Source organism: Triturus cristatus, chromosome 7, assembly GCF_964204655.1.
Source record: "Triturus cristatus chromosome 7, aTriCri1.1, whole genome shotgun sequence".
NCBI classification, from domain to species: Eukaryota; Metazoa; Chordata; class Amphibia; order Caudata; family Salamandridae; genus Triturus; species Triturus cristatus.
The window spans coordinates 179,853,969-180,385,543 of record NC_140590.1 but is presented as its reverse complement, the minus strand read 5'-3'; the positions used below and the strand labels follow the sequence as shown (position 1 = coordinate 180,385,543).

General features: G+C 45.2%; 1 protein-coding gene and 1 pseudogene across 1 annotated transcript; one reads left to right on the top strand and one right to left on the bottom strand.

Annotated features, from left to right (window-relative positions):
• The first annotated feature begins 112,174 nt into the window (after nt 1-112,174).
• Nucleotides 112,175-361,448, top strand: LOC146809166 (IgGFc-binding protein-like). Its single transcript, XM_085615958.1, has 28 exons — nt 112,175-112,228; nt 146,925-148,139; nt 152,357-152,697; nt 208,542-209,112; nt 210,716-211,317; nt 214,824-215,391; nt 218,914-219,512; nt 221,508-222,087; nt 225,190-225,389; nt 234,213-234,354; nt 241,533-241,861; nt 247,411-247,978; nt 250,653-251,251; nt 255,834-256,401; nt 257,544-258,142; nt 260,684-261,263; nt 295,335-295,534; nt 311,986-312,127; nt 317,866-318,194; nt 322,905-323,478; nt 325,039-325,637; nt 326,894-327,461; nt 334,335-334,930; nt 338,203-338,773; nt 343,403-343,602; nt 343,739-344,116; nt 359,197-359,483; nt 361,093-361,448. Exons 1-28 carry the CDS (start codon nt 112,177-112,179, stop codon nt 361,100-361,102), a joined length of 12,567 nt encoding a protein of 4,188 aa, XP_085472084.1. The 5' UTR covers nt 112,175-112,176; the 3' UTR covers nt 361,103-361,448.
• LOC146809167 (U6atac minor spliceosomal RNA) lies at nt 171,154-171,292 on the bottom strand (annotated as a pseudogene).
• Nucleotides 361,449-531,575: the final 170,127 nt, after the last annotated feature.

The following is a 531,575-nucleotide window of genomic DNA, read 5'->3' as shown; positions in this document are numbered from 1 at the left end:
TGCTGGCCCATTGTCGGAGCTCAGAAGGGCTGGTATTCCAAAGCGTGGGATAAGTTCCTGTAGGAGGCATTTGGCAACCGTATGTGCATCACAGTTCTCTGTTGGGTATGCTTCGGTCCACTTACTGAACATGCACACAATTACCATCACATGTTCGTACTTGTGGGTGAGGGACATGTCTATGAAGTCCATCTGGAGGCTTTCAAATGGTCTTGGGGAGGTGGGAAATGACCATGTGCAGTTGGTGTGCCCTTTCCAGTATCTTATTGTGCGCAAACAGTGCATTGCCTGCAAAGTCTTTCTGCTATTTGGCGGAACTTGGAGTTGTACCAGCATTGGGAAAACAGTCTGATTCATGACATCTCGGCCAACATGTGAGAGATCGTGAAAAAAAGGCATGTGATAGAAGGAAGCATTGCTGAGGGCAGGCATATCTTCCCATTGGGCCCTGTCCATAACCCCTCCTTTGTTTGCACACATCCTCCTTTGGCCCATTTCTCTTTTTCATCCTCCCCTACCTTCCTCTTAATATAAATTGGGTCAGAGTGTACTGAGTCACTGTTATATTTAGTATTCTTCTCGCTGCTTGTTATTTGTACCATTGCTAACTGGCAGCCTGTCAGTGCTATTGTCTTTTCTTCCCCATCAATAAATGCGTTGCCCTTTGATACATATTCCATTGATGATGTGTGCGCTGCACATTTTATTATAGCCACTGTCGTTGGTCTTAGTAATGCTTGGAGGAAGCCACTGATCAACTGTGCATGTTATATTTGTTGGCCTGTGGGTGTGAGGAATCCCCTCATGGAGAGAGAGGGAAAGAGACAACATTTCGATAAACACAGAAGGTCACTGTTAATGCCAGACCTAAGTAGGGGCTGAGTTATGAAATAAAGTGCACCCACGTACTCTGATTAAGTGCAGATATATATTGCTGCCATAATTTGTCGCCGCATTGCGTGGCATAAAAGGGACAAGTGGTTTTTGTCACAGGACACCTATTCACTAACACCCCTAAAGACTGCACCTGTACATTAAAAGACATAATAAATTTGTACACATTGTATCCTTAAAACATCATAATACGAAGCACAGTCATTCAATGCGCACTATCCTTCTGCATTGGCATATACTCATTACTAAAGAACAATAAATAAACATAATATCACTACTCTTCGTCCAATCCTTTGTAGTCCCTGGCGAATGCACTGCTTTCAAAAGCATTTTAGCGCGTTCCCCTTACAATATAAAATGTTATATATCTTGCAAGACTGAAGAACCTAGAAATGAAAAACATTAATATACATACACAATATTTCTTTTAGATGCATACATAAAATAGTACTTCTCCTTGATCCATTCAATTAGGCAAAACCCTTTAAGAGCGCAATATACCTAGTGCTATTCTATATGTGCTTGTGAGGATGGTGACGTTATATGTTAGGCTGCCGTCTGTGGAGTGAGAAATGGGGAAAACAAGCCAGCTACCTAACATGACCTAATTGTGTTATCCTGGGCATTTCATTTTCATCTTAGCAACTTACATCGTTCTTAATAATGGGAACCCAGGCCACCCAGATCATTCATCTTTTAGCTCAATAGCTAATATGTTCAAATGCACACTTCGAAAAACCAGCACTTGAAACAGGGACAATACTTATAAATGCACGGAAATAACCTGATAACTGGCAGGAGGGTCCTCTGTTCCCCCTGCTTTTTAATTCAGTAGCCTTTGCGCAATGTAATGGAATCTTTTGTCCTTTAAAATAGCAAATGTCTCCTGTTGTAAATCACTCTGGGAGATGGGGTGGGGGACCTGTGGATAGCATCACTCTGGCCCTCACAATGTCAATTGACAAGGCACCAAACAGGCACGTACGACACACATCTTTTCTCTGACGTTCTTGCATCCGAAAATGTTGAACCAAAACTTATTAAAGCGCATATACACAAAATAACATTTCCCTTCATCAATCTTTAAATGAACCTTAAACAATAATAATTTCTAACAGTTATTCAATCCTATTTTATTAATATACCCTTAAGAATTGGCATTTCCTTCCATTCTCCGCTGCGAAGAATACATATTTTTTTTATAACCAGTTCTGTTTATACCCACAGAAAACTGTTGTAGTGTGTGGTGTAGTCTTGGCGCAATGCCCAGAATCTGTGGCCAGCCCACGATCGTTATTTCAAAGCCAGTCCAAAAGAGTTTTCTTTAACCCCTTAATGTATCATATAATCAAAGGCCGTGCTGGCCATTTCTCAGTAACTATTGCTTCATTTTTTTATTTTTTTTTCACTCTATCTACTCTATAAAAGTATCAGGCGTTCCCTTCCACCTATATGTCTCCCTTCCTGTCTCCTTAGTTCTATGTACCCTCTTCTTTGTTCTACACGTAATTTCAGAAAGTCGTTGGTAAAGGACATGAGATGCCACTTTATTCTCCTTTTCCCCAGGTGGAGGGGGCACATTTCACAGGGGCATTATCAATGTGGTGCGTTGTGGGCACTTGGAAAGAAATCAGGGAACGTAAATTTGACAACATCGCAACTATATTATGGAGAGAGGGGGGCTGTTCCCTTATTCTGTGTTAGTCTTAGGGCCAAAGCTTTCTGCTTAGAAGCACAGTGGGCCTCAGGACCTTAGCCCATTAAGACACGGTATTGTATTTTATTTTTCTGTGCATAATCTTAACAGCTTATTTTTCTTTGCATAGGCTGCGTCCTGTCCCATAGTTACAAGAGAAGCAGTATTTTGAAACATCCTGTCAAAAGTTCTATTTGGTTAACTTCCCTATTTATGAGTTTGTGCACGAGAAATTTGCAAAAGGTCTGCTCATCATGGGACAGCTCGGTGGGTTGTGCCCCTGTGGTAGAGAATACCAGTGCATAAATATGTGTTTAGCACGCACAATGTATCCTCTCTAAAAACACATTTACTTTGCACTGGTAAGGGTAAACACACTTCAGCGCGCCTCCCACTTCCTCACAGAGGAGAAGCGTGCTCCCTCATGTACATTAATCTAACTGAAGGGATGTCTATCAACCCCTTACTGATGATGGAGTGGGCCTGCCCAAAATTTGTTGTGCAAGCTCAGGGTCCAAGAGCTCTGTTGCTAGAGTATTACAAAACAAACCCTATAATTAAATAAAAGCACTTCAAATAAATGCACACAATACAATAACAGATCTTCAAATTAATGCATATAATGCAATACCAACACCAACACCCTCCTTGTTGTGAGTAGGTGGGCACCTATTCACATCTGGAGACCACCCTTGGTATCCATCAGGAGGCAGTGCACCAGAACCGGCTGATCTCCGGCAACTATTTCCCCTAAACTAGTCCCACACCGTAATCTTCCATTCCCTTTAGTTTCAACATCTGTCTCAAATATAACAATTTTTTATGTCTTACGTTCCCTGACACGGGAACTGTAAGTCCGGTCTTCTAGCTGTCATGTCATGCCATTTGTATACAAACAATATGGAGTGAAGTCCTTGGCTTAGGGCCACATTGTACACCGTGGAGTCTTTCGGGGGGGGGCTGGCTGACTGCTATCTAATTTATATTTACCAAGTGAATTTCCCATTGTGAAAGGTCAGTGTGCAGTGTGTTGCGTGCAAGCGCTAAACAGGGACAGGGCAGACACACCGGACAGATGGGTGGGGGCCTCGCGCCGGACAATGGACAGACACCACCACAGTGGGTTAACGTACGTGATCATACTCTTCTCAGCCACTCTCCAGCTGATGTGATAGCAGAGGGAGCCATTCGTCAGGCAAACAGACAGATCAGTTACTTCAAGTTCACCCAAGCGGTTTTAAGTGAGAATGAGAAATAGTTCTGGGTGCTAAATACTGGCGTCCCATGAACGGAAGAAAAGGTGACAGAATAGTGTCGGAAGGAAGGTTAGTAATTCCGCCTCCTTGCAGTCTTCCGTTATCCCATAAGCTAGGATAACGGCTAGGCGGAATTGGAGTCTGTCAGGCAATCCACTAGATAGTGCAGGGTGGTGAACTCTACATTCAGTGCAGGCAAACATATGAAACAAAACACATCCCTGCGCGCAGCGCTGTCAAAGAGGCTGTGTACTAAGAGTATGTGTATTGCCCTTACGCTAATCCCAAAATAGTAACGGGGGGACTTTTATTACGTCAAGAGGTCTCGGGGACAGGACGCAGAGGGTCACTTGCCCTGTATATTATTATTGAACGATGGCGTACAGGACAATTGATATGGGGCAGTCAGACAGATTAGCAGCATCAAATGTTAGTGGTGTTAGCGTCACAATACCCAAAGAAGAGATAACATCATACAGAGACTAGTAAAGCTCTGGAACCCTAACCAAACCTTGCCACTATATATAAGAGGCCTATGTAGTACACAAAAAAATGCAAGGAATTCCCATAGCAACAAACAAATCAGCAACCACGAATAAATCAACAACAACAAACAGATCAACTACAACAAATAGGTCAACTGATACTCCCCCCCCCTGTGCCTAGGAAATTCCCTAGGCACAGCTGGAGACCGCCTCAGGCGTCCAGTAGGAGGCAGCGCCCCACTGGGTACCCGGGTCCAGCGGCGCTGAGGTGAGGCAACTTGGCCCAGACCTGAGTACAGGGACCTGGAGAACTGGCGCCCTAAGAAACCGTTGCAACCAAAAGAGCGGCAGTCCAGGGACCGCCACTCCCACGATATCGTACCTGTACCAAACAGGATGCGCGCTGTCAGGGGTGCAAAACCGCCACCACCTGAACCTGGGGAGCCAAACCGCCACAACTCTAAAACGAGGGGCTAACTGCTACCACCCAAAAGCTGGGGAGCATAACTGCTACAACTCTAAAACGAGGAGCTACCTGCTACCACCCAAACTGGAGTACATAACTCCCAAAGGAAACTTACCGGCGTCTGTTGAGTCTGGCAAAGCGTACCGACCTCTGTTCAAGTCCACGGGAAAAATCCGTGAATGTCCTGCCCCCCCCCAACGGCCGGGGACTCTCTGCTAGCAAGACAGGGGGGTGCAGTAGGTCGCCCTCCTCGGCACGCCATCAGCCAGGTGCTGCCTGGCACCAGGGAGTCACTGCGTGCTGGGAACCTGCAGAAGGGCGCTGTCACCGGCCAGGTGGGGAGGGAATCCGGACCAGGAACTGAACGGTAGAGCAAAAATGCACATGTAAAAAATTCAGGCAGAGAGCGGCAGCAATGTCAGAGATCAAGAGCTACGCACGGAACCAGAGGAGAAAGCCTGTCTGCATCCTCTAACGAGGGGCAGACACAAAACAGGAACTCAGTCCACATCCGAATGACGACAGACCGCAAAGTAAATCACAAGAGCCACAAAAAGAACACAGAAGAAAGTGATAAGTACAGGCGTAATGATAGCCATGGAGGTGTCCCACAAGTCGGGGAAGCAGACCTTATATATATCGCCCGGGCACAAGCATATTACCCTTGACATAGGAGAGAGAGAGAGAGAGAGAGAGAGAGAAAGGAAAAGGGAGCAGGAGCCAGAGGCAAAGCGAAGTCAACAGACGGGCAGACAGTCCCCCAGCGCTCCAAGGGAGGCGGAGGAGAGAGGAAGGCAAATGGAAATCGTCCTTCATCCACACGTCTCCGAACCCTGATGGAAACTGGAGTCCAGGCCGCCAGTCCGTGAAATCGCCAGTGGTCTGGAAGCTGCATTCTCCACCAAATGTGGAATCTGAAATATAAGCAAGAAATGAATCCACACAAACGGTCCTCAGTCAAGGGTAAGATAACAGCGTTTATTAGAAACCAACAACAGATTAGCGTGCAGCACGGGGGCACCCAGCAAAGTCACTGAGTGCCCAAAGATGTGACATTGGTGATAGCTTTTATAAGCCAAAACCACAAAGGATACGGCATCATCACATACGTAGCACAAATTAAGCATAGTTCATTTGACCAATTTGCAAGGGCCTAGATAGTTATATACCATTTAAGGTCCGAAAAGTACTGTTGCAGACTGCGTGACCTAGGTCTGCTTCTGGGACTTTCCACTGTAATGTAAGATATAGGTCTGGTGCTTTTTCAGTTAATAGTTGCAACATAATAGAATGTCCCAGACATATTACAAAATGTGCTATGCTGAAATGTCTGTGTCTACATGAGCATCTTCTGTATTATTCTTGATCGAACTGTGTGTTACAAAAGCTGTGTCTCTGAAGCGAATGGTAAAGTACAGGCATTTTGTGCACTGCTCTCCATGTCAACTTAGCAGGGCCTAGAAGCTTACAGCATTTGGTATCATACAAAAAAGATGGCTTCTACACCGGTACGTACAGGTACGTACTTTCTGTTTGGCTGCTGCTCGCAAGTGTTTGTTGAACCAAATGTGTTGAATACTATCTAGCATAGCTTTCTCTCCTAGGTGTGCTGGGCTATGTATTGTGTTAATGATAACTTGAACCATGGAGTCGGGGAGAAACCATATAGATTTTCCCTTCGTCATCCATCCCTGATCTGTTTGGATCCCTCCTAATTCAGTCCATTTCTTAATTTCTTCTGGTGTAGCATGTGTCTGTATGTCAATTACATCAAGGGCGGGATCCTTAACTGTCATGCAGTGTGTGGATGTCTGTACTATTGTCTTTGTCATGTCAGTTGTGTGAGTCCGATTCTGAGCGGTCTGTTTAGCTGTTCGATCAGCTAGGTCGTTACCCTGAGAAATAATGTCAGTTACTTTCGTATGGGCCTTGCACTTCATAATCGATATTGCAGTAGGTAGATGAATTGCATCTAATAAAGCTTGAATGAGGGGACCGTGTTGAATGTTGGCACCATGAGAAGTTAAATAACCTCTCTCTCGCCAAAGCACTCCGAAGTCATGGACAACTCCGAATGCATAACGTGAATCTGTGTATATGTTAACTTTCTTATTTTTGGCTTGAATACAGGCTTGTGTCAGAGCGATAAGCTCTGCTGCTTGAGCTGACAGAGTATCAATACAATTTGTTTCAATTACTTCAGTGTCTGTTGTGACTGCATAAGCGGCCACTAACTCTCCTGTACTTGTTCTCATGCATGAACCATCTACATACAATGTCAGGTCTGGATCTGATAATGGAATATCTGTCAAGTCTTGTCTGGGTTTCGTCGTAATAGTAATGACTTCAATGCAATCATGTGCCAATGGGTCTGTTCCACTTAATGGCAAAAGTGTGGCAGGATTTAATGTACTACAACGTCTTATTTCTATGTGTGGCTGGAACAATGTTAGTTCGTAACCCGTCAATCTTGCTATAGTCAAGTGTTGTGTTTGTGTCCGGTTCAAGAGAACCTCTACTGCGTGTGGTACTTGTACTGTCAATTGATGTCCTAACACTATGGCGTCGCTTTGTCTGATCTCTAAAGCTGTTGCTGCCACTGATTTCAGGCACGCAGGAAGAGCCTGAGCTACTGGATCTAACGTGCTAGAAAAGTAAGCACATGGTTTGTGTGATCCTGCTTGTTCCTGAGTGAGTACTGACAAGCCAGTACCTTCTCGTTCTGTAACAAAAAGTGTAAAAGGTTTACTGTAACATGGTGTTGCTAAAACAGGTGCTTGGCATAAGGCTTTCTTTAAGTTTTCAAAAGCTTGTGTATGTTCTTGAGTCCAAGGAGGGACAGTCGATGTCGCTGCCTCCTGGGTTGTCAACTGAATGAGTGGTTTTGCTAGAAATGCATATTGGGGAATCCACTGCCTACAGTACGAAGTGAGGCCTATGAAGGCCCGTACCTCCTTTTGTGTCTTGGGTGGTGGCATGTTAACAATTAACTGGATGCGGTCAGGTGTAAGCTGTCTTCCCCCCTTGGACAGCAAGTGCCCAAGGTACACAACTTGCGGGACACAGAATTGCAGCTTTGAAGGGGACACCTTGTGCCCCTTGTCGGCTAGGAAATGTAAAACCGTCAGTGATGCTTTTTCACATTCAGGTTCGCTTCGGGCGGTGATCAGCAGATCATCGACATACTGAAGCAGGGCAGTGTTAACTGGCATGTGGATACTGTCAAGTTGTCTTTTCAGTGCTTGGCTATAGATGCTGGGGCTTTCTGTGAATCCTTGAGGTGCGCGTGCGAATTTAAAACTTCGTCCATTTAAACAGAATCCGAACAAATATTGACTTTCCGGATCGATTGGGACGCTAAAGAAGGCGTTCTTGAGGTCAATTACAGTGAAGAACGTTGCTTCGGAATCAATGGCTGTTAGTAATGAAGAGATATCTGGGACCACGGGGTATTGTGGTACAATGCATTTATTCAATTCGCGCAGATCAATAACTAATCGATATACTGGTGGTGCTTTTGGATCAGTTCGTTTAAGAATCGGAATTATCGGAGAATTACATACATTGGAGTCGGTTTCCACAACCACTGCTTGTGCAATGAGCTCGTCAATGATTTGCAGCAAAGCCACTACAGCATCTGGAGGTAACTTGTATTGTCGCATTCGTGGTAATACCACTCCTGCTTTGAGTGTGACTCGATATGGTGTAATGTGCATGCAACCAACATCAGTGGGGCCTTGTGCCCATAAATGTGTAGGTAGATTCTGTAACCGGTGATCCATGTCTCTCGACATGTAGTGACCTTTAAAGTCACGCAAAAATAGTCGTACTCCTTCCGGAGAACAACATATTACAGCTCCTAGAGCTTTCAGCGTCTTTATACCTAACAAGTTTTCTGGACATGATTTTGTAAGCAATAAATCTGTAGTTCGTGTCAATGGACCAACCGTAAGTGGAAGTGGTTGCGATACTTCATTAATAATAGGCTTTCCTGAAAAACCAAGGGAAATATTCTGTGAGCCTGAGAGGGGTGCCCCTGGAACTTCATTGTGACTTATAGTTGTTCTGCTTGCCCCTGTATCAAGTAAAAACTTTCTGTCTTTCCCTAATATTTCACTATGTACATAAGGACCTTCCTGATCTACAGGAACCTCGATAAGGGGTAAGCCAACTTCCTTCTCTAGGCTATTTCATGTGTATCGCTGATAATCTGGATAGTCAGCTTGTGCATACTGGTACATCTGTTGTGTAGTATTTTGTGTTGCAGCAATCGGCTGTTGCTGTGGTACTGCTACGGTCTGTTGTGGAACTGGCATAGGCTGTACATGCTGAGGTACTTGTTGTTGGATCTGATCCTGTCTAGGTGCACGTGGTCTCTCCTTAGTTTTACCCGTAGAGATATTATGATTCAGAACCGTACATTCGTTTATATAATGACCTGGCTGTTTACAATAGTTGCATGTCCCTTTTACAGGGACCGCTGAATTACTGGACTGTGTCGCACCCTTTTTATGACTGTCATCCTGAACGGTCTGAGCAACAAGCATTTTCATTTTCGTGTCTTTCATACGTCTGTGTTCATGTTCTTGTTCTTCTCTGATTCTATTCTGGTGATACTGTAACATTTGTAACATCTGTGAAGGTGTGTTACCTTGCCAAGTGCTCTCGACTTTCAATACTCTGTTCTTAACTTGGGGCAGGGAATTTTCGACTAGTTTTGTTACAAACAGATGTGGATACGACTCGCTATTTGCTTTTATGCCACTATTAATACCAAAACATTTTTCAAATCGGGAATAAAAATCACTAGTGTCTTCATCGGGTTTTTGTTTACAGGCTGAAATTGCACCCCAGTCTTCCTTTTTCGTAGTTAATAAACGTGGCAATACTTGCACTAATAATCCTGGTAATGCTGTAGTTTTGTCCCCAAGCCCTTTGCCTGCAGTTCGGGCCTTTTCTTCGTTTTCTAATGCTGTCCAGTCAATCTTTTGGTCTCCCACCTCCCATTCCTTTTCTTTGAGTTTCTCGTAAATACCGGCAGGCAATAATACTTTTAATATTTTCATAATGTCAGGATAGGTGTAGTCACCCATGAGTAACATGTCCTTTATTTCACGGTGGAAACCTGCTGGATCTTTGTCATGGCTTGGTACTAATTTTTTCATTTCCAATAATTCTATTTTAGTTATGGGCGTGTACACAAACACGCGTGAAAAGGAATCGTCTGTATTTTTAATTGGGTGCACTTCACGTAAGGGATTCTGTCTGTCTATGTAATACGTTTTTCTTTCCATGTTGGGAACTGAAACATGTTCTGGGCATACGAAGACAATGTACTGGTGCCGATATTCTAGAATTTCTTTAATTAGATCAGTACCCGAACCTCTCCATTTATTCGTGAGTAATTCTATCAGTATATCAGGTAGGGGACCAGGATCGGAGTGTTGGCTTTTATACAATATAAGGAGGTGTTGTATCATGTATATACCAGCTAAACGCTGTTCGTCTGGTGTGAGATTCAGAAACGTGTGTGCTAGCGCATCATCACTGTATTTTTCAGAACTGTCAGCCCATTGTACTGCCGACCTGGCTAATTCTTGTTCATCCAGTGAATTGAGCACATGGTACCCCCTTCGTTCTCGGAGTAATTTATCAGCAGCCTGGAATAAGTGTTCAGGGGACCTTGTATTTAACATAGTTGCTTGAAAGTTTCTGTTACATTCTGGACGTATCGGACGTATTGGATCATTAAAGTATCTGGTATTGTTAAAAGATCTTCCTTTACCTACATAAGCTATCGTTTCTATAGTTGGTGATTCTAATTGTCCTGTGGTCATATCTGATTCTTCCTCCTCCTCTCCCTCTGATTCATTTTTGTCTGTCTCTAATCTGGTTTCATGTATTCGTTCTACTTCTTGTCGGATCTTTCGGCACATAACTACTATACTCTTCTGTTTATCATGTTTATTGTCTGCTATATTCTGACCCCATTTGATAAGTACTTGCATTTCATCCGGATCTACCTCAGGCCTATCTCTGTTTCTGATCAAGCAGTTTATGAAGAAGCGTAACAAGAATCTCTGTATATCCACTTTCTGGTATTCCATGGCCTCGTCAATACTTTCAGGGCCTTGCCCTGTTTGGACAAAACGATATATATTGTCTAGATGAGCAACCATTCCTGGTAGCATCATTAAATAGTTCGAAGCTCGTCGTATACGTAGTTGTCACGATCCGCGCTCGGGTGGCGCTGAGTGACGCATCTCCTCTACCCCTGGACTACGGCCGAGCAACTCGGCGACTGCAAGAACTACATCCCCCAGAACTCCCGGTAGTTCCCGTCCCACGTGACAGTTCACGCTGCCGGAAACACTGAAAAGCGGCCAATCCCGGGGAAGCAGTGCCGATGATTCTCTGAAGCCTTCGGTATCGGAAGACCCGAGTGGATGATTCTTCTCAGCGGCTTGACTTCCAGACCCCGTCTCGACTACTACTTGTTCCTCGCTCGGCAGCCGGTGAGTATTGAGACAGCCACTACCCGACTTTAGCCCTTCGACTTAGACGCGACCTCGAACCGTCGAGGGAGAGCGCTAAGAGACAGACAACGCCCACGGATTTCCGGGCATCTCCACCTGGGGGTTTCGCTCCTCTGCTCCCGGCTCTTCCCGGAGCATTGAGTAGCAGCGAAACGCCACAGGCAGCGCCCACGGATTTCCGGGCATCTCCACCTGGGGGTTTCGCTCCTCTGCTCCCGGCTCCTCCTGGAGCATTGAGTCGCAGCGCAACGCCACAGGCAGCGCCCACGGATTTTCGGGCATCTCCACCTGGGGGTTTCGCTCCTCTGCTCCCGGCTCTTCCCGGAGCATTGAGTAGCAGCGAAACGCCACAGGCAGCGCCCAAGGATTTCCGGGCCCCAGCTTTTCCACAGTAACGCGCTCCTCGGCTCGAGACCTTGCTGAGCCTAGAGTAGCAGCGCAGACTCTTGACACAACCAATCTCCGTGACTCGGATCGCCACAGCGAGGTTCTTTCAGTTCCGTGAAGTAACGGTGCTGGAGAACGTCGTGCGCTCAGAAAAGAGGAGAAGACAACCCTTCTCGTTTCCCCACAGTTAGACGAAAAGAGACGACGGGTAAGAGAGCTACACACAAGGGGGAGCCTGGGGAAAGGGTAAGGGAGCCATCACTCATTGTGTGTTTGTCTATTCACAGGTCTCCCGCCCAGCCGTCCCTTTCCGTCCTTCCCTCGCTCACCTACCCCTTTCGTCCGAGTGTATTACACATCCGCCGGACTAGGGGCAGATGGGAGGTGGACCCCTTTAAGCTTCAGCGTCATCCTGAGGAGCGAAACCAGTGGGATCACGACAGAATCATCGGCCCACGAATTATCTCCTCCCGATCACGCTGTCATAGACCATGACCACCTTAGAGGACGTGGTAGCCGCCCTTGCCCTAGTGCAAGCAGAATTAGTTGCTTCTCGTTCAGACACCGCCGCTCTACATACACGGATAGATCGGCTCCAAAGGAACCCCTTCGATGCAGGGACCCCGTTCCCGTCAGCAACCCAACCAGTAGTGGTAGAAATGCCCACACACGTCCCGTTGGCCCCTCCTGAACGATTTCATGGAGACATACAGAAGGTGCAAGTCTTCATGACCCAAGTCCTGTTGCATTTTCATTGTAAGCCAAAACTCTTCCATACCAACCAAGCCCGGGTAGCCTTTCTCATTTCCTACTTGGCAGGGGATGCGGCTCAATGGGCGGTTCCCATCGTCCGTCGTGACGAAGCCCTGTTGTACGATTGGGATGCCTTCCGCATCGCCTTTGAAAGAACATTTGACCGCAGAGCTGATACCTTCTCGGCTGACCGAGACCTGCTGAAACTACGGCAACACCCCAATGACTTCCTAGGCTACCTCAACAACTTTCGTCGGTTGGTGGCAGAAACCGACTGGCCAGAAACCAAACAGTCTGCCATCTTCTACGGAGGGCTAACGGACGAACTCAAGGACGTCATCGCCCAAATTGATCCCCAACCCCAGACCTGTTCGGCGATGGTAGAATTGGCCGCTCGTTTGGAGCATCGGCTCAGAGAACGAAAAGGGGACCAGAAGCGGAAAGATAAAACACCGTTCCCCTACGACCATGCCCGAGCTTCGGATCAGACGGCCTCCAAGTCTGAGGCCATGGAAATCGGAACGGTGAGAGCCTCGCTAACCCTGAGCGAACGTGATCACCGCCGTAAACAAGGCCTGTGTTTGTACTGTGGGAAGAAGGGGCACTTCCTTCGGGAATGTCCGGTGAGACCCAAGACGAGCAGAACACGCCCCGGACAAGCAGCTATGGTCACAGAAGAAGGAGTCGCGGGAAACTCCAGAGCTTGAAGGTACCGGAAGGGAAGCCTCCAAGCCACCACTCCATCCCTTCCATGGAATCCGACACCTCTCGAGAACCAGATCACTTCTTCATCTCCCTGGAAGCAGTGATCAACCAGCAACCACAAACCATAAGAGCCATGATCGACTCCGGGGCTACCGGATGTTTCCTGGACAAACAGGAAGCAGAAAGGCTGGGGATTCCATTATCGCCCAAGGAACAGCCCGAACTCGTTTTTGCGGTCGACGGGAAGGAACTGGAGTCGGGACCCATCCGATTCGTCACCCCGTTTCTCTGGATTACCATAGGAGGGGACCATGGCGAGTGGTTGCAGTTGAACATAATACAAGCTCCCCGATGCAATCTGATCCTCGGTTTGCCGTGGTTACGGAAACACGAACCTACTATCGAATGGTCCACCAACACCATCTCGTTCCACTCCGCCTCATGCCAACAACGGTGCATCAGCCCTTCTCCACACCCGAACACGATCCGAACCTCTGCTCAACATGTGGCGACTGCCGCGGAAAAGGACGTGACGCTCCCTACTTGGTATCTACCCTATAAAGAGGTGTTCAATGTGCAGATGGCGGAAGAGCTACCCCCGCACCGAGAGTATGACTGCCGCATCGATCTAGTGCCAGGCACGGTTGTTCCGTGTGGTAGGATATACGCCCTCACCGGGCCAGAAACTCTCCATTTGAAGGAGTATCTAGACACCTACCTCCGGTTGGGGTTCATCCGTCCCTCCCGGTCGCCCGCAGCGTCCCCGCTCTTCTTCATCCCGAAGACCAGTGGTGAGCTGAGATGTTGCATCGACTACCGCGCCCTCAATGCGCTGACGATTAAGAACAGATACCCCTTGCAACTGATTCCGGTTCTCTTGGAGCAAGTCCGCGAAGCACACATCTACACCAAGCTGGACCTCCGAGGGGCGTATCATCTGGTGAGAATGAGAGAAGGCGATGAGTGGAAAACCGCCTTCAAAACACGGTTTGGACTCTTCGAGTACTTAGTGATGCCCTTTGGACTGTGTAACGCCCCGGCGGCCTTCCAGTTTTTCCTCAATGAGGTCCTAAGAGAATTTCTGGATAGGTTCGTCGTGGTGTACATTGACGACATCCTGATATTTTCCACCACCCCGGAGGAGCACATCGTTCATGTCAGGCTCGTGCTACAAGCATTGAAAAACAACCGCCTCTTTTGTAAACTCACCAAATGCGAGTTCCATGTGACGACAGTGGAGTTTCTTGGGGTTCACCTAACCCCCACAGGTCAGGTCATGTCCGTCCGCAAGGTGCAGGCGGTGGAACAATGGCCCCAGCCCCAGTCAGTCAAGGAAGTCCAAAGCTTCCTTGGCTTTGCGAATTTTTACCGCCGGTTCATTCACCACTTTTCTCACCTGGTATCACCTCTCACCAGACTAACGCGAAAGAACGTGTCGTTCCACTGGTCTCCCGACGCCCAGCACTCGTTCGAACAGCTCAAGACGGCCTTTACATCCGCACCCATCCTGAGACACGCCCGGCCCGAGCTTCCCTTCATAGTGGAGGCAGATGCGTCCGACGTCGCCGTAGGAGCTGTCCTATCCCAACGCCATCCAGACACCGGCCACCTCCACCCAGTGGCCTACATGTCCCGGAAATTGAACCCCGCCGAACGCAATTACTCTGTGTCCGAAAAAGAACTGCTTGCGATCCGGGAGGCGTTTGTGGAATGGCGACACTGGCTCATGGGAGCTCAGCACCAAATCACTGTTTTCACGGACCACAGAAACCTCCAGTTCCTGCGATCTGCTCGACATCTCTCTCCCCGGCAACGTAGATGGATGTTGTTCTTCGCAGAATACCACTTTATAGTCACCTACCAGCCTGGCTCACAAAACCAAAAAGCCGATGCCCTTTCCCGGCAAGGTACGACCAACATGCCGACAGCGGAACCAAAAAGGGCTATCCTGTCCCCAAGTCAAGTGGTAGGAGGGGTGACAACAGACACCTTTCTGAGGGCAGTGAAGCGCGGACTCGCCACATTCGCTTGGAGAGCTTGGTTAAAAGGACACAAGGAATGGACCCTACGACATGGCGTCCCCATGTGTGGCTCCAGAATGCTAATCCCCACGCTTCCTCTGCAGAAGCTCGTTTTCCATTGGTGCCATGAACTACCCTGTGCAGGGCATACGGGAGGAACGAAAACCATGGAGAAGGTATTAAGACAATTCTGGTGGCCGTCAGTGAGACCAGATGTGTTACTATGGGTAAAACGCTGTGACATCTGTTCCCAAATGAAAGCAGACCATCGTAAACCACAAGGCCTCCTGCGTCCCCTTCCTACACCCCAGACACCATGGGACAGAATCTCCGTGGACTTCATCGTTGGATTGCCCAAAGACCAAAACTGTACCGCTATCGTGGTGGTGATCGACTACCTTACCAAAATGGGACACTTTCTACCGTGTAAGCAGGTACCCACGGCAGGGGCATTGGCAAAGCTCCTGTTGGTGAACGTGGTGCGACTCCATGGCCTCCCCAGCAGCATTGTTTCAGACAGAGGATCCCAGTTTACGGCGCGGTTTTGGAAGGTCTGGTGTGCCGAACTGGGCATTCAGTCATCCTTGTCCACCAGTTTCCATCCCCAGACCGACGGGCAGACCGAGAGACTTAACCAAACCCTGAAACAGTTCCTCCGGTGTTATGTGGACAAGGCATCAAACGCTTGGGTGGACTGGTTGTGGGTTGCCGAGGTCGCCTACAACGACTCTGTCCATACATCCACACAACACACCCCTTTCTTTCTTTCCTCAGGGTACCATCCTCGATTCACCCCATTCAAACTCCCTCACACGAATCTCAGCGTTCCAGAGGTACAGGAAAGGCTTTCGGCGATTCGCCTAACCCTCACCAAGGCCCGTGAGAACCTGCGACTGGCCAAGGCCCGATACAAACTTCATGCAGACAAACGTCGCAGACCCGATCCTGTGTACCATAAAGGGGATAGGGTATGGCTATCCACAAAAAACATCAAATTCAAACGTCCTAGCGTCTTTAATCCGAAGTTCATAGGTCCCTATCCCGTGGTGAAACACGTCAACCCGGTATCGGTGCAACTGAAACTCCCGAACCATTTGCGCATTCACCCAGTCTTCCATGTCTCCTTGCTTAAGCCCTCGTTCAGTCCAGTGCGTAAGCTACCCGCTCCCGTATGGGTTCACCATGAACGCGAGTACGCGGTGCAACGCGTGCTGGACTCCAAGACTGTTCGGGGTAGACTTTGGTATCTTCTGGCTTGGAAGGGGTATGGCCCGGAGGAGAACTCCTGGGAGCCCGCTTCCTCCGTCCATGCTGCTCGCCTGGTGGCGGCTTTCCATCGCCGGTGTCCTGGCAAACCGGGTCCTGTCCTCAGCGCCCCGTGAAGGGTGAGGGGGGATGTGCTGTCACGATCCGCGCTCGGGTGGCGCTGAGTGACGCATCTCCTCTACCCCTGGACTACGGCCGAGCAACTCGGCGACCGCAAGAACTACATCCCCCAGAACTCCCGGTAGTTCCCGTCCCACGTGACAGTTCACGCTGCCGGAAACACTGAAAAGCGGCCAATCCCGGGGAAGCAGTGCCGATGATTCTCTGAAGCCTTCGGTATCGGAAGACCCGAGTGGATGATTCTTCTCAGCGGCTTGACTTCCAGACCCCGTCTCGACTACTACTTGTTCCTCGCTCGGCAGCCGGTGAGTATTGAGACAGCCACTACCCGACTTTAGCCCTTCGACTTAGACGCGACCTCGAACCGTCGAGGGAGAGCGCTAAGAGACAGACAACGCCCACGGATTTCCGGGCATCTCCACCTGGGGGTTTCGCTCCTCTGCTCCCAGCTCTTCCCGGAGCATTGAGTAGCAGCGAAACGCCACAGGCAGCGCCCACGGATTTCCGGGCATCTCCACCTGGGGGTTTCGCTCCTCTGCTCCCGGCTCCTCCTGGAGCATTGAGTCGCAGCGCAACGCCACAGGCAGCGCCCACGGATTTCCGGGCATCTCCACCTGGGGGTTTCGCTCCTCTGCTCCCGGCTCTTCCCGGAGCATTGAGTAGCAGCGAAACGCCACAGGCAGCGCCCAAGGATTTCCGGGCCCCAGCTTTTCCACAGTAACGCGCTCCTCGGCTCGAGACCTTGCTGAGCCTAGAGTAGCAGCGCAGACTCTTGACACAACCAATCTCCGTGACTCGGATCGCCACAGCGAGGTTCTTTCAGTTCCGTGAAGTAACGGTGCTGGAGAACGTCGTGCGCTCAGAAAAGAGGAGAAGACAACCCTTCTCGTTTCCCCACAGTTAGACGAAAAGAGACGACGGGTAAGAGAGCTACACACAAGGGGGAGCCTGGGGAAAGGGTAAGGGAGCCATCACTCATTGTGTGTTTGTCTATTCACAGGTCTCCCGCCCAGCCGTCCCTTTCCGTCCTTCCCTCGCTCACCTACCCCTTTCGTCCGAGTGTATTACACATCCGCCGGACTAGGGGCAGATGGGAGGTGGATCCCTTTAAGCTTCAGCGTCATCCTGAGGAGCGAAACCAGTGGGATCACGACAGTAGTGATGATAGCAACATTCTGTCCTTTTTACCGGGCACTGGATCATATCTACAATCTGCAAGAGGTTCCTTAAATATATCGGAATTTGCTGTTTGGGGTGTACGTTGGTATGCTAAATCTCTAAAAGTCAATTTATTTCCTGGCGGTGGCGTGGAAAAACCTCCTGTCGCACCTCCTATCGCACCTCCTGAGGTGCTAGGCGCAAAAGGATTTGTTGAATGTAAGGTAGAGGCGGTAGATGCCGGAAGGACTGTAGAAACCGGCGGAACTATTGGAATGTGAGGGAGTGTTTGTTGCTGCGATGGTGGGGGCAGATGATCTGGGTGTTGAGCACCATCGACCGGTGGTGTGTGTGGCGGCGGAGCATTAACATATTCAGGAGCTACATCGTCTAAATAGGAAGAAAGGAAAATATCTTTTGCGGTCTTGGGATGTACTTTAATCGGGAGTAATGGAGGTGGCAGATCTTTCGGTACCTCCGGGGTGGCCTTAGGTAAACCCTCGGCCAGAAGAGGATACATACCATTCATAAGGGTGTTTCGTTGTCTGTCTACTTGTTCTGTTTTTACTCGGATACCTTCCTCAATTAATATATTTTCTCGGGCTTTATTTGAATTCTCTCTACTTTTCTCTTCCTTTCTGAACGCTTTCTCTGCGCGTCTATGCGATTCTTTACGCCATAATTCAATGGCATCTTTCTGTGACTGTCTGGCTTTCTTTTTCCATAATTCTTCTTCTACTCTCATGATGCAATCTGCATCCCATGTCCCAGCTGCGGGCCATCTCTGACTTTCTGCTAAATCCTTGGTGTAGTCCACCCATAAATCAAGATATAATACGGCATCTATGCCATGCTTATGGTACATAAAGTACCCTGGAGCGTCCCTAGGTGGAATGGGAACAGCTTCTTCGAGTACCCCTTTTCTAGTTTTTATCTGTCTTAATTTTGAAAAGAACGGCATCTTTAAACCTTACTACTACTCGAACTTAGACACTTGGACTTAAATACAATTAGTACGATAAAACACAATAATGAGAAATTGAACAATCATTCATACCACGACATTTTTAAAACATATTATAACATTTAACATTTAAAACGAACAATGATAATTAGAATAAAACTAGTTACGGACATAATACTAGATATACTGGATATACTGCTAAACAGTACAGATACACTGCTAAAACAGTGCAGACCGGATCTGTGTACCCAAACCCGTCTTGACCGGCACAAACTAATGTGCACGTCTAAATGCGTCCCCAGCAACGGTACTCACCGGGAAGCACGGAACGGAAGGCCTCGGAACTGAACTGGACTGGATCGGACTGGACTGGACTCGACACGGAACTTCGGAACCTGGTGGGCCTCTGTATACCTCGGATCTTGCTCTCTCAGCTAGGCTCTGGTCGGGATTCTTCGCACTTCTCACCGCCTCGTCTGGGTGTTGATCGCAGCCTCAGTCACCCCCGCTTGGTCGGAGGGAGATACAGGAAATCCTGCGGGTACGCGTAGTTGTCCGTCCGGCTGGGGCAGGAGACCGGGCCTGCAACGCACCTCCGGCGCGTGAGATGGGGAAGGTGTCCCTGTTCGGGCGCCAATTTATGTGGTAAATATTTAAATTACCGGTACTATTTTTATGCGGTAAAATTCAAGAAGAATAACTCAGTAAAAATAAGAGGCAGAATCCGTGGTATTAGAGGTTCTAAAAGGCTTTATTCCTTACAAAGGAATTATGGTTCGAACCAGGCAATCGAATTCCATCACCACGAAGGTTCAGGAAGGGATAGGCAATACATTATTGACAAGTAATCGTATATATATGAAATGCATTACAGTAAGACAGATGCAGGAGGCGTAACAGCCGATAAGAAAGATAAGAATACACATACGTAATGAAAAAGGCGTTACAATAGGCGTGCATAAAGGCGTATACTAGAAACGTCATTTAAAATGATGTCACAGGTGGGTGGATCCATAAGAGAATCCTGCAATGTCAGCAGAAATACATGGCAGAGATGCGCGCGCAGCCGCATGACGTGTGATTGACGTGTAACTAGAGGGTGAAGGGAACGTGACATTTAGCCCTACGTGAGGAGACAGAAGTCTGGGGGGTCAGGTCAACCTAATCCCAAATCGTATCTAATATCTTGTGTTTAAGGAACTGTATTATCTAAAAGGAAAGGTCTCTCGGGCAGAATCTATTCTATACTGACTGTTAGTGCGTGTACAAGCGTCTATGTGTCTACATGAGATGCGAGGGGGCATGGGCCTACCATGGAAACGGAGGCTATGAATTACTTGCATGGAGACAGTAAGGCCGGGCCCTTTGCTCTGTAGCTGGAAGGATGTTTACCTAAAACTACTAGACAGGAATGCATTGGATGAGGAGCGGAGCAGATAACTTGAAGGTGAAATACAGTGTTTTTGGCAGGCAACAGGCCGAGTCGGGCACCGTTAGCCGCGCAGGGAGTAGGACAAAGTTCATGGATACAGATGCAGACTCAGGCTGGAGCTTTCAGAAGCAGAAGGCAGGAAAAGACTTGATGACAGGATTCAGGGCCTACTCGCCTGAACTGTAAAACGTGAATAGTGTACCATATAAAGTCGGTGGCCAATCATACTTAGGAACGGAATATCCGACCCATTCATGGCGGATCTGAAAGAGGACATGTTGACGTTGGACGCACATGTATTTGCGTCTTCATAGCTGGAACTGGAGGGAACATACATGTACTTGTAGCATGTACATGGAGCCGTTGGGGTCTAAGATAGGGGACATAATTGATCATAAAATTCATATTTCCTCACTCTACTACTCACTCTCTACTACTCACTCTCTACTACTCTCTCTCTACTACTCACTCTCTACTACTCTCTACTACTAACTCTCTACTACTCACTCTCTACTACTCTCCACTACTCTCTCTCTACTACTCACTCTCTACTCACTCTCTACTACTCACTCTCTACTACTTACTCTCAATTACTCTCTATACTACTCTCTACTACTCACTACTACTCACTCTCTACTACTCTCTACTATTCACTCTCTACTATTCTACTCTCTACTACTCACTCTCTACTACTCACTCTCTACTACTCTCTACTTCTCTACTACTCTCTCTCTCTACTCACTCTCTACTACTCTACTACTCACTCTCTACTACTCTCTACTACTCACTCTTTACTACTCACTCTCTACTAATCACTCTCTACTACTCACTCTCTACGACTCTCTCTACTACTTTCTACTACACACTCTCTACTACTCTCTACTACTCACTCTCAACTTATCTCTACTCACTCATTACTACTCTCTACTACTCACTCTCTACTTCTCTCTACTCACTCTCTACTACTCTCTACTCCTCACTCTCTACTACTCTCTACTCTCTACTACTCACTCTCTACTACTCCATCTCTTTTACTCACTCTCTACTCTCCACTACTCTCTCTCTACTACTCACTCTCTACTACTCACTCTCTACTACTCTCTATTACTCACTCTCTACTACTCACTCTCTACTACTCACTCTCTGCTACTCTCTACTACTCACTCTCTACTACACACTCTCTACTACTCTCTCTCTACTACTCAGTCTCTACTACTCATTACTACTCTCTACCACTCACTCTACTACTCACTCTCTACTACTCTACTACTCACTCACTACTACTCACTCTCTACTACTCCCTGTCTACTACTCACTCTCTACTACTCTCAACTACTTTCTTCTCTCTACTACTCTCTACTACTCACTCTCTACTACTCACTCTACTACTCGCTACTACTCACTCTACTACTCACTCTCTACTACTCACTCTCTACTACTCTACTACTCACTCTCTACTACTCTCTCTCTACTACTCTCTACTACTCACTCTCTACTACTCTCTCTCTACTACTCCCTCTCTACTCTCTACTACTCTCTCTCTCTACTACTCTCTACTACTCGCTACTACTCACTCTCTACTACTCTCTACTACTCACACTCTACTACTCTACTCTCTACTACTCACTCTCTACTACTCACTCTCTACTAATCTCTCCTACTCTCTCTCTACTACTCTACTACTCACTCTACTATGTCAATGTCCATGTCAATGTCAAAGATTTTTGTATATCGCACAAATCACCAAAGGTCTCATGGCGCTAGCAACCAAGACAAAGAAACCGGGAGTGACTGAAAGTGCTCATACCACAACATTTATTGGGAAAAAAGCCAAGTTTTCAGCTTTCTACGGAAGAGTAAATGGTCAGATATAGAAAGCAGATCCAGAGGAAGTTTGTTCCAGAGCAAAGGGGCCAGGTATGAAAAGGACCGACCTCCATTGCGGACTGTCCGAATGCGAGGGTGGACAAGGAAAAGTCTGGAACTGGACCGCAGGGGGCGTCGAGGAACATACCATTGGAGTTTTTTTGCCAAGTAAAGTGGACCAGTGCCATACATTATCTTATGCGTGAGACTTAGAAGTTTGAAATGCCCTCTTTGGCGGATCGAAAGCCAGTGCAAAGTTTTTAATGTGGGGGCAGAGGGGGTGCGAGAAGGAAAATTCAGAACAAGTCTTGCGGCCGTGTTCTGAAGGATTTGAAGTTTGGAAATTAAATCCTGGTTGAGTGCGGTGAAAAGGGCGTTGCCATAGTCCAAGCGGCTAACGATGAGACCCTGGACCAAGGGTTTTCTTGCTTCAATGGGTAGTCATTTAAAGATCTTGCGTAACATACGCATAATCCCAAAGCAGGTCCCAAGCACTTGATTTATATGGGTCTTCAAAGATAAAGAATTGTCAATCGTGATGCCTAGGTTGCGGACTGCGGACTTGGGGGAGGGACAGGTGCCCAATTCTAATGGCCACCAAGCGCTGGTCCAAAGCTGTTCAGCTTTCCCGAATAAGATAACTTCAGTCTTACCGCCGTTCAGTTGGAGCTTGTTTAGACTCATCCATTCATTTACACGGATCAAACAGCTCTTAAAACGGGTTTGAACATCAGACTGGTCGGGGTCACAGGTCACTAGCAGCTGGGTATCATCGGCATAGGATAGTGTGTCAAAACCATAAGACCTGATGATATCAGCTAAAGGTGTTAAATATACATTAAACAGCATAGGGCTGAGAATAGAGCCCTGCGGGACCCCCACTGTTACAGGATAAGAGCTGGAAACGATCCCATCCGCGGAAACCGCAGTGGATCGGTCTGCAAGATAACAATCGAACCAGTCAAGGGCCCTCCCTCTGACACCAATCTCCCACAGACGATGTTTGAGAATAGTGTGGGAGATGGTGTTGAATGCTGCAGATAAATCCAGGAGGACCAGGATTGCAGATTCTCGACGGTCCAAAGCCAGTCTGATGTTGTCCACTACTTCAATAACGGCGGTCTCCGTGCTATGAGCCGTACGAAAGCCAGATTGAGAAGAATCAAGGAGCTTATGAGTTTCAAGATAGGCGGTGAGACGTTTGTTGACTAAAAACTCCAGTACCTTCCCAAAATAAGGAAGTAAAGAAATAGGACGATAGTTTGCGGGTACACTGGGGTCGGCAAGGGGTTTTTTAAGGATAGGCTTAACCTGTGCTAATTTCCACCTATGCGGAAATGTGGCTTGATTCAGAGACAAATTAAAAACAATAGTTAGGATATCCACAAATAAGGGTAAAATTTTAGCACAGGAACGGGGGGGAAGGGATCGGCTGGGGAACCGGACTTGATCCGTCCCAAGCATTCGCTGACTTCAGTTTTTGTTATGGAATCAAACCCAGTTAATAAGGGGGCTTTGTTTAATTCTAGCGGAGGGCTAAGTTCACTCATGTTAGTATTATGACAACCGAAGTCTTCTGCCTGAGAGGGAAATGATTTTACAACAAACAAATGATGGACGGAATGCTGACAATGCATACATTCTCCCCCAGTCAAGAGATCTGGGTTAAATCCATCGTTCTTTTGCCCACTACACCACCCCAGTTTAGACATGGCCATATGCAAATCAGTCTTGACCCTGTGCCTCATGGGAACAGTCCAGCCCGAACTGCCAAGCCATGTCTTCCCTGGAACGGAATCAAGCATCCTAGGACCGGTTTCTGGCTATCAGCCGTCATCAGCCAGGATAGCTTGACTCCAGTGGCGTAGTGAGCACGGGTCCCACGTCTGGGAATACCCATCCCACTTAGGGCGAAAAGCGTTACAACAAACAAATGATGGACGGAATGCTGACAATGCATACATTCTCCCCCAGTCAAGAGATCTGGGTTAAATCCATCGTTCTTTTGCCCACTACACCACCCCAGTTTAGACATGGCCATATGCAAATCAGTCTTGACCCTGTGCCTCATGGGAACAGTCCAGCCCGAACTGCCAAGCCATGTCTTCCCTGGAACGGAATCAAGCATCCTAGGACCGGTTTCTGGCTATCAGCCGTCATCAGCCAGGATAGCTTGACTCCAGTGGCGTAGTGAGCACGGGTCCCACGTCTGGGAATACCCATCCCACTTAGGGCGAAAAGCGTTACAACAAACAAATGATGGACGGAATGCTGACAATGCATACATTCTCCCCCAGTCAAGAGATCTGGGTTAAATCCATCGTTCTTTTGCCCACTACACCACCCCAGTTTAGACATGGCCATATGCAAATCAGTCTTGACCCTGTGCCTCATGGGAACAGTCCAGCCCGAACTGCCAAGCCATGTCTTCCCTGGAACGGAATCAAGCATCCTAGGACCGGTTTCTGGCTATCAGCCGTCATCAGCCAGGATAGCTTGACTCCAGTGGCGTAGTGAGCACGGGTCCCACGTCTGGGAATACCCATCCCACTTAGGGCGAAAAGCGTTACAACAAACAAATGATGGACGGAATGCTGACAATGCATACATTCTCCCCCGGTCAAGAGATCTGGGTTAAATCCATCGTTCTTTTGCCCACTACACCACCCCAGTTTAGACATGGCCATATGCAAATCAGTCTTGACCCTGTGCCTCATGGGAACAGTCCAGCCCGAACTGCCAAGCCATGTCTTCCCTGGAACGGAATCAAGCATCCTAGGACCGGTTTCTGGCTATCAGCCGTCATCAGCCAGGATAGCTTGACTCCAGTGGCGTAGTGAGCACGGGTCCCACGTCTGGGAATACCCATCCCACTTAGGGCGAAAAGCGTTACAACAAACAAATGATGGACGGAATGCTGACAATGCATACATTCTCCCCCAGTCAAGAGATCTGGGTTAAATCCATCGTTCTTTTGCCCACTACACCACCCCAGTTTAGACATGACCATATGCAAATCAGTCTTGACCCTGTGCCTCATGGGAACAGTCCAGCCCGAACTGCCAAGCCATGTCTTCCCTGGAACGGAATCAAGCATCCTAGGACCGGTTTCTGGCTATCAGCCGTCATCAGCCAGGATAGCTTGACTCCAGTGGCGTAGTGAGCACGGGTCCCACGTCTGGGAATACCCATCCCACTTAGGGCGAAAAGCGTTACAACAAACAAATGATGGACGGAATGCTGACAATGCATACATTCTCCCCCAGTCAAGAGATCTGGGTTAAATCCATCGTTCTTTTGCCCACTACACCACCCCAGTTTAGACATGGCCATATGCAAATCAGTCTTGACCCTGTGCCTCATGGGAACAGTCCAGCCCGAACTGCCAAGCCATGTCTTCCCTGGAACGGAATCAAGCATCCTAGGACCGGTTTCTGGCTATCTTGTTTGTTGTAACGCTTTTCGCCCTAAGTGGGATGGGTATTCCCAGACGTGGGACCCGTGCTCACTACGCCACTGGAGTCAAGCTATCCTGGCTGATGACGGCTGATAGCCAGAAACCGGTCCTAGGATGCTTGATTCCGGTCCAGGGAAGACATGGCTTGGCAGTTCGGGCTGGACTGTTCCCACGAGGCACAGGGTCAAGACTGATTTGCATATGGCCATGTCTAAACTGGGGTGGTGTAGTGGGCAAAAGAACGATGGATTTAACCCAGATCTCTTGACTGGGGGAGAATGTCTGCATTGTCAGCATTCCGTCCATCATTTGTTTGTTGTAACGCTTTTCGCCCTAAGTGGGATGGGTATTCCCAGACGTGGGACCCGTGCTCACTACGCCACTGGAGTCAAGCTATCCTGGCTGATGACGGCTGATAGCCAGAAACCGGTCCTAGGATGCTTGATTCCGGTCCAGGGAAGACATGGCTTGGCAGTTCGGGCTGGACTGTTCCCACGAGGCACAGGGTCAAGACTGATTTGCATATGGCCATGTCTAAACTGGGGTGGTGTAGTGGGCAAAAGAACGATGGATTTAACCCAGATCTCTTGACTGGGGGAGAATGTCTGCATTGTCAGCATTCCGTCCATCATTTGTTTGTTGTAACGCTTTTCGCCCTAAGTGGGATGGGTATTCCCAGACGTGGGACCCGTGCTCACTACGCCACTGGAGTCAAGCTATCCTGGCTGATGACGGCTGATAGCCAGAAACCGGTCCTAGGATGCTTGATTCCGGTCCAGGGAAGACATGGCTTGGCAGTTCGGGCTGGACTGTTCCCACGAGGCACAGGGTCAAGACTGATTTGCATATGGCCATGTCTAAACTGGGGTAGTGTAGTGGGCAAAAGAACGATGGATTTAACCCAGATCTCTTGACTGGGGGAGAATGTCTGCATTGTCAGCATTCCGTCCATCATTTGTTTGTTGTAACGCTTTTCGCCCTAAGTGGGATGGGTATTCCCAGACGTGGGACCCGTGCTCACTACGCCACTGGAGTCAAGCTATCCTGGCTGATGACGGCTGATAGCCAGAAACCGGTCCTAGGATGCTTGATTCCGGTCCAGGGAAGACATGGCTTGGCAGTTCGGGCTGGACTGTTCCCACGAGGCACAGGGTCAAGACTGATTTGCATATGGCCATGTCTAAACTGGGGTGGTGTAGTGGGCAAAAGAACGATGGATTTAACCCAGATCTCTTGACTGGGGGAGAATGTCTGCATTGTCAGCATTCCGTCCATCATTTGTTTGTTGTAACGCTTTTCGCCCTAAGTGGGATGGGTATTCCCAGACGTGGGACCCGTGCTCACTACGCCACTGGAGTCAAGCTATCCTGGCTGATGACGGCTGATAGCCAGAAACCGGTCCTAGGATGCTTGATTCCGGTCCAGGGAAGACATGGCTTGGCAGTTCGGGCTGGACTGTTCCCACGAGGCACAGGGTCAAGACTGATTTGCATATGGCCATGTCTAAACTGGGGTGGTGTAGTGGGCAAAAGAACGATGGATTTAACCCAGATCTCTTGACTGGGGGAGAATGTCTGCATTGTCAGCATTCCGTCCATCATTTGTTTGTTCTAACGCTTTTCGCCCTTAGTGGGATGGGTATTCCCAGACGTGGGACCCGTGCTCACTACGCCACTGGAGTCAAGCTATCCTGGCTGATGACGGCTGATAGCCAGAAACCGGTCCTAGGATGCTTGATTCCGGTCCAGGGAAGTCATGGCTTGGCAGTTCGGGCTGGACTGTTCCCACGAGGCACAGGGTCAAGACTTATTTGCATATGGCCATGTCTAAACTGGGGTGGTGTAGTGGGCAAAAGAACGATGGATTTAACCCAGATCTCTTGACTGGGGGAGAATGTCTGCATTGTCAGCATTCCGTCCATCATTTGTTTGTTGTAACGCTTTTCGCCCTAAGTGGGATGGGTATTCCCAGACGTGGGACCCGTGCTCACTACGCCACTGGAGTCAAGCTATCCTGGCTGATGACGGCTGATAGCCAGAAACCGGTCCTAGGATGCTTGATTCCGGTCCAGGGAAGACATGGCTTGGCAGTTCGGGCTGGACTGTTCCCACGAGGCACAGGGTCAAGACTGATTTGCATATGGCCATGTCTAAACTGGGGTGGTGTAGTGGGCAAAAGAACGATGGATTTAACCCAGATCTCTTGACTGGGGGAGAATGTCTGCATTGTCAGCATTCCGTCCATCATTTGTTTGTTGTAACGCTTTTCGCCCTAAGTGGGATGGGTATTCCCAGACGTGGGACCCGTGCTCACTACGCCACTGGAGTCAAGTTATCCTGGCTGATGACGGCTGATAGCCAGAAACCGGTCCTAGGATGTTTGATTCCGGTCCAGGGAAGACATGGCTTGGCAGTTCGGGCTGGACTGTTCCCACGAGGCACAGGGTCAAGACTGATTTGCATATGGCCATGTCTAAACTGGGATGGTGTAGTGGGCAAAAGAACGATGGATTTAACCCAGATCTCTTGACTGGGGGAGAATGTCTGCATTGTCAGCATTCCGTCCATCATTTGTTTGTTGTAACGCTTTTCGCCCTAAGTGGGATGGGTATTCCCAGACGTGGGACCCGTGCTCACTACGCCACTGGAGTCAAGCTATCCTGGCTGATGACGGCTGATAGCCAGAAACCGGTCCTAGGATGCTTGATTCCGGTCCAGGGAAGACATTTTTGGAGTATTTTTGGAGTATTTGGAGGAGTATTTATAGAGCGCGGCGTTCGCTCCGGAAGGAGCATCATGGCGCTGAAAATCCTTGAAAACAGGTCACAGAGAGAAAGGGGGAAGACTAGATGGATGCTTTGGTCCAGTCGTCGGAGAGATTAAAAATCCAAGTTTTGAGAAATTTCCTAAAGGGTTTCTCAAGTGTCTGAAGTCTGAGGTGTCTCGGCATGCTGTTCCAGGCTCTAATAGCCAGGGTGCTAAGGGTTTTTCCGCCTTTGGATTTCAGGTTGAACTTGGTGGAGATCATGAAGTTTTCATGAGAAGATCGGAGGGAACGGCTCGGATTGTAATGTGGAAAATGCTTGGTAAGATAAGAGGGCTGGACTGTTCCCACGAGGCACAGGGTCAAGACTGATTTGCATATGGCCATGTCTAAACTGGGGTGGTGTAGTGGGCAAAAGAACGATGGATTTAACCCAGATCTCTTGACTGGGGGAGAATGTCTGCATTGTCAGCATTCCGTCCATCATTTGTTTGTTGTAACGCTTTTCGCCCTAAGTGGGATGGGTATTCCCAGACGTGGGACCCGTGCTCACTACGCCACTGGAGTCAAGCTATCCTGGCTGATGACGGCTGATAGCCAGAAACCGGTCCTAGGATGCTTGATTCCGGTCCAGGGAAGACATGGCTTGGCAGTTCGGGCTGGACTGTTCCCACGAGGCACAGGGTCAAGACTGATTTGCATATGGCCATGTCTAAACTGGGGTGGTGTAGTGGGCAAAAGAACGATGGATTTAACCCAGATCTCTTGACTGGGGGAGAATGTCTGCATTGTCAGCATTCCGTCCATCATTTGTTTGCTGTAACGCTTTTCGCCCTAAGTGGGATGGGTATTCCCAGACGTGGGACCCGTGCTCACTACGCCACTGGAGTCAAGCTATCTTGGCTGATGACGGCTGATAGCCAGAAACCGGTCCTAGGATGCTTGATTCCGGTCCAGGGAAGACATGGCTTGGCAGTTCGGGCTGGACTGTTCCCACGAGGCACAGGGTCAAGACTGATTTGCATATGGCCATGTCTAAACTGGGGTGGTGTAGTGGGCAAAAGAACGATGGATTTAATCCAGATCTCTTGACTGGGGGAGAATGTCTGCATTGTCAGCATTCCGTCCATCATTTGTTTGTTGTAACGCTTTTCGCCCTAAGTGGGATGGGTATTCCCAGACGTGGGACCCGTGCTCACTACGCCACTGGAGTCAAGCTATCCTGGCTGATGACGGCTGATAGCCAGAAACCGGTCCTAGGATGCTTGATTCCGGTCCAGGGAAGACATGGCTTGGCAGTTCGGGCTGGACTGTTCCCACGAGGCACAGGGTCAAGACTGATTTGCATATGGCCATGTCTAAACTGGGATGGTGTAGTGGGCAAAAGAACGATGGATTTAACCCAGATCTCTTGACTGGGGGAGAATGTCTGCATTGTCAGCATTCCGTCCATCATTTGTTTGTTGAGAGGGAAATGAGGCATATATGATTTTAATTTTATTGTCAAAGAATAGAGCAATAGAGTCAACCCATTCTTGGGTAGGCGTAAAAGAAGGTTGCTCGACCTGGGGAGCAGTAAATTCCTTCAATATTTTATATAACTCTTTACTCGAGTGAGCTGCATTAATGATACGCTGGGTGAGGTAAACCTTTTTTGCTGATTTAATATTGTTCATATATATCGAATGGAGGATAGTATATTCCCTACGGTGTTTGTCGGTTTTAGATTTTCTCCATTGACGTTCAGCGGCGCGACATTGTTGCTTATCCGCTTTTACTACTATCTACTATTCACTCTCTACTTCTCACTCTCTACTACTCTCCTACTCACTCTCTCCTACTCACTCTCTACTACCCACTCTCTACTACTCACTCTCTACTCTCTACCCTCTACTCTTCTACCTCTCTACCTCTCTCTACCTCTCTCTCTACCTCTCTCTCTACTACTCTCTACCTCTCTACTACTCTCTACCTTTCTACCTCTACCTCTCTACGTCTACCTCTCTCTACTTCTCTATGTGCACACACACACATATATGTATATATATATATATATATATGCATTTATATATATGTATGTGTACTACCTACTGGCGGTCGCGAGTAGGTAGTTATAGTTAGGACCTATTATCCATAGGAAATCTGCAACATTCTATTTGGAATAACCTAGGCGCCGGTTGTCGAATCTTCGCGAAAGTTTCAAAACTGGTGGGGCGCTATGGTCTGCTCCTATCCTGACAGTCTCGGGTTGATTCGTCAAGCGGGGGCCGAGAAAAAAGGGGGGTCCCTAAACGTATTTTCCCCATGCAATTTTTCATAGGAACCGTTAATCGCAGCTGCAGCCTGAACTGCTGAACGGAATTACACGAAATTTGGCAAAGAGGTAGCCCTTGGCTCACACTCGTGCCTTTTGGTTAAATGGTGTAAGTCCGTTCACTAGTTGCTGAGAAAATCAAAAGTAAAATCATAGATATATCTGGGCGGAGCCTTACCACACATCTCATCGTGAGATCTGATTGGCTGTCAGCACTTCATCCAAGAAGTGTTGGCAGCCATCTTGGGACCAATATACATGATAGCACCTCATTAAAAAGCATTGCAGTTAATAGAAGGTTTTAAGACTTTAGTTACTTTATAAATCATTTGTTGATGGTACCATACTCATTTTATGAATTGTGATGTGTTCTAAGGTGATTATACTATGTGAAAAAGCCTTCTGCTGAGAAAAACTATTTTCTCATGCTTTTCCCACAGAGGTTTGGAAGCTGATATATAAGCTGAGAACATATTTTCTGTAAGTTCACATTATCTTTCTCAGTCATGTGAGAGTGAAGTCTGAAATTCTCAGTGAAACATGTACATCCAACAAGGGCAGACACTATCAGTTGATTCCTTTGTGTTCTACTGCAGCTTCCCAGAGTGTTCTAAAGAACAACTAGAGCGCTAACAGTCCTACTTATGACAAACGTATGGCACACCTGACGCCATCTTGATTGGAACAAAGTGGTAACTCTTAAAACATTTAACATACATATAGAAACATATATATACATCTGCATATCTATATAAATACAAATATAAATGCATACATATACATATATGCATACATATGCATGTTGTGTACATGAAAGTTTGAAAAACATTAATAAAAGCAAAGCTAAAAAGCCACCTAATTACAAACAGATTTGCTTTAACCTAAACAAGGGCGAGACCTATTGCATTTTCCATGCTTGTTATTTTTGCCCCTCCAGTAGGGCCGAAGACAAATGGCTGATTTAAAGGCCCTCAGCTCTCTTTTTGTGGAAGTACAATCCTGTTTGGGAGCTATCTGCAGCCTCACGCTGAGGTGCCAGAGCAATGTAGATTATATAAAGCCACACAGCTTGTTATCATATCACAAGCATTTAAGAGAAAATACGATTTGGAAGCAAGCTTTTGACTTTGTTCAGTCCCTATATAAAAGAGCATGCCCTGTAAGATTCTCAGCTGTATGGATTGTGTGAGTATTTACAAGCATAGCCAGCCTTCTAAATACCCTTTTTAGGTCTTGCCTACGCAGCGCGCATGCACTGCATAGGAGACCTTTAGCCGTCATGCACTTTTTCCAAGCACATACTCGTGCTTGTGGCGGCATACGCCTTGCGGGAGTGCGCAGCAGCGCGCCACAAGCATGAGTTTGTGCTTTGAAAAACAGCAGACTGCTCTCCCCAGCGCACGCGCGCACGCACTACTCCCGGGCTTGTCACTTCTTTGCTGTTTAAACACTAAGAAAAGAAAAGAAAAATCGCAAAGAACTCAGTTGAAGCCACCGTGGGACTCTTCTGGATTCACTAGAGAAATAAATGGTTTCAATGACAAAGTGTTGTAATTTTCACTAAATATGCCAATCGTTGATTATGTCTACTGACTTAATCTGTATTTTCTAGCCATTGGAACACCCCACGCTTTTTTTCTGATTCTCACATATAGACCAGCGTCCTGAAATACTGTGCATCACTTGGATCCAGCGGAAATTATTTGCAATTGGCCTCTGATATTTGTACTCCTCGGGACTTATGAGGCACGCGAAAAGCCGCCCTTTTAAGCACAGAAAAACAGACCACTCGGCGTATAATATGGAGGAAATTTGGTCTTCTCTGTTTCTGTGGTGATGGACAACTCCAAGTGCTAAGTGGTAACAAAGTGTGGCTGCACCTCCCTGTGAAGCAGAGGGAGGCCCCGGACCCACTCTGTTTGATATCTCTTTCTGGCTGCCCCCCCCACCACCTTTTGAGGGGGTTTGTGTCACACTGTTGCGGACTGAGGTCTGATGTCTGCTTCCCGGAGGGCTGCTTCCGCTGTGACATCATCGCTGACTCTGACTTGTTGTGTTTGGCTGCACCCCGACTACCACACACATCGGTGTTTCAGTCATGACTCCGATCGGTGCTGTACAGGTTACCTCTCTTTTTGTTCTCCGGAGTGAGGTAGAGCGGTGACTCAAGAGTGCGCATTCGTTGCCTACCTCACTCGCAATAACCAGCACGCGGTAGTCCCCGGGAGAGGACATCATTTGGGGATACATAGTGTGAAAATTAAATATCGTGGAGAAGAGTGGCATAATTAGGGTTTAAGTGGGCCGGGTCCTGCCGGTGCTCAGCACCGGTAGTTTCTAAAAAGCAGGTGCTGAGACAGGTCCCTGTCAGGCTCTCCATTTTTGCCCTCACCCTCAGGGTAAAAAAAAATCCTAACTCCGCAGCAGTACGGCCCTTTATTGCCTTTGATGTAACCTCAAAGACACTGGTTATAGTTCTTTCACTGTCTCCTCATTTCCAAATGGAAACATTTTCAATATTATAAAGAACGAAGCCGTAGTTGTTGCTTATTTATCTTATGCAACTAACAGCCATTGGCAAAGCCAATAGTCCAGACTTGCTGTAGGTGGAATGTTACTTTTATTATATATATGGATGCAATTATAGAAGCAGCGAAATACCAGATGGGCGGCAAACAAAATGCTAAGCACAAACTTTTAGCTTATGTGTTTTTAAGCCACGCCTTTAATTACATCGGCCTCGCCCCTTGGAGAGACCCCCCAATTTTTTCATCCCACTTAAAACCCTGGGCATAATAAGTGGTGACCTATGGTACTCGCTATGCTGTTGTGTTATTAAGTGTGAAAGGCTGTAAACCAAGCAATCTCATTCAGGGGCATAGCTTTCATTGGTGCAGTAGGTGCAGCGGCACCGGGTCCCACAGCCCTGAGGGGCCTACCGAGCTCTGACAGTGCTGCATCTTACTACCCCAACAGCAGTCAAGGGGCCATTTTCTTTTCTGGCATCACGACCCATGGCTTCCTTGCTACGCTGCTGACTGCTGATCACACTGATATTTCGGGGCTCATTTATGAGCCCCTGCGTCACTTTTGCGCCACAGGTGCGTCACTTTTTGTGACGCACCAGTGGTGTAAAACATGCGCCATGTTGCGCCATATTTATGAAGTGACGCATCTAGGTAGATGCGTCACTTCGTAAACCCCTGCGCTACATTATACCTGCGCCAGGTATAATGTATGCAGGGTGGGCGTACCCCCGCAAGAAAGGGTCGTAGGAGTGGCGCAGCGAAATCTATGAGATTTCGCTGCGCCACTTCTAGGACGCCAATGCGTCAAAACCTTACGCCGGTGATGCAGGACCTTTCACAGGGGGCTTGCCCCATGTGAAAGGAACATTGCTGGAGTTGCGTCAGGCTTCCGACACAACTCCAGCAAAGCGCCACTTTTTGCGCCGACAGATACGTCAGTTATACTGACGTATCTGTCCTTCCTTGCGACATGATCCGTCATATTATAAATATGACGCATCATTGGTGTCGCAAGGAGGGCGCACTGAGAAGTGACGCATCAATGCGTTCACGCAGCGATGCGTCACTTCTCATAAATGAGGCCCTTCGTGTTTAGTGAAGAGGGCGCAGCAGCAGCTGGACACGACGACAAGAAACTACGCGAACAGCTATCTCTAAGCACAGATGGCAGCGGGACTCAAGCACCTGCAGCGATGCTGTGCACGGCACGGCACGACTGCCTCTCTCTCCAGCCAGCCTGCGTTTACACATTCAATGTTCTGGCTATTGCGGAATGAGCACGATTGACCAAGGTTGAGGTTCACTAACAAGCAACGCGGTTAAGCGTGGGTAGCAATACTGCAGCCTTCATTGGCGCTTCATTGGTGCTAGTAAGTGCAGGAGCAGCAGTTGTGCTCGGTTCCTTCACAGGGACAGAAGAGAGTTTAAACACGCGCACGCACGCACACAACCATGTGCATGATTTGCGTTATTGAGCCTTCTTCACGTGTGTGGACTCTAACAACACAGACAGGACAGCGCATCCTTACACGCACGCACCTTCACAGAAACTGACACACACAGTGTATGTGTATGCGCCACTGTTGTATAACCATCTCTAAAACAGACAGACCACTCACCGCGCTGGCAGCGGCACTGCAATCTGTCCTCTCAGGTTGTGTGCAAGTGATTGTGCTTCTGTTGGTGTTTGTAGAATGTAACCGTATGCGAGGGTGTATGTTTGGTGTTGGTATGTTGAACGGTGTGATGGTGTGCGATAAGGTGACAGTGTCTTTGTTTCGTGACATGATATTCAGGCAATAATAATGACCCAAGCCAATAAGTGGGGTAAAAGGCCGCTTTATTGGACAGGTGGCAAATAAATCACAATATCACAAAATACATATTCCGACCTATCACCCCCCACCCCTACAAAATTTCCCCAACAACCAACTTCCCCTAACGTTGTTCGGCCTAAACCTCCTCCCCAAACCCCTATCTACCTCTCGAGCCTACCCCTTGCCTCCAACCTCGCTCCCTTGCTTCCCTCTGTCCGAAACTATTCCTGATGCCCCCAACCCTTCCTGCCTGTCTTGCTCTCCTCCAACTCTGCCACCTGGCCAAGCGACAACCACCCAAAAGGGTTTTTTTTTTTTTTTTATATATATCTATCAACATATTCAGAACAATATAACAACTCATATGTACACAGGGAGTGTGGGTGGGTCAAAACGCGACCGCCACCTCCGTAACCCCTCAGGAGCTGTGTGTGACGGTTATGACGTCACCACAGCGCTCGCGCCGCCCCGGCTCCCTACCTAACGCGCGCGCCACCTGTCAGGGCATACCATTGCCCGAAGCAACCCGGGGGTGGACAATCTGCGATTGCCACCCCCAGGAGCCCCCATCGGGCAATAATAATGACCCAAGCCAATAAGTGGGGTAAAAGGCCGCTTTATTGGACAGGTGGCAAATAAATCACAATATCACAAAATACATATTCCGACCTATCACCCCCCACCCCTACAAAATTTCCCCAACAACCAACTTCCCCTAACGTTGTTCGGCCTAAACCTCCTCCCCAAACCCCTATCTACCTCTCGTGCCTACCCCTTGCCTCCAACCTCGCTCCCTTGCTTCCCTCTGTCCGAAACTATTCCTGATGCCCCCAACCCTTCCTGCCTGTCTTGCTCTCCTCCAACTCTGCCACCGGGAAAAACCCTAACACAGGAGTTTCCCCCCCCCCCCCCTTCATCAAACTCGACTCACCATTGACTGGACGCTTGTCATCAGTTAAGAGAACACATGCCACCGCTGTCGCCAAACAGGTGAAACTTTATTTATATAACAATCGTTTGACTCTTAGACTCTGTCAACCTTTGTCATTACCCAACATCCCCTCCGTATGTGACAAAGTTTGCTTTCCCCCAAGCCGCACATTGTAACACCTACCACCCCTTAATGCACTAAAAAAAGGGGTTCAAGTGAAATGTAAAACTTTTGTGAAAAAGCGGGGGGGGGAAAAGGGGGAGGGGGGAGAGAGAAGAAAACACACTTGGATGGGTAAAAACTGTTTGAACTTCAGCCTCAAAATAACTCATATTATCCATGAAACGAATGTCGCTAAAACATCGTGAACTAACACCATGTTTCAATTTGGAAATTCATTGAAACTTTTTCCCTTATATTTAACAGATAAATTTCATTACCTATAAAAGATAAATGGACCCCATCGTGCCTAAAAAACTGATAGTCATCTTTTGTAATGGAGTCATGAGACAACCAACCTATCCCAGCATTGTGACAAAAACGATGAAGGTCTCTATTCGCTTTTCGCCTTGCTCTTTCAACTGCAGAAAACTTTTCTGCTCCTTTCCAGACTCTTCGAGGCATTAGTGCCGTTAAAACCAACTGTGTTTCCGGCCATGTCTTTAACAAGATGTTAAGATCTGTCTTCATGTCGATAAGTAAACCCAGACCTGACAATTGAATTATATCATTTTCTCCCAGGTGAATCAGTAACAATGCTGGTTTACCTCTACAAGACAGTTCGCTGATCAGAGGCAAAAGCTGACCCCACCTCATGCCGCTCTTACCAAACCATGACAACAGGATCTCTTCCGAACGAAACCCCAAATTCCTCCCAAAATGCCTTTTCTCCGCTTGTTTAGCGGCCCATTTAATGAAAGAATGTCCAATGATCTACACCCGGTGCTGAGACAATGTTTCGTTGGCACAAACACCTGAAAAGAAAAGGCAAATTAGTATCGTAACTTAGGGAAATCGCTCTCCAAGTTTCGAATGTAGCGCAAGCAACAATCAGAAGTCCAGCGACCCAACTTTTTAACATCACTGAGCGAAAAACCCCACCTGGTGGCTTCTGAAGCCGCTCCTATTCGGAAAGAATGTGTCCCGAATTGAAAGGGGTCTGCTCCCACCCTTTCCAAAGCTCTGCGCAAAATCATTAACGTCTGGTAGGCCGTTAGTCGGGAACCATCCTGGTGTATGAAAACAAAATTTGATGTTGCCCCCCCCCACTGACATGAAATCTAGCCATGCCTGCTTTGGGCATAATGGACCCGTAATTGCTTGCAAAACCACCTTTGACCCTTTACCCACTTGGTCTGTTTTGGACTGTGCTAAGAAAATAGAAATAGAAGAAAGGGAGAGAGAAACATTATGCACTTTCAGACCCTCAACATGCGCAGTGCCCAACAATTCTGAAACTCGGAATGCCCCAAAGAAAAGCCAAATCATGCATAATTTCAACAACATATATTCAAATTGAGAAAAACATATCCCCTCAAGAACGCCTGTAATGCTGTATAATAATCTGAGCGATATAGGCTCTCTGTGGTACTGGCCTCTCTTTTTCGTTTTCGCCCAACCTTGCAATAGTCTCCGACCCATTTCCCCAGCTGACGGCTCATAGCCCCAAAAGAATTTTCCATAGAATGATACCCCGGCCAATTTCCCGGCTATGGTAGTGGAAGATATGTTCCTATGGATATTACCCATTATGAACCTGATTGTGTCATCCCTACGCTGTCTGAAACCTGCCCCATGAGGGGATCCATACTTAGCTCCTGATTCTAAAAACTCCAACCAAGCACGTCTGTAGGCCAGCTTGGTACTGGTAGCTAAGGAGCTCTCGATGAGACGATGCGTGGTCAATTCGCCAGATCCCAGACCTCCCGGGGAACCGGTGTCTTCTGCCAGTCTGCTCCGGGCGCCAAACCACGGAATCTCGCCCACTGGAAACAAGAGAGGGCATCTGCAATGTTATTTGCCACTCCCGCAATATGTTTGGCCCTGAAAATCATATTTAACTGCAGGCATCTTAACATAAAATTTTGCAAGAGCTTCAGCAACTTTGTGTCTCTGACCTTCTGCCCATTAACCAGATCTACAACGGTCCTGTTATCCACGTTGAAAACCACTGCCCTGTTAGCCAACCGTGGACCCCAAATGGCCAAGGCCACTATAAGCGGGAAAAACTCCAAATAAGCTATACTCCTTTTCTCAGTAATCCATGCTTGAGGCCACTGCTCCGAACACCATTTCCCCTCCCAGAATATGCCGAAACCATTTGCACCGGAAGCGTCAGAGTATAACTGTATTTCCCAATGAAAATCCGCCTCCAACGACCAGATTGTGACGCCGTTGAAATCTTCCAGAAAATGCAGCCATACCACCAAATCAGCCCTTATAAGAGACGTAACTCTGATCCTGTGATGAGGCAGCAGGATGCCAGACATGGCAAACCCCAATCTTCTGCAAAATGACCTGCCCGCCCTGACCACCCTGCAAGCAAAGTTCAAATGACCAAGCAAACACTGTACCTCACACAACTTCAACTTGTCGGCTCTTATGGCATATTCTAGAAGCCTGGTGATCTCGGTCACTTTTTTCTTCGGTAACCTAGCCTCCATTTTATGGGTGTCCACTTCAATACCTAGGTAAGTTAGGCAACAGCTAGGCCCTTCAGTTTTTTCTGGTGCTAAAGGAACACCCATCTCCTGCGTGAATGTTTGAAAATCTTTCAACGCCTTTCCACATTGCTGGGAACCTGCTGAACCCATGAAAAGAAAATCATCTAAATAGTGTGTTACTCCCGTGTGACCTGTCACCCATGAAAAACACCACTGTAAAAATGAGCTAAACGCCTCAAACAGCCTGCAAGATGTTGCACAACCCATGGGGAGGGCCTTATCCACAAAAAATTGTCCCTCAAAATGAATGCCTAGTAAACAAAAATCAGAGGGGTGAACAGGTAATAGCCGGAAAGCCGACTTGATGTCGCATTTCGCCAGTTCTGAATCTTGCCCTGCCAGCCTTATCATACCCAGCGCTGTATCCACTGATGCAAACTTAACCATGGAGTCTTCCCTGGCAATGAAGTCGTTTATAGATGCCCCATGTGGCCACGAAAGATGTTGGATCATGCGGAATTCGCCTTCCGCTTTCTTGGGGACTACACCCAGAGGTGACACCATAAGATCTTCCAACGGCCATGTAACAAAAGGGCCTGCCATCCTACCCTCAGCCACTTCTGTGAACAATTTCTTCCTCACCACATGTGGAAACTCTTCAGCAGACTTAAGATTTTTTGCAAAACGGCGAATTCTGGGTCCCTGATACCCTAGCTTGAACCCTTCTTTAAACCCCCACTCGAGCAGAGCTGCCTCCTGCGTGTCAGGGTAATGCGCCAAGTATACCGCCATTCTGACCATGTTAATTGGTGTAAAAGCCTTTGATTCCAGGTTGTGAGCCTCCTCCCCTCCCCCTACCTGGCAAACTGCTCCCCTCCCAATGCTGCTGTTCCCCAAAACATTGAGTAACTGCGTGTCTACCTCCACATCGAGAGCATTCATGTTTGTATTTACAGGGGTATTTATTACAAAATCCCTTGTTAAAGTTCCAACAAGCGCCGGACATGGAATTTTGTTGCTTGTTCCAACTGCCCACCCCCCCAAGGGTGGGCTTATTTTGAAAGGGCCGATTGTGAACTGCTAAACCACTTGCTGTATGCATGGCTGCCGGGGGCCTTTGTGGATACATCAATTGCACCCAAAGCTCGTTGTCCACCTCACCCCATGGTTTTTCGGGTATCAGCACTAATCGTGCCCTGAATTCTTCGTCATACCGAAGCCAGGCATACCCCCCAAATTCAATGGCCGCTTTCCTGATTGTATCCATATATTTAAAAATTGCCACTGACCTATCGGGGAAACGTTCGCAATATACACTTGCGAAAATGAGGAATGCCGAGGTCCATGAATCTATGTTGGTGGGCACCCTAGGCCTCTTGGCTAACTCCCATGCCTCTTCTTTGGAGCCCTCTTTCGCCTGGACCTCTCTGTGGAGTAACTTAAGTACATCCACGAACTCCCCCTTCCAAATTTTCTCTTTCGTAACCTTCGACAAGTGAGAACCCAATGGCATAGAGAGACCCATGTAAGGCAAGCGCTTCAAAACTGATGACTGTCGTGTGCTAACCTCCGTTTTTGCCCCCGTATTGTTACTCACAGGCCCCTGATTTTTTGCGTCAGAACCCGCTGTATCTGTAACCACCTGACTAACCGCACCTAACGTTGACTTGGCCTCATCAGCCGTGCCCACACTTTTATCAACACCCAAAATCTTACAACGAGACTTCACAAATGCCTCACCTGTAGGTATAACCTGTCTGTCATCCGGCAACATTCTCCTCTTTCTCCCAGCGAAATCCGTACTTGACTTGGTCCCTTTTATCGCGTCAGCCTGTGTATTTCCCTGTGAAAAATAAGTTCTGGAAAGCTCTTTAGTAGACCCCCCCCCAAGAAACAAGGAAAAGTCCTGCGCCTGGGTATCTTCTTCCCCAATTTCCCCCTCTTCTAAAGACACATTGTCAAATTCAACGGACTTGTCCTTCAAACCCCCATCCTTTCCTACTCTACCACCCCTTGAGCTACAACCAGGAAGCTCCCCATCCCCAACACCCCCATCATAAACACTCCATTTGATCCCTTGTGCAAAACGAGACGCTTTCTTAGGATTCAACGGCGTGGGGAATTTCGCCAAAAAATCCCCTTCTCGTCCATTTCGGTCGTTGCAGGACGCCAAAAGCCTGGTCGGTCTACTCCCACTGCCCTTTTTTGTGCATGGCAGCGTTTCGCCCACGGAGGGCTGCAAGGTGCTTGACCCCGCAGCCGCTGTCGCTCCAACTCCTTTAAAACGGGAAAGACGCTCCGTATCTCTAATTTCTTTAGGCAGCCAAACCCACTGACCCTCTTCTGCCTCTTCGAGGCCGCCTTGCCTCTTGCTTACCCCCATGTCGCCGGTGTAAACATGTGAGGAAACCCCCCCCCAGATGCCAACCCCGACCTCCCCGCTAAAAACGACTCCCCTTCATTGCCATGTTGCGTCACAGCATCACCTGTACCACCCGTACGTTCTCCTTGCCCTGAGCATGACAATAACTCTCCCCCTGCACTGGAAAACATAGGTGATAAACTCCGTTCCCCAAGAGGTTTGGTAGCGAAAACTGAACCACCTAACTTCTCTTTATTAAATATAAAAATGTCATGTTTATGTGGCGCCAATGCCTGATTATTTCCTTGTGCCACATGTAATTCTTGACAATGCCCACCAGATGGCGTATTTTCTTTCCCCTTCGAGCCCTCGACTGAATTCAGGGAAACCAAGCCTTTACTTGTTGTGACCTGTTGCTGAAGTAACAGGACCTTATTAGCGCGTGTGCGCGGCCTGCCCCTCCCTCTCCTCAACTGCGCTGTTGCAGGCACAACACCCTGAGCCTGAGGAAGCGAAGCGCCACCCATCTGTGGTAAGGACAAATCTTTCGCATTCTCCCCACAAAGCGAAGGAGCCGGGGAACTTTCACTAGACAGGCATGCTAACACGGCCGCAGACACACCTCCCGCCGCCCCCCGTGTCTTCCTATCGAGCCCCACCCAAGCCTGTGATAACACTCCGGGCCTGACTAAATCTTCCCGGCCCGCCTCACATAGCACACGCAGCGCTTCGCGAACTGAAGCGGCTGCATCCATACTTCAAGTTGACAAAAACCCCCCCAAAGGAAATACTTTCTTCACGCTACCTCCTCAAGAAACGCGACCGCCCTCAAAACGCGACCGCCACCTCCGTAACCCCTCAGGAGCTGTGTGTGACGGTTATGACGTCACCACAGCGCTCGCGCCGCCCCGGCTTCCTACCTAACGTGCGCGCCACCTGTCAGGGCATACCATTGCCCGAAGCAACCCGGGGGTGGACAATCTGCGATTGCCACCCCCAGGATCCCCCATTTCCGGATAGAGCGCCCGAGACTGACACTTTGATGTGTGTGGTGTGTATTAATGTTTTGATTGTTACTTGCTTGTACTTTTATGGAAGGTACATGCACAGAATGTCTTAGCCACAGAATCCAGGGTCTTGCGCGCATCCCCAAGCTCCACCTCATAAGTCGACTTGATGTCCGTCACCTCACGGTTCACTGTCTCTTTGCATTCAGCGATGCGCAGTCGCAGTCCAACGTTCTCCGGCTCGAGCGCGCGCACCTTGTCGATGTAGATCGCAAGTCTGTCATTGAGGTCCTGCAGTTCCTCCTTCTCCTGTAGCCGGGTGATGCGGTTGGGAGACAGCAGCAGGGTACCTCCTTTCCGGGTGCCGCGCTTCTGGCCCGGGGTCTCCATAGCAGCAGACGTCGGCCGGGTGGAGGTTCCGTCAGTGTCCAGACAGAATCCGCTGTGGGGGAGGCAACGGAGCAACCGACAGCTGGACAGTCCTCGTCGCTGCTGCGGCAGTCAGTGCACCCTCCTCTCTGGCCCCAGCTCACATAGCCAGGCCAAGCCAAGGGAGGGGTCGTTACATCCCAGCTCCACGCCTTCCGTGTCATTCCTGTATTTTTATTACATGGAGTCTTGGACAGGGAGGAGAACCCACTGGCACTAGACCAGAAATAAGCCACCAATATATTTTACATGGCTTGTCTTCCCAGATGAGACCATTTTGAATGCCTCAAGCTGCAGCAACTGAAAAGAGGCTACATTACTTTGCTTGTTTTAATGAAAGGAAAGAAAGACCATAGACACCCTCCTACTATGGATATTGTTGATTGTTTTCATATAGAAACAAGCATTGGCATAGCCAATAGGTCTCGCCTTTGGGACCTTATAAGTTTTTAGCCATGCAACAGTTGATGTTGTTGCACCAAGGATATTGTGCTGCATAACTAAATACTTATAAGGTCCCAAAAGCGAGACCTCTTGGCTATGCCAATGCTTGTTTCTATTTAATTCTTTTACAGATGGCACTTGCTATGTTTTCACTTCCTGTGATGCCACGTGCAATGTCACACACGATAATGTCACACGCAGTGATGCCACTAGCATACCAAGTTAGTTACTTCTCACACTTCTTTTTTAGGACTTGTGCCCTGAGAAATATCCTATACGAAAAAAATACAGAAACACAACACCCTGGGATCAGTTAACACTCGTACCGAACACACGACAAAGTAAAACATGTGAAAAATAAACAGCAAATACATTTATTAACTTAACATTTCTCACACTAATTGTTCAGAAATCGTTTTCTCCAGTTTAAAACATGAATATAGGACCAATAGGGACCCATTTCAATATCCGTTTCTAATGACTGCCAGTGTGAGAGCCAAACGGACCCGGTCTACCTAAAGCATTCCACTCAGGGCCCGCGCTCTTGGGTTATGGGTGTGGGAACAGGAGACCCAAGAGCGCCATCATTCTCTCCTGGGACATTCAGGTGTAGGAATGCAGTGACGCGACACCTGTCCCCGGAGCGGCCGCTCATTGGTCAGTGCGCGCGAGCTCTGACACCGCACTTTATAAAGCTGAGCACCAGGGCGCCTCTGACAGCCGAGGTCGCGCGCAGGTGAGTCGCTTTCTGCTTTTCTCGAAGTTTTAAATGCCGTGACAGGTGTTTTTACGCGCAGCGGGGGTTTGAGCTATAATGCAGCATATAAACCAGGGGAAGGGCGTGAAAAAGATAAGAAATGTTGCATTATGCTGATATTTATTGCAAACTATATATGATATTCCTTCTCCGGAAATCCACCCGAGATGCACGTGTCTATTATAACCAACACCCGGCTGCTAACGGGCACTAGTTTAAACTATATAAATCGCAGGTTCAGTATCCCCTAGGCCTGCTTAATTAGCATGTCATCCTTTCGAGCGTCGCTAAAACAAGTGTCATGAACGAGGGCTATTTATTAATGCCAGCTTCCACATTTTAGCAAAATCGTGTGATATTCGTCTAATCTGTACATCTGTGTTTCACTTCCCATTCTTTCTAAAATTCAGAGCAGTTTAAAATAACCTGAGTGCGATAAAAAGCTTGTGGACTATTTGGCTGAGCGCAGTGGCATGTACAGGCGATTCATTTCTCAGTGTTTATCAAGTAATTCCAATCACTCAGAGCCACGCGCTTGCAGTTTCGAAGCCATGTGCACATTAGGCGCTAGGCTGCGCTGGCCAGATTGTAGAAACTGCTCAGATGGTGCTGATTTGCAACGAGGTGCTTTTTACACCACACTTTGTAAAAATGTGTGATAGTGGGTATTAATAACACCTGAAATCCCATGGTAAAAAGGCAATTCATGATGTGGTTTGCCATATTATACAGCAAAGCCCGAATCCATCTGAAAGTGTCTTGCATTTTAACCCACTGCTGGCTGTGAAAGTGTCGTGCAAGGAAATGCCTCTCAAAATATGCGCTAGGAGCAAACTGCAGTCTGCATATTGTTTTTTTAATTTTCACAGCACATACCTCAGTCGTGTTATGCATACCTTGAGATTATAAGCTCTCCTTTGTAAAAAGCAGTAAGAGGCCATGGGGTGAGAAGAGGGTTGGATGAAAGGTGGTGGTAGAACAACGCATTACAAAGAATGAAATCCTCCAGACTTACGTCATTGAGGCCCAGTCGATTTCTGTGACCATAGAAGATAACACAATTTACCGCCTTTTTTCTGACCCGCCTCGTTGCCCTCTATTGTCGCTGAGCTCCTCAAAGACTTGCAACATCCCTATAAGGTATGGTAGGTTGTACTTTATCCTGTATATTCTACGGGGCATTATGATTATTATTTCACTCCGTATTGGTTAGCCACGTTTTTTAAATCTTGATAATTCCCTCCTCTCCCGATGATATAAATCTTGTTCTTTGTAGGTCCTCGGCTACTTGACTGGGCTGTGGTATACCACATAGGCAAAGTAGTCACCGGCCTATGGGCCCCACTCCTTTTAGGGGCCCCGCGACAATGGATCAAAATAATATTGATTTGATCTTGAAAGAAAATTACAATCAAGCTTTCTTAAATTGTTTCCAAAAATTAGAAAAAATGAATCAACTCAAAGAAAAAAAACCTTACATTAAAGACTCTATAGAGAAAATACTGCATTAACAGTGGCGTAACACAGGCCCCCCGCAGCCCCCGCGGTGCAGAGGGGGGGGGGCCTAAGCTCCAGGGGCCCACCTCAGCACAGTGCTCTGGCCAGAGAGCACACGATTTAGTCTGGAAGGGGCCCCTCCACGTACCTTTTAGGGGGGCCCCCCTCAAGTTTTGTTATGCCAGTGTGCATTAATGTAATGTACCCATTGAATATTTAAAGTTTTGCTGGTTTATTAAATGAACAAAAATAATACTTTTTTGTTTAATATAATTAATAATTGTTGATGTTTATTTTCGTGTAATAAATTTGGTTTATCAAAATGTTGGTTGGTAAAATTAAATGCGTGTTAAGAGATCATTTCTGAGGGGGGCCCTGAAATTTCGACTGCCCAGGGGCCTCCACAGGGTTTATTCCGGGACTGCCGGTTAAACCAATAATGGATTTGACGTCACAAGAGAGTGACATACAGGGAAGTCTTTTGACTTCCGAGCTTCCCCTTTGAATAGCCTTCTCCCACTGTGTGAAACGGTATTCCGTGAGTTTTAATGTGCACGCAATTTATAAAGTGAGCCACTCCTCGGCACCTGGGTGAAGTGAGGATGTGAACTAAATGCCCTGGGAACAGGGCAAAGTAAAGTGCTTTGAGTTCTGATGTACACTGGAGTATGTGAGCTCAGAATCGCATGGTCAGTTATGTACCACTGGAGTATGTGAGCTCAGGATCCCATGGTCAGAGATGCATCACTGGAGTATGTGAGCTTAGAAGCCCATGGTTAGAGATGTACCACTGAAGTATGTGAGCTCACCATGGTCAGAGCTGTACCACTGGAGTATGTGAGCTTAGAAGCCCATGGTTAGAGATGTACCACTGGAGTATGTGAGCTCAGGATCCCATGGTCAGAGATGTACCACTGGAGTATGTGAGCTTAGAAGCCCATGGTTAGAGATGTACCACTGGAGTATGTGAGCTCAGGATCCCATGGTCAGAGATGTACCACTGGAGTATGTGAGCTCAGGATCCCATGGTCAGAGATGTACCACTGGAGTATGTAAGCTTAGAAGCCCATGGTTAGAGATGTACCACTGGAGTATGTAAGCTTAGAAGCCCATGGTTAGAGATGTACCACTCGAGTATGTGAGCTCAGGATCCCATGGTCAGAGATGTACCACTGGAGTATGTGAGCTTAGAAGCCCATGGTTAGAGATGTACCACTGGAGTATGTAAGCTTAGAAGCCATGGTTAGAGATGTACCACTGGAGTATGTGAGCTCAGGATCCCATGGTCAGAGATGTACCACTGGAGTATGTGAGCTCAGGATCCCATGGTTAGAGATGTACCACTGGAGTATGTGAGCTCAGGATCCCATGGTCAGAGATGTACCACTGGAGTATGTGAGCTCAGGATCCCATGGTCAGAGATGTACCACTGGAGTATGTGAGCTCAGGATCCCATGGTCAGAGATGTACCACTGGAGTATGTGAGCTCAGGATCCCATGGTCAGAGATGTACCACTGGAGTATGTGAGCTCAGGATCCCATGGTCAGAGATGTACCACTGGAGTATGTGAGCTCAGGATCCCATGGTCAGAGATGTACCACTGGAGTATGTGAGCTCAGGATCCCATGGTCAGAGATGTACCACTGGAGTATGTGAGCTCAGGATCCCATGGTTAGAGATGTACCACTGATGCTAAGGACTGCAGGGCCCATGAGTAGAAGGAGAGAGAATCCTCACACTTCTCGCCCGTGCACACCAGACTTGTCCTATGGCTTTGTGCTCCCTAGCCCACAGTTTCTAAGGTGCCAATGGCAGTGGGCTCTATAACACACTGTCTGCCCCTCCAAGCATGGTTTTAGGACACTTTGCCCCTTTTCTCAAGGACAAACCTGCCGTCTAAGGGTTTGAGGACTCATGATCAATGCGTAATCCCAAGGACTCATTTTTTTCCCTCCAAATGGAAAATACGTCATCTCTACCCACTGAAAAGATTGTCTTTTTGACTGTATCCACACGCTCAGGGCAAAGACTCTTTGGGCCTGATTACAAGTGGGTCGGTTATTTTCGACCCATGCGTAAATCCCTTTTTACGCATGGGCCGGAATTACTAGTCTAAAGGTATCTAATGCATCCTGATAATTATCGGATGCTTTAAATAACTCAACCTTCGTTAAATTTCTGCCATTCAAACGTGCCTAAATTTAATGGGGGAAAAGCACTCAGTATTTACCGTATCATGTGGATTTTGGTGCATTAAACACCAGAATCTGCATGTTATTTCACACAAATTCGTAATAGGTTTTATTTCTCGTACATATTAATAAATAACATGCTCTGTGGTGTTGTTATTTATCAGGTGAATTAAATGCACTTAAACTCGTAATCAGCCCCTTAAAGAAAAGACATAATGTTGATGCCAACTTGGTATTCCTAGCAATTCTATTGGCCACTGCTCCACGTCCCTCCAGTACTGTATACAAAATCTGCTAATTTAGGGGATTACCTGTATATTCGCAGTGGATAAATCCTGCAAGTGCTTACACTGTCGATAAGGGTTTGGGAGGTCCAAGCGCAGTTTTTACTTTATGCAGTTGTACATTTCTCTCACTGCCTAGCAACCATTCAGAGTGCAGTGTGTGTGCCATAGTTGGAGAACCAGAGGGTCACAGGTGATTGCGGAACCTGTTCGACAGCTTCAGCATTTACAGCTCCAATCCCCTGGACAGGTGCATGTATCCTTCCATTATGTGCCCGGGCCCTGCCTTTTTTAACTGCGGACCTTTACCCCAGGATCGTGCCGCTGAGATGTAGAAAAGGTATTTGCAGGGGAGACACTGATAAGCCTAGAGGGAGTTGGAATTCTGAAGGTCCCTAATATCCGAGAACGCCCACCCTGCCTCAAGGAGAGCTTTTTCAAAGGTTAGAAACAGATGTCCAAGAAGAGAAATAGCTGGAAAGAGATTTCTCAGTAGGGTCTTGTCAGACGTCTCTCTTCAGTGTCTACAAAGTCACTCAAAGCGTCAGTTGCATTCATAGTGAGTGGGCGGGGTCGTCTGCCAGAGCTGTTTCTACTTCTAGACCTTTTTGGCACCAACAGCACATGATGTCAATTTGGAGCCCTCACTGCTTCCTGATCAGAGTTCAACAGTCGCTCAGGCTGAGGGAACACAGCCCCCGGGCTCCACAGAGACCCCCGTTTTATACTGCTAGCTTCTCTTGACCCTAAAAACCTGAAGGGATGAGAGACTGCCCTGTTCAGAGACTTCACTTGACAAGCCTCCCTCTGTTTTGATTTCGGGTAGATACGGCTCTGCGCTCCCAATATATTCAGATATATAGGATGACACTGCGCCTAGTGTCCAAGTCGGGACGCGTACACCAGAAGAGAACCAGGCTCCAGGCTTGCACGAGCCCTGTGGCTGGCAAGGGGTCTGATCGCAAAAAACAAGTGCCAGGAAATGTCTTCCAGCCCGTTATTGTGTGTTTGAACTGTGGCTCATCATTGGTGGAGCTGTGCCAGCCCCCCTGCCCGATGTTATGGCTTAAAACCAAATTAAACACCAAAAATTGCTTTTAAAAAAATCTCCCGATTCTGAATAGGGCAAACGCAAATTGTCGGAGTGCAGTCGCTGGAGGTACAAAAGGCAATCAAAGCACAGACTCTCTCCATCAAGGCTTGGAGCAGCCACAGAAATCCCGCGCTTATTTGCTGTGATCAACATCGGTGTTGATTGATATGGGTCCCCCAGATTATTAGCATACTCTAACCACTCTCGTGGCCATGAAGCTATGGTGAGGACGCAAGCACCCTGCAGCTCTTCGTTCTCTGCAGATGGCAAGCAGCACCTGATTGGCGGCTTCCTTTACTATCAGTTTTATATCCAGGCCACGCCAACCGATGTTGACCAGGGCGGTCTTGGAACTTGTCTGTGACAAAGGCAAGCTTGATTGGCCAATAAATTACCGCCTTTGATCAACACTTTCTTGTTCTGCAGAGATGTTCACCAAAATATTAGGCTCAGACCTTACAAATGGGGTTGAAAGCCAGGAAGTTATTCAGACGGTCCAAACTCACGTGAGGTCATCTGTGAGCCCAGTGTAGTGGCCCCAGCTCGTGTAGCCAGGCGAGCCCTCCAAGTCGGGAATGGTCCCCAGTATGCTGCATCTGTGGACTTCTTCACTGACTCAGAACAAGGCAATAACCTGGACAAAATCGCTCTGCTGTGGAGAGAAGCTGTACTGTAAACCATGGGCAGGAACTGCGAACTTACCCAAAAGAAAGATTCTAAAGAGAGGTTAAACTCCTTACAGAGGGCAGACGCTGATGCACGCTGGGAAAGTTAGTCGCATGCAGATTTAGAACAACACTCATTGTACATGGTACTTTGGGTATTAAGCGTTTCAGTCTGCATATTTGAATTACTCTGTCATGGAGTGTCTAGTTACCAAGTGCAAAAAGTTGACAATAACTCCATGCCCCAGATGCAAAGTATTTCCCATTCACGAATGGAAAGTCTGAATACAATGTGGCACTGCCAAATTCAATGAACACCATTTCCTCATTTGGGCGCTCCCCTGGATACAGCCTGTCTCTTTAAATGACACAAGACCTACAAACTGCTCAATACACACAGGGAAAACCCTCTGTGTGCACCTGGATTTGGTACCATCATTCAGCCTCTTGCAGACAGTTCCAAGTTACAAACACATGGAGAAGTTGAGGCGAAGGAGAGAGATTTGGAGACAGTATTATGAGGACAGCACTGTGGAGACAGGACGGTGGGCGAGGATGGGGCCGGAATGGCCGCAGTGGGCATCAGGCGTTTCCCCGGGAGTCTCGAAGGTTGGGGGGTGAGGTTTTGAAGCGGTGAGGGTCGGTTTGGTTACTGGGGGACAGTTTTGCAGCGAGGCTTCAATCTCAGCTCCCAGTTTCCAAAGCAGCAAGCAAGCGCTTCCAGCCTCCCGGTGCCAGGCAGTGCTTCACCAGGGGCTGGTCCGTGAAAATTGCCAGGGCTGTTTTGGGTCCCCAGTCCAGCCGTGGCTGAGGAGACAGCGGGAAGAAGCAGGACATCTCCTTTACCGTAAGCATCATTCTGAAATGATCCCTAGAACTGCAGGGAATGAAACATTGACTGGTGATGGTGTCATAAGGAGAAGCACTGGCGAGTCTACAGTATGATTTCTCATTTAGGAGGACTGCAGCACTGGCTACTCCATGTCTTTAGAGGGTGCTGTGTGCCAGCTGTCGGCAGCAGACGGCAACTGCACTTTGCTCCATTCTAATTGTCACACGTGCTGGGCTCATACATCACTCACACGCTCAATCACTGCTCTGAGAGAAGGGCATGTGCCAGGTGGGAAGCTAGAGCCTTCTTGAGCGCATGAGGTCCGACTAAGGTCGAGGAGGACCGCTGCAGCCTTTAAGAGCACTGCTTAAAGGAACTTTGCACAGTATACCGTGCCCGGTGGAGAGTTTACTAGAAAAGATGGTGCGGCAATGAACAGAGGACTTTTGACAATGGGCAGCATCAGGAGAATAGGGACTTTCCTCTTCGACGTGAGTCAGTCGGTCCTGGAAGAAGAGGGTGTGGTGTTTGGGAGCATAGAACTGCACCTTGCTTGTGAGAGAGACACACCAATGTCTTGGATTCTAACCTGGGCATCTAAGTGGAGGCGCTGGCTATAAAAACGTGGACATAATAAAAGAGGGTATTGGTTGGCACAAGTCTGGAAACATTGAAGAAAGACTACCTACCAAAAGCCTCCTGGTTCAGTTAGAAAGAGAACTACAGCTATCTCCAGGGACATAGGTGATAGAAATAAGACTGTGTTGTTGGAGGGCATATTGTGTCCTGAAGTCATGGGAAGCCAAAACTTTGCCTGTCTGGCTTTTGTCCAATTGGAAAGGTAAACTATGTAATTCAGTTAACTAATCCGTGGGGTTATTTGACATATTATTTATGTTCCATTGTTAAGAAATGTGACTTGTTTCCCAAGAACAGTGAGGTTTATTAGGTTAGGAAACAGTTCTGTTAGTGATTTTACTTATTGACATGTCCCATATACATCTTATTGGTAATGCATGTGCTGGGTCACTACGTTTCTGTGTAAGTTGACTTGAGTTCTTTGGAAATTGCAGTTTATGTTAATGGTTGTAGTGCCGATTGCATAGTACTGATTGACAGATTGGTAAGTTTGAATAGTCTACCTCTAGGTTATTTTGGGAGTAAACTGTATGGTTATTTACTTTCGACTCCACATGGAGTCTAGTTAGCAGTTTGAGGAAGAGAAAATAACTCCCATCTTCTTGTCATTGTGTAGATAAGTACTCTTGTGCATGTACAAGTAACACGGATGTGAGGAAAAGGAGTACCGCGTTGTGAGAAATGCAAGTGCATTGCACTTGTGTATGTGTTAGTGCAAACTGGAGAAAAAGTTACACCCTGTCACTAGAGGTAGTATAGGGGAGTACCCCAAGGTATGTGGAGCAGGGAAACAGTAGAACCCTGTCTCTAGAAGTTGTATTTGGAGTGTACCCCATGGCACGCGATGGTGTATGTGTAGTACCCTGTCACAAGAAGTTGCATGAGGGAATACTCCATGGTGTGCCAAGTTGGGAAAGAGCTGCAACCTTCATGAGAACTTGCATGTGGGAGTAACCTATGGGTGTGATGTGGGGAAAAAGCAGTACCATGATGTAAGAGGTTGCATGGGGAAGTACCCCATGGAGTGAAAATGTAGGGAAATGTAGAACTGTGTTGTGGGTGACAACTAACCCTGGGCATTGTACTACTTCACTCACGGAGCATGCGTAGTTAGCACTACTACGCAGCACGTAGCACAGTGCAAAAACATGTAACATAGCAACAATATCAACAATACCCACAAATGCTTTGATAAAGCAATTGTACATGCTAAAAAGCATATAAGCAATTCACAAAAGTGAACTGAGAACGAAAATATTAGGCAATGAGAGAGGTGATGATTTTGGGGTCCCCCCTAACCTAGGGGGAGGACCAAGCAGATGCCTTGAACACAAAGAGCATATCATGCTGGTGAACGATTCAGTGGTGGTCCCTTCCTCCTAGGACCACCCCAAGCACAGTTATGGGCAAAAATACAATCCCAACCAAAGGCCCTGCAAAGCATTATGGGACGAGATTAGCAGTGGGCAGTGAATATTATAGTGTCCAATATAAAAATAAAGAGCTGCAGTTCAACTAGTCTTACTAGATGTCCCAGCATTGAAACCCTTTCATGAAGCTTTTACATTTGACTTGTGAGGGACATCTAGTAACGACTAATGGAACTGCAGCTTGATGTAATAATAATTATTTCAATGCTTTTGCATTTGACTTGTGAGGGACATCTAGTAACGACTAGTTGAACTGCAGCTCTTTGTAGAATTATTTTGATATTGGATACTATAATATTCACTGCCCACTGCTAATCTCGTCCCATAATACTTTGCAGGGCCTTTGGTTGGGATTGTATTTTTGCCAATAACTGTGCTTGGGGTGGTCCTAAGAGGATGGGACCACCACCAAATCGTTCAAGAAGATGTACTTTTTGTTTTCAAGGCATCTAATTGGTTCTCTCCCTAGGTTAGGGAGGATCCCAAAATCATCACGTCTCTCACTGCTTGCTAATTTATCATTTTCACTTTTGTGAAATTACTATATGCATTTTAGTATATAAAGACAGCGATACTTATTTTATCATAACTTGCACTGTGCAAGATGCTGTTTGTAATTATTGCTCAGAGCAGACAAGCCCACAGTGTGTGCATAGCTGGGCATAGTAGTGATAATCTCAAGGTTTACCCTAGTGTGCTTTAGGACCAGTAGCCACCTTGTACAAATGGGAAGATTCAACAGGTAGGTGTGTGACACAGGAGACTGAGTGCATTTACGATTGTCTTATGTTTGAAAGGTAGTGTTTGATGTACCTTCAGAGTGTTTTAGGTCAGTACTTCTCTATCTGCTGTCATGGTCTGCAGTTCATGGTGTATTGCAGGGCTGCTTTATTATTTGGTTGCTCGGTCAATAATTTTTCAGTATGTGTCTACTGGAGGCTGTCATGATTGTGTTCAGAAGACATATCAACTTTTTCTGGTGCAATTTCAAGAGGTCATGGTACTGGATGCAGATTAAGGGCTGTCTTTGGCTTTGCTTTTGGTCATGTTGGAGTGGCTAACTAGTGTGACTGGGTGTGTGGCATGTTGGAGAGCTGGACTGCAAATATGTGCATGTGGCATAGTGTGTTGTCCTCCTGGAGTTGTGTGCGTTGCTTGTGAAAGATGAAGAAAGTGTGAGAGTTTGTTATGTCAGTGTCACCCACACAGTTTAGTAGTTTGATGTGGAACTCTGGACCTTGTTTTAGAGTGTGAGGTCAGGTTTTCAGTTGTAGTCTGGTCAAGGGAGTTGAGGTGATGTATGGTTAAACTTACTGTTTTTGCTTTATTAGCGTCTTAAATTTGTAGACTTAGTCAAGACTGGGACACCCTTGGTCGAAGGAAGCTGGCGGGTTCAGTGCCCCAGCTGTTGCGTGAGTGGGTGTCCATGACTATCCTGTCTTGTCCTGTGTGAATAAATGATGTATGGTGTCATTGTGAGTGTGCAGACATGTGGTGTTAGGGCCTAATGTCAGAGGAGGTCAGAAGATGTGTACATCTTGAACCATGGTGCAGTGCAGAGGCACAGCTTCAAGGGTGGTGTTAGGGGTGTTACACCCCCTAAATAATGCATTCTTGGCCTGGTTGTAGGGTCCGGGGACCTAAATTGGGTCTGCTATGTCTGTGCCAGTTTTTTGTCATGGGCCAAGAAGAAAAGACAAAACAGTGACCGTTGCTGTAAAACAGGAAAGAGAGAGAGGGACAGAGATATACATCTGAATTTCAAAATGTGAAACCAGATAAACTGGAATGAATTACTGCCTCCCTGCATGTCTATATTGTGTGATCCAAAGAAAACATTTTATTTTAGGCCTTCCTTTTACTATATTATCACATATGAGAGCACTTTTAAATACTTGAGGTCAAGATGTGCGCTATAAAAACACTTCTTATGACTGATTTATTAGATGATAATGTTGCTCCATCTATAAAAAGGCATTTGTAGGGCGCGCTCAGGTAGTCCGCAAGGTGTCAAAGGGTGAGCATCCAGCAGCCACGAGGAGACCAAATCAGATAGCAGCACCCTTTCATTCCCAAGCGCGTCAGCATCTTCAGAGCTCTACCCAGTCGGAACTCTCAAACATACCTGGCTGATCTGGCAGTAGAGCGAGGATACTAGACTTCTGCTCTGCTACTGGTACAATGACCATGGGGCCGATTCACAGAACTAACTTAGGACAAAATCCTAAACTTACTACTTTTGGTATTCACGGAAGTTAGGATTTTGTCTTAAGACAAACTTAAGACAGACTTAAGACAAACTTAAGACAAAATCCTAACTTCTGTGAATACCAAAAGTAGTAAGTTTAGGATTTTGTCTTAAGTTAGTTCTGTGAATCGGGCCCCATGTTTGGAAAGAGGTGTCAAGAAAGTAAAGGCAGAGCGATTTGTCTATGAGCGAAGAGGGAATGTGCCATGGGAGGAGTGAGTCAGGAAGTCCTCCTTTGGGGCTTCTGAATGACCCATCACGCTAGGAGCAATAGTAAGAACACACGGAAATGAATCTGCCAAGGATTCAAAGGGAATATAGATTCTCTTCTGTGTTTTGTGAGGGAACCCAGAAGATATGAACAATATTTTGGACGAAGCATCATAAGTTAAGGAGCTCTTCTGAAGATGAAGGCCTTGCTGGTGGTCAAACCGCCTGGCAAAAAAACTGGAAAAGCTGAAGATGGATCTTAACTGGAAAGACAAGAAAAGATGGTCACTAGAAGCCTACAATGTTTTCAAATCTTAATTAGGGTCAAACTTTCTGGCCCATTTAAAAACTCAGGCTTTCAAAATGACCAAACCATATGCCAACAAGCTCCACTTACATCGATTCTGTACATTTGCCTCGGTCATAATCATTTTTAATATCCTGAAAATCTGACAGGTACTCATCACTCTCAACCCTAATACTTGTGGGTGCATGGAAGCAGCAGCAGGTATCAAAAGAGGTACTGGAGAAGAGTCCTTGTAGAGGGAGGGTAAAGGGAACAACCTGCAAAGGGCAGTGGATCTGGCAAATCACATATTGAACTTAGAGTACACGTTCAATAGGGTGGGCATTGGCGTCTCGTCTTGATGCACATTCTGCTGTTAGGCACATTCCTGTACCCCCTCTGTTAGTAACTCGCTAATTCTATTGGGTTTCTAAGTGATCGCTGCCATTTGTAAACATTAAAAATTATTTATTTGCTCGTTCTACAGCTAAGTCTTTTTCATCTAAATGGACACGCCAGGCACTGCCTGAAGCCCACACTACTTTGAGGGCTGGCCCTATTACTGGAACCTATTCGAGTTTCTCATTTTTTGACTTATACAATCAAGAAGGACTCACTCACTTTTGCAGGATTGAAGATTTGTTACATGTACTGGATGGAATTTGTTCTTGGTTTCTTCTTGAATTCTTCACTCTCATGTGAAAGTCATGCACGTTTGGCACATTGAGATGCTTGTACAATGCTCAAGTTTCCCAGAGTTGATTTCCACTGAAAATATGATTCTGAGAACTCGTTGTCCTCTCAGTCTCATTTTCTGTTTTCCTGCTGATACCGCCCCACACCCGTGCGGCGCACCGGAGGATTGCCCGGTGCCCGCTACGGCCAGTCCGGCCCCGCGGTCAATGTTCCATTTCGTGAATGCTTGCATTTGTTACTTTCGTCAAGTTACATTACACACATACGTATTATTTACCCCAACCCGGCTTGAGACTAACTTTTTTATTGAAACATCATTTTCACAAACATCATTTTTCGGTTGAGTTGCATTAGTTTTGATCTTCAGCATTCTCCCCTAATAGATGCATTCATTTTTACAGAGATCAGTATTACTTGATTTTGACAGTGAATTATCAATCAGAATCCCATTGGAAGCTCTGAACTTCCTGCAGGTGGGAAACCTTTATCCACATGTCTGTATCTGGGATGGGTAGAAGAGAAGTGGAGCAGGAATAAGCAATACTCACGGTTACTCTGCAGGGGCACCAGGACTCCGTCAGATTCCTCTGCAGGGACGCCACGACTCCGTCAGATTGCTCTGCAGGGATGCCAGGATTCCGTCAGATTCCTCTCTGCTGGGAGGGCAGGACTCCGTCAGATTCCTCTGCAGGGACCCCAGTACTCCGTCAGATCCCTCGGCAGGGACGCCAGGACGTTGCGAGATTCCTCTGTAGGGACACCAGGACTCCGTCAGATTCCTCGGCAGGGACGCCAGGACTCCGTCAGATTCCTCTGCAGGGACGCCACGACTCCGTCAGATTCCTCGGCAGGGATGCCAGGATTCCGTCAGATTCCTCTCTGCTGGGTGGGCAGGACTCCGTCAGATTCCTCTGCAGGTAGGGCAGGACTCCGTCAGATTCCTCGGCAGGGATGCCAGAACTTTGTCAGATTCCTCTGCTGGGACGCCAGGACACCGTCAGATTCCTCTGCAGGGACCCCAGTACTCCGTCAGATTCCTCGGCTGGTACGCCAGGACTCCGTCAGATTCCTCTGCAGGGACGCCAGGACTCCGTCAGATTCCTCGGCAGGGAGGGCATGACTCCGTCAGATTCCTCTGCAGGGAGGGCAGGACTCCGTCAGATTCCTCTGCAGGGATGCCAGGACTCCGTCAGATTCCTCTGCAGGGACGCCAGGACTCCGTCAGATTCCTCTGCAGGGATGCCAGGACTCCGTCAGATTCCTCGGCAGGGACGCCAGGACTCCATCAGATACCTCAGCAGGGACGCCAGGACTTTGTCATATTCCTCTGCAGGGACGCCAGGACTCCGTCAGATTCCTCGGCAGGGATGCCAGGACTCCGTCAGATCCCTCGGCAGGGACGCCAGGACTTTGCCAGATTCCTCTGTAGGGACGCCAGGACTCCGTCAGATTCCTCGGCAGGGACGCCAGGACTCCGTCAGATTCCTCGGCAGGGACGCCAGGACTTCGTCAGATTCCTCTGCAGGGACGCCAGGATTTCGTCAGACTCCTCTGCAGGTATGCCAGGATTCCGTCAGATTCCTCTGCAGGGAGGGCAGGACTCCGTCAGATTCCTAGGAAGGGACGCCAGGACTTTGCCAGATTCCTCTGCAGGGACGCCAGGACTTCGTCAGATTCCTCTGCAGGGACGCTAGGACTTCGTCAGACTCCTCTGCAGGGATGCCAGGATTCCATCAGATTCCTCCAGATTCCTCGGCAGGGAAGGCAGGACTCCGTCAGATTCCTCTGCAGGGACGCCAGGACTTCGTCAGATTCCTCTGCAGGGACGCTAGGATTTCGTCAGACTCCTCTGCAGGGATGCCAGGATACCATCAGATTCCTCTGCACGGAGGGCAGGACTCCGTCAGCTTCCTCTGCAGGAAGGGCAGGAATCCGTCAGATTCCTCTGCTGGGATGCCAGGACTCTGTCAGATTCCTCTGCAGGGACGCCAGGACTCCGTCAGATTCCTCGGCAGGGAAGGCAGGACTTTATCAGATTCCTCTGCAGGGACGCCAGGACTCCGTCAGATTCCTCTGCAGGGAAGGCAGGACTCCGTCAGATTCCTCTGCAGGGACACCAGGACTCCATCAGATTCCTCGGCGGGTACGCCAGGACTCCGTCAGATTCCTCGGCAGGGACGCCAGGACTTTGTCAGATTACTCTGCAGGGATGCCAGGACTCCTGCAGGGACGCCAGGACTCTGTCAGATTCCTCTGCAGGGACGCCAGGACTCCGTAAGATTCCTCTGCAGGGATGCCAGGACTCCGTCAGATTCCTCGGCAGGTACGCCAGGACTCCGTCAGATTCCTCTGCAGGGGTGCCAGGACTCATCAGATTCCTCCTGCAGTGAGGGCAGGACTCCAATGCTGCTCTGTGTTGTCCACCTTGTTTTCTCGGCTTTGCACCTTAAAAAAATATCCAAGATCAAAGGGGGAAAGGAGATGGGCAAGAGAAATGTTTTCTAATTAATGCCCTTGACTGGAGGCGGCAGCACCTTCAACTGAACATGGACATGAACTCTTCACCTGAGGTGTGATATGATAAATCTGCTACTTCGGGCCACATCCTGCCTGCCACAAAGTTTTATCCGGCCGCGGTAAAGATATTATTAATATGCTATATACAAGTGGCGCTGCAAACAGATGCGGACAAGCCAGGTGTATCGATATCGATCACGCTGCGTGGAGTGAAGCGTCTGACGTAGATGGCGGCCAGGGACAAGCGTCCTGCTGCCGAATATTAGACACCGCTCTGTGCCTGGACATGCAGTGCAACAGCGGGGTGAGGACATTTGGCCAAAGGGGAAAGAAGTAACAGGCTGTGGTGCAAGAGCTGTCGTGTTTCCTCATTTCTATGTGGGATTAGATTATTTAGTCTAATTGATTTCTTTGTCCATTGCAGCAGCGTTTACCCATCATGAATTTAAAACTACGCATGTCAGCATGCAAAGAAACAAGCATTGGCATAGCCAATAGGTCTCGCCTTTGGGACCTTATAAGTGTTTAGCCATGCAACAGTTGCATAACTAAATACTTATAAGGTCCCAAAAGCGAGACCTTTTGGCTATGCAAAGCGGCCGTGGGGCCGCGAAAGTGAAAGTAATCGGGGTAAAGCTCGGCGCGCGCGCCCACGCACATACACTGTAGCTCTAGGCTGGCCTGGTAGCACTTTTTGGAGCCCTCTCAATAAGTCTCGCCAGACCAGCGCATGCGCTGGGTCAGGCGAGACCTAAAAATGGACTAGGTGAGGGACCTTACTGTGCAGAGGAGATTGCGGATGGGGGCCAAAGGGGCTGGTTCCCGCGCACCGTTCTGGATTTCTGGCCACAAGTCAGTTCGACGACCTTTCTCGGGACTTGCAGGGTGTCTCATATATGCAGGTGTCGAGAAGCGCTTTATGACACTCAAGTTTCAATGTCAGGTTTCCATGCCCCACTCAGCCTTTGGGCACTGTCGGTGTTATTCTTCATGTGCAAGAATCCCCTTCCCATCTGTTCTGTTGTCACCGTGTTTATCAAACCGTATTAAACTAGCCGCCTGTGGTTTCTATGCACTTTTACTACTGCCAGGTCTAAGGGATCGCACTACCTCTTCATGGTTCCACTGAAAGTGCACTTTATACCTTGAAATACCACTTCACTGTAGTGTTCTGCATCTCGACCTAGACTTAAGGGGAACAACCTTTACAACGCAACTTTTACAACGCACTACACTTACAACGCATTTTTTACAACGCAAAATCCATTACAACGCACTACACTTACAACGCATGACACTACAACGCATTTTTAAAAACTACCTTTACAACGCATTCTATTACAACACCTACCATTACAACGCATAATATTACACTACACTATCCAACACTTACCCTACTGTTGCACCCCCTGGAGTTAGAATAGTAATTTTTACCCGTATACTATCCAACACTTACCCTACTGTTGCACCCCCTGGAGTTAGAATAGTAATTTTTACCCCTATACTATCCAACACTTACCCTACTGTTGCACCCCCTGGAGTTAGAATAGTAATTTTTACCCCTATACTATCCAACACTTACCCTACTGTTGCACCCCCTGGAGTTAGAATAGTAATTTTTACCCCTATACTATCCAACACTTACCCTACTGTTGCACCCCCTGGAATTAGAATAGTAATTTTTACCCCTATACTATCCAACACTTACCCTACTGTTGCACCCCCTGGAGTTAGAATAGTAATTTTTACCCCTATACTATCCAACACTTACCCTACTGTTGCACCTCCTGGAGTTAGAATAGTAATTTTTACCCCTATACTTTCCAACACTTACCCTACTGTTGCACCCCCTGGAGTTAGAATAGTAATTTTTACCCCTATACTATCCAACACTTACCCTACTGTTGCACCCCCTGGAGTTAGAATAGTAATTTTTACCCCTATACTATCCAACACTTACCCTACTGTTGCACCCCCTGGAGTTAGAATAGTAATTTTTACCCCTATACTATCCAACACTTACCCTACTGTTGCACCCCCTGGAGTTAGAATAGTAATTTTTACCCCTATACTATCCAACACTTACCCTACTGTTCCACCCCCTGGAGTTAGAATAGTAATTTTTACCCATATACTATCCAACATTTACCCTACTGTTGCACCCCCTGGAGTTAGAAAAGTAATTTTTACCCCTATACTATCTAATACTTACCTTAAATGCAATTTAATATTATGCGTTGTAATGGTATGCGTTGTAAAGGTAGTTTTTAAAAATGCGTTGTAGTGTCATGCGTTGTAAGTGTAGTGCGTTGTAATGGATTATGCGTTGTAAAAAATGCGTTGTAAGTGCATGCGTTGTAAAAGTGTGCGTTGTAACGACATACATCCAGACTTAATGATACCGCTTGGTTTGATGTCATGTGTGCTACTTTTAACCGATTCAGGCTCGCAGCGTGTGGATGGAGAATTGTGAACTGCTTTTGGTTAAATGTGTCTGTCTCACACATAAAAGGAGCACATCAAAGAATCAAAGGACCTCACACGTAATATTCAGCACCCTGCCTTAGGGCTGTCAGCCTGCTGTAGGGGTGACGCACAAATACTACATGTAGTTTCACTTTTGTCTGTACCAAGCTATGCAGCCTGCAGTGGCAGCCTTATGTGTGCTTGGTGAGGGGTCCCATAGGGTTGCCCAATTTGTGCTTAGGGACCATCTTTAGTACCTCAGGCCCTAGGCATCAGGGGTATAATTTACTAGGGACTTACATAGGGTGTTAAGGTTTTGCCAATAGGGGAAAGCAATTGTACAATTTTGGGAAAGAGCTCTGGCAATGGGGACCTGGTTGGCAGGATTCCAGTGCACTTCCATTTGAAATCACATCATGTACCAGGAAAAAAGTGTGGTGACCATGTCAAAAAGGGGCCCTTTCCTACAGTCTTCATGGTGAGAAGATCAATTTGTCATTGCTGTCACAATGCAGAAAAAATGTACTCATTGGCATTTGACAAGCTGTTACGCTATTTCTACAATGCAGACGATTTCACCCACACACAGCTGTAAAAGAAATGATAAAAACATCTGATAGCAAATTGGAAAGGGGTAAAATATGAACAAAACATTTATATGTAAACAGTCTTTTTCACAGTATTTTGATGCTTGGTCAGGTAGATTTAGGGCGTTTCTTAGGCAACCCCTAATGTTTTCTGGCACCATGGCATTGATGGGTTACACATAAACTGGTGGAAACTTTGTATTTCACATCAGTATCATGATCATCTCATGCATCATTTTATGGTCATGAGAAACCAGACTGGTTTATGAACCTTCGAAAGTTTACTTTTCGACCAAGCACACTTGTGTAAATTTCCAAGGCAAAGTTTCGAATGCATGAACTTTGAGCACACATAATCCACCCATTGTGTTGAAAACTGTGAATTCTGTCACTGTTAGGTGTGCCCAAGTATTAGCTGTAAGTGGGTAGCATTCTCCCTGTTGACTTTTGTCAGTACCATATCTGTGTCAAGATGCCTGTAATCTCACCTGTTTGTGGTATTACAGTGGTGATCTTTACATAGAGCAAAGAATCTAGTTGTGACAGCATGCCTTACGTGAAAGGAAATATAAAAACAAATTCACCTTAAGAGAGGGCTGCGTCTTGCGGTGACAGTCGGTCGTTGAGGAATGCAGTCCCACCTTCTTTGAGCATGATAACCAATCTTCCCTTCATTTAGTGGTGTCTAAGTTGTGTTTTTCAAAAAAATCAACAGTGCTGGGGATTGTTCTGCACTTATACTGGAGCAGCAGTGCTACCTGTAGTGGTGCAGTAGCTGTGTGTTCAATGCCAGCTGAATGTCATCCACCATTATCCAGAACTTAGCAAGCAGCATTTTGCAAACAACTTCTTAGTAACTATATGTTGCATCTTTGCTTCACGAAAACAAGATAGCAAAATGTAGTCACTTGGAGTTTATTAATAGAACAAAGAAGCCCCTTATGCAGCGAGCACATCCACAAGCAACTCCGTCACCGTCAACTGTCGTCCCTGAAACCTCAAACCACAACATTCGACTGACATGCCAAGTCAATGATCCACAAGCCTGCCTGAGGTAAGTAATCCAACAGAGAAGAATCATGCATTTACACCTCTAAAAACAGAATAAGGAACAATGATACAACACCTTCCTTTACCATAAAACAAATAATAAATAAATAAATAAATAAGTATTGCCATAAGGAATCCTTGTACTTTGCTAGTAAGATAATTTTTCTTTTAGCTCTCAAATCATCATCAGCTTTAATACCTTCATGGGATATAATTTGTTTTTACATTCCTATTGGTTGAGTCTGAATTTTGATTAAATACACGGTTTTCAGTTTCACTGCAAGGCATACTATTCCTCAGTTCAGATTGCCTATTGTCAACATTTTGATTTACCACATACTTATTTTTTTCACAATAGGAAGTATATTTTTGTGGAATAGGAACAAAATCAAAACCTGTATCTGTCATTTCATAATGAACCTTAGCCCTGTTCCAAATGTTACCTTGAGCCTTTTACAAAGATATTACTTCTTTAAGATTCTTCCATTCTTTCCCTTAAAAAAAAACAGATTTCCTTCCTATATTTTCAAACAGTTGGGGATGTTGAAATTTCGATTGACCTTTGGCAACCTATCACCAATTGAATCTTTTTATCTTTAACATTAAGGGCCTGATTTAGATGCAGTTAGCAAGGCCTCCTAACGGCATTTGCTTTGTCCAAATCGTATTGGAAACGTGTCTTTCGGACCGTCTCGGAAAGGTTTCCAAACGACCAAGTATGATGCGAGATAGGCGTTAGGAATATCCCAATCTGAACCCGACTGCATTTGGAATGACCAAGCCGTACGGAGCAGAATATTATGTCTCTACGGGCTGTGTTTCGGAACGACCAAGTACGATGCTGGATTTGGACAGCCTTTCCGAATCATGATGTCCGACTCGAATCGGCAGCTGGAATCAGACTTTGGGGGTTAGTGGGCCCTCCTGCACCTGGAGCCTTCCCAATTGGGCCCGTGGGGGTACCCATGGGTCCCCCTTACCAGCCATGCACAGTGTGGCAGGCACCAGTGGGTGCCTGCCACAGGGTGCCCGATTTTCCCCAGCCACCCCCTTTCTTCAATGGGAGCGTATGCATTTGGTCGGAACAAAGGCTCTCATTAAAGTCAACGGGAGTCCAACCAAATCGTATCTGGAAGCATCCGGATGCATCGTACTCGGTCGGTTGAACTCTCCCGATCTGATTCGGTCAGAAACCATTCCCAAACCCATTCCATCGGGAAGCTTTACAAACTGCGTCAGAATCGGGCCCTAAACGTTTTGCCATGGTGTTCTTTCAGCTCAGCCTGTTTCATACTCACTATTTTTCTAGTCTTTGCAGTTTTGGTTGCTGCCACATTGATACCATCATTCATACACGGTGGAAAGGTTTTACAAAACCCAGCTCTTTGATGTAACAACACAAATGGTGTGCAGATAATTATTACTATTAAGTCGAAGAAACATGCAGTTTGAACACCGTCTTTAATAATTCTATGTGCTCTTTAATAATTCTATATGCTCTTTTTACCAAGTCGTTAGAACTTGAAGAGTATAAAACTACTGTAAAGGGACTTATGCCAATATCCTGAAGGAATCTTCTAATTTGGTGTGGCACTAATTGTGTCCCATTTTCAGAACCTAAAAGTCTGGTTACACCCTCTGAAGTAAAACATATTTCAAGAATTTAACTGTGGTAATATAAATCCACTTATAGGAATAATCCGTTACAAAACTTGGAGGAATAATTAATGACAACAATAAAATACCGTTGCTCTGCAGATAAGCTATTCAATGTACCCAGAAATCAATGGAAATATTATCCCAGGGATTTTTAGGCATCTCAACAACCACCAGAAGAATGAATAAACATTCACAACTATGTTTGTCAAAATTGTCAACAATTTTAGTGAAACCAAGCCACCAATAATGAGTGTGTCAAATCATTTCTTGTGTGAAAGTTATGCCTAGGTGACCTTCATGAGCAAATTTAATCAGTTTCTTTTTTTAGGATTTTTTAGGGTGATACAAAACAACTACCTCTCAAAATTATACCGAATTCAACACTCAATTCTGACTACATGTGACATAATTCCTAAAAACTCCAGTTACATTCTTTGATAAAGTTGTTGATCCTGTATTTATTATTTCGATAATCTCTTGCATCTTTGCCTTTTGATGATCTCTTGCATCTCAAACATTCATTGCACCATTTCTTCAGGATAAATGGCTGACTTTGTGTTATGTACAGCATCTAAAGCAGAAATAACACACTCATTAAGAAATTACTCATCATCAGCTCCACAATCGCAGTTTTTAAGTGGAAGTGTGGAAAAAAAATCAGCTCAAAAATTCACTTTCAAAGGAACATTGCTAATCTCAAAATTGGATTCTTGTAATGTGCTAATCAGGCTAACTAATCCTGATGAGGTTGTCCCTAAACCTTTATCACCCATGAGATAGACTACAGGTGTGTGATCAGTCAACATTTTCAATTTCTGACCTCATAAATATGTCCTGAGTCAATTTACAGCCCACACACAAGTTAAATCCTCCCTCTCAATAGTACTGTACTTACAGTCTGCTCCTCAAAGGGTACTTCAGATGAAACACTTCTCTTTTTACCATTAATCCTCTGACAAATAACTGCACCCAGGCCAATTGCAGTTGCATCCATAATAAATTCACATGACTGACCTTGAACAAAAGGCTTCCAAGCATTTCTATTAGAAATTTAATATTTTACTTATTTTAAGGCTTTTCTTTGCTCATCCCCTAAACTAAATTTCTTATTTTTTCTCAGGATGTTTTTAAAGGCTCCAATACAACTGCGAAACCATAGACAAACCTAGGCATAATACTCGCTTAACCCTAAAATGATCTCCAAGAATCTTCATCTGTAAGAGTATGTGCTTCTTTTAGAGCCCTTATTAGATCTTCTTTGGGATCAATACATTTGTCACCAGTGCAATGACCAAAGTATTCAATTTCATTGACTCTGAATGTACACTTATCCTTAAGCACAGTCATATCACACTCTTGTAAAATGTTGAAAACTGTATGTAAAATGTCATCATGCTGTGCAACAGTAGAAGCAAGGATTTAAATATTATCCTGATACAATAAGACCCCTAATACACCCTTAAACAGAATATCCACAAGTCTTTGAAATACACTGGAAGCCAATGCCAGTCCAGAAGGCAATCTGAGATACTTGTAAGCACTAAATAGAGTCATAAAAGTGGAGTTGTTGCAATTGTTCTGTTAATTTGATGTGAGGATGGACTGCTTTAAGATCAACACTGCTAAAGTTTTTTGCATCTCCTATCTGTGCCAGCATCTCTTACATTTTAGGAAGAGGATGGCATTCAACAATTTTATTTGTATTTAATATTCAAAGGTCGGCACACAATCTGATCTCCCCATTTTTCTTTTGTGCAATAACTATACTCGATATCCACTTTGAGCATTCAACTGGAGAAATAATGATTTCTTCACTCAACCTGTCAAGAATTTTTTATGATCATTGCATATACTTAGGGAAACATCCCCCACTTAATACACAACTGGTATGGCATACTCTTTTAAAACAATGTCATGTACATAAACTTGAACACAAACAACCTCATCTCCAGAAACTGAAGAGAATTCAGCTGATGCCATTTTAATTTTAGAAACACCTTTGGTCACCCCATGCATTAAAGAACTTAAAGAGTTCTTACCCAACATGCTAACATATAAGGACTCTTTCATCTTATTAGGATCAATTGAACAGGAGTCTCAGATACAGGTTCAAGAATTATTACCAACTGCTCTTTATCCAACCATCTAAACACATCATTGCTATTTATAGCAACGTATAGTTTAGCTCTAATACTCATGCCTTGTATGTTTAAAGTATCACTGAACCAACTAAGCATTTGAATCTTAAATTCTCCAAAAGCCTTAGTTGAAATATCACTTCTGTGCAAAGTTTTCAAATGTGTGTAGGTCTGAGATAGTTATCGGTGAGCCAGAATCAGCCATTACAAAGAATTCAACATTACCTACCAACTTTACTGTTTACAATCATTCTGAATTTCATTAGAGACCTTTCAATAACATTCTTCAGCCTTTCCTGACACTCCTCTATTCTGACTCATTTGTGGTTTGTACAGTGGATATATTGATACCCTTCCTATTACTTAAACTGACAGAAACATTCTGTTTAGATTGGCACACCTTAGAGGAGTGACCAATTTTATTGGATATGGGACACCTATGTTTTAACGCAGTGCACAGCATTACTCCAATGTGTTTGCGGCCCACAAAGGTAACAATTAAAAACTTTTCTTTCCTCCAAATCCACTTTTTACCCTTATTATCATCTATATAGACCACATTCACATTGAAATCCTCTCTGCGTTGCCATTTCTCTAGTTGAACCATAGATCTTTCAACCCCATTTGCTGTACTTATCAACTCTGTTAATGTCAGATCACAATTACTTTAAAAAAAATCGTGTATTTTATCACTAAAACATCCTAGGACTGATTGATCAAGAAGATAAGTGTCAATGTCACAAACAAAATCACAGGAAGAAGTTAATAGTCTGAGATTAGCCAGAAATTCATCAATTGTTTCTTTACTACTTTGCTTCGGTGAAAATATGTTGAACCTTTCCCTAATAAAGTTTGCTACTTCTCTCAAACTGAAGCTCAAGTCTTTAATTAACTGTTTTACGATAGTCATCCCAGGTACCAAAACTATCCTGAGAAAGGTCAATTTCTGGTAAGTGCTTGAAAATTTCCAGAGCAGTGGCTCCTACACAAGTGAGCAAAAGTGCTTTCTTCCTATCAGGTACAAACAGTTTTTGCATTTATTGCCATGAGATAATTTTCAAAGTTTCTGAACTAAGTGCTACACTTTAACGAAGGCATTTCTGAGTTTTGCAGCACAAGGATGAGATTGTGCCACAAATTGTATCAAATCCATTATAAATTGGAGTATATGTTAAAAAATAAATTATATCTGTAATCATATAAGATGATATAAGGGTAATGTTATGGAACTCTTTAAAGATGGCAGCCACGTTTATCCACAAGAATCAGGATGTACACATTTAAGAGTGCAGGTAATCATAAGTATTTAGGGGCCAGATACATCAAAGGGTTTTGCCCATTCTGTATCTATGTGAAAATGTGTTGGTGCATATGGCACTAGATCCTTTAGCTTACATCCAAAGACAATATACAAAACATGGCTCACACACCCGTATGTTCTTTACTGACTTCAACATAGCTCCCACGTTATTCACCGCGATTCGTTACACACCTCATGAGTGCATGCAATAAAGACGTGTGCAATCCACTGCTACTGCAGGATATGCGTTCCAGCACAATCAAGCAGGACAGAGACAAACAACCCTTCTCTTTATCTACTTTACTGACTCCAAAATGACAGCCACTTTCCCGAAGTATTGTCATGCACTCTTGAGTTCATGCAACAAAGACATTTATGGTCAACTGCATATAGAAAGTATGTGTTCCAGTAAAATCCTCCAAGACACAAACTAATGATGAAAATTGCCCTGCACTTGTCCAACACGAAAAAGGCCTCAGCTACAGGAGTGCCTATGGGGCACACAACAGGGATTGTTGAAACTCAAGCTTGTAGGCAAGGGTGTTCAGGCGATGAGGAAGATCCTTACAACGAGGTAACTTCCTTAACTCGTCACCAATTTATGTTGCATCTTTGCTAAACATAAACACGATAGCTAAAGGTAAAGTACACACTTCAAGTTTATCATAGAACGAAACAGACCCTTGCACAGCCAGCTCATCCACATCCAACTGCTGTCACTGTCATAAAAAAACACAATATTCAATGGTGACATGAGCCAGGACACCGAGGCTCGAGCCTGACTGAGGTAAGTAACACAACAGAGAAGAATCATGAATTTACACCTTTGAAGGTTAAAACGAGGAACAAGGATATAACATTATAAAAAACAACCTTGTTTACATTTCTGTTGCTGTAAAGTGAGGCTATTTTGTTTGACTTGATCTTTATTATTAATCCAGTATGAGGACCGAAAGAGAAGAGAATGAAGGTATTGTAATAATGTCCTTGTTGGGTCTTGCAGAGTTGTGTGATGTAACGAATAGCCATGCAGCTTATGATAGTTGGTTATGATGTTGAGAATGTTATTGTTTGAATGTGCGAAGAGCACTTACTGTCTGTGGTGCTGCTTCCCTGCGAATCGCTTATCTTGATGCTTGAAGTAAAGCAGGTTTACTTACTTTACATGGTCTCCATGGCATACTTTCTATCCACACATTCACAAATGTAAAGAGCAGCTCTTAACTTCCTTTGTAAAGTGTAACACATTAGTATTGAGACGGATGGCGCCTCTTAAAGCTACGAACAAATAGATTAACTTGCAAAAAACAGAAGAAGACCTACTTACTCTAGCTTTGTATAGTGTATACACAGCTAAAATCACTCTGATCTATTATTAGGCTTTTTTCAAATAGTTTCTTTTTAGTTAAAATTGGCACAGTAGCAGATCTACAAATCTGTGCATTTGTGACGCCAGCAGGAGAACTGGTGTATTATTGTCATACAGTGTCATTGCTTTCTGCGGTTTTGTGCATAATCCTGTAATAAAAAGAATACTTTTGAGTGTAGGCCATCTTGTGCTATTCCTTAGTATATTTAATTTCACTTAAGTGCTTGTTAGATATCTACACTGGGGTTATGACATGCGGACGCGCGTGCTACATTAGAACACACTAGAAAAAAAGTGTAATTGTACCCTGAACTGACACAAGATCATGAACATAATGTATACTGAATTCAACACAGGTTCAGGAGTTACAAAAATTTACTTTTCAACAAGAAGCTTAGTCACAGGCATGACAAAATATACTATGCTGTTATGTATGGGATAAATACCCCTGCCATAAATTATTAGGATAATGCTGATCACTGAGAAGTTCCACGAGGAGTTCCATAAGAATGAGGTCACAGGTCCTGTTCCTTTAAAGGTCACGTAACCCAATACTGCCATCATCATGTTTGATCATTGCATCCAAGCAATTGATATTCTTATGGCTACGATCAGATTTGTAACAGAATTTGATATCTAGTGATCGTGTATTTATCCAGTCATGAAATTCACCACATCACTTATTACATCCTTTCTCAATCATCAGTACATCATTGATAGAACTTCTCCCTGGGGCAAAAGCAAAACCCATTGCAGTGCCTTTGATCTGAATATAAAATTATTTTTTTGAAATTGAAAACCTTTTTGATTAGACAAGCTATGGCAAGCTGAAAAATAAACTATGGGAGCATGTATCCAATACATTTAAGTACCTCCAGAGCTACCTCCTGTAGGATGTTGGTATAAGGATTCTCAACATCCATTGTTACCAATATGTCCTCCTAGTAATTGTACTCCTGATCTTCAATCTAATTAATGGTGTCTATAGTATCTTGGACATATGAAGAAACGTCTTCTATTGAAGGTTTTTTTTAAATATCCATTTATTTGGCCAAAGGTTTAAGAATTGAGTTAATTTGTAATATTTTTGTCTTCCTGGAGGGTAGAATGTATCTTTGTGGATTTTAGGAAGTGTTTAAAACACTGCATTCCGATTATCTGGCTATGTTAATTCCGCTAAGCAACCTACTGTTGGACTTGGCACTCTCTGCATGGTCACATACAATCTTTTGCCTTCAGCCTGGCTGTTTTCTGCACACTTTACCACTGCTAACCAGTGCTAAAGTGCTTGTGCTCTCTCCTGGCACATTTAATTTACCTGTGGCCCAGGATTCACTGACAAAATATCGAGTAGTAAAACATCCACCTACACAAATCTGGAGACAGAAATTTTGACTACATAAATATCGACTACCTATGATTAAAAAGTAAGTACAAAAATATTTAAAAAATATCATTTATGATAATATAGTTGTATTAAATATAAATTTTTAAATATGTACACATTAAAATATAAAAAATAAAATATATTAAATAGTAACATTAATATAATAAAAATAAAATATATTTAATATGTATTTTTAACAAATATAACACTTAAACTTACTTTCAAAAAGTTAAACACAAATACATATATACATATACATTAACATATATCTGTTTAAAAAAATATAATTGACTAATATTTCTTTATACCTTAGTTAAGAAAAAATAAATATTATAATATTAGAACATATATATATATATATATATATATATATATAAATATATATATATTCATTTCCACAGTTTCACCCCGGCAGCCGAACTCTTGGCGGGTGCTTCCGTGGACGAAGGGTGAGTTTGCCTTTGTTACACAACAACTCAAGAAAATTCTAGCGCACTCATGGGGTTCTTCAAAATGATTTATTGATGTAAACGCGTTTTGACGTGATGCCTTCCTCAGTGCAGAAATCATTAAAAACTCAAGCACAGCACAGAGTCCTTTAAATTGTTCAAATGGTGTTCCCATTGGGGGGGCTGATACCAATGGGTGGATGGCAAAAGTTGCTGTTTGAGTTATCTCAAAGTTCATATATTGAAATTTCGGCTGCATCTCATTGCCGATTTTGCCTTACCTCTCTCCAGGCTGCCACTCCTTGCCGGTCTCTCCAGGCTGAACCGCTGTGCATATCCCCCTTTGCCTGCTGCTGGTTCTTACTTGCGGAATTCCCGCAGGTGTCCGTCATATGGATGGGCACCTCAGACTTGTATAGTCCACGACCTCCGTGGTCAACAGGCTCCGACAGCAGCAGTCTGGCATGCCAAAATAAACTCTCTCTCTCTACATATATATATATACCAAAAACATAAAAATATTAAATAAGCAAACCACTTTAATTAAAATTAAAGAGTAAATCATACATTTTTTTTAATTGAAAAAAAATAATTCACAAACAAAAAACAATTTCAAATTATGAATATTATTCTTCTAAATGAACAAAACATAATTATATAAATTAAAACAAATACAATTATGTATTACAATTTAAATTATTACATATACATTTCCCACTACAATTGAAACAAAAATAAACAAAGTCTTATACTAATATTATATAAAAATTACTACTCCCACCTTACACAACAAAATAGTAATACAAGTGTTACATCACACAAAAGTAAAATGTACTACTGTCACTACAATAAATTCAAAACTAGATAAAATATTATATTGCAGAGTGCTAAAATTGACTATTCCCATTACATTTCATACAACACTAGTAAACATTTTAGATTGCAGAGAAATATAATGTAATATTTCCACTCCGATAACTGCAAAAAGAGGGAAAGTGTTGGATTGCAGAGGGGTAGAAGTCACTATTCCCACTCCAGTTGGTGCACCAGTAGTGAAAGTGTTGGATTGCAGAGGAGTAAAATTTACTATTCCCACCCCAGTGAGTCCAACAGTAGGGAAACTTTTCAATTGCAGATAGGTAAAATATAATATTCCCACCCCAGTCAGTGCAACAGTGGGGAAAGTGTTGGATTGCGGAAGGAAAAAAATATATATTCCCACTGCAGTCAGTACTACATTAGAAACAAACAAATTCTCTACATAACAATAAAATAATTTAAAAAACAAATTAAAATATAAATATAAAAAAACAAATACATTTCATATAAATATACAACAAAATACAAATTATAATTTTGAATAAATATAATAAATAACTAAAAACATTATTAGATATTAAATCCCAAAACAATTGTTCTATATAAAATATTGCTATTTAAACATTAATTTTTTGACAAAAAAATAATTTATAACATACATTTTATTTAAGTTACCCCCCACCATATGCCAACACCTAAAACTTCACTTTAAAAAGCTAATTATTCACATTATTAATAAATATTTATCAACAAACCAATTATCAATAATTAAAAATGTATTTTTATTTAAATGAATTTATTTTACTTTTCACAATATATCGTCGCCAAATATACAACACATTCCTAAAATGTAATAAAAAAAGGTTTCACACAGTTAACATAATTAATTATAAACTAAATAATAATTATGACAAAAATATAAACATCAATTACTTAAATTTACTTCCCACTCTGTACCCCTATAAACCCCACATCCCACACCTAAAACCAAGCACGAAATGTACATTAAAAAAAATTAATTACAAAATTAACATAATTAATTACTAATTAAATAATTAATGTTAATTAAAAATAATTATTAATTTATTATAATTAAAATACTTCCCACCCTGTAACCCTATAAACCCACAACCTGCTACGATACAAAAAACATAACAAAAATTACGTAAATCTAATTTAATAACTATTAAAAATGTTACATATACATTATAAAACATAAACACTAATTATATGAAAAAAATTACATCATATGCATTTTAAACATATACCAAAATACATCATAATTAAAAATAGATATATTAAACAACTATATTATTGTAATCAATATTAATAACCTCGATATTCTAAAAATTTATATTACTTACCTTAAAATCTGTATTTTTGACAACAATATTCTTGCTGACAATATTTCCATTATAGTCTACAGACTAGTTCCGTCGGACAGAGACTAATTCCTTTTGATAAACAGTGATTTACAGATAGAAAACAAATCTTTAACACAAGCACACAACACAGCTTTTTAGATAAGCACATATATTTTTCTTTTATATATTTCTTTTTGTTGAAAACAGACTGCTATACAGTAGATATAAACAAAATGCATGGTTAATTAGTGACTAATGTGACATGGGGTGATAAAAGTGAAAGAACTGTCAACAAAAAACATGGATACATAGATAACAAAAAATGGTAAATAATATATATCAATCTCTGTCCAGTGTCTAGTTTCAGTGGTAACCTGAAACTTCAACTTTTTATGGTTACACTGTCTGAAGACATGAGTGAGTAATATGTCAACGTTTCGACCCAAGTGTCTGTGTTATAGGGACATCACGTAGGGTCTTCTTCAGGACAAAACTAAATACAGTGTGACAGCTCTAATTAAAGAAAGGGGGGACTGTTTGTTTAGATGTGTGTGCTTGGAAAATAAGAATAAAAACAACAACAGGGTCATGCGTAGACTCACTGAGTTGTGGTAAAATGGACTCCTCCAATCCTGGATGGAGTACAAGGTAGTCATCTTGTCAAGACATCTATAAATAAGGGGTGCAACTCAGTAAATTACAGAAGCCAATAAGGATGTTCCTAGAAATGAAAACAAAGAACTTGGGAGTGTCACGCTCACCATAAAGTACATAACATGCCACTGGGATATCTTCATCTCATGTAGGACGCTGCTACTGATCCTTTCCCAATGGGATAATCAATGAAGGTGCGTGTGGGGCCCTCAAGGAGTGAGTTGCTGGGTAAAGATAATGTAACATAATAGATGACCTAAGGGACTTAAGGGATTGTACGATCATACACTGTCTCTGTCAAAGGATTCTAATGGAAATGCAAGAGGGAGGATGCACTTATCAGCAAACATGCACGGGGGTCAGAAAGAACTTCAAAGTTGAACCGATCAAATCGGTTTCAGATTCAGTGTCAATAATTAAATGGTGGATGGAACTGCCGTCCCCAGGGATACAAAAAATGTAGCTTGAGGGAAAAGGACAAGGCGCGTAAGGTAAAGGCTTGAATCACAGGTGAAATTTAATTAGACACAAGTCAGGTCAGTGGAGCGCCAGACGGGAAAGAAGACTCACCCGAGTTTCAGGGTTGCACTTAATGCAGAACAAACCATCAGGGAGTGATGGCTTGACCAGAAGGCGCCGTTATAAAGAAACTCAAGGGGCACGTACGTCCACACGCAAGTCAAGATGGCGTACAGATAGCGGAACCGGGGAACCTGCGCATCGCGTCAGGTTATGTCTGATGTGGTCATCGCTAAAGGGGAGGTCCCTACTACAGACAGGAGTGTTTTTAAAGCAAAGGGGGGGTTAAAAATGAAAAGATGCTGAACACCTCCCACACTCAATTTAAGAGTCACAAATACATTCCTAAATAGCGGGGCACTCCAGCAGTGTTGTAAAGCTACATCCCAGTACTGGGGTCTGGTATCTATGAGGCATGTGTGATAGATGAAGGGACATGTAAATGTACGGCCCCTTGAGTGTGCACAATAGTGTGCTATAAAGAAGTAAAATATGTTATATATCAATCAGCCAGTCAAGAATTCCGGATCTGTTTACATATTTACATCAAGCCCATATTCCGTTTTAGGATTGGATCTTGGTACATTTGGCTTGCTTTGAAGTCATGGGGATGGATCCCGTAAGTCAATGTTAAGTGACAGTATGCAGCATATATATTCTTCCTAAGTTAATATTGCCACAAAATTTCAATTCAAAGTGTCACAAACCTATTTTCTTCAAACCTATTATTGTAAAAGGTACTTACCTAATTTTGCTGATCTTCGTGCCTAAAGTTATATAAAGATAAGTGTTATTTTTATTAATTGGTGAGAATCTCCTTATTGAGTTGTCTGCATAATTTATTGACTATTGTGTATATTTACAGATGTCTAACACTCGTCTCTGATAAGTGTAAGGCTGCTGACCACATTACTCCCTAGAAGAGCACCTTCGGATTGCTAGAGCAAGCCCCGGTCCACTAGTAAGGGAATACCTGGACTCTTTACACGGTATACCTCTTTTTGGTATACTATGTAAAGAGCAAGCTTCCTACACCACCTTACAGGGGTAAGGGTGTACTTACCACTCTCCTATTGAATACATTTACAAAGCTTTCTTCTTTCTAAAACACTTGGATGTTTCACAATCCCTTGGATTTCAGGGATATAACATTGATTGAAGCACCCCCCCCCCCACTCTGAAAATTGTTCCCGCCCCACTGGGCCATTCAGACAGAATCCAAAGTCCCAGAGGCTGCACCCAAAAAACTCCACCCAAACTCGTTCAATATGGTTTATATCTGGCTTGTTCGGGCCTCTGCCCCCTGCCCCCCTGCCCCCCTAACCCCCACACACAAAGCTAGCCACCCTCGGCTCCTGACACCGACCATACCCCCGCTCCAGGGCCCTCCTTTACCGATGCTCAAGATGTTCTATTCGGGAAATTATTTTTTGTGCCACCCCACTACCAGAGTAACAAACATTGGGCACTGTTTATGGCTTAAATACGTCTAATTTTTTGCAAGCTACACATGTGTAGCTAAAATTACGTGCATCACTAATGTTATAACTTATATAGTATGAGACACAGGGTACGAGTTGGGAGTACATGCGGCTGGACGGCGTCCGCCCACTATTTTCATAGGGTGGACGCTGTCCACCCTGCCCAGTTGGGCCCCACTGAAAAATATGTTGAATTCGGCCCGGTGTAATTTGCAAACACAGGCACACATTCAGCAGCGCCTGCATGTTGTTGTCTGCTTTGGATAAACAACAACGTGCAGGCGGGGACGGGGCATTTTTATGTCATACTCCTGCTGGGCCCATAACAAAGGACCAATTTGAGGGGTCATCAGGCCTCCTTTTGTTCGAGCCTCCTGGCTGGGAGCAATCAGGGCCCTCACACCTAGACACAAATGCAGCAGAGGGGAAACAAAGGCTCACACTTGGTAGCACTTCACACATACTTTAAAGAAGCAGCTTTTCACTTTGTTCAGGCTCTGTTTACGAGATATGAGTGCACTGTCAGAACATCAGATGTGTGGTCTCTCCCAATATTTGCACAGAATAAATTTAATTTATATAATGCTTACTACCCCTGATGAGGCGTTGAAATGATTTAAGTACCACTATTTCTTTTTGTAAAGCACTATGGGTAGAGGAAGTTTACGCTGACAAAAGGCAACACTGTTTTATGTGTAACTTACAAAAGTGTGAATTTGATGCCTAAATCAGGAGGGTTTCCTAGATACTCGAAATATGCTCCAATGTACTCATGATAGACATGTTAAACATATATGTGAGGGCTTAAGATCTGATGTCACTTCTTATGATGCCACTTCCTGTGATGTCACGTGCTGGGATGTCATGCGCCATTATGTCACGCGCCGTGAAGTTAGGCCATGTCACGTGTCGCAATGTCACACGCTTCAATGTCAGAAGGTGTGATGTCACGAGCCAGGATGCCATTTGCATTCTGATTAACTAGGTTAGTCCCCCCACTTCTTTTTTAGGTCTTGCCTAGGCAGCGAGAATGCGCTGTCTCTCCGAGACATCTAGTAATCTATATGCGTGGTGAAACTCCGCCTATTGCTGGGTAATTTCTCGCCGCTTGCCATTAGGTAACTTTGGCATTTTTTTTGTTAGTGGGCTTATTATTGGCTCTTCATCCCATACGTAACTTCTGTTTTTTCGGGAAGCAGCACCGCCTAACTTCAATCTCCTTACGCTTACACAGTGTTTTTTTTTTAAACATAGTACTCATTAACATGCGCGCGCTACCTAACATTATACACATGCGCCAAAAGTATCCCAGCTGCCGAACGCATGTTTTTATTGCCATGCAGCTCGCCTCGGGGGCTGCCACGCTCAGACGTTTTATGTAAACGGGCGCCGTGCTTTGTTTTACCACGGCACATGTTTTCATGTTTATGGCCTCCATAGCCTTTCCCTGGCTGCAGCCTCTAGATCCTTGAACTCTAAGCACAACCGCTGCTGCGCATTATGCACGGGTGCTGCGCAACATGTTTTAGCACGGCACCCTCTTTTGTGATTCGCTTTTTTTTATTAGCATCTATCCTGCTCTTCCTTGGCCGCCGCCAGCCTGTCATCTAGCAGCACAAGCGGCGACGGCTCCATGTTGGACGGGCTCTGCCTGCGGCACACATGTTTTCATATTTATGGCCTCCATAGCCTTTCCCTGGCTGCAGCCTCCAGAGTCCTTGAACTCTAAGCGCAACTGCTGCTGTGCATTATGCACGGGTGCCACGCTACATGTTTTAGCACGGCACCCTCTTTTTTTATTCACTTTTTTTTTATTAGCATCCATCCTGCTCTTCCTTGGCCGCCGCCAGCCTGTCATCCAGCAGCACAAGCGGCGACAGCTCCACGTTAAACGGGCTCTGCCTGCGGCACTCCAGCGCCCCCGGGTCCGACTCCTACAGTCATGCCTTTGATAGTGCAAGCTTGGATTCTGCAGCACCAAATTTGGGGGGTATGGACTGCTTTTTGCTTAGGACATATAACATTGCTATGCACGGGTGCCACGCTATATGTTTTAGCACAGCACCCTTTTATGTGATTTATTTTGTACATATGTATTTATTTGCAGTGCATACATTTACTGTGATGCATCAGGCATTTGCTTCTTATGTAAGGGCAAGTTTCTTTTGCTAGGTCATGCATGTGTAATACTTTAAAGACTCCATATGTAGAGTGTGAATTTCAGTTGCTAGTGAAAACATGAGGACCCTTGTTTGTAGTGCAACTTTCCTTTGATAGAGGAGGCAACTGCGTCTTATGCATATTTATTTGACTTGTTTCTTTTGCTAGGTAATGCATGGTTTCCATGTGTGCTTTGCAAGTTTACTGTGCTATTTCATGCACACACTTTCACTGTTAGTTGATGCGTACACTTCCTGCATGTAGTGCGCAATTTCCTGTATTATCTCATGAAGATGCTAGCTGGTGACGTGCTATCCAGGAACTAGTGCTTTTGGAGCGTGGGGAGATTCTTACCCGCTCCTACATTTCTTAGCTTCTCACTTTACTTGTTCTTAAAATTGTTTTTAAAAGTATTATTATCATTGTGTTTATTTACTTATCTGTAGATTTTTGGAAAATTCAATAACAAGGACTTAAAAAAAAAAAGTGTAATACTGTGATCTTAATGTACTGCTCACCTGCACTTTAACTGCTGCTGCTTCACGCTGACTGCGGTGCCCACCTGTAAGAGCTGACCCACCTTTAAGGTCAGCGTTCTAGTTGCTGCTCCTAAATTCCCAACTCCGCTTCCTATACAACACCGGATGCTGCGACCGCGCAGCTGGTAACGTGCTATCCAGGAACTAGCGCTGTTGGAGTGCGGGGAAATTCTTACCCGCTCCTACATTTCTTAGCTTTGCACACTTTACTTGTTCTTAAAATTGTTTTTAAAAGTGTAATACTGTGATTTTAATGTACTGCTCACCTGCACTTTAACTGCTGCTGCTTCACGCTAACTGCGGTGCCCGCCTGTAAGAGCGGACCTGCCTTTAAGGTCAGCATTCTAGTTGCTGCTCCTTAATTCCCAACTCCACTTCCGATAAATCACTGGATGCTGTGACCGCACAGCGGGCGCGCACAGCTGGCGCGCCAAAGGCGCACCAAAGGCAAGCCCGTCTACACCCGTCTACGCCCGTCTGCGCCCGGAGCGCGACCAGCGCCAGAACCCCTGCCCATTTTTTTAGGCAAACTTATACGCGAAGGGAACTCCTTGACCTCAATCATGGTGAGTGCCTTCAACCAACGTTAGTACTGGATCAACTAAACTACAGCCCTCGGCGATGTAATTCTTGCAGCCTGATGGCCTTGCATTTATCTACAAAATCCTGACATAACACCAGGGGTACGGAGAGTGGCACGCTTCTTACCAACTTGGAGAATAAAGCTTCCCAAAATATCAGGGGCTCTCAGTCTCATGAATGAACTCAAGAAACTTCTCACAAGGGCCCCAATGTAATAAGCTGCATCCTACTGAACACAAGGTCGATGATCAAACATAAGTACGACCTAGAATGTTTAATTCAAGTTGCAAACCCAGATTTGGTGTTCCTCACAGAAACTTGGGCGAATTGCACCGCTGTGCCGGACTGGAACGCAGCTGTTCTGGCAGGCTACCTGGTAGCTCATGTAGACAGGGTAGGGGCAAAAGGGGGATGTGTGGCGTTGATTCATCAGTCAGTTTTATCAATGTTGGACGAACCCAACGATGTGTGGTACGATCACTGTCAGACAGTGTTTGGGAACCCACTAGGTAAGTTAAAAGACCCCTCACACACCAACCTAGTTGGTGTCATGCTTCATCATTGGGGTCCCAACCGGGTGGCCGAATGCCCCCCGGTTGTGCTACGACGCCTGACTAAAGCTGAGCTGGTGTGGTGCAAGAGTGTAATGTTGTGAAGAATAAAAATATCTCTGAGAGTCCTTGCCGTTGGGAGTTTATTGCTGGCGGCTCAGGATATATTAAAAACAAAGTATGTGATACAACTACGAAAGAAATTATTATCTAATAGTTGTTAGTGTTGTAGGTCTACATGTTTCAGCCCTCATGGAGATGTATGGAGCTTTCGTCAGGACCAGTGAGAGGAGTGAGTGGCAAAGTGAAGGGTGCCACGTGATAAGTGAAAAAATTAAAAGGTTGATTGCCTACACACTCGCTAAGGTGTGTGGACCCGGTGTCTGCGAACTTGCGGACACCGCAGCGAAAAAAGACACTATGGCTGAGTTCGCTGCTCAGGATACGGTAGGAGTGCGCTCCTCACGCAAATTTGATCGTGGAGCTGCACCCGCCTGGCACCTATTGGGGTCTCCCGTGGTCCCGGATGGTGATTCATCAGTCCCACTACACGGTGAGGATCGTGCCAGAACCTACACTGGAAGCTGAGGCGATGACATTCAGTGTGAAACATAAACATAACAATCTCAAACTCTTCCCGGGGCTACTCATTTGTAGGCCTCCAGGGATGAGAACTTCTTTCATTAGATCACTGCAGACCTTTCTGGAATCTTTCTTAGACACTGCCACCTTTACGGTTTTGAGTGACTTCAACTTTCATTTAATAGCAAACAATGACTCCGACACCTCCTGCCTGATAGATAACCTGGCAGGCTATGGGTTGAGTCATATCATATCTGAGCCAACGCATCAAGCTGGCCACATGCTGGATGGTATTTTTACCAACAATCAACACATTGAAGAGGAGAGCGTGCGACCAGTACCTTGGTCCGATCACTCCGCAGTCTATTTCAATGAGGAGATCTCAACAATTAGAAGTTGTCGCAGGAATAGATCTTCTTTGGTCAAATCACGTCCTTGGAAACTAATACAAAAATTTATTTGATCACAGCTTTGGTGAGGAACCCCCCAGCTTTAGCGGACTACAACGCTGCAGTCATAAACTTTGAAAACTGGCTAAGTCATGCGGTAAATAGGCTGGCACCGGAAGTGACTTATCACTCAAGTAGAAGGCAAGATAGGTCACTCTGGTATTCGGCTGAGCTCAGACAAATCAAAGTCAAATGCAGAGGTAAGGAACATATTTGGAGATCCGACTATAGCATGGAACATAGAAAGGATTATAACACAGACTTAGAGGAATATAAGATTGCTATAAAAACAGGCTAAAACTGTATATTTTACCAACAAAGTTCAGGAGGCCACTAACTCCTCTAAGGAATTATTTAAAACTGTGACTGCATTGTCAAAGTGCCCGCGAGACACTTTATTTGCACCTGATCAAAACTTTGTGGACAAAAGGGCTACTTTTTTCAAAACAAAGTTCAGAGAGTCTACAACGAACTCCTGAACACAGCAGATGCCACTGGGGAGAACTGTGAAGAGGAGCCGGAGGACATTGCAACTCAATCTAGTTTATCACGGTTCTCTGTGCTAGAGGAAGAACAAGTTGCAGACCTGTTGTTACAAACTAAGTCCGGCTCCAACCTAGACCCTTGCCTCTCTTACATTTTACATCTGGCTCCTGAGGAGCTCAGTGTGTCCCTGACCCCCCTACTAAATGAGATCACGAGTTCAGGGTTTTTTCCACTGGATGGAAAAAGGCCTGTATCAGACCTATTCTGAAAAAAGTCACGCTTGATCCCTTGGAGGAAAAACATTATCGCCCAATATCCTGTCTCCCGCTACCCTCTAAGATCCTGGAGAAAGCCATGAATTTGGAACTGACGGAGTATTTGGATCATAACAGCATCCTTGACTCCACCCAGCATGGCTTCAGATCTCGGCACTCTACTGAGTCAGCATTGATTATGGCGACAGATGAGATCCGCAAGGTGATGGATGGAGGGGGTAGGGCCGCTCTTATCCTGCTCGTCCTTACTGCAGCATTCAACACAGTAAACCATGCGGTACTGTTGCGGCGTATGAAAGCAACTGACATTAAGGATAAGGCTCTAACCCTACTCTCATCCTTCCTAGCATCTTAGGGAACAACTCATTCACTGGGATGGACTTCAGTCAGGCAAGTTCTACCTCCCATGTGGAGTTCCTCAGGGATCGGCCTTGTTCCCAACAATGTTTAATCTGTACGTCGCACCACTAGCTAGACTAATAAAAGATCATGGTCTAATGCTTGTGTTGTACGCGGATGACAAGCAGTTAGTGGTGTCAGTTACACAAAGTGTGGACATAATGGCTGAACGGTTTTCGCAATTGCCTCACGGCACTGATGGCATGGATGAACGCTAACGTTTTGAAGCATAACACAGAAGAAACCGAGGTTGTTGAGTTTGGTCAGAAACCCTCTGTATGGAGCCAACTATGGTAGCTACCAAAGCCGGTACATGCCCTGTCCCTGTGTCCAAGGCCAGGAATCTAGGCTTTCTGATTGATAAAGACCTAACGCTCGCTCCACAAATAAACCAAGTCTCCTCGGCCTGCTTTTTTTTCACTGAAAGTCCTGCGTAAAATTCTTCCTTTCATCCCTTTTTCACTAAGGAAAATGGTAGTCGGAGCCTTAGTTCTGTCAAGAGTAGATTATTGTGACGCTATATACTTGGTTGGGAGCCGGGACAAGGCAGTTTTCCAAACTTCAGTCACTCCAGAATGCTGCTGCTTGGGTATTGCTTGATCTACCCAAACATCATCCTATGTCCGCTAGTATAACGCAGCTCTACTGGCTTCCAGTTCGACGGCGAGTGGACTTTAATGGCTTCTGCCAAGTGCATAAAGATCTGTATGGAGGAGGAGCGGCGGACATATAACTCCTATTTCCCCGGTATGTGCCCCTACGCTGTCTTAGGTCCACTAATGCTGGGCTGGGATGTCTCCCCAAGATAAGAAAAGTCAGATGGGGAGGAAAGGGTTTCTCATACCAAGCGGCTAAACTATGGAACTCCCGCCCCGTACATATACGACAACAGCCCAGCAGAACTCTCTTTTGAAAAATGATAAAAACATGGCTTTTTGCCACGCTTTAGATCTGTCAGCGTTGCCTGATTTGCACACACCTCAGTGCCAAGACGCCTCGGCAATAGTGCGCTAATAAATATTCAGTCAATCAGTTTCAGGTGACAGGTCATGCAGTGGCTATCTGTACAGTGCACGTTTATCTAGCGATAGGGTATGCGCTTCACGCTCTATAGGGTGCACACGTTTACTGAGATCAGCAACGCGGAAGTTCCCTGTATACAGGGCCCATGTTTGATAACCCAAATCCTTCTCCCTCTAGACAGTGCCCAGGTTTACATGATAACCCAAACGCTGTCCCCCTTTTATAAAGTGTCTATGTTTCCGGTAATAGGCCATGCACTGACACACTGTGGAAGGTGCACACCTTTCTGGTGAGATACTTCTTCTGTACAGTTCCTATATTTACAGTGAAGAATAAAAAAGCTGTTGGTGGAAGGCTTGAATTAATCTCAGACATATTTCCTCTGAGCACCCATGCGCTGGCTTCCTGTGTAGAGTGCCTATGTTTTCTGTGAGCACGCATACACTCTCTGCGTAGAGTGCTTATGGTTCCTAGAAATAATGCCTTACGTGAGCAGGTGCTGCTGTCAGGTACACAGTGCCTGCACTTTTTCCACTTGGAATGGGAAGTACCAGCACTTCTGGGTAGGGGTGCAATCCTCATTTTTGGGGAGTACAGACACTTCTCAGAGGAAACAGGTACTATTGGACACCTGCACTTTTTGCAGTTTGCTGTGCTAGGTTATTCATTGGCTCCTTTTGTAAAGTGCATGTTTCCCATGAGACCCTTGCACTGGCTTCCTGTCTAAAGTGCCAATCTATCCTGTGAGCGCCCATCTGCTTTGAATTTAGATTTATAGCACGCACTACCTCCCAAACATCCCTTGAACACTTACTAACTCGAGCAGACAAACAAACTAGCATTTGCAATGCAATAGGTCTCGCATTTACGCGAGCTTGAGCTATTGGCATTGTAAATGACAGTGCCTTTTATATATGTGGTGCTTTTAAAACCCAATCAAAAGGCATTGTCATTTGTAATACCAATAGCTTAAACTCTCGCAAATGCGAGACCTATTGCATTGCAAATGCTTGTTTAGGACTTGTGCCCAGTGGCCTAATACTTCGGCTCACAAGACTTGAGGCGCACAAAAAAATTATCAAAACCAGGGGAATATGGTCTGATTTTATTACCAGGAAAGGCCTGTTTTGCAGGGCCTGGCCAAGCATCTTTGGGGGCTCTAACGGCTCCTCCAGGCAACGTTTGAACGCACTGCTTCTCTTCCACTTTGTATTGTGTTTTATGAATGTAAAGTATAGATGCTGGCAGCAGTTGCATTTCGAGAGGGACTATGACTCACAAAGCTGATCATCAAGGGGGTCACGATGGCCCTCAGTCGGTGGTAATAAATGGCATATTCCATGCTGTGCGTCTGCGCACAGGGGTTTATGCTCTGCAATTATTTCATGCGCACGAGTCTGGAGAAAAGTACTTCACCCAAGCCAGGAGACAAGCGGTTACGTTTGTGACAAAATTATATTGAACATGCATCTGGCCACTAAGAGTTGTTTCCATGTGTGATGTAATTTTATCATGCCATGTGTAAGGCAGCAAACCGTGTTTTTCACTGGTAATTTCTCTGTATGTGGCAGTGTTTGCGCTAATTTGGGAGGATGACTCATTGTTTACCGCTGTTTGGTTCTCATTGCAAGTTCCAGTACCGTTCATTTTTGTACTCCTTTGGCTCCCTCAAGTGGCCAAACGGTGAAACAAATATGTAAAAAATCAGTGACACTCGGTTTAAACCAGGTCAGCTGATTTTCAATCGGTAGTGTTCTGTCGTGTACGCTCGGTTTTAACCGAATTCCGGACAGCCTAATCATATCTATAGAAATAACATACATGACAGAAATACAATCACGTGACGTATTTCAACATGACGTTCTGCACCATAACAGGCTGCACCACCCTGCCACAATGGATAATACACTGATATGTTTGAAGCTGTGCTATAAAAGAGCGTTACTAAGGTGGGAAGTCTTTCAGTCGTATGAAGGGGGCAGTGCCTAGGGCTGGACAACTGCCTCGACTGCGGTTTCTCGTGAACATTTCATATTTTTAAAGCATGCATTGATTTTTGTTCACGAATGGCATTCACACTTTAATGAAAGATGCTTAGCGTCACGAAGTCCGAAGGGCACGGTGACTGTTTAAACCCGGTCTGATTTGGAATTGTGACGGTACAGGTCGCGCGCTAATTGCCACCCATGCCGGGGGTGGGCGCGGGTGGTGGCGTTGTCAATCAGCATTTTTCCGTAATTGCTCACGTCTCAGTTATTTTTGGAAGCTGTTAATGGAAACGCTCCGTGCGCAGCGCAATGCTGGCGGACCGCATGCCTGGAGAGTTTGCAGGACTGGCTCTTCCGGTTCGCTCGGGCGCCAGTGCCAAGGGCAGTGACAGTGAGGGAGGACTTTGCCCCGGGCCAGCTCTGAGCGACACCCTGGGTTTCCAGTTTGGTACGAGGAATGAATTATGATGTCAAGGGAGGAGTAGAGCTCGAAATGGGCAAATCAAATAACTGAGATGCACCAAGCAGGGCTGACTTTACAGCAGTGCGACCGGTGCAGCCGCACCTGGCGCTGACATGGTGGGTGGGGGCGCTGTTCAGAAAAAAAAACCGTATGACTTAAAACCGCACATCCTTCAAGGATCCTTGTGTATACAGCAGTTTCCAGGTAACAAACACAAATTCAATATTACTGCTGATTAATGTTCCTGCTGGGGACAGATCTGAAGATTTTGTCTAGTGGAAGTTTTGATTCATTCTACCCTAGGCTCGCGCAGAAGGTTAGCGTGCGGGCTGTAAAGAACTTGCATCGTATAGAGAGCATAGAACTGAGTGTGAGTAAACAATCCAGGACAATAAAAAAAAAATGCATGTCAGAGAGGAGGCTATGGAGAGGTGAGGGGCACTTTTGGAAGGTGGGAGTAAGGGAATCCTGCAGAAGGAGGTCAAGGGTGTAATAAATCCATATATAAAACCACATCTCTCGGGTTCTTTCCTTTTAAAACAAAAGGAAAAGGCACATACAAATGTTAGCAGGCTTGCAGCGGGCACCTTCAGCACTACAGCCGACCCTGGCGCTAAGGCAGATAGATGGTACAGGGAATCAGGGTGGTGTGGATGAAAAGACGGCGGGGCTGGCACAGAGTCAATAGCACGGCCTTCCTGTATAACTGACAGAAGCAGGATTTCAACCTCCCTCTGCTCACACAGAAATCTAAACATATTAGTAATAAACTATTGACAGCTTGCACTCGATTCTCAGTGGGATTGTCCACATGTGACGAGTGGAAAGAAAATGGGGGCATATTTACAAGCTGGCGATAAAAAATTATCGCCGCTTTTGTGGCCGTTTGCGGCCGAAAAGCAGCGATAATTTTATCGCCTAATTAGCAAGGCCACGCTAACGCGTGAAACCTTGCTTTAGCGTGGGTATTCCTAACGCCCAGCTTTGCATCTCTAATGAGATGCAAAGTGGGCGTTCCTGACCTAACATGACAGGAGAAATGTTGCTAAGCGACATTTCTCCTATCATCAAGCCCCACGCTATCAAGCATAGAGGCGGGAAAAGTAGCGATAACCCCTGTTATCGCTACTTTCCTTATGCCTGCATCAGGACTGACTTAGCCATGATATCCTGTGGAAGGTGGATATCATGGCTAAGTTTGTGAGTCTATCAGCAAGCTAACGCCACACTACGTGAAATTATCGCTGCGTTTCCAGCGATAATCTCACGTTAGGTAGTTAGCCTGAGGATTTTTATCGCTGAGGAGATAAGCGTTGCTAATAGCACGCTATCTCAGCGATAAAAATCCACGTTACCCGGCGATAATTATCCTCACGCTATGAGCGCTGAGCGATAATTAGCGCCGGGTGTTGCTGATATGCCCCATGTTTTCTTCACAAATCGAGATACCAAGTCCAGTGGTAAAAAAAAATCTCCTAAGTATGCCTAGAATGCCGTGCTTATCGCATATTTCCTGGGGTAATTTAGCAATAGGTAATGTCATGTGACATCTTGCACGGACTCCTGTTCTCCCCGTGCATAAATCCACATAGTGTAAAGGAGACTAGAGCCCAAGACTATCGTGAAAATGCACTTTTATTCCCCGGTGCGAAAACATTATTTTCCCTTCACTCCTGCCAGTCCCGGGGGTGGTCTGTTCCTCTTCCCACCCTGCATTCCTGACCAGTTTCAGGGCTGGAAGGGATCAGACTGGTGTTTGGGAATTGCTACAAATATATTCGTTTCTGTGCATTCACAAACTTACAAGGCAACCCATGCATCCTAACAGATTTCAGAAGGTGTGGCTGGAATGTCTGCAAGTTAACATAAACTGAGACCTTCGCCTTCATGTTTGAATGATTTACCTTTTAATGTAGCACGGTCCTCGCCCACGCTCAAGGAGATAAAATGCACTTTACACCCTTCACAGTAAGCTCAATAAATTCAGGACAAAGAAAGAGTTAGAGTAAAAGAAAAGCACAGAGCAACATAAGGGGTATTAGATGCTCAAGAAGCTAGAAGAGGAAAGGAGAAGCCACAATCGAATGGGAGAGAAAATGTGTCATTCGAAACTGCCTTCGGTTGTTTGTAGCGCTTTACAAAAACCCAAATAAATAAATTCAGGATGCTCAAAGACACAGTAAGAGAAGGGGAGAGACGAGAATGACTTTAAGTGATGTTGGGCGGTGCTCCCAGGATCCTTGTCAGACGATTGGGGATTAGTCAAGGATATTGGTAAGCAGGTGGGGAAGGTATGTGGAGCATAGTTTGTGAAGGGGACGTCTAAGAGGAAATTGTGGGAGTATTTACTAAAATATCGGTGAGGCGCTTTTTGAGTTGGGTAAAGTGTAGACACCGTTTAATGTGAGTTGGAGGGAGTCCAAATGTCATGGAAGGCCGGCTCTAGGGCTGTGCGACCGGTGTCAGTGTTTGCAAGTTTATTTTATATAAAGAAATCCCATTTTATGGTAGTGGGGAAACAGTGCAAAAAACCTAAATCTAGGTCCTTTTTCTGTAATGGGGAAGAGATCTCAAGAGTAAAGGCCTTTTGCTATCTGGGGGTCCTCTTTGATGAGAGAGGCACCTGGGGCCCGAAAATTAAGCTTAAAAGTAACTCGGCAGCTAGGTCCACTTCAGCGCTGATGAGCTTTGCCAAAAGACTAGGGGCATGGCCGATGGAGGCCCTGCTGAAAGTTTAAACCTCAAAATGCCTGGCTATTGCCACATATGGCGCCGCATTGTGGGGCTATGTCGCCCAGGACAAGATCCAAGTGGTAGAAAACAGATTTCTGAGACATTTGCTCTCAGTTCCTCAATCTACCCCTACTTTTTCTATTCACTCGGAGGTTGGCCTGGGATATGTTACTGACAAACTGAAGATGGCCCCTTTACTCTGCTGGGTGAAAACCTGGTTAAATCAGGAAATCACTCTCAATCATATGATCCTTAATGACATCCTAGCTATGGACAATGTTAAAAGAATACCCTGGCTGGAGTACGTTAGAGCGGCGTTCTCCCGTCTTGGGCGTCCTGAGCTTTTCTCATCCCCATTACATATTGTAAAGGCAGACGTAGTGTGGATTAAGGAGTCCTTTACAGACAGGGCAAAATTGGATCGGGAAGAGAGGGAACTCACAAAACCGAGTGTTAGAGCGCATTACATGCTTCTCTTATCTCCCTCACTGGAACCCTATTTAATCCACACCATAGATTTCTACTGCTAAGATTTAGATTTAACCTGATCCATTACTCATTAGGCTTTTATCCGTCCTGGGGTAAACCTGAATGCAGCAGGCCGTGCCAATTTGATGATTTTTCATATCAAGATACATTGCACTTCATCATGTTTTGCGAGTTTTATTCTGCTTGCCGAAAAAAAACATTTATTCCCAATTCTGAAGGAAGCCGTTTTTTACAAGTTAGACCTGCTTTGTTATTTCTTCAGCAGCTGAGCAGTACCCGCATTGTGTTCAGCGTGGCAAATTTCTTGGTGGCAGCCGTGCGCTGAAAACCAAAAATTCTACACCAGTTTGTGTAATCCTGACTGACTTTTTAACGATTGTCCTTCGGCATGGTATTTTTAACTTTGAAGATATGTTTTTAATATGGATGGTATACATTATGATTTTTTGATTGTATTATCTATTGTATGAAATTTGTCCTTTTTATGATTTTAATTAATCGAATAAAGTGTTTTTGATGATGATGATGAGTTTATTTTGGTTTTAAAAGCACCTGTTGCTGCATTACTTGCATCCAGCAATTTCCAGGTAACAATAAAAATGTCAAGATAACTCTGGTGATTAATGTTCTTCCTGGAGAGAGATGAAAGTTTTGTCTAGTTGTGGTTTTGACTGATCATAAAATAGCACAGAGGATTAATATGCCTGCTGCAAAGAATGTGCACAATGCTAATCACAAGGTGCATATAACGAAATAAATATGTCAGTGGGTTACTGCTTTTCTAAGCGATATCCATTTGTTACTTGCAGTTTATAAGTTAAAATCTTAATATGGGACAGTGAATTGTTAGCTGTCATCAAAGAACTTCATGCACACTGCAACGTATAGATTAGAGCATATATGAATATTGCAAAAAGGGTTAATTTGGGTAAATATCGATTCTTCTATTAAAGAGAAACCCCAACTATGGTGTTCTGTTTTCAATTCTGAGTTTGTGCTTCTCCAGATCAAGCACTCTTAAATTGTACTGCCTACCAGTATAAATGACAAGTCACTCCTATATGTTGTAGTCCTCTGGTTTATGTAACAGTTTCCTATAAACTTGCGTGGGAAGGCCTAGTGTCCGTAATAGGAAATCGTCAATAACGCAACATGAATACATCACATTTTTCCACTCGCAACTGACCCTTTTTTTGCAAAGCCGGAAGCTGTAGATTTTGGGCCATAGCTCAGCTGGCACTTAGAGAAACCACAGAAACGTGCACATTTCTTAGAACTAGACACCGGGGGACAACCAGGGTGGGGTGAATTGCATGGCTCTGACTGGGAATCCCTTGCAAACCTCATACTTTGTCAAAAAAACACATTTTCTTCACATTTCTGTGATGTAAAGTTCTGGAATGTGTAGAGAGCCACACATTTCCTGCCACCCTGAGTTCCCACTTGCCCCAATAAGAAAGACACCCCATTTGTGTGGGTGGGCCACAAGACCACGACACAAAATACCCTGAAGTGCTACATTGAGAGATAAGCAACCAGGGTAGCTGCAGTATTTGGGGCAGTGCTAGGCCTCCACCAAAGCAAACCTCCAAACCAAAAATATTTTTGAAAACTAGACAACTAGGGGATTTCAGGTTGGTGTGCCTTGCGTGGATCCCATGAGGTTTCCTTACCCACAATGGCCTGCAAACCTCCAACTGTGCTTGAAATCATGCTTTTTCCTTTCATTTCTGTTATGGAAACTTCTGGAATCCACAGGAATCCACAAAATTCCTACCACCCAGCGTTACTCCACTTGTGCATATAAAAATGCTGTCTAGTTTTCAAAAATGTCTGTGGTTGGTAGGTTTCCATGAATGGCGGCTGAACACGGCCCAAAATCCTACAGTTTCCCCTATCACTGATCTCTCCTTGTAGCGTTTTATGGCTTTTTCTGACAAGGTCCCTTGGCCAACCCACACAAGTGAGTTACCATTTGTTATTGAGAGAGTTTGGGGAATGCAGGCTAGTAGCAAATTCATGGCTCCCCACAAATTCCAGAACTTTTTAGCAAAGATATATGAGGAAAGTGTGTGCTTTTAGTTAATATTTGCTGTTTGCAGGGCTTTGTGAATAAGAAAATGTTGTGGGTCCCACATGAGGCACACCACCCTGGACTCCCCCAGGTGTCTTGTTTCCAGAACTGTCTGGGTTTGGTAGGTTTTCCCCGGTGGCAGATTACCCAAGCACAACAAGTCCAGCCATTCACCATTGCCCATATGTAAAACCAACACGCAAAGAAACTAAGGGGCGTATTAGCAAGAACCTCGTTAAAATTATCGCCGTTTTAGCGGCAGTTTCCTACCGCTAAAACGGCGATAATTCTAACAAGGTTCTTGCTAATATGGCCCTAAATTTCCTCTCATTTTCCATTGGGGTGGGATTTCTTAGTGCACAGGGAGCAGAAAGACTTTTAAGGATTTATAGGTAAGGGTTTGGCAGAACAACCTTATTATTTTATGAAAAAAATATATTACCGCCATTCATTGGGCTTTCATACCGTCTCCCCTTTTTGGGGAGGGGGTATGGCTGGATTCCAGGGTAGGCCATACCATCCTTTTGTTGGGTTTGGCTCCTTTTTGAAACACCTGGTGTTTATTGAGCAATCTGTCCCCCTGGGGGGCAGGTTGGGGGTGAATGCCCTTATCCACCCCCTGGGGGGCAGAAAGTCTATGGGACCGCGAGGTGTGGGAGAGAATGGAACTGAGACCAGGGCATCCGCCTCCCCTCACCCACAAAAAATCTGCATACATTTAGTCTCTGGCGTCTATTGGGCTTTTTGACCAGGGAGGAAATGGGGGCGGAAAGACTGTCTGTGCCCTTTAGGGGTGGGGTCTTGGCCATGTCCATGGTGGGCAGCCACCACCCCTATGCTTTTTTCCCTAGTGTGTAGAGGGCTTTCCTCCCTTCTGTCCCCAGGTTCGTGGGGGTATGATGATGCCCATAGCAGGTAGCCCCAAACCCATATTTATTTTTGTATTGGACCCTGGTGTCTAGTGGTTTTTCTACCCCCCCTAAATTGGCAGTTCAGGGATAATTACCATATCTGCGCCCAAGGGGGGGGGGCATAAGGACTGTTTGTATTCTTGTTGGGTTGGGGGTATGGCCAAGCCCATAGTGGGCACCCCCACTCCTATACTTACATTAAAAAACATACATTACCTGGTCTTTAGAAGACTTTCTGCACCCTGGGAAGGCAGATTGAGGGCAATCAACCCATCTGCCCTGCAGGGGAGGCAGAAAGTCTATCACCATATATCTCAAGGGATAGGGCATGGACACACCCATAGTAGGCAGCCCCCACCCTATCTGCCCCCTGACTATTTGCCCACCTGTTAAGTTGGGGGCATGGCCATGCCCATGGTGGGCACCCCACCCCTATATTTTTGGGGTGTCTAGCAGGCTTTCTGCCTCTCCCAAGTGGGTGCAGATTAGGGCAAATTACCCCCATCTGTCCTCCATGGGAGACCAGACAAATTACACAATGTTTTATTAGGGTGGGGCATGGCTATGTCCATAGTGGGCAGGCACCACCCCTAAATATTTTTTCATATTTACCCTGGTGTCAAGCTGGCTTTCTCTTTCCCCCATAGTAGGGAAGATCGGGGTAGCTACCCCCATCCACTCCCGGGAAGGGCAGAAGGACAGTTTGTCGTCTTCTTAGGGTGGAGGCATGGCCATGCCCATGGTGGATAGCCCCCACTCCTATACTTTCTTAATAAAATAAATTCCCTGGTGCCTGGCAGACTCGTCCCCCCGGTGGGGGGGGGGCAGATTGGGGGCAATCACCCCAACTGCCCTGCAGGGGAGGCAGAAAGTCTGTCACTATATTTCTTTAGGGGTGGGTCATGTCCATGTCGATAGGGGGCAGCCCCAATACTATCTGCCTCCCAGGGGGGGGCAGAGAGACAGTCTGTCCATCTGTTGGAGTAGGGGCATGGCCATGCCCATGCCCATGTTGTGCAGGCCCATCCCAATTGTTTTGGGGTGTCTGGTGATCTTTCTGCCACCCCTGGAGGCAAACTGGGGGCAATCAACCACATCTGTCCTCCAGGAGAGACAGCAAGAATTTCACCATATTTTATTAGGGGTGGGGTCATGGCCATGCCCAAAGTGGGCAGGCCCCACCTCTATATATTTTTTTCATTTTTAGCCTGGTCTCAAATTGGCTTTTTACACCCCTGAAGGGGTAGATCATGGGTAACTACCTCCATCGACCCCCGGGGGGAAAGACTGGAATATTGAATTGCTTGGAGGCATCACAAGCCCTTGCCTAAGGGACCGCACCTGCTATTCCTGGTGCATAATGTGTGGATCCCTGCTTCGTGATCGCTCTCCTGTGGTTATCCCCAAGCAGGAATCCACTGGGCAGAGGTACCATTGGAAAGGGGAGATTCTCTACTTTCCAGCAGTATTCCCCCTCAAGAGAATTAGTGCTCGGGAGGCTGAGATATGCTCTCAAGCTTTAATGCAGTGAAAGTAAAACAGGCCTATTGGACGTGCTCCAATCATCCTTACAGCAAAAAAACCCACTCAGGCTGCTCGGTAAGCTTTTACTGGAAACCCATGCTAACAATAACATAAAGGACTCCTTCTGTTGCAGAGCACCATAGAGGCCTTTATATGCCTCTCTAGTATCAAACAATGACCCACAGACGCTCTGGGAGGTAGTGGGGATGGTGGCCATTAGCCGCCACCCGCACTTACGGGGTTAAAACCCTTCTTAAAGGTAAAGTTAGAATTTAAGTTGCAATTCTGAAAATTTCACTTTTAAACAGTTAGCATTTCCTTGTTTCAACCATTTAGTTCCTGCAGCCTGTAACCTGGGTCACATGACTAGGTGTAGCTGGCGGTGGGTCTTTTTGTATTGCTCCCAGACAGTGAGATGAAGGGGGATTGGGTGATGGCAAGATGGGCCATCTCTGACCTGATGAGGGGGACGAGTTGTCACTTACCACACTTGTACATCACAAAGGTCTGCCAGAGCACACTCACAAGGGGTTTGACACTAGTGTTTTGTGACCCCAGACAATCTGGGGCCAGGGCAGGGAGTCAGGAAATTCCAAGCACCTTTGGGGGTGAAAATCTCCAGAACCTTCTCTCCTTTCAAAGTGGGCACCAGGTATAAATAATAGACCCTCAGATCCAACACTTCAGTACACCACAGGACCTGTGGAAGACTCAAAAGGACTGCTGTGCTGCTCTGATAGCAGGACTGTAATCTGTCGCCCTGCTGCCTGAGAGAAATGGAGTGGACCTGCATGTTGAAACTAGACCTACCAAAGTGACTCCAAGGGCTAGTTGATTGGCCTCCTGATCAGAGGCTAAGTTATAGGAAAGGCTCCAACTCCCTTGCTCCCAGCACCTATACTATGGCTTCTGTGAGTCCTACCCCCCCCCCAAGTGCTGCCATCACCCCTAGTCCTGCCCTGGAAGAGAGCCTGTAGGTGCTCTGTCAACCCAGCTGTGGTCCTGTGAACAGAACTGATGCTGCTCAATGCATCTCCTCACTGCTGCATAGGAACCGCAGCTGCACAATGTATCCCCAATGCAGGAACTTGCATCACAGCCCGCCACTTCCTCGGAACTGCCACTGCACGATGAATACTCGACGCAGGCCTTCTCATCAGAAGCCCCTCGTCGATGACATCCTCGGAGACAATGCAGGACTTTGCATCGCTGCCTGGTAACTTCCTCAGAACCGCAGTTGCGTCATGTCTCCTCAACATCTAATCTCGCAATGCTCCACAGCCATTTAAGTTACATTGTTCAGCGACCCTAACTTGGTCCCTTTATCTGGTCCATGTTCTATTGCGGTTGACCCAAATGTGGGATTTTGGCCCTGTCTGGCATGAGCTGATAACCATAGTTGGAGCTTTGTCCTTTTTAGGTACTATTTTCACATTATTTTCTTCTGATGTGTATTACTTTATTACTGTTTGAAGTACTGGATAAATACTTTACACATTGCCTCTAAGTTAAGCCTGACTGATTTTGTGCCAAACTGCCAGAGTGTTAATTTGGGGTTTGCTGTGACCTCAACCTAACAGAAATTGTGGCTGCTGCTTGAGTAGGGATTCACCCCCTCAATCAGAAACCCAATTTCCTTCATATGGTATATACGCTATTGTAAGATATGGTATGTTGTAGTATATTGTGATATGTTATGAAACGGTGTGTCATGCTATAATATGATATATTATGAAATGCATTGGTATGGGATATCATATGTTGTTTTATGTCACAGTATACTGTGGTGTGTTGGTATCCCCTACTATGGCATATAATGATGCTATGGCATGGTACATTATTTTATGCTGTAGAATCATACAGAATACTGTGGTATGTTATGATTTGGTATGCCCAGCAGTATTATGGTATACTGTATGGCTAATGTATTATACGCTGTTGTATGTTTTAGTACAATGGGTATGTTAGCATACGAAAGATTGCGCTATACTATGGTATGTTATAATAGGGTCTAAACTGCCTTGCTATGCTATGCTGTGCTATGCAATGGTGCATTACTGTGTGGCATGGTATGATATCTTATTCTATGGAATTGTATGACATATATAAATATATGCATGCTATATTATATACTACAAGTCCTGTTTTGCATCTTGTGTTATTTTATTTTATGAGAATTTGTAAGACTTTAACCAGCCAAAAAGAGCCTTCCTATTTCATTGTTTAGCTGTGAACATGCATAACGCGGGCCACCTCCAGTCTCTCCCAGCCCTTTGGATTAGCACACAGACACTGAAAGGTGACATTGATGCCTACACCCTATTGCCCCTGATGAAGCTCCTGTTCCACCTATGCAGCTGCGCTCACTGTGGTGGTCGACATGTCAGTCACTGGATATTATGAGCACAAAGCTTAGGTTAAGAGCCCCAATAAACAAAGTTTTGATCAGTCTGAAGAGAGTTTACTGCTGTTATATAGCAGATGCTACAGTGGGAGAAAGAAGGTGGATGGAGGCAAGCTAACATGGACAGGAGAGGAACATGGGAAGGGGAGAAGTAGCAGAGTGCTTAAACATGAAGCACGGTAATTATAATAACTATGACACCAGGGAACAGAGCCAAGAGGTGCCCAGAGATGGGAGCAGAGCATAGGCAGTGTCATGAAGGGGGTGAGCCTATAATAAACTGCCAGTTTTTCCTGTAGTGACCCTGATAATATCAACACTACCCACCATTGCTTTGCAATTTTACATGCTAAAAAGCATGTAACCAATTCACAAAAGTCAACTGTGAATGAAAATATTAGGCAATGAGAGAGGTGATGATTTTGGTGTCCCCCCTAACCTAGGGGGAGGACCAAGCAGATGCCTTGAACACAAAGAGAATATCATGCTGGTGAACAATTCAGTGGTGGTCCCTTCCTCCTAGAACCACTCCAAGCACAGTTATGGGCAAAAATACAATCCTAACCAAAGGCCCTGCAAAGCATTATGGGACGAGATTAGCAGTGGGCAGTGAATATTATAGTGTCCAATATCAAAATAATTCTGCAAAGAGCTGCAGTTCAACTAGTCGTTACTAGATGTCCCTCATGAGTCAAATGCAAAAACATTGAAACCCTTCCATGAAGCTTTTGCATTTGACTTGTGAGGGACATTTAGTAAGGACTAGTGGAACTGCAGCTTTATGTAATAATAAAAATTTAATATTTTTGCCAATAACTGTGCTTGGGGTGGTCCTAAGTGGATGGGACCACCACCGAATCGTTCAAGAAGATGTGCTTTTTGTTTTCAAGGCATCTGCTTGGTTCTCTCCCTAGGTTAGGGAGGATCCCAAAATCATCACCTCTCTCACTGCTTGCAAATCTACCATTTTCACTTTAGTGAAATGACTATGTGCATTTAGCATATAAAGACAGAGATACTTTTCATAACTTGCACTGTGTAAGATGCTGTTTGCAATTATTGCTCAGAGCAGACAAGCACACAGTGTGTGCGTAGCTGAGCTTAGTTCATATTCAAAGTGTACTTCGCGTACGCAAACGCCCAGGGTTATAAAAAAACCTGCTGTGGAGGAACAAAACTCAAACACTTCTAACTGTGCAGCAGAGATGCTTCCTCCACCCCATAGGTGATAGGGCGGTCCAACTTCTGAAAGCTGCATGAATCCCTTAATACTTGCGCATTTAACGGTGTTTGTACAGATTCACACAGCAAGTTTTACATGAAATGGAACCGGATGTACACAATTGCGATAATGATTTCAGGGCAAATCCCTTTAAGCCTTGATATGACAACATTGTGGCTTTCTTTGTCCAATACACACACACACACACATATATATATATGTGTATTGGACATGTATATATATATTCACTGAAAAAACCATAGGTTTCAGGCACGTTATAGTTAGGAGTTAGCATTTAAAAAACCTTAGAAATTCACTGAAAAAACCATAGGTTTCAGGGGCCTTATAGTTAGCTGGACTTTTCACTCGTACAAAACCATTGAAATTCCCCCGTTATAGTTAGTTCAGCTAACTATAACTCGCGAGCTCGCAGTGCACTGCTGATGACGTCACATATTACATCACTCATGACCTGGTCAGTGACATCACTCATGACATTACTGATGACATCTCAAATGACATCACTGATGACATCATCCAGTGAATGTGTGTTTTTCTGAAAATTACATATGTTTTATATATGTATATCTCAAGGTCGATGGAAGAATAAATGGATATATAAGTGTCTAAATGGATAATTTGTTTTTGAAAAATTGATTGTATAACTGACTGATTAAGTGTATCTTAGTGAATACATGGCTTACTGAGTAATGTTTAAATGTGTAAATATCTGTATCAGTCTCTCACTTTGTGTATAAGTGGCTGCATGGGTTGGTGAGTAGCTACATGAGTTTCTATATAGGTTATTAGTTGGTTTTTTGAGTATCAGTATGAGTGTCTGAGTGTCTGTATGGTTGGTGGGGGGTATTACGTAGTGCATAGGTGCATGAATGAGTGACTCACTGTTTGTATGTGTTGAAGACAGCATGTGTGCAGGACTGTATGGGTGGATAAGTGTGTGCATGGGTGTGTTAGTGAGTGATAGACTGTCTCAATAGTGTCTTTATGAGTAACTACATATGTTTTAAACTAGTATATGTGACTATTGGTGTATATAAGTGAGTATATGTGAGAGTGAGAGATTGAAAGAGTTCCCGTATGAATAAGTATGTGTCTCTATAAGTGATTGTTTAAAAGACTTAAGTATGTGTAAGTTTCTATAGAAGTAAGTGTGTTGGTGTGTGTATAACTGTATATGCAAGTAAATGGATGTTTAATTCTTTATTAGCATGAGTGACTATGTGTGTGAGTAACTCTATGGATGACTGGCATTTTGTAACAGGATGTATAGGTGTGTGAGTACATATGACGAGTGAGTACATGTATGAGTGACTGTATAGGACTGTTGGTGAATGAGTGGATGTGTATGTGGATCTTAGAATTACTGAATAGGTTGTTGTAACTGGTATTGGTATGTCCATTGTTTTGAACATTGTAGTTTCTATTTTTGAATGTGTGTATCAAAGGTTATATTAGGGGAAGAGGAGGTCTGCCACTCTATCACAAGGATGATGTCATCAGTGATGTCATTAGTGATGCCATTTGATATGTCATCAGTGATGTCATGAGTGGTGTCACTGACCATGTCATGAGTGATGTAATATGTGACGTCATGAGCAGTGCATTGCGGGCGCGTGAGTTATAGTTAGCTGAACTAACTATAACGGGGGAATTTCAATGGTTTTGTACGAGTGAAAAGTCCAGCTAACTATAACGCCCCTGAAACCTATAGTTTTTTCAGTGAATTTCTAAGGTTTTTTAAATGCTAATTCCTAACTATAACGTGCCTGAAACCTATGGTTTTTTCAGTGAATTTCAAAGGTTTTTTAAATGCTATTTTCTAACTATGCCTACAGAGATAGGACATGTGAAGAAAGAAGAAAAAACGCACAGAAAGAAAAAAAAGAAATGCAGAAAGAAGCAACAGAAGTCCTCAAAGACGAAAAAAAGTGCAGGAAGAAGGATAACGTGCAGAAAGAACAAACAGAAGAGCAGAAAGAAGCCTTGTTGCAAAATCATCCTGTACCCTCAACTTTTTCAGACGGTTACTGGTGGTAACTGAGTCTGACTAACCAGTCCTAGAGCCAGTGCTATGTTAAAAGACACTCAGAATACAGTGAAAACACCTACATACACTAGGGAACACTATGCGTTGGGGTCCCCCTGTGATCAGCATGACCTCCTCTGTAAGCCCCTAGTATATAATAGGGCAGGGAATTAAAACTACCTCTTAAAACGCACCACAGGGCGTGTTTGCACACGTCACATCAGGCCCCGTCCCCTCACTTCCCCACTGTGTAAACACGCCCTGTGGACGTTTTAAGTTGGGAGATTAAGTCCCCTTGAATCTTGAGGGTCCCTAGGGTCCAACTAGACCACTAGGTACCTCCAGTAAGCGCCACAGAGCTGCGTTGCAGAGAGATGTAAAAAGGGGCACGGCCGAGACCACCTCTCTGCAACGCAGCGGAGTGGTGCTTACTGGAAGCACCTGGTGGGCTAGTTGGCCCCCAGGGTCCCTCAGGATTGAAGGGGAATTATTTCCCCAACTTAAAATGCGCCACAGGGCTTGTTTGCACACGTTAACTCAGGCCCCGTCCCCTCCCTTCACCACTGTGTAAACACGCCCTGTGGCCGTTTTCAGTTGGGAGATTAAGTTAATTTGAATCCTGAGGGTCCCTAGGGTCCAACTAGCCCACTAGGTACCTCCAGTATGCGCCACAGAGCTGCGTTGCAGAGAGGTGTAAAAAGTGGACGGCCTGGACCACCTCTCTGCAACGCAGCTCAGTGACGCTTACTGGAAGCACCTGGTGGGCTAGTTAGCCCCCAGGGGCCCTCAGGATTGAAGGGGAATGATTTCCCCAACTTAAAAGGCGCCATAGGGCGTGTTTGCACACGTCACCTCAGGCCTCGTCCCCTTCCTTCCCCACTGTGTAAACATGCCCTGTGGCCGGTTTTTAAGTTGGGAGATTAGGTCCCCTTGAATCCTGAGGATCCCTATAGGCAAAATAGCTCACTAGGTACGTCTAGTAAGCGCCATTGCAGAGAGGTGTGAAAAAGGGGCACGGCCTGCACCACCTCTCTGCAACGCAGAGCAGTGGCACTTACTGGAAGCACCTGGTGGGCTAGTTGGCCCCCAGGGTCCCTCAGGATTGAAAGGGAATTATTTCCCCAACTTAAAATGCGCCACAGGGCGTGTTTGCACACGTCACCTCAGGCCGGGTCCCCTCCCTTTACCACTGTGTAAACGCGCCCTGTGGCCGTTCTAAGTTGAGAGATTAAGTCCCCTTGAATCCTAAGGGTCCCTAGGGTCAAACTAGCCCACTAAGTACCTCCAGTAAGCAACACAGAGCTGCGTTGCATAGAGGTGTAAGAAGGGGCGTGGCCTCAGAACACCTGTCTGCAACGCAGCTCCCTGGCGCACACTGGAGATACCTGTTTGGCTAGTTGGCCCTCAGGGACCCTCAGTATTGAAGGGGAATTAATTCCCCAACTTACAACTGGCCAGGGGGCGCATTTGCAGAGTGCTGCAAGGAGGGGGTGTGGCCTCCAGCGCGATGCCTGTCTTTTATTTATTTTTTAAGAAGGAGGGCTGTGTGACCCCCCTTCTTTTTCTAATTTACTGGCCCAGGGGACCCCATCCTCCAGGGCCTGCACCCTAATTTTTTTTGTTGAAAAAAATAAATTTGGCCCTCCCAAGGCCTTAATCGGCCCCGGGGACCCCAACCCCCGAGTCATGGCCTTTTTTTAATTTAAATTCTTTAGGAGGGGGCTGCGTTGCCCCCCTCCTCAGGCCACTAATGGCTCCGGGGACCCCATCCCCCGGGGCCGGCCCTTGTTTTTTATTATTTAAAAAATATATATATTTATAGAAACACCTAGGACATGCTGGACAAACCGTATGTACCTATCACCATGATATTGCGTGATATTCATTAAAAGGCGACTATGCATAGAATGAATCCACATGGAATGTATTTACACCGCTAGTGAAGCTCTGACGTGTCTGACGCCCTACCGTGCCTTATCCCGGCGCTCCCGCCGGTGGGTACTCTCCAAGTAGACACCCTTGTCGTTTATTTATACAAACATGGGTAGCTATTGACGGGCACATTTAATATACATGCACACCAAGCCATTCAAAGGGGATTCGACAAAAATTCGACCAAACTATGCAAGAAACCCCCTCACGGTTAATAAAAAACACATCCACCGCCGGATGTGTAATACTTTTTATTTTACTCTCTGGAAAGGAGACAAACCTCACTTGAGAGTCACAGCGTGCTCCTGGCTGAGCCCAATGCTCTGTTACACCCACCAGTGCTCGCCGATTGCCTCACACCTCTGTGTTGTATTCCACCAGCTAATGCGTATGCTATGACACTCTCTAGCCCATGTGCACTGTAACACCACCCCGTGAATATGTCATGCCACACTTGCCTTCGCACGGGTTATATTGCCCCATCTAACGTGCCTTCCTCGATGTGTATGTTATAAAGCACAGTGCTATGCCATACATATTACAATCTGGGATCCATATCTTTGTCACAGTGCATATGCAACGTTACACTCCTCAGCACATATTTTATATTACAACTTTAGAGACTAGTTATGTTACACAACACTGCCCTGTGCATATTACACTCCAAGGCGCATATCGCATAGCACGCGCTAGTGCCTGTGCTATCTCGCGCTCTCCAATGAATCTGTCATTGCACACAATGTATTGTAAATTATATTTCACGCCCCGGTTCATCTTATATCACACTTTTTGGTGCATAGTTTATACCATATACTACATCTAGTTTTCATTTTCACTCGTGCTCTCAGGACTATGTTCTATATAACACTGCGTCCACCTACCCTTTTCACGGGCATTACATTTTGCGATGGGGGTGGAGGGTCAGGGGGTGTTTCTGCCAAGTGAGCCCGGAGTCACAGTCACAAACGTCCTCTTCTTCCTGAATAAAAGTGAGATTATGCTGCATACTTGTTCATATTTTAAGTAGTTCACACAGACACACATTTTAAAAACAATAAAGTTCCTAATACCCACCTTCTCTGAACAGTTAGCTTTCTGCCCCATCCACCTCCTCCCTATCCTCTGTTGTCTGAATCCATGGACTAGCCTCCTCCCTCCTGCCATGCATGGTCTGATGTGCTGCCACTGCCCTCCATTTAGCATGATGTACCAGTCCACTCCTCCTGCCCTCCATTGCCCAATTCTATCGCCCATCATTGACCTCCTGCTTAGCCTCTGTGCTTAGCTTGCTGCCCCTATTCTCCTTCCCCCTGCCCTCCGTTGTCTTTGTGCATGCCCCTGCTCCATCCTTTTTGCCCACTATGTTCCATGGACCTGCCACTCCTATCTACTCTGAGTGTTCTGTTGAGCTGCCACTCCCCTTCCACCTGCCTAGCATTGTCAGATGACTGTAACCTGTCCCGGCCACCTCCACCCTGCCTGTCCACATGCCATGCCCCTATCCACTTCCTCCTGTCCTCCATGGTCCATTTTACTGCCACACCCTTCTGCCCTCCCTGATCTGTTGTGCTGCAACTACTCCTCCTGCCTGCCCCGCGCGGTCTGTTGTGAAGCCCCTTCCCCTGAACTCTCTTGTCTGTGCCCAGGTCCTGACCCTCCCTTCTATCCTCCATGGTCCTTTGTGCATGCCCCTGCACCCTCCTTCTTGCCCATCATAGCCATTGTGCTGCCACTAACCCTCCCGCTTGCCATGCATGGTCTTCTGTGCTGCCATGGCCCCTCCCACCTTCCCTGTGTGGTCAGCTAGCTGCCCCTGACCCCCTCCCACCTTCCCTCCATGGTCTGTGTGTATGCCACCATAGTCTCATTGTTGCTCTCCATGGTGTGTCTTGTTGCTAGTGCCCATCCTGCCTGACCTCCATGGTCATCTTGCTGCTCCTGCCCTGCCACCTTGCCCCCAGCCCTCTGTTTCCATGTGCAGACCCCCTATTCCCTCCCTCCTGGCTTGTCTGTTCCATTGTAATGCCCCTGATCCGTCCCTCCTGCCCTTTATGGTCTGTTATGCTGCTGCTTTTTTTTTCTGTCTGTCCATTATGGTCAGCTAGCTACCATTGCCTCTTTCCCATCTGTTCTCTGTTGTCCATGTGCATGGTCCTGTCCCCTCCCTATTGCTTTCTATGGATTGTTGTGCTGCACTCCCGTCCCGCATGCGCTGTGTGGTGTATTGTGCTGCTGCAAACCCTGATGCCTGCCCTGTAGGGTCAGTTTGGTGCACCTCTCCATGTCCCTCCTGTCTTCTGTTATCCGAGTCCATGTCCCTACCCCAATTCCTCCTGCCTACCATGATTCAATGTACCATACTTGCGAACATTTTGAACTTGGTAAGAGGGAGATATTGAAAAAATACTGGGGTTTTGATTTTCCGCTTTGAGTTACATTGAAAAAGAGGGGATTGTAGACAGGAGACAGATCAAATAAAGCCCATTTGAGCTTAAAAACATTGGACGTTTCCTGGCTGAAACGGGTCTATTGGCATGTATGGTTGTACTACCACTGCCTCTTCCTTCTGCCCACAATGGTCTATTATATTGCCACAGCTTCTCTTGCCAGTCCTGTATTGTTGGTTTGTTGCCCCTGCCCCCCTTTCCACTGCCCTCCATAGTCTGTTGTGCTGCCACTGCCCTTCCTGCCTGCCCAGTGTGGTCAAATTGTTGCCTCTGCACTCTGCTACCTGCCTTTGATTTTCAGAGTCCGTGCCCCTGGCCTCTGCCTCTCAACAGTATCCCAATGAACAACTAGATTGCTAACATTCTATATTTATTACAAAAGTGTGGAATGCCTGACGTCATCTTGATGTAATCAAAACTGTAATACCTAGGGTATTCCCTTTAGAAATTACATTATGAGAGGGTCTTATTTGCATCAAAATTATGGTTAGTGCTCTAAAAAACTAAAATGAGGACATATTTTCTGAGTTTTCAAATAGCGACAAAGAACTGTTAAATTATTTGTAATCTTTATGTTTTTTTATCCAGTTGACCACTTGATTAAATGTTGCACATTGGCGAGAGGATGTGGTGTTACTTCCAGAGCTGCAGACTTTGCAACTGGGGAACCAGGTTGGAGTTTCTGCTTCAGCTCAACGTTCTGTGTTTGTGGTCAAATCACTTCGGAGAAGTGTAGCTCACTGGTTAGAGGAGGCATACCCTGAAGCAGAGGTCAGACCCAGGACCAGGGTTCGATTCCCGACGCGGCAGGGTCTGGAGCCCAATTGTCCACGGACTCGATAATTCTCGCTTCGGTGCCTACTTTAAGCACGAGTTCACACTATGCAGCTCTGGGCAACAAGCTTGCTTAATCTCCACAACGGCCCCCGCGGCGGGATGCCTGGCTTTCACCTTGGGGATGCCCAGTACGGGTTATCTCACAGGGAAAAACCAGGACGGGTTCCCAATGCAAGAGCCGAGATGCCCAAGGGTAATTTGAGCGCTATATAAGACCGCACATACATACATACATACTTAATCTCCCCATGTCTACAACCAAAATGAATTTGTTCTTGTGTGATGTAACCAATGCTCATGTAAAGCATTCCAATACCTGACAAGTCTGCACTATATAAAACTGCAAATACACAAAAAATAAGTGTTTTGCACACTTCTGTCATTGGGCTACATGTGGGCTACATCTGGGTGATATTTGTGCTGCATTTAGGCTCTTTTGTGTCTGGTGGCCATCTTGCGAGATTTATTTGTTATGAAGTTTCCTAATTTCCTCATTTACTGCAGTCTCCTCAGTAGGAAATGCTTTCAGTTTTTTACTTTGATTCCATCAAGAAGGTTTTCAGATATGTCACACATTTGCCATAAATTCTGAATGTTAGCACTCTAGTTGCTCATTAGATCACTGTAGTAAAGCTACTGCTCACCACGGAAGTCTGCTGCTGGTATTAAAAGTGCATGTTTCAGTCTGCATTTCAGAATTTTTTAATGAAATAGAAGAGGATTTGAGAAGTCACTCAAAATGTGCCCTCATTTTTCTTTCTTCAGCACTAATCATAATTTCTATGGCAAAATTAACCCCCTCATTTTGTTCCTTTGTAAATTAAATGTTTTAAGTATTACCACTTTATTCCAATCAAGATGGCTTCAGGTGTGCCATACTTTTGTCATAAGTAAGACTGTTAGCGCTCTAGTTGTTCGTTAGAACACTCTGGGACATTCTGTCATTGGGCTATATTTGGGCTACATCTGGGTGATATTTGGGCTACATTTGGGCTCTTTTGTCTCTGGTGGCCATCTTGGGAGATTTATTTGTTATGAAGTTTCCTAATTTCCTCATTTACTGCAGTCTCCTCAGCAGGAAATACTTTCATTTTTTTACTTGGTTCCATCAAGAAGGCATTCAGATGTGTCACACATTTGCTATAAATTCTGAATGTTAGCACTCTAGTTGCTCATTAGATCACTGTAGTAAAGCTACTGCTTACCAGGGAAGTCTGCTGCTGGTATTCAAAGGGCATGTTTCAGTCTGCATGTCAGAATCTTTTTATGACATAGAAGAGGATTTGAAAAGTCAAAATGTGCCCTAATTTTTCTTTCTGCAGCACTAATCATAATTTCTATGGCAAAATGAATCCCCTCAATGTGTTCCTTTGTAAATTAAATGTTTTAAGTGTTACCACTTTATTCCATTCAAGATGGCTTCAGGTGTGCCATACTTTTGTCATAAGTAAGACTGTTAGCGCTCTAGTTGTTCGTTAGAACACTCTGGGACATTCTGTCATTGGGCTATACTTGGGCTACATCTGGGTGATATTTGGGCTACATTTGGGCTCTTTTGTCTCTGGTGGCCATTTTGGGAGACTTATTTGTTATGATGTTTCCTAATTTCCTCATTTACTACAGTCTCCTCAGTAGGAAATACTTTCAGTTTTTTACTTTGATTCCATCAAGAAGGCATTCAGATGTGTCACAAATTTGGCGTACAATCAGAATGTTAGCACTCTAGTTGCTTATTAGATCACTGTAGTAAAGGTACTGCTCACCAAGGAAGTCTGCTGCTGGTATTGAAAGTGCATGTTTCAGTCTGCATGTCAGAATTTTTTAATGAAATAGAAGAGAATTTGAGAAGTCACTCAAAATGTGCCCTAATTTTTCTTTCTGCAGCACTAATCATACTTTCTATGGCAAAATGAACCCCCTCATTTTGTTCCTTTTTAAATTAAATTTTTTAAGAATTACCACTTTATTCCAACCAAGATGGCTTCAGGTGTGCCATACGTTTGTCATAAGTAGGACTGTTAGCGCTCTAGTTGTTCTTTAGAACACTCTGGGAAGCTGCAGTAGAACACAAAGGAATCAACTGACAGTCTCTGCCCTTGTTGGATGTACATGTTTTACTGAGAATGTCAGACTTCATTCTCACATTACTGAGAAAGATAATGTGAATTTACAGAAAATATGCTCTCAGTTAGCTTATAGATCACCTTCCAAACCTCTGTGGGAAAAGCATGAGAAAATAGTTTTCTCTCAAACAAGATTCATGATATCACAGCAGAAGGCTTTTTCACATGGTAAAATCACCTTAGAACACACCACAATTCCTAAAATGAGTATGGTACCATCAACAAATGATTTATAATGTAACTAAAGTCTTAAAACCTTCTATTAACTGCAATGCTTTTTAATGAGGTGCTATCATGTATATTGGTCCCAAGATGGCTGCCAACACTTCTTGGATGAAGTGCTGACAGCCAATCAGATCTCACGATGAGATGTGTGGTTAGGCTCCACCCAGATATATATGTGATTTTACTTTTGATTTTCTCAGGAACTACTGAACGGATTTACACCATTTAAGCAAAAGGCACATGCATGACCTGAGGACTACCTCTTTGCCAACTTTCAAGTAATTCTGTTCAGCCGTTCGGGCTGTACCTTCGACTAAAGGTCCTACGGGAAAATGCATGGGGAAAACGCGTTTTGAGACCCCCCTTTTTTCTCAACCCCCGCTTGACGAATCACCCCGAGACTTTCAGGGTAGGAGCTGAGCGGAGAGCCCCATTAGTTTTGAAAATTTCACGAAGATAAGTCAACTGGCGCCAAAGTTATTCAAAATAGAATTTTCAGATTTCCTATGGGAACTCGGTCCTAACTATAACTAGCGACTGCCAGTAGATAATATATATATATATATATATATATATATATATATATATATATATATGTGTGTTACCTACCTATCGCCAGTAGGTAGTGATAGTTAGGACCTAGTTTCTATTCAAAAGTGTTTTTTCCTTTGCCAATATCTTCGTGAAATTTTCAAAACTAATGACCCACTCACTTTAGCTGCTGTATTGAAAATTTTGGGGTGAGCCGCCAAGCGGGGGTAAAAAAAAAGAGAGGGTCCCAAAATGCGTTTTTCTCCATTAAGTAGTTCATGAGAAATGTAAATATTTCTCAGATATACAAGTAAGGCCGCAGAGGATCCGTGAACCCTCCTGATCTCGAGCCTGAGATCTGTTTGGCTGTCAATACTTCAGACTAGGAAGTATTGGCAGCCATCTTGTGACTCGTTTGAACAGAGTCTCAAGGGAAAAGGTAAAAAAACATTAAAAAAACAAGAAAAGGGGGCACAGTACAAACACCATGACCCCTTAGGCCTGTTCAGGGGGTCCCAAAAAAACATTTTAAGAAACAAAATCGGAACTGTGGTGGATCCACAAATCCTGAAGAAACCCAGAGTGGTGGAGAAAGGGGGCGTGGCCTGCGACCACCTCTCAGCAATTCCAATGTGTGGGGCTTACTGGAGGTAAGAGGTAGGTTAGTTGGCCCCTAAGGATCTCCAGTAGCGAAGGAGACTTCATCCCCCAACCAATCACACACCAGGAGGTGCTTTTGCAGACTGGTGGAGTAAGGGGGTGTGGCCTGGTATCAAAACTCAGCAATCCTGCTGTGTGGAGGTAACAGGAGGGGTAGATGGCCCACATAATGTCCTTGGGGCCAACTACCTCTCTTGTTACCTCCAGTAAGTCCCACATAGTTAACACGCCTCCTTGTGCACTACTGGTTGGGGGATGAAGTCCACTTTACTCCAGAGGGACCTTGGGTGCTAAGAGGCCTTCCTGTTACCTCCTGTAAGTCCAACACAGCAGAATTCTTGAGAGCTGGTTTGAGGCCCAGCCCCCTTTCTCCACCACTCTGCAAACACAACTGCTACTTAAAAAAACTTTAGAAATTCACTCAAAAAAACAAAGGTTTCAGGGACATTATAGTTAGGAATTAGAATTTAAAAAACCTTAGAAATTAATGGAAAAAAAACACAGGTTACAGACGTTATAGTTAGGCTGACATTTCACTTGTTCAAAACGTGTGAAATTAAGCCGTTATAGTTAGCTGAGCTAACTATAACCCGCACATCCGCAAGGCACTACTGATGACATCATATATCATATCACCCTTGACATGGCCAATGTCATCACTGATGACATCACTGATGACATCTCAAATGACATCACTGATGTTATCATCCAGTGAGAGTGAGTGTTTCTAAAAAGTTGAAGAATGTTTTATTTCTATACGCCAAGGTGTATTGAAGAATGAATGGGTGTATGAGTGTCTGTAAGGATGATACAGTGGGTGTGTGGCTGACTGTAAGTGAGGGATTATATGTGTCTAAGTGAATGTATGGGTGAGTGACTAATATGCATGAATGTCTGTATTAGTCTGTCAGTTGGTATGTAAGTGGCTGCATGGGTTGGTGAGTAGCGACATGAGTGTCTATAATGGTGTATTGATTGGTTGTCTGAGTACCTGTATGAGTACCTGAGTGTCTGTATGGGTGGGTGAGGGTGTGTGTGACTCCCTGCATGGATGTGTGGGTGGGTAAATTACTAGATGTATGGGTTCATGAGTGCGTGTGCAAGGGGCTATATGGGTGAGTGATTGTGCACATGTCTGTGTCAGTGAGTGAATAGATGTCTCAGTGGTATATGGATGAGTAACTGCATATGTGAGAAGCAGTATATGTGAGTGTTGGAGTACATAAGTGACTATGTGTGAGTGAGTGGTTGTGAGAGTGGCTGTATGGGTGAGTGTGTGCTTGTGTCAGTGACTGTATAGGAGAGTAAGTATGTGTTAGTATCTGTATGAATAAGTGAGGTGGTGTGTGTATAACGGTATAGTGAGTAAGTGGTAGTGTGCTTGACTCTTTGGGTGAGTGACTAGGCATGTGAGTAGATCTATGGGTGACTGACGGTGTGCGAGTGTCCCGATGGGTGTATGAGGGGATATATCCATGGCTGTATTGGTGAGTGACTGGGTGTATGAGTGCTTGTATGGGTGGGTGAGTGGATGTCTGTAGACCTATGAATCAGTGAGTGGGTATGTACGTACTGGTATTGGTATGTCAAAGTTTTCGAGAATGGTAGTCTGAAATTTGGAGTGGGTGTATGAAAGGTTATATTAGTGTGTGAGTAGGTGCATCAGAGATTAAGTGGATGATAATCAGTGATATCGTCAGTGATGTCACTGACCATGTCATGAGTGATGTAATGTGTGATGTCATCAGCAGTGCATTGTGGGGGTACGAGCTTAACTATAACAGCTGAATTTCACAGGTTTTGTACAATTGAAATGTCAGCCTAACTATAAAGTTCCTGTAACCTGTGGTTTTTTCCATGAAAATATATATATAAATATATATATAGATCTATATATATATGTATATATATATATATATATATATATATATATATATATATATATATATATATATACATATTATCTACTGTCGGTCGCCAGTAGATAGTTATAGTTAGGACCACGTTTCCATAGGAAATCCGCAACATTCTATTTTGAATAACTTTGGCGCCGGTTGATGAATCCTCGCGAATTGTTCAAAATAGGTGGGGCGCTATGCTCCGCTCCTACCCTGAAAGTCTCGGGGGGCTTCGTCAAGCGGGGGCTGAGATAAAAGGGGGGTCCCAAAACGCGTTTTTCCCATGCATTTTTCCATAGGACCTTTAGACACAGCTACAGCCCGAACGGCTGAACAGAATTACTTGAAATTTGGCAGAGAGGTAGTCCTCAGGTCAAGGAAGTGCCTTTTGTAGGTTTGGTGTAAATCTGTTCAGTAGATTCTGAGAAAATAGCCTTTAAATCAATATATATATATCTGTGGCAGCTTACGGTGCGCTTACCGTGCGCTTACCGTGCGCTTACCGTACGCGTACGGTGACGTGCGCGAGCGCGATTCTGATTGGCCCTTAGATCTTAGTAAACATTCGAATCGGTCGAAACCAGGAAGCGGCGGCCGCCATTTTCTCTCTCGCACTCTGACAGGGGGCTGCAAAACAAAGTCCAAAAACATGTAAAGGGGCTGTTTAGATAGCTCCCAAGCACCTAGCCATGTCGAGGGAGTCCCCAACGACCACCCAAGTGAAAAAAGGCAATTTTAATTTTTTTGACATTTTAGCCGACTTCGCTTACCGTACGCGTACGGTTAGAAATAAACAAAAAAAATATATATATATCCACATTCTCCCCACCCCGTGTGCAAAAGGTGCCTGAAGGGCACCTTTTGTGGATGGCTTATGAATGTTAAACCTAACATATATTTTACCTATCACAGCGATGCTCATCATATGTCCTCCATGTGCGCACAGTGCGCGAAGCGCATCGTGCGTTCATGGCCCATGTAGCGTAACGTGGGCACGCGGTGCGCGAAGCGCACCGTGCGCGCACGGAACGAACTGCGTTAAGTGGGCGCGCACACCACAAATGGCGTAAAGTAACTTAGCATTTAAAAGACCGTACAAAATCACTGAAAAAACCATAGGTTTCACACGCGTTATAGTTAGGAATTAGCATTTAAAAAACCTTGCAAATTCACTGAAAAAACCATAGGTTTCACACATGTTATAGTTAGCTGGACATTTTACTGATAAAAAACCAATGAAATTCCTCCGTTATAGTTAGTGAAAAAAAATATTTGTAATATATGTATAGCTAAAATTTAATGGAAGAAGACATGGGCAAATAAGTGTCTAAATACAGTATTAGCATCAGCAGAGGATTACGGTCACGTGAGTTATAGTTGCCTACAGTAACTATAACGGGGGAATTTCATTGGTTTTTTATCAGTAAAATGTCCAGCTAACTATAACATGTGTGAAACCTATGGTTTTTTCAGTGAATATATATATATATATATTCACTGAAAAAACCATAGGTTTCACACACGTTATAGTTAGGAATTAGCATTTAAAAAACCTTGCAAATTCACTGAAAAAACCATAGGTTTCACACATGTTATAGTTAGCGGAAATTTTACTGATAAAAAACCAATGAAATTCCCCCGTTATAGTTAGTGCAGGCAACTATAACTCACGCGACCGCAATCCTCTGCTGATGCTAATACTGTATTTAGACACTTATTTGCCCATGTCTTCTTCCATACATTTTTAGCTATACATATATTACAAATATTTTTTTTTCATAAAGACACATATGTCATCAGCAGAAGATTGCGGTCGCGTGAGTTATAGTTGCCTGCACTAACTATAACAGGGGAATTTCATTGTTTTTTTATCAGTAAAATTTCCGCTAACTATAACATGTGTGAAACCTATGGTTTTTTCAGTGAATTTGCAAGGTTTTTTAAATGCTAATTCCTAACTATAACATGTGTGAAACCTATGGTTTTTTCAGTGAATTTGTACGGTTTTTTAAATGCTAAGTTACTTTACGCCATTCGTGGCGTGCGCGCCCACTTAACGCAGTTCGTTCCGTGCGCGCACGGTGCGCTTCGCGCACTGTGCCCGCACAGTGAGCACACGGTGCGCTTCGCGCACCGCGCGCCCACTTTACGCAGTTAGTGCCGTGCACGCACAGTGGCCACGCGGTGCGCTACGCGCACCGCGTGCCCACATTACGCTAGATGGGCCATGTACGCACGATGCGCTTCGCGCACCGTGCGCACATGGAGGACATATTATGCGCTTCCTTGTGATAGGTAATCTGTTGAAATTTTTTTGGGAAATGCTGTGATCAAATAAGCCATGCACAAATGGTGGCCTTCGGCCACCATTTGCACACGGGGTGGAGAGAGTGTGGTTTTTTTTAAAATAATTTTTTACCGTACGCGTACGGTAAGCGTACGGTAAGCGTAATCGGCGAAATTTTCGAAAAATTAAAAATTACCGTTTTTTGCCTTGGGGGATCTTTGAAGACTCAACTAACATGGTTATGTTCATGGGCGCTGTCTAAACAGCCCCTTTATATGTTTTTGGCATTTGTTTATCAGCTCCCCCCTCAGAGTGCGAGAGAGAAAATGGCGGCCGCCGCTTCCTGGTTTCGACCGATTCGAATGTTTACTAAGATCTAAGGGCCAATCAGAATCGCGCTCGCGCACGCCACCGTACGCGTACGGTAAGCGTACCGTAAGCGCACCGTAAGCTGGCTCAGATATATATATTGATTTAAAGGCTATTTTCTCAGAATCTACTGAACAGATTTACACCAAACCTACAAAAGGCACTTCCTTGACCTGAGGACTACCTCTCTGCCAAATTTCTAGTAATTCTGTTCAGCCGTTCGGGCTGTAGCCCTGTCTAAAGATCCTATGGAAAAATGCATGGGAAAAACGCGTTTTGGGACCCCCCTTTTATCTCAGCCCCCGCTTGACGAATCCCCCCGAGACTTTCAGGGTAAGAGCGGAGCGTAGCGCCCCACCTATTTTGAAAAACTCGCGAGGATTCATCGACCGGCGCCAAAGTTATTCAAAATAGAATGTTGAGGTTTTCCTATGGAAACGTGGTCCTAACTATAACTACCTACTGGCGACCGCCAGTAGGTAATATATATATATATAGAGAGAGAGAGAGAGAGCAAGCATACCTACACATCAGTTTAGCTCTAAAATATGTAAAGTAGTTACAGTAGCAAACAGCACAAGTCATCAACAATTTCATCTACCTGCCATTCCCATTTTCCACTACTAACCATCACCTATCTCCGCTTCATTTTCAGTAATGGCGACCAAAATGCTCCTGTTGCTGTGGGTCTTCCTGGCAGTTCCATGTGGTAAGTATGGAAACTGGTAAGAAAGTTCTGTGATGTGAGCTTTCATTACTGCAATCTCTTTGTGCTGTTCAGATTGTACATAGACTCAGTCTTGCATTCAGATTAATGTGAGTACCAATGTCAACTTAAAAATTCTGTATAAAACCTTTCGAAAGGATGTATATAAGATTATAGATTTCACAAATTACTAGACGGTACTGTGATAGGCAATCTGCAGCAAGGACACATGATTTTCTAGGATCAGTGGGTCAGATCTTGGAAAATATATCCAGAGGAAGGTGATGTGGGATCACATGTCATCTTTAGGAATATGGACTCAGATGATGTGGAAAATAGAAACACATGGTAACCTCGGGCAATAGACCAATACAAATACAAGGCAACCTGGGTTATTAGATGACTAGAAAGCTATTGGAACATGAGTTATTCATTTACTAGAAACACATGGTAATATGGGGCATTGAGGAGCCCATTAGGATGGCAGGCGGATCGCCCTGCCGGGCTGGCAGTAGCCACCGCTGGCCCGGCAGGGGCGATCCGCCCGCTATCCATACCTGAATGACCCCCCGCCATATTAGTATGGCTGGGGGGTCCGCAGCGGACAGAAAAACCGTCCGCTGCATTTGTATCGGTCGACTCGCCGGCCAGGCGGAAAAGGGGCATGATATGGTGGTGGTGTCTGCAAGACACCGCCATCCATATCATGATGCAGGCGGAGAGCAGCCTTTCCATGGCGGCGTTGCCGCCATGGAAAGGCATGCGATTTTTGCTGTTGGGGGCCCGTTGCAGGCCCCCAAAGTGTTGGGGGTCACATGGGGGGTACCTATGGTACCCCCCTCATTGCAATTCACTATGTGGCAGGCACCACGTGGTGCCTGCCACGTAGTGCATGGCAATGCTGTGCACAGTACTTTTACATTGTGAGTGGGTCTGCAGCCAGCAGATCCACCCGCAATGTAAAAGGCCCAGGATGCGCCCGCCACTGTGGCGGGTGCATCCTAATGCACATGGCAGGACCTCCGCAACTTTGGCAGTCGGTCCCTGGCTCCCTTGCGATGCCATCATAATGGACCCCTGAGTCACTATAAAGTTATATGAACATGGAGGATTAGGGCACAAGCAAACAAGGACAGAGGAGCACATAAGATGACATTTTGAAATGTGACATCAAGCACATATTGACATACGAAATAGGAAGACATGGTGGCAGGCACACAGGTCCTCCCTATGTCCCATGGGACATAAGAAAGAAGCACAGGGTGACATGCTTCATAAGAAGAACCGATGACACATACCACATTATCAGTTTGCCTCATAGAAACACTTGTGGGCTATTCACAAATGTACCATACCTGTGAGCAATTTGCACCTCTAAGTTTACTTTTACACTTTGAGTAACTTTGCTACTTTTGTCTATTAACCATTTACAAGTGTAAAGTTATTCATAAGTGTAGACGTAATATGTAATCAAATTTGCAAGTGTAAGTTACTACTGCTAAAAAGGAGCAGTAGTAAGTCTAGCACTACACATAGCCAACCACTTATACTACAACACCCTCCATAGAAAATAAGTAAGGCAGTGGCTTAAAAAAGAACCCCACAGGATATAATGTTAAATTACAATATTTAAAATAGTTTCAAATATAAATAAACCTCATTGAATTAAAAATCTCAAAATAAAACTGTTGTTTATATTCATTATTTTATGAACACATTTGAATTACAAACATTAATGCAACATCACCTTTTATTAAAATATAATTTAAATATTTTTAAATAATTTATTTTATACATCTTTCATAAAATGATTATAATTTAATAATGTGTATCTAAATTAATGAATTCTTAATTCAAAATTAATTTAATAGTACTGTAGCAGTTTAATTTTAATTTCTCCATTTAGAATACATATATAAAATTAATTTATATTAATATTTACCAGATTTTTTCCAAGTTTAATAAACTTTTACATTTTCTCTATACTTTACCATATGGAGATCTCCACCACAGTCGTGTACATATCACAATGGTGAAATATAGGGGAAAGTGCTTTTAAACTTGAAAAGAATGATAAAAATATTATTATGTTAAATATTAATGTAAATTATTTTCTATATTTCAAATGTAAAACAAGATAACAATAATTCTACAGGATCAAAAACACAATTTAAATTTAAAATATAATTATTTGAAATATAGCAACTTAAATTACCATTATTCTTATAAGTTTACATTTAAAAAAATCAAACCATAAGTAACAAAACAACATTTTCATCATGTATTATTAAATGTTAAATGTGATTTAGGAAATTAATTAAAAATAATGTAATTCTATTTTAATAAAAAAATATGTTACATTACATTTTAAATTAAATATGTGAAACTAAAATAAAAACATGCTTTATTTTTAGATTTGTTGTATATTAAATTTGTTTTATTATAACTATATTTCCTATGGGTTTTTTAAAGGCTCGACCTCCATTATTTTCAATGGGAGAGTGTTGTAGTTCCAGTGGTTGGCCATATGTGGTGTTGGACTGGAGTACCTTAACTAATGTTTTGGTTTATTATTATTTTTTTTTAATAAATATTTTTATTGATTAATGAAAACCAAACATATGACAGGATATAATAAAGTGACATTGTGCATAAGTACCAAAACCACCAACGATTTGTCAATGTAGTCTAACGTTTCCATCACATTACAGAACTTCAATTTCGACTTTATGACCAATGATGTTGCGGAGTCATACAATCTTGTGTAGAGGGATCAAGAAACGGCTCACATAACAATCCCCTTGCTTTGTTCAAGTCACCCCAGATCTTGGTCCACTTTTGGGGGCAACCCCTCCCTTCATAGACCACCCTCTCTGTCTGCATACACCAGTCCATGTCAGTTTCCCAGTCACAGAGTTTGAGTAGCATGTCTCCCTTTCAAGTTCTGGCTATATTACGTTTTTCAACTACATTCCCAAGGGAAACCCAGATCCTTTCTTTGGCTTTCAGGTCAGTCGCTTCCCATATGCTCAGAAGGCAAAGTCGGGGGGTGACTTCCATACTTTTCCCACAAACTTCCCACATCTTTGAGGTCACTTTCCTCAAATACTGCCGTATACCTGGACATTCCCACCACTGGTGTAAGTATGTGCCCACTTGCCCACAACCCCGGCGACACTGCGGGGAACCCGTAACGCCCATCCTGGTTAATGCAAAGCTTGTATATTAAACTCTGTGGAGGAGCTTAAGCTGAACCAATTTAAATGTGGACGACACTGCGACCTCTTGAGGAGAGGCCAGCGCTTCCTGCCACTCTTCATCATCTAGATTTCCCACATCCTCCACCCACTTAGAACGGATCTTCCCTAAGGCATTCGGGGGGTTATATAAAATCTTCCTATAGGTCAAGGAGATTACTTTGTCCTTTAAATAATCATCAAGAAGTTTATCTTCTAATGACGAGGCTGCTGGGAGGTCCGTGCCCATGGGTACAGATTTATACAATGCGCTACGCACCTGCAGGTATAGAAAGGTTGCCCCCGGATTCAGATCATGATCACATTGTAGATCACTAAAAGGGACCACCCTGCCTCTCGCCCATAAGTCACCTACTGTTGAGAGCCCAATGAGATCCCACTTGCGAAACCCTGGGCTATGAACCAGGAGCCCCAATCAATCAGATTCAAAGAGGGGGTGACAAGGGTAATACTGTTTTTCCAGTCCAAGGCGGAGGTTGCAGCATGCCACAATGCCACCGTAGTTGCGGTCAGTGTGTATACTGGGGCATTCTTCCGGTCTCCATAGGGTGCCCGTTGGTAAGAGCCATTTATCATATTATACCTATCCATCCTATAAGCAGGTTTATCAACCGGCCAATGTACCCAATTTTTGCAATATTTTCACTTCTGGATTCAATGACGATATCGGCCGATACGATCCGCACCGTTCTGCAGGTTTGCCCTGTTTGTGAATCACCACCACATTCGCCAGTCTTTGAGCCTCAGGAAGAATGCCCTCAACCACACTCTCTTCATACATATCTATTAAATAAGGGGCTATGGTAGATGCATTAATTTTAAACAATTCTATTGGAAGACCACACGGTCCCATCGCCTTTCCCGATTGTAAGCACCAATTGTCAGGGTAACCTCGTCTTTGGTCAAATGCAGCTCAAGCCCCTCCACCTCTGCATCATCCAACACAGGGAGTATAAGGGTAGACAACAGCGCTCTTGCCTCGTCTCCTAAATATACACTTGCAGATGTGTATACTGCTTGGAAGAATTCCGTAAAGGCCCCTGCTATACTTTTCCTGTCCTTAAGGCAACCGCCACCCTCTGTGACAATTTCAGAAACCCACCTATAGGCCTGCTCTTGTCGGTCCAGCCGTGCCAGAAGCTTGCTCTCTTTATCCCCTATTTCATAGATCTGACACTGTGTGGCTCGATAGTGAGCCTTAGCCACCTCTTCAGTGATATCTCTATATTCCTTCTGCTTAAGGAGCAATTCATGTTTGAGACTGCAGTCACTAGCTCTTTCTCCAGTTGGGTTATTTTGTCTTCTAGGACAAGTAACTGTTTCTGCTTTTCTTTCTTATACCCAGCGACCATAGATACTCCCTGCCCCCTAACAACTGTTTCATACGCCTCCAACAATGTGGAGTCTGAATCCACTGAGCCCACATTTTCTTTGAAATAATTTTCTGTCATTTCAATGAATCCCTCCCGAATCTTAGGGAGCCTCAAATACTAGGGGTTAAGCCACATTTCACCGCTATGTTCAGAGGGACTATCACCATATGTGGCAATCACCGGGGAATTATCTGAGATGCCCCTAGGGAGGTGGCCCACCTCTCTAAACAGGGAAAGCTGGTCTGCGCTACAAAATAAATAATCTATACGAGACAAACTCCCGTGCACACCCAAATGAAAGGTGTACTGGAGGGAGGACGGATTGTAGGTTCTCCTTGATCCAACAGGCCCATTGCTGTTAAAAATTCTCCCAGCGCTCTCCCAGCCGGCTCTTCCGGCCTCGCTGGCCGCCTATCGCCTTCACCATTTAATGTGGTGTTATAATCACTCCTAAGCAACAACTCTCCCTCCGGCAAAATGAGCAGATATGCACCCAAATCAGTAAGAGTCGGGAGGTGAAGTTGAGGTGAAATGTACAGTGAAGTGATGTTAAGTAGTCTGCCGTCTCAGCTTATACCTCCACCTATTCAAAGCGCAGTACGAGGAACCTTGTATGTGAGTTTCCGGCAGCAGGACCAAATCAGGGCCTGCCTCTTTAAGTATTGTAGGACAATCCCTCACTTTATTCTATCCCCAAGCCCGTTAACATTCCATGAAAGCAATTTAAGTTGAAAAGGCTGTTCCTGTTTTCTGGCCATTTATGAGATGTAATGGGGGCTCCAGCCCCGGACCCAGCATCTATACAATGTCGTTGGATCCCTCATTACTAGTAAAAAGATCAGCAACATGGTCAAATAAATCACATGTTTAGTGTTGGACGATCTACTGTCAAAATAGGTACCTCTCTTGCACTGTCAGAGAACAACATTGCAAATGAAATTAAACATTGAACGACAAAACAACAAACCCTTGGGAAACCACCCAATCCCTCCCCCCTCCTTGCCTCCCTGCAACATGGACCCCAAACTGCCCAACCCCCAAATGTGCAGAACCCCTGTTTGCCCAACCCCATAAAACTTTGTAGAGGGAACGTGGCCCCGTCAACCCCAGCCCAAGATCTAATAGTACCCCAATTCAAACCAGAATGCCCATGTATGAAAGCTTGTGATCCCCCCGGCAAGAAGCAGACTATGTCCCGTGGTGAGTGAAGATAAACTATAGCATAATAGCAGTAAGAATTTCACGGGTCCAACAGTCAATAATGTACCCCCCTTCCCAGAGCAAAGTTACTTGGTGAAGAGTAGCTTCATCGCCGAGTCCCAGGCGGTCCCGAACAGCACCCGATCACGACATCAGGAAACAACAATCGATGAGGAACCCTCCACACAGACAAACAACTGAGAGTGACACTATTCCTATTGGGTGCCTTCCCTTGAGTTAAAGGAATCCCGTCGATCATCCAGCCCCCACTCTCGACGCCTCGAATCATGTTGCGAGGGATCATGCATTTGCCATCATTCAAACCAGTCCCACGTGTCCTCTGGAGACAAGAGGAACCAGACTTGCCCATCCGTCATTACTCTGAGTTTTGCTGGAAAGATCTTGGCATACTTGATATTCTTTCCCCGGAGGACCCTTCTTAGGTCTCGCCTAGCGAAAGCAGCTATTGCGAGTACCTTTTGGAATCGATTCTCCGAAAGCCTTACATGCACGCGCAGGGATGGACAAAGATGGCTGCTCTCGCCATTTGTCCAAACCTAACAGCATGCCCGTGCATGTAAGGACAGTGGACAGTCTGCCGCCATCTTGTTGAACATGCGTGCTTTCACTTTAAACGCAGTTTAAAGTGAAAGCACGCCACCATGCGCGCACGCGTGCACTGCGCGCCAGCCCGACGACCTCCCTAGTTCCTGTCATGCCAGCCGTACACAGACCGTTCCCAAACACTGACTCACACCACGGGAAATTTGACCTTTCTTCTTTACGGGAAGGCCGCCATGGCTTTACTGGAAGGCGTGACAGGGCGGGCAGATTTCCTAACGCCACTGTGTCACCCAGCTCGGCTTGCATCACGGGGCCGAGGGGGCAGCGCTTGGTTCCTATCCAGTCCCGTTGTGAGAAGAATGTGACAGACATTTTCTAATTAAAAGATTAAAAGCATGAGGCATACGCGGCTATTTGGATCCCAGGCAGAATGGAGGAATAACGGAAATCTGATTCCACTCATGATTTAATGCTGTACATCGTACAAAGAGGGCCAGTGAAAACCAATCAGACGCCATTGCTGCCAACTGGCACCCATGTCATGAGGGAGACTTCCAACAAGGCCTGCTGTGAACACCAGGTGCAAAACATTGTCCTTTGTTCATCCTCGAAGCGAACATCTTATATTTGAAGTTAAGCTCACAAAAGCTTTACAAGGGCAGCACACGTTTTTGCGGATTATACACACAGATAGATAACCAGCAAGATTGCTGGGTCTAGCAGGCCTGTACTTATAATGGGAAAGTAAAACTACGGGTCCTTACATGCTTAGTGCTGCATGTTTCTGGTATCTGTATGGCGCAATCATACACGCAGCCAAGAGTTGTACAGGGTCAAAGACAAGCATCTACGTCAATGAGTGATTGGAGAGGTAGCCGGTTAGTGGATTGCTACTGCTCACTCTCTACTACTCACTCTCTACTACTCTCCACTACTGCTCTCTACTCTGTACTACTCACTCTCTACTACTCTCTACTACTCACTCTCTACTACCCTCTACTACTCACTCTCTACTACTCACTCTACTACTCACTCTCTACTACTCTCTACTACTCTCTACTCACTCTCTACTACTCTCTACTACTCACTCTCTACTCTATGATTCTCTACTACTCACTCTCTACTACTCTCTCTCTTACTCACTCTCTACTACTCACCCTCTACTACTCTCTACTCTACCCACTCTCTACTACTCTCTACTACTCACTCTCTACTACTCTCTACTCTACTCTCTTCTCACTCTCTACTACTCTCTACTCACTCTCCACTACTCTCTACTCACTCTCTACTACTCACTCTCTACTACTCTCTACTCAATCAATCAATCAATCATGGCATTTGTAAAGCGCACTACATACCCGTGAGGGTCTCAAGGCGCTAGGGGGGGGAGCTGCTACTGTTCGAAGAGCCAGGTCTTGAGGAGTCTTCTGAAGGTCAGAAGGTCTTCGGTCTGCCGCAGGCGAATGGGGAGGGTGTTCCCTGTCTTGGCGGCGAGGTGGGAGAATGATCTGCCGCTGGCAATCACTCTTCGGATGCGGGGGACCATGGCGAGGGTGCTACCTGCGGAGCGGAGCTGGCGGGTGGGAGTGTAGAGGCTGAGTCGGCTGTTGAGGTACGTTGGTCCGGTGTTGTGGAGTGCCTTGTGTGCGTGGGTGAGAAGTTGAAAGGTTATCCTCTTGTTGACAGGGAGCCAGTGCAGGTTTCTCAGGTAAGGTGTGATGTGGCTGCGGCGAGGGATGTCGAGGATCAGGCATGCGGAGGCGTTCTGGATTAGTTGAAGCTGTTTCAGGAGTTTGGCCGGGGCTCCTGCATAGAGCGCGTTTCTGTAGTCCAGTCTACTGCTGGCGAGGGCCTGGGTGACTGTCCTTGTTTCGGTGGGGATCCACTTGAAGATCCTGCGAAGCATGAGGAGGGTGTTAAAGCAAGAGGAGGAGACGGCGTTGACCTGCTTCGTCATGGAGAGGGTGGATTCGAGGATGATCCCTAGGTTGCGTGCGTGGTCCGTGGGTTTTGGGGGTGTTCCTAGTGCAGTCGTCCACCAGGAGTCATCCCAGGCCGAGGGGGTGGATCCAAAGATAAGGACCTCCATCTTGTCCGAGTTCAGTTTCAGTCGGCTGTTCCTCATCCAGTTGGAGACAGCCTTCATTCCTTCGCGGAGGTTGGTTTTGGCGGTGTGGGGGTCCTTCGTGAGGGAGAGGATCAGGTGGGTGTCGGCGGCATAGGAGATGATGTTGAGGTCGTGCCAGCGTGTGATGTGGGCGAGTGGTGCCATGTAAACGTTGAACAACGTTGGGCTGAGGGATGAGCCTTGGGGTACGCAGTAGATGATCTGGGTGACTTCGGAGCGGAAGGGGGGGAGGCGGACGCTCTGTGTTCTGCCGGAGAGCAAAGAGGAGGTCCAGTCCAGGTCCTTCTCTTGGATTCCGGCATCGTAGAGGCGTGTTCATAGTGTGCAGTGGCAGACCATGTTGAAGGCGGCTGACAGGTCCAGGAGGATGAGGGCCGCGGTTTCTCCGTTGTCTAGCAGGGTCCTGATGTCAATGGTGGCGGCAATGAGGGCAGTTTCGGTGCTGTGGTTGCTGCGGAACCCGGACTGGGATGGGTCCAGGATGCTGTTCTCCTCGAGGAAGCTGGTCAGTTGTTTGTTGACGGCCTTTTCGATGATCTTCGGCGGGAACGGGAGCAGGGAGATGGGTCGGATGTTTTTAAGGTCCTTGGTGTCCACCTTGGGTTTCTTGACTAAGGCGTTGATCTCTGCGTGCTTCCAGCTCTCCGGGAATGTCGCTGTCTGGAAGATGTTTATGGTTTTCCGGAGATGGGGTGCGATGGTGCTTCTGGCTTTGTTGAAGATGTGGTGTGGACAGGGGTCTTCCGGGGATCCGGAGTGGACGGTGTTCATGATCTTGATAGTGTCGTCATTGTTGATGTTGGTCCAGGTGATCAGGCAGTTGGTGCGAGTGGTGGTCGTGGGAGCGGGGGTCTTCGTTGTTGCCGGGGTGGTGACGGCGTTGAAGCTGTCGTGGATGTCTGTGATCTTGCGATGGAAGAAGGTGGCCAGTGAGTCGCACAGGTCTTGTGCAGGTGGGATGTCGTTGGTGTTGGAACTGGGGTTGGAGAGTTCCTTCACGATGTTGAAGAGCTCTTTGCTGTTGTGTGCGTTGTTGTCTAGGCGGTCGTTGAAGGAGGTCTTTTTGGCAGATCTGATGAGGTGGTGGTGTCTGTGGGTGGCGTTCTTGTGGGCTGTGTAGCTTTCCGGTGTTCGTTCACGGATCCAGCTTTTTTCGAGTTTTCGGCAGGTTCGCTTGGAGGCCTGGAGGTCTTCGGTGAACCAGCTGGCTTTCTTGCTAGTGTGAAGGAGGAGGGCTTCTGGAGTGGGGTGAGGGTGTTGGCGCAGTCGTTGATCCACTGTTTGAGGTTGCGAGCGGCAGTGTCGGGGTCGGTCGGATCTGCGGGTGGGCTCTGGGCGAGGGTGGTGGAAAGCTGGTCTTCGGTGACTTTGCTCCAGTAGCGGCGCGGCATTTGTTGGGTGCGGTGGTGCTTGGTGGGTTTCCAGAAGGTGAAGTGGATGCCACAGTGATCGGTCCAGTGGAGCTCGATGGTGTGGTTGAAGGAGACTTGGGAGCTTGCGCAGAAGATGGGGTCAAGCGTGTGGCCGGCAGAGTGGGTGGGTGTAGTGATGAGTTGTCTGAGTCCGAGGTTGGCGAGGTTGGCGATCAGAGAGGAGTTGGTGTCGTTGTTCTCGAGGTGGAAGTTCAGGTCCCCGAGGAGGATGTAGTCCGTGAAGGTGAGGGCATGTGTGCTGACGAGGTCGGTGATGGAGTCGCGGAACTGTGCTTGTGGTCCTGGGGGTCTGTTGATGAGGGTTCCTCTGAGGGCTACTACTATCTACTACTCTCTACTCTATTCACTCTCTACTACTCTCTACTACTCACTCTCTACTACTCACTCTACTACTCTCTACTACTCTCTACTCTACTCACTCTCTACTACTCTCATTCTACTACTCACTCTCTACTACTCTCTACTACACTCTCTACTGCTCTCTACTCTCTACTACTCACTCTCTACTACTCACTCTATACTACTCTCTACTACTCACTCTCTACTACTCTCTACTACTCACTCTCTACTATTCTCTTCTACTCTCTAGTACTCTCTACTACTCTCTACTACTCTCTACTCTACTCACTCTCTAGTCTACTCACTCTACTCACTCTACTATTCACTCTACTACTCTCTACTCACTCTCTACTACTCTTTACCACTCACTCTCTACTACTCACTCTCTACTACTCTCTACTACTTTCTACTCTCTACTCATTCTCTTATACTCTGTACTACTCACTCTCTACTCACTCTCTACTACTCTCTACTACTCACTCTCTACTACTCACTCTCTAATACTCTATACTACTCTGTCTCTACTACTCTCTACTCCTCACTCTCTACTAGTCTCTACTACACTCTACTACTCACTCTCTACTGCTCTCTACTACTCACTCTCTACTACTCTCTACTAATCACTCTCTACTACTTTCTCACTCTCTACTACTCACTCTCTACTAGTCACTCTCTACTACTCTCTACTCTACTCCCTCTACTACTCTCTACTCTCACTCTCTACTACTCTCTACTACTCCCTCTCTACTACTCACTCTCCACTACTCTCTCTACTACTCTCTACTACTCACTCTCTCCTACTCTTTACTCCTCATTCTCTACTACTCTCGACTACACTCTACTACTCACTCTCTACTACTCTCTAGTACTCTCTACTCCACTCTGGATGTATGATGTAACAACGCATACCATTACAACACGGTATGTTACATCGCGGTTTTAACAACGCAAGTCGTTACATCGACTTGCGTTGGAGGGCGCTGGACATAGGAATAGTGTGAATTACTATTCCAACTCCAGTCTACGTACAGTAGGGAAGGTGTTGGAAAGTAATTCACACTATTCCTTAGCCTACAGCGCCCTCCAGTGCAAGTCGGTGTAACGACTTGCGTTGTTAAAACCACGATGTAACCATACCGCGTTGTAATGGTTGCGTGGTAAAGGATGTTTCCCCTCCACTCTACTCACTCTCTACTACTCTCTACTACTCTCTTCTACTCTCTAGTACTCGCTACTACTCACTCTCTACTATTTTATTTATTTTTATTTTTGAAGTTTTATATAGCGCGAACAAGACTCTTGCGAGTAACAGAGCGCTTAACAGGTTATAGGTGCAGTTCTGAAAGTCATAAAGATTAAGCTATACATAGGGACAAACTAAAGAGTATCAAACAAACAGTCACCAAACATAATATACAGAAAACCGCAACAAAGTTCATGTGAATTTAGCCATGAGGATCGCTTTCACTTCTTTTTTGAATGCGGCAGAAGAAGGGTTCATTCTTGTTTCAATGGGTAAGGCATTCCAGATCCTAGGAGACATGCCCGAGAAGGATCGGTTATAGGTTTTTTTTTTTGGCAAATCTTTGTGGTTTCAAAAGAAGAGTCTTGGCACTCCTGGAGGCTCTGTTGCCCGAAGAGCGCACCAATTTCTGAGCTAGGTAGTGGGGGGTATTGTGGTGGAGGGCATTGTGGGTCATACAAGCGATTTTCAGATGGATTCTGGCTTCAAACGGAAGCCAGTTGAGTGCTCTCAAGTCTGGTGAAATGTGGGAGTTTCTCTTTGAGCCCGTGATGAGTCTCGCAGCAGAGTTGATCGTGGCTCTTAGTGGGGCTGTCGATGTCCTCGGAAGGCCGCAAAGGGTAACTGCCCCGTATTCCACACGAGGGATTACTAATGCTTGGACCGCTAGTTTTAGATCTTGGGCCGGTAAAAAGGGTTTTAGTTTACGAAGAGTCTTCAGATGGAAGTTAGCTCCTTTTGTGGCGGCGCTGATATGTTTCTGCATCTTTAGGTTACTGTCAAGCGTGACCCCCAGAGATTTTGCTGAGCCCACGACTAGCGGATGACCATTAAGAGCTGTAAGGTGTTTCATCCATTCGAGTATGATTGGAGATTTGTTGGGGGGAGCGATTAGGAGGAATTCAGTTTTGAGGGAGTTTAGTTTCAAGTGGTTTTCGGCCAGCCAGGTTTGGGTTTTTTGTAGTGTGGAGTTTAGTGATTTGATGTCTTCCAGAGAATGAATCTTGATGTATATTTGGGTATCGTCAGCGTACATGTGAAAGTGAATTTTGGCAAAGCTGAGAAGATCGGTGAGTGGTTCCATAAAGAGGTTGAAAAGGGTGGGAGAGAGAGAAGAGCCTTGTGGAACTCATAGCGTGACTGGCATGGGGTTGGACAGAGATTGGTTGACCTTGAAGCTTTGGGATCTATTTTGCAGGAAGGAGGTGAACCAGTTAAAAACAGAACCCGAAATTCCCATTCTATTTTTCAGGAGAGTGAGCAGGTTGTCGTGTTTGACAGTGTCAAAAGCTGAGGATAGATCGAGAAGAATTAGTAAACAGGCTTCGTTTTGGTCTAGGATTTTTAGCGCGTCGTCAAGAATATGTGTCATGGCCGATTCAGTGCTATGATCAGCTCGGAAGCCTGATTGAAACTGGTTAAGTAGGTTGAATTGAGCAATCTGGTTGTTCAGCTGTGAATTAACACATTTTTCCAGGAGTTTGGCCAGCATTGGGATGTTGGAGATCGGGCGATAGTTGTTTGGATCCGAAGGGTCAGCTGTAGGTTTCTTAAGGATCGGAGAGACCTGCCCTGTTTTCAGGCTGTCCGGGATGGATCCTTGAAGAAGGGACGAGTTGATGATCTTAGTCCATAGGGGTAGGACTAGGGGAATGAAGTCTTTTAGGTAATTGGCCGGTAGTGGGTCTAAGAAGTGATTGGAGGGTTTCAGAGAAGTTAGCGTCTTTAATATGTGCTCTTCACTGTAAGTGTTGAAGTGGGACCATGATGCGTTGTTTTTTAGTTTACATTTTGGGAGGTCATTTTCTTGAGCCTCTGCCAAGGGCAGAGCTGGGTTCTTACTCTGGTCGGCAATGACTAAGAGGTCTTTTCTTAGGTCTGATTTAATGGATTCCGTCTTGGTCGCGAAGAAGGTGGCAAATTCGTCACAATTGGGAAGAGAGGGTGGGATCAGGTTAGGGAGATTGGGAGGGTTATTGGTCTGAGTTTTGATAAGATCAAAAAGCTTTTTGGGGCGGTTCCTGGCCCTGTCTAGTTGTGATCTGAAGAAGACGGTTTTCGCTTTTCTGATCTTCCTAAAGTAAGCGTTTCTGGAGTGTCTGAGAAGCTTGAGGTGATGAGTAGAGGGGTCAGCTCTCCAACGACGTTCCAGTAATCTGAGAGTGCGTCTGTCATCATTTAGTCTCCCATCGTACCAGGGTTTTGACTCTTTAGTAGAGGTACTTTTTAGCTGAAGCGGGCAATATTGTCAAGTAGGTTGTTCATGGAACGGAAGTAGTGACTGGTCAGCTCCTGAACATCCTTGAGGTCTTCAGGGGGGTGGAGATGGTTAGAATTAACTAATGAAAAGAGTTTCGAGCCAGCGAGTTTCAGGTTTATCTTCCAGGTCTTAGATCTCAAGGGTTGAGTTGGGCGTCGTTTAATCGTTTCCAAGATTTGGAAAGAAATGACATGATGGTCAGACCAGTCGCAGGGGAGAATCGAGACAAGTTGTGTGGCGCCCGCTTTGGAAATTATTTGGTCTAGAGTGGCACCTTTGTCGTGTGTCGGGCTGTTACAAATTTGGACAAGATTGAGGTCAGCAAGGAAGGCTTTGAGGCTGTTTACCCCAGGGTCGTTCTCGTCATCCCAGTGTAGGTTGAAGTCATCCAAGAAGATTTGCTTATATTGTTGGTTGTCATTAGATGTTAGAATTTCCATGAGGTGTTCAATGAATGTTAGGTTGTCACCGGGAGGGTGGTAGAAGGTGTGTAGAGAGCAAATTTGTTTGTTGTTATTGGCTATGTTTAAGCAAAGATATTCGCATGAGGGTACCGAAGGGGCATTAGAGATGGAAACTGTAAGGCTGATCTGGTGAATGCAGGCTAACCCCCTTCCTTGTCTGTCAGCTCTGTCTAGTCTGGTGATGTCAGAGTTAGGGGGAAGCAGGATGTCCATGATGGGGGTAGACGTTTCCTTTAGCCAAGTTTCAGTCAGGATCAGAATGTCTGGTTTGTTAGCAATAAGTAGGTCAGCTATATCCGCAGCGTGTCTAGACGCAGATCTGCAGTTCAGCAGGATACAGCTGAGATTTTGCTTGATGGATGCTATGGATGGTTCACTTCTGAGGGGTATTCTAGTGAGGTTATTTGCAACAATACCTCTGGGGTTGTGTCTGATGGGTCGGTGTGAGTTGGTAGGTATAGCAGGTATTCTGGAGTCTGTGTGAGCCGTAGCTGGAGGTCCAGCATTATGTGATGGGTGCGGTGGCTCATAAGAATGAAGGAGCGCTTTTAATTCTGAGTCGGATAGATGCATGGGCGTGAGATGTCATTCGGGAACGGGACAGTGCTCCAGCTTGGAGGTCCCCTAGCCTGGGAGAATGTGCGCAGATGATGAGTGCGTCTTACGGTCTTGGGGGGTGTGGAGGAACTGAGTTTGTGTGAATAACGAAAGGGTCTAGGTTGTTGTACCATAAGGTCGTGCAGTGTACGAATGTCAGATTTGATTTGTAGGAGGGCTGAGAGTAGTTTGTCAAGATTCAGGACAGGTGAGAAAGTTTCCTTATTGGAGGGGAGTGCCGAGTCGGAAAACTGGGTAGTGGCCTCAGCAGTGTCCTGAAAGGGGGGATTGAGGTTGGGGACGAGGTATAAAGCTCTATCTGAGTGGGTGACGGCGGGAAGGAGGAGTGAGAAGGTCTTAAGATGGGGGGCGAGAGGGTTGGTTACGCACTGATCTGTCAGAGAAGAGGTGGGGCTGCCGTGCAAAAGGAGAGTTTTGGAAGTATCAGAGAGGGGAGAGGGAGTGCAAGATGGCGTAGTGGGTGGATTATGCGATATGGCCGTGCCGGAGTCTATGATAGTGTAGGTGGGGCTGACGGACTGAGTGGAGGAACTGGAGTTGATGGTGAGGGGTGGAGATGGGGGAGATGATGCGATGTGCGGGGGGAGAGAGGCGGTAGGGCTAAGAGCAGTCAGAGTAAAGGAGGGGCTGACATGGTGATAACAGGAATTGGGTGTGGGGTGGCATGGTGGGGGAGGTGTAGTGGGGAGCTGAGGGGGGAACAACCTTTACAACGCAACTTTTACACCGCACTACCATTACAACAAAACTTTTACAACGCATGCGATGTTACAACGCATGCTTTTACAACGCAAGTCTTTACATCGACTTGCACTAGATGGCGTGCTAACATTAGAAATAGTGTCGTTTACTATCCAAACACCTTCCCTACTGCAACGTGGACTGGAGTTAGAATAGTAAATTACACATTTCTAATGTCAGCACGCCATCTAGTGTATGTCGATGTAAAGACTTGCGTTGTAAAAGCATGCGTTGTAACATCGCATGCGTTGTAAAACTTTCGTTGTAACAGCATGCGTTGTAAAAGCATGCGTTGTAACGTCATACATCCGACGTGAGGGGTGGTGAGGGGGTAAATGGAGATGAGTTGAGAGGGGGTTAAGGGTAGGATTGCGTCGTTAGATGGTGAGTCGTTGGGATCTGGACCTAAAGTGGGCGCTGATGGGGACGGGTGGGCATTCTGTCTAATCTCGGGATCCAGCTGGGGGCTGACATGATCGGAGCGATTCGAAGGAAAGGAAGGGAACGAAAGAGTGACTCTCTCCTTGATGCGAGGGAAAATGTGATCAAACAGGTTGAGGTTGTGGTCTGAAGCTTGGATAAGAATGATACCGTTATGATAGATGTTGATAGTGGCTACCGCGTTAAAGAATAGGGAGGGAAGGATGGATATAATGAATCCGTGCGCGGTTTTCTTCGTGCGCGATACCCTGAAGAGAGCGAGAACGGCCTTTCTCCATTGAGCTCTTCTTTTGGTGTAAAGAATGATATCGTTCTTAATGAGCCCATTGTTCATTGAGAAGTAAAGGTCAGTTATAAGGGTTTCAGGATGGGCTTTTAAAAAGTTGTGTTTGAAGCTTTTCGCTGCTTTTTTTGATAGGTTAGGGGGGTAAATGATGGCGTAGGTGAAGTTACCGTAGTGTTCCATCGTGTCGGGGCCACACGGGGAAGGGGGAAGAAAAAACGTGGACCTAGAGGGGCGTAGGGTGACCAGTTGAGAGCGTTTCTACCCTATACGGGAAGAGAGAGACAATCAAGTGTGGGGGAAAAGTTAGGCCACGATTGCTAATGTGTGAGCAGATTGAAGGGTGCTAGCAAGGAAGGACTTAGACTGATTCAGCTTAAAGGCCTAGTCTCTACTCACTCTCTACTACTCTCTACTACTCACTCTCTACTACTCACTCTCTACTACTCTCTACTCCTCACTCTCTACTCCTCACTCTCTACTACTCTCTCTCTACTACTCTCTACTCCTCACTCTCTACTATTCTCTACTACACTCTACTACTCACTCTCTACTACTCTCTACTACTCTCTACTCTACTCACTCTCTTCTACTCTCTACTACTCACTCTCTACTACTCTCTCACTCCACTCCCTATACACTCTCTGCTACTCTCTACTTCTCACTCTCTGCTACTCTCTACTACACTCTACTACTCTCTACTACTCACTCTCTACTACTCTCTACTACTCACTCTCTACTACTCACTCTCTACTACTATCTACTACTCTCTCTCTATTACTCCCTACTCCTCACTCTTTACTACTTTCTACTCCTCACTCTCTACTACTATCTACTACACTCTACTACTCACTCTCTACTACTCTCTGCTCTACTCACTCTCTACTACTCTCTACTACTCACTCTCTACTACTCACTCTACTAGTCTCTACTACTCACTCTCTACCCACTCTCTACTACTCTCTACTACTCTCACTCTCTACTCACTCTCTACTACTCTCTACTACTCACTCTTCTACTCTCTACTACTCACTCTCTACTACTCACGCTCTACTACTCTCAACTCACTCTCTACTACTCTCAACTACTCACTCTCTACTACTCTCTACACACTCTCTACTAGTTTCTACTACTCACTTTCTACTACTCTCTCTCTACTACTCTCTACTCCTCACTCTCTACTACTCTCTACTACACTCTACTACACAATCTCTACTACACTACTACTCTCTACTCTACTCACTCTCTACTACTTTCTCACTCTGTACTCACTCTCTACTACTCTCTACTACTCTATACTACTCACTCTCTACTACTCTCTACTACTCACTCTCTACTACTCTCTACTACACTCTACTACTCACTCTCTACTACTCTCTACTACTCTCTACTCTATTCACTCTCTACTACTCTCTACTACTCTCCAATACTCACTCTCTACTACTCTCTACTACTCTCTACTCTACTCACTCTACTACTCTCTACTACTCTCTACTCTACCCACTCTCTATTACTCTCATTCTACTACTCACTCTCTACTACTCTCTACTACACTCTCTACTGCTCTCTACTCTCTACTACTCACTCTCTACTACTCACTCTATACTACTCTCTACTACTCACTCTCTACTACTCTCTACTACTCACTCTCTACTATTCTCTTCTACTCTCTACTACTCTCTACTCTACTCACTCTCTAGTCTACTCACTCTACTATTCACTCTCTACTACTCTCTACTCACTCTCTACTACTCTTTACCACTCACTCTCTACTACTCACTCTCTACTACTCTCTACTACTTTCTACTCTCTACTCATTCTCTTATACTCTGTACTACTCACTCTCTACTCACTCTATACTACTCTCTACTACTCACTCTCTACTACTCTGTCTCTACTACTCTCTACTCCTCACTCTCTACTACTCTCTACTACACTCTACTACTCACTCTCTACTGCTCTCTACTACTCACTCTCTACTACTCTCTACTAATCACTCTCTACTACTTTCTCACTCTCTACTCACTCTCTACTACTCACTCTCTACTACTCTCTACTCTACTCACTCTACTACTCTCTACTACTTCCTCTCTACTACTCACTCTCTACTACTCTCTCTACTACTGTCTACTACTCACTCTCTCCTACTCTCTACTCCTCACTCTCTACTACTCTTGACTACACTCTACTACTCACTCTCTACTACTCTCTAGTACTCTCTACTCCACTCTACTCACTCTCTACTACTCTCTAATACTCTCTTCTACTCTCTAGTACTCGCTACTACTCACTCTCTACTAGTCTCTACTCACTCTGTACTACTCTCTACTACTCACTCTCTACTGCTCTCTACTACTCACTCTCTACTCACTCTCCACTACTCTCTACTGCTCACTCTCTACTGCCCTCACTCTCTTCTCACTCTCTACTTCTCACTCTCTACTACTCTCTACTACTCACTCTCTACTACTCTCTACTCCTCACTCTCTACTCCTCACTCTCTACTCCTCACTCTCTACTACTCTCTCTCTACTACTCTCTACTCCTCACTCTCTACTATTCTCTACTACACTCTACTACTCACTCTCTACTACTCTCTACTACTCTCTACTCTACTCACTCTCTTCTACTCTCTACTACTCTCTCACTCCACTCCCTATACACTCTCTGCTACTCTCTACTTCTCACTCTCTGCTACTCTCTACTACACTCTACTACTCTCTACTGCTCACTCTCTACTACTCTCTACTACTCACTCTCTACTACTCACTCTCTACTACTCTCTACTACTCTCTCTCTATTACTCCCTACTCCTCACTCTTTACTACTCTCTACTCCTCACTCTCTACTACTATCTACTACACTCTACTACTCACTCTCTACTACTCTCTGCTCTACTCACTCTCTACTACTCTCTACTACTCACTCTCTACTCCTCACTCTACTACTCTCTACTACTCACTCTCTACCCACTCTCTACTACTCTCTACTACTCTCACTCTCTACTCACTCTCTACTACTCTCTACTACTCACTCTTCTACTCTCTACTACTCACTCTCTACTACTCACGCTCTACTACTCTCTACTCACTCTCTACTACTCACTCTCTACTACTCTCTACACACTCTCTACTAGTCTCTACTACTCACTCTCTACTACTCTCTCTCTACTACTCTCTACTCCTCACTCTCTACTACTCTCTACTACACTCTACTACACACTCTCTACTACACTACTACTCTCTACTCTACTCACTCTCTACTACTTTCTCACCCTATACTCACTCTCTACTACTCTCTACTACTCTCTACTACTCACTCTCTACTACTCTATACTACTCACTCTCTACTACTTACTCTCTACTACACTCTACTACTCACGCTCTACTACTCTCTATTACTCTCTGCTCTATTCACTCTCTACTACTCTCTACTACTCTCTAATACTCACTCTCTACTACTCTCTACTACTCTCTACTCCACTCACTCTACTACTCTCTACTCTACCCACTCTCATTTTACTACTCTCTCTCTACTACTCTCTACTCCTCACTCTCTACTATTCTCTACTACACTCTACTACTCACTCTCTACTACTCTCTACTCTACTCACTCTCTTCTACTCTCTACTACTCACTCTCTACTACTCTCTCACTCCACTCCCTATACACTCTCTGCTACTCTCTACTTCTCACTCTCTGCTACTCTCTACTACACTCTACTACTCTCTACTACTCACTCTCTACTACTCTCTACTACTCACTCTCTACTACTCACTCTCTACTACTCTCTACTACTCTCTCTCTATTACTCCCTACTCCTCACTCTTTACTACTCTCTACTCCTCACTCTCTACTACTATCTACTACACTCTACTACTCACTCTCTACTACTCTCTGCTCTACTCACTCTCTACTACTCTCTACTACTCACTCTCTACTCCTCACTCTACTACTCTCTACTACTCACTCTCTACCCACTCTCTACTACTCTCTACTACTCTCAATCTCTACTCACTCTCTACTACTCTCTACTACTCACTCTTCTACTCTCTACTACTCACTCTCTACTACTCACGCTCTACTACTCTCTACTCACTCTCTACTACTCTCTACTACTCACTCTCTACTACTCTCTACACACTCTCTACTAGTCTCTACTACTCACTCTCTACTACTCTCTCTCTACTACTCTCTACTCCTCACTCCCTACTACTCTCTACTACACTCTACTACACACTCTCTACTACACTACTACTCTCTACTCTACTCACTCTCTACTACTTTCTCACTCTGTACTCACTCTCTACTACTCTCTACTACTCTCTACTACTCACTCTCTACTACTCTCTACTACTCACTCTCTACTACTTACTCTCTACTACACTCTACTACTCACTCTCTACTACTCTCTATTACTCTCTGCTCTATTCACTCTCTACTACTCTCTACTACTCTCTAATACTCACTCTCTACTACTCTCTACTACTCTCTACTCTACTCACTCTACTACTCTCTACTACTCTCTACTCTACCCACTCTCATTTTACTACTCACTCTCTACTACTCTCTACTACACTCTCTACTGCTCTCTGCTCTCTACTACTCACTCTCTACTACTCACTCTATACTAATCTCTACTACTCACTCTCTACTACTCTCTACTACTCACTCTCTACTATTCTCTTCTACTCTCTACTCTGCTCACTCTCTAGTCTACTCACTCTACTATTCACTCTCTACTACTCTCTACTCACTCTCTACTACTCTTTACCACTCACTCTCTACTACTCACTCTCTACTACTCTCTACTACTTTCTACTCTCTACTCATTCTCTTATACTCTGTACTACTCATAGTAGTGAATCCGTGCGCGGTTTTCTTCGTGCGCGATACCCTGAAGAGAGCGAGAACGGCCTTTCTCCATTGAGCTCTTCTTTTGGTGTAAAGAATGATATCGTTCTTAATGAGCCCATTGTTCATTGAGAAGTAAGGGTCAGTTATAGGGGTTTCAGGATGGGCTTTTAAAAAGTTGTGTTTGAAGCTTTTCGCTTTTCGCATTTGGCGATGCAGTGCACGCAACGAAATTCGTTTTATTAATTTATTTGTTTACTTACCTGTAAACCTCCGTAATACACAGTTTACTACCCCCCACCCTGCCCCTCCCCCTCCCCACGTCACCGCCCTGTGGGAACTCCTACTACCGACCGTGGCTGCTCTCTACTACTCACTCTCTCCTACTCTCTTCTACTAACCTTCCGCCCGTTCCGGCACACCCAAGAATCGGACATTGTTCCTGCGCGCCCTCCCTTTATGATCTTCCAGCCGGGCCTCCATTTCCCCCGTCATGACCTGAAGTTTCTTTACCTTCTGTTCCAATACTTTAGTGAAGGATTGAATATCCGAGACAGAGTTTTCAGCAGTTTTGATCCTCTCCCCCAACGTTCGCAGGTCTACATGCATTAGGGTCACTTCTGCGGTAACAGAGTCTATTTTTTTATCCAAATTGATACGGACCCCCTGTATGGCTTCCATAATATTTTGGAGGGTATGGGCACCCTCATCAGCCTACTTCTTTGCGCCCTGATCAACATTTTGTTCCTCTAGGCTCTCTGCCTTGGAAAGCACAAACTTGTCCAGCTTAGTCTGGTACGTTTGTCGAGACCCCTTCGCCGTTGCCATATCCCAATTGTCTCTATGGGCCCCTCCTGTCTCCTCTTCGGACCGTCCCTCACCAAGCCACAGCGATTGTGGAGGATGCAACTATTACGTACATACGTGGAGGACGCCCGCCACACCCAAGCATGTCGCATCAAGTGTCCATTGGAGCCCTGTTACTCTCCAGAGTATAGCACCACCACAGTGGGCAGACGCCGTAGTCAAGCTCATGTGGACTACGATATTCTTCTCAGGTCCATTGGTAGGAACGTCGCTGTCCTTAGGGAAGAAATCTTGCGCACTGGATAAAGCCCGTTCCCGGCTCTGCTTCAAAGTGTGGGGATCAGGGGGGGAACAGCAAGATGCAGGTAGGAGGGAAAAAGACACCAATGTCAGAGACGTCTGCGTCAAAAGAGGTGGATACCCAGGTGATATTTCCTCCCTACAGCCCGGAGCAGTGCTGGACAAGACCCTTCAGTCGTGGCACGTGAAAGAGTTTTCTGTTGTGGCAGCTCCCCATGTCCCAGGCCGAATCAGTGCAGCCTCTGCCACCAGCTTAAAATGGCCACTTTGCACTATGGTGCGCCGATCCTGGATAAAGAAGATGAAATGGGGACTCTCACCAACATTAGAAGAAACAGTGCCCAGCGCCTTCCCCTCGGTCTCACTAGGTCAATTCTGGAGGGTGGGGTAGAGATGGTAGGCGGAATACCGCAGGAGAAGCCCCCTCGAGCAGCGACTCTTTGAGGGCCGCATTCAGATATCTCTTTCCATGCTCCAGGGGTCCCTCCGTCCTCTTCAGCGCCCGCACCCCAGCCATTCCCACCCCTGAGGCCCCCCGGGCCCTCAGCCTTACTGTCAGTCTCCGCTAGGGAGTGGTTGCACGGAGAATGCCGCAGGTGGTTCTCAGTCGCGCCGGTCCCGACTGCACTGCAAGGGATTGCCGCAGCGCCAATCTACGCAAGTCCCTGGCCTCGTAGGACTTCTGTCGCAGGCTCCGCCCTCACATTGTTCCTCTACCCCAATCGGGCACAAGCTCGCCGCTTCTCACTCAAGGCGGCCCGCGGTCCCGGAAATTACAGGGACGAAGAAATCTGGGTCTCTAGATGGATATTTGTTGGATTATACAGGGTTTTAGGCTGGCGGGATACGGAGCTCTCCTCGAGCGCTGCCATCACAGTTGCCGATCGGCCCCGCCCCCGCCGTTTTGGTTCATTTTTGGCCACAGTAACTTTAGAAGTGCAGTGCGTGAATAGGAATGTGCGTACTCTTTTGCGAGCGGGTGCACATCTCTTCCTAAATCCCTTCCTCCAACTTTAATTCCTCCTTAATCCTCCCTTAAGCATTCTATTTTAGTAGTAAGTATTCCCTATGTTCCAGCCCCTCCCCTCTGTCCTTCCCACATTTACTACTACAGTGTATAGTCATGTGTGTGGAGACTGCGCACAGAAACAGATAGGAGAAGCAAAGGTGAAACTGAGGTACGTTGGTTGGTGAACAGCATTTTGTAGTATGTTAGATTACTACTGCAGTGCTACTAAAAATATTGCTAAATGCAGTTCTTGAATATGACACATGGTAACTTGTGTAATAGAAACAAGGATCGCAAGTGACATTTTCCACTATGAAAAGTAAGGACGTTTAGTAACATAAGCATTGGCAAAGCCAATAGGTCTGGTGTAGCTGCCAGCATTTGGCTTTGCCAATGCTTATTTTATTTTAGCATGGTTGTTGCAAAATGTTATTTTTGGGGAAGCTGCTAACCCCTCATCAGACTAAAAAACAAAAATATTTGCTAAAAGAAAAAAATTGGGGGTCTTTGAAAGCACATATTGCCATAGTTGTCCCTAATGCTGCAGGAAAATACTTTGTGTATGGATGTGCTCCTGGTGAAAGAATTAACCGAGCTATCACAACAAGGCCGACCATCATGTCCTGGGATCCCGCCACCGTGGAACTCATCACCACAACCATGAGGAAAACTCACTCAGGAGCCCCTACGGACCCCTGACCACCTCACATATTTCACGGGGCCGCCTCCATCATCGCAGTCGAACTTGGACGCATCATCAACGCCTCCCTCAGAGCAGGCATCTGCCCAGATGACTGTAAACGGGCATAGGTAAAACCCCTCCTCAAGAAACCAACTGCCGACCCAATGGACCTGAAAAACTACCGGCCCGTCTCTCTCCTCCCGTTTGCAGCCAAAGTCATGGTCACAGAGAGACCAGCTGACCACCTTCATCGAAGAGAACTCCATCCTGGATGCATCCCAGTCTGGATTCCGCAGCAACCACAGCACCGAGACCACCCTTATCGCCGCCATTGATGACATCCGCATGCTACTGGATCAGGGACACACTGTGGCCCTCAGCATCCTGGGCCTCTCCGCAGTCTTTGACACCGTTTCACATCGCACGCTCGCAGCCAGACTTCACGACGCGGGAATACAAGGAGCCGCCCTCGGCTGGATCCAATCCTTCCTCTCCTGCAGAACACAGAGGATTCGACTCCCTCCCTTCCTCTCCAAACCCACGGAAATCAACTGCGGAGTACCCCAGGGATCATCACTGAGCCCCACGCTCTTCAACATCTACATGGCCCCCCTCGCCGCCATCGTCCGACAGCATGGGCTCAGCATCGTATCCTACGCCGACGACACCCAGCTCCTACTCTCACTCACGAAGAACCCCGAAGACACCAAACTCTGCTTCCAGGAAGAAATGAAGAATGTGGCAGCCTGGATGAAGGACAGCTGTCTTCAGCTAAACTCAGAGAAGACCGAGGTCCTTTTCCTCAGACCCTGCAGCTCAGCCTGGAACAATACCTGGTGGCCCTCTGCCCTCAGGAGCCCACCCACCCCCACAGACCATGCTCAGAACCTCGGCATCATCCTAGACTCCTCCCTCTGCATGAACCACCAGATCAACACCTTCACATCCTCCGTAAGACCTTCAAATGGATCCCCCCCGACTGCAGAAGGACCGTCACCCATACACTCATAACCAGCAGACTGCACTACGGCAAAGCCCTCTACACCGGAATCAACAAAACTCTTCTACACAAATTCCAAACCATCCAGAACGTCGCAGCCAGACTCGTCCTCGGGACACCGCACCATGAGCACATGACCCAACACCTTCGAGGCCTTCACTGGCTCCCCGTTGAGAAGAGGGTCACCTTCAAACTCCTCACCCACGCCTACAAATCCCTCGACAACATCGGACCCAAATACCTCAACAAGAGAGTATCCTTCCATATACCCAAGAGGAGCCTCCGCGCCGCCTACCTCGCCCAGGTAGAAGTCCCCCGCATCCACAGAAACAGAACCGGCAGGAGAGCTTTCTCCTACATTGCAGCCAAAACCTGAAACGAGCTCCCTGTGAACCTCAGATGCTCCGCGACCCTGCACACGTTCAGGAAGGACCTGAAGACCTGGCTCTTTGACTGATCCGGAGCCGCCCCTGAACCCCCCACCCCCCAAGCACCTTGAGACCCTCACGGTTGAGTAGCGCGCTTCATAAACCCCTGATTGATTGATTAAACAAGGCAGTCCTGTTTTCAGCTCCTTGGCCTCTTCCGTATTTAGATGGCTTTTCTCCCAGCCATTGACCGGGTTAAACGGGTTCTTTCTCCTTCTATGATTGGAGGATGGCTGTATAGGAGAGTCCCTGGAATGAATAGACGAACCCATCTCTTGCATTTTCAAGTCAAAATAGGTGGTGTTCCTGTCCACCCCCAAGTAACTTAACACCAATTTGCTTTTCCTGGGCTCAGAGGCAATGAATTTTCCTCTAATCCAGAGTCATTAAGTATCCCAGCCAATTATGTATTTTTGAGCTGTAGCGGTGTAACGAGTGGCTTTAAGCCAGTTCTGGTTCAGATAGCATAAAGTACAATTGTATAAAGTTACTTTTCCACTCAAGTTGTCAAAAATATGGCTACACCGTTAAAGTAGATATTGAAAATTAAGTAGGAAATAACTTGAAGCATTTTTTCTAGCATTTTCCCAAGGGGAGATAGGGAATGAAGAATTTAATCCCATCTAAACCCGTTCAGAGAAAAGTCTAGCACGATCTACACTGTGTAATAGCAACATGTACTGTGCCCTATTATTAGGTCCAATGCTAGCCAAGACCTTTTTTATTTTACTGAAATTATATATATATTATCATTTTGGGACTTTCAGACAGACCTCTTCCAACATTGGTCTGTTAATGAGTCATTCACATTTTTCTTCCATCCACTACCGCATACAGCATGGGGCATTGGTTCAGTGCACTTGAGACATTTGGCTAACTTGGCTGTGAGTGACATTAATTTACCCTTTCACAAGACGCACATCCACACACAAAATAGTTTGCTTAAGTGTCAGGGACTACTATAGCAATGTGTGTGGTTTTTTATCGACCAACAGATACTTATGCTTAAAGCAAATGTCTTTTTTAATATATTGATGAAGGTCCAGTAGCTTCCCCAATAAAAGGATTGCGCAACAATCATGAAAAAGAAAAACACTGACAGATCCAAAAGACTGCTGGCCAATGCAAGACCTATTGGCTTTGCTAATGCTTGTTAAATATTAACACCCTTCTTACTGATCTTACCAGGCAGAGGGAATATATCAAAATTGGCTTTTTCTACATGGCAGATGCACATTTGTCTACCATGTATCATAGCAATGATTTTAACTGCAGTCCGGCCAGACCACAGAGGTAGTCTTAGCAGGCATTGTAGGCAGCACTTACAATTGACTTAAAGGAAAGTTAAATTGACCAAACAGAGAGGTCCACTGTACAGCCCGAGAATGGGCTTGCAGCTCATTGTTTCTCTCTTTCAGTGTCTCTACAAAGACACATTCTTCTGCCAATTTGTTTTGCCAAGGAGCGTTCATTTTAGCCCATTTGCAGTGAGATGCTCACATTTTCATTTGAAAGGCTGTCTCTGCCCTGTTCCCCACTACATTGTCTTTTAGACTTTATTGCTTACAAGAAAAAAGGCAGAAAGGAACTACATTTTATTTTGCAGCTCACATGTCTGCCAAATGGCACTATAAAATATACAGCTTCAGTTCTATATAGTCAGCAACATATGCATTATGGGGCTTGTAGTTTCACATGCATTTAACACTGTCATTTTGGGCTCAAAACCCCAGCACTCAGAGTGCTGTTGGCTAAAATACCAGAATTGGCTTAAGATGTTATACATGACATGGAACCACTTGGCAGCTATGCTTTAAAATTTTACAAAGATGTCCATGTTATGTTTTTTAAAAACTGTTTCTTTAATCAAAGCAAGAGTAAACTCTTGGATATTTTTTTAGTTGTGAAAATGAAGGTTTGGCGTCATGTACATGTTGCTGGGGTGTGCGGTGGTTCCTCAGCTTTTAAAATATTGAGAATTAGCTGTGACCTAGTAGGTCATTGTTATTTGGAGAAACCCGGTCACAGCCATAGGGCCTATGGTCTCGTCAAGTGCACAGGTGCCAACACCTTCGAAAAGATTGACCCCCTGTCTCAATGTTGCACGTGTTCAAAATGTTGAGGACCGCTAAGGTGTGAGGACACCGTGCCCTGAAAGTGGCAGTTCTTATCTGCTCATTTGCATTTCATAGCACTACTATGGAAATCAAGATGCTTACACTTTAATTCACTATACTCAAACATCTCACATTTCACATCACTACTGGCAGCACTGATAACATTTTATGCGTAGACATGATCTCTCATGTGCTATAGGACGGTGGTAATATTATGTCAAAGACTTGTGTCTTTGAAAGCTGTCAGGGCTGGGGTAGAGCCAGACATATGGAAATGGCAAACCAATAAGTCTAACCAAGCTGACACTAAAACTCCTCATTTACCCAACTGTCCAGACCAGCTTTTCCAATAGAGAGTATATTAGTGAGTTGGCATGTAATAAAAAAAAGTGCATAAAAAATCCCATGGAGCGAGTCACAGACCTAACATGGAAGCAAGAACACGTGTCTGGTTCCCTAATGCAGTGGGTAATTCCAAGGGGTCCAGAAAGCCTACTCAGGGTATGCACGACTGCTCCGAAAATTAAATAATTCTTACAGTTTTAATAAAATGTATGTAAATTAGTAAAGCGTTCTGTAAACGTGAAGGAGTTTGAAATTGAGGGCTAGAAGTTGTTTGTATTCTGACATTGATTAGTAGGAGCAGCGCAAGGGCAAAAACAGAATACAGTATGGATGATGAGTGACCCAAATTGAATTAGAAAAACGCCAACATGTCCATTAAAATTCAGATTTTTAAAAACGAATTGTAAATTAAATAAGTCATCATATATATTTATTTGACGAATGCTTGTTTCTGTATTGTTTGCGAATTATTTTGTGGTTAAGATCATTTAAAATGCTTCTGCCACGGCCCTCCTCTTCAAGTAGTGACTCAGTGGTGTACTCAGGGCTTTAAATGGGATGAAAAAACAGGGGGGTCTCTCAAAGGGGCGTGGCTAGTGCAATTAAGATCGTGGCTTAAATACACGTAAGCTAAAAATCTGTGCTTAGCACAGTGTGCCGCCCGACTTGTATTTTGCCATTTCTGTCATTGCATCTATATATATGGTACAAGTATCATACCTCTAAGAAGTCACGACTATTGGCTTTGTCAATGGTTGCTAGTTGCATAAGATAAATAAGCAGCAACTATGGCTAGCATATAATATTGAAAAAGCTTCCACTTAAAACCCTGGTGACACCACGACAATGTTGCTGCTTCTGAGTTTCAAAAACAGAAGGGAAATCCAGAGAGAAAATGACTGTCTTTAAAGGATTTACCTTCCCAACAACAGGTGAGACAGTGTGAGCAGGCGCACATCGATGTGCCTGCTGTCACTGCAGTCCGGAAAAAAAACGGACCGCCTGTGACAGGGCACAAAACACAGGGGCAGATTTAAAAGAAAGTGACGCATCTGTCCCTGCGCCATCCTTAGAAACCCTTGCACCACCATAGATGCGCCGTATTTGCAATACGGCGCACTATGGTGCAAGGATTGCCAGATGCATCAGAAATTCTGGCGCATCTGTTGGCGGAAAAGTCACACATTGCTGGAGTTGTCGTGTCGCAAGCACGACGCAACTCCAGCAATGCGTGTTTAGGCCTATTCCCACTACACTGCATCACTACTTACTCCTGCTTGAACGCAGTGGCGTCCTAAAAGTGGCGCAGTGAAATCTTGTAGGTTTCACTGAGTCACTTTTACAAGGCCTTCCTGCGTGGGAACGCCCGCCCTGCATACATTATACCTGACAAAGGTATAATGTAACGCAGGGCTTTACAACGTCACGCATCTCCCTAGATGCGTCACGTTGCGTCACGTTGTAAATAGGCCGCATTGTTTGCGCCGCTGTTGCGTCAAAAAAGTGGCGCAACTTCAGCGCAAAAGTCACGCAAGGGGCTTGTAAATCTGCCCCAGAGTCCGATAGAGACCCGTTTCGAGACCCCCTTTAAAAAACATGCCGTTGCTTAGCATCGGTGAGACCCGACCCACTGAAAGACCTGGGCGTCCTCCAATTTCAATAATGATTCAGTTGAGGTCTCCAGGTTCTAGTAATGATCAAGTGGAGACAGAAGCCAACGGTACTGGTCTAATACTTCAAACGCGTCTGCTCCCGTGACACCTTTGCCAATGCAGCAGTGCCACTTTTTGGCTATTTAGAGTACTACATTGGCTGGATGTGACCGGCTGAACTAGCGCAGAGACACCTTTGCCGATGTAGCAGTGCCACTATGTGGCTGTTTAGAGTACTACATTGGCTGGATGTGACCGGCTGAACTAGCGCCGAGAGAGCATCGTGTAGAATGAAACACGTATTGAGAAAGGCAACATTTTGACTTATGTATTTTGAGAACATTTTTTGGAGGGACAGCATAGGAAAAGAGAGTTATAAAGCTTATAGCCTTTCGTTAAGGCGAGAGAAGATGTGCTCCTGCATACATGTCAACATTTGGGAGCACACATTAAGGAGATTTGTAACCTAGGACTCAATTTCACTTTCAACAAAAATAGCGTTCTCGGTTTGGGAGTGTCGTTCAGTGGAAGCACACCATTCGATGCATGTATTTTCTAAACTACATGATCAGTCCAAAATACTAAAGCAAAAAATGCAGGGATCGCATGTATTTAGAACGATAGCACGCATTTGAATGAGGCCTTTATTCTCATAAATGTGTCTTAAGTATGTTTGAATTTAAATATACTATATTTTATTGTTTAGTTCGTTTACATCCTGCTTTTTGAAATGCATGTTTACAGCCACGGAAACGACATCCATTTATAATTTACATGTTCACTTCCATAAAGTCCGGAAACCTGTGCAAATGGCGGAAATGAACAAACTGGTCTTCAAATGTGAAATTAGTTAATGTAGGAAATTAGGCCATTAAACTATGGGAGAGAGAAACGCCAGTCTTGGTGTGGGCTTGACCTTCCACTAGGTCAAAAAGTAACCTACCCACAACGGTAAACTAGTTTTTACTTTTGAGGGGCATCCCTGGATTGTACTTTGCAGCTTGGCACACGCTGCGATGGCATCCTCACATAAAACTACGCAGCATACGTGCAATAGTGAGACAAAGGGGCATATCAACAAGCAGGCGATAAAAAATTATCGCCGCTTTTGCGGCCGTTTTCGGCCGAAAAGCAGCGATAATTTTATCGCCTAATCAGCAAGGCCACGCTAACGCGTGAAACCTTGCTTTAGCGTCAGGATTCCTAACGCCCAGCGTTGCATCTCTAATGAGATGCAAAGTGGGCGTTCCTGACCTAACATGACAGGAGAAATGTCGCTAAGCGACATTTCTCCTATCAGCAAGCCTAACACTATGAAGCATCGCGTCTGGAAAAGTAGCGATAACCCCTGTTATCGCTACTTTCCTAACACCTGCTTCAGGACTGACTTAGCCATGATATCCTATGGAAGGTGGATATCATGGCTAAGTTTCTGAGTCCCTATCAACTAGCTAACGTGAGATTATCGCTGGGTTTCCAGCGATAATCTCATGTTAGCCAGTTAGCGCTAGGATTTTTATCGCTGATGAGATAAGCGTTGCTAATAGCACGCTATCTCAGCGATAAAAATCAGCGCTAGCCGGCGATAATTATCCGAGCGCTAAGTGCGCTCAGCGATAATTATCGTCGGTTGTTGTTGATATGCTCCAAAGTAACCCCGCAATCAAACAAATTTAAGCATATAAGGTCCAAATACGTCTAGCCACACGAAAGGACATTAAAAAGAAAAATGCCAGAGAAAATGTAAAAAAAAATCAGATTAAGAGATCAACTGTTTTCAATGACGCAAGGACCACCCCTCTAGAAGAAAAGCACTGGAGAAAAATCTGTTTAATGTTACCCAATGGGAAAATAGTACAAATGTCATAAAGAGGTAAAAATGTCTGTAAGGTAGTTGACAGGGGCTTAGATAACCTCTGTGGTAAAATCGCACATAACTATGGTGAGGTAAAAAGCTGCTTGTTCATCCTACTGAAACTTTTTCCCTTCAGACCTATTGCTACCTTCACAAATATCCTCAGGTCTTCAGGACTGGGTCATCAGATTCCAATTCATGGCTGTGACGTAAAGCCAATAAGGCCAGATTCCATTAAGAGCAGACAAAGACTCAATTTTTTGCCTTATCATCAGCATGTCTACATTTCATGTCGATGCCATCAGTCTTTATCTTTCTAAGAACCTGTAAAGGTGTCAAGTCAACTAGACAATGGCATTGATAAGAACATCTAATGAGACTTCAGTCTGGGACATGCATTTTGCTATCTATATTTCGAGGACAGCCAATGATAATGTTAGACCCGTCATCCTTAGGGTGGTTTACTCCCAAACATTTTGCCTGCTTACCTCCTCATTTTGCTGTATCTTTTTGTTGGCCTTATATCTCTGAGCACTTTACCACTGTTGACCAATGAAAAAGTGCATGTGCTTCTCCCATAAACATGGTAACATTAATGTATACATGATTGGCATATTTAGTTTACTTGTAAGTCCCTTGTAAAGTGGTACACCATATACCCAGGGCCTGTACTCTAAATGCTACTAGTGGGCCCGCAGCATTGGTTGTGCCACCCACACAAGTCGCCTTTCAAACCTTTCTCAGGTCTGCCATTGCAAAGCCTGTGTGCAGTTTACTGCCACTCAACGTGATATCTAAAACCACTTGCCAAGCCTTAAACTTATTATACATAAGTTATTCCTAAGGCAGGCCCTGTGGGCTGTGTGCTATGTAAGCAAAAGGTAGGATATGCACTAGTAAGTTTTGCATGACCTAGTAGTGACAAACAGCTAAATTTGTTTTTTCACTATCGTGAGGCATACTCCTCACATAGACTAACATTGTGGATATCTATAAACACTTTTAAGTTGTAATTTCCGATTAAAAAGGAGTAGCTGCATCATGTTTCATATCCTTGGAATGGTAATGATAAATCCCCAGAAACCCCAGGTATAACAGATAATAGCATAACAATGTAGTCTGAACTGATGTATGTTTATCATCTTAGTTTATACTAATGTGTCCAAGCCTAGCATATTGATGCACATAGGCTATGTCAGAAATTCTTCTAAATATTCTCCATTTAAGATAAGGTCCATGATCAGCAGTATAAAAGGCTCATCCAGTGGCCATTAGGTTAAAGAGGTCCTTCGCCCCAAATTATCACACAAGTTCTAAGCATTTTATCACAATCTCAGTTTCGGGCCCTCTGGAATTCTCAACATCATCTCACAGGCCCAAGCAGGAGAAATATCTTCTACAATTTGCCCAGTTCTCTGCTTTGAGAAAGGCAGCATATTCACCCGTTACATACAGGACAGGGGTATAGCTATCAATTGTGCAACCAGTGCAGTGGCACTGATGCCCAGAGCCCTTTCTGCCCTGCACCTGGCCCCTTCCTGGCTGTGGTTATTTTAGAGGCTCGATCAGAGCTTTCCTGGGACCTGGCTCTATGATTACTCTTTGGTAGAGGATTGGGGTGGAGGAGAGTAGATGATGAGGAAGAAATGGTAAGGGAAGGGTAAAGGGATTAAGCAAAAGGAAAGGTGGAAAGATAGGAAGGGAAAAGATGAGAGGAAAATATGACCGAATGTTTAATAGAGAAATAGAAGAGAAATAAGATAAAAACAAGAAAAAGGAACCGGGGAAAAGGAAGAGAAAGGTGACAGAAATATGGATGTCAGGGAGAGAATGAAGGAGTGAGATACGTATGAGTGAGAGGCAGAAGAGATGAAGAGTGAGACAGAGAAACAGGATAGAGAGAGTAGATAGAATGAGAGGTAGAGGGACGATAAACATAGAGAACAGGATGGAGATTGGGAGGCGGGATTGAAAGACAAGTAGAATGACGGTGTGGCAGGTTCAGTGGTTAGCTGGAGACTGCTCTACACCACTTCTACTGCAGACAGAGAAGTCTTCTCTCCTATTCATCTACAGGTAGATTATTTCTTGGACTGGGGAAAGTAGAGTTGCTTAAATGATAAACCTGTTAGCCATTGATGATGGGTTTTAGCTGGTCTTATATAATTCTCGGAATTGCCACACCTAGGGCCTCATTTATAAGGAACCGGCGTAGATCAGCACCACAAGTCTTCTTGCGGCGCTGCCCTACACCAATATGGAAAGGCATGAATGCACTGTATTTATTAAATATGTTGCATTCCTGTAATTTCCCCCTGCTCAGGGGCACAATATGCTGCCTAGCAACAACGTAGGCAAATGTGCACCATGCAAGGGTGCCTCAATTGCAGGCAGGATTGTTTTTGTGCAGGAAGGTGCACCTTCCTGCCCACAAAAAAATACAGAGAAGTGTTTTCCGCATTCTATGTGTGCTTTAGAATGCACACCTGGAAAGAGGAAAAAAACGAGGAGAAATAAAAATATTTCTCCTTGTTATGCCTGCTCTACGGAGGTATAAGGTTTTCGCACTGCTCGGGTTTACATGATTGAGTAAATCTGGGGTCGCATCAAAATCCATGGGTGCTGCATATGAAAACCCACCGCAATGACCATGAAACAACTCTTTGACATAGAGTATGACTTGCGCTGCTTTGTCCTACTCCATATCTATGAGGCCAGGCAAAGCCATGCAGAGTGGCTGTGAATGGCTTCATAGGAATGATTGAGAGGCTTGCATTGCCGGAGCATCAAAAAAAGTGGTGCTCCCATAGCAGAAGCCTCCTATAAGCAAGCTCGCTACTTTTTAGAAGTGAAAAGCTGAGACAATTCCCTGCACCGAAAACCATTCCCTGGCTTTGTAGCTTCTAACAGCCTTGTAATTCACAGCACTGCAGGTGGAGACTGGGTTGCACTAACTAGACTGGCTACATGCTTTGAGGCACACTCTGGCTGGATGGATGCGGGCAGCCAGGACAATGCCGCTTGGGTTTCTTTAATGATGGGACTTTGGTATCCATGGACGCTTGTAAATAGTAATGTTTCCAGTATTAACGTGTCTGTCTTCCTCAGAAGTACATCATGCACTTTGTATATGAACAAGTAGCAATTGTGCAAAGAGAATAGGCTACAAGATAACATTCCAATCCACCTATACGTATCATGGATTAAAGTTACTTCAGAAACACAATGCCATTTAGATGCATTGGTAAAAAACAAGAGTCAGTAAGACTATTTTTCATGAACAGCTTTTCTCTTACCTTCTTTGCAGGTTCCGGTGCAGCAGACCCGTTAGGGCAGGAGTTTATCACTGTCTTCATGCAGAACAACAAGCTAGGGGGCCACACGAGCCTGAAGCTGTTCCTCACCGGCACCGAAGATTCCACGCAGGTCAACATAGCCGTCAACAGTCGCAGCTTCCGGCAAAAAATCGACCTTAATGCACGTGAGACGAAAATGGTTGTGGTTGACGTGGGCAAAGAGATGGCTGGGGGTGACGTCTTTGCCCAGACAACCATTATCACCGCTAATAAGGACATCTCTGTCCTCTCTGTCAACAGCAAGGATCTGAGCACGGACAGTTCCATCGTGTACCCCCTACAGGAGCTCGGGACAGAGTACTACATCCTGACCCCGCCGGATGGCCCGCCCGAAGCCTTGAGCGAGTTTGCCGTTGTAGCTTTTAAAGAGTCCACCACCGTCAGCATCTACCCAACACGTGCAATCACCTTCAAAAGCAAAACATACCCTGCAGGTAAAAAAGCGGACATTTATCTAGATGCCTACCAAGCCTTTGAGATACAGAGCAAGGAGGACTTGTCGGGCACCCGGATTGTGTCAGGCAGTCCAGTCGCGGTGCTAAGCGGCAACACCTGCGCCAAGAAGCACACCAACTGCAACCACGTCTACGAGCAGCTCCTGCCAGTCTCCAGCTGGGAAACAACGTTTGTTGTGCCACCGATGTCTTTCCAGGACAACTACGACATTGTGTATATTGTGACATCTCAAAACACCCAGGTGGATTATTGGAAGGGATCCGCTAACAAGAGCAAGCGCTTGTCTGATGGAGATGTCCTTGGGCTCCACCTGTCAGACACCCCTCTATACATCAACGCATCTGCTGGGATCCAAGTAATGTATATGTCTGGTGGGTTCAAAAAAGATTCTATCCCATATGATCCTCTTCTCATCAATGTCCCGGACATTTACTCCTATTGCACGACCTACAACATACACGGGTCGGACCTGGGTGAGACCTATGCCCTGATCGTGGCCAAGACCTCAGCCACAGCCATCACCTATGACCAGGCGGCCCTGAGTGGCCTCAACTGGAAGGAGATCCCCGGATCCGAGTACTCCTGGAGTGAGCGCAGATTCAGCAAAGAGGCAGGGTACCCACCCCATCTTGTTGAACACCCCAGCACTCCCTTTGGGCTCCTGCTCTTCCATATGTCTAAAAGTGATTTTTACGGGGAGTCAGCCGTGTGTGAGTATGGCCTTTACTTATTTCTGTGGGCGTGGGAATCGAGGGAATTGTATCGCTTTATCCCTGTCAAATGCACGGACCTGTGTATTTTGTTATATTTTTAAAGATCTAACATTCAAATAAATGTTCCTATATTGCAGTCAGATCGACAAGGCGGGGATTGGTAGTTAAAGGTAATCAGAGATTCAAGGAAATGGTCAATAGAAATGGTTTACGGCAAACTTAAATACAGATAAGCTGTGTTGTTTCTGCAACAGGCTAATGACCAGCGCCACTGGAATTAAGCGGCAGAGGAGCACCAAATTATGCGGCATAATGCACCACATTTTTTCATAGTATTACTTCATTATTTTGTACTTTTTACCCATGCTAATTCTGTCTGGGCAAATATTTCACCTCATCAGTTCAATTTAACAACCAAACACAATAAATAAGCAACTGAAAGATGGCCAGTTAACCTTTGCAAAGGGACTTCGAATGCTGATAAACACATATCGCCACATTTTTAGTAACTTTTGATCTAAATGAGTTAGAAACAATTTTTTTGTTGAAATCAGATATGCAGCAGATGATGGATTATGTGGCTAATGCGGTGAATCCTTAGTTATGCAAAAAGTGCTGCAGCCGGGGAATCAAGTAATTCCAGTGGTCCTGTCACTGACCAAAAATTCAGTAGACCTTAAAAACAGGCATTTTTTAAGTTGGCCTGAGTAAGGAATAGCATAAAACGACCTCCCACAACACACCAGAGTCTCCTCCTCTCTGCTTGACTTGCACAAGAAGCTGAAGACATGGCTTTTTGAGTAAGCCCAGGGGGCTGACCCCACACACCTGCTACAGAGTTCCTCGATACCCTCACACATGATTATTATGCTATAAAAACACAAATAACATAGCATTTCAATAGTAGGTGTATATAGGCTAATACAATCACATCATAATACCGGCGAAAAGAGGAACCTCATCATATCTTTTTGCATCAAATGGGAAGTTATTCCCACTTGAAACCAAACTTTAGTCTAGTAGAAGACTTTATGATCTCTGAAAGGTTTTAAGCAACCATGTGACTGTTGTTCTATGGCTCTCAAACATCAAACTTCCCGTAGATATTAAAGTTGATTGAACCTTGCACACAATGGTAGTTGCTACTTATGACTTACAACATAAAGAAACTAAAGACATTTAGTGGGACACACAATCTGGTGGACTGTAGTGGTTTGCATCATGTGTTTGAAGGTGTCATAGTGCATCTTAACTAACATATTAGGTGGTACATTTAAGTTTTGAGTTGTACGCTGTATGACTTTTTAACTACACATAAGCATTAAACATGGCCCATGTAGAAGGACCCCGGTTGTGTTTGATCTATGTTAGTGCTACCTATTGTTCATGGTCACATGTCATAAACTATTTTATCACACATGAATAAAGCACTGAGCACAAATAAAGGCTGCTCCCCATGTAAGTTGCTGAGTATAGTTGAACACAATGTGGGTAGGTTTTCTGTACCTGAGAAGTACACATAGAGCACGTGTTTAGAGGTGTGTGTGTGTGTGTGTGCGCATTTGTGCATGTGATTGTACAAAATTAGATTATTATTAGGGTGAGTGACTACCCACCTCAAGGAATGACCACAACCTTTGTCAGGGTAAACTTGCCTAACTTAGGTTAATGTGTAAAGTGTTATGTAGTACCAAAACTGTAATAGGGTCAAAAAGCAAAGCACAAAAAATCTTAATAAACAGAATGACACCACAATGACAAATATCCAAAAAGGGGAACCAGAGAACTTAATTTTGGGTGTTTCAGATAGAAATAAGGCCTAAAATCACAATGCTCCAGTGATACTCAAGGGTCTCTTGTAGACCAGAACATAGTTGCAATTTGAGATTGCCTGCAATGGAGAGCAAGTCAGACATTTCAAAGAGATTTGCTCTTCACAAAGATCTTATTTTCTGATTTAGCCCTTTAAGACCGAAAACATCACAGAAAAACATTTCTAATGCCCTCCAGGAGCTCAGGTGAGGCACTTAGAGAATTACAGCACATCAACCAGAGGTCAACAGCAGAGTCCAGTCCAGGACCAGATGCCACTGATCAGCTGGACAATTGCAGCAAAGGCCCCTTTTAGCCTGTTGTATTCCGGTAGGTTGAACAGGAGGTCAGCCTTGTGGCCACTGGAGACCACTTATTTGGCCTGTGGAGAGGAAGGAGCAGGTCCAGTCTTTCAGGGCTCCTCTCAGGTCACAGAAAGCAGACTCAGTCCTTTTCCCTTCTTCTTCAGGTCCAGATTGGGAGTCTGGAAATGTCACATTTATGCCTGGCAAGATTTAGTGGTTGGGAATAACTCCAGGCACACCCTAAACAAAGGGGTAAAAGTTCCTGCGGCCAACCCAACCCACTTGGGGCATTTTTATGATGGCGAATGTCTTTGGCCACACTAAGCTTGGGCTCTAAAGGATGGGTGTGTGTCTGGGGAGTGTACTTTGGCAATCCTAGTGTCCTCCCACATCTAACACCAAATTCAGTTGGAAGTAGTCACTGTATCCACAATAACTCAAGAGTCAGAAGCCTGGTAGGAGAAAAGCAGGAGACTTCAGAAACCAAACAGTTGATACACAAGAATAGTCTTGATGTTCTGTTCTATACCTTTCAATTGTGCCCCAAGTGTTCAATGTAAACCCAGAACACCTGCGAAGCAGGATTTGACACTCCAGCAGGATTTGACGCAGTAGTGTCAAAAAGATGCCCGCAGCCTCTACCCTGTATATTCTGTGGGGCTCAGAGAATTCACTCTGTCCATTCAAGTCAGCCTATTCTTTGCTTCTGGGAGGCATTTAACACCAATTCAAATGCTAATCACTTTCTGGGAGAAGCTGGAGAGCAAATGCAAATTAGCCTTCAGGATCGTCTGCTAGGGAGAAAGGTAACGTTCTAAAAGTTACTTTTGCTTAATATGTATTAAAAACCCCATCTCCCCATTGAATTGGATATTTAGTTGCCAATAAAAATAGTAATTTAATTATTTTTATGGCTTGTCCCATTCCCGAGATAAGGTATTAGGATTTGAATCTGTATTCTGGTTTTCTACATAGGACAGCTAGTTCTGTCCCAGTAAATAGAGCTACTCAGTAGAACACCATGTTAACATTACATTTCTACATGTCCTACTTTTAAGTACCATGCACTCTGCCTTGTGGGCTACAAGGCCTTCGTGGGGTGACTGAATAAAATTTAAAGGGATGTTTTTGGTACCTGTCAAAAGGGTTTATTTCGAAAGGTGGAATCACAGTTTTTACACTGCTACAGTCAGTCTACACAGGGAAGGCCTGAAGCTATGTTTGCTGTTCCACAGTAGTGGATGGCACAATAAGTGCTGCAGTCCAGACGTGACATTCAACTACTAGGGCCAGAGTACACTTTGAATCATATACTAGGAAGTTATAGGCAAGTTAAATATACTGAGCATGCTAATTCGACCATGTTTAAAGGGGATGCACAGGCACTTTCCTGTTGGTTAGTAGGGATAAAGAGCACAGAGTTCTAAAGCCAGCAAAAATATAGGGTCCAGCAAAAGATAAAAGGTGATGATGCAGAAAGTGTGTGTGTGTGTCTATGTGTGTGTATGTGCGCGTGTGTGTGTGCGTGTGTGTGTGACCACTGCCTGCCCTTAAAAAATTAAACTGAAAAGTTTTTGTTTTTTAAATGCATCCGGTTTTCCTTAAAGGAAAACGCGCTGCATTTAAAAATAAAAAGCTGCTTTATTGAAAAACCAATCACAGACATGGTGGTCTGATGACCTCAGCAGGCCACAATCCCTATGAGTGCTAGCCATTCCCAATGGGGTCGCAAATTGCACTTGCCTCATGAATATTGATGAGGCATGCGATTTGCGACCCCAGTGGGAATCGCAGTGTCTGAGACATTGCATTTTGCGAGTCACTAATTACGAGTCGCAAAGCGACGCAATTTGCAAATCGCAAAACGCGAGCTTCGTACATCTGGCCTAAAATGTTTTAAAGAAGAAGGAAAAACGTTTGTGGCTGCCTTACCTGCGAATTTTAGGGCAATATTTGCCACTAGGCGAAGTTGCCTAAAGCCTCAGAATTTGTAAAGTAGGGTACTTTGAGCAATTTGGGTGGTTGAATAAAAAAAACTGCTCTTCCTAAACTCAAATCTGTGAACTGTCAAATTCCCTCCTTATTTTTCCACTCCAGGTCCCTCCAAACCTTCTTGCCGCAAAACCAAATGCAGAGCGAAAGAGGTGTGCTCCATGAAGGATCATCAACCAGTCTGTTCCCCAAAATCTGACGCTGTCTGCTGGGCATGGGGTGACCCTCATTACCATTCGTTCGATGGTAAAGACTATGACTTCCAGGGCACCTGCAGGTACACAATGGCCAAGACTTGTGGGGAAGACAACACCCTTCCCTACTTCAACGTTGAGTCCAAGAACGATAACCGCGGTTCCACTGCAGTGTCATACGTCAGCTTGGTCTTCGTTCAGGCCTATGGGTTCAACATTACAGCTGTCAGATCAGAACATGGCTTCGTTAGGGTAAGATTCCAATGTGGACATTATATTTTTTGTTACCAAAGCATTTCCCAATTAAAGCAGTGTTTATGTACGTTATGATTTCCAAAATAAGTTGAGGTCAATATACAAAGACATCCATAATTTACTTTTTACCTTCAATATTAGCCCTGTTCAATAAAGGGCCAGGCCAAGTTCATCTCCAAACATGACAACGCTTTATAGATGTTATGTTAAAAAAAATGTGTAAAGCGCTCATTTACCCCAAGGTGTCTTGCCGCTGGGCCAGTGTAGCACAACCAGAAGACCCAATGACTAGTTAAAAAGCCACGTCTTCAGCTCTTTCCTGAATAAGATAACGGATGATTAAGTCCTATTGTGTGGGGGAAGGTTGTTCCAATCTGAGACAGTCCCTGGTTCAAAGCTCCGACCTCCGCAGTTAACCCACCGAAATAAGGGAACCACCAATATCTAGGCACCAGGGGAGCGCAAAAGTCTACTGGGTATATACCAGTCAAAAGAGTGTCTGAGAAACTCAGGCCTATGCCGTGAAGGGTCTTGTGGGCTGTGCAAAGGACCTTGAATGTAATGCAACTTCTGACTTGTAGCCAGGGGAGCTTATGGATTCCTTGTGACACAGATTGGAATTTCAGAATACCCAAGAGCAATCTAGTAGCTGCGTTCTGCAGAGTTTGGAGTCTTTTTCTGAGTTTTACTGGCAAGATTATGTAGAGTCCATTGCAGTAGTCTAATTTGGACAAAATAAGAGCAGTGATAACAGTTTTTCTTGTATTAGCTGCGACGTAAGAGAGAATTTTCTAGATCGTCCTCAACACTTAGGATGTAACAGCATTCACCTGGCATCTGAAATTCAACTTAGTGTCAATGATGACTCCTAGATTCTTAGCTTTAGTTACCGGAATTGGGGTAGATCTAAGTTCATCAGGCCACCAGCGAGGGAGCCCAACTAGGAGAAAAGTTTCCAAACTCGACCACCTCAGTCTTATCTGAGTTCTGCTTTAAACAGTGATTTTTCATCCATTGACTGATCACCAACATGCAGTCATGGAAACGGGAGAAGATGTTAGAGTCCTGGTTGAAAGCTGAGATTACAATTTAAGTGTCATCAGAGGGAAAAACCATGAGCTTTAATCATCGTAGCCAGCCATGTATCACATATATTAAATAAGGTTGGACTGTGTGAAGATCCCTGGGGATCCCGCACAGAAGGGAAAAGGGAGGTTAGGTAAACTGGTCAAGAGCGACCGTTTGTACTCTGTCAAACAGAAAAGAGATAGCAGGCCAGTGCTCTTTAATGCCTAATTTACTTACTGGCACATGCATCAAGGAAGGCTTTTGCGATTCCTTAATTGCGATTATTAAGGAATCGCAATTAAGGAATCGCAAAAGCCTATGCATGTAGGAATCGCTATAAAAATAGCGATTCCTAAACATTCCTTAATTGCGACTCGCAAATTGCGAGTCACAATTAAGGAATGCCTTCCTATTCATTCCTATGGGCCTACAGGCCCATAGGAATGAATGGGAGATTGCATGTGCAATTTGCGAGTACCAGTAGGTACTCGCAAATTGCTCATGCAATTTCAAGGGTACAAGGGTGTCAAAATGACACCCTGTTGCACCCCTGAAATTGTGATGTGCACCCATGTTGCGCACACACATGCCCCAAGGGCATATGTGTGTGTAACCTAAAACTTAAAAAAATGCATTTTAGTACATTTTTCAAAGTTTTTGCAAATTACAGACAAGTTTGATTTGTCTGTAATTTGCAGTCTCAAATACCGAAATCGCTATTTGAAAGTGCTTCTAGCATTCCATTTAAGGAATCGCAAATTGCGATTCCTTAAATGCAATCGCAATTTAGGAATTCACAAATAATTGCGAATTCTTAAATTGAGCATAGGAAACACTTTCATGCATCTCCAAAGGGTAATTTGCGATCGCAAACGGCCGATTTTTGCGAATCGCACCGTTTGCGATCGCAAAAACCTTTGATGCATGTGCCCCTTAGATGGTTGATCAGAAGTGTGTGGTGAACCGTATCAAAGGCAGCCGACAAGTCGAGAAGAATGAGCGCAGCCGCTTCTCCCCTATCGAGTGCGACTCTGATCTCTTCCGTGGCTTTGGTAAGGACGTTCTCTGTACCGTCCTGGCCTGAGCCCAAATTGCGCTGGGTCCAGGTACTGGTTGCTATGTATGAATCGGGCCAGCTGAAGAGTCATCTCTTTCTCCACCAATTTGGCTGAGAGGAAGGCAGGAAACGGAACAATAGTTATTGGGATCTGTCTTATTTAGATTGGGCTTTTTTATGAGAGGATGAATTGATGCTTTCTTCTTTTGGGAAGGATAAACACCAGAGCTAAACATGGAGTTGAGAATAGCAGTGAGGTTGGGAGCAATTAAATTGGGGACCAGCTTTAGTAGTGAAGGGAGACAAGGTTCTAAAAGAGAGCCTGGCACTGCAGTTGTGATCATTTGAGAAAGAAGCGCTGTTGTGACTGGGGAGAATTCTTTGATGATTTCCTGATCAAGAAGCCCCTCCTTGTTTACTTCCATAGGGGCTGGAGTATTAGAGACCTCGAGGTTGGAGTATATTATCTTGACTTTATTCATAAAATGAGAGGACAATGTGTCACAGAAAGCCTGACTGGAATGTGTTGACTTGTTACATTGACATTTGGTGAGTTTGGAGACTTCTTGGAAAAGTTCCTTTAAGGAATTTTTGAGCTGCTCAATTTGATAGGTTTAATATATGTATTTCTCTTTCTTTGGGAAGAGTTTATAATTAGATAATGCCGCGTTATAACATTCGTTCTCTAGTTCATCATAGTGTGAACACCAGATCCTTTCTTGTCTTCCACATATCTGTTTTTCTTTCCTGAGTGTCTCTGTAAACCAGGGTGCTGATGGTGTGCTTCTGTGTGCAGAGGAGGACTTATATGGGGCTAGCTTAATACATGTAGGGCTAAGCCAATTGCGATAGTCTGACATGGCTTGTTCGATATGAGAGGAAGCGGTGAGCTGAGTGTGCGCAAGTTGCTGAGTAAGTTTGAATTTTGTTCCAGGCTGATAACAGGATGGTTGAGCCGAATCCAGGTTGTGATGTGCTATCTGGGGGGTGCTAATATTAAATAGAATAGCATGGTGACCTGGCCAGACTAGTGGCAAGATCTCCTGTAATGTGACATGTCAGTTATTGGAGAAGATGCCGCCGAAAGGATGTCCTGCCTGATGTGTGGGTGTGTTGATAAGTTGCACCAGACCTAGAGCGCTTGTGATTTCCAGAAGAGTCAGTGTCTTTATCTGAAAAAGCTTCGAGATGGAAATTGAAGTCACCTACAATGGTGAATCCTTAACATAAATACCAGCTTCCAGCAAGGAACCTATGGAATTCAGAAAGCAGTTTCTGGGGCCAGGCTGGCGATAAACTAAGATGCCACTGAAAGGTTGATTTTTAGTGAGTTCCAAGCTACATACGAATGTTTCACAAACCGAAGATGGAACGGTCTCAAATGTGGAAGTGAAAAATTTGCGATTAATCAGAGCAAGCCCGCCGCCCCTTTTCTAGCGGTCTATCCAATCTATGAAACGTGAACCTGATGGAGGAACTACAATGAAGTCCAGGCTGGACGAGGCATCTGCCCATGACTCTGGTATGAAGAGTAAATCAAGGTGATGACTACCTAAGAAGTCAGATAGCTCTAATTTATGTTTGGGAAGCGAGCGTATGTGACTAAGGGTTCACCGCAACTTAGGAGTAAGCTTGTTTGTGCTCGGTCCAGGCAGAGTGTCTAGGAATTCACCCTAATGTGAGGATCTTTAATGACACACATTCTATTCAGCTATGTATCTTTGTAAGTTGTTCTATCATCTTCGCCTTGGGGGTTGTCCTGCCATTGCTTCCTTAAATCAGTCTGCCCTTCTCGGAGTCTGGCTGTACAGGTAATACCAAAATTACAATATTGCAGTTTGACCATATATAGGAGGTTGAGAATGATTCCTTCTGCAAAACCTTACATTTCCCAGTGAGTGAACCTACATCAGTCCAGCTATCGAGCTGCATTCTTCTGTTAGGTGCAGCATCTTTTGGTTGCTTCCATTTGAGCATAAAATATGCTGCACATGCAAAGCGGGTTGTGCCTTGCCGGATGTGCATATTGAAAATGGGAAGCTGATGGACAAGGCAATCATTGGAGTGTAGTTCGGCATAGAAACAGCTGTGGAATTACACTTTAACAAAACTGTGAGCCTTTTGTGTTTCATCCATCAGTAGACACCAATACACAAGACTGTCATTTAGGAGTGAGGGCATTTGGGTCCCGGTGGGGGCCTGCTGGGCACCGTGGTTAAAAATGGGGGGGCAGTGACTCCTGTGTTAGCCCATTGACTTTGACCATGCCAGCAAGATTGCATGTGTGGCCTTGGGGGTGGCCATGGGAATCAGTGGATGCATATTACTCCCATGGTAACCCAACTGATGTATGTGTGGCCCATTCATGCCGTGCTAATACTTGTCTGCAGTAGTCCATGGGTTTCAGCAGAAGGGGGGACGCGCGCTGTGAAGTCAGTGTCCTATTCATTTAAGTCCCCGTTTTAAATGCAATTTTGTACCGTTTTTTAACAAAGATAATGTACTTACTATGTCCCTGATTCTGTGTTTTTAACTCGTTTAGCTTCTGCCTCATTGTCTGTTTGCTTCTTTGCACCTCCGTGTAGGACTGCCTGCTCTTTGCTCTCAGCTGTAGATCCGCCCACTCCCCGTTCCACCACGGGTTTTCCCGTTTGTTGTGGAGGGAGAAAGCAGTAGAATTACTGTTTGGCCTAGTTGCTAGGAGGCGGGGTTCCCTCGCTCCTTCCGGGCACGTGATCCTCTCCAGGCCTCTTTAGGAATGCCTGTTAAACCGCGCAGCGGACGCGCGCAGCGGACGCGCGCAGCGGGCGCGCCGGCGGCGCGCCGAAGGCACGCCAAAGGCAAGCCCGTCTGCGCCCGTCCGCGGCAGTTCGGCGCATGGGGCCAGAACCCCTGTCCTTCGGTCATTGGCAGCTGACTCACGAGTAGTGTATTCCTCGTCTCAACTCCTTGCACTACGACCGAAGGGCTTCACTGATTGTGCTCTTTTTTCTGTCACTGATGCTTGGCCTTTTACTTGCCCTGCGGCCCATTGTTCCTTTTCTTTGACCCACTCTTTGGCGGTCAATAATAACTATACGGGCGTGCTATCTGATAGCGCCGCTCCTAATTTTTTTTTCTTAAGCCTTAATTGCCGCTCCCTTCCTCAGCATAAAAGCTTCATTTTTGATCTCCTTTTGGACGACTCACCTGATGCCCTCTTTTTGACTGAGACCTGGCTCCACAACAGTTCTGGCCCGGATATAGCTGTTGCCCTCCCGTCTAACTATGCCATCGCCAGACTGGACCGCACCACTGGGTTGGGCGGAGGAATTGCTGTTATTTATAAACAGTCTTCCCAATGCAATTTGGAACCTGTCACACTTCCAAATTGTGAAGCCGCATTATTCCAACTCAGACTTACTCCTAATTTTTCTTTTTCGGGGCTTTTGCTTTATCGACCCCCTGGCCCCTCCTCTTTGTGGTCGGCCTCGTTGTCTGGTTTGGTCTCCTCCCTCCTTCTGTCCTCCTCAAATTTCACCATTCTTGGCGATTTGAATCTCCATCTGGAAGACGCTACCAATGCTGCATGCTCTAATCTTATTTCTGATTTTTTAGCTATGAATCTAACTCTTTGTAACTCTGGTCCCACTCATAAAGCTGGCCATCTTTTGGATCCCATTTTTTCCAATGTTACGTCTATAGTTTGTGAACCTGCGTTACCCATCTCTTGGTCAGACCACTTTCTATTGAAATTTCAAATTCAGGCTCCTGTTAGTTCTTTTTCTGTTTTCCCGCAGTCCATGTTTAGGTCTCGCCTAGGCAGCGCTTGCGCTGTCTCGTTGAGACATGCAGTATACACTATAGTGTATAAAAGCTCCACCCACTCTCCACCAATCATTTTCATTGGTTGGTGTCTTAAATGGTGACTTCCAATTGGCTGTAGGCTTGTTAGTCCCTCCTTTGTGTCCTTCCACGGCTATTGGCCCCTTTACTGCTACTTCTTACAAGTCTACTTCTTACAATGCCTTCTCACCCCCTATGATTACATTGCCAATGCTTGTTTTATTTGTTTCTCCCGTCCCCACTCTCATCTGCTTTGCCATTGCTTGTATTTCATTGCCAATGCTTGTTTTATTTGTTTCTCCCCACAATGCTCGTTTTATTTGTCTCTCGCAACTCTCATCTGAGATTTGTTTAATTATTACTGATTAATACAGCCCACTCCACGGAACCTTTTTATTTATAATTAATACAGCCCAAGCCGAGGATCGAACTCTGCTCTTCAGCTCCAACGTCAGCAGCCTTATGTGATACGCCACCTCCCTGGCTTCAAGACAAGCCCCTTAAAGGGGTTTATCTCTGTTTCCATTGCGTGCACTTTACAGTGCCCCTGGGGCACAAGCAGGGACCTACTACAGTGCTTCTCTATCAGAATGCACTTTGCGCGGTCCCCCCGGGGCACAAGCAGGCATCCACTTCAGGTCTAAGCAAGCGTGTGATGAGTGGAAGCGTGTGTGTGTGTGTGAGTGCGCACGCGAGGCTGCAGGAGTAGACGGATGTCGAATTTCAATGTTCGCAAGGGGGAAACACTCATTACAACGACTGTATTCACGCGCTGCCTTTGCAACTCGGCTTTTACATCGCGGGAGGCTTAACACCGCAGGTTTTTAGATCGCGTGCACATTTACTTCGGTAACATTTACAACGCAAGCAATTGTGTCGGATTAAACACCGATGAACATTATAAATCGACGTGTTTTCGCGCTCGCGCATGCCCATCAAACAGCATTCTGCACTTTCTCTACAATACTGTGTCAATTGGCTCAGATTAAACATTCTGTTTACCGATTAACATTATAAACTGGCGTGTTTTCACTCTGGGAAACAGTTGACTTGTATTCGTCTCTGTGGAGCAGGCTTCACATTTTCACAGAGATTTCGCCCGGAAAGCATTTTCAGACGTGAGGAGACACGGATTGTCAGGTATGCAAATCGGCGTGTTTTCACTCCAAGAAAACAGTTGACTTGTATTCGTCTCTGTGGAGCAGGCTTCACATTTTCACAGAGATTTCGCCCGGAAAGCATTTTCAGACGTGAGGAGACACGGATTGTCAGGTATGCAAATCGGCGTGTTTTCACTCCAAGAAAACAGTTGACTTGTATTCGTCTCTGCGAGGCAGGCTGTACATTTTCACAGATATTTTGCCCGGAAAGCATTTTCGGAAGTGAGGAGACACGGAGTGTCAAGTATGCAAATCGGTGTGTTTTCACTCCAGGAAACAGTTAACTGGTATCGTCTCTGCGGGGCAGGTTGCAGATTTGCACAGAGATTTTGCCCAGAAAGCATTTTCGGACGTGAGGAAACATGGAGTGTTAAGTATGCGTTAACATATATGTATTTTTTGGCATTTATTCATACTTCCCTTAATCTTTTACATATACTGGCCTGCCCTCTCTGTGAACCTAATGTTGAGAAACTATTAGTAGGCGCCTGTGTTTTTATAGATTAGCAGAAGGTCATAGTTCTAATTCAGCCTTCAGCTGCTAAAACATGACAAGAAAATAAAGCTCTTGATAGGCAGCGATTTGCGCAGAAGAAGAAGGAGGAATGTGCTTTTTAAAGACAAACGTAAAGATTAGCCCTTTGTGTTGTTGGATGAATGTGATCCATGCGACGGTTTGGTTTTAACTTGTCTCGTAAATGTTGCAGAAGCGTCTTGGTATTGGTACAAATCAAATATCGCCCTCAGAAATGTGCACAATATATAGAACTTGTCAGCGTTTTTTTTAAATTACTGGCATCAAATTTGTTTCCATGAGTTATTAACACAAAATTCCTCGGGCAGTGAAAGTTGCCTAGGATGTTTACAGAAATTTACTGGAGGGGTGTAATATTACAATTAACGTTTGTACTATTTTAGAGACAAACAGATGTCACGTTATGTTTTCCTTTCTTGGCTGTTAATAACATTTTCTTAGCAGTTGTTCACTAATTTATGACGCATTCAAAATCAAATCCAAACTAGAGCTGTAGCCCTGGTCATGTATTCATAGAAATAATGCCAGTCCTTCAAGGAATGATGCTACCAGTTTAATCATTGAGGGGAGTACCTGTGTAACTGGCTGAGATTGTGGCAGGCAGGGGTTATTAGCGCCATTAGAAAGGGAAGAAGTTGTATTAAGCATGTGCCTGTTTGACCACAACAAACAATACCCTGATCGCTTCCCGGGAATCTTCATTTCTAACAGCAGCAGGTGAATACATTTATAGTAATACCACTGACAGTAACAGAACTAAATCAGTGATCTAAGTAAGATCATCTCATTTTGTATTGACAGTCTGACCTAGAATGAAGATGACTTATTACAATTCATATGTATTCACATATATTTCAATTAAAATAAATACAAGAATATTATATATGAAATGAAGTACCTCCTGGGGGCGTGGCCAAGATGGTGGGGCAATACGACACACATTTCCAATCTCTGTCAGGCTGATTTAGCAATTTACGATCATGCTGCTGCCCAAGAATCCAAACAACATCAACAAGGTCCCACTGGAGCAACCCACATCCGGCGACAAATAGTGGGTGCTGCAATGCTGCATTCTGGCACAAATTGGAGGAGAACCTGCCCAGTGCAAGGCGATCAACCCAAATTGGCGGCTTGAGGCAGCGTCCCAAGCAATGGGAAAGTCAGTCTAGGACCCATGTGTTGAAGGCTGTCTTTTCCTCCAAGGGCATCTGACAGTGAGCTGAGGCATACAGTAACCAAACGGAAACAGCTCAAGAATGGAGGAGCCGGACCCAATACACCGGGGCTCTCACTTTACAGACCACAGCCCCTGGTGGGTGGTGACACAGGACTTTGTTGACATAGCAGACAAGTGCTGCCAGAACGGGCTAGGCCACAAGAGACTCATACTGGCTGAGGTATGAGCTGTGGCCTCAGGTATAAGTTGGGACAAGGAGCTGCTGGTGAGGCTCCACATTACACTGGCACAGAAATCAGATACGCCCAAAGAACTCTAAACAGCAGCGCTCCTTGCAGATGCTTGTATGGCTTGTGGGATCCAGACTGAGAGGGCGAGCACTAAATCTAGTGCAGGCACATCTCACCCCAGCCAGGAACCAGTCAATTATACCATAATGCCAATCAGGACCCACCAGTCATGCTAAGGGGAGCACCAACCCATTAACTCAGAGGTGCTGCTGACTCACCTAGATACAGACTGTGGCCCAGGAGCATGGCAGACTGAATGGGCATAAGGTGGGGCTACGTGGTATCTAGTTACATGAATCAGGGGATCATTAAAAACAATTCACTCCGGATGACCCCCAGTAACCCATTAAGCTAGAATGGTGAACCAGTCCACAAATATAGGTAAAGTCAAAGCTCAAAACACCACTGTCTGCTCCTAGCCAACAACTAGCCACAGTGCTTGATACTTGTTAGTGCTTGCTGGTGGAAGCACTACTGGCCCTCAGCTGTAGAAAAAATGCTGGAGGCTAAATACTTATAAGGCCCCAAAGGCGAGACAGCATAGTTTACGATCCAAAAAGATAAAACATTACGCGTTGTAATGGCGTGCGATATTTCTGTATGCGTCCTAATGGATTGTGCTATAGGGTAAACAACATTAGCGTTGAAACGCCATGCGGTGGAAAATTGTGCGAAGTAAAAGTCTTTGCGATGTGGAAACTGCGTGCTAAAAGCATGCGTTGTAATGGTTTGCGATGTACTATCATACATCCTCGCAAGGCAACCCAGGATGTTTTACTTTTCTGCTGTCCGGGGGTCAGACACCAGTGCGGGGAGCCCTGACGTCAGCCAGGAATGAGGGAGATAGGCAGGGAGGGGGCAGTAAGTAGGGAACCCAGTTCGAGTCTCGCATCGGCTCAGCATCTTGAAATCCTGGGCCATTTATTTAATATCACAATGCCTAAAAATACACACAAATGAATTTGTTCTTGTGTGAAGCAAGCAAGTAGTGCTCATATAAATTTCCAAACCTCCAGGTCGAGTTTGCGCTACATAGCCTAGCCCTTCCTTTATTTTTTACCAATTAAATTTCTTTTGCCAGAACGAGGCTTGGAACGCACTTCTCCTCCCTTGTAACGTGTCTGCCAGCTAGCTACAAGAGCATGCCCTGCGGGTCTTTTCGGTTATGCGCAATCGTAGGGCCATTTGGAGCGTTACTATTGGACAACATCTAACATTATCTTCAAAACAAGAAAGTGCCGCTGGTGTACTTTGAACAGACTGTCCGAACATAATGCAAGCAGCTTATTGCAAACCCGGAGACTGTAAGTAATGTTTTTTTCCCACAGCTGCTGTAGGCTACAACAGATGTGGATTCAGTGTGCCTAACGGTGTTATTTTTCATAGTACCCCCAGGGGCACCCCGCTTTCCCCCCTCCCCCACATTAGGTTACCCAAAGAAGACACAAGAAACAGTTGTAAATGGGTAACAAATGCTGCAGGATTTATTACATAATTCCAGGATATGTAATAGGTGGGTTATCTTACGGGCGATCCAAGGGCAGGCGGCCATCTACTTCACCTGCCCCGCCTGATGAGCCGGGCAGCACGGGAACGACCCGCAAGTGCTGCCCCCCCCAAGTGATTCTTTTTTCGATCACGTGCCGTTGAGATTCTACTCACACCCCCCCTCTCGGGGCGGAGCGTCGCATAGCAAGCCCCCGGTTGTTCAGGCCCACAACCGCCCACAGGCCTAGCGGGGCGCCGACCGGCTTCCGGGACCTCTCTGGAGGCTCCTCGTTTTGGCTCAGGCACCACGTGGTGCCGCGCAGAGGTACCCTTTGTACCGGCCTGCTTCCAGATCGCCCTGTAACTCCGCCTGCAACGAAAAGAAAACATTAAAACGTTCACCAAAAAACCCCCACCCCACCACACCACGCCGGGTAAGCGGTAGGGAGGGTAAAAGGCGAGGTGGGCGACAAAGAGGTCGCCAGTGAGGGTGGGGGAAGGCTAAATAGCCTGCTCCTCACACCTGGGCCCGGAAGTGACGCGCCTTTTGCGTCACTTCCGGCCCTCGTCACGTAGGGGGGCAACAATCGGGATCCCCGCCCCCGCCCCCCCCGAAGGAGGGAGTGGGGAGGGGTGACCGGGGCCCCGGGGCCACTAAGGCGCCGACCGCCGAGTGGCCCCCTACGGGGGCCGCGGTCAGCGGCATAGTACCCCCAGGGGCACCCCGCTTTCCCCCCTTCCCCACATTAGGTTACCCAAAGAAGACACAAGAAACAGTCGTAAATGGGTAACAAATGCTGCAGGATTTATAACATAATTCCAGGATATGTAATAGGTGGGTTATCTTACGGGCGATCCAAGGGCAGGCGGCCATCTACTTCACCTGCCCCGCCTGATGAGCCGGGCAGCACGGGAACGACCCGCAAGTGCTGCCCCCCCCCCCAAGTGATTCTTTTTTCGATCACGTGCCGTTGAGATTCTACTCACACCCCCCCTCTCGGGGCGGAGCGTCGCATAGCAAGCCCCCGGTTGTTCAGGCCCACAACCGCCCACAGGCCTAGCGGGGCGCCGACCGGCTTCCGGGACCTCTCTGGAGGCTCCTCGTTTTGGCTCAGGCACCACGTGGTGCCGCGCAGAGGTACCCTTTGTACCGGCCTGCTTCCAGATCGCCCTGTAACTCCGCCACAGCCCTGGAGGCGGCTAACCGTCGCAGCCAGGGCCCCCCACCAACCTAGCTCTTTACCTGCACCCTCTATTCACCAATGCTTCGCTTAAATCCAATAAAAACAGGTCCATGCCTATTTGGGAGAGGTGTACTCCATCCAAGTCGAAGTACCCCTTCACATTCCCCCGAATCATCTCATGGCGAATAAAGCCCAAACCCCTTTGGGCTGTGAACTTACGCATAGCTCCATTAATGCGCCTCCTGGAGTGCTCTACCGCTTCCAAGGATTTAGCTCCCCGCCAAGACCTGCGGGGGATGATCTCCGACCACACGATCTCACACTCGCCCAGACGTTTGCAGATTTCCCCTAAGTCTCTTTTCATGGCTAATAACAGCAATCGTCTCCCTAGGGTAACAAGGTCGTTACCGCCCAGGTGTATCACCAACAGGTGGGGAAAGGAGGACCCGTGTGCTCTTAGTCTCTGCTCGATCTTATTCCGGAGTTCGAACCATCTCATCCCCGGCACCCCCATCCATTCCACTTCGGTCTGAGGGAAGTGTCGCATCCAATTTCGGTGCAATGCCCATTGGGCCGCCCGGGCGACAAATGAATGCCCGATCACCCACACCACTCGTCCTAATAAAGAGGAGACATGGTGTACACACAAGTTATTTAATCAGAAAGGGTGATTTCAACGATACACACCATAAATCACAAACACATTACTAACAGCTGCCTCACGGGCGAACGTATATCTTATAGCAATCAGATTCCCAACGCCCCAGTTTCTTCACCTGAGCGGCCTCTAATCCCGCCAGGTGAGCGGCGGTGGCAGCGCCAATGCGGAAGGAGTGGCTGGAATACCTTCTGTCCGGCCGGGCGAGCCCCGCCCTGGCTAAACTGGCCCTGATTACCTGCTCGAACTGGTATCTAGTTACAGGGGTACCATTTGAATGCAACAGGAGATAACCAGGGCCAGGCGGTCTGTGTTCCAAAAACGCCTTTACCCATTGTACTGGGCAGAACCTGGGGTCACCTAGGGGCTGGAGAACCACCCTGCTCCCCCGCCCCGCCTGATCAGTCTTGGACTTGCGTAAAAGAATGGTCAGTGACCCGGAGATGGACACGTCTGAAATTGCCAGCGCATCCCCTGAACAGTCGACCTTGGACCTAGCCACTAACTCACTGACTCTGAAAGCCCCGAAGAATGCTAAGCAGAATGTGGCTGAAAACAGCGTGGCCTCGTAATGAGAGTAGGTGACTAACTCGAGAGCCCCTAGCATGCCTTTCAGGATTTCGAAATCAATGGGCGCCCGATTATCAGGGGCCCTGGGCTCCTCCCTAGCCCAACCCTTCAAGGCGGCCCGGATGGGATAGGAGTTAGTGGGATCCGCCCCGCCAGACAACCTAGTGTCGTGGCTTACGGCTGCCAAGTGACTGCCCACCCATGAGCGGCTCTTCCCTTGTCCCCTAGCCCACACCAGGAATGCTCGGACCTGGGACACCAACGCAGCCCCTGAAGTACCCAGTGCCACAGAAGTTGCTCTGAATGTTGCCATGTGGGCGCTGTAACGCTTTCTGGTACCTGGGGCCAGAGCTCTTTCTCCCATCGCTTTCAGGCTCAGTCCCACTGCAGGATCCTCCATAGATGGTCCGGGAATGGGGTCATCTGCGCTCTCGCCCGCGGCCAGGCCTCCCTGAATCGGAGCCACTGAAAACGAGAAAGAGCGTCAGCTGCCACATTTTGAATCCCCTCAATGTGCCTGGCTTTAAACTCCACATTGATGCGCAGGCAAGCCCGGACCAACTCCCTTAGTAAGCACAGCACCAGCCGGCACCTGGCGGACTGGTTGTTAATTGCCTGAACGACCGCCATGTTGTCAGACCAGAACACCACCTTTCTGTCTGACAATGCCGCCGGCCATAGGTGTAATGCAACAACAATCGGGAAGAGCTCCAACACAGTAACATTTTTGGTGATCCTACGCCTGCGCCAAACATTGGGCCATCCCTGCGCGCACCATTCTTCGCCCAGGATAGCCCCAAAACCTTCCCTGCCTGAGGCATCTGTGAAAAGACAGAGTTCCTGACTATCAATCCAGGGCTGCTTCCAAATAACCGTCCCGTTAAAGCAGGCGAGGAATTCGCTCCATACCGCCAGATCCTGCTTCAGCCCTGTCCCCAGCTTGACCCAGTGATGTTTCTTCTTTATACCAGCAGTCGCCCTAGCTAGCCTGCGTGCAAAGACCCTCCCCATGGGTATGACCTTTAGCGCAAAATTCAGGGTCCCTAGCAGGCATTGAATTTCACCTAGAGTAGCCTTGTCCCTACCCAGTAGATCGCAGATCTCCTGACGCAAGGCCTGTACCTTATCCGCAGGGAGTCGGGACACGCCCTCTACCGTGTCCAACTCGATGCCCAAGAATACCAAGACCTGCGCCGGACCCTCGGTCTTACCAGGAGCTAAAGGTACGCCCAAGTGTCCTGCCAATTCCTTGAAACATTGCAGCGCCCGCGCACATTCTTGCGAGTCAGCTCCCCCGATGAACAGGAAATCATCCAGGTAGTGGGTCACTCCCTCAATGCCATACCTGTTTGTTAAGGCCCACTGTAGGAAGGAGCTGAACGCCTCAAAGTACGCACAAGACACCGAGCATCCCATGGGCATACACCTATCATAAAAGACCTGGTCCCCCCACTTGAAGCCCAGAAGGTGTTGGCTGTCCGGGTGTACTGGCAGGAGCCTGAAGGCCGATTCGATATCAGACTTGGCCAACCAGGCTCCCTTCCCTGCCCTCCTGATCATGTCAACTGCCAGGTCTAGGGAGCAGTAAGACACTGAGCATTTACCTTCGTCCAACCAGGAATTCACGGAGTCCCCTTCTGGGTGTGATAGGTTGTGGATAAGTCGGAAAGCCCCTGGCTCCTTTTTTGGTACCACCCCCAGGGGAGAAATCACAAAGTGGGGCATAGGGGGTGATGAAAATGGGCCCGCCACCCTGCCCAAAGACACCTCCTTCGCTATTTTATCCCGCACAACCTCCGGGTGTTCCCTAGCTGACTTCTGATTTTCCGCATCCCTGCTCACTAAGGGGCCTTGATAAGGAATGCGGAAACCGTCTAAGAAACCCTCAGAAATGAGGGACCCTTCCTTGCCAGTGTAACCGCGGAGTGCGCTGAGGAGGTTCTTTACGCAGATGGGAGAGGGCCCTTTCACATGGTCGTGTGGGGCTAGGTCATGCGCGCTGGCAGCTGTGTACGCAGGGGGCCAAAGCGCAGGAGGGGGGAAACCCCCCGGGCTACTTGCTCGATGAAGGCTTGTCGGGGGTGTCGTGCTTGGAGCATGCGGTAGCGGCATGGGGTGCCCCGCACACGCTGCAGTTGTGGGAGAAACGGCATGATTTGTCCCAGGAGCAGAACCCTGCATTGAAGAGCCTGCAAGTTCCAGAAGACCGTGCCCGAAAGCCAGGCCTGCGACCCCCCCCACGCCCGCCCCGAAAGGACTTCCTGCTCTCCCATTTCCTCTCCTTTTTATCCTCTTTCTCTTTGCTCTTTACACCGCTCTCTGTACCTGACTTCGTCGTAGACCCCTCAGTATGCTTGCCCATGTGTTTTACCCATAAACGGACCTCCAACTGGTCCCATTCAAGATCTGGGCAGATTGCTCTCTGTCTGCGGAAGTCACAGTCGTAGTGGTACCATCCCATGCCCCCACCCTTAGCAGCCTCTTCAGTAATCACGCTTGCATAGTGGAAGAGACCAGGCCCTTCATCTGGGAATTTCTCCACTATCACTGCCGCAAAAATGGCAAAGGCCTGACCCCAAGTCACAATATTTTTGGTAGGATATACATGATATCGCACCCGCTTGTCCTCTTCCTTGTTGCCCATCCTCCTGGTATCTACCCCCTCCGCCCCATGCATGAGAAGGGTGAAGATATCAATAAATTCCCTGCGCCAAATCCCTTCTTTGGCCACTAGAGGGACCATCCAAGCGAGTGAGCAGCGGCCCGATACTAGCGGGGCCGTGGTAACTAGGGGCTTAGGTGCCACGGCTAGCGTTGGTGCCGGCGTCGGTACCACTGGGGGAACCACTACTGCAGTATCGACCGCAATTGCCGCGCTCTCGGCCACAGCAGCAGCTGGGGGTGTGGGCCGCGGAGGGGGTTCCAACGCAGCCGGCGGCTGACACCACACCTGCGTGAAGCCCCCCGGCGCCGGGAGAACAGTCGGCGGCGGTGGGGCGGCCGGACCAACCCCTAGAGGTGACCTGGCAAGCAGCAGACCGGATCTGACCTCAGCCATGAAGTCTTTTAAAGTGTCTGAGAGCTTACCCAAATCCTCTGCTGAGGCAAATGTCGCCTGGGGCGGGCCAGGCAGTCCGTTGTGCGCCCCCGTCCCCAAGCTAACCGCCGCCTGGGGGGGCGCTGGGGCCCTGTGAGGAGGGGCCGCTCTATTCCGAGCCGGTGGCTGTTCTACCGGAAAGTCTTTGCTCGTGGGGCGGCGGATTCTTTTCGACCGTGACGGGCCCGCAACCTCCCCTACATCCTTATCCGTAGCCGGACCGTCCATCGCTATCCCAGAGTCTGGGGGGGTACTGGCTTTCAATAGTTCCGTCGCCCAAGCTAAACCCTTGGCCCTCGTCAGCTCCAGGAAACCGGCAATCCGTGCTTCCTCCGAAGTGTCCGGCACGGACTCCTCAACCTGTGTCCCTGGTGTGAAAAGGGGGGGGGATAATCCTTGGCTGTCCATCACTTAGCAGTTGTTCTCTCTTATCTGCAATTGGGAAAGAGAGAAAGTTAACCGCCTGTTCACCCCCTTTGAGGTTAGTTCTTCGCTCCTGAGTGCCACATGCTACTCCGAGAGGTACCCCCATCCCCCAACTGCCCGTACTTACTCCCGTCTGAGCCCCGAATACGATGGTGTTTGTCTCGCGTCTCTCTGTCGCCAATTAATAATCCTCCAGTCAGTAAAAGCGGACAATGTACTGCAAAAGAAACCAGCATAAGCGCAAGAAATATGCATACATGAAAAGGCGTGGCTGTACCGCAAGAAAAAAGGGGGGGGGGGGAGAGTGGGGGGGGGGTGGGAGAGAGGACACAGGTGCTCTTACACATCACGTTTAACCATGCACACCCTGTTCGCGTCTGCCCTCATCCCCACCCTGAACCTGGCAAGCAGCATGGTGCTCGCTTGCGCCCCACCCCCAAACTACCTTCCTGGCGCACATTTGCCCCAAAATTCATTAGCCTTTATTGTAGCGTGCCTACCAAATTATTGGCACACTTTACATTACATATTACATACACACGGGGAATAAATGCTTTGTCCAGGACGGCGACGCGACCCGCGGCTCGCAGCCTGCCCTTTTGGGGGGGGGGGGGAGATCTGGAGCACAGAGACGAGAGCCCAACGGGTGGACATACATATCACTTCTTACACTGCCCACCTCGCTCGCCTCGACCCCCACCCCAACCACGGCAACTGGTACGCGCCTGCGCCACACCACTGAAGTTTAGGTTGCCCATTTAGCCATCACCCCACCGGCCAGATGCAGCGGTACCCACCTCTATCATGCTGCCCCCGCCGCAAAGGCACCTCCTATGTAGCGTCGAGATAACCCCAAAGTAATGGGAGTGCTAGACGCAAGCGGTGGTTTAAGCATCGTTGTAATTTAGAAAGATGATTTCGAAATTTTATGACATTTTGACCGCGATCCCGGGACTCGAACCCCTGTCCTGTGAGACCATTTACGACCGTAGGCACCAGACTTAACATTGAGCTATATATCGCGCGCGCTCAATATCTTGGAGCACTTGAAATGGCCGTCTAAGCATTCATTAGGCCTACCGTGTTTAAATATTGCGCGCTCGACCCGAAGTCCTAGGAGCGCTTGAAATGACCCGTCTCCGCATGCATTAGGCCTGTTGAATTTACATAGCGCACGCTCGACCCGAAGTTATGAGCGCACTTGGAATGACCCAGCTAAGCATCCCGCTTATTACATTGATTTACATAGCGCGCGCTCGACCTGAAGGTTATATTTACCTAGCGCGCACTGGACCCGAAGTTATTTGAACGCTTTCAATGGCCCGACTCAGCATCTCTCCTTCTGCATTTAAAATAGCGCGCGCTCGCTCACAGGGCGGCCACGGGCCCAAGCGAGACCGTGAAAAGCCCTCCTCACTGAGGGGCGCGGGGCAATCGCCTTCCTCTTAGATTTCCGTAACTCAAGCCTCTGGAAGCCCCCGGGGCAGGTTGTTCGATTATTTGTGCTTCCATGTACTCGCCCCTAAGGTTATTGGGACACATCGCACCCTGTATTTAAAGTCATACAGGCACGGGAGATTAAGTGATTTGCCCAGGGCCCAAGATGTGGCGCGACCCCAAAAGCTCGGTTAAATATAAACGAAACGGGTAACGGGTATAAACCAGCGACCCGGGATAATTTACATATACACGTATTTAAATGAGCGAGCGCGAACTCGCCGCAAATGCCGCCGGGTCAACACCAACAAAACCCCCCCCCCCCCCATTCTTCGAAGCTCGCGTGGGAGGGGGTGTTATAAATCGGCAGCGAAAAGCTCGTTGCCAAAACCAAATCCTTCCGGAGCCCAGCGCGATACACGGGGCTGCTGGGTGTACTCTTTAACCGGGATCGCCAGCGAGAGAAAGATAAGCGCGACCCCCAAAAGCATGGACGCCACAAGCGGGGGGGGAGCGAAGTAAGTGGCAGTGCCTTAACCATATATGCGTTGTCAAGGCCACCGGGACCTCTTCCATCTTTGTCAAGGGGAGTGCTAACCTCCTCTCCTTTAGTACAACACAATATTCCCAAGCCTTATCCATAACCCCCGTAACGCTCGGCACCAAGCGTGCCCTACACGCTGAAACTTCCGACGGCGCACCCGACAATAATGCTCTCACTCCCCCACGAGCGCCCGCAGGCGCTTAAACGTACTGCTCATTGCCGCACAAATCCCCGCCGCACTACATACAAATTCAGCTCCCGCTTTGATCTTGTGCCCCCTCCGCCCGTGGTCATCCAAGCCACAGGGGACCCGTCGACCTGGTACTGCCCAGGGACGGGGCCGGGGCGGAGCGAAAGCAACAAGACTCACCGTTAAAGGGGGGGCAGCGACGATTACCGATCCGGCGCGGAACCCGGGAATCAGCGACGAGCAGCCAGCGACCGTCTAAAAGGCGAGGTGGGCGACAAAGAGGTCGCCAGTGAGGGTGGGGGAAGGCTAAATAGCCTGCTCCTCACACCTGGGCCCGGAAGTGACGCGCCTTTCGCGTCACTTCCGGCCCTCGTCACGTAGGGGGGCAACAATCGGGATCCCCGCCCCCCCCCCGAAGGAGGGAGTGGGGAGGGGTGACCGGGGCCCCGGGGCCACTAAGGCGCCGACCGCCGAGTGGCCCCCTGCGGGGGCCGCGGTCAGCGGCAGTCACGTTTTAATGTATTCATTAAAAAATATGGGACTGTTGTTTAGAAACAGAGCAGGTCAGGCACTCCCCAGATCTACACTTCAAAAGTTATATTGCTCGTAATTTGCTCTGCCAATCCATGCCTGCGTCTGATGTCGCAGTGTGGCTTTTATCATTTCCATTTTCTGTCTTTTTGTGCGACAACAAGGTGTGCCTTTTTCTGGCGTTTGAGAAGATTCGCACTCATGGGGCCCGTGCCAAGGAGTCGAACGGACCTAAGTACTTCAGAGATGGCATTGCTACAAATGGCCATGCTGGGATACTGAGCTGGACAGCTAGGGGCTATTTTTGGGAGCGTGGGCTTACCGGGGTGGGTGGTGCTGCATGGCAGTGGTATGAGGCACCTACGAAAAGGAAGGGGATTAAACCGAGTTATAACTTCACAGGGGCTCCTGTTCGGTTGTTATCACATGTTATATGTATGCAAAGAATGCGTCGCGTAGGGGAAAAAGGCAGACACTTTCCCAGAGGAATACACACTTGGGCTGGTGTGTGTCATTTGCTGCAGCCCTCTGACACCGGTGTCATTGCTGTTTGTGGTTTTATTATGTCTTGCTATGCACTTAAACATGACGCCGGTGTGAGACCAGATTGGCGAAATTCTGAACCCATTGTAAAAACCTTTGAAGGAAGAATCCGAAAATTACTCGATAGCGTCTCAAAAGGGACTGCGTGAGATTCTGCGCTCCTGAGAATTTCCCTTGGTGCCCTTTTGGGAGTTCCAGTTAAAAGTGCATGTATTTTAAATACACTTAGGTTCGCACAGTGTAATATGCTAATAATTAACTAAAACCAGGATGCAAGCCCTTACATGTGCAGCTTGGTACAATCATAGCGAAGAGAACTCAGTAGTTTCCTTATATAAAGCAATTGTTACATGCAGTTTCTGAGGCAGCAAAGTGTTTTTCTGGCAAATTTCAGTGGTTTGAGCCAGACCATAGCTCTGTTTTAAAAAATAATTTCCAGTGAGAGCGAGAGAGAGGTTGGAAGCCGTTGGTTTAAATCCACTGAGCCATCTCAACCTCTCACCCCACAGTGGCAGATGGAAAGTGTTCCACTCAGTTTGTGGCGCTGTAATTAAATGTTTAGGGGGGCATTCTTTTTGTGGTGTGCAGTAGCAACTGCAGGTTTTATGGTTGCACCTATTTACAGGTTTGTAGAGAGATGATTTGCACAGACCATAGAAACATGTAAAAGAGAAACCTGGGTTGGATACTTTGCCCACCTGTCGGGGCAGAGGTAGGGTGTTATGCAGGGCTTTAAGTAGGATAAAAAAACTGGGGGGGGGTCTCTCAAAGGGGCGTGGTCGATGTAATTAAGGACGTGGCTTAAAAACCGGTATGCTGAAAATCTATATTTAGCTTAGTGTGGCGCCTGACTGGTATTTTTCTGCTTCTGTCATTCTATCCATATATATGATACAACAAGTGACATTACAGCTCCAACAAGCCAGGGCTTTGGCTTTGCCAATGGTTGTTAGTTGCATAAGATAAATAAGCAACAACTATGGCTTCATTGTATAGCATATTGAAAACGCTTCAGTTTTGAAATGGTGAGACTGTGAAAGAACTGTAACGAGTCTCTCTGGGTCTAAGTGTTCTCGTTTATTTGGAAACTTTTTATCTGTGCGAACTAAAATTAGTTTTTGTTGACATTTTCAAGTTAGTAAATGGAGGGTTATGTGTCAATGTGGTAAATCCATTATCCCTAATTATGCGGAAAATGCTGCATTTACAAAATTACATAATTCCAGTGGCGCTGGTTGTAACCTACTTGTTTTTGGCTTTTCTTGCCGCATAATTTAGTCAACCCTGATGCATGCTTTTTTGCTCATAATGAAGGCAAAAGTAGGATGTCACGCCTGGAGCAGCATTCGCCCTATGCAGCTCATTAACACTACATGCCAACCCAGCTACACAGTGGCACACCAACATCCCAACTGAGTTATTTACAGTCGCTTTGCATGGGTGTTCTCATGGCGCAAAGCGACAAAAAGCATTTAGTCGATTTACTGACATTAAAAAGGCCTAAAAATGCAACGTTCGTTGTGTATCAGCGCACAAGTGCTTGCGCAATCCTAGTAAATCTAGGCGCATGACCTAAGAAGCTTGACCGAGCAGAACAAGAAAGGCATGGGAGAGACAGGTGATTACACTGCACCTACTCACCTGTGAACGGACAGCTTTGCAATTAGGAATGCAAACCTGTTTGCTATATGGTAGTAAGACATCACAGCTTTAGTCTTCTAACGTGACTGATGACGGACTGTATTCTTTCATAGCACCATTTTGTTTGTTTAAGGCTTTCAATGGTCTTAAGCACATAGCTACGTGTGAGGTTATGTCAGCACTGTGGATGTCAGTGTAATAACCTAATGTTGAATTTTCAGCAGTGGCATAGCAAGGGGTCAATGGGCCCTCCTGCAAACAGTGAAAATACTCCCTCCAACCACCCGCTCTGCACAGTTTGTAGTAACACAGCCCTAGTTGGGCTTGATAGCCAACATTCCTGGTCTCCGGTGCCACTGCACCTGCTGCACTGTTCATAGATGCACCCCAGATTCTTAGCTCAATCAAGGTAAGAATGGTGGAAGGGAAGCTAAGCCAGACATTTCGAGCACAAAAATTGGATAAAATTAGTGAGTGAGTATTAAAACCCAGCCCTGTCACTATGCTGCATAGTTAAATACAGATAAGATCCTAATGGCGAGACCGATTGGCATTGCCAATGCTTGTTTTTACTAGGGATTGGAAAAAAGTAGATACTAATGCTCTGAACAACTCGCTTAAGGAAAATCCACCCTCCATTTCTACGCTGGTATCTGACTCGGCTAAAAGCATCCAAGATTGGCTGTCTCGTGCGGTTGATGTTTGCCTTCCCCCTGTCAAGAAAAAATCATCCTACCATCACCCTCCTGCACCCTGGTTTACTGACAGCCTTAGAGTTGAAAAATCCAAATGCAAAGCATTAGAAAGAAAATGGCGGCGCTGTTATGCTCCCGATTTAAAAATAATATACAAAAACTCCTTAAAGATATACCACGATCTTTGCAAATCCTCCTGCGCTGCTTATACTTGTAAAACCATTAATACTGCCACTAACCGCCCTAAGACATTGTTTAACTTGGTGAAAAATTTGGCTGGTGCTCAGACTATAGCTAAACCTTTGCCTCTTAATAAACAATCTTGTGATGATCTCGCTAAATTCTTCTCAGATAAAATTGAACTCATCCACTTAGAAATAGCGAACTCACCACTTAATTGTTTTGTGTCTCCTTCCACGCTGACCGACGCTTCTCATGAAGAACACTCCAGCGTCTCTCCTAAATTGTCCTGCTGGCCCACTTTGAAACTGGAAACTTTCATTTCCATTCTTGGCTCAATTAAATCCGGTTCTCCTAATGACCCTCTTCCTGCCTCCATTCTGAAACAACTCGACCCTGTCCACCTCCAGGTTATCATGGAAGCCCTCAACTCCTCTCTCACTTCTTCTATTGTTCCTCCAATTTGGAAGCACTCTATGGTAGTCCCTCTGCTGAAAAAGCCAGCTGCTGACCCTAAAGTCACGTCCAACTTTCGTCCTATATCTCTTATTCCCATCTTCTCCAAGCTTTTAGAAAAACATATTTACACTCACCTTGCTAAATTTGTAGATACCAATAATCTTCTTCACCCTTCCCAGTCTGGTTTTCATGCAGTTTTTTCGACCGAAACCACACTGCTAGGTGTGACTGAAAGACTGCGCCTCCTTTTGGATTCTGGTGAGACAGTCGCGCTCTTATTGTTAGACCTGAGCGCGGCTTTTGACACCATCTCGCACCCTATTCTTATCAACACTCTTCAATCCTTTGGCATCTGTGGTTCAGCTCTGCATTGGCTTTCTTCCTTTCTCACTGACCGCACTTTTCAAGTGTTTTCTGCATCTGATAGTTCTAATATTTCTCCTTCTCCTTTTGGAGTCCCTCAGGGCTCCATCCTGAGTCCTCTACTTTTCAATCTGTATGTAAGGCCTCTTGCCGACATCGCTGTTAATGCAGGACTATCCCTCTTCTCTTATGCCGATGATTCTCAGATCATTTTTTCTCTCTCCAAATCTGATCCCCTATCCTCTGTTTCTGTCCTCCAGTCGGGCCTACGTCAAATTGCAGCTTGGATGACTAACAACTACCTCAAGCTAAATGCAAATAAAACAGAGGTCCTTATTCTGGGTAAACAAAGGGATCTGTGGGGCTCTCGTCATTGGCCGAATGAGTTGGGCTCCCTCCCCCGTCCTGTTGATCATGTCCGAAACCTGGGATTTGTCATTGATGATTCTTTGAAAATGCACCATCAAGCTAACAAAGTTTCAGGCACATGCTTCACCATCTTGAAGTGGCTACGCAAGATCATCTGGATGCTGCCCAAAGACACCCAAAAAACCGTAGTCCATGCTCTCATTACGTCACGTTTGGACTACGGCAACGTTCTGTTTTTGGGTGCAAATAAGGCAGTACCCCGTCGGCTACAACTTGTGCAAAACTCCGCTGCTCGACTTCTATGCGGAGTTCCTCGATGCTCTCCTATCTCCCTCCATCTACGAGATCTTCACTGGCTTCGTATTGACAAACGGGTTGAGTTTAAAGCCCTTTCTTTCATGCACAAAATCAAATGGGGCCTAGCACCTGACTATTTGCAGAACCTTGTCTGTCAATATGTTCCGACCCGTCCCCTTCGCTCCGCCTCACTTGAAAAGTTTCACGTTCCCAGGTTTAAGCTTTCAAGAATGGGAGGTAGATCCTTTTCCGTCCTGGGCCCTTCTCTTTGGAACCTTATCCCTCCTGCCCTACGCAGCGAGCCGTCGTACTCCCATTTTCGTTGTGCCCTCAAGACTTGGCTTTTTAATCAATAGGCTTCTTCTTTTCAGTAGCTTCGTCCTGGCGCCGGGAAACCCTGTTGGGTAGCTGTTGCGCCATATAAGTCAAATAAATAAATAAATAAATAAATAAGCCCTTAATTGTCCACAAGTTTTGCACAAATGTATGTTGCACTTATATTGCTTGAAACTAGACAGTGGAGCACTGTACATTTTCATAGGAAAGGTACAAAGAGTCATTGAAGGTGTAGCTGGGTTTTGTAAACAGGGGTGGACTGTTACTGAATTATGATGTAGCATTCTTTAAAGAGGTGAGACGTCAGCATTTTCCTAAATCGGAGCTGGTTTGGGGCAGTCCTGATGGACACAGAGATGTTGTTCCAGATCCTGGATGCATAGATGGGGAATGCCCATTGCCTTGTTTTTATGTTTTTTGCATTTATTTGCCTCCAGTTTAACAGTGTCTTGGCACTGGAGATCCTGAGCATGTCACCCGGATGTGGAGTGGTGATAGCTGTAAAAGCTTTGTAAATTTTGCTTCCGAATTTGAGGATGATAATGGCAGCAAGCTAAACCAATGGATGGAGTTCCATCAGTATGAGCGTGATGTGGTCATATTTCTTCAGACCTTGAGTGATAAATGATCTGAGCAGGATGCCCTTAAAAGGGATTTATTAGACTTGGGGGTCTCTGGTTGGCGCAAGGATGCCCTTGTGTCAAGCAGGGACCCTCTCCTCTACGTCAGGGCGCAGGATAACCCCTTTGGAATGACCCTTGCTCACCCTCTAGGTGCGTGGCGTGAGCAGCCAAGGCTATTCTCCAGGCGTTAGTCAGTTAAGCAGTTGTAATCATACACACAGTAAATACATCAATCCCCCCAGAAATGGACACCAGGCTTGGATATGGAAAAATACGCTCTTTATGTAAAAATAGGGATATATATCAGCAGACTTATCACAAGACCAATAACGTTTTCTCTATGCCACCAGATTGTAAAGCAGGCAAATGTTCTTTGTTGTAGTTTCAAATGGATACTCTTTAGTCTCTTAGAAATGTTACTTGGGGTTCCAGTTACTTACAGGTGATTTAGGCCAGTCCTAGCCCTTCGGTGCGCTTCGTCGCGCTTCCCTCTCTCCCCTGTCGGAAATCGGCCCGGACCCTACCGCGGCTCACGCATCGGGCGTGAGCACACCTGCGCCGCGTACGGCTCTTCCCAGCGGCTCGGAGGCAGAACGGGAGGCGAGACGGTCTTGCGATGCGGTGGGGGCTACGGGGAGCAGGGCGCCTGTCAGAGGGCTCGAGGTCCCAGGGGTGAAGACGGAGGTATGCGCTCGCTCTCACTCACCCGGGAGGACTCTGGAGAAAGCACAGCCCTCTGGCACGATCGGCTCCTGATGACGGGGTAATAAGGCGTTGAGGGCCCCGAGCCTGATGCTGGAACCTTGAGGAACTTGGCAAGTTCTTTGGGAGTCGGCACGGGTCAGTGCGACTCGGTGATTAGGGGGAGCACCTTTGGATCCTACGTCAGCGGGTGCATGCACTCAGGCAGGCGCGGCCCACGACCCTCAGCACGGCGGTGCGGGGGTCTCCACAACGGGGGCGGCGCGGCCTGATCCTTGTCCGGGATAGCGAAGCGGGGTCACAGGGCACGGTCCATGCAGCTGTTGACCCGGTGGGGATCACGATCGTCGGAGAGGAATTCCGGCAGGAGGGGCGATAGCGCTTCAGCGCGCTCCAGTAACAGACGGTGGCAGAGGAGCAGGTAGCCTAGCCCGGGGGCAGAGAGCGACTCCGGTCGGAGCGAGGCTCTCACGGGAACAAAGGCAGACAAGCTCCCGAGTGTCACGGCCCTAGGAGGGGGCGATGAGGGGCGCAGTCTTTCTCTAGCTGGATGCACACATGGCTCGAGTTTCAGGACGAGCAAAGGCACAAAGAACCCACTGGTCCTGGGGTTCAGTTCAGGGGCAAGCTCAGATCAAGCCCTTGGAGAATGTTTAAAGCACAAAGCAGCAAAGTCTTTTCAGCAAGTCTCTTCCTCTCCTTTCTCAGCAAGGCAAGCAGCAGGCCAGTCCTTCCAGCGTCTTCTTCGCCTTCTAGTCGGGCAGAGGTTCTTTGTGGTAAAACAGGATTCTGATTTCTTAGGAGCCAGGCTCCTACTTTTATACAGTGATTCTTTTGTTCTTTAGCGCCAGGGGGCCTGGGCCTGGCTCAGTCCAGTTCTGGAGCACTTTGTTATGGTGACTCTGCTCTTTCCTTTCAGCAGCAGGGCAGAGACATCAGCCGCTCCACAGGGGGCGGAGCCGTCTTTGTGGTGGCAGAGCCCAGGTCTGTTCATGAGTCAAGGTGTACTCCTCCCACCCATCCTGGTGTAATCTCTCTACCCACCACCTGGCAGCCAGCCTGTCTCTGGGGATTCCCCAACCCTGCTCCTTACTGTTGCTAGGCAGAACACACACACACAGCAGAGGCGGACTGAAATGGCCAGGTCAGTAAATACTAACTTTCTAAAAGTAGTATTTACAAACGCAGGATATTAAAATAAACTTTACTAAAAGAAGTATTTTATTATTCTGAGTTCAGGCATACTAAACTTGACATTCTACCATGCTCTATGAGTCCACTGGGGTCACAGCGTGTAGTGACTCCAGCAGCCCATTCTGGCCTATGGAGAGCAGGTAGCCTTCAATTGTGAAAACGAAAATGGCTGTAATTCACTATTAGGACATGCCACACACTCAGGGCTTGTCCTACCTTACACCTACAATGCACCCTGCCCGTGGGCCTACCATAGGGGTGACTAACATGAGGCAAAGGGAAGGTTTGGAGGCTGGCAAGGGTGTGCACTTGCCCAGCCAGCATGACAGTACCAGAATGCACGCAGGTTCTGCAGTGGCAGACCCTAGACACATTTTACAAGGCCGCTTCTGTGGGTGGCGCAACCAGCGCTGCAGGCCCACTAGCAGCATTGGCATTCACAAGCCCTGGCACTCCTGGTGCACTTTACTGGGGACTGACAGTAAATCCAATAAACCAATCATGGACATCAATCAATGTATACATTTTACCATAGGGAGAGCATATGCACCTTAGCACTGGTCAGCAGTGGTAAGGTGCCCAGAGTCATAAAACAGCCAACACCAGGTCAGAAAAAATACCCGAGGAAGGCAAAAAGTTTAGGGATGACCCTGCAAAAAGGGCCAAGTCCAACAGGATTAATGTGGGGTTTGGGGGCTTCTAGAACCAGGAGTGAACACCATGCAGATACGAAAGGATGGGAGCTTGAGGAAGGATTTCTGAAGTTGCTTTCTTGGAGGAGCTCCCCCATCTCCTGTTTTTTCAATAATAATTTCACTGCAAATGTTGCAGTGATATTATCAATTATATCATAGAAGATGCCATGAGTGATGTAATATGTGGAGCAATGAGCAGTGCATGGCGAGGGCGTGAGTTATAGTTACCTTACGGCATGAGTTACAGTTCCTTGAGGTAACTATAACTATAACCAGTGAATTTCTGTAGCTTTTCGAGTCTTAAACATTACGTTGTTATGTTACTTTAACCTTTGTTTTTTTTCAGTGAATTTCTATGGATTTTGTAAAGTAAAGTAATATTTTATTACCATAAGTAAAGTCAACCCTTACGCATGGTCAAAACACCGCAGGCAGCCAGCCCCATGCTCCAAGATTGGCCTTGTGGCCTACTTCCCTCATAGGCAACCAACTCCATGCTGCACATGGATGTCCGCTGTGTACAGCCGGGAGTGGGCCACAGGGACTGGCCAACAGCTAGCCCCTGTGGTCAACCCACCCACTTCTCACATCCTTTTGCCATGCATGGCAGGAGGTTGGCCAGAGGGCCCTGCAGCCAACCCCCACCCCCTGCCACAGGTAGCCAAGCCCTTGCTGTGCTTTGGCCAGGCCCCGGAGGGGATAGGGTCCCACTGGGCCAAAATCGGCCTGGGAGGGGGCTGCGCCCTTGGAAGGGACTAGACTGAAGCAGACGCTCTGAAACACATGAGGGCGGCCACACCATCTCCCTCCCAAACCTTTGGGGCTCATTTAAACAAAAACGAGCATAGAACAGTGTTTTCTCTTTATCCAGAATGAATTGACCCGGATCATAACAAACCCCAGGGGACAGTGTTCCGTCTGACGCAGGAAACAAAGGGCTCCCTGATACTATTGGTCCTGATGAAAACTGCTGACCCAGTGAGGGCGCAGGTGGGCTGAAACATGCAGATCATTTTTAATATGCAATGTGAGGGGCACTTTGTATATTCCAATTGCACATCCACTCTCTGTTTGTAACCTTACCCCAATCTAGATTTTTAATAAATCCTTTCTCTCTAGATAAAATGAACTCTTAAGTCACTCTTTCTTATGCGGATCCCAACTAATATCTTTAAACAGACAGATTACCTCCTGTTGGAGGAAAGGAGACCCAATGGTGATGCTACCAAATACAAGTACGTCAGTGGCAAAGCATATACAACTGACCAAAAATAACTGTTGAGGGTCCTACAGAATCTCCCTGTTGAGATCCCTCCAGAACACACAGTCCCCTTCCCTTGTGATTCTTTGTCCCTTAGGGGCCAACAAGGCCTCCTGTTACCTCCAGTAGGTCCCACACAGCAGGATTGCTGAGAGGTGGTCAGAAACAACGCCCCCTTTCTCCACGACTCTGAAAAGCCAGTAGTGTGTCAGGAAGTGCGCATGAAGAGTGTTGGAGTAAATAGGCTTGGCCTTGAACAACATCTGAGCATTCAAGCTGTGTGGGACTTACTGGAAGTAACAGGAGGGATAGTTGGCCCCCAAGGACGTGCAGGAGTAAAGTGGACTTCATCCCCCAACCATCAGTGCACCAGGAGGCGTGTTTGCAGAGTGGTGAAGAAAGCAGGCGTGGCCCTGAAGACCTCTAAGCAATCTCACTGTGTGGGACTTACTGGAGGAAACAGGAGGCGTTGTTGGCTCCCAAGGTCGTCCTTGTGGTCAATTACCCCTCCTGTTACCTTCAGTAAGTCCCACACTGCAGGATTCCTGAGAGGTCTTCGTGACCCTCCCCCTTTCTCTACTACTCTGCAAACATACCTCCTGGTGCACTACTAGTTGGGGCATAAAGTTCCCTTGGTTGATGAGGGTCCTTGGAGGCGAACAACACCTCCTGTTACTTCCAGTAAGTTTCACACAGCAGGATTGCTAAGAGGTCTTCGGAGGCCACACACCCTTTCTCCACCACTCTGCAAACGTGTCTCCTGGTGCACTACTGGTTGAAGAATGAAGTCCTCTTGGGTGCCGAGGGACCCTGGGAGCCAAGAAGCCCTCCTGGTACTTTTTGCAAGTCCTACACAGTGGGGTTCCCGAGAGCTGGTCAGAGGCCCACCCACTTACTCCACCACTCTGTAAACGCCATTACCCCTTAAAAAAGCATAAAAATTCACTGAAAAAACAAAGGTTACAAGGACGTTACAGTTAGGAAATGGCAAAAAAAAACCTTAGTGATTCATTGAAAAAACCCAAAGATTACTGTGACGTTATAGTTAGGCTCAGGTTTCACTCATACAAAAGCAGCGAAATTCAGCAGTTATAGTTAGCTGAACTAAATATAACTCGCAATGCACTGCATAGGACCTCACATAATACATCACTCATGGCATGGTCAGTGACATCACTGATGACATCATCCACAAAATCACTAACACACTCACTCACACCCCATAGAACCTTTCATACACCCACTCCCACTCAACCATTCACAAACCCATTCACAGACCCATATCAGTACTTGCACACCCACTTCAGATCTACACACCCATCCACTCACTCACCCATACAGCCACTCATACACCCACTCACTCACTAATACAGCTACTGACATATCCACTCATACATACATACAACCACTCACACACTGAGTCAGTCACCCATAGAGCAACTCACACATCTACTCATTCACCCATACAGTCAATCATACAGCCACTTACTCACCCATACAGTTACATACACACACACACACTTACTCATACAGATACTAACATGTACTCACTCACCTATACAGTCACTGTCACAGGCACACATTCACCCATAGAGCCACTCTAATATTCACTCACTAACCCATACATTCACTCAAATACCCTATCACTCACCTGTACTGCCTTTCATATACCCAGTTACTCACTCACATACCACAGACACATCCACTCACCCACAAAGCCATACACACACTCCCTCATCCAGACAGCCACCCCACACACACACTCACTAACTCATACAACCACTGACTCGCCCACTAACCAATACAGGCAGTCACACAACCCCTCACCCACCCACATAGACACTCAGACACCCATTGAGATACTCAGACAACCAATCAATCACTCATACAGCCACTCACATATCCACTCACACACCAATAGAGCCACTTATATACCAACTGGCAGACTGATACAAACATTTGCATAACCAGTCACTCACCCATACATTCACTGAGACACCTAATCACTCACTTATACAGTCAGTCACACACCCACTGAATGATCCATCCAGGCACTCATACACCCACTGATTCACTAATATACCTTGGTACGTATATTTAACACTCATAAACGTTTTAAAAACACTCAGCCACTGGATGATGTTATCAGTGATGTCATTTGAAATGCCATCAGTGATGTAATCAGTGATATAATATGTGAGATCATAAGCAGTGCATTGCGAGGGCGCGAGTTATAGTTAGCTGAATTTCATTGGTTTTGTGCAAGTGGAACCCGAGCCTAACAATAACGTTTCTGCAACCTTTGAGTGGTCCACTATCCTTGTTACTTCCAGGACGGTGTCCAGACAAAAGTTTTGGAAAAAATATTGTGTGGACAAAATATTGTGTCAAGAATATCGAGAACATCAATATCATGAAGTTAAGTTTCAATAGGTAAATACAGTTTTACGCTATATAACTCCACATATATGTACAGTGACAATATATATCTTCAAAGTATGTAGATGCGGAGTTAAGAATAGTAAATCTATACGTTTAAAAACATTTTTTTATTGATTTTCATTTTGTAATAATAACAATATAGGTCTAGGTGCAACATCTGTTGCGTTTACATGCCTTTGAAGTTAGAATGTAAAGTAGCTCATCCCGTCCCTTCCCACTCGCCTGCCCCGTTAGGTACACTGAGACAAACCCAGCAAGTCACATATCTGTGGCCTACATCTTTCATACTTCTTCGTATCACATTAAAAGAAAGCAATGAACCAAACCTTCCAAGATGGTAGGCCCATCCCATAGCAATATTATCACTAAGTTGGCACCTGAAGGAATGAGTAGTACATACTGGTATATATAGGTAGTGAGGCAAGCCAAGTGATAGTCGTCTCATGATAGCAATTCAGTTCTCAAGTTTCAACTGCCATCTCATCTCCGTTATCCTCAGGATGGGTTAACAGATAATTATGTAATGGGTCCCATATGTCTCTGGGTCGAGAATTAATAGGTAATAGTACAACAGATAAGGACAGCTGATCATTACAATAAATCAGGTCAGGGGGGCATTCCTTGAACTTCTGTACTCTCTCCCACCCCCAGCAACAGGCAGCTCTGCGCTCGCCAAGAGGAGGGACAATGCACACAAGTTCTCCAGCATATCTCTGTAATGTACCCCATCTTCACTCTGCAACCTCCAGAATGTCATTGGAGGCTGGTGGTTTCTGGGTCATGGGTAGCTAGGGAGTGCCCTGGATGTTCGCCTTCTCCGTATTCACCAGCTGTGGCATGTTTACCTTAATAGAGGCATTCCCTCTTGGCAGTTTCCTGAAATTCAGAAAGGGTTGTTCTAATTTTTTCGGCATAAGTTAACGTCATCCGCATCTCCCCGTCTATCCTCAAGGTGTTTAAGATCTCCCTTGAGGTGGCTCAGGTAGTTGCGCAGTGAGCACAGCACTCCACCACTGTTTGCAAAGCAGAGTTTGTGGATTATGATTTTGAATGCCTCCCAAACAGTGCTCATCATAGGTACCGAATCAGTGTTCCTGGAAAATAAGTCAACAATTTACTGCTGTGGTTCTTCACAAAAGGGGGCATCCAGGAGCGCAGTCTGGGAGAGCTGCCATGTCGTGCTAGTTGGAGCCCTGGTAGGAAGGTGCAACACCATTAGTACAGTGGAGTGATCCGAATATGTTCTCACAAGATGATAAACTTTGTGGATTCACGATCCCACCCCTCTGGATAAAGCCAATAGTCTAGGCGTGACCAGCTGTTATGCACTCCTGAGTAAAACGTGCCCTTCGTGTCATAGAGGTGGAAAGTTCTCAAAGCATCTAATAGATCATGATCTTCCATGATTTCCCAATGATGGCAAGCAGCAACATTGTGGGAAGTGGCTGGGCTATGAGAGCGGTTGATGGCTGTGTTAAGTGCAACATTAATATCACCCCCGCCATATGAGAAGCAATGGTCCTATATTTGTGATTTGTCCCCAGAGACAATCAAAGAACATTGGGTTATCTGTGTTAAAGCCATAGCAATTCACTAGCACAATAGCATACAAGTTTAGTCTACCCCACAAGATCGAGTAGTCACCTTAACTATCGTTCAGTGATCCCTGTGGTAGAAAGGGTACCCCGCTACGAATGAGTGAATCAGTACCTCTCGAGTATGAGGAGTATTCGGCGAATTGCCTATCGGAAACCCATTGGATGGCAGGAGTCGCACATGAAGACTCATGTAGATGGTTTTCTTGTAATAGGGCTACATGAATGTCATGTTGGTCCAAATATGATTATATGTGTCTGCGCTTACATGGGTTACGAAGACCTCTGATATTCCATGTGAGGAAATTATGCCTTGTGTGGGAGAAAGTTATCTGTGCAGCATTCTTATAGGTCATGTTAAGGCAGTTTATTAGGGAGTGGATCAGTGCAGCAAGTTAAATAGTAGGAGAGTGCAGGATGAGAGCAATGTAGCAACAACATGATGTCACGCTGAGCACAACACAACATATTAATCAACCCCATTTACCTCCTCTGCCCACACTGGCAGCCCAAACCTGCCAGGGATGCATATCCCTCCCCATCAAACCCATTTAAAGTCACAGGCATGAAAACAACCAAAACTGAGGTATGGTGAGACTACCATCAGTATGCAGCTTAGAACAAAGATAAAATAGAAGAATAAGAGTAAATCTGGAGAAGAAGGAACGAACAATGGATGTCAGCGTGAGAAGGTGATAGTTATGGAGCCTTCAATGGCAAAGAGAGAAGAAGAGAATCAAGAAAATGTACAAAACTCAATAATAACTGTCCATTCTAGGGGTAACTTGCAGAGACAGTCCAGGCGGCAAGGTGGGGTCATCCTCATGTATATGAGGGAGTCCAGTTTCGTCTCATCTGGCTTAGTATGCGTAGTACAAAAAGAGTAGAAGTGAGAACTGGGACATATGTATTCATCAAAGGAGCTGGCAAAGCTATGGCGGATGCAGACCATGATCATGCGCCAAGTAAACTGATAATGCTGTAAAAATGTCTGTCTCAGCCCACATCTGCTGTTGGGAGGAGGGCCTAGGTGAGGTGGCAAGTGGCTTAGTCAGTGAGACGTGGATAGAGTGTCTTCACAGGAAATCAGCAACGCTTGGACCGCGATTGTGAAATTGCATCAAATTGCAAATGGTGCTTTTCTCTCGCTGGGTGCAGAGCAGGTTCTTGGTCTCTATAATTGAGTTGCTGAGAAATAATCAGTTTTGAATGGGCTCCAGGGATTGCACAGGTCAGCAGTGCATAGTGGGCGCGCTCGACTATGAGTTATTTAGAGAAGGAGTCTGTGCCAAATAGAGTGGTAAAGGAATTCTCCTTTTTGCCCATTTTAGTTGATTCCAGCACCTCCATGTTCTCATTTTTTGTGGCGATGAGTTTTAGGAATTTTTCCATGTTGAATAGTTGGTCACCACAGGATGTTACCATGTCTTCTGCTGTGGATAGAAATTGTTCCGCTTCTTTGAGGCACCTGTCATGTTTCTCTAGCTTGTGCGTTATGTAATCCATTCTACTACATAGTTTACATCTTGGTTTTGATGGATGTTAAACTCTGCCTCATTGCCATCAGTGGTGTTTTCATATCTACTGCATCTGGAGGCATCTCTGTTGGAGGGTCATCGGTGACAGGTTGGTCAGCTCCGCCATTAGGTATGCACGTGGAGCAGCAAGGGTCGAACTGCAGCTTGGTCTGACGGACGTCTGGTTTGACTATAGTGTCGGAGAGCGGCGGATTCCATGGTCCTGATCATGGAGAGTAGATCCTGGGAGGAAGTCGTGGGTGCTTTTAGCAGGTCGCAATCTATCAGGGCGTTGCTAAGTTGTCAAAGATGAAGTCAGCACAGACTGTAATCGCCCTCTGCCCTTGCCGGTGCATTAGATTGCCCTTGCAGTGCCCTGTGGATCCTGTGTCAAAGATCAGTGACAGCGATGAGTTTGGCTGCTTCTTCTTAAACCACAGTCTGCACCCGGTAATGGGGGGTTCGCTTGGAGCATCTCAGTGACCAAGTCCCGTCTCACCCCCGCCAATCCACACTAGGGGCATGAGCAGACTTAAGTCACATCAATGTCAGCCAAGTTCACATGGCCACTGCGTCAAGATGGTCAGCAGCTTTACATGCCCGCAGCCTCCAGGATACCGGTCCCCGCAGTGACAGGGTCAGAGAATTGCTCTGAAGACCCAGTCTGCAAGGTGGAAGAGGGTAGAATTTGCAGGCTATGTTATGGGTGGCTCCCTATTGAAGAAAGGGGACAATAGGTAGGCCTGTATGCAGCGTGCTCAGAGGTCACAGAGAGTCTCCTGAGGCTGGCACCCTTGTGAGGGAAGCAAATGTATGTGCATTGTGATGTGCAGCAGTGGAGTGACTTTAAAAATCAGCACTGTAGACCAAGAGTTATCACCAAGGCAGCTTCAAGTAGTTGGTGAAGGATATCTGGCAAGACTTGAACCGCTCATTACCATGCGGTGAGTGAGCCTCGTCGAGACTGGTCCGGATGCAACTTTAGTAGGTGAGGGAGAGCAGGCATGGATCATGTGCCCATCAGTGATTCTTCAGTGTCAATGGCCCGCTCGGGCCCAGTGTAGTTGGGGTGGTGTGAGCAGTATTGTGGTCCCTCTTTGGTGCTCCCCTAGCGGTGCTTCTAGGGAGCCGCACGCAATATCGGGGGTCAACTATCCATGTACAGGGCCTCCACGCAGCCGACATTGCCCTGCAGCAAATCTGGTAGAAGGCTCACAACTTCTGGTAGTGTCCCTGTGCCCTTGTTCCCTCCATCTAGAAAGGAGATTTCCCAATATGACCGCTCCCGCAGTCTTACAGTTAGTGGCATTCAACTTCCAAGCGGGAGTCAGGTTGAACCAACGTGATGTCCGCTCAGTCTTCCGCAGACAGAGCGGCCTCGCCGAAGAACACTATAGGCACCGGGGGTTGCACACCTTTTCCCATGGCACCACAGTGGGGAACACGTACCTCTGAAAGTCATATCGTCCAGGTATTTACTGCAGCAGAAATGTGTCGCAACGCATCACCATATTCCTAGGCGGCCGTCATGTTGGTTTCGCTACCCAGGGCATCCTGTGCAGTGATTGAAAATGTACATTGGCACACATGCCCAAAAAGTTCCCATATATGACACAGCAGGTATCAGGAGCTCAGCTCTCTGTCTGTTTAGTCCCAGTAAGGCCAGATGAGGTAGGATGATTGTGGATTGTGTTCCCGGACTACTGGAGTCTCACGGAAGTGTGACCATCTTGCTCGCCAGGCGCCCCTCCCCCCGTAAGCCTATACTCACCTATTTGCACTTACTTTCTCAATATTTTGGTCCTCGATATTTTTGACCCAATATTCTGTCCACACGATATTTGAGTATCCAATATTCTTTTAGTGATACCCCCAGTAAAAGATTCCGTAATTTAAACCTGAGCTCAACCCCTGGTAACAATGGCACAGAGAAGACAGGCTTATCTTAAGGAAATGTGTAAAGCATTTAGAAGCACCAAAAGCGTTAAAAAGTCAGAAACACAACACAATACAAAATTCCACTCCAATTTAAAAATCTAGCGAATATTTCAATGACCAAAAAGAGGCCGAAACCACAAAAATACAATAAGGAGAACTTTAAAAGTTTGAAATAAATTTTAGCTCCAAAAAGCACCAAGCACTGACCGTGGGCAACTGGTCTTGCGAGACCAGGACAAAGGTAGAGTTTAGAGCCAATTGCAATATAGTGTTGGTCAGATACAGGGCCTAGGCATGTCCTGGTCAAAAAGTCACCGTTGGACTTTCTTTTGAGAAGGCAGAGATCTCAGCAGACCAAGGCTGCAGTACAGATCCGAAGACAAGGACGTTGATGATAAGCTGGCGGAGGACAACGTCTTGGTGAAACTGTTGACGAAGGAGGGAAAACCTCTGGATAGAAAAAGTCTGAAGTTTACACCATGGAAGCTGTTGATGATGATTGGATGCTGCTTAGCGACATGTCTTTTGAAGATTTCTACCTTTGGACTTAGTCTGTTTTCTGGAAGTCTGTTTACTTCAGCAGGGCAAGACTGCAGCCAGAGAGGGTTTGATGCCATAGGATGCCACTTAGAGTTGGACCATTGAACTAAAGTTGCTGCTGCAGAGAAAAATGTAAACACAAGGAGATGATGGGCGGAGTGCTAAAACCTTTCAGATACTCACCCCTTGTCACAGATCTGGGTTAAATCTATCATCCTTCTTTAGCTCACTTCGCCACCTCAGTTGAGACCCAGCTATATGTAAATCAGTCCTGACCCTGTGCCTCATGGGAACAGTCCAGCCTGAACTGCCAAGCCAGGTCTTCCCTGAACCAGAAACAAGCATCCTGGAACCAGTTTCGGGGTAACATCCCTCATCAGCCAGGCTAGCTTGAATATAGAGGCAAAGTGAGCAAGGGACCCACGTCAGGGCATACCCTTCCAACTTAGTGTGAATAAAGTAAACACAAGGAGATGATGGACGGAGTGCTGAAACTTTTCAGACACTCACCCCCACTCACAGATCTTGGTTGAATCAGTCATCGTTCTTTACCTCACTTCGCCACCTCAGTTCTCACCCAGCTATATGCAAATCAGTCTTGACCCTGTGCCTCATGGGAACAGTCCAGCACCAACTGCCAAGCCAGGGCTTCCCTGAATCCAAAACAAGCATCCTGAGATAGGTTTCGGGGTAACACCCCTCATCTGCCAGCCTAGCTTGAATTCAGTGGCAAAGTGAGCAAGAGACCCACTTCTGGGCATACCCTGCCAACTTAGGCCAAACAAAGCAAACACCAGGAGATGATGGACTGAGTGCTGAAACTTTTCATACACTCACCCCCAGTCACAGATCTGGGTTGAATCCATCATCTTTCTTTAGCTCACTTCGCCACCACAGTTCAGACCCAGCTACATGCAAATCAGTCTTGACCCTGAGCCTCATGGGAACAGTACAGCCCGAACTGCCAAGCCAGGTCTTCCCTGAACCGGAAACAAGCATCCTGGGACCGGTTTCGGCATAACACCTCTCATCTGCCAGGCTAGCTTGAATCCATTGGAAAAGTCAGCAAGGGACCCACATCTGGGCATACCCTGCCACCTTAGGGCAGAAAAACCAACATAAGGAGATGATGGATGGAGCACTGAAACTTTTCAGACACTCACCCCCAGTCACAGATCTGGGTTGAATCCATCATCGTTCTTTAGCTCACTTCGCCACCTCAGTTGAGCTCCAGCTATATGCAAATCAGTTTTGACCCTGTGCCCCATGGGAACAGTCCAGCCTGAAATGCCAAGCCAGGTCTTCCCTGAATCAGAAACAAGCATCCTGTGACCGGTTTACGGGTAACACCCCTTATCTACCAGGCTAACTTGAATCCAGTGGCAAAGTGAGCAAGGGACCCAGGTCTGGGCATACCCTGCCAACTTAGGGTGAACAAAGCAAACACAAGGAGATGATGGATGGAGCGCTGAGCCGTTTCAACACACTCACCCCCAGTCACAGATCGGGTTGAATCCATCATCGTTCTTTAGCTCACTTCGCCACCTAGGTTCAGACACAGCTATTTGCAAATCAGTCTTGACCCTGTGCCTCATGGGAACTGTCTAGCCCGAGCTGCCAAGCCAGGTCTTCCCTGAAATGGAAACAAGCATCCTGGGAACGGTTTCGGGGTAACACCCCTCATCAGCCAGGCTAGCTTGATTCGAGTGGCAAAGTGAGCAAGGGATCCACGTCTGGGCATACCCTACCAACTTAGGGCGAACAAAGTAAACACAAGGAGATGATGGAGGGAGCGCTGAAACTTTGAGACACTCACCCCCAGTCACAGATCTGGGTTGAATCCATCATCGTTCTTCAGCTCACTTCGCCAGCTTAGTTCAGACCCAGCTACATTCAAATCATTCTTGAACCTGTGCCTTATGGAAACAGTCTAGCCCGAACTACTGATGAAGCCGGGTTCTGTACTAAAATCTCAACATGAAACACTGGGTTGATGTCTCTTTTTTACCTGCTGAAAAGTGTAAAGGGGAGAAACAATTCATTCTAGACTTTTCTAATATTCGATAATGACTAGGACTCAAGAATGACAGACTCCATCTCCAGATTTTGGGGTTTATTACAAAGCCAAAAATAACTGAATATACAAACACCTCAAGATGAGGTTGTAGAAATATATAGGAACTAATACAAAACCAAATCTACGGATAAATCTGCTCCGGTGGATCATGAAAAGAATAAACAATTCCAAAAATAGTACGCAAGCAAGAACAGCTCCAATATTCAAGTCAGACCTCATTTGCGGGTAAAAAGTAAAACCGTTAGACTGTCCCTACACTATCACTAAGATGACATCCAGACTTAACAATTCCAAGACAAAACCAACCAAAGGTGTCAGCTTGTGAAGTCTTCCTGAGAAGCCCATTCACAGTGTAAGTCAGATAACCACAGCTACAGAGTTCGTTCTAAGATACTCTCCTCCATCAATTCCCTTACTCCTACCTCCTCAAGTCACCCTCTACCTCTCTGAACCTCTTTCTGTCTCCTTCTGCCTCTCCTCCCTCGGGGCACTTTCCCTAATACAAAATCACCAAACATAAACACGCTCACAGATCACCTCTTGCTAACTGACACCTCTCCTAGGTAATTTTCCACCGTCTTCTCTGTGTGGATCTCGTTGACCTTGATTCCCAGGCCTCCTCAGTGGGAAAGAACATTGGCTCCCAGTTATCGACATTCCTCATACAATGTTTCATCTCTCCTCCATGCCTAACTCCTAAAACAAAAGGCGTTAGTTCTAACTAACAAAGGCAGCTTCTTACACCTGCAATTGAAATGTGAGAATCCAACATCCTTGCATGCACATGCATTTCGCTGACTACTTTCAAAATGAGAGCTTTACTGGGAAAATACATTTCAGGCCTACACAATTCAGCTAACATAAGAATAAACGAACAGGCCTTTCATAGCAAAACGTGAATATTCATTTAGGCCTTCACACATCAGGATTTGCACGCATTAATAATGCTTTGCTATAAACGTCTAACATCATTATGTTTTAAGCATAACTCGTTATTTCTTCGTGCAGTCTTCATCATGGTGCACTTTCAAATTGAAAGGCATTACATTACACATAAGCTTTTCGTTAAACAATTGCAATATACTAAAGGTTACAGTTTCGATTATAAATGCCATTACAATTCTCTTCTGCACGACACGAAATACATTCTATCGTCTCACTTGCACATTTCATTATTACAGCACAATTCTAATGATTACACGTTAATACAGCACAAAAATATGTGCGGGTGCGGACTATCCATGATTATGATGCACCCCTACAATTTCAGAGCACCATCACGCTCTATCAGTTCCCCTCTGATGACTTGTGTCATCACAACAAATCATACTCCCTGGCAAGAGAACTGACCTAAACAGAACTTGAAGCCGTTCTTCCCTGTCGGAACCTCTCTAGGCTCTTGATATTTTTTGTAATGACTGTCCTGCAGTCTTTCCATCCTTCTCTCCTGCTCTTTAAGGGAACTCTCAGTTATGTTTGCCCTATGCCACTTATAGGGTCTCACTAATCCCCACAACAGAATCACTCAAACCACCACTATAATGATAGGTTTCAAGATGCATCCAAGAATTTCCTGTTCCTGGGAAGTAAACCAACTCCCTACCTTACCAAGTCCTTTTCCACCTTTATCCCAAATTCCTTCAGTGGCCAAATCATGTACCTCGTGGTGTATCTCAGTAATGTTGCTTATATACCTCTTCACATCTTTACTGTTATCAGGTATATAAGTATAACACTCTAGGACTTTCAACATTTAAAGACTCCACCCTCCTTGGCCAACAAAACATCTAAAGCAAGACAATTTTGTATCACCACAGCCCTTATTGACACCATCTCTCCATCTACAAGTAACAAAGACCGAGCTATATTCGTTGATAACTTGTCCACTATAGTTGACAACTTCCTAATCTTGACATCATTCAATGCCACTCTCAGACTGGGTATCAGTGCTCCAAAACCGTCTCCTACTATTTCTCCTGCACTCATACCTCTCTTACTTCTAGTATGTAATCCACTTCCCAAATGTTTCAAATCCTCCATGTGGTAAATCTTAGGAAAATCCACTGCCACATAACACGTACCATACCAATTCAATGGCAATCCCACATAGGCATTCTTCCCGCATACAAAATACACATTTGGCACCACTTGTATCACATCTTGCAAACATATCTTTGCTGAGGCCTCAATGGTGAAAATATGATCACATACACTTTCTCCTACAAAGACCTTATCATAGTAGGTTTGTACTTGTCTCACACACAACTTCCCTCTTTGCGGAAAATCTAATGCAATTGGACCACTACTCCCTTTAGCCTTGTGAGCTTACTCTTCCTTGGTCCACTCAAATTTAGCTCCCTTGTTATAATTGTTTCCAATTAGTTGTCTATGTCTATCTTTTACTTGATCTATAAACTTCTTTTCGACATCTGTTAGTGAACAGGTTAAGTTATGTCGGTGTGCATAAGTTGTATCTAGGGTTGCAGTAGGTATGAAATACTTCCCTATTCTACCTTCCTGCTTCTAATAATCATACTTATTCAAATGCTTATAAGCTGGAACCTCTGAAAGCACTACATCATAATTAGAAAAATAACACTCATAATGACCCTTGTCATACAACATACTAAGTAACAAACTACAAGTAATACCATATGTCAAAGGAAGATGATGGTATTGAATACCTTCCTCCACAGACGCCAACAACTGCATACACACATAACAATCTCTCATATCTATCGTGTTAACGTACTCATATAGCAGCTTTGCATATGCGTTAAGTGTGTAATCACCTTTAGACAAATCTACATGCAACATACGACTGGTTTGATCTAGCATAGCCTTTTCAGCTCCTACGATGCCCTCCTTTGTGCTAGAAGTGATAGGTGTGAACGTCCCTTGTACCCCACTTCCCCAACCTCTGCATCGTGTGAAAGGATTATAGATACAACAATAACTACTACTATTGCTACTATCATTCCTACAGTACATGTACCTACTACCCACTTAGACCTACGATTTGAATTTCCAGACTCCATCCTTAACTTGTCGATTCAGCTCAACGAGAGGATACACAAGAGTCTCTTTCTTCCTCTTCAGATTGCTTGTTCAAACAGTTCAAACACAGTTCCTTGAAATTCTGAAAGTTCGTTTCACAGTTCAGTTCCTCTAATTTATTTACACTGTTCAAAAGACTTCCCTACCCCTCTTTCTTCTTCTACAGGAAAAAACCCTAAATTTATTCTTCTTCCACTCGAGCCTAGGTTACCTTCTTTGAAACCTTTATTTACAGTTCACAGTTCATTCACAGTCTCTTTTAAGTTCAGAACCAATATCAATCAACACACGCTGCAAAATTTCATGGCGAACAGCTATAATCTCTTGGGCTGGTGGCTGATACCCAAAAGTCGGAAAGGATAATTCCTGAAGGATCAAAATCCGCACCTTGCTCAATACTGGAGATCTTGGGACAGTGATTGTCAGCACCCCTTCTATTTCCAGTCCAGGAACTATCAATCCCACCTCGATTTTCAACTCGTGTGCTCTGCTGATCACTTGCGAAGACCTCAGTCTTCCAATCTCCACCACTCCTGGCATCTGTTACCAGATAGGTCCACTCCGGGGTGGCGTACTTCTGACAAGGCACTCTTAATCTCCTTGACCTTCTGGGACCCTCCTAAGCTTGCTCTCCTTCACTCAACTCAGATTCCGAATTCTCGGGCATAGGGGCAAGATCTCTCTCAGGGGCTAGTCTCAAGTGTAGCCTTCCTTGTCTTCCAGGCCACGACTCCTCTGCAGCATCAGCTTTTATTCTCTTCCCCCGACCACCTTGCACACCAGTCACTTCAGCTGAGTCTGACTCTATACCATTCACAATGTTATCTTCTCCCTCAGAGTCAATACCTGGGTCTTGTGAAGCGTAACCCTCCTCAGCTCGTTCTGGTGAACCAACTTCGTCAGCAACCCCCACAGCTTGTCTTGCCCTCTCTAGTGACTCTGCTGCCACAGCTGGATTTTTGTCTTCAAGCGGGGCGGCTTCTTCCAGGGGTCCTGAAACACTGCGATTGTGGGAGACATGTATCCAAGTTGGCAATCCTCCACACTTCACCGCTGTATTCGTCACCAGAATCACTTGATAAGGACCTCTCCAACGGGCATCAAGGCAACTTTTCCTCACATGCTTGCGGACTAGCACACAGTCACATGGACACAGGTCATGACAAGGATCTCTCGAGGTTGGGGCAGTTGCAGCTTCCACTTGGTGAGACACAGAATGCACCACATCAGCTAGTCCTTTATAATAGTCAAGGATCAAATCATCTGTGATGTTTATCAAGGCTGTGGATGGCACTGCTAGTAACCTCATAGCCCTCCCCATCAGAATCTCATGAGGTGAAAGAGCAGTCCGTCTATCAGGGCTACTACCAACACTCATCAACACCAGTGGCAATGCATCCGACCACTTCAGACACGTAGAAGAACAAACTTTTGCCCTCCTCATTTTCAATTTCCTATTAATTTGCTCCACCATACCAGAAGCCTCTGGCCGATAGCTACAATGCAGTCTCTGATCAATATTTAAAGCAGCACAAAGTGGTTTCATGATTTCACTGTGGAAATGTGTTCCTCTAACCGACTCCAATGAAGTTGGAAAACTGAACCTTGGGATTAATTCCCTAAGTAACAACTTTGCCACTGTAAGGCTATCACACCTTCTTGTCTGGTACGCTTCCACGCACCTTGAGAAATCACACACCACAACTAAAACATATCTCAAACCATTGCACCTGGGCATCTCGTTCAAATCAAGCTGTATCCTATTGAAAGGCCCTCCAGACCTCCCAATATGACTCAATCCAACCTCAGTTTTCTTTCCAGCATTAATTTGCTGACATGTAACACACCAATGACACACTGCTTCAGCAATCGCACAAAATCGTGGGTTATACCTCGCCTGTCTGAACACTCGCACCATAGCATCCCCTCCAAGGGGCACTGCTCCATGAATCTGTCTCGCCATAGGACTTAATAAATCATCTGGTAACACTGCTCGACCATCATTTGAAATCCAAATCCCTTCATCTCCTATCTCACAACCTGCTTTAATCCACACAGCTTATTCCTCTTCTGAAACCTCTCCCTGCAGACGCTTGAGCTCATCCCAAGTATCTGCCATGGCTAACATCATGCTGAGCTCGGTTCTTTCTGGCCTCTCTCCTATATAATCTCCAGTAAAAATGCACCCTTATTCAGTGCAAAAACGTGCGTCTTCGTCTGCATATCTATTTCCAAGAGAAATAAAGTAATTTCCCCTCCCATGGGCAGCACATTTTACCACAGCAATTTCCTATGGACGTTGTAAAGCTTCCAGCAATTGTCTCACATATTCCCGTTTCTAATGGGAGATCCTGATGACGTTAGGAACCCTCTCTGGGACCATAGCTGTCCAAATCATGAACCACACCGAACCCGTACTGACTGCCGGTGTAAATGGTGATTCAAATTTGGTCAACAGTCAAACAGGCGCGAGTCAGAGCAATGATTTCTGCTACTTGTGCAGAGTAGACTCCCTGTAAATAAGCAGCTTCCACAACTCCAGAAATGGTACACACAGCAAATGCTGTTCTCAAATGACCCACATTGTCTCTTAAGCTGAACCATCTACAAAAAAGATTTCATCAGGCTCAGATAGAGGTTCGTCAACAATGTCAGGCCTCGGTTTGGTGCAAAATTCTGTCACATCAAGACAGTCATGGTCCTCACATTCTTCATCAGCAATATTTGACACAGGCATTAAAGTAGCAGGATTCAAAACAGTACATCGTTTCAAAGTCACATTTTCTGAGACAAGTATAATCTGCTCATAGTGGGTGAGTCTATTGTTTGTCATATGATGTGTCTTGGCTATCGTCATCAGGAGCTCTACTGAATGTGGAACATAAACCGTAAGTGGATGACTCATAACAATACTATCACATCTCTCAATGCTGACACCGGTTGCGGCAACAGATTTGAGACATCCGGGCAACGCTGAAGCTACTGGATCTAAAGTAGCTGAGAAGTAAGCAACTGGTCTACGGACTCCTCCATGACTCTGAACCAGGACTGACAAAGCACAGCCTTCTCGCTCATAACAGGACAGTGAAAAGAACTTGTTATAGTCTGGCATCCCCTGCGTTGGAGCACAACATAAGCTGTCTCTCAGCTCCAGAAATGCAACCAAGCAGTCATGATCCCAAGACACAGGGTCACTCACATCCTTGTGCGTCAGCCTCTGCAGGGGGTTCGCCTTCAAGGAGAAATTTGAGATCCATTGGCAACAGTACCCAACCATCCCCAAGAACATTCTGACTTCTTTTTGTGTGGTGGGCACATTCATATTCATGATTGCCTCAATAAGTGTCTGGTGACACTTTCCTTTTGCCCTTCTCTATCCGATGACCCAAATACTGAACCTCAATCAAGCAATACTGTAACTTGCTTGGTGACACCTTGTGTCCATTCTTCGCTAGATGGTTCAGTAACGCTACAGTATCGATCCTGCAAGCATCCTCTGTCTCAGATGCAATTAAGAGATCGTCAATGTACTGCACAAGAACCGAATTCTGTGGCAACACGAGACTCTAAAGATTCTTCTTCAAAATCTGATTAAAAATCGATGGACTCTCTGTATACCCTTGAGGAATAAGACACCACGTTAACACACGGTCTTCCAGCTGGAAGGCAAACAAAAACAGGCTCTCCTCATGCAAGGGTACTGAAAAAAATGCTTGACATAGCTCAATCACTGAGAACCATTCAGCTTCACATGGGATCTGAAACAGTATCACTGATGGATTTGGTACCACAGGACAACATGGAACCACAATCGTATTGACCTTGCACAGGTCCTGTACAATCCTATACTTCCCACTCGGTTTCTGCAATCCCACGATTGGTGAGTTACATGGACTTCCCTTTATCTCCTTCAGAATTCCCTGTTCGATCATGTACTCGATCACAGGCTTGATTCCTGCAATCGTCTCCAGTGACAAATTATATTGGGGTATTCTCGGAAACTCAGCATTGGGTTTAATTTGGATCCTAACTGGCTCAACCCCCTTGATCAGTCCTATCTCTTCTCCTGTGAAATCATATACATCTAAAGAGACAGAGTCCCTCAGGTCGAGGGGAGTTCTTCAACTGTCAACAGACGCTTTTCCTCCACATATAAGTTCTGATTTACTGCCTTGAACGCAGCGTCATCAGCATTGGTCTGCAACTCCGCTCCCTTGGGTGTGCAATAGATGGTGCAATTCAGTTTACACAAAAGATCACGACCCAACAAACAGACTGGACTCGAGTAGCATACCACAAATTGGTGTCTATCCTGTAAGGTTCCTATTCTCACAGGTATCGGTTCAGTCAATGGGTTGTTCATTCTCTTGTTGGCTACTCCTACGACTTAAATCGATTGTCCCAAAAGGGGCAAGTTGGGAACTACTGCAGATCTCACAGTAGAACGGGTAGCACCAGTGTCAACCAAAAAGGTGGTTGGATAACATTCAACAACAGCCTCTACATGCGGTCCTCTCTGGTCCACCTCCAAGACTGCTCCAAGAGTACAGCCTTCCTCCCCCCTCAGGTACTGTTGTTGCCCTAAGTCTGAATCAATTTCATCAGAGGTCTCGATCAAAGGCATCTGCTGGTATGTTCGGTTTCCCTGTGGGATTTTCGGTGACTGGGGAACTTGTACCTGTGAAGTTAATGTCCCCCCATTAACAGATTTGGGTCTCATCACTTAAATGGCGACCTCAGGTGCCTGTACCATTTCCTCCTGCTGAATCTGATAAGCTGGATTCACCTACACTCGCGCTTCAAGTGCCGGATCTTGTGACAATTATGACATGCAGTGGTCTTCTTTACGGTAGCAACGTCTATTCCTGTCTTAGGATCTATAGGTTTCCCCTTCCCTTGTCCTGATGTATTCTGAGTCCCTCCTTGAATATTTCCGTGTCTTCTTCCTAAAGTCCCTCCATCTGACTGTGTCTGTTCTTCCTTTTCTTCATTCTGCATTTGGATCAGCATCAGCTGATCTTTAAGCTTTTTGTGCTTCGAGTCCACTTCATCACTGCAGAATCTGGCATACCGTAGAATTTCATCCAAATACTTGTTCTGCCAGCAAATCAGATGCAGTTGAATCATAAGGCTAACTTCTGGTCTCAATCCTAACATGAATTTGGAGACTAACTGTCCCATATCATTTGGGTCGAGGGTGTCCAACCCACTATACTGCTTGAAAGCCTGTAAGAGCCTCTCATAGTAGGTATGCACAGTCTCCATTGGCTCCTGAACAGTTCTGTCTATATTTACCCAATCAATATCTTGTGGCGAGATCTTAGATTGCAGCCACATGATCACCTGCTCGTACTTCTTCATAACCATAGGTGAAGGACCATGTGTAACAGAATCTCGCTCAAGTTCTGAAGATGGCCAATCAACAGTGATTTTACAAGCTGACCACAAATCGCTTGGCACTACAATATCAAACAACGTATTCAAATCAATCCACGGCACCTTTGAAATTTTTACAAATTGATCAACCTGTTTGTACCACTCAACAGGTTTTTCCCTTAGCCGAGGAAAATCATTGGTAAATGCTGGTAAATCACCTCTATTCCAAGGCACATACCCTCCACTTGGTAGCTCCCGCAACGGAAAGGCCTCTACTCTCACTGTACCTCCCCCCGGAGGTGGTGTTTCCCCTATGCTATTTCTAGTACTCTTCTTCTTTGACCACCTTTCCTCCCACTTATCAAGCATGCTCCCTATGATCAATTCACAAATGTGCGTTTTCAACCCTATGACTCTCTTCTCTTCCAATTCCTGATCACTGTAATTTAGTCTGTGATTTCCCTGTAACATCTTCGTCTTGGTCAAATCCACATCATATCTCTGTGCCAAATCTGTTAATTTCTCGTGGGCTCTCCTCGCCTTGCAAGTCACTTCTTTTGCCACAAACAGCAATTCATTTGGCTCATAGAGTTTGATACTTTTTAAAAGCAAATTCCCACTGATGATCTTCTCCACTTCCGCCTTTAACCTCACCACATCCAACACCTTGACCCTCAAATCTGCTTGTCCCTCGACTTGACCCACTATTTGATACTCCACTCTCACTGCTCTGGTCTTCCAGCTGATTCTCTTCCATTAAGTTCCGTGGAACAGATCGATTCCCCGAAACTCCCTGAATATTAGCGCTTTCCTCATCCCTCCAAGAGGGCCTCTCACTGTGGGTTCCCACATCCTTAGGTCAGAGCGCGAATTAGCCAATGACCCTGTCTTCACTGCTCTCGGTTCCACCTGCCCCCTCGAGGAATCTGTTGCGGCTGGCAATGGCGTGGTCGATTCAACAGGTCTCGAAAGGACCACTTCCACTCGCTATCCCTTCCCCTCCGAAACCAGTGCTTCCTCCCATCATTGACCGTACTAGACTTCCATTTCCGGCCTGATCTGGATTGTATACTGACACTATGAGGCCAATGGTAAACGGCACTGTAATAGCTTCCGGTAGTCTGGTAATTGTGTTAGTCTCACTTGCTTCCATTCCCCTCAATGGTTGCATCCCTATTCTCTCTGTTACCACTGAAATCATCCCTCTCACTCCCACAGTGGAGTTTCCCTGTGGCTCTCTATGCTCCTCTGTAAGTTCTCTCATTCTCTCTTCCGAACTTGGATTATATGGAGGCGGACGCTCTGCCAACAACCTTTTCAATAAGCTGTCATCTGTAGCACTGTCGTCTGCCTCTTCTTTCCTTTGCTGTGCATCTCCCACTTTCACTAATAAAGGAAACAATCTATCTCCCTCGATGGTGTCTACCCTCAATCTTTTCGTCAGTGCATCCCACCGTGCATCTTGGAACGCCCAGAGTGACCTTTTCATTCTTTCCTGACTTCATTCTCTTCTCCTCGCATATGCTGCTCTTATCCATGCATCTAATGCTTCAAACTGCGTTGGTCTAGGTGGAGGTCGCAACACATTCATTACTGTTCTCAATCGATACAATACATCAAGTCTAAATGAACCATAATGTGGGAAAGCCAAATCTCCCTATTTTTCAGTCATTTTTTGCCAATTCTAAAGCCACATTATAGTATGGAGTCCTACGTTTGTAGCCATGTAATGAGCTGGGGTATCCTCAGACGGTGCTTCTTCCCCCACTCGAGTTACCACTCCTCTATCTCCCCAACAAAGATCTTGCAATACCTTAAAACATTTCATGATGAAATCAACTTTCTTTTACACACAGTGTTTTCATTTTACTTGCTGATGTCAATCCACCAATACCAGTGCAGCTTTACATTAACCGACCTATTACAGCGCGGCACACTTCGATGTCACTCTTCCTCCTCACGCAGCAGTTCCCCTCCTTCACAATTCGTCTCGAACAATCTCACAAGTCTGACTCATACAAAGGTAATTGTCTGCCCACCATACGACCGGACAATTACCTGATCGACTGTCTGTCCACTAAACGACCGGACAGCCACTCGTAATTGTCTACCTCAATCTGACAATTGTCTGGCCGCGAAATGACCGGACAACTGCCCTCAACCATCTGCCCACGAATGGCTGGACGGTCACATAAATAAGTGATAGGATCCAATCACTCAATTTTACACACACAGTAACCCACGACCTGCGTTGGTCACTTAGACACTCGCTCTCTCGTTCCCTATCTCGGGTGGGGTTGTCGATGATGTCTCACGACTCCCATAATCAATGATCGACAATTACAGCTCTGGGTGTCTTTTACACCACAATCTATCTATCCCGGGATCTTAGGCTACTCGTCGAGCCTGACATAAAAAATCACATGGAACGCGTGCGCTCACATTCCGAAACCACAATCACTCAACTCTCATTCCAACTCCACCAGATATCACACAATCAAATCATCACCGCAATCTAACAACATCCCTATTGATACTCACTCCTCGCGAACTGCTGCTTTCGCCGCACCGTCACTCTCAGTCGGCCGCCGCCACACACCGTCCTTCTCCTCTTTCGATCTTCGGGGTGACCATCTCTTTGGCTCTATGGGGCTTTCTTTAACCTTTCCCTAACTTCTCCCCTTACTACAGCGGTGACCATCCTCTTGCTACCAACTGATGAAGCCGGGTTCAATACTAAAATCTCAACACGAAACCCTGGGCCGATGTCTCTTTTTTACCTACTGAAAAGTGTGAAGGAGAGACACAATTCATTCTAGACATTTCTAATATTCAATAATGACTAGGACTCGAGGATGACAGACTCCAACTCCAGATTAGGGGGTTTATTACAAAGCCAAAAATAACTGAATATACAAACACTTCAAGACAAGGTTGTAGAAATACATAGGAGCTAATACAAAACCAAATCTATGGATTAATCTGGTCCGGTGGATCATGAAACGAATAAACAATTCCAAAAATAGTACGCAAGCAAGAACAGCTCCAACATTCAAGTCGGACCTCATTTGCGGGTAAAAAGAAAAACCGTTAGACTGTCCCTACACTATCACTAAGATGACATCCATACTTAACATTTCCCAGACAAAACTAACCAAAGGTGTCAGCTTGTGAATTCTTCCTAAGAAGCCCATTCACAGTGTAAGTCGGATAACCACAGCTACAGAGATCATTCTAAGATACTCTTCTCCATCAATTCCCTTACACCTACCTCCTCAAGTCACCCTCTACCTCTCTGAACCTCTCTCTGTCTCCTTCTGCCTTTCCTCCCTCGGGGCACTTTCCCTAATACAAAATCACCAAACATAAACACGCCCACAGATCACCTCATGCTTACGGATACCGCTCCTAGGTAATTTTCCACCGGCTTCTCCATGTGGATCTCGTTGACCTTGATTCCCAGGCTTCCTCAGTGGGAAAGAACATCGGCTCCCAATTATCAACATTCCTCATACAATGTTTCATCTCTCCTCCATGCCTAACTCCTAAAACAAAAGGCGTTAGTTCCAACTAACAAAGTCAGCTTCTTACACCTGTAACTGAAACGTGAGAATCGAACATCCTTGCATGCACATGAATTCCGCTGCCTACTTTCAAAATGAGAGCTTACCAGGGAAAATACATTTCAGGCCTACAAAATTCAGCTAACATAAGAATAAACGAACAGGCCTTTCATAGCAAAACGTGAATATTCATTTAGGCCTTTACATATCAGGATTTACACACATTAATAATGCTTTGCTATAAACGTCTAACATCATTACATTTTAAGCATACCTCGTTGTTTCTTCGAGCAGTCTTCATCATGGTGCACATTCAAATTAAAAGGCATTACATTACACATAAGCTTTTTGTTCAACAATTGTAATATACTAAAGGTTACAGTCTCAATTATAAACGACATTACAATTATGTTTATGTTTATGTTTGTTCTCATTTATATAGCGCTAATCACCAAAGGTCTCTAAGCGCTTCCTCATAGTCGACAGACATAACATGACAGAAATGCTTAAGTTAGCCTAATCCCCATAAGCCTAAGCAAAGGCCTCCAGAAATAACATGGTCTTCAACCTCCTCCAAAATGAGAGTAGTTTTGTGTCCTTGTGCAAATCCTCTGGGAGCTTATTCCACATCTGGGGTACAAAGACCGAGAAGGCTCGACCACCAAGTGTCGTCATGCTAAAACGGGGACAGGTAAGAAAACTGGCCTGCGAGGAACGATGATGACGGACCGGGACATAGGGCTTCAAATGATCTTTAATGTGTTTGGGGGCTTCACCAAACAGGGACTTGTGTGCAATGCACAAGCCCTTGAAGCTTACCCTTTGTTTGATAGGTAGTCAGTGCAAATGACGCAACAAGGGAGTGGCGTGCGTCTTTCGAGGCAGCTTGAATATCAACTTTGCCGCATCATTCATGACCACCTGAAGTTTCCTCAAGAGTGATACAGGGAGACCAATGTAGACTGCATTACCATAGTCTAGACGAGACAATACTAAAGCGGTTACCACCACTTGCATTGTGGTGGATGACAAAAGGACAGATAATTTTCGGAGCTGACGCAGTAATCCGATACAACTTCCCACCACAGCGGAAACCTGGTTCTTCATGGTCAGTCCGGTGTCTAGTTTGATACCTAGGCTTTTCACGGTCGGCACTGGCGTAGGAGTAGTGCCAAGCTCTTGAGGCCAGAACAAGGTGGACCAAGGCGAGGAGTCAGGAAAGAGTACCAAGACTTCGGTCTTATCTGGGTTCACTTTTAAAGAATTCAGGGTCATCCAGTTCATGGTGTACCTAAGAATGTTCTGAACATTCCGTTGTGAGTCACAGGTGTGATCAATGCAAACTATTAGCTGGTTGTCGTCCGCGTAATTAAACACCTGGCAGTCTAACTTAGCTAGGGCCTCAATCAGGGGTTGAAGATAGATGTTAAAAAGCAGGGGGGACAATGCCGAACCCTGCGGAATCCCCAATGGAGAGTGCCCTGTTTGGACATAAGGTTACCCAACTGGACTTTCTGCTGGCAATCTTCCAGAAAAGAGGTGAACCAGTGAAGGGCCATCCCTGTAACTCCCAGCCGCTGCATACGAGAGAGTAGCCGCCCATGATTCACCGTATCAAAGGCGGCTGAGAGATCGAGCAAAATCAAAGCAGAATGGGTCTTTTTATCTGCTGCAAGTCGTAGATCGTCCCAAACTGAAAGCATCACCAACTCAGTACTGTTATGTGCCCGAAACCCCGCTTGCCAATGATGCAGCAAGTGATGTTGTTCAATATATGATGCAAGGGCTCTGAGCACATGCTGTTCAAGGACTTTAGCCAAGAACGGCAGTTGGGAAATGGGGCGGAAGTTCTTCAGATTTCGAACATCCGCCCCTGCTTTCTTCAGCAGTGGGAGTACTATTGCTTCCTTAAACTTCTGAGGAACCTTTCCTGACATCAAAGATGAGTTCAGGACAGACAGGACCTCAGCCTCAACCAGAGGGATGATCATTTTGAACACCTTAGGAGGGCAAAGGTCCTCCGGAGACCCGCATTTCACTTTAGACACTATACGAGCCAGATCCTCTGGTTCAAGCACCGGGAGCTGAGAAAAGGGGGTCTTCAGGGAGCCAGGAGGCTCTTCCTCAGCTGATTGTGGGCAAGGGGCAATAAGCATATTCTTAATGGCCAGAATGATGTCTTCAATTTTAGTTAAAAAGAAATTCTGGATTTTGTCACATTCGGCTTGATTAGTGATCGTTTTTTGAACTTAGGGCGAACAAAGCAAACACAACGAGATGATGGACGGAGCACTGAAACATTTCAGACACTCACTCACAGTCACACATCTGGGTTGAATCCATCATCGTTCCTTAGCTCACTTCGCCACCTCAGTTCAGACTCAGCTATATGCAAATCAGTCTTGACCCTTTGCTTCATGGGAACAGTCCAGCCTGAACTGCCAAGTCAGGTTTTCCCTGAACCGGAAACAAGCATCCTGGGACCGGTTTCAGGGTAACACCCCTCATCAGCCAGGCTAACTTGAATCCAGTGTCAAAGTGAGCAAGGGACCCACGTCTGGGCATACCCTGCCAACTTAGGGTGAACAAAGCAAACACAAGGAGATGATGGACGGAGTGCTGAACCTTTTCAGACACTCAACACCAGTCACAGATCTGAGTTGAATCCATCATCATTCTTTAGCTCACTTTGCCACATCAGTTCAGACTCAGCGATATGCAACTCGGTCTTGACCCTGTGCCTCATGGGAACAGTCCTTTTAAAATTTAATGTGACCATTACGCTAGACTTTGAATTACTATTAAAATTAGTCCTTGAATCACTTTTCTAGCTATACCCAAACTGAATTTAAGTATAAGGTATTATAATGTAAGCAACTGCTTTTATATGGGATAGCCAGCATTTCTACAGTGAAAAATGACTTTGGAGGTTTTTTTACTTCCAATCTACTGGTGCTGCAGTGCTTGTCTGGTAACATTTAACTTACAGGCTCTGGGTGCACTTATTTTGTCATATTCTATGGACCTATAGGGACGTGAAACATGACAATCAGGAGCGTAGCTAATTTCTACATGTTTTAGTGTCAGACGACATACACTGGGGCCTGATTAGCAGTGCCTCAGTGAGCGGAGTCAAAACAACCAGCAGTATCAGTCCCACAACAATGATGGGGACAATTGAAAAATAGGCATTATATATATATAATATACACTTAGTTTGTCTGTGTTGATTTGCCATCCTAAAATATGCCATCCAGTACCATTCTGTTAAACTGTGATGACCTAATTCTTCCATTAAGCAGCATTCTTGTTTTCAATTGCCTTCCAAAACCTGATGGACCGTTGTTAAATCTGTCATTCAGTGTCTGCCACTTAGTGCTGTAAATTCTAAGCCATACAGCTGAGTGGATAACCAGTCAAGTCATTTTTCTGGCACATAGAAGTTCTCACTGTTCTGTTGGTGTTTTCCAAAAGTAGAAAGCAGACTACTGAAATTAACAATAGAAACTCTACACCAAATGGGACGAAATTTTTGCAAAGAATATTTAGGAAATAATATGAGTGAATGAGGCATTTCAGGGCGATGCATTAACAACTGCAGTGCATCCAGAAAACAGTGGTTGACCTAATGTTCCATCTAAAGAAAAAGGACCTTGTCTCTCAAGCTGGAAAATTCTTTCCTCTAAGTAGAGTAATGATCCTTGGCTTTGGTGTTTAGGTGCTCACTTGTGCACAGTCCAACCCTTTTGACTGGCAGACTCTTATGGCACCCCTCCAGTAGTTCACTCCGGTAGACTGACATTTCATTTGTAACTGTTCCTCTAGGATGTATAATTCTCGAGAGGGCAGGCGATTTGCAGTTCTTGGAGCTAAGTTGTTGGATTGACTTAAAGTTCATGTTATTCTTGAACAAACTTTGATGTCATTCTGAAAGCAATGGAGGAGTAGCATTTTGGCTAATCATTTCTCAGATGGTGTCCACAATCTTGACCTAGTGCCTAGATATGATTGGGTCTGGCTGGCGTGCCACCTGAATATCGAAACCACAATACCGATGGGACATAATATCAAGGAAAGAATATCAAAAATAAAAACTCAACAGGTAATTAAGGCTAGATTTGCTATACTTAACTTTACATATATGTACCTATGAAGTACATATATCTTCATGGTACGCAGATGTGGAGTCAGGAGTAGTGAATCCATACTTCCCTAATTGCATTTACCTTTTGATACATTGTGCCTCTATATTCTTGTGCTACAATATTGTTGGTGTCGATATTCAGTAGTACAATCGCTCTGGGTTGTGTGTGATACAAATGAATGAATGAATAAATAAATAAATAACTATGGTCTTGCAGTCTCAGCACGAGTTCCTGTTAATGCTTCAATTTGAAAAAAAACCACGAATCACTGACCACTAGCTTTGGTGATATAGAATTTAAAATATGACTGCTCTTGTGCAACCAATTAAAAGGTTTTCAATGCGCTATCTCCACAACAGGACTGTCTGTCACAGTTTGAGTCCCAGCTAAAAATCACTGGTTCAGATGCTGGTTGTGCTGGTTATGGTACATTAGTATTTCTACATGTTCCTGGCCGGTTGTGGTATTAATGAACATGGATGCTTTGTGTTACTCTTCTGGGGTGTGGTGATCAGCTCATATGATGAGAAATGAGGAAGTTGAATCTGTTTACAGCTGTGCCATGTTGATGGGGCCAGTCTCATTCCAGAGTGGGTATGCCGCCAGCTGGGTTAGTGCTATTGGTGACACTTTCAGCAGTTGAGTTCAAGGAAGTCCCAGATGGTGAAATGGGTGAGTAGTGAAGAAGGGAGTGATTAGGGAATTGATGGCATTTCTGTTATTGAGAAGGGGCTGGTGGTTAAGTTGGGTGAAACAGGAGACTACAACTATTGTCAAGGTTGATAGAGATGACACGGTTTGCATGGAAACATGGTTGAAAGCCATGCTGACCACCATGTACATGCTTCTGTAAAAAAGGTGGTCAATGGTAAAGAAGGTGTCAATGACGCTCAATAGAAGAGCAGCGTATGGTTTTGCCGCAGGGGTGGTGTTAGACTGGTGACTCTAACAGTCAGTTTTGTAAATCCTCAATTTGCTGCCTTCTTCCCCTTGTAGGTGAACAATCAGCGCTTCCCTTTGCCCATCTCTCTGAACGATGGAAAGATCCGGCTTTCTCATGTCGGCCCCTCCGTGATCATCGTAACTGATTTCAACCTGAAGGTTGTCTATGATTGGAACATCTACCTTGAAGTGCGCATCTCAAGCAGCTTTTATAACAATGTGTGTGGACTCTGTGGCAACTACAATGGGGCCTCAAAAGATGACTTTTTGACCCCAGAAGGGAAAACAGCTGGCAATCCAATTGAATTTGGGAAGAGCTGGAAAGTGGATGATGGGGATGCGTCGTGTTGGGACGACTGCAATGGAAAATGCCCTGACTGCACGACTGCATCATTAGTAAAATATAAAGGCAAAGACTACTGTGGCATCATGTCCTCACCGACTGGACCTTTCAAGATGTGCTACCCATTCATTGACCCCAAGATCTACAAGGACAACTGTGCCTATGACATGTGCTACATTGGTGGCTTCCAGCAAACGTTGTGCAATGCTCTCAAGGCCTACGCTGACATGTGCCGGAGTAACAATCGGCACATCGAGGACTGGCGGAGCGTGGCTGGATGCCGTAAGTAATGCAAGAACTTCTGAGTCAAGTTTTTAAAGTAATACGTGTTAGTGTTGGAGCTTCACCGAGAGTCAATTCCACCGTTCAAGCTTTAATCTTCTTTTCCCATCATTCGAACTCTAAAAAGTCTGAATTTCCATTGATATAATTCATTTTTTATGTGTAATTTATAAAATAGCCATATTCAACGTAAAGAAGCAAAGATGCAGGTTCTGTAGCCTTGTGCATGTCTATTACGAAGAGATCCCCGATGCAGACCCCAGTTGGGTCGTCTGCTATAAGTGGCATGCCCTTTTCTTCCTATAATTCCAATATATTTTTGAGATGAAGGGACTCCCTTGCAGCTGTTGAAGGATTAAGATTTCTGTTTTGCTTCTTGATCCTAAATGGCCGGGTGCAAGCAGAGCCAAACATTTGAAACCAGAAGGGCTGAGAGGCAGCATCATGGCTCAGGCATTCTGTGTGCTACTGTCTCTTCCAGGTCCTATCATCGTTTCCGGCTGGCGGGGCAGGCTTTCAATTTCCCAGGAGGTCAGCCTGACTGCTTACGATGGTGCTGTGACTGTGTTTTAGAAGTCTTGATGGTGACTAAATTGGCACAAAATGCAATCTTATAGTGCTCTCCCAGAGTACTTGCATTGCTTCTACTGTAAGAAGTCGACCAGAAGCAAGGCTATAATTAAGGATTATTGACCTCCGCAGAAGATGTTAATGGCTGTTAATTCTATGCCTGCAATAATGGGCCTTATCAGAAGATAAATAAGGAGGGAGAAGTGCATTTCACATCCATCCTTATCTGCCAGCCTATTTAGAACTTGTGGGAAAGTGTAAAAGTTATACATTACTTGGTGTAAGCAGTTACTGCACCTTCACCATGACTTTTATGATTCGCGTTGAACTGATGTAACCATCTTTCAACTGTGATATTGCCACATCCCTTCTCAGAAAATACACGCTGTTTGGTACCTTGTGCTTCACCTTGCTGCTTTTTAACATAATATGCAAGGAAAAAAGCATGTTATTGCCCATTTAAAGATAGATGTGTGGTAATGGCAAGAGTACCACATGCGCAAATGCTTTAACCAGTTCATGGTATCACTACAAATTGCCCAGTCTGCTCTAAATGAGCTATTGCAGCTCTAACTGCCCTTCTCACACAGAGAAGCTCAGATGCTTGTGTCTCTCTTTCATCTTTTTCCTTAATTCAGGAAGGTACAGAAACAAGGCAAAAGCCAGTAGTTAATGTCTGTCGTCTCAGTGAACTGATTTGATGAGCTAATCTCAGCATTTCATGGGAGGGTGCTACTAATTAATATCGACTGCTCAAAAGTATATTAACATAAGATGTGAATCAAGAAACTATTACCTTGTCCTTTGATTTATTAGGCAAATATAAGCAGTTTTCATTTTGGAAGGTGCTGATTGGGTGTCCTTTGGCTTGCATGTTTGCTGTGGACACAATTTTCGTGGCTTCTCCTATTTGGCACTCCAGATAGGAGCTAGTAAAGTTATAGATGTTTTCACTTGACAGGAGGAAAGCTTGCAGTATACAGATGCAGAATGTATGGAAGTTGCATTTAATCACATCTGTTCTTCTCTACAGCCATGCCATGTCCAGAGAACAGCCACTATGAGGCCTGTGGAAGTGCCTGTCCGGCAACTTGCAATGATGCTGCCACCCCCACTGTCTGCGCTAAGAATTGTGTGGAGACTTGCGAGTGCAACAAGAGCTATGTGCTCAGCGAGGGAGTGTGCATGCCAAAAAGCAGCTGTGGCTGTGTCGATCCAGGTGGTCTGCAGTACAAATCCAACACAACCTTCTGGAAGGACGACAAGTGCCACCAGCGATGCTTCTGCAACCCAGACACTAACGGCTTGGAGTGTACAAAGACCAAGTGCAAGAGCACAGAAAAATGTGATGTGGTCAACGGTATTCGGGACTGCTACCCAACTAGCTACGGCACCTGCTCGGCCTCTGGAGATCCACATTACATCACCTTTGATGGCGTGAGATATGACTTTCAGGGCACCTGCCATTACCTGTTTGCCGGGCTTTGTTCAGCGAAAGAGGACCTGCTAGACTTCCAAGTCCTCATTGACAACGCGCACAGAGGCAGCCGAACTGTATCCTACACCAACGCAGTGCAAGTCAAGGTCTACGACACCGATATTGAAATTAGCAGTCAGTATCCTGACAGTGTCACGGTAAGTCACCGGAAGCTTGCTAGAGAGTTGGGGATAAATTAACATCTACTAGGTGCAGTGAACGCAAAGCCCTCATCTGAAGGATACTTCCCTGGTGTGTAATCCGCCAGTGGATTTGCCTCTGCCATACGATTTGAATTTTACTAGGTAGGATTTGGTACTTCCTTCCCAAATCAATAGATTTTTAATTATTACTCAATTCCATATTAGACACATAAAGGCCTATTCATAAAGGGCCTCCGCACTCGTGGGCGAGGTCCAACAGTTGTGGGGGCAGGCCTGCACTTGTGGTGGGAGCCCTGCACTTGCAGCAGGACTTCCGAATTGCAGTCTCACATTGCAGATGTCCCGCCACAACTGCGGGCCCCCGACGCGACTGCAAGGCGTCCACCACGAGTGCGGAGGTCCTTTGTGAATTGGGCCCATACCCTTGGATCAATGAGAATAAATGTTGTTGAACAATAAAAACATCAGATCAACAACAACATGGACGGACCCGTTATCGGAATCCAGATACAAGGATGACTCAATGTCATACACAGGAAGGAAGAGAAAAACCAATAGGTTTTGAAGAAGAACCCTTACCCACCAACCTGGTTGGAGGCATGCTTCTACATTGGGTTCCTAGCTGGGCTGCCGAATGCAACCCAGCTGAGCTACAACGCCTGAGTTACAGCGGAGCGGGAAGGTTTTGGGTGTGAGAGAAGTGATTTTGGTGCGGTTTAAAAATACCTCTAGGATCGTCAATTGCTACTTCATTTCTGAGGTCCTAGGGCACAGTTAAAAGCAATGAGGGGACGTCATGGAGATAAAATTAGTCTTCATTATCCCTATTAAATGGTCGACATGTTTCAGCCTCAACGGAGGTGCTGAGGCTTTCTCGGGATCCCGAGTAGGACCACACTAGGTATCGTCGGTGGACAAGTCTCCTTGATGAATGTGTGACTACAGGAGTCCGCCCCCTCCGGGATCATTATTAGCTATCTAAAATACGTAGCTTCTATCTTACACTTGACGGTGGGAACCGTAAGTATGTCTACACCCTTGGCCTCACAGCACACTTTAGCACATTTGCTGAAAATTTCACGTGGTCACTCATTTTTTTGCACACTTTATTAGTCTTGTGTCCTGAAGAAAGCCTTAGTACCTCCATTGAGGCTGAAACATGTCGACCATTTAATAGGGATAATGAAGACTAATTTTATCTTCATGATATCCCCTCTTTGCTTTTAACTGTGCCCTAGGACCTCAGGAATAAAGTAGCAATTGAGGATCCTAGAGGTATTTTTAAACCGCACCAAAATCACTTCTCTCACACACAAAACCAACCCACTCTGCTGCAACTCAGCCGTTGTAGCACAGCTGGGTTGCATTCAGCAGCCCAGCTGGGAACCCAATGTTGAAGCATGCCACCAACCAGGTTGGAGGGCAAAGGTTCTTCTTCAAAAGCTATTGGTTTTTCTCTTCATTCCTGTGTATGACATTGAGTCATCCTTGTTTCTGGATTCCGGTGCATTCCGGAGTGAGCACAGTAGTTTAAACACACACATTTTCTATCTCTTTTAAAATATATATCACATACATGCCTGGATGTTATCACTGGGCCCGATTCACAGAACTAACTTAAGACAAAATCCTAATCTTACTACCATGTTGGTATTCATAGAAGGCACTTACTCATTTTGGTATTCACAGAAGTTAGGAGCCCTAACTTTAGGACTCCTAAATGCCTTCTGTGAATACCAAAAGTCTTAAAGTTAGGATTTTTCTCAGTTTAGGAGTAGTAAAGTTAGGAGTCCTAACTTTAGGACTCCTAAATGCTTTCTGTGAATACCCAAATGGTAGTAAGTTTAGGATTTTGTCTTAAGTTAGTTCTGTAAATGGGGCCCTCTGTCATTATAATACGTACAGCAGGTTTACAAAGCAGCATAAATCCAAACATATTAGGAGACATTGAGTCGGGAGACTTTAGCCTTTGACTCAGAGACCCTATGAATTGTCAGGTGTGCTGGCTGATCTAACACTACATCTCGCGCCAGGGAACTCGTTCATGAAGTAGTACTGCTGGAGTACTACTCAGTATCTTTGTGAATCAGTCCTAGAATTAAACCTATTAGTGAAAGTGCAAAGAGGTCACAGTCCTTTCTGTTTGTACAAACTGTACACGGATATTCCACACATATTCCCATTTTAATCCAATTTTTCTTGCGGCCAATTGAGTAAAGCATTTAGGAGTACATGAAGTAGTCCTACAGGTGTACCAGTTAACATACTCTTTGAATATCTTTTCAAATTTGCCCCTACATATGTTGAAAACCTATCACTTGTGTCGTTTCATGAAAATTTAGGAGTAGTAGCAGAAGTGACTTCAATTCTCCTTCGACCTGAAGACATCACAGGAAGTGACATTACATGAACTTTAATGCCGTGACATATATTGACCGGATGACAAAACAGATAAATTAAAAATGTTTTCTAATGTACACATATTAAATAACTTGATACTGCTACAGAAGCTTACAAAATGCACATGTAACAGCTTTAAGAGTGCACATAGGTAACAGTGCCATCGGTTACTGTGCAACAGGGTGCCTGGACGATTCCTTGCTTGTTCTTGAGGTGAGTGAGGGTGGTCAACAAAAGTTATTTTGCACTTGCTCCTGGGGCACTAGGGACTCAGAAATGCCTCATTTGAATCTTGAGAGACCACTGAGGATAGGGGTAGAAAGAGTCAAGATAGTGTCATAATTGTAATCCCAGATCACCCCTACCCTCATTGGTACTTGAAACAATGAGAGAGTTGGTGTCTCGCTCACTCATCATTCTTTTAAGCATGTAACGCCCAATTCACAAAGGTAGCGAGCAAATGCTTTGAATTTGCTCATTGGATTGCTATGGTGGGAAGCAAATTCCAACTTCCATGTCGTTCCAATAGAATTCCAGCAAACTACGACAGTTGTACTTTTCCAAGAGTAATAACGAATAAAATGTCCACCCAAAAAAACTCTACCTAAGGAAACTTCTGTATTTAGAAATCTGAGCAAATGAGCAACAACACATATTCTCTTGTGTTTCTCCACTGGGCAAATATGTTCCTAGGTGAGGAACCACTTCCCCAGTCTCATCATGGAGACGAGACACACCTCCTCCACTCCTGCAAGGGGTACATTTGCAGGTGGGTCCAGTTTGTAAAACTCCATACCACGGCTATGTGTATGCCCAGAAATCTATTGTAGAGTAGGTGTTTCTTCTACCTCTACAGGTAGCATCTATCTGGTTGGTCCACACAAAGCTCTAGGTAAGCCGGGTTCCATAATTTCCATATTTCCAAATCCCATTAGTAGGGCTAAATTTCTACCAATTATAATTCAGGTAGTTTGATGTTGGCGTTAAACATCTTTGTCAATCAGGCATGTAGGCATGATAGCTTTCAGGTGCTACAATGATCGATATGTTTCATCACAGCCTTACTAACTTTGCTCTTTTGAATGTTTGACTCTATGCAGGTGAATGGGTTGCGCATCACGCTGCCCTACAGCATTAACAATGGCAAGCTCTCCATCTTCAAGTCTGGATGGAGTGCGGTGGTGCAGACCAACTTTGGACTGAGAGTGACATTCAACTGGGATTCCCGTGTCGCGGTCACCGTGCCGGGGACATATGCAGGTGCTTTGTGTGGGCTTTGCGGAGACTTCAACGGCAGCGGGAAAGACGAGCTGACCATGAGCAATGGCGAGGTGGCTGACAACTCAAATACCTTCGGCCAAAGCTGGAAGGTTGGTAACACCTCAGACTGCACCGAGAACCCACCTAAAGGCTGCGATGACTTGGCAGACAAGAAAAAAGAACACAGAGAGAAGAAGTTGGCATGTGAGATAATCATAGACCCCAGTGGACCCTTCCGAGACTGCATCGGGAAGGTGGATGCGGAAGGATACTTCACAGACTGTGTTTATGACTTCTGTGTCTATGAAGGGAAGGAGGTGATCACGTGCCAGGCCGTGGCCAGCTATGCCGAAGCCTGCCAGGAGGCAGGAGGCAGAATCGATGCCTGGCGGTCGGATAGCTTCTGCAGTGAGTACTATTCACGAATCACAGGGTTTTTGTCTCATGGCTACAAAGGAACCATGGACTTTTACTCATCTGAACTCTTTCTTATGTTTTGTGGAAATTTCTGGTTTTCTTGAAATTCACACAGAATGCCCAGAGTACTCGTGGGAAGCTCAGCCTGCCTAAGGTTCCTAGGAATACTCACATACATAACTATCTTCTCTTCCAGAACTACATTTCTGCATGCAAATGTAATACCGGAGTACGTTTGAACTGTTTTACTTGCTTTGGTTGGTGTCCATTATGATCCCCTTGGAAAGGAAGCCCTTGTCTTAACGATTACCGGGTTTTGTGGGTGCCAGGCCCCTTTTGGCCTCACAGACAGGTTACTAGCTCATATGCCCTTCCCTACCGTGGACCTGTCCCAGCCCATTCCTTAGATCCAAATTGCATTCGTGGCATTTGCACCCTAAAGTGCTATTTAAGAGTGCGCATACTTTTGAGGTTTGGCTTAAACGATTTTCTTTTGCTTTTGCTGTGGTGGCTTTTCAACTTTGACCTGTGAACCTCTTTATTTCATCATCTCATGTATTGGTTGCGTTGTTCACACTTGTTTCTATTTCACCTTTTTGTTTTGATCAAAGTGCTTCTTGTAATTCATTTTTATTATTGCTTCTCCACTGTCATCCAAGACTACTATTCAGAGCCCAGACACACGTTAGTACTCTTGATGTCTCCCGAGCTTAGGCCCAGTCCTGTCACTTTGTAGAAAGCCGTGAGCTGTCCATGCCTTTTCAGTGTGCACACCTCCTGCGAGGCCTTGTTTATGGGACTTAAAGTTGGGTTCTTCTCCAAAATCCAACCCCCAAAGTGAACTGGGAATTTCTACCGGCAAAGTGAAGACGTGTGATAACGTGAAAAGGGCTCCATGACCGCGCTCCCAGTGTTCAGTTACTGGGAACACAGGGATCCACTGGTCTGAAGAAGGGGAAAACCAGACATAGGTCAGGCTGACCAATTTTAAGACTAAATGTTCTGCGAGCAACTTGTGCAGGAAAGGGGTGTGCTCCTGGGGTAGAACTAGCTTTAGGGGCCCTAACGGCTGGGTGTTGCAATTTCTAGCCATAACTGGAGAAATAACTGGCTTAGGGTTAGGATCAACCAAAGGTATTAATCCATTTATCTTAAAAACTGTGTATCAAATGATTGAATCAAATTTAAACATGGTGAGCCCTCTTATTCTTGGAATGGAAAAAGGGCTCCTGCCAATCTAGTTAGCAGAGTGATAGTGCAAGCTCACCAATAGGTGTAGTAATTTAAACTTCTGTTGTTGTCAATAGTTCACGCTGCTTTAGTCCTAGTTCAAGGTCCTGGCCAGGGCTGCTTTCCTGGGTCAACCTTCAGCCAGGTCTCAATCGCTGGGCCATGTGATTTTCTTCCGGGTCAGAGTAGGTGCTCTGCTCTTTGGACACTCTGGGCAGGACAGAGGAGGACAGCTTCTTTAGCAGTGCCCTCCAGTGACCTTTAAAAGTGATGGGGTGTAATCCTAGACTCGAACTCCAGTGAGCAACTTACTCTGCATCACTCAGTCTTACTGACTCATGCATTGTCATTTATTCTCACTCTGACCCACTCGGTCTCACTCATTCCTACTTACTGTCACTCAATCCCACTCATTCTGATTCACTTAATCTGACTCACTCAGTCTCACTTAGTCCTACTCATGTTCACTCATTTCTAACTCACACAGCCTCCCTGTGACTCACTCATTCTCACTTAGTCTCACTCAGTTTCAATTAGCCTCACTCTGACCTACTCATTCGCCCACATTCTTACTCTGTCTCACTCGTTTTCCCTGATTCACTCAGTCCCACTCATTCCAATTCACTCAGTCTCTCTCTGAATCACCCAATCTCATTCATCCTCGCTCATTCTGACTCACTCAATCTCATTCTGACTCACTCAGTCTCGCTCATTCTCGGTCAGTTTCACTCGTTCTGATTCGCTCAAAATCAATCTTACTCACTCAGTTTTACTCATTAACAGCCATTCTTAGTCATTCTGACTCGCCCAATCTCTCTCTGACTCAGACTCAATCAGTCTTACTCATTCTTCATCTCATTCACCCAGTCTCACTCAGTCAGTCTCACACACTCTCACTTGTTCAGTCCAATGGTTCTCACTCTTATTCATTCTTGAACTCATTCTCTGATGATTCACTCAGGTTCTGACTCAGTCTCAGGCTCACACACCTTTACACCTAGTTACACTCACTGTCATAATCCTTTAATCTCATTCATTCCCACTCCTACTCACTCTTCCTATCATCTATTCTCACTCAATCCGACTCACTCCTTCACTGACTGTCTGTCACTATCCCTTACAGACTCTTTCACGCACACATACACACACTTCCTCACCAGAAACACACTCTCGCCCATACCACACAACATTTAAAAGCTGTTTTTGCTTACCTTGCTGCCTGTGCAGGTCCCATCTGGACTCCTGCTGCTTCTTCCTGCTTCGAGGGCTGGTGCATGACAATGAAACCTCGAACCTGCACGAATAACTATTATTTGGGCTTTCCAGAGGGAAAAGACTGCTTGGGAAAATGGATCTGGCTGAGTGGAAGAGTCTACTGGGTTTTATTGAGACTCTGTGTAGACGTCACTGAGATAGCCAGCCAGCGTCTATGGTTGTCAGACTCATTTCAGCCAAGTTAGTGAAAACCTCTGGTTCCAGTTTCCAGGCTGCCACTAGGAACCCAGGCCTCTGCGGGGGTGCGCTCCTGCAAATAAGAGGACTCTGTAGAACACGCCTGCTCATCAGCCCGAACCTACACGTTACAGTAGCTAATGTCATGGTTCAATCCAGCCTTCAGGAAGGGACAATCATTTGTATGAGGACCTTAGGAGCAGATCTGAATCCGCCCCAGTTGATTCAATATGGCTAATGAGACTATATTATATAGTACACAAGGGATCATTGATTGTGCTTATATGTGTAAGAGAATCAAAAGAGTCAATGCTAGAGAATCAATAATCTGGATTTATCTATTTCCACTTCATGTTCATTTAGCCATCCAGGAATTTTTATTGATAATTCAATATTAGTTGTTAATTGATGGGTCCATTGAAAATTCAGCTGACGCTTGTTTTGGGATATTATCACTTTCTTTTTAAATTATGATGAACTCAAATCTAGATTGAATAATCATAAATTACAGAATACCTGATGCCTGCCTTACTAACATGAACTATTCCAATATCCCAGTAAACTACTCCAAACAAGGTTTCTGATTCCTCATTCATTCCTTTTTAGCCAACATGCTGACGATGCTGACAAATGGGACCCATATTTAATTCTTAATATCCTATACCGTTCGGCTATATGTAAACTTATTCTGTACAATCCCTTGCCCTTTATCTAACAATTAAAAGTATCATCATAACTTTAGATAAATTGTTACCATTGTGTATACTGTTTTTATATAAATGTTCATTACTAGTTATGTTTTGTTTGAACTATTCTGCCTTCCTATTGCAGGTCCCACCTGTCCTGAAAACAGCCACTACGAGGTGTGCACCAGTGACTGCGCCACCACTTGTCACGAATTGTCCACTCCTGCTGGTTGCACGCCCACTTGCAAGGAAGGATGCGCCTGTGATGAGGGCTTCCTGCTCAATGGTGATCAATGCATTCGGATCTCTGACTGTGGCTGTTCCTACGCAGGTGTTTACCACAAGTCTGGAGAGACCTTCCTTACCAATGACCAATGCAGTCAGCAATGTACCTGCAATGTTGGTGGAATTGTTGAGTGCAAGGCTTTCGCCTGTGGCCCCCACGAGGAGTGCAAGGTAGTGGACGGTATCCAGAAGTGTGAGCCATTTGGCTCTGCCATGTGTTGTGCCTCTGGTGACCCTCACTATCGGTCATTTGATGGAGTCAACTTTGACTTCCAAGGCACTTGCACATACACCATGGCCAAAACCTGCTCTACAGACAATAGCACTTTGACACCCTTTGCCGTCAGCGTGGAGAATGAAAAGTGGGGTAATGGGAGAGTGGCCACCACGAAGCTGGTGGCAGTGGAAGTTTACGGTTATACCCTCATTCTGGAGAAGGGTAAAACAGGTGTGATCAAGGTAAGCAAGAACCAAAACAGACCCCTTGATTCTTACGTTTTCCTCCTTTCTGGCCCTAGCTTTTATTCTCTGCATTCGCTTTAAGACTCACCTTTATTTATTTATTTCCGTACCAAAAACTTATTAAGCCTCCTATTCCTACAAGTTGGATTTACAAACAATTTGCTCTTTCCTACTGTCTGGTCTGTGAAGTATAACTTCCTTCGGTCTAAAATCGGAGGGAGGTCATTCTCAGTGGCGGCTACAACTATAAAACTATGATGGTGCGCTAAGGCGCAAAACTCATCGTATACAGCTCCCCTGGGTGCTCAACTCTCTTCCTGCTTAGCGTTCGCAAGTAGGAAAGGACTTCTTTCTTGCTCATTGGAAAACAATACAACCAATCCTGGAGCTGCTGTCATGCTGGGAGCCGCTCCAGGATTGGCGAGAGCAAGCTAACCCAGTGCTTAATTTGAGGATGGGGGCCTGTGCCAGCAATTCTCCGGCTGCTTCACAGCCATTGGATTGCTGGGTTTACAGTGCGCATGTCGGGCTGGTCATAGTAATAGAGCTGGCCAACCTGACATGCGCACTGCAGGTGCCGCGGTAGTCCTGCAGTTGCAGGATTCAGCCCCGCCCCTACTCTTGCACTGTGGCATATAAGTATTTGTGTAGGCCTGCTGCGCTTGCAGCAAGCGGGGCACCGGTCCTCCGCTCAAATGGAGGAGTCACGTCTGGTTATTCTACCATCTTCTTCCCAAGCTGTGGAACATACAATCTTAAAATGTATTGATGTAACTGTTTCCAGTATTTTCAGGAAGATTATTAAAACATGCCTGAACTATAATGACATTTAAAGGTAACTCGGTATGTCCGTACCGAATCTGTCTCTCCTCTCCTACCCAACACTTTCTTTTCTTAGCACAGTGATTGGGAAGTAATTAATTTATAAAATCAAACTCAGTTGATAACTTTTTTCCGGGAGTCTCTGTGCTTATTTCCCCCAAACTGTGACATTCTACTTTGCTCACTGAATACACCAGCAGGCTTTTTGTGGTGAGCCAACCTTAGGACCACCAGAATATAGGAGAATTTGTGTCATGCACAATAGATACATTGAGCACCAAAGAACATTTATCTAGCATTCATCCCAAGGAAGATAAAATAAGAAATACCTGGCAGTTTTGTGTAAGTCTACAATTGTTATGTTGTTCCCAAACTATGAGTTTAATTTTACAAATGGTGCTAATGGCGATTTTACAACTGAGGACACTCTGTAGTCGGGGCAGAGAACTCTGGGCATAAAAGCATAGGCCAGGCCTATCTTTTTATGTGCAGAGCCTCCGCCAGGATTGGGGAGTCTTCGCACCCATGAAATTACTGTTAGTAAAATTAAAATCATAGCTTGTGAATACCCAAAAGTAGTAAACGTCCACAAAAGTATAAGTTTACCTTTGTGAATGAGCCCCTATGCTATGTCATTTGTACTTTAAGACTTGTTCACTATCTTCAGCTGTGCTTGCTCCTTCTCAAGCATAGTTTGTAATATTGTGATATTAAACCTCAGGCGTTTTCCCTTCTGATGGAATTAACCAGGGCAGGCTGGCTGGTGTGATCTACTTATATTTAGAGTACTCCATAGGGGACTCTGAAAGCGTTGCCGGATCCTGTAGGGTAAGGTTGTAGAATACTTTACTGGCGCTCATGGCTTGGAAGTTGGCTGGTTGGCTTAAAGACACTATACTGCAGACATGATTAAGGAGTGGTCTAACTCATGGACTTTCTACTTTCCATCATGCTCTCGGTGTTTGATTGCTAGGAAAATGGTGTGATCAAATGATGGTGTGGACATATGCCACCTCTACAAGTCAACCTTCGTTGTAATAATGGTATAAATAACTAAGTGCGGCATGCAGTAAAAACATGAAAAAGGTGTTCTGATTTTTAAAAGATTGTTTTATTTATAATGATATTCTCTGTGAAATTAATGCATGTTGGAAAACATTTCTTCTCCAGGTAAATGGCTTGTACCAGAACCTTCCTCTCAACTTGGAGCATGGGAAGGTCCGAGCCCTTAAGTACGGTGTCAATTTCCTTGTGAAGACAGACTTTGGACTTCAAGTGGGTTATGACCTGATCTACCATGCCACCGTCACTGTGCCAGCAACCTACAAGGGTGAAATGTGTGGCTTGTGTGGGAACTATAATGGAGACAAGACAGATGAATTCCTCCTCCCTGACCTGAAGAAGGTTAATGATGCCACTGCCTTTGGCAGTGGCTGGAAGGTACCTGTGGCTGGAGTCACCTGTGGGGAGGGTTGTGGTGGTTCTGGGTCACCCTGCCCAGAGTGCGACGAGGACAAGATGAAAGACTACCAGAAAGGGGATCAGTGCGGTATCTTCACTGCAGACGATGGACCCTTCAAGGCATGCCACGCCAAGATCAACCCCAAGCCTTACTTTGACAACTGTGTCTATGACCTGTGTGCAGGGAATGGTGACAGTCAGATCCTGTGCAACAGCCTCCAGGCCTATGTGACTGCATGCCAGGCAGAAGGGATCACCATCAGCGCATGGAGGAGCAGCGCTTTCTGTCGTAAGTCGCTTCAAGTTCGAATGATTATCACGCTAGAATTACTCCAAGAGAGGAGTAAACTAATCAGAAATTCTATTGTATACAGTTTGTTCTAATTTAAAAAAAGATTCAGAAGATTCTCTTTAAGCTATAGAGCAAACTCTGCCCATTATTTGGCCTCCAATTCTGTATATAGCAGGAGTCTTTTGGGGGGCAGGGGGACTACAGTTTTGACTGAGCTCTGAGCTATCACATTGCCCAAACACAATCCACAGGCAAACATTGTTTTATGGAGGATCTCGTAGGCCGGAGTAAGAGAGGTTAGAAGTTGTTGTCTTAAACTTCTCCTGATGCTCACAAATGCCAGGACCCCTAATAATAGTTCAAAAGCGTTTCTGCATTTGGGTTTGTACATTAAATAAGTGACTTTCTCCCCTTTCAAGCAGTTTCGAGAAAAATAAAGATCACCAACATTCATACAGATTCAAAGTCCAGAGGAAATCTGCACTAAAGATAATTTACGAGCAAAAGTCAGGTCGTTTTTCAGTGTACCAGCCATCAATTGTGGGCTGCTACTACCAATCTGCAGTACAAACCTGAGCATCGGCTTAAACATAACAGCGTAAGAAACTCCTTTATGAGCTACAAGCAGTCCAATGATAGGGACACTTTGCACACCCCTAATCATGGGCACGGCTTGATCTGACCCCAAGGTAGTTCTCAGCAAAAAAATAAATGTGTGTGATACAGCAATCACACAGCAGTACAGATCAAGAAACAGGAAGTGTTGACTCCACCCAACTGAGTGATACTGAAGTGAACTGGAAGTAATGTTGCAGTCTCTCTCTTAAGTTAGACAATCCGTTGGGTACTACTAGAATCCCATCCAGTTTTTTATGACTCACATTTCCAGAGTTTGCGTGTGAAATCAGTGTGTGCTGGAAGATGAAGATCTGGGCAACTTGCATTTGTCAACCCAAAGTGCTGGCAGCCAGTCAGAGTACAGTACAGTGCTGTAGGCACCTCTCCATGGCTACCTATGGACTCTTGTGAGCTCAAATGAAGGCATTAGCACGCATGTGTATAGCACATCCCCCAGATGCATGGGATGAAGTTGGCTGCCTCAGCTGGATAACCTTAAGGTGGAGTTGTTCCATTTAGGGGAGCTTGGTCCAAGTCTGATGAAGTCCCTTCACCCGCTCATCGGATGCAAAGTTGGCAGGGACAGGAGTGCATGCTGGATATTCATCTTCATCACAAGCAGCCGAAGGCAGCTAAGACGTTTCCACGATCACATTTCATTTCGATGTGGCATTCGTCTAAGGTTTGTTATTGATGGGTACTGAGATCTGTTCATAAATGCCTCGGGTTGCAGCACATGTCAGACTGTGGTGTTGGCTGTGCATTGTCGACCAGCCTCCAGTGTATCTTTTCACCACAAGAACTGAGCAGGGTCTTCTATTGTAATAGCAGGAAGCAGAAAGCAACACAAGTGGTATCTGGTGGCCAAGTGGAAGTACAACATATGTGGGGGGCTCAAAGGATCCCTTCTCGCCGTAGGATCCAGCCTCACATCTTAATGTGAAAGGGTAGGAGGTAGAGATTCAGAGTGACCACATGCCGGCTTTTGACAAGAAAGGCAGTAGCACAGGAAGGAGATGTAAATACATTGATGGCAGATGGAGACCACCCAATCCATCCATTTGTTATGTGTTCAACTACCTCACTTGGGGGCCTATTATCAAGCACGGCGTTAAAATTATCGCCGCTTTAGCGGCAGAAAACTGCTGCTAAAGCGCCGATAATTCTAACGCCGTGTCTTGATATTATGCCCCAGAGTCACTTAGCCTTTCTTAGAGCAAATCTACAGACAAGGTAGCCTCCTCAGGTTCCTGAGGTGCTGAAAACTTAAGATCAACCCAGTGCAACATAGTTAACTTTGAATCCTTCCTTTTAATGTTCCCACCTTTATCCAGAAGATCCTCCTCGAATCTCACAATTAGTAACTCTCCTCGCAGACTCACGTAGTTTGTTGAGTGATGGGAACATACACTAGTAAACACAGGAATGGAACTTAAAAAAGAAGGTTAGTTCTAAGGCAAGAATACATACAACTACCTCATCAGCATCTGAAAGACAGGGATAATCAACCAATTGCAGAGTACTTACTGCCAACTCAACAGCAACATCATGTTTATATCACTTCAGGTTGCCTTGTCACAACATATTATCAAGCGCAAGCACAGTGTGAGTAGCTACCGCAATGTGTTCAACAGACATCACTCATCATTAGGTAATCAGTAGCCTTGCACCATGTAAGGTTTAATGGATATTTTTAAAACATATTTAGTCAAAGCATCAAGTATCACACTTACACCCTATTAATTAACAAAATGAAATTTCTGTGTTAGGGCCAAGGGCTAGTTCCAAAACATGTTTTAACCAGCAACCACCATGGCACAGCAGAAAAAAAGATATTTAAATTCTGTGGTGGATCCATAGCTCGAGTAGAGGGAGGTTATGGCAGATTGAACAACTATGTGTCATCTACGTACATGTAGAATTGTGTTCCATAATGGAAACAGTGTGGATCCCATAAAAAGGCATACTACGTGAAATCACACATCACTACGTATGGTGACAACTAAGGACGTGTCCTTTGAAAACTGGGGACACAGAACCTAAGATCCATGAAGATTTATTTTCCTTATTCAATGGTATGAGAAACTCCTATAACTTAAGTGTGCGGCAAATTTTAATTAATCGAATTTCGTCCAAAGGATGAACACCTGTTGTGTGAATAAAACAGCCTAAGAAATAATTATATGGACTATCCAGCCTCTGTGGCGGTATACCTTCCTTTTGGAAGCCCAGCTTGAACCTGAGGAATAAGACAAAACACAAATAGCCACACCTCATTTTTGCTGCTACATATACTATTTCAAGGTAACAGTAAAGTGGTAGGAGTCAAGAAAGCTCAATTTTGTACTCCTAAAAGTGTAGGGGCGAGTAATGTGTGATAGCAGGTGTACAGGTTAGGAAGAATAATATTCATGCTACATCTTTTCTCTTACTATAGGATTTAAGATTTGAGAAATTGACTATGTCTTTCTTTTCCTTAAGCCTTGGACTGTCCAGCCAACGGTCACTATGAGATTTGCGCGGATGCCTGCACCACAAGTTGCGCACAAATCTCTGACACTTCTACCTGCCCAACCACCTGCGCTGAAGGCTGCGAATGTGACGATGGATTCTTCTTTGATGGCCTCAAATGTGTGACCATGGATGAGTGTGGGTGCTTTGAAGATGGAAAATACTACAAGGTAATTCTTCTAAACTCCCGCGAGACCAAAACCGAAAAAAGGGCATTTGGCTGGTTACACTCATTGTAGGTAAAATACTGATAAAATCTCCGGGTAAAAGTAGTCATCTATTTAATCTTCATTTTACCTTTATCTCAAAATCCTTCTTTTAAGTGGATGTCAATATATGTATATCGTCATTGTCATAGCGTTTTGGCTAGAGTTTGATGTGAATGTGACTCACCACTCTACACATACTTAGAGCTAGTGAAGGTCGGAGCCATAGTATACCAAGTGGGCATTACTCACCAGTTATCTTCTGAAAGAAGAGACATGAATGGTTCCTACCACCTGATCATGGAGGAAACTGTGTAACCTCAGCTCATTAAGTCACTTAATGCCCCCATGAAAAGTCAAAAATACTGTTTGATAATTTCTCAGACTCTGATGCCTGTATTATGATAGTATATCAGAGATGCAACAGTAAATAGGCTACGGGCATCAATCAGAGGAATGCAACATCTGCATAAAAGGTGTACATCTGCTCTCCTCTGTGGTGTTACTGAATTACTGTTGGCGGGTTTTTGATTCCGGTTCTGATCCCCGCTGCATTTAATAGCAGAAGAACGGGATTTGTTACATTTCCTTATATTTTCCTCATTTGCAGACAAGGAACACAGGGGCATATTATCAACACACATCTCGCCACTTTTTCGGCACATAGCGCCGAAAAAGCTGCGATTTTTATATCGCACAATCATCAAGGCAGCACTAACATGCATTAGCGCATGTTAGCTGGCGTTTTCGTAACTCTTCGCATATTAGCGATCTACATCGCTAATTAGATGCAAAGTAGGCGTTCCTTCTTCAAACAACAAGAATAAGGTCGCAAACACGTCATCGCAGTATTAACAACGCTGCCAAGGAACCGCAAAGCGATATTAAAAGCCGCGGTAACCGCGGTTATCGCCGGTTTCTTACATCTGCTTAAAACCTGACTTAGGCATGTTTTGTATGGGAGGTGGATCGTCTGGTTAGGTCCACACTCCCCTATTATCAAGCATTTCATGAGCGCTGTGAAATCCTTGCTGGATTTCACGCGCTTATCCTGTTATTTGGCCTCTATCGCTGGAATTACATCGCCTGTTAGCAAAACGTTGATGATACGTCGCTAACACAACGATGTAATTCAGCAATAATGTAAATCGCGTAAAGCTGATTATCGCATGGCCTTGGTAATATGCCCCACAGCTCTTTCTTTCAGACTCTCTGTAACATAGATGGTCCTCTGCCACTCTGGCTACCAGACCATGAACTCCCATCTTCTGCTCATAGTGATCTAACACAAAATGATGAACCTTCATCAGAATTTGTAGAGCGGCCATGAGGCTCCTAGATCTCAAAGATAAACATAGGCTGTAGGCTTGCCCCCCCGCCCCATCAGGGGTGCTGCATTGGCCTATGTAAAGCCTCTGAATGCTCAAACAATGTAGTGTCATCGCCTAGCCCCAACATTCTCAGTAGCCCACTAGATCAAGTGAACATGTGCCAGCATGACAGCTATCCTTGAATCCTTGATAAGTCACAGAAAAGTCAGAAATCTGCTTCCAAACATCTTAAAAAAGTGATTTACAACTTTAATTGCCAGGGATTTGTGACTCAAGACTAGAAATCTTACCCACGCATCTTCATGCTTCAAAGTATAGTCAAAAGGTTCGCGCAATTGACATTCTACTGATTGGTTTTCCGTCATCTTAACCTTTGCCCATATTTTAGACCCTACAATCATATTCTTAATCTACTTTCTCTAAGTTAAGCTATGTCCAGCTCTACTGTAAGCAAATGGTAACTTCACTTAAATCATTTAAGGACACACAAACAGGCAATTCCACCTGGCGGATTGTATGAAATCTCATTGTGACTATGAGACGAGTTGACAGGGACTCACTTCTTCAGGTGTGAAAGGTCCCTTTACTGAGGAGCAGGATATGCTCACGTTGCACAGACCTTTGGCTATGTTGCACACTCCAACGTGCCCTAATCAGTGAAATAACACTGAGTAACTCACGCCCATAAATATTTCCTACCCTTAAAATATCCACCTCTTCCACTTTAATATTTGCAAACCTGCAGTTTAACTTCTTGTCTTTGAGCCCTTATACCCTTCCATGTCTCTCTAATGCTCCCTAATGCATACCAGGCCTGTCTGCTCCTAGGCCTGGCCACCTTTCCAGTTCACCTTTCGTTCTCTCTCTCTCCTTTGTCCTCCTGCAGTTAGTTTTTCCTGTTAATCAGTTTCTTCCTTAGTGGGCTCTCAGTGCTTGCTCTCAGCAACAGCCTTTACTCTTACAATCCTCCCCGCTTCCTAAGCTACTGTCGCCAGTATCTTCTATGTACCAGGGCAATTTTCACAGCGAGGAACTGAAGCTTGCACATTCAGAGATCTAATGAGGCAAGCATGGTAGCATCACTGCATCTATGTACTTGCCTCTCTCAAGACTCCTTGCATTGAGAGGGCAGTACCTGCACATCTACCCCGGCTTTGTGAGAGAGGAACTGCCATGGATTCACTTCTTAAGCAGTAGAAGGTCACTTTATTTGAGAACCAGACAAGCTTACATTGCACAAACCTACTGTACACTCTAACACACCCCAAACAGTGAGCTAATGTTGAATAAATATCCCTTTCCCTAAACAATTCACACTCCTGAAATGCCCAAACCTTCCTCTTCAATATCCACTAACTCCAGCTTAACCTCTTGGCTTTGAGCCTGCATAGCCTTCAACAAGGCTCTAATTCTTCATGATGCCTGTCTCGTCTGGGCTCTTTCAGACTAGGCCAAAGTCTAATTTCCTTTTTCTTCTCTTCCCATTTGCTTTTTCCTCTTATCAAATTTCTATTTCCTACTGCCTCTTCCCACATTCCTCTACCCTAGGACCTCTATCACCTTCTCCAAATATATCCTGTTTCCTAGCAGGGACAGGTGCACCTCTAAGTGCTGAAAACACCAGACACACATGCACTATGCAGGGGTACTGACAGCATGCTTTGTTGTAGCCTTCATTTGGGTCCATTCTCCCTGCATTGCACACTCCTCATCATAGGACACCCTGAAAACAGCTGCACTGAAATCAATAGATGGGTAAATACATATAAAGTCAGTAATTGTCACGTGGGTGTCATAAACTGCAGTCAGTTTGTTGTTCAGTTTTGTGACTTTGCGGGACTTCCACTCCTATATGACCTAAATTCATCGTCATAGTGTAACCACGCTAACTCGTCAAAGCTAGTGTTATAGGGGTTACATTTAGTCCCCATTTTGATGTTCCCTTTTAACTGAGCAAATTTTTAAGATAGTGGTTTGAACATGTTGTTCACATGAAAATGCCGCGCACGCATTCATTCTTGGTGGACGACGTTCTCAGTGGCGTCCCCGCCGCTATGGTGGAGGAGCGTCGCCCCCCACCAGCAGCATAAAAATAAAATAAAAATAAAAAGATAATAAATCTGGGTTTATCGTCGTTTTATTTTGTTTCCCGCCGAATCTTGGGGGCAGGCTAGGGGGATGATGGGCACCAACGGGGATCTATCAGGCCAGCCAAACCGTCATGCTCAGTGAAGCTGTTTCCATCCCAGCTGCATTGCTCGATCTGAGACAGCAAAGCACAGGCTCCCACTCTCCCGGGGAGCACAGATCGAGGACATTCAGGCCAATCCTGAAGCTGCTCCTATGCATGAGAGCAGCTTCAGGATTGGCCGCAGGGGAGTCTGGGAGCCTGTGCCGGCAGTGGAGCCACAAGAGGAGCAGAAGGCAAGTGATGCGGTAGGCTGCAGGTAAGTTCTTCCCCCCCCCTTTTTTTTGTTGTTGTCTCCTTGAAACCCCCCCGCCCCCACCCGCCTCTCTCCTCTGACATTGACCGCTCCTGGTTGTTCTGTAGTCTGCACTGTTACTTTCAGGGACACATTTCAGAACACAAAGTCTTGGTTTATTTTTTGCTCATAGGAGACGTCTCTTTTGCCCATACTAAGGGACTAATTATGAGTTTGGTGGTGTGGGAGCGGGCTGCCACACCACCGCTCCTCACACACAGCCAAACCTCACTGCTGGCTGGCTGCCAGATGACGAGTTATCTCATGGTCTGGTGGGTGGTTCTTTGCCTTTTTCTTGGAGGTGCCTATTAAAAAGGGACCGCAATGGGAACACCAAAGCCCTTTCCTGCATGGCATGGGCTGTAAAGTCCATGCCGTGCAGGAAAGGGGGTGCATGCAGACAAGGGGGCACACCATGTACCCCCTGCATGCATCACATGGCCCTGAGGGAACAGAGGGCACTGTAGGGCACCCTAAGTTTACCGCCATGAAAAGGGTGGATGTGTGGAAACGAATAATATGCTTTGTGTTGCTGCAGAGGCACCATCAGCATATTGTGGCCCTCAGACCGCCATGCCACCGCGAGAGATCACAGATCCCTAGTGGTTGCAGCGATCCTATTGCTGTCCAACCGCCGTACTCGTAATACGGTGGTCAGACCACTGGTGCGGCAGTCCACGACTGCCATCGCACCTCCACTGTGAGTTTGGCAGTCCTATGGATCGCTAAACTTGTACTCAGGCCCTCAGTAAGGATATTTTTCTGCATCTCTGGCAGAGGAGATAAGGCCAGTGTTAATTATTTAAACAGCGTCCATTTTGAACCCAGTGAGAGGCACTTCACATCGGAGTTATCATGGAAGCTGCTAATGGCTGTGACTGAGATGCAGCTCCGCAGGCCCTAACCTTAATTCTAAGAAGGAAGATAGCTGCTCAAACGGAGATGTGTGCAGGCTTGCACACTGAGATGGAGTTAATTTGTTTATTTGCCTTCCTGAGACATTACACCAATGTATGAGGTTAGATCATTCCACTGGGTCTGGCAGAAGAGTCCTCCCACCATGCTCTCACTAGTGTATGGGTATTCGCGATAGATAGGAGTAACATTAGGAACAATTACCATGGTTGGATTGTTTGTATATTTCACCATCTCAATAATGTTTATAACAATGATGTGTCTCATATGTCTAATTATCGCAGTTCATGTTTTACTTATAAGGATTAGATCTTTTCAATAACATTTGAAAATATATTATTGTCTCTTACCTTTGGGAAACCTTGGGCATGCACAAGGGACAAACGAAAGCGTGAGAACTGTTTCTACAAATTCCTTGAGAATAAGAGTTCATATTCAAGGTTGCCAATATCATTAATAACTCTGGAGGTTTAGGAATTTAGATGTGGTACTGTGAGCTAGACCTGATGATTTAAGAAGACTCAGACCCTCTATTATGTAGTTTTGTTGATCTAATACCTAGTACTACTAAATGTATAGAAACCGTATGACACTAGTACTGGCAATTTGTAGCACTCCAGGTATTTGAATAACACTACACTACTCCTTTCACAAATGATGCTGGTATAAATCATGAACACTGTGGTCCAATTGTTTATATTCAGGAGCTTGCCCAGCTCCTTCACCTCCGCATGTTACCCTTTCTTACACCTTATCTCTCTCTACAGTTTGAAAATATCAATATATTCATTAGCCCAAGTCAATCCCTTTCTGTTAAATAGCAAATACCCTCCCAGTGCATCCACCGCCACAGTGTATGGCAATTTCACTACCTTGTCCTCCTCTTTATTCTTTTGACCAGACACTTCCCATGCTGTCCTTTCCCTGTCTCGTTAGTACCTCTACCCCTTTTTCCCATCTCAGCACCCCCCAACTTGCTCCCCTGGTCCCACCTTTTTAGCTTTTTCTGACTTGTCCTCTGACGACTCTTCTCCAAGTATTTTTACCAAGAGTCTGATAATACCTTCTAAAACTGTGTGAACTCCTTACTTTAATTTCTTCCTCCTCCTCCAATGAGTGGTCCCAGCACACCTCTCCTTGCCTGCTGCAAGAGCCTCACTGTCATCTACTCTCCATGGATCCCACCAAGCTCCTTCATACTTACTGACAGGCTTGTTCGTGTACTATAGTCAGCTCTGGAATCACCTTGGTCTCTTGTCCTTATTCTCCATTATCTGCCTCAGTAAACCCACAGATAGCTTTCATGTGGCAGCATTAACGTCCTCTGACATGGAAAAACACTTGCTGCCCTCCTGTGCCTTGGTTCTTCCATCTCAATGTCTGACTCCCCACTGGCACCGGGTGCTTCTGACAACTTCAGGTTTACCCACCTTGGCTCTGGCTCTGAAATCATGCCACACTCTTGCCTCACTCGTTCTGAGCTCTCCAGTCCCCCTTCTTCCAAAGCCTGTCTTCTTCTTCCACCATCCGCCTGCCTTTTTGTCCTACGTGACACATTTCCTCAGCCTGTCCAAGGGCAACCCCCCTGCTACAGACTACCCTACCTCCTCTGCTCCAGTCCCATGGTCTTACCGTTTCTTTGGTCTGCATTGATGGGCTTCTTGAGGCGAGGGACATTCCACTCATCTCTGACCTCTATGCAGTGAGTAACCTCCAAAACCACTCTGGTTCTCTCCCTTCATGGGACCCTGATGAGTCTTCTACCTTGTCCTCGTCCCAGGATCCCTGCGAGGCCGTGGTGCTCAGGTTGATGTGTTGGATTGCATTCCCAGGGCCTTCTCCGCTGCCATCATGACCTTTAAGGAGGGTTGGCCATTCTCTATGACCATCTGAGTCACAGTTGCCCCATTCACTTTACTGCCCTTCTTTTCTTGCCTCTGGGGTGTCCACAGTCCCAGCTGGCCCACACTGTCCATTGGGCCTCTCTTTCATTATGAACTCTTTAACCATTGTCTTTTAACTTAAGATTTCACCCAGTGAACACTGAGGACTACAGGAGTAGGAGACCCTCCCGCATGTTAAATATTTTGTTAATATAATGATTAGTTCAATAGAGCAAATGTTGTTATGGGGAGCATGAGGGCACACTGTGTGCACCTTCCATTGGCTATTGGATGGTTGTGCTATCATAGTATTGCCAGCGCCTGACTACCTATTAGTTTCTGCTGGTGCTAGGATGGGAGGCTGATGACTCTGTAACTGTGCCTGACCGCCAGGAAGCACAGACTAAGGTCCTCATTTAGTTATCGGCTAACGGAGTTTACTCCATCAGGACGACAGAGTCTCTGCCCTGCAAATATAGGGACTGATTTGCATAAAGTGATAACACACAGCACCATACAGTATTACTGATTATAAACAGTAATAGACATATCAAGTAGCTGACCTAATGTTAAGCAATTGAGGATGGAGATATTAGCTAAAGGAATAACCACTTCCTTGGTCAAATATATTTAATATGCCCAGCAATATAGGCATGGGCATACTAAAATACGTATACTGATATGGGCAAATAGACACAGTGGTCAGTGACGGAGATAAAACAGCAATAAATTAAAATGGATGCAAAGAAATACAGAGAGGAAGAGGATCATATAGAGGAAAACAGTACTTGGGCTACCGAAAACGATTTCTAATGTTGGTGATAAGTATGATATGGAAGCCAATTTTAGTGCAGACCCTCATTAACCTCCCGTGCACATTTGTGGTTGGAGGCCACAAAGAAGGGAATAGTTCCTTGTCCTCTAGGATGCACTGAGTGTGACACAAACTGTGGAGTATAATAGGCCTTAAAAAATGTTGTGCTTATTGAAATTTTGGTGAAGCAAAATTATTCAGGTTGGACGAGTGTACACAGTGACCCTTAGCATGAGAAGCACATTACTGATGATAGGTATTCTTTCATTCAACGTAAGTCAAAGGGTCCCTTTGAGGTAGAATGATTTCCTAAGGATCAAACAGTTTGGGCAAGTGAGAAGGTAAGGATTCAAGCACAGGTTTTCTGGAGTTTAAGCCTGCCACTGGAACCTATCTCCCCCCAACTCATTAGATGTATTACATTCACATAAGGGTGCACATCCCCACATTCCAATCTAACCATGATAAAGAACATGAACTACTCCGCCCACCCCATCATCCCCCAGATCCCAAAAGCTGTTCCCCATGCCCTGAGAAAATCTGTTGGTCATTCACATAGCCTCAATCTCAGTAAAGCGCATCAGACAGTTTCAAAGACACACAAGTCAGCCCTCTACAACCAACTGAAGGGGGGTCATGCATGTACTGCTGAGACACGTGACCATACCCAAATTATATGAAGCCTATCAGCATAACCCCAAACATTTTAGTGTGGCCTGATTCCCCCAAAAGACATATCTCTTACGTACAGAAAGTAAAGGTTGGATACAAAGTAATGGTAACACTGGCTGCAGAACAGCGTAGGTTCTGAAGTAATCAAATATTGAATTTAGCCCCCGGGGCGATGGGTACTAGCAAAATTGGTCTTCAGATGAAAGCACTTAGCTTAAAGGAAAGTGAAACTTGAAAGCCCTTGTGGTGGAGATTGGCATAACAAATCTGCCATCCCACACAAAAGGTCCTGTGACAGGGAGATCCTGATTCAGAGGACACCTCAAAAACTATTTGTAAACTTTGTTGACTAAAACACTTGGTTCATTGGTTGACCGATTTTGCAAGAGTTGAATGTCATTGAAAAGCAACTTGAATAAATATTCGTGTTAGCAGTCAAGACAAGAGTGTAAATACCTTTATTTAACCATTATGTGCAAAACAAATCATTTCACTTCTGATTTAAAATTTGGTAAGAACTTTTCAAACAAATAGACTTTCATGAGCTAGACATTAAAGAAAGATGATATGTAGAAAACATTGTTAACTGTTCCAGCAAAGGAATGTAGTCTCACAATGCTGTTGCCTGTTTAGAGATGAATGTAAATGCTTTTTCAGAGCTCTAACCATTTATTTCAACAACCACCCAGCCCAACCAGAAGATCTTGAATGAAAACTGCACTGAAGTCTGCACCTGCAGCCCAACCGAAGGTGTAACATGTAAGCCCCACAGCTGTGACGGTGAAGAAAAATGTGCAGTAGTTGAGGGAGTGGTGTCTTGTGTTCCTAAAGGTAAACAGAAAAACCCTTATTTCTTATTGTAAACCTATTGAAAATCTTAATGAGAGTGTTGCCTTAGAGGAGGCTGTATTTTATTAATGGCAATGGAGTTCAGAATAGGCAGCAACTTAGAAAAAAGATTTTTGGGTTTCAAATGTGGGAGTGGATTAAGATAGTCATTGTATGATGTTCCTGGCATATATCTGCAATATGATTTACAACATATGTATTTGCATCTGTTTAATTAAAGGTGGCATCGGAAGTGTTGTATTTGGTGTGTTAGTTATGGTTTTCTTATCTGTTATGCAAATTATTCATTCACTATAACTTGGAATTTTAGTTGTTCTTCGTTTTAATTTGTATCCAAAACTCCGTTTGAACTTTTTTTAGGTGCATATATATGCTGTGTATAGTCTGAGATTGTGAGACTTGTGTATGTTATATTTTTCCAACCTCCCTTTTATTTAAAACGTTCTTGGGGCAGGCATATCTGTATCAATCCTCAGGAGGATCAGGCTTGTTTGGCCTACCCTCAAAGTATCATAATGTTTCCTAAGTATCCATTTAGAGCCTATGGCTTTTAGCAACTGTATTTGAAAGCTGTGCTGTGAAATGGTCTATTTGGCCCTATTTTTAAAAAATGATCTTGGCTGTGAACTACCAAGTGAATTCAATTCAATCCAATAACAAAAAATAGATTCATCAATCGAGGCAATAAAGATAATATTAACATTTTTAAACCCAAAAAACACATTTACTAAAAATACTATAAACATTAAAATAAAGTTAAAAATAAAAACAAATAGTATAACATATATTAAAAAACAATTAGTGCTATAAAATCTATTTGACCAATATTATGAAAACTATTAGAGTTTAAGAATATTAAATATACTATTCCCACTCCAGTTTATGCAACAGTAGGGAAAGTGTTGAACTTCGGAGGGGTTAAATTTACTCTTCCCACTCCACTCTAACCAACAGTATGGAAAGCGTTGGACTTCGCGAAGAGGAGGATGAAATAAACTTTGCCAATTCCAGTCTAAACAACAATAGGGAAAGTGTTGCACTTTGGAGGAGTTACATTTACTATTCCCACTCCTGTCTGTGCAACAGTACATATAAGCATTGGATTTCATAGGGGTGAAACTTACTATTCCCACACCAAACAGTAGGGAAACTGTTGAACTGCGAACAGGTTACTTTTACTATTCCTACTGCAGTCTAAGCAAGAGTAGGGAACGTACTTCACCTCAAACACATCCCATATATGAGTAAACCCATGAATGTCGAAATATTATGAAACTCTTCATATAAAAATTATTAATTAACATGAAAAAAATATATAAACCTAAAATCAATTTATCAATTTACATCATTTGTTATTCAATTTCATTTAACTTCCCACCCAATACCCCTAAAATAAACCTAAAAACATAAGTATTGCATTATTTACATATTTAAAATCTAATAAATAATTAATTAATATTTAATTGTTAATTAATACTGAATTAACTTCCCACCCTAGACGCCTACAAACCTAGCAGCATGCAACTAAAATATAAACAAAATGATAATTTAAAAATATTAATATTTGAAAATAATGTAAGTAAATTTACATATTAACATTTTTTAAATTCATTTAAATAATTAATTTACAAATAATATGTAATAGTTATTGTATTATTACTTAACTAACTTCCCCCCTATGCCCCTACAAACAGCCTCCAACCAATATGACAGTAAAATAAATCAGTATTCCATATTTTACATAATTAAAATGAAGCAAATAATTATTTAACAATTAATTAAAAATTAAAAGTCGAATAAATAATTAACAGTTAATAGTTAATTGTCGATTAACTATTACATAATTAACTTCTCACTCTGTGCCCCTACAAAGCTAACAATGAAAATAAATCATCAATATATAATTTACATAATAAATATAAATTAAAAAAATTAATAAAATGTTTTAAATAATTAACAATTAAGTAATACTTAATTAATTTCCCACCCTATCCCACTACAAACCTAACGACCCACTACGACACTATAAACTGCTATTAAAGAGTGAATAAAAAAGATCGAAATCACTTAGAATTACAAGCTATAATTTAAAAAAATTAATAACATTAATATAAATGCTTGCTACACATAAAATGAATATATCAATTTAAACACATTAAAATTATTTTAAAACTATATTTTTACCAACTATTTAACTCAAAGTGATATTAAAAACATTGATATTCTTTAAAGCAATATAACTTAGTTCAAAAAACGATATCTTTGTCAACGATATTAGTACATCACGATATTTGTGTCTATCAATCAATCATGACATTTGTAAAGTGCACTACTCACTGTGAGGGTCTCACGGCGCTGGGGGGAGGGGTGCTGCTACTGCTCGAAGAGCCAGGTCTTGAGTAGCCTCCTGAAGGTAAGTAAGTCCTGGGTCTGTCATAGGAGGATGGGGAGGGTGTTCCAGGTCTTGGCGGCGAGGTGGGAGAACAATCTGCCGCCGGAGGTCGTTCTTTGGATGCGGGGGGCGGTGGCGAGAACGAGTTCGGCAGTTTGGGTATAGAAGGTGAGTCGGCTGTTGAGGTATGCTGGTCCGGTGTCATGGAGTGCCTTGTGCACGTGGGTGAGGAGCTTGAAGGTGATCCTCTTGTTGATGGGGAGCCAGTGCAGGTCTCTCAGGTGGGGGGTGATGTGGCTGTGTCGGGAGATGTCAAGGATCAGGCAGGCAGAGGCGTTCTGTATGCGTTGTAGTCGTTTCAGCAGTTTGGCCGGGGCTCCCATGTACAGGGTGTTTCCGTAGTCCAGCTTGCTGCTGACGAGGGCCTGGGTGACCGTTCTTCTTGTGTTGGTGGGGATCCACCTCTAGATGTTGCGGAGCATGCGGAGGGTGTTGAAGCAGGAAGAGGAGACGGCGTTGACTTGTTTGGTCATGGAGAGCATTGAGTCGAGGATGAACCCCAGGTTGCGTGCGTGGTCGGTGCTGCTCCCAGGGCAGTCGGCCATCAGGAGTCATCCCAGGCTGAGGGGGTGGAGCCAAGGATGAGGACCCTAGTCTTGTCCGAGTTCAGCTTCAGACGGCTGTTCTTCATCCATTCGGCGACAGCTTTCATCCCTTTGTGGAGGTTGGTTTTAGCAGTGAGGGGATCCCTGGTGAGGGAGAGAATCAATCAGCTGTGTGTCATCGGCGTAGGAGATGATGTTGAGGTTGTGCAGTCTGGCGATGTGGGCGAGCGGGACCATGTAGATGTTGAACAATGTCGGGCTGAGGGATGATCCTTGGGGTACGCCGCAGATACTCTCGGAGGCTTCGGAGAGGAAAGGGGGAGGCGGACGCTCTGGGTTTTGCCGGAGAGGAAGGAGGTGGTCCATTCCAGAGCCTTGTCACGGATCCCTGTGTTGTGGAGGCGTGTGCGTACGGTGCAGTGGCAGACAGTGTCGAAGGCGGCTGAGAGGTCCAGGAGGATGAGGCCGCGATTTCTCTGTTGTCCAGCAGGGCTCTGATGTCATCGGTGGTGGCGATTAGGGCAGTTCGGGTGCTGTGGTTTCAGCGGAACCCAGACTGGGACAGGTCCAGGATGTTGTTCTCCTCGAGGTAGCGGGTCGGCTGTTTGTTGACGGTTTTCTCGATGACCTTCACCGGGAACGGGAGCAGTGAGATGGACCGGAAGTTCTTGAGGCACCTTGGATCCGCCTTGGGTTTCTTGAGCAGGGCGTTGGTCTCGACGTGCTTCCAGCTCTCCGGGAAGGTCGCAGTCTCGAAGGAGATGTTGATGGTCTTTCGGAGATGCGGTGCGATGGTGGTACTGGCTTTGTTGAAGATATGGTGAGGGTACCGGTCTGACGGGGAGCCGGAGTGGATGGTGTTCATGATTTTGATGGTGTCCTCGTCATTGATGTTGGTCCAGGCGTGCCGGGGGTCGCTGTGGGTGGTGGCTGTGGGGTCTGAGGTGTCGTTGGCTGTAGGGGTGGTCAGGTTGTCAAAGCTGTCATGAATGTCTGCGATCTTGCGATGGAAGAAGGTGGCGAGGGAGTAGCACAGGTCTTGCGATAATGGGATGTCGCTGGTGTTGGAGCTAGGGTTGGAGAGTTCCTTCACGATGTTGAAGAGCTCTTTGCTGTTGTGTGCATTGCTGTCGAGGCGGTCCTTGAAGGAGGTCCTTTTGGCGGATCTGATGAGGTGGGTGTGTTGGCGAATGGCGTTCTTGTGGGCTGAGTGGTTCTCCGGTGTTTGTTTGCGTTGCCATTTCTTCTCTAGTTTTCGGCAGGTTTGCTTGGAGGTTTGGAGGTCTGCTGTGAATCAGCTAGAATTCTTGTTGGTGCATCTGTTGGAGGGTTTCTTGATCGGGGCGAGGGTGTTGGCACAGTCGTCGATCCAGCATCTGAGGTTGCTGGCGGCGGTGTTGGGGTCGGTGGGGTCGGCAGGTGGGCTTCGGGTGAGGGCGGCATTTAGCTGGTCTTCAGTGATTTTGCTCCAGCTGCGGTGGGGCATCTGGTGGGTGCCGTGGTGCGTGGTGGGTTTCCGAAAGGCGAAGTGGATATAACGATGGTCGGTCCAGTGGAGTTCGGTGGTGTGGCTGAAGGAGACGTGGGAGCTTGCGGAGAAGATGGGGTTGAGCGTGTGGCCGGCGGAGTGGGTGGGCATTGTGACGAGCTGTCTGAGTCCGAGGTTGGCGAGGTTGTCAATCAGAGTGGTGGAGTTGGTGTTGTTGTTGTTCTCGAGGTGGAAGTTCAGGTCTCTGAGGAGGATGTAGTCCGTGGAGGCGAGGGCGTGCGTGCTGACGAAGTCGACGTTGGAGTTGTTGAACTGAGGCCGGGTCCGGGGGGTCTGTAGATCAGAGTTCCTCTGAGGGTGGTGTTGGGGTCGGTGTGGATCTGGAAGTGCAGGTGTTCAGCAGTGCTGAGGGTGCCGTCGGAGTTGGTCGAGACCTTGAGGGTGTTCTTGTGGATGATGGCGATTCCACCTCCTACTCAGTTGGTGCGGTCTCTGTGGGTGATCTTGTAGCCGTCCGGGATGGCTATGGTGATGTCGGGTGCCGAGGAGTCGTTCATCCAGGTCTCTGTCAGGAAGGTGACGTCTGGGGAGGTTGAGTCGAGTAGGCCCCAGAGTTCAACGGCGTGTTTGCGGGCGGAGCGGGTGTTGAGAAGGATGCACCTGAGGTGGTTGCGTTCTTTCACGGTGGGTGGGTTGGCGGATCGGATGCTGGTTTAGCTGCAGTTCCGGCAGCAGAAGGGTCCGTGAGTGCGTTTCGGGACGGTCAGGAAGCAGGTGTGTGATCGTCCGGTGTTGAGTGCATGGAGGGTGCTGGCGTCGTAGTGGAGACGGGCATCGTGGCATCCGCGGGGGCCAGGGGTCCAGGCGCGGACGGGCGCAGACGGGCTTGCCTTTGGCTTGCCTTGGGCGTGTCAGCGGTGCGCCCGCTTGCGCGGCCACGCAGCGGCCACCATTATAGGGGAGGTGGGAGGAAGGAGCAGCTGGGAGGCGGGGGCAGGAGCGGGCCGACGAATGGGACGAGCAGGGGGGTGGGGCCGCAGGGACGCAGCGGCGGGAAAAGAAACGGGCAAGACCAGGGCACAGAGGCAAGGGAAACACAACAGAAAAATAAAGAGAGACAACAAAAAACAAAAATTACGGTGACAATAACAATGGGGGGCACAAAATAAGGAGAGAATAGCAACAAACAAAAATTACGGGGACAATAACAACAGGGGGCACAAAATAAGAAGAGAACAGCAACAAAACAAAAATTACGGTGACAATAACAATAGGGGGCACAAAATAAGGAGAGAACAGCAACAAATCAAAAATTACGGTGACAATAACAATAGGGGGCACAGACTAGACAGCAGCGACAATTTACCAGGAGATACAGCAGCGATAACAAAATACCTGTGGTGGTGGCAGACAGCAGAGGGACACGGGCATACTGGTGGTGCTGTGCGGCGAGGGGGAGCGACCTGCCTGGAACCAGGGTCAAGGGTCGCTCATTATAAGGGAGGTGCAAGGTCTTGACATTTAATTTCCGATATTTATGTCTCTTGATATTTTAAACTCAATATTTTGTCTAAACACCCTTGTAAACTGGGTATCTATTTGCCTCTCCTAGATTAATTTTGGCCATCCCTGTCTATGTAAACCTCGGTCTGTATCAGGGCTTTAAGTGGGCCGGGTCTCACCGGGTCGGAGCACCGGCAGTTTTTTTAAGGGGGCCTCGAAACGGGTCTCTATCGGGCTCTGTTTTGTGCGCTGGCACAGACGGTCCGGTTTTTTTTCCAGACTGTAGTGACAGTCCGGAAAAAGTGCCAGGGCGCAAAACAGAGCCCTTTAGAGACCCGTTTCAAGACAGGAGGCACATCGATGTATCCTGCTCACACTCTCACAAGTGGAAAGTTACGCCATGACATCATATCAGGTGAGCGTTGTAGAGGGAAGGGAAATCCTTTAAAGAGTCATTTTCTCTCTGGATTTCCCTTCTCTTTTTGGAACGCAAGAGCAGCAACATTGTCGTGGTGTCACCAGTGCTTTAAGTGTAAGCTTTTTGAATATTCTATACAAGCCATAGTTGCTGCTTATTCATCTTATGCAACTAATAACCATTGACAAAGCCAATAGTCCTGACTTGTAGGTATGATGTTACTTGTTGTATCATATACCTAGATGCAATGACAGAAACAGCAAAATACAAGTCGGGCGGCACACTATGCTAACCACAGATTTTTAACGTACTGTTTTTAAGCCACGCCCTCAATTACATTGGCCACGCCCCTTTGAGAGATCCCCCAGTTTTTTCATTCCACTTAAAGCCCTGGTCTGTATAATGATGGGCTTTTCTGGTGCAACGAAGAGCACCTGTAAGAAGGAAAATTAATGTATTTTTCCCAATATTCCACTGAGTTAGAGCTTAATTTTTAGAAATAGTCGAAAACAGCCAGTAATGTGTGCCTCTTTCTGTTTCTGAGTTGCTAACTCAGAGAAATATGAGATTCAGTGAATTCCCTTTACACACTGCAGGCGCATAAATAGGTGCTGCACCGGTGCAGCCCATCATGAAACGGCCCTTGGATCAGTCTGACTTTAATTTGAGGGTTGGGAACCTCTGACAATACATGCCAGTGTCGTGAAAGAAAATGTATTTACAAGTGACGTTTTTTAATGATATTTTTTTCAGATCCCTGCAAATCAGTGAAGTGTAGAACAAAAGAGACCTGTGAGATGCGAGATGGCAGCCCGGTGTGTGTCCCAAACACAGAATCTATGTGCTGGGGCTGGGGCGACCCACACTACCACACCTTCGATGGAAAAAACTTCGACTTCCAGGGGACCTGCACTTACACCATGGCCAAAACCTGTGGTGCGGACGACACTCTGCCGGCTTTCAATATCGTGGCTAAGAATGAGAATCGGGGGTCCACAGCCGTCTCCTATGTCAGCTTTGTGACGGTCCAGGTGTACGGGCTCAACATTACGCTGGTTCGATATGAATATGGACATGTCAGGGTAAGAGTTTGTGAAACAGTTCCCTTCTGCTGGGGTTTGGAGACACCATATTCAATCATTGCATTTTTTGGGGGGCCAATGGTACTTGTAATGATGACTGCCCACTCCGCTTAGACTCATTCCAACAATCCCAATAATCCGGATTCATGGAGTTTGCACCCGAATTGGGATTCTGAGATTTGTCGAAAGTACCACACTCACAGGTTTTTGTACAATTTCTGGGCAGTAAAACATGGCCGAATTCATGCAGATACTCAAAAATTATGAGTTCTGGTGGGAAAAAACATAGGGGCAGATTATCAAGCACGGCGTTAAAATTATCGCCACTTTAGCGGCAGAAAACTGCCGCTAAAGCGGCGATAATGGGCTTGATAATATGCCGCATAATTCCAATAGAAGCCCATGTTGACACCAAAACATGGGCTTCTATTGGAATTTACAAGGGCATTTTATCAAGCCCATTATCTCCGCTTTAGCGGCAGTTTTCTGCCGCTAAAGCGGCGATAATTTTAACGCCGTTCCTTGATAATATGCCCCCTAGTATTACAGTTTTAACAGGCTCACTTCCCACTCAGTAGATGCAAGAAACACTGCACACTCAGGGCCACATTTACAAACTTTTGATGCACGGCAGTGCAATAGGTCTTCCTGCTGTACTGCCATGCGTCAAAAGAAAAGGGCAGGAATGCGCTGTATCTACAAGATACAGCGCATTCGGATCCTTCTTCCCTGTGCCGGCACACAAACAGCAGCCATACACCAACGCAGACACCCTGCTCGAGTGCCTAGTGTGATAAAAAGATTTGTTTTTGTTTAAAATAAACCTTACAAACTCATTGAAAGAACCAAAGGTTAAGGTGATGTTATAGTTAGGTGAATATGTCAGTGACAACATTAACGTTTTGAACAAAAAACAAAACACAGAAATTCACCAGTTATAGTTAGCAGAGCTAACTATAACTTGCACACCCGCCATGCACTGCTTATAACATCACATTTTACATCACTCATGACATGTTCCTATGGCATCATTTACGACATCACTGATGGCATCTCAAATGACATCATTGATTACATCACTAATGACCTCATGCAATGAGTGTGTTACTTTGATTTATATTTTACATAGGGGTGCGCAACTACCATGGTACCTATTTAATTTTGTACAGCCTTTGTACGGCTAATGGGTGTACGTGTTTACAAAACGCATGTGCTCCTAATACATCATAGCTGTGAACAGGTATAGGGCATATTACAAATGTTTGCACTGAAGAGCAACCCTGTGCATAGATGACAATTGACAACTTATTTTCCGCTTGTCCTACACAAGCTTTTAGGCTGTATCAAAAAAGTTTGTAACCGGGCAGAAATTTTACATACAGCATTCTAAATATTGTAAGCAGCCTTTAGTCATTAGACAACATCGTCTCAGCATGACTATTTCTACCTCACATAGAAGACAGTGTGCACAAGGTATTATGCAATGTACATGTGCTTTTTTTAGTTCAGAAGATGGTTTATCTGTAAAGGCTGTATGTGATATAATCTTTAGCACCTTCAGAAGTTGTTTATTTTAACTGAATAGTGTATTTTTTGCTAAGTTTTGCATAGTGTGTACACGGTTTTTATTAGATACTTTTTAATACTCTGTGGTGTATTTCTCATGATAGTTTCACTGTCTGAAAACAGTGTGGTACAGAGTAAACTCTCACTTCGGAGTGAATACTGTTAACAGTAACCACTTCTCTACTCATATCAACTTCATTTCTCAATGCAGGTTCGGTGACTGTCAGGGGTATGATACAGATAAAAGCTGTCCATTTTAAGGCATTTGTTTTGGTACAGGTGTTCAATATTTTTAGAACTTGGCTTTCTCTGAACAGTTCTCTACAGATTGAACACCATATGCAATGAGAGTTTCCTATATATCTGTGGTTCATTGTTAATGTGAACTAAGCTACCCATGTAGTGCATGGTATAGGCTCAATTTTGCACATAACCCATGCTTTTTACACCGAAGGGAGTAGTATTTGTGATGGCATAAATTATGCTTCCGATTCTTCTGAGCTATTTTGTGCTTACTTTCAGGCCTCTAATTCCATACTAATTTATGGAGCAATATGTGCATAAACAACTTTTGGATGATGTCATCAGTGTAGTCATCCATGATGTCATTTGAAATGTCATTTGTGATGTCATAAATGGAGTCATAGAATATGTCATGAGTGATTTAATATGTAAATTCATGGGCAGTGAATGTACGGGGCACAAGATATAGTTAGCGCTGCTATATACTTCTGAGAAAGAGTTTACAGGTGGAGCAAAGCAGACATATTACCTAGTTAAAACATGGCATCGAAATTCAGAGACATGGGGCAAACGTTTCTTAAACATATAGCATGCCTCTCTTTTATATCTCAAGTATCTAGCCCTTTTGGTTTACAGAGTACACTTAGAAGTACAGAAAAATAGGCTGTACTACATAGCAGAATGTGGATCACTGATAGAATATCGATGTAAAAAATATGGAAGTAAAAAATATCGATGAAAAAATATAGAATGCAAAAATATCAACTACCTATACCTAAACAGGTAAGTACAAAAATATTGAAAAAAATGATATCAAAGTAAAAAATATGGTTGTACAAAATATCGTTTTTTATATATATATTTTCAATAAAATAATAAATATTAAATATGTTAAATAATAAAATGTATATAAAAATAAAGTAGATTTCATATAAATGTAAAAAATATAACAAATAAACTTAATAAAAAAAATTAAATATACATACACAATAATAACAATTAATAAACTAATAATTGTAATTTATTTTATAATTTTAAGATTCTATAAAAATGTATAAATATATATATACATATATATACCAATAACATAAAATCTAATAAAACAAACATTCTATTATAAATTAAAACATTAAACTATATCAAAATATTCAAACTTAAATTTCCCACTCCAGTGAGTGCAACAGTAGGGAAAGTGTTGGATAGCGGAAGGGTAAAAATTACTATTCCGACTCCAGTGAGTGCAACAGTAGGGAAAGTGTTGAATAGTGAAGGGGTCAAAATGACTACTACCACTCCATTGAGTGCAACAGTAGGGAAAGTGTTGGATAGTGGCAGGATAAAATTTACTATTCCCACTCCAATCAGTGCAACAGTAGGGAAAGCTGATAGTTGAATAGCAGGGGGTAAAAATTACTATTCCCACTCCAATAATTGTAACAGTAGGGACAATGTTGGATAGCGGAGGGGTAAAAATTACTATTCCGACTCCAGTGAGTGCAGCAGTAGGGAAAGTGTTGAATAGTGAAGGGGTCAAAATGACTACTACCACTCCATTGAGTGCAACAGTAGGGAAAGTGTTGAATAGTGGCAGGATAAAATTTACTATTCCCACTCCAATCAGTGCAACAGTAGGGAAAGCTGATAGTTGAATAGCAGGGGGTAAAAAATACTATTCCCACTCTAATAATTGTAACAGTAGGGTAAGTGTTGGATAGCGGAGGGGTACAAATTATTATTCCAACTCCAATGAGTGCAACTGTAGAGAAAGTGTTGGATTGCAGAGGAGTAACAATTATTATGCTCACTCCAGACAGTTCAAAATTAAAAACAAACAAAATATTAACAACAAAAATATTCAAAAAACAAAATAAATTAAAACATATATAAATATGATTACAAATTAAAATACAAATATATTTAATATTACAAATGTTAAAAAATAATGTAATGTTAAATACAAATGACAACTACCTACAAATATTATATTAAATAAAATGAAAAATAATTTCAAAACAAATATATATTTGTAATTAGAAATTATTTAAAATAAAAACATTATTACATAAAGTTACTTTTTTTATTTCCTACCCTATACCACCATGCAATGCACAATCCACATCTAAATAAAAAACGTACATCCTTAATTAACATAATTAATTATCAATTAAAGAAATATTACTAATTAAAAAACAAATTAAAACTCATAAAAAGTAATTTACTTCCCACACTTTAGCCCAATAATCCCCACAACCCACAGCTAAAATCAAACTGTAAGAATATTAATTACACAATTAAACTTATTGTCAAATAAAATACTATTAGTATTTAACAACTAATTATAAAGTAAGTAAAATATATTTACCCCCACACTGTACCCCTATAACAGTAAAACCCCCCACACAAAAATATAAACAAATACCCAAATTAAATATCAATTAATTAATATTAATGATCCACTAATTATTAATTAATTACACATATATTACTTCCCACCCTTCACCCCTATTAACCTCACAACCAACATGTAAACTTAATTACCCAATTCCCATATTGAATTTTAAAATAATTAATTATATTAATTAACAACTAATTATTAAATAATTAAACATAAATTACTTCCCACCCTTTGCCCCTATAAAACCCACAACTCGCACCTAAAACAAATTACACAATTACCATAACTAATTACCAAATAATTAATTAACATTAACAACTAATTAATAAATAATTACAAATACATTACTTACCACCCTTTACCCCATAAACCCCACAACCTGCACCTAAAACAAATTACACAATTACCATAATTAATTACCAATTAATGAATTATTTTAATTAACAACCAATTCATAATTAATTACAAATAAATTACTTCCCACAATTAACACTATACAATCTCAAATAAATATTAATCAATAAAGAAAATCATTAATTTATTATAATTCAATAACTTCCCACCCTGTTCCCCTATAAACCCACAACCCACTCCAAAACTAATAAAAATGCAACATGTACTTAAAATAAAGTGTAACACATATATTATAAAACATAAACAATAATTATACAAAAAACATACTTCACATACATTTAAAAAATAAACTTAAGTGCATAACACTAATTTAAATAAAAAAATTGCAAATGATATTATTGACTTCTATATTTTTGAAAATGATATTTCTTACCTCAAGTTCGATATTCTTGACCACGATATTCTTGCTGTTGATATTTCTGTGTCATGATATTTCCAATTCAATATTCTGTCTGAATACTACAGAATGCTGTTCTCTAACATGTGCTGCATCCATTGTATGATGATTAAGTTAGAGTGGTAACTGTGAAGTTTGAGATGATCATGACATAGGATGCACGCACTTTTTTTATTTGTTAAGTGCACATACACCAATAGGTTTCTTGACACTGGCGTGAATGTGCGTTGAAGGAGATTAGTATAAAAAGCTACTGTGTGTGCCTAACGATTGCCAAATTCGGTGTCGTTTTAGGAGTGGGAGACAGTTTATTCCTTAAATTTGGGGTTCAGTCATTAGAAAGATATTGGACTATTGGTATGTTAGTTGGCATGTTACCTTGAAGCAACTTTTTGCTGAGCAAGTCAGTTAAGTATCATTGATAAAAAATGTACATTTGTATTTCTCTTAACTTTAAATCAGTAAATAATTTAGCTGCACTCTTACCTGTTGATTGTCTCTTTAATCTATTACCTGTTTATACTCCTTTTGCAGGTCAACAACCAGGACTCCCTTTTGCCTATAACACTCAATGGCGGCAAAGTTCAGATTTATCAGAGTGGGGGCTCTGTGCTCGTTCAAACGGATTTCACCCTGAGGGTCGTCTATGACTGGAACTATTACTTACAAGTTTATGTGTCCAGCAGCTACTATGAAAACATCTGTGGTCTGTGCGGAAACTACAATGAGGAACCCAGTGATGACTTCACCACTCCATCTGGGGACCTGGCTCCCAGCCCTATTGACTTTGGCACAAGTTGGATGGTGGATGATGGAGACAAGCTCTGTTGTCACAACTGCAATGAGAAGGTCTGCAGCCCAGCCACAATCCAGAAGTACAAGGATGATGCTGTCTGTGGCCTACTCACTAAGCAGGAGAATGGTCCATTCAGAGAGTGCCACGCAGTGATAAACTCCAAAGTGTACATGGATAACTGTGCCTATGACATGTGCATGAATGATGGCTACAATCAAATCTTGTGCAATGCCCTGAAGGCATACACTGATGTTTGCCAGAGAGAGAATGTGCATATCTACGAATGGAGAAAAATTGCAAAATGTCGTGAGTATATCTTCTAGTACTACAGGGGGAAAAGTGGCTAGAAATTGGGAAATACCACTCTATTTTATCTATATTGACATGGACGTAGCAGTGGCATCAAACACACTGACACCATCTCTAGACAAATTGACCTGAAGCATAGCCAGAATTACAAAGATTAGTGCGGCTGTCTCACACACATACACACACATATGTCTCTTGTATTATCTAGGGCCCATGGCATTGCTATCCGTCCATGCATTTTATTTCTTAATGCTTAGATATGAAATGTCATGAAGATCAAATCACAAACAATGATGCTTTCTCAAATCCCATACTAGAACCTGAATAAAAGGAGGAGCCTTATAGTTTTGTCTTCACCAATCTTGTTATTACGAGATTTAAATTGTTGAAACCAATACATAAAGAATTTTTAATTAGTTCATAAAGGTTCCATATTCTTTGTAATATTTAAATAAACTCATTGCACAATCTGGTGCATAATCTTCAGGCTATATTTGGTAATTCTACTGGTATACTCTATATGTGATCACAGGGGACCACACAATAGATTTTCAGAGGATCGCCAATTGTATGTCTCTGATTAAGAGTAGAATTAAATTAACTGGATAAATCTTAATCTGGTTAACATGTCCCACAAGAATTTCACATGGCACCACATTTTCTGTGTTCAAATTTGATTTAATAGCACTGATCTTGACCTGTTGATTACCCTCTCAAATCATATACACACAGACACATATATATATGTGTGTTTATGATTTGAAAGGGTGTATATACATACGTAATGCTATTGAGATGTGCTTGTGAGATCATAAACCGCAAGATCACTATGTAAAACCATATTACACGTGTTGCAAATTATCTATTTTTGACATAACATGTTTAGTATGAGGTAGTTACATTTGAAAAAGCTGTTTTTTTTTTAATTTACAGCTAAAGTGGACAATGATTGGAATGAAAATGTTTACATTTCCTCTTCATGAAAAAATTAATGATTAATTGATTGATGAATTGATAATGGCGAGGGTCAGCTGATTTATATGATTCTGTGGCTTCAATCTTTAGCACATAAACATGGATTGACAATGTTGCCATACAATTTGCAGATTTCATAAAAATGTAATTTCTAGTTCTAATGGATGAAAATAATACTGCTAGAGAATGCACTGCATAATTTATTCTGCCTCATACTTTAGATTACTTTGCCACATAATTTAGATAACTTTACAACATGACCACAGAGGCCCAAACATTTCTAAACGTCTTCAATGTAGTTATGGGGCAGTGATCAACGAACAAGTTTATTATGAGGCAGCTTTATGAACAAATTAAGGCCATGTTGAAGAGGACGCTGCCTCTGTTTTAGATTCATTGCAAAAACATTTTATTTGGTCACGTGTCTCAATCAAACCTTTTAGTTGACCACGGGGAATATTCAGGACCTGACTGCCAGCTGAGGCTGAATGGTTGAATGATTGGGGGTACACCTATGAATGCCCACACAAATAATGTGACGTCATCCTCAATGAATTCATCTGAGAGCAGGAAATATGACTAAACTTGAGGTTCCAAAATTAAGTTGATCAGTTTCAGGAGGACAGCTTTGACTGGCTGCATACCTACTCAGTAGAATATTTATTTTTGATATTTAAATTCCATTTTTCATTTCAAATATCTTGAATGGCTCATGGAAAATACATTTTGTCCAATGTACGTAATGTACATTAATATAATTACAAAGTAATGGGTCTGCTTTAGAGTTGGGTGGTAACAGAACATTCTGTGGTTTCTGGGGGAAGTATTAAACATAGACAAGAATCCACTTGTGGAACAGGCTGCAGCAAAGGCCTATTCTGAGTGCCCTTGTAACCACAAATCAGTTGCAATTTGGAGTTTGACCTTAAATCGAAGTTTCAAGTATAGCAGAGAGGCTGCAAGATGTAGACCTTTGAAGAATGTGTTAGGGGGAAACACAGCAACAAAGGGAACATTTTATACTGCAGTATGTACGTATGAATGTATGCATGTATGCATGTATGTGGTATTTCTATAGTGCAAGCCTACCCATGAGGCAGGTGCAGAATTGAGACTGGGGAGCTAATACCACACCAAGTAAATATCGCATATGGTGGTTTCAATATTTATCGGGTGCGGTATTACATCCACAGATACACAACTCTCAATGTTAGGCCTTTATTGCGATAAGTTCTCCTCATCTTCCTCCACAAACCGGACGATCTTTCATTCCTACCCAACCAAAACGATGGCCAAAATTATGTATAAAGAAATGATGGTCCTAAAATAGATAAGTAACTCTCTATGCGACACCTCTGGCAATTATACAGGGTATGATAACTTGTTTATTATACCAGACAGATTATGCATTTGATATGCCTCCCAATCTTAAATGTCCCTTCACAGAGTGTATGCCCCTGAATCCAGCAAGCAATTGTTTTTCGCATGAACGAAACCATGCCGGTCTGGCTAAGGGGATCTTTGGTAAGTTAGTAGGCTAGGTACTGATAAGACCACGTTCTTTGTACATCTTCTTTGCACAGCATAGGCAACATGAAACTCTCCAATTCTATGGAATTCACAACATCAAAGTGTGCCTGTTTTTGGTTTGATTTGAGTCTGTAATCCAGGTAATGTGTTTCTCTCATCTTTGCAGCTCCTCAGTGCCCAGAAAACAGCCATTACGAAGTCTGCGGTAAGGCATGTCAGGCCACATGCAATGACGCAGCTATCCTCACCAGCTGCCCCACTTCCTGTGTGGAGACGTGCGAGTGTGATGACGGTTTTGTGCTTAGCGGGGGTAAATGCATTCGCAAGGATGAATGCGGTTGTTTCTTCGAGGGCCGCCAGTACCCACCCAATGAAAAGTTTTGGCACGGAGAAGGGTGCGAGAAGCAATGCATTTGTGACTCAACCACAGGCCACGTCGACTGCAAGCCCACCAAGTGCAAGTCGTCAGAGAAGTGTGATGTGCGAAACGGCATACGCAACTGCTACCCCACAACCTACGGCACCTGCTCTGCCTCTGGTGACCCACACTATATCACCTTCGACGATGTGAGATATGACTTCCAGGGCACCTGCCTCTACTTGTTCTCTGGGCTGTGCACAAAGAGCAAGGGTCTGATAGACTACCAGGTCTATGTCCAGAACGAGCACAGATCCAGCAGTGCTGTGTCCTACACTAAGTCTGTGGAAGTCAATGTCTATGACACAAATATCAGCATCAGTAAACAGTACCCGGACGAGGTCATGGTAAGTGTCTTCTGGTTTAACCATCATCATTACCTCCTGCCTTTTTTGGCCAACAATATTGGTTTCCCTACCTGAGCAACCACTGCCAATTAGCCTCCTGTGGTGGCTTTAGCCCTGCACCAGGCATCCTATGTGTAGGTGAAGGTTACTCTTTAGGTCCTCGGTTAAGTGTTTTAGTCCCATTTCTTGAGATACATAAGGTAGCATCTAGTACATTTGAGACTGGCTGTGAGGTACTTTGAATGCTGACAGCTCACTCTGATTGTAATCTAATACATCATTAATTTGTAGTCGATGCCTTAAATGCTATCGCCTCACACTGATTGTAGGCAAATAAATATTGCATGCAATTTTTGTCATGACATAAAAGATCACATCTCTTTTGATCGTAAATTGACTGGAGCTTGAGTGGCGCCAGCAATGGCTTAATGGAGAGCACTTGATGGTCGTTATTGAGTTATTGGAGATTGATGTGCAGTTGAGTAAATGAGACAGATCAAAGCTACTTGCCCATCATTACATAAAGTGCCTCTGTGGATGAGGGACTTAGGCTCAACATCCTCCATCTCACATCATAAACCTCATTCACAGTTTGGTGGTAACTAATATTTCACCATTGTCTGGAGAAAATAGTCTCATTACTGAGTAGACTCCAGCAGCTGAATTTCATCTACAGTTCTATCCCAATGGTGGAGGGAATTCACCAGGTGGATTTTACTCTGTATTTAAAATGTCCTCCTAAAACTGTTGGTTGTATGACAGAACAATGCAGGGAAATACTTTGTATGCCTTCACCATGCATTTTTTTAGAACGCATATGCTTTTACAACGCATCCTTTTACCACGCATTGTATGTGCAAATATATATATTTTCACATGTATATATATATATATATTCACTGAAAAAACCATAGGTTTCACACATGTTATAGTTAGCTGGACATTTTACTGATAAAAAACCAATGAAATTCCCCCGTTATAGTTACTGTAGGCAACTATAACTCACGCGACCGTAATCCTCTGCTGATGCTAATACTGTATTTAGACACTTATTTGCCCATGTCTTCTTCCATTAAATTTTAGCTATACCTATATTACAAATATATTTTTTTCATAAAGACACATATGTCATCAGCAGAGGATTACGGTCGTGTGAGTTATAGTTGCCTACAGTAACTATAACGGGGGAATTTCATTGGTTTTTTATCAGTAAAATGTCCAGCTAACTATAACATGTGTGAAACCTATGGTTTTTTCAGTGAATTTGCAAGGTTTTTTAAATGCTAATTCCTAACTATAACGTGTGTGAAACCTATGGTTTTTTCAGTGAATTTGTACGGTTTTTTAAATGCTAAGTTACTTTACGCCATTCGTGGCGTGCGCGCCCACTTAACGCAGTTCGTTCCGTGCGCGCACGGTGCGCTTCGCGCACCCTGCGCGCACAGTGAGCACGCGGTGCGCTTCGCGCACCGCGTGCCCACGTTACGCTAGATGGGCAATGAACGCACGATGCGCTTCGCGCACCGTGCGCACATGGAGGACATATGATGAGCATCGTTGTGACAGGTAAAATATATGTTTTTTTTGGCGGCTATATGCCATGCACAAAAGATGCCCTTCGGGCACCATTTGCACACGGGGTGGGGAAAGTGTGGATATATTTTTTTTTTTATTATTATTTATTACCGTACGCGTACGGTAAGCGTAATCGGCGAAATTTTCGAAAAAATTAAAATTGCCTTTTTTCACTTGGGGGATCGTTGGGGACTCCCTCAACATGGCTAGGTGCTTGGGAGCTGTCTAAACAGCCCCTTTACATGTTTTTGCCCTTTGTTTTTCAATCCCCTGTCAGAGTGCGAGAGAGAAAATGGCGGCCGCCGCTTCCTGGTTTCGACCGATTCGAATGTTTACTAAGATCTAACAGCCAATCAGAATCGCGCTCGCGCACGTCACCGTACGCGTACGGTAAGCGCACCGTAAGCTGGCTCAGATATATATATTGATTTAAAGGCTATTTTCTCAGAATCTACTGAACAGATTTACACCAAACCTACAAAAGGCACTTCCTTGACCTGAGGACTACCTCTCTGCCAAATTTCATTTAACTCTGTTCAGCCGTTCGGGCTGTAGCTGTGTCTAAAGGTCCTATGGAAAAATGCATGGGAAAAACGCGTTTTGGGACCCCACTTTTATCTCAGCCCCCGCTTGACGAATCCCCCCGAGACTTTCAGGGTAGGAGCGGAGCGTAGCGCCCCACCTATTTTGAACAATTCGCGAGGATTCGTCGACCGGCGCCAAAGTTATTCAAAATAGAATGTTGCGGATTTCCTATGGAAACGTGGTCCTAACTATAACTACCTACTGGCGACCGCCAGTAGGTAATATATATATATATATATTTATATATATATATATATCTCTTCAAGACAACTTCGGCGTAGTTACCACCAAAGTATCCACAGCACAGAGAGCCCACAGTAATTTCTTAAAGGTATTTTTTATTTATTTACTCTCCACACCAAGTGCAAAAAAAAGGACGGTCGACGCGTTTCAGCAGGTGCGAACTCCTCTTATATTTGGCGTGAATTATTTTTATTCTTGCTCACTTACAAAGTCATTCTGCGTTTCGGCCAATACAACCGGCCTTGCTCAATGTATTTGTTGTAAAACATATGTGCTGAAAAATGCGTGCTAAAGGCACAACGTGGTAAAAACCTCATTATAAAGGCTGTTTCCCAAACTGTACAGTTTTCAATTACCATAATCAGTAAGGCCGTCATTAGGATTGGCCCAGAGAAAGATGTATTAAATAGCTCCTACTGCACGATTTTCCAAAATTAAGGGAAACGGCATACAGACTATGTTTACCGCACCAAAATGTAGATGGGCTGGGAATTATCTGCCATTTTTCCCTGGCAAATTCCAGCAGGTTCCACTTGCTAAATTTTGACTGGATATATGAGCTGTAACGCACAAAAGTAATCACCAGTTTTGACTACTTATAATTTTGATTAAACAGGGATTTATGCAGGGTTGGGAACTATCCAGGCCACTGGTAGTGAGGGCCTAAAACAGGCCCCCAGCTGCCCCTTTTAGAGTTTCGCAGGTTGGCAGACATAAAGCCAGGCGTCTACGGCACTGTTTCCTGCTGCCTAATGTCAGGCTTGCCACTGGCGCACCAGCCATTTTTAATCGAAAGACCTTTTGATGGTAGGATGGAAAAACTTTCATTGAATGTGGAGATTGCTGCCCAGCATGTTATTAAGGCATGGTAAGCTGCCACAAAACCCTTAGGTGACAACCTGGTACTTTTTACCTAGTACGTCAGAGACCCTTTGCTTTTTCCTGCCTGGGGCTGCTCTACCACACTGTCCATGGAAGAAAAAATAACATTTTCCTGGACGTGCTAGGAGCAGCTGTACTACGTTGGACCATGGTAGCAACAAAGGGACATATATATAAGGGCATTGTGCCACAGGAACGTCACTTTTAACGACATTCCCTTGGCGCAATGCCCTGCTCCATATTTACAAAGTGGCGTTTAGCCTCCTTTTGTGGTATAGTATCGTAAATATTGTACCCTTTCACACAGGTATCAGCGTGAAAGTGGCGTGCAATGGGTGTTTGCAATGCGGTCCACCACAACACCTATTTCTTTTTGGCGCTGCCCCAGATTTACAAGGATGTGTAAATCTGTGACAGCACCAAAAACTAACGCCATGCAAGAGCAGGCGTTAGAATGGCACACCAGGGGAAATGCTTTTATTTCTCCTCATTTTTGCTTTTTCTATGCGCGCTGCATTTTGCAGCACACACAGAAAGAGCAAAAAGCCATTAATGATTGTTTATGCGCAGGAAGGTGTCCCTTCCTGCACATAAACAATCATTAAATTATTACGGATTTGCTACTTATATAGGAGCTGCCTTCTGCTGCACGCATAGAAGTAACAAATAGCCCTAATGGATTGTTTATGTGCAGGAAGGGACACCTTCATGCACATAAACAATAATTCCCTGCAATGCAGGCAGCCTTGCACTATGATACAAGGGTGCTAATTTTAGTGCCCGCACCAGGGAAAATACAGGAGTGCGCAGTATAGCAGCAAATATGGCTGGCAGGCAATATGGCTCATCCCTGCCTTTTGAAAAGTTCAGAGTGCGGTGCTGCCAAATTTGGCACGTTTCTGCACCTCATGTTTTGTTGTACATATGCCCCAAAGTGTTGTGTGCATGTCGCTCTAAATAGAACAGGCCAACCAATGCCATGGAGCAGCTGTTGGTCCTGTACAGGTTTGTTGACCGAAGGTGTCTAAAATTACAGAGCCCACTAAGGCTTCTCAGTTTCAAACAAAGCAGCTTCTCTATCTTTTAAAGAGGCAGGTGAAGCAAGAGCAGATTGAAAATGCCCCCTTTCTAAATTAGACCCTAAGTTCCACAGTGCCTAGTCTCTCACTTGCTAGCTGATGCCTACAATATAGTGATGGAAGCCATTCTATGCTAATTTTAATATATCAAGGAGACTGTAGGATTTCTAGATATTATTTTTGTAATCTGTGTCCTAAAGAGGTGTCTTTCTTCACAGGTGAATGGCTTGCGAATTAATCTACCATACAGTGGCAACCAGGGGAAACTCTCCGTTTTCAAGTCCGGCTTCAGCGCGGTGGTGCAGACCAACTTCGGCCTGCGGGTTACATTCAACTGGGATAGCCGCGTCGCGGTCACTGTGCCCAGCTCCTACGCGGGATCAGTGTGTGGCCTCTGTGGTGACTTCAATGGTAACAAGTCAGAAGAACTAACCATGAGAAGTGGAGATGTGGCTCCAAACTCAAGTGCTTTTGGACAGAGCTGGAAGGAGAAGGAGGTTGAAGGCTGCTCTGGCGTTGTACCTACTCCCTGCGATGACCTGTCGGACGAGAAGCAGCAGCAGATAGAGAAAAAGACAGAGTGCGCACTTATCAAAGATCCAACCGGTCCCTTCCGGAACTGCCTTGACAAAATAGATCCAGAGGGTTATTTCACAGACTGTGTGTATGATGCCTGTATATACAAAGGGCGCCTTGAGGCCATATGCCAGGCGCTGTCCAGCTACGCCGAGGCCTGCCAGGAGGCAGGAATCACGATATACACTTGGAGATCAGCTAGATTCTGCGGTGAGTATACTCAACTCCCTTGGATTAATCCAGACACTCCATTATTTTAAATTAAAATAGCTGCATACGTCCTGCTGGATCACCACACTGGTAGCCTGAGCAAGCCAAACTGCTGTGCAGCCGTCAGTGCCTGTAAGTGCAATTTGTACCTACCTACACTGTTCCTGTACTGCTGCACCCACACTTGTCTCTTCCAACTCATTTAAATCTTGCACTAAAGCAACCCCTGTCATTCCTGAGCTGGAGCAGCCAATAGTGCTGTCAATACGCCCCTGCCTGACCAGCATGACCATTTCAGATCTGAGACCTTACACTCAACGAGGCCACGGCTAGTTATTCCTCCCATGTAAAGTTCACTACCATTCCACAAACAGGGCGTCTGCATCCCACCCAGTCCACCTCAGGTCTGATACCCAGTCCTGTTCCGGTATTTGAACTACAGGTAAAGCCCAGTCTATGCCTTCTGGCTCAGGTCTGCACAATCTACCACCATTCAAGATGGGAGGACCACAAACCTCTGTTTCTCAGTCTTGATCCTCTGCAGACCTTCCAATCCAGTTCTGTCTTGTGGACCATATATCTGCTCATCTAATATACCTCAATCTTGAACAACAAGACTCGGGTTATTCCATTTCCTGACCCCAATGGGTAAACCAGAGACTCAAATGTATTCCCAGACTTGAGGTTAGCTAATGGTCTACATCACCCCAGGCTTTTCCAATGCAAACGTGTTGGTGTCAGAGCACCCAACACATCACTGCAGTACTCTACTTCTATGAGAACACACATAGCCTTAATATTGCCCCTTATTGCTGACCTATAACAGCATCAGAATGTTCAGTTCTAGAGCCCAAACACCTATGTGCAGCTCAATACCGACACAACTGCATCTTGGCTTTGTAATACTGACACCACCACACAAGTCAGCAGGGTGGTCTTAATTGTGATTAGCATTAACCCATAACTTTCAAGCACAAGGAATCACGGTCTATGACACCCCCATGAAATACTCACCAATGCTTTTCTACAGACTCAGATGTACCACTAAATATTCCTAGTGTCCTACAGCATGTCTCACCATTCTACTTCTTCTTTTGTTTTTGAGTGATCTAAGCCCTTATCCAACTTTATTTTGATTGCAGGTCCCAACTGCCCTGCAAATAGTCATTTTGAGGTGTGCACGAGTGACTGCGCCACCACCTGCAATGGCTTGTCAAGTCCTGTTGGTTGCACAGCCACTTGCAAAGAAGGATGTGCCTGTGACGAAGGCTTTGTTCTCAATAGTGGTGGATGTGTTCGCATCTCCGAGTGTGGCTGTTCCTACAATGGTGTGTACTACAAATCTGAGGAGGTGTTCTTCCCTGGTGGCCAATGTAGCCAACAGTGTACCTGCAATGCTGGTGGTGCAGTGGATTGCAAGGCCTTTTCCTGTGGCCCCCACGAGAAGTGCAAAGTGGTGGATGGTATCCCGAAATGTGAGCCAGTTGGCTCAGCGATGTGTTCTGCCTCTGGTGACCCTCACTATCGGTCATTTGATGGAGTCACATTTGATTTCCAAGGCACCTGCACATATACATTGGCCAAAACCTGTTCTACAGACAATAGCACTTTGACGCCGTTTGCCGTCAGCGTGGAGAATGAAAAGTGGGGTAATGGGAAAGTCTCCACCACAAAGCTGGTGGCAGTGGAAGTTTACGGTTATACCCTCATTCTGGAGAAGGGTAGAGCAGGACTGGTTAAGGTAAGCTGGAACCATCTTATTTCTCTTACTGTCCCCTATCTTATCTATGAGCCCAGTCAAATCTTGTCTCTCCATCTTAACATCTGTCGTCCCACATAATGATTCAGTGAGAGATAGGGTTTGTTTAATGATGCTGTGAAGTTAACATTATACAACACGACCTTCATTTAGTTAATTCACGAAATGTAAGCAAGAGATCATCAAATACGAATCCCAGCAACATGAACTAAATCTGTAGGGCCCGATTCACAGAACTAACTTAAGACAAAATCCTAAACTTACTACCATTTTGGTATTCACAGAAGGCACTTACTCATTTTGGTATTCACAGAAGGCACTTACTCATTTCGGTATTCACAGAAGTTACGTCTCCTAACTTTAGGATCCCTAAATGCCTTCTGTGAATAACGAAAGTCTTAAAGTTAGGATTTTTCTCCGTTTGGGAGTAGTAAAGTTAGGAATCCTAACTTTAGGACTCCTAAATGCCTTCTGTGAATACCGAAAGTCTTAAAGTTAGAATTTTTCTCAGTTTAGGAGTAGTAAAGTTAGGACTCCTAACTTCACTACACCTAAACTGAGAAAACTCCTAACTTTAAGACTTTCGGTATTCACTGAAGGCATTTAACTTCTGTGAATACCGAAATGAGTAAGTGCCTTCTGTGTATACCAAAATGAGTAAGTGAATACCAAAATGGTAGTAAGTTTAGGATTTTGTCTTAAGTTTGTTCTGTGAATCGGGCCCTTAGTCTGTTTGGGGTTTATATGTTAGGAGGGAATTGGCAGCCTTTCAAAAAGCCCCATCGGCCCTATATTTCTCATGCATCTGAATACAATTAGACCATTTGTCAGCCTTTCATTAACATTTTTCACTTACATTTTAGAAAATGTCTGACCTGTTTATCCTTCTTTTGTTCGTTATTCATGTGTCTTTTTTTTAAGAACTCATACCGATTTCTCAACTTTTATCTTTCTATTTAAATGTGATAAATAGAATTACTTTTACTTTAATAATATTTCTTAAGTACACAATCGCACAGGAGACCTTAGGGCTTCATTGCAAAGACCTTTTAATTCTGAGAGAGCTGGGAACAGCAGTTACCAACCCCATTGGATTTTTGAGCTCTTTGGGAACACCTCTGATCTGTTTTCTTTTACCTGGGGATTTCAGCTGAGGAATTGTCAGGGGAATTAGACATAATATTACTGATTCCCCCAGTTATTCTTCATTTGTAGGGGGGCCACTAGTAATTCCCTGATAATTTTTCCTGGAGTTACTGGTGTCCCTAATATCACTAACTCCCACTGGTACAGTTCATGGAAGGGTTTCTGGAGCGCGCTTTAGGAGACCCTTAGTGCTACAAGGCATCTATCAATCAGTTGACAAACTTCCAAAACGCCTGTCTATGAAACTAGAACAAATACTCTCTTATGGTTTTTAGCAAACAGAAAAGGGTTTTCACCTTTTCAGGAGAGGATTAATTGACGAAATCAGCCTTATACCATTCTGGATGCATCTAAGCCTCAGCGCATTATGCACATGTTCTCAGTTGCATTTTTTTTCGGTGTCTCTCAAATTGTCGTTTATCCTAAAATTGTATATTACATCTTTTAGGATATCTCTGCTGCCATATGCCATGCAATCCAAGAGTGCTGCATGATTCAAAGTTATGCGAGGGGATGCTACATTTATAAATAAGGTTATATTAGGCAATTAGGCCCAGTGGCGCTCTGCAGTTTTCTCCTCAAGTGTTCAGCATGGCCTTGAACGAATGTAGTTCATAATTTCAGTATTAGGTCATTTGTTTATGAACACTGATATTACAAAACCTTTTGGGAGAAAAACAACTTTGAAGCTTCTGTGTTGAGAAAACACTTTTATAGTGAACCTATATTAAGCATTGAAGTGCCATTAACTAAACACATTTTTGGTTACACATCATTGTATAGTGAGACTAAGCCTGGGATCTGTAATTAGCACTTTGCCCAAAATATTCTAGGACTGGGCATTCGAGCAGTTAATTTAGTCCCAGAAGAGTGTTGGTTACATGATTGCTAACATGTTGAAGAAGGGGTTTCCACCATCAACATTTATCCACAAATATGCAATAGAGAAGGGATTATTTTAAAAAAACAAATGTTTTTGGTTTGGCCCCGATTTGATCCTAAAGGTGTACCCCCTGAATATGGACTCCAGAAAGTTGATGGAACAGAATATTGAGGATAAAATATTGAAAACAAATATTGGCAGGGAAGTAAGTCTAGATTTTCTATATCTAACTCCACATATATGTCCCTACATCTTCAAGGTCCATATCTGTGGAGTTAGGATATGCACTTAGCTTTCAATATTGTGTTTCTCAATATTCTTGTACCCTGATATTCTGTAGGTCAATATTGAACAGTACAGGCGATGCTAAATAATACAGGGTGCTTATGAGTCTACATAAGTGTTGACGGGTCTTGCTAAGAATATATAAGAGCACGTGGTACATATGTTATACCAATGTCTTGACATTGAATCTCATTCGCTCTTATCCCTAGGTGAACGGGATACTCAGCAATCTTCCCCTCAACCTGGAGAATGGAAAGGTCAGGGTATTCTACTACGGCGTGAATGTGCTGGTGAAGACAGACTTTGACCTGAAGGTGGGCTATGACTTGATCTACCATGCTACAGTCACTGTGCCCAGCAACTACCAGGGCTCAATGTGTGGCCTCTGCGGAAACTACAACGGGGTCAAGACCGACGACTTCCTCCTTCCAGATTCAAGACAGGCTGCAAATGTTGTCGCCTTTGGGTCTGCATGGAAGGTTCCAGTGGCGGGCGTAAGCTGCGATGATGGCTGTGGAGGCGCAGACGACCCATGCCCAACGTGTGATACCAAAGTCAAGGAAGTCTTTAAACGCAAGAACTACTGCGGAGTCCTCACTGCAGACGACGGGCCCTTCAGCGTCTGTCACAGCACGATTAACCCCGATGCATATTTCAATAACTGTGTCTACGATCTGTGCATGGGCAATGGAGACCAAGCGGTGCTCTGCTTCAGCATCCAGAGCTATGTGACTGCATGTCAGGCTGCTGGGGTGAAAATCCAGGGCTGGAGAAGTGATGCTTTCTGTCGTAAGTATATCCTGCTTTCAATTGGGTTCTCGCAACGTTCAAATTCCAAGCAGGAGAAATAGATGCTTGGTCCAGTGATCCGGTTACCAGAAACTGCTCGGCTTCTTGTTCACTTCCTCTGTTCTCCTAAGCCTTTCTCTCATCCCGCCTCCTTGCCTGGTCCCATATCAAGTCAACAGTTCTGTGTCAGCGCTATGAGATTACGTCATCACTGTTTGCCCTATCATGACATTGATGAAAGCTGTCGGTGGCATTTGAATTTGTCAGCAGTTCTTGATGCCAGCATTATATGCACTAGCTCCACATAATATTTTAACTTTGTTGCCAAAGGTATTATGGAAAATAACTTTTTCAAAAACTTTAAAAACATGCGAACGGTAGTCACCCACGTACTAGTAACATATCGCTGATACATATATGTTTACGTGATACAGCCAATACTGCCAACAAAAATGTTTGCACATTTTAGCTTCTTTCTACCCCTGCCTGCTTCTTCCTAACTGGCTCTCTGTCTCATTTAGTGTAATGCTGTTTCCTTGTCTCCAACTCTTCGTCTGTGTTTCAATCAGATTTTAAGGGCCCCATGTACATTTTTGCACTCCTAAGTCTGCACACCACGAAATGGACAGGCTTTGGGACTGCAAAAGCGTATTTGGCGAGGCACAAAATCCTTTTTTTTTAAGTTGGAAGATACTTTATGACTCAGAACAACCCTTCACAAATCGCAAATAGCGGACAACATGAAAGGGGTAGCCCTCTCCTGATTGGGACTTGCCATAAATAAAATATATCAATGTTTAGAGACTGCAGTTGCAGTTGTATACCCTTACTCACATACCAACACCTCAAAGGACTGGTGTCTAATTCGTAAAGTGGAAGCTTATCTCTTCTTGCTTGAAAAGAGATAAGCTTCCCCTTTGGGAGTCAAGTTGGCATTCTCAGAGGGAATGACAAGTCGCCCAGAAGACTGCCCACTCCCACTGATGTGTTCCCAAATAGGAAGTTGAAAGCAAATGTGTACATGGTGGTCTGATGTCCCTTGCAGGCCACCATCCCCGCATTCAGAGTCATTCACAGTGGATTGTAAAATAATTTTGGCAGCCATTTTTAAATCCCCTCTGAATGGACACTTTGCAGCGCGACTATTAGTGCATTGGTCGCATTGCAAAGTGACAGACAGGCTGGTGCGCAGTTTACACATAGCAGCTGCAACTTGTCTGTGTGTACACCAGGCCCTTAGTTCTCTCTTTCTCGGAGCGAACATAAGAGTGTAAATACAGTTGCCCAGATTTCTGAGAACCGGACTGAATTTTAAAACCAGAAATGTGTTGGGACAAGCATTTGTATCTACCTTCTGTTATTTATCAGTAGTAGAGTAGACAGGGCGGTAGAGAGTTAACAGCTTTAATTTCTATTAAAGATATTGGATTAGTAAAATGAGAGCACGAGGTAGAAAGTAGAGAGTGGGTGATACGAAAAGGGCGTGGCTTCCAATCCAGAAAATGACCCAGATGCGCCTCTTTTCCTACCTGGTGGTTAAGGCTGGATGGAATGGACCTACAGCGGACATCGTGCCACCAATAAAAGACTCTCTTTCTCCTTTGATCGAAACAGGACATTAAAGTGATTGTCAATACGGTCTGCTTATACTACTCAGCATTAACAGTATTGTCCAAGAGTCCCCCATCAGTGTTGGGCAAGTTTCATCGTGCAGTCATCCAGTATTGTAAAACCACCCCATCCCGTGTGTCAGTAATGTACAAGCATCATTCCAATCTGTGATCATTTTTCAGGTTCCGTCTCTTGCTTACCATATAGTTCAGAGGTCGTCCCACTGGCAGCCAGTACTATGCAATTACCACCTCACCATGATCAGTTGCTGAGTCGTCGTCTTGCCATCATTCAGTATTTGTCAACTATCACTTCAGTCGCTCGGTATTATGCAGGTTTCACTGCCACCAGCCAGTATTGCTTCAACGCCCCTCCTATGTACAAGTGTAACTCCATCAGTCGCCAACCTGCCAGTATCCTCCCTGCACAAGGATTAACCTTCGCAGTGTTTTACAAGAGCCCTCCCTGCATCAGTACCTTGGAGGAGCCATTGCAGCATCAGTTAGTATTCCACAGGATATAAGTGAAAGTACTGTGCAGTAACCATCGCTGCTTCCGTACTGTGCCTAAACCATTGCTGCGCCAGCTAGTATTCTACAGTAGCCATCCCTGCATCAGTACTGTGGAGGAACCATCGCTGCTTCAGTACTGCGCTGAAACCATTGCTGCGCCAGCTAGTATTCCACAGGAGCCATCCCTGCATCTGTACTGTGCAGGAACCATCGCTGCTTCAGTACTGCGCTGAAACCTTTTCTGCACCAGCTAGTATTCCACAGGAGCCATCCCTGCATCTGTACTGTGCAGGAACCCTTGCTGCTTCAGTACTGTGCATGAACCATTGCTGCACCAGCTAGTATTGTACAGGGGCTATCTTTGCATCAGTACTATGCAGGAACCATCGCTGCTTACTGTGCTGAAACCATTGCTGTACCAGCTAGTATTGTACAGGGGCTATCTTTGCATCAGTACTATGCAGGAACCATCGCTGCTTACTGTGCTGAAACCATTGCTGTACCAGCTAGTATTGTACAGGGGCTATCTTTGCATCAGTACTATGCAGGAACCATCGCTGCTTACTGTGCTGAAACCATTGCTGTACCAGCTAGTATTCTACAGGAGCCGTCCCTGCATTAGTACTGTGCAGGAGCCCTTGCTGCTTCAGTACTGTGCATGAACCATTGCTGCACCAGCTAGTATTCTACAGTAGCCATCCCTGCATCTGTACTGTGCAGTAACCATCGCTGCTTCCGTACTGTGCCTAAACCATTGCTGCACCAGCTAGTATTCCACAGGAGCCGTCCCTGCATCTGTACTGTGCAGGTTTCATCGCCTGCCACAGTATTATGTAGGAACCATTACTGCATCAGCCAGTTTTCTATACGGACAATATCTCCATCAGTACTATGCAGGAGCCATGGCTGCTTCAGTATTGTGCAGGAGCCATGGTTTCAGCTGCCAATATTTCGCAGGAGCCATCATTACGTCAGCTAGTATTGTGCAGGAGCCATCCTGACGTCAACCAATCCTAATCCTCAATTCCCGTCTTCACAGAAATATTCTTTCTCCACGTTCCTCCATGGATCGAATTCCCCAAGGCATACCCCACCACCAGAGCACAAATCAGTCACACCAACCCTGACTTTCACCCCCACATTCACCCACATAGCTTTTTACTTGGAATGCCATGTAAGATTCACTAGTTGTTACCTGGGCACCGGTATGTCAAGGAGAGCAGATACTCCTCCTTATGCATTCCGGTGTGTCAGTCCTTGCTATGGTTTCCGATTCGAAATGCAGATTTACAAACTCATTGCAAAATGCACAATGACGCAAAGTGATGCATAGCATAACATTGGAACCAAGCACTTTGCACAAAGGAGGCATTACTGGGGTTCTGTCGTGCAAACATCTGCAGTTTATTAATGCAAAACGTGATCTGCTACAATCTCAACACTGGGCTTTGCATACAAAATGCATCCTTGCAGGAGCTAGAAAGGCGAAATGTGTTCATTTCTTCCAAAACCCACACAAATTGTATTGGTGCCGGATTTCACAGCCGCATCCAATGCATGGGATTGCTCCATGCTTGGCTAGACTGTGACATGTGTACTGGAAGGGCTGCTTTGAGTTCAAACCTGATGGGAGAGAGCACACACTCACCTCTGGGAGGTGGTGCATCATGCAGGGCGGCCTCTAAGTGCATCAGGAAGGGAAAGACAGCAGCAGCAGGCCAGTCCTCATAGATGTTTTGCCTCTTTTGCCACACATTACAACACATGTGGTTGCTGTCCTGCATTACATTAAATATGAGTAAATCCGGTCCATGGTCCTTGAATGTCTGCCAGCGAGAGTGTATGTAAGTGCAAGCAAAGTGCGACTCAACAAGTGTACATTCAAATGGGAGTTTCTAGGTACGGCTTAAGTGCTGGAGTGTGCAGTTTTTCTGAAGTGATTGTGGTTTTTACAGTGATTGCTGTGGGTTTTTATCTTTTTTTTGTGAAAGCCTGGGTAAGGTGTTCCATGTTTAAAATGTCGACTTCTCAGTGTCTGCATACACACGTATGTATGTGGTTATGTGTGGATGGTTACATCAGCGTGCTTTTGGGTTTGTAAGTAATTTCAGCAAAACGGTGATGTGTGTAAGTGTGCTGGAGTGTGTGCAAGTGTCTGCATTCTTATGTTTTGCTGTGTCCCTGCATGCATAATATTTAGCTACACGTATATTTCATTCTGTTTCTTTTGAAGTGAAGATATTTCTAAGGTGCATTTCACATCTCCATGTGTGTGTGTGCATGTGTGTGTGTGTGTTGAGTTTGTCAATTTGTGCACATCTTTGAGTATAATTTAACTTTCAGTGCAATTCATAGTATTCTGTCTCCCTCTGATTTACATCTGAAATCACTAAACAGTCACTAAACTGCTAACATTTATTGAACTACCTGACCTACCTGATAGGAACTGTGAAGAATCCCTCGCACCCATCTAACCCAAAAAGCAAAGAAGGACCAATAAGCAAGCCAGCTGGTACACAGTGGACCTTCTGGACTTCTAACGGAACTGCAGGCAGCTAGAACGTAAATGGAGAAACTGGCACGAAACCGCCGACAGAACAACCTACAAACTGGCACGCAGATGCTACCACCAGCAAATGAAAGCTACCAAGAAAAGGACACTAGCTAAACATATCAAAAAGAGCTCCAACAGCAGCAAGAAAATCTTCTAGCTCTTGAGGATTTCACCACTCTCACAGCCTCTGTCAACAGCATCACCACCTCCCAAGTAGTCTGCAGCAACCATCTAACTTCTTCCACAGCAAAATATCGAACATCGACAGCAACTTCAGTAACCAACCAGACCATAGCGAGATCATCACCAAACAAAACATCCACATGTTCAGTTGAAAAACACTAGGAGTGGGCGGAACTTGCAGAGTTTTACTCTGCGGAATACTGTGGAGTTACATGAAAACTGAGAGTTTCCACGAATGAGCTGAAATCGGCATGTCGTGCTGCACACTCTGTTTTTTAGCACTGGGAACTTGTTCTGCGCTGCAAATTTAGCAAGTGCAGCACCATGCAGCATGCCAGAGGGTGCTCTTCTTTGCTGCCACTCGAGTAGATTTTTTAATCGAGCTGCAGCTTTATCACTGCAAACGGTCGTGCCCGCCTGCGTTCAGAAAATGTTGCAGAGAGCCCTCCTGGCACCCAAAAATCAGACTAGGGGACGCCAATCCTTGCTCCCACTCACCAACTTACTGTTGGCAAGCCGCACACAAGAAAAAACTGCATCACGCAGCAGTAGGCAGAGTTTGGCTGGAACTCCATGTTACAAGTATAATGCGGAGTGGCCAAAACTCCACAAACTCTGCTGACAGAGGTAACACTCATTGAGAAGAAACAATGACTTTCATGCACACTATCAATTTAGGGCCCCATCAGACCCATGCCCCCTCCATGTCTATAACTTCATTAAGTATCAGCAGTGCCCTCACCTCCATCACTTCTGCCACCTTTCCGGAAGACTGGGAGCACACAGCGGTTAATGCCCTCCTCGGAAAAGCATCGGCCAACTCAAGCCAACTTCCACCGCATCTCCCTGCTCCCCTATCCAGCCAAAGTGATGGACAAGGCAAAGGACAAGTAACCCACTAGCCAACTTAAGCTACACTACCTACTACAAAATATCTGTGAGAAGGTGGCCTGATATATACTGTCCACTAGTTCTAGTGGGCACCCTGTATCAGTCCAAACAACCCCTTATGGTGAATTGGTTAAAGACAACCTTTATTGAAAGCAATCCTAGTGGTAGCTATGGAGAGCAGCCTTCAGGCTAAGTCTTGAAGGAATGTAAAGCAGCTTGTTTTACCAGTCTATAATCTCTTGAATGATCAAATGAATGATCAAATGAAAGGACAACCACACCAGGTATATATTCAAAATATATGTATTTAGGTTAAAACACACCCCTCTAGTCTCTTTATGAGACTGGAGTTCGAAGTACTTAAGTTACAAGTTAGCAATCAACAGTAATAGCACAAATACACATTTGGGCCCTAGGGGCGTACCAAACCATATACCAAAAAAGTGGTATAAGAACAACAACTGGAATAGACACAAGGCCTAGAGCCTGTAGAATCGCTGGGACACCAAGGAAGTGACACAGGGGACCCACTGGGACTGTATGCAGTGTGTAAACACAACCGTGGGTTCCTGCTAGCTTCTATGGGCAATGTCGCGGTTGGAAATTTAAAGATTGGGGACACTTAGAATCGAATCAGGACCAAACCCTTATGGACTTAAGAAGTTCTAGAGCTAGCACCCACGGGAGCACCGGAGTACTCGAGTTACCTCACCCAGGGAAGCCGGGTGCATAGGTGTCTTTTGGTGTCGGGTCGCGTCGTCGATTGCAATGGAAGCCTGCAATAAACTGCTGCTGCCGTGAAGAGAAGAAGTGTCCGAAGAGCTCCAAGCCTGGATCTGGGATGGAAGGAACCTGAAAGCCGAGGGGACAGAGCCTGGGTCACTAGCCAGTGACGGAGGGCAGGATGGACCACTGCCCACAGATGTCGGGTGCTTCAGGTGAGTTGACAGGTGTCTTGACTCTTCAGCCACGAGGTCCAGGAGATTGACCCAACAAGCCTTGGCAACGGCAAGTCACATGAATTCAGAGAAAGGACTGCGGTGCAGACCAGCAAGGTTTGGGAAACTCACCCAGTGAGGTTAAGTCAGGGCACATCTGGAGCAACCAGGAAAGCCCACTTAGAAGAGAAGTTGCCTTTGTGGGGACCTGCTAGCCAATGGGCTAGCGATCGCAAAGGAGCCTCGAGCAGTCGCACTTGAAACTGGCCCAAGGGTCACTCGTGGAGTGGAGGCCAGCAATCTTTGGTGCAGGAGGTGCTCAAGGCTGGGGCTACTCGGAGCCCAAAGCACAACTTTGAGGAAGACCAGGAAGATAGTGTTGCTGCAAAAGTTCATGGTGTTCAGGGGTGACGGTTCCACATCACCCACGAAAACCACGGGCCTCAGCTTTGCTGTGGACTCAGGGTAGCCTCAGGGAAGTCTGGAAATCCACCTCTGGTGATGCAAAGACTTCGGCGTCTGGCAGAAGCTTCAGCGATGCAGACCGGTCAGTTGCTTCTTTGGTGTCTGCCAAGCAGGGGAGTCACTCCTTGACCCCAAGGGAAATTTCTTCAGTCTTCTAGTCAGAATTGAAAGTCGAAGGTCCAGGATTAATGTTGCAGAGTTTCGTCCAGGGTAATCTGAAGTCGCAAGGACTGGGTTCCCATACTTATACTAAGTTTGGGGGTTGGACATACTCTAGGGACCCACCTATGGGAGGGTTTGGAAAGAGGGGTGTTTACACCCATTTCCTTTGTCCAGTTTCGCACCAGAGCAAGGGCAGGTAGCCCCTGCAACCGGTTTGAACTGGACTATGCACAGGAACACCAAGTGTGCCCCCAGTGCAGGACTTCAAAGCACCAGAGAGTGCTCCCACCCAGCCCCAATACACATCTACCTGTCTGGGGAGGTGGTTACACCTCCCTTCAACAGGAAACCTATTGTCCAGGCCTCCCTTGCTGCAGTTTCGGTCAGCAGCAGGAGGCCAGACCCGTGTCTGTGGCAGAGGCATTCATTTTGTGATGCCAGGGCTCAGGAAAGTCCTACAAGGTTAGACCAGTGTGAACATGTCTCTCCCTCTAGAAGGGTGGAATGGCGGGGGGGGGGTAGTATTCCAAAGCGTTTGACAGTGACACCAAACACGACATGTTATGATGCAGCCATTCCAAAGTTAGCATTTACCGCGAGGTTATAATGCACTTGAGAGTATATGGTATGGCTGCATCACAGAACAGCCATAAGGAAGTATTTCCGAAAGCTGCAGAGGGGCTCAGCTCATGCTTGGGCACCCTCTCACACAAAATCAAGCACTCTGCCTTCAGGATTGTCAAGGCCTGCCATAGGAGTGGCTTATAGGTTTATATGTGTCTGTATATATAGGTGGATATAGGTAGTCTAAACCACTGTTGGCGGTGCAAGCACACCCTTACCCAGGCTCCAGTAGCAGACCTGTGGTGCCATTTTGGAGTGCTTCCCAGGGGTAGCATAATATATGCTGCAGCCCCTGGTAGGTCTCTGAGGTACCTATGCCCTAGGTACATAGTATACCATATACTAGGGGCTTATAAGGCACTCCAGAATCCAATTAGATATGTACCTAATGTACATGGAAACCATTTTAGAGAGGAAGCAGCTAGGCTGTGCTCCTGATTAGCAGGGCCACAGCCAGACTAAGGTCGAAAAACAGTGAAACACCAGCAAAAAGTGGGGGTACCCATGTGAAGCAGATCCTACTCTCCTACACAGCCCCCCCCCCAAAAAAAACGCAGGGACATTAAACTAACCTTGACCAGTTGAGTCTTCATGTTCTAAGTGGAAATACCTAGAGAGTCCATCTGCATTGGCATGGTTACTCCCAGGTCTATGTTCCACTGAAAAGTCCATCCCCTGTAGGGAAATGGACCACCTAAGCAGTTTGGGGTTTTCACCCTTCATTTGTTTTAGCCATAAGAGGGGCTTATGGTCTGTCTGAAAAAGGAAGTGAGTACCAAACAAGTATGGCCTCAACTTCTTCAGAGCCCAAACCACAGCAAAGGCCTCCCTCAGAATGGCTGACCAACGTTTCTCGCTAGGGGTCAGCCTTCTGCTTATGAAAGCTACTGGCTGATCCTGACCTTCATCATTCAATTGTGACAGTACAGCCTCTACCCACAATTCAGATGCATCTGTTTGGACAATGAACTTCTTGGAGTAGTCAGGACTCTGCAGAATGGGAGCAGTGCACATGGCATACTTCAGGTCATCAAATGCCTTTTGACAGCTAACTGTCCACTGAACCTTTTTGGGCATCTTTTTAGAAGTTAAGTCATTCAAGGGTGTCACTATTGATCCATACACTTTGACAAATCTCCTATAGTACCCAGTCAGGCCTTAGAAGGCTCTCACCTTAGTCTGGGTAGTTGGAGCAACCCACTCCATTATGGTCTGGATTATGCTCTTCAATGGTTGAACCTGGCCTCCACCTACAAGGTGGCCCAGGTACACAACCTGACTCTGCCCTATCTGGCACTTAGTAGCCTTGATAGTTAGGCCTGCTTTTTGCAGGGCCTCCAAAACTTCATCAGGTGGACCAGGTGATCCTCCCAGGTGGAGCTAAAGACAGCAATATAATCTAGATATGCTGCACTAAAGTCTTCCAGGCCTGTAAGGACTTGATTCACCAACCTTTGGAAAGTGGCAAGTGCATTCTTCAAACCAACGGGCATTACCACAAATTGATAGTGCCCACTAGGGGTGGGAAATGCGGTCTTTGGCTTTGCATCATCAGCTAGTCTGATCTGTCAGTAGCCAGCTGTCGGGTCAAATGTGCTTAGAAACTTGGCTTAGGCCAAAGTTTCTATTAGCTCATCTACCCTGGGGATGGGATGGGCATCAGTCCTAGTGACTGCATTGAGACCCCTGTAGTCTACACAAAACCTCCTCTCTCTTTTCCCACTGCTGGTGTGAGGTTTAGGTACCAGGACTACTGAGCTAGCCCAAGGGCTAACTCAGGGTTCAATCACACCCAGATCCAACATCTTTTGGACTTCTGTCCTATACAATCACTGACATGGTCAGGTTGCCTGTAGATCTTATTCTTCACAGTTAGACTGTCCCCAGTGACCACTTCATGAGTGCACCAGGTGGTCTGACTTGGAGTCAGGGAAAACATATGTCTAAACTGGCTGAGAAGGTGTCTACAGTCAGTTTGGTGCTGGGCAGTGAGACTGCCTGCCAAGGCTACACCATCAACTGACCCATCATCAGGGTTCTGAGAAAGCAGGCCAGGGAGTGGGTCACTCTCTTTCTCCTGTCCTTCATCAGTAGCCATGAGCAAGCCCATGTGTGCCCTGTCAACATATGGTTTAAGTCTGTTGACATGAAGTACCCTATGGGGACTCCTAGGGGTTCCAAGGTCTACCATGTAGGTAACCTCCCCTTTCTGTTCAACACTTGTATGGGGGGCACTCTATTTGTCCTGGAGGGCTGCTGGGGCCACAGGCTCCAACACCCACACTTTCTGTCCTGGCTGGTAAACAGTCAGTACAGCCTTTTGGTCATGCCAGACTTTTTGCAGTTCTTGGCTAGCCTCAAGGTTTCTGTTTGCCTTTTTCATGTACTCAGCCATACTGGAACGGAGACCAAGTACATAGCCCACTATGTCTTGCTTTTGAGGGCTTGAGAGGAAACTCTCATCCTTCCTTCACCAAACACAATGGACCCCTGACAGGGTGACCAAACAAAAGTTCAAATGGGCTGTAGCCAACCATCTTTTGAGGCACCTCCCTGTATGCAAATAAAAGGCAGGGCAAGAGTAGGTCCCATTTTCGCCTAAGCTTCTCTGGGAGTCCTTTAATCATGCCCTTTAAGGTTTTGTTGAATCTCTCAACTAAACCATTGCATTGTGGGTGATAGGGTGTGGTGAACTTGTAGTTCACTCCACACTCCTTCCAAATAGCAGTCAAGTAACTAGACATGAAGTTTGCATCACTGTAAGATACTACCTCCTTAGGAAAGCCTACTCTTGAGAACACACTCTAGAGAGCTCTTGCCACCACAGGTGCTGTAGTGGTCCTTAGGGGTCTGGGTACCTGGTAGCATGATCCACCACCACCAGTATAAATCTGTGCCCAGATGCTGTTTGGGGATCCATGGGACCAACAATGTCAATCCCTACCCTTTCAAAGGGCACCCCCACCACAGGTAGTGGTATCAGGGGGGCCTTTGTAGTGCCACCTGCCTTGCCACTGGCTTGGCAGGTTACACAGGAGCGACAAAACTCCTTTGTGTCCTCAGACATGTGGGGCTAGTGAAAGTGAGGGACAATTCTGTCCCAAGTCTTGTTCTGGCCTAGGTATCCTGCTAGGGGAATATCATGGGCTAGTGTCAATAGGAAACCCCCAAACTTCAGCGGTATAACCAACCTCCTGGATGCACCAGGCTTGGGGTCTCTACACTCTGAATAAAGGAGTCCATCATCCCAATACACTTTATGGGTGCCATTAGGATTCCCAGCAGCCTCATCAGCAGCTTGCTTTCTGAGGGGTTCAAGAGAGGGGCAGGTTTTCTGCTCCTGGCTCAGATCAGACCTGGAAGGGCCCCCTGTCCCCAAGAACTCAACCTGGTCAGGTTCAAGCTCATCTGTGACAGTTCCTTCTTCAGGCTCAAGATCATCTCCCTGAGGAGACTGATCAGCATTCTGAGCCAGGGGGGAAGGCTCTGCTTTAACCCTACTGCTCCTCCTCTTGTGAGGCAGCTGGTCCATTATTCCAGAATCCAGGGCCTGTCCAGTTTTAGACATTTTAGCCTGTGACCTGGTCACAGCAAAGACATGTGCAGGGATCCCTAACATTTCTGCATGTGTCCTGAGCTCCACTTCAGCCCAAGCTGAAGTCTTTAGATCATTGCCAAGCAAGCACTGTACTGGTAGGTCTGCACTTACCGCAACCTTCTTAAGGCCAGTTACCCCTCCCCAGGAGAAGTTAACAACTGCCAGAGAATGGTCTGTTCTGACATTGCTAGCATTGGTCACTTGGTACATTTCACCAAGTATAATCTGCCCAGGATCCACAAGATCTTTTGTCACCATTGTGACACTTGCTCCTGTGTCCCTGAATGCCCAAGCTTCTACTCCAATTATCAAAGGCTGTTGTCTGTATTTGCCCAGATTACTGGGACTCACACAGGGGGACATATCCATGCCCCCATCACAGACAAGCACAGCCTGAGTTGGAACTCTGACTAGGCCAGAGTCCATCTCAGAACCCAGGGTCAACCCTACTACACCCTTATTCTGAGTATTCCCACCACCAATTGTAACTGCACTAGGGGGAGCAGGTGCCTTAGGGGCATTGGTGGTGGCTGGAGTATTCTCTTTGGCCTTCGTGCAGTCACTGGTCCAGTGAGTTTTCTGCTTACAGATTTTGCACCAAGGTTTCTTTTGGTCTTTACCCTTACTTGACTGTGACTCCCCATTAGAAGAAGATTTTTGGGGCCCTTGAGAAGATTTCTGGTCTTTTCCTTGTCCCCACCCTTGTCAGAGTTCTTGGAATCTTGCTTCTTTGGGTCACCACCTTGGTTCTGTACCTTCTGCCTCACCCTGGTTCTGACCCATTTGTCTGCCTTCTTTCCCAATTCTTGGGGAGAGGTCAGATCAGAGTCTACCAGGTACTGGGGCAACCACTGATTTTGACAGTTATTAAGAATCTGCTCACTCATTATCAGAGTGTACAATCCTATGAAGTCACACACTTTACTGCCCAATAACCAACCTTCCAGAGCCTTAGCAGCACAGTCAACAAAGTCAACCCAGTCTTGATTTTGTGGGTTTTGGTTGTCTCTGAACTTTAACATGTATTGTTCAGTGGTTAGGCCAAACCCATCTATTAGTGCACTTTTCAAGACCTGGTTATCATCAGCATCCTCTTCTCTTACAGTGAAGAGCTTATCTCTACCTTTGTCTGCAAAGGAGAGCCGTAAGATTGCTGCCCACTAACCTTGAGGGACCTTCTGTACTTTACAGGCCCTCTCCAAGCCAGTTATCCATTTGTGGATGTCATCCCACTCTGGTAGGGAGGGACAATCTTACTTAGGTTTCTATGGTCATAAGACCTCTCCCTATCTCTAGGGAAATTGCTGCCACCAAGGGACTCTAGTCCCTCCTTTTTACTAGCTCTGTAGAGCTCTAGGACTTCCCTATCTAAGGCCATCTGCTGCTTTCAGAGGTTGAACTTGTCTTGCTCATACTTCAGCAGTCTCTCTCTCCTCTCCTGGGAGGTTTCCCTCCCTCTGTGAGAAGAGAGAGAGGTCCCTTTAGAGGAGTTAGACTGGACAGATCCCCTTGACAGAGATCTATCCCTTCTATCCCTATGTTCAACTCTACCTGGAGGAATATAGGCAGGAGCATTGTTGTCATCCTCCTCATCCTCATCCCGGAGAGCTGTGTTCACCAGATTCTGATCATTGTCATCAGTCTGGTCAGCATTAGAGGTAGGGTCAGGGGAATTGCTACCCCTAGGCCCACCCTCACCTGCTGCCTCACCCACACTGTCTACCCCATCAGGCCCACTAGGCCCTGTGATATCATCCAGCGTAAGTATCTTTATGAGATGCTGGGTGGTTGAGCTTTTGCCTGTCTTCAGCTTCCTAATAGAACATAAGGCCCTAAGCTGAGCAAAGGAGAGATCCTCATATTTATATCAAAGGAGCTCACTGGTTCCTGGTAGGGACCCACTGGTCCCTGGCTGGTTAGACATTACTAATGTGGCGTGGTGTATTGCACTACCTACACTAGTGTGGCCTACTAAACTCTCTTGAGTTGTAGAAAGGGTGTGCTATCCCTTAACACACAACTCTAAGTTCATTAGAACTTACTGTAGCTAAACTTGATATTATATGTACCTTAGGTACCTTTAGTGGTTTTCAGTTCATCAATTCAATTGAGATTATCTGGTAAAACAATAGCAAGCTGGAATCCCACACGCTGCAAACCAATGTGAGAAGGTGGCCTGATATATGCTGTCCACTAGTTCTAGTGGGCACCCTGTATCAGTCCAAACAACCCCTTATGGTGAATTGGTTAAAGACAACCTTTATTGAAAGCTAACCTAGTGGTAGCTATGGAGAGCAGCCTTCAGGCTAAGTCTTGAAGGAATGTAAAGCAGCTTGTTTTACCAGTCTATAGTCTCTTGAATGATCAAATGAAAGGACAACCACACCAGGTATATATTCAAAATATATGTATTTAGGTTAAAACACACCCCTCTAGCCTCTGTATGAGACTGGAGTTCGAAATACTTAAGTTACAAGTTAGCAATCAACAGTAATAGCACAAATACACGTTTGGGCCCTAGGGGCGTACCAAACCATATACCAAAAAAGTGGTATAAGAACCTTGACTGGAATAGACACAAGGCCTAGAGCCTGTAGAGCCGTTGGGAACCCAAGGAACCACCCAAGGAAGTGACACAGGGGACCCACGGGGACTGTATGCAGTGTGTAAACACAACCGCGGGCTCCTGTTAACTTCTATAAGCAATGTCGTGGTTGGAAATTTTAAGATTGGGGACACTTAGAATCGAGTCAGGACCAAACCCTTTTGGACTTAAGACGTTCTAGGGCTAGCACCCACGGGAGCACCAGAGTACTCTAGTTACCTCACCCAGGGAAGCCGGGTGCATAGGTGTCTTTTGGTGTCGGGTCGCGTCGTCGATTGCAATGGAAGCCTGTAAAGAACTGCTGCTGCCGTGAAAAGGAGAAGTGTCCGAAGAGATCCAAGCCTGGATCTGGGATGGAAGGAACCTGAAAGCAGAGGGGACAGAGTCAGGGTCACTAGCCAGTGACCGAGGGGAGGATGGACCAATACCCACAGATGTCGGGTGCTTCAGGTGAGTTGACGGGTGTCTTGACTCCTCAGCCACGAGGACCAATACCCACAGATGTTGGGTGCTTCAGGTGAGTTGACGGGTATCTTGACTCTTCAGCCACGAGGTCCAGGAGGTGTCGGTGAAGTCCACGAGCCGGATTCGAGCTGTCCCATGAAGTCTGTCGAGTGCTGCGGTGTCGGCGACCAGATTGGACCCAACAAGCCTTGGCAACGGCAAGAGAAAGGACTGCGGTGCAGACCAGCAAGGTTTGGGGTACTCACCCAGCAAGGGTAAGTCAGGGAATGTCTGGAGCAACTAGGAAAGCCCACTTAGAAGAGGAGTTGCCTTCGTGGGGACCTACTAGCCAACGTGCTAGCAATCGCGAAGGAGCCTCAAGCGGTAGCACTTGAAACTGGCCCACGGGTCACTCGTGGAGTGGAGGCCAGCAATCATCGGTGCAGGAGGTGCTCAAGGCTGGGGCTACTCGGAGCCCAAAGCACAACTTCGAGGAAGACCAGGAAGATAGTGTTGCTGGAAAAGTTCATGGTGTCCAGGGGTCACAGTTCCACGTCACCCACGATAGCCACGGGCCTCAGCTTTGCTGTGGACTCAGGGTAGCCTCGGGGAAGTCTGGAAATCTACCTCTGGTGATACAAGGACTTTGGCGTCCGACAAGAGCTTCAGCGATGCAGACCGGTCAGTTGCTTCTTTGGTGCCTGCCAAGCAGGGGAGTCACTCCTTGAACCCAAAGGAGATTTCTTCAGTCTTCTAGTCAGGATAGAAAGTCGAAGGTCCAGGATATATGTTGCAGAGTTTCGTCTAGGGTAATCTGAAGTCGCAAGGACTGGGTTCCCATACTTATACTAAGTTTGGTGGTTGGACTTACTCTAGGGACCCACCTATGGGAGGGTTTGGAAAGAGGGGTGGTTACACCCATTTCCTTTGTCCAGTTTCGCGCCAGAGCAGGGGCAGGTAGCCCCTGCAACCGGTTTGAACTGGACTATGCACAGGGACACCAAATGTGCCCCCAGTGCAGGACTTCAAAGCACCAGAGAGTGCTCCCGCCCAGCCCCAATACACAGCTACATGTTTGGGGAGGTGGTGACACCTCCCTTCGACAGGAAACCTATTGTCCATGCCTCCCCTGCTGGAGTTTCGGTCAGCAGCAGGAGGCCAGACCCGTGTCTGTGGCAGATGCCAGGGCTCAGGAAAGTCCTACCAGGTTAGACCAGTGTGAACATGTCTCTCCCTCTAGAAGGGTGGAATGCTACCCCCGCCTCGGGGGGTAGTATTCCAAAGCGTTTGACACCAAACACAACATGTTTTGATGCAGCAATTCCAAAGTTAGCATTTACCGCGAGGTTATAATGCACTTAATAGTATATGGTATGGCTGTATCACAGAACAGCCATAAGGAAGTATTTCCGAAAACTGCAGAGGGGCTCATCTCATGCTTGGGCACCCTCTCACACAAAACCAAGCACTCTGCCTTCAGGATTGTCAAGGCCTGCCATAGGAGTGGCTTATAGGTTTATATGTATCTGTATATATAGGTGGATATCGGTAGCCTATACCACTGTAAGGGTTGCAAGCACACCCTTACCCAGGCTGCAGTAGCAGAGATCTGTGGTGCCATTCCCAGGGGTGGCATAATACGTGCTTCAGCCCCTGGTAGGTCTCTGAGGTACCTATGCCCTAGGTACATAGTATACCATATACTAGGGGCTTATAAGGCACTCCAGAATCCAATTAGATATGTACCTAATGTACATGGAAACCATTTTAGAGAGGAAGCAGCTAGGCTGTGGTCCTGATTAGCAGGGCCACAGCCAGACTAAGGTCGAAAAACAGTGAAACACCAGCAAAAAGTGGGGGTACCCATGTGAAGCAGATCCTCCTCTCCTACAATATCCAATCAGAATTCAGAAAGAACCACAGCACGGAAATAGAACTCATGGCAGCTACAGACGATATCAGGACCATTCTGGACCAAGAAGAAACTGCGACCCTTCATTCTGCTCGACCTCTGTGTGGAATTCCACATAGTCTCCCACCATGCACTCATCAGAAGACTCCACAAGGCCAGCATCCAAGGACCCACACTCATCTGGATTTGCTCTTTCCCTCCAGCGAAGAATCCAAAAAGCCAGAATGCCACCCTTAACATTGGAAACAAAGAACTTGATCTGTGGAGTCCCCCAGTGAGCGTCCCTGAGCTCAACCCTATTCAACATCTACATGATACCACTCACCAACATAATCCGTTCTCAAGGCATCACCATTGTCTCCTACTCCAATTACACCCAACTCATCCTCTCTCTGACAGACAAAACAACTACCACTAGAACCAACTCACCAACTGCAAGGCCTTAGGAGCAGAATAGATAAGAACCAACTGCTTGAAGCTCCACTCAGACAAGACAGAAATACTGTTTTTTTAAAACAAGATCTCATTATGGGATGATGGCACCTGGAGGCCAACAAAACTAGGACAAGCACCAACACCCACCCACCCACCATGCCAGAAATCTGGGGATGATCCTGGACAACAAGCTCAAAAATTAGGACACAAGTCAACACAGTGAGCTCCACCTTCTTCCACATGCTATGTGTGCTGCTAAAAATCTTCAAATGATTGCCACAAAACACCAGACAAATCGTCATGCAAGCCCTCATCACAAGCAGACTTTAGTAGATAACACATTCTGTACCAGACGCAGATGCAGCCAATGCAAACTTCTCACACACACTTACAAAGCCCTGCACAACACTGGACCAGCATACCTGAATAACTGCATACACTTTCACCAACCTGTCTAACATCTACGCTCAGTCTCACTCCCATTTGCATCCCACCCCACATTCACAAAAGCAAAGCAGGAGGGTACTCGTTCTTCTATATCGCACCAAAAACATGGAACAAGCTCCCACAACAGGTCAGAGCCTCCTCCTCACTTCATGAGCTCCGCAAGAAGCTGAAGACCTGCCTCTTCGAATAACTCTGCAGGGAGCACACACTGACACACCAGATCAAGCGTCTGGATACTGTTACGGGTGATTAGTGTGCTCTACAAATCGACATAATATAATATAACATATCATAACCATGACTTACATAGGCTGATGATTATTTCAACCAGGAGCCTATGGCGATCATGAAGACGAGAGCAGGTTCATTAAAAAAAACGGCTTTTGTCCCTCCCAACATCCTACATTATCTCTTACAGAGTTCTTTGGCACTCATTACCTGCAACCACTCAGTATGCCCCACATTTCAATCATGCATCAAACTTCCAGACACTAACAGTGGCATTGTATTAATTCTATAGAGAGCCTATCTATCTGAGTGTCTTATTGCCAACCATATTTATGCTTAAACAGTAAAATATATCCTTTGGATTTTTTATTTATGGATGTGGATTGACTCCTCATCCCGAGCTCTCTCACACCCCTGCTCCCCATGTTGTCAATGCGCACATACATCAACACATTGCTAGGTGGCCGTGTGGAGATCTTTCACAATGCTTATAGGTGTTCCTGACCATGTATGTGAGAGATTGTATGAGAGAAACTGTTCTGTTTGAAATGAGAAATATGTTATGATATGTGATGCAAGGCAGATTGGTAAGGTCTTTAACAGGTCTTCTATCCTCTGCTAGACATCTTAAATTGATTGCTGACCAATAGTGAAGGGACCCATGCCCGCACTCTCGGTGCAACTCAGTCACAGCGACTGAGAAGACTTAAAACCTTTAAAGCACAAAGGCCCACTGTGTAACTAAAGCTACTGCATTTCCTCTTCTATAAGAAAAAATAACTTTACTGTGAACCTAAAGGAAATTAAACTGGACGTCGAAGTAAATGTTACTGAGCTCATCTCTCCTGAAATACATCTTCATGAGAAATTTGGCTTCTAAAATTAGGCAACAAAAAGCATGTTAAAGGTCCTATTCATATCTCAGCAATTTCAGGAGTAGATTCACCTACTATTATGATGTTCGAGTAACAGCACGTGTCCTTGGAATAAAGTAAAGAAGTTTAAGAGAGTCATCGAGAAAAGGGAAAGTATTCTCAATATGTAACAACTTTTGATGCTGAGAGATTTGTGACAGCCAGAGAGAGTTGAATTGAGAAATAGGAGCAATACATAAAGATCAGCAGAACCTACACTGGCATTGTGTTTTTTTAAAAATAAATGTAGGCTCCTCTTAATCATAGCAGTAGATGTAGTAAGTGATGTAGTTCAAGTGGATTAAATCTAGATGAACTACAAAACATGGGTGGGTGAACATGTTGCACAAGACGCAAGGACTGGTATCAACCGCTGACACCCAGAGCATAAAGTACTTATCTGCAGACTAAAGGAGTAGCTGATTTGTAACAAACATTTGACTTATAAGTATTCTATTCTGAATAAGGGAAAATCTTACTTGTTCAATCATAAATACAGTGCCTAGACCTGGAGGGGAAATATCACACACTTTACATATGCTCATATGATCTTGAATGCACGGATGCTGTACTTGTTTTAAATCCAAGGACAAAGAACGTGAATGGAGCCATCGTTGCCTAAATGTCTTCAGGTTCTGTGTAAAAGAGATGTTGTATTCTGGGAGTTGTAGTGAAGCAATATATGCATGAATTGCGTTATGTAGGACGGTCCTCGCTGTTGTGGGCTGAAATATCCGAGAATGGCAACTAATTATCAGCACCAGCACAACGCATCATCAGTTCGTGCACTTTCAAATGATGACAAATAATATTTATAACTTTTTTATGGTGCTGGGGATTTTGTAATAAAGATATTTTTCACCCAACTTGTACCTGTCTCAGTTAATGTTTTCATCTTTTCCTTTCTCTGCCCATACATCATTTCCCTGGGCTAGTCTTATCTTTTCTGCGGCTTACTTTTTCTCCTCCCTCTGCCTTCCTTTCTTACTTCTGTGCTGCATATTTCTGTCATTCACAGTTTCTACTTGTCCAGTAGGATGGTGGAATACTATCCTAAAGGAACCTTAGGTTCTCAGTCAGCAAGGCTGCTAATGATTCCTCTAATCAAACGAAAGAAATGAGGCGGTTCCGCCTGCTCAGTTTTTGCCGCCAAATACTGGTTCGAGGTCCCTCTCCCTTTCAGAGTCATCTCCGCGAAGAGAGCTTTCTGAAAGCTCTTGAAAACTCCGCTGTTTACGTAAGAGGGAGAAGGACCCCTTTCTGGTATTTTGTCTCATCATCGGGACACTCTAGTAGTAACTGTCATACTTTACAAACCCTTCATTCATTCTTCTTTCGACTTTACACACTGCTCTAGTCACCTTGCGTACCTATTGTTTTCCAAAAGAAAGTAAGAAGTATAACCTTGAGTATATCCCCTTATTAACAAATACAAAACCCTAAACTACTTGAGGGTGATGAAGTCCCTGCTATACTCTTGCAGTTTGTACTTATTAAGTTAAAGGGTCATCAAAAGATTTTTGAGAGGTTATCTCACCCTTAACTTATCAAGGCATGCTTCATCATTTGACGGCCTCTCAAACTGAAATAGGAACAATGCCACTCCAGCAGACTCGACAGAGGGAAGCTATTCTTAACCCTAGGAGTGCTTCGAAATCTGTTGTCAGGACAGTACATTGGGTAATGTTAATTTGGTAACAAAAATACATTAGAAATACCTAGGGGTATACTCAAAAGCCCTACTTTATTACTGAGTACCTCTGGTATGGTTTAAATCATACAAAAACATGTCATAGCGTGAAAAATGATTAATTACTTGACCTTAAAAGCATACTGAAATTACCAACATGTTTCGACCCCTTGGGTAGCCTATACAGGACATGGGTCTTCTTCAGGGTTATAAGAAACTCAACAGTGGTATATAATCAGACCATGCACGAAGGGTAAAAACTAAAACCCTACCAGTTCCATTGACTATTAGCACAACCGGAGTCTTATTATACTACAGGCTTCATGGCAGACTATGGGGGGTGTTTAAACAGAAAGAGACCCCTTGTCAGCAACCAAGGGAGTAGAGTACTATCAGTACAAAAAACAAATTATCCCTTGATTCATTCAGTAAAAAAGAACCCCCTCTCAATAGTGGAATTCTTAATTCATATAAAACACATAGACAAACTCAAAAAAGATCTCACTCAAAATCCCTGAAACACTCAAACAATGATACTACTATAACATTCAGTACAAACAAGTCAATTTATTTCTTTAGTACATATGAATATTATTAAAACACAAATATTATAAAAACACCTATAATAAAACACAATGCATCATTTCAGCATAATTAAAAACAATACAATTCATCAAATCAGGACATAACATAACATCTTATGACACTTTTACCACAGAGAACCCTAAAAAACAGTGAGGACGAACAATGATAGACAGTATGCTTTTTCTTTGAATTCAACAATTCACTGGGAATAATTTTAGCAAGATTAGACTGGATACATATACTCTATTTTGTATCTACAGGTCCAACGTGTCCTCGGGATAATGTAAATAAATACATCGACGCGTTACGATGGGTATCTGGTTATTCCATCTTTATCAAGACAGTCAAGTTCAAGTTCAAGTTCAAAAGCTTTATTCGGTTTGTAATAACAACCATATAAGCTACAACAAAAACAACAAAAAGAGAAAAAAAGGAAGAAAACATTATACATTATAACAGCCTCCGCAACATTCTCAAAATAGGATACACAGTGGAATACCTACAAATTTTACAAAAAGTGACATGTGCTAACATTGTACATTATGTGCAAATTACGCTATAAAGTGTCATATGCCAGCTATATCCTATTTTGGCTACTATAAAGTGACATGTCAGCTGTATTCAATTCTGTGCAAATTATGCAGAGAACGTACAGAAATGCCTTAACCACTATATTCAATGCACCAGTTCATATTATATACAAATTTAAAGAATGATGGATTTCCTAGCAGCAATACTTTTTAAAATGTAAGATGCCACATAAAAGGAAACATCCGGGCTTTCCAGAGTGGAAACTAACCTCATAGCATTTTTAATGGACAGAATATTATATTTTAAAAACAAGGGTTTCAAGTAAAATTTCCTTAATAAAAGATAAAATTTACAAAACATTAAAAAGTAGCGACAACTTTGCTTAGACATATTATCGCAAGGGCACCTAGAGCTGGTGCTTTTTTTCATAATCGGGAAAGCCACAAGGTGATGAAAAATCCCTAGCCTTAAACGTGTCAGGACAAAACGATGGGTGGATTTTGTTACATCAATCAGATATGCCTGACAACCAGCTTTAAGATTTAATTGTTGGTAGTATATCAGAGTGGGTTGTTTCCCAATTAATCTCTCTCGTACCACCCCTTTATAATCTAAGAAGGTTTCTTTATTCTCCCTTTTTGAAATTAAAGCCACATACTCTGGTTCTATGTTGATATTACAATTAAACAAAAGTCTATACCAGTAATGAATAAAACTTAACCAGGGGATACGAGAACAATGGTCCAACTTCAGACAGTCTCTAATAATACGTTTTGTAAATAACGTTTCCTCTTTCAACCAAATAGAGCGCCATAATAGAAGAGGACGTAAAACGGCTAAATCTGAGATATAGGTGAGTCCCACTTCCTGATGTATCAAATCTATAGAGGCCGAAGGGGGAACGCTCAGCAAGCGTTTAAGAAAAGTGTTTTCGTCTTGCTGTAGTGACTTCTCAGAATGGTGCCCCCAAATGCCTGCACCATAGAGGGCAGAAGATACACACCTAGCATTATAAATGGCAACCATATCTTTAATTCTTCTGGCTCCCACTTTGGTTGAAAATCTGAAAATACTATTGGTAGTTCAACTCATTTTATGTCGTATGTTATCATATTCGCATAACCATTTCCCATTTCCTGCGAAGGTTACGCCGAGATAACAAAAAGATTTAACCGAGTGAATTTTTGTACCCTCCAGAAAAAAGCCCTTGCTTGGTTTAGGTGTTTTTTTCCCACATGTCATAACAAATGTCTTAGATTTGTTAATTAAAAGTTTTCTGCCATTAATAAACATTATAAAATTAATAATAAGACGCTGGAGGCCTATTGGAGTACATGACAATAAAACAGCATCGTCTGCATATAATAAAATAGGGACAACCTGGCCATATATCAGAGGGGCATCTGCGGATATCTGTTTTAGGGCTGCATCCACTAGGTTAATAAACAATGAAAACAAAAGTGGGGCCAAAACGCAACCCTGTCGGATGCCCATTTTAACATTAAAAAACGGGGTACATTCGCCTGCGGGACCATAGCGCTCTCTACTGGATAGACGTTCATAAAGTCTTGCCAAAAAATAAACAATTTCTTTTGGGGCACCAGTATCCAGTAGTATACGCCACAGTATGGAATGGTCCACAAGGTCGAAAGCACTACTTAAGTCAGCAAAACATAAGAACAGATTACCCCCTTTCACTAATGTGTACTTGCTGATAAGAAGATCAAGGTTGACACACTGTTTCAATGTACCTAAGCCCTTCCTGAACCCATATTGGGCTTGTCAGAGGATTTTGTTATCTGAGGCCCAAGATTCGAGCCTTTTCAACAGAATCCTGCTCATTACCTTAATGGAAGAGTCTAGTAACGATATTGGCCGGTAATTGCAGGCTTCTGATTTGGAACCTTTTTTAAAAAGGGGGATAATTAGTGAGTGTCCCCAAGACGGCGGAAAGTGGTCTTCTACAGCAACATTAAAAATCCTAGTTAAAATCGGGGCCCATAAATTAATTTCATTCTTGTACAAATCAGTAGGGACCCCATCCTGCCCTGGGGCTTTACCTCCTTTACTATCCGCTAGTCCTTCATATACTTCTTAAATATTTATCAATAGGGGTAAAACGGGCCAGGTAGAATCAAAGGGGGAACTGTTATCAATCCTATCTGGGTTAAAAATGTTGGTAAAATATTCGATCCAGACATTACAATTTACATGCGAGGTTAGTTCTGGTTGGCAATCATCCTTTAAAAAAGGACAATTTACTGTCTCCCAGAATAGTTTGCTATTATTAGTGGCTGCAGCTAAACTGAGTTTGTCCCATGCTTCGCCTTGCAATTCTCTTTTACGGACTTCAATAGTTCGTTTATATTTAAAACGTAATTCTTGTATGTGTATTTTATTACGTGGTTAGTTCCTAACGCTAACTTCAAACTATGTAGAGCCTGAGTACAATTCCTATCGAACCATCCTGCGTGTACTTTTTTTGTTGCACTGTGATTCTTGGTAAAAAGTCCTTCTATAATCTTAGTTATTTTAAGGGAGCTAGGAATCAAGAGCATTGAATTTAACTCTTCGCTAAGACAGTGATCTATTTCCCGTCTACATTTAACAATCACTTCCTTTTGTTTTTTTTTGGGGTCTACACCCGTCCATTTAATCCTCGTGCCATTTGCTCTTGTGGGAGTAATATTAATAATACTCTTAGTGTTATTTGGTTGTCTTTTCCCCCAGCATAATAATGATAACGAAATGCTGTTGTGATCACTAACAACCTGTTCTGTAATCCATAAATTGGCATAGTCACTATTGCACGAAATCAGAACATGATCAATAGTAGTAGCAGCTTTCCTGCCGGTAAAATGTGGGCTTTTAATATTATCCCTGGTCATGGTACAACTCAAAAGTTCAAGATCGAACTTAGCTATTAGTGCTGTACCATATTCACCATGTGGGAAATGCATATGGCCAGTATTATCCTCCACGTTGTGATCTTTCATAAACCCACATATTTTAGTTTGGGCCAGCGGACACACTTGGATGTTAAAATCGCCGACCCAAAGGATAATAGCTTGTGTATTTGGCTCTAACAATGCCCTCTCAATTTCTTTTTCCAGTTTATAAATTACACTCCCCCTATTACTTTTTAAAATATTATTGTAATAATTAACTAACAGCAAATCTTTACCCTTATGGAATTGAAACCTCATAAGCTGGCAGTGGTAGTCTATTGTTATACAACTTTTAATTTTACATTCCACAAGTTTATTAGAGACAAGAATCAGAAGACCACCCTTTGCCCTTCCTGACATAGAATCCATAGCATTAATCCATTTTGAGGTATATCCCTCTGCAAAAATTGGATCTCTATGCCAGGTCTCTTGTAAACAGATTATATCATAATTAGAGGTAATGAAGTCTTTCCAGAACGGCGTGTCCAATTTCCTTTTAAGACCTGCTACGTTCCATGTCACAATTATATATCCTTCATTTGCACCAACTGTAACAGGCCTACTCCTTAAGTGTAAATTATTATTTGGGCTCTCCTTAGGTAAAGGCTCTAATATTACAGCACTTGCTATCATCTCAGTTTCTAACTGCCCCTTCCAAATTATTTCTTGCAATTCACTGCCTATATTTACATCCATATTACAATAAGACTTGTTATAAACTTCTTGTACGATGGGCAAAGAAAATGACAGCCCAACCTCTAATGCTGCTCCTTGAGCTATGGCATCCTCGTTTCCTATTGAGTTGAATTTCTGCACTGTTCCATCAAATAACGTAAGTCAGTCATTATCTTCCAAAGAACTTAGTGCCTGATATCTGTTATGTAAAGGAACATTTATACAAGAAGGTGGTTGCGCTAATGATAGTGCCTGATTAATAGAATTAGGGTTGTGGGTTAAGTTACCCTGATTCCTGCTCAACATTAGGTGCCTATAGAAATATCCTAGTGGCAAGAGAGTCGAGTTATACTCTCGGGGGGACGGTGGTGGAGCATTCGCTAAAGTATTCCTCACCCAACTGGGGGACTTCAAATTAATCATGATACAATCTCCCTAAAACTTTTTCTTGAAAGGGCCGATCCATCCTACCCGTTGTGTTAACAATATCTGGTTGGCCCCCGACAACGGGAAAACACAGTTGTAAGTCAACCAATGTAGTGTTTTGTTTTTGAGTGCATCATAATTTTCTCACTGGTCCTTCCCTAACTTAGGTACATTCACTAAGACTGCCACATATGCCCCACACTGTATTGTATTGTATAAATTCTTGTAACGCGCGAGTCTGCCACCCAACGGGTATCCTGGCGCTCTGAGACACAACAACAAGGGACAATACAGAGACTGCTAGCCAGGAGTCAGGGTTGGTGCCATACTATTCCTGACGAAAGAGCCAGGTCTTTAAAATCCTCCTAAAACCCAGCAATGTTTTAGCCTGGCGCAGTTCTAGAGGCATCTGATTCCACAGACGAGCTGCCGTCGTGCTGAAAGCCCTACCTCCCATCCTGGCACGCTTTACTCTAGTAACTACTGCCAGGCTCTGGCTAGAGGAGCGGAGGGACCTTGTTGGTTGGTACCAAGAAAAGCTATCTCGCAGAGGCAGCGGGCCAAGGTTGTGTAAGGCCTTATAAACCATAACTAGCGACTTAAACTCAATCCTCCTCTTAACCGGGAGCCAATGGAGGTCCTTTAGTGCCAGCGTGACCGATGATTCACGCCGCCTTGTGAGAGCCAGTTTTGCTGCCATCGACTGAACTCTTTGTAATCCCTGTACAATGAAAAGGGGAGCACCCAAGTACAGAGAATTACAATAGTCCAGTCTACTCAGGATCACACTCTGGACCACCAGAGACCTAGTATCATTAGGGAGGAGCGGGAGGATTTGGCGAAGACCTCTCAGCAAAACAATACAGGAGCCAATAGTTTTATTGGCCTGGGATTGCAACTGGAGGTCATTGTCCATCATGACCCCCAGGTTGCGGACTGATTTTACTGCAATTATGGGAGGGTCCTCCGGCCATAGTCGGAACTCGGACAGAGGAAATTTGGAAATTTTAGCTGCGCCGCAGTGTAGGAGCTCCGTTTTCCCGGCATTCAACTGGAGTGAATTGATCTTCAGCCAATCAGAGACCTTCCTCATGCAAACCTGGAACGAGTATAAGGAGACTGCCTGCTCTCCTTCCAGGGGGAACATCAGTTGTATATCGTCCGCATAATTAACTACCTCGATCCCATGAGATTTTATCAGGGGGATCAGAGGTCCCAAGTATGCATTAAAGAGGATTGGGCTGATGGCTGAGCCCTGAGGTACTCCATGGTGAACCGGGAACCAAGGAGAGACGAAAGGTGTCAGGGTCACTGCCTGTTGACGATTAGTCAAATAGGACTTCAGCCATTTCAGAGCCCCGCCCGTAATCCCTAGTCCTTCCAGTCTTGCCAGTAGCACCGAGTGGCTAACCGTGTCGAAAGCGGCCGACATGTCCAGCAGCACCAGAACTGAGGAGCTGCCGCCGTCAGCCCGCATTCGAAGTTTGTCCAGAACGGTCACCAACGCGGTCTCTGTTCCATGCCCTGGTCTAAAGCCAAATTGGTCTCTATCCAGGGGGCAAATCAATAGATAAAGGTGCTTTATTTGTTTTAGAGAGTATAAAATCTATGTTATCTACTCTATTGATGTCTGTTGCCGGGGGATTACTAGCCCCTGCAGTTGGTTTCTCCCTTTGGTCTTTACCACAGTTTAAAAAGGTAGCCTGCTTAGTTCTACTCTGCATTAAATTTTCCTTTAAAACTTGGCTATATGTTTGGTCCCCTACAGATATTCTCTCTGTATGATTAATTACATTAGGTATTGGGGGATTACTACTACAGTCAATGGCCAAGGTTAAATCCTCCCGACAGATATCTGCCCTCAGGTTGCCCTTCTCCATTCTTGCATACATTTTCTCAAAGCTTCCATTTAGTTTATGAACTTCCTTAGCTATATTATCTATTCTGTCATGGAGGGGCCTAAGTAGTACGATTAATTTATCTAAAATAACTTCTACAGATGATACATTCAACACATTTTCAGGGGCTAAATTTTTATTAGTATTTACTGGGCCCCCCCTTGTAGGGTATCTCTTATCTTTCTTAATCTTAGAGTTCCCCTGACCAATTGTTTTCTTTTTCTGCCCGATGGTTTTAGGCAGAGGAGGAGGAGAAACATTGGGGGACGCAATCAGTACATATAGTGTGGATGTGTTAGAGATACGAGAGTGCTCATCTACAATATCATTCAAGCCCTCAGCATAATCAGAGCCATCTCTTGCAATTGGGGGTAACTCAGGGGTACTTGCTCTTTCTTCATTAATCAAGATTAATTCATCACTGATCTTATCACCGAGCGTAATACTAAACCCTGTGGACAAGCGTCTCTCCGTACGATTAATCTCTTCTGATAAAGCACTAACAGCTTTAACTAAATATGTGTCTATGGTGTTGCACGTTTTGTCCATCAAGGGTTGGTTTACCCGTCTCCTTGCCATTTTACAGTAAAGCCAATGATCTATCCTCAGCTCAAGTAAAATATGGTGCAAATAGCAGAGTTTACATACTTCAGCCAAGTCAATACCTTTCAACAGTTTTTAGATTGCCATAACCAATATAGTGCGAGCATTGGAGGGGTCGCCCAGCCCAGCCTTTTCTGGCCTTTGACGGCCTAAGACGGTCCCGCCCTTGTCCCGGCCTTCTCCCTGCGCTGCCCGTGCGCGTCCCACGATGCGGGAGGTCTTCCGAACTTTTAAGCGCCACCGGGCGCTAAGTGGGCGTAGGCGGCGTCCGGCCGCAGGGATTCCTGGGGGTTGTAGTCTCCCCCTTTAGCGGCCGCGCGGTCAGAGCAGGCAGCGGCGGCAGGGGATACCGGCAGCAGATGTCCCCAGACCTCGGCACCTGATCCAGCAAGTGCCGCAGAGGTCAGGGCAGGCGATGTCACCCGGCAGACCCAGCACGATTTGCCCCACGCTATAGCAAAGCACCCGCTCCACAGGAGCTCTTCCGAACTTTTAAGCGCCACCGGGCGCTAAGTGGGAGTAGGCGGCGTCCGGCTGCAGGGATTCCTGGGGGTTTTAGTCTCCCCCTTCAGCGGCCGCGCAGTCAGAGCAGGCAGCGGCGGCAGGGGAAACCGGCAGCAGATGTCCCCAGACCTCATCACCTGATCCAGTAAGTGCCGCAGAGGTCAGGGCAGGCGATGTCACCCGGCAGACCCAGCACGATTTGCCCCACGCTATGGCAAGGCACCCCAAGACAGTCATTATGTTCACTTTTCTTTGTGGTATATTTGATTGTTATACCCTGAATGAAAGGGAGTTGATATTTGCACTTATTCTTGTACTTCTTTTGCAGACACAAAGAATGGTCTATTTACTGGACCGCCTTCTTAAACGGACTTGAATAATCCCCGTTTCCCAACTGCCGTATATTCTTGAACGGTACAATCCGGAACGCCAGATTTCTAATTTTGTGTCCAAGGGGTTCGCAAATGAGGTCCAAGGTAAAGGGGCTTTTAGTACATACACCTCCTCACCTGACTATGGGGGGATGCCATCTTCGTAGTCACATATTTTTCAGAAGTCCGACGCGTCCAAGATACCCACACAGGCCCCCTCGACTGCCGTTATGCGTGTGATTATATACCACTGTTCAGTTTCATATCACTCTCAAGAAGACCCTTGCCAAATTAACAGGACCCAATGAACTGTCCTGACAACAGATTTCTAAGAACTCCCCGGTGTAAGAATAGTTTCCCTCTGTCCAGTCGGCTGTAGTGACATTGTACCTATTCTAGTGTGAGAGGCCATCATATGATGAAGAATGCCTTGATAAGTTAAGAGTGAGAGGACCTCTCAAAAATCTGTTGATGACCCTCTACCTTAATAAGTCCGAACTGCGAGACCTTGTGTACCTACCCACTACCTGTGGCTGTGTCTTACTGACTGCCTGTGTCAACTCCTTGGATGATTCTTTCTCTTATTCACTGTCCTTTTCTCCGTCTCATAAACTCATGAACTCACTGTATATATTTAATTGCTGATTTGTTTTCATTACCTGTACCTAGCTCTCATTCTCTTCCTATCTGTCTCATATTCTCTGCCTCAGTTTGTCTCATGATTTTTCCCGCATCTGTTTCATATCTGTATTCCACATATGTTCCTGATTTACTCCATGTGGCCTGTTTCCAACTCTCTTTGGCTTTCTCTTACGACCTGCTTGTGTTCATCTCCTATTCACTTCCTCTACCTCCTTCCCAGGTCCCTGATCCTAGGTCCCCATGGGTACTTCTTGCATGTTCCTACAGCTGGCCGCGGGGGTGGTTGATGTGGGCCTGGCAGGCATGACCGTAGTGTATCACCCCATAGGGGTGCACTGTGGCACGGACACTCGTCGCCTCCAACTAAAACCTTCAGACAGCTCACGCTTCTAGAACATCTCTCACCTGTCAGACCTCGAGCACTGGACCCTGCCACCTGGGCAATCACAACCCCCTTTCGGTGTGGAAAGCAAATAGTCCTTCCACGTCTTCTAGGCCTTGCCACTGCAATGCCAGCAGAAGGACAGGCAGGATTCAGGTATCCATTCAGTCTCGCTTGTGACATTGCACAGGATGCGGGCACCCTTCCATCCCATGAAGAGTCCCTTACACCTCATCTCTGGGCGTTCTCATCTCCCTTTCTTTTCCCCTTTCCTGTCTTTTTCGCTCCTCTATAGACCTCTCTGTCTGAACCAACTCATCTGCCTGCCCCTGTCTGTGTTAATCAGTGCCCTTGTTCTTTGTCTCTGGACCTTCTTCTGTCTCTCTCTCTCTGTCCTTCATTAACATACCTTCACGGCATCTATGCACGCATTTCTCTGTTTGTCTGCCTTGGTGAATGTACTCTGTATTAAGATTAAACTGCATTTTGTTTTCTTTCGCTGTTATTCTGCCTGGATCTCTGTATTTATTCTTTCACTGCCTGTATTGGTGTTTCATTCCAGAAATCACCCCTGTGGTTATGGTGTAGTTGCTTCCATGCCTGCCTTCATCTGTCTCATTTTAACTCGGTGTTGTTATGTCTGTGATACTTGTGATTTGTTGATTTCCCGTTAAGCTGAACGAAACATACACTCACCCGTGCCTGATACACCTACAACGCTGTGGCTAGCAAACAAGCAAACAAAAGGGTGACCTGCAGGGGACTTCAACCCCGCTTACCTGTTCGATGAGATGTATGCGTGCTGACTACTTTGAGTGCTGGGACCCCATGCAATGGTGAGGAGCAGACCCAGGTGTGAGCCACTGTCTCCTGACACTGCGGCGGTCCTATATATCCCATGGATTGCACCAAGGACGTGTCCCTCGTATGCCACCACCCTCATCTGCGTCAAGATGTAATGCATGGATGGAAGTCTGATGACTCTCTTCAAGGTCATCAAAGAGACTCTTGCTGCAATGGAATGGTCGCTTAGCCTTTAGTTAGCTAGAGGAGACGTTCAAAGGTATATTTCCAACATTACCTTGCACATGCGCTGAGGCTATCTATGGCGTGGCAGTCAATGCCCTCAATGCATGTCCAAGGCCAACTGAATGATGATTATGAGATATTCCTTCTGTATTAGACGGAGAAGGTGGAATCAAGTTGATGAGTGTAGTCAAAGGAAGCTGTCAGAGATGGTGAGCACCTGCCACATGGATGATCCACAAGATGAAGTGATTTCACAGGTGATGGAATTCGTATCATGCAACTGTGTGGGGCTCAGCTTGTACCAGAAGATCATATTCACCCTCTGGAGGTCATCCCAGCGCTCACATGCCAAAGCAATGAACATAGAGAATATCTTCACCGAGGACCCCATCAAGGTGGAAAAGCAGAACACAGTTGTTGGTTTGGTGACACATTTACCATGCAGAAATCCAAAGACGAAGCGTGTTGAAGAGGCCAAACGGTTGTTGATACTATGGCATGAATTCAGCACACAGGAGTCAATGTTTCGCATGTGTCAGGGCACTATGCCATTGTTTATGGAACAGGTGGGAATATACGAATGCAGACTGGTAGCCACTAGCCTGGACTAAAACGAATCAAGTTTGTATGTGATCCACACAGACGGAGCATAACCATCGTCTACAGAGGAGACAGAAAAGGGTTGTATGAAAATACAATACATGCAATTACCACGCATGCCTTTACCACACATCATTTACCATGAAGTGCCTTTACCATGCAATACCTTTATCACGAATGGCTTTATTGGTAAATTAATATTTTTTTTTGGGTGGGGGACCCTTTTTCACATTATTATACATTTACATTTCTTCTTTATTGGGGAAACCCTACCAAACACCCCTTCTTTTTAAAACGATTTTTGCTGTCCTTTTTACCTTACCACTCTAAACCATTACCCACATCTAAACCCTTAAAAAAATTCTCACCACCCTATACTCCTACTCCCCTTACACCTTACAAATTCTCTTACCACCGTTTACCCCTGCCCACCTCTGCACCCTAAAAATACCCTTAACAACTTATACCCCTACACACTCCTAAACCCTAAAATACTCTTACCACCCAATACCATTACCCACCCCAAAGTACCCTTACCAACCCATACCCACCCCTAAATCCTAAAAATCCCCTTACCATCCTATAAAGTTACCACCCCTAAACTATAAAAATCTCCTTACCACGCAGTTTCCTTACCCAGCCCTAAACCCTAAAAATACCCTTACCACTATATACACTTGCCCACCACTAAACCCCAAAAATACCCCTTCGTACCATATAAACCTACCACCCCTAAACCTATATATACACACACACTCTTACCTTAAACATGCTTACTTAGTAGGGGAAATGCATGTGTGGTAAGGTATATTTGTGGTACTTGTGTGGTAGAGGCATTGCATTGGTAAATGATGTGTAGTAAAGGCTGGTCACCAGAGAAAGAAGTCTGAAGAGATCCTCTTGATGTACATGGTGGTGGCTGACAATCGAAGGCACAGGTCAATCAGCAAGCACAAGCTAAACATTGGTGGCTGGGGGTGAAAGCTGGCATCGACATTGGAGCTCCCATCATTTACATTGGCGGAGACGTTTTGCAAGATGGAGTTTATATTATGGCTGCCGCTCACCACACTGCTCATGTTTGCACAGAGGTGCTCCCCAGCAACCCTTGAGGAAGGTATTAGAAGTCCAGGGGCACCTTTGGGATTATTATCAGGTGAATGGCAACACAGGTAGGACTGAAATTGGCACTCTTATTAGCAGCAGCACAGAAGAGGCTTTCACCTCATAAAGGGTTGAATATACGTACAGATTAGTTTAAGAAAATGTTTGAAGACTTATAAAGGGATCTTAAAATGAATAGGCGGTTTCAACACACATTGTAAAACGGCGCAGTGCGTCCTGCAGCGGTGCCCTGATGAGCTGAAAGATCAGGAATCTTTGAAAAGGTTGGTATCCCTATGTATCACCGATTGAAGTAGCCAAAAAGCCAAAATTCGGGGAATGGTTTGAATGCATGTGGACAGAAAAGTATAGGGCCAGGCGCAGCCGGTACAGAATGGTGGAGCGGCTGGGTGGGGCGGGGCGAGGTGGGGGGAATCGACAGACGACGGGATAGAGAAAATAAAATAAATAAAACCACTTACCTTGCGCTCGCCCACTCAGCGATGTGGCGAGCGCAAGGTAAGTGGTTTAGTTCATTTATTTTATTTCCCTATGCCGCCGTATGTCAACTTGCATCTGCCTTATCCCCGCTCCGCCCCACCGCCTCACCACTCTTACCTGTACCGGCCGCGCCTGCATAAGGCCAACCCAAGATGACATTGCAGCGAACGTCACAGAAGCCAGCTGCTTCTCCAAAACTGTACCTCAAAAGGTCTTCCATTCTATTGTGTTTCTATTTGTGTTTCTTGCTCATTTCATGTGTATCAGAGTACCTGTTCATGCTGTGCTTTCTTTCTTTCATGATCTCCATGAAAAATGCCTTTTCTTATCTCCTTCTCTATAACATTTATATTCTCCCTGATTTCTATAAGTCTTCTTTCTCCTGATTTCACCCTGACACATCTTCGCTAAGGATTTCTCCTACATCAAATTTCTGTTCACTTTTTCCATTAACTTCCCAATGCTTTCTTTTACTGTCATTTTTTTTCTCTCTGCTTCTTGGTTTTTATGCAGTTCAATGAGCTATGATATCTATTTGTTCTTTGTTTTTCTTGCTGCTTTCACTGCTGCGTCTTTCATTTCTACTTTGTTCATATTGCCTTTTGCTGTCTACTTTCTATCTCTTTACCTGTATTATACTTTCGTCGGTTAATCCTTTCATGCTGTCGTTCTCTTTCGCTCTCCCTTTTTCAATGTTTCTATTTTTCTTTCTCTCTTTCCAGCTTTGCTGCCTCGGGCAGGCCTATAATCCTTTCTGTCCCATTTACTTTTTTTCTCTCTTCAGATATTCTATTCTCCTAGCTGTTCCCGTTCCCCAGAGGAAGTAAATAATACATTAGCCCTCAATGAGTTCTTGCCAACTTGATCACACTCTTTCTGCTTACATTCTCCTCTATTTGCATGTTATACTACATACTATGATACATTAGCTGTGTCTAGGGTCCTTGCCATTGTACTAAGGCCACTAGCTCCTCCTCTGACATACAACTGCCTTTTTCTTTATTTCTTTCCTTACGTCTCATCAACCCCCACATATCGACTCTTAATTCCACCTTGAAGCACCGACATGCCCTGAAAACAGCTACTACAAGGAGTGCGCCGACATGTGTGCCACGAGCTGCGCGCGCATCTCAGACAGCAGCAGCTGCCCCACCTCCTGCGCCGAAGGCTGCGAGTGCAAAGACGGGTACTTCTTTGATGGTCAAGCGTGTGTGACCATGGACGACTGCGGCTGCTTCGAAAATGGGAAATATTACAAGGTATTGCTTTTTTTCTGTGCTGTCTTCTCTTAAATGCCCTTCCTTTGCAGCGAATCATTTAAAAATACTTATTCGATATTAATTGAACGAATCCTGCAAGCCTGGCGTCTTTTAATGGAAGTAAAGATGGGTTCCATCCATAAATACATTGTAAAGCACTATTTACGCATGAACTGCCGAAAATATATAGATCCATAAAGGTGAGTACTGAATAAGTGTGCGTTAATAAAGTCTTAACTTCTCAAGGTGAAAAACTTCATAAACTTTACATTCAGTTAAAAAACACAGATCGCTCAGTTTCACATGATCAATCATTTTTTTAAATGTATGTAGCATCCTCCATCCCTTCATTTTTCCACCCTGCCCCTTGAGGGGACATTCTTTTTTTTCTTGTTTTTTTAAATAAAAAAATTATTGGTTTTAAGATAGACAATTAATGGCAATTCATACAGGATAAAATTGTAGTGGAAAAAAATAAAAACAGTGTCAATGGTCACAATTAATCATTAGCAGGTTCATATATAAATTCTCCAATATTGCAAAAATAGATTAAATTAGAAAACTGGCTAAGATTAGATTAAATTACATGACATAGCATAGCAGGGATATAAACATGCATAAAGCCATGCATACATCCATTTCTGCTTCCAATTAATCATTATTGACACATATAAAAGATCTTGTCTAAAATGTTTCCAGATGTTATTACATTTTTGGAGTGCAGTGAGACCCCTTGCTCTCGCCAAAGAAAGCTCCAATTCATATATTTGATAGATAAGAGTTCGCCACTCAAGAGTCCTCAGGAGCACTCCCTGAGATCCATGCCCTCGCACAAAGTCGGGCAGAGGCCATCATGATTGTAATACATTTCTGAGAACCCCCAACAAAGTCATACTTGATACTTATCATGTTCTCCTTCACAGATAAATTGAGGGGCACTTCCAAAATTAATGACAAATAATTTATCACCCCTTCTCAGAATTTTTGCAAACTGGGGCAGAGTACAAACATATGTAGGACATCAGCCGCAAAGAGACTGGACTTAGGGCATCCTGTTCTGTCTGTACTACCTGTTGAAGCAGTTACTCCCCATTTAACAATGACATCTGGGGTATAGTATAAAAGACACGGCGTGCGCCACTGTTGTAACTTAAGGTTGACAGAGTGTACCGAGCATATCTAAAGCCCACTGAATTTCTTCAGCCGATACTTCAGACGATAAAAGCCTGCTCCATTTTGATGCGAATAATGGAGTATCTTCCACTGCAAATTGTAGAAATACCTGTTACATCGTGCTTATAGTGGGTTTAATACCAGGCTTAAAATAATATAAAGAGAGATCGGATCCGTTGATATCCTGTGCTTGTTTAACATTCGTCCGCAAGGAATCCCTCAATTGAAGATATTTAAAAAAAGAATGACAGGGTAGCCCAAAAGAATCTTGTAACTCAGCAAAAGCTCTAAAATCATCTAGATCAAATAGTTGGCCCATTGGTATAATACCGCAATCCGCCCAGACTCTGCAAGTTTAGTCCTGGGGAAAAAGGAAAAATGCAGGGCTTTTCCAGATCGGAGTGTCTTCGTTAATGAAACCAACAGAATATTTCTTACATATCCCCTTCCATATGAAAACAATATCTTTAAATATCTTAAAACAGACACTTTTATAGTAGTTGGGATCATTCAGTCGATAAAAAAAAGACTAACATCGGGACCAAGAGCAAGCCGATAGCAGAATGGTACAAAATCAGGCTCACCGTTAGTCAGTGAGCTACGCAATCGTCCTGTAAAAGCAGCCCAGAAATAAAGCTTAAAATCTGGAAGTGAGAGACCTCCTCTATTATAAGTTTTCAAAAGTCGAATAGTGCGCCTTGACTGCCTGTAGCCCCAGATAAAACTACCTACTGCACCTTCAAGGCTTCTAAAGAAAGAGTCCAGAACCCTTAGCGGGATTGCCCTGAAAAAGTAAAGAAATTGAGGAAGAATATTCATTTTAATGATATATATCCGTCCTAATATAGTAAGTGGTAACCTACTCCATGATTTGAATGTAGCAATGGTTGCTGCTAATAAAGGTTCGTAGTTAATTTGACTATGTTGGAGACGACAGGGCAAAGCCTAACACCTAGGTAAACCGCTGAAGTAGTGGTCCCAGAAATAGGAAGAACGGGAAAAAAATTCAGAAGTACCCGGGTTTTAGATAGATTCAGTTTGTAGCCAAAGAAGTGGCCAAATATGCGAGCTTCAAGAGCAATCTGAGTAATTGCTACTGCAGGATTGGAGGAGAAAATTGCCACATCGTTCGCATATGCATTTAGTTTCAATTGTTGGCCCCTGAGAGCCCATTGCTAGGTATCTAAATTCCTAAATAGGGCTCCATGTACAAGGCAAAAAGGAGTGGGGAGAGTGGGCACCCCTGCCTTGTCCCTTGGAAGATCCCAAACAATCCTGAATAGCTCCCGGCGTACGCCACCCGGGCGCGTGATGTCTCATAAAGTGCCCGAATCATTTTAATAAAATCTTCTCCTATACCAAAGGCAGCCAACGGGATTCAGAAGCGAGTCCCATGCAACACGGTCAAATGCCTTCTCGGCATCGAGTAATATCATGCCCATATTCATATTACAGTTCTCAGCAATGTCGAAGGAGCAATTGCTGTATTAATATGAGCAATAATGTCCCTCCCTGAAACAAATCCATGTTGCTGTGGGGATACTAAAGCTGGAATTATTGAATTAAGACGGGAAGCCAAGATGTTACCGAACCATTTGGCATCAGTGTTAATGAGTGAAATGGGCCGATATGAGCCCCAATCCTCAGCAGGTTTCACTTTTCTTTTTTTTTTTAAACACAATGTTAGTTATTTGCCAACTTGTTGGAACTGGCCCTCCTGCTTGAATAAATTGAATGACAAAAGTAAATTCCAAACTTAATATATCCCTTGATAGCTTATAAAACTCAATGGGTAATGAATCCACCCCTGCAGCCTTGCCTGAGGGCAGAGCAATTAATGCAGCCTCGGTTTCCATCCTTGAAATTTCTGACTCCAGGTCCTTTGACTGGTCCTCTGCTGAAGACGGGAGATTGCAGCGTTGAATATATTCTATGCATTTACATTGATCAAACTCTTGTGACTGGCTGTATAGTTTCCCATAAAACAGAGTGAATTGTTCTAAAATTGCAGAAACATTTGAATAAAACTTCTCATCTAGTCCCCTGATGACCTAAATTTTGCCCTTGTTTTGTCTTTCTGTAATTTGGTTTGTTAATACTCTGCAGACCATTTCCACGTATTCATACCGGAGACTCTTATATTTGACAAATCTAGTAGCTATCTGTTCCCTCATTCGCCGTCCAGCACAAGACCGCATCTCTAATTGTTGAGTGAATATTTGGCATGCATGAGTAGCACCTTGTGTAATTTTAAGTGTGTGAAGCAGTTCAAGGTTGCGGACCGTTTGGTATAAAGAATCAGCTTCACCGGAGGTGGCTCTATTTAACCTGACTATATATTAAAGCGTGATACCACAGACATATGTCTTCATATTGCCCCATATTATTGATGGCGAAGCTGATAGTCTATTAGTAGTAAAAAATTCCTTAAGAGACCCTAAAATAAAATTGATGTAGTCCCCATTAGTCAGTAAATGGCAAGGGAAAGTAAACCTGGGAGTAATGGGCCCGTCACACCTTAAATCCATTGAAAATTGGAAGTAAATAGGATCGTGGTCTTAGACTATCCTTGGGCGTACTGACACGCGTACATTCACTGTCGTACTTTATGGTTGAGAATGTACTTGGAAGGCATGGGATGGAAAATGTAAATGTAAGCAAATATTTCAGGTACAAGTAATGTACAACCAAGTTAGCTAAATCCTGCAGCCTCATACAGCAACAGGCAGGTTAATAGTACATCCTCAGGCCCCAGGCACCAGTGGTGATATCACAGAATGATTTATCAATAAATATGACAAACTAAATGCATACAATAACAGTCAAAGCAGTAAGTGTCCTCTAGTATCAAGGAACCAAAATCTGTATTAACCCTCAGTCTGATTTATCCTTCAAGTATGACTCTCATACACATTTTCAAAATCCAGACATTTTCACTAGGACTACATCATGCCCTTTTCTAAACCTACAGACAGCTCATCACGAAACACAAATGGTTCATTTTGAATAAATACGGTTGATTCCCTCAAACAGAAGTGTGTGGGCTCAATGACCAAAACTATCATTTTGTACTAAAAGAAAGACAATTGTTAATTTCTACTAAATACAGGGTAACATCAGCTGGTCAATTCCACCATGAATTACTTTCATATATGGTCAGATTCTGCCTATTATGTTTACTTATCATCAGCAAAAATCAGTAGTGGCCATTAAATGACATACATTTTCAAAACCATAATGCTAGCGACAGGTAGTATTTTATCAAAAGTATCAAAACAAGTAAAAAATAGACAACAATGTATGGGACCACAATTACCAATGGGATTTAAACAATTCCCATGATATGCCAGAAAAAACCCTGAATTATACATCCAGGATGGGCCAATACTGACATAGGCATTGCTAGAATGTTGCCAACAATAGCCACAATATATATAAACCAGGTTGCTAATATGCTATGAATGATAGAATGGCAGTAATGTGCCAGGGGTAGCCAGAATAGCATTGAGAGTGATAAACTATGTGAAGTATGGGCATGGTCAATAATCTACTAACCACTGTGTGGGTGAGCAGTACTGGACTTAACAGAACATATTCCTTTGTTGTGAAATCCTTCTTTTTAGACACACACAACATAGGTCTCGTGTTTGTCGGAGAGACTTGGGCAGACCTGATGTCAGGCCCAGATATAATTACAGCAATACTGCCTGGTTATTCCATTTATAGAGCTGACAGACCCGATAGAAGGGGTGGCATACTAATATGGTGGCTATCTTTCAGCTGGTGTCCCTCTCTTACTGCAAAGCACTCTCCTTCAGTATCAGAACCTCAAACTCTCAATCCTTTAGTGGGTTATTACTCTATCGTCCTCTTGGCCCTGGACACACCATTACTCAGGCTACGAGTACCATACTGGAATCAAGTATACTTCTCAATGGTTTTACTTAACTAGGACACTTTAATCACTATGTAGAAGACAGAACAGATAAAGAAACTAAAGTATTACATGATCTGGCATCCAGCTTAGGTCTTACTCAGGTAATAGTAGCCCCAATTCACTCTGCAGGTCACTGTCTCAATGGGATTTTTACAAATAACCCTGTTTTAAAGGACATAAGTACTCTACCTCTAACTTGGTCTGACCACCACACAGTGATGTTTGACATAAATCTGTTACAGCAATCACAATCAGGGAAGATCTACTGTAATGCACAAACCACAGGTCGCTGGCATAAGACAAAACTAGACCAATTTAGTCAGATCTTGACCCAATCCCAGCCTGTGATGACAGAGGATATAGATTACTCTGTCGCTAATTACTAAGCTTGGCTGTGCTCAGCTGCAAATATGTTGGCCTCCACCAAGGTATCCTACCCCAAGAGACATATGTCCCATGGTTTACTGACAATCTAAGACCTTAAAACTAGTAGTGCAGAAGGCAGGAACCCAAGTGGAGAAAGAATTATATCCTGTCTGAGAAAGAAAAATACAAGTGATATATAGCCAAGTATAAAAATCGTATAATTTCATGCAAAAAACTGAGGCTACAAAAAATTCAGTGAAAGAACTCTTTCAAAACATAAATAAATTAACCTCCATCAAACAATCTAACAGCTAGTAGCCAATCATTTTGTAGGAAATGGCATCCACTAGTCGGAAAACTGATACTTTATTGAAATTCACTGACCTGACAATTGAGCAGGTCACACTGCTTATCAAATCCATTAAGTCAAGCTCCCCACAGGATCCTTGCCCACTATTGATGGTCAAATTAGCACCAGGAACCATATCAGCCAATCTCACAGTCGTTTTTAACCAAATATTCGAGACTGGTTATTTTACAACCCAATGGAAGATAGCGTCAGTGCTTCCACTGATAAAGAAGCCTACTCTCAACCCAATGGACCCAAAAAGGTTACCGCCCAATATCCCATCTGCCGCTACCAGCTAAGATTGTGGAGAAAACTATGAACCTTCTATTGCAACTTTTATACATGTAAACAATCTTCTGGACCCCATCCACTATCGATTCAGATGCGGTCACAATCCCAAGATGGCCTTGATCATGGAAACTGAGGAGATCAGAGTAGCTTTTGACCTGGGTGAGAGAGCTGCCCTTATTTTACTCGATTTATCGATTTATCATCAGCTTTTGATATGGTCAACCATCGGCTGCTGATTGGCTGTCTCCATAACATCGGAATTAGAGGAGCCGCACTAGCACTCCTGAGGTCTTTTCGTCCCCTCTGGGGAAACAGAGGTAATTTTGTTCAGAAACCAGGCTTCCTTTTGGTCCCCTTAGTGGGGTCTTCAGGAGCTTCATAATATTCTGATTCCGGTCAGGAAAGTCTGCAACCTCGGAGTGTTAGTAGACGACAAACTAAGGTTAATGTGGTTGTGTCCTCCTCCCTCTACACCCTCAGGACCATAAAAAATAATCTTCCTTACATTCCTTCAGATTTTCACAAAACATTAGTCATAATCATGTTCCTTTCAAAAATTGACTACTGTAATGGCCTCTATATAAACATGCAACAATAATATGTGAACAAACTGCGAACACTGCAGAATTCAGTGACACAGTTGCTGTTAGGGATCCCAAAATTCAAATCTGCTTCCATGGTATTAAAAAGTTGCACAGGCTGCCAGTAAGATTGAGATGTTGTTTACAAGGCCCTTTTCATCCCCTTCAAAACTCTGCATGGTGTAGGACCTGACTATTTGTAAAATACATTCAAATGGTATCTACCACTATGAATATTACGGTCCTCAATAGCCAAAGATGCTACAATCTCAAAATTCAGACGCCCATCTTTGAGCATCCAAAACGTGGAATACCTTGCCCCTGTAAATTAAATCCATGAATAATCTGCTACTTTTTAGAAAAGCTCTAAAACATGGTTAATTGGGTCCCAATGAGCTTCTTTGCAATAGGTCTCAGTAGAGCCAGCGCCAAGACCCCTTCGGGTGTACATGGGCTTAAGAAATAAATGTAACCATAAAGTCACATAACTTATGCCAAGGAAGTGCATTTATTCACCATGGATAGCAAGAATATTGCATGCAGCATAGCTGCTTTGCACTTTGAGTCCCTCCCAATCCTTCTCTTCTAAATTGCTGACCTTCTGGATGGGTTACCAATGAGAGGGGCAGGCGGAGACAACTTGGGGGAATATTATCAAGCACGGCGTTAAAATTATCGCCGCTTTAGCGGCAGAAAACTGCCGCTAAAGCGGCGATAACGGGCTTGATAATATGCCGCAGAGAATTCCCATAGAAGCCCATGTTGACACCAGAACATGGGCTTCTTTGGGAATTCTCAAGGGCATATTATCAAGCCCATTATCGCTGCTTTAGCGGCAGTTTTCTGCCGCTAAAGCGGCGATAATTTTAACGCAGTTTCTTGATAATATGCCCCAAAGTTCGGCTCAGCTCACATCAGGGCTCAGAGCTAGGTGAATTTCCAGCTAAGCCCATCGAAATCAGAAGATTTTAGCAGTACCTGTCTGCCTATGCCACTACCTCTAGAACACACACTGGGCATGCAATATTTGGGGAAACTGAAGCTGTCCATTCTTGTATGTCAAGTGAATGCCTGTACATTGCTCAATTGCAGGTTTAAGCTTTGCAGTTTCCTTCTCGTCTTGCCTCTGTGATTGGTAGGACTCTGCCCATAAAAAGTGTGGGTGAACCACTGCTGCAACTGGAGAAAAATATGGACTTGATGATGATGATTAGGGTTTCTACTGTCAGTTAAAACCAATTATAACCAATACACCACCACCAAATGAAAGTTTTTGTAAAAAACAGAGAACTCTTGATCTTGCTGCACATTTCCTACTTTGACACTATCTGATGTTTATTGAGTGATGAATGCTCTGGCTGTGACCCCACCTGGGCAATAGTAAGACATTTAATTTGCCTTTGTGGCATCCGCAAGGAAGCATTACACTCTTGTTTTAGGGGGTATGGCTCACCTCTTATGGCTTCAGATCACAGTTCACTGCAGATTGCTGTGTATGGGTTCACAGGTTTACAGCTAAACTCTAAGCAGGGTTTCTGCCCAGGCCAAGAAGCACCATCATGATACCATCCACCTTTAATGAAAATGAGATGGATCTTTAGTAAGTTCAACTATCAGGATTGTGGCAACAAATGGCACTTAGCCTATGGATGCATCATTGTAAACAATTGGATCACTGTTTGAGGGAGGGTGAAACCCTACTCAACAGGAACCACAATCCTTGTCGGGGTGAGGCACAAGCAAAGCCCCAATTAACCTGTGCTGCGAAGCTGTGATGTGAGGTCCTGCATCATCGTCCAAGATGCCGTCAACAAGGGGCTTGTGATGCAAAACCCTGCATTGAGGATGGGTCGGGAAATGGAGCTTCCTGGAAGGCTGCAGGTGGCAACATTGCATCCAGGAGATCAACACAGTAGAGGCAATGCTTCGATTCTACTCGGGATTGTGCTGCGCAGGAGAGATGCATCAGTTCGGCTGAAACCCCAGATGGGCAGGTAGAGCACATTCAGTCCCACTTTCAAGGGTTCAGGACTGAGATGGTACCACTTGGCAGGGTAGGAGTCACAGATGGCAGAGTCCAGATGCTGAGTTCAAGGCTGTTGGTGCCTTCTGTCTCTGCGGCTCTAGTCAAGAGGCCAGCTAACTATCCCTTGGATTCACTCTGAGGTCCTGGGTTCAATAGATGCAGGTCCAATCCTTCTCACCCAGGCAACAGGCAAGCAGGCAACAGGACAGCTCGGCAAGGCAGCAGTCCTTCAGAGCAGCAGTCCAGCAGAGTGGCAGTCCTTTCAGCAGCATGGCAGTCCTTCTTGTAGACAGAGTCCACAGGTCCAGAAGTGTGCTGAAGAGTTTGATCTAAAGGTCCAAAATGTATAACTGATGCCCACTTTGAATTGGAGCAAGCTTCTGAAGGTTTCCACCTCACTGAGGTGCCAGGCATCCCCTTCCTCCCTTCCCTGACCAAAGCTTGTCTCTGGTCACAATAGACCAGTAAGAGTACTTAGGCACAACCTTTGTGATGTGTAATTGTGGTAGGTGACAGCTTCTCCCCCTCGTTAACTTAGAGTGGTCCATCCAGCCAACACGTATCTTTCCTTTGTCTTACTGTCTGATAGCATTACACAAAGGCCAAATACCAGCAACGCCTAGACATGTGATTCAGGATCAGTCTGCAGGCACCAAATGGTTTGGGCAAGAAATTCCAACTTTCTAAAAGTGGCATTTTAATTGATTAAAAATCTGACTTTACCATTAAAGAAGACTTTTAGTTACAACTAATAAGATACCAAACTTGACCTGTCTACCCACTCTCAATTGGAGGTTACAGCTTATCAAATTAATAAGGTAACTCCAATGTTATCCTATGGGAGAGGTACGCTTGGCAGTAGTGAAAAACGATTGTGGCAGTTTTTCACTACCAGAACATGTAAAATTTAAATGTACATATCCTACTTTTTAAATGCACTGCACCCTGCCCTCTGGGCTGTTCAACACCTACCCCAGGGGTGACTTTTATGCATCAAAAAGGAAAGCCTAGGCCTGGCAAAAGGCTTACTTTGCCAGGTTGAAATGGCAGCTTAAAACTACACAGGCAGGCTGCAATGGCAGACCTCAGAATCATTTAAAGTGTTACTTAAGTGGGTGGTACAATCAGTGCTGCAAAGGCCCACTAGTGGCATATAATTTACAGGCCCTGGGGACAGGCATTACCATTTTACTAGGGACTTACAGGTAAATTAAATGTGGCAATTGGGTGTTAGTAAATTTTACCATGTTTTAAAGAGAGCGCACAAGCACTTTAGCATTGGTTAGCAGTGATGGTATGAAAATCATGTCTAGAAGAACTCATCTCCTGTTATAGTGGGTTACGGATCCATTTTTTATGAGTTGTTGACAGTACATGTCAGAAACATGAAGAGGCAGACATTCCTGCAGAGTTCGTAGTATGTGTTACAGACAGGGCAATATGAACAGAAACAAGTGCATGGTAACTTACTGAACCAGCTAACCCATGTAGAATGCATTCAAGATACAGCCCCAGGTTCACCAAGTTCAACTTTCATTCTTCCTCTATAACAAAAAGAATCTCCCAGCTTATGTTATTATAACAAGGCTTGATACTTGCTCACGTACCCTGTACCAAAATCTCTGAATGCATTTAACATCTGCTGTGCTTTTTCTTTCGCACAAGATGGAAAATGCACTAGAAGCGTACACACTTCGCAGAACACAAATTTAAAGTGCTTTGTACAGCTCTCACAGATGCCCAAGAGCATAGTCTCCAACTTCTTTCAGACATAAAAAGATCTACATACTTATTAGAAATCAGTGCTTAGTAATTCTCATGCTGGATTTTAAACAAACACAAAATATTATAGGCATGGCCCAACAATGTAAAATAAACGTCAACATTGTGAACTGCACAAGCAGATGACCCAAGGCATCCAGCAGCTCATGAAATGTCTTTACTACCTTAGCTCCTTCTTCATACAGCAGCACAGTTTGCTGTCACCAAAAGCTGTATAGCTAACAGCATGCATATCAATTCCTTGCAAACATCTCCTCTATAACTAGGTAGAGTAAGAATAAACTATGACCAGATACCGATGATACATTTATTGGTCACTCTGTCAAGTGGTGAGTTTTGCTTCAGATTACAAAGCAGGTCAAACACAGTCCTGCAAAGTCACGCAACAGCTGAAGGTTCTGTTAGGATATCTACGAATTTGTGCTCAGTGGACACAGTGAAGACTAACATGTAATTGCCCATGATTAAGTACCATCAGTCAGTGGTAGCTGGTGACATTTCAAAGTGGTGAGGCGTAAAAGTTATGGATGAGTTTTAAGTAGTGAGTGAGCGCAAGGATGGAGTCCAACTGACAGAAAAGCTCTTTTGGGGGTTGTCTGCAGAGAACATTTAAAAAAATAGGGGTGAAACGCATATTTTAAAGCTAATTTTAATGAAAAGAAATTTGAAAAGCAGGGTTTATAAAGAAATTCTGAACATGCCGTCTTGAAATATTTAAAGCATTAACGATTGCCCCTTATGTTGCTACATTAACTATGTTCAACACCTCCTGGCAGTCTCTACATGTCTATCTGGGTGAGTTCCGTTTTTTTGGGGTGTTTATGATGGGCCAGTATTAAGTGAGGACTTTGGAGCTGGGCACCTATCAGTGGGTCATAAAGCTGTTCACTCAACAGGAACATTCAAGCCTTGGCCTCTCTGCAGAGCACCTTAAAAATGGAAACATGTGCCAAGTGCGGGAAAGCACATGTAGGGGGTCATAAACGTGTCAAAATGTGCACCACAGAAAGGAAATGAAAAAGCAGTGCTCACAGGTAAGTGGAAAAGGCATCTTCTCTGCGCAGGGGAGATAAAAAATGGAGGGAATGAAAGGAAGTATGCGCAAAAGGAGAGATTAAAGACTGTTGGAGAGGAAACCAACCACTTGAGATAGATGCACATGCAAGAATTTAGAAATATGTGGGGAGACAAATGGGCAGATGTTTCCAACAGAGAGAGACTACAGAGGAAAGTGTTGTGAAAGAGATAATGGGAGTGATTGAAACACTCTGAAGAGCATTACCAATTACACAAACCTTAGTAATATTTAATCCAGAGTGCTTCGCTCCGTTTAGAGATCCCTCGCCTTTCATCCCACTTAAAGCACAGTGCACACTGGTTACCTTCTCTCGTTCAGAGCCATTTTAATTTTCACCAGTTTTTTGCTTAACATTAATTGAGTCGGATAGAAATATGGTATTTTTTTTATTAATTAAGGCGCCAAGAAACCACCGTGTGCTTCATGCAACGCTACATCAACATAATAAAACAATTGCATTTAGTAATATTGATAATAAATGTTGGCATAAAATGGGAATAAGCACTCTGTTGCAGCTGAGTAGAAAATCCTTTCAGCAATCTCCTAAAACCGTTAAAGGCCCATAAAGAAAATAACTTGCCTTTGAAGCAAACCAGACAATCAGAACTATTACTGACCCATCCAAATCTGCCAAACAAAGGATTAAGCCTGACTCCAGCAGTCTGCAGGGCTCATGTTTATAAAACAGATACAGTCTTTCCCCTGCCAGTGATCCTAGACAAGAGAAACCAAGAGAGTGACACTCCAGACAAATGTACCACTACAGACAGGAAACAATAGGAAGAATGAGGGAGTCCAGCACATAGACAACATACACCCACGAACACACAAGTACACACCTACACAAGCATGGAGAGGCACAAACACATGCATGCCTGCATACACAAATACGCACATACAGGTGCATGCCTGCATGCACAGTAGACACACGGGCACAAACACGTGCATGCCTGCACACATTAACAGACACAGATGGAGACATGCACAAACTTATTTTAATCATGAATAGCGAGAAATCCTGTTGGCAGACTGATACAACTATTCATATTTAAAGTTTCTGTCCCATTGAGCATCCATGGTTTCCATAGCAGCCTTTCTTCTGGGAGCCTGTGTACAATGTCATTGTTAGAAAGTGGGTCATGTACAATGCCGTTGTTGGAAAGTGGGTTATAAGGCCATCGAAACAGTCTAGGCCTCAGAATAGGTCTCAGTAAATTACTTTCGTGCTCAGCCCTTGATAGCTTGGCTGCGAGCAGGCAGCCTTAACTAACGAGACAGGTATGTAATGCATTTAAAAACACAAATTCAGTGAATATTGAAGGCACAAAACACAATACAAATCCCAAACCAATTTATAAAAATAGAAAATATTTGTATCTTTACAATGACACCAAAAATAAAAATATCCAATATAGGGAACTGGAGATATGGATTTTTAAAGATTTAGCACTATATAGCACTAGGAGACCTACAGTGCCACAATGGGACATCTGGCCGTACTTGACCGGGACAAAGTCAAAGTTTCAGGCTGACCGCGATGGAGCCCTGCTCGGATAACCCTCATGGTAGGCCTCGTTTGTGATTTTACCTTCGGACTTAGAAACTTTTCTAGAGCTTTTTCTCCTGGGGTCCCTCAAGGCTCTTTACCAGTTTGGGTTTGGTGAGAGTTCACCAGCTTGCTTTCCAGGGAGCTCCTGCTCAAACTCTGGAAGTTGGACCTTTGGAGCTTTTCAGCGGGAAGAACCAGCAGGGCAGGCCAGTTCGAGGTTGAAGTTTGCTGGCTTGGCTAACGTTGAGTCGGTCCCCCTCTGGAGCTTTTCTCCAAAGTTGCTCTAAACTTCTCCAAACCTCTGGAACGTCTTCCTGAAGTTTATCTGGGGGTTACAAAGAGTACAAAACACAATCCAAAGGACTGGAATCTCCGTGATGGTCCATGAAGGTTTAGGACTTCAGTTCCCACAATCCACTTGGACAAAACCCTTACAAATCCACTGGACGCACTCCAGGCTGGGGATTCTTGGTGGTGATGGTCCATGTGAGCTCTGTTTACCTGTAGCTTGCAGGGAGTCCACTCTTTATTCCTCTTGAAGCAAGGTATATCCAAAGGGCTGTAGTCCCAGATAATGCAGCGGCACAGTTAGTCCTAGGTCCTGATGGTGCAAATCAAGTTTCCAGCTTGGAAAGCCTTTGTCTTCTCTTAGTTGCAAGCAGAAGATCTGCGATGCTCTGCACCACTCACATATTTATTCAGTGGTCTCTGGGGTCAAGCAGGAAAGCACTCCTGTCCAATGAGGTGCTGGGCACCAGCCCACAAAATTACCACTTCCACCAAACTGGTGGCATAATCTTCTCACAGAAAGCCCTATTTCTCCAAAATTCAATGTGCCTGAACATGAAACAGAGGAGCAAGAACTAGTTAAACCAAACCTCCAGTATGGCTAATTTTCATAGCTTTCCTTCCACTTCCATCTGCAAACTCCTGCCTTAAGCCTGCCCTCTAAAGCAAATAAAAGGAGATGATGGACGGACTGCTGAAACTTTTCAGACACTCACCACCAGTCACGGATCTGGGTTGAATCCATCATCATTCTTTAGCTCACTTCGCCACCTAGGTTGAGACCCAGCTATATGCAAATCAGTCTTGACTCTGTGCCTCATGGGAACAGTCCAGCCTGATCTGCTAAGCCAGGTCTTCCCTGAACCGGAAAGAAGCATCCTGGAACCGGTTTCTGAGTAACACCCTCCATCAGCCAGGCTAGCCTGAATCCAGTGGCAAAGTGAGCAAGGGACCCACGTCTGGGCATACCCTGCCAACTTAGGGTGATCAAACCAAACACAAGGAGATGATGGACAGAGCGCTGAAACTTTTATAGACACTCGCCCCCAGTCACAGATCTGGGTTGAATCCATCATCATTCTTTAGCTCACTTCGCCACCTCAGTTCAGACCCAGCTATATGCAAAACAGTCTTGACCCTATGCCTCTTGGGAACAGTCCAGCCCAAACTGCCAAGCCAGGTCTTCCCTGAACCGGAAACAAGCATCCTCTGACTGGTTTCTGGGTTCCTAGCTAAACTGGGGTGGCATGGTGAGCAAAAGAATTATGGATTTAACCCAGATGTCTTGACTGGGGGTTAATGTTTTGATTTGTTCTGCATTCCGTCCATCAATTGTGTGTCTTTTACTTTCCCTTCCTAAGTGCACCGGGTTTGCCCAGACCTGGGTCTCTGGCTCACTGTGCCACAGGATTCAAGCTATTCTGGATGATGAGGGGTGAAACCCCGAAACCGATCCTAGGAAGCTTAGTTCAGGTCCAGGGAGGACCTGGCTTGGCAGTTCGAGCTGAACTATTCCCATGAGGCACAGGGTCAAGACTGATTTGCATATGACCAGGTCTAAACTGGGGTGGCATGGTGAGCAAAAGAATTATGGATTTAACCCAGATCTCTTAACTGGGGGTGAATGTTTTGATTTGTTCTGCATTCCATCCATCAATTGTATGTCTTTTGCTTTCTCTTTCTAAGTCCACCTGGTATTCCCATACGTGGGTTCCGGGCTCACTGTGACGCTGGATTCAAGCTATCCTGGCTGAAGAGGGGTGAAACCCCGAAACCGGTGCTAGGATGCTTCGTTCCGGTCCATGGAGGACCTGGCTTGGCAGTTTGGGCTGGACTGTTCCCATGAGGCACAGGGTCAAGACTGATTTGCATATGGCCAGGTCTAAACAGGGGTGGCATGATGAGCAAAAGAATGATGGATTTAACCCAGATCTCTTGACTGGGGGTGAATGTTTTGATTTGTACTGCATTCCGTCCATCAATTGTGTGTCTTTTGCTTTCTCTTCCTAAGTGCGCCTGGTATGCCCAGACGTGGGTCCTGGGCTCACTGTGCCTCTGGATTCAAGCTATCCTGGCTGTTGAGGGGTGAAACCCCGAAACCGGTCCTAGGATGCTTGGTTCCGGTCCAGGAAGGACCTGGCTTGGCAGTTTGGGCTGGACTGTTCCCATAAGGCGCAGGGTCAAAACCGATGTGCATATGGCCAGGTCTAAACTGGGGTGGCATGGTGAGCAAAAGACTGATGGATTTAACCCAGATCTCTTAACTGGGGGGAATGTTTTGATTTGTTCTGCATTCCATCCATCAATTGTATGTCTTTTGCTTTCTCTTCTTAAGCCTGCCTTTTGGCTAGGTCAGGGGGCTGGGGGGTAGATGGAACTGGTATTTCCTGCCTGTCCTATCCCCCTTTGAAGCTCCATGGTTTAGGACCCCTTCCCCCTGCCCTGGCATTTCAGTGTAGCAGAACTCTCTCTATGAGATAACCTCTCCAGTAGTGAGCCATTTATCACTTCATTAAAGCAGCCTGCCTAATACTCTTAACTCTGACCAATCAGATGGGACCACAGGGAGGCTGAATTTTGGCTTAGAGACAAGAAAGCCTTATAACTTATTTTCCTTATATTTTAGGATAAATTCAACAATAGCATCTACAATAACATTCTATCACTATCTTGCCCACCATTGCATCTTCATGGAAAGCACATTACTTTTTTACATTAATATGGTCGACCTACACATAATAACTTGCCTAACCAAATGTATTTAAGTATATTTAGCTTGCGATGTAGTTGTATGATGATATAGTGGAGGAGCATTATTGTCATATGGTATAACCCATGCTATATGTTGGGGCTTTATCCTCTGTTTAGCTGGAGTACAATCAGGGAGCAGAAATGTAGGTTTACTATTTACTATTCCTTATTATGATTGGCTTCAGCAAGAATCTGCCAGTGTTTTATCACACGTAATACCGTCTTTATCAAATACCTCAATAATTTAAAATCTATTTCTAAATATCCTTCTCCACCACAGCCTGGGGAGGTGGTCACTGCCGACAGCTGCAAACAGACCTGCACCTGCAAGGCCAGAGGAGTCCTGCTCTGCCAAGAATTCAGCTGCGCCAGCGACGAGAAATGTGTGATCACCGATGGACGTATGAGCTGCATCAATACAGGTACACAATCACAGTGGAAGCTTCTCCCTTTCTGGAACAACGAATATTTACAGACATTGTGGCCCCTCAATTCTGGAACTCTCTTCCCACCGGACTGAGGTCAGTAACCTCTTACGCCCAATTCAGAACACTTCTTAAGACCCTTCTGTTCTTTCTGGCATATGAGTAAAGCTTCTGTCATCGTACCACTGTCGCCCTCCCGCTCTCAGCGCCATGAAACCGCTTGGTGTAAGTGCGCTCTACAAATATTTTTAACATAACATAACATTTCTGAAATTCCACAAGTTAACTGGGTGTTTATTCATATATACGAGCACAGGAGATTAAAAATGGAAAATGAAAACGGGTTAGGTAAAAACAGACATAATGCCCTCTTTGGCAGATGAAGGCAATGTCATTTTGGGCCCAATGTGAGTTATTATGTCTGAACTGCGATTCCCAAAGCCAAGGGTAGCCCTAGGGTTTTTGCTGTCCTAAGCAAAGTGCCAAAGAGTACCCCATCTCAGCCTTACTTCCTGGCTCAGTTACACATACACACACACATACATACTATCAAATCCAAAGCCAATTTCACTCACTGTAAATTTCACACTTAAAGGTATGGTAGACCTCAAAGTAAAAACAAATCTACAACAAATGTATTTACCTCGGCTAGTCCATTTAAAGCGTGCTCTTTTCATTGTCACTGGGAAAATAAAAGAGGTTGCCTCTATATTTTTTCCAAAAACGTCATTTAGGCTTTGGGTGTTACGAGTGATTTTAGAAGCGACATTAACTATTCCACAAGATTGTAAGTGGCACATTTTATGTACTCACTGACAGCACGCTAGAACCAGCGATTGAAATGCACGTTTGTAGGAGCATCTAAGGGGCATATTATCAATGCTTAGCAATAATAATATGGCTACCTCTGTCATTTATCGCCCTGGTAGCGCATTATTAACAACGCGTTTCTCCAGGGCAATAATAATTCCAGAGATAGCGAGGTTATCGCCCTTTTGCAGGGAACATCGCTGGTTTTGCAGCGATGTTCCCTGCAAAACAGCAATAACCTTGCTGATACGACCCACAGGGTCGTATCAGCATAATCCACCCCAATGTTAGGGATGGCTAAATCAGGATTTTAGCAGAGGTTAGATTTTGGTGAAAACTGCAGTTTTCGCCAAAATCTAACCCGTGCTAAAATCATGTGGGCTGCCTTGTAAATATTGCGATGTAAACATCAGCGATATTTGCAAGGTAGTCCATCGTGGTTACGCCCACTTTGCATCTCATTGGCGTTGCAAAGGGAGGCGTTGGGGAAAAGGGTGCTAACATGTGATTATGCATGTTAGCACCCTCTTGTACATAGGGTGCTGGTTTTATCTCCGCTTTTTTTGGCTTTGTAAGCCAAAAAAGCGGAGATAAAGCCCTTGTAAATATGCCCCCAAGAGCGTGGATCAATGTCCCAAGTGTTATTTTAGAAACAGACACCTCGTCAATATATCAATTCAGCTGGATAATAATAGTATTCCTTGGATGAAAAAGAAATTCCACCCCTAACCTCGTGCAGCTCCAGCCACATGTACTCTAATAGGTTACAGCGCCTGTCGGCCTTCCACGAGGCGTTGACTGGAAATCTACCTGCCCGCTGATGGTGGTGTGACCGCGATGCCTTCGCGAGCTGGAGGGGCGAGTTAAATAAACCGCGCAGGGCACATTAGTCCGACATCCTTCCTCTGGTATTTGCGCACATTTTAATCACCGACGAGCAAAGCTGAGGAAGGTTTCATTGGCTTCAGGGGTGTCATGACAGAGCAAAATTTACAGAACAAAAAAATGTGAGAAAATAATCTGGCAAAGTATTTTTTTCGGAAAAGGGGAAAATAGCCCAGTTAATACCTTCAACACGAAAATGTTTTTGCAAAAAAGACTTTTGGTGGAAAATTGCTTCACAGGAACTTTCTTTGTAGGGCTTTCCAGCCACAGTTTCACAAACTTTACAAATATGGTAACTTTTTCCACACATTGAAAAATGCGGCTCTCCGAGAAGCTCTCTCGGGCCTCAGGAGTTTGGTCAGCCTCCTGAGCACTGCAGTTTCCTATGACAAGATCCCTTCCTGCAGGGCTGACCCTACAGCAGGCAGGCTTTTCTCTGGCTCAAGTTCCTGAAGAAGGCAGAGTCCTCTCAGGAAATTGATACAAGCCTCCCTTTGTACAACAAGGCCGGGAAGTGAGCCTGCCTGTTGTAGGGAAGAGGGCTGGATGCTGGCGATCTCGACATCACTCAAAAACACAGTCAGGAACACTTCTGTGCGGTAGGTGGGAGGCTTCCTTTTCTTCTAGCGCTCTACGCATTTTCTCCCCCTGGAGTGCACGGTTAAGATATTTTAAAGCCTAAAGCAGCCACTCAATGGGATATAGACCCTAGCCAATCATGAGAAAATACTTAGGCTTCTCCTAGGTTTGCAGCATGGTAATGTATTTCCTTTCTCGATGGCAATACGAAAACTATCTCAGCTTGTTGAGCACCCAACATAGAGCATCGTTGTTCAGCTGTGTGGCACTCTATCAGGCCCCTTGGCCATCCTAATCCACCCCACACCACGACAAAGCAAATCTCATCTCGGAAGTTGATTTTTGTCCGCGGCCTCTTTTGTCGTGTCTGGTTCTAGTGAGTATGGAGTGACAAATTCAATTACAGATGTCCCCCTTCACAATCTTCCCCTCTGCCGCCCTGTATATTGTTTGCCGGGGCCTCACAGCCGGAATAATGGAGGCCCGTTTGGAGCACATATTGGCTAAGCTCAGACAGAACATACTTGATAGACCCAAATTGATATAATGATTGGAAGTAATCATTTGCCTTCACCACTAGTATATTCAGCTGAGATCAGATCAAATGTTACAGATTTAAGATTTTAGAACACATTTTATAGTAAAGATGTAGCATACAGGACACCTTTACATGTATTCTACAATCTCATGCTACACAGGAGTTCAACTATGTTCTTCACTCCCCCTTGCCATATCTGTATTCTGTGCAAATGCCTATGTTATGCACAGACCACTGTCTAAAACATCAAATTGTATAGAAGAAAGTCATTCTCTTCTTGGCATTCAGAAGAGCTGAGAGCAGCCAAAAGTCACAGACAGTCGCACAGCAGCTAAGGAAATGTATTGTAAGGCTATTAAGAGGCACCAACAAGCTATGCACACTTCTCGCGACACATTTATATCCTCAAAGATTGAGGTCATCAATAATTCTACTATGGAGGTTTTCACTGTTCGCAATAGCTTCCCCTCGTCTTCTGCTTGTTCCAATACTATCAATCATTCACAGGAGTTGCGTAATGATCTGGCATAGTTTCTAAAGAAAAATCTTTAAAAATATGGTCCAGCCCTGATTTGGCTGCCTCTGTCACTGTTACACCTCCTGCTGCTGAGTCTAGTTCCTTCAGCTTAGCGGACTAGTGCGGAATTTGATCCAAGGGGTTGAGCACCCTAATGACTAGCATCAAATGGGGTTCGACATCTGATCCTAGATCCCGGTGGATATTACCTGTGGCTAAGGACCTAGTTCCCAAGCTTATGGAAATGCCCAATAAATCTCTCAGGGATGCAGAGGTTTCTGCCTGCTGGAAGCATGTTTTATAGTTCCACTTCCCAAGAAACCTTTTATAAATATAATTACTTTCTGACCTTAGACGCTTCTCATCATTGCTGTTCCAGACCAAGTTAATAGAAAGTTATGTAACCACCCAATTGCCAAGATATTTGAAAGATAATCAGCTGTTGAATAAGACTCAATCTGTATTTAGATCTTTTCATGTTATTGAGACCTTGCTCTTAGCTGTTTTCAGGATCTTAGGAACATTCTGGACCATCTGAAATGCACAGTTGTTGTTTTCTTGCCCCCCTTTCAATCAAGTAACTTTAATTTCCCTTGTGGTGATCCCCAGGGATCAGCACTTAGTCCCACATTGTTTCAAGTATATACAGCCCCTTTAAGCTGCTCTGATTAGACTTGTTGGTGTCTGTAATATGTCACATGCCGACGGTACCCATCTTATTGTATCCATCTCTGACAATTTGGGGGAAAATAAGAACCTTTTTTTCTGCCTCAATGAGGGTGGATAGCAAAGTTGGATGAACACCAGTTGAACTCTGATAAGACAGAGATTCTGCTTTCAGGACCCAACTGTCCTAAATGGTACTTTGACTGGTGGCTCAAAGAACTGGGACCAGTTCCTATTCCTACCACTTCCACTAGGAATGGGGGTTAGTTATTTGACTCTACTTTTTCTTTCACTCCACAGATTACGATTGCGTCTTCCAAATGTTTTGGTCTATTATTAGCCATTCGCAAAGCCCTCCCTTATATGCCTGTATCTGTATGTGAAACAGTTCTTTAGGCCTTTGTCACCTTGGCCTTCCTGTCTTTCTTTGGAATAGGATACTGTTAGTGCCGAGTGTGGCGGCTAGTGTGAGTCTTAATCTCTCAAGGAGGATGTCTGTTAGAGATCTTCTCCCTTCCTTATCCTAGTTGCTGATCCATCATAGATGTACTTTTAAAGCTCTGTGCCTAGCTTAGAGAGCTTTCAAGGGTGTAGGTCCTACCTATCCTTCAAAGAAAGCTTTCCTGTACAGGCCTGCTCGTGCTCCATGTATGTGAACTATGCTCTTGCAGGCGCGTAGGATTAGGAAAAACTGGATCAGTTGCCGATCCTTTTCTTATAGTCTTGCTAAACCGTGAAATTCTCTCTCTCTCTCTCTCTCTCTCTCTCAGACTCGCTCCCACCTTCCTATCTTTTGGGAAAAATCTGAAGATGTGACTGTTTCAACGTTTTAGTTCAGCTCCTTGCTGGGTTTACACCTCTCTGGGGTAGACGTTTGCGCTGTATAGGTGGTGCTAATTTAAACAGAGTGATGATCCTGGTAATTTCCAAATAAAATCACATGTTTTTTTAAACACAGCACATCTGACTCAGATTTTTTTTTAATCCGAGATAGCAACTGTAGAGGTGAAAAGGAAAAAGATGTTCAGAGCAAACAAACACAGCACAAAGATGGTCATCCTAACAGAACATGTCCATATCATACAAGCCAAGTCGCCACTTCAACACCAAGGGCAGGATTCTGAAGAGTGGAATTGAGCACCTTAGAAGTTCAGCAGTGCCCAATTAGCAGATAGCCTGTAGAAGACATCCTTTGTGGTGGGGTAGTTAGAAGGTGTTACATACAGAGACAGTGAATCTGGTACTAGAGCCCTTCACACTACGCATTGTACTCCATTCATTCGCTCCTGTACTATAACCATGTAGATAAAGTCACACCTTTCAACTTCATTTCCATTATTATTGAATGAAGGTATTCTGGCTTGATTCTGCCCAATTCTGAGAGGAGAGTCTCAGTGCTGAGGGTGAAAAGAGGGTGGATATGGTTAATGGTAAATACAAATTCAATAAAAACACAATCATTTGAAACATTGATGGATTTTCCAAAAATGAGAGTTGATTTCCAATTACAGAGAGGGTTGCTTTTTAATTGAAGGAATTTGCTGAAAGGATGAGTTCTGATTTCAACACAACCTCAGATTGCAAGCCTGGGTCATTCACTGAATCATACCAATCTCTCATCTGAATCTACTGGTGTGTGATCGACTCTTAGCAAAGCACTTGGAGAGGTGCTCACACGCTTAGATACAGAAAACACAATCTTATGTTCCCAAAGACTTCCAATGTGGTGTTATCTTTCAGACCCCTGCAAATCTGTGAAGTGCCGACGAATGGAAACCTGTAAGGTGCAGAATGACGTACCGGTGTGTGTGCCTAATTACTCAAGCTCCTGCTGGGGCTGGGGGGACCCACACTACCGCACCTTTGATGGCTACGCCTACGATTTCCAGGGCACCTGCTCCTACACCATCTCCAAATACTGCGGTGATGACACCAGCCTCGTCCCATTCGTCATCGACGAGAAAAACGACAACCGAGGGAACCAGGCTGTCTCATATGTGCGACTGGTCAACATCTATGTGTATGGCTACAAGATATCCATCTACAAGGGAGAGTATGGAAGAATAAGGGTGCGTGTTCCAATTACTTTCTAATCCTTATGTTATGATAAAGGTTCTTATTGGCTACTTCTTGGTGGCCTTTTTGGATAAGTGATAGATCTGTGGCATCTTTACCCTTACGTAGCCCATATGTGTTTCTACTGATTGCTCAACAGACCGCATGCTTTAAGCTAGGACACTTTTCCAGCAAACTCATGTGTGAAGGTGTCATCATTCTTTCACTTTGTAACTATCATGGAATACTTTTTGTAGTATACTCTGGGACTGCTCTCATATGGCTTGCTTGTGAGAGGAGTACTTTTACCGAAAAAATCTTAAGTTTGGTAGTAATGTTTCAGCGCAATATAGCAGAAAGTTAGGCGCAATGTGACAACTGGTGTCTCCAGGTGGGGTTGGGTTGTGTTATGTAATATTTCTAAGAGTGCAATGTTCATCCAAGGGTTTCTTGGCAATAGTGGTATCATAGGAGGAGCAAGTGGAAAGACGGTCTACATAAAACTGTAGTAGTCGGCACTGGAGACTATCACTAAAAACTTGCCATGGCCTTGAAAATATATTGGTCTTCATAAGCAGCAACCTCAACACTACAGTGCAATGAAATCACTGACAAAATATCAACGACCACAATATCGAGGTACAAAAATATCGATACATAAATATCGATGTCAAGAATATCGACATCCTATCTACAACATGGTAAGTACAAAAATATCGAGAAAAAAATTATTGTAAAAAACTTATAAATAGTTAAAAAACATTAAAAAAATTAGAAATACATATATATACACATACACCAATAATATAAATAAAAATATAAAAAATTTATATAGCAAATGAAAAAATGACAATATTTTTGACCTCTTTAAAATAAATTATACACTATGTTAACTAAAACAGTAGAGAAAATATTGTATAGCGGAAGGTATAAAATTATTATTCCAACTCCAGAGAGTGCAACAGTAGGGAAAGTATTAGATAGCGTGGGGTAAAAATTACTATTCCCACTCCACTGAGTGCACAAGTAGAGAAACTGTTGTATAGCATAGGGGTCAAAATTACTATTCCCGCTCCACAGAGTGCAACAGTAGGGAAAGTGTTGGATAGAGTAGGGGTAAAAATTACTATTCCCACTCCAGAGAGTGAAACAGTAGGGAAAGTGTCGGATAGCGTAGGGGTAAAAATTATTATTCCCACTCCACTGAGTGCAACAGTAGGGAAAGTGTTGGATAGCGTAGGGGTAAAAATTACTATTCCCACTCCAGAGAGTGCAACAGTAGGGAAAGTTTTGGATAGCGTAGGGGTTAAAATTACTATTCCCACTCCAGAGAGGCAACATTAGGGAAAGTGTTGGATAGCCTAGGGCAGGGGTACTCACAAACTTTCTCTCGGGGGCCAAATTTACAGTGTGGTTTGTGGCCGAGGGCCGCACCGGTGGGGGCGGGAGCAGTGGGGGAGGGGGCGGGGCTAGAGCAACAAAAAAAAACTGTGAGCATGAGGTTGAACACAGGCCCCTGCAGCAGACGCCTTCGTCCACTGAGCCACCAGACCCGGCATTCACACATATCTATCTATCTATCTATCTATCTATCTATCTATCTATCTATCTATCTATCTATCTATCTATCTATCTATCTATCTATCTATCTATCTATCTATCTATCTATCTATCTATCTATCTATCTATCTATCTATCTATCTATCTATCTATCTATCTATCTATCTATCTATCTATCTATCTATCTATCTATCTATCTATCTATCTATCTATCTATCTCTGTCTCCCTCCCTCCCTCCCTCTATCACTCTCCCTCTCTCTCACTCACTCTGTCTCCCTCCCTCTCTCAGTCCCTCCCTCCATCCCTCCCTCTCCCTCCCTCTTGTCTCCCTCCCTCTTGTCTCCCTCCCTCCCTCTATCTCCCTCCCTCTGTCTCCCTCTCTGTGTCTCCCTCCCTCTCTCTGTCTCCCTCCCTCTCTCTGTCTCCCTCCCTCTCTCTGTCTCCCTCCCTCCCTCCCTCTCTGTCTCCCTCCCTCTCTGTCTCCCTCCCTCTCTCTCCCTCGCTCCCTCTCCCTCTCCCTCTCTCTCCTTCCCCCTCTCTCTCCCTGTCTCCCTCCCTCTCTCTATCTCTCTCCCTCTCTCTCAATCAGTTTGTCTCCCTTTCTCTCTGTCTCCGTCCCTCTCTGTCTCCCTCCCTCTCTGTCTCCCTCCCTCTCCATCTGTTCTCCCTCTGTCCCCCTCCCTCCCTCTGTCTCCCTCCCTCTCCCAACTTGTCTGTCACTCTCTCGCTGTCTCTCCCTCCCTGTCTCCTGCTCTGTCTTCCCCCTCTCCCTCTCTCCCTGCCTCTGTCGCACTCTGTCTTCCTCCCGCTTTAAACTCACCTGCTGCACTCTCTAGCTGCTGCCAAGGCCCCCCCCCACTCCTGTCCGTCACCTCACCCGGCTCGAAGTCAGCTTCCCTGGAACAAAAACGGCTGCCGCACCCAAGTACTTCACAGGTCTTTTAAAGGCCAAGTCACTTGTTAATGAGGTTTTTTTGTATTTCATCTCTTCTTAGCGCCCCCTGCATCTCCACTCATTCAGAGGGGAGATGCAGGGGCGCTAAGAAGAGGTGAAATACAACAAAGCCTCATTAACAAGTGACTTGGCTTTTAAAAGAATCGCCCGGCCCCCATAGCTCTGCGCTGCTGCAACCGGCGGTGCTTGCACAGGTACGATTTCTGCAAGGTCCGCGGGCCGCCAGGGAAGGCTTGCCGGGCCGCTGGCGGCCCGCGGGCCGTACTATGAGTACCCCTGGCCTAGGGGTACAAATTACTATTCCCACTCCAGAGAATGCAACAGTAGGGAAAGTGTTGGATAGAGTAGGGGAAATAATTCACTCCAGAAAGTGTAACTGTAGGGAAAATGTTGGATAGCAGAGGGTTATAATTAACATGCTTATCAATTAAATTATTTTTCAATTAAATAACCAATTAAAAATTAATTAACAATAAATAACTTATGAATATCAATAACTAAAAATTAATCATTACTTCAATAAAATCAAATTACTTCCCACCCTATTCCTCTATAAACCCACAACCCCCTCCTAAAATACATTAACACAATTATTTTTCATTTCAATTAATCAATTAAGACAAATGAATTACCAATTAATTAATTAAAAAGAAATATTATCAATACCAATAAATACTAATTAATAATTACTTTATTATAATTAAATTACTGCTCACTCTATTCCACTATAAACCCACAACCCACTCCTAAAATAATTTAACATAATTAATATAAATATCAATTAATAAAAATTAATTACCAATTAATAACCAATTAACAATACATTTTTTATCAATACAAATAAATACAATTTTATAATTACTTTATTATAAGTAATTTACTTCCCACTCTATTCCCCTATAAACCCACAACCTGTTCCGAACATTATTTAACACAATTAATATAAGTATCAATTAATAAGAATTAAATACCTATTAATAATTAATTAACAATAAATTATTTATCAATACCAATAAATAAATAAAAAAAATTACTTTATTATTATTAAATCACTTCCCCCCATATACCCCTACAAACACACAACCCGCTATGGAGCGAAAACACAAAATGTAATTAAAAATAATTAAAATACAAAATTTACTTAAAAAAAAAAAAAACTTCTAAAAATGTAATACATATATTTTAATAAAAACACAATACTTAGCAAAAAAAATATAACACATACATATAAAATTCATACTAAAATACATAACACTAATATAAACATCGATATTATTAACAACGATATTTTTGCAAACGATATTACTGACATCGATATCAACAAAAACGAGATTTCTTACCTTTAGGTCGATATACTAGTCACCGATATTCTTGATGTCGATATTCTGTCCCTTCGATATTTAAAACTCGATATTTCTGTAGGTCAAAATGAAAAAAATCGATATTATGTCTATGCACCAGTGCAATCATGAGTTAAACCCCTCCGAACAGGGAATAACAGTGCGGACACAGAATTACTGTGCAGTATTCCATACGATATCCCCTTTCCAGAGGGGTCTGACACACACCTATTTACCACCTACTCTGTGTAAATGCTAAATGTGTTTGGTGGGTTCTGTGTGGGCAGGGTGGAGGGAGGTAGTCAAAGTAGGGGAGGGGTAGGGAAGATTAGTTCTGGTAGGGGAGTGGGCATTGAATGCTCCCCCCAATGCCAGAGAAAGAAGTCAGGTTGGAGTGGGAGACAAGGGTTGGCTGCTGTTGCAGCAAGCCTCATGTGATTTTACCTGCTACCAAAATACGATCCTGTGTTATTCCACCCGGGAAAACCAGGGGTCGGAACACCAGCCCAGTCATGATCAGGCAGAGTGGTTTCCCACCCAATGCTGCAAGAAAAAAAACTAGGTTGACCGAGTAACTCTGGAAATTGGGTGGTGCCCGCAAGTAAGCATTTAACAAGGAAGAGATCAGTGTGGATGCCACTGTCCCAAAGAAGATTTTAGGGAAGGGTTAGCCTTTAGCTACTAATCCACCAGCAGTGGGTATAGTCCTTATGGGCCATAGAACGGATACAAAATTAAGGCGTAAGATTTCTACTGCAGGCAATATTGTGTTTTGAAGTGTAAATGTTTTCACTTGTAAGCATGGTTTCACCTGTTCAACAGTAGGAAGCAGAAATGTTCACATCAGGGTTTACTTCTTCTGTTTCAGGTGAATGACGTAGAAACGTACCTGCCAGTTTCACTTAAAGATAGCAAAATAACGGTGACGCAGAACGGAGGCACAGCCACTCTAATGACAGATTTTGGACTCCAGGTGAGCTACGAGTGGAACTGGTACCTGTTAGTAACAATCCCTAGCAGTTATTACGGAACCACGTGTGGCCTCTGTGGAAACTTCAACCAGGACATTTCGGATGAAATGATGACCCCTGATGGCACCAAAATGTCTTCCATTGTTGACTGGGCTAGCAGCTGGAAGGTCAAAGACCATGATCTCTTCTGCTTCGACATCTGCCAAGGGAACTGTCCGACCTGTGATGAGAGCGCAATAGCCCGGTACGAAAGAGAGGAATTCTGTGGCCTCATCAGCAAGGTCACTGATGGCCCCTTCCGTGAGTGCCATGCCAAAATCAATGCCAGTACCTTCTTCGATAGCTGTGTTTATGACGTCTGCATTAACAATGGAGCGCAGCTGTTCCTGTGCCAGGCTCTGGAATCCTACGCTAAGACCTGCAGGCAGCAAGGGGTCAAGATCTATGACTGGAGGACTCCATCAGGATGCAGTAAGTTGGACCTTCTTACCTTCTGATAGTAGGCAATGTTTGCTTGAGTTTGGATCCCAGTTCTGAAAGTTGGGAGGCCACCCTTTTAAGAGGAATCATGAGCCCTCTAAAGAGAAATAGTTTACTCTGGGAACCCGCCATTTTTTAAAATTACTAGCAGCAAAGGGGACGGTGTGTCAGGGGCAAGTATAGGAGCAAAGTATGTGTTAGGCCAGCTAGTGGTCTGCCATCACAATCACTTGGAATACATACATTACTTTTCAAAGTTTGATCTGCAACATCTCTCATCTTCACACTGTTACTAACTGGAACCAAAAATCCCCAACAACCCTTCAATAGTATCCATAACCTTGAAGGGAAACTATGTTTCAGGCAAAGAATCTTGTTCTAGCTCGTTTCTAGCCAGGGTAATAACAACAGACTCAGGGGCATAGCTTGGTCAGTAAGATTGGTTTCAGCTTCAGATTTCCCAACAACCACGCTGGCACTTAATGTTAAAATATATTTTATATGACAAGAAGGGTGCACAAGAGTGGTCTTAAGAGGCAGCAGAAAGGGAGAGGAATGCGTAATTGGTAGGGGTTCTAAGTGAGAGAAAGCACATTATTTTGTGAACTAACCAACATTTTTGTAGTCTTTCCAAACAGAGAAAGAGAGGGAGTGTGTGTGTGTTTTTATCTGTGTGTGTAAACAAGTCTTAGTGAAATTAGACACCGCACCATACCTGACTGAAAGCACCTGTACCCAACCATTTACCTCAAAATACATTTATTGGGGGGGGGGGGGGGGGTGTAACACCCAAACACCCAAACACCCCACCTGAAGCTACATCCCTGTATACACTAGAGAGATTTTAGGAATCCATTTTCCATTCCAATTGATCAGCTGAAAAACTGCACTACTTTCACCTTTTTAATTTGCTCCAGTGCTATAACTCACCAGCCACACACTGACATGGCTCTGTGGAGCAGCTGGCACAATATTATCTCACATGGGCCTCTCTTTAGAGGAGATTGAAAGTGCTCTATACCTGTCATCGCTAATACAGTCATAAAGCTGTAAAATGTGTTAGTTCCCATTTGATAATTGGTTAGAAGATTGCCCACCATTATTTTGATTTGCTGTATTCATGGTAGACTGGCTAGCTGCACACGTTTCCCTGTGTGTTTTCTGACCGGTCCTTGCAGTTGGCACACCCACCGTGGAGACGCTAGCACAACAGTGAGAATCGATGGGGTACAAAGTTGCTCATGAATTTGCTTTTTGAAGCATGGTTAACTGTCACACTTCTTTCCACCATATGGACTATTTAGATAGCACAGTATTAGAATATCATGACCTAAATATTGTCTGATATTGTGCTCTAAACATCCTTTACAAAAACATTGGCCCACTGAAGTTAATAAAATCTACACGCAATGGGTAGAAATATTTGTAAAGCTAATTCGGGCACAATATTTATGTCAAACAATATTTCTGTCAATGATACTCTAACCTGCAACTACTTATAGCTTCTTTGTGCTGCACATTACCAGTAATTTCTATACATTTTTATTTCAGCTCCTATTTGTGGTGAAAACAGCCATTATGAGTCATGTGGAAATGCCTGCCCAGCCACCTGCTCTGACAGAACTGCTTCCACCACATGCAGCTTCCCTTGTGTGGAGTCCTGCCAGTGCAACACCGGCTTTGTCCTCAGTGTCGACAAATGCGTCCGCGTTAAAGACTGTGGCTGCAACTACAATGGCCGCTATATAAAACCAGATGAAGAGTTCTGGTCCGACGACAACTGCCAAGTACGCTGCAAGTGTGACTCCGAACTAGGCATGGTGGTGTGCAAGAACGACCACTGCAAAGCCAGCGAACGATGCGCGGTGGTAAACGGCGTTCGTGGCTGTTACCCAATCAGCTACTCCAGCTGTACAGCTTCTGGGGATCCTCACTACACCACCTTTGATGGCCAGAGGTATGATTTCCAGGGCACCTGTGTCTATCAGATGGCTGGGCTCTGCTCCGAGGACCCAACCCTGACTCCGTTTGCTGTCAACGTTCAGAATGAGCACAGGGGAAGCAAATCTGTCGCTTACACCAAGGTGGTGACAGTGAAGGTCTACAACATGAGTCTGACCCTGAACAAGGACTATCCTTTCAAAATCCAGGTAAACTATGCCTCTCACTGCATGTATTAACTTTACACGTTACTAGTGGGTTCAGGACCAGAAGACAGAATGTCTTGCCTGGTGCTATACCTCTTCACTAAATGTTTTGTGTTGTTCCAGTCCATGAAGTTCCAGAATGCTTTGAGGGCCAGATGTAAGACAATTACAATTTGCGAGTCGCCAATTGTGATTTACAACAGTGTCTCAGACACTGTTAGTAATTCTTAATGGGGTCGCAAATTGTCTGCCTCATTAATATCCATGATGGAGGTGCTATTTGCGGCCCCATTAGGGATGGCTAGCACTCCCAGGGATGGTGGCCTGCTGGGGTCAGCAGACCACCATGTCTGTGACTGCTTTTTAAATAAAGCAGTTTTTTTATATAAATGTAGCGGGACGCATTTAAAAATGAAAAATGAATTGTTTCTGTTTCATTTTTTAAGAGTAGGCAGTGGTCCGTGGGACCACTGCCTGCTCTATAAAATATTTACGCACACACTCACAAAGGGGAAGGGTTCCCTTGGGGACCCCTTCCTGTTTGTGAGTGGCTTACCTCCTACTTGAAGTAGGTGGTAAACTGCATGTGTTTTGCGACCACAATTTAGATCACAAAACAATCTTACATTGCAGTGCAAGCCACTATTATGGAGGGACGTCCTTGGTACACACCTCTTCCTAATAGCGAGTCGCAAACCCTATTTTGCCAGTTGGTAAAAGGTTACTGACTCGCAAAATAGGGTCTGTACATGGGGCAGACCAATTTTGCGGTTGCAAACAGGCCAAGTTCCCGTTTGCGACCGCAAAATATGGTTGTACATCTGGCCCTGAGCGTACAAAGACAGAAGCATCTCATTAATGTTGCCTCCCACCCAATGTGATGTGTGTTCCTTCTGAATTGAAATATTACATTAAATCATTTTCAACAGTTAAACAAGTATAGTAGTTTTGAAGGGATTTATTTGATTTAATCAGTGTGTACTCCTCTGCGTGATGTAACCTTCAAGCATTGAAGCATCATTGAAATGTGTCCATTTATTTGTGTAGAAGTTCCACAACTGTGTGCTGCTTAGTATGCAACCCTCCCTAAGGAAAGGCTTTCATAGCTTGCAAGCATTTCCAATGTGTGTGAGGTTCTTCTATTAGAGATCGCATAGTGTGCCCTGTGGTATGTTGTGTTTACTGCATGTGCCACATGCATTGTCCTTAGCTTTTGCTTGTTTTTCACTGACAGTCACTGTACTTACTAATCTTTGCAGGTCAATGGAATCCTTACAGCACTGCCTTTCTACTACCAAAGCAACAAAGTTGTGGCCTATATCGGTTCCCCACATGCGTGGGTCAAGACTGATTTTGGGATGACAGTGAACTTCAACTGGGATGGCTATGCCAGAGTCATGCTGCCAAGCACATATGCCGGCGCAGTCTGTGGCCTCTGCGGCAACTACAACCATAAGAGCGATGACGACATGACCATGAAGAACGGGGAGGTCGCTTCCCACTCCGCTCAGTTGGGAGATAGCTGGAAGGTCGCTGACGTCGCAGGATGTGTTGGAGACTGCGGTGCTGATTGTCCAACTTGCAGCGAGGCCGAGAAGGAGAAATACAAGACTGAGAAGTACTGTGACGTCATCGTCAATGAAAATGGGCCGTTCAGTTCATGCCACCAAACTATTGATCCAACACCATTTTTCACCGACTGCGTGTTTGATGCCTGCCAGTATAAAGGTCACTACTCTGCCGTGTGCAGTGCCGTCAGCACCTATGCCTCCCTTTGTCAAGACAAGGGCATCAAGATCCAGGAGTGGAGAACGCCTGCATTTTGCCGTAAGTCCTACTCCAGAAACTATGCATTGCGTATATGTATAGAAGTAACTCTGCAGTGTGTGACTCAGACTCGACCAGCCACACGCATAACTTATTACAGATGAACTCTATATGAAGACTTTCTGTGCCGCAATATTTTCTGTCCAAAGTTTGCCACTCTGCAATTCCTAATTGGACATTGGTAAAGCTGTTCATCCAGAGCATCTATCTAGTAACGATTAGACATTAGTAAAACTGTATATCCTGAGCATTTATCTAGTCATGACTAGATATTAGTAAAACTGTTATATCCTGAGCATTTATCTAGTCATGACTAGACAATGGTAAAACTGTGCATTCAGAACCTCTCACTAGTCATAATTGAACATTGGTAAAACTGTACGTCCAGAACATCTATCTAGTCATAACTAGATATTGGTAAAACAATACATCCAGAACCCCTCTCTAGTCATGACAGGTCATTAGTAAAGCTGTACATCCAGAACCCCTCTCTAGTCATGACAGGACATTAGTAAAGCTGTACATCCAGAACCTCTCTCTAGTCATGACAGGACCTCTCTCTAGTCAATCAATCAATCAATCAATCAAACACATTTATAGAGCACGCTACTCACCCACAAGGGTCTCAAGGTGCTGGAAGAGGGGCGGGGGCTGCTACTGCTCGAAGAGCCAGGTCTTGAGTTGCTTCCTGAAGGAGAGATGGTCCTGGGTCAGTCGGAGGTGGGTGGGGAGGGAGTTCCACGTCTTGGCAGCCAGGTAGGAGAAGGATCTTCCTCCGGTGGTGTTTCTGCGAATCCGTGGGACGGTGGCGAGGGCGAGGCTGGTGGATCGGAGCTGTCGGGTGGGTGTGTAGAACGTGAGGCGGCTGTTGAGGTATATGGGGTCCATGTCGTGGAGAGCCTTGTGAGCGTAGGTGAGGAGCCTGAACGTGATCCTTTTGCTGACGGGGAGCCAGTGCAGGTCTCTCAGGTGGGCAGAGATGTGGCTGTGTCGGGGGATGTCCAGGATGAGTAGTGCAGAAGCGTTCTGTATGCGCTGGAGTCTTTTCTGTAGTTTGGCTGTGGTTCCAGCATAGAGGGCGTTCCCGTAGTCCAGTCGGCTGGTGACGAGGGCCTGGGTGACCGTCTTTCTGGTTTCGGTGGGGATCCACCGGAAGATCTTTCGGAGCATGCGCAGGGTGTTGAAACATGATGACGAGACATTGACTTGCTTGGTCATCGTGAGGGAGGAGTCCAGGATGAAACCCAGGTTGCGTGCGTGGTCCGTGGGCTTGGGGGCGGTGCCCAGAGCAGGGGGCCACCAGGAGTCGTCCCAGGCGGAGGGGGATGGTCCGAGGATGAGGACTTCCGTCTTGTCTGAGTTCAGTTTCAGACGGCTGAGCTTCATCCATTCCGCGACGTCTTTCATTCCGTCCTGGAGGCTGGCTCTGGCGGGATCGTTGGTGAGGGAGAGGATCAGCTGGGTGTCGTCAGCGTAGGAAATGATGTTTAGGTTGTGTTGGCGTGCGATGGCTGCGAGGGGGCTCATGTAGACGTTGAAGAGGGTGGGGCTGAGCGAGGAGCCTTGAGGTACGCCGCAGATGATCTTGGTGGCTGCTGAGCGGAAGGGCGGTAGGCGGACTCTCTGAGTTCTGTCGGAGAGGAAGGAGGTGATCCATTCCAGGGCCATTCCTTGGATCCCGGCGTGGTGGAGGCGGTTTGTTAGGGTGCGGTGGCAGACTGTGTTGAATGCGGCCGATAGGTCGAGGAGGATGAGGGCAGCAGTTTCCCCGTTGTCGAGCAGGGACCTGATGTCGTCGGTGGCTGCGATGAGGGCGGTCTCGGTGCTGTGGTTTGCTCGGAATCCAGACTGTGATGGGTCGAGGGAGCCGTTTGTCTCGAGGAAGGCGGTTAGCTGCTTGTTGACGGTCTTCTCGATGACTTTAGCGGGGAAAGGGAGGAGCGAGAAGGGGCGGAAGTTCTTGAGGTCCGTGGGGTCCGCGGTGGGTTTCTTTAGGAGGGCGCTGATCTCCGCATGCTTCCAGCTCTCCACAAAGGTGGCAGATGCGAAGGAGTTGTTAATGATGCTCCGGAGTTGGGGTGCGATGATGGAGTCGACTTTGTTAAAGATGTGGTGTGGACAACAGGGGTCGGCTAGGGAGCCGGAGTGGATGGTATTCATCACGTGGGTGGTGTCTTCAGTGCTGACGGGCTTCCAGGCACAGAGGGTGGTGGTGGGGGGCGTTGGTTCGGTGGTTGGGTGCGTGGTCTGGGCGCCGAAGCTGTTGTGTATGTCGGCGATCTTGCGGTGGAAGAACGAGGCGAGTGCGTCGCAGAGTTCTTGCGAGGGCGTGATGTCGTTGTTGCTGGCACTGGGGTTGGAGAGCTCTTTAACGATGCTGAAGAGTTCCTTGCTTTTGTGGGTGTTGTTGTCTAGTCGTTCTCTGAATGCTGTCCTTTTGGTGGTGCGGATCAGCTGGTGGTGTTTGCAGATGGCGTTCTTGAGGGCTGTCATGTTTTCTGTTGACTGGTCGTGGCGCCAGGCTTTCTCGAGGGTACGGCAGGATTTATTGGAGTCTTTGAGGTCGTTGGTGAACCACAAGGTTTTCTTGCTGCCAGGTCCGCTGGGAGGATTCTTCAGGGGTGCAAGGGCTTCGGCGCAGTTGGTGAGCCACTGTGTGAGGTTACGGGCTGCTTCGTTGGAGTCCGTAGTGTTGGCGGGAGGATTTTGGCTCAGGGAAGTGGTGAGATGGTCGGTGGTGATCTTGCTCCAGCATCTTCGGGGAGCCTGTTGCGGGTGGTGGTGGGTCGTGGTTTTCCTGAAGTTGAAGTGGACGCAGCTGTGATCTGTCCAGTGTGGTCTGGTGGAGTGGCTGAAGGAGATGTGGTTGCTGGAGGAGAAGACGGGGTCAAGCGTGTGGCCGGCGTAGTGGGTGGGGGTGTTCACTAGTTGCTTGAGTCCGAGGTTGGCGAGATTGTCTAGCAGGGTGGTGGTGTTGTTGTCATTGTTGTTTTCCAGGTGGAAGTTGAGGTCCCCTAGGAGGATGTAGTCTGAGGAGGTGAGGGCAAGCGGGCTGATGAAGTCTGCGATGGCTTCGCTGAATAGTGTGCGTGATCCCGGGGTTCTGTAAATGAGAGTACCTCTGAGGGTGGTTTTGGGGTCGGTGTAGTCATGACAGGACATTACTAAAGCTGTACATCCAGAACCCCTCTCTAGTCATGACAGGACATTAGTAAAGCTGTACATCACGAACCCCTCTCTAGTCATGACAGGACATTAGTAAAGCTGTGCATCAAGTACCCCTCTCTAGTCATGACAGGACATTAGTAAAGCTGTACATCCAGAACCCCTCTCTAGTCATGACAGGACATTAGTAAAGCTGTACATCCAGAACCCCTCTCTAGTCATGACAGCACATTAGTAAAGCTGTACATCCAGAACCCCTCTCTAGTCATGACAGCACATTAGTAAAGCTGTACATCCAGAACCCCTCTCTGGTCCTCTTTTGACACTGGCAAAACTACGTCCGGAACATTTCTGCAGTGCACTTTAAACAGGGGGATAGAGTTCACTCGTGAGACATGTAAAAAGCTTGAAAGAATCACCTTTTTATCTGGCAATCTATAGTTTCAGGGTAGTCTCAGAACCTGACAGTGCTTCACCTTCGCAATAACGGTGGGCTTAGGTGACACTCTACCGTAGCCTCCGTGTGCCCATCGAGGGTCACGCCTCCATGAATCAAGCAATCCATCAAGGATTTATACAGCGTGGCAAATCACCTGTGAGGGTCCCAAGGCGCTGGAGTTCCTAACTGCTTCGTGGTGATCTGTTCATTAAGTCGCAATCAGGGAAAAGCAAGGAGAAGGCACTAAAAAAACGGGAGAAAAAGCAAGGAGATAGCAGTGAAAACGAGGGAAAAGCAAGGAAAAGTCTCAAAAAATGGAGGAAAAAGCAGGAGAAAGAAAAAATAAGGGAAAAGCAAGAAGAAGGCACTAAAAAAACGGGGGCAAAAGCAAGGAGATAGCAGTGAAAACGAGGGAAAAGCAAGGAAAAGTCTCTCTAAAAATGGAGGAGAAAGAAAAAACAAGGGGAAAGCAAGAAGGCTCTCAAAAAACGGGGGCAAAAGCAAGAGAAAGCAAGAAAGGACTAGGGAAAGGCAAAGACAAAGCACAAAAAAACATGGTAAAAAGTAAGGCAGAAGCAGTGAAAACTAGGGAAAAGCAAGCAGGCTCTCAATAAAACGGGGGAAAAGAGAGAAGAAAGCAGTGAAAGTGAGGGGAAATTAAGGAGAAGTCGCTGAAGAAATGGGGTGGAGCAAGGAGAAAGCAGTGAAACAAAGGAAACTACAAGGAGAAAGCACTCAAAAAATGGGGCACGCAAAGAGCAGGGCCTAGGGCTGAATATTTAAGTGCTGAGCAGTATGAAGTGGATCAGAATAAGTACTGCTAAAACAGATTATGGATATAGAGATATAGAGATATGGATATAAGAGAATTCGGAGGAAGGAGCTAATATCAACGTGCAGTGGTTTAATGACGCAATTCGGGCATGATGAGGGTATCAAGGAAACCAGTTCTCCAAAAGACAACTTTTTAAAAGCGCCCAGGTCCCTGAGGCTTGGCAGATTCATGAGTCACTTGGGGCTAGCTAAGCTCATGACTTGAGACCTTCCCCGCACAGAACCTGCAGAGGTCGTGTACGAGCTAGCTGCTTGAAGAGTGATTCTTCAGATGCACGTGGCATGTTTAAAACGTCTGAAAAATGCTTGGTCATCTCGTTTGTAGGCCTTCACGCACTGGTCTTTCTGCGTTGTCATTGGTTTTTGGTACTCACATTGTTTTTGACCCGGTTCAGGACGGTTATTCCATCTCTTTCGTACCTCTGTGACACCACACACAAAGCAGCGGTAATGTGTGCTGCTATGGCCCCACCATCCCATGAACTCAGCTGGGGGCCAGACTACCTCCCTACCAGTGGTGCAGACCAACTTATATTGAGCTCAACGTTGGGTAACCAGTTGTCTCTGCTAAGAACGGAGCAGTTTTAAGACCACCCTGGACCTAAAGATTGCACCATTTTATCGATGCATGGTTAACGGCACAATTTCCAACATGACTAGTTAACTGAAGAGGCAGTCATGCTTCCTTCCGCAACAGAGGTAGCTATTTTGACTACAGTGTGGCTCAATGGTTAGAGCGGCAGACCCTGATGCAGAGGTCTGGCCCGGACCAGGGTTCAATTCCCGCCTCGGCGGGTCTTGGGCTCAATTTCCCCGGACCCGATAATTCTCGCCTCGGTGCCTATTCTAATCATGGGTCCCACTCTGCAACTCTGGGCAATAGCTTGCTTAATCTCCACAATGGCCCCAACAGCGCTAGGATGCCTGGCTTCACCTTGGGGGTGCCCAAGAGTAGGCACTTCACAGGGAAAGGCCAGGAAGGGTTCCACAGCGGTATGTGCACAGCGCCTGAGAGACCCTTTCGGGGGGTGCGGAGCGCTATATAAATGCACTACATTTACATTTACATGTAGGCAGTCACACATTTGATGATAAAACCCATAAAGGTTTTTTTGGGTGGTATGACCTCTTTAGCTGGGTATGCGTGGATGATTTAAGTGGCATGAACTAGCGAAAACTGAAAAGATACTAGTCCATCTTTGTAGACTGCATGACATACAGGAACAAAGCTACATTAATCGAATTCTAGCAACCTGTGTAGGGTGCCATCAGCACCAAGTGCATGGATAGCAACAATGGGGCATATTTACATCCAAATCATGCAGTGCAAAGCAGCAAGTCAACTGGCTGCGCTGCACTGACTAACAAGGAAAGCGCAGGAAAGCACTGTATTTCAGGAAATATGGCGAATTCTTGCCTTTTCCTCTGCGCTGGTGCCCTTTTGACAGCCTAGCACCAACGCAGCCACCCTCGCACCTTGGTGCAAGGGTGACTGCGTTGCATGGAGGATTCTTTTTGTGCAGGAAAGTGGCATCTTCCAGTACAAAAACGATCCTGGGAGGCATATTCCCTTTTTATGTGCTGCAGAATACAGAACACATGGAAAGAGTAAGAAATGAGAAGGAACAGAGATATTCATCCTTGTTATGCCTCCCCTGGGAAGTTTTTGCTGCATCCCCAGGTTTACAAGTTCTTGTAAATCTGGGAATGCATTAAAAATCATGGGAGTGGCGTGGGAACACCCACGCAACGCCCATGGAAATCCTTCCCAGGGCAGAGTAATGCAGCACAGCAATATATGCTGTACTGCGTTTTTCCAGCTTTTTGGAGCCACGCAAAGTGGCTTTGCATGGCTTCAAAATAAATCTGTCTTAAGATTTGTGTTGCTCTAGCACCACATTACATGGTGCAAGTGTGACGCAAACCGGGTCATAAATATGGCGATGGATGTCAAAAACATGGTTCTATTGCTACGGGAGGGGCGCTACAGAAGCAAAACATAATTTTGTAACCAGGCTGTAAAACTCCTTGCTCTGGACATGATCAAAAAACTACAAATTTTATTTTTACCTTTTAGTTCTTTATTCATTTATTTATTTATAAAGCGCCAGAATCGACCCCCGAAGGGGTATCTCTGCGGTTGGCCCTTTATTTAATTGACACCATGTGAGAATATCAAGATTAGCCCATACAAATGAGGAGACCAAATGTTTTTTTCCATAACAGGTTTGTTTTTTTATGTGAGCAAAAGGAGGTGCTTCACCAAAAGGTGATACCTTTCACAAAGCCCACAATGTTACAATGAAACGGTTTTGCTATGCATAACAGATGAATGACACAGTCAAAAGAACATTGTGTTTGATAGTAGAGTGAGGCTGCTTGTCAATGTAACATTTGTTAAGATATATAAACTTGTATCTTCTTACTACTTGCAGCATTTGTGTGCCCCGTGAACAGTCACTACGAGCTTTGTGCACCCGGCTGCCCAACCACCTGTGCTGGGCTCTCCGCTCCGGCAGGCTGTGATGCCCCCTGTGGCGAGGGCTGTGCTTGCAATGAAGGTTTCATCCTCAGTGGAGACAAGTGTGTCCCCATTGCAGACTGCGGCTGCCTGTATCAGGAGCAATACTACCAGCGCGGCCAAGAGTTCTTCTCCAACACTCTGTGTCAAGAGCGATGCCGGTGTGGGGATGACGGGGCCGTGACTTGCCAGGAGAACGCCTGTGGACCAAATGAGGAGTGCCAGGTGGTAAATGGCATCCAGGGCTGCCACCCTTCAGGATCTGGCACTTGCGTAGCAGCTGGCGACCCTCACTATCTGTCATTCGATGGGCATGCCTTTGACTTCCAGGGCACCTGTATGTACACCTTAGCGACCTCCTGCGGCGACACCAAAGGTTTGGCCAACTTCTCTGTGGTGGTAGAGAATGAAAGCTACGGCAGCGGCAATGTGGCAGTGACCAGGATGGTGATGGTGACAGTGCACGGACATACCGTAACTATCGAAAGAGGGATGAGCTGGAAGGTTAAGGTGAGTCCATTTCAGGGTGGTTCAACCTTTTGCTTCGTGGGCCCATATAGTCTGTATGTTTGAAGGTCTAGATCCTAATCCCCATCACACAACAGTGCTATCTGCCAAACCTCTCTTCAAGCACTTCCACTGAACAGAGGAAAATACAAGGATTAGCATTCTGCATATTTTTTACACTGCAAACTGCAATGCAAAGTTTAGATACTGAAATTCACATTCACGCACACAGTGATATAAAAATGACACAATTAAACCACCATGTATTCTTCATAGCAAATACCAGCCAGCTCATGGGCGCACAGTAAAGTAACAGCAAGTGACCCTGGCTGAGAATTACCCTGATGAAGTACAAGGAGAGATGGGTCTCGAATTGGCGTTGTTGGGGAATAGGACTTGCGGTGGCAGCGGACAGGTGGGAGTAGAGTAGTAAGGATGTCAGAGGAGGTACTATTACAGGATTAGGACAATATGAAATGACCTAAATGGAAGGAGTGTAGGAAGAAGGGGAGCAAAACAGCAAGCCGGCTCAGGGTGAATCTCCTGCACTGCGTTTAGTGAAACCCTTCTGCAACAAGAATAACAGTGTAGTGAACTCAGTGGAGCAGGCACAGCAAGAAGGGTGTCATCTCCACATTCTCCTCCCACCTGAAGGGCAATGCCCCAGTGGCGAGAGAAGAAACAGGACCAACCCCTTCCGAACTGCTAGAAGCCTTCAGCTACAACCTGCATGAACGCCTCTTTCTAGGTATGACCTAGCTCCAGCCCTGACAATAGGGTTTTAGTTGATCCATGCAGTGGGCAATTCTTTGGACTAAACACATGATGTGTGGCAGTCTCTGTTTTAAGATGGTTTGCAGTCAGAGCCTAGTGATCAAGGGAAAATGCCAAGTTCTGCTAGCATCAGTGACAGATACTGTGTAGAAAGAAACAGATTTCAGTCTGCAATGAGTTTCCCAGGCTGCGGGAATCTAGCTCAAACGATGTGGCACAATCACATTCAGTTGAAGAAGACAAAACTTGCACTTAGATACACATTGGATCAATTTTCTCTGACCGAGGTTTCAGGATGGAATTTATCAAATTGATTGAGGTGGGACCTCCTAACACAGGAGCAGGTTCAGTCATAACAATAGTTGTATTTTCGAATAAGATGTGGTTTTTGACATCAATAAAAAATGCACAAACTGAGACATCCAACATTTTTGAGTATTTGAAGTTTATGGAAAAACATATATTAATGGTGCATCAATTCCTTTTCAATCCATCCTCGTATGTGAAATAATTAATTTGGTTTCACCAGATGCTCCACCATTTTAAGTGAGGCTTCTGCTCTAAGCATCCACCTAAAGATGATTGCATGTTGACAAGACCAATTGAATAACCCAATGTAAGATTACATGGTAGAGCAGACTAAGGGACTTTATCTAACTAATTTCTTGAAATAACCAAATTAGGGTCTACATATTGACTAGGTTAGTGGATCTAATCTACTTCATTTCATGAAATAACTCATTAGGAGATTAAATGGCTGACTAGTCCAGTAGGTTAGAGTTACCTTGTTTTTGAGATAAATAAATTGGGTGGTGGGGAGGGGGTGTACATTGCTGCCAAGTAGATCATATATATCTTGTTTTTAATATAACCAAGCAGATTACATGTAAACAGAATGAACAAATTAGATCTACCTTGAATCTTGAAAACTGTAACTATGGTGCCTCTTAAGCAATAGTGAGTGAATTCGGTCATAAAGACAGAGTTCCAGAGAGTGGGATGGGAGCAGAACAAATGGGGTAGAGTAAATACTTTTATACCTGTATCAAATAAGACATTATTAAAGACGTAAAAAGGTAGGCAAAGAAATGGCACAACATATAGGAAGCACCATTAAATCAACAGAGAAATGTGTATCCTCTTCACACCTTCTTTCCCCAGCCCACTAGCCCGTATCACACATCTGTAATGTTGTAAGGTTGGTGTGCAGCTCTTTCTGAAGATAGGCCGCCTCAGAACTCAATAAATTGTCCTAGCGCAGTGCAATTCATTAGCACAATGCTGTACTTTTCTTTGTGGGGGTCCTGCTGTAAAATGTATTTAAGAATCTAGGCTCAAGAGTAGTGTATCCTATCATTCATGTCTAAATTCTGAGAGAAACCCACTCACCCATTCAGTGACCAATATCTAAGGCATGAATACCTAAGATCTCTGTGGATAAGTAGTACTCATGTCTACTAATCACATAATAAACCAATACATACAATCTTTTAAAAGGAGTTAAACAAATTTATGAGATCATTCTATCAAGGAAATGCAGAAAAAAGGGTCTGTAGTTGGAATTTGTGCTGGCCCACCAAATTTATATGCAACTTAAATTCTTATTATAAGTGCTTGGTGTCCTGTAGGAATTGACCCATTTCACCAGTATTTATGAACATTGCGCTTGGGAATAGAGCTGGCAGCAGTCTGTCATAATTCCACAAGAGAAAATCTCGTCAGTTTGTGGTTCAGTTAATAAACATTTATTTAAATTCAGTTAGAGAAGATACCCTGACAGCTTCAATTAGTATAGACTTTCTCATGCTGGCTTTCATCTGAGAATTTTTCGACAATATGCGCTTCTCTTTAGCTGTACATGCACAAAGTATTTTTTAAGGCTAAAAAGGAATGTTGGTTAACTTATTAGTTTTTTCTTGAGATTCCAGATGATGATATTGTGTGATCTGATGAACAATTGTGTTGCGGCACGGACACTAATTCTCTGTGTCTCATGCCTGGCATATGGTAGTCAACAAATTGCGTAAATGGAGTTTCTATTTCAGTAGTATGCGTTACAAAATTTATCGTTTATCTGACGTTCCGCGTAACATTTCATATGTTAAGAGAGGCAACGAAATGCTGATACATATGACATAATTTTCTGTTTCCTTCCAGTAGCCATATATAATTTTTAATAATGTCATCATAGAGCAATCTCATTGAATTGTAAAGGGACTTCTTTAAGAGGGCTCTCTTGTGCATTCCCCATTTCCTCCTCAAGCCAGATCATTTTTAGCTGCTATGCTAGTCCAGAGGACGACCTATGTCTTTCTGCCATGGGAGCATTGCTATTTAAGCCAATCATGTCCAACCAAATGCATGATATAGGTTGTTTTGGGAATGTCCCACGTGACATGCAACACTGGTTCTTGACTTGTCTTTGGTCTCATATATCCTATATGTGAATGTATTGAACAACAGCCACCTAGATGATTTAATTGTCATCTTTTCTCATGTAGGTAAACAAAGAGTTGCACAATCTGCCATTGACTCTAAATGAAGGAGAGATCGTCATCAACCAGGAGGGGAATAATGTAGTTCTCCAGACTAGCTTTGGTCTACAGGTCCTTTATGATGCAGTGTACTATGTACGGGTGGAGGTACCCAGCACTTACAAAGGACACATGTGTGGCCTGTGCGGCAACTTCAATGGTAATAAGAGTGATGAGTTCCTCTTGCCCAATGGTGACATTGAACAAAATGCTGAGCAATTCGGCACTTCCTGGAAAGTCAAAGTGGAAGGGTCCAAGTGCTCTGATGGGTGTGGGGACAAGTGTCCGGTGTGTGATACCATGAGAACTGCCATCTACAAGAGAGATGTCATGTGCGGAATGATCACAGCAGAAGATGGCCCCTTCAGGAGCTGCCATGACGTTGTCAAACCACTGGACTACTTCAACCACTGCATCTATGATATGTGTGCTGTGGATGGCACAGACAAGATTCTCTGTAAGAGCTTGCAGGCCTACGCTGCTGCATGCCAAGCTGCGGGAGCAGACATTGGTTCATGGAGAGAAGCCTCCTCGTGTCGTAAGTGAACTCTCACTTCCAGCTTTTTCTCTTCCTACTAATCAAATGCAAAATACCAAGTCCCTCATCCAGAGAAAGTGTGGCCAATTTGTGGTCATACCACAAGTATTGTAATTGTGTACCTGTTTTCTATGTCAACATTTTGTTAAAAGCAGCACCATTCATTTACCACACATTTAACGCAGTTCAACTCCCAGCAATGCAGACTTTGCTTATTCAGCAAAATCAACAGTTGCTGTGTTAGCATTAGCAAAACGTTTCTGAAAATTGTATACACCCATGACACATCCCTTCTCCATCATAAAGTCCTTCTATAAATGGAGGGACAATTGATTTGAAATTCAGCAATGACATAAAGGTATGAGAGAGTCATTGGCTTCTTAAAGCAGAACATTGAATCACACATATACAAAAGAGTGCTGGATGTCAAATCACCCCGTCTCTACTATAAACACGTATCCACCACGAGATTAGTCAGCACAGTTTGAAAACTAGAGGCCACAGAAGAGGCTAACAAAAGAGATAAGCGAAAATAGCATTTCACAAAGCTTATCCCAAGGTGAGTATGATCTTATTGAACACTCAATAGCTGGGGTAAGCTTTCCAAAGTAGACGTACTCACACACAGGTAGGTGCAGCGGATATTTGCTACCCAACCTGTAATCCTTACCGATCACAGCAAGATCTTGCTGATTAAGAAATCATCTCAAAGTGTAGGTACAGAGAAGCATGGCCTATTCTGTGTTTTATTTAGTTAAATATTGGTTCAATTGTTTTTATTAAAAACAAGTTAAAGAAGTTGAAAAACGCAATCAAGAACATACTAGTAAAAGGGTATTGACATGTTGTAGAGAGGATGTTAGCTAAGGAGAAATATACTTGCACTGAGTCAATTGGAGACTAGAACATAAAGGAGGGTTTGGGGATAGGTAAAATAACCACACTCATGGCACGAAAGAAGAAAGAAGCTATGAAAGATTCACAAATCCCATGGCGAAAAGATTACGAAATCTTAGGTCGAGCATTCGAGACCCCTTGTATATACTTTAGTATATACTTATATATTAGTATATACTTATATGTGTATGTACTTTGTGGGCCCAGTAGATCAGCCCTAGGACTTGTCTGCTTCAGCATAGGGACTTCTTTTCTGTTCAACTGCCTCTATTTAACTGTCTTAATAAAAAAGACCAGTAGAGCTCAGTAAAATACCAGAATTGCTTTCTGCTGAGGGACTTTCTTGTTTAACTTTTTCTGGCAACTGCCTCTAGTTAACTTTCTTGATAGAAAACGAAAATCAGAGGTCAGTAAAATACCAGAATCACTTTAGCATTTTCTAGATTCCAGTCCATAGAAATTGTCTTCCACGAGCACCCGTCGACAATAATATTTGTTCAGTGATATGACCACCGAAGGCCCTGATTTTATATTAAAAATAGAGCTCTGGACTACACCATTTCCCGCTGAAAGGCAATATTTCTCTCCATGTGTTCCCATACCTGGCATGTCACGCACTTTGGTCCTTACTTTCCCTCCATGCTAAAGAACAGTCGATGTCTCAGCACCGAGACTAAAATGCTGCACAGCCAAATACATACAAGGTCCCAAAGGCGAGACCGATTGCATTGCAAATGCTTGTCTGTTCATGTACTCTGTACATCTAAAAAACAAAGGAATGAAATAAGCGATGCACATGCACAGCAGATCGCCTTCTCCACACCATTAAATAAAAAAAACCACATTCACAACAACATAAGAGACCAGCTCCTGACAAATTACCACAAACTAAGAAATGGAGGTCCCAAATCATTTTAATTAAAAACAAGCATTGGCATAGCCAATAGATCTCACCTTTGGGACCTTATAAGTGTTTAGCCATGCAACAGTTGCATAACTAAATACTTATAAGGTCCCAAAAGCAAGACCTATTGTCTATGCAAAGCGGCCAAAGCGGCCACAAAAGTGAAAGTAATCGCGGTAAAGCGTGGCACGGGCGCCCGCGCACTTGCACTGTAGCTCTAGGCTGGCCTGGTAGCACTTTTTGTTGCCCTCTCAATAGGTCTCGCCAGACCAGCACATGCGCTGGATCAGGCGAGACCTAATGACCATGGAATCCTAAAAACAAAAGAATGTGAAATAGCATAAATATTTGAGGAGCTTTTTTGATTCTTATACACTAGTGAAAGGAAACCTATGAAAGAGAACACTGACTCCTTGTTCTCTCCTGTCAACAGCAGGTGCCACAGCGATACAGACCCATCGCACATGGAGTCCAACTTCGCTGAGGCAGAGATCATCGTCATCTGCAGTTTAAAAAAAGGAATGTTCTCCAAACTTATTGACTCCAAGGTGTCTAGACCTGTACAGTTGGTTTAGTGAAGCCTCTCACCATCAAGGAACATTCCCCGAGCCAATTATAACCCTCATTCACAAGAAGGGAACATTTTTTAAACTAAGTAATACATACAGACCCATATCGCTCCTGAATGCAGATTGTAACATTCTAGCCAAACTTCTGGCAAACTGCTCTAATCCTATTCTACCAAATAAGATCAACCAAGATCACTCTGAGTTTGTCAAAGGTTGGTCAGCATTTAACACAAGGTACTAGCTGATATGAAATCCCAAGCAGAACTAAAGTAACTGAATTCATGGTGCACTATTGCACTCCAAATCATAAAGGCCTTTGACAGATCAGAATGGCCATTTCTTTTTAGAGCTCTTAAGTGACACGGTTGGCCCCTCAAGATTATCAATTACATCAGCCTACTACATACAAGTCCTCACTAATGGGGTCCTCTCTTGCAGATTCGACCTCCAGAGAGGACTTAGACAGGCTGGCCTCTCTCCCCCACTCCCAATAATCCTAGCACTTGAACCTCTTAAAGAAAATCAGGAAAAACAAAGGCATTACATGACATTCTCGTAAATTCATACTATCAGCATATATAGATGATATTCTTCTTTTTGTTAAGAACCCACAGCAATCTATCCCAAATATGCTTTGCAAGATCGATGTCTGCGCATCTGTTGCAGGCTACAAGCGTAACCAAGACAAAAGGGAAGTCTACGCTGAAGAAGACGGTGTCTGAAACACCACTGGAGTAACTTCACCTTTAAATGGTGCCCAACACAGATAACTTATCTCAGTAGTGTCTTCTCTAAACATATTGATTCCTCCTTCATCCCAACCAAAGAAAGGTGATAGAACAGATCAAAGAGATACGTATATATTGATCTTCTATTAATCTCTCGCAGTGGGGGGGCCTCAACACCACCAGCATGATGCGCAATCCAATCTTCCTTTAGACCTTGTTTCACTCACCTTTCCATTGGCCTTCTTCTGGATAATCCCATATTGCTGTTAAAAAATATTAATCTCAATTAAACGTATGTTTCACCTGATCCTCTGCCTCTTTTTCAAAAAAACAATTCAAAGGCATTTGTCATTAGCTTTTGTTCCTTAACCCAGTTTTCATTTTATTTTTGCACTTCCAGTGAAATTTCTCCCTCTATCTCCTATCACTGTTATAGTATGTAGGCAATAACAACATTTTCTCAATGTATTCTAAAATCAATGACACTTCATGTTATCTGTCTCTTTATAGTAAAAACGACATACATTGCTTGTCAATGGTTTGCTAGTGATCCTGCAGTTGATATATTTTGGCGATCACTCGCAGAGATATTACAATACACAATATTCAAATGTATAGAGCCCTCAGAAGACCTCAACAGGCATGCCCAGTGAGACAATAGACATCCATCTTTACATGAATGTTCAGCCCTTTCAGAGTCCCCTAGAACATAAGCGTACGCAGGGGATGTCCAATGTTGGCCCTTTATAAGCAGAATATCCACCATACAAATGCACATTCAAGAAAATTACATGTAATTATTTACAAAGTGGGCATCCTAAATATCTGCCATGGATTTGGCCTTCGTAGACATATATTGTACATTTCGCATGTCTAATAAATGTTTAGTACATCTGCCAAATAATTTATGACTCAGACAGATGTACACTATCAAGATAAAATCCTATTAACCAGCCAGTGTGACAACGACTGAAGTTGTGTACATGTGGCCGTTTTGTTCCTTAAACCTCAAACACGACTCAGGTGTATAAATCAGTGGCGTAGCCGCAGGCAGCACGAGTTTTGGGGCGCCCCCCGCTTTTACCTGTTGCCATCGCGGGGCGGCAACCACAGGAATGTGGGGAAAAAGTATAAAGCATGTCGCAAACAGGTCAAAGTCATGTCTAACTATAAATCCATCTTCTGTGATGCTATAGAGGAGTACAAAGATGGCACCATGCACAGCTGTCCTTGTTTTACTACAATATTCATTATAAATCTTTTATATATTCTTTCTCTGCGACCAAACATTTCATTGTAGGACATATATTGTGTTTCGCAACATAATGTATTACCAGGAGCTTTATCAATGGATATCTTTAGCAAATAGATAACTAAACCCTTACTCAAATCAAGGCAAGGCCCACCTGACTCACCTTTTCTGGCTTAGTCAATAAAATGGATTTAGTGTTTTGATTTTGATGATCTCCTCATTAGTCGAACACATGATTTGATCAATAATCATAACGTATTCTTTCATCCTCTTTTTCAGCTCTCAGCTGTCCAGCTAATAGCCACTATGAGCTTTGCACACGCACCTGTGACTTCACCTGCGCTGCCATGGTTGCGCGCTCCCAGTGTACAGCGCATTGCTTTGAGGGCTGCCAGTGTGATGATGGCTATGTCTTCGACGGGGACAGCTGTGTGTCTATGGACACTTGTGGGTGTGTGTACAAAGGGATGTATCTGAAGGTAACGCTAGCACTCATTCTTTCCTTTAAGGGTTTATGGGTTTGGTCAAATGTATGTTGGACAATTATTTTTGGGGGTGCTGGTTATGCTTGATAACATATGGCCAATGAAGATTGCTTCTTCTGTCCTCTCCTAGTTCGGGGAAACCATCGTCTCGTCAGACTGCGACCAGAAATGCACCTGTGGTGACAGTGGCCATGTTCTGTGTGAGAAGATGGCCTGCCGAGAAGAGGAGGCCTGCATATTTAAGAACAGCAAGCGAGGATGTCACAAGCGAGAAGGACTGTGCACCATTTCATCTGATGCCCTGCTCACTACCTTTGACGGCCTCGCTGGGCAGGTGGCTCGCAGTAGCTCCCATGAGGTGGCTTCCCTATGCGACCTCCACTCCGAGCACTGGTTCAGGGTTGTGGTCGATGTAAGATCCTGTTCCGGAGAGGAGGCTGCTGGGTCCTCGGTCCATGTCTATTTCCGTGATGTCTCTGTTGCTGTTAACCAGCACCAAGAATGTTGGGTAAGTCCTGCAGCAATTTAATGAGCTTATAATTGTATTTCCATGTATCAAATGCACGATTCCAGAATTGTATCTATGATACATCTACTCCTAAATGTGCTCAGACTATCATTTCGAGACATAGCAGCTAATTTAGAATTCCGGGGGAAGACTTTCTTTCAATTAAATTCTCAAGGAATGTTGAAAAAGCATTCGGACAGGGCGGAGGATGATTTCCTCATCGAAGTGGTGGGAGGAGCCAGTTCATGGCGAAACCCCCAGCTGAAAATTCCATCACTATTTAAAACAAATGGCAGAATTTCACCAAATATGGACATTAGATATTTGACAGCAAAGTGAGGATACCTTGTCTCTGCCCTCATATCTGGTCAACCCAATTTGCTGCAGGTTTCCCCCAGTATATGAGAGCCCACTACCATTTGCTTTGAGGTTTTATTACAGAATTATTCTGTCAGACATGGCGGCAGGCAATTTGCACTTCTGTGAGCGGAAATTCCACCACCATTGTCTGGTGAAGTGAGCACCAGACCTAAGAAAGCTGGACATGTAAGACTCTACATTGGAATCATGATGCAACCCGGAGAGGACTAAAATGGGCCTTTATGCTACTGGAGCAGTAGATTGGGAGTCTGTGTTTATTGGTAAATTATCCATTTTAGACCCTTTAAGTGGTTCAGTCTTGAGGACTTTTGTACTGAATCTTCTACAATTTAGATTTACTTGGCTTTCGCTGGTATGTTCTTCTCCATAGGCTGTTGATGTGATTGAGGACAAAGTATGCAAGAAGTAAATTACCACTTATCATGTAGATGCTAAAGAAAGGGGTTTCCCTCCTCTGTTTCTTCTTGCAAATGGAGAGTTCCCTGGTGATAAACTGTCATTTGTCAGTGGTGCCAGGGCTGTTAGTACAATTTACCAGCTTGTTAGTTGGCCAACAGTCCTATTTAAGTCATGACTCTCAAAGGTGTTGTGGTCAAATTGACAATAATTAATTTAAAGGGTAATAAGTTTGGAACTCAGATACTGTATAACATATTCAATAACACTCAACAAAGGGCACAGGCCAATTAAAGCTATATTATAACTCACAGGAGGACTCTATATACAACAGTAAAAATGCACAACAGTAAGAATGAGGACACAAAAACAGTAGAAAAATGTAAAGCCCTAACACCTTCTGAGAAGGAGATGTGAGCGCATTGAAATGTAAAGCCTCGGTGAAGTAAGGTTCTTTAGATTTCAGTAGCACGGGAGTCTACCTGCATATCATATCGCTGGATTGTGGATTCCCAGCTGCCTTTGGAATTCTTCAGCTCACGGTCCTACTCTAGCGTCAGTGGAATAGCGGTGCAAGATGAATGCTGTAAGATAGCAAGGATGATATCACAGTTCTGCCCACCGCTGAAGCTTCTCAGATGGGTGTAATGGAGGACCGTTAGTAGGTTTGAGAAGAGGCAATCAAAAATCAGGCTCAATATCTCAAAGTGCAAACTCGTTTTTGACGCACAAAATCTGAAACGTGATCTGGAATTCTCACTGACAGAAAAATATGTTTTTGGGGAGTTAAAAAACTGAAAGAAAGCCATGTTCCTGTGTCCCACTAACAGGGCTATCAGGATCTTCTAAAAGGTACAAGTGGACAAACCAGGACGCTTGTAACTGCTGCAACTGGCTTTTCAGGTCACAATTCTAATAGTGAGGCTACTGATGTTGGAAATAGGTAAGTACCCACAGCAGGTGCTAAAGGTTTATGAACTCAGGAGACATACGTCATGAACGACAGGTCATGGTTGAGATTTTCAGGTGGTTATAGCGTTCATGGGACAAGGGACATTTAATGGTTTCCACGTTTACTGGGGAAGTCATATTTAGGGTGAGGGTCATCCCACTTCTTTAAACTGTATTCACTCCAGAAGCATAGGTTGTACAGAGATAGTACAAACAATTCTGAACTATCTTCAGTCAACCCTATTCCAAGAAATTTGGTGAACGGCAAAATCTCCGGTGCTCCTCTTAGGCTGGAAACACAATTTCCCAAAAAGTCCCCAGGAGGGCAGGGGACATGCAGGCTCACCATCTGCAAACCACTGGAAGTCTCCTCCATAACATCAGTCCTCTGAATATTCACAGGTCCTTCTGCTTAGCACATGAGCTGCAAAGTATTCATGGCTGCTGGGTGAATCAGTTGTTGAGACTTATTTCATGACAGTCTTGCCTCAACTGAACCTGTACATTTAGCACTTCTTTGGGGCAAGAGCAGAGTGACTGCAGTGTCTTAGGATTGGTCCCATTCTTGCCATGAATATAGCAACAGAGAGTGCCCTTATCCTTGGCAGACACCTTCTCAGAGCTAGGTTCCAGGGCCCCTGAGGGCCACCGCTTCTCCAGTTCTAAGGGCACTGTTGATTAAGCTAAGGGGAACAAAATGGTATACTAGCTTTAAAAAACAATTCATTACTATCAGTAATACAGTACAATTAACATCTTCTCAAGCATTGATTCTAAGTGAGGGAGGCCCTGGTCCTGAAAGGTTAAGGAGATGTGTATTCTAGACTAGATATTCAGAGTCCTTAAGTGGGAACTTTCTTTCCCCCCAACAGCTTTCACCTCAACATAAACCACATTTGACAGATGACGATGAGAGTTTGTAGAATACATATTGAGCACCGCACAACGCCCACTCCTTATCCTGTTGAGCAGCAGTCGTCATTGTCTACTGTAGGTGGTGGTACCACCAAGCAAAGTTTAGTCATCAGGTATTGGAGCAGAAAATCATTGGGAGCATTCCCTCTGGTCTTGAGATTCAAGGACAAATAAACAAAGGGCAAACCAGACGCACAATATGGAGCAAGGATGGCAACGCTGTATGAGAGACTTTCAGCTCAACAATAACCTTTACTTTAAATATCCTGACCTCAGTATTGAAGAATATTATTGACTATGTACAAAAGAGGTACAAAAGGGATTCTTCTCATCACATCGAAACACAGAAACTCCTTGAAAATTAACAGCATAGACAGTTCTAGCAAAACAGTTAAATAATCATTCATCATGACTCCTCATCTCAATAGGACCAAATCATGGTAGAACAGCTAACCAACCAGCAACAATAATCAAACACCATGGTCACCTCCACAAAGCTCAACTTGTTTTACGACAGCAGAGTTACTGTTTAAAATTCAATTTCTCAAGCTGTAACCCAACAGACTAGTACCTATGATAGTGCCACTGGAACACACATCCCTGAGCCATAGAGTCCAATCTGTAGAAGTCACCACCTATGGTCTAGAGCTGGAGCCGTTCATGGCACACTTCAGCCTCCTCACCTAAAATGACTTCTTATGACAGGGATCCTGACAAACCACTATGTAAAAAGCCACAAAACTGCTCCACTATCATAAAGCATCTATCAGTAAACATAGGAGCATCTCACTGACATCATGTCTAATCCCTTTGAGTCAAGCAGCATGGTACCCCATTTTCTCTCCATCTAAGTCTACATCACGTAGGCTGCAGCATCCCTGATACCTTCTCTCCATTGGCAAACAGAGCTGCTTCTTCTGCTGGATCTGATTACAGCACTCAACACCATCCATCATGGTGTACTGCTGCACGTGCCCTCATTATTCATGGACATTAAGAGATTAGGCCTAAATGGAGCTCTGTTCTTCCCATGGGCATTCATGAGGCACCCAGTCATAATATATAGTAACATGATCTTCAATCTGCGGAGTTGGCAAGTGATGGCCTTTATAGGTCATTGTTGATATCTTCACCTATGGTGCACAGAAAACATAGTGGTATATCTGATTGGACGATCTGGGACATCGGATGTTCGATTTTATGACTAATAGAGGCCGCGATGTGCGGGGATACCACCATTCTATTGGTAGACCCCACTCAGATCAGAGCTAAATACATAGTCAGCTCTATTAACTATTACACTAGGAATTCTGTGTGACTTTTTATGGTGATTAAAGTTACAGTGCAATACGACAAATTAACAAATATTGGCAAAGCCAATAGGTCTTTCCTCTTAAAGGTAAAGTTACTGGCTTTGCAATGGCATTTGTTCACATCCAGACCATCTGTCAATGCGCTTTTTACTGAAGAAAACAGATTCCAAGATCACTGCAGATGCGCAGGCATGTGTTGTGATGCATATCGGCCATATTTAATTTACTGTTGTAACATGTCAGATGCCCGTGTAACCATGGTAATTAAAAATGTGTTAAGAAAGAAGTGAAAAACATGCGCATCAATGCAAAAGATAAAATACGTGGCCCAGTAACACTCTGCAGATGCCTGGCCCTGAGTAATACAGAATAATAGAAAGATATTCTAATTGTGGAGCAGAACAGGGTCAGGCAGTAGGAAAGAGCATGCATGTCAGTGAGAAGATGGCAGAGGAACAAGAGGGGGAGAAAAGAAACACTTGCACGTCCATGGAGTGCCTCCTGCAGAGTAAATAAGCATTGGAAAAAGCCAACATTTCTTGCCTTTTAAAGAGGTGCAATATTAGGCTATGCCAATGCTTGTTTGCATTACACAAAGAAAATTCCAAAATGGTTGCCAGTGTGTCAGTACTTGGCCATGAGCAATAATAGACAGGTGGACATTTTAGGGTTGAGATGCACAGTCGGCTCATCATGGCGCTCAGTAATGGAGTAGGCGGGGAGCTGCTGCAGGATCGCAAATGAGGTACAGTGGTGCATGGGAACCAGCCCTAAACTATCAATAAACTGCAGGAGACCATAGGGTTTCATGTGGGTCAAGTGACGTCAGAGAGGAGGAAAAGTGATTGGTTTTAAATGTTTTATGTTACATGTTGAGTAATACAGGTCAAGGCATGCAGTGAAGTATCCTGCTGTGGTATGAGAAGTCTCCGATCAGGATTTCAATACAGCCTGAAACGACTCACGGCTCCAATGGGCCCTCCCATTCCAGATTTATTCTGTTGAGAATGTGCTGGACAGAAAAGCATTGTTTTATCCTGCGAGACAGGCACAACACGACACAACATGAAGCGTTGTCCACTGACAAGGAGCGTCACATGTGCTGTCTCCCGCAGGTAAGGCCGGCGTGCAAGGCGCAAGAGCTCACCTGTCGAGTGGCTCCTTCGTGCCCCTGCTCTCAGCCACCCCTGTCACTGAGAGACAGCCAGGGACAGCAAAAAATCTACAACAGAGAGCCATCTGCAGGCACAGCGGGATGGGCCTTGCAGGCACAGCACACAGCAAAGAGCCTGTTTTATCTGCCTGCAGTGCATAAAGCGAATTCTTCTAACCTGAAATTTCTCTGTTTTCAGACAGGACAGCTCAGAAACAGAAAGAGACACACTTTACCCAGTGTTTCCTAGCTGTGCAAATGAAGTACGAACTCAGTGAAATGTAGAGTTCATTCCCTTTACGCGCTATCTGCGCATAAAACAGGTGCCCACCATGACAGGGCCCTGGCTGTGCGCCCTCAGCTCATGCTGCACGTGGCGAGCTGAGTCTAAGGCAGCAAGAACCGCATGTGAACCTGAAGGTTTCCATTTATATTTTAGGGTATGAAGTCTCCAATTAAATCCCTGCATGTTTAATTCAACAACATTCATAGCTGCCAAGCTTTTCTGTTTGCATATGTGTGACATTTCCATATTTTCAGGGGGCTTATTGCGACATTTCAATACCTTATGAGTGACACATTGAGAGACACTTGATCAGAAGTAGGAGAAACGTATTTATCTCCTTGCAATTTGAAAGCCTACAGTAATTACCCCTTTCTGCACTATAATTGTTTGTAAACTACCATTATTCTCCTTTTGTGCAATGATGGTTTCATCAAGGTACATAGATGTGGAGTTATATGTACAAAAACTTTACTTACCTATAGAAACTTACCTTCACAATATTTTTGTCCTCGATATTCTTGACACGATAAGTGGTCCCATGATATTTTTGGGTTCAGAAACACCCCCTTTCTACTCCCCCAAACATCTCCGTCTCTCTCCCATAGAAGGAATTACAATTGTAATAACAGTGCTTGTTTTATTGAGCAGAGGGGAAAAGGCAGAGTAGGCCATTCCAGATTTGGAACCTGACGCCTCCAGTCAATGAGCCATTCTCCATAGCAAAGGATCGACCTGTGGTGCTGCCACATTTGAAATAGGTATTGAGGGAGCACATCACTCTCCTAACATACACTCGCCTCAAACCTCTCTCCAGTGGCTAGCATCACACATATCCTTCAAAGAGACTGTGCAGAAGGAGCTCAAACAGGGGTGAACTGCAGTGTAAACTGCATACCAGCCCTGTGTGAACTGAAACCTGCTCTGACTGTTTTTAAAGGAATGTCAGATCCTTCTGTTTTTCTTGATCTGCTGCTCCTATGTCATGTCTAACACCCACGAGTCCTGACTTTTTTTTCGAACTGCCCTTATCATGAGACAGGTAGTTTCTCTTTTTCCATGAATGTTTGCTGTACTCTGTTCCAGCATTCACATTGTTATTGGACTAATAAGAGGCAGCTGTAACAGTGGGTGTCACACTTCCAAACCTGAAAACAAGGTAATGCTCTTACAGTCAAAAACCCGCTGCTCTGAACCAGCACAAAGTTCCAGAGGCTCTATTGAACGTCTCCAACTTCAGACACATTGATATTTTACTAGGTAGCAATGGAAATACACCAATCACGACATGCTGTGAGGACCTCTGTGCTGCTCTTCAGTTCAGTTTAAAGGCTTTATGTCGATAAATCAAATCATAAAAGCATCACGTTAATAAAAAAAGACATTTGTACAAAAACAAATTTAAATTAACCATTAGTTCCAAACATTATTTCCGAAACATTTTTAGAATTTTTTTTTTTCTATAAAAATCTTTAAATATCAAGGAGAATAAAAAAAAAACAGGGTTAAAAATTTAAGATTTGAGGTTAATCCTTCAATTAAAAAGCAGATTAAACATTAGATGCTAGCCTTTTGACTCTAATGGACCATGTCCACGATAAAAATTTTGAAAGACCACAGACATACAGTGGTCGGGTGTCCGATGTTAGAATACGGAGTGCCTCACTTGAGTGCCTAGTGCCCATACACCGACATATAGGTTTAAGCCACGCTTGCCTTGGGCGCATATAGGCTGGACAAACAAACAAGATGTGCGGTACAGTCTCTACACTAGTTTGACAAAAGGGGCAAAAAGGAGTTGTCTGGAACGGGGGCTTCCAATGGGCAGTTAAGGCGCGCACTGGAAGAGACCCTACCCTAAACCTAAAGTATAAGGCCCTATCATAAGATTTCCATACCAAGTCTAGGTAGAGTTCCCGAAATGGAACATCCTTATATCTTAGGAACTCTTCCGTTAGCCTGCCAAGAGTTGGGTCAGTACTAACCCTATTGGTAACCCACTTCCAATGGAGGGTCTTTATAGTCGCTTTCGGAGGAGAGGACCGACTAGCCCAGGCTTCGCTAAGACCTAGCTTACCAAGGAGATGTTTAACATCTTTAAGCCATTTTATTTTTGCCATCCCACCATTGACATTACTTCCGCTAGGCCCTTCGCATACTTAGCAATTTCTGGACTCGCCACAGTCTAGCCCATAGAAGCAACGGCCGGAGTTTTGCCAGATCATTGATGGATTGGCAACCTAGGTCAAGCAACAAGGGTATCCTTGGGGTACTCTGCGGAAGTGACATAATGCCCCTCAATAATTTATTCTCAGACCTTGTCAGTGAATCTATGTTGGATGTGCCCCAAAGCTCTGCACCGTAGAGGGCAGAACTAACACCCTTAGCCTTATAAATGTCAATAACAGGTGCAATAGGTCGAGTCGTAGCAGATCGCTGCTCCTTATACAGTGCCCCTGTAACCCTCTTATCATTTAGCAGAATTTTATGGAGATGTTGGGTCCACTGCATGGTATCAGAGATACGAAAACCTAAATAATCGAATACAGTGACCCTCTCCAGGGATACATTGTTAAGTACGGGGGATCGCCCACGTTTTTTCGGGGGATTTAGCACTAAAAACGTAGTCTTGTCTGTATTAATAACAAGGCCACGTTGGTCGCAAAAGGCCCGAAAATTATCTAGGAGGCCTTGAAGGCCTACCGGGGTCTTTGATATTAGGAGCGTATCATCGGCGAATAAAAGGGTGGGGATTCGCTCCCCTGCCAGGGACGGTGCATCTGATGGTTTTTCGAGTAGATGCTCAACAACCCCATTCACATATAGTGAGAAAAGGGTTGGAGCAAGAACACATCCCTGGCGGACCCCTCTCCCCACCGGTATCCTATTTGTTTTCTGGCCCTCGGTGCCCCACCTCACTTGCGCGAAGTTACCTTCATGTAGCCTCACTAGAATAGACAAGATATTAGGCGGGATCCCCATAACTGCCAACACACTCCATAGTTGTCCTCTGGGCACAAGGTCAAAGGCAGTCTTTAAGTCGATGAATGCAAGATAAAGACTGCCTTTGCCTATGACAACCACTTTCCAGTAGATTAACAATAGCCTGAAAGCCTGCTCTATAGTGCCGGTACCAACCCTAAAACCCGCTTGAAAGTCAGAGAGAATCTCATTATCTTTAGCCCATTGAAGGATTCTCAAGCAGCACCTTCCCCACAACCTTCTGGGTCGAGTCTAATAAACTTATAGGGCGATAATTGGCTGGGTCCTCCCTCTGGCCCTTTTTAAAAATGGGGATGACCTCAGCCCCCTTCCATGATTCGGGGATAGCAGCACCTTTATCAATTGCAGTAAGTAGGATATGAATAAGCTTCCCCCATTGCGGCAGATTAGATCGAAGCAAGTCCCCAGGGATGCCATCAGGGCCAGCTGCCTTTTGGGGCACAATACAGCTAATCGCGTATTCAACCTCCTTGGCTGTAAATGGGAATAAGATGTTTTCTCCAGGTAGTATTAGGGAGCTGCAAGGAGCAGAAGTAATAGCGGTTCCTAGCTGACAAGAATACAGGCTTGAAAAATGGTCAAACCAGGTCTGCCCAGTAATGTTACAAGTGATAAGTTCGCTATCGGGCCTGTTGCTTGCCCATATAGCGCTCCAAAAACGACCTGCATCACGCCCAGCACTGGCCTCTCTAAGTGTATGCCAATATGCATCCTCCCACTCTTTTTTGGCTTTTGCAACCACCCAATTATATTCTTTCCTGGCTTGCTGGATCAGGGGTTGTAACTTCGCCTTGACAGCCTCAATTAGGGCGGATTTCTTCTGTCTACATTTGAGTATGTACCATCCCTGCTTCACATTGGGCCTCTGGCGCCCTGTTACCCTACCCCATATGTATGCGCCACGAATAGATTACCTACCGATTTTAGTGTCTCCTGGAACAGTTACGTAACTCTAGAGAGATCAGAATGTTCTAAAGAGTACATCTCCATCTCACTTAGCGAGGCATCCACAAGTTGTCCTATAGCCTGAACTTTTGCCTCATCTAGGGCAACTTTGCGCCATTTAAGGCGCCTACCACAATTAGATGGAATAATTATAGATGTGGACTTTAGGTTGCACGGTGAAGCTAAGCTATTATGGTTTACCCATAGATGCTTTAGGGTTAAAGACAGGAAGTTGTGATCGCTGTCTACAGTAGGTATTACTACCATATCTAGGACAAATCGCCAAAGAGATAAATCAAGGAGAATATAGTCAATCCTAGACGTGTGATTCGCCCTATTGTACGTGTGGGCGCCCAAAGGATCTGAAGTAGTTCTGCCATTTAGTGCTCGTAAGCCATACTCCAGGGTCATAGCGTTCAACTGAATCGCCCTCTGTGTCCATCTTTTAATTGGTTGGATCGCTAACATGGGTATACCCCTCTTGGAATCATCCTCAGTGACATCTAGAATGTCTTCAGCTGCAAGGGGCTCAAACGTACAGTTAAAGTCCCCCGCAATCAATACTTGTATGCCATCACAGGTATCACTAAGAGCTTTTTCCAACAGTGCTACTGTGGGGGATAAAGAGCTACCTTTGGTGCCCCTATCATGTACATTAAATATGTCAAGAGACCTCCCGCTGCCTGATTCTCTCAGTGAAATCCTAAGGATATCAGGTGAAATACTATGTTTTTGGATGATGCTGCAGCCCAGGGAAATGCTCACCCATATGAGGAGACCCCCCGAAGGCCGACCCCTCCCCGATGGTGGCAAAACTGCAGGTAAAAAATATGTTGAATAGCCGACCTTATAGTTAGGTTCAAGGCTCCATGTTTCCTGAAAAATACATATGGTGTAGGGCTCCACCTGGGTATTCCAGTCTGGAAGAGCTATTTTCCTAGCAATTCCTGCTATCTTCCAGCTCATAATCCTCAGATCGGGCCCAACAACCTCCACCTTATCCTGCAGACAGATAAAGTGATCACTAAGTGGTGCTGGTGATTCACCTCCAGAATCAATTGCCATAAGTAATGGCGGAAGAGCATGCGATGGAGAAACCTTGCTCTTCCGGACAAAAGTGCTGCTCTTCTGTCCTGATCCCCTGGCTCTGCGCTATGGGACTGCAGCTGTGCCCACTGGATAAGGGAAGGAGAGTGAACCACGGCTTTCATGTCGCAGCAGTCAGGACTATGCTGCACACACTGCGGCCTCTCACACACAGCAGCTCGGGTCCTCTCGGGCCAGCTCTGCCCTTGCAGGGATACTTGCAGATGCTGGTTCGTCGCGTATCAGCCAGCCTCTCTGCTGCAGCTCACGCCAGGGTGCAGTCACTGCCTCTTCATACTTCTGAATCCTCCTGTCACAGTCAGTGAGTAGAGTCCAGTGGCAGCCAGCCTCTGTGCTGCAGCTCACGCCAGGGTGCAGTCACTGCCTCTTCATACTTCTGAATCCTCCTGTCACAGTCAGTGAGTAGAGTCCAGTGGCAGCCAGCCTCTGTGCTGCAGCTCACGCCAGGGTGCAGTCACTGCCTCTTCATACTTCTGACTCCTCCTGTCACAGTCAGTGAGTAGAGTCCAGTGGCAGCCAGCCTCTGTGCTGCAGCTCACGCCAGGGTGCAGTCACTGCCTCTTCATACTTCTGACTCCTCCTGTCACAGTCAGTGAGTAGAGTCCAGTGGCAGCCAGCCTCTCTGCTGCAGCTCACGCCAGGGTGCAGTCAATGCCTCTTCATACTTCTGACTCCTCCTGTCACAGTCAGTGAGTAGAGTAGAGTCCAGTGGCAGCCAGCCTCTGTGCTGCAGCTCACGCCAGGGTGCAGTCACTGCCTCTTCATACTTCTGACTCCTCCTGTCACAGTCAGTGAGTAGAGTCCAGTGGCAGCCAGCCTCTCTGCTGCAGCTCACGCCAGGGTGCAGTCAATGCCTCTTCATACTTCTGACTCCACCGGTCACAGTCAGTGAGTAGAGTAGAGTCCAGTGGCAGCCAGCCTCTCTGCTGCAGCTCACGCCAGGGTGCAGTCACCGCCTCTTCATACTTCTGACTCCTCCTGTCACAGTCAGTGAGTAGAGTCCATTGGCAGCCATCCTCTCTGCTGCAGCTCACGCCAGGGTGCAGTCACTGCCTCTTCATACTTCTGACTCCTCCTGTCACAGTCAGTGAGTAGAGACCAGTGGCAGCCAGCCTCTCTGCTGCAGCTCACGCCAGGGTGCAGTCACTGCCTCTTCATACTTCTGACTCCTCCTGTCACAGTCAGTGAGTAGAGTCCAGTGGCAGCCAGCCTCTGTGCTGCAGCTCACGCCAGGGTGCACTCACTGCCTCTTCATACTTCTGACTCCTCCCGTCACAGTCAGTGAGTAGAGTAGAGTCCAGTGGCGGCCAGCCTCTCTGCTGCAGCTCACGCCAGGGTTGCAGTCACTGCCTCTTCATACTTCTGACTCCTCCTGTCAGTCAGTGAGTAGAGTAGAGTCCAGTGGCAGCCAGCCTCTCTGCTGCAGCTCACGCCAGGGTGCAGTCACTGCCTCTTCATACTTCTGACTCCTCCCGTCACAGTCAGTGAGTAGAGTCCATTGGCAGCCAGCCTCTCTGCTGCAGCTCACGCCAGGGTGCAGTCACTGCCTCTTCATACTTCTGACTCCTCCTGTCACAGTCAGTGAGTAGAGTCCATTGGCAGCCATCCTCTCTGCTGCAGCTCACGCCAGGGTGCAGTCACTGCCTCTTCATACTTCTGACTCCTCCTGTCACAGTCAGTGAGTAGAGTCCAGTGGCAGCCAGCCTCTCTGCTGCAGCTCACGCCAGGGTGCAGTCACTGCCTCTTCATATTTCTGACTCCTCCCGTCACAGTCAGTGAGTAGAGTAGAGTCCAGTGGCGGCCAGCCTCTCTGCTGCAGCTCACGCCAGGGTTGCAGTCACTGCCTCTTCATACTTCTGACTCCTCCTGTCAGTCAGTGAGTAGAGTAGAGTCCAGTGGCAGCCAGCCTCTCTGCTGCAGCTCACGCCAGGGTGCAGTCACTGCCTCTTCATACTTCTGACTCCTCCCGTCACAGTCAGTGAGTAGAGTCCATTGGCAGCCATCCTCTCTGCTGCAGCTCACGCCAGGGTGCAGTCACTGCCTCTTCATACTTCTGACTCCTCCTGTCACAATCAGTGAGTAGAGTCCAGTGGCAGCCAGCCTCTGTGCTGCAGCTCACGCCAGGGTGCACTCACTGCCTCTTCATACTTCTGACTCCTCCTGTCACAGTCAGTGAGTAGAGTCCAGTGGCAGCTGACTCACGGCAGCAGGCCGGCGCTTTAAAAGTGGGCTGTCGGCCTCTGCCACTGGACAGGGACAAACACAAGTGACCACAGGGTGATGTAAACGAGGGCTTGTTTAATAACAAATCCGGCCAGGCTTCCAAAATTGTGCCCTGCTGCAGAGATGGGCAAACATGCTGCTCCCCCATCCACGTGTCCACCAGAGCACTGCCAGGGTGGCACGGCGCCTGTCTTGGAGGGTGTGGCAACAGGGAAAAAACAACGACCTGCCGCCACCAGTGGGCCACTCACTGTCTGCATCACAGCATGGTCACTGATGATGGTAACCAACAGGCTTGGAGCAAATTGCAGAAGCCAAACGTGATTGTACTAAAGGTGGGCAAAGAATTCAGCTCCGCCGATGGTGTTCATGGAGTTTTGCCCACTCGGCGTGGAGTTTCGTAAAACACCGCAGAGTGACGCGGAGTGGAGTTTTTTCTCTTGCGCAGCTCGCCAACGTTAAGTTCAAATCGAGATATCTAAACTCAACAACTGAAAGTACCAGGGTTTGTAAGGAGAAAAGGATAACATGAACTGCAGTCTGCAGTTCACAGGTTCGAATTCCAGCAAATTCATCTATTTATTCCTGTGTGCATTTAACCTTGAATGCTTAAAGCAGTCAGCTCTACGTAACTATTTTATCGGTATTTATTGTTGAGACAATGTTGGCCATGCTCCTCTTCACTTCACAGCAAACAACAGATCCCTTGCAACACCACCCCACCCAAGTCTGGTGAGGAGTCCTTTTCTATGCATCTCAAGATGTGGAGAAAGTGAGGACACCTGGGTGAAAATGTTACTGAAAGAATAAGGCGCAGATGCGGGGGATGCTGCTGTTACCCAGCTCTTTTCAACATGAGAGCAAAGCAAGACACATTGGAGCCTGTGGAGTGCATACGAGCTCAGAAAGGGACACAGGCTGTAGGGAAAAGATATTAGGGGTGGAGGAAGCCAGAATAATGGTGACAAAGTGTTGCAGTCAAGAAGACATAGAGGTAGGTCAGCGGCTAAAATGCTGACCTCAACACTGGAGACCACGAATCCCAGTCCCGCAACATAGTGAGAAAAATGTGTAGAGCGAGGTCTGCTGACCGTGGTCGATTGCTTCATTTTCATGACTTCGAAGTGATTTGCTGAGATCCAGAAATCTGGGAAGAGCTGAAAGGATTACTTGTCAGCAATGGAAAGATGCCTCACACCCAATCACAACAAAGTGAGACTGAAATGCTACTGGGTGGGACAAACAAAAGAAGAGGGAGAAAAGTTATCGAATCAAGAGCAGATTATTGAGATAAACAAAGTTATCTATTCATGAGCAAGGTGCTGACACAAAGCCCACTCAGAGTGTATGTTACGTATTGGAAACAGTAGGTAAGTCAACAGAAAGCTGTAGTCGAGATCTAAAAACTAATAGTTTCTGGCATCTGCATCTAAGGCCCCTAAGTTAAATGTTGATATATTGGCATAGTGGCTATAACAAAACTGAAAGCTTGGAGAATACACTAACATTATTTCAGATACTAACTGTGAGAGAGAGCTCTTAACTACAGACAAGTAACAACTCTGATGAGAACTGTTGAACATGATTACAAGTAGAACCAGCTTACTAAACCCTGCTGCGAAAGTTCCCCAGGGTACATTATCTGCAGAGCTCTGGAAAGGTCTATGACAAGGTTTGTAATGCAGTTTGCATAAATCACAAAGGCAGTGTTTTGGTGAAATGTTGGGGTTGCAGGACATTCAATTACTTTGCTATACCAGTTTACCTAAAACCACGAGGCAGAAGGGTGTTTGGATAACGTTTGAGTTTGTGTCAATAATATATTAAGCGTTTTTCGGTAAGGATTTTAGGGAAAATAACACCGAGGGTACAGTTTGTGTAGCCGTTTATGAAGTTGTTTAGGATACAGTGCTTTCTACTTGTAATTTATTTTCTAGATTTTACATAAAAGCTTTAAACAATCAAACAGTTCTATATAGAACCAATGGTATCTATCCATCTATCCATTTATCCATCTATCCATCTATCCATCCATCCATCCATCCATCCATCCATCCATCCATCCATCCATCCATCCATCCATCCATCCATCCATCCATCCATCCATCCATCCATCCATCCATCCATCCATCCATCCATCCATCCATCCATCCATCCATCCATCTATCTATCTATCTATCTATCTATCTATCTATCTATCTATCTATCTATCTATCTATCTATCTATCTATCTGTGATGTTATATGCAAATTAAAAGGGGGTATCATCTAAGAGGAGCAGGTAGGTGCAGGTTAATGGGTTAATCTTCACGTGGCATCCATGAGGGAGCACAGCAGAGTAGGCTTCAGATGGCTCAAGAGGTGTACAAGTTGGGTGCTACTAGGCTGACACTCTTGTTCTTGCTCTGTAGGTGAACGGGCAGCAGGTGGAACTGTCCACGAATGTATCCAAATCCATCAAAGTGTCTGTTGTGGAGGATGGAGTGATAATTGAGCAGGCCTCCAGGGTGCAAGTGCACCTCAGCACGAGTGGTGAGGTGACAGTCAAGGTGAACGAGATACTGTTCAACGCACTGTGTGGAGCTTGTGGAAACTTCAACGGAGAGTCATCGGATGACCTCACACTTGTGGACAGAAAGGTCGCTGCTGATATGTCAGAAGTCATCAAGTACTGGAAAGCCCGAGACTTCTCCAGCTGGTAAGCATTGTTTTGAAGATACTTTTGGCCACAGGTTTATATTCAGTTATTCCTCCTCATGCCACACTGTATATCCCAGTATACAGACAGTGATGGATGGAATCCTTGAAATAATCTCAGCCACTGGTAATTACTCGGGCCGCATCCCAGTCCATCAATATTATGCACACTATGCCTTCTCAGTTTGGACCCAGCTCTATGCAAATCAGTCTCGACTCTGCTCCAATGGAAGTGTTCCAACCCAAACCGCCAAGCTAGGTCCTCCATGAACTGGAAAACAAGCAACCCAGGACTGGTTTTGTCTTTATTATGAGCTCATCAGTCGAATTTAGCTTGGTTCCAGTGACATAGTGTGCATGGGAGCCACACCAGGGCATCCCGTCCCACTTACGATGCTATATTAAAGTATACAAAAAGTGATAGATGGAAGGTTTGAATGTATCTCTGCCACTGATAATTATTCAGAGGCGCATCCCAGTCCAAACCATGTCACCCCAGTTTGGACCCAGCTATCTGCAAATCAGTCTTGATGCTGCTCCAATGGAACAGACTTTTTTGTATATGCAGTATAGCCCAGCCTTTTCCACTATTTAACTATGTGACGTTACATGAGTCATTGCACACAGGCTATGTAAAGCCTCAGGTGAGTTGTGTGTACTACAGAATAGCCCAGGCACAGGTAACATTATAAACTCTAATTAATAAAAGTTGTTTATATAAAGGTATGTGCACAGGGATCTAAACTGTTTCTACGCGGTGATGACATTACCCAGTAACTGATTACCAATGTAGGTATTGCATTTGAAAATTTACACCAAAGTCAACCCTAGGGTCAGATATGGGAGGATTTTTACCTGCTAAAAAGGCTACTTTAACAGATTGCATTACAGGTTTTACACTGCAGAAGTCAATCTACAATGGTAATACTGAATCCATGTTATCCTTTGTCCCCCTTATGGATGGCCAATAACTGCTGCAGTCCACAGGTGACATTTAACCTTTCTTACCAGGGTGTATTTCCTTGTCACATAAATAAGACAATCCGGGATTAGCCAGTATCAACATGGGTTAGAGTTAAGAGTATATGCACTGGGGAGCAGTACCCTGGTGTGCATAGTCTGAAACCCAACAACAAAAATCAGCAAAAATGGGGGTGTCCAAAAAAATGGGGCATTTTCTCACAACTTACAAATAAAATAAGATGACTTGACTACTGTCTTGCATTCACACTTGTTCTATTTATTTTAAGGTACCAAAGTAAATTCATTCAGAAACAATAACAATTTCATACAATGGTGCGTCAAAATAAATTCCTTAATACCCTCAAAATAAAGAGATGCAATCACTATGTAGTTATAATACATTTTCACCAAAAGATCAGAGTGGCAATTTATGATTAAAACGCCGTAACATCACTGACGTAGGGATTAGAAACATCTAATATTTAGGTGACCTGGCATTATTGCGGTGTATGTATGAGCTACGTAAATATTATTAGATAATATATTAGCAAACATAGACCACAATATCCTCAAACGAAGCTTAGATGTGGATATGTTGCTCAATTCTCTTTCCTGTCGTGTTATACCTTCTTTTGTTCTTCTTCCAGCGATGTTTAAAAGCATCCAACAACAATCCTATACCCCTGAAGATCTTTCGTCTTGGTGGCAGAAGTGAGTTCCTGGGACTCTTTTGGTGTTTTATTATTCTCAGAAACCTGGACCTAAAAGGCAATGAAACATATAAACTGCAAACTGCTGAGACTGGAGGCGCTCCACAGAAGAGGTGGGCCACGCAGTGGTAGACAACACAGACACAAGCAACTTGACGGCACAGCAGTCCATCCTGGAGAAATAGTCACTGGAAGACCGCTATGATTACCCTTACTCACTCAGGGTTGTTGTTCTCCAACGATGCTCAAGTTTTTTTTTTAAACAAAACAAAAAATATAATTTCAGTCCTCAATTGCCTTGTTCTATTATTGTGTTCATCCCCTCCAGACTTTTTATGTTCTTAACATATGCCCAATGCCGTATTTTGTCCAGTTCAAACATGCTTACATTCTTCACAGGACTTGTGGCTTTAAGTGCTCATCACTGCATACCTACCTCTATACTTTATACATGCTCTCTTTATGTTTCTCAAGATGTGTCAATCACAATGGGCCTCAAGGCTTAAAATGTGCCAGTGGTTTGTACGGGGTTAATACAACCTACCTTTCTTTGCTGAGGATTTCGAGACCCAATCACATCTTGTAATGGTAGAACAGACGTGACAGTGAGCAAAATGAGATAAGAGAACAAGATCAGCGCAATGATGGTGAACATGTCAATAGGTTGCAGCCATCAGGGTAAGATGGCTAGAGTCGGGTCAGGGTAACGCACAGGCCCGATTCTAGCGGGTGGGCCAGGCTCACCCAAACATGAGCCTGGCCCACCCAAACATGAGCCTTGGCCCTGGCAGTCAGGGCCGGTGATAGGCATAGGCAGCTTGGGCTGCTGCCCAGGGCCCCGCATCTGCTCGCAACTGTGGGGCCTCGCACCTTCAAAGACTTCAGTGTTTCGTGGCTCAGGGGGCCCCCTAAGAGTTTAAAGGTTTTCTTCGTTTTATCAGTTTCCCCTGCTGGTCCCTCTCTCAGAGCCTAATCGCGGCATCTGCATGATGATGGCAGCGATTTGATAGGTACTTAAACTGCCCTTATGTGTGAAGTGGGCCCTGCCCCAGTATGAATGAAAAGCAGGATAACCTGCAGGGCGCAGAACAAAGGATAGAATGACGACGCATCGCAGGAAAACTGCTCACATAGGATGAGGGAAGACTGGGAAAGGAAGCATAGAGGTGAGAAAAAAGGGTAAGACAAACGGATTAAAGTGAGAGGGAAGAGCAGATAGGTGTGAGTATGGCAGTGAGGCATGGTGTGGAGGCAGAGAAGCAGACACAGCATAAACAATTGCCTTAATGTGTCTTAGATCCAGCAGTAAATTAGAATAGACATTGAAACGGGCCCCATATCAGGGGGCTCATTTATGAGTTCTTGCGTCACTCTTGCGCCGCCGGTGCGTCACTGTTTGTGACGCACCAGCGGCGTAAAAATTGGACCTTGTTGCACCATATTTACAAAGTGACGCATCTAGGTAGATGCGTCACTTTGTAAACCCCTGTGCTACATTATACCTGCGTCAGGTATAATGTATGCAAGGTGGGCGTTACAACGTAAGTAAGCATCGTAGAAGTAACACAGTGAAATCTATGAGATTTCACTGCGCCACTTCTAGGGTGTAAATGCATTAATATCTTACGCCTGCCTAACAGCAGGCGTAAGACTGACGCAGGCCCTTTCACATGGGGCTTGCCCCATGTGAAAGGACACATTGCTGGAGTTGCGTCACTTTTGTGACACACTCCAGCAATGCGTCATTTTTGCGCCTACAGATACGTCAGAAATACTGACGTATCTGTATCTCCTTGCAACATGATGCATCATACTGTAAATATGACGCATCCATCATGTTGCAAGGAGGGTGCACTGAGAAGTGACGCATCGCTGCTTTCACGCAGCGATGCGTCACTTCTCATAAATGAGGCCCCTGGTCCTATAATCATGTCCTTACTTGACTTGCACACAAACTGGTCTAGTGTCTGCACAACACGTTTACAAGGTCGGACTGACCTATAGGGCAATCAGGCTATGCCCGACGGTCTAATCTGTCAGGTCAGTATGCAGGCTGTTTTTTTGGCTGTTTATTCACCTGCTTTATGGTCATATGAGCGTGTTTTTACTGTTGATTTTCGTGATACTGAAACAAACATTGCTTTCATCAAACTCAAATCTATGCAGTCTTCCACACCTTACAAAATCGTATACAGCATGTCTTTACAAGTTAAAAACTGCTCTAATTTGCAGATACGGGCCATTTTTCTAGCTGCATAATTCACTAATGGGGGCCACTTTTATTTCGGTGCTGGGGCCTATTTCCGGTCTCTGACAATGCACGTTAGGGTAATACATGGCAACAAATTAGTTCCTGTTTGTAGTTCACATGCTTCACTTAATTTTTCATTCCTTCAGAATGTTAGGTATTTCCAGGATGTGTGTTTCGGTGTATCATTTCACAGCATATTACTCTTGTATTGTGCACACTTTATACTGAGTCTCCTCCAGGTGTTTATAACAGGCTACAATTGAGAGCTTTGAAGTTGAGGATGAAGGCAGTTCAACTTTCACACTGTGCCTACCTGGGGGTCAAAAAGGTGTTCAGAATGCATGATCATCCTCTCTGCAGAGAACACAGAGCAACAGTACAGTATTCAAGTTGCAGTTGTGATTCTGTGCACAAGTGTGTGAAGGTAGTACTCATTGGTCAAAACAGTGACAGGGTGAAAGTAAAATAATTTATTGTTGTTACTCATTTATCCTCAAAAGCTAAAAACCATTGACAAAATCAATACTTCTGGCTGTTTTTAGGTGTATGTCAGTTGTTGTGTTATATTTCTGGACTCAATCATGGAAAGCCCAGAGAGGAAACAAAGTACCAGTCAGATGAACTCTATGTGGAATCACAGGCATTTAGATTACCTGTTTAGGCTACACCTTTAATTACATAGACCACACCCCTTTTAGAGATCCACTAATTTTTTTCAGCCGGCTTAAAGGACTGGCTGGCAGAAGGGGAGACAGGGAAGAGGAGAGATGGATGTAATGGGCAGAATCCATGCAAACAGGCTGGTAGAGAGGTGAAGAAACGAGGTGAAGGGCATTACATTCAAAAGACAATGATGCAAGAGGGGTAGAATCCATGCAAAATGGTAGGAGGCAGGGAAACTGGTGAACTTTAAAATGCAGAGGTTCCTAATGAAATATTCAATCATTTGTTGTGTGTCAGGCATGCCTCACACTTCCTAGTGGTTTTGGGGTTTCACCCTCCTCAAGAATACTTTGAAAAATGGCAGAAGATAGTATTTTTGGCCCATTTTCCATAAAAAGTGGTGCAGAGGTCACATGTGTGACCTATTCTTATGAGTCTGCACCACTTTCTTGTGCCTCAACCTCATGTAAGAACTGCACCCCTGTCTTTTTAGGTCGAGCCTAGAGCAGCGCATGCGCTGCTTGCTCGACTTTTAGTAAGGGAGTTTTCAAAGTGCTACCAGAGGCTTTTTGCTGGCCTCAAGCTTGCGTGCATGTGCGCGTGAACGCGCGCAGCCGCCATCTGTCTTTTCTCCGTCACCGGTAATTAAGTGCATCACGATCGCAATCACTTTAACTTTCGGCACCCGTGCGGCCAATGCTTTTCACGCGCGCTTGTTGTTCTGCTATTTGAATATGAATGAACACATCGCCTCCCTTGCATGACGCCGCTAGCAAGAACTAGAGTTCACTCGAGCCCAACATAATAGATATGCCAGGCGTGATCTTTACAAGTCAGACATAAAACACCAGTGACAACCCAAAAGCAATTAACTCATGCATCAATTTGCATATGAATGAGCACGGCGTCCCTTTCGCTGCATTCCGTCGCGCTGGCAGCGAGTGTAAATGTTTGTCGGCAACATCTTATAAAAAACATTATCTCCTAATCACGCTGTAACACCTTTCCCGTTATATAGGGAAAATATTTTGAAGCAAATTTATGGTTTGTCATCAGCAAATATAACTTTGGAGGAACGCAGTCCTGTGCTCCAAGATCTCAGCGTTTATTTCGGCACGTGGCTTAACTCTATTTTGTTTGAAGTGAGAACGTTTAACAGCTTTCTTATTTCATGTTCACAGCTTGTCCTGCAGTTGAAGATTAAGGAAGCATGTTTCTGAAATTGTAATAGCTTCTCTCACTAGCTGCTTATCTCTGCGAAAATTGTCATCTGGCTGAGAACACGAAACCTATTCACAGGAAACGTGTGTACAACTAAAACTTTGCTTATCGTCAAAATGTACCCATAATTGCTGGCTGATAGGAGAGAAAATGTTGCCAACATACTCTAAACCGCTGAAATAGCTCAGTGAGTTAGGATCTGGCTGCGTAACCAGAAGGATACACTGCGGGTTCTTGACAGGGTTTACTCAGTGCTTCATCCTGATGTGCTTAAAAGGGTGTAGCATTCAGTGGGTATTAGTCAGTGCTTGAAATAATGGAAAAAAAGAAGTGTAGGTACTCTGTAACAGAGTACCTGCTTGTTTTTGAGAAGTGCCGGTACTCTACAATTAAAAGGATTATGTTTTCTTGAGAAGAGCAGGTACTCTCCCGCTCAAAATAAACAAGCATTGGCATAGCCAATAGGTCTTGCCTTTGGGACCTTATAAGTGTTTAGCCATGCAACAGTTGATGTTGTTGCACCAAGGGTATTGTGCTGGATAACTAAACACTTATAAGGTCCCAAAGGCGAGACCTATTGGCTATGCCAATGCTTGTTCTTTCTGTAATCCCCACTTTCCCATATGCACCATTTTACCCTTTCAATCAACACACTTCCCTGTCTGCACATTAGACCCCTTTTATCACCTCTCTTTATTGTGTAATGTTCTCTAGTGTGCAACATTCTGCTCTCTAAGCTCCTTTCTCTTTAGAACACTCTTATAATCCGATGTGTACTGTGCCTACGTTGTCTCCTCTCTTCCTAGTGGGCAAAACAGGAGCAAGCGCCATTTGCATGTGACTCTTATTGTAAACATTCTTGCTAATTCAGGTGAAAATTCTTTTTGCAAATAATTCTGCCATAATTGCAATGGTCAGCAGGTCACAAGTTTACAGAGTGGCAAATGTGTGAAAGTAAACGATTTATAAAAAAAGTTATTATTCCGTTTACTTTTGTTTGCAATCAAAGCATATCCACTCCTTGAAATGTGTTCTTACTCAAGGGTAGACATTGCCAGTCTAAAATAGTTCAATCAAATTAATATATGTCTGCTTTATACCAAGGACTCTCACTGTTTTTCACAAAATATACGTTTATGTTTAAACTCGGAAATGGGAAATACTGCAACACAGGAGGTACATGAGAGACTAGTGCCAACAAACCATATTGATCCATTGTCCTAGCTTTTAAAATAAACTCAATGCACAATTATGGTTACTACTTATAGAATACATATTTATTTACACATGCAATAAGGCTCTGTTATTCAACACTCAAAAAGTCAGCATGCTATGACAGTCTTCTCAGGTAGGTGACACCGTATGATCATAGGTGATTCCCAGCTCAAAGATTTTTCACACAGTGTGATCACAGGCTAAGAAAGCTGACCCAATGTGTGACCACCTGTACAGCATGCTAAGGCTTTAGTGTGGAAACACAACCTGACCAGTGGTGAGCAGAACGGACAGGAGAAACCACGAGCAGTGGAAACAGTCCAACTTACCAACTGGTACCGAGACAGGTTTCTACGTACCAGCTCTTAATCTTCTGGTTCATTCAGTCCTCGAGTCTGTGTCTCTGCCATGAGTTTGCTGACAGGATAGGAACAGGGGCAGACCCTTCTACAGCCCTACTGTATCATGGCTTCTGATAGGGCTTGGGGTGACAATGCTACGAAGGCATCACCGCCCAAGCATGCTCATGTGTTTCAGAGATGTGCATTTCAGGGAGCCTGCTCAGCTTCTCTATGGCTTGTGAATGTGTGAAGAGTGCGAAAGGAGCACAGTATTGACAAAAGCAAACCCGCAAACTGACTGCTAGTTTGGGAGTTTGTACTTTTTGCCTTTCAAAGCTGTTCAAAGCAGTTTCTTTTTGGCCTGCTGATACTAGGCAGCGATGCTCTCGCGGCCTCAGGCAGCAGCTGGCACTGGTAAAAGGATTGGGGATAGAGGAAGGGTAGAGGTGGATGTAAAGAAGAAGAACAAGTAAACCAAAATAAGAGACTGGGGGAAGAGTGGCGAAGATCAGCACATGGAGAGCAGAGGTAAATGTTAAAGGGTCAGAACCAGCACAAGGAGAGTAGAGATGTGGGAGAGCTGAAACATGAGGAGTAGCACATGGAGGGAAGAGGTGGATCTAAAGAGTGCAGAACCAGTGGAAAAAAGTGAGCCTGGAGAGAAAAATAAAAGGTGCAAGATATTGCATGAATGGGAGCAGTAGATCTAAAAGAAAGCAGAAGCATTAGTAAAATGTAAGTAGCAGGAAGAGGGGAAAGTGAGAGGTGGATGTAAGAGGTCAGGATCACCAATAGAAGGTTGGAGGCTGGGTAGGGAGGCAGGGAGGGTGGGGAGAAGTAGCCATTACAGGAGCGGAATCAGTGAGAAAAGATTAGAGGCTGTGGAGAGATGAGAGATAAAGTGTGCAGCAGGGAGGAGATAGGGGGTGAAAGAGAAGCAGAATCAGTGAGGAAAAAAGTCAGATGGCTGTAAGAGATGCAGAAACAGTGAGACATGGTACAAGGCTGGAGTGAGAGATGAGAGGTGAAGGGTAGCACATGGATGGGAGCTGGTCAGAGACACAGAACCCACAGAGAACTAAAGTGGAGGGGGAGAGAGAGGGACTAGAGAGAGGTGGATGTAAGAGGGGCTGAATCAATGGGTACTCTAAGAGTCAGGCAGAGAGATGATGTGAAGTGTAACGCATTGAGGAGAGAGAGAGAATACCTCATTGTCTAAGTTTACATAAAACTATATACAATAATTACTTTACATAAGACTTCACAAAATGCTGATAAAAAGCACCATTAAAACTAAACACATTTTAATTAAAGATTAAAGACAAAGTTAAGTATTTTTCACCCAGAGCTTAACCGTATGTCTCAAGAGCTTTACAAGGTTACCTACCACTTTTACAGAACTGCCTTTAAAGCACAATAATACAGCCTCTGGTATTGTTCTTATGACCTCAGCATTAAACATTGACTTTAAATATATGTTCCGCACGTCTAGTAGGGCTGGACATAGGCACATTTTATGTTCAATGGACTCCTCGGTTAACTTGCACATCCTACAAGACTTGTCAGTGCAGCCCTTTAGTTTCCATGGACCATCAAAAGCCTTAAAAGGGAGGTAAAAAAAAACTGAATCTCAGAAATGCGTTTTTTGTCCTGAGACTGCAAATTAAAATCAAAGTAAGGTTACTTTAAGTTAGAAAAGGTGTCTCAAATATATCTGCTATGCTTATATCAGGAGGCTGCATCTATGTCACTACTCAAGAGTAGGTTTTTCCCTCCCTTTTTTTAATACTAATTTGCGTACTGCTCCTGGCATGGATGCTAGTGCCACTATCGAGGGGAGCTTTTATTCTTACAGTAGCTCTTCCAGTCGCTTTTCTCCATTGAGGAGATCGGTGGATATAAGAGATAAAACCAGTTGGAAATTGGATGAACTTGGGGGCAAGGGACAGATGGATGTAATAGAGACAGAGTACACATGGTAAGGTAAGGTCGGAGTCTGAGAGAAAGATGAGAAAAAGGGTAGAGCATTGAGGGATAGGTGATTTAAGAGGGACAGAATCAACAAGAAAAGTTCAGATGCTCTGAGAGGATGGAAGTGGAGACATGGATGTAAATAAAGCAGAGCAAGGAAAGAAGTTATGAGGCTGGGGGAGAGATGAAAGTTGAAGGGGAGCATGTGGATACGATGTGTGTGTTTATAAGAGACAGAACCTGCAAGGGAACATAAGCAGAGCGGAGAGAAGTAGTGGTGAGAAGGAGGTCAATAGGGGGGGCTATGGAGAGATGAGGGGCACTGGAGGAGGGTGGTAGTGAGGGAGTCCGAGAAGGAGGTCAATGGGGGGGGGGCTACGGAGAGATGAGGTGCACTGGAGGAGGGTGGCAGTGAGGGAATCTGAGGAGGAGGTCAATAGGGGGTGGGGCTACGGAGAGATGAGGGGCACTGGAGGAGGGTGGTAGTGAGGGAGTCCGAGAAGGAGGTCAATGGGGGGGGGGCTACGGAGAGATGAGGTGCACTGGAGGAGGGTGGCAGTGAGGGAATCTGAGGAGGAGGTCAATAGGGGGTGGGGCTACGGAGAGATGAGGGGCACTGGTGGAGGGTGGTAGTGAGGGAGTCCGATGAGGAGGTCATGAGGGAGAGCCCGAGAAGTGTCACTTGCCTGATACTCCCACCTCAGAAACCTCCTCTTCCCATCAGAAGGACAATACATGGATAAAAACACTTTTTGAGAGTGATAACATTTAGAAAGAGATTTGGAAAGAAAAGAATGTGTTTTTCGGGCCCTTGTAAGACTTAAGGAGAGATAAAGGAGGGCACTGAAGCAGGCCTGGCTAGACATTTAAGTGACAAATCGGGCCCGCAGTGGCCCACCCGAATGCATCCTTGGCCCACCCAAATAAAAATTCCTGGAGCCGGGCCTGGGAACGCAGCATGCCACTTATCCTAGACAACACTGAGGTAACGCCAGCCACTTTGAGGCCAGGAGGGTAGAGCGAGATGGAAGGGAGAGGATGTTCTACCACAATACAAAGTGGAACAAAAAGAGTCAAAGACGATTATGGAGTGAGAGAGAAAGTGGTGGTAAGAGCAAAGACAGCCAAATCAGAATAATCACATCATTTTGCGATTAAGAAAAGACTGGAGCTTGGTGACAAAACTCGTGCAGAGTGTTTTGCCCCTAGTTTTGACATCTGAAATAAAAAAACATGTTTCTCAAATAAATGTACTTTTGTCCTGGCCTTTTTGTAAATGTCGATACCTAGTATGACTGTCATCTTATTCCGAGACCGGCTATTATTCAGGCTACAATCACACATGGGTGCATTGAAAAATTTAATGCACACATTCCAATATTACACTTTATTGTCTGCTGTGGAAGGACAGAGACTCCATACATGGGAGATTAAACAACTGGGCAATGAGACTATCTCACTAGAGAACAACTGCAAGCGGGCTCGTCTATTATTCTAAACATGGATGTCAACTGAGTAAAATGTCAGGGACAGCAGAACTTCAGCGAGGCACCATTTGACAGCCAATTGCATCACAGCGCTGACCCACTGTCCCACTCTTAGAGCCAGATTTACAAGCCCCATGCGCCACTTTTGCACCGCCGTTGCGTCACTTTTGTGACGAAGAGGCGGCGCAAAGCTAGCGCCATGCTGCGACAGATTTACAACGTGACGCATCTAGGGAGATGCGTCACGTTGTAAAGCCCTGCACCACATTAAACCCGCGTCAGGTTTAATGTATGCAGGGTGGGCGTTATGTCGGAAAAAGCCTCGGAAAAGTGACGCAGTGAAATCTACAAGATTTCACGCAGTCACTTTTCCGACGCTGGTGCTTCAAATCCTTACACCTGCTTCAAGCAGGCGTAAGGCGTGACGCACACCCTCCACCAGTGCCCCTCATCTCTCCGTAGCCCCACCCCCTATTGACCTCCTCCTCAGATTCCCTCACTGCCACCCTCCTCCAGTGCACCTCATCTCTCCGTAGCCCCCCCCCATTGACCTCCTTCTCGGACTCCCTCACTACCACCCTCCTCCAGTGCCCCTCATCTCTCCGTAGCCCCACCCCCTATTGACCTCCTCCTCAGATTCCCTCACTGCCACCCTCCTCCAGTGCACCTCATCTCTCCGTAGCCCCCCCCCCATTGACCTCCTTCTCGGACTCCCTCACTACCACCCTCCTCCAGTGCCCCTCATCTCTCCATAGCCCCCCCTATTGACCTCCTTCTCACCACTACTTCTCTCCGCTCTGCTTATGTTCCCTTGCAGGTTCTGTCTCTTATAAACACACACATTGTATCCACATGCTCCCCTTCAACTTTCATCTCTCCCCCAGCCTCATAACTTCTTTCCTTGCTCTGCTTTATTTACATCCATGTCTCCACTTCCATCCTCCCCAAGTCGCCCTCCACTCAAATAATGTCAATACAATATAGACTGGGTCTCTATAGGTATCAAAACAATATATCAATATAAACTGAGGTGTAGATACATACTTCTTTAGTACCATATACGCCTCTCCTTTCCAATATGAGGTAGTCACCACCAGCTTTATATCTTCAATTTAAAACAAACTACAAATTTCTTTTACAATTGGGAGTCCCCACTTTTTATCTCCCCTGTCCAAATTACAGGAGGAATCAATCAAGTAAATTATCAAAAAAGTTGTGAAAAAATTGTGAAAAAGCAAGATGACACCTCACGTGCGCACCACCAATCGAGCTTGCTGGTTGGTACTCACCAGCTATGCCCACTTTTGTCATCCATGGCTGTCATCTCGCTTATAAAAAATTATATATAAAGTGTCCAAAAACAAACAAAAATGTGGTGTTAGATAGTGAATTATTCACATCCCACGATGCGACCAAAGTGAAAATAAAATTGAAGAAGGATGCACTTTTCACAATATCAACTTTATTATTCCTTCTTTGTGCACCTTATTCAAATTAAAAAGGTTGCTTATCATGCATATCGTTATACTGTGCCAACATGTTTCATCGAAACAATAATTTTAGGCAATTTCTTCAGGGCAAACAAGGTAGCCTGGCACCAGTAATGGACACTTCAGTAGCTTTTTTCCAGGGACCTTAATGAGCCAACCTTCCTCGTACCAGCTGGTTTTTATAGGTCACACACAGGGCTCCATATATGAGTCCTCACATTGGATTCGCATTCAACTGTAATGCAAATCACCCGGGGCCTCACGGGGCTTATCGTCTCTCTACCCAGCCAAAACCAGTTCTGTGGGGAATTTTGCAAGTGCACAACAACCTCCATTGTCAGTGTGAGCCCTGGCTCCAGACACACCACAGGGGAGTGGAGCCGTCATTGTGGAAGGCAGGCACAGCCTCATTCAGGTGAAGGTGCTACTCCTCCCACCACTCCAAATGCAAACCAGGCCTATTCAGCCCAGACCTGACTCATCAGACTTCTGGAGCCTCTGCCCCTCTCCAGCCCCTGTCATCCAAAAGCCAGGCATGCAATACACAAACCTTGCAGAGTCACACTGGACAGTTAGGCAAGAAAATACTTACTTCCTAAAAGTGGTATTTTCAAACACAGAAAGTAACAAGCAATGAAAATGCAATCGGTCTCGGCTTTGATTAAGTTAAAGCCATGGCTTTAACGTAATAAAAGGCAAGACCTATTGCATTTTTAATGGTTTTTTAGCAGCGCCATCTGCTTTAAGTGTAGGGGGCGCTTTCTCACTACACACCGCATTCACTCCATAACACATGCATAAAAGACATTGCCATTTACAACGGCCTTTACAACGCCAATACCTCTAACATAATCAAGTGGATATGCAGAACTGGCACATGCGAGGACTGTTGTGGTTTGGGGGTCTGGTGGCGGTAAAGATGGTAACAAACACCAGGCTCCTTTATTTATTCAAAACATTGTCACAACAGTCACTGCAAATCTGTTTAATAAGTTAAACAAAATAAAAGACCTTTGGTGAGGCAGGAAAACACAATCAAGAAAGAATGTCCCGGGGAGCAAAGACAGCCGACTGAGTGGACATGCTTGTTTGAAGCTCTGGCAACCGGAAGTTCATGGGACCCTCCCTCGATCTCGCAGGCTATTATCCATACTCAGGGAGACTAAACCAAAGGCCCCCACCCAATGAGTTCACTGGTTGGTGCAGTAAGCTTGTGCTACGGCGATTTGAAGGGGTGATGGAGCAGGGATGGATTAGGCCTGTTGAGCCGAGCGGCCAGAGCAGGGAGGAAGGAGAAACCAGATTGCGGCTGGGAGCATGCTCCGGGTGCCTGCAGAGTGACGCAACCAGTCGGAGAGTGCAGTGGCTGGGAACTGCATCGCTCAGCAGCAGGAACTAGTGACAGTGTATGACTCTGCTGCTGACGACTGGCGCGAGGGGTGCCCGTGGCCTCGTTCAGAGCCGTGGATGGAGTCAGGGAGCAGCCAGAGAGCTTCAACATCGAGGGGGAGAAAAGTGTGTGATGACCCCGCCAACCTGTAAATTATAAATAACATTACTCCCAGCTGTTCACCAGATTCACAAGCCTCTGCAGTGCCCGGGCCCCTAAGACAACCAGAAATACGATGATTACAAGCTGGACATGCGTGTGGTGTTTTGTCGCGCATGCGTACGATGTAAGGCATCTCGCACATGCACGACACATAGTGCAAATGCACCCACCAATGAAATAGCAAACAAGCACTGAAAATGCAATATGACGTGTATTTACAGGAGTCCTATTGCATTTTTAACAGAAGTGCAGACATAAAAGAAGGCACAAACAGGAGGGGGTGGGAAGGTGTTTGTGGTGGAAGAAGTCACAGAGTACGGGAGGGAACGGGGAGAGGCAGGGGAGCAAAACAGTTTAGGAAGTAAAGGGGCTGATAGCCTCGGAAGGGAAAAAATGACGACATGCCCGTCAGGAGGCGGGATTACCAAACCAAGCACCAATCACAATGCAGAAAATATGATGCAAGCCAATCAAAAATAAGCCTGGAAAGTGGGTGGAGCTTCCCCCACTATACTGTATACAGCATCTCTTTACAAGACAGCGCATGCACTGCCTAGCCGAGACCTAAAAATCACCCTAACTAAAAAATGCATTTTAACATTCTGAGTTCAGGCATACTAAACTTTAATTTTCTACCTTGTTCCCAGTGCCAGTTATGTTGATAAGATGTTATAAACAAACTCCCCAGTCTGTCTTATAGGAGCAGGTAGCCTTGCATTAGTGAGAAACGAAATTGGCAGTATTTCACCACCAGGACATGCCACACACATCAGGGCATGTCCTACCTTTCACATACAATGCACCCTGCCCACAGGCGTACCTTGGGCCTACCTTAGGGGTGACTAATATGTAGAAAAGGGAAGGTTTAGGGACTGGCAAGTGTATACACTTGCCAAGTCGACATGGCTGTCTAATACTGCACACAGGATCTGTAATGGCAGGCCAGAGTTACATTTTACAGGCTGCTTGTGGGTGGCACAATCAGTGGTGCAAGCCGACCAGCAGCATTTGATTTACATGCCACGGGCACACATAGTGCACTGTTCTAGGGTCTGAGTAGTAAATCAAATAGCCAATCGTGAAAACACCAATCCATAACAGTAACTTACAGGGAGAGCATATGCACTTTAGCACTAATCAGCAGTGGTAAAGTGTCCAGAGTCATAAATCCACTAACAATATGTCCGAAAAAATACAGGAGGAAGGCAAAACGTTCAGGGATGGCCCTGCAAAATGGGCCAAGTCCAACACAATCCCCTTCCAGCCTAAAGCCAGGGTAGACTAATCAATACCTTGATAGGCTTCCCTGCTTGATGCGATAGAACATAGACCCTGGCCCGCAACTGCAGGGGCTGACTCCAGTTCTACGCCAATCTGAACCCCTTTGGATCCCTCTGTCCATACTCTCAGGGCCCAATAAGCTAACCCATGGGGAACCCTCCTTCTCACCTGTGGTCACCATCTGTGCAGCTCCTATTCTTAGCTTGCTCACAGGTGTATCCCAACAGACAGACAGTACCCACATGGCCAACTCAGTGGTGTGGCCCAGTCCACCCTGGGCTGTGACTCCTATCCCTCCCCCAGGGGGCACTCTGCCAACCAGGACAGAAAGCCACAGTGGCCACTGATAGTTGTCAGTGATGAGACCCAGGCCTTATGCCTCTTAGGGCTCTCAAACCTCTGTGGCATCAGAGAGCGGGGGGCAGTATCCCCAGGTGCCTGGCACCCTTTGTCAACTCTCCCTCCTGTCAGGTCAGGTATGACATCCTTACACTGACCCACCAGCCCTGTGCCTGTACCCGGCATCTGGACAAGAGGCTGAGGTGGCCTTTCCCACACCCAGTCCTCCTCCTTGGGGCTTTGGACCCTCCCACCTGGAGCGGTACCGGCTTCCAGAATTGTCAGGGCACCTGTGGCAGGTGTCTTGCACAATTCGCCCACCAGTTCAGGAGTTCTATCCTGCAACTGGGATCCCAGCCTAGGGTCTGTACCCTTAGACTGGGCAGAGGTCAGGGATGAGGCTGCCCTCACCCGCCTCACTTACGGAGGCCCTGCACCCTCCCACCTGGAGTGGTGCCCCCAGAAGATAACCCGGTGGAGGCACTGTTAGCCGTTGCCCCCTCCTCCAGGTAAGGGGGGACACCCTGAACCTGGCCCTCCAAACCAGGTTCAGTACGCCTAGGCTGGACCTGTGCCTGGCAATACAGGACTTCTGGGGGAGTACACCAAGACACTGCAAGGGAAACACACTCATCTGGAGTTGTGTAAGAGTCTGCCTGACGCAGGTCTCCAGCCTCCTGTCCACCTGACAGAGCATGAAGACGCCCCAGGCCAGAAGTTGCCTCACCAGGGTCAGTCCTAGGGTAGTCTGACCTCAGAGCGGGCAACCCCTGACCCACTGGTCCTTCCACTGTGGACTGCGTCCCCCTGTAACCCCTTTCTCTGGACTCAGAGATAAGATGGAGCAGTGCTCCCAGCACCAGAGCTGGTGGAATGCTGGTTACACCAACAACTGGTCAGAAAAAATACAGGAGGAAGGCAAAAAGTTCCGGGATGACCATGCAAAAAGGGCCAAGTCCAACACTGCCCAATAATGGGAGGTTTTTAAATAACTGATGTTGGGATCCATGATAAGGCTAAAAAACAAAGGAACTCTTAGGATATAATTATCCAAAGAGTCACTAAAGGGTGGTGGACATGTTTCTTGCCCAACGTAGCCCCGAAGGTTCTGCAGCATTCCTCAGAACATATGTTTCGCCCAAATCTAAGCATTAAATGTGTCTGCAATGTATGGTATGTGTGGAAAACAGGTCGTTCTTATGCATCACTATGCACACATGAAAAACGAAGTGAGATTGAAGTCCATATCAGAACCTGCATTGTCCTTGTCACTTTTCATAGGACCGAAGAGCAACAGACAACAATTAAAATTGATAGAGAAGTTGACAACTTACATTTCTACGTGCACTTAAGAAAATCACACTGATATGGGATGTGGGGCACGGCATAGTGCATGCAGTTGTCCTCCCTGTGTTGTACTCTAATCAGGTTGCACACACATGTCGGGTTTTCTTAAATAAAGGCAGGGGTTCACCGTAGCTGTGGTTGATCAGGGACCCGTGGGATGCAGGAACCTGGTACTGCCTTTGAGGAAAATTACAAAAAGTAGTCAAAAGAAAGTTCTGTCACCCCGAAGGTCGATAAAGTGTACCCTGTCGGTCCAGCTGCAAAAGTTACATACTTCCATTCGAAGACACACCGACTGGAAGCCTAAAGCGAAAGTCCACAACTCCCCCAAATCTTAGAGAGGTTGTGGTCAGGCTCTATTTAAAAAGGCAGGTTCCCAGCTTCTCAATAAGCATTATGACATGACTGTGTCCCATCAGCACCTTGTTTTCAGAGGACATTTTAGAGTCGATTGAAATGTCACTCAGTTCAATTATTTTAGATGTGTTGCTGCAGGGAGAATTAAATAAGCCAGCTGATAGTGGTAAGAAGTATTTACTGTATTTATTGGTGGCTTTGCACAGCTAGGTAAATACACAATCAGTGGCAGAGCGCTTCACTAAGCTTCACAAGTTCGTTGAATGAGACAACTGTGACATGCAGGGGCACAACACAAATCACTAAACATGAGATACCAACAAGCGCCGTGTAAATAGTGAAACCTCAAGAACCGTACAATATATACAAACCTTGTTGAGTATGTTCGCTTGAATGAACAAGACGATCCAGGCCATGAGATCTACGTCTTCCAAATGCCTCCTATTAAAATCTTGATACAAGGTCAACAAAATTAGCATGGATAATTAGGGTTATATGTCATGCTGGGAGGTATTGCTGGAAGAATAACCTTTTAATTTCAGTACCTATCACTCCATCCTGTGTGATGCCCATTCCTTAAGAAGCAGTGAAACATTAATCATGTAATTAGTAAACAAAGACATTCTCCAACAAAAGATGAGTCTTTAACGAAAGTCGACCAATTAATCCCCGTAGACAATGAAAGCAAAATAAACAAGTAATAATGCCTCAAATTTACTAACGTTTGCACGGCTGCAAGTACAACACAGCACAATGTAGGACAGTGCAACAAGGGCCTCTGAAATGGGAAATAAAGTGATGATGTACTTTGAGAAGAGACTTTCTTTTTTTATTTTTTGCCCTCATCTCACCAATAAGCTACTGCAGAACTTATGAAGCCTTCATTTTCTAACTGGGCGCCCTTAAGCTTCCTGCACTTGCTTAGGTCGACCTGACCCGCCTCTTTTTGTGGTGGCTTGGTGTAATCATAGGACGAAAGAGTTACAGCCACAGCTGTTACAATAGTCTCAGTGGGAGAAGGTGGCCTGATATATGCTGTCCACTAGTTCTAGTGGGCACCTTGTATCAGTCCAAACAACCCCTTATGGTGAATTTGTTAAAGACAACCTTTATTGAAAGCTATCCTAGTGGTAGCTATGGAGAGTAGCCTTCAGGCTAAGTCTTGAAGGAATGTACAGCAGCTTGTTTTACCAGTCTATAATCTCTTGAATGATCAAATGAATGATCAAATGAAAGGACAACCACACTAGGTATATATTTAAAATATATGTATTTAAGATAACACACACCCCTCTAGTCTCTTTATGAGACTGGAGTTCGAAGTACTTAATTTACAAGTTAGCAATCAACAGAAATAGCACAAATACACGTTTGGGCCCTAGGGGGGTACCAAACCATATACCATAAAAGTGGTATAAGAACCACGACTGAACTAGACACAAGACCTAGAGCCTGTAGAATCGCTGAGACCCCAATGAGCCACCCAAGGTAGTGACACAGGGGACCCACAGGGGCTGTGTGCAGTGTGTAAACACAACCGCGGGTTCCTGTTAGCTTCTATGGGCAATGTTGCGGTTGGAAATTTTAAGATTGGGGACACTTAGAATCGAGTCAGGACCAAACCCGTTTGGACTTAAGAAGTTCTAGGGCTAGCACCCACGGGAGCACCAGAGTACTCTAGTTACCTCACCCAGGGAAGCCGGGTGCATAGGTGTCTTTTGGTGTCGGGTCGCGTCGTCGATTGCAATGGAAGCCTGCAAAGAACTGCTGCTGCCGTGAAGAGGAGAAGTGTCCGAAGAGATCCAAGCCTGGATCTGGGATGGAAGGAACCTGAAAGCAGAGGGGACAGAGTCTGGGTCACTAGCCAGTGACCGAGGGCTGGATGGACCAATGTCCACAGATGTCGGGTGCTTCAGGTGAGTTGATGGGTGTCTTGACTCTTCAGCCACGAGGTCCAGGAGGTGCCGATGACAACCAGGAGCTGGATTCGAGCTCTCCCACGAAGTCTGTCGAGTGCTGCGGTGCTGGCGACCAGATTGGACTCAACAAGCCTTGGCAACGGCAAGTCACTAGAAAACTGAGAAAGGACTGCGGTGCAGACCAGCAAGGTCTGAGGGACTCACCTAGCAAGGATAAGTCAGGGCACGTCTGGAGCAACCAGGAAAGCCCAAATAGAAGAGGAGTTGCCTTCGTGGGGACCTACTAGCCAACGGGCTAGCGATCGCGAAGGATCCTCAAGCGGTCGCACTTGAAACTGGCCCACGGGTCACTTGTGGAGTGGAGGCCAGCAATCCTTGGTGCAGGAGGTGCTCAAGGCTGGGGCTACTCGGAGCCTAAAGCACAATGAAGTCCCAGAAGATAGTGTTGCTGCAAAAGTTCATGGTGTCCAGGGGTCACGGTTCCACGTCACCCACGATAGCCACGGGCCTCAGCTTTGCTGTCGACTCAGGGTAGCCTCGGGGAAGTCTGAAAATCCATCTCTGGTGATGCAAAGACTTCGGCATCCGGCGGGAGCTTCAGCGATGCAGACTGGTCAGTTGCTTCTTTGGTGCCTGCCAAGCAGGGGAGTTACTCCTTGACCCCAAGGGAGATTTCTTCAGTCTTCTAGTACAAAGTAGAACGTCGAAAGTCCAGGATATATGTTGAAGAGTTTCGTCCAGGGTAATCTAAAGTCGCACGGACTGGGTTCCCATACTTATACTAAGTTTGGGGGTTGGACATACTCTAGGGACCCTTCTATGGGAGGGTTTGGAAAGAGGGGTGGTTACACCCATTTCCTTTGTCCAGTTTCGCACCAGAGCAGGGGCAGGTAGCCCCTGCAACCGGTTTGAACTGGACTATGCACAGGGACACCAAGTGTGCCCCCAGTGCAGGACTTCAAAGCACCAGAGAGTGCTCCCGCCCAGCCCCAATACACATCTGCCTGTCTGGGGAGGTGGGTACACCTCCCTGGGACAGGAAACCTATTGTCCAGGCCTCCGCTGCCAGAGTTAAGGTCAGCAGCAGGAGGCCAGACCCGTGTCTGTGGCAGAGGCATCCATTTTGTGATGCCAGGGCTCAAGAAAGTCCTACCGGGTTAGACCAGTGTGAACATGTCTCTCCCTCTAGAAGGGTTGAATGCTATCCCCGCTGCTAGAACTGGCAGGGGGGGGGTAGTATTCCAAGGCGTTTGACACCAAACACAACATGTTTCCGTGCATCCATCCCAAAGTTAGCATTTGCCGCGAGGTTATAATGCACTTAAGAGTATATGGTCAGGCTTCACCACAAACAGCATCAGAGGAGGTACTCCTCTGTAAATGTTACACATCGATTCACCCACCCCCTTCCAGAACATACCTAAAGTCGTAAAAAATGTGGATATCGTTGGCATTAGGTGCCATAGATCGAGGGCATTTTGGCGTAGGAAGCGGGGCGAACTTAGCAATTCTGGCAGGCGTATAATAAAGGCGGTTGGTTACAAAGAAGTGGTTTTTCTTTAAGCTAGCTGGTTTAATTTATAAAGTAGTTTTAGAGAGGGTTCTAAAAGGTCGCCTATGGTAAGTTCAAAGGGGGACTGGTTCCAGATCGATGATTGTGGTGTGATCCCTGAGTCGTCTGCATCCAAAAGCGTCTTGTACCAAATGGAGATTTCTTTCTTAATTGGCTGGACTGATTGGAAAAGAATCTCTATATCCCAGTCTCCTCTTATACCCCCTTTTTCTGCCTCAAACCAGGATTTAAGTTGTATATACTTAAACTTAGAGAGGCTGGAACCTATCTTGGCTCTTAAAAGCTCCCACGGGTGAATTCCATTTACATCCCCCAAGTCAGACCAGATAGAAATGCCTGGTCTCTTAATGGGTCTAGCCAAGCCATCTAGAAGACAGAGTGGTGTCCCAGGGGAGTCCCAAATGGGGGCGAAATCAGAATAATAATCAATGTCCCATCTTACTTTAAACCAAGTTTCCAAGGCAGCCGTAAGAACTTTCAGGCGTACTCGTTTGAAGAACCTTGGGGCCCCAAACTTATAGAGAAACTCTTCTGCGCCTCCGCCGCCCTCGTTCCTTGCGATTTCGCCCAACAACCTCCAACAAGAAGTTTCCGCTGGTTTAAAAAGTAGCATCCGTGTCGCTTTAAATTGGAATGCAACTAAATACCAGCTGATGTCGGGGAGAGCTAACCCACCTTTAGTTAGTTTGCGCCTCAATTTCTTCCATGACAGCCTTACTCCCTTATCACCCCAAATGAAACTCCCTATCTTGCTTTGAATCCTGGAAATACTCTGCTGGGGGAAAGTCAAGGGAACAGCGTTGAACAAATAAGTCAATTTTGGAAGAATAATCATCTTCACAAGGGTGACCTTCCCATAGATTGTCAAGGGAAGGTCCCTCCACCTTGCAAATAGGCGATCGATTTCCTTGATGGTGTTATTAAGATTGATAAGGGGAATTTTCTCAACATCCTTAACAATATTAATGCCCAGATATTTAAACTCTTTACTAATGGGTCCCCCCCACTGATCGATGTTCCAGCACATCACCTCTGTCTTGGAGGAGTTAGCTAAATAACCAGAGATGGCGCCAAATTCCTTTAAGAGGATTTCCACCCTCGGGATTGTTGCTTCTGGTTTGCCGGTGTAGAAAACTATATCGTCAGCATAAAGGGCTAATTTACATTGGTAACGCTGCGATTTAAAAGGGTGAATTAAGTCATCCGTTCTAATGGCCTGTGCCAGAGGCTCTATGTATATATTAAATAACAGAGGCGAGATAGGGCACCCCTGTCTGAATATTAAAACTGGAAGTAAGCAGCCCATTTAGCAAGATTTTTGCTGACACTCCCTGGTAACATTTCCTCAGAGTTTGTACGAATATAGGACCAAATCCCATTGCCTCCAATACCTCCCAAAGGTACACCCAGCAGACCCTGTCAAAGGCCTTGGCAGCGTCCAAGGCTACTATTGCCAAGGGGTCTGTTCTAGTTATGGCCAGATCGATGTTACCTATCAGCAGTTGCGTCTGCTCTTGGATGTATCTCCCAGTTATGAAGCCTTTCTGATCAATGTTAACCAGCTCAGGAACCAGCTTAGCTAATCTCCCAGCCAAAATACCCATAAAGATCTTGTAATCAACATTTAGCAGGGAGATCGGACGATATGAATCTGCCTTCAGTGGGTCCTTACACGGTTTCAATATCAAAACAATGGTTGCTTCCTTCCAGGAGCTGGGAATCTGGCCTATTAGACTATAAGTTGACTCAAACAAGGTTCCCAATTCCGGGGTCAATTCTTCTGTAAAGAGTTTGTAAACTTAATGTGGCAGGGCGTCCATTCCTGATGCTTTATTATTCTTGGAAAACTTAATTTGGGTTTTTATCTCTTCCAATGTAAAAGGGGCATCAGGAGGTCCCGGCTGGCTTTGTCTAACACTGGGAGAGATTTACTCCTCAACCATGTTTGTATTTCTTCTTTTGAAGGGGCTAGATTCTCTTTGCAGAGATCCGAAAATAGTAAGAGGAGGAAGGTCTTCTACGTTGGTAGATTTTTCCCGCTCGCTAATATTATTTTTGGAGCGGTCGACTCTAGCCTTCCAGGCCAGAACACCACCTGCTTTCTCTCCATATTCATAATTTTGCATGTTCTTAGTATGCCATTGTGCCTTACACTTCTCATCTAGTTTGCCCCTGAACTCCTGCCTAGTCCTGTCAAGGTCATCCTGGACTTTAGCCAGCCTGACTGAACTCCCCCCGTTAGTTGGATCCTCTCGGCTGCCAAATTTTTTCCTCAATTGATTGTACCGCCCGGGCATCGTCTCGATTTTTAGAGCATATAAGGCCGTGAAGCCTGCCCCTCAGATTTGCCTTAAATGCATCCCAGACGATTTCTATAGTCGTTGAACCAATATTTAAAGCAAAAAATTCTAAAATGGAAAGTTTGGTAGCCTGAATGATCTCCGGGTCTAATAGCTCAGCCCTATTAAGTGTCCATCTAGTTTGGAGCATGTTGGCTTTTTTGAGATATGAAAATAGTAATGGGGCATGATCTGAGAGATGGCTTGGTAATATTGCGACCTCCAGGATGGTGTCCAGGTGGAATCTATTAGTTAAAATATAATCAATCCTAGATGAATGGTGATTTTTTTACTGTAAAACGTGTATCCCGGGAGGTCTCCCTTCTATCCCCTCCAGACATCGACCAACTCCAGGTCGTGCATCAAATTCTTCATGGCTCGACGTATTCGAGGGGCCCTTATATAGTGTGACTGATTTGACCTGTCTTTTAAGGGGTCAAGGAGAACATTGAAATCTCCAACGATTATCAGGGGAGGGGTTGCCAAAATTATCTTAGACTGCAATTTGCAGATATAAGTTGGATCATCAACGTTTGGTCCATAATAAAAGGCACAAGTTAATTCTGTTCCTCCGAGATCCAGTTGTGCCACTAGCTACCTCCCCGTCTGATCCGTCTGTACCGATATAATAACACAGGTAACTCCCTGCTTGATTAGGATTGCTACTCCCCTGCTGTTACTCCTTTGTTCAGAGGAACAAAAATATTTTATCCAAGGAATTCTGGAAAATAATGTGCGAAACTCCTCTGAGCTCAAGTGTGTTTCTTGTAGGAGACAAACCTGTGCTACAGAGAGCTCTAGATATTTCAGTATCAGCCTTTGCCGTCTTGGACATCTCAGCCCATTTACATTCCAAGATATAAAATATATCTTATTATTCTTCATATACTCTCCTGCCATCGGTCACAAACCCTTGAGGTTGGCTAATCAACCAAATTTGTATAGGCTTCAAGTGAGATGAGGATATATTTTTTTATCTTTCCTCCCATTGCTCCCCACCCTGTGCTCCCCCCCTCACCCCTCCCTTGTAACCCCTTACTCCCATGAGGAACTGTCCCTTCCGATAGGCTATGCCTATTCGGTCACAGCTCCCTCGGGCTAACATCATGTGCTTAATATAATAAGTTCAGACTGGGAGTCTAAAGCCATAGAACCCCTTATGCCTTTATCGCCGTCCTCTCCTAGTTTCAATCTCCATTTTAATCTTTTCAATGAAGGCATCTACCTCCTCAGTTGAGCGAAACTGATGCATCTGGTTGTCCCACATTACCTGCAAATGGGCTGAAAATTTCAGTTGAGCCTTTGCCCCCAAACATTTTAGATCCTCCATTCTCTTCCCCATCTCCCATTGCCTTGTTGCTGTAATATGTGAAATATCGGACCTTATCAAGAAGGAGAAGTTATTGTACCATCCTTGAGGGCCGAGGATAGAATTGACTCTTTAACGGAGTATGAAAGGAAATTGATCAAGATCTTCCTCGATCTTTGTCTACCAGGTTTCCTCCTAAAGGAATCTTGATGAACCCTTTGGATTTCATGTGGCAGATCAATACTAGGTGAGCTTTTTAAAACAGTTTCCTTTAGCAAAGAAATGACAAATCCCTTTATGTCCGATCCCTCAAGAGCTACAGGAATATTCAAAAGTCTCAAGTTTTTTTTCCTGGAATGATTTTCCAGCCGTTCAAGGCAGTCTTTGAGTTCTTTATTCTGGGCTGCTAATTCAACCATGTCCTCTGACGTACTGTGTAAAGCCTCCTTAAGTTTAGGGATCTCTGCCTCTATTGCATCGGTTCTCGTGGTAACTTCCTCCAGCTTCTGGGCTAGCACCTCACAGGATGCCTGGATAGCCGCCTGGCTTGATTCTGACACTGAGAACCTGCTAGCCATCTCAGCCTGGTTCGTCACCGAAATCTTGAACCGGCTCGACATTTCTTCCTTCATGGCAAGTAGGATATCAGACAGCGAACGAGGTGTAGAGCCTTGGGCCCCACCTTCCTCCGTCGCAGTTTCACTTACACTGTCATGACTGTCCTGATTTTCCAGGACAGAATACCTGTTAGACAGACTGACTGCCGGATGGACAGCTGACAAAGTTATTGTTGACCCCCATGATCCCCATGACCATCCGGACTCCTTACTTGCTTCCCCGAAAGGGTCTGAGGCTTAGGTCCCTTCAATTTGCACTGCTGGAACGGGGTGAGGGCTGGTAGTTGACCCTTATCTTTTACTGATGGTTTAAGGGGCCCCCTTGGGGTCCCTCTTGGATTGCCTTTTAATCTGGGTCACTCGTGGGTACTGTTGAGGGGGAGGACATGACTTTATAGTAGGTTTTAAGAGAGGGGGTCATTTTCACCTTTAGGGACGATTTTTTCTTCTCCCTGCCTCTCCCCTTACTTACCTCCCTCCCCATTGAATCTACCTCGTCCGTTGTGGCCCCTCGCAGCTTATGATTCCTAATCAGGGCTTTAACTTCTGAGATAGGAGGAGATTTTCTTGGGGTCAATATAGGCTGTGTAATGTTGTGTGATGAATGAGCCACTCTGGCGCGGAGCGCGTATCTGCTGATTCTTTGGAGGGGAGACTTCCTTTTAACCTCTGCTCCTTCTTCCCACGTCTCCATACGATAAAGGGGGTCCTCTCCTACCACCTCTACCCCTCCTTCCCCTGCTGATAAGATGCCTGTGGTTATGCCTTCACATATAGGGTTCTCTCCGCAAGTTGAGGGGGCTCTGTGAACAGTACAAACATGAGGCCAATCCACAGGACTGTCTAGGAGCACAGCACACTCTCTCCTACCTTCATGCACCCCCCGCAGGAGAGCCAACCACACCGAGTCCTTCCACCACTCCGGCCTCACCCCAGGATCCAGGCGAAGACCGTTTCCAGTGCTGTCTCTGTACCTAGCGACTCGGAGCCGGAAGCAGGCAGCATCCCGGCGCCTCCACAGGCGCGCTGCCTCTTCCCAGTGCCAGCCGCCTACCTCCCGGGGACAGAGACTTGAAACTGCCCGCTCACCAGGAAAAAAAACGCTGAGGGGAGTACCCTGCATGCCCCCCCAAAAGGTACGTGGAAAGAGACGAGTTACCGCTATACAAGAGATCTAGTCTGCGGCGTTGGGTTATGGCTTCAGACCATCTCCATGATGCCCGAGGGAGAGTGTGACCGCAGCCGTTTAGCTGGCGGCCGCCATGTTCCTCTATCCTTTGAGTAGAGTCTTGAGAAGCTGCACACGAAACCCGAGTAAATATAGCCCAAAATTAGAAGGCTATCCATCAAATGAGCATAACCAACTTTCAACCTAAGATTCAAGTTTCTTTTCCAGTCACATCTTCGTTCCACAGAACATGGGAGGGCGGACCATCCAAATCTTGGAACAGACAAGTTCAAAATGGACTTTGCATTATTTACCTTCAACTTATAATGCAGGCTAAACTTCCCATCTGACTCCTTCAGATTCAAGAAAACATTCTCAGAAAAAAATTCAGACACAGACATCAGTAAACAGAGACAAAGAAGCCACCAACAAAAATGTTACATGAGCATATGTGACATATCGTAGTGATGGTTCCAGACTCTCATATAGGGTGAAACAGGAAGTGAGTAAGAGAAAGAAGTAGGTAGTGAATTACAGGAAGTTACACCGCCACGATGGATGTATCTAATACCCAATGAAACAAAGATGGTGCAAGTCATATTGGTTTAGGCAAAAGAAAATATGTCACTTCCCGACTAGAAGGCGAAACAGGAAAACTGGAAATGATGCCATGATGTGCAAGTCAGCTGCCTCATATAATTAATAGGAATTCTGTCATAGCATAACCTAAGTAAGCAAACATTCCCTTTCAAGTGAACATGATCACGGAAGAGAAAACGTGGAAGAAGACAAGACTGTGTGTGCACAAAGGCTTCCCATTCCAGCAAGCAGTGCTGAAAGCGAAACAGGGCCCTCTCGTCGGAGCGGTGGCACAGGTGAAGATGCAAGGCACTGTGCAACCCATAACCTAGATGCGATAGAAGGACCTTGAAGAGAACACAATTGGAGACACCTGGTCCATCTGTGGACTGCTGAATGCACAGCACAACACTTACAAAGAATAGAATAAGGTCATAAGGTCACAATACCACTGGCAAGTAATGGGTTCCTGTTGGACTTGACATCTATGGCGTGGTTTCCCCTGACTTTTTGCCTCTACCTCCTGTATTTATGATGCTGTGCTGGATTTAGTTTTTGCTGGCTTAGATGCATTGGGCACTTTGCCACTGCTGATCAGTGTTAAAGTGCAAGTGCTCCCTGTATAATTTTTGTTACAATTGGTTCTCCATGATTGGCACATTTGATTTACTGGTCAGTCCCTAGTAAAGTGCACTGAAGTGGGCCAGGGCCTGTAAATCAAATGTTACTAGTGGGACTGCAGCACTGACTGTGCTACCCACATAAGTAGCTCTGAAAAGGTAACTCAGACCTGCCACTGCAGTGTCTGTGCGCAGTTGTTAACTGCCATGTCGACTTGGTAAGTGCACCCACATGCCAGGCCGTAACCTTCCCTTTTCTTACATGTAAGGTACTCCTATGGTAGGCCCAAGGTACCCACCGTTGGGCAGGGTGCAGTGTATGTGGAAGGTAGGACATGTACTGGTGTGTGTGACATGTCCTGATAGTGAAATACTGCCAATTTCATTTTTCACTATTGAAAGGCTATCTTGCCCCATAGGATTGAATGCGAAATGCTTTGTAACATCTTACAAGTATAACTTCTCATTGGGACAAGATGGAGGAATACAGTTTAGACTCTCTGAACTCAGAATTTAATAACACATCTTTTAGTAAAGGTGGTTTTTAAATTATGTGTTTGAAAATGTCACTTTTAGAAAATATGAAAAGTGGAGATGATGGAATGCACTCCGATTATACTCGACGTGTACAGGTTCAGAAAAATCTTCATGAATAAATGTTTACGTGCAAACCAGAAGTGTGCTATGTCCTAATAGCACGTAGATATATCAAAAATGTCTGGTGTGTCGTCACGCATCAGCTCCATGTTGCACTGCTATGCGACTCAGATTTCAAAAAGGTCAAGAAACTGAAATCCAGTGTTCATCCCGGTAATCCATGTTTATTCAAAATTTATTAGTCAATTTTGAAACAGAGGCAACAGAATTCTGAGCTTCAGATGCCAGAGAAAGATCCATCCGGGGCCTTTATACCAAAGCACGACAGAATTCGCTTAACATCCTGGGTAACAGCTGGGTTGACTGATAAATATAGAATAAACATAGATTACTGGGATGAACACTGGATTTCATTTTCTTTACCTTTTTGAAATCTGAGATGCATAGCAGTGCAACATGGAGCTGGTGCGAGATGACGCACTAGACACTTTTAGAAAGTAGGCTTTTTCTTGCTTAACCGTTCTGTGTGCCTCTGCCTGTTAGTGTGTTGACTGTCTGGTTTTGGAGTGACAGTGGCTGGGGATGTGCATTCACTGTACACAGCCGCTGGGGGGGTTGAGGTATGCCTGTCCCTTCCTGTATGACTCAGAGCTCGGCTGAATAGACCCTGGCTGAATTTAGAGTAGTGGGAGGAGATTTCCTTCCACCTGCATAGGGCCTGTCTCCCTTGCACAATGCTGTCTCCACCCCCTGTGGTCATATTACACCAGTGAGGACAGAACTGGTTTGGACTGGGCTCAAAGACCCTTGCACAAAGAAAACAAATACATTTTGGGGTATAAGTATTAGACCTAAAACCCCAGAACTTTAGACTACTTTTGGAACCAAGAGGAAGCTTTGCCACAAAGAAGAGCTGGAGAAACTGGAGGAGGAGTGCTGCCCCTTTGCTGTGTGCTGTCTGGGGTTGGCCTGCAATAGCTGTCTCTGCCAAGAAAAGGACAAGGACTTTGCTGTGTGCTGTGTCCCCCTGCTTGAGGAAGATCTCCAAGGGCTTGAGTAGAGCTTGCCTCCTGTTCTGAAGTCTCAGGGACACAAAGACTTCACCCCCAGCTCCCCTGAACTTCCTTGCTGGGAGTTCTAACCTGCCAAGAGGTGCCTGTGGCTGTGTTGGGCCTCTGGAGGTTGTACCTGCTGTTGGGAGCTGGAAAAGCAATGCAACTACAAGAAAATTGATACATCGCTCTCCTTGTGGCTATTTTCCCGATGCAGCACCGCTGTGCGAGAAGAATCTCCACGCATCTCCGCGCCACTGCTAAGACCGATACAGTGCCTGTCGCTGCTGCAAGAACCGATGCATCGAGAGGTTGCGGCAGAAGAAAGTGCTGCTTGATCCCACCGCATCGATCGCCGATGCACCCCGGATTTCCACACATCGTACCTGTGCGGCAAGTTTTTCCAAAGCATCGCCCGCCGACCGGAATCGTCTTGGAATCGACGCATCACTTACCCCTACAGACAGGACATGACACATCACTTCTCCTGCATACAGCAGAACAGTCGCATCGTCTCACCAAGGTCTCAGGAACTGACGCATCTCTTTGTGTTCTTGACGCCGCCCATCTCTGCGGCAGTTAGGCCTTGTGGATTTTATCGCAACTACTGTTACTTTGAGAGAAATCACGCATCCATAGTTTTCTATGTACCACGTTGTTTGAAATATTTTTAAAGTCATATTCTTAATAATTGTATGATGGATTTTTGTCATTTTGGTCTTGTTGAGCTTAGATAAAGATACTCTATTTTTCTAAACTGGTGTGGTGTCAATATGTGGTGTCATCACTGTATTACTGTGTGTTTTGAGTACAAATACTTTACACATTGCCTTTGGGATAAGTCTGTCTGATCGTGCCAAGCTACCCAGGGGGTGAGCAGGGGTTTTCTAAAGTGTGTATCCCCCTTTCCTGACTAAAAGCAAGAGTCCCTATTTGTGCAAAGGTACCTACCGCTGCCAACTAGAGACCCCCATTTCTAACAGTTCCTTATTGAACAAACGGTTTGGTTATGTGCTAGGTGCGATATCAGTTACAAAGTCAAAGTAGTACATAAATCCCCTTCCAAACTAGGTTAGTGTGCCTGAAAACCCCTAAATAAACTGGCTTTTCACATATTTGGGTCTGTAAGGGGTTTTGTTATCTAAGGACATTCATCTTTGTACTGATTTACATAACTATCTTGGTCAATGGGTTGTGGCCAAGGTAGTAAACAATGCCACCATAGACTTTCTGCTAATTTCATTTGAAGGCTGTCTCTGTGAAGAAAGGAATTAACAAGACTTATCATAGATAATGGAGTGCAACTAAAATATTATGCTTAAGGGAGTTTTTTCATGAGATGTCCATAAAATATGTGATTCAATAAACAAAATTAGAACGGATTTCCTACCTGTTTTCATCTTAGTTCCGCAAGCCAACTCCTTCAATCTCTTTGCAGTTTCAGAGACCTGGAACCCACAGGGTGTTTTCAAAGAACCCTCACTCAGCTACTTAGAAGGTGACATGCTTCATTATTAGGTCCCTGTGATTACGGGGCTGCAAACTTCGCAAAAGGTGAAACTGAGGGTGAGGCACCTTGACAAAAGTGTGATGACGGGGCCCACCACTGAGCAATATCCCAGGAAGCAGGACAGCATACTAAATGAAAATACTATACAATAGGTATTGTGATCGACTTTTCCAGGGGTTTTGTAAGTGCTCACTACAGACACCCCCTTCTTGCATACCTTAGTAAGCATGCGAGCACTCTGAACTTGGTCCTGAAGAAAGCCATGTTGACCTAGATGGGCTAATGAAGGTTGCTGAAACATGTAGACACCACCCAGGATGACCACACCCAGGATTAGTGGAACCAACTAACTATCCCACATATATCCACCACTCGCTATTAATATTGACCGAGAGTCATACAAATAAAATCCCTACCAGAAAGAGGGAATCTCGAGCCAATTTTAAACATCACTTTACACAGACAAATGCACAGTTACTAGATCACTCAAAATATCCAACTCCTCTGTAATCAGGTGTCGCAGCACACCCTGGGAGCATTTGGCAACCAGGGTGGGAACCCAATGATGAAGCATGTCACCTACTAGGTAGGTGAGTAAGGGGTCTTTTAAAACACCCTGTGAGTTCCAGGTCTCTGAAACTTTAAAGAGCTTGAAGGAGTAGGCTTGCAGAACTAAGACAAAAATAGGTAGGGAATACGTTCTAATTTTGTTTATTTAAATACTTTGCTGGGAAAGAACAACAGGTTGTTGCTTCTCCCTCTCTCTTTGTTTATTCATAAAATATCTGAACCTTCTATTCATTAAGGACATACAAACTGGTTGAACTTATGAACAGAATAAGCAAATAATGTCAGAAGGTGGCCCGTGTTAATTGTATTCCTGGTTAAGAAGACACTCTGAGAACTGCTGCTGACTTATTGCCATATGTCTAGCATAGTGACAGGTGTAGCTTCACTTGTTTCATCTAGAACTGGATATGCAGGGACTAAGCTTACTAATGGTTGGTCGCTTGGAAGATAAAGGGTGGTTGTAAATAAAGAGCACATTAACGAGAGAACAGAAAAATCAAGAAAAGTACACTGTGCAGTAAAATTGCCTGAAGTGAGTGAAGTGGATACAATTAAGTCTACTGTGTTTTATAAATCAGTACAAGTACTAGAGGGAAAAAAGAATGCTGTAAAACTGGATATTGGCCAGGTGGGGAGCATGAACAGGATGTGCAAGGCTCGGAACTTTTTCTAGAATTCCTGAAGTAAAGTTCTGCCAAGATTGAGACACTCCTTTCAACAAGAGATCAACACATATAGATGTAGATAGGTATTGTTTAATGTTTTTTATTACATGAGGTTAACAAGGCAGCTAAAGTTGTATTTGGCCCACACCTAAAAGAAATCTAGCACCCAGAACTAAGTAGGTTTCTGTGTCTAATCCTGAGCGTACATTGGTATCATGCCATAACCATTAAGGCATTGCCTGAGAGAGCATTGAATGTGACTTAGAAACTTTTACAGAGCTTTTTCTCGCGGGGTCCCTCGATGCTGATCACCAGGTGAGGGTTCGCCGGCCTAGGATTTCGCCTACTCCCGGTCAAACTCTGAAAGTAGGACCTACGGAGCTTTTCAGCAGGATGAGTCTTGGCTGGCCAGGATGAGTTGGTCCCCTTATGAATATTTTTTCGAAAGTTGCTCCAAAGTTTTCCAAACTTCTGGAACTTCTTCCTGAAGTTCCCCAAAGGGTACCAAAGTGTCTCAAACTTACTCCAAGGTTCTGGAAGCTCCAAGATGGTCCTTGAAAGTTGAGGACTTTAGTTCCCACAATCCACTGGGAAAAAAATCTTAAAAAATCACTGCTGTTACTCCAGGTTAAGGATTCTTTGTGGTGATGTTCCAGGTGAGCTCTGTTAACCTGTAGCTTGCAGGGAGTCCACTCTTTAGTCCTTTTACAGCAAGGTAGTGCACAGGGCGGTAGTTCCAGATGGTACAGAAGGTGCAATCTTCAGAGTGCAGGCCTTAGGAAATGCACATCAAACTTCTCAGCGTGGCCCGTCTTGCTTTCTTAGGTTTCAAGCAATAGATCTGAGAGGCTCTGACCCTCTCAGATACTTATTCCAAGTTCTCTGGGTCAAGCAGGAGGGCACTCCTGTCCAACGGGGAGCAAGGTACTCCCCCAAGGTATGAACACATCATTCAGAGCGTGGCACTATTTTGCCCCAGAGTGCACCAATTCTTCCAAATTCATAATGGCTGATTTTCCAGCAGGGAGAGAAGAGCTGGCTAAACACATCCCTAGGATGGCTAATCTCCATAGTCTCTCCCCCTTGCATCTGCTCATTCCTACCTTAAGCCTAGCATCTGGCTGGGTTCAAAAGCGTTGTCTTCCCCTTCCATTGAAGTCCATTGTTTACAACTTCTCCCCCTTTTCTGGCATTCCTGTGTAACAGAACACTGCTCTCCCAGCAGTGCTGGTTAACCCAGGGGCTCTTTATCACCTCTTCAAAGGAGCCTGGCGATTCCACTTAACTCTGACCAGTCAGGACAGACCACTGGAAGGCTGAATCTGGGCTTACGGACAAGAACGTCTTATAACATCTTGTCTGATCCTTTTAGGAGAAATTCATCAATATCATATTGTTGGATTTATAAATCCCATTCTGGGAAGTCTTTGAATGGTATTTGTATCATTCTCCTATCCCTATGTATTAGTTAATAATTTCTTGCTATGTGGCAGGGGATTTGCAATGGGTAAAATGACTTAGGCCATTTTTCCAGCACCAGGGCTTACAAAAACATATTTTATAAGTACTCTGCCTATATCTACAGGACCCCCACCTGGAACACCTAAGGGAGACTTTAGGGGTTCTGAATATGTGAAATATTGCAGATCCTCCCTCCCCAGTGCTCCTAGCACCAAAGAAAATTTTGTGCAGCACTTTATCACAATGTGGTGAGTGAAATGTGCAATTTCACGTAGTCCAGCGCATGTAAAATAAATTTTATAAGGGTCCTCCTTATTAATACCTGACCCCCACCCCTGGGACACCTAGGGGAGATCCTGGGGTACCTAATATGCCCAAACATTGTAGGTTATCCATTTTTAAGTACCCGAACACCAAAGTCGAGTTTGAGCACAATTTACTTTTTAAAAGCAGTCTTTTGTCTTTGGCTTAAGTACCCTCTGGAGGGTCCTCTTGCTTCTTGGAGTTCTGACAGGCATATCTCTATGGGAAGCATCCTCCTGTCCAGGCAGTAGATATTCCCCCTAAGGGTTGATCTCCTTCTGGGTCTGTGGACTTTGGAAAGTGGCTTTGCCAGACTTTCTGCCCTTCATCTTGTGACAAGGGCTTTGCTCCAAGCCCCCTAGACTTTCCCTTAAGACCTTGTGTTCTCTAATGGGGACACATACCCACTCAGGGAGATCCAGCATTGCTGCATGAGTTCTTCTCTCCACCTCTGCCCAGGCAGATGTTTCCAAGTAGGAAAGAAGCACAGGAGAGAAGAATGAGGAATGGAAATAAGAGGGCAGGGGGGAGTGGGTAGCGGAGAAGCAGAAGGGGGAAGAAGAGGGGGTAAGAGGATAAGGAAAGGGCATGTGGAGGCAGGGAGGGGCCCGGAAGGGTAAACATAGAAGAGGCCCATAGATACAGTACCAAATCTCAGGGAACCCTGATAACCCAGCAGGTCCACCTGCTGTGCAGCCAATGTAGGGTACTCAGCTTCCATCTTCTTGGAGAAATGATGCCTAGGAGAAGAGGAAAGTCTCTGTGTTGTCTTGTAGGTCATCAATGACTCGCTCATATGTGGCCGTCTGGTATATAGCCGAGAGGCATTCATCATGCTTTGGGGGGGGGGGATCACCAGTGCTGGAGAATGCAGTTCTTAGCTGTCTCCAGTGCCATATGGAGCAACTGGTGCTTGCAAAGAGACAAGGTTGGGGAATTCGCAAAGTCATGAAGGAGAATCAAGTGCCAAACCAGAGGTGATAAGATCCCCAGAGCCTCGCCAAGCATGGCACCAACAACCTCCCAAAAGGGTTGGATGGTGGAGCAGTCACAGAAGACGTGAGCTAGGCCACAGAAGGTATCATCACAGCACCAGCAATCGGAGTGGGGTAGTAGATGCTTCACAATTAGCTTTGTTGGGATACAGTGCCAGTCATGGAGGGATTTAAAAAGACAGAACCTCAAACGGGCTTTGCTGGCTATATTGGTTAGGGCCTCTAGAGGTTCCACCCAGTCCTCTGGCTCATACTACTGGAAGTGAGCCCGCCATTTGGTGAGCAATCTGTCCAGCAAGGGTACATAGTATAAGTGTTTGGTCTGGAGTTGCCGGAGCCGCCAGAATGTTATCATCACAGGATGTAGTTCCCCCTTCTCTAATAAAGATTAGAATTGATACTGCAGACCAGGATCACAGACAGCAACAAGAATCCATTGCCCATGACACAGCTCTGCAGGGGGAGTAGGATCGGGTAAGGGGGTTATTTAGTTGTTTGTTCTTTAAGTAAATGGGTAAAACAGATCGGAAAGGCTGATCATATGATACATATTCCAAGCATACATGTTAAAAACCAATAAAATTCTGTTTACAACAAAACAAACATTTTGGGTCAGGAGGCTGTAGAAGTCAGACATCACCCCTCTGGAAGCGACCCTATGCCTTCAGGTATGAAACCACCAGTAAGGGTGGAAAAGCCCAGGGTCGGGGATCCAGACATAGGGTGGGACAGTGATGCAACTATAGATGCCGCTAGTATTGACCGGGTGGGAGACCAAACTCCTCCCGCAGAGCCCAGAAAGATTTGATGGTCCCCTGGGGAATACATGGTGGAGAATAAGAATCCTCATTGTACGCCTCACTGCCCAGTCTAATTTCTCTCCGCCAATGCGAAGGCCGGAATGATCCCACATGGATACCCATTCGTGAAGGTGGGTTTCCTCTGAGAGTAGGCGGTGGGCACGTGACCAGGATTGGGACATGGCCTGGAGTATCAGGTTCCTGGAGCCAGGGACAGAGGCATTGTCCCGGTATATAGGATGCAGCCGCCGAGGACAATAGAGATCCATAGCGGGGTGTCTAGGGTCTGTGGGAGTATATAGGCCAGTTGTCCCATGTGCTCAGCAGAGGGTGAACCTAATCCAGCACTCAAACGGTGGACTACAAGCCAGGTAGTGGCCAGCCTGGGCTGAGATGACCCCCCCAGACGAAGTACCTGATGCCCCTATCCACCGAGTGCAGGAGCGAGAGAGACACAAGCAGGGTAAGCATGCCCAAGACATAACATAAGATGTGTATTTGTAAACGCACATTCACCCAAAGGGTATCATGGAGCTGAATAACAGCTGTGTACTGTTACTCAGCTCAATGATACTCATTTTATCAACCTCAGAAGGATAAAAGGCTGGGTGGACCTGCTGGGATTTGAACCTGTGACCATGAGGTCAAACACCGTTCCAACAGTGGACACATTAGTCCACTAAGCCACCAGACCCAGCTAAAAGACATAAGTAAATCATGGCAAGGTCACAATCTTAACCTCCTGCACTCTGCCTCATAGCAACAGACCAAGGTGGGACCACTTATCATAGTAGAGTTCAGTGCATTCCAGAAGTGGGTCATGTTTGTCCGCCACCATCCGGTCCAGGACCTGACTGATGTAGATCCCCAGGTATTTGAGATGTGAGAGCTTTCACTGAAAGGGGTAGGCAGATACATCTGTGCAGGTGGTCACTAGCTAGAAGGGAAGTCGGAGATGATGGGCAAAAGAACAGGAAGCGAGGCGGGGAGATCCAAGAGAGTGTCATTTGCATACAGATATAGGATCAACACCCTTTTTAATAGCTGCCAACTGTGGCGAATGATGGAGGGCCGCTGCCAGGGGCTCCATGGCCAGGAGAAAGAGAAGAGGTTAAAAAGGTAGCCCTGTTACGTCCCCATGCAAACCAGAATTAATCTGAGAGGTAACCACCGCAGTTGAACTGGGCAGGGGGGGAGTCACAGCCATCAGACCTGAGCTATAAAATATTCATTGAGGCAAAACCAAATAAGTATAGTGAAAAGGTAACCACGCTCAATCCTATCAAATGCCTTCTCAGCTTCCATGGGGTGGGCAATGGCCATCTTAGGGAGGTCCCTAGCAGAGCACAGTGCGAGGCCAGTGTGCGGAGTTGGTTGCACTATGAGCCCCGAGGAACAAACCCCACTCGAGAGTGGTTAATAAAGGTCGGAATCACCATCCGGAGACGAGTCACCAGCACCACTGCCAAGAACTTGGTGTCCCCAGCTGAGCAGAGAAATGGGCCGATTGCTGCCACACAGAAGGGAATCTTTCCCAAGCTAGGAGAAGACCGCAATCAGGGCCTTGTTCGAGATGAGGCCGAGGGATTCTGTTCACTTTACCCGTGTCCATTTTTAAAACTTCACTGGGAAGCCATCCTCCCATGGGCTTTGTGGTATGGGGTGTTAGAAATGGCCTGCAAAATTTCAGCCTTGTTGATCTCCCATTAGAGCAAGTCCCTGCCTGAGTCATTGAGGCAAGGGAGACGCACACTGTGAAAAAAGGTGTTCAATCGGACAGAGTCCGCTTCAACCTACGAGGTGTACAAGCCTCAGTAGTAAGTCACAAGCTCATTTGCATTGTCATGTGACCGGATGAGAGTTTTGCCTGCAGCGCAACTGAAAGCCGGAATTGCCAAGCGCACACCTGCTGGCACAGCTGCACTGTCAGCAGCTTCCCTTTCTTCTACCCCTGCTTGTAATGGGGGCCCTTTAGTCACTGCAGTGCATACTCCGCCTTGGAGGTGTACAGCACATCAAGGTTCATGCAGGCCTTCTCCTGGCAGCGCCAGAGGAGAACCAAGTGTGTCACAGTGTAGAGGCGGGTGAAGGAAGAATTTCAGCCTCTAGGACCCCCTGTCACTCTGCATTCTGTCAGTTGGTAACGGTCGTATCCCTCATCAGTTGACCACCCAATGGTCGCCTTGGCAACTGCCCAAATGCTTCCTGGTGAGGTAACAGACCTCTGCTTGAGCTCCAGGTAACTAGCAAAGTGAGATTGGAGCAGAGCTTTGCTCAGGGGAGACTGGTAGTGGGAGATATTGAGGCGTTAAGCCTTGCAGCCCGGGTTAGTCAGCCCCAAGTCCAGGGAGAGTAGGACTGAGGAGTGGTCTGATATTGTGCCCTCAAGGATACAGACATCCAGCAATGGCTTGGAAACCAAGAAGTAATCTAGCTGGGATTGGGTGCCATGCACTAACAGGAAGGTTTAGTCCTGATTCATAGGGTGTGAAAGGCGCCAGACGTCCACGAAACCATGGTCCATGACGATGTACCCCAGGAGGGCCCAGTCCACGTTGATGCCCAGGTTGAGTGGGCCGGTCACCCACGCACTCATCACCAACAGACTTGACTACGGCAACGCACTCTATGCCGTCAACACCCAGAAACAGCTCAGGAAACTACAGAATGTCCAAAATGCCACAGTCAGACTGGTCCTCGACATCCCCCACCGCAGCCATATAATACAACACCTCCAACAACTCCACTGGCTCCCAATCAACAAGAAAATCACCTTCAAGCTCCTCATACATGACCATAAAGCCCTCCATGATGCAGGACCAGCATATCTGAACCACTGCCTCTCCTTCCACTTACCTGACAGACATCTTTGCTCCGCCCAACTTGCCCTGATCAGGCCTGGGCGTAGTTGGCATAGTGGGGCCATGTGGAGCAGCGCGTAGTGTGCCCAAATCTATGCACACTTGCGCACTGCGCGTAGCCCCACTACACGCCGCCCGCCCGTCTTTTAAAATAATGTAAAGTATGATAAAAAAATTAAATATAATGACTTACCTGCAGCGCGGCATCTCCGGGGCTCCCTCTTCCTCGTTGACAACTTCTTTTCACAAATGCTCATGCGCGGACGCCCGCGCATGCGCATTTCCTCGAATGATATGTATTAAGGGAATCCTTAATAAAATCCCTTGAAAATTCTAGGCATCCTGAGAGCCAAATCTTGGTCTATAAATACTAAGGGGCGCAATGAATATGATCTTCTATGAAATCTTGAGCCAGTTCAGTATGGCAATATAAAGTGGGGGCGCTTTTTGGTACCATGAGTAGTTTTGTAATAAATGTATTCTCTACTAGTTAGAGCTGCTGGCTTCTATTGTACCCCCAGACCTCAGCCCCATATGTGGTAATAGAGAGGCATTTAGCTCTGTAAAGAGTTAGCAATTCCTTCACCGGTTTGTGCCCCAATTCACAGGCAAACCGAAACAATCCATCCACAGCCCTACTTGTCTGCTGTGCTCTGATAGTTAAGATTGGTTCCCACTTCATCTGATTATTGAATAAATTACCCAGATATGCGATGTGATTGACTTTTTACTATCTTCTTTTCTGGACGATAAATGTTTTGGTTTTTGTAGTCTTTGGGCCACACACCGTTATGTACGATTTGTTAAAATGAACTTTTAGATGAAGGGATGTCATAAAATTAGTAAAAGCATCAAGGGACTTCTGCAAACTCCTAGCTGTCCTTACCATTAATACTGTATTGTCTGCGTATGAAAGCAGGGTAACTAGTTTATTACCAGTTTTGGGGAAGTCAAGCTCCCTTTTTAATAAAAAAGCCTCCACCCCATTTGTATAGATTAAAAACAGGAACGGGGCTAAAATATATCCTTGGCGAACCCTCTGTGGTGATGATTGGGTAGGCTTTTTTACCCTTTGCTACCATATCTTACGGTGATTGTTGTAGTTGTATGGAGCTTATGCAGAAGGGTTACAAGTGCTTTTTCAACTCCCAAGTCTTCCATCATAGCCCGCAATTTTTCCTGATTAACCGTATCAAAAGCACTTAATATGTCCATGAAGGCCAAGTGAATAGACAACTTCATGGACCTCACATGCTTACTGACAAGTAGGGACAAGTTAAGACATTGTTCAGTTGTACCCAGCCCCCTCCTAAACCCATATTGTTTATTTGACAGGACCCCATTGGTAGATGCCCACTCTTGCAGACGAACTAGGAGGACATTACCCAATATCTTTACTGTTGCATCAATCAGTGAGATATTGCCTCACTCAACTGTGGATACAATGCTGCCCCATCAACTTCCTGTGTCAGCAGCCTATCCCTCCCAACTATTGGAACTATTTCCTACAATAAGTATACCCAATGGTGGTCATCCTTGTCACCCTGAGAGATCTCTCATAAGATGCTAGCCATGTGAATATATCATCCCCCTCTACAAACTTTGGCACAATTCCTTTGCACAACCTAGGGTCAGAGGCCCCCTGCAATTACTTCTGTGTCTCTGTTGCTGTCACCATATCATTGTGACTTCAGTCCTGGCTTGACCCTTTTTTCCACTAGGGCCAGTCTTCTTTCTTCTTTTGCCAGTCTTCTCTCTTAGAGCCCAGGGGACTAAGTAGGGCCTTTAAGTCCTTAGGTTTCCTCACTGAAATGTAGCTTTTCTCACTTCCAGATGTTGTGGAATGCCTTGAACAAACTGTGAAGGACACACTCGTATTGTACCTGTCTCCTTCATCATCAAAGGGGTCTCTGCTATCCTCTTAATTCCCACTGTCAGGGGTAAGCTTCTCTTCAAGTAGGGCTTGTGCTCCACTGGCTTCTTCCCAGGCTCGGAGGACCTTTTCCAGGCACTCCTATTTGACAATGACTCCCAAACAAATTTTTTTGACCCTTCAGAGCATCCTCAGGGCGTTGATGTTGACTGTGGGTGTAGGAAGGTAGGATCTGACTGCATGTGTACCCCCACTTTTGCATGGTGCTAAGCTGTTTTTGGACTAGTTTGACTGGTATCCTGCTAATCAGGACCCCTGTCTATCTGCTTTCTCCCTAAACTGTTATGCTGTGTACTTTGGTAAACTCCAGTCTGGATACTGGGGTACCCTTGTCAGTCCCTAGTATATGGTATACATCTACCCAGGGCATAGGTACCCTGGAGGTCTTCCATGGGCTGCAGCATGTATTATGCCAACCATGAGAGACTATGCAAATTGGAACTACAGGCCTGCCATTGCAGCCTGTATAAGTTGGTGCATGCACCAATTACGAAAGATATAGGTGCACTATATCTAAGGGTCACTGCACTTAAAACCTATAAGTCACCCATATAGCAGGACTTTACAATCCTGAGGGCAGGGTGCTTGGTTCTAAGTGAGAGGGTACCCCTGTATGAGCAGGACACCCCTGCAGCCTACGGAGTCCAGTAATGTAGCCATAGGCTAACGTAGGGTGGCCTTATGTGACTGCGTGATGACCAACTCTAAAACGGCTGAAACAAACCCTATTGTGTTTGGTATCAAACATGTGGGAATCATACCCCCACACCAGTAACCGGTGTGGGAGGTATGATTCCATCCCTCAGAAGTGAGCTTCGGGGGTCCCTGGTGTTCCCGGTACCAGCCTTCTCATTTGAGAAATTCAAAAAGTCATAATAAATAAAAACGTGACTGTAGTGACCAGTGACATGTGGTGATTAGTGATAGAGATAGTCCACTATATACAGAAACAATTAGTGCATGGAAAAATTGGGTAAAAAAGAAAATTCATAGATGTCCTTGTTATTGGCACATGTGCTTAATGATCCAATGACGAATGGGGCTGTGATCATAAGCGTTCTGTAGACATTCGTAATACGCCGACGTTTCGGTGCATAGTCCAGTTCAAATCAGCCGTTGGCTCCCACCCTGGCACGAAACTGGACAAAGGACATGGGAGTAGCCTCCCCACTCTGCCACGAAACTGGACAAAGGACATGGGAGTAGCCTCCCACTGTCCAGACCCTCCCCTAAGAGGGTCCCTTGAATCTGTCCAAACCTCTCCTGTGGGTATTTAAGGGCTTACCTGGCTGTAGGTCTCTAGATTCGACGTGGACAAGATTCTGAACCTGAAACCACTGAACTTCCGTCTGGACACTCTGGACTTTGCTGGACTTCGTTTGGGCCTGACTTTATCTCCGTTGCAGTCTGAAGCATCGCCTGTGCCCATGCACAATACAGGATCCATGCAGGACGTGTGGAGCATCTAAGACAACCGAAGATATCTCCCTTGGAGTCACTCCCCTGCACAATGCCACTTTTAGAAAGTTAACACAAAGAGATGATGGATGGAGTGCTGGCAATTTTCAGGCACTCACCCCAGTCACAGATCAGGGTTTAGAGAGGTGGCATTTTTTTTTGCCCCAAACCAACTGTGCCATCCTGCCAATACCCTGAGATGCATGACAGTGAATGGCTCTGCTGTTGTGGGTAGTGTATTGCTTCCAGACAGTAAGACAAAGCTCAGCATCCTGGAAGCTTCATCGGATCGAGGGCTGGGTGATGCCAAGCACCACAGAGCTGTGCAGCTCCTACTCAAGGGCTTCATTGGATCTAAATCTAAGGAATGTGAAGCACTGCAGAGCCACACAGCACAGCTGAAAGCTTCATCTGATCCATTGTCCAGTGACATGCTGCCTTGCAAAGCAACGCTGTGCTCATATCAAGGACGTAAGGTACAACTTGCAGCGGCCAAACTAGGTCATGTACCATGCCTGCGCTCCATCGTGGTCAGTTTGTACCTGTGACTTTGTTCCGGTTCAGAGCGACCAGATACCCACAGTTGGTACTTTGCACAATTTAGCGATATTTTCACTTAAACCTTCAATAACTCTTATCTTCAGTTCTACTGATTGCTTTTCTGTTGTTTTAATGTCATTTTGGCATCACTTTATTTATTAAAATGTAAATTTGTTTGGGATTTTTCTTATCTTTTAACTTTATTACTGTTTGTGTACTGCATAAATACTTTACACTTCACTTCTATGTTAAGGCTGATTGCTGTGTGCCAAGCTACCAGAGTGTTAAGCACAGGTTAATTTAGTGGCTTCTGTGGTTCACCCAGATCAGGATTGTGTTTAATATTTGAGTTGGGGATTTCACACCTCTCAACTAATACAACACTTCCTTACATGGTGTTTAGTGGTGGGATCCAGTACTTGTGTATGTGCAGTGCCACTCAGTGATCTGTGCAGAGCTGAAAATCCCTATCAATAATCTGACATCAGAAATGATTTCTTTTTAAATAACCCTTGATTGGCCATATTGTTTGCCTTTCTCCAAAGGCAGGTGGCCAGCTGTATAAATTCAACCTATTATTCACTCTGTCCACCATTTTCTTCCTCTTTTGGTTGCTGCTTCCGAGCAGATAAGTATCATGGATAAATAGATTGTTATATAAAGTGTCAACATTTATTTTCGACTAGCAGTAATCGAAATTGATTTAAGAGTTTTTAAAAACCCTATTGGTGGGTGTGGTTTGTCTTTGTTGATAAATATTAGTGTGTGTCAGGGGCGTAACACAGGCACCGCGCATCCCCCCAGCAGTGCGGGGGGTGGGGGGGGGGGGGCAAGCTCCAGGGGGCACCCTCAGCACTGCACTTCGGCCGGGGAGCTCCTGATAGAGTCCGGAGGGGGCCCGTCCACGTACCTTGCAGGGACGCCCCCTCAATTATCGTTACGCCACTGGTGTGTGTAGGAGGATACAAATTAGGAAAGTAGTTTCATTTGAGGATAACAAATGAATCTAAGTGTTATATTCTCCCATAGTGTGCTGTACCAGCTTGTGACACTTTTGGTACCGCGCTCGCTCACGCATGGCATCGTTGTTCTATTAGAACACAGATGAAAACAAGCGGATAACAGTTGGGTCGAACTTATTGTACTTATAGTTTAAAAAAAATAATAATAAGGAGAAAATGCAGGGCATACTAATATGGCACAAATTTGGTTTGAAAGAAGGAAACGTTACATTGTGAGGTGCGTGCAGCGCATTGCGTATGACGTGCATGTCACAGGTGCATTGTTTTCTTTCGAAAATAGGGTGCATTTTGACAATGGGGTGTACGTGTTGGTTCTATGGGAGGCCGAGCACATTTTAACAATGCAGTGTATGTTATGTGTTGTTTTGACAGGATTTCGGGGATTGTAAGGCAACAGTGCAGGTAACGTGTCTAGTTGCCAAGAAACAAGCCCTTAGAGGAGACAGTTGCGGTGTGCGACACAGCCTTTAACGGCAATATTAAAAGTTACATTAGAAGAAAAACAAGGAATATAATATATAATATTTAAATAGAGTAAAATAAAAGAATAATTTCAGGGTAAACCTGAGTAAACAGGCTTCGTGAAATTTGAGTCAGGAGCATTTAATAACACAAATAGTGTGTCAAGAACTGCAGTTGGCAGTTAAAGAGACAGTAAAAGAGGTATTGAAGAAAAAAAGGCCATTCACAAATCAGGAGGTGAGAAAAAAATTACATCTCTGAAGGGGGAGGGGATTTTAATAAGGGTCCATGTGGAAAGTGTTTGAAAAAGAGAAAGCATTTAAAGAATGTAAAAGAAATTAAAGTAGTCCTAAGCAGCTCACACAGATATGACGTCTAGAGCAACATGCTGGATGGGCAGTCGAGCACTGCAAACGATGCGAAGAAATTTGATGATTATAAAGATAATTTTGATGAGGAATTAACGTCAACAATAATAGCGGAGAGAAAGGAAAGAGATCAATAGTTGATCCATATTGTGAGTAATTATTTGATCCAAAGGACATTAGGCACCCAAGGGGTGAAGAATGGTGGCCATTGGAACATGAGGCAGAATATATTAAACACTGGATACGAAAGTCTTTGGAAAAGGGCGAGGGAACTATGAATGAATGAAGGAATGGTAGGGTTTGTAGAGCTCACGGCTACTGGGAAAGTGTCCTGGCGCTAGGTTAACTGCACTGTAAGAAATATGACATCTAGTCCTGTAATAGGTAAATTTTTATTAGTTTGCGGAATCATTTTTTGTCCGCAATACATTTGAGGGGGAGCGGTAGCTTGTTCCAGTGGCAGGCCGCCTATACTGAACAGGCGGAACCACCCCATCTAGCAGATGTACTAATTGTGAGCGAAGGGCTCTTTGAGGGCAGTAATTAACGAGTCTCTTTTGAAGATAGAGGGGGCCGGTTTTGTAGAGGCTGCGTGGGCTATCATTAGCTTGAAAATGATTTGTTTTTAGGTCTCGCCTACGCAGCGCACATGCGCTGCATAGGACAGACCTTTAGTCATCGGCTCAGCTTTGCGGCCAAAAACGTGCACGCGTTGCATTGCCTTCAATGGCAACGCGTGCACGTGTGGTGATTGACTTGCGGGAGCGAGCGGCTGGGGCCATATGTTATCAATTATGGCGGTGCCAGCCGCTCGCTCCCGCAAGTCAATCGCGCCGACCCCCTCCTCTCTCCCCCTTCCCCTGCTGCCACGCGAGGCGCCCATGCGCTTGTGCTTGTTTTGCATGCTGCTAGATAGCGTTCTATCATCAAACAAGCGGTTTCAAAGATAATATAATGAAGTGCTACTTGCCTCCAGGCAATTTCTGTGCACGTCCCACGTTTACTGCAACATCCCAACCGAAAAGTAGGTAGCGCAGTCTTGGTATCATGGTTACAATCATAAGCCGGTAGTCACTAGGTGATGCTGAATATCTCACACGAGGTACTGCAGCTGCAGTGCAGCGAGCTGCTCTCCCAGTCATACAGCCAACAACATTCACATGAGCAAACTTTCGGGGGGGGGAGACCGCGTGACGTAACAACCTGTCCCTGACAAGCTCTCATTAGCATAGAAGAGCTATCATCCTATCAACCCCAGCGAGCGGGCCAGGTTGGCATCATCCTGCAGAGTCTATCGCTTGGGAGGGAAAGTAATGCGTTGCACTGCCTTCTTTAAGTTTAAAAACCGGTGCGAGAGTCTGGAAGCTATCTGAAGGAGGATTATATTTGCTCTGCTTTATGCCTTTCAACATTACTCGACTGCAGCTGAGAGAAGAAAGGCACAGAGAGGTAATGCGATTTACTCGATTTCAAACAGATTGACGAGAACTTGTAAACATCTCCCGCCAAGTGCCATGCCTTACCTGACTAAGAACCCCTACTGACTAATTAGGAGAATCTTTTGCTGTCATTGTTCAGTAAGTATATGCATTAAATGGAAAACAGACGCTGAAGTACCATATATCATCCCAAACCTCAAAGGTTGTGGAAAGCAGGTCTCTTGTGTCCCTCCGGTGATTAATTTGTTAAAAATTAAGTGCCAAGGCCCAAGGTATGTCTCACGGGTCCACTATAGCTGGCATACCCCACACCACTTTAACATTCAGGTTTAAGTGTTGGTTGTATCATTTTTACAGATATGCTGAATAGTTGAATGATCTACTAATCAAGCTGACAACGTTGATTAAAAATACACACTCAGGGGCGCTATGTGGTGATTTCTCCTAAATACATGCCAGTGTGTGCAAATAAGTACCAGTGCCCAACATCGGCAAACACCAGCACAAATTAAGCATTGGACTGTCCTCCCACATCATCTCAGCCGGCTGTAATAACGGACTGCACTTTAAATCATATCACACACAACACAACATGAATTAATTACGCCATTGACACCCCAGTGAATATACAGACAGTGGATGAGCAGGAAATAGCCCCCTCTCCTGCTCTTCCTCCTGAGCCGCACAGTGAACTATTCCCTTCCCATCAATGCTGACGGCAAATGACAGTGGCTGGCTTTCGGCGATTACCCAGGTGATGGGGTTGGTGTGTTGGCCCAGGGATCACTGTTGCCTCGACTTTATGGAGGGCCATTTGCTGTTGTATCTATCTCTTACCCGCCTTCCTCCCCCTGGTGTCATCATTTCCCCTACAATGTTGAGATAGGAGCAGTAGAGGTAATGTGAGAGTATGGAAGTAGTTTCTTTTACATCTTGTACAGCAGCGCGATCTGCTGCGCTACGTGGCTTTAAGTAACAAGCATTTGCAATGCAATAGGTCTCGCATTTACGCGAGTTTAAGCTATTGGCATTGCAAATGACAATGCCTTTTATTTATGTTTTAAAAACGAGAACAAAAATAAAAGGCATTGTTATTTGCAATGTCAATAGCTCAAACTTGGGTAAATGCGAGACCTATTGCATTGCAAATGCTTGTTTCACTGGTAACCAATGCAAGTGTTTGCGATAAGGAGTCAGAGAAGTGTGTTTTGAGAGTTTGAATAGCAATCAAGAGCAGAATGCCTGCGCCATGTAATAGAAGACAATGTGGCACCGAATATTGACCCCAAATTGATTACATATCATTTCTAAATAGGTAGTTGATGGAAATTGTGGATGCTTGAACAATTTTTGGTACAAAGTCTGTGTTATTTTGGAAACAGATGTCAGGATGGAGAGCGATGTGTTTAGGACAGGAGACAGGGGGAGCTTGAAGAATGTTGGAAAGGAGAAACATATAAATTGTTTGGAAATGAAAGCAGGACTGTTTGCCCTACGCAGTTTCAAACAGCAACTGCAAGGGACCTCTGTATTGTTGAAAATGGACAATGTAGCTGCAGTGATTTATATCAACAAATTAGGGGAAAGCCAGGTGAAAGAAGTTAGCAGACTTTGCTATGGAAATAAGGAATTTTTGCTTAAATCTCAAAACTGGATTGAAAGTAGAGTATTTACCAGGGGTACACAATGTAGTGGCAGATTGGAATTCCAGACATTTGACAGATTACAGCAATTTAAAGTTGCAGGAGACGAATTTCAAGAAGATTCAGAATTGTATGGGCCCATTAGGGGTAGATCTGTTGGCTTCGCAGTTACCTTTTCAGCTGAGACATCATGCAGGATTGGACATGGATGAAGGGGGTTTTCTGGGAAACAACGCTGGCCTTTTGGCAAAATGGCGCAAGACTATTTTGATGCGCATCAGTCCATCGTATGGAGATTTAAGTGTAAAGGAATCGAGTGAGTAGGCCAAGGGGCTTCTATTTGGAGAAGGACTGGTGAAATGTAAAGGAACATATGTCCAAACTTCCACAAGTCTTGATAAGGCTCAATTTTCCATGAGAAAGTTTTTTTCAGAAATAGTTTTTATGGGAAGGCTGGGAGGCGAGGCAAACTCTCAACCAATTAAGAAAAAAGCCATTATAGACTAAATCCATGATTCTATCCCCATAGAGAGAGAGGAGGTAGAGGTAGATCTTCTAAAGATCGAAGACAAAGGGCAAATTCAGGACAGGGGGAGTATGAAGAACGATTTTGGCTTTACCCTAGAAAAAGTGGGAGGAAGGTTAAAACAAGCATTGGCAATGCCAATCGGTCTCGCCATTGGGATCTGATATGTATTTAGCTATGCAGCACATTGGCGTGGGTGCTGATGCATGTACTGTTCTTTATCATGGAATGAAAGGAAGCACCAAACTGTGTCACATGCCAGGTATGGGAACAGATGGTCACACCGGACGTGGGCGGCAGGCGCTTAACTCAATGAACCGTAAGTATGCCAGCATCCTGCCTCACTTCCGCTAATGTTAACGCCTAAAAAAAGGCGGCCAGGAAGTTGAAACAATATATTTAGTTGAAACCTAGGTGTTCCTGAACTTTTTGAACTTGGGTACTAAACATTGAAGACCAGAACTCCGGAATAACTCCCTAAGATATTGGGATGCACCAGAGAGAGCTACTGGACCATCTCGTGGGTGACGAACTTGCCATATAAAATTGGGTTTTAGGTAATAAACTTTCCAAACTGGGGTGCCATTAAATAAACCGGTTTATTTTTCATGTGTCTTTAAAAAAATGTTTTCTCTGCTCAACTCCCTCTTAATTTACCCATAGGACTCTGCTTAAAACAGGGATTTACATTATGAACAGTTACATTCACTTTTACATAATTTGGGGGAAAATATGAGAAAGCATAGGCAGGCACTAGCACTTAGACACTACACAAGAATGCAGCTGACATGTCTTGTTATATTGCTGCAGCGTGGAATACAAAATCCCTCCCTCCGACCAAAGATCTCACAAACGCACTCAATCAATACATTCGCTGGTGGGGCCCATAACACCAACATTCACTCACAACGATCTGTATTTCTCAGGAGGTGATTGTTCCAAATGCTGATATGAAAGGAAATATCTCTTTACCCTAATGAGCAATAATTCTACATAACCTTCGACTCATTAGGCCCTAAATTTCACTTTTGGTATTCCTCTCATAGATTGGCCATGGATCTGCTAGTTGCTGGTTTAGGTGAATTTCTAGTCCTCTATTACTCTGAATTAATACATTTTATATGAATAAACAACCCAACTCGTTTAGTAATTAATCAATTCAATCTTTATCTAAATAATGCAAATTAAATTATTCGTTTATTCAAGCCTCCAATCGTCATATTTACCAATTCTGGCTAATTGTCGTCCTCTAAGTCAAAATTTAGGCATCAGTTCAGTCTGTCAAAGATTCAGGGAAACAGCTGTCCTGCAGTGTCACCGTCTTCTCTGTCAGCATAACGTCAGGAAAATGAAGCGAACTCTACAACCTCACTATTCTACCATAATTTATAGTAAAATCACTGTCGAAAAGTAACATATATTGGTTTTCAGCTCCTCTGATTGGATAATCAGAGATCATCCGAAAGAGTTCACATGGATTGTTGTCCAACATGTCATTACACTAGCTAGTTCCGGTTTCAAGAGACATTCCATTGTCCTCCTAGGAGCTGGCTGGCTTCCCAGAACGACCTTGATGGGTACAGCCTGGTTAGGTCACGATGAGGCCACTGTATCTTGTGTTAGTGCAGACGCACTTCACCCAAAGCCTCGTGGAACGTCGTCTGTCGTGTCTGGTTCAGGAGGCAGCCATTTCGTGGCAGGCCCAAATGGTTAACTTAAGCAAAAGAAACACAAAACGTAATTAATACATAGAAATGGCTAATTAAATGTTATTCCCTCGCTAATACCCATATGTGTGTGTATTTATCTAGCAGAAAGCAACACTCAAGTGGTTAATACTCACTTAATAAAGCACAAATCACAAATATGTTACAAAAGCAACATATATCATGCAATATTCTAATTGTCTATAATTAGTATGCGTACAGAATTTAGTTTACGTATTAATTAAGCCATGCAAATGCAATCCCACGTGTATTTCAGTTATTAATAGGATTGGTTAATGTTTTCCACTTCAAACTATTAATACGGTTATAATCAATTAATTCGTCTAATTAGTAAAAACATGCAAATTGGGGAGTGTATACAAAATGTTTCATTCCCCGCTCCAGCAATCACCCCTTTGGTGATTTTATCACCAAATAACCACAAATTGTGTTCTTTCTTTTACGGATTTTTAAATGTTTTCTTGCTCTTAATCATAATTCAGTTTCCTCTCTTTTTTGCTGATTCATACATACTCTCCTTCCACTCTTCCAATTCTATTTCTTCTAATTCTCTTTCTTGTTTTTTGTCTTTACTTTTTAACTTTTCTCTTTGTAATCTTTTCTTGTTTTTATTATTTCTACAACACATACAACCTAATTGTATCACTAATATTATAAAAATCGCACATGTTAGTGGAAACAATATCTTACCTATAAATGTACTACCTAACTTAACTAAGAAATTTTTAATAGCAGCTATTTTCTTTCCTGTCCTTTCCCAAACACCTTCAACCTCCAGTGGTGCAATTTCATTATGCAATTCTGTAATATTCTTAATATAAATTTTCAGATCCTTACTTTCGTCAGGAATGTAAGTACAACAATATTGAACTTTCAGCATTCCACAGACTCCACCTTCTTTTGCCAATAATATATCAAGGGCAAGTCGATTTTGCATCACCATAGGACGCATGGCAACCATTTCAGTGTCTACTAATAAAAATCCTCCAGCGGTGCTTGTTGACAAGCGATCCACTACTGTTGATAATTTTCTAATCTTGTTTGCATTCAGAGATATTCCAACTGCTGGTATCAATGCTCCAAAAATGTCACCTACAAGTTCTGTCTAAGAGTCTCTCTTACTACGCACTAAATGATTACCTAAATTATGTACACCATCTTCTCCTCTATCCATATGAAAGATTTTCAGAAAAACCAGGCCTACGTAACATGTGCCATACCAGTGGTCTGGCAAATGATAATATGCCCTTTTCCCACAAATAAAATATAATCCAGGAAAGACTGTATCTTTTCCGCCTTTAAATCCCCATCCACCCATGATTCGGTATGTATCATGGCACTCACTATTACCTACAAAATAACTATCATACACAGTTTGATTCCTTCTAATGCATAATTTCCCTTTCTGAGGCCAATCTAAAGCTATAGTTGGTCTAGCTTCTCCTTTCAAATGTTTTTCCCTTTCTACATCTCAGACTGTTTTCTCCACTTTTCCTTCTGCTACCTTTCTTTGCATATTCAGTCTCCTTTCTTCAACCATATCTAAGAATGTCTTTTCCTCTTTCTTCAAACTACAAGTCAAATTGTTTCTAAAAATATATTCTAATGTTAGTTCCTTAGTTTCTAAGAAAAATTCACCTAATACCTTAGCAGGTTTCACCTTGTTTAGTTTGTTGATGGCAGGTACTTGCGCAAAAATGTTATCTACATCTGAAAAATAATATTCTAATTTTCCTGTCTGATAAAATAAACTAGCTATTACACTACATGTTATTCCATAAGTTGCTGGAAGGTGATGATAAGTCACTCCTTCTGAAACTGAGGCAGGTAACTGCATGCATACATAGCAGTTCCTTACATTCATTGTCTTTACATATTCATACAATAATTTTGAAAACATATTACTAGAAAAATCAGTTATAGACCTATCTTTATGTAAATAATTATTATTTATTCTAGTCGGAACTACCTTTGGAATCTTCCCTATATTAGTTATGTTGTCAGTGTGTCCTTCTAGTGTATCTACAGTAACCTTGAAAGAAATTAGAAGAGCAAGTATGCTCCACACAAGCATTAATAATCCTGTACAACAACAACACATTTTACACCATCTTTTCATGAAAGTACATCTACCTTTGTTACTATCTATGTTAGCCATTTTCGTTAAAATAGACCGTGTCTTTTGACTTAGCCTCTTCTACTTCGCAACTAGTTTTCTAACCCAAGGCTCTAAGCACCTACTTGGTTCTACCGATATCTATCTTTTGACTTAATTTATTATTTCTTCATTGACAGCTTTCAGGATCTATTCAGTTTGGCATCTCATTGTTTTTCACTTCCCTCTCGTTATCCAAATACAGAATTTCTTGAACTTCCGTTTCTTCTTCCCCAATGTCGGACAAGATAACTCTCAGGATTTCTGATTCTTCTTCTTCTTCAACCACTTTTAGTACAGCCTCCTCTGGATTTCCTTGACTATCTGACTCTTCTCCTTTTTCAGGCAGAGCCACGTACGTCCATTCCGGTGACTTATACTTCTGGTTAGGTTTCCTTGTTCTTTTACTTTCTTTATTCTCAATTGTTTCCTCTTCTTTTGATTTTTCTTGACTAGTCACTTCATTCACCTGATCAGCCCTTGGCGAATTCACTCGTGTCAGTCGATATCTCAATTTCTTTATTTTATTTGGCCAAACGTCATCCATTGCAACTCTTTTTACCTTACTTCCTTTGTCGTTCTTTTCATTCCTCCAAGCTCTTTTTCTCAGAACTCGACCTTCAGGTATTTCATTTTCGCTTTCTTCAGATTCTGTCTCAACTTGTTTTTTCTTTTCAACAATTTCCTTTTCCACCACCTGTTTTGTTTACCCTACTTCTGTCCCTCCTCGGATCTCTGACACGCAATCTTCCTGCTGGCTACTTGTCCCTTCACCTAACTGGATGTTGCAGTTCCCTACACCTCCTCGGGGGTCTTCCGCAGAAATCTGTCCCTCTCTCTCTGTACCTGTCCCTTGTTCACTTGAATTCGTTATTTCAGGTGGAATTTCTCTCAGTCTCTCATCTGGTTCTTCCTTCTCACGAATTTCTTTTATTGTTTCTTCATCGTCTTTTCCTTTCCTCTTTCGTTGTTCTTTCCTGGAACGTTGCGTTCCTTGTTCATTTTCAGAATCTGAACTGGTTTCAGAAATTTGCAAACTTCTTCTCAGAGAGCTGCTTCTGGGGACCAAAGTTAGACTTGGTTCTGTTTCCCCCCTTTCAGAGCTTTCTTGTGTTTTTGACTTTCCGTCATCTGACTCAGTACTTGACTCTGATTCATCAAAGTATTCCTTTTCTGTGCTGTCCACTGGATTTGGAATCCTCAATGTGTGACTTGCATGGACCCCGTTTTTCAGTCCAGCACACTTCACAGCTGTTGTCGTGGTCAGAAGGACTTGTCTTGGCTTTCCCCACCTTGGAACCAGATAATTTCTTCTTCTGTGGACCTTTATCCTCACCCAGTCCCCTGGGCTCAGATCATGGGCTGGCTTCTTTTCAAGGGTGGTGGCATCCGCTCCAACTTGATGAAACACAGAATGAACTGCGTCAGCCAGGTTTTTACAGTATTCCAACACCATGTCATCAGTTATAGTCATCAGCTTGTTGACTGGTATACATATGTGTCTCATGGCGCGTCCCATGATTATTTCGTGTGGACTTAACCCTATAGTTCTGTCTGGAATTGATCTAATTGTCATGAGTACTAGAGGCAAGGCATCAGGCCATTTCATACCTGTGGCTAAACACATTTTCCCTATTCTATTTTTGATAGTACCATTCATCTGTTCGACTACACCAGAAGCCTCTGGTCGGTAGGCACAATGTCGTTTTTGTTGTACATTCAATGCTTCACAAATTAATTTTACAATCTCATTCTGGAAATGTCCTTCTCGGTCTGATTCAATTGTCACTGGGAACCCAAACCTAGGGATGAACTCTCTCAACAGTAGCTTGGCTACCGTCATCCCATCATTTCTTCTTGTTGGAAATGCTTCCACCCACCTAGAGAATAGGCAAACCATAACCAAAACATACCTCAGTCTGTTACAGGGAGGCATCTCAATGAAATCTACTTGCATTCTGGTAAAAGGCCCTCCTTCTTGACCTATTGTTCCTAGACTCACTACTGTCTTTCTCCCAGGATTGTATTGCTGACATATTAGACATCTCTGACAAAAGACTTTCTGCTACAAGTCTGAACTTTGCATTGTACCAGGTCTGCTTAAATGACCTGATCATAGCATCTCTCCCTATGTGTCCCTGGCCATGATACATCCGTAGCAAACTGCTGGTGAACAGACACCAGTGTACTGAGTGCACTGCTATTGTGAGAAACAATTACAATGTTTTTTTCCGTTTAGACAAAATCAACATGAGTTTGAACTCTTTGAAACAGCAATCTAATAATCAATAAACACAAAGCTTGTGGCAGAATGACTGTATTTGTAAGTCAAACACACAACAACAATTCAATTAAACATAGCATCAATCTGCGAATTGCAAAGGAAAAGAAACCATATTGATACAATCAGTAACAGACTGCACAAGGGCAGTGAACTTAATCGTCAGTTCTTAAAGCAAACAAGCCCAATGCATTTCGGGATGGTTCACATCCCTTCTTCAGGGGCAGCTGTGGGAAATAAAGGAGATAACGTTGGAAGCTAATGCATTACAAATAAACTGAAAGTTCTCGTACTAGAGCAATAACAAGATGCATCGTATCAAGGCACAGGAAATGGAGAACTGGTCTAGATCAGGCGGAAGCAATTCACCAGAAACATCGTGAAGAGATTAGAAGTGATATCAAGCTTGAGATAGAAACAAACAGGTCCAAAGTGTTTATCAAACTGAACAATATGTGCAAAGTACCCCAGAGGCTGCCAAAATGAAATTGTGGCGAAAAAATGGTGAAGGAGTCTCCCGTGGAGTAGAACAGAGTGAGAAGACATAAAGAATAAGAAGTTCTTACTGATTCAGAAAAGACGATGTTACACGATGCGGGGTTAACAGAGATGGCAGCAGGTGGGAAACATTTACGTCGAAGCGCTGTGTAAAGAGAGAAAGTCTGAGAACAAAGGCCAGTTGAATAATGGGCTGGGTGCTAAACAGAAAACAGAGCACAACTTACTGCAGGGTAACGTGCTTGAGTGCCGCTAAACAAAGTGGAACTCAGTGAATGACCGAGGGCGTGGATGGTAGACTGCGCTGACGGACTGTGAAGTAAACGAAGAAAATCGAAAATTCAAGCTGGATAGAGCATGGAACGCAGATGCTGCGGGTTGCACAAAATGTTGCAAGAGAGGGGCAAGAAACTTACCACTAGGACGTGTGGTGCAGGACGAGAAAGCTACACAGGCTGGGAACCTCCGAAAAGGCAAGTGACGCGAGCAAACGGAGCCAGGAAGTTAAATGGACGAACTACGTGAGCACGTACGAACGAGCCAAATAATGATAGAAAGAGGGCTGCGGTGTGGGCTGCGGGCCGACAAGAAAGCTGAACACTAATGTACTGCACAGGTGGAAATAAGTATTGTGTATAAAGTTAAAAGTAAAGTGAGCAAAAAAAACGCTAGGAAAAAAGTGGATGTAGCGCAACGAGGTCAGGATGGAAAACCAGAGGTGGAGCGCTGGTAGTGAATCTAAAAAAGGCATGATGAATGACGAGAGGTGGAAAGTGTCGGAAAAATTAAGAATAGTAATAAAGTGCTAGAATGTAAGAAAACAAAAGGAAAAGATAAGGAGAAAACGATGATACAAGCAGTGGCAGGTGTGGAGAGATAAACTCCCAATCCAGTGTGAAACAGGGTGAATAATAACTGAAAATGCAGAGTGCACTGCAGAAGAAAATGAATGAAAGGAAGAAATCACGATTTCTGAAATAAATAAATAAGAACAGTGTTGAATTGCTCAGTCTGAAACAGACGTACAATCTACGGACAATGGGTACAGATAACACGCGTGACATAAAAATGAAACCAGAATGGAAACAGTTCTGAATAACGCAGTCTGGGCCGGATGTACAGACTGCGGGGATAAAAGACTAAATGACATAGGTACATGTTATAAAAAGCATTGCATTTCTAATCTGTCATTTAGTCCGAAGGGTGACAAGGTCTGTAAGTACTTGGTCCACCAGACTTCTCTCTGTGAGAGTAACCTTTCTGTATTAATCTGGGTGTTGCGAGGCATCATTTCAAGTATGGTGAATCTTAATTGTGCGATAGTGTGATGATGTTCTGACCAATGTGCAGACAAGGGAGATTTGAGACTGTTAGTGCGGATAGAACTTTTATGTTCTGAAATCCTCACTTTGACTTTGCGGGAAGTTTTGCCAACATACATTGAGCCGCAGGGACATTTGATGGTGTAAATGACATTAGTACTGTCACAGGTGCCAGTGTATCTGAGTTTGATAGCTTTACCTGAACGTGGGTGGTGAATGACATTGCCAGTGATAACATTATGGCAATTGACACAATTATAACATTTCTGCATGCCTTTAAACTTTTCATGGTCAACTGTGGGTGTAGCTGACAGTATGTCTTTGATATTTTTACTGCGAGTGAATGCAGAAATTGGTTCAGAGGAGAAAAGACCGTTGAAATCTGGTTCCTGTTTGAGAACTTCCCATCTGTTTTTGATGATCTGACGGATGCGCCGTGAACTCGTGGAAAATGTGGAAACAAATACATGGCGATTCTGAGGATTTTTCTCTGAAGGAGTGAGGAGTTCTATACGCGTTTTTGTGGAAGTTCTGGATATGGCTGTCTCAAGGACTGTTGCAGGATAACCACGCTCTTTGAATTTCGTAACTTGTTTTTGAAGTGATAAATCTAGAAGTTGACTGTCAGAAACGATTCTCTTGATCCTGATCAACTGAGAGTATGGAAGATTGCGAATGAGTGACGGAGGGTGAAAACTGGAGTGAAGAAGAAGGTTATTTCTGTCCGTGGGTTTAGAATAGACTGACGTTGCTAGAGAGTTGGATTGTTTCATTATCAGTACATCCAAAAAAGACAGTTGTTCTATGCTGATGTTGTATGTGAACTGGATACGTGGATTTTTTTGATTGAGTTTACTGATTTGTTGAACCAGTAAAGCTTCAGAATTCTTCCAAATCAAAAAAATATCGTCAATGAACCTTGCAAAGAATGCAAGGTTGTCACTCCAGATGCTGTCAGAAAAAATGTGATCATGTTCGAACTTTGCCATGAACGTGTTGGCATAGGCAGGAGCGCCGGAAAAACCCATAGACGTGCCGCTTATCTGCAGGTAGAAATCATTGTTCCACTGTAAATAACTGTGTTGGAGACAGAAAGTGAGGAGCTCCATGATGAAAACTTTGTCTATGGCAGTTTCTGGTAGCTGGAGTAATGCCCATTCGCTGGCTTCCAAGCCTTCAAACAGTGGAATCGATGTGTATAGGGATGTCACATCGATCGAACAAAGAACCCATGATTCTGAAATATTGTGGACTTGATTGAGAAGAGATAAGAAGTGAGTAGTGTCCTTAATGTCCGTAGATTGTACGTCTGTTTCAGACTGAGCAATTCAACACTGTTCTTATTTATTTATTTCAGAAATCGTGATTTCTTCCTTTCATTCATTTTCTTCTGCAGTGCACTCTGCATTTTCAGTTATTATTCACCCTGTTTCACACTGGATTGGGAGTTTATCTCTCCACACCTGCCACTGCTTGTATCATCGTTTTCTCCTTATCTTTTCCTTTTGTTTTCTTACATTCTAGCACTTTATTACTATTCTTAATTTTTCCGACACTTTCCACCTCTCGTCATTCATCATGCCTTTTTTAGATTCACTACCAGCGCTCCACCTCTGGTTTTCCATCCTGACCTCGTTGCGCTACATCCACTTTTTTCCTAGCGTTTTTTTTGCTCACTTTACTTTTAACTTTATACACAATACTTATTTCCACCTGTGCAGTACATTAGTGTTCAGCTTTCTTGTCGGCCCGCAGCCCACACCGCAGTCCTCTTTCTATCATTATTTGGCTCGTTCGTACGTGCTCACGTAGTTCGTCCATTTTACTTCCTGGCTCCGTTTGCTCGCGTCACTTGCCTTTTCGGAGGTTCCCAGCCTGTGTAGCTTTCTCGTCCTGCACCACACGTCCTAGTGGTAAGTTTCTTGCCCCTCTCTTGCAACATTTTGTGCAACCCGCAGCATCAGCGTTCCATGCTCTATCCAGCTTGAATTTTCGATTTTCTTCGTTTACTTCACAGTCCGTCAGCGCAGTCTACCATCCACGCCCTCGGTCATTCACTGAGTTCCACTTTGTTTAGCGGCACTCAAGCACGTTACCCTGCAGTAAGTTGTGCTCTGTTTTCTGTTTAGCACCCAGCCCATTATTCAACTGGCCTTTGTTCTCAGACTTTCTCTCTTTACACAGCGCTTCGACGTAAATGTTTCCCACCTGCTGCCATCTCTGTTAACCCCGCATCGTGTAACATCGACTTTTCTGAATCAGTAAGAACTTCTTATTCTTTATGTCTTCTCACTCTGTTCTACTCCACGGGAGACTCCTTCACCATTTTTTCGCCACAATTTCATTTTGGCAGCCTCTGGGGTACTTTGCACATATTGTTCAGTTTGATAAACACTTTGGACCTGTTTGTTTCTATCTCAAGCTTGATATCACTTCTAATCTCTTCACGATGTTTCTGGTGAATTGCTTCCGCCTGATCTAGACCAGTTCTCCATTTCCTGTGCCTTGATACAATGCATCTTGTTATTGCTCAAGTACGAGAACTTTCAGTTTATTTGTAATGCATTAGCTTCCAACGTTATCTCCTTTATTTCCCACAGCTGCCCCTGAAGAAGGGATGTGAACCATCCCGAAATGCATTGGGCTTGTTTGCTTTAAGAACTGACGATTAAGTTCACTGCCCTTGTGCAGTCTGTTACTGATTGTATCAATATGGTTTCTTTTCCTTTGCAATTCGCAGATTGATGCTATGTTTAATTGAATTGTTGTTGTGTGTTTGACTTACAAATACAGTCATTCTGCCACAAGCTTTGTGTTTATTGATTATTAGATTGCTGTTTCAAAGAGTTCAAACTCATGTTGATTTTGTCTAAACGGAAAAAAACATTGTAATTGTTTCTCACAATAGCAGTGCACTCAGTACACTGGTGTCTGTTCACCAGCAGTTTGCTGTTCTAGTTGCGAGGTGGGCTTCCTCGACTCTGAGTTGCACGCCTCATTTGTTTATTTGTACGAAATGTGACTTCTTGTTTACACTCGGTGTGCGCTATCTTACACTCAATTGTTCATTATTTCTGTCAGCCCGTCCCTAGTTAGCTGCACCCCTCATATTGTCTTTCCTAAAATGTCTTTTGAAAGTATTTCCAACCTAACCGATAACAGAGCTGATACTCTCACATACTCATCATCACAGGTCAATGAGATTTACTCACTCATACAAGATGCACCGTCTTTCAATGCACAAAGCGGGTCCGTGTCACAACAAATACGCCAACTTGAATTTGTCACCCGCAGGGCTTTAAGTCAAAGACTTCATGCTTCCACACTCATCCAATATCACAAAGTCCAACGTATCCCACGAGGACTTCATCTACCTATTAAACCGTTACTATACAAGTTTCAATTCAATAAAACCTTTATGGATAAGTGGCAAGCAGTATTGAATAAATGTTCATTGGACCTCATTTTATTGCTCATCGAGGAACTTGCCCGAACAATTCGAGAATTAGATGAAGAAATAGCGTCTTTAAAATCAGATTTATCCACCCGATGTGAAGCTGACTACTGGAAACGTACTCTCGACGACATCAACAACAAACTCGAGACTTACGGCAAAGAATTACAAGAGCGCAAACTACGGAAATTTCGCAGAGACACCATAGATTACAAGCTCAATGAAGTTTACACCTGGGCGGAGGTATACGCCCGCAGAAGACCATTCCAGAGACCCAACACCTCATCTCAAGAATCTGTTGTCTCAGATCGCGAACTAGATGCTACACGTACACCAGTATCGCTTCCTGATGAATTACCAACAACGAGTGCTTTACCCACGGATAAAGATACGAATGTTCAACCTACCTCTTCTTCTTCTTCTTTTTTGTCCAGCGGCCCATCCTCCAGCCGACCACCGGATCCAAAAAAATCAGGAGGAGCAAAAGAAAAGGAAAAAGATTTGGATGCCCGGAATCTGAGGAGCAAAGGCAAACCCTTACCATAAACATTTCATCTGTTCCTTTATCTCCATTTCAAGAGAAAGTTTTGAACAAAGGTTTGTCCTTCGTTCCTGTCCACCACACTAACTCCCTAGAGGTAGAAATATCCTTGTTCAAATTCATGAGGAATCTTAGATTGAAGCACTTTTTTTCAAACATAGTACCTTCTCAGGATCCAATTGAAGGACAAATTGAAGATTCTAATCCAGACTTGCAACGATTCAAACCCAAATCTACCTTTATGCCACCCATGTCTCACAAAACTCTGGACACGTTTGAAGCACTCGTCCGCAGTGATCTGTCGAAACTCAACTTCAAGCAACCATTTCCTACTAACCTGAAAAAACACGAAGTGGCCATGATCAATAATCTAGCCAAGGACAACAGGCTGACAATGCAACCAGCAGATAAAGGCGGCGCCTTGGTTATTATGGACCGAGCATTCTACGAACACAAAGTCAATCTTCATCTACAAGATACCACCACCTACATAAAACTTGATGAAGATCCTACATTGTCATTTCAACTAACCTTGACTCAGATTTTAGACCATGCTGAAGAAATGTCTTGGATAACTCACAAAATTCGCAGTTTTCTCACAGTTTCTCATCCCAGACGACCCAAACTCTACATGCTGCCAAAGATACATAAAAATTTACAAGACCCACCGTTCAGGCCCATTGTGTCTGGATGTGATTCGATCTTTATGCCAGCAGGCCAACTCGTGGATCACTTCCTTCAAAAGTTTGTACAAACATGGAAAAGCTTCATTAAGGACACTACTCACTTCTTATCTCTTCTCAATCAAGTCCACAATTTTTCAGAATCATGGGTTCTTTGTTCGATCGATGTGACATCCCTATACACATCGATTCCACTGTTTGAAGGCTTGGAAGCCAGCAAATGGGCATTACTCCAGCTACCAGAAACTGCCATAGACAAAGTTTTCATCATGGAGCTCCTCAATTTCTGTCTCCAACACAGTTATTTACAGTGGAACAATGATTTCTACCTGCAGATAAGCGGCACGTCTATGGGTTTTTCCGGCGCTCCTGCCTATGCCAACACGTTCATGGCAAAGTTCGAACATGATCACATTTTTTCTGACAGCATCTGGAGTGACAACCTTGCATTCTTTGCAAGGTTCATTGCCGATATTTTTTTGATTTGGAAGAATTCTGAAGCTTTACTGGTTCAACAAATCAGTAAACTCAATCAAAAAAATCCACGTATCCAGTTCACATACAACATCAGCACAGAACAACTGTCTTTTTTGGATGTACTGATAATGAAACAATCCAACTCTCTAGCAACGTCAGTCTATTCTAAACCCACGGACAGAAATAACCTTCTTCTTCACTCCAGTTTTCACCCTCCGTCACTCATTCGCAATCTTCCATACTCTCAGTTGATCAGGATCAAGAGAATCGTTTCTGACAGTCAACTTCTAGATTTATCACTTCAAAAACAAGTTACGAAATTCAAAGAGCGTGGTTATCCTGCAACAGTCCTTGAGACAGCCATATCCAGAACTTCCACAAAAACGCGTACAGAACTCCTCACTCCTTCAGAGAAAAATCCTCAGAATCGCCATGTATTTGTTTCCACATTTTCCACGAGTTCACGGCGCATCCGTCAGATCATCAAAAACAGATGGGAAGTTCTCAAACAGGAACCAGATTTCAACGGTCTTTTCTCCTCTGAACCAATTTCTGCATTCACTCGCAGTAAAAATATCAAAGACATACTGTCAGCTACACCCACAGTTGACCATGAAAAGTTTAAAGGCATGCAGAAATGTTATAATTGTGTCAATTGCCATAATGTTATCACTGGCAATGTCATTCACCACCCACGTTCAGGTAAAGCTATCAAACTCAGATACACTGGCACCTGTGACAGTACTAATGTCATTTACACCATCAAATGTCCCTGCGGCTCAATGTATGTTGGCAAACTTCCCGCAAAGTCAAAGTGAGGATTTCAGAACATAAAAGTTCTATCCGCACTAACAGTCTCAAATCTCCCTTGTCTGCACATTGGTCAGAACATCATCACACTATCGCACAATTAAGATTCACCATACTTGAAATGATGCCTCGCAACACCCAGATTAATACAGAAAGGTTACTCTCACAGAGAGAAGTCTGGTGGACCAAGTACTTACAGACCTTGTCACCCTTCGGACTAAATGACAGATTAGAAATGCAATGCTTTTTATAACATGTACCTATGTCATTTAGTCTTTTATCCCCGCAGTCTGTACATCCGGCCCAGACTGCGTTATTCAGAACTGTTTCCATTCTGGTTTCATTTTTATGTCACGCGTGTTATCTGTACCCATTGTCCGTAGATTGTACGTCTGTTTCAGACTGAGCAATTCAACACTGTTCTTATTTATTTATTTCAGAAATCGTGATTTCTTCCTTTCATTCATTTTCTTCTGCAGTGCACTCTGCATTTTCAGTTATTATTCACCCTGTTTCACACTGGATTGGGAGTTTATCTCTCCACACCTGCCACTGCTTGTATCATCGTTTTCTCCTTATCTTTTCCTTTTGTTTTCTTACATTCTAGCACTTTATTACTATTCTTAATTTTTCCGACACTTTCCACCTCTCGTCATTCATCATGCCTTTTTTAGATTCACTACCAGCGCTCCACCTCTGGTTTTCCATCCTGACCTCGTTGCGCTACATCCACTTTTTTCCTAGCGTTTTTTTCGCTCACTTTACTTTTAACTTTATACACAATACTTATTTCCACCTGTGCAGTACATTAGTGTTCAGCTTTCTTGTCGGCCCGCAGCCCACACCGCAGTCCTCTTTCTATCATTATTTGGCTCGTTCGTACGTGCTCACGTAGTTCGTCCATTTAACTTCCTGGCTCCGTTTGCTCGCGTCACTTGCCTTTTCGGAGGTTCCCAGCCTGTGTAGCTTTCTCGTCCTGCACCACACGTCCTAGTGGTAAGTTTCTTGCCCCTCTCTTGCAACATTTTGTGCAACCCGCAGCATCAGCGTTCCATGCTCTATCCAGCTTGAATTTTCGATTTTCTTCGTTTACTTCACAGTCCGTCAGCGCAGTCTACCATCCACGCCCTCGGTCATTCACTGAGTTCCACTTTGTTTAGCGGCACTCAAGCACGTTACCCTGCAGTAAGTTGTGCTCTGTTTTCTGTTTAGCACCCAGCCCATTATTCAACTGGCCTTTGTTCTCAGACTTTCTCTCTTTACACAGCGCTTCGACGTAAATGTTTCCCACCTGCTGCCATCTCTGTTAACCCCGCATCGTGTAACATCGTCTTTTCTGAATCAGTAAGAACTTCTTATTCTTTATGTCTTCTCACTCTGTTCTACTCCACGGGAGACTCCTTCACCATTTTTTCGCCACAATTTCATTTTGGCAGCCTCTGGGGTACTTTGCACATATTGTTCAGTTTGATAAACACTTTGGACCTGTTTGTTTCTATCTCAAGCTTGATATCACTTCTAATCACTTCACGATGTTTCTGGTGAATTGCTTCCGCCTGATCTAGACCAGTTCTCCATTTCCTGTGCCTTTATACGATGCATCTTGTTATTGCTCTAGTACGAGAACTTTCAGTTTATTTGTAATGCATTAGCTTCCAACGTTATCTCCTTTATTTCCCACAGCTGCCCCTGAAGAAGGGATGTGAACCATCCCGAAATGCATTGGGCTTGTTTGCTTTAAGAACTGACGATTAAGTTCACTGCCCTTGTGCAGTCTGTTACTGATTGTATCAATATGGTTTCTTTTCCTTTGCAATTCGCAGATTGATGCTATGTTTAATTGATTTGTTGTTGTGTGTTTGACTTACAAATACAGTCATTCTGCCACAAGCTTTGTGTTTATTGATTATTAGATTGCTGTTTCAAAGAGTTCAAACTCATGTTGATTTTGTCTAAACGGAAAAAAACATTGTAATTGTTTCTCACAATAGCAGTGCACTCAGTACACTGGTGTCTGTTCACCAGCAGTTTGCTGTTCTAGTTGCGAGGTGGGCTTCCTCGACTCTGAGTTGCACGCCTCATTTGTTTATTTGTACGAAATGTGACTTCTTGTTTACACTCGGTGTGCGCTAACTTACACTCAATTGTTCATGATACATCCGTGCCATGGTAGACATCATGCTATCAGGCATAACCGGTCTTCCGTCTCGATAGACCCACACATGATCTTTCTCTCTTGGTGCACATCCTGCTTTTACCCACTGTTTCATTTCCTCATCTCCTGCCTCTTCTTCCCATGTTCCTACAATGTTAGTAAACATCAATGAGCAGGAAGACATTTCTCTTTCCTTAGCCTGATTGACCGAATTCTGATTACGTGCGCAGTATTGTGCCATGTCTTTGCATATCTGTTTCCCGTAGCGATATAATCACCACCTTGACTATGAGCAGCACATTTCACAACAGCCAATTGTCTAGGCAGCTGTATCGCCTCAAGCAATTTTCCAACCACTTCAGCATTCTTAATAGGAGTTCCACTCGAGGTTAGGAAACCTCTTTGTAGCCATAGTTGGCCAAAGTCATGGACAACTCCGAAGCCATACTGGCTGTCAGTTATCACAGTCACTCTCACACTTTTCCCATTTTTACATGCTCTAGTTAGAGCCACAAGCTCTGCTACTTGGGCTGATTTTACTCCTTTCAGATAGAATGCTTCCAGTACTGCTGCGACCGTGCACACTGCGTATGCTGCACTCAGCACTCCTTCATCTGTTCTCAAACAAGACCCATTAACAAACATCACAAAATCACTCTCTGGCAAAGGTACATCTTTTTTATCTGGTGGTGGTTTTGTGCAAAAATCAAGTACATCCAAACAATCATGATCTGCTTCATCTCTTACTTCCACATTCTCAGTATTTGGCAACAATGTTGCAGGGTTCACATTCAAACATCTCGCAAGACTCACATTAGTTGCACCTAATATGACCTTTTCATACTTAGTCAGTCGACTATGTGTCATATATTGCATATGACTCCTTGTTAACAGGATCGCCACATCATGAGGTACAAACACTTTTAATGGATATCCCATCACAATTCTTCTCCAAACTTCGGCATGTTGCAGCTACCGCTTTCAAACATCCAGGTAAAGCTACAGCTACTGGGTCAAGCATTGATGAAAAATATGCAATTGGTCTCCTCATCTTTCCATGCTTCTGTATTAACACAGAAAGTGCACATCCATTTCTCTCACTGCAATACAACTCAAACTCTTTCTCATAGTCAGGCATACCTAATGCAGGTGCTTCACACAAACCATGTTTCAATCGTTTGAATGCTGCCAATTCTTCCTTGTTCAACTCAATGGGATCTTTCACATCACTTCTCGTCAGTCGCACCAAAGGTTTTGCGATCAAGGAGAAGTTGCCAATCCACTGACGACAGTACCCAACCATTCCCAAGAACATTCTCACCTCTCTCTGAGTCATGGGAGCTCTCATTCCTTTTATGATTCTGATTCTGCCTATTGTTATTTTTCTTAGTCCTTTCTCAATGTTATGTCCTAAATACTATACTTCTTTTTTTCAAAATTGTAACTTTGATGGTGACACTTTAAGTCCTCCATTTGCCAAATGATTCAGCAAGGCTATTGTGTCTACCTCACAAGCTTCACATGTTTTCGACGCCACAAGGAGGTCGTCGATGTACTGGACTAGTACTGAACTTTCGGGCATTTCTGGACTTTCCAAAGACTTCTTCAGTGGCTGATTAAATATTGAGGGGCTTTCAGTATACCCCTGTGGAATTCGGCACTATGCCAAGATACGCTCACCAAAGCGAAATGCAAAAATTTGCTGACCGTCATGGTGCAATGGGATGGAAAAGAAAGCATGGCACAGATCAATCACTGTATACCATTCTGCATCATGGGGAATCTGATATAAGATCACTGATGGATTTGGTACAATGGGACAACACGATACAACAATTTTATTCACCCTTCTCAGATCTTGCACTATTCTGAATTTCCCATTAGGCTTTTTCAGTCCCATTATTGGTGAATTACATGGACTACTCATTATTTCTCTCAAGATCACTTGCCTGATCATTTTCTCTACTACGGGAGTTACTCCTTCAATTATCTCGGGTGTCAATTTATATTGTGGGACGTTTGGATAGGTTACTCCTTCCTTTACTGTTATTTTTATTGGATCTACATTTCTCATTAATCCTACATCTTCTCCAGTGAAATCCCAAACTTCTGCTTTTACGGACTGTCTCAATTCTTTAGGTAATTCATCAGGGTTGAATACAGCATATGTTTCAGTAACCTCATTCTCTCTGTTAGCTATGGTCATCTTATACAATACATCATCTGGTGTTTCAAATGCTATTCCATCCGGAGTACAAAATATAGTGCAATTCATTTTGCACAACAGGTCCCTACCTAATAAATTCACAGGACCTTTGTCGCACACAACAAAGCGGTGCATCTCTGAAAATTTCCCTATGCTAACTTTCACTGGTTCTGTGAGGTAAGTTTTGATCTGTCTGTTGGATACACCAACTACTTGGATTGTTTCATCCGAGAGAGGAAGATTCTTAACATCAGCTGATCTAACAGTTGATCGAGTAGCACCAGTATCGACTAGGAAAGTAATATTTTCATCATTAACCTTCCCATCTACAAATGGTCCTGTCTGGTCTACTTCTAGAGTTGCGCCAAGTATGCACTCTGCTTCCTCCCTTCGGCACCATCAATAGCTTTCCTCTGAGTCGCTTTCATCGTGTTGCAGCCAATACTGCGAAACAGCGCTAGCGCGTGGCAGCTTATTTACCTGTTCTTCATTGTAGAATCCCGATTCACTACTATACTTCTGTGAGTTTCTGCTCTGTGGAAAGGGCGGTTTTGGCACCTGATTCTGTGGGGTAACAACCTGCTGCTGTTGCTGCAGTTGACCACCCACCTCATGCTGCACCTGTGGGTTCAATGATGGATTTTCATTGTTAGTACTTGGGGGAAATTTACACTCGGATTTCCAATGCCCTATCCTACCGCAATTATGGCATGGGAACTTCTTTTTAGCTTCTTCTATATTACCCTTCCCTTTCCCAGGACTAAACTTCTGTCTTGTTCCTGTGTTATTCGCTTGTTCCACTAATTGAGCTTCCTGTCTTTCCGCTACCTTTACCTGTGCCCACATAGCCTTTTCTTTCAACTTTCTCTGTTTTGCCTCAATCTCATCACTAAAGTATTTAGCATGTCTCAGTACTTCATCTATTTTCTTATTTTGCCAATCAACAGTATGCTGTTTAATCATTTCACCAATTTCTGGACGTAAACCATATACAAATCTGTATACAAAGTGACTCATATCCTTCTCACTCAGATTCTCATCTCTGCTTAACTGCTTAAAAGCTAGTATTAGCCTCTCATAATATGCATGTACTGACTCCTTACCTTCTTGATGTGTTCGGTCAATTTTTACACAGTCTGTCTCTTTAGGGGGTACCTTATTTTTCAAAAATACCATAACTTGTTCATATTTCTTCACTACCTCAGGGTCTGGAGCTCCTGTTTTAGGATCCCTTGGGTATTCTTGAGTTGGCCAATTTATCATGAGCTTGCACTCTGTCCATAAGTCTGCTGGTACTATTATGTCAAATAGGCTATTCAAATCAATCCATAATACCTTAGACAATTTTACAAATCTGTCTACCTGCCTGTACCACTCGACGGGCTTTTCGCACAGTCGAGGGAAATCATTCGTAAAAGACAAAATATCCTGTCTTGTCCATGGGACATGCACATATCCCCCTCCTGGAATCTCTCTCATATGGCATTCTGTCAGTACCTTTTCCTTTTCGCTTACAGGAAATGCTGAAAATGTATTTTCTGAGGCATCATCACGTTTTCTATACCACCTGCTTCTCCATTTATCCAGATCTCCCCATTTTCTCAATAAAATGATTATGTCCTTAATCTGACCTATCCGTCCTGTGGTGTTCAAATTTTCAATATCCATTTCAGTGAAATCAGTTCGATATGGCTTTTGCAAAGCTTTTACCTTCTCAATGTCTATTCCCATTTCATTTGCAACTTCTTCTAACCTTTCATGTAGATTTTTCTCTCTCCATGACACACTTTTACATAAAAACAGTAATTCCTCATCCTGGTAATTTTTCAATTTCTCTGTGGGGATAGTCCCTACTATTAAATCTTCCAATATCAATCAATCAATCAGAGCATTTATAGAGTGCGCTACTCACCCGTGCTGGTCTCAAGATGCTGAGGGGTGGGGGGTAGCCGCTACTGCGTGAAGAGCCAGGTCTTGAGGTGTTTCCTGAAGGTGAGATGGTCCTGGGTCATTCGTAGGTGTGCGGGGAGGGAGTTCCATGTCTTGGCTGCCAGGTAGGAGAACGATCTTCCTCCGGCGGTGGTTCTGCGAATCCGTGGGACAGTGGTGAGGGCGAGGCTGGCGGAGCGGAGCTGGCGGGTGGGAGGGTAGAGCGAGAGGCGGTTGTTGAGGTATTCGGGGCCCATGTCATAGAGCGCTTTGTGTGCGTGGGTGAGGAGCCTGAACGTGATCCTCTTGCTGACGGGGAGCTAGTGCAGATTTCTCAGGTGGGCGGATATGTGACTGTGGCGAGGGATGTCGAGGATGAGTCGTGCGGAGGCTTTCTGTATGCATTGTAGTCGTTTTTGAAGTTTGGCAGTGGTTCCCGCATAGAGGGCGTTTCCGTAGTCCAGTCGGCTGGTGACGAGGGCCTGCGTGACAGTCTTCCTGGTTTCGGTGGGGATCCACCTGAAGATTTTCCGGAGCATGCGTTGGGTGTTGAAACACGAGGACGAGACGGCGTTGACTTGCTTGGTCATCGTGAGGGAGGAGTCCAGGATGAATCCCAGGTTGCGTGCGTGGTCCAATGGTGTCGGCGCGGGGCCCAGTGCTGAGGGTCACCGGGAGTCGTCCCAGGCGGATGGGGATTGTCCGAGGATGAGGACCTCCGTTTTGTCTGAGTTCAGCTTCAGGCGGCTGAGCTTCATCCATTCTGCGACGTCTTTCATTCCTTCTTGGAGGTTGGTTTTGGCGGTGACTGGGTCTTTGGTGAGGGAGAGTATCAGCTGGGTATCGTCGGCGTAGGAGATGATGTTGATGTTGTATTTGCGTGCAATGGCAGCAAGGGGGCTCATGTAGATGTTGAAGAGGGTAGGGCTGAGCGAGGAGCCTTGGGGTACGCCACAGATGATCTCGGAGGCCTCTGAGTGGAAGGGAGGGAGGCGGACTCTCTGTGTTCTGTCGGAGAGAAACGAGGTGATCCAGTCCAGGGCCTTTCCTTGGATACCAGTGTTGAAGAGGCGAGTTATTAGGGTGCGGTGGCATACGGTATCGAAGGCTGCCGAGAGGTCCAGGAGGATGAGGGCGGTTGTTTCTCCGTTGTCCATCAGGGTCCTGATTTCGTCGGTGACTGCGATGAGGACGGTCTCAGTGCTGTGGTTGGCTTGAAATCCGGACTGGGATGGGTCGAGCGAGTTGTTTGCTTCGAGGAAAGCAGTCAGCTGTTTGTTGACGGTCTTCTCGATGACTTTGGCCAGGAAGGGCAGGAGAGAGATGGGGCGGAAGTTCTTGAGGTCTTTGGGGTCTGCTGTAGGTTTCTTCAGAAGGGCTTTGATTTCTGCGTGCTTCCAGCTCTTCGGGAAGGTGGCTGACGTGAAGGAGCTGGTTATGATGTTCCGGAGATGGGGTGCGATGAGTGTGTCGGCTTTGTTGAAGATATGATGGGGGCATGGGTCCGAGGGGAAGCCGGAGTGGATGGAGTTCATGATGTTGGTGGTATCTTCAGTGCTGATGGGGGTCCAGGAGCTGAGGGTGGTGGTGGGGGTCTCTGGTTCGGAGGTTGGAGGTGGAGTCTGAGGTCCGAAGCTGTCGTGTCTGTCTGCGATTTTTCGGTAGAAGAACGTGGCGAGGGAGTTGCAGAGTTCTTGTGAGGGTGTGATGTCGTTGTTGCTGGCGTTGGGGTTGGAGAGCTCTTCGACGATGTTGAAGAGTTCCTTGCTGTTATGGGTGTTGTTGTCTAGTCGTTCTTTGAATGATGTCCTTTTGGTGGTGCGGATCAGTTGGTGGTGTTTGCAGGAGGCGTTCTTGAGGGCTGTCATGTTTTCTGTAGTTTGGACGCGGCGCCAGGTTTTTTCGAGGGATCAGCAGGTTTTCTTTGATTCTTTGAGGGTGTCTGTGAACCATGAAGTTTTCCTGTTGCTGGTCATGCCTGGGGGGTTCTTGAGTGGTGCGAGGTCGTCGGCGCAGTTGGTGATCCACTGTGCGAGGTTGTGGGCCGCGTCGTTGGTGTTGGCTAGCGGGTTCTGGTTCAGTGATGAGAAGAGCTGGTCTGTGGATATTTTGCTCCAGCATCTGCGGAGGATCTGTTGCGTGCGGTGGTGGGATGTGTTCTTATTGAAGGTGAAGTGGATGCATCTGTGGTCGGTCCAGTGTAGTCCGGTGGAGTGGTTGAAGGAGACGTGGTTGCTGGCGGAGAAGATGGGGTCGAGCGTGTGGCCAGCGGTGTGGGTGGGGTTGTTCACCAGCTGTTTGAGTCTGAGGTTGGTGAGGTTGTCGAGAAGGGTGGTGGTGTCGTTGTTGCTGTTTTTCTCAAGGTGGAAGTTCAGGTCCCCTAGGAGGATGTATTCTGGTGAGGCAAGGGCATGTGGGCTGATGAAGTCGGCGATGGTTTCGCTGAATTGTGTGCATGGCCCCGGGGGTCTGTAGATGAGTGTTCCTCTAAGGGTGGTCTTGGGGTCGGTGTGAATCTGGAAGTGTAGGTGTTCGGTGGCGGAGAGTGTGTCATCGGTGTTGGTCGTGACGCTGATGGTGTTGTAGACGATAGCGATTCCTCCTCCGTTACTGTTGATGCGGTCTTTCCGGGTGATCTTGTAGCCATTCGTAACTTGGCCACGTCAATTGATTGGGATTCTTTGTCTTTTTTCTGCAAGCTTCTTAACCATTCACTTAATTCTTCCGTAGATGGTCCTACTGGTTTCTCTGTACTACCTTGTTCTGTATTCTTCTGGGGTTCCAATATTGATTCTACTGTCATTCTACTCCTTTCGGGGAAATTATGAATGGATTGTTTGAAACATTTGGTTCGATCATACTTATCGTTTGTCTCCATGGATTCTCATTTTGGCTCGGTTGTAGCTGTTCAACTTGTTTATGGCTCTTATAAGGAACGGTTAAGCAATGTTCGCTATCTTTTTGTTTTTCAAAAATGGGCATTACTGGACCTATCATTACTGGAACAGTTACGGATTCTAGATTTTCAGTCAATTCCCTTATTTTCTCTGTTAATTCTAATGTGGTTTTTGCCAAATCTGCTGAATTTTCACCATTTGTTCTATTTTCTGATTTACTCTCTGCTTCTCTAACGGGAGTTACTCTTTTCTAAAACTTGTGACATTGGTTCTGACTTAATAATTCGTAATGTTTCTCTCATTGGGGCACTTTTTTATAAAACATGTCATCGAGAACATCATCTTCCGACTCATTCACTCCGTACCCTCTCGACTCCACATTATGTTTTTTTCCACACACTTTCTTCCTTCATTCTCTCCTGCAGTCCTTACAGGGAACAGTCCCTCAGTCAAACTCGCTTCCCGCCATCTTCTCACATGATCATTATGATTTTCATGTCCATACTGTCAACCAAATATGTACCTATATCTTCCGCCACTTCTCTGTCTCTCACGTTCATGCATCTCATCTTCCCATTCTGTCAATGCCTCAAACTGTGTCGGTCTAGGTCTTGGTTCTAAATTCATAATTTTCTCTCTCAGGTTTCTCAAAATTTCCAAATTAAATGAACCATGTTCTGGAAAAGCGAGGACTCCGTCATTCCTCGTATATTTTACCCAATTGTCTAACCAAATACAGGTATGATATCCGTATATCGCAACCATAAAGGATGCGGGAGTTTTCGGTGGAGGAAGTAACTGTCCTTCCCTTGTCATAATCGGTTTGTCTTTTTTAAACCACCTTTTGATTTTACCCAACCATGACTTCCTCTCCTTTTCTGGTGGAGCGTAATACATTTTCCTGTCTTCTGTGTATTGCTAGTCTTTCCTTACAATTGTGCTGCTATTCTGTCCAATTGTAGCGCAACTCACACTAACGCACCAATCCGGAGCGTCTACGTCACCCCTGTAGTTTTCCAATCCCAGCGCGACTCACACTAACGCACCAATCCGGAGCGTTTACGTCACCCTGTAAATCTCCACTCCTAGCGCGGCGTACACTAACGCACCAATCCGAAGAGTTTTACAGTTCTGACCGACTGTCCAATCCCAGCGCGGTCGTTCTGACGTCAGCAGCCGCTGCGGCAGCTCCTGCTCCTGTCTACAGACCCCTCCTTTACAAAACCGCTCAGTAAGTTTTTGTTTCAATTTCTACAATTCTGTTAGTAACAACATAAAAACGTTTCCATTGTCCGCTTCGCTAACCAAAGAATAGTAAAGACCTTTCTCACGAGAATTCCGTCTTTCCCGAGAGCAGCGCTTACCTCTTCCCTACTACGGAATCGTTACTTCCGTTGATAAAGTAGCACATCCCTCTACTTCACCCTTCTAACAAGCATCAACTAACCGCTTCTCTAGAATTAACACACCTAGTTGGAGACCCAATGCTCCTGAGAAATAAAACTAGAGTTTCGCCATTAATAGGAATGCCTTTTCATACACACACTGTCATACGGAAAACTGTAGTACATTCACACGGAATCCTGTCTTTCTCGAGAACAGCGAACAGTCTGTCCTACTACAGAATTATGACATACGTTACCAAAGCAGCGCTTCCCTCTACTTTGTCCTTCTAGCAAGCTCAGAGAATACCTACTACCTTTTCAGTGATAAGCGTTATCGGAATGCCAGTTGGATCCCTGGTACCTAAGACCAAAATTTCACAGGCAACCTTCGCTATCATACATACTTTTCTCACACAGAAAATGTCTCTAATGGCAACACACGACGATGCTACCGAATCGAACCCAGACAATGCGTCGTGCAACTTCAATCGTTACACGTTTCCCCTGTGTACCTACAGGGCAACAACAATTCCGTCTTTCCCGAGAGCAGCGCTTACCTCTGCTCTACTACGGAACCGTTACAAACTTCCGACTTCATACATCCCAGAAACCATGCTAACGACATAAAACTCGATGCAACTCAACATAGAGTGTTAGTACATAAATCAATACTAATCAAAAACCAATAATCAATAAGCTATATACAAGCAATATTCACCAAACCAAAACAATAACAAACCATCATACTGCTACCAGAAAAACTGCTTCAGCATGGAATACAAAATCCCTCCCTCCGTCACAGACCAAAGATCTCACAAACGCACTCAATCAATACATTCGCTGGTGGGGCCCATAACACCAACATTCACTCACCATCGATCTGTATTTCTCAGGAAGTGATTGTTCCAAATGCTGATATGAAAGGAAATGCCTCTTTACCCTAATTAGCAATAATTCTACATAACCTTCGACTCATTAGGCCCTAAATTCCACTTTTGGTATTCCTCTCATAGATTGGCCATGGATCTGCTAGTTGCTGGTTTAGGTGAATTTCTAATCCTCTATTACTCTGAATTAATACATTTTATATGAATAAACAACCCAACTCGTTTAGTAATTAATCAATTCAATCGTGGTTCGACTCCTTCCTGTCCGACAGATCCTTCCAGATCTTCGACGGCGATATAACATCAACCAGCAAGCCTCTCAGTTGCGGAGTACCACAGGGCTCCTCTCTGAGCCCTGTGCTATTCAATATCTACATGAAACCATTGGCTGGGATTGTCAAACCGTACGGCATTAAAATTGTGTCGTACGCCGACGACACTCAGCTAGTGGTGTCATTGGCCCAAGAGACCAGCAGCCTTCCCCATGGAGGCCTGCTGAGTTGCCTAGAAGATGTTAAGGAATGGATGACCAACTCCCCCCTTAAACTAAACGGCGATAAAACTGAGCTCTTGCTCTTAGGCCCAGCCTCGCCTATACCCTTCGCCTCCCTGTGGCCCCAAGCTCTGGGCACCCCCCCTACCCCCAAGGAAAACGTCAAGAGCCTGGGAGTATGGTTGGACAGGAAGCTCTCCTTCTCCACCCAGGCTACCAAGCTGTCCGCCACCTGCTTTGGCATCCTCAAAACCCTGAGGAAAGTTCTCCCTCTTTTGCCCCTAGAAGCCAAGAAGGTGGCAGTTCAAGGCCTGATCCAGTCCCGCCTGGACTCAAATAATGCCCTGTATGTTGGGGCCCCCGAGATGACTCTCCGGAAACTCCAGGTGGTGCAAAACTGCGCAGCACGCACCCTTTTACAGATCCCACGAGCCCAGTCAGCTAGACCTGCGCTAAAAAGTCTTCACTGGCTACCAGTCAAGTACAGAGTGACATTCAAGGCACTGTGCATTGCGCATCAGGCCTTTTGGAAAACGGGACCTGCAATCAACAGCAACCTCGTCACCCCCTACCATCCTAACAGGAACCTCCGCTCCACTGAGGCCTTCCTGGCAAAGGTGCCTAGAGTGAAAAGAGCCAGATCCGGGGGCAGGTTGTTCGCACTGAACACAGCCAAACTCTGGAATTCCCTCCCCCTCCCACTCCGCTCAAATCCGCACCTACTATCATTTAGAAAAAAATTGAAAACCTGGCTATTCACCAAAGCCTCCGAGCTCTAATCTGTCACTCAGTATGTCTCCCCGATCATACCAGCGCTTGGACGCCCTTGGGCAGCAACCGCGCTCAATAAATCTATTTCAATTTCAATTTCAATAATGCAAATTAAATCATTCGTTTATTCAAGCCTCCAATCGTCATATTTACCTATTCTGGCTAATTGTCGTCCTCTAAGTCAATATTTAGGCATCAGTTCAGTCTGTCAAAGATTCAGGGAAACAGCTGTCCTGCAGTGTCACCGTCCTCTCCGTCAGCATAACGTCAGGAAAATGAAGCGAACCCTACAACCTCACTATTCTACCATAATTTATAGTAAAATCACTGTCGAAAAGTAACATATATTGGTTTTCAGCTCCTCTGATTGGATAATCAGAGATCATCCGAAAGAGTTCACATGGATTGTTGTCCAACATGTCATTACACTAGCTAGTTCCGGTTTCAAGAAACATTCCATTGTCCTCCTAGGAGCTGGCTGGCTTCCCAGAACGACCTTGATGGGTACAGCCTGGTTAGGTCACGATGAGGCCACTGTATCTTGTGTTAGCGCAGGCGCACTTCACCCAAAGCCTCGTGGAACGTCGTCTGTCGTGTCTGGTTCAGGAGGCAGCCATTTTGTGGCAGGGCCAAATGGTCAACTTAAGCAAAAGAAACACAAAACGTAAATAATACATAGAAATGGCTAATTAAATGTTATTCCCTCGCTAATACCCATATGTGTGTGTATTTATCTAGCAGAAAGCAACACTCAAGCGGTTTATACTCACTTAATAAAGCACAAATCACAAATACGTTACAAAAGCAACATATATCATGCAATATTCTAATTGTCTATAATTAGTATGCGTACAGAATTTAGTTTACGTATTAATTAAGCCATGCAAATGCAATCCCACGTGTATTTCAGTTATTAATAGGATTGGTTAATGTTTTCCACTTCAAACTATTAATACGGTTATAATCAATTAATTTGTCTAATTAGTAAAAACATATAAATTGGGGAGGGTATACAAAATGTTTCATTCCCCGCTCCAGCAATATCACTGAGGACAAAAATACTCTGAGCGAATGTCCTAAAGCAAGATTATATACTGCTACGGCACACTCTGAAGGAACCTGACATGTTTAAAAGCACCACATTACAAATGTAAATGTAAAGTTGGTCTGTAGATTTCGGATGTATGACATTACAACGCGTGTCATTACAACGCGTGCAGTTACATCGCAGGCGTTACAACGCATGCGATGTTACAACGCTATGCCATTACAACGCAAGTCTTTACATCGATTTGCACTAGATGGCGTGCTAACATTAGAAAAGTGTAATTTACTATTCCAACTCCAGTCCACGTAACAGTAGGGAAGGTGTTGGGATAGTAAACTACACTATTTGTAATGTTAGCACGCCATCTAGCGCAAGTCGATGTAAAGACTTGCGTTGTAATGGCACTGCGTTGTAACATCGCATGCGTTGTAACGCATGCGATGTAAAAGCTGCGCGTGGTAAAAACCGCGTTGTAATGGCTGTTCCCCATAGATTTCTAATGCATCAGACGGATATATATCTTGCCTTGCATTGCTAATTAACATTCTGCATTCAAAAGCAGCAGCATGAACACATCTTTCAAAAGCAGAAAATACCTTTCAGAATCCATCTACGCCAGAGGAGAGGGAGAGGAGGCGGTATTGATATCAAGGAAATTATGAATTTACCTGCAGGGAGGTTGTGCATGTTTTCCCAGTGGCCCACCACTTGCAGTACGTTTCTGGACTGGGAGAAGAGGCGCCGATATGGGCCACAACTATAAGTGTTAATGGAGAAAAAAAAGATTTACAAACATGTGGTCTTCTCTCGCTGCAATTCTTCAGGGAATTCTTATATGCTGACTCTCGTATCTTAAAATGCAACCCAATCTCCAAATAGTGTCAAAGTTACTAGCGATGTCAGAATCTTATTGCATTAACCTCGTGCACTGATTGGTTCAAGGGAAATGCAATCAATCCACTCCCAAAGTAATTACCCATCTTAAAGTTATTATTAAGACTGCTGTTTAAAATAATTTTTTCATAAAAAAATCGACATACTTGTAGTGGATGGAATTCCACTGAAATTAATCAAATGTACACCTTTTCTATTACAAATGTAAATGATAGAAATAAGAATATTTTACACAATTTAAGAATTCTTGTCAACCGCCAATTCTGTTGAGATTATGCAGCAGCACAGAATACCAGCTGGACAGGGCCTACGGGTGGCAAACCATGCTGCAGGTGTAATTCCAAGCTGGAAAAATCGAAGACTCTATTCCATTCTCATCTTTGAGCAAATGAATGGATACCATGGTGGATTGTGTCAAGTCGTTAAATGTGCAGTTGAAACCTTTGCCTTTATAGCTGAATGCTGGCGCTATCATTCCTGGAGAAAACTTGGGTATATTGTTGCAACCCAGCCACTGACTTTGCATATAAACAACCATCGCAGAGCCTAATTTCAGATGCAGTTTAGAGGTTAATAGGGGCATTTGTATAATTCTGAAATGTAAACATCATGTTTAATATGCAGACACTCTCTGGCTGTTATGCCACGTCATATAAATTAATGACTGCCGGGACAGCACCCTCCAGCCTCCTGCTGCAATGACGAGCTGGGCACTAACAGGCGCTCTTTAATCAAGCACGCAGCTGGCTTTTCTTAAATCTTCCCTCTGCACAGACAAGGCCTACGTAATCTCACAGCTTGTGTGCTTTGGCGTTTGGCGGCGACAATTATTGCTGCAACTCTCTGAAAACATACAAGCTGCAACACACACATGCGTGCACACAGACACACCCAAAGATTAAAAGAACGTCATACACCGAGACAATTATAAAAATACAACCTTGCTTGTCTCGCCTGGGCCAGGGATTGGAAAACCCCTGGTCCAGCAGCATAAAGTGTGGGGAGCCACGGGACAGGAGTGCGGCGCTGTGGGAAAGTAACAGCGAGACAGCAGATCATCTAATGCTATGAGAGGCACACTGACCAACGATAATATAAATCTGTTGGCATTGTATAGTCTATTGAAGATGAATTTTGATGGGATAAGGAGATTCCACTGCATAAGAACCTTAAATAGTTAATTATCTCCTGGCACAGTATGTTAAACTTAGATTCTTTGGTTTGCACTGGACTTGTTTCCTGTGTTTGTTTTCAGGTATTTTGTACTGCTCGGGCACCGTGCATGCTTGGTTTGGTTTACAAACTTTCATCAGCGGTGAAAGAAACAGGGTGGGCTACTTATGATCTTAATGGTGACACGACGTGCGTCCGCCATTTAAATTGGGGAAATATCTATTAAAAGTCGTAACTGTAGCTTTCTTTCGCCTTGCACCAGATTTATTTCCGGTGTTTATTTTCAAGTATTTTGTCCTACTGGGGCACATTGCATGCTTGTTCTGGATCACAAACATTTGTCGGCTGTGTACACAAACTTTTCTGATGGACAAATACACTTATAAGGACACATACACCTATAAGTAGCTGCGCAACTGCCAAAGAAACAAGGCAGGGACTGCGTGCGCATCCCTGCTTGTACTCCAGGCGAGGAAACTTTCGTTTAGAATAAGTAGTGACCACAAATGGGTTCATTTATATCAAGTAGTTCCACTGTTTATCTCACATGTGTCGTTTGTTCTGAAAATATGGGGCCCTGGAAGCAAAGAGGCGGTCCTAACCTCTTCGGACTGTTGCTGTTATGACGATGCAGGCACTAGAATGGAGACAGCACATGCGCACCAACTTCCCAAGAATCATTCTGTGATGCAGGGAGGGGCTCTGGAAGAGAGTTCTGGGGCTGTTTACATTTAAAGGGATAGCGCTTGCACACTTCCCATGCACTTACGGGGAAGCTCAGGGAAAGCGAGAGGGAGGAAGGGGTTAAGGGTGGGTGCAGGGTGGGAGTGTGACTCGGTGAGGGAAACAAAGATAAACTCCTGTGAGGGGCTGTCTTGAAGCGAGGAGGTAGCTTAACATATAAAGCTGCCGACTTTGGAGCTAGAGAGCAGGGTTCGAGCCTCAGTGTGGGCTGTATTAATCATAAATATTTAAACAGAGATCTTGGGGTGGGGAGAGACAAATAAAACAAGCATTAGCAATGCAATAAATGCAATAGTACAAGGGCGTGAGAAGGCATCAGAGGGAGGCACTTAGAGGGAGGCACAGGAAGAAAGTAGTCTGTGCAGTAAAGGGGCCAATAGCCCTGGAAGGACACAAATGAAGACATGTCCATCATAAGGAGGGACTAACAAGCATACAGCCAATTGGAAGGCAGTATTTAAGACATAAGCCAATGAAAATGATGGGTGGACAGTTGCGGAGCTTCCACAAAGCTTCCATGCTATAGAGTATACTGCATGTCTTAACGAGACAGTGCAAGCGCTGCCTAGGCGTGACCTAAAAAATTGTGGCACAAGGGGAAAAATAACATTAGACCCATGGGTTTTAGCAAAAAATACAGGTTATCAAATAGATTTGGATTTAGATCCAGTTCAAATGAAAGAGCCCAAAGATTTGATTGTTCAAAAAAAGATCGCGAAGATAGTGTAACAGAAGAGGTACAGGCCTTGAAAATTCATAAAAATGTTACTAGACCTGCAAGTCTAGTGATTTAAATAATCTAGTCAACCTAATTGAACCATAAAGTGGTTTCAAATTATGTGATCCTAGGCAAATATTTTAATTCATATATGAGAGCACCTTTAAATACACGAGGTCGGCATGTCTGCTGAACACAAAACTCTACTTTTGCTCCATATAGAATAGAAATCTATCCACATACAGGATATACGTGACCCCTTACTTGCCTTTTAGTTCATTATCAGCATTGTCATCAGTGTGGGGCCAAGGATGTTTCTCAAATCATGTTTAAAAATGACCACTTTTAATAAATACATAACTAAAGCATGAAATGGTAGAACACTGTCATTTGCAATCAGCAGGTTTTTCATTGAAATGGGCGCAAACTTTAACACTGACGTGTTGTTTTCATGATAAAACTATATAGTTTACAAACAATGTTGGAAATAGAGTTTCTGCAAATATTTGCCATTTGCACATCATCAAGTAAAGAGTTCTGATTTATTTTGCTCCTATTTAAATCTCTGTTTTCATCTCACTTATGAACTATAAAAAATGTGAATTCATAATTTTCTATAAATTTTGAACTATTTGTACTATTCTTTTACAAGCTATTCAACTGTCGTGTGTTAGAAAGAAAACTGACATCTTACAGCCTTTTGGTTAAAAATGATTGTCAAACAGCTGAAGAACCAGAACCTTTTGGGCCTGGCGGTGCAGGGTATGCCTTAATCTCCTGGATTCACCTGCTCAGCTACACAGAGACACGGGACACTCTGTCGGCGTTAGAAGATCAGATTTATTAGCTGCAGCTAGTACAGTTGTCCCAGAAGTACACGAGGTAGGTTCTCAGGAGACTGCCACTTCACTCTGTGGCGCACAATCTTTTATACCATATAGATAACATATACATTAACCAAATGTACACCCAGAACATACAAGAAAGAGCCAATAAGGAAAGTTGGAAAACAGGACAGAACCAATAGGAGAGATTGGAAAACAAAATGTCAGATGACTCGAAGAAACCTCTACTCCAACTATGTTTGTCATCCCTCCCTCAAACTAATTCATTAACAGATTTGTAACTAACTTGCAGGTGGCGAGATACGTTTGTGTGTGTTGGAGGACAGTTGTGAAACGAGAGAATGCTAGCAGAGGGCAGTGAAGGCCAGACGATAAGATAAAGTCAGAAAAGAATAGTGTGAATCAACAGATAGTTGAGACGGGGATTAGGAAAGCAGACGGGGATTAGTGTACTCGGCCAGTCCTAACACCAGTTTTGCAAATAGAGGCAGAAAGGCTGTTTTTAACACGAAGCTGCAGAAAGAGCAGAATAGACTTTGTTCGCCGTGCTGCCTGAGTGATGGCAACACAAAATGGCGGCGGAGCACAAAATGGCGGGTCGATTCGATTGCGATCGGAAACCGAAGTTCCTCAGACCCTCCTTTTGCCAGAACTCAGGCAAGATAGACTCATGTTAATCTGAGTCAATGTCGATAGCCATGAGGTCATCGAGCTGTTGCTGTAACATCATTCTTATGTTTTCTGTTATTTGTGGTTTGGGTTTAGGGATGCACATAGTAGCACAAAGGTCACAGATGGCGGGACCACAGTGCATACAAAGGCAACAGGAGAAAATAATGGTCAAAATTATTCCAAGAAATGTCAACGCTTTCCAACCCCATTTGGACAGTAGTCCCCAAAACCACTCCGTAAAAGACCAATCTCCTTCGTCTTGGTGAATCGACTCAGAGATTATGTGCAACTTGGAAATAGCTTGGTATACTGTCGGAGCGTCATTAGGTATGAAAATACAGCAACTTGACCCAATCAATTTGCACACTCCACCACGATCTGCAAGAACAAAATCTAGGGCAACTCGATTTTGTAAGGTCATAAGGCGGTCCGCCTGTAGTTCTGCCGTGATAATACTTAAGGCTCCTACAGTGATGTCTATGGTGGTTTCTACGACACAAACCAGTTGCCTAATATTTCTGCTGTTAGCCATTGGACCCCAGAAGGGAAGAAATCCTTTGAGGAAATCTCCTCCCTCTTGTCCTGCTGTATCTTTCGAATCAATAATCCCTCTGCCGTATCTGTTTCGGTGATGACTTGCGGAAGCGGTGTATGTAGGGGGATGAAGGAAAGCTATATAGCGAGTACCGGAGAAACTCGTTGGTAACCATGTGTAAGCTCAATTATAACAGATGAAATATGTGCCCTGAGAAGGCACTAAAGGAGGCGAGTTTTGAGAGGAATAACTGTACGTGTGGGAGCAGTTATTTTCTTGTATGGTGTCAGAAGAGCGATCGTTAATTTGCAGACAGAAATTTCCCTGATGAGGAATAGTCCAAATCGGTGTAGACTTTCCTTTCTTAACTTTATCACTAAGGCTAGTGACATATTGGGTGACGTTCCAGTTAGTGTACGCCTTTCTTTCGTCAATGGAGATCTTACTATTTTCCATGATTTTAGCCATAGCTACCATTCCCTTAATCAACGAACTATGACTAAAATCCGGATCACTAACACGTGAACTAACTGATCGTCTGAATTTGCTTAGATAGGAATTGGAGAAGATGACAAAATAAGCCCAAGCAGAACCCTCATAAGAAAACGGGAGAACTAAATATGGCATTCCTTTCTCTGTGGTATGTGGCATAAGTCCACACACCCAACAGTCAGTCGTATTGACCACTAACTGGTGTTGATGTAACAGCTGGACAAAGGAATTGTTATAATATTCAGTTCTTCTAATGAGTTCATGTTGAGGAAGGGTATGAAAGAGATGTGGAGAGACAGTAGAAGAAGACGAAGAGGAAGAAGGAGAGACAACTTTTTGCTGCAGAGCATAAATAATCCAACTTATAAACGCCAAAGCAATACACAATAATATAATAATACATAAGGTTATATTAAAACGACTGTACATTAATTTACAGGATTCTTTCTTCATTTCCTCCTTTCTCTCTATTTTGCTTTGTGTAGTTTCCATCTTTCTAATTGATGCTCACGGCAATCTTCCTCGATCACTCAATTATGATTATCTGCCGTCCTATGACACTGCAAGTCCTGCAGGCCTATTGCCTCTACTCAGGTCACAATTAAGACTCCTACCGTGACCCTGCAACCGGGATAGAATACTACACAAGAGAGAAATCTTAAGAGTTCTTTGTTCTAGGTCTTAATTGTAGTGTTCTTTTCCAGGCGTGGTCTGATCTTGGAACAATGTTCAGGGATTGGTCGTATCCAAGCGACGATGTGGTGTGATTGCTTCCTGCAGAATGTCGTCGTCCTCTTTCTCAGACAGTGTCCCATTTAGGTGTGCATCACTAAAGGGCACGAATCGTGGAACCTTCTCACTCTCAGAGTCACCAATGCCTCTATGAACCCACTGATCGAAAGGTAAAGGCAAAGGCACTTTCTTACAATGCACACCGCGAATCCAATTTGTCTTTCCTCCGACTTTAACTGCTGTTCTTGTGGTCAATAGTACCAACCGAGGCTTCCTCCACCTGGGCTCCAAATTTCTCGTCCTTTGGAAACTCTTGGTGTAGACCCAGTCACCTGGTCGGATGGAATGACCTGGGTCTGTGGAGGCCTCCGGCAGAGCACTCTGAACCTGTTGATGGAGAACACGCAATTTAGTCGTAAGATCATGCAGGTAGTCAATCAACATTGGATATGGCAAGTCTGAGTATTTCTTAGGGCACGGGACTCCCCATACATTAGCCGGGCGTCCAAAAACCCCTTCGTAAGGGCTAAGTCCCAAACAAGAGTGTACTGCAGTTCTGGTGGACAGAAGAGCCAATGGTAAAGCATCGGGCAAATTGAGTCCTGTACTAGCCTGAACCTTCGCTAGTTTTAACTTTAAGGTTCCATTGTAGCATTCTACTAAACCCGCTGACTGTGGATGATTTGCCGCAGGGAACTCTTGCTTGATACCAAGACCCGCACAGACTTTTTACATGACTTGGCCAACAAATTCGCTCTTATTGTCACTCCAGACAATGCGCGGCAAACCAAACCTGGGGAAGAACTCTTTTAGTAGAACTTTAGCTGTTGATAAGGCTGTGTTGTCCTTTAAAGGGTATGCTTCTATCCACCTTGAAAAGGCGCATACTACCACCAGGACGTATTTAAGGTTATTGCATCGCTCCATATGAATATAGTCGATCTGCAACACCTCAAATGGATATGTCGGAGGAGCAAAGTGACCCACTGGAGTTGGGGCTCCCTTTCCCGGATTGTACATTAAACAAATAATACAATGTTTCACTACATTGTCTGCGCATTTTGGGATTTGTTCATTTTGCCACACTGGAGCCAGAAGTTTGCATATACCTTTTGCACTTAAGTGAGCTGGACCATGTGCCATAGTAACCACTGGGAGTACATAGGCATCTGGTAACAGCCAACGTTGGTGTTCAGATAATTCTACCCAACAACCCATCTCATCCAACATCCCTGTACTTTCTCTCCACTTGCTCAACTCTTTCTCAGAAGCCTCTTTCTGAATCGCTCTTACACTTTCCACCGTATCCTCATACATTCCTCTCTCTCTAATCCAATTTGCAGGACCCGCCACATACATTCGACTTGTTGCATCTTTCGCTGTCATTTTCGCTATTTCGTCTGCAAATGCATTTCATCGACCAACATCATCTGTAATCTTTTTGTGTGCACTACACTTCACAATCGCTATTTGGGTGGGTAAGACAAGTGATTCAAGAAGATCAGTCACTAACTGACCATGTTGTATTTTGGTGCCATGTGAAGTGAGGAATCCCCTTTCCTTCCAAAGACGTCCAAATTTAAACGCTACACCAAAGGCATATTGGCTGTCGGTGTACACGTTCACTCTTTTTCCTTTTGACAGTACACATGCTCTCGTTAATGCTATCAATTCTGCTGATTGAGCGGAATTGTGTCTAAAACGTGCTGTTTCCACGACTGTATGCAAGGTAGTTACAGCATAGGCTGAAACTGTATCTCCATTAGACATTTTAAAACAAGAACCGTCTACCCATAGAGTTCCGTCCGGATTCTCTAGTGGCGTATCTTTCAAATCAATTCTTCCTTTTGTCTCTTCCTCAGTACGGAAGAAACAATCATGTTGCTCCTCAACACTTTTCTCATCTGGAAGGGGCAACAGAGTAGCCGGATTTAGGGTATTACATAGTTTGATGTGTATGTGACTAGCTAAAAGTGTCAGCTTGTATCCAGTTAGACGAGCACTCGTAAGATGCTGCGTTTTCGTTCTGTTCAGTAAAATATCCACTGCATGTGGTACCATGACAGTGAGAGTGTTATCTAACACTATTCCAGAAGACTGCCGAATAGAAATTGCTGCTGCTGCTGTCGCTTTGAGACAACTAAGCAATGCTTTAGCTACAGGATCTAACGTAGCCGAAAAATAGGCACATGGCCGCTGTTAGTCTCCAAAATGCTGTGTTAAAACTGACAGGGCACAACCTTCTCTCTCGTGAACATAGAGCGTAAAAGGCTTACTGTAATCGGGAGTACCCAATACAGGAGCAGAACACAGAGCAGTACGTAAGTCGGTAAAACTCTTTTGGCACTCATCAGTCCAAGGAAGGGGCTGAGGCGTATCTTTTAAAGTGAGTGACAACAAAGGCTTGGCCATCAGAGAGAAGTTAGGGATCCACTGCCTACAATAAGAAGTAATACCCAGAAAGGCACGTACCTCCCTTTGTGTGGATGGCACAGACATTTGCATAATCGGCTGAATTCGTTCCGGGGTTAATCCTATGATAGGAGATGACCCAAATAGGTAACCTCTCGACAGACATATTGTAATTTGGAAGGTGAAAAACCTTATGATTCAGATTAAACAAATGGCGTAACAATGCAACAGTGACATTTTTGCAAATATCTTCTGAATCAGCAGCGACTAACAAGTCATCCATGTATTGGATAAGAGCTGCACCAGACGGCAAATGAAAAGTATCAAGATGACATTTTAAAGCTTGGCTGTAAATGGAGGGACTTTCACAATAGCCCTGAGGTGCGCGCTTAAACCGGAAGCTTCGGCCTCCAAGAGAGAAGCCAAAAATTTCCCTACTCTCTTCTGCAATGGGAATACTAAAGAAGGTATTCTTTAGATCGATAGCAGAGAACTAAGTCTCTGTGGAAGGTATCATTGTCAATAGAGCAGTGATATCTGGAACAACAGGAAATTGTGGTACAACAATTTTGTTTACCTCCCGCAGATCAATTACGAAACGATATACAGGTGGCTGAGAAGGATCAGTGCGTTTTAGAACAGGAAGAATAGGACTATTGCATGTGTTACCTCTTGTTTCTTCAACCACACCCTTCTGAATCAAATCATGAATGATTTCCAAAAGCGCTTTCTCACCTTCAGTGGAAATTCCATACTGCGGAATGCGCGGTAATTCAAAATTGGGCTTTAGAGTGACAACATAAGGTGGAATCTCAAGACAACCCACATCGTTCGGACCCGTGGCCCAAAGCGTTGTCGGAAGGGAAAGCAATTCAGGTGGAAACTGATCTTTAGACAAATACATTGGAGAGATAAGTTTCTGTCCTAAAGTTTCTGTCCTAAAGTAAGATGTACACCAAAAGGAGAACAATATATCGTAGCATGCATTCTTTTCAATAAATCCAAACCCAACAGATTCTCACCGCAACCATTCGTCAAAAGAAGTGGAGCTTCTAAATCATAAGGGCCAATTGAAATGGGCAAAGGGCAAGAAACTGGATTGCGAACAGGGGCGCCAGAAAATCCTACAGAAACATTCATTAAGCCAGACAAAGGTGCCCCAGGGAGTTTAGAATGAATGATTGAACTTCTGATCGCCCCAGTATCTAAAAGAAATGGCTCTAAAACACCCATTGTAGTGTCGTTAACATAAGGTCCATTCTGATCTACTGGAACCGACACAACTCCCTTACTTTGTCCATGGCTGTCCTAGTTGGCATGAAGACTTTCATTTCCGTTTTCAATATAGTGGTCTTCATTGTAATACTGTGTAGACCTAACATTTTGCTGATCAAAGTAGTTCATGGAATTGGGAGAAGGAAGGGCACGCTGTTCTTGAGTCAACACACCTCGACCTCTACCTCTGTTTGCTGATTGGAGGCCAGCACGACCTCGTGGAGCAGATAATGCTCCATTGCGCTGCAATAAATACCGCATTGGCGAGTTACTCACCGCTTCTAGAGCGGGTCCCGGGTCACTTAGGACGCCATCATTGGTGAGGATCTGGGGAGGAAGCGCCGTTTGTCGGCGCCATCTTTGTTGTAGCGCTCTAGCGCTCAGACGCTTGGAAGGAGAGCCTTCATAACCGGGCCATGAGGAAGCGCAGCGGTCACGCGCAGCGGGAGCGCCTGATGAGCGCCGGAGGAGCGCCAGAGGAAAGCCCGTTTGCGCCCGTTCGCGCACGATCGAGTCTCGGGCCTGGATGCTCCGGGCAGGTAAGAGTATACTCTCGCACTGAGTTGCTAGGGTACAAGGGAACGACCTCTCCCCGATGTTTACATTCGTTAGACTTGACGAAAGGCCACCAGGCATGTAATCGGTGTCCTTTCCTCATGTCGGAACAGGTACCCGACGAAAATACACCGTCGGAAAACCTGAGGATGGCTTTACTTAACTGCCGATCCCTGCCTGGACACAAGGAAGAAATCTCACTCCTAATTACTTTTAGTGACCTTGATGTCCTGTTTCTGGTGGAGACCTGGCTGGGAGAACACTCTGCCCCAGATCTGGTCGAGGCACTACCCCTAGGATACAGAGTACAGCATAAAGACCGACCAGGAAGAATAGGGGGAGGGATCGCAATCATTTACAGGGAGAACATAAGTTGCCGTCTACAGAATACGAATATCCAGGGATGTGAGAGCACTCATTTTATTCTCCACCCCTCAAATGAGAGCTCACTGACAGGGTTACTGATCTATCGACCACCAGGCCCTCTCGGTTCATTTCAGGAAAGCCTGTTGGAGGCAGTGATAGGAGGGGTCTGTACGGCCACGAATTTCCTGCTATTGGGAGATCTTAACATCCACTTTAACAAGCCAGAGGATAGATCAGCGAGAGATCTAGAAAATGACCTAGAGAGTTACGACCTCAATTTGAGGGTGCGGAGTTCCACGCACAAGTCAGGAAACACCCTTGATCCCATTTTCACTAATGTTGAGACCATAACGGTCTCGGAGCCTTATCGTGTCCCTTGGTCGGATCACTCGGTGATTCCTTTCCACTGGAAAATACCCAGAATGAGTACTTCTACTTCCTCAGATAGAGTGTTAATAAGACCGTGGTCCAAACTTGATGTGGACAACTGGAGGGGATTATTAGAAGGCAGCAAGCCTCTGGACAACTCCAATGTGGAGGTGGCTGCTAACAACTTTAATCAATGGATTATCCAATCCTTGGACAAACTTATTCCTAAAAAACCCTCAACTATCAGGAAGGGAGAGTTGAAACACCCATGGTTCACCTCAGAATTAAGGCTGCTAAAACAAGAATGCAAAAGGGCAGAACGTTACTGGAGGAAGGACTTCAGTACTGACAGGAAGTTCAGTTATAAAATCTTACTGAAGAAATACAAAAATGCTCTTATCGCTACTAAAACGGCCTTCTTTGCGAACAAGATTGAATCCGCCGCCAACGCCCCCAGGGAAATGTTTAAGATCGTGAAGCTCCTTAATAAAATCCCGGATCCTCCTGTAATAGCAGGTGAGCTGAATACAAGATGTGAGGATATGGCAAACTATTTTCAGACTAAAATAGATAAGATTCTGGAGACGATCCCGGTAGTAGATTATACTGTATGCCACCCGGTTCCTCCGTGGGAGGAAAGAAGGGAATGTCCGACACTCTCAGAGTTTGCCCCCCTTACGGAAGAGCTTCTTCCTTCTCTGATGGGGAGCATAAAAAGTGGATCGCCACGAGATCCAGCTCCTATGAAAATTCTCAATCAGGCACTCCCTGCCATTAGTGAACCGGTAACCAAGATGGTTAACGCCTCTCTGGATTTGGCTACGGTTCCCAAGGTATGGAAAGTGGCCATGGTCAGATCTCTGATTAAAAAACCGAACCTCGACCCTGAAGACTTAGCGAATTATCGCCCGGTATCTTTGTTACCTGGGATGGGGAAGTTAATCGAGAAACTGACAAACATCCAATTAGCGGCATTTCTGGAGAAGCATAATCTCCTCCATCCATCCCAGACAGGATTCAGGAGGGGACAAGGCACTGAAACAGCATTGTTGAAGGTGGTGGAAGAGGCCAGAAGGATTTTGGACGCAGGTGGCAGCGCTGCCATTATCCTTCTGGACCTCAGCGCCGCCTTCGACACAGTTAATCACCATCTGCTGCTGACTCGACTCCGGAATCTTGGGATAACCGGAAAAGCCTTGAAGTGGCTTAGATCCTTTCTGGAGGACAGATACTTCCAGGTGTTCGAGGGCAATAACTGTTCCCGCTTGTTACCGTTACAGTGTGGGGTACCACAGGGTTCATCCCTCAGCCCCACACTGTTCAACGTATACATGGCCCCGTTGGCAGAACTGGTTGCCCCGTTTGGCATCCAGCTAATAAGCTATGCAGACGACACCCAGCTGGTGTTTTCTCTGCAACAAATAGAGTCCCCACCGAACAACCTGGCAAATTGTCTGGAGACGGTGGTAAATTGGATGAATCTGTCTCAATTGAGACTCAATGGAGGAAAAACGGAGCTGATGCTCTTAGGCAGACAGGATATTCCCGACCATCTTGCCTGACCTACCAGTATGGGTGCTATACCATCGCCTAAGACAGAAATAAAGAGCCTAGGCTTTTGGCTTGATAATGTTTTATCTTTTGAGAATCAAGCCAGAAAGACGTCTGCAGTCTGTCATGGGATACTGAAATCCCTCCGCAAAATCTTGCCCCAACTTCCAGAAACAGCAAGGAAGACCGTAGTCCAGGCGTTGGTCTTATCACGAATCGATTACGGGAATGCTATATATCTTGGGGCCCCAACTTCCACTTTTAAAACCTTGCAAGTGGCCCAGAACTATGCTGCTAGGATCTTAACGGGCACTAGTAGGTTTACGTCGGCGAAGCCAGCCTTGAGATCGCTCCACTGGCTCCCGGTGAAGGAGCGGGTGCGATTTAAATCGCTCTGCATTACACATAAGATCCTACATAGAGAAGGTCCTTCCATATTGGAAAACATGATAAGTCCCTATAGGCCCCAACGTAAGCTTCGATCGAGCGAACATAATCTGGCAACTATCCCTAGGATAAAACGAGCCCGCTCAGGCGGCCGACTCTTCTCTCTGCAAGCAGCAAAAGAATGGAATTCCCTCCCGGATTATTTGAGACTGGAACATACCTTCCTTAAGTTTAGGAAGCAACTTAAAACCTTTTTATTCCCCAGAATTTAATGCGGTAAAACAATGTGATGCGAATTAACCCTAGGCTCACTCTGTACCAAAAGCGCTGGGATGCTTACGGGTAGCCATGCGCTATACAAGTGATTTTACAATACAATACAATACAATAAAACCAGACAATTATTCTTAAAATGACCTTCCTCTCTACAATAGGCGCATTGATTAGGTCCTAACAAAGGTCGCGGAATGTATGGCTCAGGTTTTTGATACAACCTCTGAAACTGCGGAGGCTGCTTTAACTGAGGCTGAGCATAACGGGGAGGATAAGCTTGTTGCAAGAGAACTTTCGTTTTTAGTTCTTTCGTCTTTTTCTCTTGCTTTTCTTTTTCTTCTTTATCTCTATTTTCATAATATTGTGCAGTAGCCAATATCTGAGCAGAAGAAGAAACAGCCCATGAACTTTCTGAATCTTTCAATTTGTGTGACAGCTCGGGAAGCAAATTAAAAACAAATTTGTCCACAAATAATCGCTGTCCACCCTCTGCAGCCATATCTTGACCACTGTGATCAATAAATGTCTCCTCAAAATGAGTGAAGAAATCAGAGACACTTTAATCTTTCTTTTGTTTGCATGCTGCTAGTTTATCCCAGTTAACTCTCAATGCAGGCATCATCGTTTTCATTAATGTAATAATCCTACCAGGGAGTTCTGAAATCAAAGCGTCAGGCTTTGCACAGCCCACTTGATCTCTATCTGTGGCAGTTATAAAACCCCAAGTGGCACCTAATTCCTGCCCGTGATCCTCCTTACGAATCTTAGCCCATATTGTCTGTGGAACTACATTTCCCATCAACATGTCAATATCAGCTAGATTCATGATGCAAGCATCAACTGTCTGTGATAATTCTTTGTAATAACCTGCAGGGTTTTTACGAGGATCTGGTAGAGTCTGTTTTAGAGCCAAAACTTCAGATCTCTTCCAAGGGACATGTACCCATATACGTTGAAAATGAGCAGGAATAAGTGGATTACCACCTGCTGCTGCAACCTCTTCCTTCCATACTGGAGGAACCTCTCTCATGGGATAATTTTTCAGTGTCAGTCTAACCGACGGATCAGAATCAAGGAAAGCTTGAGAGGACAATAAGGATCTATAAGAAATAAGTGTCCTTACAGCTTTCTCAACCTTAGAACCCACAATAAGTCCTTTATCAAAGTCAGTCTGAACCTCTAACAGACCTTGTGGGATCGGACTCGAATTCACATCTTCCCATTCTTTAATAAGTGTATCGCACATTGCATTAAAAGCATATCTTTGCGTAGGCGCATTTCATTGTGAAAAAGTAGGCATGATATCAAGCACACTGTATTGAGGACCCTTTTTGATCCATTTACATGCGAGAGAGTCCAACCTTTCTCGTTCTTCAAAATCTGGGAACTGACTACGAGACTGTCTTCGAGCAAAAGCCGGAGACACGTTTAAAGCTCCAACGAAAGGAGATAGAATACCAGTGACAGTGTCTGTGAGATGCTTACGCACAGACGGAGAATTGGACATAAGAATTGGAGACAAAGTATTAGGCGAACTGACAGGAGGAGAACCGATAATTGCAGGAGGAGCAGAAGGCAAAGGAGATCTAAGATCAGGAGATGAAGGCAAAGAAGTTGAAATTAATGGTAAAACCGGCAAAGGCGGTAATACTGGAGGAGGCAAATGCGGAAGAGCCGGAACTGGCGGAGGTACCGCTGGCAGCTGAACAGGCAATTGGGGTGCATTGGCACTTTGTGCATAGGGCGGAGGCAACCTCAATAAATGGGACATTAGGGGATCTTCTTCTATATCTTTCTTATTATCGGAAGGGGAAACAGGCAACACCGGATAGCATTTATCTATCGCCATGCGATTCTGTCTCTCTGAAATTTCAGTCGCATTATCAATTTCATCATCTTTGAATTGGTGGGCAGCCTGTATAATTGTCATACCCTGTGTTTTTCTATCTCGTTTTGCTTGCTTAATTTCTTTCTGTTTGGCTTCCTTAAGCCAAAGGCGGAAAGAGTCAAACATTGCCGGCCGGGTTTTTCTTTTGAACAAGACTGCTTCTAAATTGTCTAACACATCAGGATCAAAACTACCATTTTCTGGCCATTTTAAAACACCATCTTTCTTCGTGTATCGGGTCCATGTCTCGATAAAGGCAATGGGGCCAATACCATGTTTCGAATAGAGCTCATATGTGGGAGTTCCAACCGAAGGGATCGGACAAGAGTCCTCAAGTCGGGAATCCCTATTACATCCCAAGCAACAAAATTTTCCAAACTTAGTCAGACCAGGCATCTCGTGATTTCACCGGACTGTTCACAAACTTCAAGGGGGTAAAACTCAGTTTACGCAGCACAAATGCACTTACCCTCGGCTTCGGCTATTGCAATAGTCGAATCTAAGGACCACAAATACTAAGAAAACAAAGGACAAAAATTGTGGGCGCGACCCACGAAGATACTCAACTAAGGACGTCTTCTTACACCAACAGAGGCCCGTCTATTGTCTCGCCTTACCATACATCATCAAAGAAAGGGCCAAGGCAGGGCGGCAGTCAGGGCAGTGGTCATCAGTAGCCGTCAGGAAGGAGTAACCTCGCTGCAAAAGACCTTCGGACCACTTTCGACATACAGGGGTCGCTTAACGTGGCTCGCGAACCCTCTGGAATTTTCTTGCGGGGTTCCTCACGACCTTCGGGTAGAACCGGTACCACTAAAGCCGCCCCACGTTGGGCGCCAGTTGAAGAACCAGAACCTTTTTGGCCTTGCGGCGCAGGGTACGCCTTAATCTCCTGGGTTCACCTGCTCAGCTACACAGAGACACGGGACACTCTGTCAGCGTTAGAAGATCAGATTTATTAGCTGCAGCTAGTACAGTTGTCCCAGAAGTAAACAAGGTAGGTTCTCAGGAGACTGCCACTTCACTCTGTGGCGCACAATCTTTTATACCATATAGATAACATATACATTAACCAAATGTACACCCAGAACATACAAGAAAGAGCCAATAAGGAAAGTTGGAAAACAGGACAGAACCAATAGGAGAGATTGGAAAACAAAATGTCAGATGACTCGAAGAAACCTCTCCTCCAACTATGTTTGTCATCCCTCCCTCAAACTAATTAATTAATGGATTCGTAACTAACTTGCAGGTGGCGAGATACGTTTGTGTGTGTTGGAGGACAGTTGTGAAACGAGAGAATGCTAGCAGAGGGCAGTGAAGGCCAGACGATAAGATAAAGTCAGAAAAGAATAGTGTGAATCAACAGATAGTTGAGACGGGGATTAGGAAACCAGACGGGGATTAGTGTACTCGGCCAGTCCTAACACCAGCTTTGCAAATAGAGGCAGGAAGGCTGTTTTTAACACGAAGCTGCAGAAAGAGCAGAATAGACTTTGTTCGCCGTGCTGCCTGAGTGATGGCAACACAAAATGGCGGCGGAGCACAAAATGGCGGGTCGATTCGATTGCGATCGGAAACCGAAGTTCCTCACAGCTCACTAGACAAAAACCTCTAACTGTAGTAAGAGAAAGGAAAATATAAACCATTTTCCAGGATAAAATAGGCAGCAATTAGTAACAACACAAACAAACTTTTGATCTCTTTTCTTGAACAGACAGCAAACGTGTCAAGATAAAAACAAGATTTAAAGGCATCTTCATTGCTCATTCACTTACTGAATGAACAGAACACCTGTTCCTTTCCATCGTAAGTTCCAGAACAGACCAGTAGGTCCTAAAATTAGCTTAACCTGACCAAACCTGGCTTCCCATAGCGAATGGGTGAGTAGATATTGTGAGGCCTGAGGTAATGCAAATGCTAGCAAAAATGTGATAGTGATAGTGAGGATAGTAAAAGACCAGGCAGGCTGTCAGTACTCTGTTTGAGGTAGAAAAGAAGGACAAATGTTGGAGATCAGTAATACATTTAAGGGACTTAAACTATTATGTAGCATATAGACATTCCAAGATAGAAGGTATTCATCTGCTACGGGATATGTTACAGGAAAGGGACTTGTTAGTGAAAATGGATCTCAAAGACATGTTCTTCACTTTTCCAATTAATTTAAAGAGTCAGAGATTCTTACAATTCAGATGGAAGGGCATTTTGTATGAGTTTCAATGTCTCCAATTTGGTTTGTCATCAGCTTCTTGGTGCTATACAAAGGTTTTGAGATCTGTAGTGGTATTTTTGAGAATAAGGGATTTAAGGTTGATTATCTATTTGGACGATACTTTGATAATTAATCAAAGTTTGGAAGAGTTGAGAACTCATTTACTTTTAATAAGGAAATTAATAGAATCACTAGGGTTCATAGTGAATGTAGAGAAATCTGTGCTACTTCCGAGTAAAAGTCTGGAATTGTTAGGATTTGTAATTGATATGGTGAAAAGTCAGTTACAGCTTCCAACGAAGAAAATACAAAAGAAAAGAGAGGATGTGACGTATGTGATGAGGAAAGAAGAGGTCTCATATGTTCACCGGTGAAAGTTTGCAAGCATGGAGATGAACCACTGCAACCTTGAAGGCTACATTGTGGCTAGCTGAAAATGTACTGGGAGAGGGAGGCTACATTTATATACACACAGAGGCTTCAAGGAACTGGAGCACCAGATCACTCTCCAAGCCTGCAAGGAGGTAAGGCTTCTCCAAGTTGCAGCAGAGGAGCAGGAGAGTGATGACCCTGAGGATGATATAACTTGGCAGCAGTCCCAGAGCAAAAAAAAAGAGGAGAATCTCTTGCACCTGGCCTCAGCATCAGAGCAGAGAGGGAAACCCACAGGAGTGAGGTACTTTAGTTGATTCAGGGAAGGAGACACAGAAAGGTCCCAGAATAAGGTTGGGAGAAAGGGTTTCCATGCCTGTTCTAGGAAACGGGGCTGGTTCTGGTGACCCAGGGCATGCCTTTTCCATCCCAGGTGCTTTGATTGTTCCCAGTTAGGATTCAAGCAAGGGGACCCTGTCTGAACTAAGGGGCTGATTACGGTGCTGGTCGGACCAACTGTCCGACCGCCAATGCTGCGGTCTAATACCAACCGCAGAGGCCACAAAGTTACACCTGCTGTATTACAATGCAGGGAAGCCGAACCTCCGACCATGGCAGTATGAGTATTCTCCATATGGGCTGCTGTGGTCGGAGTAGCATTCCCATGGGTTGCGGAGGTCGTAAATGTTGCCGATATGGACTCCAACACTGTCAGGGCTGTCCTACCACGGACGAGCAGATTACAATGGAACCACTGTACTGACGGTCCCTTGTCAGCAGTTTCACAACAGCGCTAGACCTCTGTGCAACTGCTACCGCAAAACACCACAACAGTGCACATTGGATGCTAAAAATAATCACAGCTGATGGACATTGCCAAAGTGGACACACCCACAAATCACACTATAAAACACACCTTATCCCAGACCATGATCCTTTACCTCTATACAGCAGCACAGCAATTCAGAACAGCGTTAGCAGTCACATAAGTTAATCCTTTTCACACGCTTCCATCGCACACACTCCACACACTTTTTTTCTGTTCTTAATACATATTTCCTTGGTTAGAAGGCATTTTTCTTTTTCGTCTCTTTTACTCACTTCATTTAATTTAAATGTCACCTGCCAAAAATCCACGTTTTCTGACATCGAGTAGAGCCACACATTTTTGGAGCCCAAGTCCAACAAACTTTTCTCGCTATGAAGAATTAAATGTGGGACAGGATAGTCAACAACCTGGCCTCTAGACACTACCTTGCGGCCCAGAAGACTGGCATTGGTCCTCCCAGCCCACCATTAGAACTCACACCCTGGGAGGAGAAGGTACACACCATCCTGCATTCTGAGGGCTTCACAGGAATACCTGGGGGAGTGGAGACTGGTAAATAACACCACCCCTACTGCCACAACATATCAATGTTCTGTTTGTACATATCTTACCTCTTGCTATCTTGTTTCTCATTTACTTTTCATATATGCAGTAGCCTAAGTATCAGAGATGTATGACTGCCAGTTACAATCAGTAGGCCTGCACATAAGATCACATGCATCAACCTTCATTATATCCCACAGATGGGAATGTTGTCTGTAAGTGCATTACCATCAAATCATCATCCCAGGACCCATTATATGCGCAAATGTCTAATAGTAGGGGCCACCATAACTGCATCTATGTGACACAAACCTATTTTGCTAGTGTTGGCAAGTCAAAATTTAATTTACTACAACTACCATGAGGTGCTCTACCTCTGAACACAAGGCCCCAGTGTTGTTTGTCCTTACTCACTTGCCAGCCATGTCACTACTAAGGTTCACCTCACAGACAGTTAACCATTGGTCAAGTGTGGCGTAGGAGTGATTGAAATGACTGTAACTACCATGATGCCGTCTACCTCTGAATAGGAGGCCCAGTGTTGCTTGTCCTTACTCACTTTTCAGCTATGTGACTACTAAGGTTCACAGCACAGGCAGATAACCATTGGTCAAGTGTGGGGTAGGAGTGATTGAAATTACTACAACTACCATGAGGCCCTCTACCTTTGAACAATATCTGCAACCACCACAGGAAGGGAGGACCTGTCAGAGGATGACTCTTCAGATACCTCTGAGCTCGCAGCAGCAGATCTACCCCTCCCCTTGTGGACTGGGACGTCCAAGAAAAAATCCAGGACGTTCGGATGGCAAGGCACCCACCACCACCAGGAAGACACCACAAATAATGTCCTCCTCTGTGTGCAACACGTTTACTTTGTTGACTATTCCTGAACACTTTCCACTTACGATGGGAGGCGTTTGTTGGACTTTGTGCTTCAGAAAATATGGCTCATATTACAATGACTTCATCCACTTACAATGACAACTACACTCCTGTGTTGTCACAATTTCACTGTATATTTACACTATGTGTTTTCACTTTATGCACTGCAATAAATTCCCTCCTCACAAAATCATTAGCTCCTGTTTTACACATATGTGGAACCACGAGGGAACCATCATTGGTTCCACCAAGCTCGTGCTTCGGTAAAAAGGATTACCAGGTGTGCATCTCATCCTTACTTTGTTCATCAGTGTTGAAAGCACATCACATAGCACCCCACTGAGCATAGGTTGTGACATTACACCACATATAACCACAGTGTACTGAAAGGAACCTGTGGCCAGGAAATTCAGTGCTGCCATCATCGCTGGACTGGCAATCAGCTCGACTGGCCCCGAGGGGGTGGGTGGGTGTGAGTGGGAAGCACCACTCTCACTGCCGCTTTTGTTACAGGCGGCCAATATTGCAGCACTGCTGTGAAAACCACCCCCCTGTAACAAAAGCACCCAGGGATCCAAAACCGGCCTCCACCCTTCCGGCACACCGGGAAAACGCCCGGTGCCCGCTACGGCCAGTCCAGCCCTGGCTGCCATGAGTTTCACCACTGATGTCGGAGATGTGGGATAGGTCCTGCGAGGACGTAAATGAGGCTCCAACTGGTCACATAGTTCTTGTATTGTCTACATATTGAGAAAAACATCCTAAAGACGTCTCTTTATTCCAGAGTTTGTAGGTCTGGAAATGGCAGTAATACTGGAGGCTGTTGTCTCCTCCCTCTGCCAGGGTACCTATGTGTGGAGCATAGACACATATGGATATTGGTCACTGTATCCACACCAACAGATAAAAGACACAGATAAAAATTATGTGAACAAACAGTACTGCAATTGTGAGCAGAACACAGCATTACACATCATAATTGTATGAAAGACAAAAGCATACAGAGCAACCTCCCGTATGTGGAAAGTAGAAGAGATGCCTGAAAATACGTTTTAAATTCACGTCTAGTTCACAAATTCTCACACGCTAAAAGCAACCACAAAATCCTGCTCTGCTGTAATTAGGCATCGTAGCACACCTATGATGCACTCTGCATTCTAGGTGGGAACCCTATGATGAAGCAAGTCACCAATTAGGTTGGTGGGTGAGGGTTCTTTCTTAAAAAACATATTGGTTTGTCTTTTTCAGTAATGCTGTTTTGTACGTAGTTGATATTGGAAGCCTGTTCCTATTGTTGATTTGTATTAATTAGGGGAGAAGAACGAGCTTTCAAATAACTCCTCGCTCTCTGCATTTGTTGAATTAAATATAGGCAGCACACAGCTGTGAGAGCCTTCCTTTCTGATCACTAACACTAATCTTAACTCTCCCAATTTCTGGGATTCCATACTCTAACCATGGCAGAGAATCAAGGGCTGACATTTACTGAAGAGGATGTCAATCACACCCTCTCTGGTTCCCCACTACTCTCAGATTTTAAACAGGCACAAACAATTTCACAAACGATGGACTGGGATAACTTAACGGAACAGAAAAAGAATAGAATCAGGACAATACTACAGGGGGTTATACTAACCGAATACTTATGAAACAACAGAGCCCCAAGGGGTCTGATTGTTACAAACGCTCTCAGGATTTTCCTGGAAGATGCGTCTTTCAGAAAAGGCTGGGCACAGATAGCATGGCACTGTACATGTGAGTGGATAATTCTCATCATAAGGACAGCCAAGAGACTATCAGATGCCATACTAGTCGAAATTTAAGCTACAGAAAACCATTTTAAAACAACGATTACTGCCTTTAAGAAGAAACTAGATGAATTCAACAAAGAAATGACAGAATACAAAGAATATTTACCACAATCAAAAATACAAATGTTCCAAAAAGATTTGAAACAATTCTCATACATAAAACCTATCCCTATGCAGATCCAGACTACACCCCAATAGCGAAACTATACAACTACTCTGACTTCTCGGAAGGGGAGTCCTCAATAAGCAGTGGATCAGGTGGAAGTAGCTTTAAGGGAAAACAAAAAGGTAGATATAAGTCCCACCAGTGGCAACAACAATGGCAACAATATCCACCTACAGACCCAATGGACTTCCCAGGACCAATACATCTATCACAACCCCATCCTATGTTTGGTTGGAATACTCCTTACCAACAGAACCCTCAAAACTTCTTCCCACAAAATCAAAGATTCTCTTTTTTAGCAAGAGGGAGGAGGAGCTGAGGCAGAACAAGAAGAGGGGATCACCAGGTACATTGAGAGGAAAAAAGAACCCTAGGAGCTAACACCAGTAGCAAATCAAAAGATTCATAACAAGGAACCAGCGCTCCCCGAACCTAATAACTAATCTATCTTCTCATACCCTAATCACTGCTGAAGAAATAGTTCCTAACAAAGGCCTGTGTTTTGTGCCTACAGCACTCCTAGACAAGTTCTCCCTCTATTGTGAACTAGCTGAGTTTTTCAGGATATTGAAAGTGAAAGCGTTCTTTGAGAACCACACTCCCATTGATGATTCAGGAACTAAAGGAAGTACGGGACTACAATTGAAATCCACTCTCTGTCCCCCGCCGGCTACAATACCAGTCGAAATACTAGCTTTCGAACAAGCTGTGTTTAGTGAAATAGAAAACATTGAAAAAAAGAAACGTTCACAAATCTAAGTAGGGATGAATCACCAGCTCTCCAAACATTACAAACATTGGACACAATTGTGATAAAACAAGCAGACAAAGGGGGAGCAGTGGTACTGCAGGACAAGGAAGACTATCAAGCTGAATGCAGAAGATTACTAATTGATGAAAAAAACTACAAACGGTTTTAGGCCGACCCATCACAAGACCTGACAGAGAAAATCAAACTCTTGGTAGAAAATGCCGAGACAAGGGGTTTTATCTCTAAACTAGAAGCAGATTTCTTATGCACAAAAATGCAAACATTCAAAATTTTTATACACTACCGAAAATCACAAAAAAAGGACACCACCCCCGGGTCGTCCTATTGTTTCCGGAATCGGATCGCTTCTTGAACCTCTATCACGCTTCTGCGATTTCTTTTTTAAAGCTTTAGTACAGAATACCTCTAGCTATCTCAAGGAAAAAAAAAATGAATGTGTGTCCTCATGTAACGTAACTGATGCTATGTAAAGCACTCTGATACCTCCTAACACTTCAGAAACAGATTGACTACGACCCAAATTATTGCCTGTAGGTCAGTCTGGACAAAGAGAGTCAATATACCAGTCTCCCCCAGGATGACGTCATTGAAGTCATTAAAAAGTCTTTAGAAGAAACCACTTGGCACTTCATGACCCCAAAATCCTTTGTGATAGATTGTGCATTTATGGCCCTAAAACAAAACTTTTTTGAATTCGAAGGAGACATACTTCTACAAACCTAAGGGACTTCCATGGGCTGCACATTTGCCCCAAGTGTGGCGGGACTTTATGTCTATGATTTTGAAAAGACAGATATCATAAACATCAACAACCCCTTTTCAGGAAGAATAACATTTTGGAAACGATACATAGACAATATCTTGATGATTTGGCATGGACAAGAGGACACTCTAGTCACTTTCCTTGAATGGATCAACAACTGTGATAGGAACTTGAAATTCACAAGCTGCACAAACAGGAATACCATTACCTTCTTGGACATTACAATCACCTCGGAGAATGGAAAACTGAAAACAAGGGCCTACTATAAACCTAAAGCAAAAAATACCCTACTCAAATTTGATAGTTTCCACCCCAGTGCTCTAATAGAGAATTTGCCTTGAAGTTACCCTGAGAAAATAATAAAGAATTGCAAAAGATGAGCAGGCAACCAGAACAGAGTCGCACTGCTCGAAGAACCATCCAGGACAAAGGCAGTGATACCACTCACTTGTATAACTACCTACAGTACGATCTTCAATGAAGTGAAAAAAGTGATCAACAAGCACTGGCGCATATTACAAACAGGCAAACTTGCATGGGAGACTCCTCTTTTTTCTTTAAAAAAAAGCTAGAAGCATAAAGGACTGCCTAGTGCCGACTCACCCCAAAAAGCCGCCGGAACATCTGTCCAACTCAGTTCTTAACGCTTAAGGTCTTCCAAGCGTAACAGGACACTATCCTTGTAGTAATTGCAGTGTATGTCATCTTACATCTTCAAAGAAGACTCTGAATCTGCAACCAGGCAAGACCTGGCACCTCAAGAAAAAGACCAACTGCAAATAAATGTCATATATATGATTATCTGTCCATGTGATGTAAGATATATCAGCATGACCAGCAAAAAGGTGAAAACGAGAATTTGCAAACACTGCAGCAACATAAGATGCAAACAGAATATCACAAGAATGACTCACCCCTACCTACAAACAGGGTGTACCACAAATGACATAAGATGGGTCACCATTAAACAAATGGAAGAAAATTTACAAAACCTACAGGTCAGGCGTTTTGAAAAAGAACAAAGATGGATCTATTGCTTATCGGCACATAGTCAGGGATTGAACAACAACATCCTGTAGAATGCTCTGAATAATGGGTGTGTGGTCTAATTCCACCAATACCTTGTTACCATAGAAACAAGCATTGGCATAGCCAATAGGTCTCGCCTTTGGGACTTCAAAAGAATTTAGTTATGCAGCACAATATCCTTGGTGCAACGGCATCAACTGTTGAATGACTAAACATTTATAAGTTTCCCAAAGGCGAAACATATTGGCTATGCCAATGCTTGTTTAATTTTATGCTCTTCTCTGGCTTTACTTGCTACAAAAATCAATAAAAGGAATACATCCTACGGCTGTCCCTGCCACTGAACTTTATCCAAATATTTTCCTTTTTCAAACAAATCAGTGCGGGGTCTGGATGGACTAATGCATCCACTGGAGGGGCCAGAGCTTAACCTCATGGTCACAGGTTCAAATTCCAGTGACTTCAATCAATCAATCAATCAATCAAGGGTTTATAAAGCGTGCTACTCACCCGTCAGTCGAAAAGCCAGGTCTTGAGGTTCCACTCAGCCTTTCATCCTTCTAAGGTCAATAAAAGGAAAACCATGGAGTTTGGTAACAATAAACGTCTGTTATTAAGGCCAAGATACCCTTGTGCGAACGTGCGCTTTACAAAAACACGTTATGTTAAATGTAGTGTGGTGAAACACAAGAGGCGCGGGGTCCAGGAAAATATGGGAAATCAGAGGGAGGGGCCAGGCTGGGAGAAGGATGGAAGAACAGGCCCTTCAAACCAACTTTAAATGGGGGAGGCAGAACTGACCCCGTGGAGGGCGGGGCCTGAAGTGAGGGGCTGAGTGAGATTTGGGTTGGATAACAGTAAACCAACATCCTGCAAAGGGAGATTAGCAGCTGTCATGGAAGTGGACTCTCCTGTGCAAAGCACTGAACACGAGAACTGATCATTCAGATCTGGAGCCTGCAGGATTAATTCCTACAGAAGAGAAAGCGGGAGGGAACGGGCAGGGGGAGAATCCTGCCAAAGAGAGAGGAAGCGCCGGGTTCTACAGCACAGTGCTTGAGTAGTGCCTGTACACTTATAGCGCCTATTACAAAGTGACAGCAGAGCTAGCACTCAGAGTGCACAGACAAGCTCAAGTTTCAGACAGCAGCACTCTTTTGGTTACTCAGATCTTTGAAGAATAGACAACAGAGACAGTCATTATGCTACAGAGATTTTACAGTCGTTGGTGTCAGACGAGTCCTGTTTCTGGAAGCTTGTTCTCACGTTTCGGGCTTTGGAGGGCTGTCTGAAAGACATTTGTGATAAGAGCTGGGAGTATGACCACACTGTGTGCTGTGGGTCACTCTGTCATGCAGCGACAGTACTGCACTGTACAGAGCTGCACAGCACCGGCTCATGTACTGGTAGAGTGCAAGGAGTGGCTGTCCACCCATGAGGCTGCCGTATATTAATGTGGACACCTCTAAAGAAAAGTTGCCAGTGTGAAAACTGCCAACAGAATTGAAACCGAAAGTGCTTTTAAAATACCACACTTGATCTTAGTCAAAAGAGGGAGCTGCGACTCGAAGCACCTTTCAAAAGCCCCCAGCGGCCTGCAAAGCGGCTGCTGTGAAGAATGAACTCCCAACTTTCGGGGTCTGTAGCGAAAACCCTGCTGGATCGCCAAGTGAGCTTTACATTAATGTAGGGGAGTTAGTCCAAACAAGAGTGTGTCCACCAAGGAAAAATGTACACACTGAAGTTACATAACTCATATGTCACATATTTACAAATTCATTTGAATGATAAAAAAAGTTTTTTAAAAAAAATCTACTTTAGGAACAGAAAAATAAAGTTATTTGTTCAATGACACGATTTTCAGTCGACAGTGCCCCGGTTTCAATTTTTTCAGCTTAGCTGCTCCACCACCGCATGCGCTTCAAGATGAAAGCGAAAATCCCAAAATGTAACGGCTTCCCTGCCCTGTCTCAACATTCCCACAGAGGTCACCATGAGGTAATTTACATTGACAGCATGCAATCCCGCCAGCCTGCACAGAGTCCATTCCCTCGTGCCGCATCTCACCCTGGAAAGACTGCCCCCGGCCCCAGTGGGAAGGCGGGTCTCGCTCCAGTTTGCTCATCAGACGTCAAAGGACTTTGTCGCCGCAGCACTCTGCTGTGTAAACACGGCGTGTTGTGATTTCAGGGAGATCGGCCGCAGATCAAAGGGTCGTGCGGGGATGATAAAAGGGGCTGATCTGGCTGCGGGGAAACTAGAGTTGGCGTTCCCTGCTGTGTGGCTGCGTGCCATAGTACCGCCAGGGGCACCCCTCTGTCCCCCCTCCCCAAAAATGCATACCCAAATAACACACACACAGACTGTTGAGTTGGGTAAAATTGCTGCAGGTTTATTACATAATCCAGATATGTAATGGGTGGGTTATTTTACGGGCGATCCAAGGGCAGGCGGGGGAGCGAACCCCGTCTTTGCTGCCATCCAGGTGATTCTTTCTAAGATCACGTGCCGTTGGTAACTTCTACTCATGCCCCCCCTCTCGGGGCGGAGCGTCGTATAGCAAACCCCCCGGTTGTTCAGGCCCACAACCGCCCGCAGGACTAGTGGGGCGCCGACACGGCTTCCGGGACCCTTCCATGAGGCTCCTCGGTTTTGGCTCAGGCACCCTCTATGGTGCCGCACAGAGGTACCCTTTGTACCGGCCTGCTTCCAGATCGCCCTGTAACTCCGCCTGCAACGAAAAAAGGAAACATTACAACGCTCAGAAACCCCCCCCCCACCCAACGCCTACGCCGGGTAAGCGGTAGGGAGGGATGCGGCGTGGTGGGCGACAAAGAGGTCGCCAGGAGGGTGGGGGAAGGCTAAATAGCCTCCCCTTCCCCACAGGGGCCAGGAAGTGATGCGCTTAGGCGTCACATCCAGCCCGCACTAGGAGAGGGGGACACCGGTCAGCGTCCCCGCCCCCTCCCCTTGGGAGGGGGTGGGGAGGGGTGACCGGTGCCCCGGCGGCACTAGGGCGCCAACCGCTGTAGTGGCCCCCTGCGGGGGCCACGGTCGGCGGCACAGTACCGCCAGGGGCACCCCTCTGTCCCCCCTCCCCAAAAATGCATACCCAAATAACACACACACAGACGGTTGAGTTGGGTAAAATTGCTGCAGGTTTATTACATAATCCAGATATGTAATGGGTGGGTTATCTTACGGGCGATCCAAGGGCAGGCAACCAACTGGGCCGCCTGCCCGCCTGATGAGCCGGGCAGCGCGGGAGCGAACCCCGTCTTTGCTGCCATCCAGGTGATTCTTTCTAAGATCACGTGCCGTTGGTAACTTCTACTCACGCCCCCCCTCTCGGGGCGGAGCGTCGCATAGCAAACCCCCCGGTTGTTCAGGCCCACAACCGCCCGCAGGACTAGTGGGGCGCCGACACGGCTTCCGGGACCCTCCCATGAGGCTCCTCGGTTTTGGCTCCCTCTATGGTGCCGCGCAGAGGTACCCTTTGTACCGGCCTGCTTCCAGATCTCCCTGTAACTCCGGCACAGCTCTGGATGCAGCTCACCGTCGCAGCCAGGGCCCCCCACCAATCCGTTATAGTCTTACCTGCAACCTCTCCTGTCTAGGGCGTCCTGCAACTAGCTGGAAGAGAACCATCCCTACTGAAAGAAGAGTTTGAAATTTTGCCATCTTATGACACATTGACAGCGCTTGCGGGACTCAACCCTTGTCCTGTGAGGTCCTTTACAACCACAGGCACAAGACTTACCAGTGAGCTATACCTCCTGGTGTTATAGATGGCCCCATCTATGTCCCAAAGCCCTAGACGCTATCCTGGGTCAGATAGTGTCTGCTGAAACCAAGGACCCGTTGGGCCTGTGAAGATGTGCCAAGAACTATTCAACCCCTGCGGGAAAGTTGCACCTCTTCACTAATCTGGGCAGGAGGATGCCGGAACCCCGGCTCGCAAAGCCCCAACAATTTGATGATCTCACCTAGCTGCCGTCCTCCGCACCGAGTGTGCCTGAACCTGTGTGCCCATCTCTGGGACAGCAGCCCAATTGCTAGTTGACCACTCCCCCACCCGCCTGCCTGCTTTGGCTATTATGGCGAGAAGGGTTTTGCTTAACAGTCCCTTTATTTGCTAATCCTGATGCACCAGAGTGCTCCTAGCTGACGGCGCATGACCATGGGCAAGGGGCGCTCTTGCCCCTTCCCAAGAACCGTAGGCTTCGTGGTCCCATTGCCTGGGGGAACCCCAGTAGTGGACAGGACCTACATGGTACCCCCCCCCCAGCGTAGCTATCGTCTTATTTGGGACACCGAAGCAGGAGATGCCCCCTCAGTCTCAGGTTCTAACCCATAGAGGATAACCCTGGAGGGAAGAAAAGTCTGTGGGAACCAGCAGGAAACTTTGGTGCAAATACCGTTGCGAATGCTGCATGATCAATAATGCCCTGACGCCAAGAGGCTCTACGTGGTGTTTACCAAACTTTTTGAACGACCGCATACTTGTTATATAACAGCTATACCACCCACATGCCTCCCTGGCTAAAGCGCGGGTGGATAGGTCTTCATTGAAGCAACCCGAAACCTGCCTTTGGTTGCAGGGGAATGCCCCCCCCAGTGTACATCTGGACCTGTTTCTATATGGTGCCGGCAGCTGATCCTCCTGATGGCCTAACCCTTGGTTTTGGTGCCCAGCACAGTGTGCTGCCGGCTGGTGTTTTGCGGCTTCCACATGGCCTCCAAATGTATATTTCAAGATCACACTACCCCCTACAACACCCCAGTGCCGGTGGCTTAACAAGGCTTGTAAGTTGTAGAAGATGACCGAAGCCGCAGTTCTGGCTTCGCCTCATAGCATATCAAAATTGATTCCATTCTGGAATGTAGGGACTGTCACCCTTCCGTGTTGAATAAGCCTTAGGTGTCTCCCTTCAGTGAATAGCAAGCTCACCCCTGGCATGTGCAGCGGGCACCGCGTCGCCATGCGGCCAACGTTATACTAAGTAACGTGGCATGTGGGTAGTCCCATGCTAATGTTCTCTGCCTGACACCCCACAGAGCGCTGTGCTTACAGCCTGCCCTGTGCAATGTTGTGCCTTCTAAAATTCCAGGCCGCATCCAAGACAGAAGTTATTCACGCAGTTCCCACTGCTCCTCACCGCGGGAACCCTCTTCGCATGCAGTGATAATTGAATTCCCAGGTATTCTAGTGTTCGTAAAGTTTTTGCTTGAACTATCAAGTGTGGGAATGGCGGCCCTCTAAGCCCGCGCATGGACCGTCTGCACGGCAAACCCCCGAAAATCCCACACAACTGAGGAGGAGGTGTACCTCTCTGGAGGATCCTCTTGTTCCCACTGACCTGCACGGATGCTGGGGTCCTGGGAAACAATGACCAACTGAGTGATCACTTGCAACCCGATCGGGTTGATGGCCCAGACAGAAGTTGTATTGAATAATTTCAACCTACATGGTCCAAGATTTAATTCGGGCGCCATGAGGCGGTCTGGAACACGGACCGGTGGACAGCAAGTAATCGGCTTAACAATGAACTATTGGTGGGTTGGAGACAGAGGTACCCTCCAAAACACCGAAATAACAACGGTGAGAATAGTTCTATGAAGAAAATCATTGAATGAATCGCTCCTCAAAGTGAAGGGACAAATACCCTGTCCGGTTATCCCCAAGGCAGGCGTACCGCAATGCCAGCTTTAGGCAGAGTGACACACAACCACTGACCTAGAGCTATTCATAGCAAAATGTACCTAGAGAACCAAATTGCGCAAAACTAGAAATTGGCATACGCGCGCGCTTCCTGCCGCAAGGCAGTTCTACGGAACCCTGACAATTGTGCGACTACATGCCAGGCTCATGGCAGGCAGCCACTTCCTATCGCCCACACCTTGCTCCTGCCGTGCTGTCCATCACAGTAATACCACAACCAACCTAGATACTCGTGCAGGCATGATACTTGCGCCTGTTCCAAGCCTTCCAACTATACGAATGGCTTGTTCAGCTGGCAACATTGAATGTAATCCCAATGCAATGATCCATGCCTGTTGGGTCATCTCTACAATATACAGGCCGCACCAACTTGTGGCAGACTGTCCCCAGCGCCAGTTTGCAATTCGCTCGCGTGCGGCGCACCGGCAACCACTTGGTCAAATCCCACCGGTAACTTTGTGCCGTGATTTTGGCCCTAGTGAGGCGCTATGTGGTGACCACTTATTCTTTTGCCGCTATGTCAATGCATCCCCGTATTCAATGCGATTGGGGCACTAAGCTACACCCATATCTACACCCATCTTTTGGCTTAATCAATGCTTCCATTTGCATTAGATAATAAACTACCATTCTATCTCGGTTGCGTTGCCCTCCAAGAAATAGCCACCCACCTGGGTGGCTAGATTTCAGTTAGCTATGTGTGATTTCTCCAATATCTGTGCAACTATGAGTGACAGTTAAAGGCCAAAGACTGGCACTTTCTTGCGAGCAAAACCAAACCACGCAGATGCAGCAGGCCTATTGATATCAGTAATTGCATGAACATACCCGTGTACGGTAGTCTCTGGGCCAGACAATTCGGAGCTCTGACTAGTTGGACAATGGTGACCGTTACTGATAGGCCCGGCTAGCAGTAGCCCCACGGCTGTAAATTGCTCCTTTGCGTGTCAATCCCATCTCAACACTGTGCTCAGATCAAGGCCCACATAAGCATGTTGGAGGGGCAGAGTTGCGGACTTATAGCACACCTCTTTTAGACTGTAGGCAGCGTTCCATGTTTAACGGTTACTAACATAGCCCAATGACCGTTCTACGTTAGGACTATCCCCACTCTGGTCCACCCTGCCCAAGGACTAATGCACTTGGGAGCGCGAGGCCTTAAGAAATGGGGGTTTGGATGTCAAGACAACAACAACAATAACAGCCTACCCATGCCCCTTTTCAGCAAAAGGTTGGGGCCGCGGGACCAGTGATGCAAACTGCCGGTATAGTTCGAATTCTCTCGATGGCTCCAACGTTTAGAGCAAAGGATTACGGGCGCACAGTGCAGCGCGTGGTGAAATGTAAGGTGCACAAGGGCAACACACGATGTTCCAAGGAGCGCTGTGATGTCCGCGTTTCCGCTTCATGGACGGCATTCCTCCTCTTGTCGGCCGGAGGACCGGAGACCTGTCTGTGCACATAAATGCCCGTTGCAAGGGCCGCAGACGCTAAATCCGCGTGGTGGCAGACATTATCGTGACGCCACATGACTCACTGGAGTATCGATAGCACGAACTCGACTCAAAAGTATTGGAGCGCTTTGCATGGCACCTTATTTACATTACACATTCAGGTACGGGGAGCTTAAATCATTTGCTCCGCATCCCAGGATGTGGACGCGACCTCGAGACTCAAACCGTGGTTTCCTGCACTCGACCCGAAAGTATTCGAGCACTTTGCCTATCGCCGTATTCATATTGCACATTCAGGTACGGGGGGCTTAAGTCATTTGCTCTGCATCACAGGATGTGGACGCAACCTCGCCGACCGCTGTAGTGGTCCCCTGCGGGGGCTGCGGTCGGCGGCAGAGATCTGATGAAACGGCCCGCGCAGCTGAAAGGCTGCCAGCCTTTTTGGGGAAAATGTGACTGTAGAGCGGAGCCGCGGTTCCATATCGGCTCATCGCTCAGATGCCGGGGAAGATTGCGCCCTCGCTGCATCTTCAGAGGAAGACACGCTCCAGATCCTCTGATAAGGGGGTGGAGTGGGGGGTCTGTCTGGCTGCTTTCACCAGGCTGAGTCCCCAGCACTAAGCACCCCCTACACCGGCCTGTGAGCTGGTGGGCGCACGAGCTCCAGGGGTGCCTCGTGGGGCAGGTGCAAGCAGGGCCCGGTCCTACGGCTGGCTGTCTTTCTAAACGTCTCTCGCTATAGCTTTGCAACTGTTGTGTTTGATGATGCAAAAGTACTACCATTTCTAGAGCTGTTTTAATGGGAGCGTGCCAGCACTTTTAGCAGGAGTATTATTACACTTTTAATGGGAACGTATTCGCACTTCTTTCAAAGGTTGCAACACTTGAAGAGGTAGAGTGCAAGCACTTCTCAGAATGGCCGATATACATTTAAAGGATGCTTGTTTGCACTTCTTTTAAAGGCTGCCATGTTTTTGATGGGAGAGCCGCGGCACTTTCAGCAGGGCTGGTATATTTGTATGGCAGCATTATTTGCCTTCTTCTTTGAAAGGCTGCAGTACTTTTAGTGTGAGTATAACTGCACACCCAAGCCAATGAACTTTTAATTGGAAGAAAGCTGCACTTCTTTGAAAGGCTGTGGCACTTTTAATGGGTGAGTTAACTTTTAAGGAAGAACACCAACATTTCTAAGCAGCGTGTTTGACATGCGGGCATCGATCCCGCTACTCGGCTGCCGAGAACCAGACCTGCACCCGGAGGCGCAGGGGCCCAAAACTAATCTTAATTGATTTTGTTGCATATTATATATAGCGCGAGTTCGCCCGAGGGTATTGGAGCGCCTTAAATACCACCGTATTTATATTACACATTCAGGCACGGGGAGATTAAGGGGCATATGTATCAACCGATTTTGTATTCGCAAATGCTGCGAATCGCAAAAAAACAGCGTTTGCGAATACAAAATCGCAAAAGGAGATGTATGAGGCATTTCAGCCTCGCAATCTTAAGGAATCGCTAAATTTGCGATTTCTTAAGTTTGCGTAAGCATTTAAGAAATCGCAAATTGCGATTTCTTAAATGCAATGTAACACGCACCCAAGTTGTGCGATTTCTGCTTAAGAAATCGCAAATTACCACCAACTTCAAGTTGGTGGTAAATTGCGATTTCTTTTAAATATGCACTTTTTTGCGTATTTCAAAGTGCCATGTGGTGCACATATATGCCCTTAGGGCATGTATGTGCGCTATATGTGCACAGATGCTGATGTCAGGGGTGCATCAGGGTGTCATCATGACACCCTTGCACCTTTGAAATTATTCTCAATTTGCGATTAGCAAATAGCGAATCGCAAATTGAGAAGGAGTTCCCATTCATTGCTATGGGCCTCCTGGCCCATAGGAATGAATGGGAAGGTATTCCTTAATTGCGATTTCGCAATTTGCTAATCGCAATTAAGGAATTTTAAGAAATCGCAAGAGTTTTGCAATTTTTTAAATACATCCCGTTTTGCAATTCTCAAATAGCGATTCTCAAAAAATCGCTATTTGAGAATCGCAAATGGAGATGTTGATACATATGCCCCTAAGTGATTTGCCCACGATCACAGGATGTGGACGCGCCCACGAGGCTCGCAACCTGCTTTCCCGCACCTTTGGCGGCGGCGCAGCCGACGGACCACATCCTCGTCAAGGTGATTACGTGTTTTTAAAAGTTTAATGCTAATTTTAATGGAGAGTGCGGGCATCAATCCCGCTACCTCTCGCGTGCTAAGCAAGAGCTCTACCATTCGGAGCTACTTCCCCTGCGTCGAAGCTCCACCCGGACCCAACTCGAGGCACGGGGGGATTAAATGATTTGCCTAGGATCACAGAATGTGGACGCAACCACGAGTAATCTAGGTCGGTTTGAATTCCATTTATGTCATCATTTAGCATCTGACGATTTAATCAACCGATTGTTATACATGTAAATAACACCTCGAAGTGATCTTGATTACTGACACCCAGTGGCACAGCTAAGTTTAAAATGCACCGTTTGAAGCAATTTGGCCCTGAAAGGGTTAACCAACCTAGGCCGGCCTCTGAAGTCATCACGCGTACACACGCGTAACACGCCAGACCCAGAAACCCGGCTTGCAACAAGTATTTAGACAGGAGAAGCAGTCAAAGGCACATCTTCGGGATCCCGTGTTAGGAACTAAGTAGGCATGCAACACGGACGTTGGACTTTGACAAAGTAAGTGGGTACGGGGGAGCCTGATGATTTTTTCACAATACCAGATGGGATAGTGGCCAGGCCGGGGTCACTCTTCCAACTTTCCTATACTGCTCATTTAGAGTGTGACTACAGGCACCGCCCCCGCTGGGAATCATGTTTTCTCGCTTTAGAAACAAATCAAGTAAGCTTTTTGAATTACGTGACATGTTTTCAATTCTGAGACGTTTGCCATTTGTTTCTCTGCCAGAGAAGGATTGTTTACCTATTGCATTTAAGTGATCACAGTTTTTTTGCATATTTAAGAGGTCAAGCCCGAACTTGGTACGCTGACTTCCAAATCCATGGTAATATTGAGTGCCGAAAATAATTTTTACGCTCGAGCACATACTTTCCAATGCATGTGAGGGAGCGGGTAGTACAACATTTCGTATACCCCCCTATTCTGCATGAGTATACTAGCTGAATAATCTATTAATCATAATATTATTAAATGAGTTTGCATGTTTTCTAATCAACATTATTAATATATAAAATATACGTGGGATTTGAAATTTGCATGGCTAAATAATCTTTATAACTAAAATCCGTACGCATACTAACCGTAGTATATGTATTAAATAGAATATTGCATGATATGTGGCTTTTGTGACGTTTCCGTAATGTTGCTCCAGATGACATCAAATGGGTGAATACGAACGCTTTAAATGTCGCTATACGCTAGATAAATACAAGCACATAGAGGGCTTAGTAAAGGGTTAACAGTAGATTCACTATATCTATGTATTAATTACTCTTTCGTGTTTGTGTCGCTTAAGTTGTTCTTTGGACCTAAAATCAAAATGGCCGCTGACGCGACACGACGTAATGGTCACCATTCCACGAGGTTTGGGGTGAAGAGCGCCTGTGCAACAGTTTGTTCCTGTGGCCTCGTCATGACCCTTGCCTCAGTGTTCCCGAACAAGGCCACGTTGGGAAAACAGCCAAGTGACAGTACAATGGACACTTACAAAGAAACCGGAATAAACTGAACTATGACATAACCCCTCAAACTGTGCTAAACCTCACCGGACGATCTCAACGGACCAATCAGAAAAGTCCAAACTTTGTAAATTGTTGCATCTTAACTTTTATTATAAAAATGGTGGTAGAATAGAGAGAAATGCGCATACTTTCCCTTTTCCTTTTGCTGACGAAGACGCCGGTGACGCTACGCGACGCTACTATCTAGGGTGACTGCTGCGTTCCTGAATCTTTGACAGTCCGAATGCTGCCCATTTACCTGATGAACTACGAACTTTATTAAAATCTATAGGGCACTGATACATGCTCGCACGTCTCTGGTCCTTGCCCATTCTTTGGGACTGTAGCGTGCTGCATGAAGAACTTTTTCTGATCTGCTATTGACTGATTGATAGCTCATTTGATGACTTAGAGGGCACACGATAGCAAGATTAGGTAAATATGGTGTTTTGTGATTTGCATAAAAATTAATATAAATTTTCCAAATGCAAGCTTAACCTTTTGCGATAAAATAGATAAACAAATATTGGCTTACAAGAAATTGCGTTTGTGATTTATTGAAGGAGATAAGATCGAAATCTTGAAATGTGTTTTAGCTGGTTCTAGATCACCATCAACGCCAGCTGTAAAACAACGTAGGCGCTCCTGATTGGTGCGTTGATGTGTGCCGCCCTAGGAGTGGAGAATTACAGAAGTGACGTAAACGCTCCGGATTGGTGCGTTAGTGTGAGTCACGTTACGATTGTATAAAACAACAGAATAGTTGTAGGAGAAAAACTAGCGATACACAGAATAGACAAAATGATGTATTACGATCCACCTGAAAAGGAGAAAAAGTCCTGGTTTGGGAAAATTAAGAAATGGTTTAAAAAGGACGAACCAATTTTGACCAGGGAAGGACAGTTGCTTCCTCCGCCGAAATCGCCCGCATCCTTTATGGTTGCGAAATTTGGATATCATACTTGTATTTGGTTAGACAATTGGGTGAAGTGCACAAAGGCCGATGGAGTTTTGGCATTTCCAGAGTATGGTTCGTTTAATTTAGCGGTTTTGAGAAATTTGAGAGGAAAAATGATGAACCGAGACCTAGACCAACACAGTTTGAAGCATTGATGGAATGGGAAGATGAGATGAATGACAGAGAGAGACAGAGGAGTGGCGGAAGATATAGATACATGTTTGGTAGATATGGACATGACAATCATGAGGACAGAATGAGAAGATAGCGAAATGCGAATATGACTGATGGGTTATTTCCTGTAAGACATGCTGAAGAAGTTAGTGGTAGAAAGTGTACAGAAAAAAAGGAATAACATTGAGTCAGGAGGGTATGGTGTGCATGAATCGGAGGATGATGTTCTTGATGACATGTTTTATAAAAATCCACCCCTGTATCGACCAGAATCTGACATGTTAACACCTAGTGCCCCAATGAGAGAAACTTTACGAAACATTAAAATTGAACAGGTACCCCAAGAACTAGGGAAGAATAATTCCTTCCAAGAGGAAGAGATCAAAACAAATGATAAAGTGAGTGGTGAAAATTCAGCAGAATTAGCAAATACAACTTTAGAATTAACTGAAAAGATCAGAGAATTGACTAAAAATTTGGAAGCTGTGACTTTGGCCGTAACCATAGGTCCTGTGATGCCTATTTTTGACAAACTAAAAGATAGTGAACATTTTCTAACTGTCCCTTATAACAGTAATAAACAGATAGAAAGGCCAAAGCAAAATTCAGACGAAAACCCATGGAAACAAGCAATAAAAACGATTGAGCCAAATGTTTCTAGAGGCCAGATATTCAGTCCAAATATAGTAGTGAAACATACAATGACCATGGAATCAGTATTAGGGACTCCAAAAGGCCTAGAAAAAAGCAATGAAGAGAAACCAGTAGGTCCTTCTTCAAAAGAATTAACAGCCTCATGCATCAAGCCAAAATCCAGTCGGTAAAATACCAATTCGCTAATAGCTCCCGGTATTGAGCTAAAAATACCCAATCCCAATGCATCAACCCAAAAGCAAAAATCGCTATTTAAGGAATCCTTAAATAGCGATTCCTTAAATAGCGATAGCATTTAAGGAATCCCAAATTGAGATTCCTTAATTTAAGGAATCTCAATTTGGGATTCCTTAAATGCAATGCATGAAAGTTAAAAAATTAGCGAATTCGCTAATAGGGGGAGCAAATTACCATGAAGATGAACTGCATGGTAATTTGCTAAAAGTTTGAAAAATGCACTTTTGTGCATTTTTCAAAGTTTCATGTTGCGCACACACATGCCCTTAGAGCATGTGTGTGTGCAACATATGTGCACATATCAATTTCAGGGGTGCAATAGGGTGTCATTTTGACACCCTTGCACCCTTGAAATTGCATGAGCAATTTGCGAGAACCTACTGGTACTCGCTATTTGCTCATGCAATCTCCAATTCATTCCTATGGGCCTGGAGGCCCATAGGAATGATTGGGATGGCATTCCTTAATTGCTACTCGCAATTTGCTAGTAGCAATTAAGGAAAGTTAAGGAATCGCTATTTGAATAGCGATTCCTACATGCATAGCCTTTTGCTATTCCTTATTAGCGATTCCTTATTTTTCGCTAATAAGGAATCGCAAATGGCATTGTTGATGCATGTGCTCCTAAGTGAATGGTTAAGGAGCTTATAGAGAAAAGACAGAGAATCCCAATCAATAGATGTGGCCAAGTTAAGAATGGTTCTGGAAGAATTAATAGTAGGGACTATCCCCACAGAAAAATTAAAAGCATATCAGGATGAAGAATTACTGTTTATGTGCAAAAGTATAACTTGGAGAGCAAAGAATTTACATGAAAGACTGGAAGAAATAGCAAATGAAATGGGTATAGACATGGAGAAAGTAAAGGCTTTACAAAAACCATATCGAGTAGATTTTACTGAAAAAGATATTGAAAATTTGAACACCACAGGACAAATAATTCAGATTAAAGACATAATCATTCTGTTGAGAAAATGGGGAGATGTAGATAAATGGAGGAGTAGGTGGTACAGGAAGCAAGATGATGCCACAGACAAAACATTTGCAGCTTTCCCCATAAGAGAAAAAGAAAAAGCAGTGACAGAATGCCCTATGAGAGAAATTCCAGGTGGAGGCTATGTACATGTCCCGTGGACTAGGCAAGATATTTTATCATTTACGAATGATTTCCCTCGACTCCGCGAAAAGCCTGTCGAGTGGTATAGGCAAGTGGATAGGTTTGTAAAATTATCAAAAGTTTTGTGGATTGATCTAAATAGTTTATTTGACATAATAGTACCAGCAGATCTATGGACAGAGTGTAAGCTGATGATTAATTGGCCTACACAAGAATACCCTAGGGATACATAGACAGGAGCACCTGACCCGGAGGTTATGAAGAAATATGAACAGGTTATTGCCTTTCTGAAAAATAAAGTACCTCCAAAAGAAACTGATTGACCGAACTCATCAGGAGAGTAAGGAATCTGTACCCGCGTATTACGAAAGATTAATATTGGACTTTAAACAGTTCAGTGGTGACGAAAACCTGAGTGAAAAAGATTTGAGTCATTTTGTTTACAGATTTGTATATGGTCTACGCCCAGAAATTAGTGAAATGATCAAGCAACACACTGTAGATTGGCAAAATAAGAAAATAGTTGAAGTACTAAGACATGCTAAATATTTTAGTGATGAAATTGAAGCCAAACAGCGCAAACTAAAAAAGAAAGCTATGTGGGCACAAGTAAAGGTAGCGGAAAGACAGGAAGCTCAGTTAATAGAACAAGCAAATAATACAGGACCCAGACAAAATTTCACTGCTGGGAAGGGTAAGGGACAATTCAATATAGAAGAAGCCAAAAAGAAATGGCCATGTCATAATTGCGGAAGAATAGGGCATTGAAATCCGAGTGTAAATTTCCCTCAAGTACTAATAACGAAAATGCATCATTGAATCCACAGGTGCAGAATGAGGTGAGTGGTCAACCGCAGCGACAGCAGCAGGTTGTTACCCAACAGAATCAGGTGCCAAAACCGCCTTTTCCACAGAGCGTAAAGGCACAGAAATACAGTAAAGAGACGGGATTCTACAACGAAGAACAGGTAACTAAGCTGCCGCGTGCTAGCGCTGTCTCGCAGTATTGGTCAGAAGAAGGTTATTGACGGTGCCGAGGGGAGGAAGAAGAGTGCATACTTGGCGCAACTCTAGAAGTAGACCAGGCAGGCCCATTTGTGGATGGAAAAGTAAACAATGAAAATGTTACTTTCCTAGTAGATACTGGTGCTACTCGATCAACTGTTAGGTCAGCTGATCTTAAGAATCTTCCTCTCTCGGGCAAAACAATCCAAGTAGTTGGTGTATCCAACAGACAGATTAAAATGCATCTTACAGAACCAGTGAAAGTTAGTATAGGGAAATTCTCTGAAATGCACCGCTTTGTTGTGTGCGATACAAGTCCTGTGAATTTGTTAGGTAGAGATTTGTTGTGCAAAATGAATTGCACTATATTCTGTACCCCTGATGGTATAACATTTGAGACCCCTGATGAAGGCGTACTGTATAAAATGACGATGGCTAATAGAGAGAATGAGGTTACTGAAACCTATGCTGTATTTGACCCTGATGAACTACCAAAAGAATTGAAACAGACTGTAAAAGCAGAAGTCTGGGATTTCACGGGAGAAGATGTAGGACTAATGAGAAATGTGGACCCAGTAAAAATAACAGTGAGGAAGGAATAAGTTACCCAAATGTCCCTCAATATAAATTGACACGTGAGATAATTGAAGGAGTTACTCCTATAATTGAGAAAATTATAAAACCAGGCATTTTGAGAGAAATAATGTATAGTCCATGTAATTCCCCAATTATGGGACTGAAAAAGCCTAATGGAAAGTTTAGGATAGTACAAGATTTGAGAAAGATAAACAAAATTGTTGTATCATGTTGTCCCATTGTACCAAATCCATCTGTGATTTTATATCCGATTCCCCATGATGCAGAATGGTATACAGTAATTGATCTATGCCATGCTTTCTTTTCCATTCCATTGCACCATGACAGCCAGCAAATATTTGTGTTTCGTTTTGGCGAGCGTATTTTGGCTTGGTGCCGAATCCCACAGGGGTATACAGAGAGGCCCTCAATATTTAATCAGATATTGAAAAAGTTCTTAGAAAGCCTAGAAATGCCCGAAAACTCAGTGTTAGTTCAATATATCGACGACCTGCTTGTGGCGTCGAAAACCAGTGAAGCCTGTGTAATGGACACCATAGCATTGCTGAATCATTTGGCAGATGGAGGACTTAAAGTGTCACCATCGAAGTTACAATTTTGTCAAAAAGAAGTACATTATTTAGGTCATATCATTGAAAAACGACTAAGGAAGATAACAATAGACAGAATCAGGATCATAAAAGGAATGAGAGCTCCAATGACGCAAAGAGAGGTGAGAATGTTCCTTGGAATGGTTGGGTATTGTCGTCAATGGATAAGCAACTTCTCCCTGATTGCAAAACCTTTGGTACGATTGACGAGAAATGATGTGAGAGATCCCATTGTGTTGAATAGGGAAGAGATGGCAGCCTTTCGGTGATTGAGAGATGGTTTGTGTGAAGCGCCAGCTTTAGGAATGCCTGATTATGAGAAATAGTTTGAGTTGTACTGCAGTGAGAGGAATGGATGTGTGAGCCAAGAAAAGCCCACCTCAAGGAGGAGTGGGGGCTTGGTGGTGCAGGAATCACCCGAGTCTACTCTTACCCTCCTTATATAATAAAGTGGACCCGGAAACCTTAGTCTGCAGAGAGGACCACCTTTATTACAATAGCCCGGGCTATGGAACAGAGTCCCAAGCTAGTCAGAGACAAAACCCAGGATACTGCTGCTTTACTCCACAGCGAACAAGCCTTATATACATTTTTACTCCACTCTTTTGGCATTCAGTCCATTGTTCAATCAGGGCGGTGTTTGCAGTTGATAACCTGATCAAGGTGATGTTTGTAGTTAATGACCTGATCAAGGCGGTGTTTGTAGTTGATGACCTGATCAAGGCGGTGTTTGTAGTTGATGACCTGATCAAGGCTCGGCATTCAGACCATTGTTCAATCAGCTTGATCAAGGCTCGGCATTCAGATCATTGTTCAATCAGCTTGATCAAGGCTCGGTCAGTCAGACCATTGTCCAGTAACCTGATCAAGGTGTCAAGGATGTTTACCAAACAGGAAGCAGAAGATGAAAACAAGCTTGTTTACACAGGGCGTAGGTGTCTCATGGCTTTCTGTTGATGAATTGGCTAACTGCAAAGAACAGGGGGACTTGGGTATGCGATAGTTTTGAGCGTCAGCAGAAATGGAGGCTGTGGGCAGGGTTTTGTCACGAGATGGCAAGGAAATGGAGAAATGTAAGGAAATTAATAGAACCTAGTAAAAACTCATTTTCTTCAGACCCTCCTTTTTCCATTGAGTGGCAAAACATGTTTCTCAGCAAATGTCTATCTGGATTAGGTCGCCAATCTCTTGTTGAAGCATTATCCTTACGTTGGTGTCACGTGTACTGACCGGGGGAACTTTTAAGGGCCTGTGTACACATAGCACAAAGCATAGGCAAGCACTGGATACACAGGCAGCATGAGATGATGACTGCTATTCCCAAGGCAAGAAAAATGAGGAACCCCCATCCTCATCTGGAAAGGAGGCTCCAAATCCAGCCCATGAGGGACCAGTCGTCTTGTTGTTGATGAATCGCAGAGGAAAGATTATGCAGACGTTGGATAGCTTGATAGACTGATGGAGCGTTATCAGGTATGTAAATGCAGCAGCTGGAGCCGATCAGTTTACATACACCACCACGGTCAGCAAGGATGATGTCAAGTACCATTTGACGTTGTAGTGTCATCAGGCGGTCCGCCTGAAGCTCCGCGGTGATGTTGCCCAATGCCACTGCTGTTTCATTAATGGTGGCCTCCACCACTCGGGTAAGGTGTCGTATGTTGCGGCTGTTGACCATAGGACCCAAGAACAGCAGGAAACCTTTGAAGAAGTCCCCCGCCTCCTGTCCTGCAGTGTCATCGGCTTCAATTACTCCCCTAGGCATACGATGGTGGAGGTGGGGATTGGTCAAGTGATGCGTCCCCACAGCAGTAAAGGTAGGGGGGAGTAGAAAGGCCAAATAACACACACCTGACCAATTTCCAGGAAGCCAGGTATAAGCAGACTGTCCACAAACAAAAAATGTATTTGGAGAAGCGATTAGGAGTGGTGGTGAGGTAATATTCAGTGTACTGACTATTGCGCAGTCATTGACTCCTACCTCCCGGGTCCCCAATCCTTTCAGGCACACCTGGCCATGCGTGCTGATCACATTGAAAGCCTGCAATTTGGTGGGAACTTTGCATCTGGACCGGAAGCGAGAAAAGATGATTTAAGTACCCCATTGTATTTCTCCACCAACCCGGCTGACTGGGGGTGATTAGCAGCATGAAACTTTTGTCTGACACCAAGCCCGGAACACACAAACTGGACCACATTGGCTGTAAAATGTTGGCCATTGTCACTCCAAATCAAACGGGGCAACCCAAATTGGGGAAAGTATTCTTTCAACAAAACTTTGGCCGTTGAAATAGCTGCGCAATCCTTGGTGGGGTAGGCTTCCACCCATCTGCTGAAGGCACAGACCACTACAGGGACATATTTCAAATTTGCGCACCTGTCCATGTGGATATAATCCATCTGGATGGCCTCAAAAGGAGGGGAGAAGCCACCAGCGGGGGTAACTATACCTTTTCCTGGATTGTGCATAAGGCAGATCATACATGACTTAACCACTCGGTCAGCATATAGGGGTATTTTTTAATTATACCATGTTGGCTCTAGTAACTTGCATATTCCCTTCGCACTGATATGGGCAGGGCCATAGTGACAACCGGGGGGACATGACTGTCTGGTAACATCCATTGCCTCCCTTCGGATATACGCACCCAACATCCCTCTATCTCATTCTCTGACAAATGTTCCTCCCACGTGTGCAGTTCTTTTGCAGTGGCATGAGATTGAATCTCGACCATACTCTGACTAGTATTTTCCAACATTTCTCCTTCCACCACCCATCTGGCTGGTCCTGTCACAAACATTCCATCTGATTTACTTAGAGCAGTCTGTCTTGCTGTTTGGTCTGCAAGGGCATTGCCTTCCCCTACATCATCAGTCATTTTCTGGTGGGCTTTACATTTAATCACTGCAACTTTTCTAGGTAGTGTCAAGGCATCTAGAAGTCTGTGTATCAGGGGACCATGTTGTATTCTAGTCCCATGTGAGGTAAGAAAATGTCTTTCTTTCCAGAGTCTGCCAAAATTGTGAGCCACCCCAAAGGCGTATTGAGTGTCCGTATAGATATTAACAGTCATGTTTTTACTGATTTCACAAGCTTGTGTCAAGGCCATTAATTCAGCCGCTTGGGCCGATGCCTGTGGAATTTGTGCTGTCCCAACTACTGTAACAAGAGTGGTGAGGGAAAAAGCAGCAGATGTAGTTCCATCCGATCCTTTAAGACATGAACCATCAATGTAGTGTTCCCTCAGCGTCTGTTAGGGGGGTGTCTTGTAGATCCACATGACCCTTTGTCTCTTCTTCAGTCCGTAATATGCAGTCATGAGGGTCAGAATTTTTCCCTTGTGTCTCAGTAGGGAGTAGTGTAGCTGGGTTTAGAATATTACATCTCCTAATGTCAATGTGACTGGTAAAAAGAGTGAGCTCATAACCTGTAAGTCGTGCACTGGTAAGGTGTTGTGTCTTGGTGTTGTTGAGAAAGGTATCTACTGCATGTGGGACCATTAAGGTCAAGGGTGAAGACATAACAATACCTGCGCTCTGGCGGACCATAAGTGCAGCAGCAGCAGTTGCGCGTAAACATCCAGGGAGTGCTCAGGCTACTGGGTCAAGTGTAGCCGAGAAAAGAGCACAAGGGCGATGTTTGTCTCCAAAAATCTGAGTTAAGACCGCGCAATCGCAGCCATGTGTCTCATGGACAAAAAGAAAAAATTGTTTGCCATAGTCTGGAGTGCCTAACTCTGGAGCTGTACATAAGGCATCTTTGAGTGTCTGAAAGGCAGCCACATGTTCAGTTGTCCATGGAAAACCTCTTTCTGGCATATCTTTAGTAGTGAGAGCTAAAAGAGGTTTGACATTGGCTGAGAAGTTAGGGATCCATTGTCTGCAATAGGAAGTGAGGCCTATAAAGGTACGTACTTGTTTCTGTGTCAAAGGGGGAGGCATGGAGGTAATAAGGGACACTCGGTCAGTGGTAAGTTGTCTTCCCTCCTTCGAGAGAAGGTGGCCGAGGTAGGACACTTTCTCTCGACAAAATTGCAATTTTTTCAGGGAAACCATATGAATGTGGGAGGCAAGGTGGTGAAGCAGACGTACTGTTGCTTGTTCACAAAGTGAAGCAGAAGTGGCTGCAATTAAGAGGTCATCTAAATATTGCAACAGAGTGGCTCCTGCAGGGAGCGTCAGGGAGTCCAACTGATTCTTGAGAGCCTGACTATAGATGCTGGGGCTTTCAGTAAAACCTTGGGGGGCGCGGCAGAACCGGAAACTCCGCCCTCCAAGGGAGAAACCAAAAAGATGTCTACTCTCCGATGTATGAGAATGCTGAAAAACGCATTCTTTAGGTCAATAACAGAAAAATGAGTGGCGGTCAGTGGGACCATGGTCAAGAGGGCTGTGATATCAGGGACAAAGGGATACTGTGAGACTGTAATTTTGTCGAGAGCCCACAGATCGATGACAAACCAATAGATTTTGGGGGCCGCGGGAGAGGGATCAATACATTTTTTAAGAACTGGAATAATTGGGCTGTTACACTCATTACCACGTGTCTCCTCAACTATTCCCGTCTTCATGGGATCTGATATTATAGTTAATAGGGCAGCCTCACCATCCTGGGGAAGGCGATACTGGCAAAGCCAGGGCAGTTGGGCACCTTGCTGGATATGAACAGTATGCAGAGAAAAGTCGAGAAGTCCTACATCAGTGTCATAAGTTGCCCAAAGTGATGAGGGTAAGGCCTGCAGAATGGGAGGGAGGGGTCCAGAGAGGAACATAGTGGCGGAGGAATCTGGTGATATGGTAAGGGACATGCCATCAGGACTACAAAAAATGGTAGCATGTAAAGACTTTAACAAATACATACCCAGCAAATTTTCACTACATCCAGTCGTGAGAATCAAAGGAGCATCCATATGAGCTGGACCGAGATACAGCGGGAGAGGCTTAGAGACGGGGTTGGTGACAGGGACCCCAGAAAAACCCACGGAGACATTGAGAGAGCCAGAAAGGGCTGCCTCCGGTATCAAGGTGTGCGCAACAGAGGATCTAGTAGCCCCGGTGTCTAGGAGAAACTTCTTTTTATCCCCTGCAACTGACATCTGGACATAAGGACCTTGCTGATCCACAGGAATCAGCACTCTTACATTACCCCTTTCCTGGCTTTCCTATGGCTGGTAGAAACCTGTCTCATTGATCTCATCATAATCAGCGTTAAAGTATGTCCTAGTGGCCTCATACCCGTTGTCAAATCTGTTAACTGTACCCTGGGGCGGACCCATACGGGGTCGAACATTAGGATCTGGTGCACGCCTCTGCCTAGGAGGTCCCATATTTCCTTCCCTTTTGGTTCGGGCCTAGTTTTTCCTGACTGAATATTCTGGGATAATACCGGGCATTCACTAACCCACTGGCCATAAGCCATACAGTAGGCACACTGGTCTTTATAAACGGGACCTGCCGAACTGATGGACTTCTGTAAAGGAGACTGAAGGGAGCGCTGGGGCAGCCTCTGGAACTGGTCCGAAGGTGGACCTTGGCCTCTAGCATTTTGTCCCCGGGTTGGATAAGTTTGTTGAAACAAAACTTTCGTTTTAAGGTCCTTGTTCTTCCTAACCTCTTTGTCTTTATCTTCATTCTCTCTATTCTCATGATATTGGGCCATGGCAAGGATGCCTGCCATAGTCTGAGCTGACCACGTACTCTCAACCTTCTTAAGGCGGGGCGAGAGATCCGGTAATAAATTAGATACAAATTTATCAATAAACACTGAACCCGAGCCAGGGGCTCTAGGGTCCAATCCACTGTGACTTTTGTACTCAGTTTCGAAGCGGGTGAAAAAATCAGCAACAGACTCATCCTTACGTTGTTTACATGCATTTATCTTAACCCAATTAACAGCTATTTTGGGCAAAAGCGTCTTCATGAGTTGCAACAGATGGCCTGGGAGAGCCAGAATAGCCGGATCAGGCTTAGTCCCTCCTTCTCTGTCATTCTCCATCCTCTCAAAGTCGGTCCAGTCACCACGCAAAGCGGCATTATGGTTGACATGGTGTATTTTGTCCCATATGTCGGGTGGTACTACTGACCCGAACAATAAGTCAATATCCTCTAAGGTAAGGACACCAGAGGAAACAATCTGACCTAATTCCTGATAGTAAAGAGCTGGATTCTTACGGGGGTCTGGTAATTGGGATTTCAATTGAAGAACATCCGCTCTTTTCCATGGGACATCCTACGCCAGTGGGCTGGGGCTGCTCCAACACCCTGGTTATTGGCGAGCACTGCAGGGATAAAGACGGGAGCTGTCTCTCTCATAGGCATGGCTTTGTCATTCGGAGGTGGCGGAAAAGCCGTTGTGTCTCTGAACGCAATCATGGTAACAAGGGCTTCATGCATATCATCTCCCTGAACATGACCCTTGGCAACAGTTAGTTTTAAATCAATCAATCCTCTGGGAGTATCTATGAACAATGCTTCGTATCTTTTCATTATGAGTGTGCACATATACTCGGCCATGTCTGTTTGTTGTATGGCCGTCCATTGTCTAAACGTCGGCCAGATATCTTTAACACCATAAATATTACCATTCTTTATCCAGAGTGCACATTGTTTTCGCATAGCGTCCCTTTCACTTCCCCCAGCGAGTTCAGCAGACCTCAAAGACTCCTTTTTAGGGGTACCGAAGAATCCAAACAGGGTATTGGGCATAAGAGAGGACCATCTCGTTCGGTCCGGAGTGGCATAAGGGTCACCAACAGGGGTACCAATAGACTGATTATCAAGCAGACAGGAATTTATGTTTGGGTTGGGTCAATAGGTGGGGTGGTATGAACTGTTGGAGGGAGGGGTGCTGGCAGGATGACGGGAGTCAAAGGATCAGGCAGTGGTACAATGGGTGAGGCAGCCTGAACCACCACTGGTGGGGGTGGAGCGTTAGGAACATTTTGAGTAAGAGCGGGATACATAGGAGCCGGAGCATAGGCAGGAGGTGGTCCTTCAAGAATAGCATTCAACAACGAGTCCCCCTCATCTCCTTCAACCTCAAGGTCCCTGGGAGAACGAGCTGGGTAACATTTTGTCACCTTAGCCCTATGATGCCTCTCTGCCATTTCAACCCCTTCCTGAACCTTATTTTCTAAATGCGCTTTCGCATGATCAGCCATAGACGTCCTCTCTTTCTTTTTATTCAACGCTTACTTTTTTTCATTCTTTCATCTATTTCTTTCCTCCACAACGCGGTGGCGTCAAACATGGCTTGACGAGATCGTTTGCGAAGCAGCTGCTCCTCCAGGCTCGAAAGGGCCTGGAGATCAAAGGAGCCAAACTGTGGCCACTGTAATTCATCATTGCTTTGTTTCGTTTATTTTACCCATAAGGAAGAAAACATGATAGTAGATGGCCCATATTTAACATACATCTCATAACTTGGAGTTCGTTCTGGAGGAAGCGGGCAGGCTGCCTCCAGAAGGGAGTCCTCTGTACATACGCAACAACATAACTTTCGGAACTCACTACTGACTGGCATATTTTTACTTCAGGCAGACAACAGTGAGAGAAAAACACTCACCTCACTGGCTTGGCTTTTGCAAAAGTCAATACAGACAGAAAACAGAGCACAAGTGGTGGATGATCAGTCCACCCTTACCCAAAAATGTTGTTCTCTTCTGCAGACGTAGGCACGAGTCCAGATCCAGACAGAGACCGCACTTAAGGGGACACGAGCGGGACGCAGTCAGGTGGCCCAGACCAGATGGGGAAGACCGTGTGCAAGACTTTTGGTCTACCGGACTCAAAATGGTCCCTCGGGGAGGGTACCTCCGTCGGACTTCCACCACGGGCCCCCTCACGATCACCGGGCCAGACCTACGTCTCCGTGGTGTCCCTGTTCAGGCGCCATTTGTAGAACCAAGAAAAGCCCACCTCAAGGAGGAGTGGGGGCTTGGTGGTGCAGGAATCACCCGAGTCTACTCTTACCCTCCTTATATTATAAAGTGGACCCGGAAACCTTTGTCTGCAGAGAGAACCGCCTTTATTACAATAGCCCGGGCTATGGAACAGAGTCCCAAGCTAGTCAGAGACAAAACCCAGGAGGCTGCTGATTTACTCCACAGCGAACAAGCCTTATATACATTTTTACTCCACTCTTTTGGCATTCAGTCCATTGTTCAATCAGGGCGGTGTTTGCAGTTGGTAACCTGATCAAGGCGATGTTTGTCGTTGATGACCTGATCAAGGCGGTGTTTGTAGTTGATGACCTGATCAATGCTCGGCATTCAGACCATTGTTCAATCAGCTTGATCAAGGCTCTGCATTCAGATCATTGTTCAATCAGCTTGATCAAGGCTCGTTCAGTCAGACCATTGTCCAGATAACCTGATCAAGATGTCAAGGATGTTTACCAAGCAGGAAGCAGAAGATGAAAACAAGCTTGTTTACACAGGGCGTAGGTGTCTCATGGCTTTCTGCTGATGAATTGGCTAACTGCAAAGACTAGGGGGACTTGGGTATGCAATAGTTTTGAGCGTCAGCAGAAATGGAAGCTGTAGGCAGGGTTTTGTCACGAGATGGCAAGGAAATGGAGGAATGTAAGGAAATTAATAGAACCTAGTAAAAACTCATTTTCTTCAGATGTGCACTATCTGTATTAATACAGAAATATGGAAAACTGATAAAACCAATTGCATACTTTTCATCTATGTTAGATCCAGTAGCTGTAGCCTTACCTGGGTGCTTGAAAGCAGTGGCAGCTACCTGTAGGAGTTTGGAACAGAGTGAAGGAATTATGATGGGATATCCTGTGAAAGTGTTTCTACCTCATGATGTGGCAATCCTCCTAACAAGGAGCCGCACACAGTTCATGACACATAGTCAGCTGACTAAATATGAGAAGGTCATATTAGGTGCAACAAATGTGAGCCTTGTGAGATGTCTGAATGTGAATCCTTCGACGCTGTTACCTGATGCTGAGAATGTTGAAGTCAGAGACGAAGCAGATCATGATTGTTTGGATGTACTGGAGTTCTGTACCAAACCACGTTCGGATATAAAAGATGTACCTTTGCCAGACAGTGACTTTGTGATGTTTGTAGATGGGTCATGTCTGAGAACAGATGATGGAATGCTGAGTGCAGCATATGCGGCATGTACCGATGCAGCAGTAATGGAAGCATCCTACCTGAAAGGAGTAAAATCAGCCCAGGTAGCTGAGCTTGTTGCTTTGACTAGGGCATGCAAGATTGGAAAGAACGTGAGAGTGACTGTGATGACTGATAGTCAGTATGGCTTCGGTGTTGTGCATGATTTCGGCCAAATATGGCTACAGAGAGGATTTTTGACTTCGAGTGGAACTCCCATAAAGAATGCTGAAGTGGTTGGGAAATTGCTTGAGGCGATACAGCTGACTAAGCAATTGGCAGTTGTGAAGTGTGACGCTCATTCAAAAGCTGGAGATTATATCGCGATTGGAAATCAGTATGCCAATGATGTGGCTCAATATTGTGCACGCAATCAGAATTCCATTAATCGGGCGAAGGAGAAATAAGTGAATTCTTGTACCCTAATGTTCACTAACATTGTGGGTACCTGGGAGGAAGTGAGGCAATTGGAGGAAGAAGCAGGAGATGAGGAAATGAGACAGTGGGTAAAAGCAGGATGTGCACCAACGGAAACAGATCATTTGTGGGTCTATCGGGATGGAATACCAGTAATGCTGATAGCATGGTGTCTGCCATGGCACGGATGTATCATGGACAGGGACACATAGGGAGAGACGCGATGATTCGCTCGTTTAAACAGACCTGGTACAATGCAAAATTCAGACTTGTAGCAGAAAGCCTTTGCCAAAGATGCCTTATATGTCAGCAGTACAATCCTGGGAGAAAGACAGTGGTGAGTCTAGGAACAATAGGACGAGAAGTAGGGCCTTTCACCAGAATGCAGATTGATTTCATTGAAATGCCTCCCTGTAACAGGTTGAGGTATGTTCTAGTAATGGTTTGTTTGTTTTCTAGATGGGTAGAAGCCTACCCCACAAGAAGAAGGGATGGGATCACCGTAGCAAAACTACTACTGAGAGAGTTCATTTCCATATTCGGGTTCCCAGTAACAATTGAGTCAGATAGAGGAAAACATTTTCATATTGAGATCGTGAAATTGATTAGTGAAGCAACGAATGTACAGCAAAAACTACATTGTGCCTATCGACCAGAAGCTTCTGGCGTAGTGGAACAAATGAATGGTACTATCAAAAACAGAATAGGGAAAATGTGTTTAGCCACGGGTTTGAAATGGCCTGATGTCTTGCCTCTAGTACTCATGACTACAAGATCAATTCCACAGGGTTGAGTCCCCACGAGATTATCATGGGAAGGGCAATGCGTCATGTGTTCATACCAGTCAACAAGTTGTTGCCTATAACTGATGACATGGTGTTGGATTACTGTAAAGTCTGGCTGACGCAGTCCATTCTCTGTTTCATCAGGTTGGAGCGGATGCCACCACCCCTGAAAAGAAGCAAGCTCATGATCTAAGCCCAGGGGACTGGGTAAGAATCAAAGTACATAGAAGGAGGAACTGTTTGGTCCCACGGTGGGGAAAACCTCGACAAGTGATTTTGACCACAACAACAGCTGTGAAGTGTGCTGGAATCAAGAACTGGATTCATGCTAGTCACACATTGAGGATGTATGTATGTGTTTATGTATGGCATATTTGTATAGCGCAAGCTGTCACCCGAAGGGTATCCTGGCGCTTCAGACAATTATACCAACACCACACAGAGCAGTCACAAGGAGTTAATCAAACCTAGGAAAGAGAAATGTTTTTAGTTCCTTCCTAAAAGAGGAAAAGTCCCCGGAGCTTCTCAGCGACAGGGGAAGAGTGTTCCAATGTTTAGCTGCCACAAATCTAAAAGCCCGCCCGCCCATCCGAGCCCTCATTACCTTTGGAATTACCACAAGATGTGCTGACAGAGACCGAAGGGAGCGAGTGGGCACATACCACTGGAACAATTCCTGCAGCGGAACAGGTCCTTGCCCATGAAGTGCTTTAAACACTAAGCAAAGTGCTTTAAAAATAACTAGTTGCGGGACAGGTAGCCAATGAAGATCAGCTAGCGCCGTGGAAGAAGAATCGGATCGGCGCCGGGACAGAGCCAACTTGGCCGCCATATTCTGCACACGTTGCAGCTTAGCCACCAGATTAATTGGAGCTCCCAGCAGTAGTGCGTTGCAGTAATCCAGCCTGCTCAGTATGGTGCCACGCACCACTTCTGGCCGAACCTGGGCCGGCAGCAGCGGAAGAATCTTCCACAGCATACGGAGCAGCATCATGCAGGTGGCCACAGTTTTATTTACAAAGAGGTCCAGTTGAAGATTAGGCCCAAGCACTACGCCCAGGTTCCTGGCGGAGGCTGCTGCCATGGGAGCATCCTGAAAAGAGGTAGGCCAAAAATCAGGAGGCAGTGGCCGAGGGACACGATCCAGTGAGCAGTGTAATACCTCTGTTTTTGAGCCATTGAACTGCAGAGAGTTCTGCCTCAACCAGTCTGCAGTTGACGCCATACACTGGTGGAAAATCTCCAGAGGCACCGCATCCTTGCCCTCGATGGAAAAGATGAGCTGCGTATCGTCTGCATAATTAATAACCGAGATGCCGAATGATTTAATCAAACTCACCAGAGGGCGGAGATAGAGATTGAACAGAATAGGGCTGATGGCAGACCCTTGCGGGACGCCCTGCTCAACCGCTTTAATCTCCGACTGGAATGGTGGCAAGGCCACAACTTGGCGCCTATCACCCAGGTAGGAGATCAGCCAATCACGAGCCAAACCCTTCACCCCTACATCCTCAAGTCTTCTGACCAGGATGTCATGGTTGACCGCGTCGAAGACGGCCGACATGTCGAGCAGCACTAAAAAGGCTGCTCGCCCAGTGTCGGCTCGCGAACGAAGATCGTCCAAAACGGTTACCAGGGCAGACTCCGTGCCGTGTGCTGGTCTGAAGCCGAATTGAGACGCGTCCAGGCAGAAATTGGTCTCCATAAAACTGGACAGATGTTTAGTAACCAGTTTCTCCAGAATCTTAATGGGAAAAGGAAGCAACGATATAGGTCTGTAGTTTGCTGGACAGGTGGGATCCAAAGTTTCCTTCTTCAATAAAGGTGAGACCACTGCTAACTTCCAACACTCCGGAACACATGCCAAAGAGAGAGACTGGCAGCAGATAGCATACAGCGGAGGAAAAAGTTCCGCCTGGAATACTTTCCAGTATTTTTGTGGCAATGGGTCCAAAGGGGAGCCCGAGGATACACTATTAGCCAACAGACAGAACTCCTCAAAAGACGGAAGGGGAAAACTATCCAGCTGTGCCTGTCTACCAACTACCCTTTTCGTCTCCATAGCGGCCATTAATACGGGACCCTGTGCAAGCTGAATAACAGATGTAGTTGTTGGAGCAAGCTTGCTTAAGATCAAAGCGATCTTATCTTCAAAAGCCTGCGCCAAAGAGGTACACAGAGCTTGGGAGGCAGGGATATCGTTGGCAGCAGAGGCAGGTCGAGAGAGGTCCCCAACGATCTTAAACAAGGCCTGCGTTTTATTTGATGCATTTAAGAGCGATTCCTGCAGGAATCGCGCTTTGGCACCCTTAATCTGCGTTTTATAGGTCAATAAGGCCTGTTTAAAAAGGGCTTTCTCAGAATCTAGATAGTGTTTTCTCCAAGCTCGCTCCGCACGTCTACAACAAAGCTTCAAATGCGATAGCTCAGCAGTGAACCAAGGCATAGCGATCTTGGATCTATCCCTGATTTTACGCAGAGGGGCCATCACCTCTAATGAGTTAACGATTTTCCGGCTGAGGCACTCATAGCTTACATCCACACTGTCTCCTAAGGGGATTTCCCCGCCCAGCAAGGATGGCAGGCAAGGTTGTTTAAGCAGCCTTGACCACTGCCTACCCATCTTAGTCCTAGTGCCAATACTTCCACTCCCAGTTGTTACCATAGGGATTGCAACGGAGAAAAGGACCAGGGCATGGTCCGTCCAACACTGAGGGAGGATGTCTCGAACCACTACCTGTCTAGTATCGGCAAAAATCAGGTCAAGAATGTGACCCTTGGTGTGGGTCTGTGAGTGCACCAGCTGCTGCAAGTGAATATCACTACAGGCCTGAACCAGATCCGAGAGGGCAGACCTTGTAGGGCCATCCGGACAAAGATTAAAGTCTCCCAGGATCAAAGTCCTAGCATGGGTGTTAGAGAGCTCCTAGATGGTATCAATTAGCTCGGGTACTGCTGACAAAGTACTGGCCGGGGGCCGATAACACAACAGCCCAGAATAAAGAGTACCTTTATGCCCTTTCATAGAAAAGGCCAGAGTCTCACAGCCTGAAATACTCTTAGTGTCAAGCATTGAAACATCGAGCGATTCCCTATATATAAAGCCCACACCACCTCCTCTAGCTCCCTCCCGCGGGTTGTGTCTGATCTTATAGCCAGGAGGACAGGCTAACCCTAAATCCACCGCACAGTCCGCTCTGGTCCACGTTTCTGTCATAAACAGAACATCTAACTCACAAGACTCTATGAGTAGTGCAATTTCCGTATGGTGTTTACTCAGAGATCTCACGTTCAGCAGACCGCACCTTAAGGGCTGCACACACCGCTCGGTGGCATGAGGCTGATGGCACAAACTCATACCTGGATTGAGTTTTAACAGCATATCTCTGGTATATGTTAACCGAGCATCAGGCAATAGGACAGGGTCCCCGGCTCCCGGCGTGATGGCGGCGCGCCGAACGGGCGCAAACGGGCTTACCTCTGGCGCACCTCCGGCGCGCCGCCTTCGCGCTCGCTGCGCGCCAACGCTGCGCGCTGGTACACACATCCCTTATATGCTGTGGCGATAATCCGCGCAGGAGTCCTGCGAGGACACACCTCTAGACCCACCAAACATGGCACCCGAAGGCGGCCTGATCCAATGAGCCTCACCTAAGATGGCGGCCGGAACGCCGCGATCGCGTCCTAAGTAGACCCCCCGAGTCTAACTAAATCCCGCAAAGTGCAGGTGAGTTGTCAAATTTTAAGGTGCAAGTTTGACCTAGCTAGTCCCTCCAATAATAGGCCACAGAAAACACAAAGCGCCAAAAATAGCAGCGCGAGTTACAATATTAAAATAGCATAAAAGACGAAAACAACAACACCAAGCTACGCGTTAGCGCTGAGGTATAAAGGTCTACCTGAAGGCACCAGGAGGCGCCTTAAATACACTATCCAGTGCGCGGGAGTCCTGCGAGGACACACCTCTAGACCCACCAAAGATGGCACCCGAAGGCGGCCTGATCCAATGAGCCTCACCTAAGATGGCGGCCGGAACGCCGCGATCGCGTCCTAAGTAGACCCCCCGAGTCTAACTAAATCCCGCAAAGTGCAGGTGAGTTGTCAAATTTTAAGGTGCAAGTTTGACCTAGCTAGTCCCTCCAATAATAGGCCACAGAAAACACAAAGAGCCAAAAATAGCAGCGCGAGTTACAATATTAAAATAGCATAAAAGACGAAAACAACAACACCAAGCTATGCGTTAGCGCTGAGGTATAAAGGTCCCAAATCCAGTGGATAATAAAGAAAGAGAATATTTCGATGAATCAGAATCAAGTTCTGAATCGGATGATGAAGAAACGAGAACAAGAGAAAATTCTGAAAGGGGGGAAACAGAGCCAGATCTGACTATTACCCCAAGAAGTATTGCTTTAAGGAGAAGGTTGCAGATTTCTGATACCAGATCAGATTCAGAGACCGAACAAGTAACTTTATGTTCGAGAAAAGAAAAAGACAGTGAAAAGACAATTAAATAGATTGTTGATAAGGACATTCCAGATGAAAAACTGAGAGAGATTCCACCTGAAATAACAAAAGTAGATGGACAGGTGCCAGATACAAAAAGAAAGGGAAAGATTCTTGCGGAAGACCCCCGAGGAGGTGTAGGGAACTCCAACATCCAGTAAGAGGATGGGACAATTAGTCAGCAGGAAGATTGTGTGCAAGAAACATGAGGAGGGACAGAAGTAGGGATAACAAAAGAAGTGGTGGAAAGAAAAGCCGTTGAAAGTAAAAATCAAGTTGAAACCGAATCAGAGGAAAGTGAAGACGAAGTATCAGAAGGTCGAGTTTTGAGAAAAAGAGCATGGAGAACTGAAAAATATGATAAAGGAAGTAAACTGAAAAGGTCAGCAAGAGATGAAATTTGGCCAAACAAGATAAAGATCTGAGATATCGACTGACACGAGTAAATTCACCAAGAGCTCAACAGGTGAATGAAGTATCTAGTCAAGAAAAATCAAAAGACGAAGAAGTAATTATAGTAGAAGAAGGCAAAAGAACGAGAAAACCTAACCAGAAGTGTAAGTCAGTGAACTAAAAGAAGAGGCGGATAGCCAAGAAAATCCAGAGGTGACTGTACCAGAAGTGGTTGAGGAAGATGAAGAATCGGAAATCCTGAGAGTTATCTTGTCCGATATTGGAGAAGAAACGGATGATCAGGAAATCCTGTATCAAGACTGTGAGAAGAAAGTGAAAGACGACAATATGCCAAACTGAATGAGACAAGAATGCTGCTAATGGAAAGACAATAAATTACAGGAAAAGACAAACCTGGTAGAACCAAGTAGGTGCTTAGAGCCTTGGGTTAGACAAACTAGTTGTGAAGTAGAAGAGGTTAAGTCAAAAGACACTGATCATTTTTACAAAAATGGCAAACACAGATAGTAGAAAAGATGGCATTTTAAACTTTTTACTCGTGGCATAGGTGTACCCGCCGCTGTCACTACATTCTCCAGAATCCTATGGGGCTATTTGCTAGTATGACGAGCGGTGTGCGACCCACTTCGCATTTTGTATTTAAAGCTCCCTGAGCTATGGGTTGACGAGCCCGGATCCCGCACCCGCGCGCCGTGAGAGGTACTATACCTGATAATTTTTGGCAGTCTACAGCACCCCGCATACGTACCTGCTCCCTGCTGACGAGAGGCAATTACCTCGAAACACGTGTCCAGGGATGGCATTTTAAACTTTTTACTCGTGGCATAGGTGTACCCGCCGCTGTCACTACATTCTCCAGAATCCTATGGGGCTATTTGCTAGTATGACGAGCGGTGTGCGACCCACTTCGCATTTTGTATTTAAAGCTCCCTGAGCTATGGGTTGACGAGCCCGGATCCCGCACCCGCGCGCCGTGAGAGGTACTATACCTGATAATTTTTGGCAGTCTACAGCACCCCGCATACGTACCTGCTCCCTGCTGACGAGAGGCAATTACCTCGAAACACGTGTCCAGGGATGGCATTTTAAACTTTTTACTCGTGGCATAGGTGTACCCGCCGCTGTCACTACATTCTCCAGAATCCTATGGGGCTATTTGCTAGTATGACGAGCGGTGTGCGACCCACTTCGCATTTTGTATTTAAAGCTCCCTGAGCTATGGGTTGACGAGCCCGGATCCCGCACCCGCGCGCCGTGAGAGGTACTATACCTGATAATTTTTGGCAGTCTACAGCACCCCGCATACGTACCTGCTCCCTGCTGACGAGAGGCAATTACCTCGAAACACGTGTCCAGGGATGGCATTTTAAACTTTTTACTCGTGGCATAGGTGTACCCGCCGCTGTCACTACATTCTCCAGAATCCTATGGGGCTATTTGCTAGTATGACGAGCGGTGTGCGACCCACTTCGCATTTTGTATTTAAAGCTCCCTGAGCTATGGGTTGACGAGCCCGGATCCCGCACCCGCGCGCCGTGAGAGGTACTATACCTGATAATTTTTGGCAGTCTACAGCACCCCGCATACGTACCTGCTCCCTGCTGACGAGAGGCAATTACCTCGAAACACGTGTCCAGGGATGGCATTTTAAACTTTTTACTCGTGGCATAGGTGTACCCGCCGCTGTCACTACATTCTCCAGAATCCTATGGGGCTATTTGCTAGTATGACGAGCGGTGTGCGACCCACTTCGCATTTAATATGCCAAACTGAATGAGACAAGAATGCTGCTAATGGAAAGACAATAAATTACAGGAAAAGACAAACCTGGTAGAACCAAGTAGGTGCTTAGAGCCTTGGGTTAGACAAACTAGTTGTGAAGTAGAAGAGGTTAAGTCAAAAGACACTGATCATTTTTACAAAAATGGCAAACACAGATAGTAGAAAAGATAGATGTATATTCTTGAGGCGATGGTGTAAAATGTGTTGTTGTTGTACAGAATTACTAATGCTTCTATGGAGTGTATTAGCACTGATGATCTCATTTAAAGTTACTTTAGATACAATAGAAGGACATAGTGAAAACAAGTCTAATATAGAAAAGATTCAAAGAGTAGTTCCAACTAAAATAGATAGAAATTGTTTGCATAAAGATAGGTCTATAACTGATTTTTCTAACAATGTATTTTCAAAACTACTGTATGAATATGTAAAGACAATGGACGTAAGGGACTGCTACGTTTGTATGCAGTTACCTGCATCTGTATCGGAGGGAGTGACTTATCACCACCTCCCAGTAACTTATGGAATAACATGTAGTGTAATAGCTAGTCTGTTTTACAAAACAGGGAAATTAGAATATTAGGAATATTACAAGGAAACCTCCTGAGGCACAGCCGGGAGTAGGTAGCTGATAGCGCTTTGCTCGCTTTTTTTTAAAAAACTTGTTGAATTGTTCTTAAATACTTGTGGAACTGTTTTAATTCACACTCACCCTCATTGTTCCTGCTCCCTGGTGTGCAGACACTCCCCTCACTCAGCGGAACCAGGGCTGGGTAGAGAAATCGCCGTCAACCCCTCCCGCCTTCCCTCACGCTCTAACAGGGACACGCCCACTCGGAGGCAACGCCCCCTGCAACCAGTAGATAAGCGCCGCTGATTCACGAGCGCGTTTAAACTACAAGGAAACCTCCTGAGGCACAGCCGGAAGTAGGTAGCTGATAGCGCTTTGCTCGCTTTTTTTAAAAAACTTGTTGAATTGTTCTTAAATACTTGTGGAACTGTTTTAATTCACACTCACCCTCATTGTTCCTGCTCCCTGGTGTGCAGACACTCCCCTCACTCAGCGGAACCAGGGCTGGGTAGAGAAATCGCCGTCAACCCCTCCTGCCTTCCCTCACGCTCTAACAGGGACACGCCCACTCGGAGGCCACGCCCCCTGCAACCAGTAGATAAGCGCCGCTGATTCACGAGCGCGTTTAAACTACAAGGAAACCTCCTGAGGCACTGCCGGGAGTAGGTAGCTGATAGCGCTTTGCTCGCTTTTTTAAAAAAAACTTGTTGAATTGTTCTTAAATACTTGTGGAACTGTTTTAATTCACACTCACCCTCATTGTTCCTGCTCCCTGGTGTGCAGACACTCCCCTCACTCAGCGGAACCAGGGCTGGGTAGAGAAATCGCCGTCAACCCCTCCCGCCTTCCCTCACGCTCTAACAGGGACACGCCCACTCGGAGGCCACGCCCCCTGCAACCAGTAGATAAGCGCCGCTGATTCACGAGCGCATTTAAACTACAAGGAAACCTCCTGAGGCACAGCCGGGAGTAGGTAGCTGATAGCGCTTTGCTCGCTTTTTTAAAAAAAACTTGTTGAATTGTTCTTAAATACTTGTGGAACTGTTTTAATTCACACTCACCCTCATTGTTCCTGCTCCCTGGTGTGCAGACACTCCCCTCACTCAGCGGAACCAGGGCTGGGTAGAGAAATCGCCGTCAACCCCTCCCGCCTTCCCTCACGCTCTAACAGGGACACGCCCACTCGGAGGCCACGCCCCCTGCAACCAGTAGATAAGCGCCGCTGATTCACGAGCACGTTTAAACTACAAGGAAACCTCCTGAGGCACAGCCGGGAGTAGGTAGCTGATAGCGCTTTGCTCGCTTTTTTTAAAAAACTTGTTGAATTGTTCTTAAATACTTGTGGAACTGTTTTAATTCACACTCACCCTCATTGTTCCTGCTCCCTGGTGTGCAGACACTCCCCTCACTCAGCGGAACCAGGGCTGGGTAGAGAAATCGCCGTCAACCCCTCCCGCCTTCCCTCACGCTCTAACAGGGACACGCCCACTCGGAGGCCACGCCCCCTGCACCTTGTTCCCAGACTATATCAATGTGTAGCTTTCGGAAGCGCAGCGGACGAGCGCAGCAGGCGCGACGATGGCGCGCCGAAGGCAAGCCCGTCTGCGCCCGTCCGCACCAAGACCGCGACAGGTGCAGGAAGTTCTGCACAAACCCCCTTGTGCATCAGGTACCCCCCAAGCGACCTTCATCGACTACGGGGCATCAACTACTGCTCCTGCAAACTTGACCTGTCAAATATCTCCGGCTCGTTCAGTTGCAAGCATTGCCGCTGGTCTTCCCTAAAAAACCCTGCCCACTTTCCCTCTCCCCTATCCCTCCCCAAGGATTCCCTGCCACCCTTTAAAGGTGGTTTGATAAATGCCCGGTCTATGTGTAAGCATAGCCAAGATATACATGACCTCATCCTTGACTCTGATCTCGACTGTCTAATGATCACAGAAACATGGCTAACGGAAGACAGCAAATCGGATATAGCCATTGCCCTCCCCCAGGGTTTTTCTTTCTTTAGACAAGACAGACTGAAAGGGAGAGGCGGTGGAGTTGCCATAATTCTGAAAAATACTCTCACCTGTCACACGTTTAATCTAGACCCCTTAACAGACGCGGAAAGCCTCGGCTTCTCAATTAAACTCAGTCAATCCTTCTCCTTCTCAGGTGGTCTGATTTACCGCCCAACCGGTAATGCTTCCAAGTTCCTAGACTCACTGAGCGACTCTCTGGGACACTTCTTACTCCGTTATCCACATTTTACCCTTCTTGGGGATTTTAATTTACACCTTGAGTCCACATCTGACTCACTAACTAATAGCTTTCTACAGACCCTCGAAATTTTCAACCTTCAACAAAGTGTCACATTGCCCACTCATTCACTTGGACATACCCTCGATGGTGTCTGCACTAATTTCCCCTCCCTTATTACCCTACCCCCTCTCCCCCAAATATGGACAGATCATAGCCTGATCCCATTCCATATTACAAATGTACGCCCACTCACCTCTAGTAAAACAATACCTCATTGTGACAATCCTGTCAATTGGAAAAAAGTCCAAGAAAACCTTACTCTTAACCCTATTCTTCAATCTCAGTTCCCTACTTTATCTGGTAACATCGAACTTGATGCAAACCTCTTCCATAACTGGATCTCACTAGAAATTAAAACTCGGAACCCTACCAATCACCTCTGTAGACCTCATAAAAATACCAAAACCAATGCCCCTTGGTTCACCTCTGACCTAGCTACCGCTCACCTACTGTGTAGGAAAGCTGAGCGAAAATGGCGCATAACATATGACATTGACGACCGTCTTTCATACATCCATCTAAGGAAAACTTACCTCTCCAACATTAAATCCGCTAAAAAAATCTTCTACGCCAACGCCATTAAGGAAGCCAGTCAGAAACAAAAAACTTTATTCTCAATAGTAAAATCATTTACCCAGCCTAAAGCACTTCAACCCGAAATCCCCCCCATCCCAAGACTTCTGTGACAAAATATCAGACTACTTTGACGAAAAGATCTCCTCCATCCAAAGTAATTTGACTAGAATCCCCAGCTGGTAGCCTTAATAAGTTCACCCCTGTCACCTTGGCTCAAACCAGAGAAGTTATTCTAGCGTGCAAGTCTGGCTCTCCCTCCGACCCCTGTCCTCCCAAAATCCTTCACCAACTCATAGACGTTTTGAACCCTATCATCAACAACATAGTTAATTTGTCGCTTCGTTCTGGTTCGGTCCCTCGCCTATGGAAAAAGGGTACAGTCAAACCTCTCATGAAGAAGGCGAACAAATCCCCGTCGGACCTGACCGATCTCCGCCCGATAACACTTCTCCCGGCTCTTGGAAAAATAACCGAACAGATGGTTTATAGAGAGCTCAAACGTTATCTGGAAGCTCATAATATACTCCACCCACAACAATCTGGTTTCCGTCCCAAACACTCGACCGAAACAGCTCTGATTGAATTGTCAGATACGATAAAGACGCTGCAAGACCAGAGGAAGAAAGCTATTCTCATACTTCTCGACCTCACTGCGGCGTTTGATACCATATCCCACCCCATCTTGATCAGCAGATTGACAGACATAGGGATTTCGGACATAGCCCTATCCTGGATAAAATCATTCCTTACTGACAGGTCCCAAACTGTCGCTCTTGGCCCTTTTCGCTCCAATGAGAAGAAGGTCTCCTCTGGAGTACCTCAGGGGTTCATCCTGAGTCCCCTTCTTTTTAATATTTACCTCATCCCACTCCTATCTCTGATTGAATCATTCGGCATACCGGTAACATCGTATGCCGATGATACACAGCTCATCGTTCCTCTAGAGGATAACTCAACCAAAGCCGAGTCCAACCTCAAAGACTGTTTGACAGCGGTTTTCCACTGGATGGACACTAACCATCTTAGATGCAACTCGAGCAAAACAGAGATACTCCCTATCGGAAAAAACACCTCCTTCTGCCCAGGCCTTTGGTGGCCGGATGACTCAGTTGCCCCTCCCCAGACCGTAACAACAGCTAGGAACCTTGGTGTCCTATTCGACTCTGATTTATCATTCGACCAGCACGCCAGGAATGTTGCAGGAAGATGCTTTGGAATAATAAAATCGCTAAGAAAGTTCTTTGACTTTCTTCCACTTGACGCCAGGAAAACATTAACAGTAGCCCTCATAATCTCACGCCTAGATTACTGTAACGGCCTCTTGGCGGGGTCAAAAAAGTCCACACTGACCAAACTTCAAAGTGTTCTTCACACGGCTGCCCGACTGGTCCTAAAACTGCCCCGAAAATCATCTATCTCCGCAGCTCTAGGATCCCTGCATTGGCTCCCCCTCCACAAAAGACTACTTTTCAAAATACTGATTATTGCCTTTCGGGCATTTAACAACACAGGTCCAAAATATCTCACCAGACGCTTCCCCCACTACAATCCGAGCCGATCTCTCCGATCTGCCCAGGACAACCTCATGCTCCCTGCTAGGTACAACCTGAAGACGAAAGGTGGAAAAACTTTAAGTTTCCTGGCCATTAAAGCCTGGAACAACATGCCCAAAAAACTTAGACAACAAACTCTTGAAAAACCTTTCAGAAAACTTCTAAAGACCTGGATTTTTAACCTTTCCGACGATTTCACTAAAGCTGCCATCTAACCTTCTACCGCTACCTCGACTAGGCCTTCAGGAATTCCAGCGCCATGATGCTCCCTCCAAAGCGAACGATGCGCTTTAGAAATACCCCCTCAAATATCAAATATCAAATATCAGATGTAGATAACATATTTTCACAAGTACCTTCAATTAACAAGTTAAATAAGGTAAAACCTGCAAAAGTATTAGGTGATTTTTTCTTAGAGACTAAAGAACTAACATTAGAATATATATTTAGAAATAATTTAACTTGCAGTTTAAAGAAAGAGGAAAAGACGTTCTTGGATATGGTTGAAGAGAGGAGATTGAAAATGCAAAAGAAAGCATCTGAGGGAAAAGTGGAAAAGACAGTCTGGGATGCTGAAATAGGAAAACATTTGAAAGGAGAAGCTAGTCCAACTATGGCTTTAGATTGGCCTCAGAAAGGAAAATTGTGCATTAGAAGGAATCAAACTGCATATGATAATTACTTTTTAGGTAACAGTGAGTGCCATGATACATACCGAATCATGGGTGGATAGGGATTTAAAGGAGGAAATGATCCAGTTTTTCCTGGGTTATATTTTATCTGCGGGAACAAGGCTTTTTATCGGTTGCCAGACTATTGGTATGGCACATGTTATGTAGGTCTGATTTTTTCCAAGATATTCCACATGGGAAGAGGAGAAGATGGTGTACATAAGTTAGGTAGTTATCTAGCATGTAGAAAGAGAGAATCTTGGTCAGAAATTGTAGGTGACATCTTTGGAGCATTGATACCAGTCAGTCAGTCAAAAAGTCTTTATTCGATTTGCATCATAAAAGACATACTACACATATTAGACAATTCGACTACAAAACAATTCATGTACAATACAAAAATAGACTGTAAAACCTTTAAAATGGTAGATAAAATAATGAATTAAAAATGATCACATCATGTTAAAAAATACAATAAAGTGCAAAGAGAGACGTGCCGTTTATGCCATGGACCAAAGTAGATACTATTGTGTGGCAGCAGGAAACAAAGATTACAGCTTCAGTTTCTTGGCCCTAAGGATCCATGCCCAACTGATAAATTTAGCAACACCTATTACTATAGGAGTGGAAGTATCGGTTTTCAAAATTCTACTAGCGACCTGTGCAGAACGAGTGCTCATTAGTCTGCATGCAGGTCGAAGCCAGATACGTCTGGGAAGTTGATAAGTTGGGCAACAAAAAAGGAAGTGATCCATGGTTTCAATCTTGTCAACACAGAATGGGCATTTATCACTACCAAGAGGACTCCAACTTTTGGTGAGTCCTCGCAGTGGTAGAGCGCCCACTCTGAACTGGTGATACAACTTACGATCTAGGAACTTCAAGATGGTATCCCAGTAACTTTCAAAGACAGAGTCATCCTTAAAAACTAGAAAAGAAGCAGTCATTGTGGAACCTGTAAGGGAAGCACATCTCCTATTCTTAATGTAATTCCAGTACGCATCCTTAAGCACCTTTTTTGCCGGGAAAACTTCTGTATCAGGGTTAACCCATAGATCACGCATCCCGAGATCATATAACAGGGTTTTGATGCTAGACAACCAGGGAATCCTATGCGACCCCTCCAACCCTTTGATCTCCAGAAGGGCTTTTGCATAGTTAGATAGTTCGGGGGTCGTCCACAAGCGGCGCCAGAACGCCAGGGGTCTATACCCTGCGCAGTCCTCTATAGGCTGAATTCCCAGGTCAAACAAAAGAGGGATGCGTGGAGTGGATTGGGGAAGCCCAATAGCTGACCGGAGGAATTTATTCTGGGCAGTTATCAATTTGGACAAGTTATTAAAGCCCCAGATCTCAGCTCCATATAAAATTGCAGGTAAAATCTTGGAGCCGTAGATCTTCATGAGTGGGGCTATTGGTTTTGTTAAAGAGTGTTTGTGCTCTTTCAACAAAGCTCCTCCCAATTGGGCATGCTTGAGCGCGAGAAGATCCAGCTGGTGAGACCAGCTGCACGTCTCGCTAAAAAATACTGCCGTTTGGGATAAGTTGACACCACCCAAACACACCTCCGCCTTAACCCGCCGAGGGCCACGAAAAACCATAAACTTGGTCTTCCCAATGTTTATTTCCAGCTCATGCTCGCGGCAAAAGGTCTCGAAGCGAGACAGGGCCAACTGCAGTCCCTGTCTCGTCCTCGAGATCAAAAGGGTGTCATCCGCGAACATGAGCAGGGGAATCTTCATTCCTGCCAATGTAGGTGCATCTGTAGGGCTATTTAAGAAGTAGTTTACAACCCCATTGATAAATAAAGAAAACAGGGTGGGTGCGAGTACACACCCTTGTCGTACACCTTTGGATACTTTAAATCTATCGGTCAGTTCCCCGGGTTTACCCCATCGGACACGGGCGTACGTATTTTCATGTATGGTGACCAAAAAAGAAACCAGATCTTTTGGCATGCCCATGTCCAAGAGAACTTTCCATAGCTTGTCCCTCGGCACAAGGTCAAACGCAGACCTTAAGTCTACAAAGGCTGCATACAATTTGCCTCCCCCCAGAAAGACAACCTTCCAATACAGAAGTACTACCCTAAATACTTGGTCCAGGGTCCCAGTGTGGGACCGAAACCCTGCCTGAAGTGGAGACAGCACGTCAAAGTCAGACATCCAAATTTGGATACGACCAAGTACAAGGCGGGCTATAATTTTTTGTACTGCGTCTATTAGACTAATGGATCTGTAGTTACCCGGGGCAGAGCGATCGCCTTTCTTATATATCGGCAGTATCTTTGCCCCGAGCCACGAGTCAGGGACTACAGCACCACCCGCAAGGGCGTTAGCCAGGAGGGTCAAATAAGGAATCCATACATCTTGTTCCTGAATAAATAGGTCAGGAGGGATGCAGTCAGGTCCTGGGGCTTTACCACTCTTAATCGAGCAGTGGGAATATCTCTGAATGCAAACAAAATTAGAAGACTATCAACAGTAATAGATCGCTTGTCAACAAGCACCGCTGGGGGATTCTTATTGGTAAATACTGAAATAGTTGCCATGCGTGCCATGGTAATGCAAAATCGACTTGCCCTTGATATATTATGGGCAAGAGAGGGTGGAGTCTGTGGAATGCTGAAAGTTCAACATTGTTGTACTTACATTCCAGATGAAAGTAAAGATTTTAAAATTTACATTAAGAATATAACTGATCTCTCTGACAGAGGGCGGAAGGGGGGGAGGTGGGGGAGGGGGGGTCAAATTGGAAAATGGTGGAAAAGGATGCAGTTTGGAATACTATGAATGTTTTAATAGTCAGTGCAAGGATGCAGCAATCGACAATCAGTTAAGGTTTCAGGAATTTTTTGTTGTTCAAATAGATTTTCAGGATGGCAAGCATTAGGGTGTGTTCAATCAATATTGGAGGGCTGAATGATTAGAAGAAACGTCAAAAATTAGCCCATTTTTTGAAGCATAATAGAGTGGACGTTTTATGTCTACAAGAAACTCATCTCTCTTGGGCTAAAAGGAATCTTATGTCTGTGAGGGGCTACGAGTTAGTTGCCTGTTCAACGCAACCCTCGATAAATAGGGGAGTGGCAGCTTTGGTTAGAACTTTCCTTGGAGGGGCTAGACGGACCAAAGCGGATAGCAATGGGAGATGGGTCTTAGTCGAGCTGGCAAAAGGTGTCACGTTGTGTATAGTTACGCTGTCCGGTTTTAGGTTTAAACCTATAATAACTGATAAAACCCCACTGTAAGAGAAGTAGCCATCACCAGTGAAAACATATCAACACTGAAAAAACACCTGCACAACCACAAACTAAATGCCATTCAAAGAAAGAAAAAAGAGAGCGAAAGAGTCTTTTCTTCCTGAAGTGGCCAATACAAGGTACGTTTGTTACACCGGGCTAACATTATTCTGCTTGAGTTTTTTTGTTTAGGGATGCTACTAAAAGATTGTTTCTTCTTCCTTTTGTTTTTTTCAGTTTTGTGGTCTTTGGTCTAAAGATGCAGGGTTTAGAAACATGTTTTAGGTGTTTTTTAAAATATTTTATAAACTGTAGAGAATCAGGAAATATCAAAATCATATTTTATATTTTGGCTGCGTTTGATTTTTTCACTGATTGGTAAAATGGCTGGGAATCTTTCCTAATATGTGTCATCACATTTACCCACAGATAATGCGTAAAAATCCTTGTGACAGCAGCCCCCAGTTTCTAGTGAGTCAGTATTGATAGTAGGTGAATTGCCAACACCTCACACTTTAAGCATTCAATGCAAGGTATAGTGACAAGTGTATGTGAAAAGAGTGCTATCACCAAGCATCTCGGATGGTGGTGAAAACATGGCACCAGACTTTTGGAAAACATGGAACAGTGTCACTTGGAATGCTCTGCAAAAAGGTTCTTTCCAAGTTCAAGAAAGATTGGAGTGATATTGTTTGTATTTGCTGTGATTCAGCTACGTATATGAAAAAGTTGTGTGATGACCCGTCAAAATCGATACCTGAGCTGAAGTTCTTCCCTGTAAGAGATCCTTCCCACTTGTTAGATGGTATGCTGAAAGCATCTTCACAATCTTCAGAGTTAATGAAGAATACTATTGACTTTTTAGTCCATTCTTGTGCACTGTTTTCTTATGCACAGGAACTAAAACGCAAATATTTCTCATTTTGTGCTTTGTGCGGCATCAAAGAAAGAGTCATCCCAACGGTGTCACTTAGATGATGGTTCTCAGTCCAAGGGGCTATGAATGTAATATTATCCATGTGGCAACCGTTTACAGAATATTTGTGATGATGCCAAAGCAAGAAATGTGAGGATCTTTGGTCACATATTGATAGTGATGTGAAAAAAGTACACTCTATTGCATTCTTAGATTTTTACACGAGAACATAGCTGCTGTTGTGGACATAATAACAAAATTAGAGTCTGAAAGCACCCTTGTCTGCCAAGTATTCAGCATAATTGGTGTAGATGTGAAACATCTCCTTGAGAGTAGGCTGTGTGACACCTTTAGTGACTTTGGCACTGCAGCATGTTCCATGTTATGGTGCTTGCCACTTGGTAAGCAAAGCAACGTTGAAGAGCAATTCAGGAACTTTTATTTAACAATGTATGAGAAATGACTTGCAATGATGCATAGAAATGTCCCTTCACCAACCGTGGCATTTGAAGTCAATGAAACCTCATTGTGGTACTCTGTACAAGTTCTAGATACTTTCCATAAAGGGGAATATCCTCCGTAGTTTCAAAAGTGCTGCTTCATTTTTGACCGCTTCAATAACTTTGAGTGCATAAGCGCCCAGTTCAACACAAATGTTGCAGAACCTGCCCTGAGTATCACAATCTTCAAGTGCACCAGTAATGGCATGGAAAGCTATGGCCAGAGTTAACAAATTGTGTACTGGCTGTTTTGGTGTTGCCCATCTCAAGTGCCAATGTTGAAAGAGCCTTTTCACAGAAAAAAGTTTACATGGGAAGGAAGGAGCAAGCACACATGACCAAAGACTCACTGAAGAAGTATTGGATGGTGTACTATAATAATTAATTTGCAAAAATATATTTGGACCTCATATACACTATATGTACACTGTCTATATACCATGCACTATCAGTGCAGAAATCAAGCAATAATAAAAGCAAAACGTTCCATAAACACCGGAAAAACACTGTTTAAGTTGTTTTTAATGGCGCGAAAATGTGTAACCACTGATAACCACAGTTTTTTTAAGGTATTGAAATCACTTGAAAACACTGAAGAAACCCCACCAGAATTTACCAAAAATAGAAACTGAAAACAGGGAATTTCGGGATCATCATAATTAGATCCGTATACTATACAGTATAGTATACGGATCTAATTATGATGATCCCGAAATTTATGATTTTCTTGAAACAGAGCTAGCCACCTGGTCAACCCCTATAATATTGTGCGGTGATCTGAACATTTCAGCAGACTGGGGCCCAGATGTAGTATACTTAGGACGAAAGCCAAGGGTGTTTAGGGCTGTTAAATCCCTTATTTGTTCTCACGGGCTGTTAGATGTATGGGGAATTAAGGAGCCTAAAAACCCAGGCTACACATATTTTTCATACCCATTTCAAAGATATACTAAGCTGGATTACTTCATCGTGTCAGCTTCAGAAATAAATAGGGTAGCAATATCCAAGCTCCCAAAGGTATTATCGGACCACAATCCATTAGTATTAACATACGAACTGGATAGGTCAGAAAGAGTAAGAAATAGATGGACTTTTGAAAGGAGACTACTGTTGGATGAAAGATTTGTAGAACACATTAGAAAGTGGGTGGGGGAATTCTTTGCAGCTAATAGATATAGTACCTCACGAAACGCGGTCTGGGAGACGTTTAAGGCAGCCTTAAAAGGTGAAATAATAAGCTGCTCGGCCAGACTGAGAAGAGAGGACAGAAGTGAGCTCGAAAGATTAATGATGGAATTAGCAATGGCAGAGGAACAACACACTATAGATATAGCACAAGGCGGGGACAGTATTGAGAGCCAAAGGAAACTGTTGGCAGCTAAAGCTGATATACAAAAGATGGTAATGCAGAAGGTGAATGGTGAACATCAAAACTCAAGGGTGAAACGATATGAAACTGGTGAACAAGCAGGCAGGCTGTTGGCATTACAAATCAAGCAGGAAAGAGTTAAAAACATGATCACTAGGATAGAAGAAAATGGCAAAGAATACACAGAAGCCAAAGACATCCTGCAGGTCTTTAAAAATTTCTATCAAGGCCTTTATACCGAGGAAAATACAGGTGGTTGCCAAGGTGAAGTATATATGGATAATGGCCCTCGACTCGATAACATAGCTAGGGAAGAGCTGGATATGGATATTGGCGAGGGCGAGATTATAGCAGCCTTGCAGGAATTATCCACAGGCAAGGCCGCGGGCCCTGACGGGATTCCTTTGGAGGTATACAAATGCATTGAGTCAGAGATTACTCCGCTTCTTATAGATCTATTCAATGGCATAGTATGTACAGGGGAGACCCCAGACTCATGGAGGGAAACAAATATAGTTGTTTTCCATAAGAAGGGGAAACCCAGCGAGAAACCGGGATCGCACCGCCCCATCTCGTTGATTAACGCGGATACCGAACTCTATTCTAGAATCTGGGCTAAAAGGTTGAGTGGGATCATAGGCGGCCTTGTCTCCCCGTGGCAACATGGGTTTGTACCTGGGCATGGTACTACAGCCCACACTAGAAGAGCAATAGCCCTGTTTGATGCCCAGTCCATTGAGGGAGACGGGATGGCTATGATCCTGCTCGATGTAGAGAAGGCTTTTGACCGAGTGGTTTGGAGCTTTCTCTGGGGGATCTTGGAGGGGAGGGGATTTGGAGAGAAATTTATAAGAGCACTCAGGGCAATGTATTTCAACCCGGTTGCAAGAGTGGTGGTCATGGGCGAGAGCTCCGATAAAATTATTATAAATAGAGGCACGCGTCAGGGCTGCCCCTGCTCTCCAATCCTCTTCTCTCTGTACATCGATCCGTTCATCCGAAAGATACTGGACTGCCCAACAATCAGACCTGTGGTTTGTAAGGGGTATGAAACAAAAATGTTGGCGTATGCGGACGATCTGTCTGTGGTCACCCCAGATCCGCAGCAGGCACTTTTGGTTTTGACACAAATGGCAAAGGATTTTGGCAAACATTCAGGATATCTATTAAATGAATCTAAAACATTAATAATTTGCACAAAAAATATTGTCAAAACTGATGCAAGATATGTGGACTCGGCGAGTTATTTGGGGGTCAGAATCAATGCCTCGATAGATAAAATAGTAGCTGAGAATTTTGGCCCCCTGAGCAAATCTATAGAAGCAGATCTATAAAGAATCAATGTATTACACCTTTCGCTGATAGGGAGGGTCAATGTATTGAAAATTACGATGTTCCCCAAAATTCTTTATTTGTTCCGGGCCATACCTCTTCTAATCGAAGAAAAAGTAATCAAAAGCTTGGAATCCATCTTCATAAAATTTATCTGGCAGTATGGGAGGATAAGGCGATCTACTAATCTTATGTCTCTCCCTAGGGATAGGGGTGGTCTGGCCTTACCAAATCTGAGGCTGTATCATTGGTCGTGTTTACTGATGCATATGTCCATTCTGTTTCAGTCAGAGCCACAATCTAGTCGAGGAAATCATGAAACTCAGGTGCCCCCCTCAATTTTTGAGTTATTAGTAGGGAGAAAAGCCCTAGGCCTTTTAATGTGTGAAGTAGATCGCAGATACTATAGAAAAGTTAGTTTTAAGGTATTGGGTGGTGCATGGGGTGTTTGGAGGGCAATATCAAAGTTTTGTGGAATCCCCAAGGTAAACAAATACCTTCATCTAAACAATTCTAGCTTATTTCCACAAAAGGCAGTCAATAGGAATCTGAAGGTATGGGAAGAACTAGGAATTAAGACATTAGGGGATGTAATGAGGGGAGACGAGATTTTGGGGTTCGATGAGCTGCAGAACAGAGTTGGTATTCCTTCAAAACACTGGCTGTTGTATGTCAAATTAGTGTGTAGGCTGAAGGCATTAAGACCGAGGATTTCACCATTAGCGGAATTCCCTATTGTAGATTTATTGGTGAAAGGGTGTAATAAGGTAAAGGAAATGTATAGTCTACTCAATGGAGAAATTCAAGATGATATAGAAAAGACCGAATCTGCTTTGGTTATAAAACTGGGAAATCCCGACGTTGATCTGGATCTGGCCCTCCTATTGAGCAAGAAAATATTCCGTTCCACCAGTCTGAGGGCACAGCACTACAAAACCTTGTTCAATCTATATCACACGCCAGCTAAGTTATATGCCTGGGGGGTAAGGGCGGATGATAGTTGCCCCAGATGTAAGGAGGGTCAGGCAGATCTGCTTCATATGTTTTTTTACTGTGGGTCTCTGGCCGGTATTCAGAGGGAAATAGAAAAATTCTGGGAGGAGCTGACAGGCCAAAACATCGATATATCCCCTACCCTTATGGTATTAGGTAGCGATGATAGGTTGAAACTGGGGAAAGCGGAGGAAGCTCTGGTTTTCATCTTTGTCGCAGTACTTCGGATTTTAATTTCTGCTGGGTGGAAGGATATTGCAGCTCCCTCATACCAAATGTGGCTTTCTAGATTACTCGGTCTACATAATATTGAGATCTCTGTGTATGCTCAGAAGGGGAAGAAATCAAGAGATTTTGGGGAAAGTATCTGGGCTCCTATCTCAAATTGGAGGGGGGCCGGAACTTGAGAGGAGGAGGGAAATATGAAGAGTAACGATTGTTAAAAAGTTTTATATAAGGAAAATGTGGCTCCTCATCCTGATTATGGTTGGTCTGTAAGGGTAAAGGATGTTTCATTATGGTATTATTATTTTTCTTTTTTGAATTCTAGCACTGACGCATTGATGTAATTTTATGTCATCTGTACAAACTGCAAAAAAAAAAAAAAAAAGAATATAACTGATCTGCATGAGGAAATTTCACCACTGGAGGTTGAAAGTGTTTGGGAAAAGATTGGAAAGAAACTTTCTTCTATTAAAAACTTCTTAGTAAACTTAGGTAGTACCTTCTTAGGTAAAATCCTGTTTCCATTAACATGTGTAATTTTCTTAGCATTAATATTGAGATTAGGATGCCTGTGTCATACAAGAAAGAAAATCCAGAAAAAGTTAAAAAGAGAAAATCTGTAGAATTAGAGGAGATGAAAGAGAACATGTATAAAACAGCCAGAAGAGAAGAAATTGGGGAAATTGAGATGTAATTTAACACCTAAGAATTCATTTCAATTCCTTGACAAACTGATACAAATTTGATGGTGTGGTGATAAAATCACCAAAGGGGGGATTGATGGAGCGGGTAGTACAACATTTTGTATACCCCCCCTATTCTGCATGAGTATACTAGCCGAATAATCTATTAATCATAATATTATTAAATGAGTTTGCATGTTTTCTAATCAACATTATTAATATATAAAATATACGTGGGAATTGCAATTTGCATGGCTAAATAATCTTTATAACTAAAATCCGTACGCATACTAACCGTAGTATATGTATTAAATAGAATACTGCATGATATGTGGCTTTTGTGACGTTTCCGCAATGTTGCTCGAGATGACATCAAATGGGTGAATATGAACGCTTTAAATGTCACTATACGCTAGATAAATACAAGCACATAGAGGGATTTGTAAAGGGTTAACAGTAGATTCACTATATCTATGTATTAATTACTCTTTCGTGTTTGTGTCGCTTAAGTTGTTCTTTGGGCTTAAAATCAAAATGCCCGCTGACGCGACACGACGTAATGGTCACAATTCCACGAGGTTTGGGGTGAAGAGCGCCTGTGCAACAGTTTGTTCCTGTGGCCTCGTCATGACCCTTTCCTCAGTGTTCCCGAACAAGGCGACGGTGGGAAAACAGCCAAGTGACAGTACAATGGACATTTACAAAGAAATCGGAATAAACTCAACTATGACATAGCCCCTCAAACTGTGCTAAACCTCACCGGACGATCTCAACCGACCAATCAGAAAAGTCCAAACTTTGTAAATTGTTGCATCTTAACCTTACTTTTATTATAAAAATGGTGGTAGAATAGAGAGAAATGCGCATACTTTCCTTTTTCCTTTTGCTGACGAAGACGACGGTGACGCTACGCGACGCTACTATCTAGGGTGACTGCTGCATTCCTGAATCTTTGACAGTCCGAATTCTGCCCATTTCCCTGATGAACTACAAACTTTATTAAAATCTATGGGCACTGATAGATGCTCGCACGTCTCTGGTCCTTGCCAATTCTTTGGGACTGTAGCGTGCTGCATGAAGAACTTTTTCTGATCTGCTATTGACCGATTGACAGCTCTTTTGATGTATAGAAGATGCCCTATAGCAAGATTAGGTAAATATGGTGTTTTGTGATTTTCCAAATGCAAGCTTAACCTTTTGCGATAAAATAGATAAACAAATATTGGCTTACAAGAAATTGCGTTTGTGATTTATTGAAGGAGATAAGATCGAAGTCTTGAAATGTGTTTTAGCTGGTTCTAGATCACAATCAACCAATCCAACTAAATGATCCATTGTTCATGTGGGAGGAGTGCCTTGATGTTTAAGATTGAGATCTGTAGGTGTAAGGAATGATGTATAGATATATAATATAACTTTTCCTTCCTATAGGTAATAAGGTATTCCTTTCATGTCAGCGCTTGAACCGCTCATCTCTCCTGTATGTGCAGACCAGTGCAAAGTGAAGTGTGAATGTTGATGTTATGGGTGGGCCCCATCAATGACTGTATGTATGAAAGTGTTAATGTGAAGTCTGGTCTGTGACGAAGGGAGGATATCGGTACGGATCTCGCCCCTTTTCCCGTTACCCATGTTTCGGCGCTGCAACACATGCAAATGATTCACGCAAACATGCATGCAAAACTTGTGCATAGTAAGTTATTTAACGTATAATTACTGACAATGATGATACTTTTTCAGTGCCTTTTCAGTCAGCACTAATTAGTAGCCAAATCACTGGTGACATACCAGGATTATTGATCTTTACGCATGCAGAAGCACTATCAACAATGTGTGATAGGGGGCGTGGCCAGCAACATGGCGGACTAGATGTGTCCAACCGGCGCTCCGCTGGCCCATTAAAAAATCCTGTTGATATCCTTCATCCCACACGCAATCCTGAAACTTGCAGCCATCAGGTGTGACAAGGACGCTGAAGTTGAGCGGAAGAATGCAACAGAAATCTAAATTGGCTGGCGAAGGCGAGAAAACGGAGCGAGAAAGTGCAGCGTAGCCGGAGACAAAATGGCAGAATGCTGCGGCCTTGGGCGATAGAGACGGCGAAAAAAGAGACCCAACGAGAGAAGGTGAGCCGGCCAGACAACAAGGGGGCAAAGGAGCCAGGGAATAAACAATTGCAGACCCCCCCACGCCCTTTGGGACAGGCAGAGACGCCGGGGTAGCAAGATCAGATGCCGGTGCTATGAGGAGTGCCCGATTCCGGCTGGTGTTGCAAAGGAACTTGTCCAAGAGCAGGAGGCTGCCCCCCGGAGTGAGCTGATAGCGGATAACTGGGGGTGTTTTGGCCTACGCAAAGAGCCCGTAACATAGGTGGGCAGAGTGCCAAGAGACCCAAATCGGCTGCTGCAGACCGGCACAACTGCGACGTGGTGGAGCCCAGCCCGCAACTCGGAAATAACGGCCTACACCAACGAGCGAGGCCACCACAGACTTGGGCTGAAAGGAAGTCACTGTTGAGTGGCTGGAAGAAAGGACAGGAGAAGAGGCTGTGAGACAGCGGCCAGCTAAGGTAAGGAGTGCTCGGGAGGGGGACCGGGTCGGTACCATGACTCCCCTGTGGTGACTGGCAGCAAGGGTGAAGACGAGTTGCCCCGGGGCTCCGTGGGGGCCTGGGCGACAGTTGGGCACCCGCCCAAGATACAGTCCCAAAACTTGCTGACGGTTGGCAGCCTGAGCCGTAAGGGGGAAGTGGGATCAGAACCATATCGGGCACCCTCCCCCCAGTCTGCTTCTCCTGAGGCGTCCCAAAACAAGACGCATGGAGGGGATGGGCAGCTCGAGGGAGCAATAAGCCTGATGCCAAGACTGCATTCCTCTCCCACCGAAAGGCAAAGGGGAGAATCAGAAGTGTGGCAAGAGGTCCCACCTAGGGCCCCAGCTTGATTCCTGCCAGTCCACGGCTGCAGAGATGGGGAGAACCCACGAGAATCCATACCTGGCAAAACTGCAACTTACAAACAGGAAAAGTAACCCCAAAGTAAGTTGGGTGAGGGCACTTCCCGACACTCTCAAGTGTCCATACTGCCACAGACAAGAGCCTGATCACAATTCCTGAGAGGAAGAGAACTAGAGGGGGCGCAGTGTAGAAGGAACTTCATAGCCAGATCCAGACAATATATAAAGAAGTTCCCTGCATATCTAATGCCGAGACGATTGCGCAGCAACCCAGACCCTTGCCTCCTAGAATAGTGTTAGGAAGCAGCCATAGATGGCAGATGGCAAAAGACAAAGACCCCAAACCGCAAAGGCAGTGGAGAATGGATAAGTTCACCAAGGTTCTACAGGCCCCCATGTTGCAAGCCGACATGCCGGACAATACTGTACTACTTAAGGCAATTCAATCCTCCGTAGAGGTGCTGGAAGGGAAGATTGATGAAATTCGCATAGACTTCAACTTATTGCGCCAAGACCTCCTCACCAGCTCAGAGAAAGTAACGCAAGCTGAGAATCGAATATCGAAAGTAGAAGACACTTCGCAGGGCCTCAGGAAGGAGGTCACAGCCCTAACCATGGCCATGAAGGAGGTGGCCTGGAGGGTCGATGATGCAGAAAATAGCGCTCGTAGAAATAACCTTTGATTTATTGGTTTCCCAGAAGCGATAGAAGGTTCAGATGCGTGTGCTTTTCTGCGCAAATGGCTAACGGACTCCCTCCCAAACACGCAATTCTTCTCCTGCTTTGTGATCGAGAGCGCCCACAGAATACCTGGGAAAAAACTCCTCACTGGAGCGCCGCCAAGGCCTTTGATAGCATGCTTTTTAAACTATCAAGATCAGGACCTCATACTTAGAGAAATGCGACGAGTAGCAGGAGTCAGACTATAAAATACCAAAATAATGGTGTTCCCGGACTATTCAAGGGAGGTGCAAAAGCAACGCAAGACATTCAAGCTTACAAATACAATATATCCTACTTTTTAAGGCCGAACTAAAAGTATTATATCAGTCAAAAACTTTTTCCTACCATACTCCACACGAAGCTTGGCAATAGGTGGAGGAACACCCCCCCAAAAGGGTAACTAGGACACAAGCTGGGTGTGAGAAGTTGGCCTGGTATATGATGTTCACTAGTTAAAGTGACCACCTTGTACCATGCCAAGCAACCCTTATGGTGTGGTTGTAAGTCAACCTTTTCGGACTAGCTGCCCTAGTGGTAGCGTAGGCTAAGCAGTCTTTGAGGCTAAACTCGTTAAAGCGTGTTAAGCAGGCTGTTTTACCAAATGTAACCCCCTTTTATACCAATGAAAGGACACCACACAGATATATATTCAAAATATATATGTATTTATTTCTCAAAGTATCCCCTAGACTCTTTATGAGCACAGGAGCACAAATCGTTAAACAAGACAATGTTATAATACACAGAAGTTGCCCTTTATATGGATGGGCCCTGGTGGCCACTCAAACCATATACTAAAATAGTGGTATAAGTACCACGAACAGGAAAGGGAAAAGGCCTAGGGCCTCTAGAATCGCTGGGCCTACGAGGAGCTAACTTCAGTTAGTGACCAGGAGGTCCACGGGTTGCGTGTGCAGTGAGGAAAGTCACACGCGTGCTCCCATAGGTTTTCAATGGGTGCGTAAAAGTTACAAAGTTACTGCAGAAAGGCTCTTCTGGTTAGACTACGATCTCAAGATTCGAAACACAGACACTAGAGATGATTCTCTACACTTGGGCACCGGAGTGCCAGCTTTACCTCACCCACAGGAAGCGGGTGCATAGGTCTCGAAGTGCGTCGGGTTTCTTCTATCGATTCAATGGAGCCTGATGACAAAGATGCTGCAGGCGGTCGGTCCAGAAGAGATGCGGTGGATCCAAGGTTGGATCGGAGTTGTAGAAGACCTGAAAGCAGAGGGGACAGTGTTCACAGTCACTAGCCAGTGACCGGCGTGGCACCAGGTAGGTACCAGGCGATGTCGGGTGCAAACAGGTGAAGAGGGGTAGCTTGTCTCCGCAGCCACGTAGTCCCTGAAGGTCGACGACATCCAGGAGTCAAGTCACGAGCTGTCCCACGCAGGCTCTCGCTGTCGGCGGTGTCGGCGACTCGAAAGAAGCAAACAAGCCTTGGCAAAGGCAGGAGTCGTGGAAGTTCAAGAAAGCTGTTTGTTCTGACCAGCAAGGTCAGAGGGGCTGCTCTTTTGGAGAGCAGCTAGGGCCAGTCTGGAGCAACCAGACCAGCATCGTTGATTTTCAAATAGGTCGCCAAAATGGCCACTAGCCAACGGGCCAGGGACCGGGCAGGCGCGTCGAGATGCAAAGTGCAGAGGGGCCCCACGCAGATCGTGGAGATGCTGGAGGGCTAACCTTTGGTGCAGATGCTGCTCGGGTGTTGGGCTTCTCAGGACCCAAAGCACAACTTGGAGGGAGCCTCTGTCGCTGCGCTTGCAGCTTGTCGTCGGTCTTTCAAGATGGCTGGCTCCACGTGTCTCGGTGCCTCCACGGGTTCCTTCTTTGCAGGGACTGTGGATCGGGCGGTGAGAGGTCTGGAGGTCCAGGTCTTGTCGGGCTCTGGGCTCGGGCTCCGGCAGGAGGCAGCGGCAAAGCAGACGTTCAATAGCTGGTTGGTGCTTGCGTTAGCAAGATGGTCACTCCCTGACCATAGGGGAGATTTCCTTCAGTCCTCTGTGCAGCAGAGCGTCGAAGTTCCCGTCTTCTTCTTGTGGTTAAGTTGATTCCAGGATGTCTGAAGTCTTAGGACACAGCTCCTACCTTTAAGCGGATTCTAGGGGCCGGACTACCTGCTAGGTCCCTCCCTAAGGGTGGGACCAGGAAGGGGGGTGGTTACACCCCCAATTCTTTGTCCAGCTCGCCCCAGGTCCGGGGCTGGTGTGCCCCAGGACCGGATTGAACTGGCATATGCACCGAGGCTCCTTGTGAGCCTCAGGCATGTCTGGTTTCTTTCAAGCCCTACCTGACCAATACACAAAATCCTGTCTGGGGTGGTGCTCGCACCTCCCCTGGCAGGAAACCCTTTGTCCACGTCTCCCAAGCTGGAAGGACTCCCAGCAGCAGGAGGGCAGACTTGTGTCTGTGGTGGCAGCATCCATTTTGTGGAGCTGAGGCTATGTCGGATTTTACCCGGGTTTCAGGTACTGTACATGTCGTGTCCCTCTAGAAGGGTGGAATGCTAACCCCGTCGCCAGAATTGGCGAGGGGTTAGTATTCCAATTCGTATGACACCTTACTCAACATGTTTTGATAAGCCAAACCAAAGATAGCATTTAACCGCGAGGTTCATAATGCACTTAAGAGTATATGGTATGACGATATCTGGAAACGGTAGAAGGAAGTTGTTCCGACCACTGCAGACAGGCTCAGCTCATGCCAGAGCACCATCTCACATGGAACCAAGCACTCTGCCTTCAGGATTGTTAAGGCCTGCCATAGGAGTGACTTATAGGTTAACATGTGTCCCATTTAAGGTTAGGCATAGGTATACTACACCTAAGTAAGAGGTGGTTACACCAACTTACCCCAGCTGAGTGATCAGCCAGTTGTGTCAAATTTGTTAGGCCAAGCCTGGGGTGGCATAATACATGCTTCAGCCCCTGGCAGGCCTTAGATACACCAATGCCCTGGGTACCTAGTGTACACTGGTACAGGGGCTCACAGGGTGATCCACTTCCAATTGGTTATGCACCTAGGGTGCATAGTGTCAATTTAGTTAGAGAGAATAGCAGGCTGGGGGTCTGATTAGCAGGCCCACAGCCTCAATATGTCAAAAACCAGTGAAGCAAAAAGCAAAAATTTGGGGTGACCATAGGATAGCAGACCCTACTCTCCTACACAACCCCCCCCCCCCCCAAACGCAGGGACATTAAACTAGCCTTGACCAGTCTCGTCTTCATGTCCTAAGTGGAAGTACCTGGAGAGACCATCTGCATTCCCATGGTCGGTACCTGGCCGGTGCTCCACTGTAAAGTCCATACCCTGTAGGGAAATGGACCACCTAAGCAGTTTGGGGTTTTCACCCTTCATCTGATTTAGCCACAAGAGGTGCTTATGGTCGGTCTGAATCTTGAAGTGAGTGCCAAACAAGTATGGCCTCAGCTTCTTCAGGGCCCACACCAGAGCAAAGGCCTCCCTCTCAATAGCTGACCAATTCTTCTCTCTGGGGTCAACCTTCTGCTAATAAAAGCAATGGGTTGGTCTTGACCATCTACATTAAGTTGTGACAGCACAGCTCCCACACCCAACTCAGAAGCATCTGTTTGGACAATAAACTCTTTGGAGTAGTCAGGACTTTTCAGGATAGGTGCAGAGCACATGGCCTTCTTCAGGTCATCAAATGCCTTTTGACAGCTTACTGTCCACTGAACCTTTTTGGGCATCTTCTTGGATGTCAGATCATTAAGAGGAGTCACAATGGACCCATAGTTCTTAACAAACTTCCTGTAGTACCCAGTCAAGCCCAAGAAAGCTCGAACTTGAGTCTGGGTGGTTGGAGGGGACCAGTCCTTGATGGATTGTATCTTACTCTCCAGTGGTTGAACTTGGCCTCCACCTACAAGGTGGCCCAAATACACAACCTTACTCTGCCCTATCTGGCACTTAGTAGCCTTGATAGTGAGGCCTGCCTTTTGCAGAGCCTCAAGTACCTTCTTCAGGTGGATCAGGTGATCCTCCCAGGTGGAGCTAAAGACAGCAATGTCATCAAGATATGCTGCACAAAAGTCATCCAACCCAGTAAGGACTTGATTCACCAACCTTTGGAAGGTGGCAGGTGCATTCTTCAGACCAAAGGGCATCACCAAAAATTGATAATGCCCACCTGGGGTTGAGAATGCTGTTTTGGCCTTGGACTCCTCAGCTAATCTGATTTGCCAATAGCCAGCTGTTAAGTCAAATGTGCTCAAAAACTTAGCAGAAGCTAGTTTGTCTATGAGCTCATCTGCCCTTGGAATAGGATGTGCATCTGTCCTAGTGACAGCATTGAGTCCTCTGTAATCCACACAGAAACTCATCTCTCTCTTGCCATCTTTGGTGTGAGGTTTGGGGACCAGGACCACTGGGCTAGCCCAGGGGCTCTCTGAGGGTTCAATGACACCCAGTTCCAGCATTTTGTGTACCTCAGCCTTTATACAGTCCCTGACGTGGTCAGGTTGTCTGTAAAGTTTGTTCTTTACAGGCAGACTGTCACCAGTGTCCACCACATGGGTACACCAGTCAGTTTGACTAGGTATCAAGGAAAACATGTGTTGAAATGATTGTAGAACCTGTCTACATTCCATCTGCTGATGATCAGTGAGGTTGCCTCCAAGGGTCACTCCTTCAACTGAGCCATCTTCAGGGTTCTGAGACAACAGGTCTGGGAGAGGGTCACTCTCTTCCTCCTGTCCCTCATCTGTAGCCATGAACAAGCCCATGTCTGCCCTGTCAACATATGCTTTTAACCTGTTAACATGGAGTACCCTGTGGGGACTCCTGGGAGTTCCTAGGTCCACCAAGTAGGTGACCTCTCCCTTCTTTTCCAGGATTGTATGGGGTCCAGACCATTTGTCTTGGAGTGCTGCTGGGGCCACTGGCTCCAACACCCATACCTTCTGTCCTGGCTGAAACTCAACCAAGACAGCCTTTTGGTCATGCCAAGCTTTCTGTAAGGCCTGGCTTGCCTCAACGTTTTTGGATGCCTTCTCCATATACTCCGCCATCCTGGAGCGGAGACCAAGTACATAGTCCACTATGTCTTGTTTAGGCTTTTTGAGAGGTAACTCCCATCCTTCCTTCACTAAACACAGTGGGCCTCTCACAGGGTGCCCAAACAACAATTCAAAGGGGCTGTAGCCAACTCCTTTTTGTGGGACCTCTCTGTAAGCAAACCGAAGGCAGGGTAGAAGGATGTCCCATCTTCGCCTGAGCTTCTCAGGTAATCCTTTGATCATACCCTTTAGGGTCTTGTTGAATCTCTCAACAAGCCCATTGCATTGTGGGTAATAAGGAGTGGTGAACTTGTAGTTGACACCACATTCCTTCCACATAGCTGTCAAGTATCCTGACATGAAGTTGGTACCTCTGTCAGAAACCACCTCCTTAGGAAACCCCACTCTGGAGAATACTCCCAGCAGGGCCCTGGCCACAACAGGAGCTGTAGTGGTCCTAAGGGGAATTGCCTCTGGATACCTGGTGGCATGATCCACTACCACCAGTATAAATCTGTGCCCAGATGCAGTGGGAGGATCCATGGGACCCACTATATCTATTCCCACTCTTTCAAAGGGGACCCCCACCACTGGTAGTGGTATTAGGGGGGCCTTTGTTGTGCCACCTGATTTGCCACTGGCTTGGCAGGTCACACAGGAGCGACAAAACTCCTTTGAATCTTCATTCATGTGAGGCCAGTGAAAGTGAGGGACAAGCCTGTCCCAAGTCTTGTTCTGGCCTAAGTGTCCTGCTAGAGGAATATCATGGGCCAAGGTAAGAAGGAAGCCCCTAAATTGCAGAGGTATAACCAACCTCCTGGTTGCACCAGGTTTTGGGTCTCTAGCCTCTGAATAAAGGAGCCCTTCATCCCAATACACCTTATGGGTACCTTGAGCATTCCCAGCAGCCTCAGCAGCAGCCAGCTGTCTGAGGGGTTCAAGAGATGGACAGGTTAACTGAGCCTGCCCCAAGTCAGCCCTGGAAGGTCCCCCTGTCCCCAGAAACTCAACCTGATCAGGTTCAAGCTCTTCAGGGACAGATCCTTCAGGCTCCTCTAGATCATCTTCCTGGGAAGGCTGATCATCACCTTGAGGCAGGGGGGAAGGCACAGCCTTTACCCTCCTGTTCTTCTTCTTGGTAGGTGCTTGGTCCATTGCTCCAGGATCCAAGACCTGTGGTTCAGTAAGGCACTTTTTGGCCTGTGACCTGGTCACAGCAAGGACATGTGGTGATATACCTAACATCTCTGCATGTGTCCTGTACTCCACTTCTGACCATAGAGAACTCTCTAGGTCATTGCCCAACAAACATTCTACTGGGAGGTCTGCACTAACCACAACCCTTTTGAGGCCAGTTACCCCTCCCCATGAGAAGTTAACAATTGCCACACTATGTGAAGTAGTGGCATTGCTGGCATTGGTCACCAGGTAATTCTCACCTGGTATGTACTGTCCAGGATCCACAAAGCCTGGTGTCACCATAGTGACACTGGCACATGTGTCCCTGTAGGCTTGAGCCACTTTTTCATTAATTAAAGGAGTCTGTCTGTACTTGCCCAGGTTACTGGGGCTCACAGTCAGGGACAAATCAATGTCCCCATCACAGATCAAGACTGCCTGTGTCAGGGTTCTGTCTAAGTCAGAATCTCCTTCAGTTCCCATAGTGATTGCCACTACACCCTTTGTTTGGGGACTAACCCTGCTAACAGTAGTACTGGGAGCAGGTGCCTGAGGGGCAACAGTGTTGGGGGCTCCACCCTTCCTACAATCACTAGTCCAGTGAGTTGTATTCTTGCAATGTTTGCACCAGGGTTTCTTTGGACCTTCTTTCTTCTTCCCTTTAGGCTGGGACCCACCCTCGTTAGTACTAGTTTGGGGCCCTGTTGAAGACTTCTTGTCTTTAGATTTCTGATCTCCACCCTTTTGGTCTGTTTTCTTCTGATCACCCCCTTGGCCCTGGTTCTGGTTCTTTTGCTTAACCCTGGTTCTGACCCATTTGTCTGCCTTCTTTCCCAATTCTTGGGGAGAGGTCAGATCTGAGTCAACCAAGTGTTGATGCAGTTGCTGGTTCTGACAGTTATTTAAAATCTGTTCTCTCATCATCAAATTGTACAATCCTGTATAATCAGATACCTTACTTCCCAGCAACCAACCCTCCAAAGCCTTAGTGGCACATCCAATGTATTCAGACCAGTCCTGAGTCTGTGTCTTCTGGGTGTCTCTGAACATTAACCTGTACTGTTCAGTGGTTAAGCCTAACCCATCAACTAGGACACTCTTCAGGACTCTGTAGCTTCTGACATCCTCCTCTCTAACAGTGAGGAGTCTATCTCTGCCTCTTCCTTCAAAGGAGAGCCATACGATTGCAGCCCACTGGTCTTCAGGAACCTGCTGCACTTTGCAGGCTCTCTCAAGAGCAGTCATCCATTTGTGGATGTCATCCCCACTTTTGTAGGGGGGCACAACCTTGGACAGGTTCCTATTGTCAAAGACCCTATCTTTGTCCTTAGGGACAATGCTGCCACCAGTGGGTATAGACCCACTCTCTTTAGGTTGCCTAGCTTTGCTCAGTTTCTCTTCCATCAGGGCTACCTCTAGCTCCTGCTTCCTGATCCTCAGCTGGGCTTCCTGCATTCTGGCCTCATGCTCCCTCCTCTGAGGGGTGGTCATCCTTCTCTTGGAGTGACCTTGAGAGCCTCTAGAGGCATGAGAAGCATTAGATTCACCTGAGTGATTCCTTTGCCTCCCAAGCCCTGTGTTAAGTCCACTGGGGAGATCCAATGGGATGATCCCATTGTCAGTCCCCAATAGCCTTAGGTTAGCTGGGCCACGTATAACACTTGGCACTGGGCTAGTTCTCCCTTCATCCTCACTACCTTCTGTATCAGTACCCTTCTCACTTTCATCCTCTGTAGTATGAATCTCATCTAAGGGGTGACTATTGGAAAGGGGTACCTCAGTAGCATCTTCAGAAGGGGGGCCTCCTGTTCCAGTCCCTGAGGGGCCTAACTGGGAGGCTTTCTTGAGAGCTTTCTGATCTTCATCAGCCTGTAAAAGCTCTCTGAGTTCAGCAGAAGTAGGGTTCTTGGGCTGTTTAAGGCCCCTGATATTTGCCAACTGCCTGAGCTCATTTTGATTTAGGGTAGCAAAGAGAGTTGGTGCCCTCTGGGGGTCACTCTCGACAGAGATGGGTACCTTGGACCCCTCTGCCCTCTCCATTGCTCTTAAGTGTGGGTGGATGTGTTGCAATCTACCTACACTTGGGTTTACCTACTAAACCTATCTAGTAGTTGTAGTCAGGGTGTGCTACTCCCTTTGCTCTACAATAACTAAGTTCAGTAGAACTTAAGTATATCTATCTTGTTTTATATGTACCTACAGGTACCTATGTGATCTTTCAATTGGTAACCAAGAGATTACAATGGTAAAACACAGCAAGCTCAAATCCAACCGCTGCTCACCAATGTGAGAAGTTGACCTGGTATATGATGTTCACTAGTTAAAGTGACCACCTTGTACCATGCCAAGCAACCCTTATGGTGTGGTTGTAAGTCAACCTTTTCGGACTAGCTGCCCTAGTGGTAGCGTAGGCTAAGCAGTCTTTGAGGCTAAACTCGTTAAAGCGTGTTAACCCCTTCAGCGCTGCGCGGATTCCCGCGCGGTGCTGAAGGTTCTGAGCGCGGGCGGGGCCATGACGGAACGGTTCCGTCATAAGCACAGCCCAACCGACGTGCATGACGGAACCGTTCCGTCATAAGCATCGAAGGGGTTAAGCAGGCTGTTTTACCAAATGTAACCCCCTTTTATACCAATGAAAGGACACCACACAGATATATATTCAAAATATATATGTATTTATTTCTCAAAGTAACCCCTAGACTCTTTATGAGCACAGGAGCACAAATTGTTAAACAAGACAATGTTATAATACACAGAAGTTGCACTTTATATGGATGGGCCCTGGTGGCCACTCAAACCATATACTAAAATAGTGGTATAAGTACCAGGAACAGGAAAGGGAAAAGGCCTAGGGCCTCTAGAATCGCTGGGCCTACGAGGAGCTAACTTCAGTTAGTGACCAGGAGGTCCACGGGTTGCGTGTGCAGTGAGGAAAGTCACACGCGTGCTCCCATAGGTTTTCAATGGGTGCGTAAAAGTTACAAAGTTACTGCAGAATGGCTCTTCTGGTTAGACTACGATCTCAAGATTCGAAACACAGACACTAGAGATGATTCTCTACACTTGGGCACCGGAGTGCCAGCTTTACCTCACCCACAGGAAGCGGGTGCATAGGTCTCGAAGTGCGTCGGGTTTCGTCTATTGATTCAATGGAGCCTGATGACAAAGATGCTGCAGGCGATCGGTCCAGAAGAGATGCGGTGGATCCAAGGGTGGATCGGAGTTGTAGAAGACCTGAAAGCAGAGGGGACAGTGTTCACAGTCACTAGCCAGTGACCGGCGTGGCACCAGGTAGGTACCAGGCGATGTCGGGTGCAAACAGGTGAAGAGGGGTAGCTTGTCTCCGCAGCCACGTGGTCCCTGAAGATTGACGACGTCCAGGAGTCGAGTCATGAGCTGTCCCACGCAGGCTCTCGCTGTCGGCGGTGTCGGCGACTCGAAAGAAGCAAACAAGCCTTGGCAAAGGCAGGAGTCGTGGAAGTTCAAGAAACCTGTTTGTTCTGACCAGCAAGGTCAGAGGGGCTACTCTTTTGGAGAGCAGCTAGGGCCAGTCTGGAGCAACCAGACCAGCGTCGTTGATTTTCAAATAGGTCGCCAAAATGGCCACTAGCCAACGGGCCAGGGACCGGGCAGGTGCGTCGAGATGCAAAGTGCAGAGGGGCCCCACGCAGATCGTGGAGATGCTGGAGGGCTCACCTTTGGTGCAAATGCTGCTCGGGTGTTGGGCTTCTCAGGACCCAAAGCACAACTTGGAGGAAGCCTCTGTCGCTGTGCTTGCAGCTTGTCGTCGGTCTTTCAAGATGGCTGGCTCCACGTGTCTCGGTGCCTCCACGGGTTCCTTCTTTGCAGGGACTGTGGATCGGGCGGTGAGAGGTCTGGAGGTCTAGGTCTTGTCGGGCTCTGGGCTCGGGCTCCGGCAGGAGGTGGAGGCAAAGCAGACGTTCAATAGCTGGTTGGTGCTTGCGTTAGCAAGATGGTCACTCCCTGACCATAGGGGAGATTTCCTTCAGTCCTCTGTGCAGCAGAGCGTCGAAGTTCCCGTCTTCTTCTTGTGGTTAAGTTGATTCCAGGATGTCTGAAGTCTTAGGACACAGCTCCTACCTTTAAGCGGATTCTAGGGGCCGGACTACTTGCTAGGTCCCTCCCTAAGGGTGGGACCAGGAAGGGGGGTGGTTACACCCCCAATTCTTTGTCCAGCTCGCCCCAGGTCTGGGGCTGGTGTGCCCCAGGACCGGATTGAACTGGCATATGCACCGAGGCTCCTTGTGAGCCTCAGGCATGTCTGGTTTCTTTCAAGCCCTACCTGACCAATACACAAAATCCTGTCTTGGGTGGTGCTCGCACCTCCCCTGGCAGGAAACCCTTTGTCCACGTCTCCCAAGCTGGAAGGACTCCCAGCAGCAGGAGGGCAGACTTGTGTCTGTGGTGGCAGCATCCATTTTGTGGAGCTGAGGCTATGTCGGATTTTACCCGGGTTTCAGGTACTGTACATGTCGTGTCCCTCTAGAAGGGTGGAATGCTAACCCCGTCGCCAGAATTGGCGAGGGGTTAGTATTCCAATTCGTATGACACCTTACTCGACATGTTTTGATAAAGCCAAACCAAAGATAGCATTTAACCGCGAGGTTCATAATGCACTTAAGAGTATATGGTATGACGATATCTGGAAACGGTAGAAGGAAGTTGTTCCGACCACTGCAGACAGGCTCAGCTCATGCCAGAGCACCATCTCACATGGAACCAAGCACTCTGCCTTCAGGATTGTTAAGGCCTGCCATAGGAGTGACTTATAGGTTAACCTGTGTCCCATTTAAGGTTAGGCATAGGTATACTACACCTAAGTAAGAGGTGGTTACACCAACTTACCCCAGCTGAGTGATCAGCCAGTTGTGTCAAATTTGTTAGGCCAAGCCTGGGGTGGCATAATACATGCTTCAGCCCCTGGCAGGCCTTAGATACACCAATGCCCTGGGTACCTAGTGTACACTGGTACAGGGGCTCACAGGGTGATCCACTTCCAATTGGTTATGCACCTAGGGTGCATAGTGTCAATTTAGTTAGAGAGAATAGCAGGCTGGGGGTCTGATTAGCAGGCCCACAGCCTCAATATGTCAAAAACCAGTGAAGCAAAAAGCAAAAATGTGGGGTGACCATAGGATAGCAGACCCTACTCTCCTACACTGGGTCTTCCAGAAGGAGCTCCCCAGCAGATAACCGACCTAAACTGCAGAAACTAAAATTAAAACTCATTGCAGGCCGCTTAAGTTTAGAGACTCTGCCAGGACTACAACTTACAGGAATAGAAAGTTATTAGCACAGTTTCAGAGGCATCAGACTCTGAAGACACTCGCCCAAGAGACCAGTCCAGAAGAAAGACTCAAAAAACAGAGACATTTCAGAAACATACCCCAGAACATACAGAACGGGAAATCTCCTCAGACTTAGACAGTGGTCCGCCACTCATGCAGGATATCGCACGCCTCAAGATGCCACCCTCGACATGGCACACATCCCTGTGTGCCATGCCCACAAACCCACTGCCCTGGCATACATCAGCCCCCCCTCTAGCTGGGTGCCATATGCCAGTGGTGAGGACACAGGTGCATGAGCCCTGTGCCTCTATAGTACCCAGGGCCATTCCTGGGCACTGTAAGTGCAGTGATGCCATTAAGAGTATATGGTGCTGGGAGGTTGTCATTCCGAACTCCACAGCACCATAATTGCTACACTGAAGACTAACAAGTTTGATATCAAAATTCTCAACACATTAAGCCCACACTGATGCCAGTGTGGGATTTAATGTAAAATGCACTACAGAGGGCATCTTAGAGATGCCCCCTGAAACCTAACCTACAATCTACGTCTTGTCTGAGAGGCTGCCTAGGCTGCCACACAGCAGACATGTTGCTGGACCCCTGGCCCCGCTCTCCTGGGCCTGCAACAATGCACATCCTGAGCGAGGTGCTAGGTCTCCTCCCCCAGGAGGGGCAGGGGGAAGCTTCAAAGGCATATTGCCTTTGTGAGCTTCTCCAGGCCACTTGCTGAACTCAGTAACTTGCCCCCACCGGTTCTGACCCCCACTCTGGCGGGAAGACTGGCCGGAAACCCCAAGTAAGTACAGGGGAGGTGCCAGCCTCTGCCGACCCCACCCCTCAGGTGGGGGAGGCGAGGTGAAGCACATCTCCAAGCTCTCGCCATCTTGAAGATGGGAAGCCCTGCCCAATCAGGACTAGGCTACTGCCCCCCTCCCACAGGAGAGTGGCAGGATAGGGGATGTACCCACCCCCAGGGCAGGGACCTATTGGTCCCTGCCCTTTACCTACCTGTAACGCCCCTAAATCTAGTATTTAGAGGCACCCTGAACCTTCCTTCCTCAGATCCCGATTTGAAAACAAGCAAAAAGATCAAGAAACCAGAAGACCCACTGCGCAGCTGCTAACAAAAGGACGAAACCAACTGACTTGGCCCCAGCCCTACCGGCCTGTTGATCCTTGAACCTGCTCCTGTGGAACTCCGGCGCCTTCAGTGGTCCGCAACCTCAAAAACCCCGGAGGACCTGACCACCTTGAGACTCTACCAAGACTGAGACTCCCACGAGCAGTGGTTCTGCTCATACAGCAATACCTCTGGTGCCAGCCAGGAACCGCGAAACCAGCACACTCTGCACCCGTCGAGCCCGGCCTGTGCCCGAGTTGACAAAGACCCTGAGGGCGTCCCCCCGGCGATTCTGATCTGGAATCCAGTGCCCAAGGACCCTCCTCGATGACCCAAATGACGCCTGCAGCCTCAGAACCAGGGATACCTCCAACCGCGACCAGCAGGGGGTAAGATATTCCGATGTCAAAAGACACCCCTGCACCCGGCACCCCACGGTCCCTGTGCCCAACTCCTGGGTGCCTACTTATCTTCCAAGATCCCAACTTACCCCTCGAAGTGTTGGTTGCTCCTGAAGATCCTCCGTCCCCGAGCATGCAGCCTTTGTTCACTTTCCAAGATCTCCATTGAATAACAATGAGCGTCCGACGGCTCAAAAGCACCCTGCACCCAGCTGCCCGAGTGCCCCTGGCAGTGCAACCTATGTCCTAATCTACTTCCCCATTTGCCCTGAGCAAGTGACCAGGAGCCCAGCTTCCACAGCCGCGTGGCCCGCTCGCCAGCAGCCACCAACCGAAGGCCCCCTGCCTCCCATTGGATAACATTGGGCCTAACTACCTCTGCACCCGGCTGCCCCTGTGCCGCTGAGGGTGTACCAACTGTACCTACCTGACCCTGGGAGACCCCTGAGTCTATGCCCAGAACCTTAACTCTGCCAGTCGAGTACTTACCTAAAAGCCGATAACTCACTTTTCTTCCATAGGCTAACATTGACTGGTTTCACTTGGAAATTCTTCTAAGTGTGGAGTTTTGGAACTTTAAAATATTGATCTATTACCACAGATGCAAAAACAACACTTGATGGACAGAATGCAGAACAATATCATACATTCACCCCAGTACAGATTTCACCCCTATTCAGCCAGGATAGCTTGATTCCAGGGGCATGGAGAGCACGGGACCCACGTCTGGGCATACCCGTCCCACTCGGGGTGACAAATGCAAAAACAACAATTGATGGACGGAATGCAGAACAATTTCATACATTCACCCTAGTACAGAGATCTGGGCCTAAATTCATTCTTTCTTTGCTCGCCATGCCATTCCAGTTTGAACCCAGCCATATGCAAATCAGTCTTGACCCTGTGTCTCATGGGAACACTCCAGCCCAAACTGCCCAGCCAGGTCCTCCCTGGACTGGAAACAAGCATACTAGGACCAGTTTTGGGGTTTCACCCCTCTTCAGCCGGGATAGCTTAATTCCAGTGGCATAGATAGCACGGGACCCACGTCTGGGCATACCCGTCCCACTCGGGGTGACAAATGCAAAAACAACAGTTGATGGACGGAATGCAGAACAAAGTCATTCATTCACCCCAGTACAGAGATCTGGGCCTAAATCCTTCGTTTTTTGGCTCACCATGCCATTCCAGTTTGAACACAGCCATATGCAAATCAGTCTTAACCCTGTGCCTCATGGGAACAGTCCAGCCCGAACTGCCAAGCCAGGTCCTCCCTGGACTTGAAACAAGCATACTAGGACCGGTTTCGGGGTTTCACCACTCTTCAGCCAGGATAGCTTAATTCCAGTGGCATAGAGAGCACGGGACCCACGTCTGGGCACACCCGTACCACTCGGGGTGACAAATGCAAAAACAACAGTTGATGGTCGGAATGCAGAACGATGTCATACATTCACCCCAGTACAGAGATCTGGGCCTAAATCCATAGTTTTTTTGCTCACCATGCCATTCCAGTTTGAACCCAGCCATATGCAAATCGGTCTTGAGCCTGTGCCTCATGGGAACAGTCCAGCCCGAACGGCCAAGTCAGGTCCTCCCTGGACTGGAAACAAGCATCCTAGGACCGTTTCGGGGTGTCACCCCTCTTCAGCCAGGATAGCTTGATTCCAGTGGCATGGAGAGCACGGGACCCACGTCTGGGCATAACCGTCCCACTCGGGGTGACAATTGCAAAAACAACAGTTTATGGACGAACTGCAGAACAATGTCATACATTCACCCCAGTACAGAGATCTGGGCCTAAATCCTTTGTTTCTTTGCTCGCCATGCCATTCCAGTTTGAACCCAGCCGAATGCAAATCAGTCTTGACCCTGTGCCTCATGGGAACAGTCCAACCCGAACTGCCAAACCAGGTCCTCCATGGACTGGAAACAAGCATTCTAGGACAAGCTTCGGGGTTTCACCCCTATTCAGCCAGGATAGCTTGATTCCAGTGGCATGGAGAGCACGGGACCCACGTCTGGGCATACCCGTCCCACTCGGGATGACAAATGCAAAAACAACAATTGATGGACGGAATGCAGAACAATGTCATACATTCACCCCAGTACAGAGATCTGGGCCTAAATTCATTGTTTCTTTGCTCACCATGCCATTCCAGTTTGTACCCAGCCATATGCAAATCAGTCTTGACCCTGTGCCTCATGGGAACACTCCAGCCGGAACTGCCAAGCTAGGTCCTCCCTGGACTGAAAAACAAGCATCCTCGGACCAGTTTCGGGGATTCACATATATTCAGCCAGGATAGCTTGATTCCAGTGGCATGAAGAGCACAAGACCCATGTCTGGGCATACCAGTCCCACTCGGATTGATAAATGCAAAAACAGCAGTTGATGGACAGATTGCAGAACAATGTCATACATTCAACCCAGTACAAAGATCCGGGCCTGAATCCATCTTTTTTTGCTCACCATGCCATTCCAGTTTGATCCCAGCCATATGCAAATCAGTCTTGACCCTGTGCCTCATGGGAACAGTACAGCCCGAACTGCCAAGCCAGGTCCTCCCTAGACTGGAAACAAGCATCCTAGGACCGGTTTCGGGGTTTCACCACTCTTCAGCCCGGATAGCTTAATTCCAATGGCATGGAGAGCACGGGACCCACATCTGGGCATATCCGTCCCACTCGGGAATGACAAATGCAAACAAATCAGTTTATGGACAGAATGCAGAACAATGTCATACATTCACCCCAGTACAGCGATCTGGGCCAACATCCATAATTTTTTTGCTCACAATGCCATTCCAGTTTGAACCCAGCCATATGTAAATCAGTCTTGACCCTGTGCCTCATGGGAACAGTCCAGCCCGAACTGCCAAGCCAGGTCCTCCCTAGACTGGAAACAAGCATCCTAGGACCGGTTTCGGGGTTTCACCCCTCTTCAGGCAGGATAGCTTAATTCCAGTGGCATGGAGTGCATGGGACCCACGTCTGTGCATACCCGTCCCACTCGGAGTGACAAATGCAAAAACAACAGTTTATGGACAGAATGCAGAACAATGTCATACATTCACCCCAGTTCAGCGATCTGGGCCAAAATCCATAATTGTTTTGCTCACCATGCCATTCCAGTTTGAACCCAGCCATATGTAAATCAGTCTTGACCCTGTGCCTCATGGGAACAGTCCAGCCCGAACTGCCAAGCCAGGTCCTCCCTGGACTGGAAACAAGCATCCTAGGACCGGTTTCGGGGTTTCACCCCTCTTCAGGCAGGATAGCTTAATTCCAGTGGCATGGAGTGCATGGGACCCACGTCTGTGCATACCCGTCCCACTCGGAGTGAAAAATGCAAAAACAACAGTTGATGGACAGAATGCAGAACAATGTAATACATTCACCCCAGTACAGCGATCTGTGCCTGAATCCATTGTTTTTTGCTTATCATGCCATTCCAGTTTGAACCCAGCCATAAGAAATCAGTCTTGACCCTGTGCCTCATGGGAACACTCCAGCCGGAACTGCCAAGCTAGGTCCTCCCTGGACTGAAAAACAAGCATCCTAGGACCGGTTTCGGGGTTTCACCCCTCTTCAGCCACGATAGCTTGATTCCAGTGGCATGGAGAGCACAGGACCCACGTCTGTGCATACCCATCCCACTTGGGGTGGCAAATGCAAAAACAACAGTTGATGGACAGAATTCCGAACAATGTCATACATTCGCCCCAGTACAGCGATCTGGGCCTAAATCAATCGTTTTTTTGCTCACCATGCCATTCCAGTTTGAACCCAGCCATATGCAAATCAGTCTTGACCATGTGCCTCATGGGAACAGTCCGGCCCTCACCGCCAAGCCAGGTCCTCCCTGGACTGGAAACAAGCATCCTAGGACCGGTTTCGGGGTTTCACCCCTCTTCAGGCAGGATAGCTTAATTCCAGTGGCATCGAGTGCATGGGACCCACGTCTGTGCATACCCGTCCCACTCGGAGTGACAAATGCAAAAACAACAGTTGATGGACAGAATGCAGAACAATGTAATACATTCACCCCAGTACAGCGATCTGTGCCTGAATCCATTGTTTTTTTGCTTATCATGCCATTCCAGTTTGAACCCAGCCATAAGAAATCAGTCTTGACCCTGTGCCTCATGGGAACACTCCAGCCGGAACTGCCAAGCTAGGTCCTTCCTGGACTGAAAAACAAGCATCCTAGGACCGGTTTCGGGGTTTCACCCCTCTTCAGCCAGGATAGCTTGATTCCAGTGGCATGGAGAGCACAGGACCCACGTCTGTGCATACCCGTCCCACTTGGGGGTGGAAAATGCAAAAACAACAGTTGATGGACAGAATTCCGAACAATGTCATACATTCACCCCAGTACAGCGATCTGGGCCTAAATCAATCGTTTTTTTGCTCACCATGCCATTCCAGTTTGAACCCAGCCATATGCAAATCAGTCTTGACCCTGTGCCTCATGGGAACAGTCCGGCCCTCACCGCTAAGCCAGGTCTTACCTGGACTGGAAACAAGCATCCTAGGACCAGTTTCGGGGATTCACATATATTCAGCCAGGATAGCTTGATTCCAGTGGCATGAAGAGCACAAGACCCATGTCTGGGCATACCAGTCCCACTCGGAGTGATAAATGCAAAAACAGCAGTTGATGGACAGATTGCAGAACAATGTCATACATTCACCCCAGTTCAGCGATCTGGGCCAAAATCCATAATTTTTTTGCTCACCATGCCATTCCAGTTTGAACCCAGCCATATGTAAATCAGTCTTGACCCTGTGCCTCATGGGAACAGTCCAGCCCGAACTGCCAAGCCAGGTCCTCCCTGGACTGGAAACAAGCATCCTAGGACCGGTTTCGGGGTTTCACCCCTCTTCAGGCAGGATAGCTTAATTCCAGTGGCATGGAGTGCATGGGACCCACGTCTGTGCATACCCGTCCCACTCGGAGTGACAAATGCAAAAACAACAGTTTATGGACAGAATGCAGAACAATGTCATACATTCACCCCAGTTCAGCGATCTGGGCCAAAATCCCTAATTTTTTTGCTCACCATGCCATTCCAGCTTGAACCCAGCCATATGTAAATCAGTCTTGACCCTGTGCCTCATGGGAACAGTACAGCCCGAATTTCCAAGCCGGGTCCTCCCTGGCCTGGAAACAAGCATCCTAGGACCGGTTTTGGGGTTTCACCCCTCTTCAGCCCGGATAGCTTGATTCCAGTGGCATGGAGAGCACGGGACCCACATCTGGGCATGTCCGTCCCACTCGGGAATGACAAATGCAAACAAATCAGTTTATGGACAGAATGCAGAACAATGTCATACATTCACCCCAGTACAGCGATCTGGGCCAACATCCATAATTTTTTTGCTCACCATGCATTTCCAGTTTGAACCCAGCCATATGTAAATCAGTCTTGACCCTGTGCCTCATGGGAACAGTCCAGCCCGAACTGCCAAGCCAGGTCCTCCCTGGACTGGAAACAAGCATCCTAGGACCGGTTTCGGGGTTTCACCCCTCTTCAGGCAGGATAGCTTAATTCCAGTGGCATGGAGTGCATGGGACCCACGTCTGTGCATACCCGTCCCACTCGGAGTGACAAATGCAAAAACAACAGTTGATGGACAGAATGCAGAACAATGTAATACATTCACCCCAGTACAGCGATCTGTGCCTGAATCCATTGTTTTTTTGCTTATCATGCCATTCCAGTTTGAACTCAGCCATAAGAAATCAGTCTTGACCCTGTGCCTCATGGGAACAGCACAGCCCGAAATTCCAAGCCGGGTCCTCCCTGGACTGGAAACAAGCATCCTAGGACCGGTTTCGTGGTTTCACCCCTCTTCAGCCCGGATAGCTTGATTCCAGTGGCATGGAGAGCACGGGACCCACGTCTGGGCATACCCGTCCCACTCGGGAATGACAAATGCAAAAACAACAGTTGATGGACGGAATGCAGAACACTGTCATACATTCACCTCAGTACAGAGATCTGGGCCTAAATCCTTCATTTTTTTGCTCACCATGCCATTCCAGTTTGAACCCAGCCATATGCAAATCAGTCTTGACCCTGTGCCTCATGGGAACAGTCCAGCCCAAACTGCCAAACCAGGTCCTCCATGGACTGGAAACAAGCATTCTAGGACAAGCTTCGGGGTTTCACCCCTATTCAGCCAGGATAGCTTGATTCCAGTGGCATGGAGAGCACGGGACCCACGTCTGGGCATACCCGTCCCACTCGGGGTGACAAATGCAAAAACAACAATTGATGGACGGAATGCAGAACAATGTCATACATTCACCCCAGTACAGAGATCTGGGCCTAAATTCATTGTTTGTTTGCTCACCATGCCATTCCAGTTTGAACCCAGCCATATGCAAATCAGTCTTGACCCTGTGCCTCATGGGAACACTCCAGCCGGAACTGCCAAGCTAGGTCCTCCCTGGACTGAAAAACAAGCATCCTAGGACCGGTTTCGGGGTTTCACCCCTCTTCAGCCAGGATAGCTTGATTCCAGTGGCATGGAGAGCACAGGACCCACGTCTGTGCATACCCGTCCCACTTGGGGGTGGCAAATGCAAAAACAACAGTTGATGGACAGAATTCCGAACAATGTCATACATTCACCCCAGTACAGCGATCTGGGT

Excerpts from the sequence above, each read along its gene's own strand:
- LOC146809166 (XM_085615958.1), top strand. The coding sequence starts at position 112,177 with ATGGCGACCAAAATGCTCCTGTTGCTGTGGGTCTTCCTGGCAGTTCCA. Across the intron at positions 225,390-234,212 it reads AAGATGGAAAATACTACAAG|CCCAACCAGAAGATCTTGAA; the intron begins GTAATTCTTCTA and ends ACAACCACCCAG. Across the intron at positions 323,479-325,038 it reads GAGGACTCCATCAGGATGCA|CTCCTATTTGTGGTGAAAAC; the intron begins GTAAGTTGGACC and ends TTTTTATTTCAG.